The following is a 576,716-nucleotide window of genomic DNA, read 5'->3' on the forward strand; positions in this document are numbered from 1 at the left end:
TTATTCATATTCCAGCATACTTTGGAACTTAAAAACAGATACCCAAAAGAGCCACCCAGATCTGCTTAATGGCTCGGTTGCTTCTAAACCAAACGCAGCAGGGGAAGTGAGCTACCCTACAGCTGGGTGGAATGCTCATTAATTCTCCCCACTCCCCATCAGTGGCAAACACTGCTTGCTGCTCCATCCCTATAGCCTTGTGTCTGCCTTGGCAAGAACAATATACATTGGTTTTATGCAAAGTTATATTCATGGAAGTTCTGAGTTATGGCAGAAGTCATTAGGAAAGGAAGGAACTGTGGTAGTTTTATTTTAGATCTTCTTAAGTCCTTCTGTGGAACTGATTGATGTCCTGACCTCCCCCCCCCCCCCCCCCCCCCCGCCCCTGCAAGGAGTCTGCTGGCAGCTAGGACTGCTGTTACAAACAGTGGCAAGAAGAATTACTCTGGTCAAACATTTTTCCGTGGATATAGTGGGTACAGAATCTCATCCAAAAGCATCTTGTGACTAAACTACTCTCAAGTTTGCCCTGATTGGAATGTAAATTTCCTAAGGCCACAGAGATTTATGTCTGTTTTGTTCCCCTTTGTGATCCAACATCTAAGATAGTTTTTGCATATAGTAGATACTCTACTTGTTGAATAACAAAAATTTAAAAAGTGGGTAAAGTTATAGTACAAGTAGTGTGTTTAAGGGATATTGGAGAAAAAAGTTACCATATAGGGTCAGCGGTTTTAATTAAATTTTTAATTTTGGTAGTTGGAGAAATTAAACGATAGAGTAAATAAGAAACATATTCAAAATCACATACAAGAATCAAAAATCAAAATTCTGACCTCCTAGCTTTCAGTGAGTTTTTCATTAGGAACATTTCTATTCCTTTCTTCAACTGTGGGTGCTAGAACCTGATGGCAAGGAGAGACATTTGTGACTTTTTGAAGCCAGATAACAGCTTATGATGGTAGAGAACACAATCCACTTTTGTGAGCATGTTTCCAATATTGCGAATCTTCATAACACGTAGACAGCGTTTGGGGAAGATTTGAAAACACAGCCAAGTAAATTTACCTTGTCACATGGGCCATAGTTATGGTCCCAGTTTCATAAAGTAAACCTTGTTTTACTAACAGAGACATTCATGAATAGCATATGACATTTTATAGCAAAAATCTTATTTTCATATCAAATTCCTAAGATATTTTGGCTTTATTGCTGCTCTTCAACCAACAGTGGCTCTTAGAGAGTTAGCTGTAAGTCTTTGTGCCCCCTCCCCTGTCTCACTGTCAAGTAGCTAATGATCTATAAACAAATATGAAGATGCCCTAAGGGGGCTCTTCATTTAAAGGGGCCTTGGATCATTATATAATAGAAATGCTGAAGTCCACTCTGATTTATGATTTGTCAGTTTAGGTTTTTGAAGTGACTGGTATTTTCAGATGGGATAGGTTTTTAATTTGCTGTACAATAACATTAAGTTGTATCTGATTTTTCCCTTCAGGAGAAAACTTTCAAAAATGTTCATCTACATGTGCAGTTTCCATGGTATGAAATAACCTTTCTATTTGTGTGTGAATAGATAGCACATTTCAGTTTCTTACTAAAAGTGGCCACAGAGAGTAACAACATCAATGTAATAATATCTACCAGTTCCTATTATCTCATTTAAACAATGCTGCAAAGTAAGTTTCATTTTCCTCATTTTCAAGCTGAGGAAACTGAATGTCAGAGAGTTTAAAATAGATGTCCGCAATCACAGAGCGGGCAGGTGGTAGAGCTGGGATTTGAAGCTACATTGAAGGGACTCAAACCCCATGCTTTGACCACAGTTGAAAAGAATCATGTAATGTCAGACTTTGATGGAAATGTAGCTGACACAGATTAACATCCCTTATGTTGCCTCATTCAGTAAGGACACAGGAAATAGTGTTCAAGATCCGAAGTATGAAGTATCTAGCCCAGAAGTCTGTCTCAAAGGAAATTTTGGGATGACCTACATGATGACTCTCAAAAAAAGAAGAATGATTTTTTTCAAAACTGGATCACTAGCAAAATTGTAAAACAGTGATTTCTATGTGTCTTGAAAATATCTTTAAAACTGAGAGTCAGCCCTGCATTGAGGAATTTGGGTACCACCAACAAAGATCTCAAGTCTAAGCGAGTTGTTATCAAGCCCTAAAACTTGGAATTTATTGGAGAGACCTGGCTAACAAGTATATGGGAATTCTTTGGACTGCTTTTACAACTTTTCTGTAGGTTTCAAATTTTATTCAAATTTAAAAGTTTAGTTTTAAAAACTTGGGTTTTAATGGAGAGAGCATCTGGCTATAATTTGGATGGCGTGAATAATACTGCTGCTATGGATAATAGGCACATTTAGTCCAAGCCAGCATTTCAGTGAACCACAACTTGTAGTTCAGCTCTCTCTTTTTATTCCTTATTGCTGTTTCTAATAAAGCAAGATGTTAAAGCTAACTACATGCTCTATTAATTACATGAAGGTGAACTTGAGTCATATTTGTTACTGAAGATGATTAATAAATACCAGTTCTGCGCACGTTTCTGGTGCATTTCAGTAAATAAACAGGGTACATTGTTGGGTAATAATTGATTAATTAGCACATTCATCCTACACAGCTCAATGGTCTAAGGATGCTGAGTTTGAGATATTGCTCATAATTATTACAAGAAACAAATCTGTTCCATTTTTCAGTTTATTCTTCTGTATGCTAAGGTTTTTTTTTTTTCTAAATCGAATGTTTAATGGTTCAAAACCTTATAGGTTTTATTCAGATAAATCAACTCATGAAAAATTGCTAGTCATAATCTCAGAATCTTGTTTCTGTGTGAACTAGGATGAAAACTTGCACAGGGCTAATTTTAACATTAGATCGTGCTGTTAAACTGGATCAAATCCTGTAAATATAGGGCACTTCCCCACCATGCAGGAAATGCTCATTGAGCACCTATGCGCAACAGGGGCACTGGAATCTCATTTGCTTCCCAACCACATCAAATAAGCTCAGGATTGCAAGTGTCATCAGGCTGGCACTTCGCAGCACCAAGCAAATATACTGTGTAATCTTCAGAGAAGTATAACAGCATGTATTGGTCGCTGTTTTAACTACGCAGTAGTTTAGGTTTTTTTTTTCTAATTTATTGAGCCAGCATGTAGTTGAGAGTGTAGTTGAGAGAGCCTTGGACAGGGAGTCAGGAGTCCCAGGTTCTTCTCTATCTGTATTTCTTTTTTTTTCTTTTAAATATTTATTGATTTTAGAGTGGCAGGGAGAGAAAAAGAGAGAGAGAAACATTGATTTGTTGTTCCACTTTTTTTTTTGTATTTTTCTATAGCTGGAAATGGGGAGAGACAGTCAGACAGACTCCCGCATGCGCCCGACCAGGATCCACCTGGCACCCCCACCAGGGGGCGACGCTCTGCCCACCAGGGGGCGATGCTCTGCCCCTCCGGGGCATCGCTCTGTCGCGACCAGAGCCACTCTAGCGCCTGGGGCAGAGGCCAAGGAGCCATCCCCAGCGCCCGGGCCATCTTTGCTCCAATGGAGCCTTGCTGCGGGAGGGGAAGAGAGAAACAGAGAGGAAGGAGAGGGGGAGGGGTGGAGAAGCAGATGGGCACTTCTCCTGTGTGCCCTGGCCGGGAATCGAACCTGGGACTTCTGCACGCCAGGCCGACGCTCTACCACTGAGCCAACCGGCCAGGGCCTGTTCCACTTCTTTATACACTCGTTGGTTGCTTCTTGTATGTGCCCTGACCGAGGATTGAACCTACAACTTTGGTATATCCAGATGATGCTCTAATCAACTGAGCTACCTGGCCAGGGCTGTGTTTTTTCTTTCCTTTTTTTTTTTTTTTTTTACAGAGACAGAGTGAGAGTCAGAGAGAGGGATAGATAGGGACATACAGACAGGAACGGAGAGAGATGAGAAGCATAAATCATTAGTTTTTTGTTGCTACAACCTTAGTTGTTCATTGATAGCTTTCTCATATGTGCCTTGACTGGGGGGCTACAGCAGACCGAGTGACCCCTTGCTCAAGCCAGCAACCTGTGTCCAAGCTGGTGAGCTTTGCTCAAACCAGATGAGCCCACGCTCAAGCTGGCAACCTCGGGGTCTCAAACCTGGGTCCTCTGCATCTCAGTCCGACACTCTATCCACTGAGCCACCTCCTGGTCAGGCAGCTGTGTTCTTTCTTAAGAAGTTATGTGACTCTGGGCACATCACTACCCCCTTCTCTTAGCATGGATCACTCATCTGTAAAATGAAGGCTTAAACCAGGAATGATGAGGTACAGTGAGGAGGCCAAGCTGCAGAGAGAAATATAGACTTGGGTTTGAGTCTGGACTTCCTATGTCTGATTTTATTGTTTTAGGGAAATTATTGTTTTTGCCCTGCTTGCTTGTATTTATCATAAAAATCATATAGGATATGAAAACAATAAATGATAAAGTATCATATCAATATAGGCATTGTTGATATTATTATTATCTTAACTGGTGGCATTATTGATATGTATTTCAAGGATGCATCAAAATGCCCAGGTACTGGTTTAATAATAGAGGAACATCAACACCTTTTATGCCATTATTAAAATCACATTTGGTAAGAATTTCCCATGTGTCTTCATAATTTATTGCCCAGTGAAAGACAGTCTGCAAAACAGTATTCTGATATGATCCTGTTTAAAATTATATATACAAAGATAAAAGACTATATAATAGGAATTCAGTATATATTTGATAAAAGACTAAATGCAATCAATATATATTAATTGAGCAACTCTTGCTACTGATAGGTATCATTCTAAGAGCTGGGACTGTATCTTTACACTTTTAATCCATTGGGTGAGACAAATAATAAAAAATAAATTGCTAGGTAATACTACATATTGTTAAGTACTTTGATGGAAAATAAAGCAGGATAAGGAGATAGAGAGTAAGGTAGGAGCTACAGTGTGGAGGGTGGTCAGGGAGGGACCCTCTGATCTCGTTCATGGTGGTTGAGAAGAGAGTGAATGCAGGGAACTCCTGGGAGAAGACTGTGCCAGGCAGCAGGACTGGCAAAGCAGAGGCCCTGGGCAGGTACACCCCAGAACCTTAACAGTCATTATTCCCAGGTAGAAGACTGTGCCAGGCAGCAGGACTGGCAAAGCAGAGGCCCTGGGCAGGTACACCCCAGAACCTTAACAGTCATTATTCCCAGGTCATGAAAATTGTTGTTTTAATTTTCTTCCTGGTATTTTCCTGTTTTTCAAATGTTTTTCTTTTTTTGTTTGTTTGTTTATTAGTTTTCTAAAGAAGCTATGTGATTCTATTTGTTTTTATTATGAATAAATGTCTCTGTACTTGGAAAAACTATAGAACTCTACAGATATACTGAAAGAAAAAGCAACCTTAAAAATGTTCATAAGTAGTTTTGAAAGCTTTCATCATCTATAAATTTTGGTTTTAATGCTTTTAGTGTCAAGAATCTGAGTTGATAGAATGAAGGAAGCAGGGTGATTTCTGCCATGGCAGTGAAGTTTCAAGAAGTGTTTTAACTGTAACTGTCAGTGTGGGTTAAAGAGGGCTGTAGAATCATCCCCCTTCCAGCTCTCTGAGAATTCTCCATTCTTCTACAGGAATGTCAGAACACTTCCTAGAATGGCTGTGCCTACCCACGTGTAGGTGTAGCCCAGGAAACAGAACATTTTAGGAGCTCTTTAATAATAAGAAATTAAAGCCTGACTAGGCAGTGACACAGTGGATAGAGCATTAGACTGGGACGCAGAGGACCCAGGTTCGCAGCCCAGAGGTCACTGGCTTGAGCGCGGGGTTGCCAGCTTGAGTGTGGTATCATAGAGATGATCCCGTGGTCGCTGACTTGAAGCCCAAGGTTGCTGGCTTGAGCCCAAGGTCGCTGGCTTGAGGAAAGGGTCACTTGTTCTGCTGCAGCCCCGCTGTCAAGGTGCATATGAAAAAGCAATTGATGAACAACTAAGGTGCTGCAGTGAAGAATTGATGCTTCTCATCTCTCTCCCTTCCTGTCTGTCTGTCCCTATCTGTCCCTCTCTCTGTCTCTGTAAAAAAAAATAAAATAAAATAAAGACGTCAGGTAAAACTAATTTCACTATTCTATGTCTCTTTAATGTAGCTCTAAGAACACATCTGCTACACAGCAAAACGGAATGTTAAAAATCACATCTTCCATCTCTGTTTGAGTCCAGGTAGGAATGAAAGAAAAGCTTGGAGGTGGAACTCCAGCTATATCCATCCTGTCGCTGCAAAGCAGATATAAGAAGGGGACATCCTTGGCTTATGCAGGGAAGAAAATGCACATTTAAAACTTTTATTCTCATTTCTATCCCATCTATTTGCACCAAGATGTTCTCGTACAAAAGGTACACATATATCAGGAAAAAAATGCTTTCAAAATAAAATATTTCCTTTACTTTAGGTAATTAGTAATACCTAAGGCCTCAGTGCAATAAAATGAAAACCCCCCAAAGTTCAAGGCATGATCCCAGTCTAAAGGATACATTTGGCTTGCTACTAACATTAGTCAAAATGATTCTTACCAAGAGAAAATTGTTTGCATTGCAATAAACTATTTAAAATTATTAGTTAGAATCACAGCCTTTTTGAATTGTAGATAGGGGAGCTTAAGAAGCTGGGCAGTGGCCCTGGCCAGTTGGCTCAGTGGTAGAGCATCGGCCTGGCATGCAGGAGTCCCGGGTTTGATTCCCGGCCAGGGCACACAGGAGAAGTGCCCATCTGCTTCTCCACCCCTCCCCTCTCCTTCCTCTCTGTCTCTCTCTTCCTCACCCGCAGCCAAGGCTCCCTTGGAGTAAAGTTGGGCCGGGCGCTGAGGATGGCTCTGTGGCCTCTGCCTCAGGCACTAGAATGGCCCTGGTTGCAACAGAGCATTGCCCCCTGGTGGGCATGCTGGGTGGATCCCGGTCGGGCGCATTCGGGAGTCTGTCTGACTGCCTCCCTGTTTCCAACTTCAGAAAAATACAAAAAAAAAAGAAGCTGGGCAGAGTTGTAAAAATATTTTCATCCATTATTTCCAGTAAATGGAAGAGAAAGCTAGAAAAAGAAATCACCTCCTTTTGTGATATATCAAATTTTGCCCTTTTGAGACTTTGATGATGGTGGCATAGAATCATAGAATATTAGAACTGGGAGGAAGTTTACTATCAGTTTCACATACCAGAAAACTGAGGACCAGAGAGGAGAAATTACTTGTACATTAAGGAAACAGAACTAAAACCCATTAAGACATTTACATCTAAAGCAGATGTTATATGTATTCTATACCCATTTATTGTAGAATAACTATAAATGCTACCTACTCACTATTTAGCCCTCCAAATATTTGCAGGTGACTAGAAGCATTTATCCTTTTATGCATCTCTGCTTGTATGAGTAGGTATTGCACTGAGGCCATAGTCTGGTGTGAATTCTAGAATATTCAGACTAAGGTTATTAAACTTAGAATAAAACATTCAATCCATGGTGCTAGGAAACATGTCGTTACTATCTGGTGGCAGCTTTGGGAACTTGGAGCAAGGAGGAGATTATGATATTCCCAGGCCAGGTCCCTAAGTTCATTATCACTTTAGAAAGCAGAACTTATAGGCCCTGGCCGATTGCCTCAGTGGTAGAGCGTCGGCCTGGCGTGCAGAAGTCCCAGGTTCGATTCCCGGCCAGGGCACACAGGAGAAGCGCCCATCTGCTTCTCCACCCCTCCCCCTCTCCTTCCTCTCTGTCTCTCTCTTCCCCTCCCGCAGCCAAGGCTCCATTGGAGCAAAGATGGCCCGGGCGCTGGGGATGGCTCTGTGGCCTCTGCCTCAGGCGCTAGAGTGGCTCTGGTCGCAGCATAGCAACGCCCAGGATGGGCAGAGCATCGCCCCTGGTGGGCGTGCCAGGTGGATCCTGGTCGGGCGCATGCGGGAGTCTGTCTGACTGTCTCTCCCCGTTTCCAGTTTCAGAAAAATACAAATAAATAAATAAATAAATAAGAATAAAAAAATAAAAAATAGAAAGCAGAACTTATAATGAAGACATTTATATACTTTTCTTTCCCAACCTTCTCCAAATTAGAGTTTTGTTTCACTTGTTCCTTTTATTAAAAACAGGTTCATTATAAAACAGAAAATACAGAAAGAAAAACCCCTACCATTAAGAAGTAAGCACTGTTAACATTTTGGGAGTCCATTTTTACAGTCTTGTGTATATGTGTGTACATATATATGCACACATTTTTTTAAAAGTCATGCTGTTTAAAATATGCTTCTTCACTTAATAAATACCATTTTCTTTTAAAGTAACATATTCTACTAATACATGATTTTAAAAAAAACAACAGCTTCCTGAGGTATTACAGACATTCAAACACTGCATATAATTAAAGTGTTTAATTTGGTAAATTCTGACATGTGTATACATCCAAGAGGCCATTTTCACAATCAACATAGTGGAGCTATCCATCACCCCCAGAATTTTCCTTCTGCCTTTGGAAATCCTCCTGCTCCTCCTTACTCCGTCACCCACGTCCTACCCTCAGGCAACCACTGATCTGCTTATTGTCACTGTAGTTTGCATTTTCTAGAATGTTTTGTAAATAGATATGAGTTCTTTTTTTATCTGGGTTATTTCATTCAGCATATCATATTGAGATTCATCCATATCTCTGAGTTTATCAATAGTTCATTCCTTTCATTGCTGAATAGTATTCCATTGTAAGCAGTGGTGGGATCCGGTTCTCTGTCCTAATGATGGTTTTAAGTATAAAAAAATGATATACTGAAAGGTGATTTATTATTTCATGCATTTAATACTTAAATAAGAACAATAAAAGATTATAAGATTATACACAAAACTAGATTATAAGAGTTTTAAATATATATATATATATATATTTGTATTTTTCCGAAGCTGGAAATGGGGAGAGACAGTCAGACAGACTCCTGCATGCGCCTGACCGGGATCCACCCGGCACGCCCACCAGGGGCGACGCTCTGCCCACCAGGGGGCGATGCTCTGCCCCTCCGGGGCATCGCTCTGTCGCGACCAGAGCCACTCTAGCGCCTGGGGCAGAGGCCAAGGAGCCATCCCCAGCGCCCGAACCATCTTTGCTCCAATGGAGCCTCGCTGTGGGAGGAGAAGAGAGAGACAGAGAGGAAGGAGAGGGGGAGGGGTGGAGAAGCAGATGGGCGCTTCTCCTGTGTGCCCTGGCTGGGAATAGAACCCGGGACCCCCGCATGCCAGGCCGACGCTCTACCACTGAGCCAACCGGCCAGGGCCAGTTTTAAAATATTAATGAAAAAATATTAAATAATACCTTACAAAAAACAATAAAACTATTATTTAAGATATTTCCATATTGCTTTTTGATTGGTGTCCTCAATTGCAATTTTTTTCACCTACAGATGGAATGAACATTACTACAGGCACTTAGAATATGCTATTGCTAAGATGAACGTTAAAAAAGAGTAAGGAATATATATTTGTGATTTCCACATTGGGCGGCTGTCCAGGTGCCTACCTTAGAGAGAACCCTGATTACAAGTGCCATTTTAACCAGTTTGCTGAACTCAACAAAAAATTAGGTATTGGTTCTGCTGAACCGGTGTGAACTGGCTGAATCCCACCACTGATTGTAAGGATATCCCACAATTTCATTATCTATCTACTTGTTGAAAATAGACATCTGGGTTGTTCCAGTTTGGGGCTCTCGCAAATCCATGTACAAGTCTTTTGTATGTACTTTGTTTTTTCTTGAGTAAACGACAAGGACCAAAATGGCTGGATCATATAGTAGATGTAATGACATGATCTAAAAAAAAATTTCCGGCCCTGGCCGATTGGCTCAGTGGTAGAGCATTAGCCTGGCATGCAGGAGTCCCAGGTTCGATTACCAGCCAGGGCACACAGGAGAAGCGCCCATCTGCTTCTCCACCCCTCCCCCTCTCCTTCCTCTCTATCTCTCTCTTTCCCTCCCGCAGCCAAGCCTCCATTGGAGCAAAGTTGGCCCAGGCCCTGAGGATGGCTCTGTGGCCTCTGCCTCAGGCGCTAGAATGGCTCTGGTTGCAACAGAGTAGCGCCCCAGATGGGCAGAGCATCACCCCCTGGTGGGCATGCCGGGTGGATCCCGGTTGGGCGCATGTGGGAGTCTGTCTGACTGCCTCCCCGTTTCCAACTTCAGAAAAATACAAAAACAAAACAAAACAAAAAACCACTAAAAAAAAACAACAACCACTGGGGGGTTGGAATTTCCATTGATTTTGAGAGAAAGCATGAGAGAGAGAAAGAAAGAAGAATCAACTCGTTGTTTTTACTTAGTTGTTCCATTTAGTTGTGTACTCATTGATTGCTTCTTGTTCATGTCCTGACCAGGGGTCACAGCCATGACCTCTGGTGTACTAGGTCTACACTTTATCCACTGACCTACTCAGCCAGGGACATGACATGATTTTTAAATGGCTGTATAGAGTGCCCTTGGATAGCTACTCCATAATTTTTAAACAATACCTTATTGTTGAACATTTAGATCTTTCTGGCTTTTCATTATTGTGGCAAATGATTGATAATGTTTTGGCTTAAGAATGTGGCTATAGATATTGAACTTGAAAAAAAAAACATAAAGAAACAAGTAGAAAGGTATTGTAAAGGGGACCTGGTAAAGGTATCTATTAGATAATTTTGAGTTTTTCAATGATTACAAAGTATGTATTTTGTGTTATATACTTGGAAGCAAAGCAACATGAATCTTTTTGTTTTTTAAAGACTTTTATTTATTGATTTTAGAGAGAAGAGAGAGAGATGGAGGGGGTGTAGAAGTGGGAAGCATCAACTTATAGCAGTTGCTTCTTGTATGTGTCTTGACCTGGCGAGTCAGGGGTTTCGAACTGGTGACCTCAGCATTCCAGGTTGATGCTTTATCCACTGTGCCACCACAGGTCAAGCAGCTTAAATCTTTAAGTGAATCAAAATTTGAATTTGAATATGAAGTTTATTTTGAAACTAATAGGAAAGTCAGCTGTTTTGTTGTCAAGTTTATGGGACCGTCATTTCAGCATTACATTCCTATGAAGCAACTGCAATAAACTGGGGTATGGCATTTTGTTTCTTGGAGCTATAATTAGCCATTTAGTATACTTGATAACCTGTTAAATAAAAACAAAGTAACATTTTACCCTTTTCTCTCTCTCCATATATATGCATACACACTTATGTATGATGAAGATATATGTTAGCAACTGTGGAAGTGAAACAAAATGTTTACCAAATGGGGTTAAGAAATGCTTGAGGGAAACTACCATTAAAAAAATCCCCAAACCCAAAATACTATTTTGTACATAGATGCTAAAGCTATATTCTGCTGTGCTATGTTTAGGGTCTCCTTATAACAAAACACTTTTTTTTTTTAACCAACAGATTTTTAAACAGCAGGGAAATGCTTATTATTTACTGTTTTGGTATCTTTCCCTCATTTACATAAATACCCCAGAAACCAGCAGTTTAAAACTAATAAAAGCCAAGGCCCTCCATCAAGTGCAATAAAGTTTCACAACCATGTGTTAGACTGTTAGGGTGAAAAAATAAACCTATATATGTGGTTACCAAGGGGTTTTGAGGGAAAGTGTATAATCACATTTCAAAGTTAGAACTTTCATTTGAAGAAGCAATGCAATCATAATACCTAAACATTTATGTAGAACACTTCATCTTTGAAACATTCTCTTAATATTGGCCAATTAATCTCTGCTGCTTCCCTAAGGAGCAGGTATTACTATCTGCCATTTTTCTTGTTAGAGAATCGAGGAAGGTCTGACCAGCGCACAGAGAGGGAGGGCTGGGGGACAGGTTTCTGGCCCTTATTATGCTGTGACTCCTTGGGATGGAGCTCCTAACAGAACACATTGGATTTTTGTTCCACATTGATGAAATCATTAACAAAACAAAGTTAGAAATAGGTCAATGTGCCTCAGGCTTTCAGATACAGTTTTACCCTCTTGAGGTCACCTTTTGGAAAGAATAGGATACAGAAGAGATACAGGAGAGCCACAGTTGATGTCATCTGTACTTGGCAATCGGTAGAACCAAACTTCTCCCAGTGAGAAAAACCAAGTCAAACACTTCCTCCCTCCCCGAAACCCTCACAATATCTTGGCAGCTTAGTTTATAGTTTTTCAAATTAGATGGACTATGATTAGCACATTTAAAGAGTTGAACAAATCTGTTATGCACATTAAAGCCAGAGGAACAGTAAAATAATGAACACTTATATTTTTTTGGAACTAGAATTAATGTATGCTTGAGAAATTCCAAAAGGTAAACATTTAAATGTTAAAATACTTATTACCTTCCCCACAGGGACAGTGTTGGAAATTAATGAGATAATAAATGTGAAGTGCTTTGAGCTCTTTAGAAGAAAGGTGCCAGATGAATACAAATGGATATTAATTGTTAAAGCTTTTAGATGGTTACTAATATACTATTTATGATAAAAGACAGCCTTTTAAACTTGCAAAATAGGATACTTGAAAATCTTAGGATAAGATAGCTGAAAACAATGCTCCCCAAACTCCTCCCGGTCACTCTGCATCTTGTTGGAAGGTGTTTTAACCCTTCCCGGTTTTCATGACCTCGTCCCCATCTTTCACACCAAACTACCGGGCATGATTTCCCAGCTTCCAAACTTTGCTGCCTCCACGTGCTAACAGATAATGGACTGTGTGCTTCCTCTCAAATGTTCTGTAATTAAAACATTTCACTAATTTAATCTGGTCCTCTGGCTTCTTCCACTTAATTACTTGAAATGATTGTCTTGTACCCGTTTTTCTTCTTTCATTTAGAAGCTGTAGGTTTTTAGGTAGAGAACTGTACTCCCAATCACTTTCTTGTGAGACCTGGATCTGAATATAAGGCCTGGATGGGAGAAAAGGCATTCTGTAGTGTATGCAGAGAAGGAAGGCACGTTGTTTGAGAAACCTAATCATGTGGGTTAAAAATATAATAATAATAAAGAAACTGGAGAGTGAACTCATTTGACTGTTGCCAGCCAGCAGCTTGAGGCACAGGAGTGCTAATCAAAATTCACACACAAAACTTCCCCGATAGATTTCACAGATTTGTACTGTTAAGAGGGGATCTCGCCGTGTGAAAGATCCACTGCTGTGCCGAACAAAACAGAGACAGTTTTTTTTTTAAGTCCAGAGCAGATGAGAGCCATAAGGAGACAGAGGGTTTCATTTACTCTCAGGACACGATTGTGCCAGTGAACTAATGAGTCTCTTGGACCTTATGTTGCTCTGGCTTCAATCGAGGGGAGACTCTAATGGGCATGTAGTACTTCCTATCCGTCAAGTGTCTGGACAATGGGCCCCTCATATGGATTAGAGCGATCTGGCAAGAAAAAGAGGTCATTGCTGTACCTAGCACAGGCAGGAAACCTGGCTAATTAATGTATTTCCAGCTATAGCGAGACAAAAGCTGACACACACACACACACACACACACACACACACACACACACACACACACGTTAATTTTATTGCAGAAACTCAGCCTGTGGCTGAGGCATAGTTTTTAAATGATGGAAATCCCATAGGTAAAAACACAACCAAACAAAAAAAATCCCCAGTCCTTCCCCTAACACACTCCAATGTTTATAGAAATATTCTTTAAAACTGTGATTTTGCTGTTGTGGCTTGCTTCTTTCACCTTTTGTTAAAGCTGGATATTGTATAAATATTTTGAACAACTACAACTCAAATGCTGAGAGTTAGTGTTAACACCACATAATTTTAACAATTTGCCCTTTAAAAGCCGCTGTGGAATTAAGCTGGTAAAAATCCTACTGCTGTATTCAGCGGAGAACTGGAGAATACAAATGTTCTGTTCAAGCTAAAGGGCTCAAGTTACACTGTATCTTAAACTAAGAGCAGATACTGCCACCTAGGTAAAGTCTGATGCTTTCCTTAACTAGATGTTGGCTTACCTTACTTTTTGAAAAATAGTAACAATAAACAATAGTGGCTTGGTACAATAAAAACACAGTGAATGATAAAGGGTCACTTTCAAAATCATTACAAATGTAATTTTCTTTAAGAAAAAGACATTTTTGTTTTGTCAAATATCAATGATTAAGCCTTTATTTAATTTTTAAATGCAAAAGACAAGTCACTATTAGAAATAGGAAGATAAAACTTTATGAAATGTTATATACAAAATTTCCATTATTCTGAAGTTTCGAAAGAGGCAGATGCAGAAGCGATATCATTAATACCTGTGAATTTCTTGTTAGATGTTTTTTCCCTGAGTTTGAAAAGAGGAAGAGATTGTTCAACACTCTCAAGTGAAAACACAGATAGGTTTTGGTTTAACAAGCAAAATAAGATTGCTTAAAAGAACAATTTTTTAAAAAGAGCATTATATTATGATTTGTTCTGATACACTTCCTAGCAAACAAAGCAAACTTACTGCCTCCCCCAACCCCCTCTCTTATTTCTAACAGTAAAAGAAATGTTGCCTTTTCTTGAATCCAAAATCAGTAAGGTATTCCAGGATTATTCACTTATCAGGCTTAGAGACGTTTTCATTATCATCTTTAGACTGTAACTCTTCTATAAATCTCATTTTGTTTTTCTCTGTAACTCCTAGAATGACTTCAATATCATTAATGATGGTCTGTAAATGAACAGTAAAAATAATATTCATTACTTAAACACCTCTTACAACTCTTACACCCAGCTGCCTCCAAGCATATGTTCCTTTTAGGAGTTAAGGAGGATTTAGATTTTAGATCACTTCTACCCAAAGTGTGCTCCACAACCAGCATCCATCTACAAATTGTTGCTTATCAGTCTGGATGAAATGAGTACAAAGACTAACAGTAAGAACTTGGAAACATTTATAGAAATGTTGATGTCTATTAAATGTAATAATAGTAAAAAATGGACTTCTATTTTGTACATCTTTAATGTTTTCATTACATTTTTCTAATAATTAATTTTTGTTGTATTTTACAAAAGTATTGATCCATGATAGGTTGGGAAAGAAAACCAAATTGGTCCTTTACTACACATAATTTGAAAGTCATTGGTTTCGTCACCCTAAAATGATGGCTAGGAGGATAAAGGTAGTCTTTATTTCTATTGGTTTCTGAGAGAAAGATGGCACCTTTTCATTTTATTTTATTTAGTTATTTTTTTATTGAGGTAGAATTCACATACCATAAATTTCACCCTTATAAAGTGTTCAATTCAGTGGTTTCTAGTTTATTCAAGAGCAACCATCACTACTATGCAACCATCACTACTAGCAACCATTCCACTCCCCCCCCTTCCCCAGCCCTTGGCAACCACTATTTTACTTTTTGTCTCTATGGATTTGCCTACTCTGGAAATTTCATATAAATGGAATCATACAATACGTGGCCTTTTGTGTCTGGCTTCTTTCATTTAGCATATTATTTTCAAGATTCATCAATGTTGTAGTGTGTATCAGAACTTTATTTTTTTTAAATGGCTGAATAATATTTCATTGTCTTTATTATCTGTTTTTGTTTTGGTTGCTTGCACTTTAGGTATCGTATCTAAGAAACAATTGCTAACCACAAGGTCACGGAGATTTATACTTATGTGTTCTTTTAAGAGGTATATAGTTTTTGGTGCTTACATTTAGGTGTTTGATGCATTTTTACTTAATTTTTGTATGTGTTGTGTAATAGAGGTGCAAAGCCATTTGTCCCAGCACCATTTATTTAAAAGACTATTCTTTTTCCATTGAATTGTTTGGGCACCCTGGTTGAAAATTAGTTGACTATAAATGTATGGGGTTTTTTTTTGTATTCTCAATTATATTCCCTTGATCTATAGGTCTATTTTTATGCTACTACTGCACTCTGTTGATTGACCACTCTAGCTTTGTAGTAGGTTTTAAATTGAGAAGTGTGATTCCACTAACTTTGTGGATTTCTTTTTTTAAGATCATTTTGACTATTTTGTGTCCCTTCATTTCCCCATGAATATTAGGATCATCTTGTATATTTTTTGCAATAAAACCAGCTGGGATTTTGATAGGAATTATATTGAATCTGTGGAATATTGCCATCTTAACAATAGTAAGTCCTCCAGCCCATGAATAGAGATATCTTTCTATTTATGTATGTATTCTTTCTTTTATGATATTTCATAGTTTTTAGTGGACAGATCTTATACTTTATTAAATTTATTCCTAAGCATTTTATTCCTTTTGATGTTATCGTAAATAGCCTCAATTTTTTTTTTTTGGATTGTTCATTGCTAATGTATAGAAATACAATTAATTTTTGTATATTGATCCTGGGTCCTGCAACCTTGGTGATTTTGTTTGTTAATTCTAATAAATTGTTTCTGGGTTTTTTAGAATTTTCTATATATAAGATGATGTCACCTGTGAAAAAAGATAGTTTTATTTATTTTTTTCCAATATGAATTGGATGCATTTTATTTCTTTTTCTTGACTAATTGCTCTGGCTCAAACCTTCAGTGATGAATAGAATAGTGAAATTCGACATCCTTGTCTTGCTCCTGATCTTAGAGAGAAAGCTTTCTGTCTTTCTCCTTTAAATATGATGTCAGCTATGAGTTATTTTTTAGATACCCTTATTGGGTTGAGGAAGTTATGTTTTATTACTAGTTTATTTGTTTTATTATTATTTTTATTAATAAAGGATGTTGGACTTTATTAAATGCTTTTTATGAATCACCTCCTATTTTGAGCCAGCTTTTACTTTGCTGGTAAATCCTTGTTAATAAACTGAAAATATTTATTAAAATGTCATGAGGATAAAACAAAACAAAACAACAAAAAAAATACATAAAATGTCATGAGGATAGTAAAAGTTGATGCAACACTGGGCCTATTTCTTATTGAATCTTCTCAGTAATGTGGGAAAAGCAATGGTCAATCTTGCAAATCATAAAATCACATTGAAGAATAAAGCATTATTATATCATTACTGTTACTAGAGGAACCAGGCCTTAGCTTAAAGAAAGAAAGTATTAAAAATTATATTCTTGTCAAGCTTTTGTTGGGCTTTCCACTTAAGAGAAAAATGACATGTGGGTTATGATTGATTCTTTTGAGTTACATGACCTGTTCAAACATAATGAAGGCTGAGACTTAAAATTGGATAAAAACCTTGATGATCAATAACAACTGTTCATTTCTGTTCATCTGGTATTTTAAAAACTCTTGTACAAATCCTGTTCCTGTTTTCTAGAGTTTGGAGACATCTAGTCAACTACACATGACTGAATTATCTGAACCCACATCTTTAAAGGCCATTTGGACGCTTCAAAGGTGAGTGATGGAAGCTCTAACCCACTCTGGAGAATCACGGTGGAGTAGACAGCTCACATATACACTGAAGTTTCCTTCCATTTCTCCCTAAACACATTGTCGTTCCAGGCCTCAGAACTTCTGTGGCTCTAGAAACTTGGGTTCTCTAGGAATCTCTAGCCAGACATTGAAATGTAGATAAATTATATTTAGGATTTTTTGGCTGTGACAGTCTCTGTTTTGGCTTCATCGTGACATTTTAATCTCATCTCCAACATCAGAAAGCCTGGTTGTGCTGTAAGCCTGGGTTTGGAAATGGTAGCAAGTTAAAATAAGTCTACTATATTTCAAAGAAAAAGTTTCAAACTATTAAATTTAACTAACAGGTTCAGGGAGAACCTTACAATATTGACCCAGCACATTGTAAAAATGTACTGCTTACAATAAAAAAATGGTTTAGCACTTGTTTACAATACAGCATGAGGTATTTTCAGCCCTTGTGTAGAAATTAACCAGGATCGTTAGTTAATTAACACCTCACCTTAAAATTGGTCTCGCCTTGCATATTAGGTGCTGATATTTCTTGATGGATGATGAAGAGATTGCAAGCAAAGGTCATGAGGACTCCCTGGAGATCCTCACCGATTGTTCTGTTAATGATATCCAAACAAATGAGTTTACCAACGATTCCCTTCACATGCTTAAAAACAATCACCCTCTCATTTGTGCCTGTCTGGTGATGGAATTTAATGAGTATTTTCAATCTCACAAGGTGGCAATCTTCAGGGAGATATGAAAGATGAGGCTCCATTTTAACTTGTCAACAAAAAGGATTTGTGTAATAAATATTTTTTATTAATCAACTTAGCAGAATATAGGCATAGATTTAGTCATTCCCAGAAAAAGGCTACCACTGTGCGAGGACAGTAGTATTAGCCCATTTTAAAAATTGTTTAAGTTAGCTTAATACAGGGGTCCCCAAACTTTTTACACAGGGGGCCAGTTCACTGTTCCTCAGACCGCTGGAGGGCCAGACTATAAAAAACTATGAACAAATCCCTATGCACACTGCACGTATCTTATTTTAAAGTAAAAAAACAAAACAAAACGGGAACAAATACAATATTTAAAATAAAGAACAAGTAAATTTAAATTCACAAACTGACCAGTATTTCAATGGGAACTATGCTCCATTCACTGACCACCAATGAAAGAGGAGCCCCTTCCGGAAGTGCGGGGGGGGGGGGGGCGGATAAACGGCCCCAGGGGGCCGCATGCAGCCTGCGGGGCGTAGTTTGGGGACCCCTGGTTTAATAGAATTGTTGCTAAGTGTAATTCATGCCTAACAATTTCCTTGTCTACAGAGACATTTGCACTTCAGTATTATTTTCTATTTCATGTATACAAGTAACTCCTGTTGCTTATAAGTGCTCCCCATCCATGTTCAGAGGAGAATGTGTCTCATTCATGGACAGCCATCTTTATAAAGCTGAACATACACTTTAAGAAGATTTTAGAGATGACTTGCAAATCATGCTGTAGAATTATAATGTGGTTGGTAAATATTCCTAAACAATTAGATCAGTGATTTTCAACTGGTGTGTGACGGCACACTGGTGTACCACAGAATTTTTTTTTTTTTTTTGGTATTTTTCCGAAGCTGGAAATGGGGAGAGACAGTCAGACAGACTCCCGCATGCGCCCGACCAGGATCCACCCGGCACGCCCACCAGGGGGCGATGCTCTGCCCACCAGGGGGCGATGCTCTGCCCCTCCGGGGCATCGCTCTGCCACGACCAGAGCCACTCCAGCGCCCGGGGCAGAGGCCAAGGAGCCATCCCCAGCGCCCAGGCCATCCTTGCTCCAATGGAGCCTCGCTGCGGGAGGGGAAGAGAGAGACAGAGAGGAATGAGAGGGGGAGGGGTGGAGAAGCAGATGGGCGCCTCTCCTGTGTGCCCCGGCCGGGAATCGAACCCGGGACTTCTGCACGCCAGGCCGACGCTCTACCACTGAGCCAACCGGCCAGGGCCTGTATCACAGAATTTTAAAAACATGTAATACTTAACTATTTAGTCAGGGGCACTAACTTCTCTTCTCTTAGACTGTCAAATAAAAAAGTGACAATAGCCAACACAACATAGCCATTCAGTATAAATGAATCAAAATTATACCTAATTATTTATCAGATTAGATTGGAGTGCCACAGAATTTTAGTAATTAGTTTATGTGTGCCATGAGATGAAAAAGGTTGAAAATTGCTGAACTAGATCACTGTACGTTTTAAATTGGAAGCAAAACTCCTGAGTATTTTTTTCAAGCTATTTTTCAAACTTTGTTTTTCAAAGGAAAAGAATAGATTACATGAGTGGATTAATTATTTTTAATTGCTCTGTCCTGAGAGGTGAACCTAAAAAACTAGCTGGCCCTTCAGGCAGCTGCAAAAAAACTTTGAAATTACTTCTTTCCTACCTGTTACCTGTAAAATAAGTAATTAAAAAAAATTAAGTAAGAGCAAGGGAGGCAGAGAGACAGACTACAGCATGCGTGCCAGACAGGGATGCACCCAGCAAGCCCCCTGTGGGGTGATGCTCTGCCCATCTGGGGTTGCTCCATTGCTGGGTGACCAAGCTATTTTTAGTGCCTGAGGCTGAGGCCATGGAGCCATCCTCAGCACTGGGACCAACTTGCTTGACCCATGGCTGACGGAGGGGAGAGAGAAAGAGAGAGAGAGAAAAGGGAGGAGGGGTAGAGAAGCAGATGGTCACTTCTCCTGTGTGCCCGGACTGGGATTTGAACCCAGGATATCCACATGCTGGACTGATGCTCTACCACTGACTGAGCCAACCAGCCAAGGCCTTAAGTCACTTTAGAGTTTAAGACATAGACCTTATAGAATGGCTGCTTTCCCTTGGCTCAGGGTGCAATTAGAAAGCATCTCAGGGCCCAAGACAGAAGACCAGGACTCTTTGTCCTGCTAGTGACTGAGGGACTTTGGGGGAAGTTACTTAACCTCTCTAGTCTTCATTTCTTTATCTCTGAAATGAAGGTATTGGACTAGATCAGTGCTTTGAGTTACAGTTCCCCAATCCAAGGACTGCCCAACCCCAACCCATATAGCTACTGAACATGAGTACTTCTCCTTTTAGGAGAATAAATATCAGCTAAGGCACTTCAGAATCAATAATTTAAAAGGGTGTTTGTGTTTTATTGCCACAGGGTTCACCATATCAGCTTCATGAGGGCAGGGACTTCTCTTTTGCTTCACTGCTGAATTTCCAATGCCTAGAACTGTGCCTGGCACAGTTGGTTAAATGCTTTTGAATTTTCTCATAGGTGAGGGGAGGGCAGGGAGGGAGCTGAAGGATAGAACATCATCGGGAACTGAAAGACAGCTCCTTTCCGGCACATGCACAGAGGTGTCTGTGACTCCATCATCCTGGACGTGAATGTGCGCTTGTTGGGCTGTAATGGATTGAGGTCTCATTTCTGTTGCTATCATGGCAGTGTAACGAAAGGGTGGGGAAGAGAGCCTAAAATGAATAGTGAAGGGACTCTTCTATTGGGACCCAGTAAGTTTCACATGTTATGGGACCTTGGGGGAAGGTTGGCACTGGTGAGAAGGACTCAAACAGCCAGCTTCTCCTCCTCCCCATGATCAGAAGCATTTAAGATTATAAGCTCTAGATTAAATTGTAGCCACATCCTAGCTCCAAGGGAGAAGAAATCAGAATATTTGCATAAACTCAAAGGAATCAGTGAGGGTGTGCTGATGATGCCTGTTGTAACTGATAATACTTTGGTAAAACAAAGGACTGTACTTTGGACAGGGAGTTAAGATCTGTTCTGTGTGCATCTTTGCCTGTTCTCTTGTGTACCCCTGGGGACCAGTGTCTAGGAGACTGAGCATCTGGGGAGAAACTGAGGCTGTTCAGGAACACTGATACTTAATAGAAGAATTGGCTCTTACTTGCTCATTCTTTTGTGAGACCAGATCTTAGTGTGTGTATGTGTGTGTTTCAATGTGAGGTCACACTAGTGTAGATGTTATAAGGAGAGGTGTATAGGGCAGAAACAGTTTTCTTATAAATTAGGATGACTTGTAGGCACCAAATAACCATAGTCTAAGATGTGGAATAAGACTCAATTCAAGATGGTGGCTCTAAAGTTCTGAGTCTTAGATGAGGAGACAACACTGTGAGCTGTCCAATATACTCAAGTAGGGAAGACTACTGAGCACTGCCAGCAGGACTCTTCCCAAGAGTGCATCTTGAGAAGACTGCATCAGGGCCAAAGCTGGATCTGAGTAGGGGTTACACACCCTGCATTTTGGGGGCACCTCTTGTCAAAGTCACCACAACATTTTTCTAAAAATGCCAGCAAACCCTTTCACAATCATAACATCTGAGCGGTTCACCATCAGTCAGATTTGTTGTATGTGTGTGTGTGTGTGTGTTTGTGTGTAATATTGTGTTGAAACTGGCCTCTTACTTATTAATCTAGATAATTAATCAATTACATTTTTGAACCCACTGACATATCTAAAGTCATTTTACATGATACTTGAAGATCTAAATAAAATAAGACAGACGCCTAATAAATCATGCTGATTAAAATGCATGAGAAGTATCATATGTGTTGGAGGTTATAGTCTATTTTCTTAGCTTATTACATCTCATAGACATACTTCATACTCACAACATTCCCAGCCTGTCTCTCTTCAGGTGTTCATATAATATAAAAACAGTTCCTTTTCTGTCCTATAAAATTTGAATGGGGAGAAAAGAAATAGCATATTATGTTGCAAACAAAGTAAAGAAAATGTACTATACTAAGACCACTAAGACTGTTTAAATTAAAGTCTAAAGTTACATGCAAATATTGTGAAAAGCACATCTAGAAATGCTGTCTCCAGAATATAGAGTAAATATAAATATATTCTAGGACAGTGGATTTGTGTTTTTTTTTTTTTAATTTAGATATAATTTACATATAATATTGTATCACATAATTATTTCTTCTTTTGTGATGAGAACATTTAAGATCTAGTCTTTTAGCAATTTTGAAGTATATAATACAGTAACATTGACTAGAATCATTATGCTGTATATTAGATCGCTAGAACTTACTCATTTAGTTGTAAGTTTGTACTCTTTAACAATAAATCTCCAGTTCACACCTCCTCACCACCCCTGGTGACCCCCATTCTATTCTCTGTTTCTATGGGTTTGTCTTTTTAGATTCCATTTATAAGTGATATATATCATACAATATTTGTCTTTGGCTTATCTCATTTAGCACAGTGCACTCAAGGTCTGTCTATGTTGTCGCAAATGGCAGGATTTCCTTCTTTCTCATGGCTGAAATTATCATTAAATATTCCATTGTGTATTTATCTTCTTTTCAGGAGGGGAGAGAGATGAGAAGCATCAACGCGTAGTTGCAGCATTTTAGGTGTTCACTGATTACTTCTCATACATTTCTTGATGGGGGGCTCCAGCCGAGCCAGTGACCTTGGGCTCAAGCCAGTGACCCCCACACTCAAACTGGCGAGCCTGCTCTCAAGTCAGATGAGCCCGCATTCAAAGCCAGTGACCTCAGTGTTTTGAACCTGGGACCTCAGTGTCCCAGGTTGATGCTCTATCCACTGCACCACCACTGGCCAGGTTGTATGTATCTTTTTTTTATCCATTCATCCATCAACAGACACCTAGGTTGTTTTTATATCTTGGCTATTTTGAATAATGAAGCAATGAACATGAGGTCCAGATATCTCTCCGAGATGGTGATTTTGTTTCCTTTGGACAAACACCCAGAAGTGGAATTGCTGAGTCATATCATAGTTGTATTTTTAATTTTTAAAGGAACTTCCGTTAGTGGCCGAACCAGCTTACTTTCTTACCAACAGTGCACAAGGTTCCCTTTAGTCCACATCTTCATCAACGCTTGTCTCTTGTCTAGGACAAAGTGTTTTTTGAAGTCAGATCTTCAGAATACTCACATCAGAATCATCTCTCGTGTGCTTGTTAAAATACATTTTCATGGGCGTCATCCAAACTCAGGATCGCTGGGAGGGAATGTGCCTTTTAGCTCACTTGCTAGATGTTTCTTGTGTACATCAAAATTTGAAGCCGGCCCTGGCCAGTTGGCTCAGCGGTAGAGCGTCGGCCCGGCATGCAGGAGTCCCGGGTTCGATTCCGGGCCAGGGCACACAGGAGAGGCGCCCATTTGCTTCTCCACCCCTCCCCCTCTCCTTCCTCTCTGTCTCTCTCTTCCCCTCCCGCAGCGAGGCTCCATTGGAGCAAAGATGGCCCGGGCACTGGGGATGGCTCTATGGCCTCTGCCTCAGGCGCTGGAATGGCTCTGGTTGCAACAGAGCAACGCCCCAGATGGGCAGAGCATCGCCCCCTGGTGGGCATGCCGGGTGGATCCCCGTCGGGCGCATGCGGGAGTCTGTCTGACTGCTTCCCTGTTTCCAGCTTTGGAAAAAAAAAAAAAAATTGAAGCCACTGTACTGAAAGCAATGGGTAAAATAATATAGAGAAGCAATTTGTTATGTGGAAAATAATCAGTATTACAGTGGAAGACCGTGTGTTCTCTATAGCACACCCTATTTCCTTGATTCTGTGGGAGATATTTTACAACTCTGTAGGTGGCAGGTGACTGAGACAGTCAAGCAGATTCTATCTAGAGTTTCATTGATTTTTCTTTCCTCTTTCCCTTGTGGAAAAACCAGTTTTGTGCCATTTTTTTTTTTTTGGATTCCTTTTTTTTTAATTGGTTATAACATCTGCCTAATTCTTCTCTGTTGAATAAAATCTTTATCATGTGTGTAATTTTGTATTTGTATGAGAGGCATTATTTTATTCTGTTTTGAAAATCATCTTTTACCAATTTTCTTTAAATTAAGAAAAATTAACACTGGAGTTCAATATTGGAGATGGCTGCCCCATGAAGTTGTGAACTTCTCATCTCTGGAAGTACAAAAAAGAAAACATTTGAGGGATTTGGTAAGAGAGATCACATGCCAGAATTATGAATGCTCATTGACTCCCCATTTTATCAGGAAATCTGGGCATTAGGACAGACATTGGACTAGAACAGTGGCTCCCAATACTTACTGGCTGCACATTAGAATAATCTGAGCGCTTCAACAAATATAACGCCTGGGCCCTACCTCTAGAAATTCTGATTTAGTTGGTCTGGAGTGGGCCCTGGGTACAGTGTCATGCTGAGCCATAATGGAGTCTGAGGTAAAGGAAGAATCACTATGTTTTTATTTAATTTTTGATATATTTTTTAACATACTGCATTGTAACATTATTTGTTTTTATAACTGGGGGTATGTGTGTGTGTGCTCCCTTAAATTTTATGCTCTAGTGCCTCATTTACCTCACCCTAATCCCAGCCCTGCCTGGACACAGGCACTTTGTAAAGCTCCTCACTCAGGTTATTCTAATGGGGAGCCAGGCTTGAGAACCACTGACACGTTGTCTGTAAGGCGTCTCACATCCTTGACTGTGCTGCCCAATGTGGTAGGTACTAGCCACATGGGACCATGTAGGTACTAGCCACATGGGACCACTGAGAACTTGAAATATTAGGAATTTGAAACTGAGCTGTGCTATAGCTTTCAAAGACTTGCCGTAGTACAAAAAAGTAAATAATCTCAATAATTTTATACTAATTCCATCTTGAAATATAATATTAGTTTTCTGCTTGAGGAGCATCTTTTTTTGACACTAATTTCTGAATTAATCAGGTAGGCTAGGTTATGCTGCAGTAATTAAAAATAAAAACAATAACTCTTAGTTGTTTATAACAACAGAAGTGTGGCTGTGCTCACGCCCCATTCCACGTGGGTTGGCATGGGTTTCTGGTCACTACTGAAAGGCTCGGGGACCCAGGCTGCAGGAAGCTCTGTCTCGGCATGCTTTCATGGTTTCTAAGGCGGGAAAAGGATGTGGCAACTCATGTAGTGACTCATAAAGGATTCTGCTTAGAAATGACGTTCATCACTTCTGCACGTATATATTATACTTGCCAAACCAAGTCGCAGTGCCATGCCTGGCTTTAGGAAGAGGGCCAAAGAAGTATAATTTTGTTGTGTGCCTGGAAGGAGGAGAATCAGAATATTTTGAACGATCGTTTTGAATGGTCGCAATATCATGGCCTCAGGAAATGATTGCTGGTGGAGGAGGAACTATTTAGGACCAGGATACACTGTGTAAGTGTGTGTGTGAGACCAGCCCTGCCCCACATACAGGCAGTAAACATGACACTTTCCTCCGTATGGCTTCCATTGAAACTTCATTCCATTAGGAAATCAGTGGGAGTGTTTTGTAACATTGCAGAAATACCAAGCATGAGTCCCACTGAGTTGGATACAAACTTATAATGCTTCCTCCCAATGTTCAGCTAGGAAAAATGAATGCATAGGGTAATTTCATTTTCCTTTCTGCTTCTCTCTGAGATTTTGGACAAGGAACATTGTTTGAAATTCTGTGATAATAATGGGAAGGAAAACATATAGTTGAGAATAAAGACTTGGAAGGGTTCTCCCGTTTGTAGCATTGACAATGATATATTGATAATGTTTGTTTTTTATGGAAAGAGCACTCACAGTAAATTTGACTAAGAGTAGGAGCAGGTAGAAGAGGTGACACTGATCTTTTTAGACTCAGCATAACTCAAGAAGGCAATATAAGTTCAGAGAAGTTAATTGTTAAACATAACTTTTTTTCCCCCTTTTGTAAGGTAGAAATAGGGTGGCTATGAAGAAGTTTGTGTATCTTTAGCTAAGGAACCCATAAGGGGTACAGTACCTAGATGGAATATTCTATTTGACATGGACCCCATGGATGGGTTGGTAACAATATTTTAGAACATAGCTAGTCCCTGGCAGGGGGAAGGCACATAGCGGACTTCTTGGTGTAAGAGAAAGAATCATGTTTGACTTGATGGACAATTATTGATTCAAATGTCAGTTCCACGGACTTACTGGCTAAGTGATCTTGGAAAAGCACTTAAACTCTTTGAGCCTAAATTCCTCAATGTGGTCTGTAGAAATAATAGCTTCTTAGGAGAGAGATACAAAGATTGAAGAGATAATGAAGTAATAGTGCTCAGCTTGGTGCCAGCACACAACCGGTGTCCTGTACAGGCTGGCTCACCACTTGCCTAAGATAGGAACTAAGAGGACATGGATGGTTCTGACCACGGATGGACCCCAGGGCCTGAAAAGATGAGAACCCTTCTCGGGAAAACCAGAGCAAGGATACTGTTGAAGTATTTCCAGATTTTCCAAGTAGTCTCATGACTCTTATTCTCACCTCAGATTTTTAGGACTCTGTTTTTTCTTCTCTCTTTCTTCCTTCTTGTATTTCTGTTTATTATTATCTTTTTTTCTTTCTGTTTATTCTATTCACCTTATTTTTTATTTTATTTTATATTTTGTATTTTTCTGCAGACAGACAGGAAGGAAGAGAGATGAGAAGGATCAATTCTTTGTTGCGGCACCTTAGTTGTTCATTGATTGCTTTCACATATGTGCCTTGACTGAGGGGTTACAGCAGACCGAGTGACCCCTTGCTCAAGCCGGCGACCTTGGGTTCAAGCTGGTGAGCCTTGCTCAAACCAGATGAGCCCACACTCAAGCTGGTGACCTCGGGGTTTTGAACCTGGGTCCTCCGTGTCCCAGTCCAATGCTCTATCCACTGTGCCTCCGCCTGGTCAGGCTCTCCTTATTTTTTTAAAATGGATGCTTCCAGTCTCTGAATTTTATCCCTTCTTTTCTTGTATTATCTTTTTCTTCCTTATAGGGTTCTATCACTCCATTGCCCTCAGTCCGTATTTCTCATTCTCTCCCATTTCATCTCTCATCTTTTATAAGTTGTGCGGCACCGCTGACTGGGAAGCAGGCTTGTGTCTTCAGCGCTGCTCTGCCCCTTTCTGTAGGTCTCCTTACCCCTAGCGGTTTCCCTTGGGCCAGAGCAGTCTGTTTCCTGTGCTAAAATTTCTTCTTGGAACTGATTTCTGGTCAATTCAGAGCCACAAAGTTATAAATAAGACAAAATTTCTTGCTTTACATTTCCCAGAACTACTAAGAACTTCAATCAAATACAAAGGCTTTAGCCAAAGAAATAAATCTCTAGTAATAATTTCAGTCAATAGACAATTATGGAGCACATTTCCTTTAGTCAGGACACTCCCTGCCACCTGTGCCTATTCATAGAGCTTGTCTTTCTTTGATGTTTTAGAAGAAAATAAAACACACTGATTCAGATAAAGCTAGAGTTAGATTTAGCCACTTCTTCTGTGGCTACATAGAAGTGTCTCAGTCTAAGCAGTTTGGGGCTAAAAACTATTTAATTCCAAAGGGATTGTGTTGAGCAGATGTAACAATTAATTTCAGGTAAACCAATTCAATCTGGCTTTTCTCATGCTTCCTATATTTTACCAATTTTAATGTAATTTGCAAGAGAATATGAGCTCTATTATAAATGTTTGCAAACAGCCTGAATCAATCTAACCAATGGGCCTTGTGCAGCCCGACAGTGCCCTGCAGGGTGGTGAAGATTGCCAAATGTCAGTAGGGCCACTCTATTCACTGTTGGCCTTGGGCCTAAGGTCTGTATGCTTTTCAAGAACCTATAAAAAGACTTCTGGTTCTAAAAAATTGTGTTTTTTCTCAAGTATAAAAAATAAAAATTAATGACTGTAAAACTAAATAACTGCAAATCAAAACGTTTGATCAATTGGTGATTGCCCAATTCTTATGTCATTATCTATAAAAATACATTTAATGTGAGAGGTGAATATATTTTAATATGTTTGATGTGTTGTAGGAAGGATCTTCCACAAGTAAGAGTGCAGTGGTCTCTCAGGTCTTTTTTTTTTTCTTAGTGAGAATTGGGAAGGTAGAGAGACAGACTCCTGCATGTGCCCCCATTGGGATCCATGCAGCAAGCCCTCTATGGGGTGATGCTCTGCCCATCTTGGCAACTGAGCTATTTTAGCATCTAAGGTGAGGCCTTGGAGCCATCCTTAGTACCTGGGGCCAACTTGCTCCAACCGAGCCATGGCTGCAGGATGAGGAGAGAAAGAGAGAGAGAGAGAGAGAGAGAGAGAGAGAGAGAGAAGGGAGACAGGAAAGGGTGGAGAAGCAGATGGTTGCTTCTCCTGTGTGCCCTGACCAGGAATTGAATCGAACATAGGACTTCCACACGCCAAGCTGATGCTCTACCACTGAGCAAACTGGCCAGGGCTCTCAGGTCTTTTTTTTTTTTTTTTTTTTTTGTATTTTTCCAAAGTGAAAGGGGGGGGCAGACAGACAGACTCCTGCATGTGCCTGACCAGGTTCCACCCATCATGCCCACCAGGGGATGATGCTCAGCCCTCTAGGGCGTTGCTCCACTGCAATCGGAGCCATTCTAGCACCTGAGGCGGAGGCCACAGAGCTATCCTCAGGGCCCCAGCATACTTTGCTCCAGTGGAGCCTCGGCTGCAGGAGGGGAAGGGAGAGACAGAGAGGAAGGAGAGGGGAAGGAGTGGAGAAGCAGATGGGCGCTTCTCCTGTGTGCCCTGGCCGGGAATCGAACCCGGGAATTTCACAAGCCGGGCCAACGCTCTTCCACTGAGCCAACCAGCCAGGGCTTCTCTGGTCTTAAATAGCCATCAGTGTCAGAGATTTGAAAATCTGAATAAAAGTACAAAAACATGAAATTATTTCTCAGAGTAACATGAGTCTCTAGGCACAAAATGAAGGTTCTGCTTTAGGTAGGAGATATATCTACCTATCATCTACCTTAAGGATTTAGCTGCTCAGAAGGAACCATTAATATCACTGAAAATAAACCAAAAATGGGAAAATTGTTTTTATTAGAACTCCATCTAGAAAGAAACTACTATATGTAGGTAAAAGGTACTATGAACTGAATTGCAATCCCCCCTCCATTCATGTATTGAAGACATAACCCCCATGTGACTATATTGGAAATAGGGCCTTCAGTAAGTGATTAAGGTAAAATGAGGTCATAAAGTAGAGCCCTGTCCCAGGAGACTGCTGTTATTATAAAAGAGGTTGCAGAGACACCAGCATGCGCACGCACGCTCTCTCTCTCTGTTATGTTAGGACATAGGAGAAGGTGGCCATCTGCAAGCCAGGAAGAATACCCTCACTCAGAACCAAATTAACTGGCATCTTCTCCTTGGATTTCCCTGCCTCCAGAATTGTGAGAAATAAGTTTCTGTCCTGCTCTTTGTTATGGCAGCCCGAGCAGACAGACAGGATAGATGTAGCTTAGCATTTTGGGGTGGGGTCAGGGAGACTAAGGGCATGCCTCAGGGTCAAGAGATGGTCCTCCAAATTCCTCTCAAGTTTGCTGAGCTACACAAGCTTTTGCTTTAGCAAGGTGGGTGTGCAAGTTTGAGGACAGAGTTGAACTCCCAGGCCAAGTGCCACCTCCCGTGGGCCTTCCCTAAGCAGCATTCAGCCTCTAAACACGTCAGATTATTGTTGAAGAATATCTGTGTGAAGGGGCCCCTGCTTATTAGCTGCCTAGACTGCCCACAGACCTGTATTTGTTAGTTCTATCCTTGGCAACTGTCACCCTTCATACCTCTATGTCATAGCCGATGCCATGAGCCTTACACATCTGGAGAAGAACATAGTGGAAAAACAGTGAGAGATTGTCATGCCTCAGCTGGGTGGTCATCACTGCATAGCGGCAGGTGCCCTGCGCCTGGAAAATACGGCACTATAAGGCTCTTTACAAAATATTTAAATAAACTCTGGATTTTAGAATAGTTGTAAATTAACAGAAAAGTTACAGAGATAATACAGAGGATCCCTATTTCCCCCATAGCCAGTTCCCCTGTTGTTAACATCTTACGTGGATGTGGTACGTTTGTCACAACTAAGAAACCTAATTGCTACGTTATATTAACTTAAGTCCACACTGTGTTTCGATTTTATTAGTTATCCCCTAACTCCACCCCCTTTTTATTGTCCCAGGATCTCATCCAGGGTACGCCATTATGTTTAGTTGTCATGTGTCTCAGTCTAGGCTCTTCTGGACTGTAACACTTTTTCAGATAGTCCTTGTTTTTGATGATCTTGACAGTTTTGAGGAGTACTGTTCAGCTGTTCTGTAAAATGTCTGGGTTTGCCTGATGTTTTCCTCATGATTAGAATGAGGTAATGTATGTCTGAGGGGAGGACTACATAGGGAAACCGCCCTTTTCATCACCTCATGTCAAGTGTACTTGTAGCAACACAACTGATGAGGCCAATCTGAAACAAGTCACTAAGCCTAGCCCACTGCCTTGAGAGGTCAAATGTTAGAATCGTTATTTCAACGGCTTTCTTTGTTTGGGAAACTGCTAGTCTTTATCTTGTTAGCCTATCAGTGGGAGCTACCCCAAAGAGACTGGTTACAGTAGGCCTAAAATATCTCAATTACATTATTTTCTAAAAACATCTAAAATTTAGTATGTACAAGAGAAAGTGTCAGATCCTGGAAGTTCTGTAGCATGTCCTTCGTGAGAGGAGATATTTGTCTTTGACAATCAGCTATGTTTGTCCTTAGATAACTGGAAATTTGGAGCATGGCATATAGGGACAAGGCCAACCTTTGGGCCCAGATTTTGAACTTTGGGGAGGTGCCTGCTCTAGTGCTTGGAATAGAAGAAAGAAGAGATGCTGTTGGTCCCCAACTGGCTGCAAGGATTATAAGACCTGATCCTGTTTGTTGTGACCTCTCTCTCTCTCTCTCTCTCCTCTCTGGAATCATTCAGGACAACTGGGGCTGACTGAATGCCCAGCGAAGAATGACCTTCACACACACACACACACACACACACACACACACACACACACACTTCATGTTCCCCTTTTGAGACATATTTCCCCTACGTATTATGTTCCTTTATCATTTGCATAAAGTATTATATATTTTATGTTCTTCCCACCGTAAGCAGAGTCCACATCCATAAAAGTGTTTGGCTCCCCAGGCTCATGCATCTTGAGTTGTGCACCCATTAGTACTGTCCCATCTGAAGCCACTGGGAATGTTCTTTCTACAAAAGAACATTTGAGCCTCATACCTCTTACACCTGTACTTTGTTATCACAGGACCTATCATGCATTATTCTTTGGTTGTCTCCCTTACATGGCCAGAAGCTTTCTGAGGGCAGGAACTGTTTGGTTTCTGAATCCCCAGGCTGAGCATGTTGGAAGCACAAAACAGGCAATCAGTGTATTTTGAAAGAAAGGAAGAGTGGCCCTGGCCAGGTAGCTCTGTTGGTTAGAGTGTTGTCCCTATCCACCAAGGTTGTGGGTTTAATCTCTGGTCAGGGCACATATAAGAATTGACCAATGAGTGCATAAATAACACTGGGGAACAAATTTATTTTTCATTTTCTGTTGCGTGAGGTTTTAGAACTGTTTCTATATATTTCTGCATCGCTGATTCCAAATTTGAAATCCTTTTTTTGGTGTTTGCTCTAGTTTCTATGCAATTTTAATTTCCTTTTGTTACAGTTAATGGCATGCATTGGTTTTTTAATTGGAGTTAAAGGGCAATGACTCTTGGATTGAACATAACCACAAGGCAATTAATGTTTTACAAACATCACTTTTACATAATTGTAGTTGTTTTTAAATGTAAAGAATTATTACCTGATAAAAACACCCTCTTATTTTGTTTTAAGATTGAATCATGGCTTCTTTGAGTATGCATAAATGTAAGAATAGTCCTGACACCTTCTGTTATATATGTGGCTGTTATACACTTCAATGTCAAAGGCGCAATATTTCATCATTTGTGACACGAGCATATATTGCCTATTTTCAAATTCCCCTTGGCGATCAAGACAAGAATTGGGCTCCTCATATTGTGTGTCATAATTGTGAGGATATGCTTTGTGACTGGACAAAAGGAAAATGCAAAGGAATGCCTTTTGGTATTCCCATAATTTGGCGTGAACCTAAGGACCACAGCAGTGACTGTTATTTCTGTCTGATCCATACAAAGGACATCAGCAAGAAAAAACGGCATATGATTGAATATCGTAATATTCCTTCAGCAATACGACCTATCCTACACTCTGAGACACTCCTGGTTCCAGTTTTCAATGGTTTTATTTCTTGTAAGGATGAAGAAAGTGAACATGGTGATCAGTGTATTTTGATAAGATGCATGAGGAAATGGTTGTAGAACCTGAAGGGTCTGCATCTGATGCCAAGCAGTCATTAACCCCTCAGCAGTTTAGCCAACCTGAATTGAATGACTTAGTAAGAGATTTGGGCCTATCAAAGAAAGCAGCTGAGTTATTAGCCTCCAGGCTTCAAGAAAAGAATGTACTTCACCGGTCAGTTGAAGTATCCCATTTCAGGAAGCGTGAACAAATTTTTGTGGACTTTTTTTCTGAAGACAAAGACTTTGTTTACTGTCATGATATCAGTAGTCTTCTCAGCCAGCTAGGTGTTACCACTTACAGTCTAACAGAATGGCAGCTACTTCTTGATAGCTCTAAACGGAGTCTGAAATGTGTTCTCCTACACAATGATAATGTTTATGCAGCGGTTCCAATTGGTTATTCAACTCATCTGCAAGAAGATTATAATGACATAAAAATTGTCCTTGACTTTCTGAAGTATGAGGAGCATAACTGGATCATTTCTGTGGATCTTAAAATGGTAAATTTCCTGCTAGGACAACAGAGAGGTTTCACGAAGTATTCTTGCTTTCTGTGTTTGTGGGACAGCCGAGCTCGGGAGAAATACTGGACACAGGAGGAGTGGCCGAAACGTGAAGCTCTGGAAGTAGGGATGCAAAATATTGTGAATGAACCTGTAGTTAATTGAGACAGGATCATTTTCCCCCCACTTCACATCAAACTTGGCTTAATGAAGCAGTTTGTTCAGGCTTTGAATAGAGAAAGTGAATGCTTTCAATATATTATTTCTGCTTTTCCTGCCTTATCTTCTGAGAAGATAAAAGCAGGTATATTCGATGGACCTCAAATTTGAACCCCCATATGTGATGAAGAATTTTCCAGGAAGATAAGGAGGAGAAAGCAGCATGGCAGTCTTTCGTGGCAGTTACAAAGAACTTCCTTGGCAACAAAAAAGCAGAAAACTATGAACTTCCGGTTCAAAGATTGCTGTTGGCTTTCTGCGACATTGGATGTAACATGAGCGTTAAGAGTCACTTCCTAAACAGTCACCTTGATAAGTTTCCCGAAAATCTTGGAGCTGTTAGTGATGAGCAGACTACTGCTGGAGCATCAAACGAGATTGTCCTCAACAAGTACACAAACGCAAGAGCTACAAACGCAATTTTTTGCCTGAATAGAATTTAAATAAGTTTTGTGCAAATTTTATGATTTAAATAAGTGTTTTAATATGTTCTATTTTGAAATTGTAGACAAATTCTGATGCAATCATATCTTTTAGTGTATTAGTGTATTTACTGCATTATATAAATTATTATATTTTCACAAAGATGATGCCCAAGAAGACATTCTACTTCATTATGTTAAACTAAATGTTGAAAATTTTACAATAAGATGAAAACCTAAAATCTTGAATTGCAAAAAAACTGTAGCTTACAGAGAAAAACTAATGTCAGATTTGAGATCAGCACACTCGAATTAGGTAAGAACAAGTGTTTTTGTGGATGCAACAAAAATTTTGTTCCCCGGTGTAAGTGGAACAAGGAATTGATGTTTCTCACTTTCTCTCTCTTCCTTTCTCTCTAGGATCGATAAAGAATAATAATAATAATAAAGAACGGATAAAGGAAATATAGTAAGCGGATAACATTTCCTTTGACTTGAGACTTCAAAGGATATAATTCCGGGGACTCACAGTTGATGAGTGCTTTGGGGCAGAAGCAGGTAATTTACAAAGCAGAGGTCAGGCACACCATCCCTAGAGGATGACAACTCAGGGCAATCACTCTAGGCCCGTGGTCGGCAAACTCATTAGTCAACAGAGCCAAATATCAACAGTACAACGATTGAAATGTCTTTTGAGAGCCAAATTTTTTAAACTTAAACTATATATGTAGGTACATTGTTATTAACTTAATTAGGGTGCTCCTAAGCTGGCCTTTGAGCCACACTCAAGGGGCCAAAGAGCCACATGTGGCTCGCGAGCTGCAGTTTGCCGACCACTGATCTAGGCCTTGACCTCAGAGAACATCCGTTAGAAGAAGGTGTGGCTCTGGTGGTCTTGTCAGGATTTATTGATGGGATATTAAGAACCAGCTACAAGAAGCTCTGGCTTAGCTGTTCAGTCAGCCAAGGGGAGCCGGTCCAGGCCTGCTTGCCCCGCCCTGCCCGGCCATGCCATGCTCCTGCCTGCACAGTGAAGGCCCAGAAGCCCGAGCTTTTGTGTATGGAAGTGAACTGTAAATACTCTGGAATTCTATTGTGGGTACTGAGCATGTAATTGCATGGTAATTACCATGAATTCACAAGATAATTCTAAGGTTATTTTTGTCTTCTAAACTTGTCTTATGCTGCCATAGTATATAAACTAGCAAACACAAGATCAGGTCCGAGTCAGCAATGGAGAGGTCTGCAGGCATTTGGTAGCAGAATCCAGCTCAGTGATCTTTATCTTGGCTCTTAACGGTGCAGAAGAGCTCGGCGTCCAGTATTTCTGGACAGCAAGGAAGGATAGGCTGTCCTGAGGTTTCTTCTTTTTTACAGAAACAGACAGCAATTCTCCTTCTTCCTAGACCTCGGCTTGTAAGTCATAAAGAATCTGAAAGAAAAGCCAGGATATTTGGTATATGTCTCCAAGCTGCCTCTTATTTTCCATGACCATCACCATCCTAATCCAGACTTTTTGGCCGGGGGAGCACGTTGCCCTTCTAAGTGGGAGGTGGGATGCCAGCAGAATTCTATAGTAGAGAAGTTACATGGAGTTAGACTGAGGTTCAAACCTGAATAGGCCACTTACTATATGTGTGATCTTGAATATGTCATTTAACTTCTCTGGTTTCTGATGATTAAATAAGCATCTAGCAGCTCTGGCTGTTGGCTCAGTGGTAGCGCCTCTGCCCAGTGTATGGACATTCTGGGTTTGATTCCTGGTCAGGGCACACAGAAGTGACCATCTGTTTCTCCACCCTTTCTCCTCTCCTTTCTCATTATATCTCTCTCTTCCCCTCCCACAGCCATGGCAAGTTGGCCTTGGGTGCTGAGGATGGCTCCAAGGCCTCGCCTCAGGCACTAAAATAGCTTGGTTACCGAGCAATGGAACAACAGCCCCAGATGGGTAGAGCATCGCCCTATAGGGGGCTTGCTGGGTGGATCTGGTCAGGGTGCATGTGGGAGTCTGTTTCTCTGTCTACCTGCTTTTTACTTAAGAAAAATAAAAAAAGCATCTAGCCCAGATCCTAGAACCTAATAATTGGTAGCTACTATCTTTTTTGCTGGTTTTAAAAAGCATCTACAGGGCCTGGAGCATTTTGGACCTGCACTAAATGTAATTGCCCAGGCTGGTCCTTTCCCAGCTGGTCCCTGTGATTCTGAGCATTATTACCACCAGACTGACTGTTTCCTGAACCCAGGTTGATCAATGCTCCGAGCTGTTCAGTGTCTCCTCCTTGCCTTCAAGATGCAGTCCACATACCTGGCTTGGCAGGCAGACTCTCCCAAGCTTGCTCAGTGGACTGCTCCAACCACTTCTCACTCCCACTTCCTAGATTCTCTGCCTCAGCCCTGCTGGTTCATTGCCATCTCCTAACAGACCACGGGCTCTCTTTAGCTCCTGTTCCTCTCTCTGGGTGAGGTCGCCCTCTCCTCACCACTTAGTGACTGTCCGAGTCTTTAAGGAAAGACCGAGTTCTGTGTTAATAACATGTTCACTGCCCCAACCAGTCCACAGTAGTTTTTCCCAAGAACTTTAGCAGCAGGTTGTGGGGTGGTTGTTCAAATGGCACTTACATGAGGGCTTGAGGTTTCTCCTGGGGTATGTGCTATTTTATATTTCTTCTCGACTCCTCAAGGACGGGGAGTTTGTCAAAGTCCTCGTATCCCTAATGCTTGGTGAAATTCCTAGTATATATTAAATGCTTAATAACTGTGCAATTATAATGCTAATAAAGATGAACTTCCATGCTGTGCCTACTTCTTAAAGACTTAACCAACTCTGTGGTTTCTACAGGAAAGCTGTTATTCATCTAGAGTTGTCCTTTGCCCAGCCCGATAGCACAGGTGACAGTGTTGTTGTGAGGGCTACATGAGACACAGAGACCTTGGAACACTGCCTGGCACAGAGTAAGCACTCAGAAAATGTTAGCTCCTATTATCATTTGTTAATTAAAATAATTTCACAAATAAAAGACATTACTTAAAACAAAAGCAGAGTAACTGACCAATAAATCTTTTCATTGAGTCAGAAGACTGGGCTCTGCCACTTAACTTTATAACCTTTGGCTGCAGCTCATTTAACTTTTTTTTTTGTGTGTGACAGAGACAGAGAGAGACAGAGAGAGGGACAGATAGGGACAGACCGGCAGAAAGGAAGAGAGATGAGAAGCATCAATTCTTTGTTGTGGCTCCTTAGTTGTTCATTGATTGCTTTCTCACATGTGCCTTGATGGGGGGGGGGCTACAGCAGACCGTGTGACCCCTGGCTCAAGCCAGTGACCTTGGGCTCAAGCTGGTGAGCCTTGTTCAAAGCAGATGAACCCACACTCAAGCTGGCGATGTTTGGGTTTCGAACCTGGGTCCTTCGCGTTCCAGTCTGACGCTCAATCCACTGCGCCACCACCTGGTCAGGCTCACTTAACTCTTCATAGCCTCAGTTTCCTAATCTGTAGAATGGATATGATAACCTGTCTTCTTTATTTCTTGAGGTTATCATGGGTGTCAAATATGTTCACGTCTATTTAAAGTATAAAGCATTGTACAAAGTATAAATCATCTTTAAAAGGTTGACTTATGTACTCTACTCTCTTTGGAAGCTGTAAAATCTGCCAAGGACTTCACGATCTAAATGAATTTTATAGTATCAGAGGACTCCTCCATGTCCATCTGGCCCATTCAGTGCTCACTGAGCCTTGGCCTAGCTCAGAGCAGATCAGAATCCAGTTGATGATGGAAACAATTTCATTTCACAGGTCGTTGAAGCCTCTTTTGGAAGAAGAGCTTTCTCTGTGGCCTCTTCAGAGACTTCTTCAGGGATGTGCTTATGCTCCACCCTGGGGTTGGATCGCTGACTCTCAGCCAGTGCAGGGCACTTTGGACACTATGGTCAGATACACAGGCTACAAGGTCTGACAGACCTGAGCTTAAATCTTGACTTCCACCCTTGCTTGCCAAGTGACTGTCCACAAGTTGCTTAACATCTTTTAACCTCTGTCTTCTTATCTAAAAACAAGCATAGTACTGGCACATGTCTAATGTATTGGGTTGTAGAAAGATTCATATAAAGCACTTGAAGCACCAGGTTTGGAGTGAAGGCTTGATACATTTTGGATGTTAATATCATATTATTATATAAGGTCTACTGGAAAGTTCTGTCTGTTTTTGGAATAAAACAAAATACAAATTTTTCTTACCATCAATAAACTTTATTAAATAATATCATTGCCATTATTATTAATGATTTCTTGCCAGCATGAGGGCAATTTGTATATCCCATTTTTGAAAAATGTTTTATCTTGATGCAAAAAATTGAACCAGTGCTTGTTTGATATCTTCTTCATTTTTGAATTTTTTGTCCTTCAAAAAATTTTGTAAGGACAAAAACAAGTGATAGTCGGAGGGTGCTAAGTCCGGGGAATATGGTGGATGCGACAGACATGCTTCTGTAGCATTTCTTCCTTGTTGAAATTCGTAAAAATTACAGTGGCGTAAATGAACTTTATCAGTAGCCATGGGTACACTATCGCTTCACACATAAGACCAATGTGAATCAACTTTGTTTTAGTTAATTTGCTACGTCAGTATGTATACATTAAGTGATAAAAATAGAGAGGCACACATGCGCCAAATAAACATGTGCTTACGTGTTGAAACTTGTTGTGGTAGAAACGGACAGAACTTTCCGGTAGACCTTATATATTGAATATATTATAGTTATCTGCTGACCCATCTGTGTCCTTTAATAAAGCTGGAGCTCTTTGCTCCTCATCTTTCTGGCCTCTGGGCTTAGTAGCACAACGTAGGTATTGAGTAAACACCTGCTGAATTTACTTCTGGTTGATTCTTGCTGGAAGTATTAACTGAAAGCTAAGGGAATGGCTGACGAGGAGTTAGGAGGTGACCTGTCACAACCTTACTACTCCTTTCGAAAAGGGTCTGCAAGAAAAAGACCTTTTAATGGAAGTCTGGGGTATGGAGGGACGGGCCCTTCCATATTCCCTTATAGGACAAGTTTCCCCCAGCACCCACTGTACACAGGCTGCCTGGGTCAGGCCTGGTAACAGAGCCCCATTGTACAGGCCGCATAAAATCAAATCCCTCAAGAGAACTTAGGGGGTCGTTTAGCCCTCTCATTTTACAAACGAGGAAACTGAGGGAGACTCAGGCTCAGAATTCGTGACCCCTGACTTCTGACCAGTGCTCTTCACTCCCAATTCCCACTGGCCACATTTGGAATGTGTGGGGAATTTCAGAGGTTAGTCTTTTCTGGTAAAACAAGGGGAAGAATAGACGATAAAATATTATCGGAAGAAATCTAGTTTTATTATACTACTTTTCTAAATCACAATCTAACAAGAATGCTTCGAGCCAAATAAAGGAAGCTGGAAATACTCCTTTTCACTGGAGAATATAATTTTGCTTCAGCCACAATTTAAATTGATTTAGTTCTGAGCACCGGCACTTGAAGTGTGGAGCTTATTCTATTTTCGCCATGATACTTGTTTTGACAGTGATGCATTTCAGTTGACATAGTCGAAATCCTTATGTAATAAATCTCTGCCTGAAAATTAATCATGTTTATAATATTCTGAGAATTAATAACACCCATTGCTCAAATCATTAACTTAAAAAAAAAGGAGCTTCCAAAATCTGTTCTCGGCAGTAAGGGACCGCAAATAAATGAATGTTTGATAAAATAATCCAAGTAGCAGTTTAACAAGCGTAAACTCGGATGTGGTTGCAATAACACAGAACTATTGTTTAAGGGTTGGCAGAGGCTGTGAGGTTCTCATTTCAGTTACGAAGGAGGCATCCACATGCATAATGAACTGCTCTCTGAATTATTAATGTGCTGCTTATTTAGCCTCATCTGTCGGGAAGATAATGTATCCTAACTCTAATGAGTGATTGGTTTTGCACATAATTACAGTAGCAGCAGTGGTAGGGGAGATGTGTTCCTTCAAAGAAGGAGTTCTAAAAATAAAGTCATCATATAAACTTCGTTGTTGTTGCATTCTATCAAAATCAAACCCAAAGCATCTGAGAATTCATAATAAATTACAGGAGACAGAATCATTATTAACGTCATAATTTAACACAAAAGGTTTTACTTAATCATTCATTACAGATCATGTGCTGTTAAAAATGCTTATAAATGACTTGGGTTGTTTTAAGATGTTTGCAAGGATGGTCCCTTTTGGCCACTCACCAACCGGGGTACAGAAGGGGTCACAGAGAGGAGGTGTAAAAACAGGTAGAAAAGGGTAATGATTTATGTCCATACTAAAGGAATGTTAATTAAAAGTTTAAAAGTTGTTAGGTGCCTCCTTTTCATTTCTAAAACGTGAGCCTCTGGGACTCATCCGATCTGGTTTCTGCGTTCAGTTGGTTATTTGTGGAGGACACTGGATCACAAACATGTGCACCTGGTCTAAATGGTTTCTTAATGACAGTTCTTTGCCTCCTGTTTCTGACATGGGCTAACTGCTCTTCAGAGTCCAGAGAAGTTTTTGCTTCCCTCCTGCACTGCATATTACCTAAAGGAACAGGCCCAGACGAAACACTCTATAGGCGTTAGTTAGTTCTGGATGCGCCCTCATAATGGTTTCATTGGTGTGGTTCCTTTTTCTTCAGTCTTCAAAGGGGGCTGTCAACTGACTGGTCGTAAACCTAACGGCATCACGGTCTGTTCACACTCGTTCAGGAAGCTTCACTTTGGTTGCAAATTATATTGTGTGTGTGCAAGTGTGCATGCTTCTTTTAAAAATTGCTTATCACATATGTATCCTATATATGTGCATGGGAGCACGTGTGTACACACACATGCTCAGTGGCACCAGGGAGAGAACATTCATTCATCTCCCTAAAACCAAAAGCACTTTCCATTTACCCCTACATCAGAAAACCTTCATAGCTTTTCTTCAGTGATTGTAGAGACATTTGATTTATTGAAGATCAAATGCTTCCCTCTTGAGTACAGGCAATTCCTAAAAGTGTTTAAGACTCTTGATCACAGGAGAATTCCCGTATGTTGCCTGTAGCTAGGATTGAAACCTATAGGCAAGATGGGGAAAATTAGAGAGTGCTTCTAATTCTAAGTACAACTTCTGCTTATAGCCTTCTGAAGCAACATACTTAAATGCAGCAAACTGTCTCTGTAAGCGTCCTGTTGAATACTAACTCAGCTTCCAGCTTCACTTTAGAAATGTCATGGAGGTAGGTTCGCTAAGTCAGAAGGACTCACATTTTACTGTTTTCCCTCCCTCTAGCATTGAACTTAGGGTCTCGTAGGTCCTTTTGGTGAGGATGAAGTCTGTAGGTAGGGCTGGACCTCAGAGATTCTCAGCTGGTCCTGGGACTTCATTAAAACGGGTCTGTTTCTCCTCCCCAGTTCGGTTCAACTTTACTTTTCTTCTTAATAAGCAAAAGACCAAGGGGATTCCGTGAGCTTGGGAACTTCACAGGACAAGTGGACTGAGGAGGAGAAAAAGCTACTGCCTAAGTCCCCTAGGACAGTGGTCCCCAACCCCCGGTCCGCAGGCCATTTGGTACCAGTCCGCAGAGAAAGAATAAATAACTTACATTATTTCCATTTTATTTATATTTAAGTCTGAACGATGTTTTACTTTAAAAAAATGACCAGATTCCCCCTGTTACATCTTGATGCTTGTCTCGGTCACGTGATACATTTATCCATCCCACCCTAAAGGCCGGTCCGTGAAAATATTTTCTGACATTAAACTGGTCCGTGGCCCCAAAAAAGGTTGGGGACCACTGCCCTAGGACATTTGGCACCCTCTCCAGACTACCCATCCAAATGTACCCTGAGTTCCTGCCAAGGAAGGCGACATCCCCACCACCCGGAGAGACTGTCAAATAAGGGCTCTTTGAAGCCAGAGGTATCTCCTGGACCCAAAAAGACTCAGCAGAGGGGCAGGAAAACTACTCTGAAATGGAATCTCTAGGGCATCAGTATGGGGTCCTAGTAACCACTGGAATTCCTCTTTTATCTGTTTGTTCTCTTCGGATCTCCAGTAGAGCTTTATTAAAAAAAAAAAAAAAAAAAAAAAGGGTATGAAACCCACTGCTGCAGAGACAGAAGAAACCCTCTGGCAGCTGTCAGAGTGTCTGTGGCCAGAGAGCCCCATCCAACCTACACCAAGGGCCACCTGGACCTCTTGACGTTTGTTCCCTTTCTCCATGGCTGACCTAGCCCAGTGTCCCCAGGGAGGTTTATCCTTTTCTACCCAGGGTTCTGAGGTTGGTAACACTTAGCCCATTCCAGGACTGTCGGCCTCAGCAATGGGTTAGCAACAAGAGGGGCCGGCGTGGCCGCGGGGAGAGGCTGATCATGAGAGGCCTCACTAACCCAGCTGGGAAGCTGGGGCTTTCCTGAAGACAACAGGAGTCATTTCAAAGTCACAGGTAGGGGAGCACAACCTGCTCAAGTGTGCTTTCACCTTGGCCACCTTGCCCGTGTTTGTTGAGGCTGAAGGAGAGACAGGAGGCGGGGAACCTTAGTGAGGAGGCATTACAGCCCTCGTGGGAGACAGTGCAAGTGGAAACGAAGGCGGTCTGTGCATGGAGGGAGAGGAGGGGGGTTGGAGCAGCGAGGTGAGCATTTCTGAAGCTAGCACCTACTCGGGCTCTGACCAGGTGTAGGGATGGGGGTGGGGGCGGGGTGCGATCTGCCTCTGACCTGACCCAGCAGGAGGAAGTATGGGGAAGGGAGATGACAGATGTGGGTTTAAATAGACCTTGAGGACTTTATAGAGAAATTCTGTAGATTGGGGCTAGGAAAATACGTTAAAAGGTGCTGGTAATTGATGCAGCAGGTATAGGTGGGCGTGCCCAGGGAAGTGAGCTGAGAATGGAGGGAAACACCAAACAGATGTAACCCTGGGAAACTCCACGTGCTCCCCCTTCCACCCAGATCTTCCTCTTCCTCTTCCTACAACGCCCTCTCTCCTGTCCTTTGACCGATGCACTCATATTCCAGAAACCCATTTCCCAGAGGTTAAGTGACTTGCCTGAGGTTCGTTCCTGTCTCTAGACTCAGAGCCTGGCACATTGCCGGCACTAAGTGGCAGCTGAGCATTGCTGAGCACCTGGGGGGAACTGGGAAGCTCCAGTTGCTTACCGGCACTGACAGAGCATTAATGCGGCTCGATTTCTTCTCTTTCTTGGCACAAAAGCAGGGCACTGTAAGGGTGCTTAAACTGCAATCCAGACGGCCGTCGGTCAGGTATAAGGTGAGCTGAGTCAGGGCCAGTTGGTCACTATATGCGAGGTCGAGACCTGTTGCCCATACCTGATGAAAACAGGAGTGTAGGTCAGATGAGACCCTGGGGGGTGGAGGTAGAAGGCACACCCACTCAGACCAGCCCAAACCACAGCAGCCCCAGCAGAACCTGTGAACATGTGACTTCACGGAGTGGGTGTTTTTGCTTGTTTCTACTTCCTTCAGCTGAGGGCTGGGGCCTCCAGTCTGATTGTAATCAGAAGAGTCAAGGTTCTAGTGGGAAGTGACACAAGTGAAAACACCTGGCCAAGATAATCTGATGGAGGCTCCCCGTTCCTAAATGCTCCCGTGCACTTAGATTTTTCTGCTTGTGCTTTGCCATTTCTAAGATGGTCAGTGCGGTGCTTACTACAATAAGAAATGAGATTGGACAGAAGCTTCAGAGGGTGGGGAAATACAGGAGAGCAAGCAGAGGAGGGAGGAGAGGGAGCAAATATGAGAAAAGGGCAGTTTGTCCTGATTTCAGAAAAAGCAGTGCTGGCCTCTCGGGGAATTTTAATATGATACTGAGGAAAACGTGAGGTTGGCATATAGGCCAGCCTCAAGTGGTCATAGCTCTACCACTATTTTACTGTGAGGATGCAGGAAAGTCAGTCATTTCGACAGCCCTACGATGTCACAGTATCCTAAACTGGGAAACAGTGAGAACACCCACACAAGCTGAATCACACGGTTATTAGAAGAATACTATGATGCAATAAAAATTTAAGTGCTTTGAAAATAGACATACGTCAACTATACATTACTGTAAGCTACTACTAGTGATGTCCATGAATTCCTTCAACAGATATTTACTGAGCATCTACTATGTGCTACACTAGAGATGGCAAAAGCAGGTCGTGTGCTACCTCTCCCCTCTCCTGTGGCGGACCGCTCTGCTTGCCATTGTTATCCTCCAGCTCACACTGGATGCAGAGGCACCCTAGAATCCTCCTCAGTTCAGTGCTTAAGGTGTATTATTGTACTAGTCACCGAGTGTCAAGGTTAAATTGGCACAAGTTCTGTGATCAAGAAGGGAACACAGAGACATATGTATTAATTAATCATGACACAACGAAATACACGGCATAATAAAGGGATGGAACGAAGTACTACCGAAGCAGAAAGCAAGGACAGACAGAGCTTGTCTAGCGAAGTCAGGACTGCATCACGGAGGAAGTGACATTAGAGCTTTGAAAAGCCACACCGATGTGGCTGGAATCAAGTACCTACAATGTGCCAGGTGCTTCAGAAACACCCCAAATCTTGATAATAACCTAAAAAAATAACATCCCCATGTCACTGATGAAGAAATAGAGGTTCAAGTCCGCTCAGCTAGGAAGCGGCGGTGCTAGGATTTGAACCCAGTTCTGCCTGGCTTCCAGTTTACCCTCCTACCATTCCCTCCTGGAGGAGACAGCGCTGATCTTGGCCCAAACCAACCTTTACCCAGTTTCCCAGTCAAATTAAAAGCTAAAGTTGCAGAGGATCAAAACATGCTCTTGTTTAATATAATCCATGCCATGGAAATGTCTTGTGGAGAAAACATGAAGTATTGTATTTCTGGAGTATGCTGTAATTAGGAGTAATGCATTTTCACTGTAGGAAGTTGGAAACTAACACATTTTCATGAAGACTTGATCAAACATTTCTTTCCTCTTAGAAGGCCTGCATGTGCCCCATACACCAACTCGGTATGTTAAAATACATAATACATCTGCCCTAGAGTGGACTCCTCCCAAACAAATGGAGCAGTGAGTGACTTGAGTAAGCATTGAATGTAAATGGCATCATTATAAGGATATTAAGAGGTCAAGCTGTCAAGGCCCCTTGCTAAACTGAAGCTAATTTCAGGAGTCATGTTTGCACAGTAATGCCCTTTCATAATAGCAAATAAATCACATTTGCAACAGTTGTTAAAAACTAACTGCCAAGTATCTGCTGCAGTTGTAAATATCCTATTTGTCAACGGTAGATATTTCCTGCTGGCTGGCATAAAATGCAAATTGGATGGGGACAGCTACTTTTCCTTAATCTGAGAGAGTGAACTTGCTATTCTCGCGGGTCGGGCCGTTTTTCAGAGCCTCGGTCTTGGTGTTTCAGTGTCTGTGATCAAAGGGAGATGACTATAACAGCACGATTCACATTTCTGTTAATTATATTGATGCTTTGGTGAGAAGGATTTTAATGAGAAGGCTCCGTGTGGGGGGAAAGGGAGAACCAAGGAGTTGGAGGACCCGCCTCTGGCCCTCACAGAGTGTAAACTGGAACGACTTATTGAAGCTCCCTCCCTCTCAGTATCCTTAAGTGTAAAAGGAACAAATGGTAACACCTATGGGATTTTAAAAACAAAAGAAAAGAAATGCACATAAAATTGCCTACTTCATGATAAAATTCGATACAAATGTTGTTTACAATTACTGAACATTTCCTTTAGGAGGAGTAGGATCTTAGGAGACACGGTTTCAGTTGCCTGTGTAGCAGTTAGTTTGCCCCATTTAATAACTGTTTCCCCATTCATAATCATAATCATTTCACAACAACTCAATCTAATAGGTAGGTTGTTAGGTTTGGGCAAGATTGGTATTACTCTGTTTCCATTTGATAACTGAACGTTACTGAGGGGGGAAAAAAAGAAAGTGGCTTCAGGGTTTGCCTAAGATTATAGAGCACTGGCCAGAACTCTGATCTTTCAGAGCCAAGTAGTCTTGCCTCCCCAGGCTGCCCCATCCCCTTAGTTCACAAAAGAAATAGAGCACATTTCTTTAAGCCCTTTCCTCAACAGCAGGCTTGCCTGAATTGCTCAGATAATTGTTCTGTTCTCCATCTGGTTTTTCCATTGCAGACACCGCCTGAGGCATGCTTGTTTTGTGTGCAGGGGTTCCCATCTCCCCCTCTAGACTGCCAGCTCCTTTGGGGAAGCTACCAAGTCTTTGTCTTCCCACGGCACCCTATGTCTGGGGCAGGGCTAGGCTCGCACCTCACTGTGAACTCCTGGGCAACCTCTCAGAAGCAGGATGGGTCTCCTGAAGCTGGTTTCAGATTCGAATGCAGCAGATACTCACTCATTAAACGTCTCCTCTGTGCCAGCACCAGGCTTTCGCATGTATCTCACTAATCTTATTCTTGATTTCAGATTTCAACGTTAGCTTTAGAACCTAACCTCCCGCTGCACTGGACACGCCCATCACAGTTCGGGTGAGTGATGAGGGCAGCCTGCACAAAGGCACTGCGAGTGGGGATGAGGAGAAGTGGATGGATTTTAGAAGGTTTAGGAGGTAGCTGTGATCAGGTTTGCAGGACTTGAAATGACTAGATCGACAGGTTAATTGATTAGATGTGAGGGTGAGGAGAAAACCTCACTTAAGGTTAAGGCTGGAAAGACCCTTAAAAATCATCTAACATAATCAGTTCCTTTTCTAAATGGAGCAACTGTGGTGTGAGAAGTGAAGTGACTGGCCTGAGGTTGCAGAGCCAGGCATCAAAGGTGTGGGATGAGAAACCAAGGTGTTTCAGCTCCCAGTCATAAGTCACATGCTGATAGCTCCTTGACTGATTGATGATATTCAAAAATCATTTTGTTAAAAAAAAAAAGCTAGACTACCAGAGAGATTGACATCAAGGCCTTAAGAAGCACAAGCAACATAAAAATACTCATCTCAGCATTACTTGTAATATTGATAAATTGCAGCTGTCCAATATTTGGACATTGGTTAAGAAGATTTTGACACAGTCAAGTGATAGGATAGTCTGTGATATTATCACTAAAGATAATGATTGTGAATAACCTTTGATGATATAGGAAGATATCACAAAACAGCAAGAGAAGGATATAAAGTTGTATGGACAATATGACTTCAACTTTGCAAAAATAATATGCATAAGGAAGAGTAGATGAGCATATAACAAAATGATAAAAGCCTATTGTTAATATTAGCAGAATTATGTTATAGTGAAATTATATACTTTTAAGCATATTCTAAATTGACACTATTTAATATGGTAGCCACTAGCCACTTGTGGCTCCTGAGCACTTGAAATGTGGCTGGTTCAAATTGAAGTGTGCTATAAATATAAAATACGCACCAGATTTTGAAGACTAGGGAGGTAAAAAGAATGTGAAATATTCATAAATACTATTTAATACTAGTTACATGTCCAATGATAATATTTTGGTTATATTTGATTAAATAATAAATATTAACATTATGTTCATCTATTTATAAATGAGGCTACAGAGGGCCTGACCTGTGGTGGCGCAGTGGATAAAGCGTTGACCTGGAAATGCTGAGGTCGCCGGTTCGAAACCCTGGGCTTGCCTGGTCAAGGCACATATGGGAGTTGATGCTTCCAGCTCCTCCCCCCTTCTCTCTGTCTCTCTCCTCTCTCTCTCTCTCTCTCTCTCCTCTCTAAAAATGAATAAATAAAATAAAAATTAAAAAAAATGAGGCTACAGAAAATAAAAATGACACATGTGGCTTACATCTGTGGCTTACATTCTATTTCTACTGAATTGGTTGCAAAAAGTCCATTGCAACTTCAGTAAGGGCAGAGCCAGTGGGGAGGGTGGGGGAGGGAGAAGTGCTGCGGATGCTCAGTGCTCCACGGCCCTCATTGGCTCTGCCCTGGACGCATTGTTCACTGCAGCTGCTTTGGGAGACCTGGGACAGCGGCAGAACACAAGGCAGAGGGCAAAACCAAGAAGCTACAGCAAACTTATCACTTTTATTCAATACATAAGCTTGTGAAACCAGAAGACAGGGTCTGGCAGAGGCAAACTTGCCCAGAATTGTTCTGTTCCCAAGCTCTGGGCCCTGTTTGGACCACAAGCTATAGGATGAAAAGCTAAGAGCATGCTTCTGTGTGGGGAGGTGTGACAGAGAGGCCCGGTATTGAGCCCTTTTTGCCTTAGGTGTTTTAGGCAGATGGAGGCCGCCTGCTCACCCCTGCTGCTCCTGCCACTTTCCTGTGACAGGCAGGATGGATGGGTGGCAAAACGTGCAGATGTGGGCAGATGTGCTCAGACCCCATATTCTGTGACTGTCTCCAAGTGCAAATAAAGTTCCGTAGCAAGAGTTTGATCTTCTACCTGACCTGTGGTGGCGCAGTGGATAAAGCGTCAACCTGGGAACATTGAGGTCGCCGATTCAAAACCCTGCACTTGCCTGGTCAAGGCACATATGGGAGTTGATGCTTCCTGCTCCGCCCCCCCCCCCCCTCTTCTCTCTAAAAAAAAAAAAAAAAAAAAAAAAAAGAGTTTGGTCTTCTCAACCTTCTCTTATGGGCACCAGGGCAGGTATGGGACCAAGAGACTCATTTATAGATCAAGTGACATTTGTTGAAGACTCAAAGAACTTCAGAGCTTTAAGAATCTGTAGATATTTTGCAAACCCATCCCCAGGTTTTCTCTTCTCCACCTCCTCTCCCCCACACCTCCTTCTCTGAATAAGAACAAGAACCTGGGCTTCCAGAAGGATGAGTGACCTGCTAAAGGCCCTAGCTCTTAGTCCCAGGTCTGAGACAAATGGTTGTGATCCTCAGCAAGTCACCTTTTTGGATCATACTTTCCTCGACTAATCACGGGGCTAAGAGTCCTGGTGGACCTCTCTGCCTGCAGTTGCACCTATGAGGCTAACTGGGCATTGTGAATCTTTCTCCCTCGTGGAGAATTTTTGAAGATACTGATCCTCAAACAAAGGCAGCTGAGAGAGGCGGCACTGAGACTGTGCCATCCATCCACAGAGATGGCACCGAGTACAGAGGGCATGGCAGTGCCCTCTCCTCAGCTGCCTGGCCTGGCCCAGGGCAGTGTGTGCCACTCTCCTGCCCACGCTCATGTCTTTATTCACAGTCCCCATCAGACAGGAAATCCTCCATTGGACCACTTGCTTCTTTCTAGAGCAAGACCAAGCCCTCAGTCAGTCCCGTGTTATGCCTAAGCTGCAGAGGCCAGGCCACCTGCCCAGCTCCTCTGCTTGCTGAGAAATGCAGCCCTGAGTAGGCCAAGGCTCCCTCTGTCCTTACTGTTTTGGCTGCAAACAAAGCCAAGGGATTATTTTCTACTTACAACTGTGAAGCCGGGAATCAATTGTGACGTATTGAGCTGAGAGCTGACATGATCTAACTTATGTTTTTAAAGGGTTGCTTTGTTGGCGGTGAGGAGAAGAAGAGACCATGAGGGGTCAAGGATGGAAAGAGGGAGGCCAGTCAGTTAGGAGGCTATTGCAGTGATCTGGGTGAGGGAAGATGGTGGCTGGGCCAACACGGTAACAGTAGAGAGCAAAGAGGTGGTAGAGGCAAGTGGCTTCGCTGGAATGGGAAGAGCACGGGACCAGAGTTACAGGCCTTCCGTGGGACCAGAGTGACAGGCCTTCCACGGGACCAGAGTGACAGGCCTTCCACGGGACCAGAGTGACAGGCCTTCCACGGGACCAGAGTGACAGGCCTTCCACGGGGCCAGAGTGACAGGCCTTCCACGGGGCCAGAGTTATAGGCCTTCCACGGGGCCAGAGTGACAGGCCTTCCACGGGGCCAGAGTGACAGGCCTTCCACGGGACCAGAGTGACAGGCCTTCCAGGGGACCAGAGTGACAGGCCTTCCACGGGACCAGAGTGACAGGCCTTCCACGGGACCAGAGTTACAGGCCTTCCACGGGACCAGAGTTACAGGCCTTACACGGGGCCAGAGTTACAGGCCTTCCACGGGACCAGAGTTACAGGCCTTCCGTGGGAGAGATGGCCTTGCCCTTCACGGTCTGCATGCTCTCATCTTCCTTCCCTCCGGCCTCAGCTTCCCTGTCTATTAACATAGACATATCTGTGAAGGCCTTTATTCCTGAGGGCTTGTGAGGATGCATGGCTATGTGAGACACTGTGTGAGACTAGTATTATGGGGTCTGTCAGGCACAAATCTCTTTGGACCCAGACTTCTTGCCTGTCAGGGTCAGAGTCTGGGGCAGGCGTAAGAACTCCCTTGCTTGGCTCTTGACTTTAGTGTTCTTGCTTGCTTTTCTAAGACTAGGAGCACATTTACCTCTTCTCAGATGCTGTTTAAAAACAGGCTCAGAATCCTGGCTTTCATACTGAGAACATATTTTCTTAGTGACATCCCTTCTCATTTTGGTCTCTGAATCACCGGGCAACATCAAGCTCTCTTTGTGGTAAATAACACACCTGATAACTTCATGTTAAAGAAGGAGGTACAGTGCACTGTAATAATTTTCAGTTAATAAAATGTTAATGTGATTATGATATTTGTTAAGAATTGTTTGAAATACATAAAAAAGTCTATAGGCAGAGAGGATTGCAGCCTCTTAGCATGTTGCCACCTAGTGGCAGTTGCTGGGATGGCCCAGACTCTTGGAGAGGCGAAGCACTGCTGCTATGTGGGACAGTCATCCTGGACATCCTGGGCCCTGATCAACAGTTGTGGCTCTCAGATTTCATCTTAGAGGCCTTCCTTGCTGTCTCTATTAATCCGCCTTATCTTTCTGGGCACGATTTAAATCACCACTGCACGAGGCTATCTCTGAGCAACTAGAGAGCAACCATTCCCTGCACCATCCACCCTGGACACTGCCTTATATTGGGCCTCTGCAGTCCTGGGGCCAGAGGCAGAAAAAAAAAAAAAATCTGGGCGCTGCTACCGAACACTCAAAGCCCAGTAGTCCACCATGCTTAACCCTTCCACGACTTTCAAAGGCCTTCAAAATGTTTGGATTCTGGAGAAAAAGAAAAAGTGACTGGCTCCCAAATAAGAAAACTACAGAGAACAATAAACATTAAAAAGAAAAATCAACCAAATTCGCATGTCAATTAAATGCAACATAATTCTTACTCAGTTATGTTTATTCCGTGAGAGTGCATTTAATACGTTTGACATGATATAGGGTAATGGGATCTCTAACACTAAAAACCCTCCAGGCTCCGTCCTGCAGACCGACAGTGACCTCCCTCTCTCCCACATCCTCATTGATGGCTGGCGACTCTGGGAGGTGAACTGATTTGCTCACGTCCCTCAGGGGAAGAGCTGGGATAAAAGCCTGAGTTTTCTGACTCCTGGTCCAGTGCTTTCCATGACACCAAGTTACCAGCATTACTAGCCTGATTTTTTGTTGTGGTGGTTCCAGAAACTTCTCTGTGACTTTGGAAATATTTTCAGGATTTGCAGGCACTACACTAAAAATTAATGGAAACTATTGAAATTAAACCTGCATCATCAACAGCTACATTTGTGTTTTTCACATTTGTAAAAAAAAAAAAAAAAAAAAAAAATCACAAATCTTATCATATACTCTTGCCTTCTCTGCTTCCTTTTCCAAGTTTCTTTTACTTCCTCTATAAATTTATCATGTTCCCTCTATTACTTTGAAGACAGGTGGCCTAACTGATATTATTTGGATTCATAACAAACAGAATTACTCATTTCTTTTTTTTTTTTTAAGTATTTTCTTATTTTTTATTGTGAATTTCTGGAAGAGCAGTTTTTTTTAGGTGAGAGGAGGGGAGATAGTGAGACAGACTCCCACATGCACCCTGACTGGGATCTACCCAGCAACCCCATCTGGGGATGATGCTCAAGTACCAAGCTATTTTTAGTGCCTAAGGCTGATGCGATCCAGTGGAGCTATCCTTAGTGCCTGGTGCCACGCTTGAACCATTCGAGCCACTGGTTGCTGGAGCAGAAGAGGAAGAGAAGAGGGAGGGGGGGGGAGAAGCAGATGGTCGCTTCTCCTATGTGCCCTGGATAGGAATTTAACCTGGGATGTCCATATGCTGTTCTATCCACTGATCCACCAGCCAGGGCTGGGAAGACCATTTTCTTAGAGTTTAAGCACTAAACTATACTAAATGTGAAAACCCAATTGTTATAACCAGGTTTCTAGGTTTATAGGTATATATAGGTTTCTAGGACTAGTAATTGTATATGCTTCCTCCATGCAATTCAATATAATAATCCCATGCTGAAGATAGAAATTCTCCTTCCTTAATTTTCATGCGGTAAATGTCAGGGCTGGTAAATGCTTTGCTAAGTTGAGAAGTATTCTTTAAAGTTACTTCAGATAATCTCTAAAATTCTTGCATGAAAGCAGAAAGCTCTTGTTCGATAGCTCTTAGTGGGGAGGATTCCTGTGCGCAGATCCTGTGGATGGGAGGACAGTGTGCGAAGTGAGATGAAGGTGAACGCACTGCACTGGTTCTGTCAGTGCAATGAGTTGGCACAGAGTTCACCTTCCCTTCCCAGTTTCCTTAATGGCTCCGGCAAATCAGTTTGTTTGCTTGTTTGTTTGTTTGTTTTTAAGCAAAGAACTACCTCAGATGCAGAGTATGTACAAAAGAAACACAGAATGTCAGAGCTATGGCCTTGGAGCTGGCCTATGCTAGCCCCCTCACACTCCAGGCACGAGGCTCAAGAGAGAAAGAGATCTGGTTGGGAGCTGAGTTCAGATCAGAGCTCAGAGCTCACGATTTCAAGTCCAAGGCAAGTTTGTTTACATTTGGAAATTCCTGGAGAGGAGAATGAGACGGAAACAGGGACTTCTCTAATTCACCTCTGTATGCTGCACAACGCCTAGCACAGCCCTCCAGCCTGACGGAAGTATCACTTCAAACCCACAAGGATGGCTTAAATAAAAAAGCAAGTGAGGACAAAGACATGAAGAAATTGGAACCCTCATACATTGCTAGTAAGATTGTAAAACAGCGCAACCACTTAAAAAAACAGTTCGGCAGTTCCTCAGAAAGTTAAACTCTCAACTACCCTATGACCCATCAATTTTACTCCTACGTATATAACCAGGAAAAATGAAAACTTGTACACACAAAAACTTGTACATGAATGTTCATAACATTATAATAGTAAAAAATGTCCACCAACTGATCAGCAGATAAATAAAATGTGATATATATCCACACAGTCGAATATTACTCAACCATTTAAAAGAATGAAGCCTTGATTCATGCTACAATATGATGAACCTTGAAAACATCATGTTAGGTGAAAGAAGCCGGTCACAAAGACCACATATTGGATGATGCCATTTATATGAAATGTCCAGAGTAGAGAAATCCATAGAGACAAAAAAATGGTTTCTACTGGCTGGGAGGAACAGGGCATGGGGAATGATTTCCAGTAGGTTCAGGGATTGTTTTGTACATAAGGGAAAGGGTCTAAAATTAGATACTGGTGATGGCTATATAATTTTGTGAATATACTAAAAACCACTGCAGTATCTGCTTTTATAGGGTGAATTCTTTGGCATGTAATAGCCCAATAAAAATGTTACACACCTACACACCCTCACACCCACACACCCACACACACCAGTTTCCAGAAGACCCATTTTTGGAAGGATACCTACACAATTTACATGGCCACTTGTTTGTCCTACTTGACTGTGTAAATCAGGGGTAGTCAACTTTTTTTTTTTATTATTAAATTTAATGCAGTGACATTGATAAATCAGGGTACATGTGTTGAGAGAAAATATCTCTAGATTATTTTGACATTTGATTGTGCTGTATACCCCTCCCCCAAAGTTAAATTGTCTTCTGTCACCTTCTATCTGGTTTTCTTTGTGCCCCTCCCCTCCCCTAACCCCTCTCTCCTTCTTCACCCCCTCCCCCCTCCCCCAACCTCCCGCCCCTGTTGCCATCACATTCTTGTTCATGTCTCTGAGTCTCATTTTTATGTCCCTTCTATGTATGGATTCATCTTAGTTTTTTTTTTCTGATTTACTTATTTCACTCCGTATAATGTTGTCAAGGTCCATCCATGTTATTGTAAATGATCCAATGTCATCATTTCTTATGGCTGAGTAGTATTCCATAGTATATATGTACCAAAGCTTTTTAATCCACTCGTCCTCTGACGGACACTTGGGCTGTTTCCAGATCTTCGCTATTGTGAACAAAGCTGCCACAAACATGCGGGTGCATTTCTCCTTTTCGAACCGTTCTATGGTGTCTTTGGGGTATATTCCTAAAAGTGGGATAGCTGGGTCAAAAGGCAGTTTGATTTTCAGATTTTTGAGGAATCTCCATACTGTTTTCCACAGTGGCTGCACCAGTCTGCATTCCCACCAGCAATGCAGGAGGGTTCCCTTTTCTCCAAATCCTCGCCAGCACTTATTCTGTGTTGTTTTGTTGATAAGCGCCATTCTGACTGGTGTGAGGTGATATCTCATTGTGGTTTTAATTTGCATTTCTCTAATGATTAGTGATGTTGAGCATTTTTTCATATGCCTATTGGCCATCTGTATGTCCTCTTTGGAGAAGTGTCTATTCATCTCTTTTGCCCATTTTTGGATTGGGTTGTTTGTCTTCCTGGTGTTGAGTTTTACAAGTTCTTTATAAATTTTGGTTATTAACCCCTTATCAGACGTATTGTCAAATATGTTCTCCCATTGTGTAGTTTGTCTTTTTATTCTGTTCTTGTTGTCTTTAGCTGTGCAAAAGCTTTTTAGTTTGATATAGTCCCATTTGTTTATCCTGTCTTTTATTTCACTTCCCCGTGGAGATAAATCAGCAAATATATTGCTCCGAGAGATGTCCGAGAGCTTACTGCCTATGTTTTCTTCTAAGATGCTTATGGTTTCACGGCCTACATTTAAGTCTTTTATCCATTTTGAGTTTATTTTTGTGAGTGGTGTAAGCTGGTGATCTAGTTTCATTTTTTTGCAGGTAGCTGTCCAATTTCCCAACACCATTTGTTAAAGAGGCTGTCTTTACTCCATTGTATTTCCTTACCTCCTTTGTCAAATATCAGTTGTCCATAGAACTGTGGGTTTATTTCTGGGTTCTCTGTTCTGTTCCATTGATCTATATGCCTGTTCTTATGCCAGTACCAGGCTGTTTTGAGTACAACAGCCTTGTAGTATAACTTGATATCAGGAAGTGTGATACCTCCCACTTTATTCTTCTTTTTTAAGATTGCTGAGGCTATTTGTGTCCTCTTTTGGTTCCATATAAATTTTTGGAATATGTGTTCTATATCTTTGAAGTATGTCATTGGTATTTTAATTGGTATTGCATTGAATTTATAGATTGCTTTGGATAATATAGACATTTTAATGATGTTTATTCTTCCTAACCATGAGCACGGTATATGCTTCCACTTGTTTGTATCTTCCTTGATTTCTTTTATCAATGCTTTGTAATTTTCCGAGTACAAGTCTTTAGTCTCCTTGGTTAAGTTTACTCCTAGGTACTTTATTTTTTTGGTTGTAATTGTGAAGGGGATTGTTTCCTTAATTTCTCTTTCTGACTGTTCATTGTTGGTGTATAAAAATGCTTCTGATTTCTGAGTATTGATTTTATATCCTGCCACTTTGCTGAATTTATTTATCAGGTCCAGTAGTTTTTTGACTGAGACTTTAGGGTTTTCTATATACAATATCATATCATCTGCAAATAATGATACCTTTACTTCTTATTTTCCAACTTGAATGCCTTTTATTTCTTCTTCTTGTCTGATTGCTGTGGCTAGGACTTCCAGGACTATGTTAAATAAGAGTGGTGAAAGGGGGCACCCCTGCCTTGTTCCTGATCTTAAGGGGATTGCTTTTAATTTTTTCCCATTGAGTATGATGTTGGCTGTGGGTTTGTCATAGATGGCTTTTATCATGTTGAGGTATGTTCCCTGTATTCCCACTTTGCTGAGAGTTTTGATCATGAATGGGTGCTGGATTTTATCAAATGCTTTTTCTGCATCTATTGAAATTATCATATGGTTTTTCTCCTTCTTTTTGTTTATGTGATGAATCACATTGATTGATTTACGAATATTGTACCAGCCTTGCCTCCCCAGAATAAATCCCACTTGATCATGGCGTATGATTTTTTCCATATATTGTTGGATCCGGTTTGCTAATATTTTGTTGAGGATTTTAGCATCTATATTCATCAGAGATATTGGCCTATAATTTTCTTTCTTTGTGTTGTCTTTGCCTGGTTTTGGAATCAGAATTATGCTCGCCTCATAAAAGGAGCTTGGAAGTCTTCCTTCCTCTTGAATTTTTTGAAATAGTTTGAGAAGGATAGGAGTTAGTTCTTCTTTGAATATTTGGTAGAATTCCGTTGTGAAGCCATCGGGCCCTGGACTTTTCTTTGTTGGGAGTTTTTTGATAACTGTTTCGATCTCATTTGGTGTAATCGGTCTGTTTAGGTTTTCTGATTCTTCCAGATTGATTTTTGGAAGATTGTATGTTTCAAGGAATTTGTCCATTTCATCTAGGTTGTCTAGTTTTTTGGCATACAGTTCTTCATAGTATTTTCTTACAATATTTTGTATTTCTGTTGTGTCAGTTGTTATTTCTCCTCTCTCATTTCTAATTTTATTTATTTGAGTCCTCTCTCTCTTTTTCTTGGTGAGTCTACTTAAAGGTTCATCAATCTTGTTTACCTTTTCAAAGAACCAGCTCCTAGTTTCATTGATCCTCTGTATTATTTCTTTAGCCTCTATGTCATTTATTTCTTCTCTGATCTTTATTATTTCCTTCCTTCTACTACATTTAGGCTTTACTTGCTGTTCTTTTTCTAATTCTTTTAGATGCAGGGTTAAGTTGTTTATTTGAGCTTTTTCTAGCTTCTGAAAGTGTGCCTGTAGTGCTATGAACTTCCCTCTCAGCACTGCTTTCGCTGTGTCCCATAAATTTTCAGTTGTTGTATGCTCATTGTCATTCGTTTCTAGGAATTTTTTTATTTCTTCTTTGATCTCATTCTTAATCCATTCATTATTTAACACCCTGCTATTTAGTTTCCATGTGTTTGAGAATTTTTGAGCTTTTCTGCTGTGATTCATTTCTAGTTTCATGCCGTTGTGATCGGAGAAAGTGCTTGATGTGATTTCAGTCTTCTTAAATTTGTTGAGAGCACTTTTGTGCCCTAACATGTGGTCTATCCTAGAGAATGTACCATGAGCACTTGAAAAGAATGTATATTCTGCTGCTTTAGGGTGAAAGGATCTGAAGATATCTATTAAATCAAGTTGATCTAGTGTTTCCAATAAGTCTGCTGTTTCTTTGTTAATTTTCTTTCTTGAGGATCTATCTAGTGATGTTAGTGGGGTATTAAAATCCCCTACTATTATAGTATTGCTGTTGATCTCGCCCTTTAAATCCATCAAAGTCTGTTTTATATATTTGGGTGCTCCTATATTAGGTGCATAGATATTTATAATAGTTATATCTTCCTGTTGGATTACTCCCTTTATCATTATGTAGTGGCCTTCTTTATCTCTTACTATATCCTTTGTTTTAAAGTCCAATTTGTCTGATATAAGTATTGCTACCCCAGCTTTTTTTTCATTTCCTTTTGCATGAAATGTTTTTTTTCCATCCTTTTACCTTCAATCTATGTGTGTCTTTTGTTCTAAGGTGTGTCTCTTGTAGACAACATATGTATGGGTCCTGTTTTCTTATCCACGCAGCTACCCTATGTCTTTTGATTGGATCATTTAATCCATTTACATTTAAGGTTATTATTGATATGTAGTTGTTTATTGCCATTTTCTTCTTTAAAGGTGTATTCCTTTTTTTTGTTATATTCTTTTCCAACTTTAATCTGTTTACAATAGGCCCCTTAACATTTCCTGCAGCGTTGGTTTGGTTGTAATGAATTCCTTGAGTTGTTTTTTGTCTGGGAAGCTTTTTATTTCTCCTTCGATTTTAAACGATAGCCTTGCTAGATAAAGTAGTCTTGGTTGTAGGTTCTTGTTCTGCATTACTTTGAATATTTCTTGCCATTCCCTTCTGGCCTCAAGTGTTTCTGTTGAGAAGTCGGATGTCATCCTTATGGGGGCTCCTTTGTAGGTGATAACTTTTTTTTCTCTTGCAGCTTTTAATATTTTCTCTTTATCGCTTAGCTTTGGTATTTTAATTATGATGTGTCTTGGTGTAGGTTTCTTTGGGTTTCTCTTTAATGGAGTTCTCTGTGGTTCTTGGACTTGTGAGAGTTTCTCTTGCATTAATTTAGGGAAGTTTTCAGTTATGATATGATTGAACAAAGTCTCTATCCCTTGTTCTTTTTCTTCTTCTTCAGGAACCCCTATGATGCGGATGTTATTTCTCTTCATGTTGTCACATAGCTCTCTAAGTGTTTCCTCTGACTTTTTGAGTCTCTTTTCTCTTTTCTTCTCTGCTTTCATGCCTTCATTCCAGTTGTCCTCCAACTCGCTGATTCGATCCTCAGCTGTATCCATCCTGTTTTTAATTCCTTCCATTGTGGTCTTCATTTCTGATATTGTATTTGTCATCTCTGACTGATTCTTTTTTAATATTTCAATATCCTTTTTTATACTTGCTATTTCTTTATTTAGGTTTTCAAACTGCCCCTCCATTGTTGTTCTAAGATCCCTAAGCATCCTTACAATCATTATTTTGAACTCCGCATCTGGAAGTTTGATTATTTCCATATCACTCAGCTCATCTCTCAAAGGTGTCTCTTGTGGTTTCATTTGGGTTGCACTCCTTTGTCTTCTCATAATGGTGTTTTATTTGTAGAGTTGGTTGAGACTAGGCTTGGTGTTGTCTGCCTCCAGTTTTCAGTTGTGTTATTTCTAGGTCTTCTTGGGTTGGTATCAGCTATTATTTGTAATCCACTTTCGGATTTGGGCAGCTTTGAAGTCTTGATTTGTTTGTTTTCTTAACAGGTGATAGTCTTGTTAACTGATCTCAGCAGGGGGCTTCCTTGAAACTGTAACCAGGAATGCTGTGGGTGTAACCTGAGACGCTGAAGGTCTCTTCCACCAACTAATCTCACTGGGGGCAGGGTTTTTTCTCAGCTTCAGTAGGGGGAGGTATATCTCAGATCTCCATGGAGACCTGAGTTACTGCCCCTCCTCCCCACTTCTTGTTTTCAGCTGTGTCTTGTTGCGCTGATTGGAGCTGGATAGATGTCCGGAGATCTCTGATCCGGAAGCACTTCAGCTCTGTTTTGTGAAAGGTTCAGTCCCTCCCCCAGCTATGGCCGCCTCCAGCACGAATGAGTCAGTTTTTTTATTTCGTTTCTTGCATACCTTAGCCCCTCACAGTCTGTCCCTCTCCTTGTCCTTTCCACTTGGGAGATAAGCTGGTCTTTTCAACCCACCTTGCTCCCTGGTCGCCAGGTAAGTGGCTGTGAGCAGTAGTTTCTGCTCTTTTTCCTCTGTGAAATCCTCTCTGGGCTCTCAGCCTCACCTCCCCCCCTCCGTTCCTGTAAGCACAGGAGATTCAGGCACTCCTTACCAGGATTATTGTGGCCTCCTCTTTGCTCCTTGGTTTTTGAGAGCTGTTCTTGCAGTTCAGTGTTGGATTTTCATGCTGATTTTTCCTAAATTGATTTGTATTCCAGTTTGGTGTTGAGAGTTGGGCATCTGTGCGTCCGCCTACTCTGCTGCCATCTTCAAAATCCCGGTAGTCAACTTTTTTATACCTACCACCCATTTTTGTATCTCTGTTAGTAGTAAAATTTTCTAACTGCCCACCAGTTCCACAGTAATGGTGATTTATAAAGTAGGGAAGTAACTTTACTTTATAAAATTTATAAAGCAGAGTTACAGCAAGTTAAAACACATAATAATAATTACTTACCAAGTACTTTATGTCAGATTTTTGCTAAGTTTGGCAGAATAAATCTTTATAAAACAACTTACTATAGTTAAATCTCTTTTTATTTATACTTTGGTTGCTCTGCTTCTGGCTACCATGAAAGCTGGAATGCCCACTAGTGGGCGGTAGGGACCAGGTTGACTACCACTGGTGTAAATAATGACTGAATGAGAGAGTCTGTGATAACCACCTTTCAAACTGCCCTCTGAATTTATTCTAGGTATTCTCCATATGTGGGTAAAAATATCTGCTACCTACATGAAAGCAAACCAGTGCCCAACAAGAGTTAGTACCTGGGGTCCAATAAGTTGTCATGGGCTGGAAGGGATAATATATTAGCATCTGTCATAAAGAGTCAGTTAGCTTTTTCCCATCTTGCAAGATGGCAGGCGAAAAAATGGAGAAGCCGGATACTCAGAAGAAACCTGAAGCCAAGAAGGCTGGTGCTGCTGGTAAAGTTAAGAAGGGCAACCTCAAGGCCAAGACGCCTAAGAAGGGGAAGCCCCACTGCCGCCGAAACCCTGTCCTAGTCAGAGGAATTGGCAGGTACTTCCGGTCGGCTATGTATTCCCGAAAGGCCATGTACAAGAGGAAGTATGCGGCCCCTAAATCTAGGATTGAAAAGAAAAAGAAGGAGAAAGTTCTTGCTACTGTCACAAAACCAGTTGGTGGCGACAAGAATGGTGGTACCCGAGTGGTTAAACTTCACAAAATGCCTGGATATTATCCTACTAAAGATGTGCCTGGAAAGCTTTTGAGCCACGGGAAGAAACCCTTCAGGCAGCATGTGAGAAAACTGCGGGCCACCATCACCCCCGGGACCATTCTGATCATCCTCACTGGGCGCCACAGAGGCAGGAGGGTGATTTTCCTGAAGCAGCTGAGCAGTGGCTTGCTACTTGTGACTGGACCTCTGTGCCTTAACCGAGTTCCTCTGCGTAGAACACACCAGAAATTTGTCATCGCCACCTCCACCAAAATTGACATCAGCCGTGTGAAAATCCCCAAACACCTCACGGATGCCTACTTCAAGAAGAAGAAGCTGCGCAGGCCCAGACACCAGGAGGGCGAGATCTTTGACATGGAGAAGGAGAGATACGAGATTACAGAGCAACGCAAGGTTGACCAGAAAACCGTGGATTTGCAAATTTTGCCCATAATCAAAGCTGTCCCTCAGCTCCAGGGCTACCTCCGCTCTGTGTTCGCTCTCACGAATGGGCTCTAGCCTCACAAAATGGTGTTCTGAATTTCTTACAAAAAACCTGATTAAAAAAGTAACCTATTAAAAAAAAGAAGAAAAGAGTCAATTAGCTTTGGGGACACAACGGCAGGGTAGCTCAGTGGTAGAGCATTTGACTGCAGCTTTGGGGACACAGTGTCAGTTTTTTAAATGACAGTATACTTCCTCCTACTTCCCACCACTGGCTTCCATTCTGTGTTAGCTCCTGGACTGAGTGGGCCCGGCCTGGTCAAATCCGGAAGTGCAGCAGGGCTGGTCCGTGGCCCGTGGCACAGAGAGCTTTGTCTTCGGCAAGTCTGCTTTTCTCCTTCCTTCCTGGTGCTCATTCCAGGGTCCTCCCAGCACTCTGGCCTGGCGTCTGTGGCCCAAGCCCTATGCTCCCCATAAAGACACTTCCTAATCCCCTTTACTTTAATCCAGTAATCCCATAAGGAATCCTTATTCATTGGCTGGGGGCTGAGGCCTATTTACCATAATGGGACCTTTTGGAGCTGGTTATCTGCGAGATGAATCTGGATCCCATCACTTTGCCTTTGTTGTCTTTGGACTTTGTGTTTGAAAGATTCAGCACACACCATCATGCCAACATATTTTCTTTATTGATGACAGCAATATTTAGAAAGCTGCCGATTTGACCACATGGAGGACACACTCTAGGAGGGAGGCTTGTGGAAGGAAAATGGGAGGGAGATTATTGCATATTAAGGGCCGATTATGGTTGTTTCCATGTCTTGGCCACTGTGAACAATGCTGCAATGAACATGGGGCTTCACGTGTCCTTATGTACCAATGTTTTTGAGTTATGGGGGTATATACCCTATAGAGGGATTGCTGGGTCATATGGTAGTTCTATTTTTAATTTTTTGAGGAACCACCATACTTTCCTCCATAATGGTTGTACTACTTTACATTCTCACCAACAGTGGATGAGGGTTCCTTTTTCTCCACAGCCTCTCCAACACTTGTTATTACCTGTCTTGTTGATAATAGCTAATCTAACAGGTGTGAGGTGGTATCTCATTGTACTTTTGATTTGCATTTCTCTAATAGCTAATGAAAATGAGCATCTTTTCATATATCTGTTGGCCATTTGTATTTCTTCCTGGGAGAAGTGTCTGTTCATGTCCTCTTCCCATTTTTTATTGGATTGTTTGCTTGTTTGTTGTTGAGTTTTATGAGTTCTTTGTATATTTTAGATATTAGGCTGTTGTTTGAAAATATCATCTCCCATTTAGTTGGCTGTCTGTTTGTTTTATTGTCAGTTTTTTTTGCTGTGCAAAAGCTTCTCAGTCTGATGTGGTCCCATTCATTTATCTTTGCCTTCACTTCCCTTGCCTTTGGAGTCAAATTCATAAAGTGCTCTTTGTAACCAAGGTCCGTGAGTTTAGTACCTATGTTTTCTTCTTATATTTAGGTCTTTGATCCATTTTGAATTAATTTTAGTACAAGGGGACAAACTGTAGTAGAGTTTCATTCTTTTGCATATGGTTTTCCAGTTTTACCAGCACCATTTGTTGAAGAGGCTTTCTTTTCTCCATTGTGTGTTGTTGGCCCCTTTATCAAAAATTATTTGACCATATACATGTGGTTTTATTTCTGGGCTTTCTATTCTGTTCCATTGGTCTGTCTATTTTTCTGTCAATACCATGCTGTTTTGATTATTGTGGCTCTATAATATAATTTGAAGTCAGGTATTTTCTTTTTTTTTTTTTTTTTTGTATTTTTTCTGAAGCTGGAAACGGGGAGAGACAGTCAGATAGACTCCCGCATGCGCCCGACCGGGATCCACCCGGCACGCCCACCAGGGGCGACGCTCTGCCCACCAGGGGGCGATGCTCTGCCCCTCCGGGGCGTCGCTCTGCCGCGACCAGAGCCACTCTAGCGCCTGGGGCAGAGGCCAAGGAGCCATCCCCAGCGCCCGGGCCATCTTTGCTCCAATGGAGCCTTGGCTGCGGGAGGGGAAGAGAGAGACAGAGAGGAAGGAGGGGGGGGGGTGGAGAAGCAAATGGGCGCTTCTCCTAGGTGCCCTGGCCGGGAATCGAACCCGGGCCCCCTGCATGCCAGGCTGATGCTCTACCGCTGAGCCCACCGGCCAGGGCTGAAGTCAGGTATTGTAATGATTTCATACATAGGTGGGACATAAAAATGAGACTCAGGGACGTGGACAAGAATGTGGTGGTTACCGAGGGTGGGGAGGGGAAGGGAGGGGTAGGGGGGAGAGGAGGGGCACAAAGAAAACCAGATAGAAGGTGACAGAAGACTATATGACTTTGGGTGATGGGTATGCAACATAATCAAATGTCAAACTAACCTGGAGATGTTTTCTCTGAACCTATGTACCCTGATTGATTAATGTCACCCCATTAAAATTAATTTTTAAAAAAGGGCCTATTATGTACAAGGCATTCTAGTAAGCATTTTCTCATGTCATCTCATAATCTTGTGGGGTAGGTATGTAGATATTGATATCCTCATTTTAGAGAAGTGGAAGTAGAGGCTCAGAACTCAGAAATGTGCCCAAGTCCGAAGCTAAGTGGCAGGGCTAGGATTCAGATCCAACTGTGCCTGACTCTGAGTCCAGCTTTTCCCTCCTGGGCTTGACCTTGGAGATTCTTCTTTTCCTGGGGACGGAAACACGCGAGCGAGCATTGTGAAGCTGGTGGTTGCATCCAGAACCACCACCAATTCCTACATAGTTCTGAAGCCAGAGGAAGGCCTGTGGTTTACTGTGGGACTTTGGACAAGTCACATAACAACTTTCTGCTTCACCTTCCCCATTACTAGTCTGTAAAGCACTTTGAGAGCCTATAATGAAAGGGCTGCTTAAGGACAAAGAAATATTGTCCTTCTGTGTAGGCAGAAAGCCAAGGTTCCTACCTGTGGTCAGTGACAGTCCTGTGGTATTTCTCAGAAATGTACAACTGGGGCTTTAGAGCCCTGGGAAAACCCAGCTGAGTAGGTGCTGACTGAAACTCATCCTGTAGTTCCACCCGAGTAAGTGTTCCTCAGTCCTGCCTGACCCTCCCCGCTCTGCCCCCAGGTTAGGCCTCTGTTCTCTGAGCTTCACTTAGAGCAGGGGTCGGGAAACTTTTTGGCTGAGAGAGCCATGAATGCCACATATTTTAAAATGTAATTCCAAGAGAGCCATACAAAGACCCGTGTACCTTACGCATTATCCAATAAAAATTTGGTGTTGTCCCGGAGGACAGCTGTGATTGGCTCCAGCCACCCGCAACCATGAACATGAGCGGTAGGAAATGAATGGATTGTAATACATGAGAATGTTTTATATTTTTAATGTTATTATTTTTTTTAATTAAAAATTTGTCTGTGAGCCAGATGCAGCCATCAGAAGAGCCACATCTGGCTCGCGAGCCATAGGTTCCCGACCCCTGGTTTAGAGGCTGCTTTCCACTGACAGCCTCTCACACCCTGTGTCCTTCCCTTCAGTTTCTTGCAAATGAAAGAAACAGCATTAAGGGAGGTATTTCTTTTCGTCCTTCCTCCTTTCCTCTCTCCTTCTCATCCTCAAAAGAATGTACTAGAAGGCCCATAAATCATGGCAGATAGGTGTAAATCCTTAGTTCTAGCTCTAACTGTATTTGATAAGCCCTTTATACAGAATCTTCAAGGCAATTTGTATAAAATAATTGTGAAATTCATTATTTTCTTTAGCAACAAGTGAATAAGAATTTTCAAAATATATACATTAATATTCCCCCCCCCCCCCCAAATCTGAGAGAACATAGTCTTCGGTATACCAGAAGTCTTTAAAATGAATAGAAAATTTGTATTTATTTCTTTTTTAAAAATTTATTTATTTATTTATTTATTTTAGGTGAGAGAAGGGGAGATAGCAAGGCAGACTCCTGCATGTACCTCAGTTAGGATCCATTGGGCAACCCCAATCTGGGGCCAGTGATCAAGTGCCAAGCTATTTTTTAGTGCTTGAGGCTGTTGCACTCAGACCAACTGAGCTATCTTTAGTGCCCGGGGCCAAGCCTGAACCAACTGAGCCACTGGCTGTGGGAGGAGAAGAAGGAGAGAAGGAGGAGAGAGAGAGGGAGAGAAACAGATGGTTGCTTCTCCTGTGTGCCCTGACTGGGAATTGAACCCCAGATGTCCACACGCCAGGCCAGGGCCTTATGTTATAACCACTGAGCCACCGGCCAGGGCCTTATTTCTTTGAAAAGTGTCTTCTTTACATTGTGCCTCTATAGAGATGTCTTCCTGTCCTGCACACGTCAAATTATGGAGGCGAGGGAACTTAGTTGCTGCTATAAGGGATTCAAAAATTCCAAAGCTATTTTTCCAGTTCAGATAAGAGGTTCAGGAGAACCCAGTTGTCCTCCTTGGTGGTAACTGCCAACATTAGGGGAACTTCTTGTTCTTCTTGGAGTCATATGTGACTCTTTTATTTATAATTCCTTTGTATCTCCTGCCTATGCTCTTCCTATGGGAGGTGAATTTTATTATTTTATTTGGATTTGGATTTTTGTTGGTTCCTGACTTTGCTTGATCAGGATTCAGTGGGTAGGTTTGCTATTATTTACATATTGAAACATTTGTGGGAATGTCTCAAAAGGAAAACTGAAAAAAGAATTAAAAGAGAAACTGACATAAATAAGTAGATAACTCTAGAGTGGGCTAGCAGTGTGGCACAGTGTAAAGACTGACTCTCTCAAGAAGAGAAGCCATTTCATTTACTTATTTATAAGGGCTTGGAACAATGGGCAAAAGAATGGGTCTTATAGTTTAAGAAAGCAAAATGTATGATTAAAGGAATATACATACTGTCAAAACAGTTCTATTTATGCAAAAGATTCATGTAACTTTATAAAGGTTTTCAGGGATTTTAAAGGATTTTAAGTGCTGTGTTAGACCGTACTAGTAACAGATGTTCAACGGCATGTTTAAGTTTTTGTTTTACGAAAAAGCAAAGGATTACTTGATATTTTCCTTCTAAAAACCATACCAAAGCCACTACATTTTAAGTATAGCTCAAATTAATTATTTCTGAAAAAACATAAAACATTTAAAATAACATAAGAGCTACTAAAAAAAAGTATCACTATAGTGGAGCTGGAAGATTTTGTTTGCTAAATATTCCCTTCTGAATTCCAGTTTTTTGTGTCACTTCTTGTGCTTTTTCTATGAAGACAGATGGTGTCAGTAATTGCCTATATATTTAATTAAGTTAAAAAGCTACATAGTAAGGTTTTGGCAAAAAGTAGAAAATTTCATGCTATGAGCAAAGAAAGCAAAAGGAAACAGAGATTGATAGTATAAGACATTATTCCTCACCAAATACACATTTGGATAGCCATGTGTGTTGGAATGTGAGACTGGACTTTATCAATCTAATGATAAGAACAAAGGCATTTATTCTGAAAGGTAAAGCCCATACTCAAAATCTAGATGGTGGTTCTCTTACATTTTTGACCAGCTAGATGGGAATGACTCTACTTATTGTCCATGTACATCACCAACCTTGGGCCCAATACTTGGTGGTTATTCTGAATTCCTCTTAAGTTTTCTTTTCCTTTTCTTTTCTTTTTTTTGCCTGGGATTTTTTACCTAGCAGGCTAATTATTGTGAAATTATTATGAAGGAAAAAAGCAGTAGCTACTTGTAGAAAGTGGTTCAGAAAACTGCCTTAACCATTCTTGTGGTGTCTGTTTTCAATGTTCCCATCCCGTGAATCCACCTTCTGGCTTAATGGCAATATGGCGCTCCCAGCTGTGGCGCTGTGTACGGGCTTGCTCATTTAAACTCTTAAGGTTTAAAAATGGCTACCACAACACTGATTCTATTCCATTTCGCTTAGTCATTAACATTTAATGATTACCTTATGTGCTGAACACAAGGATGGAATATATTAAAAAAAATGGGAGATGTGTTTTCTGGCTTTAAGCTGTTCAACTCAATTCAACAAGCATATTGAGGCTATACAAGAGAAACATAGATTTTCTTCGGTGATGGTAGTTGAGGAGGAGGGAGTGACTTACAAAGGATGTCACCATCAATTCAATGCAGTACCATGGGGAGTATCTGCTGTGAGAGAAGGAGCGGGCTCAGCAGCCAGCTGGGTTTGAATCCTGGATTTGGCACTTATGTGACCTTGAACATGTCACTCTGGCCTCAGTTCTCATTTGTAAATTAGGGATAATCATACCCACTTCTCAGGGTGTGAGAATTAGGAATATTATATGTATAATACATAACGGAGTACCTGGCACTTGACAAAAATTTAATAACTTGTTAATGTTATCATTAATAATTACTCTGGCCACCAATACTATGTATACCTCATCTCTGAGAAGCTAGAGATTGAAGTGGTCATTGAGGTGGGATTAATTAAGGCAGGCTCACATGAGGAATTGGATTGTGAAACATCCAATTTGAAAGGGAAGTTGTACACACGGACAGAAAAGAAAGGAGAGGCAAGTTGTAGGAGAATGAAGATGGCATGTGGAAGGTGGGAAGAGAATGCATTAATTGAACATGGGAACCACCACACATGCCAGCTTGCTTGTCCTGGAGAGTACTTTGGACACGATTAATGAGAAGAGCAATAGTACCACACGATGGGAGGGGAGTAGTTCAGGGCTGTTTGAAGAAACAGGGAAAAGGTCCTGGATGGGTAATGCTGTTGGTTAGACCATTGTCCCAACACGCCAAGGTTGCGGGTTCATTCCCCCAGCAGGGCACATATAGGAATCAACCAATGGATACATAAATAAGTGGAACAACAAATTGATGTTTCTCTCTCTCTCTCTCCTTCCTCTCTAAAATCAATCAATCAATGAATTATTAAAAATAGGTAAGGCCTAGAGCAAATTACCCTGTACTTTGTCACCCTAATATTATGGTACAGGTAAAATATAGTTAAAATGAATGTTAAGAACAACTTTGCATGGCAAAAAAAATTTTTTTAAGCTTTAAACTGTACCTTTAAAAAATATAATTAATCATTTTAAAATTTTATTTTGAATTATAGTTGATATTCAATATTATTTTATATTCATTTCAGGTGTACAACATAGTGTTTAGACATTTATATCATTTATGAAGTGACCCCCCATTAATTCTAGTACCCACCTGGCCCCACACATAGCTATTAAAATATTATTGACTATATTCCTATTATTGGCCCATTCTGTCACTGTGCCAATGTGTACTTCTCAGTCCCTTCACCTTTTTCACCCCGTCCCCAACCCCCTTCTCCACTGGCAGTCCTCAGTCTGTTCTCTGTGCCCATGAGTCTGTTTCTATTTTGTTTGTTTATTTTGTTCTTTAGATCCCACATATAAGTGAAATCATATGGTACTTGTCTTTCTCTGACTGACTTATTTGACTTAGTATAATTAGGTTCATCTATGTTGTCCCAAATGGTAAGATTTCATTCTTTTTCATGGCCAAGCAGTATTTTATTGTATATAGGTATATATATATATTTTAGTCACTCATCTATTGATGGGCACTTGGGTTGCTACAAGGCAAAATTTATCACACAAAAACAGGTGACAGCTGGAAGTAGGAAAGGGCCACTCAGCTTTGTCTTAATGATACCAGGGGACAAGCTGTAAACACATGTATGGAGAACCTTCTGGTCTTTCTTAGCGTTAGCAGGGAGTTTTTTCCTTTCCCCCAGCTGCTGCCCTCCTGAGTCCTGTAGAACTGTGGCACCTCCTGAAAGGCACAAGGTGCAGTGTGAGTGTCCAGATTTGCTCAGCGTGAGACCTCAAAGTCCAAAGAGACGTGTCAGGGATTCATTCAAAAGGAGGCAAAAATCTCCATGACGAGAGTGGGCATCTGAAGTCCTCTGTTTAGAGGAACTGGGTCTATTACATATGTAGACCAACCAAAGTTCTCTACCCAAGAGTTGATGTTTAGGCTTGGGTTCAATTTTCTGAGGGTCAAGGTTTATAATGTAAGGGGGTTAACCAAACATTTAAGGACAGTCACATATGGTAATATTGGATATAAGCAAAGTTGGCTACTACATTACTTATACTATCGGTATTAAGAAACAAAATTGTAATTGTCACTGTAAAATTTATTGTCATCATTGCCTTTGTGTTTATTGTAAAAGTCATCATCACCACCGTCATTATTATTTCTTGTATATTAAAGGTCTGTTTCATTGACACAAAGATGCAGACCTTTTAAAGTGACAGATCTTTTACTTACTGCTTAAAAAAACATTTGGGATCTATTTTTCCCTTCACTAGGTATTAACTTGTGATTAACAATGTGCCTATCATAGCAATAAAAAAACACTGAATAATAGACACTTCTGTTTATACCAAAGGCTTATTAAATTTTAATTTAGATATACACTGTTAACTTTCTTATATATAAATAAAATACTTCCCTAAAGATAAAAAGTAAATCTCATTGAGCTCCCTTGGTGAATACCTTTTATATATTGGAAACAGAGATAGAAAGATCTTGCAAATGAGAGTACCAGAGGGGGACTCAGAGAGAACTGTTCATTTATTCACTTAATACATATTTATTGTGAATCTATTCTAGACATGGTGGTAGGTGCTGAGTATAGAGCAATGAATAAGAAGGAATTATTATATTTCTGTAGACCTTGGTTTTCTACTCTCTGAAATAAATATATTCATTTTTGATGCTTATATATCACTTTATGATGATGAAAATGCTCACTGACTTTTAAAAGTAATGCTAATTCAATTCAGATTCCACTCACAGTTTGAGAACCTGCTGAGGGCTCGGGTGACAGCTTTCCATGTGATTATGCCATTTGATTTAATAAGAGCAGCACCTTCTATCTGCTCAGCCTCTCAGAACATCCTGTGGGAAGGAGGGCAGGGATTCACCATTTGTCAATGAAAAAAACAGGCTCAGAGAGGTCCAGTGGGTTGTCTGATCACAACTGGTGAGTGGAAAGACTGGGGCCAGAGCCCATTACCCATCCTGATGAAACTATAATATTTTCAACTATCTCCTTTTTTTCTATTCTAGGCTGATATATTTGTATTCAGGAACTCTTAAAAACAGTTTTCAGAATATATGAGATATTTTGCAATATACCTGGTGGGGGGTGGTCTCCATTTTTTGTCTTTCCTCACAATTCATACTTTGTAACAAGTCTCATTTCCTTTTGTATCAGGAAGGAGCATCATGGCTACTTACCTAATGCCATTTTTTACCTAAATTCTTTTCTTAAAGATTTCCTTTCCCTTTCCCCCTTCCTTCCTTCCTTCCTTCCTTCCTTCCTTCCTTCCTTCCTTCCTTCCTTCCTCCCTCCCTCCCTCCCTCCCTCCTTCCTCCCTCCTTCCCTCCCTTTCCTTTCCTTTCCTTTCCTTTCCTTTCCTTTCCTTTCCTTTCCTTTCCTTTCCTTTCCTTTCCTTTCCTTTCCTCTCTCTCTCTCTCTCTCTCTCTCTCTCTCTCTTTCTTTCTTTCTCTCTTTCTTTCTTTCTAAACAAGGTAATAGCCTCAATGCTTGTAACAGGGATAGTTACTTCAAAAGTTCACAACTATCTAAAAACAAAGATGTTTTTAATCTGAGAATTTCAACAGAAAGCCTCTTTGCCAATCCATTTGTTTAGTGACTTTTATGTAAAGAAAAGGAACTTGGGAATGATATATAAATGCATATTTACTTGAGATAAATCAGATACAATGTTGGTAAGACTTAGATCACCATTGTACCCTCAGATGATTTGTTCTTTTCCACCAATAGCCTTCACAGCATCGTTCCCTCTTACCCTCCTTTAAATCCTAGTTATCTTTCAGCTCAAATCCCACCAACTCTGTATAAACCTTTCTTGAGTGTTCCAAACAGAAGGTAATTAAACTAACATTACCTTTTTGATGTCTTTTTATTGTTCTATGTTATTGTCACTTAAGCTTTTTCTTGTAATTCACTTTTTAAGCCTGTCTCCCCAAATAGATTGTGAGCTCCCTAAGGGCAGGCACCTCCACATCTTTTGCATTGTTGCAGCCTCTTCAGCACCTACCCATAATGGCTTGTACATATAGATGTTCAATAAACACTTGTTCTTTCTGTTAGAATTTCTCAGAAGTGAACAAGTAAGCTCAACAGATCTGGATCTTCCAGAATTTTCTAAAGTCCATCAATCAACTGGCTTTCATGTGACTATTATTGTGTTAGACATCATGAAGAGGTGAAAAATAAATTTTCAGGTCCAGTGCTTTCTAAAGGATTTAGAAATCTCCTAGGGACAATAGTTATGCCTAAGAACCAGTATGAGGATAAAACAATTGGGTGCATGTGTTTCAAATGAAGTTGGATGACAGATGTGGAATGATCTTCCTCACGACAGGGAACATGTCTCATTTCATCTCTGTCCCCCCAGCATCTAGCATGGGGTGGAGTAGGCCCTTGGACAGTATTTGTTCAATGAACATGTCAGCACTCCGCAAGGCCTTTGGTAGGTGCACATGGCCCTCCTGGAACCCACTTGATACGGGCACATTGGGGTTTGAAATAGATGTTCAGCTCTTTGCTTAAGGATTGGATCCCTTCACAGTGACACGGGGCAAGGTCTCTCCCCTCATCTCATGTGGGAAGTCAGGTCTCCAATATGGCTACCTTGGAGTTCCATGTATCTGTATAGCATTTCCCCATCCCTACGGTCCTGGGATCTTTGACATAAGTACACAGCAGGAGTGGTTTTGTGCTGTGCTCCTACCAGCTCCATTTCCCAGGACTGGCTCTCCTCTTATTCCCAAGCAACCCTGGGTTCTGCCTGATGAGCCCCCAAATTTAAACCCTACATTTACAAAACAACTCCTTCATTCTGCCACCCTAGAACTTCACTATCATCTCCTCAAGGCTGGACAGGATTTTCCATACTCTTGTCTGGAGCTGATTCATACTTGTAGGCCTGTCCTTGGTGCACTGCCATTATTTTGTTTACCTTTCCTTGGATCCTGGTCCCCTCTGCTCTCACCATGCTGGCATGGTTGGTTATGGGGCCCCGCTGGGGGCAGAGAGCAAGAATTTGAGATGGATGCAGTCACCTCAGTTTTCTGCGTCCCATGTCTACTGCAAGACATGTTTATATGGGAGTAAGGTCATGCATGTGAAAGTGCTTTGTAAGCCAGAACAGTTGATACAAATTTATGATTTTCATTATTCAGGCTTTTTTCTAATTACAAATATAATGTGTGCTTACTTCTGAAAATGCAAACACAGAAAGCACAAAAATAAAAACTCTCTGTATGAGTTTCCTAGTGCTGCTGTGACAGATTGCCATAAACTTAGTGGTTTAAAGGGTCAGATGTCCGAGTGTCACTGGGCTAAAATCACAGAGCCATCAGGGCTGTATTCTTCCTAAAGGCTCTAGTGTAGAATCTGTGTTCTTCCATTTCTAGCTTCTAGTACTTGTCTGCTTTCATTGGCTTGTGGTCAGTGCCTCCATCTTCAAAGTCAGCATGACCCTGCGACGGCATTGGCCACCTGCATAATCCAGGATGATCTTCCTGGTTCTACAGCCTTAAGTTAATCACACATACATGCTACCATTACGGGAACATTCACAGGGTTCAGGGGTTAGGATAAGGGCATCTTCTGAGTGGGGGAGTGCTGCTCTGTCTCCCACAGCCCCAGTCCTCCAATCCAGAAATAATGATTTGTAACATTTCTTACTTCTTCAGTTTCTTTTTGCTCTGCATATGTTTTTTCTTTTTATGAAATTATCACATTTTATATATTGTTTTATAATATGCATTTTATCCTTCCACTATTTTATAAAGTTTCTGTCTAGTCTTTAAAAATTTGAGTTTTACTGTTTTCATAGCATTCAATTCTATTGAGCTATCATAATTCACTTAGCAAATTCTCTGTTATTGGAATTTAGGCTATTTGAAAAATTTTACTATCCTTAATAATGTTGTGATTAATATTTGTGCACATAAATCTTTGGGATTATTTCCTTGTGCTATTTCTAAAAGGTAGATTCTTACAATTATTAAATGTTTTTTAAAAGATTTTATTTATTGATTCTACAGAGAGGAGACAGAAAGGGGGGTGGAGTGAGAAGTATCAATTCACAGTTGATTCACTGTAGTTGTTCACTGATTGCTTATCATATGTGCCTTGACCAGGCAGGCCCTAGGTTTTGAACTGGCGACCTCAGCTTTCCAGGTCGATGCTCTATGCACAGTTGCCACCACGGGTCAGGGTTACTATTATTAAATTCTGAATGTAAAAAGTAAATACTATGAAAATATTGTTGGAATAAATAATTTTTGAACTGGAAGGTTCTTCAGAAATCAGATAAACTAACCTACTCATTTCACAGCAGAGAAAATAGAAGTTGAGAGAAAGAAAGCAACAAGTTCAGGGTAATATGGCACTGTAGAAAAAAAGCTAGAGCTGCCTGTTTGAAACTCTAAAATAACAAAGAGCACCACAAACAAACTTGAAACACAAATGACAGGGCTTGGTATCCAAGCACAGGAGACGCAGGGGCGGGCACTGCTGCAGCAGGTGAAGGAGACGGCAGGATTGGCTGGGAGACTGGTTCTATGGAACAAATAAATCAATTGATTGAGCAAATAAGGAAATATATTGAGGAAAAAGAGACTTAGGTTTATCATTATTTGGAGAAGGTATTTATTTTTAAGTATGGAAAAAGGGGAAGTCCAGAATCTTGAGGTGTTAGATTGGAATGAGAGATATTGGCAGGAATGCGTGGATTTAAAAATATGTACACTGCTAGAGGCTTGTCAAATTAAGATTGCACAATTTTTAAAGCGATACTATTAGGTAACTAGACTAATAAAAGTGAAAGATGAATAAAGTGAATGAAATAAATAGAAAAGATATATACGTACCAACAGATATAGAAATAGTCAAAGAAGCATAAATATATATATGTACGCTTGTTTGTATTGTACGTATATAATATATACGTTTCTTGTCATGTCCATGCAGAGAGAGCAGAAGCAATGACGCTCTAGTAACAACGAGAGTACTGAGAGCTCTGATCTTAATAGTATCTTCCCCTGCAAGGACCCAAGGCTCTTGGGTTGATCCTAGGCCTGGGTTGGGAAAAATGTGAGATGAACCTGAAACTTCTCATTGTGCTAGAAAGTGAGACTGTTCAAAGAATAATGGAAATACATCAAAAGAACACAAGAAGCGCCCTGAAGGGTCTCCACTAGCCAAATCTGGGACAATTCGAACATCAAAATAGTGAGTTTGTAATATAATTGATGAAAGAGGATAGAAACTTATGAGTTCAAACTGGTATAAATACATATACACGTACAAACATGCATCCATCCATCCATCCATGTATACTTACATACACACAGACATACACACATGCGTACCAACTCAAATGAAAACTGGAGAAGAAAAAACTCTTCCTTGCAGGACATGGCCGATGAATAAATGTAGACAGAATGATGGAAATAGAAAACTGCCATAAACAAATGGGACTACATCAAACTAAAACGTTTTTCCACAGCAAAGGAAACAATCAACAAAACGAAAAGACAACCCACTGAATAGGAAAACATTCAGTGATGCATCTGATGAGGGGTTAATATCCAAAATTTATAAAGAGCTTATACAACTCAACACGAAGAAAATAAACGTTCCAATTAAAAACAGGCAAAGGACCTGGATAGACATTTCTCCAAAGAAGACATCAGATGGCCAACAGACATATGAAAAGATGCTCAACATCACTAATTATCAGAGAAATGAAAATTAAAACTATGAGATATCACCTCACACCTGTTGATTTATCATTAATAAATCAACGAACAAGTGTTGGCGAGGATGTGGAGAAAAGGGAACCCTCCTGCACTGCGGGTGGGAATGCAGACCGGTGCTGCCACTGTGGAAAACAGTATGGAGATTCCTCAAAAAATTAAAAATGGGGCCTGACCTGTCGTGGCGCAGTGGGTAAAAGCGTTGACCTAGAATGCTAAGGTTGCCGGTTCAAAATCCCGGGCTTGCCTAGTCAAGGCACATATGGGAGTTGATGCTTTCTGCTCCTCGCTATTTCTCTCTCTCTGTATCCTCTCTCTAAAATGAATAATAAAAACCTAAAAAATAAAAGAAAAGAAAAAGGTTTTGAAAAGACATTTTAAAAAAAAGTTAAAAATGGAATTGCCTTATAACCCAGCAATTCTACTTTCAGGAATATAGCTGAAGAAACCTGAAACACTAATTTACAATAGCCAAAATTTTTGAAGAAGCTAAATCAGTAGATGAATAGATAAAAAACTGTGCTACATTTACACAACGGAATACTACTTAGCCATAAAAAGAAGGAAATCTTACCTTTTGTGACAGTGTGGATGGACCTGGAGATTATTATGCTAAATAAGTCAGTCAGAGAAAGACAAATACCACATGATTTCACTTACAAGTGGAATCTAATAAACAAAGTAAAGTAACAAAACAGAAACAGACTCACAGATACTGACAGGTGTCAGAGGGGAGGGGGTTGCAGGGTTGTGTGAAAAAGGTGAAGGGGTTAAGCTAAAAAAACCCGTCATAGACACCGACAACAGTATGTTGATTACCAGAGGGAAGGGGGTTGGGGGAGGTAGAGAGGGTATGGGGGGTAAACAGTGATGGAAGGAGACTTGAATTTGGGTGGATACATGATACAATTTACAGATGATACATTATAGAATTGTACACCTGAAACCTATATAATTTTATTAACCAGTGTCACCCCAATAGGTTCAATAAATATATATATATAGACATATAGAGAGCTGACAAACTTCCCTTCCAATGTAGAAACACCCTTTAATATGCTCCCTGAGAACTTCCTCCAGTGTTCCTTTGAAAATTGTAACATAAATGGCCATATACTTATGTATTAACAGGAAGGAATAAGAAGTGATAGCATGGTAAAATCAGAGCACCCTGGGTTAATATTTACTTATCACATCCATCAACTGATGTCTGAGCTCTTTCTCTAGAGGCCTCGGACCCACCCTCCAGCATCTGCTACAACACCCCCCATAACTGCTCATTCATTCATTCTTTTTTTTTTTTTTTTTTTGGTGGCAGAGACAGAGAGAGGGGCAGATAGGGACAGACAGACGGGAAGGGAGAGAGATGAGAAGCATCAATTCTTCGTTGTGGCTCCTTAGTTGTTCATTGATTGCTTTCTTATATGTGCCTTGACTGGGGAGGGGAGGGGTGGGGCTGGATGTGCCTGCGCTCAAGATGGTGGTGTCGAAACTGGGTTCTTTGCTTTCTTGTTCAACACTCTAGCCACTGCACCACCGCCTGGTCAAGCTCATTTATTCTCTCAACAAACATTTACTGAACACCTACTTTGTGCCAGGGCAGAGATAGTGCTGAGAACTGAGTGTGGAGCAAAAAGAGACACAGTACATTTCCTCAGAGAGCTTATACTCTACCGAGGGAGCCAGCTTTAATCAGATAATCACATAAATACGTTTAAAATTTAACTACAGTTTGTGGTGTGAAGAATAGGTACATGATGATATGAGAACCCAACACAGGTGATTTAGACTTTGTCAGGGAAGGCTTCCCTGAGAAAGTGTGGCTTGCACTAAAATATGATGAATAGGAATGTGGTTAACTAGGTAAAGAAGAAGAGACAAGAGCATTTTAGGCAGAGGGGCAGCATGTGCAAAGGCTCTGAGGCAGGAGGTGGTATGATAAATAAAAGGGGCAGAGAGGCGCCAGTGTGGTTGGAAAAGAGAGAAATAGAGGGGGAAAGTCTAAGAAAAGATTGGCACATGGGGCCAGTCAAGTGAAGGGTAAAATCCTTCCCAGAGCCACAGAAGGGTGGTACACCCAGGGACAGGAGCAGCTCTGTGTTTGGAGAAGATCCCTCTCACAGCCATGTGCAGTGTTCCCTGTACCAAACACGAATAAGTAAAAACCGTAAGTTAATTGTTCCCACAGTTCCATCCTCCTTACTGCCCCAAGCAGGGCAAGTTTAATCTTTTTTTTCTCTTGGCAAACATTTGGGGAGGGCGGCTTCCCCTGCTTTCCCTCCCCTACTTCCCTGCCACCGAGCTCTTCCACCAGAGGGCGCTGTTTCTGTCCTCCCTTTCCCCAGGGTAGATTATTTCTGAATGCCCTTCAGTTTGTCCTTTTCTCTCTCAACCTGTGAGCCTGAAAGAGGAATATAAAACTAATGGAGGGCCCAGGAAGGCAAATGGAAAATGATTATTGAACAAGCTGAAAACTGCCCCAAACATAAACTCTCACTTTGAAACCATCATCGGCCTGAAGCAGAGAGTCGTAAACCTGAGAATAATGAATATAAAACAACCAGAGTATATTGACAATGTTGGATGACCAGAGGATATCAGTAGAGGGAGGGCTGGAGGCCTTTTCATTCTTTAGACCAAGGTCTGGTCGCCCAACACTAAAGAGGAGGAACTGAACACTAAAAGAAAAATAAGTCCTGTGAAATAGTAGTGAATTTAAACATAATCTAGAGTCACACATGTGGACACAAAGGATCTTGCAGATGAATAAATAAAAGCATGGTGTAGAATAATATATAAGGCCCTGGCCGGTTGGCTCAGCGGTAGAGCGTCGGCCTAGCGTGCGGAGGAACCGGGTTCGATTCCCGGCCAGGGCACACAGGAGAAGCGCCCATTTGCTTCTCCACCCCTCCACCGCGCCTTCCTCTCTGTCTCTCTCTTCCCCTCCCGCAGCCGAGGCTCCATTGGAACAAAGATGGCCTGGGCGCTAGAGTGGCTCTGGTTGCAACATGGCGATGCCCAGGAGGGGCAGAGCATCGCCCCCTGGTGGGCAGAGCGTCGCCCTATGGTGGGCGTGCCGGGTGGATCCCGGTCGGGCGCATGCGGAAGTCTGTCTGACTGTCTCTCCCTGTTTCCAGCTTCACAAAAATGCAAAAAAAAAAAAAAAAAGAATAATATATAGGAGGTTCTGATCTATAAATATTTGATGAAACTATATATTATAGATGAGTAATCCATGTGCAGTAAAAACGTAAAGATATCTCAAGGAATCAATGTCCCAAATGTAAGACAGCGGCTACCTCTGGGAGGAGGGCGGGCCACACGGTGAGGATGGGCAAGGCTACAACCGACTGGAGTGGGACTGGCACCACTGTATCTCTTGTTTTTTGTTTTTTTTTTTTTCTTTTTCATTTTTCTGAAGCTGGAAACAGGGAGTGACAGTCAGACAGACTCCCGCATGCGCCCGACCGGGATCCACCCGGCACGCCCACCAGGGGCGGTGCTCTGCCCCCCAGGGGGCGATGCTCTGCCCATCCTGGGCGTCGCCATATTGCGACCAGAGCCACTCTAGCGCCTGAGGCAGAGGCCACAGAGCCATGCCCAGCGCCCGGGCCATCTTTGCTCCAATGGAGCCTTGGCTGCGGGAGGGGAAGAGAGAGACAGAGAGGAAAGCGCGGCGGAGGGGTGGAGAAGCAAATGGGCGCTTCTCCTATGTGCCCTGGCCGGGAATCGAACCCGGGTCCTCCGCACGCTAGGCCGACGCTCTACCGCTGAGCCAACCGGCCAGGGCTACCACTGTATCTCTTAAAATGGGTAGCAGCACATGCTAGTCATTCTGTTATTATTTAAACCTTTTAATATTTATGAATTACTTCCTGACACATGTTTTTTAGAATTAAAAATTGACAACTTAAGTTGCTGGTGAACCAACTACTAAGAAAAGGAACAGAAACAAGGACTCTTCTTTCTAGCGATCGGTATTCTATTTAAAAACAGGTTCTAGACAGTTTTGATCCTGGATGGCATAAAATAGCATCATGGGGCCCTGGGAGGACCCGGGTTCGATTCCCGGCCAGGGCACATAGGAGAAGCGCCCATTTGCTTCTCCACCCCTCCGCCGCGCTTTCCTCTCTGTCTCTCTCTTCCCCTCCCGCAGCCAAGGCTCCATTGGAGCAAAGATGGCCCGGGCGCTGGGGATGGCTCTGTGGCCTCTGCCTCAGGCGCTAGAGTGGCTCTGGTCGCAATATGGCGACGCCCAGGATGGGCAGAGCATCGCCCCCTGGTGGGCAGAGCATCGCCCCATGGTGGGCGTGCCGGGTGGATCCCGGTCGGGCGCATGCGGGAGTCTGTCTGACTGTCTCTCCCTGTTTCCAGCTTCAGAAAAATGAAAAAAAAAAAAAAAAATAGCATCATGATAAGACACGGGCAGAGAATTAAGGCCCAACCAACAGAGCTATGTAGAGTGCATGAAATGTGGTCATTGAAACTCCAACAGCACCCAAACAAGAAGACCATGGTCCTCTATTTACTAGTCTCACATGACTGGCATGGCCTGTGTATGTGCTAAATTTACAGTCAGTTCATCTGGTGAGTAATGAGTTTTAGAAGCTCCCTTATATGCCCCGTGCATGGCTATGGATAGTATGGAGTCTACATATTTTAGGATTTCATGTTGCATCAAGTTGACTTACCTGCTGTTCCAGGGTACTTGGATCAATGAAGGTCACCAGGTCTATTGAAAAGTAGCCAACTATATTTCTCATTTTACAAGCATTTCCAATCTGGAGGCACAAAGACATGAGAACTTGGGGATCCACTGAGGTCTGAGGCACAGTGGTACCGGAGGAGATGAAGGGGCCGTCTGCATGAAACTGATCCCCCGTCGACAGCACCCTGATTTCTCCGTTGGGCTCTATCAGCATGTCCACTGTCAGGTTGGTGACACTTTCTGCAGGTGGGTATGCTTCGACCACGCCTCCTGGTGGGAAAAGCATGGCGTACTTGAAAGGATCCACTCACACAGACTGTGCCCACTTAGAGATGGAGGAGAGAGGCCCAGCTTTGGCAGATGGATTGGGGGCTCAGAACCTGCATCTACCATGTCTTGAGAGACTTTGGGCAAGTAGCTTCAATTCTCTGAACTTCCTTTCCTTCATCTGTACAGTGGGCATAATAAAATCACTGGCCAGATTGTTGTGAGTCTTAGAGGAATGGTATTTATAGTAGTCAGCCCAGTGTTTGGCATAACAGGAGGAGCCAATTGATGGTAGTTTTGTTCTGATCATAGTGGGGGAGGCACCATAAAGATCATCAAGTCTATGCTCATCTGTTATATAAATAGTTGACCTAAGGCCTATTGGCAAATCCCTTAGGGCAATGGTCCCCAACCTTTTTTGGGCCACAGACCGGTTTAATGTCAGAAAATATTTTCATGGACCGGCCATTAGGGTGGGACGGATAAATGTATCACATGACCGAGACAAGCATCAAGAGTGAGTCTTAGATGGATGTAACAGAGGAAATCTGGTCATTTTTAAAAAATTAAAGATCATTCAGACTTAAATATAAATAAAATGGAAATAATGTAAGTTATTTATTCTTTCTCTGTGGACCGGTACCAAATGGCCCACGGACCGGTACCAGTCCGCGGCCCGGGGGTTGGGGACCACTGCCTTAGGGGGAATTAGCTGCCCACAGTTCACGGTTCATACCTTGATGACTAGTGCTCTTTCTGTTCAACTCCATTGCATTTTGAAGTTTTGATAGGCTAGGGCTTTTATCAGGTATAAGAAAGAGCACACTGACCATTATATGACAAAGGCCTCCTATAGAAAGCCAGTTGTAAATCACTTTTTAAAAATAGAGAGGCAGGAGATGCTGTCATTTTTGAGAAACAGGTGTGCTCCCTCCTTGCTGATGATGAGAGCTTTATAACTTACCATATTTTACCTTTTGCTCTGAACAACAAAAATCATAAAGGCAAATTTGTTCCTAATTACAGCAATAGTATTAGCCATGGCTAATTCTTCGGGCTAGCTCAGTGGTGTTTACAGAAATCACATGGCCCTGATTTTCTCTTTTTAGGCATAACATAAATGTTACTGTGTATATCCCTTTTATAGAAAAAAATTAAATATTACTTGTAAAAAATTAGATGACATAATTTAAAAGTAAAAACAGCTAATCCCTGACCAGATAGCTCAGTTGTTTAGAGTGTCATCCCAACAGGCCAAGATTGTTGGTCTGTTTCCCTACTCAGGGCACACAGAAGAATCAACCAATGAATGCATAAATAAGTGGAACAGCAAACTGATGTTTCTCTCTCCCCTTTCCCCCTATCCTAAATAAATACATACATGCATACATACATACAGCTAAGTGTCTCCTAGACATGGTGGGCTCAGGAGCCTGAAAGGATTAAGATAAACTTGGTCTGTTATTTCACAAAACTGCAGGGAGGTGACCTCTGCCCACAGGCTTTGAGCAGCATATGTGGTTAAATCCTGAGATTTTATCGGTTTTTAAATGCAGCCATCTGTTGTTTTATACAAAGGCACTTTACTTAAATGTCTATAAATGTAGTTGGAACTGGCCCTAAAATAAGCTGATTTTTAGAAGGAAAAGTTTTTTTTATCATTTTTGGTTGGCTTGAGATATGCTTTTCTTCAAATGCGGCCTACTAATGTGTGCTGTGTCCACATACTAGTTGTTGGGGAATCAGCAAGGTTAATGCAACAACAACAAAATCCACAAAAGAACCTAGCGAGTCTCTCTGAGTTAGATAACTTTGTGACTTTAGTTGTCACTTGTATTTTGAAAGACAGTGCTTCAGTGGAAACACATTGTCCTTTATATTTACAAGATTACTTTAGATTTTTACTTCAAAGTAGATTATTTGCATTGTCCTCTCAGCATCATGACCACATATTTTCCTTGTTAGTTTTTTCTTTTCAAAGCAATTAATTCCTTTTTTATAATCCTATGACAATACAGAAATCAAATTTGTAGCACATTTTGTGGCCATAAGCATACCTGAGAGAGCAGAAATGAAATAAAACAGGCAGCGGTGGAAAGATGGCAGGTGACGGTGGCCTTAGGCTCGGACACCCTGGAGGAGCGGCCCCAGCCAGTCAGTAAACGTTTATGTAAGTCTGACGTATACAACACATGACTTACTAGAACCGGTTTTTTTTTCGTTTGTTTGTTTTGTTTTTTTGTATTTTTCTGAAGCTGGAAACGGGGAGAGACAGTCAGACAGACTCCTGCATGCGCCCAACCAGGATCCACCCGGCACGCCCACCAGGGGTGATGCTCTGCCCCTCCGGGGCGTCGCTCTGTTGTGACCAGAGCCACTCTAGCGCCTGGGGCAGAGGCCAAGGAGCCATCCCCAGCGCCCGGGCCATTTTTGCTCCAATGGAGCCTCGGCTGCGGGAGGGGAAGAGAGAGACAGAGAGGAAGGAGAGGGGGAGGGGTGGAGAAGCAGATGGGCACTTCTCCTGTGTGCCCTGGCCGGGAATCGAACCTGGGACTCCTGCATGCCAGGCCGACGCTCTACCATTGAGCCAACCGGCCAGGGCCAGAACCGGATTTTTGAGAGGTGCTACAATTGTAGGACCTGTGTTCCCATTCACCATGTACTGGTGTGATTTTGCTTGAGTCACTTCTTAGTTTTGAGCCTGTTTCTTCCTCTACAAAATTGGTTCTTTAGTAAAGTTAGTTCTGTCTCCTATAAATGGGCATTGTGTTTACATCATGGCTGAAAGAAAAAAAGAGAAGAAGGAAGAGAGGAAGGAAGGAAGGGAGGGAGGAAAGAAAGGAGGAAGGAAGGAAAGAAAGAAAGGGAGGAAGGAGGAGGGAGTGAGGAAAGAAAGAAAGAAAGAAGAAAAGAAGGAAGGAAGGAAGGAAAGCCTTCAAGAGAGGATAGAGATGAACAGGATGTGGCAAAGCCCAAGCTTGTGGTTATATAGCTCAGGGGAGATGAGACAATGGCTGGGAAAACCCGTTCTAATCTACAAAACTGACATGAAAATGCACAGATTAAAAAAGGTCTGCAGCCTGACCTTGGAAGATCTGGAACGGTCCTAACATCTTGTCCTGTATGGGCCTGGAAATCTTCATGGTCTTCCCCTCCTAACTTAAAAAGAATCCTTTATTCCTGATGAGTTGTTGTAGCTACCTTACTTTTTTTTCCAGTTATGCTTGGGGTTGGCTCTTTTAGTTTTACTGTCTGTCAGAAGCCACATATGGAAATTTGTAGACTCAAAGAAATTTAGATTTGAGAACATTGAGACATCATACAGCATTATCTCCCCTGCCTGTGAAGATCTTTCAACATTCTTGATAGATGGCTGGCCATCCAACTCCTTGCTTAAATAACTCATTAACAGTGTTCACTAAGCCTTCCCACCCCACCTTGCCCAACCAGTGGATTCCAACAACCAACAGATCTGTCCATTTCGATGCCTTCATACACTGAGCTAAGATGTGTTCCTCGATAAATACACCCACTGGTTCTGGCCCAAACTCCTGGAGCAACACAAGCGTAGTCTTTTATTGGCTCTATTACACAGCAACAGAGTGATTTGGAGCAACTTAGTTAATCTACTGTACCACAGTTTTCCCCTTCTATAAGATGAGAGTGATTATGGTACCCACTTCATAGGATTATTAGAGGATCAAATGAATTAATATACACTGCTCACAAAAATTAGAGGATCAGGGAATGTGTAGATACTCCAGTACTTTCAGTCTTTTGTATAGTGTATTTTCACCAATGAAATAAAAGTTGGTTTTGCATCTCATTTGCATAATTGAACAACTTTCTTTGACTTGTCATTTACTTTTCTGCTGTTCAATCAAATGTTTTTTTTTAATCACTTTATATTCATTTTGAAATATCCCCTAATTTTTGTGAGCAGTACATACATTTAGAATAATGTCTGGCACACAGCAAGCACTGTTGGTGCTTACTATGTTATCCAAATTCCTATTAGCATTATTTTGCCATTGCTGCTGCTGTTGTTACCATATAACAGGGGTCAGGAACCTATGGTTCACAAGCCAGATGTGGCTCTTTTAATGGCTACATCTGGCTCACAGACAAATCTTTAATAAAAAAATAACAATGTTAAAAATATAAAACATTCTCATGTATTACAATCCACTCATTTCCTACCACTCATATTCATAGTTGCAGGTGGCTGGAGCCAATCACAGCTGTCCTCCGGGGCAACACCAAATTTTTATTGGATAATGCATAATGTACACGGGTCGTTGTATGGCTCTTACGGAATTACATTTTAAAATATGTGGTGTTCATGGCTCTCTCAGCCAAAAAAGGTTCCCGACCTCTGCCATATAATATTATTATGATATTTTGTATTGATGTTAATATAGTATTATTATCACCTGAGAGTGATGAATAGAGTGGACAATTTCTGCAGTCTGTTATGCTATCCTCATCATTCATGTGGGGTAAGCATATAAGAATATCTTCCTTGCACTGTAACGTTATAGAGTAAGGGGCACTGTATGGGTGTCCCAGGGTAAACACTCCCACGGGGACCTCTGCCACTGGGGAAAAACATCATTCACTCCATTTATTCCTTCATTCATACACCTCCCAAAGTCTTAGAAAATGAGGATGTGTCAGGAGGAGGAGGGTGAAAGGAATGGAGGCTGCTTTTGTTCCAGGACTGTGTAGATGATCCTTCTTTAAAAATTCTACCTTCAGAACTGGAGGTGAGACCATTTCTACCCTCCCAGAAAACGGAAGATGAAACTAATATTTATTAAATACCTATTTGGAGTCAGGGTCTATGGAAGAAACTTTCACATCTGTGTTTCATTGAATCCTCCCAGCAACCCTGGGAAATAGGTGAATGGCGAAATTGGGCCTCCGAGGGTCATGGATGAGCTCCAGATCCCAGCCCTTGATTTAAAGCCCACATCTCAGGAAGTCGTGGTGCAGGGACAGGGACCGAAGCCGGAGCTGGGCGCACCACGCTTGGTGCGCTCTATTTACTTAAGAAGCCCAGCGCAAGATAAATACTTAGGCAACGTTTCAAAGAGAAAAAGAGTCTGCTGCAGGAGCACTTTCCTAAACCAACACAAGAGATGCAAGGTGTGTCAATCGGCCCCAGTTGACCCAAAACTAGAATTCAAGGTTGTGGAAATGGCTGCTCCCTAGAAACTTTGCAGTCTTATTTACCTTGACTGAGGAATGTGCGGAGGAATTTCCTCCACGTGGGGAAGCGTTTCTCATTGACTGGCTGAGCGTGCTGTGCTAAAATGCCCGCCAGCTCCTCGGAGATCTTCAACAAAGCCGGCTCCTGCAGAAACAAATTAAATAGAACCACAAGCAATTTTACTACAGAAATGAAAACTGCTTGTGGAGTGATTAAAAACCAGGCCTCCAACAGGCAAAATAAAAAATATGTGGTTACTGTTTACCCAGAGTCAGAAAGCCATTTTGAAAAGTTTCTCTATTTTCCAGCCACCTCAGTTTTCATATTTCAAAGTGATTTGCTTCCCCACGTAGTGCCGCTCATGGCGCCTGCTGTCTCTGAAAGGCGGCCTGGACCAGAGCTCCGGGCAGGCCCGGTTCCAGACCCACAGCTGCCGGCCGGACCGGCTGAGTGTCCTTGGGCAATGTGCCTCCCCACTCGGGGCTTCCGTTTCCCTTTCTGTAAAGTCAGATCCTTTGCGTAATGTTTTTCATTCTATGACCCTACCAGGGCTAATCTGGGGGAAATTATGGAGTAGGGAGTGTGTTTTTCGGGCACCTCCATCTCTTTAAGCTGTGCCCTTACCCCTCTGCATATCCGTGCGGTCAAAGCCTTAAACCTTGGGCTGACTCTAATTGTGGGGGGTTAGGTGGGGGCAGGTTGGAAGTGTGAGATGAAGAGTGGGGCTGGCCTCAGTTCCCCAACATTCCCCACAGATCACAGCCTCATTTAACTAGACCTGAGACTGGCCTCATATCTTCATTAAACAACCTCAAACTGCAGAGCCTCCTGTCAAAATGAAAACAGTGGAAAACTCTCTGATGAATAATAGGAAGCAGAGGCATATTTATTGGGGGTGGGGGTGGGGTGCCCTGGGCCCCGACTTCTGAAGGGCCCTGCAAAACCCCAACTTAACACTTTTTTCTAATGTAAGGGGCCCAATATTTTCTTCTGCGCCCAAGGCCTCAACCGACCTTAACCCACCTCTGATAGGAAGCTTGGCTTTTTGATATAAAAAGCCTGGCTCTGCCAGGACACTTTTTTGTTGTTGTTAATCTTAGACTATCTAAAAATTTTCAGATGAAAGACACCTTTACAGATTTTATTTCTGCCAGAAGTAGGGCAGGGCCATAGACACAAAACCATTTAATGTGCAGTGTTCATATTTAAAATATAGGACACTGGCAAGAAGAACTCAAGTTTGCCTTGGGCTGCTGGGAACCTCTAAAACTATGAGGGAATGCTCTGTAATTTGGGGAACTGGAAAAGAATCAGCTTTGGCGAGTGGGGCTAGAAGGCATTTTAGAAATAATCTTTAAACCTGTTTATTTCCAAGTTCCCTGACATTAGAAAATGATTGTCCTTCCCCCTCCTCCCAGCTTCTTGGAACACCTGGTTCATTCTGGGTCCAGTGCCCTTTGAAAATCTACTTTAGAAGACAAGCATCTGAGAATATACACATTCATATACTCTAGGCCAGTGGTAGTCAACCTTTTTATACGTACCGCCCACTTTTGTATCTGTTAGTAGTAAAATTTTCTAACCGCCCACCGGTTCCACAGTAATGGTGATTTATAAAATAGGGAAGTAACTTTACTTTATAAAATTTATAAAGCAGAGTTACAGCAAGTTAAAGCATATAATAATAATTACTTACCAAGTACTTTATGTCGGATTTTTGCTAAGTTTGGCAGAATAAATCTTTATAAAACAACTTACTATAGTTAAATCTATCCTTTTATTTATACTTTGGTTGCTCCACTACCGCCCACCATGAAAGCTGGAACACCCACTAGTGGGTGGTAGGGACTAGGTTGACTACCACTGCTCTAGGCAGTATACAGAACATATGTATATTTATATATATACTTCCACCCTTCTCGGGAAAACTGAGTGACAAGGGAGGAAGCCATGCAGGCAAGGCCCTCTCCAAAGACAGTGGAGACTTCTTTTTTGCTCTGCTTTCTGCCCTGCTTCTGAAAGGTCTTGAACCATCTACCCACTGATGTTATGTGGTCATTCACAAAACATCAAAGAGGAGTAATTCATTTGGACCTAGGCAGGTCCAAATAATCTGAATAATTTCTGAAACATCCAGAAAATTCTGGTAGGAGAATCTTCTTAGTTTGCTTACGAAGTGTTTGACATACAAAACAAAAATATCAGACGGGGAAAGTGCCCCAACCCACACGTGGGCAGGATGACTCCCCGCACAGTGCAGGACGGGCTGGTAAGGGCGGGGGAAGCCGGCTCAGGCAGCCAGCCTCTGCTTTTGGAGGTGGAGACAGGGAAATTTTGTATCTTGCACAATCTATACACGTTTTTTCTGCTCTTACTATACATTCATCGCCCCAAAGCCCTGCAAATAAGTCATAAATAAGCACACAAGACATGCAGTTCCAACCACCTCCCTGTGTGTTGCTTCTTTGAGCCCTGTCCTCCAAACCCATCTTTCTTATTGTTCTATGCTTGTTTCCATTAAAATCATTCTTCTCTATTGAAGAGACCGACTGTCTGTGATTCATGAAGTGCTCCAGATTGGGGCCAAGAAGCGTAGCTGCGATTCCCACCCTTCTCGGGAAAACCGAGTGACACAGGGCAGCCGTGCAGGCCAGGTCCTCTCCCAGGACAGTAGAGGCTTCCTTTTTGCTTTGCTTTCTGCCCTGTTTCTGAAAGATGTTGAACCATCTACTTACTGGTTTTATGTAGTCATTCATATCAAGACATCAAAGAGAAATCATTCATTTATTCATTCATCCATCCACACACATATCAAAAATTATAGGGACTTGGAATATTAAAAGCATAAAGACCCGACAGTCAAATGGTGGTTGTCAGGGCTGGGGGCGTGGGGAAAGGGGAGTTTATGTTTACTGAGTAGAGCAGGCGTCCCCAAACATTTTACACAGGGGGCCAGTTCACTGTCCCTCAGACCGTTGGAGGGCCAGACTATAAAAAATACTATGAACAAATCCCTATGCACACTACACATATCTTATTTTAAAGTAAAAAAAAAAAAAGGAACAAATACAATATTTAAAATAAAGAACAAGTAAATTTAAATCAACAAACTGACCAGTATTTCTTTTTTTTTTTTTTTTTTCTGAAGCTGGAAATGGGGAGGCAGTCAGACAGACTCCCGCATGCGCCCTACCGGGATCCACCCGGCACGCCCACCAGGGGGCGATGCTCTGCCCATCCGGGGGGTCGCTCTGTTGTGACCAGAGCCAGTCTAGCGCCTGAGGCAGAGGCCACAGAGCCATCCTCAGCACCCGGGCCATCTCTGCTCCAATGGAGCCTTGGCTGCGTGGGGGGGGGGGGGGGACAGAGAGGAAGGAGAGGGGGAGGGGTGGAGAAGCAGATGGGTGCTTCTCCTGTGTGCCCTGGCTGGGAATCGAACCCAGGACCTCCGCACGCCAGGCCGACGCTCTACCACTGAGCCAACCGGCCAGGGCCAAACTGACCAGTATTTCAATGGGAACTATGAGCTTGCTTTTGGCTAATGAGATGGTCAATGTGCTCCTCTCACTGACCACCAATGAAAGAGGTGCCCCTTTCGGAAGTGCGGTGGGGGCTAGATAAATGGCCTCAGGGGGCTGCATGCGGCCCACAGGGTCATAGTTTGGGGACCCCTGGGGTAGAGTTTCAGTCTTACAAGATGAAAAGAGTTATGGAAATGGATGGAGGTGATAGTTGCACAGCCTTTGAACATGTTTAATACCACCCAATGGTACACTTAAAAGTGGTTAAGATGAGAAATCTTATGCTATGTGTGCTTTAGCACAATAAAAAGAATTGGGAAAAATGACAGAATGTCAGGCCTTTAAGTTACTGAACTAAGGGAAATAGTGTTGATGTATTTGGGAGGTGGAGATGGAGAGGACGCGGTTCAGGGTAGGTGGAAGCCCTGCAACCTAGATCCTGAGCCTGGATCTCCATCAACTTGAGGGTCAAGCCGCGACTCCTCAGCAGGACGCGTGGGGAAGGGCGGCTGTGGCCTTGCCTCTGATTCCGAATGGAGCCTCACTCGTCTCCTCTCCAGCTCCCAGCTTCGTCCCTCCTGCCCTGGCTCCACAGCAAGCTCTGCCCTCCTTCCTCCTCTTTCTCCCCTGGCTGACTCCTTCTGACCCTTTGTGAGTTAGTTCTGGTCATGCCTCCTCCAGGAAGCCTTCTCTGCCACCCCAGCCGGTGTCCTTTCTCTGTGCTCTTCAGCTCTTTAGTGGTGAGGCTGATAGCGTTGAGGTCAGTCTCCCCAGTGTGTGGCGCAGGGAGCACTAGACACTTGTGGGATGCCTTGTGGCAGCAGTAAACATAGGGACCCAGCCCCAAACAGCTGAACTACAGAACAAGAGACAATGCAAAGCAGGCAACCTCCATGCTGCTCAGGAACCACAACCTGGGTGATGACCACTTAAGAACCACTAATTCTTCCCCGGGTGGATATTATGGGATTCTCTGCCACTGGTGGGCATTGGGAAGGTAAATGAGGTGACATTTATGAAGTGTCACCTCAGATGCAATATGCTAGGTGAAGGCCAATCATTAACTCATAAGGCTGCAGCATGTGTGAGGCATCTGGACCCTGTGCCAGGCTGCCACCGCCACCTCTGCTTACAAAGCCAGCCATTCGGCTTGTGCCGTGCATAAAGCCACAGCGAGGGGTGCATTTCCTGGGATAAAGCGTGCTGCAGGAACGAGAGGATGACTGTGTCCTGTCGTGAGAAGTACACTGCCGAAGGTACAGGAGGGGTGATGTTCCAACAACAGAAGATGTTGGGACACACAGAGGCAGCTTGGGACCATGACCACTCCTCTAAGAAGAAAACATGGAGACAAATAATAGGAAGGATATTAACTGTTTTTACTTATTTCGTTAATTTAAAAGTACGTGATAGGAAATAGAAAGATTCTACTAAGAGTGGTCTTAATATCAATGAAGAGAGAATTATCCTTCTATCCCTACCAAAAACAATGTATACAGCAGGACCTGCAACTCGTATTCAAGAAAGGGCAGCAAAATGACATTCTGTGTAAGAGTTTTAATTTATCTCACCTCCCTTGCCCCCCCCCCCCCCCCCCCCCCCCCCCCCCCCGGTTCCTAAAACAATCCTCAACGCACAGTGTCTGCTGGGACTCAGCAGCCGCTTGTGAACTGCTGGGCGAGGCCAGAGCCCAGGTTCAGGTCCAGGGGCCTCCATCAGGGCAGCGGTGCCCGCACGGCAAACTGAGAGCACTTCTTTCCCAGGAGCAAGGGGGCTTAGTGGCCACAGAGGGCCCACTGATGTCAGCTGTGAGTTCTTGGTTTTGGCGGCAATTTCTGTTCTCCAGTGATTATCATTCTACATAGCACAAACCTAATTACTACCTCTTTAAGGATGGATGCTGGTAAGGGAAGATCTAAAGCTATTTCGGTTCATTCTGTTCGGAATGAACTTAAGCACACACAGAGATATATATGCACACACAAAGACACGACATGCCAGAGAGACCCCTAAATTTATGTGAACCACCGAACAGTATTTGTAAAATATTTTCTCTTGTCACAGCAGGCTCACATTCATGATCTCATTCATTCCTTCCAGTAATTCTCTGAGGTCAGCCAGCCCGGTGCTGTCCCCGGCTTTCCAAATGGGACGTGGAGGCACCTAAATGTGGATAGGGGCTGGTGTCAGATCATCTGGCTGATTTTTAACATGTGACTCAAAACAGAAAACAATAGAGATGGGGGAAAACATTGCTAGTTTGTTTGCTTGTTTGCTTTTTTCACCCTCCCAAAGTGTGTGTGTGTGTGTGTGTGTGTGTGTGTGTGTGTGTGTAGTTCTGTTATAGTCCAGCATCTGGGGAACATGTTCTCTATTGTACAGACTTGGAAGTCAGTGATTAGAAAGTTTCTTTTCACTGGGTCATATCAGAGAGACAGACCACCGAGTGGGTGTTTAGAGCCTGTCACCCGCAGGGAGCAGATCACTGAGACCTAATGACTCTGGAGCTGTGGAAAGTATACCTTGCAGATAAACAAATGTTAGAAAATAGACTTTACTTTTTGAAAAAATGTCAGACTTCCAGATTTTCAGTCAGTCATGGGAGCACTGGCTCTGGAGATCACATAGCTGCTGGCTTTCGTGGAGCTGGTAACCCGAGTGCCATTCCCATCCGGGAGAAACCGTCCCCACCCGCACTTCTGCCCAGCCTTGTCACCCTGTGTCTGGTACCCACATGTGTCCCTCAGAGTGCGACAGTAGTCCTCACCTTGCAGGGGTCTAGGAAGCATGGACCTTACCTCTCAGCTCTCTCTCTTTTTCTATCAAGAAAGTGTAAATTTGAAGGAAGAGATATTTGACTGAAGGAAATTCAGGACTTCTCAGGGGAACCTGCTAGCATATCTATATAATTTAATACTGACTCAAGCTACTTCAAACCCCAGAGAGTTAACTTTCTCAAGTAAATTCTCTCTGAGTATATGTGTGTGTGTGGGGGGGGAGATGGGAGAGGAGGAAGAAGGAATACAAATTAGAATGCTCTAAATATCAGTCCTACCGAAATTCATTTTATGTTAGAAGCTTTTCTGCGGGCTCTGCAGTGGTGAGTTAAGCAAAATAACTTCTTGGCTAATCACCTCCAGTCTCCCACAACAGACAATGTTTGGTGATGTTCAAATGAGAAACCAAGGGACCGACCTAGATGGTCCTGCCTCGTTGGCATTCCTGATATCCCTAAGTGGAGGAACGGAGGGTGGCAGAAGGCCAAAGGCCAAGATAGTGACTGGAAAACTAAGCAAGAGTTGTTGAGAGGCTGTATGAACTACCTATACAAGCAAATGTCATGGAACAGAAAGGGGGTTGGGGCTTCAACACTTGTCCACTGCCCTTCGAGATGGTAGGAGCTCCCTGGCTGCCTTCTGACCCTGGGGAGTGCTCTCTGCCACTTCTGTGGCCCTTTCAGAGAGCAGAGTGTGGAGCACCATGAGAAGAGCTCAGGATTTCCGTTGGTAAGTGGCACAAAGATGGCGAGAAGGGAGAGATTCCAAACTCGAGGGTGAGTTTGCTCTGCATGGGTTACTTTTACCACTGTAGTCATTAAAAAAATTTTTTTTTCTGAAGTGAAAAGCGGGGAGTCAGAGAGACAGAGTCCAACATGTGCCTGACCAGGATCCAGCCAGCATGCCCACCAGGGGGCGATGCTCTGCCCATCTAGGGCATTGTTCTGTTGCGACTGACCAGAGCCATTCTAGCGCCTGAGGCAGAGGCCGTGGAGCCATCCTCAGCGCCCGGGCCAACTTTGCTCCAATGGAGCCTTGGCTGCGGGAGGGGAAGAGAGAGACAGAGAGAAAAGAGAAGGGGAAGGGTGGAAAAGCAGATGGGTGCTTCTCCTGTGTACCCTGACTAGGAATTGAACCTAGGACTTCCACATTCTGGGCCAATGCTCTACCGCTGAGTCAACAGGCAGGGCCACTGTAATCATTTTTTAGGTATAAAACAACAGCTGTCGCTTTTTGAAAGCTTACCAAATGGCAGGCCTGTAATGGGGTTACAAGGCCTCTCTCTGAAGTAGTTACTGTTGTCCTCATTTCATGTCACACAGACATGAAGAAGCAAAACTGGGATTCAAATCCCGTAGCTACCAATGGGATCTGTAACTGCAAAGAGTGGGCAGAAATGGTCACTCTAGGTCAGATTCGGTCATCCACATGTGATGCTAAGTTTGTGAAAAAATGGTAGAATGGACATCTGTCGTAGGCTGCCCAGTGTCTTCTTTGTCCCTCTTTCAGGGTAATGATGTCCCAAACTTCCTTTCAGGAACTGCCATTATCTTATTCTTAGCTACACAAGTTGCTTGAGAGTGATTCCACCCTCAGCTCCAGGGTGGGCCCCTAGTTAGCAAAGCCTTCCCCTGGCCACAGTCACCGGGGCATGCGGCCCACGTAGGCCAGTCAGGTGTTAGGAGGCATTTGCTGGGCCTTCTGAGAACGCTGCCAGCTGAGATGTTCTCTCTTCCTGTTGCTTTGACCAAGGATGAGCGCCAGGATCTACTGTGGCCATATTTTAATCCTGAACACAACCAGCGAGGGTGGAGCAGACACTGTGCAGAGTACAGAGGTCAGGTGGCAGCTAACCGGATTCTGGGTGACACCAAGCCGCTAAAGTAAGCTTTGGCCCAATCTTTGGATTTTCAGTTAGCTGGGGTATAAATTCTCTTTCTTTTCTTCCTTTGTTTTTAAAAGATTTTATTTATTCATTTTTTTTTTTAGAGAGGAGATAGAGAGTGAGAGAGCAAGAGAGAGAGAGAGGGAAAGAGAGAGAGAGAGAGAGAGAGAGAGAGAGAAGGGGAGAGAAGCAGGAAGCATCAACTCCCCTGTGCCTTGACCAGGCAAGCCCAGGGTTTTGAACTGGCGACCTCAGTGTTCCAGGTTGATGCTTTAGCCAATGCGCTACCACAGGTCAGGCCTCTTTATTTTCAAAGCTATTTTGAGTTGGGTTTGCTATTACTTGAAGCTTAAACATTTTGAACTGATACTAGTGGGTGGGCTAAATCATAGACTGTAGAATCCGTGACGTACATTAGAAGCCAGCAAATGCTCTGATCATGCCTAAGCCTTGGATGCTCTCCTTCTGCAAACAGCGGTGGACCTTCCACTCATTCTTCTCCATTAAGGTGATTAGAAACAGTTCCTCTTTAGAGTGCAAAATATGCTGAGAGGATGAAGAAAAAATGAAAATGTCTTCAGCAAGTCATAAACTACTTCCCACACCTACTTAAAGTTTAAGACTGCTTTAATACTCCCTGTTTAATTGTTAATTGAGAATTTAAAAATCAAAAATGCCAACTTTGCCTTCGATGAGATGGAAAATTATGCTGCTGTTAGAAGGTAACATAATGTGAAACAGCCAACATTACCAAGGCACACAAATGTTTTTGGTATGTAAAATTGCTTTGTAAAATATTTGCTCCATCTGCTGAAAGCGGCAAAGACAATTTTCCCTTGATAGCTAATGGCCCATTTCGGCTGGGTGGCAAGTGATTCGCTGCGGCGGCGGCTCTCATTAAACAGAATGGTGAAAATGCGGTATATAATTCCATACTTACGTAGCATTATCCACTCGCTGCTCCTCCAGGAGTCTGTCCCTCATTACCGAGGCCTCCACCTTGCGCGATGTGCAGGCCTAGCAGTTGATTTGACTTGAGAAGCGTTTTGTCCAACCGAGGCACATATGTCGCGCCTCCATTCCAAAGCTCAGCGCAACTGCTCCGCTCCAACAAGAAACTCTAGAAAGGTTCATTCCCATTCAACTTTCCAGCACTTAACCTGCTGTTCCTTTTCCCCTCCCCACAGGGGGCCATGGTTTTCTTTCTAGGCTCACCCAGTCACGCTGCTTGCTGGGGTTTCGATAGATCAAGATTAAGCATTTCTTAAATTCATAATTGAACTTCTGCACAAACACAAAAGCAGAAAAAATTTTTTTTCCCTTGGCCGAGACTACCATCATAAAAGGCTGACAAACATTGTTCTTGGTTCATGGTGTCTGTGGAGGTCTGTGATCGCTCTCTTTAAAAGAGTTGTTTACACTACACCCTAAATGACTTCAACATCTGCTACAGGAACAATTAAAAATAAATAATCTGGGGTGGTTTAAAAAAAGAAGAATACGTTCCTGTTTGGGGAATGATAGTAAAAAGTAGTTACAGCAGCAAGTGGCAGATTTAAAAAAAAATATTTTTAATGTTGGAAAATGAGTTTGAAGGGAATTATAGCATCAAGTAAATACATATGGCTGATTTTAAGATTACACAATATTTTAAAGCAGAAATCATGCGGTTTAAAAGTCAACTGTAAGTAGAACTAGCTAGAATTATTATTATTGGTAATCGGTTTTCTTTCCACTCAGAGAAATATTCTCGGTTGAAAAAAAATGGTGTAAACTGAATAAGCTCTGTAATTGGAAATTAAAAACAGAAGAAAACACATCCGCTTTCGGACTCCATTTTTCTCTTAAATGTTGGGGGAGAAGGGTGCATTTGTGGAATGAAATGAGAGACTGGCAGGAGCAATTACATTTTAATTTTACACACAATGAACGGGCATCTACTTTTTAAAATCAGAGCGAAGAGCTGTACCTTTTCTGATATCCCCACACGTGCAGATGTATAGACTTAAAGGGAATGTAATAGCATTATGTATTTCTTACTGTTTTCTTTCTACAGACCATGCTTATTAAAATACCAGGGTAATAAATCAGTAAATTCCAAAAGGAAGGATTTTTTGTTTGATCTGGCACCATTACATGGAAGTCCCAGTCTTCTCAAGGGCATCCCTCTCTCCCCGCGGGGCACGGGGGACAGACGACCAGAGAAGCAAATGGCGCAGTCGCCGGCGAGGAGAGAGTAAAACTCAATCTGAATCTGGTCCAAGTACCCATGCCTGCCTGCTCTGTGGTTTTCAGCAAAGCAGATTATTTCCAAAGAACTGTAACGGGGACTTCCTGGATGTGAAAACACTAACCAATTCTCGTTTCTCTCATCTTTTGCTTTATTCCTTCCTTTCACGCTGTTATTGCAAAAAACTGGCAGTTAAATTCAATTGATTCAGAATATTCTGGATCCATATGGCCGCCAACCCTGGAGCTGAGGCGGCGATAGCGCCTCACTGCTGTTCGCAAGCATTTGCCTCTCCCCTAGTCCCCAGATGGTGGGAGTAACATTTAAACCTCCTTTTCTCTGCCTTGTACAATAGACCTTGGCACCATTTCAACTGTTTACTCCGGTAATTAACAGCTCTGATACCACAACAATTACAACTCCTCCACTCTCACCACAATAATGCTATGAATTAGTGAGAGCTAATGGCTGGAAGGTAGAGTGTTTCCAGACTGTGAGATCTGTGCATTTTTAGAATAAAATAAAAGGTACAAACAGCACGCTTGCAGTAGACAATGATTACCTAGTAATTAGTTTACACAAAGCTTCCTATTTAATGGCAAAACGCTGTAATTAACGTGTGACAGAAAATCAAAGGGTACTTTGTAAGCATATGAAAAATTAACACTGCAGGCCCATAGCTTTATGTACTGATTAGAAGCATATTAAATCAATAGGACATACAAACCAACAGCTTGTATAGCTGATTATTATAGGTCCTCGGAAGGGGGACCCGGCTTCCATTTAACTTGGGGAGGCAATTTTCTCTCTCCTGTCATCTTCCTCAGGCACAGGGAAGCACCTCAAACCCAACCCTGGCAGCTTCATGAAAATAACCATTGAACTGGAAGAAAACATTCTAAGTCATTTTCAGAGGTAAGGAAAAATATGTAAATGATGAAGACTTTCCAGTGATGGTGGTGACGTGCTGCTACACTAATTAGAAAAGACTCCAACTGGAACCAGAAAATGAAGCGACCAGATCTCAATCTTTCGGTCAGAAGAATCTCTATCAGAATAATCTCTATCAGGTCAAAGCCTCTTTACCCGACATATAGAAAGTTCAAGTAATTGGAATTATTATCTCTTTTCAAATGATAAGAGAAGCCTGAGCACTATCAAAGTGTATTCTTCTAAAGGCATTATCTGAGTAAATACTTGGGTAGGCACATTTGGGTCACCATTCTGTATCTTCAACAGCCACAATTTTATATAATGATAGCTGGTGCATAGAAAAATATTCTGGAAGCCCACAAGATGTTACAAGACCTTCTACATTATCAAAGAAAGATTGTTGTGCATACTTGTTTAATGTTACCTACAATTTAATTGTAATGCAATTTTATGGTAATAGTAATAATAATAGCAAACATTTCTTGAAGGTGAACTATGTGCTAAGTACATTGCTAGCCCATTCCCAAGGGTTATCTCATTTAATTCTTACCATATCTCCTCCCCTCAAGGCACGGACCAACACTATCCCTCTTTACAGATAAAAAGAAAGAGACTTGGAGAGCTCAGGGCCTCGCATTAGTTCCAGGGACCTTGTGTTTTTCATAAGTCTCTGCAGAAAGCAGAAAACTTGCAACAGGAGTAGTGGTCACAATGGCAGGGACCTGGAGAAGCCACTTCTCTGGGATTTTTAAACAAGGGGTCTTTTCCAAATGTGCAGGAACACTGGGCCAGGAGGAATAAATATAGGTTTCAAACTAGGCACAACCATTTACTAGCTATATGAACTTGGGCAAGTCACTTAACTTCCCAAATATCAGTTTCTCCATTTGTAAATAGAGTAATAATATCTTCCTTATCACAGTGGTGTAAATGAATAAAAGCCTTTGAGTTTTTCTGAGATTAAGTGAGACAATTCATGTAAAACGCTGAAATGCTGGTTTTCTACAATGCTATTATAATTATTATTAAATAAAAAGAAATGCCAAGCAAGACCTTAACAGTGTATTCATGGATCCATAATAGAAGTCAAAATTTTAAGATGTAAAAATAAATATAAAAGACAAATGAATAATCATTGATATGTAGCTTAATGATTAAGGGAAAATGATATCCCCAATTTTTTCTTAACCTAGAAATCCTAGATTTTCTTTTAATACCAAAATGTTGTGTTTTTGATATATAATACAAATAATAAATAAGGACATGAAAAAAGGACCTGTTGCTAGTAATCCAATAGCAATTATAAGATGCATTTTGACATTTCAAATAAAAGTACAAACTGTTTTCAACATTCAGTGCTGGTAAGGTGGGGGTGCAACAAGTAGGCTTATTCTCTGCTAGGAGCTTTAACAATTGGTACCACCTTCTTAGAAAGTCACGTGGCAGTATGTAGCAAGAGCCACAAGCATTGTATTCGTGGGGCTTTCTCCTAGGAAAACAATTCAACAAAAGTGTTCAATTATACAAAAACCCAAAATAAAAACAAACAAATATTTTCTCTCTCTGCCCCCCCCTTCTCTTTCCTTCCTTACCACAACCGCCATCACCACCACCAAAAAAAAAAAAAAAAAAAAAAAAAAAAATCTAAATTTCCAACTTAGTTGAATGGCTTGACATGTTAGAGTAAATCAATATGAGGGAATATTACACAGCCATCACTTATGATGACCACATGTAAACAGGGAGAATGTTGAAGATCTGATGTTTAAATAGCAAATATACTACTACTGTAACTATAAAAAATAAACACAGCACAGTTGGAAATTGATACATAAAAATGAAAACTATGCTTGGGAAAAGTGATTATGTACTTATTTGGTTCAATATGTCTTTAATCTTCTTATATTACCTTTTAATTTTTCCAAAAAATTATGTGGTTACAGGATCATGGTCCTGCAGGATCACCTAATAAATGCCTACTAAATTCCATACAAAGCATCAAGCTCAGCTATGCAACAATATCTCCTATGACTCAGGTCCATGGCCATCTGAATGGATGGAGGTCTTCACAGTGGAGCCACAAAGAGTTCTAAGACACTTATTGATTGATGGTTGGTTTTTTTTTTGTTGGTTTTTTTTTTTTTTTGGAATAGTATATTTGGATTGCTGACATAGTTCTATAAGGAAGGAAAACTACTTTGGTTTATTCTACTTTTTCTAGGCTTGGGTGCCTTGAATTTTATATATATATATGTATGTATAATGTCCCCCTTGGTGATCCCCAAATTAATTTAAAATATCTAACAAAATATACAAAAGTACAAATAAAGATGAAACGGCTCTTGCCAATGACTAAAATAGCAATGACATAGTAGCTTAGAGTCAGTTCAATTTCCTTTTTCTCTTTGTGACGCCAAGACTCCTACATCTTGTACCATCCACCCGGGGAAACAGAGGCTTAAAGAAGATCTGCGCAGAGAAACCCACCAGTAACCTGGCTCAGCTCTTTATCCAGAGAAACTGTTCTATAAAGATCTCTTGCAAAGGCAGTATCACCAGCAGCATCACTGCCACCAAGTCCATCTCCCAGGAATGAGGGAGGGAACATCTACCCTTTAAAAACAAGAAATAAATAGAAAACACCACAAGAAGGACTGCTCCCCGAGCTAATGTCTACCCGAGTCTCCCTATCCAGTGGTCGGCAAACTCATTAGTCAACAGAGCTAAATATCAACAGTACAACGACTGAAATTTCTTTTGAGAGCCAAATTTTTTAAACTTAAACTATATAGGTAGGTACATTGTTATTTACTTAATTAGGGTTATCAGTTACTATGCTGGCCAAAGAGCCGCACTCAAGGGGCCAAAGAGCCGCATGTGGCTCGTAGACCACGGTTTGCCGACCACTGCCTTATACTGTTTTAGGTGAGTGTCCAGGAAGGCCTTTCCTCTAAAAGTGTGCCTTCCTTGACTTAAGCCTTTATTTCTACTAAATGAAAAGAAATACCTCCAACTGGAGAGTAGGGAGTTCGGAGTGTAAGAAGCTGTGTGGACTCATTAAACCTCAACAAGCATTGAGTAAGTACTTAAGTGAGTGAGTTTGCTAGGATCTTCTGGAGAATTAGGTTTTTTTATGTGGCAGGATGAAGAGAATAAGGCCTGTACCAAGCCACTGTGAAAACAGTGACATTGGTGCTCTGCTTTCATGTGGCCATCATGTAACATTTTGCTTTTCCTAAAATCACCTACATGTCTCCACTGATTTTTTAAAATGTGACTACAGCCTTTCAGAGTTTGTTTACTCCATGACTTTGTTTTAAGTCTCAACTGCAACCAGTTCTAAATTAGAACTCTGGTTCTAAATTAGACAGGTAGAGAAAAAGATGATCTTTATAGTGGATCCTTGAGTCTACACTGAATCATGCCTCCATCTAAATCCAATATCCACATAAGACGCAAGAGAATCTCAAAAACAGTTTCAACTCCCATAAACAGCCCTGTTTTTAATCTGTTGCCTACAACATACCAATGAGAAAAATCATGGCATCGTGTCATAAACTGCTATGCAAATGAGGCTATTTGTAAGTATTAACATAATTTAGTGCTTACAGTCATAATCTCATTTCTAATAATTCTCCCAGAATGGAGTCTTTCTCTGGACTCTTCGCCTGCAGGATAGTCTTTCATCAAGAAGCTGAAATTTTTAATAACCTGCCAGCATATGTTTTGTATGTGCCGGGCTAGGCTTGATGACACAACGTCTTCATTATCAAAAAGAAACAGGTCTACAAACTGTGATAGGACATTAAAACATGCCTGTGCTCATAAAGAAACGCTTTGATGTCTAAATGTGCACCATCATGACTGACGGTCTTCTGGAACAAAGGATAATTCCCTTCCTAAATTCTCAATAGCTGCACTCAATGGAGACTGCAGTTCACTTCCCCTGTGAATACAATTTTACTTTGAAGGCAAAAGAATGCCAATAGTTTTCTATGCCCCCCAAAAAGGGGGGGAAAAGCTCTTTAGAGCTGCTTTATTTATTTTTTTATTTTTTTATTTATTTTTTTGGCTTCTAATCACACCATGGTTAAGCACAGGTTTTAGAGAGTAAAAAGATTTCCAAATAGTTATATTTTTCTTATTAAGTTAAAAATGATTTAGATAGATTATTAATTCAAGAATTTCACATTTCATAACATTAACAATAATGTCAAGTGTATTTGGTGACAATTTAAAATAATATGATTTAAAATAATTGAAATTAAATAATGTATAGTTAGTCAAGCTTCTAAGTACAATTCAGTCAATGTCAATATGTTAAATAGTTTTTAAACATAGAGCCAAACTTTTAAAGTGTATCACAGTCTAGTTTCAGGAGAACTTAAAAAATTATTGGTTTGAAATATTGAGACCAGCAAGTACTTTGCACACGTGCACTTCAATTTTTTAAATGGAAAAAATCGCATTTTCACCATTGACTCTCAACAAATTTGCTTTAAGAAGAAAATTCTATACAATCTGAAATAAAATCCAGTTCAAAGAGAACACAAGCGAAATTCCCATGGGCCTCAAAATTAAATACATTTTCCTTGTTTTATTTTTTTTTCCAGAAGAGTAATTCACTTTGGTATCCTTTAAATAATATGTAAAAAGCTGGCCGTGACAGGTACTGCATTTAGTCCATTCACTATGGAGGGGGAGAAAAGCCCAGAATAGATCATGGGGAGAACAGTAACATTTGTCAGAGGAAATTCTCTCTTCTGACTGTTCCCTAGATTTATTCATTGCTTCACTTTCACAAGAATAATGCGGTCCTCTTGCGTGTGCCCCTCCCTTCCTATCACTTGTGTCTTGATTCATGTACTTCTCCAGTGGGATGCTCAAAGGAGATGCAAATCGCTGCACAGCCCACTGTTATGCACATCAGCAGGGAAGGAACCAGTGTAAGGAATTCGTGTCTGGATTTTCCTTATCAGTTATGCTGTCAACAGCAGGACAGACCAGTCCGAGATTTGGGATTAAGAGAAGCCAGGCTATTCTAGACCTCTGGGTGCAAAGTGAGGCAGCTTTTAGAATGGTGTGCTTGATTTATGTATCAAGCCATATAAAATTACTTTAATTATTAAGCAAGTTTGGAACAGACTAAGAAGTTGTACAATTCATCCTTCCACCAACATACATGGAAAATGCTATATAACTTTCACTCCTATGCTAAGACTTCTTACCTATTGTTCAACTTTGACCTGGAGATTTTCTGGCTAGGATGTAGTATTTTGTCAATATCTCACAGGGACCAGCAGTTACATAAATTTCCTTGAATTCTCTTCAGAAACGTTGACTGCTGACAGAATACTATTACACATTAGCTTCCAGGCGACACACATTCACTAATAGAATTTCTCTTTCATAATAAAATATGGCTAGCTTATTAATGTCAGTTGTTAGAAGCATCTAGACCCACTTAGAGCAAATGATGAGACTTGTAATGTTAAATGAATAAGATAAAAAATTACTGTCTAATTAAAATCGATTTGAAGACATGTAGGGCCCAATGAAGGAACATTTAAAATGACCTAATTAACTCCATTGCCCAAGAAAGGCCAAATGATTTTCCTAAGGTCTCACTGATGGCAGGTGATATTGCTGAGCCTTGAAGAAAGAGCTTTCATTTCCTAGCTGAGCCTTTTGTTCCATCTTCTACCAACTCACCGACGCTGGGTATATGCCACTATTGAATACTCACCTGTGCCCATTTCTTCTTCCAGTCTTCACGGCCATATTTGCTACTCTCCTGTTGGACCCACTCGTGGCACTTGAGGTGGGAAAGGATGTCACAAAAAGCAGTCCCGTTTCCTCTAAACTCATAGTCCATTTTAAAAAGCCAGCGTTGGATTTCCAGGTGATCGGTGATCAGCTGACTCAGCTGTTCTATCATCTGTAGGGATGAAGACACGGTAACATTTAATATAGCTAGTTTCCTGAACTCCTTTTTTAGTGTATTAACTCAGTTATCATACTTGTCACGTCTTTATTTTGAATGGTCTGTTCATTCAGTTCTCCTCTATTTATTAAGACAGATTGGAAGAAGTTTTAAGAGATGTATGTATGGCCTGACCAGGCAGTGGCAGTGGATAGAGCATCGGACTAGGATGCGGAGGACCCAGGTTCGAGACCCTGAGGTCGCCAGCTTGAGTGTGGGCTCATCTGGTTTGAGCAAAGCTCATCAGCTTGGACCCAAGGTCGCTGGCTTGAGCAAGGGGTTACTCAGTCTGCTGTAGTCCCATGGTCAAGCCACATATGAGAAAGCAATCAATGAACAACTAAGGTGCCGCAAAGAAAAACCGATGATTGATGCTTCTCATCTCTCTCCATTCCTGTCTGTCCCTATCTATTTCTCTCTCTGACTCTCTCTTTGTCTCTGTAAAAAAAAAAAAAAAAGAAAAAAGAAAAAAAAAAAGAGATGTATGTATGGTGTGAAGAAACCACTAACCAATGGGAGACCAAAGGCATGTTTAAAAGAATAATCTTATTTATGAGAAACTCTGAAATTAGCATCTGCCTGCTTTTCAAGAAGAAATAAAGAATCCTTGAATATCTTTAATTGAATCTTGTATTGCGTTCTTTCTTTTTCAGAGATTTATGTGTTTACCTATTGATTTTTCAAATAATTTTTTTATAATTGCAAGACTATAAAGAATTATAGTTTGAAAACTATTTGGTGCTTTGTTGAGCTTTTAAATGTTATAGCCTATAAAACACGTAACTTTTTCCTCAGTCGTGTACATGAAATGCATTTTTGTGGCTGGTCAATTGGTCAAGTGTATTTTACGTATTATATGAACATGACGGATAAAGGAGATAATACTTCACAAAGGCAACTTTCCTGGAATACACACCTAATCTTACATTTTACTTAAAACAGTAATGCCTCAAGAATTGGGCTCAATCACATGGAAGTTTAAGGGATAAAAGTTCCAGCTCTAATATTATGATGCTAATAATGATATTACAGTATCTAACATTACTGAACTCTCAGTAAAGCCAGGCCTTTGACAAAGCTGTTTACATGAATTTTCTCACTCAATACTCACAAAGCCTATAAAGTAGACATCATTTTTAGTTCTATTTCATATACAAATAGCTGAGATTTAGCTAATTTGAATAACTTGCCCACAATCACATAACACTGGGTGGCAGAGCATAGACTCCACCCAGGTTTCTCTGATTCCAATATCTAAGCTCATTCTCTCTCTCCTGGGCTTCGCAGCTCAACCTGCAGAGACGTAGAGGAGAAAGGTGGGGTGGAGAAAGAAGTTAGAAGAGAAGCAACTTTCTTTGCCATAAATAAGTCATTTGGGATAAGTTTGAATCAGATGAAAGTCTGTAGCAAGATTAGTTAATTATAAGTCCTACTGTTCTGGTAGAGCCTTAGAGAAAAATAACTCATTAGATCACAAAATGATTTTTTTTCTGGTCTTCTCTTCAGACTTTCCAGTCTATATACTTCCCAGAAAGAAACAAAGCAATACTAAGTATTTGCTCTGCTGAGCCTACCCACTGCTGTTCCTGGCTATGGTCTTCTGTACTTAAGGAGTCTCTGCAACACTCATATTCTTTTCTCTTTTGATAACCCTTTGTTCACCAAATGGATTTTTAATTTTTTTTTTCAACTAAAGAGTGTGAAAGGACCCAAGATTATGGTTCTGCAGAAGTCTGGAGCTGGAAGATTACCATTATTTTGACTAAAGGCACAATCTGCTCTCTTGAGTTGGTCTTCTCAGCAGATCTTCCTGGGGATGTTACACTGCACAGCAGTGTGGAAGTGATATCAAAACGGGCATTCTGGGCATCCCTGGAAGTCCTGTGCAACCATGGGGTATTCAATTAGGGTGAAATGGAATTGTCTGAGCTCCCTAATTATCAAGTAGTGTCTGTGGATAATTTGGATTTTTAAATGACAAGTACTCTGGTCTACACACCATATGGCTATGAACACAGCCTACAAAGCTTTTTAATGGGCCTTCCAAAGTTGTATCCCTTCTTTCTCTAGTGTTGTATTGAGAAGCTAGAGTCTATATTTCATCATATTTTGCTGTGTTATGATCTTACTTTGCAGAAGTAGAAATGATCTTTGGCATCTTAATATCCTATGAAATTCTTTTGTTAGTGTAAAGAAAGGTGTTCTGGGATAGCCATTTTCACTGTATATTTGTATATTCAGAGATTCGATGACTAACAAGATTATCATCTGTTTCTTCCAAATCCTATTATTTGTTGTTTCTGAGAATCCTATAAATGGGCGTCTTTTGATGGATCCCCTACAGTAATGAAAAGGATCAATAGTATTGTAAAGACTGCACCACAGGAAAGAATTATGTGCTATCTGTAAGTGAAAATTGAACAGTGCTTTAAAATAGCATCGCCATGTTTGATTATTTAACCCAAGCCGTCAATATTTCATACAAAGCACACGCCAGAAAAAGAACTTGCATCGTTACTTTATGGATCAAAACAGGAAATGCTCGTGGTGCTCATGCTAGACTTAAAAAATAAACAAATAAATTACTTAATCATAAACCAAATGACTGTGTGCTATTTCCAAACATTTATCATTTTCTGTTTGAGTCTATCAGTTCAAAAGATGTAATATAGTTTTAAATTGCCGTTCATTTTACATAGGTATAAAACAGAAGTAGAAAAATGACTACTGCTAAAATCCAGCTGATAGTCAGGAATATTTATTGACCTAAATTAAAATAATCACAGCTTTCCTTCACCAGCTTTAAGTTTATGAAGCACATCGGTAAAAAGTGAGTGCTATTGACTCATGGCCATCTCTGCAAATTCAAAACACTGACACATTCAGATAGATTAGGTAGGATAGTCACTATTTGGAAAAATCTCAGTGGAGTACTTTAATTCTTGATGACCTCAGATGTATGTTTTCCAAACAGGAGAGTAGAACTCAATTATAACTGTTTATTGTGATGCAATTGCACATACCATCGGTGAAATGCCATCCCTCAAACCGGATGTGTCTACAAGGAGGTTTTTAAATCCTACTTTTGAACACCAGCATTAGAGGAAGGTTTTACTGCATTAATTGTGCTTGCATCTTGAACCACAATCAACATATAAAGTTCTACAATATTTCACAATATTTCATAGCAAAGACTGCCTGAATTCTCATCAATGAAGATGAAAACAATATAAATATTGCACATATGTTTTAAAGTTTTTAAAATTATTTCATGGAATGAATGTTGGGGTCGTCAAACTTTTTATAAAAACCGCCCACTTTTGCAGTGCTGGTCAACCTGGTCCCTACCGCCCACTAGTGGGCGTTCCAGCTCTCATGGTGGGCCAATCGTGGCACAGTTTGGTTGCTCTGCTACACCCACCAAGAAAGCTGAAACACCCACTAGTGGGTGGTAGGGACTAGGTTGACCAGCACTGTAAAAGTGGGCGGTTTTTATAAAAAGTTTGACGACCCCTGCAAGACATTCACGTGTATTAAGTCTATTAGCCAAGCATTCCACTGTGAGGCAGAGTTAAGCACTTTGTCATCTTCAAGTTCTAGTGGAGGCTAATGGCAAGGGACATACCAATTCAGGGGAGCCTCTTTTCTACTCCTATTAAAATTGCCCATGCCTTTTGTAGACTCTGCTACCTTTAGGAGCAACTTTCTTTATATAGCCTTATATTGCCCAAGAACATTCTAGCAAGACAGAAACATTTTAGGACAATGTAATAAACTAATAGGATCTTCAAACTAGTCTCTGAACAGTATGATTTGTTGAAAGGCTTGATTTTGGAGCCCAGGAGTTAAAAGGTACACAGCATCACGATCAGGAGACCGAGAGACAGAGAAGGAACCCTAAATATTGTCCATTACAAGTGCCTCATTGTACAGGGTTCTTTAGTTTCCCAAGAAGTGGGTGCCTGGGACCATTATGACCAGCTCAGAGTAATGGTCAAGAGCTGTACTGAAATAAAGGTTAAGAAATGGAAACAGCCATTTGTCTTTTTATTTCTCTTATTGTGACAAAGGGTAGCAGTTAAATGGAGAACACTTGTCAGAGTTAACTCAGAGTTATTTCTAGTGGCTAATATTTCTGTTTTCCAGCCCTGACTATCTGCTGGAAGGGCACAGAGCAATGGACTGAGCCCAGGTCAAAATCTAGAAACAGGCCCTGGCCGGTTGGCTCAGCGGTAGAGCGTCGGCCTGGCGTGAGGGGGACCTGGGTTCGATTCCCGGCCAGGGCACATAGGAGAAGCGCCCATTTGCTTCTCCACCCCCACCTCCTTTCTCTCTGTCTCTCTCTTCCCCTCCCGCAGCCAAGGCTCCATTGGAGCAAAGATGGCCCGGGCGCTGGGGATGGCTCCTTGGCTTCTGCCCCAGGCGCTAGAATGGCTCTGGTCGTGGCAGAGCGACGCCCCGGAGGGGCAGAGCATCGCCCCCTGGTGGGCAGAGCGTCGCCCCTGGTGGGCGTGCCGGGTGGATCCCGGTCGGGCGCATGCGGGAGTCTGTCTGACTGTCTCTCCCAGTTTCCAGCTTCAGAAAAATACAAAAAAAAAAAAAAAAAAAAAAAAAATCTAGAAACAGTTTTATTCTTGGAGCCATCTCACCTCCCTTTTCTGGGATTTCCCCCCTCTTCTATCTATGGCTCCTTCCTGAGGAACCAAAGGATTTTTGTTCGAACTAAGGATGTCTGCAGCTCTGCAATAGGCCCTCTGCAGCCTGACTTGGCAGAAAGGCTCACCCCTGGAGCTTTCCAGACCTGCTCCTTTTAGCCAAAATTGTCTTTCACATTTCCCAGGATCCTGCTCAATGACTCGCTAGCTAATATGACGATGAACTAACTAATCCTCATTGAGACAATAAATATTGATCACAGATTGGTACATTAACAGGGTCTTCAATGTCTTAATCCAAGTGACTAAATATTTTGGGAATTCCAGCAATTTCTGCAAGGGCAATACTTTGAAACATAAAGGCCTAAAGTAGATCCCAACAAATCAACTCAAGTACTCCCTTTAGTCTTCATCGGGTAGGGCTGGCTCTAGAAATCCTGATGTCTCTGCAAGGTCAAGAGGATATGACAATTTGAGCAGAGCCTCTCCTGTCCACCCTACATACCTGCTGGTAACTATAGATGTCACATATTCCAGGAGGGACTGGCGTCTTGGCACTGGCAAAAACCTGTTTACTTCCAGACTTGGAGCTATAAAGATGAGCTATTTCAGGCTCTGAGCCCAGGATGGGTATGTCTAACATATCCGCCACGGCCAAATCATCTCTGTGGAGGAGCCCGCTGACGATGTAGGCATCTTTTCCTAGGATGAGATTTTTTATTCTTTTGATTGTCTTGGGACTGTACATCAGGTGAGTGGCCAGGCACATATGATGCTTCTGGGGGGAAGAGCATATTACTCCTGTTAAAAGGTGTTTTTTTCTAGTCCCTACACCTAATTTATAATGTTGCACACAATAAATGCATTATTAATAGCAGGATGGGTTATGACCTATCCTGTTGTTTAGCAGTTTAAATTGATAAAAGCTGTTGGGGTGAGGCTCTATAATCGCTCACATCTTTAGTGTGTTGGAAATAGGCTCACTGGGAATAGAACTAATTACTACACATCTGTATTTATTTGATCCACGTGGAATTATCCTTCTGTCAGAAGGAAAAAAGGCTGGCGGCCTTTGGATAATAGTGATTCATCTCTGCAACACTTCTGGCATGGTTTAACACTAAAGCGTCTGGAAAATCAATACAAAAAACGAAGAAAAACGTCCCATAGTATTCTTCACTGTACAGGACCCCTAACCTGACAACTCTTTGTTGACTCGGTAGGAAAAAGGCACTTGGCAGGAGACTCCCTTTCCAAAGCTCTGCCACAGTCTGTTTCAGAGAATATGTACTTTTATAAAGATTATCATGGTTCTTAGCCAACAACTCTGGAAAGGATTCATGAATGAAAAATATGTGAACATTTCAGCAAGACTCAAGCTCACTTTGCCATGGAAAACTCTTTTGTTTTACTTTTGACTATTTCGAACCAGCTTAGCAATACATGTGACTGTCTTACTCATTTAAATAAATAATTCTGGCATGTCTAATAGAGACTGAAGACAGAGCCAGATGGTCATCACACACCAAAACGAATGCAACCGTGTTTCTGTATTCAGGGAGTGGGGATACACATGAGAGCTGTTAATGCAGAACTAATACAAAGCAAAGAAAGGCCAGAAAGAGCTAGGCCTCAGAGGCACGGAGAAGAGAGGCAGAGGCCACATGCTGATGGTGAGAGCTAAAAAGGCAAATTACTTGTTCTCCTTGTGCCGCAGTTTCTTCACCTGTAAAATGAGCATTATGCTAGTACTGTATTCACCTCAGAGGGGTGCTGTAAGGATCAAATGAGTTAATGCATGCAAAGCACTTAGCACAGGGCCTTAGACATAATAAGCACTTAATGAATGTTAGCCACTATTATTATTATAAGAGGTTGGTGTTGAGGTGAATTTTGAAGGATGGGTAGGATTTTATCAGGTGAGGATGGATGTGGGTATGACATTAGCCAAGGATGAATTACGAGAAACCAAGATGGTGCTCACTTCCTTTAGAGAAGGGCTGGAGTTAGGAGCCAAATAGTTTTGACTTTGAATTTAGCTCTATCATTTATAAGCTACCTGAGCTTGGGCAAGTAACTTAGATTCCCTGAGCCTTAGTTTCTCCATCTGTTGAATGGGAATAACAATACCCATTTTCAGAGTGGTTCTAAGGATAAAACATGATCACAAATATGCATTGAGTGGCTAGTCAATAAATGATAGCACTTATTATTATAGAGAAAACTCTCTTTTTAAAGTCATTAAAATGCCATTTAAATAATATAATGCAAGATGCCAGAGTCTTAGAGAGTTCAAGGGATTTTGTAGACAAGCATGTATTCCCCCAATTCTAGTTGAAATTATCTACTCATCATGGCATGAAAATGCTGAGAAGTGTTTCTGGGAATATCAGTGGCACCAGTGCGCCCCCTGTTGGTGGGGACAGTAACTGCTGAGTATGGAGAAAGAGACTAAGGAGAGCCCTGGGCTCTCAGTCCTTCCTGGATTTGTAACTTGCAAGGTGATTTAGAAAACTCAACCTTTCTGGGCCTCAGTCTCCCCCATTTCAAGTGAAGGATTGGGCTAGACATCTCTAGGATCCTTCCAGCTCTGAAATAACTTTTCCTTTAAAACCAGAGCTCTTCTGGACTTACTGCTTAATGAGTACAGAGTTTCTGCTTGGGACGTTGAAAAAAAATTTTAAATGGATAATGTGATGGTTGTCAAACAACGTGAATGTGTTTGATGCCACTGAACTGTATACCTAAAATGGTGAAAGTGGTAAATTTAATGTTATATGTACTTTACTCCCCCTCCCTCCCCCCCCCAAAAACCCCAGCATCTCTAAGAGAATTTATTGATATACCCTGTTGAGCCCTTCCTCCAGAGTAGGCGTTCAATTCTAAGATCCTTAGATCTATGCAATACGCCTTTTCTACCATAACTGAAATATATTTTCACAACCTACTTCTGAGAATGCAGTTCTAGGAAACCCAATGTTCCTAGACAATAGCTGGTAACAGCACCTCATGAATTTGCATTTCCCGTCTGCTTGATCACCGTCTTCCCAATTTGCTTATTTCATTTCTTTTCTTTCCTCTCCACACCGATAATTCCAATTGAGAAGTACAAAAACACTGAGCGTCTGGGAGATCTGGTGACTCTGAGTCACGGTGTACGTGGTGGGCTGTTGAGGGCAACAAGAAGATGGCTTCTAGGAGGCAATCCTCTCGTGGTCAGTTCACAGGGTCGAAGCATGCTGACATGTCTTCTCTCATCTGATCCATACCACACAGTATCAGGTAACATCCCCTCTTTTGGAGAAGAGGAAACTGAAGCTCAATCTATTTTCCCAATCACACAGCTAGTCACTGGCAGAGGTAGGATTTAAACCCCGGTGTTAGCGCAGTTATCATGCCACAGCTGCCACGATCTCTCCCATTTTACAGATTGAGTAGTTAAGGTCCAGAGAGTTTATGAGATATAATGAGGGGAAGGCAGATGTAGCAATAGAACATAATGCTAAAGCTCTGAGCACGTCTCCAGCCCGGATGGATTTCTGTCTTCTCTTGGTTTGCTTATCTCTGTTGGCAAGTACTCTACACTCCTCTATATTACAGTCACTTGTGGGCATGCCTTATTCTTTAAGCACCATGGTACCCTAAAATTGTGTTCAAATGTGTTTAATAAAGATTTGAACAGGAATGAGTGGGAGAGGACACATTACTGAGTGCAGGTCTTGTATGACTATTTAGAGAAATTCAGCATCATTAGATCCAGGCAGTGGACTACAACAACTGACAAAAACTTAAAATGTTTTTAATTCCATAGAATCATAACTGCATTTAATGTATCACCACTGATTTTTTTTTTTTACCTGAGACTAAAGATAGTTGTTTAGGATGTCTTCATAAACACTAAAATGTTCAAAAATTAGCATGATGACTATAATAGCACTTTGTATCCATTACAAATCCAAATATCATATAGTAACTTGGAGAGATGTACAAACAGATTTTTGGCACACTTTAAGAAAATCTCCTCAGAGCTATCCACTTGAATGAAAATCAGCACCGATACCGTCTCACCAAACCATCAAAAAGAAATAAAGCAATAACATGAGTAGGAACTGATTTGAAAGTGAGAATTTAATTTTTGTATTCTAAAAAGTTGATTGACCTTGAGTGATCTCTCAAATAATTTAAACTTAAGCTGTGAGAAGTATTAAAATGTACTTAAAATATTCCCTCCTTGATTCTACTCACACAATGCAAACCTAAATTATGAATGAAGCTCAGTGCACTTGTGAATGCTAACTGCCTCTCTCCTGCTTGAAAGTCAGAGTGAGGCCCCGGCCAGTCAGCCCAGCATGTGGATGTCCTGGGTTTAATTCCTGGTCAGGGCACACAGAAAAAGTACCCTTCTGCTTCTCCATCCCTTCCCCTCTTGTTTCTCTCTCTCTCTTTCTCTCTCTTCCACTCCTGCAGCCATGGCTCGATTGGAGCAAGTTGGCCCCAGGTGCTGAGGATGACTCCATGGCCTCTGCCTCAGGTGCTAAGAAGAACTCAGTTGCTGAGCAATGGAGCAACACCCCAGATAGGCCAAACAGCTGTCTCTGCCTCCCCTCTTCTCACTGAGAAAAAAAAAAGAAAGTTGGAGTGGGCTGGCAAGGGTACATGTCTCAGGCAATAGGATTATAGAGTTGGGAAAGACACTGAAATGATCTAACCCACCACCTCATGTTATAGATGAAGGACAAAGAACAGAGAGGTAAAGGGCTTGCCCAAGGCCACAAGGTTGTCTAGGAACAAAGCAGTCATTCTGATTCATGATAGTGTTCAGGCTGATTTTGGTTCATACTCTGGCCCCACTAGTAACTTTGGACTAGAAATGAGTCTTGGTTTCCTCATCCCAAAAAAAGGAGATTGATTATTTCTGTCTTGCTGCATTATTCAGAGGGTCAAATGAGAAAGTGTATGCTAAGCATTGGGAAAATGTTAGTTCACTCACTTTCCTTCTCCCAAACTAGCACCTCCTCCCCACCCTGTGCCTCTTCACTGTACACGGGCTTTTAAGATGTGAAGTAACTATTAGCAGCTATCAAAAGATCAGAAAATTAACTACATACTAATGACAGTTTTTTCTTCTTTGCTTCCTGAAGCCCACAGTAACTCTGCCACTGCGACCAGGGGGTGGCTGGGAAGAATCAAGGCAGTGCTTGCATTGGTTGTGGATACTGGGAGGGTTCTCAGAAAATAAGTGGCACTGATTTGTCCCCCTATCTTTTCTTTTGTTTGTCCCACCCTGGTTTTCTCTCCTCCACAGCCCACTGATGCCAGTAAAACAGAGAGTTGGGGGGAACATTAAGGTATCCAGTTATTAAAAAAAGAAAATCTTCATCTTGGTAGAAGAAAGTAAAATCTGATAACAGTTCACTGAGTATGCCAGCAAAGTAAAAATGCTGTCGCAACCTTTCTGGCCCTGGCAGGCTTTTTTTTTGGGGGGGGAGGAGGGTGTCAAAGTCATGGTACATCTAAAGAGTTAATGGGTAGTAACTCAACACATAGATACTTCCTAAGTAAAGAACGCAATTCTCTGGCAATAGACAGAGGGTTGACTTTGGTGCACTCCGCACGTGAAGAGAGAGCTATCTCTATTAGCCAATTCAGATTCTCGTTATACAATAAATAAATAGAAAGTCTCTCAAAATTGCATAGTTCATCAGGTGTTAATGTATTGACTGTTTAACACGGAAAGTTTAAATCCTTGTTAAAATACATAGAAGTTTATTGCAAGCCATCTCTTGCACTGCCCTCATGGTTCCACGAATTTCCCAAAAGCTCTTGTCTAGGGATGGAATTTCATACAGAATTCTTTCCATTTATTAAAACTCAGTACAAGTTAAAGAAAAAATGAATTCTGAACCTTGTACATTATGAACCATATGAGATGGCAAATAAGACCAAATTCCCCTGACGGGAGTGTGGAAATATCATATAACCGTGGAGTCAGAAGGAGTACCAGTGTGGAAATCAGAAAACAGGGACCCTGGTCTAGATTCTGTCCCTCACTAGCCTTGTGGCCAAGGGGAGGCCCAGCCTTCCTCCGCCTGGGTTTCCTGCACACCAAAGGGAAAAGGAGCCGCAGGCACTATAACTTCACCTGCTGGGTGGTATCACCCAATAACCTCAGTGAGACTTCAGCTACAGTGGAACTGGGAACGGGGAGCTCAACTCAGTCTGAAAGTTAAACTGGGATATTTATTTCCTACAGTCCAACTAGTAGTTTAATCAGTAAAGCTGTTAAACTTGCAATAATATTTCACTGATGTGTACCAAAGCGTTGCAAGTTATAAAATTTCCAATTTAATTTTACTGCATCCCTGAAGCCGTAGTAATTAGAAGATAAACTCACAGTGAAGATATTTATAGCTTCAGGGGTGATAATTTTGAACCTGTCCTGCAGGTCACTTCTGTCCTCAAGGTTCCCCGACTTGACAGCTGCCTGTAGACTCAGGATTTTATGGTAATACAGCAGTAACTCGTCATTCATTTGATGGGAGCAGATGTAGATGACACTCACATTGGCATCTAAAACCAACAGGCACAATGTTAATTACTGGTGTAAAGGTAAATGACATTATGAACTCTGGCACTGGATTGATGTGGCGCAGTTTAAAATAAAGAGCATATCCAAAAGCCACAGTGGAGTTCATTTAGATTGGTTTTGTACAGATCTCAGCAGTGGAACTGGATTTTGGGCACTTGAGCATTTCTCTAAAGAAAAGATAACACCATCACTGAAAAAAGAAAAAAGAAAAAAAGGACACACTGACTCCTTCAGAAGGAGGGCTGTGAGGCATCACAGAAGTCTACTTTCAAATAACACACAGGGTGTCAGTCCCAGGACTCCCACTAACATCAATGGGCACTGCATACTGCTTTAAAAGTTTATCCCATTAGCTTCATTAAATCATGAATTTGAGCGATTAACTTTAGAAAGCTGATGAAATGGCAATTTCTTATTCTGCCTGGACTTGGCAAGGCCAATTCAAGGAATGTCTTCTCCAAATAAATGGCATGCTTATAACCACAGCAATGATTATTTCAGGAAACCAACCTTTTTCCCTTTTCCATTCCCAAAGAGGAGTAGGTTAGATTAATTATATAGGACATCTAGTGATTCTTGGTTTAAAGGAAACACTGTTTTAATTTAACTATTCTTCTTAAGATGTGCTTCTTATTATGTACCTAGAAAGAAATCCTAATTACAGTAACTATCCCATCCAAACGGAATAATGAGATGAGACTACCCACTGCAGGCTACAAAATATTTTAAGGAGTATGGACAGGAAATCAGCAGCCAATGAAGTCATTCATTCATTCATTCATTCATAGAATAACTGACCAGTAAGGGCAAAGCACTTGACAAGACATGGAAGAAAATACAGGAATCAAAGCAACTGAGATGATGCCCATGAGGAGCAACCATTTCACATGAACGAACAGCCGTAAAACATGGTGGAGAGTCGTGGGCACAAGGAAGCATGCTGACCAGGTGCTCAGGGAAGGGCAGAGGAGCGAACACTGTAAATGTCTCCCTGGTTAGGTAGGGCTGAGAGAGGATTTTAAGACTCCACTTAAAATTGGTTTGGCAGAGTTTACAGAGCATAGATTGATTAAATTCTAGCTCAGCTACCTAGGGACCCTGGGTACGTTATTTAACCTTTGCAAGCATTGGTTTCTTCATCTGTACAATGGGGAATAAAATTACCCGGGGCATAGTTTTAGAGAGTATTAAATAATACATTATATACATAGGTTTACAGTTGTTCTATAGAAAAAGACATGCAGGTTATAATTATTACAGTAGCTTTATTAACTCTGTGTTTTGCATACTCAAAACTGTAAGCCTCCTTTGGCAACCCCTGTAACACCGAGTGACATTTCATATAAGAGGTGCTCAATAAATAATACAAATGCATGAATCTCCTCCATGGCTTACACTGCCTCGGCCAGCCAACAATGATTCCCCACTCTACCCTGCACACCTGTGCTCTCTTTATTCAGTGCCTCAAGATCTAACATGATGAAGTCATGTCCTGTGTTGCTCCATTTCATTGATTTTGTTTTCCCAAACTTCTAAAAAGTAATGTGTATACACTTTCTTACAGTCCCCTAAGTCCTGGTACAGTGTGGAGTAGGTAGGAGGCACTCACTAAATACTTGATGGTTGACTGAAGGGATCTGGGAGAATGGAGAGATTTAGAAAGTGGAAAGTCTTACACAATTAGTGAACTCCACAGCACACAGAGAAATCCCCTCCTATGGAGACAGCATCTTGTGCGTAGAAGTACTGTCTTCTGAACTGACCTGGTGGTGGGACCATGGTAGGTATTCCATAAATGTAAATATGTAAGTGGCTCCTATTTAATTTTGGAACCAAAATGCCATATAAACCTCAAAACAAATTAATTTAGGAAGCAGTGGTTAAATAACTTGTATCCAATTGCTGAATAATCAAATGAGTTATCCCAAACCTTGTATTTTTGAAAGTAGTGCCATACCAAACTAGTGGTTTTAAAAACCAAGCTAGTATTTTTTTAAATATTGAAAAAGGACACACACACACACACACACACACATAAATGAAAATAACTTAGAGACTTCATAACAAAAAACTAAATTTTGGGGGGGGAAGAAATTTCTAGGTTACAAACGACAACAAATCATATTGCTAATTTCACCTTTCCTGCTTATTTCTGGCAAAAGAATACATATCACTAACACTAATATCCAGTATTAGTGTGGATTGGTTGTGAATCTATAAACATTCAAAATTGACAGGTAATTTTGGAAAGAAATTAATATGAAAATTAAGATTGCTTTGATTGCTAACCAATAGTCAATATCAATCATTCTCTTGCTTTAACTCATCTAGGAATTAAAAATACTAGCCATTGGGTCTCCACTTGACAGTTTGACTTCACGGTCAATATGTGAATGACAAGTCTTAACCAACATGATCAATCAAATAATTTTTAGTTCCCCTGAATAAACAGAGAAAAAATCAACACCCTTTACCAGGAATTAATGAAATTTAAAAAAAAAGATAATCATGTAATATACAGCACAAGGAATACAGTGAATAATACTGTAATAAATATGTATGGTGTTGGATGGGTACTAGAATTATTGGGGTGATCAGTTTATAAGGTATATAAATGTCTAATCAGTCGGTTGTACACCTGAAACTAATATAATTTAAAAAGATAATCATTTATTCTTTCACAAAATTATTACTAATTTCCCTAGTTTCTTATTTTTATCTCACACACAAGTACTTTTTCTATCTTCTAACTTTTATTTCTAAACATTCATTACTCCTCTTGAGAGGTTTTAGGATTACCTTGCAATGTCATAAAGGTAGTGTATCAAGAAAAGGCCTTTGATTCATAATTTCTCAGAAATGTTCATATTAGCAATATTTTCCATTGCAAGTAGACCTAGATTAAATTATTGAATTATTTAAAATAGACACCTATTACTTTCAAGTCTTTCCTAAATTCGTAAAGAAATTCTTTGGCAATGGTTTATACTATATAAAGAGGGTATGTAAAAAGCGACGAAAAACAATTAATTCAAATAAATTAGAACAAAGTGTGCCCTTTGCTGCACTTCAGTGGTTCCCAGCCAGTCTGGTTTTTAGTTGAAAGAGCTTAGCACTAACAAATCAATCTCAAGTCATTAAATTTGTTTTTTGGTTTTTTTTTTGTAATACTGAAAAACAATATTAATGCCTAGATAGCAGATGAAAGTAATTACACTATTATTATTTTAGGACACTATAAATTTCTAGTACTGATGTATTTTTGTTACTAAATGGCATCTATGAAATAAATAAGGATGCTGAAATATATGTAAATCATGTAAAGTACGTCATTCCAGGGAGCCAGCTAAGTTGGTCATTGATAATTTAAAATTCTTCTTTGCTTTGCTTAAATAAGGGCCAAAGCAATTACATTTTTACAAAACAAAAAAGTTCCTATTTGGTTAACTAATAAAAACCTAGTTTTTGTTTAACCTGAAATTTTAGCTAGCACATCCCACACTGATTCACTTTATTGCTTACTTAGCCTTTGCAGCCTTTATACTTTAAGCTTAACCAGAACCCCACTTCCAGCGGTAGCAGCCATAGTCATCGGATTCTTGTAGCCTTCGCTCCTGGCTCCAGATGGTATCTGATTTAGAATTGACCAAACCAGTATTGGAAGTTGACTTTTACAAAGATGTATCTATCACTCAGGGTTTGTATTTCTAAGAATTTCCTTTATGGGGCACCTCCTGTTTTCTAGTAACTAGATGCTATATATTTAAATAAAGGCTTTAAGAAAAATCTATCTTCATTTCCCTCTTATTTTTAGAATAAAGATACAATACTTTTAATTTCTGGTACCAACTTTCATTCAACTCCCAGATAATATAATAGGACAATATTGACACAAAAATGTTAACTTCACTCACTGCAAGATCTGGTAAATAAAGAAGATTTGGGGCTACAGGAGAGAAATCCTTATCCAAATCTTCAGCAAAGAGAATTTAGAAAACTACCTAAGTAGATTGGTTAAAGATGTCATTTTTAAATTAAAGTTGACTTCACTATAAATCTTTTCTTTAAAACAGAACATTCAATTCCCTGCAAGTATGTTAGAAATTCAAGCCTTTTCCTTGTAGAGAAGGAAAAAAAAAAAGCAGAAAAACAAGCATTTCATCAACACTCACCGATAAACATTCCAAAGAGTCATTTGTGTAAAAGTATTTACTGTACCTAAGATGTCACACAACCGCCCCAACTGCATGTTCTGTTGCGTGTCGAAGTTGGCAATATTTTGTCGCGCTGGCTGGGAATATCCTAAAAGGCAAACAAGGTGTCAAAACCCAGAATCAGCAAGTCAGTACGGCAAAACGGCACACGAGGATTTTAAAGTGTCACAGTTCACAGTTCCAGGAAAGAATTTTCTCGGAAGCGTCCAGCAGAAACAATCTCACTCCTAAGAATGAGGTCCTCGCTGCTCAGGGGATTAAGCATTATACCGGAAAAAGCATTTTCTGCGACATAGAGAGGTTATTTTTCAATACCAGCAAAGCTGCTGGGAATCAGGGTTATAAAAATACGGGGAAATTTTCTGACATGTAACATGTATGTTCAAAACAGCATTTGAGAAAATTACGTTCAGGTTTAAAAAAATCTGATTTTGGCTTTTTAACTTATGCTTTCTATGGAGCATTTTGAAGATGTGTCCCAGGATCATTCTAAACTGACATACAAGATTTCAGAGAAACTCCTTGATGACAGGAATATGTATTTAAAAGTGATTCTAAATACTAAAGAAATTTGCTTCTGCTCACGCAATCAAAAGGACTTTTAACCTTTAAAGGTCAATAATGGTTATTGTAGTTAGTGTAGTATTTTATCAGTTCTAATGAAAAGTCCTGGCAGTTGCTTTTATGTCCGGTGGAAACAGAGCAGAAGGAAAATAAACACACGTGGATTACTATTGTCCAAACACCTTCCACAGACAGAAACAACGGCAACAGCACTTCCTGCTGATATTTCAGGTTAAAAAAATGCAAGTGAACAAAAACAGGAGCTTAAAGGGCATGCATACTCACAAGCAGGTATAATTGCTTATATGAAATTCAGCAACTGTAGGTGCAACTTTTTTTTTTCTTTAAATAAAATTGCTTTTCACATTTTGAAGAGATGCTTCAATGCCTCCTTGTGGTTAGTGAGCCCAAACACATGTTTCAACTTAATCTGCTGTAGATAAAGTGATTTTAAAAACTGGATCTTCGAGATGTGACACAGATTTCCTTTTCAGCACGAGGAAAACTATAGCAATTCAGGCAACAGGGCTTCAGATCAAATGAACTCTGATAATTGGCTTTTTGCTTTGATGTCAGTGTTTAAACACTAGACCACGTCTGGAAATTAAATGAGTTTACAATTCATCTGAAAGTCTCTCTTTGGCTTTATGCAGATGAACTTAACGAAAGAGGAAAGAGGACAAATGGGTTGTGTGAATTATTTTTGAAAAATTATTAAATTTAAAATAATTTGGGGAGCCATTTCATGGAATATGAAAATTAATATAGACAGCTACAAACAATGTTATCTTGGTGTGTGGCTGCAATATAGTAATTCACTATTTTGCATATGTATAATTCTATCTATATTCAGATAAATGTTTAGAAAGAGGTATTGTGAATAATATATGTCAAGACTATAAGAAGGCAGAAAATAATGCCTGGAGAAATAAGGTATGATTAAGAAAAGTGCCTGAGAGCATTTCATGAACATATTTTCTTTCAAAAGTAAAGATAAAAGGCAGTGTGAAATGTCTCATTAAGATGATGTGCAATTTAAAATAGAAAGGATGTCTGATCACTTTCTTGCCTTATATGCAGCACGAGAATGAATCCGTCTGTGTTTCAATCAAGTGCTTGAGGTTAGTTTTCCAACAAATTATTTGGTACCTCTATTACCACTGATCAAGGATGCACATAAAGTGTCTACATAGAATTATGCTAGAACTGGTTCCTCAGTTAACCCTACAAATACACCTATTTTAAAGAACTGTTGTATTAACAATATCAGAGTATTGTTACAGAGGATCACGTGAAGTTACAGATATGAAAACATTTTGTAAACTGTAAAGTGCTATGTACACATAAGATATTTTTTTTGTGTGTGACAAAGGCAGAGACAGAGAGAGAGAGACAGAGAGAGGGACACATAGGGATAGACAGGTAGGAAGGGAGAGAAATGAGAAGCATTAATTCTTTGTTGCAACTCCTTAGTCTTCTTAGTTGTTCATTGATTGCCTTCTCATATGTGCCTTGATGGGGGTGGAGGGCTACAGCAGAGTGAGTGACTCTTTACCCCTTTCTCAAGCCAGCAACCTTGAGCTTCAAGCCAGAGACCTTAAACTCATGTCTATGATCCCACCTCAAGCCAGTGACCCTGCACTCAAGCTGGTGAGCCCGTGCTCAAGCCAGCAACCTCGGGGTTTTGAACCTGGGTTCTCCGCATCCCAGTCCGACGCTCTACCCACTGCACCACCACCTACTCAGGCCACATAAGGCATTTTAATGTTATGAGGTATGTGCCCTTCCAAAGCTCAGAAGACAACAAATTCTTACTATATATGTTGTAACAAATGCAACAGACCATTCTACACAGGCAAGATATGATGCAACACATGTTGCCATCATTAAAGCAGATGTTGGGAGTCAATTTTTTTAAAAGTCAGATTTATTCTTATGTTTTGTATATTCACAAAGTACATGTGTTGACTCTGAGGAGAAGAGATCTCATTAATGCTGACAGCATATAATAAATACAATAGAAACTAAACCATAAATGATCAGCAATGATGTTGTGACTTCGGGAACTTCAGCAAACATGCCCAGTAGCTATGAACATCACACTTTGAAAATAATCTACAAAGCGGGATACTTCAAAGGCAGACCAGAAACACTGGGGGAGCTTTGAGAGCCCATCTACTTCTAGCCTGTCATGTTATAGATAGGGAGACTCAGGGGAAGGGCCTTGTCTCTTGTCCAAGGTTGCCTACATATTATTGTATAGTTCAGAGACTACAGCTTTAGCTCTCATGACAGATGTGGTTTCATAAAATAAGAGAGAAGACTCTCCCAGTGTGAGCAGAGAACTCCAGAAAAGACAAAGAACCTTTGCCTCTTTTCTGACTTTTATTTTCAATCACTGTGATAGGCAGAAGAACGACCCTCCAAGGGTGTCCATGGCCCCATCCCCGGCACCTGTGAATATGTCAGGTTACATGGCACAGGGGGACATAAAGTTGCAAATGGAAGTTTTGTTTTAGAGAGAGAGAGAGAGAGAAAGGAGGGAGAATTGGGAAGCATCAACTTATAGTAGTTGCTTCCCATATGTGCCTTGATCTGGCAAGCCCAAAGTTTTGAATGGGTGACCTTAGTGTTCTAGGTCAACATTTTATCCACTGTGCCACCACAGGCCAGGCACAAATAGAATTAAGGTTGCTAATCAGCTGACCTTAAAATAAAGAGATAGCTCGGCCCCGGCCGGTTGGCTCAGCGGTAGAGCGTCGGCCTGGCGTACGGGGGACCCGGGTTCGATTCCCGGCCAGGGCACACAGGAGAAGCGCCCATTTGCTTCTCCACTCCTCCACCGCGCTTTCCTCTCTGTCTCTCTCTTCCCCTCCCGCAGCCAAGGCTCCATTGGAGCAAAGATGGCCCGGGCGCTGGGGATGGCTCCTTGGCCTCTGCCCCAGGCGCTAGAGTGGCTCTGGTCGCGGCAGAGTGATGCCCCGGAGGGGCAGAGCATCGCCCCCTGGTGGGCAGAGCGTCGCCCCTGGTGGGCGTGCCGGGTGGATCCCGGTAGGTGGATCCCGGTAGGGCGCATGCGGGAGTCTGTCTGACTGTCTCTCCCCGTTTCCAGCTTCAGAAAAATACAAAAAAAAAAAAAAAAGGAGATTGCTCTGGATTATTTGGCCGGGCCAATGTAATTAAGGGTCCTTAAAAGTGGAGGGGGGAGGAAGAAGAGCAGAGTTAGCAAGGTGACTGCAGAAGAAAGGTGCAGAGAGAAGCAACGTTGCCAGCTTTAAAGATGGAGGAAGAGGAGCAAAGGCTTTCCTTGTTCATTCCTTTGTGGGTGGCTTCTAAAAATGGGAAAGGATAAGAAAACCGATTATCTCATAGAGCCCCCAGAAAGGAATACAGCCTGCCAACGCCTTGATTCTCGCTCCTGTCCGACTTCTGAACCACAAAACTGTAAGGTAATAAACTTAGTAACTTGTTACAGGTGATAGGAAACTAATGATCATCTATCTTCCCTGCCCCTGGTAGGTCCCACCTGTCACAGATATTCTGCTTCTCTCTCAGTCTAACTGAAAGACAAGGGAGGGCCAAGATCCGTATAAGTTCACAATAAGCGTTAGGTAAGTGTTGTTATTATTACTATTCCTTCACTTTGGCTGGGCCAGACTGAAATTCTCAAAAGGAGCCTCATTTGAATGTAAAGAAATTACTATGATTACAAACACAAAATTATATTTGAGCTATCAAAGTACAGTTCTAGCTTATGCAGTGGATGGGCCCTAATCACCATCAAGTGTGTCTGAACGCCCTCTTTGGAGAAGATTCTGTCTCCCCTCCCTGGCATTCTCTTACACCCTTCTCCACTGTACTGTTCTCACTTTGTCACGGCATGTTTCTTTGCCTACTGTTTTACTGTTTGTACATCTTTCCTCTCCTGTGCACTATTCCAGCTCCCATAAACAGACTCCAAGTTCAGTTAAAGCAGAGACACTGTGATATCCCCAGTCAGATGAGTGAATGAAATACATCTTAGCATCCTACTCAAAGACTCTGTCTCCTAAATGCCTCGCCTTTTCTGCATGTGTTCTCATCATTTCCTCCCCTCTTTTCAAATCTTTTAAAGTTGGGTTCTCTGATCTGGAGAACTTCTGGGGAATTCAAAGAACGGCCAGTGGGATTTGTGGCTTATCTAGGTCTTTATCTGCATAGAATAAAACAGCACTGGCACTTTAGAGAGGAACACAGCCTCTTTCGTTATGGCCATCTGCATTAACTGCAAAATAGGCCTATTTCATTAGAGTATTCCATCTCTTTTTTTCAAAATTTTATTGCTTCTGCTTTACATCAAAGAAGTTATCCTCCCTGAAGTTATCCAAGTTCTTTTGATTATCAGGATAACCAAAGATTTTTATCAAGGATAACTGTTGAATCAAGGCTGCTCATCAACAGTTCAATCAGGCTCATCAGTTATACTCATACTGGCTGTCATTTCTCCATCTTCATTTTTACCTTCATCTCCCTTCCCATCCCCATCCCCATCCACACTCCCACACAAAGTCCTGTCAGATGATGCTAATTGACTCTTTGCGCCCAGTAAACTAGCTGTGCTAGGATTGGCTTTTCCTCCACAGAAAGCCAAGAACATGAGCAAGGCAATGCTCAGTGACAGCCTTCTGCGGACTGGTGCATGCCTCTGTGCCATGCCCTTGTGGTAGAATCGCATATTCTTGAACACCTGCTCATTATCCTGTGGTTGACTGCTAGTTTCTTTTGTCTCCAAATCCTATTCCTTGCAATGGTACTAAAGGCAGAGAAGGGGTTTAAAATTGACTTCCAGTTACTAAGTAGTTCTCATTTATCTGATCACCTTGGCCTGAGATGGCAGTCAACCACACCTCAGCCTAATGGACCGAAGCAGTAGTTCTCAACTTTTTTTCCATTTTGAAACATATGATGGGAGATGTTCAAATGGATCACACACTGCTAGGGGCATACACAGTATAGAAGTAACGGTAACTCCATCCATTTCCCTTCTACTCAAGAATGCGTACTGGTTGCAAGTTGAGCAGGAGAGTCATTATTATAGAGATGATCTTGAATTGCTCCAGTTCATTAAAAAAGTTAATCATTAGCCAACTCTGGTATTCTAATAGTAAAAATTTAGGAGAACATGTACCATACTTCATAATTGATTGCATGTCAACACATTACAGTCATTTAGAGAAATGTGATCTCTAGACATTATGGTTACACCCAGGTTTTAATTACTTGCACAAGTGTGAAAGTGTGAGATACTGAGATAGGAGATAAGATATAGCAAGAGAGAGGCCTATTTGGGTTATTTATACTGTATGTCCAGTGCCAGTTTGATGAACACCGAAGGCTGTGTTTTGGGGGCTGCTGAGGAAGATTAAGGAATTTTGTGATGAGGATGCAGAAGGCACAGGAGGTACTCAAATATTTGTTGAGTTTTAAAAACATTCTCAAACCAATCCTGCCAAATGCATTCCGTGCAGTTCTGAAGGCCTTGCTTGCAAAAGGGTGAGCACTGTCTCTTGCTTACACTTTTTGTTAAGTGGCTGGCACAGCATTGCATGCACCCAAAGCCAGTGATTGTCAGAGTGGTCTGGGGACCCCGAGGGCTCCTGCAACCCTTGCAGGAGGTCTGCAGTGTCAACATATTTTCAAAATAATACTTAAATTAGTACTTATCTTTTTCAACCTTATTGTCTCATAAAATATACGAAGTTTATTGATATGATTTTAAATTTCACATTGTAACTAATCCTTAAGAATTTCCATTGTTGAGTTTTGGTATAAAATCAAAGAAGAACATATACAATTATTTGAAAAGGCTGTAAAAAACATAAACTATTATTCCCTTTTGCAAATACTTATTTGTGTAGGGACAGATTTTCTTCATATGCTTCAACCAAAACAACATATTGCTACAGACTGAATACAGAAATATATATATATAAGAATCCAACTATGTCTTATTAAGAGATTTGCTGGCCCTGGCCGGTTGGCTCAGTGGTAGAGCGTCGGCCTGGCGTGCGGAAGTCCCAGGTTCAATTCCCGGCCATGGCACTCAGGAGAGGCGCCCATCTGCCTCTCCACCCCTCCCCCTCTCTTTCTTCTCTGTCTCTCTCTTCCCCTCCGCAGCCAAGGCTCCATTGGAGCAAAGATGGTCTGGGCGCTGGGGATGGCTCCTTGGCCTCTGCCCCAGGCGCTAGAGTGGCTCTGGTCGCGACAGAGCGACGCCCCGGATGGGCAGAGCATCGCCCCTGGTGGGTGTGCCGAGTGGATCCCGGTCGGGCGCATGCGGGAGTCTGTCTGACTGCCTCCCCGTTTCCAGCTTCAGAAAAATACAAAAAATACAAAAAATAAAATAAAAGAGAGAGATTTGCTAACTTGCCAACCTATGCCATTCTTCTCACTAAAATTTTTTTTATTTTGGAATGGAAAAATAAAGGTTTTTTTCTTTTTTTTAATAGAAATGTTATTTAGGTTAAAATTGGTAATGTATTTATTATTTTAAAATAAGTTAAATATTTTTTTAAGTTTCTCATTTTTAGTTCCTCATGTATTGAATATCCATAAATATAATCCACTTAAACCAATACTCTTTAGGGTCCTGAGTAATCATCACAAGTGTAAGGTTCTATATAAGTGTAAGTCTGAGAACCACAGAGCAAATATTTTAATATTTTTTATGAGAATGAAGATGAGAAAAATTATAGTTTTATCTTAGTATGTGCAGGACTCTCTTTAAAGCCAATGCTAGTGTTAAGTCATTTGACAAAGAGCCCAGGAGTGGTGTTGCTTGACAACCAGTTCAACACTGTTTCTGTATTTGATGCTACAACATTAGAGAGCTCAAGACCAACTGGGTAATTTAATATTACAGGGTCACGGGGCCAACTCTGATCTCATCGGTGAGTGACTATTGATGTGGATTATTTGGATAAATATAACATGGATGAATACAAATATGTTTTAATGTTCATTTGGGTTAGAAATGAATGTGAAAGTTTAGGAGTACTTTGTTCCCAATTTTTCTGGGAACACTGTCCCAGAGAGCTTGGCAGTACATCTGTCTTGAGGATTTAGTGCAGCAATGCCATAACTAAACTATGGATTCCGTGCCACTTGCCAAAATACATGTTGAAGACTGCAGAAATTTGATTGAAATTCTCGATTTCCAAGCCCCGAGCCTGAAGGAACAGTGTCTATCTTGTCTGTGAGTTGTCAACTCAAAAATGAGAAAGTAGCAAGGTGCCAATGTGCTTGGAGGCACAGTAGAAAAGTGATTTCAGATAGAACTCTCTTGGCTGTAGTCCTCTACCCTGCCCCATTCACAGACGGAGGTGAGCACAAATTCTTATCTTCTGGAGGGGGTGGGGGAGAATTCGGAAGCAACTGTCTCATGAGCATTTGGGTCTTTCTCAGCTCAGTGTCTGGGCAGTTATGCACAAAAGTAAGTCTTCTTTTAGGCATTTATGACAGTACAGAACCACAGAAAATGTATCCCATGAACCTTACTATAGCAGGATCCATAATTTTATGGAATGAAGTACCTTGGGGCTAATTGTGTCAGCCCCAAGAATAATTTGCTGAAATAAAGCAGAGGGGGAAAATGAGCTGAATGATATACATTGCTTTTAACCGTTAAATCATTTAGCAATGAAACGAGATTACATACAGAAAATACCCCCCCCCCCTCAAGTATATCCCTTATTTTTATTTTGAAAGATGAAAAAAAGTCAGAGAGGAAACTCAACACTGGGAGTTTAACTGGCTGGCAGCGGCCTCCTATACCTGCCCATGGCATCTAAGCCCTAAACTCGGCACATCTCATTTAATGTCAGTATATTTTAAAATGCCGCTGAGTTTAAGTGTAGCACCAAATGATGCAGTGTAATAAAGATGCACAGGGGTTAAATGAAAAGTGGAAGAAATAACTTGGCTAAAGAAAATGTAAACAGAATTAGTTGCATGTTTTGTTTGCACCTCTGCTTTTTCCAGAGGAATTAGGATTCTTTGTTGCAATCCTTTCTTATTTGACTGATCGACTTTGCTCTAAAAATAGACCCCAGTATTCTATTCCTGCTATGAACTGAAGTAAATTACTTTGTTTTAATTATCTTTAATTAATAAAAATGATTAAAATATGCAATATTTAATCAAGAGATCAGCTTATATAATCTGGAAAGGATGACTTTTTTATCATCATATAAGATTACAAGGCGGATTCATTTTTGTTTTTGTTTTTTTGACAATTAATCAATAGCATCCTGCCTCTCCTGTTGGTTAAAAATAGCTAAAACTCTTTGTTGCATCTCAAAATATTATCCAAAATATATATAATAACAGTCAGTTGTGTTTCATCCCTCCTTCTTTCAAAAAGGTCACTCTGCAATGTGTAATTGCCTTTATGATCATATTATCAAGCAATATATTTAAGAATGGATGATAAACATTTGGTGGTTAAAAATGTTACTGAAAGACCATCTATTCTGTGTTTGCAAGTTTGGAGAATAAAATAATCCTTGTGTGTGAAAAATTGCCTAGAACAGTAACCAAATGCCTACAACTGCAATATATTACACAGTTATTAGCTATTGAACTTTTATCTTTCATTTTTAGAGGGTAGACAAATCAATGCATCCCCAGTTGGCTAGCGGCATGGTGTAATAATTTCTAGGGCTAATTCTACACCAGAAGTCGTTGCAAATTTTCCATGGAAAGAGAGAAGGAGGGCCAGGCTGCAACTTGTATTAAATGCCTACCTGAAGCATACATTCCTACCAATAGCTCTTGATTATTTAATCCCACTGAACTCTGAAGGCAGAATTACTATATTGAATAGTATTGGGGGGGGGTATGTATTTAGAGAAAAAAAATTGCTTCATCCAATTCTATTTTGTGAATCATGTAGGTTAAGTCCCTCGTACAGGATGAAGTAGCCCTGTTGTGACTAGCTGAAATCTTTAAGTGTTCCCAGGGGAGAGTCTACAGAAAAAGGCACATCATAATCATTTTTTTAAAGGTATGGTTTGAAAATTATGTATGTGGGATAGGTACAAGATGACAAATTAATGTTACTCAAAATTAATTTAACGTCTACAAGCCATTTTATAAAATGTAAAGTATAGATTGTAAAAACAAATACTATTTTATCAAAGCCCAAGTATTACTATCTCGTGAAAATATGTAATTGGGCTTTTTAAATGCTTAGTGGAGAAAATATGTGCTTGTTCTTATCTCTAGGAAAAGACATATCTAGCAACTTTTCTTTAAACTGGATTATTATGTTGTTAACAAACAAAAATTACTGTAATAGGGAAGATTTTTAGATTTATTATGTGGTTATTTAAACTGAGTATGTGCAATCTAGAAGAAAACTGATTTCCATACCAGCTTTCAAATAATGCTTTTGATAGTTTCTGACTGTGTTATTTTTCTACTTAATTTGTATTCAGCAAGCTCTTTCGGAATTTTAAGATATTTTCATTTAAATTATTTTAATTACCCAGTTTAGATTACTGACCATTCTTTTTATAATTTTACCTCTATGGAGGCCCCTTTCTATGAGGCCTCTTTGCAGGGCTGATTGTTTTGGGGTTTGAAGAGTCAAAGGTTGGGGTATAAGATAGGAAGTTTGTGGAAATTATGTCTATAAAACCTTTGTGCTTGTCAACATTGCAATGTGGAGCTCTTGCTTCCATTTCTAGTTTTGAGGGGAAAAAAACCAGAAGAATGCAAAACAAAATTTCCCACACATCAGGTCAGGTTCACAGTTTGCTGCAGAAGCAAAAGGCTCTTGCACCTTATTCTGACTTGAGTCAGTTAACTAGGTCCACAATTAGCCTCTCTGGTTGCAATCAATTACAAATGCAATTTCTGTATGTGAACTAATTTTGAGTGCAAAAGTAGTCCCACCAAAACAATAGCCTAAGATAGAATGAAATTCAGATCTGTCTTGCTTCACTTACATCCTAAGAAAGTGGCTCACTGTCTTCCGTGAGCCATAAAGACCGAATGTAAAGGGCCCTGTATAACTCAAACATTCTAAAAATTTTGCTACAAACACTTAGATGTAAGTACTTGAAAATACAGAAAGGTTTGCATTTATTTTATTTCTATGAATAGTTTATTTAAAACAAAAACTTCATTATATTTATATAATCATTTTAGTTTTTTGCTTTTAATATTATATATTTTATGTTACAGTTCTATACTACACATAAGTACACAAACATGTCTACTCACATAGAAGCATCAATGAATTACAATAGATCACTTAATGCATTGCTCTACCTAAAAGACCTTAACAAAGAGCTAATATGTAATGTGAAGATTCAATGAATTTTACTGCTTGTCAAAACTCTATCAGATCAGCTTGGGAAATTTGGTCTCACCAAAAAAATTTAACACACTAGGTACAGTAAAAGCAAAGCAAAACAAACGAGCCAGCCAACAAATCCCAAACATGACAGCAGTTCATGTTTTTAAAAGAACTTCCAATGCAAATTTCTGAACTTCCTCATGTCATTTTGGCATACCTATTTGTTGTAGACAACAGCTTTTAAGTTCCCCAATTCATAAATGTAATTAAATAATTACATTAGTGCTAATTAACATGAAACTGCAGATTATTTAAGCGCAAAAAACACTATTCAACTTCTTAATTATTCTTGTTCACACAGCATTTCCTTTTGCTCAGGCGCCCTAGGTGCAAATAAAGCATCCCATCTGCTCGTAATTAGAACTAAATAATTTCAGAGAATGTAGCTTATCATTTTGACTGCACATTTGATTAAAAACAGTGTACAAGCAATATCCTGGCTTCCTGGCATAACAGCAACAGCACACACAAGCCCGTGTTCTCCTATCATTAAAGAAGATAGAAAACATTATCTGTTATTTCAGGGGGAAAAAAAATACAACTTTTTAGTTCATTTCATACAGATGAAAGCGAATTACAGCAAATCACCTCTCCACTGAATAGCAGCCCCCACATAATGACTTTATTTGCTTAATCCCCAAATTAAACGCCGTTTCGAGCGAGGGCCCTGTGTTATTACTCTCATCATGTCGAGAACATTTTCCTGCCGAGACCAATTTGAATAAAACAAGGGGCCTTCCTTGAACTCAATCAAGGAGCCATAATGTGGTGGGTAATAGAGGTTGCTGATAGATTTGCAGGCAAAAGTGTTATACCTAATGATGGGATATGGATAATAGTCCTCCTGGAGGTCCTGATGCGATTCCAGTTGGCTGCCAGATGCTAAAAATCAAGAAGAGCATTGATCAGTGACAGGAAGCGGTAGCGGATTCATCTAGACAAACTTCAGCTGTTTTTCCACTGTACAGTTAAGCCAGGCATAAATTATATTAATTGATTTAATTACATACTTAAAACATCTTCCCCAATTAATTTAATTAGGTGGCTACATGATGCTACTGGCAGGGGAAGATTAGAGGCAGCTCACTTAATTAACAGAATATGAATGAAAAAAAGAGAAAGCAAACATAAATGAAATTGTGAGCACTAATTAAAAGGCTGTCTGCAAACTTAAATACTTTCTGACAAAGTGGTGACAGCAATGTAGACAAGACAGGATTTTTTTTTTCCCTAGCAAATTAAAGTGCCAGAAGGTATATATAGGGAGAAAAGGTAATGCAGTTATACCATTGATTTTCTGACAGAACCACCATAGTCAAAGTGAAGGGACGTTTTTTATTTTTATTTTTTCTATAGAAAAATTGCAACAGATTTTGCGGATTCCTGGTTAGGGCTAAAATACGATGTATGGTACAAACAAAAATAGGGTGTGTGCATCACCCGGGGAGGAGGAGGGAAGGCAAGGAAAGCCGAGGGGGAGGGTAGTTGGAGAGAGAAAGGGAAGATAAAGAGACAACTTATTGCAATCATTCAAGCAAGAAATGTTTAGAAAAAGAGGTCTGCCTTAACAGCTGGCAGCCTTGTGTACCTTGGCTCGAACGCGGAAATTCTGCAGGTGTCTTGCACGTGATTCCTTCAGAATGCTCTTTATTCGGGTCTTATGGCAATGTAAGAGCCACGCAATGGCGATCACCCCTGACGCCCACTTCTGCTCGCGATAAGTGAGGAAGAATTTCCTCGCTTTGTGGCATTTCCATGTGGCTTGGATCTTGCTGGCAGCACTTAACTGTCCACCTTGGCCCTTGTACCTTTGCCCAGGAACACTTAACATCCTTTGGATGGTAACTGGGTTCTCCAACACCGAGAGAAGGTCAGATCTGGTAAGTTTATTCGTCAGCTCAAACTCTGGGAGGAGGGCTACCAAGTTGTTCCCTTTTATCTTGACTTCTGGTATTGCATAGTCCCTGAGAAACTTCTTGATATGGTCCAAGAGAGAGACAATACTTCCCCAAGATAAACAAAAATGTTCCTTGAATGCTAAGAAGTCCGGGGCTGTGTCATCTATGATGCCATTATAGATTAAAAAGTCGTAATCAGATGGTGATTTTAGAGCTCTAGAAGGTGATATGACTTTCATGGACTGTGGAAGAAAATGTCACCAGAGGTGAAATAGAATTATGATCTATTTTAAAGGAGTGGTCAAAACAAACACTTATCACATTATTATTTATTAGCCAATGATAAAAGATATGGATTCTAGTTTTAATTTAATACGTATATGTCATAATATGAAAGTCTGGCTAGTATGTATCATAAAACTCATTATCAAAAGAATATCTTAGAGGTTGCTCAACGCTATTATTATTTTAATAAAAGTATTATTTAATTGCTCAAGGAACTAATCGTATAAAAGTTGTGCATTTAGTTTACTTTGACATGCTCAACTTACCCCATAATCTCTGGTTTACTTTTCACACATGCATGGATGGGAGCCAGCCACTAATTTATTGTTTATGAAAAATGGGGTGAAGCCTTTCTTTGCAGTCTTTATGATAACTTCAAATATGCTCATCAAAGCTTTCCATCTATTCTGACATTCTAACAGGTCATCACTTTCTAGAATTTGAAGTTCTGCCTGCCACCTTCTCTCAATAGCCAGGAGTGAGTTTACAAGGAGCGTTATGTTGTGTGTTATCACCATTGCCACTTTCTAGGTTTCTCTTGACTTATGTTCTTTTATTCTTAAATCTGTTGTCTTTTTTTTTTTTTTTTTTTACAGAGACAGAGAGAGTCAGAGAGAGGGATAGATAGGGACAGACAGACAGGAACATAAAGAGATGAGAAGCACCAGCCTGACCTGTGGTGGCGCAGTGGATAAAGCATCGACCTGGAAATGCTGAGGTCGCCAGTTCGAAACCCTGGGCTTGCCTGGTCAAGGAACATATGGGAGTTGATATTTCCAGCTCCTCCCCCCCTTCTCTCTCTCTGTCTCTCCTCTCTCTCTCTCTTCTCTCTAAAATGAATAAATAAAAATAAATTTAAAAAAAAGAGATGAGAAGCACCAATCATCAGTTTTTCATTGCAACACCACGTGGGTCTTCAGTAGACCAAGTAACCCCTTGCTCGAGCCAGCAATCTTGGGTCCAAGCTGGTGAGCTTTTGCTCACACCAGATGAGCCCGCGCTCAAGCTGGCAACCTCGGGGTCTGGAACTTGGGTTCTCAGCATCCCAGTCTGACGCTCTATCCACTGCACCACTGCCTGGTCAGGCAAATCTGTTGTCTTCTTAGGGACATATGAGGAGCTGTCCTTGGTTAGAATCTGAAATCGCATAACAAATAAAACCAAGGAAGCATATGCTTTTTATTTTGTTCATATCTGTACTGATTGAAGTTTTAAGTCATGAAAATATTACTTTTGTTTTTAAATGTCAAGATGGGTTCTCTAAGAATGGGATGATGGGCAGTTTTTTTCTTCTTTATGCTTTATACTTCTTTATACTTTTCTTCTTTATACTTTATACTTCTTTATACTTTTCTGTATAAAAAATGGAATAAATGCTATTTAAAAATAAATCTGAAGAGATATGAATTACAACAGCAATATTGGTTAAACACAGCCTCTAAAAAAAAAAAAATGAAGGGAATTTTGTTGGTTCACATCCACTGTGAAACCACCACATTTCATTACTGAAAACTGTTGCACTAGAAAAAGAGATACTCTGCTTCATGGTCCAAATGTTCCTAATGACCTGGGTGGTGAGGGGGTATGGATGTTTCAGACCCTGCCTTCTCCTCAGCAAGCCAGGCATCAACTCACTGGGCTGATTGTCCCTTGCTTATGGATTTAAAGACAAGATTGTCTTCAATATGTCAATATTTTCATATATATAAGCTCATCTTTACCAAATTATAAGATTACACTGCTCTCTGCATTCTGAAGAGTTTTCATGGAACTCTAAGAAACAAAGGACGCAGACAATGTATCAATAACTATTATGCCTGTTTTGCTTTGTGTTGATTATTACTGTTAGAGACTGTTCATGCTTTTTGCTAAAGGAATGTTAACGGATACACATTAACAAATTCAAGGCAGAAAGTTATCGAAGAGAATATAAAAGCACAATAAGCAAACACCGGAAATGTAAAAAAATAAAAAACAACCTTCACATTCCTTCTCTTCTTTTAGGTTCTAGGCAGTGGAATTAATCAGACTGTCATTTCAAGTAAAAATACTGGAAAGCAATTTTTAAGTCCAAAAGGGGCAGTTTCCTTGAACTTTAGAAGTGGATTTTAAATAGCAGCGAGCTTTTGTGTGCTTTTTGAGTTGTTCTAGGCAAAAGAGCGTGGAAACAAAGCCTTCTCGCTAGGATACCAGCCCTTTCTGATCTAATCAAGATGCCAGGAGAGAATGCAAACTGTTTGGTAAGTGGAACCAAATCTTCTTTTGGATGGGCAACAGAGAGTTAGAGCAGGAACGCCTCCTGTAGCAGACAGTGCCGGCGGGAGGAGCTGCAGCTTCTGGTAGGAGACAATGGCACATGTTTCCACAGAAATGGCTCGTGGCTCCATTCCTGCCTTTTTTCAGGAAGGGGTTCCAATGATGGAAAGGTGAGAATTCACAGAAGACTGGCAGTATTTCAGTGGTGAGATTCAAATAATTTAACAACAGGTTCTCTGCCCTAATGACCATTTTAAGTATAAAAAAAGATATACCAAAAGGTAGTTTAGGCCCCGGCCGGTTGGCTCAGCGGTAGAGCGTCGGCCTAGCGTGCGGAGGACCCGGGTTCGATTCCCGGCCAGGGCACACAGGAGAAGCGCCCATTTGCTTCTCCACCCCTCTGCCGCGCTTTCCTCTCTGTCTCTCTCTTCCCCTCCCGCAGCCAAGGCTCCATTGGAGCAAAGATGGCCCAGGTGCTGGGGATGGCTCTGTGGCTCCATTCCTGCCTTTTTTCAGGAAGGGGTTCCAATGATGGAAAGGTGAGAATTCACAGAAGACTGGCAGTATTTCAGTGGTGAGATTCAAATAATTTAACAACAGGTTCTCTGCCCTAATGACCATTTTAAGTATAAAAAAAGATATACCAAAAGGTAGTTTAGGCCCCGGCCGGTTGGCTCAGCGGTAGAGCGTCGGCCTAGCGTGCGGAGGACCCGGGTTCGATTCCCGGCCAGGGCACACAGGAGAAGCGCCCATTTGCTTCTCCACCCCTCTGCCGCGCTTTCCTCTCTGTCTCTCTCTTCCCCTCCCGCAGCCAAGGCTCCATTGGAGCAAAGATGGCCCAGGTGCTGGGGATGGCTCTGTGGCCTCTGCCTCAGGCGCTAGAGTGGCTCTGGTCGCAACATGGCGACGCCCAGGATGGGCAGAGCATCGCCCCCTGGTGGGCAGAGCGTCGCCCCTGGTGGGCGTGCCGGGTGGATCCCGGTTGGGCGCATGCGGGAGTCTGTCTGACTGTCTCTCCCTGTTTCCAGCTTCAGAAAAATGAAAGAAAAAAAAAAAAAAAAGGTAGTTTATTATTTTATTCATTTAACACTTAAATAAGAATAATAAAAGAGATACACAAAACTAGATTATGTTATAAAAAGAGTTTTAATATAGTAATACAAAATATTAAATAATATCTGACAAAAAACAATAAAACTGTTATTTAAGATATTTCTATATTGCTTCTTGATTGGCATCCTCACTTGAAATTTTCTTTGCTTTTATCTGAACATCATCAGCTATGTGATTGATCCTTAACTATCATTTTATGAAATGAATAATATTCCAAGCATAGTGCCATCAATTTTTTTTCACCCGCAAATGGAATGAACTTTACTGCGGGCACTTAGAATACGCTGTTGCACAGATGAACATTAAAAAAGAATAAGAAATGTAAATTTGTGATTTCCTCATTGGGTGGCTGCCCAGGCGTCCATCTTACAGAGAACCCTGATTACAAGTCCGTTTAAACAATCGGTTCGCTGAACTCAACAAAAAATTAGGTATTGGTTCTGCCGAACCGGTGCGAACTGACTGAATCCCACCACTGCAATGCTTTATTAGTGAGAAGTGGACATGGAAAATAATCACAGATGGACATGTGTGGAGCTGGTTGGTACTGCCAGTCCCATGGTGGACTATGTCAACAAGACCCCAAGACTCCTATAAGAAATGCAGCTATGGATGGGAGATTTGCCAGACTCTGGTCTCCTTGGAAATGTTAAAATATTTTGTAGCCTGGCCTATGGTGGTGCAATGGATAAAGCGTTGACCTGGAATGCCGAGGTCGCCAGTTTGAAAACCCTGCGCTTGCCTGGTCTAGGGACAGATGAGAGTTGATGCTTCTTGCTCCTCTCCCCTTCTCTCTCTCTCTCCTCTCTAAAATAAATAAATAAAATCTAAAAAAATTTTTTGAAATTTTTATTTTTACAGACAGCCATGCAGAATTGGGACCGTCCTTAAAAATGGAGTAACCTTGGAGAAGCTTATGAAAGAAGAGGACCCTTAAGTCTCTGGGACAGTGTCTTTCATGGGGCAGGTTTAAGGCATTTGCCTACATTAGCAAGTGCATTTCAGATCCGTATAAAGAAGGGCTGTGGGGTGAGAGTGGGGTTACAGAATTTAACAGTGACTCTTGGAGAACAAAGGGATTATACCTCCCTACCTTCTTGGATGATATTCTAGTGAAGACATGCTCTCAAAGGACACACACTCTTGGACATCAAATAGACCACTCAGGCACGGGGAAGCTATGGGGTTGCAGTCAGCTAAAGCATAACTGTAGTACATCTGTCACAGAGAATGTCACACTTGGGAGCACTTTAGACTTAGAGCAAGAAAAGACATGTCTCTCAAGAGAAAGCCTTCCCAAATTAAAGCAGTGCATCAGCATTGTGAGATCCATTGAGCAGGTAGAGACAAAGCTGTTTCACAGCCTGCTAGGAACAAGAGCCCTGATTAAAGGTCATGCCATGCTTCAAGTTTTGGTTCCTTCTGTTATTCTTTCTTTACCATTTATCTCCATGAACTTGTCTGTACTTAACTGTTACCTGTCTTCCTCCCCTCCTTCTCCCCCTCCTTCTCCCCTTCCTTCCTTCCTTCCTTCCTTCCTTCCTTCCTTCCTTCCTTCCTTCCTCCCTCCCTCCCTCCCTCCCTTCCTCCCTCCCTCCCTCCCTCCCTTCCTTCTTTCCTTCCTTCCTTCCCTATGTCCCTTTCTCCCTCCACTCCTTCCCTTCCTTTCCTTGTGTCTCTCTTTTCCTCTCCTTCCTTCCATCTTCCCTCTTGCTTTTCTTCTTGCTTTGAGATGTGTTGCACTCCCAATGTAAAGTCACTGATGCAGTAGCCACGCTGTTTCCTTCCAGTGGAGATGGCTCTCTGGCCCACACAGAGCCCAAACTTACAGCCATGGCCTAATTATTCGCCTCCTGCTCTAACTAACAGAGTCAACTATCTGGGAAATGCTCTTCTTTATTTGCAAGGTATAATCACTAATGAGGTAAATTTGAGAGTTTCTGGAACAGTTATTTAGGGGGAAATTCCAAATCTAAAACAAATAACAGGTAGCAGGATAATGACTGTGTATGTCAGTAAGTCACAGATGTGAAGCAAAATGGCAGGCCCAGTATGACCTTATAAAATTTAGAAGTAAGTGCTACAGAGGAAAATTCTAGAAAAAAAGGCATGTATTTCTAAGATAAATGTCTTTACAAAAAAAAAATTTTTTTCATGCATGTGGACAGTATATGGATGTAGGATTAAACTGGAGCCAAGGATCTTTAAATTGGATATAACCAAGATCTCCTGGTGGTAAATGGTTAAGTATTTGAGATAATCCAACATGGATAATATCTTTAGAGAATGATTTGCCTAGAAGGATAGACTACTGTATTTTTCACTCCATAAGATGCACCTGACCATAAGACACACCTACAGTTTTAAGGAAGAAAATAAGAAAAATATTCTGAACCAAATGGTGAGTTAAAATATTTAATAAAATACGGGCCCTGGCTGGTTAGCTCAGTGGTAGAGCATCGACCTGGATTGCAGGAGTCCCGGCTTTGATTCCCGGCCAGGGCACACAGGAGAAGTGCCCATCTGCTTCTCCACCCCTCTCCCTCTCCTTCCTCTCTGTCTCTCTCTTCCCCTCCCGCAGCCGAGGCTCCATTGGAGCAAAGTTGGCCCAGGGCGCTGAGGATGGCTCTATGGCCTCTGCCTGAGGCACTAGGATGGCTCTGGTTGCAACAGAGCAATGCCCCAGATGGGTGGAGCATTGCCCCCTGGTGGGCATGCTGGGTGGATCCCGGTCGGTCGCATGCGGGAGTCTGTCTGACTGCTTCCCTGTTTCCAACTTCAGAAAAATTAAAAAAAAAAAATTAATAAAATACGTATTTTTTGCTCTGTAAGACACACAGGCATTATCTCCTCCACTTTTGGGGGGAAAAAGTGCATCGTATGGAGTGAAACATACAGTAAATTACTTTTTCTTCTTGACAGAGAGAGTCAGAGAGGGACAGCTAGGGACAGACAGACAGGAAGGGAGAGAGATGAGAAACATCAATTCTTCATTGCGGCACCTTAGTTGTTCAATGATTGCTTTCTCATATGTACCTTGACAGGGGGACTACAGCAGAGCAAGTGACAACCTTGCTCAAGCTAGCGAACTTTGGGCTCAAGCCAGTGACTATGGGTCATGTTTATGATCCCACATTCAAGCCAGTGACCCCACGCTCAAGCTGGTGAGCCGGTGCTCAAGCCAGATAAGCCCGTGCTCAAGCCGGTGACCTCGGGGTTTTGAAACTGGGTCCTCCATGTCCCAGTCCGACACTCTAACCACTATGCCACTGCCTGGTCAGGGTAAACTAAATTACCTTTTTTTTTTTTTTTTTTTACAGGGACAGAGAGAGAGTCAGAGAGAGGGATAGACAGGGACAGACAGACAGGAACGGAGAGAGATGAGAAGTATCAATCATCAGTTTTTTGTTGCGAGACCTTAGTTGTTCATTGATTTTAAATCTGTAAGCTAATGTTCAGTTTCTCAAATACCAAAAGTATCCATTAATAATTAGCCTAGGCAGTGCCATTGTATGAAAAAGAAAAGTTCCTCTTGCCATTACGGCTCTAAGTGAGAGCCTTGTTCAGAGCATGAATGGAGTGACCCTCAGCGATGAGTCTTCATTATTCTCTGAAGATCAGGGATACCATCTGCTCTTTAATAGTGTTGAGGGTCTGCAATGTATTAAGCTTTGTATAGAACAGATGTCAAGAACCCAGCATGCTAAAATGTTAGAAAGATAAATACAATATTTAGAGAGATTAGCTGACTAAACAGGATTCAGGGACGCAGTATAATCACAGTCTTAATTTTAAAGCATGAGGGATCTTGAAGGTCACTTGCCTTTTACTCAATAGGCTTTTATGGATGCGAGGAAATGAGCGTCAGCCCTGAAGTCTGGTTAACCTGGAATCAAGTCCACACTTTCTCGCTGTTATGTACTCTTGGGCAAATTACATTTTGCCATGGACTGAATGTTTGTGTCCCCACAAAATTTAGATATTGAAGCACTAGTGTTCAGTGTGATGGTATTTGGAGCTGGGGGGCCTTTGAAAGGCAATTAGGTCATAAGGATGGAGGCTTCCTGATGAGATTAGTGTCTTTATAAGAAGGATAAAAGAGAGATGATCTCTCTCTCTACCGTGTAAAGATGTAGCAAGAAGAGGGCCATTTGCAAACCAGGAAGAGAACTCTCACCAGAACTGTGAGAAATGACGATTTTCTTTTATTTTAACATTTTATTTATTGATTTGAGACAGAGACATCAATTTGCTGTTCTACTTAGCTGCGCATTCATTGGTTGTTTCTTGTTTGTGGCCTGACTGGGGATCAAACCTGCAACCTTGATGTACTGGGATGATGCTCTAAGTAACTAAGCTACCTGGCTGGGGCCAGAGTTGTGAGAAATAAATGCCTGTTGTTTAGGCTACCCAATCTATGGTATTTAGTTATGGCAGCCTGAGCTGACTAATAACAAGATCTTCTCTGAACCTAAATGTTTCTCATCTGTGAAAATGAGATATCCCTATAGAGTTGCTGTGATGATCATAATATGTGTAAAGACTCTTTCACAGTGCCTCATCTAGTCTCTGTGGTTATTACCATAGATGAGGAAACTGACGCTCAGAGAGGTTAACTAACTTGCTCAAGATCACAGAGCTCGCTGTCATTCCCTGCCCTCATACCACCAATGCCCACAGCCCTAATTGTTCAGAACTTCCCATATGGCCCCTTACCAAGCTGTTCTCTCCTTGCTCAGCCTTCCTTTACCATCTCCTACACTACAGTCGACATGGCCTTGACCTGTTGTTTCTTTCTCATTTGGAAAGCAACCTGTTAAACTAGCCCCTGTGAACATGCTGATGAATCATGGTGTGGAGGGAAAGTGCTGGATTTGGAGTGAGGAGACCTGGGACCTAGTGTGTCACCAGCTCCGACTGTGGCCTTGGGAAGTCACTTCTTCCAGAGGAGTGTTAGAAAGGAAGCTCTTCCTATCAACTTACAAATCACAATAAAGGAATAGCTGTAAAGGTGATCATGGGGATATAATCCCCAAAGAATGATATTCCAGTATTTTAGGGTCTGCAAATCAAAAACAGTTCTCAGTTCATAGGGCCTAGAAACTGCATAAGCCTAAGCATCCATTAAAAGTGAGAGTCGTGGCCCTGGGCAGTTGACTCAGTGGTAGAGCATTAGCCCGGCATATGGATATCCCAGGTTCAATTCCTGGCCAGGGCACACAGGAGAAGTACCCATCTGCTTCTCCACCGCTCCCCCTCTTGCTTCTCTTTCTCTTCTCCTTCTGCAGCCCTGGCTCAATTGGAGCTGAGGATGGCTCCATGGCCTCTGCCTCAGGTGCTAAGAAGAGCTCTGTCCAGATGGGCAGAGCATCGCCCTCTAGTGGGCTGGCTGGGTGGATCCCAGTCAAGGTGCATGTGAGAGTGTCTCTGCCTCCCCTCCTCTCACTGAATTTAAAAAAAAAGTGAAAGTCGGAACCCTTAACCTTTATAAAGAGAATAAAAGGCAAAAATAGAGAACACTTTGAGTGGTGACATATAAAGGAAGAGAAATGAGTGCACAGGCCACTCAGATCAGCAGCAATTTTCTAGGGATAATTTCTGAAATTGCTTTGAAAGGTATCTTTATTCAAATGAGTCTTCCTGAAACAGTTTCTGAGGAGAAAATATCCCCACCCTTGGATGCATTCTTATGGAACAAAAACACTCAATGGATCCAATTCTGGTTGAAGATCAAACAGGACAAAATCAGAAAGATTCTTTAAATAGATGGAGTATATTTTCAGTCAAATGTGAAATTTCCTTTTCTAGAGAAACATTTCATTTTACTGTTGCATTTATTTCATCTTTTCTGCTACCCTTCTAATATTCCCTGAGAGAATGTGACATAGTTAAGGACCACTTGGGAAAATTTTGACTGATGGGTGGATCCTGCTAGGGATAAGTACAGGGAACTGGACAGGATGGGCATCAAAAGCAGCCTGGATTCCCAATTTCCCGAGAAAAGTCACATTAGTATTTTCTCTATAGGTAAAAGAAAAGGAGAAGCTTCCAAAAAACCTCTATTGAGTGTCGGCCTGGCATGCAGGAGTCCCGGGTTTGATTCTCGGCCAGGGCACACAGGAGAAGTGCCCATCTGCTTCTCCACCCCTCCCCCTCTCCTTCCTCTCTGTCTCTCTCCTCCCGCAGCCAAGGCTCCATTGGAGCAAAGTTGGCCCCGGGTGCTGAGGATGGCTCCATGGCCTCTGCCTCAGGTGCTAGAGTGGCTCTGGTTGTGACAGAGCAATATCCCAGATGGGCAGAGCATCGCCCCCTGGTGGGCGTGCCGGGTGGATCCCAGTTGGGCGCATGCAGGAGTCTGTCTGACTGCCTCCCCATTTCCAACTTCAGAAAAATACAAAAAACAAAAAACAAACAAAAAACCCCCTCTATTAACACCAAAGTAAAGTTTGACACAACAACTTTCCTGGGGAAAATTGTGTGTAGAGAAAGTCCATTGATGACAGCTCACTGAAGAACACGTGCAGCATTTTCATAATACCACACCTTTGCATGGCCTTTATTCCTACACTATGTATTCTGTTTTATTTTAATTCATAGTACTTGTCACAACCTGCCATTATACTAAAAATGTTTGTTTTCTACCTCCTTCACTAGACTATAAGTCCCACAAGGGCAAAGACTTGGTTTGTTTCTGTTTATTGCTGTATCCCCAGAACCTAGGACATTGCCTGGTACATGGTAAAAACTCAATAAATACTAGTTGAGTGAATGAAGGAATAAATGAATAGTAAATTTTAAGCTCAGAGCCACTTGGGTTGGGTTTAGAGCACAAAACTGTTCTATGATCCTACAAGTTATTGGCAAACTCACAACTTGAGTTTTGGAGCACTAATATAATAGAAAGTTTGGCTACTTGAACCTGAAAATGTCCATACCTTTTGATCAAGGAGTTCTACCACTAAGATTTAGTTTAAATACAAAGATTTATGTGCAAATGTGAAAAATGTTCATGGCAGTTTTATTTACAACAGAGGAAAACTGGAAATTATTTTTATCACTTATTAATAATATGACATTGATAATTTAATGTCAATAGGATTATGACTAAGAAAATTATGGTATATCTTTCAGACAGAATATTACATGGTCATTAAAATATTTTATGAAGAGTTTTAAACATATATGTAAAGACTTTGATAAATAAGTGAAAAGAGTAAAATCACAGTTGAATACATAGTTTGATAACAACCAAGGGACATGCCAAATGCTTAAATAACATGGTATTATGGAAAATTCTTTTCATGTATATTTTGGCATTTTTTCTCTTTTCTGAACTTTCCAAATTTTCTATGAGTAATAAGGTGATAATTTTATCAATGAAAAATATAAGTTAAAAAGTATAGATTTTATTTTGTGGCTTACTGATAATTTAACCTTTTTTTCTGATGTCAAAAAGTAAAATTGTTAATTACATATAATAAAAATGTACTGTTAGAGATGCTATAAAGAGATGTAAAAATAATTTTATAAATTTTTTTCTTGTCAATTCCTTCATGACATAAGAAATATTTTGCAAATAAAACTGTAATTTTAATTCAAATGTTTCATGTCAACAATACATAGGTGAGGAAGGCGATTTTTAATAAATTAGAGAAGATAGAGAATAGTTAGAATAGTTTAAAGAAAGTTCACAATTTTCCTCTTGTTTTCATATTTTTTTTTCCTCTTCTTACATTAAGATGAAAAATTAAATGAGGTTTCATGAGAGAAAGTGAATCTAAAAGAGAAAAAAATTCCCTTGGACTTTTAAAAAAATCTCATCTTCTATCTCTAGGTTGAAGAGCTCTAATTCTTGTCAAAGTCTGACCTCATTGTCTCTTTTTCCTTTTTTTACTGAATTTATTGGGGTGACACTGGTTAACAAAATTATACAGGTTTCAGGTGCCCAGTTCTACAGAACATTTCTGTACACTGTAGTGTGTGTTCATCACCCCCAGTGAAGTCTCCCCCAGCACCGTCTGCTCCCTCTGTACTTGCCTCCACCTCACCCCACTTTCCCCTGGCAATCTCCACACTGTTCTGTGTCCATGAGTTTTCTCTTTAAAAGTTTTTCTTTTTCATTCAATCCCTCCACCCCCCAACCCCCAACCCCCACAACAGCTGTCAGCCTGCTCTTTGTCTATGAGTCCATTTCTGTTTTGCTTGTTAGTTTATTTTGTTCATTAGATTCCACATATGAGTGAAATCATATGGTACTTGTCCTTTAGGACAAGAAAGGAGACTAGATTATTCTGGAATCACAAATCCGACTGGGGAGGTACTCTGCACTCTTAAAGGAGAAGGCTTACTTCTCTACTACATATATTAAAGCCTAAACTGCTGTTGGATGTTACCTAGTGGTTTCATATATATATATATATATGTATGTATGTATGTATGTGTGTGTGTGTGTGTGTGTGTGTGTGTGTGTGTGTGTGTATATATATATATATATATATATATGCCTGGAACTCTTTGTTCAAAAACAATATAATTTGACAGTAAGTAGGTGAAGCAGTTAACACAGAGGCTGTGGGTGTGAGGGGCAGAGGCCCACCTGCTGGGAACTTCTGTTTTCTCCTCACCCTGTGGGAACTGGGGTGAGCCTTGTAGGGGTGTGGAAGCTCCTTCAAACACTGCTCAGGTCTAATCTCCTTACGCAGACAGGGTGAAACGAGACTAGATGGGGGTGATAGGTTCAATGTCATACATGTTGCTTGATTAAAATATTCAACTAACTTACCTATAGAATAATTGTAGTTTTCTAACAAGAGGTTAAAGAGTACATGTTTGGAAAATACTAAAGAATCTGAGAATGTGACAAATGACTAAGATAAGCAGGACCCCAAATTTGATGTTAAAATGTCATCACCCAAACCTGTTCTTTTTTATACTAAAGGAAATTTTACAGCAGAGGTAGGGTTTAGGAACGAGAATTTTATTTATTTCTTTATTCCTTCTTTTATTTGGAAAAAGTTTTGAAAATGCAGAAAACTATAGAGATTAATATAAAAACACTACCATGGATGCATGTAAGTTAATCTTTTGTTGTCTTTGGTTAAGATGCATACATATCTCTGTGGGTCATCAATAAAAGAACGTAAGCTACAGAGTTAGCACCTTTAAACCAGAGAAAGCTCCATGAAGATGACTTATGCTGTACTACGAGGTCTTCATATTAGATAACGCAAATGTCATATATATACCGTATTTCCCCATGTAATAAGAAGCAACACTTTGGGGAAAATTTGGGGTCTAAAAACTAGGTGCGTCTTATACAGTGGTTATAGATTTTTTTAACTTGCATTTCCCACTTTTTCAAGCTTGTTTTTGTGCTCATTGTTGTAGATAAATAAAACTTGAGTTCAATAACTTTATGTAATACATTTTTTTCCCCAAATTTCAGGCCCCCAAATTAAGGTGCGTTTTATACATGGGAGCATCTTATACATGGGGAAATATGGTATATATGTATGGGTGTGTGTGTGTGTATATATAAATATATATATCTTAAGCAGACAAAAAATATATAAATTTTAATATCTAAAAAATATTACATTTAATATATTTATAAAAATTTATAAGATAAAATTTAAATGTATTTAAATTATCTATATACATTTAAATAAAATTATTTATATACATATATACTTAAATAAGAGAACCTCATCATATACAATTGACATCCTCTCTCTATTCCTTTTTAGCCTATTTCCAGAAGCAAACACACTCGTAAATTTAACCTAGACCCTTATGTCCAAGAAATATATGTTTGCTTATTTTACCCATAAAATAGACTTTATTATCAAAATATTAATTAAAATTAAGTGAATCTTAATATAGTTGAAAATATGACTGCCCTGAATAATAAAAAGATTTGCTGAGAGAGGCAAATTTTTCTTTCCTTTTCTTTTTTTTATTCAGTGAGAGGAGGGGAGCAGGGAGACAGACTCCCACATACATCCAGAACAGGATCCACCCGGCAAGCCCCCTAAGGGGCAATGCTCTGCCCATCTGGGGCATTGCTCTGTTGCTTAGCATCCGAGTAACGCCTGAGGCTGAGGCCATGGAGCCATCCTCAGCACCCAGGGCCAACTCGCTCCAATTGAGCCATGGCTGAAGGAGTAGAAGAGAAAGAAAGAGAGAGAGAGAAGTGTGGGTGGTGGAGAAGCAGATGGTTGCTTCTCCTGTGTGTCCTGACCAGAAAGTGAACCCAGGACTTCCATGTGCTGGGTGGACACTCTACCACTGAACCAACTGGCCAGGGCGAAGAGAGGCAAATTTTCGCAACTTCAAACCTTTAAACTAGATTTCTGAAAATAAAGGCCTCAGATGTCTTGAAATTACTACAAACTCTACTCCAGTTGATTATTTTATTCCTTGGATCCTTGTGCAGAGCCTGGCTGACTCAAATTTATCATTCAACTTCTTGAGTTTTGATTATTTGCCTAACTGATCTAGAAGACAGAAAAGGCTGTTAAAGTCAGAGCCAAAAAAGCAGATATGAGAGCACAGGTGACACCCACTTTCCTGACATTGAAGGGAAGAATTTAAAAAGACAGCAGAAATTGGTTATATGTATACATAATATTGGAGAGGCAATGTTAAATTACATTGGGAAGGCAGAGATAATATCTTTTAGAAAGATTTCCACTGACAATGATTGAGATTTTTAAAAAATTGCTAATGCTTTGGGGCTCTGGCAGCCACACAGTTCAGTTTTGTACTCTGGCTCGGTCACTTACTAGTTGAATGACCTTCAGCTCTCTGTATCCAGGTCCTCCCAGTAAAATGGGAATAATAATAGTACCTCCTGCATAGAGATGTGGAAACGAGGCATTCCATGTGAAGCCTTAGGAACAGTGCCCTAACTGCGTAGGAAGAGTTGATAACTTGGGATGAGGAGAGGTCACAAACTCTGGAACTTCACTGTGTCATCTGCATCTGCTATAACCCCTTATCAGCTGCATGGGCCTGGGGACAATGACAGCACAGAGGTTTGGTGGCTGCTGTGAGCATTCAGTGGCTATGAAAGGTGCTTAGTGTTCCGCTCTGAGAACATGTTCAATCAACAGTAAATGTTGTAAATATTCCAGGTAAATAATGCCTTAGTATTCCCAAAGCACATCCTGTTTGTGAATGCAGAAGCAAGCTCACAATTTCCTCACAGCAAGAAGTCAAGGGAAGCTGGAGGAAGGATCTAATTGCATTGATTAGTGCATCCAGGAGCAATTTGTCTAGGTTCAGGACTGCACACAATCATGGCCAGAAAGGTGGTGGTCTGGAGGAGTCACAGCTCTTCAGGATTATAAGGATACCCCAAAAGTGGGCTTTTTTTTTTCCTGTATTTTTCTGAAGCCGGAAACGGGGAGAGACAGTCAGACAGACTCCTGCATGCGCCCGACCGGGATCCACCCGGCACGCCCACCAGGGGGCGACGCTCTGCCCACCAGGGGGCGATGCTCTGCCTCTCTGTTGCGACCAGAGCCACTCTAGCGCCTGGGGCAGAGGCCGAGGAGCCATCCCCAGCGCCCGGGCCATCTTTGCTCCAGTGGAGCCTCGGCTGCGGGAGGGGAAGAGAGAGACAGAGAGGAAGGAGTGGGGGAGGGGTGGAGAAGTAGATGGGCGCTTCTCCTGTGTGCCCTGGCCAGGAATCGAACCCGGGACTTCTGCACGCCAGGCTGACGCTCTACCACTGAGCCAACCGGCCAGGGCCAAAAGTGGGCTTTTTTTTTTCCTTGAAAGGGGTGGCTAAACTCCCTCTGAAATTCACACTGATAGGATCACTGAGAAAGGGAGGCCCAGAAGACGCTCTTAAAAATAGATCAGTGAATTATGATATGAGTGCTTTAGTTCCAAAGCAGTTCCACACATAACATAAACTTCTCCAAGCCTCACAGGAGTCCTACAAGAATGGTGGTGTCACTCCCACTTGTCGGGTGAAAGAGAGGCACGAAGAATCTAAGTGCCTCTCATAGTAACGGGAGAACCCAGCTCTCTGGTGCTTCCAGTTTAGGACGTCTATTATCCATGCCTGGCCCTGGGGAATGTTCCTGAGAATGTTCCTGGCTGGCATGTACTAGCTGTATTGTGGAGGCTATTTCATTTTTTCAAATTGTTTCCTTATTTATTTTAATTTAGCTCTAAACCCATACTCTTACCTATTACATCATATATGCAGTGTGTGTGTGTATGAATGTACACATATATGCATACACAGGCTGGGACCACTGATTTTTCTCTACATTTTATTTCATTTTAAGTGTACTTTTAAAAGCTAAAAATCTTAGGTTGAGGTTAAAGACTGATGTGATTCAGCGCAATTTTGAGTATGCGAAATAGCATTTTTTGGACTGAAGCCTGAGAAGTAATTCAGTTCTAACAGAGGAAAAAAATGTTTTTTCCACTTTAAATGAATCTTTTTCCCCCCCTGAAAACATGGTGTAATTTCTTTTATAAAAGAAGAGTGGAAGAGCTCTTATTACCACTCCAGCTGTCAAACCTGCCTCCCATACTTTTGCCCTGCAGCAAAAAGAAGGGACATCAGGTGACAGACCCCAAATTTCAACTAGTCACACAAATTACAGACCTTCTTCTCCTGATGTCCTCTTGAACTTTTGCCTTTCCCCTACAATGAAGAATGAGACACAGCTTAAATCAAAATGACTCTCATGGGCAATTTTACAAAACAAATAAGAAGGCACAGTGAGCCGCCCCACCCCCACCTCCCCAGCTTTCCCCGCTGGGCCGGCCTGTTCCCTCTTTCCACGCAGGCAGGAGCCAATAATCAGAAAGACCTTTCCCACTCAGGACAATGGTGCTCTGCTTGCCAAAGGCCCTGTTTGCTTTGAAGAAAGAGTTTGACAAAGTAAATATTTACAAAAACAACTCTAACCAGATGCCAAGTCCCACTTATAGGGGACCCGTGGAGAAATATTTATAAGAAAGGGCTCCTCAGTGCGACACCACACAGCCCAGTACTGATCCGAAGTCTGTTCTGGCTCCTGTCGCGAGACCAGGCACATTACAGTCTTTCTCTTAGCCTTTTCACTCCCATGCTAGGGCACCTTTCACAGAGCGTATGAATAATTACATTTTATTGGAGAGTCAGTTCAGAAACGTACCAATTTGGGACCACAGGAAGGAATCTTTAACTATTACTGCTTCTAGCATTGGGAAAAAGCTTCGTGAAGTCAATAGGAAATTAAAGGCAGGCTTAATTAGCCCACAGAAAATGTTATAATAAAAAAAATTTTAAGCTTTTAATTAAGCTTACTGCTTAAAACCTCATCTTTGTATTTATTACCTGTAGATCTATTATCTGTAAAACTGGGGGACCTGAGAGCTGAACACGGTGAGAATTGAAACAGGTGCCCGTCTGTTCCCATTATGCACATTAGCCCATGGCCTTCGCACAGCCTGTTAAACAGCTGAATTTGAAACAATAATGGTGCAGGCCAAACGCTAGCCCGAAGGCCTGTCTGTCTTGGGATTTGGCCATTTACATTGATTTTTTTAACCCACATTTTTCATGAAACACAAATATTTGCCATGGCAACTGGGGTGTCACATGACATGCAGCTACATAAACAGCTTGGAAATCTCCTAAGAGGAAACGGCCCACCAGGGCTGCAAATACAGTGAAAACATCTTCAGGAGTGGGCGTTAAAAGATGAAGGTCTGGGAAGACCAGGTAACCATCTACTACGTAGACACGGGGATTAATTTCTTCTGTGCCACTCTCTAATTTCTCTCTTTTCTTTTCCTCCTCCTCCTCCTTCTTCTTCTTTTTTTAATGGGAGCAGCTGTAAACACAACCACATAGGGTAAGCCCAGAAAAAGACACTGCCAGCTGTCTCCTTTCTATGGTGAAAAGTTCCAATTATCACAAGTCTGTCTGTGGCTCATAAACATAAGAAAGCAGGCTACAAAAGCCCAGCACCTTTAAGCCAGGAGAATCTTTGTGATGATGCCTGTGTTATACCGGGAGGTCCCAATGTTAGAGAATATAAAACTTCTCCTCCTTCCTCATTAAGGTATTTGCAAAATTGGAGAGCTTGCTTTTTTATCCTTTGCTTAAAGACAAGTGAAATACAGCAAAACCTCCCCGTAACATATGCTATGCAGCACAAATTTGGATATAAAGCAATAGCTATTGTATGCCAGGCTCCTGGACTCTTAGCCAGCTAGCAGAATAGGTTGACCCAACCATTTAGTTCATCTCACAATAATTTGACAGGGCCGATAATGTCATGGTAGAGTTTACCTGTACAACAATCCCCACTTTGTAAAATCAAATGCATCTCAGAAACAGCTGAAGTAGTAGTATTCATTTCTATGTGAAAGGTCTAATGCTGTAACATATGTGTATTACCAAAAATCTCACTGAGACTATTACATATAAAAACAATTTTCTCCCATTAGCTGGGAATATGAATACCTTTGATCTTTGCTGCTTGGAAGAGACTTCCACGTCCTCTGGAATTGGCTGTGGTTTCCGAGTTCCTGCAGTGAATGGAGGTGGCACAAAGTTACCTCTTTCAGAAAGGTAGGCTGAGTCATTGGGTTGATGCTACTGGGTTTGCACTTTTAAAGTCAAATGGCTCTGTCACCCACTGACTGTTCACTCTCAGTATTTCTTGTATCAATTCAATGGAACATTTGTGATCATTGTCTTCAGAAGGAAAGCAGAGAGCGCAGGAAGACAACAGTTCCATCAGAATATGAGGTTGGCTCGCGTTCAGTGAACTGCCCAGGCGAAAAAGCACACTGTACAAGCAGGCAAAGTAGAGAGTACTATTTGCCTTATAAAATTTTTCCCTGTGGCTCTGGCTGGTTGGCTCAGTGGTAGAGCGTTGGCCCAGCATGTGGAGTCCCGGGTTCAATTCCCAGCCAGGGCACACAGGAAAAACGCCTATCTGCTTCTTCACCCTTCCCCCCTCTCCTTCTTCTCTGTCTCTCTCTTCCCCTCCCACAGTCAAGGCTCCATTGGAGCAAAGTTGGCTCAGGAGCTGAGGATGGTTCTGTGGCCTCCACCTCAGGCGCTAGAATGGCTCTGGGCAACGGAGCAACGCCCCAGATGGGCAGAGCATCGCCCCCTGGTGGGCATGCCAGGTGGATTCCTGTCCAGTGCATGCGGGAGTCTGTCTGACTGCCTCTCTACTAATAACTTTGAAAAAATACAAAAAAAAAAAAAGTTTCATTGTAAGATTTCTTTAAATAGCTAAGTACACTTAAAAGGTAAATTAATATAACTATGTATAATGGACTAGTCTATTGTGTAGTCATTAAAAATGATTCTAAAGAATTTAAGTGGCTTGGGGAAATAATACAAATACAGTAAATTTCAAAATTAATTAAATCTCTAAGCAACAAACTTTAGAGAACACATCTAGTCCATAGCATCTAATTCATGGGTAGCATGAAGGCCCACATGCTATACAATTCTTGGGAAAGAAATCACATCCCTTCTGTTGTCGGGTGGCAAATAGAACTGTCCAATCCAAAAGCCCAAGTCTGATGTTGCTAGGGGAGAAAAATCCTTACACTAATCGTTTTAAAAAAGAGAACAAATACTTTATTTAAATAGTTAATTGAGTCAAAAAGTGAGGCTTCCTTTAACTCGCTTCCTTATCCACCCCTCTTCTGTAAATTTTTAGCAACAATCTTAGAAAGAACTCATGGTCATCCATCAAATGCAGCACATCAGTAAACGATTTAGAACCCCTCACCTTGGGGACTCAGTTTTCTCATGCTGCCTCAAGTGGCCTGCAAGGAATATCTTCCGCCATCTCTTTAAAAATAGCAGGAATTCCAGTCTTATCACTGAATTTTACCAACGCCAGTTTTATCACTTTTCTGGTTTCCCTGGCTTCCAGTGAGCCTCCCTAACTATGAGACTCTCCACTACTTTCTCTGAATCTGGGCAGTTGGCAATAGTGTATGAAGACTCCATTTATTATTATTATTATTATTATTATTATTATTATTATTATTTTAAAAGACTTTATTAGAGAGAGAGAGAGAGAGAAGGAAGCATCAACTCCCATATGAGCCTTGACCAGGCAGGCCCAGGGTTTCGAACCAGCAGCGACCTCAGCCTTCCAGGTCTATGCTTTATGAACTGCGCCACCACAGGTCAGGCTTGAAGACTTCACTTTCAGCCTACAGGTGTTAGCCTTGACCTCTCTGCTTTTCTGCCCTGAGGTCCACTTGGACAAGGTCCTTCCACTTCTGAAGGCCAGTCCACACCCTGCACCCAGACCACTCTGAATCCACAAAGTTACCCATAAAGCTTATTGTTCCTATATCTGCAGTCTCAGTTCTCTTTAATTTTCAGGTTCTTGCAGCCAAGTGAAATTTATGGTTAAATTCCTCTACTGAGACAAAATAGCTGACAAAATTTCAAGCAGGCATACTTTTAAAAGTAAGATGTTAATAAAATGTAGTAGGATAAAGACCTAAAAGATTTGCCTGACCTGTGGTGGCACAGTGGATAGAGCATGGTCCTAGAAATGCTGAGGTTGCCGGTTTGAAACCCTGGGCTTGCAAGGTCTGGCACATATGAAAAGCAACCAATGAACAACTAAAGTGAAGCAACTATAAATTGATACTTCTTGCTCCCTGCTCCCTCTCTTTATAAAATTAATAAATAAAATCTTTTTTAAAAGATCTGAAAGATTTGTAATTTCACATAGATAATCTGTAATTAATGGTATCTCAAATTAAAAAAAAATTTTTTTCTTAGTCACCTGCAAAAATTCTGTCACTAAATTATAACTTCATTTAGCTTTAGATTTTAAGTCCCACATGTATTTGAAGAATGTGTCTGCATCTTCAACAAAATTGTATCCTAAAGTACTTCCAGTTTTGCTGTTCAATTTCCCTTCTGGAAAAGTCTGTAAGATAAATTTTGCCTGAGTTAATGTCAGAAGGAAAAACTCATCTTCCTGGTCACTTATATGCTTCTGTGGCAGTTATTGATATGTGCCTGTCAAGTAGCCATTCCTTTTTTCCTTGCTGATTTTATAACCCTAGTTTTTTCAGGGTAACAATATGCCCAGCACCTAGGGTTGCTAGTTTAGCAAAAGAATTTTAAAGGACATATACTTAAATTTTAATTTTAGATAAACAACGAATAACATTTTAGTATAAGTAGGCCCTAAATATTAAATACATTTAATATGCAACTGAGAAAGAATTTTCATCAATGTCTTAGACCAAGCATAAATGATCATACTAAGTATATAATATAAGTCTGTCCCAAATCCTAACCCTATCCCTGGACATTCACTTTTTCAGCCTTTCTTGTACCTAACACGTGACCAGTGAGTTGTACGGGGAAGCCCATCTAGGGGCTTCCACTATTTTCTCTTCTTCCTGCCTGGGATGTGTACATTAGGGTCTAGATCTGCAGGACACCCCTTAGAACAAGAGGGGCAAGCATGATACTTTAGCCTGTTACTTTTTTTTTTTTTTTTCATTTTTTCTGAAGCTGGAAACGGGGATAGACAGTCAGACAGACTCCCGCATGCGCCCGACCGGGATCCACCCGGCACGCCCACCAGGGGCGGTGCTCTGCCCCCCAGGGGGCGATGCTCTGCCCATCCTGGGCGTCGCCATATTGCGACCAGAGCCACTCTAGCGCCTGAGGCAGAGGCCACAGAGCCATGCCCAGCGCCCGGGCCATCTTTGCTCCAATGGAGCCTTGGCTGCGGGAGGGGAAGAGAGAGACAGAGAGGAAAGCGCGGCGGAGGGGTGGAGAAGCAAATGGGCGCTTCTCCTATGTGCCCTGGCCGGGAATCGAACCCGGGTCCTCCGCACGCTAGGCCGACGCTCTACCGCTGAGCCAACCGGCCAGGGCAGCCTGTTACTTTTAACAGGCTAAAGACTGAAGCAGAAAGAGAGTAGTTAACAACTCTGTTGATTGGGATCGCCAGCCCTACACTGCCTACTTCCTGACTTCGTATGTGTGAGGCCAGAGAACCTCACTGTTTTAAGCCACTGGTAGTTAGGGTCCGTGGTGGGATTCAGCCAGTTCACACCAGTTCGTTAGAACTGACACCTAATTTTTTGTTGAGTTCGGCAAACCGGTTGTTAAAATGTCACTTGTAATCAGGATTCTTTCTCAGGTGGACACCTGGGCAGCCACCCAATGTGGAAATCACAAATTTACATTTCTTACTTTTATTTTTAATGTTCATCTGTGCAGCAGTGTATTCTAAGCACCCATAGTGATGTTCATTCTGTCCATAGGTGAAAAAATTTGCAAGTGAGGACACCAATCAAGAAGTAAAATAGGCCCTGGCCGATTGGCTCAGTGGTAGAGCGTGGGCCTGGTGTGCAGAAGTCCCGGGTTCGATTCCCGGCCAGGGCACACAGGAGAAGCACCCATCTGCTTCTCCACCCCTCCCCCTCTCCTTCCTCTCTGTCTCTCTCTTCCCCTCCCGCAGCGAGGCTCCATTGGAACAAAGATGGCCCGGGCCCTGGGGATGGCTCCTTGGCCTCTGCCCCAGGCGCTAGAGTGGCTCTGGTCGCAACAGAGCGACGCCCCGGAGGGGCAGAGCATCACCCCCTGGTGGGCAGAGCATCACCCCCTGGTGGGCGTACCGGGTGGATCCCGGTCAGGCGCATGCGGGAGTCTGTCTGTCTCTCCCCGCTTTCAGCTTCAGAAAAATACAAAAAAAAAAAAAAAAAAGAGGTAAAATAGAAATATCTTAAATAACAGTTTTATTATTTTTTGTCAGGTATTATTTAGTACTTTTTCATTAATATTTTTAAACTCTTATAATCTAGTTTTCTGTACCTCTTTTTTAAGTATTAAATGCAGGAATGCACCTCTTATTTAAGTATTAAATGCATGAAATAAACGACTTTTTGGTGTATCTTTTTTTATACTTAAAACGGTCATTAGGGCAGAGAACCAGTTGTTACATTATTTGAATCCCACCACTGCTTAGTGTTGCTGGTATCTGCAGTCCCATGCATTCCTGGCTGGTCCCCTGCCTCCCGCCATTCTCTGCCTTCCTGCATGTGTTTGTTCAATAGTAGCCATCCTTGAACTGCCTCTGCTTTTAATAGAGAGACAGAATGCTTCTAAAAGTTTCTCTACTAAGAATGGTGTTTGCTCTGGGGTTTTGGGTGAAAACAATAATCAGGTTCAGAATATTCTCTTTTACTTCTACTCTGCCCAGAGGTTTTTACTTTTATTTTTTTTTCTTTTCATTTTTCTGAAGTTGGAAACAGGGAGAGACAGTCAGACAGACTCCCGCATGCGCCCCACGGGATCCACCCGGCACGCCCACCAGGGGGCGATGCTCTGCCCATCCTGGGCGTCGCCATGTTGCGACCAGAGCCTTTATCATTAATGTGAATTATATTGAATGATTTTTTTCATTTTGGCATGTATTAGGGTGGTTGTTGGGCTTTTCTCTTTTGATTTGTTATTATGGTGAATTATATTACTAGATATTTCTAATAGTCAATCTTCCTCAGTACTTTGATCATGATGAATTAAAATACTGTTAACTTTTATTTAGAATGTTCGCCTCTAGTTCCTGAAATTAATCTCTCTCTATTTTTTCTTGCATGGTCTTTGTCCAGTTTTGGTATCAAATTTCTATACTGCCTTCCTACAATCAGCTGGTAAGCTTTCCTTCTTTCCTCTTTCTGTAGAATAGTATAAGGTAAGAATGACCTGATCCTTTAAAGTTGGTAAATCTTGCCTAGAGAAGGTCTGGAGCCTCTTGTCCTCCAGTATATTTGTATGTGCTGCGTGTGTGCACCTGTCCATGTGTGTGTTTAAAACAGAGAGATGTTTTTGACTACCAATTCAAATTATCTGATGGAATTGTTTTCTTTCAGTTTCTTATTTTTCTTGAGTTAATTTTGACAATTTAGAGTTTTCTAGGAAAATTTTCATTTCATAAAAAAAAATATATTGGCATAAAGTTACCATACTATGATTTTAAAACGATTATGTGTATCTGTCTTTTTTCATTGAAATATTATTTATTGGTGTCTTTTTAATAAAATTTCAGCTTTATTGACAGCTTGACAAAATTTTAAGATATTTTAAATGTATATTGTGGTGATTTGACATATGTAGTCATTGTGAAAGGATACCTCCATCTAGTTATTATAGTTAACACATCCATCACCTCACATACTTAACTTTTTCTTAATATTAGTGAAAACATTTGAGTTCTACTCTTTTAGCAAATTTCAATTATACAATGCAGTGTTATCAATTATAAACGATAATCACCATATTTTACATGGGATCCTCAGACATTATTTATCTTATAGCTGAAAGTTTGCATCCTTTTACCAGCTTTTTACATTTCCTCCCACCCCTTTAAGTCCCTGGCAAACACCTTCCTACTCTGTTTCTATGAGTGTAAATTATTTTTAGATTCCACGTATTAGTAATGCCATGCAGTATCTGTCTTTCTCTGTGTTGCTTATTTCACTTAGCACAATGCCCTCCAGAGTCAGCCATGTTGTCACAAATGGCAGGATCTTTTCTTAAGTCTAAATAATATTATAAATTATATATATACGTATATCAGTATTTATATCTACATTTATATCTTTATAGCTATAGCTCTCTCATGATATATCTCTCACTTAAATTGTGTCCATACCTTGGCTATTGTGTATAATGCTGCAGTGAACACAGGGGTACAGCTATGTCTCAAGGTAATGACTTCGTTTTCTTTGGATAAATACCCAGAAGTGGGATTGCTGGATGATACAGTCATTCTATTTTTAATTTCTTGAGGAACATAAATATTGTTCTCCATAGTGGCTGTACCAGTTTACATTCCCACCAACAGTGTACAATGGTTCTCTTTCCCTATATCCTTGCTGGCATTTGTTAATTCTCATCAGTTTTTTTTTTAAATTTCCCTGGCCAGTTGTCTCAGCAGTAGAGCATTGGCCCAGTATGTGGAAATCTCGGGTTCAATTCCTGGTTAGGGCACACAGGAGAAGTAACCATCTGCTTCTTCACCCCTTCCCCTTCCTCTTCTCCTTCTACAACCATGGCTCAATGAGCAAGTTGGCCCTGGGTGCTGAGGATGGCTCCATGGCCTCACCTGAGGCACTAAAATAGCTTGGTTGCTGAGCAATGAAGCAGCGGCCCCAGATGGACTTAGCATCATCTGATAGGGGGCTTGCTGGGTGGATCCTGGTCGGGGCGCATGTGGGAGTCTGTCTGCCTCCCTGCATCTCATTTGATTTAAAAAATTACTGATTGGTTTTAGTGAGAGAGGAAGGAAGAGAGAAAAAGAGAGAGACAAGAACATCAATCTGTGCTCTGACTGGTGATCAAACCAGCAAACTCTTTCAGACAATGCTCTAACAAACCGTGCTATCTGGCCAGGGCAGTTCTCATTTTTTTTTTTTTTTTTTTTTTTTTTTTTACTTTTCCGAAACTGGAAACGGGGAGGCAGTCAGACAGACTCCCGCATGCGCCCGACCGGGATCCACCCGGCACGCCCACCAGGGGGCGATGCTCTGCCCATCCAGGGCGTCGCTCTGTCGCGACCAGAGCCACTCTAGCACCTGGGGCAGAGGCCAAGGAGCCATCCCCAGCGCCCGGGCCATCCTTTTTGCTCCAATGGAGCCTCGGCTGCGGGAGGGGAAGAGAGAGACAGAGAGGAAGGGGGGGGTGGAGAAGCAGATGGGCGCTTCTCCTGTGTGCCCTGGCCAGGAATCGAACCCGGGACTCCCGCACGCCAGGCCGACGCTCTACCACTGAGCCAACCAGCCAGGGCCAGTTCTCATCTTTTTGATGATAGCCATTCTAACAGGTAGGAGGTGCTATCCCATGTGATTTTGATTTGCATTTCCCTGATGATTAGTGATGTTGAGCACCTTGTTATGTCCCTGTTGGCCATATGCTTGTATTCTTTGGAAAATGTCTATTCAGGTCCTTTGCCCATTTTTTAATTGGGATATATAATTTTTTTTTTTTTTTTGCTGTTGAATTGTATGAGTTTCTTGTATATTTTGTACCTTAATCCTTTATCAGACATGTGCTTTTCACATATTTTATCACATTCCATAGGCTACCTTTCCATTTTGTTGGTGGTTTCCTTTACTGTGCCTGAAAAGTTTTAGGCTTACTTATTTATTTTTTCTTTTGTTGCCTTTGCTTTTAGTGTCAAATCCAAAATTCATTGTAAGAATTTGCACCCCTATGCTTTTTCCTAGGAGTTTTATAGCTTCAGGTCTTATGTTCTAGTCTTAAATTTTTTTTTAAATCCTTTTTTTAAATTTAATTATTTTTATTTTTTTTATTTATTCATTTTTAGAGAGGAGCGAGAGAGGGAGAGAGAGAGGGAGAGAGAGGAGAGAGAGACAGAGAGAGAGAAGGGGGAGGAGCTGGAAGCATCAACTCCCATATGTGCCTTGACCAGGCAAGCCCAGGGTTTCGAACTGGTGACCTCAGTATTTCCAGGTTGATGCTTTATCCACTGTGCCACCACAGGTCAGGCCAAGTCTTAAATTTTCAGTTGACTTTTGTGTATCATATAAGATAGGGGTCCATTTTCATTCTTTTTAATGTGGCTGTCCAGTTTTCCCAACACAATTTATTGAAGAGATTATTCTTTTTTCATTGTATATTTTTGGACCCTTTGTCAAAAATTAAATAACCATAAAAAATGAGTTTATTTCTGGGCTCTCTATTATGTTCCATGGCTCTATATGTGTTTTTGTGCCAATACCTTACTGTTTTGATCACTATAGCTTTGTAATATAGTTTGGAATCAGGAAATATAGTGCCTTCAGCTTTGTTCTTTTTTCTTAAGATTACCTTTTCTATTTGCAGTCTCTTGTGGTTCCATATAAATATTTAAATTTTTTTTCTGTTTCTGTGAAAAAGTGCCATTGGAATTTTAATAAGATTATGCTGAGTCTGTAGATTGCTTTGGGTAGTAGCCATTTTAACAATACTAAATCTTCCAACATGAAATATCCTTCCATTTATTTGTGTCTTTTTCAATTTCCTTCATCAATATTTTGTAGTTTTCAATGTACAGATCTTTTACCTCCTTGGTTAAACTTATTCCTAAGTATTCTACTATTTTTTATGTTATTGTAAATGGAATTGTTTTCTTTTTTAATTGATTTATTGTAGAGAGAGAGAAAGCATTTATTTGTTGTCCCAGATAGTTGGCTGTTAATGTACAGAAATGCAGCTAATTTTTGTTTATTAATTTTGTATCCTGCTACTTTATCAATTTAATTTATTAGTTCTAATTGCTTTTGGTGGCATCTTTAAGGTTTTTGTATATAGTATTATCTGCAGTGACAATTTTACTTCTTCCTTTCTGATTAAATGCCTTTTATTTATTTTTCTTGCCTAATTGCTATGGCTAGGACTTTATTTAGTTCTATGTTAAATAAAAGTGGTAAGAATGGGCATCCTTGTTATATACCTGATCTTAGAGAAAAAGTTTTTAGCTTTTCACCACTGAGTATAATGTTATCTAGGGGATGTCATATATGGCTTTATTGTGTTGAAATCTGTTCCCTATATATCCAATTTGTTGAGTTTTTATCATGAAAGGATGTTGAATTTGTTCAAGTACCTTTTCTGCATCTATTGAGATGATTGTATAATTTTATCATTAATTTTGTTACTGTGTATTATATTTATTCATTTGCATATGTTAAACCATTCTTGAATCCCAGAAATAAATTCTACTTTACCATGGTGTATGATTCTCTTAATGTGCTATTGAATTCAGTTTGCAAATATTTTATTGAGAATTTTTGTGTCTGCGTTCATCAGGTATATTGGCAAGCAATTTTCTTGCAGTGTTTTGTCTGGCTTTAATATGAAAGTAATGCTTATCTCATAAAGTGAGTTTTGAAGTGGTCCCTCCTCTTTTCTATTTATGAAGAATTGGAGAAGAGTTGATATTAACTCTTCTTTAAATGCTTGTCATAATTCACCAGGGAAGCCATCTGGTCCTGGACTTTTCTTTGTTGAGAGGATTTTGATTGCTCATTCAATCTCCTTACTAGTAATTGGTCTGTTCAGATTTCCTATTTCTTCATAATTCAGACTGGGTAGGTTTATGTTTCTAGAAATTTATACATTTTCTAGGTTATCTAATTTTTTTGTCTATAATTGTTTATAGTGGTTTCTTAGATCCTTAGTATTTCTGTATTATCAGTTGTAATCTCCCCTTTTTAATTTGTGATTTTATTTACTTGAGGCTTCTTCCATTTTTTCTTAGTCTTGCTAAAGGTTTGTCCATTTTGTTTATATTTTATTTTTTAAAAAACCAGTTTTTAGTTTCACTGATGTTTTTTCTTATCTTTCTAGTCTCTATTTTATTTATTTTTACTTTGATTGTTGCTAGTTTCTTCCTTCTAACTTTGGGCTTAGTTTGTTCTTCTTTTTCCAGTTCCTTGGGATATAAGTTAGGTTGTTTATTTGAGATCTTTCTTTTTTCTTAATATAGGTGTTTTTGCTATAAACTTTCCTCATAGAACAGCTTTGGCTGCATCTCATAATGTTGCATTTCTATTTTCATTTGTTTCAAGATATTTTAATTTTTTTCTCTTGATTTCTCCGTTAACCCATTGGTATTTTAGGGGCATGTGGTTTAGCCTTTGCATATTTGTTGAATTTCCAATTTTCCTCTTGTAACTGATTTCTCATTTCATACCATTGTGGTCAGAAAAGAAGCTTGCTCTAATTTCAATTGTTTTAAATTTAGTAAAACTTGTTTTAATTTGTATTTTCTAGGGACTAATGATGTTAAGTATTCATATATTTACATATTTACCTTCCACATACCTTTTTTGGTAAAATGTCTGTCCAGATCTTATATTCATTATGTTATTAGGTTGCTTGTTTTCTTATTATTGAGTTTCAAGAGTTCTGTATATTTTCTAAACAAAAATTATTAAGTACATGTTTTGAAATATTAGCTTCCAACCCATAACTTTTCTGTTCATTTTCTTAAGACTGTCTTTCAAAGGGTAGATATTTTCAATTTTGATGAAATTCAGTAATTTTTTCTCTCTTATGGATTATGCTTTTGATATGGTATCTAAGAAATCTTTGCCTAATCCAAGGGAAAAAAAAGACTTCTCCTTTGTTTTCATCTAAATATTTTACAGTTTTGGGCTTTACATTTAGTTCCCTTTTTTATTATTAATATTAAGTGAGAGGTGGGGAGGCAGAGAGACAGATTCCTGTATGTGTCCTGACCAGATTCACCCGGCAAGCCCTCCACTGGGCGATGCTCTGCCCATCTGGGGCTGCTGCTCCATTGCTCAGCAATGGATCTATTTTAGTGCCTGAGGTGAGGCTGTGGAGCCATCTTAAGCTCCCAGGGCCAACTTGTTTGAATCATTTGAGCCATGGCTGTGAGAGGAGAAGAGAGAAAAAGAGAAGGAGAAGGGGTAGGGGTGGAGAAGCAGATGGTTGCTTCTTCTGTGTGCCTTGATGGGGAATCGAACCTGGGACTTCCACATGCTGGGCTGATACTGAACCACTGAGTCAGCTGGTCAGGGCCTACATTTAGTTCTATAGTACATTTTGAGTAAATTTTTGTATATGGCACAAGGTATGGGTCAAAATATGACATATCTATCCTCAAATGTTCTACTATCATTGGTTGAAAAGATTATCCTTTCTCTGTTGAATTGCCTTTGCACCTTTGTCAAAAATAAATTGGCTGTGTTTGACAAAATCCAGTATCTATTATATGTTAAAAATTCTCAGCAAAATCAGAATAGGGGGACCATAACTTAATAAAGGCCATATATGACAAACTCACAGCTGACATCATACTCAATAGTAAAAAGTTTTCCTTAAGATCAAGAACAAGACAAGGATGTTCACTTATACCATTCTTTTTTTTTATTTTATTTTTATTTTTCTGAAGCTGGAAATGAGGAGAGACAGTCAGACAGACTCCCGCATGCGCCTGACTGGGATCCACCTGGCACGCCCACCAGGGGGTGATGCTCTGCCCACCAGGGGGCAATGCTCTGCCCCTCCGGGGCGTCGCTCTGTTGCGACCAGAGCCACTCTAGCGCCTGGAGCAGAGGCCAAGGAGCCATCCCCAGCGCCCGGGCCATCTTTGCTCCAATGGAGCCTCGCTGCGGGAGGGGAAGAGAGAGACAGAGAGGAAGGAGAGGGGGAGGGGTGGAGAAGCAGATGGGCGCTTCTCCTGTGTGCCCTGGCTGGGAATCAAACCTGGGACTTCTGCACGCCAGGCCGATGCTCTACCACTGAGCCAACTGGCCAGGGCTTATACCATTCTTATTCAACATAGTATTAGAAGTCCTAGCCACAGCAATTGGCAGAAAAGTTGAGGCAAGACTAAACTGGATACTAAAACCTAAGGAAAACATCACAGCAAAGGAAAATTTAGGCCTGCTTCACATATGAACAAAAATGGTAAACAAAATATTAGCAAATGAAATTCAGCAAATATAATCAGGATAATATGGTCACAGCTAATTGAGTTATTCCTTGAATTCATAAGGCATACATAGGGGTAACAAAGGAACTAGCTAAAACAGATTTAAATGAGAACCAGAGTCTCATAACATAATACCTAAAATGTCAGAGTTTCTACTGAGAATCACTCACCATATAAAGAACCGGGAAGATCTCAACCTAACTGAAAAGAAAAAAAAAAAAGACAATGAATAGATACCAACAATGAGATGATAGAGATCTTAGAATTATCTGACAAAAATTTAAAACAGCCATCAAAATGCTTTCACAAACAAGTACAAGCACACTTAAAACAAATGAAAAATATAAAATATTAGCAAAGAAATAGAAAGTCTCCACAAAGAAATAAAACACATAAAGAGGAACTAAGTTGAAGTTCTGGAACTCAAAAATATAATCATCTAAATACAAAGTTGAGCATGTGAGCTCAACAACAGAATGAAAGAGACAGAGGAGTCAGTGAACTGGAAGATAGAAATAACAAATTACCCAATCTGAACAACAGAGAGAAAACAGACTGGGAAAAATGTGAACAGACCTTAAAGACCTATGAGACTATAACAAAAGAGCTAACCTTGTATGATTGTAGTCCCAGAAGTAGAGAGGGTAGAGGGCAAAGCTAGAAAAAGTGCTCAAAGAAATAATGGCTGAAAGCATCTTAAATTTGGCAAAGGCCAAACCTGTAGATTCAAGAAGCTGAGCCAAACCCAAACAAGATAAAAGAGAGTAATTCTACGCCAAGACATAAACTTCTGAAAACTAAAGACAGAGAAAAAATATTAAAAGCAAGCAAGAGAAAAACAACACCCTATTACAGGGATAAATAAGTTGAGTTGACAGTAGGTTTTTGTTTTTGTTTTGATCAGAAAACATGAAGGTAGTGCCACAATTTTTCAAATGCTGAAAGCAAAGAACTGTCAACCCAGAATCCTACATCTAGTGAAAATATCCTTCAGGAATAAAAGGGAAAATCAAGACATTCTGACATCAAGAAAACGAAGATAGGCCCTGGCCGGCTGGCTCAGCGGTAGAGCGTCGGCCTGGCGTGCGGGGGACCCGGGTTCGATTCCCGGCCAGGGCACATAGGAGAAGCGCCCATTTGCTTCTCCACCCCCCCCTCCTTCCTCTCTGTTTCTCTCTTCCCCTCCCGCAGCCAAGGCTCCATTGGAGCAAAGATGGCCTGGGCGCTGGGGATGGCTCCTTGGCCTCTGCCCCAGGCGCTAGAGTGGCTCTGGTCTCGGCAGAGCGACGCCCCGGAGGGGCAGAGCATCGCCCCCTGGTGGGCAGAGTGTCGCCCCTGGTGGGCTTGCCGGGTGGATCCCGGTCGGGCGCATGCGGGAGTCTGTCTGACTGTCTCTCCCCGTTTCCAGCTTCAGAAAAATACAAAAAAAAAAAAAAAAAAGAAAACGAAGATAGCCTGACCTGTGGTGGCGCAGTGGATAAAACATCAACCTGGAAACGCTGAGGTTGCCGGTTCAAAACCCTGGGCTTGCCTGGTCAAGGCACATATGGGAGTTGATACTTTCTGCTTCTCCCCCCTTCTCTCTCTCTCTCTCTCTCTCGATCTCTCTCTCTCTCTCTCCTCTCTATAATGAATAAATAAAATCTTAAAAAAAAAAGAGAGAGAGAAAATGAAGATAATTGGCGACTAGTATGCCAACCCTAAAAGAATAGCTAAAGAAAATTCTCTAAATAGAAAGGAAATAATAAAAGAAGGAATCTTGTAACATTAGGAAGAAAGAACATGGTGAGCAAATATATGGGTGAAAACAGTAGACTTCCCCTTTTCTCTTGAGTTTTCTAAATTATACTAGATGGTTGAAATAAAAAGTACAACACTGTCAGATGTGGTTCTAAATGTATGTAGAGGAAATAAACATGCAATCCCATAAGATCCAGCAATTACAGTCCTGGTCATTTATCTAACAAAATGAAAGCATATGTTCATACAAAAATCTGGACACAAATGTTTATGGCTGCTCTATTCGTAGTAGCCCCAAACTGGAAACAACCTGTAGGTCTTTCAACAGGTGAATGGATTAACAACTCAGTGGTACCATTATACCATGGAATACTAGTCAACAATGAAAAGGTATAAACTATTGATACAAGCAACAAGCTAGATGAATCTTCTGAGAATTATGCTGAGCAAAAAAAGTCAATCCCAGAAGGTTGCACACTGTATGATTCCACTTACCTAATATACTTGATATTGTAAAATTATAGAAATGGAGAACAGATGATTGATTACCAGGGATTAAGGGTGTGGGGTGGGAGGAAAGTGGGTGTGGCTTTCAAAAGACAACATGAGGAATCCGTACAGTGAAGGAAATGTTTTGTATATTGAATGTTTCAGTGCTCTGGTTGAGATATTGTACTAGAGGTTGGCAATGTGTTATTTTTTGGGAAAACTGAGTAAAGAGTGCAAGAGGTCTCTATTTCTTACAACTGCAATTATCTCAAATTCAAAAGTTTAATAAAAATAAAAGATACCAGTAAGAATATGAAATGCTAAGCCACAGAGGAGGAAAAATATTTGCAATTCATATAACTGATAAAAGATTAGTATAGACAGTATATAGTTAATTCTTAATAATAACTAAGAGAGAAAACATAACCCATTAAAAAATAGGTTAAAGTCTTAACTTGCTTTTAAAAAGAAGATATTCAAATGACCAGTAAACAACAGAAAACTGCTCAACTTTATCATCATCAGGGAATTAAACCCACAAAGAGATATCACAACAAACCTGTCAGGATGACTAAAATTTAAAAACCAACAAACCCAAAATATCAAGCGATGACAAAGATCTATATTTTCTGGAATTCTCATGTACTGGTACTGGGAAAATGAATCAGTATTACCACCTTGGAAAACTGGCTGTATCTACTAAATCTGAGCACAGGTGTACCCCAGGACTCAGCAATTCTGCTTTTGCTATGTATTCAACAACAATGCATACATATATGCATTAAAAGGCAGGTACAAGAATGTTCGTGGTAGTATTATTCCTAATCATTCTGTAGTACAAACCACAGAAACTCCCATCGACAACAGAATGAGCACAGAATTGGGGCACATGATACATATTCATTCATATAGTCAGCATATTGATACTTGATGTCTCTCTTTCCCTTACTTCTATCCATCAATCAGTCCTTCAGGGCTCCACCTCCAAAATATAACCTATGTTTACTTCTCTTCCTATCCACTGATACCATCCTCCTCAAATCCACCATCATTTCTTGTCTGATTTACCATAATAGCCTTTTAACTAGTCTTGCTTCTACTCATTCTCCTCCATGATTATCTGCAAAACAGTGAGAATAATCTTATCTAACCATAATCACTTCATCCTGTTGAAAAACAGCTTCTAGTTTCATTGATATTTGCTCCGTCTTTCTAGTCTCTATTTCATTTATTTTTACTCTGATCCTTGTTAGTTTTTAATCATGTTTTACATAAGATCCTCGGATATTATTCATCTCCTAGCTAACATTAAAAAAAACAACAAGCAAACCTAAAATATTGCGTGACGACAAAGATATATCTTATCTAGAGCTTTCATGGGTTCTCATTGTAAATAGGATTAGATTCAACTCCTCATCATGGTTTGAAAGGCTACCATGCTGGTTCTGGTATAATCTAAGCTGTTTATAAAGAGGGATCCTAAAATAACTGAGTGGTTTAAACAAAAGTTTATTTTCCTCTCACATAAGAGTCGAAAGGAAGATACTGTAGTTTGAAGTTGTCAAGGCAGCTTTGTCAAACTCAGCATGGAGTTCACCTCTGGCTCCAAAGTGCTTGCCTGTCACATCTGCCTCCCAGCTAGCTAGAGAGGAAAGGAAAAGGGTAGACTGTGCTCCTTCCTTCTTAAAGGCACAGCCCAGAAGTTTCCTTTTCCACTTGTGCTTACATTCTCACTGCCCAGAACCTGGTTCCAGCCTGGCCAAGTGATGGTGCAGTGGATAGAGCATCGTACTGGGACCTGGAGGACCCAGGTTCAAAACTCTGAGGTTGCTGGCTTGAGAGTGGCTCATCTGGCTTGAGTGTGGGCTCACCAGCTTGAGTGCTGGAGTCACTGGTTTGAGCATGTGACCCCATAGTCACTGGCTTGAGCCCAAAGGTTGCTGGTTTGAAGCCCAAGGTCACTAGCTTGAGGAAGGGGTCACTTGCTCTGCTGCAGCGCCCCCCCTCTCCGCCCCATCAAGGCACATGTGAGAAAGCAATTAATGAACAGCTAAGGAGACTAAGGAGCCGCAATGAAGAATTGATGCTTCTCATCTCTTTCCCTTCCTGTCTGTCTGTCCCTCTCTCTGTCTGTCACACACACACACACAAAAACCAACCAAAAAATAAAACAAACCTGGTTCGATGGTACACCTAACTGAAAGGAAGCCTGGGAAATGTAGTCTTTAACCAAACTGATGTGTGCCTATTCCTCAGGAAATAGGGAAGAATGGATACTGAGGACCCCCTCATAATCTTTGCTCTAGCCTACATCATGTCATCCCTGTCTACCTCTCCAGCGACTATGGGGTCACATCTATGACCCCATTTCCTCCTTCTCTCTCCCTTGCTCTTGACTCTCTAGCCTTACTAGCCTTCTTGCTCCTTCCCTTCTTAGTCCACAGGGCTTTTGTACCTGTGCTATCCTGTATCTAGAATGCTCTTCTCTAGATCTTTACCTGATTGGCTCCTTCTTATCATTTGGATTTCAACTCCAGCCTCATAAATCTTCTGAGGGGCATTCACTAACCCAGGGGTCCCCAAACTTTTTACACAGGGGGCCAGTTCACTGTCCCTCAGACCGTTGGAGGGCCGGACTATAAAAAAAACTATGAACAAATCCCTATGCACACTGCACATATCTTATTTTAAAGTAAAAAAACAAAACGGGAACAAATACAATATTTAAAATAAAGAACAAGAAAATTTAAATCAACAAACTGACCAGTATTTCAATGGGAACTATGGGCCTGCTTTTGGCTAATGAGATGGTGGTGCCCCTTCCGGAAATGTGGCGGGGGAGGATAAATGGCCTCAGGGGCAGCATGTGGCCCGCGGGCAGGCCGTAGTTTGGGGACCCCTGCATTAACCCTTCCCTTACAAACAAAGTAACCATCTCCTTATCACTCTCAACCTAGTGCTTTTCAACCTTTTTATACTTGGGGACCAGTGGAAATAGGAGAATCATTTCGGGGACTGCTAAGGCAGCAATCACCCTGAGCATAAGTGAATCTGACTAAAATCTGTCTATTATCTTCATACATTAGGGTGGTTAGCTCTTTCACACAACAACACAACATTTCTGGCAGACCAGTCCATGGACCAACAGTTGAAAAACACTGCTGAGTCTAACCCATGTTGTTTTATTTCTAATGCTAAGCACTTATTATTACTTTATTGCTAGCACTTAACTAATCATTTACTAACCTGGTATTACCTGTATTTCCCACTAGAATATTAACTGCCACGAGGGCAGACCATTGTCTAACTTTTTCCTCTGCTGTATTCCCAGCACCTAAACACTACCTCAGATAAAGCCAGTATTCCACAACTATTTGTTGAACTGATTAATTGATTCAACTAAAACCCCTCATTTTATAACTGGGAAAGCTGAGGCCCAAAGAAAGCAAATGACACACAAAGCTATATGCAGATGATGTAGAACTTGAAATCTATATAATTTTGTTAATCAATGTTATCCCAGTAAATGCAATAAAAAAGAAAAGGAAAATAAATGGCTTGCCTGAGGTTCTGCAACTAGGTAGGAGATTCTCAGGCCAGAGTTTTCCTCGAACACTCTATTTTATTCAACCTCCTCATTAAAGTCTTCTGTTATCTCAACCCTCGGTAACCATTGCTCTGAACTCCTACAGCATTAGACTTTACCATCTGTTTGGTTTTTATTCTTCTATGCTATTTTGTATTAGTATTTATCTTTATTATACCTGTCTTGTTTTTCCACCCAACCTGCAAGCCCCTGGAAAATCCCAACCTTCTAATGCACAGAGAACATAGGCCTTCAGTTGGTATTCTACAGAGACTAAAGTTACTTTATTCAGTAAAGTGAAACTCAGAATCATTACAACTTTCCTTTTTTCCTCTTATTGAAGGTAAGAATGGAATACTGTAGATAAAATTTGGATGGGAGTTAATTTCTGTTTATTCCTAAGTAAGCACAGTGGCCAGACAATCTTACCAGCAGCTGGGATCTTATCATCAAAATTATGCAGAGGAGCTGCTCTGAGTATAATGGGTGGATTCTGCAAGTTGATCTTTGCTGTTGGTGGAATCAGCCCTCGTTCTATCATATTCAAAATCCCTAGAAAGGAAGATCAGAAGGCTGTGAGTTTAGCTTTTAGTATTTTCCCCAAATCTGAGCTCTATAAAATATAACTTTCTCAATTCATCATCTTCTTCATGAGCATGTAGCTAGCACCTTAATCCCCTGCATAAAAAAATAGCTTCAATACCTATTTATTTAAGCCTAAAGTCCTAATCCAAGAAAATATGTCATTTCTAATAGCAGTAATATGAAATGTACTAAGTCCATTTCACTTTTAAGGTAGAAATATATTTCAAGGCAAATTAAAATTTTTTATACTTATGACATTTTCAATTATTGATAATACTGTTATTCCTTTTAAAATTCAGAGAAATCAAGGGAGTGGACACACAATACAGTGTACAGATGACATGTTGTAGAATTGTGCACTTGTGCCTGTGCCTGTATAATTTTGCTAACCAGTATCATCCCAATAAGTCTGATTTAAAAAAAATAAAATTCAGAGAAATCAATATTCTTAATAACTAAAGAGATCTCTTGTTCTGAAAGAAAGTCTATGTGCTTGAAACCATGCCCCTGTTGTTACAATGAGTCATATTGTATAAAAGAGTTATTTTTAGACTTTTTCATATCACCAGAAAATGTGAATGCCTAAATAGGTTATTTTAGTGCAACTAACTGGGCAGCACCGTTAGTATTAATGCAACTAATTTACAATTCCTAGAACTCATACTGTGCCAGCATGGCTGGTGCCAAGGCTTTTTAAGGACAAGCGACATTGTTAAATAAATAAAACAGTGAATAAATCAATGAATAAATGAATAATTGAACAAAACCTGCTGTCAGAGGCAAAACTTTCATTAAGGTGGATCTATTGTATTGAAGCCAGAAACCCAGAAACTCAGGGAGTACTCGACAGACACTTGTGATAGGTCTTTAGCCTCTTGTTGCTCTCATATAAGAAGAAGAAAAGTAAAGAACTCTGGGTCTCAATGAAATCCCCGTATACAAACTGTGTACTAAGTTGAAGAAGTTGGCACACATTCTAAGAGGGACAAATATTGCTTCCATTTGCCTTATGACCTCTGATGACTATATTATGTTATCGTTAAGAGTGTGAACTTCTGGTGTTATAGGTTCAGAAAAATGACTACTGAGAGAGTGGAGGGCTAAAGAAGACGTTGCTTTTAAAACAATGATTCCAAAGAAATATTAAGTTTTCTTAACAATGGAATCATCTGGAAGCAGAATTTATTATTACAAATGAAAATTCCTGGACCCCCTCCCAGACCTGCCCCAAATTTCTGCAGTCAGGGACAGGGAATCTGCATCATTGAATATGTGCCCTGAAGTTTGAGAACCACTGGACCAGAAGCCCAGTAGCCAACATTTTATTTTAAATAAGCACTCCAGGCCCATCTTTTGTCCTCTGAAAACTTAAGAACTGCTGATGTAGGGTTCAACTCTTCTAGCCCTTTTTGAAATTAGTACTAATGCTTTAAAGTATTTAGACTAATTCTTTGTCCTCACAAATACTTTCCGCCTATAAATATCAAACCTCACTTTCAAGAACAACACCTGTTTTCAGGAGTGAAAAGCAGAGTACCTTCTCATTTAGTGTATTTTTTATTATGTGAGAGTGATTTTCATTTTCTGAAAATCCCAAAGAATGTAAGCATGATTTTAACCCTTGCTTTAGTACAGGTTGAAGCAATTCACTTAATTTTAGACAAACATGCATGTGCACATTTAGTATCGGAAAGAAAACATTAAGAATACAGAATAAGCAAGAGAGACTAGTAGATAGCTTTTCATTGAAATGCTGGGACCTCTAGAGATTATCTGACCTTATAATCACCTCTGGTTTCGGTTAATCTATTTTATAATTCTGTAGAGATTAAGCTTAATTTATGTAAAACTGAAAACAGTGCAAATAATTCTTGTTTATACACGTGTGAATAAACTCTATCAAATGGAGGGATAATTCTTCCCCTAACCCCAAAAAGCCAGTTTTCCATCTATTTGTAAATTTATTTCCATATTCTTGATTTATAAAAGTATCTGTTGTTTGGATTAGGCTTTGAATCATCTTTGTAAAATTTTACTAATCCCCTGATTTAATTAATGAGGTTAACATCTTTAACCTTATTGTATAGTTGTATGAGGTTCATGGTTTTACTTTAAAATATATAAATATTCTGAAACTATTTTGGAGATCTCACCAAGATAAACAAAAGATTCTCTCAGCTTGCCAGGAAGGCTGCAGCTCATACAGACCAAGTCCAGGCGCTGGTTTTTCTTGGCTCCCAGAGGTGAATTCAAAAGGAAAATAAAACTTTGTTGACTCTGTTTTTCTAATTTTAACACTACTCCCTATTAATCTTGTGTTTAATTTTCTTTTTGTTTCATCTATGGCTAATAAATTATTCCTGTTGTTAGCTAAAATGACTGGCAATTTGGTGCTCTCTGTAAATGGATTAATGGCTTCTAGAGACCTGCTCCCTGTTGAGTGAGAAGCAATGGAGAATACAGTTTGATAGTCTTTTGTTTGTCTATTTGTGTATTTTGAGCTCAAACCAATTAGGAATTTCATGCCCACAAGAAAGGAGAATAACTGATATCTGGACCATTAAGTTTTTGGGTTTCTGTGTTTATTTTTTATCTGTGGCTAAAATTGTAATAGAATGGAAGTGATAAGCTTTTTCTGTATCTATGCATCTATGTGTCTATAACTCAGAAAGGCCTTTATCTCTCACTGGGAATGTGGAGTGTTTTTCTGTCTCCAAATCACATTAATAAATTAGATTGTCAAGTCTCATTTTAAATTAAAGGAGCTCTGTTCTGATTGACTTATGAAGAGAAATAGTGCTTATATAAATTGAACATTCCTAAAATTCCCAGAAAATAAGGAAATCAAACATCTAATACCTTAGTGTGCCCTCCTCTCTTCCCAAATTAAGAAACTTTCACTGAATAGTCTTACTTTTAATGGCAATATACCTATTTGCATAGTGTCAATGATAGTCTGATCTCCTTTTACTAAGATGTAATTGGAAAAATTGCTTATGCAACTAGGACCTGAAATTCAATATTTAAGAATGATGCTTATTAATCAGGTAAATAGCTCACTTTTAAAGAACTAAGGTTAATTTTATCGTGTCAATGCTTGCAAAGCCATCCCAGAAAAACTGGCCAGGTACAAAGTCTATAGGTAAGGAAGGTTACTTTCTGGCAGTTCAAGAACCTTACGAGAGATATAGTACCTCCGGAAGAGGGGAATTTACCCAAATTTATAGGTCCTGCCGCTGAGATCTGGTGGACAGAATTTCTTGGTCTTGATTTCTAGCCTCTAGATAGTAAATTATAGAGGGTTTTAGAAAGTTCTATTTGAAATTTCTTAAGAAGATACTCAGCAGAGCACATTTAAAAAGGCCTGCATGGTGAATTGACATCCTTGCTACCCCTGTGTATATAATCAGGGCAAACCCAAGGAGACCAACCCAAGTGTGTGAATAATTGTTTTTGAGATCCTTTGATTGTAGTGGAAGGAGATAATAAAGCTATTTTTTAGTTTTGCAGTAAGCAGAAGAGATTACTGGATGCCTTTTTAGAGAGTACTGGAGCTGCCAGGGTTACCTGGACCTAGTCTCTGAATAGCCTGTTTTATAACTCTGCAGAGATTAAAGTTAACTTGTAAAAAAACTGAAAACAATGCAAAGAATTCTGCCTATGGACGAAAAAGTAAATTCTACCTGGTGTAGGGATACCCCTCCTTCCCATTGAAAAGCCAGTTTGTGTCCATTTGCAAATTTCTTCCAATATTCCAGATTGAAAAATGTGTGTTCTCTGGATTCTCCTTTAAACCAGCTGTAACATCTTACAGATTCCCCCTTTTAATTAATGACTTAAATAAAATCTTTGACATGTGTTCATCTTACATTTGTATGAGAGTCATGATTTTATATGTTTTTGAAAAGTATTCTTTAATGCCATTGTCTCATCAAATTTTCATAATACTCTTCTTATTGGACAGATCAGAAATTGGAAGTTCATTCTTTCTGTCATTCACTCAACTAATATTTGTTAAGAGCCTAAGATGTGTGAGGAAATACCCTGGGGATTAAGGATGCAGTAGTGACCCAGAGAGATCTCATGGAGCCTCTAATAGTGAAGAAGACCTTAAGTAAATCCACAGATAAATGTATGATTACAAACTGTGATCAGCTCTGAAGGAAAAGTACAGAAGCTTGAGGAAGTGACTTCTGGGCAGAGTTAAAGGCACTGGAGAGGGCCTGCTATGGGAATGTGTAAGACCTGATAAGAGACAGAGAGAAGGCCCACATGGCTGGAGTGTAGAGAAAGCAGAGTGAGAGGGAAATGGAGGTGAGGGCCAGATCAGGTATGCCTTGTTGATAGAGTTTAGAGCTTATTCTAGGTCAGAGAGCAACTTGCCTGAGCTCACAAAGAGCCTGAATCGAAAATCTGATTTGTGTAGTGTGAAACTTACATGTTCTTAACCATTAAAAACCCCCACAACTTTCTTTTTTGGATTTAACAAGATAATTCGAGAAAAAGTAGGAATGTTTGCCCAGCGTTTTCCAAAATGATTCTTTCTTCTGGATGTTGTTCACATTTCACCTTATGCTGGACTCGTATAGAGCTGGGGTGAGGCTTACGTGACATTAAAGAGCGTTAGGAACATGTGAAAAATCCAGACACTGGATCTCCATGTCTGTGGCTTGTGCTTTCCTGATGCTCAGATCACCTTGCACAATACCAGACATATGGCAAATATTCAATGACTATATGTCAATTAATTGGTCGATCAATTATAAATATTATGGTATGCCATGTGTTCTTTGACAGATAATTGAGAGATAAAAGTGTGATCTTTTTCCTGAACCAAGCTACCATGTTTCTAGATTTACCTTTGTTTGTAGCAATTTTTTATTGAATATTGCTAAAGCAAGCATTAATTGATTGATTCCTTATTTCATTTATCCTAACTGGTCTAGAAAGAATATAAAATGGTACGAAAGCAAGAAATAGAAACTCTACTGATGTTATCTAGTATTCCCAGGGAGTAAATATTATGTAAAATAACTAAAAGCATATGTCACAAAGATTTCTGAACAATGAATAACTAGAAAAGTAATAGTTATAGTTGTGGGAAGCTTAACAAGTTGAGAAGCTTACAATGATTATGGGTTGGTTCTCTTAAGCTTTGCTGTCTATTTATCACCAGGTCAGTAGACAGAGGATATGACAGTTATAGGACTTTAAATTTCTAGGTTCCAGAAGAACTATTTGGAACCAACGTTAGGTCCAAAATACCTCCAGACAACAGATAGAACGTGAGACAGAAATAATTAAAGACCATCTCACTTGGTTATATTTGAGATATGAAAGGGGATTTACTTAGGCATTCTTTAACACTTCAGCCAGTTAAATTAAGTAGCAGGGAGAAGAAGTTACTTTTGACACTCAGTCCTTATTCATTCATTTACTCTTCCACTTGCTTATTCATTCAACCAACATTTAGTATCTGCAAAATGCTAGATATGGTTCTAGGCACTGGGGACACTGAGATAAAGATGATATAGCCTTTTGTGTAAAAACTAGAAATCTACTTGTTTCACATTCACTGGAATTTGGATTAAGACATACATAGTTTAAATGCTAATTATATTAATTCTGGCTTTATATTTCTGCATAATAAATATTGAAATAAGATTTTTAAATGCTAGCATCAGAAACTATCTTTTCAGGAGCTTGAACATTTCTAGTAGTATTGCTTAAACACAATACTTTTAATATAAAATAACACCAACACTTAAATCAATATTAAATCTATAGAATAATGGATTTTAGAAGTGGAAGGGACTCTAGTGATCATTAATCCAATCTTCTCTGGCCAAAGTAAGGACTTGACTTATTTGAGGTCACCTAGGAGAATTAGTCACTGAGCCAGAGCTCAAACTCAGGCCCCAAACCCCATGTTATACTCTTTCCTTTAGATTCCTAGACATAAAATGATTATTGAATCACTAACCTTTACTGGCATCCTCTTGTAGGACTGATATGGGGGTGAAATATGGATTCATGCGATGAGAAGCCGGCAGAACCGTGACGTTGGTTATGGTGGACCCTTTTATTAACTTCTGAACCTTCACCTAGATAATCAAAAACTTGTTTTCAGCAGACATTTTTGCTTTCAAAATGAATAGTTTTCTTCTTGTAAACAATACATAAGATTATGAATAGTTTCATTAAGTTTTAATAAAGTAGCAATATCAGCTCCAATTTTATTGCTCATGAGTACCCTGTGCTATTGTCTACTGTCAGGAGTTTGTTTAATTTAAAATACTTAATTAAATCCAATTAACATGTTGTGATTTCCACTATGCAAAGTCATAGTAATAGTAGTAGTAGTTAATAAAGGAACATTAAGATTTTGTTCAATTTTAATGACTATAATATAAAAGTGCTAAATCTTGGCAGACGAGGTTTTGAATACAGCCAAATTTTGTACAAGCAAATTTCCCAGGAAATACCTATTAGAGTTTTGAGAATTAAAAAAAAAATCCTGGGAGAATTTAAAGATAAATAAGTCAACATTCAGAGGTTAAAGGTGAACTCTGAGTAGACTCTTGCAGATCTTAGAAAAGAAATGCTTAAAGACAAGATGTCTAGATCACTTATAATAGATGATTACTTTTCCTAAAGTCATAAAATGCTTTTATTATAGTAATGAAATATGAGTTGTTTCTATTAAATGGCATCTAGATTTTAAAGATTATATGTATTGCATATAAATCACATTTAATTGTTAGCCCACGTACAATAATTTTACCTTTATTATAGGAGGCTATGGATGACCTGGGCCCTCTCAGTAAGGAAACTGCAACTGTTTGATATTTCTAGACTGATTTAAATTTTCAAGTCAATTTCCAAACATTAATTAATTTGCTTAGCTTCTAAGGGAACTAGGTAATGGTTGTTTTAACCAGTAAAGAACCAAGACAGATAGGTTAGTAGATTTGTTTCAGGTCACACACTATATTAGATATACACACAGAAAAATATACTATATACACATTAGATCTACACACTTAAAATTATACAATTTTAAGATTAATTTGATTTTACATTAGTGAAATTTGCCATTGGACTCAGATGTACTGTACCTTATTTCTCATCAAGGTCATGGTGACCTTAAGGAGAAAGAAAGGGAAAGTTTCATCAAGACTAGGGGAAGGAAATCACTTTACAAAGTAAATATATGTTGGCTGAGAAATGTTGGCATGAGTAAAAGTTGTTAGGGCCCTACTGCCAGTCCATGGTGCTTAAGGGAAACTATGAGAAACTACCATCCCATGAACACCAAATCCTTGGACGATGTTTGGTGAGCACAGTTTAACTGACTATAAGTAAGATTTTTTTTTACAGGAAGGAGAAGCCTGTTAGTGCACTGTCTCCTTCCAGGAGAGTGGGAAGAGGAGAGGGCAGTGGTATGGGCCTCGCCTTGATGAGAGTGAGGAGCTCATATGTCCATGGTGATATCGTGGACCTTGGGCCTTGCTGACCCATCTTCATCTCTTCCTCATCTTCAGCTCTCCTCTCCACACCTCACCTCCAGACAGAAGGAGCTCCTCGGATGTCCTTCTAATCAGCGAGGCTGAGACAATCACCCAATGCACTGTGTGCTCCAGCCTCGGCACAAGTAGAGCTGAGGATGTTCAGTATCAGAAGTGGCAATCTCTCCGCTTCTCTGATTGATATCAGAGTCAGGGAGGCAAAGGTAAATCAGAGGAAGGAAGAAAGATTCAACTTAAATAAAATTGTCAAGTGCTGTGAAGATGTGAAATATAGGTTTGACAGTTTCAGGGCACATGGCACAATTTATCTGGATTTTCAGAAAGCCTTTGACAAAGTACCCCTGACAACCAGCTCTTGAAAGCTAAAGTAGAAGGATCCAACATAAAATACCCTGTAAAGTATGACACAAAGGATGGGGCAGAAGGCAGGTGATATTTGGATTCTGTCAAGCAGTCAGCACATTCATAACACTGGTTCCTTTAATTCTTCAAATTGTATCACTCTCAACAACCAAGGGCTATGCAGAAAAGGCAGTGAGGGGTGTGTGTGTGTGTGTGTGTGTGTGTGTGTGTGTGTGTGTGTGTTGGTAGTAGTAGTAGTAGTAGTAGTGTGGAGGGGAGGGGACATTCTGCCAAGTTTATAGAAATAAATCCCGCAGACAGTGTGATTGAATGTGAAGCCTGAGCCCACTCTCCTGTCCCGTTCCCATGGTAAGGATAACCACTTCTGCGTACTTTCGGTTGGATGGAGAAGGAATGTAACAACCTTCAGCATTTACTGAGCACTTACTATATCACACTAACTTTACTACAATAAACATTAAATTTCATGAGCAATGGAGACGCTTAGGGCTGTGGGAGTGCAGAAGAGGGAGTAATTAACTCCGCCTGCTGGTATGGCAGAAGGCTTTGCAATGACTCTCAACCCTGGCTGTATGTTAGAATCACTCAGGGAGCTTTTTAAAAATACTGCTGCCTGGGCCCCAAAACTGGGCCATTAAATCTGAATAGCTGGACTGAAACCTGGACCTTGGTGTTTTTATAAAGCTCCCAGGTGATTCTGACGTGTAGCCAAAGTTGAGATGTACTACAGCAGTTGATACTGAAATTGTGCCTTAAAAGAAGCATTGAATTGTGTCACGTGGAGAAAGGGATACAATTATGGGTAGAAAGAATGGTGAAGACAAAGAGAAATAGCACTATTGCATGAAGATTTCATCAAAGACGAGGCACTCTATGTGACTGGAATATGATGTGTGTATCAGGAACGTATAGGTTGGGGAATGAGACTGGAGAGATAAGTTGAGATGAATGAAAATGAAAGACACCAGTTCTATGAATGTGCTGATTGCCTAACTGAACTCACATGTCATCTTCTGGCTGCTCCTTTATGTCATACTTTATATTTTATGTTAGAACCAAACTTTGGAGTTTGTATAATTATTATAAGAGAATAATATTATAAGAGAATAATATTTTATTATTATAAGAGAATAATATTTCAAATAGAATAATGTCTCTTATATCTGATATTTTATTACTATTTCCAAAACTATAATTCAGAACTCTATCACTTTATGCTAAACCTTCTACAATAGCTTAACATTTTTTCAATATTTAAAAAATACAGAAAAGCTTAAGAAGTTAACAGCAATTACGTCCCTGTCAGCCAGAATTAATCATTGTTAATATCTTGCTGTATTCGCTTCCAGTGTTTTCCAATAGAAAAAGCATTTTATTTTATTATTCTGGTAAAAAAAGATATATGTTCATTATAAAGATTTCAAATAATGCAGAAAAACACAAAGATAAAAGTTTAAGAACCCATACCAAATAGCACTAGGTGACCCATTATCCCTGACTTCGCTGGAATGATTGATATATTGTTTTATAAAAAATAGGATTCATATTACATTATTAAGATTAATTGGACATGAATTTAATAGGAGGGGAAATGGCCAAATTAAACCCAACAAATGATTAAGCCTCACATAAATATTTCTTTACCACAAGATTCTTGTGAGTTATAAAAGATTCCTTGGAAAGGTTGGCCAATTTTTTCTTTAAGGGCCACATAGTAAATACTGAAGGCTGTTTAGCTCCATTGTGATAGGTGGAAAGTAGCGTGAACAATATGTAAGTAAAGGGTGAAGCTATGCTCCAATAAAACTTAACTTACTAAAACAGGTGGTCAGCCTTCAGGCAGGAATTTGTGGACCCCTGCTCCTTAGTTACACACAGATGATTATGGAAAACACTTAGGTTTTTTATCACATGGTTTTACTTGGATAGCATATCTCAGCTTCAAAAGATGAGAGCACTAAACCTCTCTTGCTATCCCATGTTCTCTCCCCTACAGCCCCATTTTTGAGATATTAACTTTACACTGTACAGATTTTCAATATTCACCTTCTGGTGTTTAAATTTTTTCAATGGAATTTTTGGGATGACATTGGTTAATAAAATGACAGAGGTTTCAGGTGACTAATTCGATAATACCTCATCTGTATATTGTACTGCATGTGGTCACCACCCCGGTCAAGTCCCCCTCCATCACCTTTTATTCCTCCTCTACCCTCCTCCACCTTCCTCATCCCCTTTCCCTTCTGCAATCCCCACATTGTTGTCTGTGTCTAGAAAAATTTTTTCTTTGCTTAATCCCTTCACCTTCCATTTTGAAACCATAACTGCTATGATTATTTAATATTGGTTCTATCTAAAATGGATCCAATGCTCATCAATATTCCTTTTGTCTGGGCCTCTCAATGCTTGACTTATTTCTTTTGATTCATTTCTTTTTTTTTTTTTTTTCCTGAAGCTGGAAATGGGGAGAGACAGTCAGACAGACTCCCGCATGCGCCCGACCGGGATCCACCCGGTACGCCCACCAGGGGCGATGCTCTGCCCACCAGGGGGCGATGCTCTGCCCCTCTGGGGCGTCGCTCTGCCGAGACCAGAGCCACTCTAGCGCCTGGGGCAGAGGCCAAGGAGCCATCCCCAGCGCCCGGGCCATCTTTGCTCCAATGGAGCCTTGGCTGAGGGAGGGGAAGAGAGAGACAGAGAGGAAGGAGGGGGTGGGGGTGGAGAAGCAAATGGGCGCTTCTCCTATGTGCCCTGGCCGGGAATCAAACCCGGGTCCCCCGCATGCCAGGCCGACGCTCTACCGCTGAGCCAACCAGCCAGGGCCTGATTCATTTCTTAATTGCCTGGTTTTGGTTATTAAGCAGTTGTTCCAAATGTTCATGGGTATTTTACTTCCTCTGAGCCCTTATACTTGACTTACATCTGGGGTCATCCTTTCTTTTCTCAAAACTTTGTAGATTACCATTTTTTTGTACGAGTATTATGAAATCTGATGCCAGCCTTATTTTTCACCCCTTGTAGGTGATTCTTTTTTCTGCCTGAATGTATGAAGCATTCTTTGTCTTTGAAGTTCAGGTATTTAAGTTAAGAAACATCTTAATGTTAAATAGTCTAAATCAAATTTTCCTGGGATTCAGTGTTGACATTTTTTCACCTACAGATTTAGTTCTTTCTTCACTTTGGGAAAAATTTTCTTACATCATATTATTTGATACATTTCTTTTATTTGCTGGAATCTTTGTTTTAGGGTCACCAAGTGCCTTTAAATGTTGGCTCATCTTCATCTTTCACATTACAATACCTAACCATTCATCCTCTCTTGGTTCCTTTTAGATAGGACACCCTAAGTTTTATTTGAGTGCATGGCTATCCAGTTCCAGACTACATTTCCCACTATCCCTTGTGACTAAATGTGGGCATGTGACCAGGACAGACAATAACACTGGGGAACAAAATTTTTGTTGCATCCACAAAAACACTTGTTCTTACCTAATTTGAGTATGCTAATCTCAAATCTGACATTAGTTTTTCTCTGTAAGCTATAGTTTCTTTGCAATTCAAGATTTTAGGTTTTCATCTTATTGTAAAATTTTCAACATTTAGTTTAACATAATGAAGTAGAATGTCTTCTTGGGCATCATTTTTGTGAAAATAAAATAATTTATATAATGCAGTAAATACACTAATACACTAAAAGATATGATTGCATCAAAATTTGTCTACAATTTTGAAATAGAACATATTAAAACACTATTTTAATCATAAAATTTGCGCAAAACTTATTTAAATTCTATTCAGGCAAAAATTTGCATTTGTAGCTCTTGCATTTGTGTCCTTGTTGAGAACAGTCTTGTTTGATGCTCCAGCAGTAGTCTGCTCATCACTAACAGCTCCAGGATTTTTGGGAAACTTATCAAGGTGACTGTTCAGGAAGTGAATCTTAACGCTTATGTTACATCCAATGTCACAGAAAGCCAACAGCAATCTTTGAACCAGAAGTTCATAGTTTTCTGCTTTTTTGTTGCCAAGGAAGTTCTTTGTAACTGCCACAAAAGACTGCCATGCTGCTTTTTCCTCCTTATTCATCTTCCTGGAAAATTCTTTGTCATGTGTGAGGGTTCAAATTTGAGGTTCATCAAATACACCTGCTTTTATCTTCTCGGAAGATAAGGCAGGAAAAGCAGAAATAATATGTTGAAAGCATTCACTTTCTCTATTCAAAGCCTGAACAAACTGCTTCATTATGCCAATTTTGATGTGAAGTGGGGGAAAAATGATCCTGTCTTGATTAACTACAGGTTTATTCACAATATTTTGCATCCCTACTTCCAGAGCTTCACGTTTCAGCCACTCCTCCTGTGTTCAGTGTTTCTCCCGAGCTCGGCTGTCCCACAAACACAGAAAGCAAGTATACTTTGTGAAACCTCTCTGTTGTCCTAGCAGAAAATTTGCCATTTTAAGATCCACACAAATGATCCAGTTATGCTCCTTATACTTCAGAAAGTCGAGGACAATTTTTATATCATTGTAACCTTCTCGAAAATGAGTTAAATAACAAATTGGAACCACTGAAAATAGGCAATATATGCTTGTGTCACAAATGATGAAATATTGCACCTTTGACGTTGAAGTGTGTAACAGCCACATATATAACAGAAGGTGTCAGGACTATTCTTACATTTACGCCTACTCGAAGAAGCCATGATTCAATCTTAAAACAAAATAAGAGGGTGTTTTTATCAGATTACATTTAAAACAACTATAATTATGTAAAAGTTATGTTTGTAAAACATTAATTGCCTTGTGGTTATGTTCAATCCAAGAGTCATTGCCCTTTAACTCCAATTTAAAAACCAATGCATGCCATTAACTGTAATAAAAAGAAATGAAAATTGCATAAAATCTAGAGCATACACCAAAAAATGGACTTCAGATTTGGAATCAGTGATGCAGAAATATATAGAAACAGTTCTAAAACCTCATGCAACAGAAAATGGAAAAAAATTGTTCCCCGGTGTAATATGGGAGCAGAAGAGAGATGTGTAACTTCTAGGCCATTTTCTAAGAGTGCTTGCCCTAGCTTTACTCTTCCTATGGGCTGGAACATAGGTGTGGAGAGGAGCCAGCTTCAACCATTGATATGGGAGCAAGCATCTGTAACCACAGGGATGAGGAGATGATGGAGCATCAAGATAGCAGGAGCCGTATCTTGGATAACTTCATGGAGCCGAGCTGTCCCGCCAGCCTTGGACTTCTCACCTATGGACACTTTTGTGAGTGAGCACTAAACAAACTTATTTTAAGACATTATATTTTCCCACTTCTTTGTTACAGCAGCTTAGCCTATAACAAATGAATATTCATGTATATTAGCTTCTAACAAAGGGTAAAGGTAATTTCATTTCCCCTTCCCTCTGCATTTACCTTTCTTACAGTCTTTTCTCCATGTCAGTATTTCAATGGTCAGCAGTGTTGGCTCTTTCTATTTATAGTTTATTAGTTCTATAAGGTATTTTGGTATCTAATTTGTTTCCTTATGTCTGCAAACTCCCTTTTTATCTCACCCTGCTATTTTAACATCTCATGGTTGAGCCCTAGTTTTACTTAATTATGGTCCTATCAAGCTGTGCTATAATGTGAAGAAATCATGAGAAAATTTCTTCTGTTCCTTGAATTATATCTTTTCCTAAATTAGGCTTTGTGTTTTGTAGCCTGTGATACTCCCACCCTCCTCCCTTCCCTCTTTTTTGTTAGCTGTGGGTAATATACTGACAGTTATATTGTAAATTAGTGTAGTGACCATATCGTTTCTTTCCCCTTATACACACTTAGGCAGCTCTGCCCAGACATCCTACCTGCTCTGATGCAGTATCTCCTTCCCCATTGTCTGGAACCAGTGTGCTGTCTCTCCCTTCAACACATGAGAACTGAGTATTCTGGGTTTGCCGCACCCTTTAGTTACCTGAGGACTTGGGTGGGAGAAGCCTCTGTTTTAGGATATATGCAGTCTTTGTTAAAATATCAGGCTCTGCAGCCCTGGCCGGTTGGCTCAGCGGTAGAGCGTCGGCCTGGCGTGCGGGGGACCCGGGTTCGATTCCCAGCCAGGGCACATAGGAGAAGCGCCCATTTGCTTCTCCACCCCCCCTCCTTCCTCTCTGTCTCTCTCTTCACCTCCCACAGCCAAGGCTCCATTGGAGCAAAGATGGCCCGGGCGCTGGGGATGGCTCCTTGGCCTCTGCCCCAGGCGCTAGAGTGGCTCTGGTCGGGACAGAGCGACGCCCCGGAGGGGCAGAGCATCGCCCCCTGCTGGGCAGAGCGTCGCCCCTGGTGGGCGTGCCGGGTGGATCCCGGTCGGGCGCATGCGGGAGTCTGTCTGACTGTCTCTCCCCGTTTCCAGCTTCAGAAAAATACAAAAAAAAAAAAAAAAAAAAAAAAAAAAAAAAAAAAAAAAAAGCAGCAGGTTTGCTCTACCTAGTTGAGGATGAGGCCATCCCTCCTGACCCCCATCCCCAGGGGCTTTGGGACATTTTGGTGGAATCCTGAAGACTTCACTTCTCTCAGGAAACAGCAGACACTTTAATTACTCTCCGGTTTCCTCTGTTTTTTTTTTTTTCTCCAAGTTCCCTTGTCAGAAGAGAAAAAAAGACAAGGAAGTCTGCTTGATTGTCTTCCTTCCAGATTTTGTAGTGTTTCTGAAAATCCCAATATTTTGATAATTTACCAATAGTATTTCTGAGAGATAGGAAGTGGTTAAGATTGAAACCATGCTGTACTCCTCTACTCTGTTCCAGAATCTTCTGCTTGGTGAATTTTAAAAATTGTGTACAACCTGCACAACCCTCCTCCCCTTATTATAAATGGGGACACTAAAGATCGGGGGGGGGGTGAAGCTGGGTGCACATTAATCTGCCTTCTAGTTCAGAGGGAGAACTGAGCATGCGTGCTACTGCTTCACAACACAGGGCTTTGTGCTCTATTTCCTTGCTTCCTGGGTTCTTAAACCTTTAGAGCCAAACACAGCTCAGGTTTACCAGCTCTGGGCCTCTGTCTTCATAATAAAACCCTACCACTCTGTCCCCCTCCTCACTCCTTTCCCAATGTCACTTAAACCTAGATGCAGTTGAAGTCTCACTTTCTCTTAGACTACGGTTTACTAGCATTCTTGGGATAGAAGAAAAACTCCCTGGAAAGGCCCCTGTTGCATCAAAAGAAGAATCTTGGGCTCAGAGTACTGGATCTGAGTCCGAGCTCTGTTGTTTAATTAGCAATGTATATGTGTGTGTGTGTGTGTGTGTGTGTGTGTGTGTGTGTGTGTGTGTGTGTGTGTGGTGGGGGGAGTCATTTAACTTCTCTGAGTTTCAGTTTTATCATCTGTAAAACAGGGATATTCTTATCTGCAGGGCAGCTGAACTTTCCCTAACGGATCTGCTCCTGGAGGCATTTCATCATTCTCAGCTCACATAATTCAAGACGGGCATTGAGTGGCAGGGACGGCAAAGAGTGCTGGCTGACCTTTAATGTGCTACCCAGCCAGCACCTCCATTTCCCAGCCTCCCTGTAGCTTTGTAAGTCTTTGTGCTGAGATTCTGGACAGCAGTATAAGAAATGTAGTGATTCTCCCGGTTGGAATACAGACAGGATGGTGGGAGCACAGCAGCCATCTTGGAATGTAAGATGGAAAACTTCCTGTTCGGGAGGACAGGGCAATAAAACGGGAAGTGCACAAGTACCTGACACTGCAGAGCTGCCGCATCAACCCCAGCGATTTATGCTCAAACTGTGACGGGAGAGAGCATTAATGTTGTGTTTAGTCCACTGTTACTTGTTACAGTTGCTGAACACATATCCTAAATAATACAGGGTAGTTTTATTAACAAGTGGTGGCTCTCAGTGGAAACTTCAGCATAAATACAGGGTGTGGCAAAAGTAGGCTTACAGTTGTTTGTATGGAAAATACTACAATAATTAATAAACACGAATACAAGAATAAACTTTGTTTCACATGCTCACCACTACCGTATAAACCTACATTTCCCCCATCTTATATAGCTTAAGTTCACTCAAACTATACCAGCTGTGAATAAAAATGAAATTTTGTTTCTCTCTTTTCTAAGATTTTATTTATTGATTTTATGGGGGGGAAGGGAGTGAGAAGTATCAATTCATAGTTGCTTCACTTTAGCTGTTCATTGCTTGTTTGTCATATGTGCCTTGACTGGGCAAGCCCAGGGTTTCAAATCTGCGACCTCAGTATTCTAGGTTGATGTTTTATTCACTGCAGGTCAGGCAAAATTTTTTCATTTTTTTAAATTTGGGGGATTTAAATTATGTCAAATTTTGTGTATGAAGCAATAATTTATTATCTAACATCATGGTATTTCAAAAACATTTTTTAATTTAGACAATTAAATTTAACAGGGTGACATTGGTCAACCAGAGTACATAGATTTAGGGAAAACATTTTCACATCATTTGGAGTCATTTATGCTGTATACCCATCACCCAAAGTCAAATCATCCTCCATCACCCTATAGTATTTTGTTTCTCTTTATGCCCCTCCCCTTCCCCTAACCCCCTCCCTCTCTTTCCTTCCCCTCCTCTGGTAACCACTGCACTCTTATCTATGCCCATGAGTCTCAGTTTTATATCCCACCTATGTATGGAATCATACAGTTCTTAGCTTTTTCTGATTTACTTATTTCATTCAGTATAATGTCATCAAGGCCCATCCATGTTGTCATAAATAACACTATGTCATCATTTCTTATGGCTGAGTAATATTACATTGTATATATGTACCACATTTTCTTTATCCAATCCTCTATTGAAGGGCATTTCAGTTGTTTCTACATCTTGTCCACCGTGAACAATGCTGTGATGAACATAGGGGTTCATGTATCTTTATGTACCAATGTTTTTGAGTTTGGGGGTATATATCCAGTAGAGGGATTGCTGGGTCATGTGGTAGTTTTCTTCTTAATTTTTTGAGGAACCACTATACTTTCTTCCATAATAGTTGTACTAATTTACATTCCCACCAACAGTGAATGAGTGTTTTTTTTCTCTGCAGCCTCTCCAGCATTTATTACCTGTCTTGTTGATAATAGTTAATCTAACAAGTGTGAGGTGGTATCTCATTGTAGTTTTGATTTACATTTCTCTAATAGCAAATGAAGATGAGCATATTTTCATATATCTATTGGCCATTTGTATTTCTTCTTGGGAGAAGCGTCTGTTCATGTCCTCTTCCTCTTCCCATTTTTTTTACTGGATTGTTTGCTTGTTTATTACAGAGTTTTGTAGTTCTTTATATATTTTGGATACTAGCCCTTTATCTGAGCTGTTGTTTGAAAATATCATTTCCCATTTAGTTGGCTGTCTGTTTTGTTGTCTGTTTCTTTTGCTGTGCAGAAGCTTCTTAGTTCGATGTAGTCCCATTCATTTATGTTTGCCTTTACTTCCCTTTCCTTTGGGGTCAAATTCATAAAATGTTCTCTACTACCAAGGTCCATGAGTTTAGTACCTATGTTTTCTTCTATGTATTTTATTGTTTCATATTTTATATTTAGGTCTTTGATCCATTTTGAATTAATTTTTTTGCAAGGAGACAAACTGTAGTAAGGAGACAAACTGTAGTCATTTCATTCTTTTGCATGTGGCTTTCCAATTTTCCCAGCACCATTTATTGAAGAGGCTTTCTTTTCTCTATTGTGTGTTTTGGCTCCTTTATCAAAAATGATTTGACCATATATATGTGGTTTTATTTCTGGGCTCTCTATTCTGTTCCATTTGTCTGTGTGTCTGTTTTTCTGCCAATACCATGTTGTTTTGATTATCGATTTATATAATCCAATTTTACATACAGTTCAGAATCACTGATCTTCCATGGGGCTCTTGTGAAAAATTAATGAATTCATATATGGAGATGCACAACAGAAACTTTTTTTTCACATTTGAAATTAGGTTTTATTTCTTCACATAAGTATTTTATTGACGTATAACTTTCATTATACTTCACACAAACCATAAAGTTATCAGTTGATACCTTGTCACACAGTGGACAGACACTAAGTACAGCGTCGTGAACACCCCAGAGGCCCCTCTCACACTCCTTCCCTGTCACTGCTATAACCCAAAGGTAACCACTGTTCTCAATTTTATTTCTAATTGGTATATGTCTCGTTTTGAACTTTACATAAATGAATTATTACTGTATTTATTTTGTATTTGACTTCTTTCCTTTAAAATTGGTGCAAGAGTTACCCATATTTATAACATGAACTTTTAAGTATTAATTTTGAATTATAACTTATACTTACAGCTGTAACCAGTAAGGCCTAAGCTTCCAACCTTACAACTTTTTGCATTGTTTATACTGTTCTTTCTAGAATGTTCTCTCTCTCTTAGCTCTAGCTACTGAATTCCTGTCCCCTATTTACAACTAGCTTAAGGGTGACCTTCTCTAGAAAATTCCCTCTGATATCTTCCTCCTCAGGCCTCATAGCTTTCTTTTGTACTTCTCTTATTATATTTACAACATATGTTGTATTTTTGTACTATTCTGAAGGCATTACTTAATCCAGAACCCATCTAATTCTATTTTATCTTATTTGAACAAGGAATAGAGCAAAAGAGTGTTATAAAAAATATATAACCACTTAAGATTTATTGGGAAGGAGAAATTAACTTTGTTTATTTGCTAGTAGATATATTATTGGCAAATATTTTCTTTTGTGATAAAGGTAATATAGTGGCAGGACTAAATAATGGCCCAGTTACACTTGTGGTGATAGTGGTGGAGTAGCTTATAACAGACTAATTCTCCTGAAGATGATTATAAATGCTGGATAAAATATTTCTTAAAAAACAACTATTTGGAGGCACTGAGATAAATTAAAAACAGGCAGAAGCTAGAGGGAAGTTGATCTTGAAAACAGGGAACTGCGACAGTTGAGATTTTTATGTGTGTGACTATTGGCCTGGAAGTACTTCTCAGTCCTTGAGGAGCCAAGTGGCTATGTCTCAAGAAGAAAGGCAGAGTCTTACTCTCTAGAGAAGTAAGAGGATGGAGTTTAGGGCTGTCATAGAGGCTAAAAATGAGGGGGTGATCCCAGAAAGGAGGAGGAAGCTGCAGGGCAGGGATTCAAATTGTGCAACTAAAGGCCATACAAATCCTTGGCTGACCTTTGAGCTACACAGATATGGGACAGAGTCCAAAGAGCCCAGTGAAGATGAAACAGTTCATGATTTGAAAAAACTGGGCAGAGATTTTAGCTGCTACCCACTAAGGATAGAGTTTGGAATTCAAGTCTAGCCAAATTATTTGCTTGCTTGAACAAGAACCAACACATTAGGAAGCAAGGAAGGAAACAGAATTCAAAGTACTACAACAATCATTTGTAATGTTCATAACAGTAGAAAGTTACTATGTGTATGAAGAAAAATAAGAATGTCCACACAAGAGAAATAGTCCTCAATAGAAACAGACCCAAGACAGGTTTCTGGCATAGATTCTGGTGATGGTTTCATATATGTATATGTATCTCCAGACTCATCAAGTTGTACATGTTAAATATGTATAGCTTTTTATATGTCAATCATACCTTCAAAAAGCAGATTAAAAAAAAAAAAACAGACATCTAGATGACACAGAGGGTAGAATTAGCAGATAAAGACTTTAAAGCGGTTATACATATTTTTAAAAGGCCTTAAAGGAAAATATTATCATGATGAATTAATTGCTAGGTGGAAATTTTTGGTAGAGAAATGAAAACTATAAAACATAGAACCAAATGGAATTTCTAGAACTGAAAAGTGAAATATCTGAAATGAAAAGTTCATCGGGTAAGATTGACATTAGATTGGAGTGGGTAGAAGAAAGGGTAGTGAATATGAAAAGAGATCAATAGATATCTAATCTGAAGAACAGAAAAAAAAATACTTTTAAAGGAATAGATCCTTAGTGACCTATGGGACAATATCATGTTGTCAAATCTGTATGTAATTGAAATCTCAGAAAGAAAGAGAAATGTGGAGGAAAACATTAAAAGAAATAATGGCCAAAAGGTCCCTAAATTTCCTGGAAAACATAAACTTATAGACCCTAAAAGCTCAGTGAATGCCAAGCAGGATAAGCACAAAGAAAACCACACAGGGATAGAGCATAATTAACCCCCTGCAGACCAAACGTGGGAAGAATAACTTGAAAGCAGGCAGAAAAAAATAAAAGACCCATTTTATACAAGGAATCAGTGATCCGAAGGATGGCTGACTTCTCATCAGAAACAATGAGACTTTAAAGCATTGAATAGGAAAAAACTCTGGCAACCTCAAATTCTTTATAAAGGCAATATAAAGACTTTTTCTTTTTTCTTTTTTAACCAAAATAGACCTTGTATTATCAGCAACATGTGTTATAAAAAATGCTTATGAAGGGATTAGCTTAAAAAACATATATACATACATAACACATAGACACAGATAACAGTGTGGTGACAGAGGGAAAAGGGGCTGGAGGGCAGGTGGGCAGAGGGATGGAAATGGGGATGCAAAGAGACTTTGCTTGGGATGCTGGACACACGATGCAGTGCGCAGATGACGTTTTGTTGAATTGTACACTTGAACCCTGTAATGGTTTGCAAACCAATGTCATCCCAATAAATACAATATAAAAAAATAATAAAATAATAAAAAAAATGCTGAAAGAAAGTTCTTTAGCCTGACAGAAAACAACATTTACCAGTATATTTTCTGGTAAATATAAAAGACTGTATTTTTGCCCTGGCCGGTTGGCTCAGCGGTAGAGCGTCGGCCTGGCGTGTGGGGGACCCAGGTTCGATTCCCGGCCAGGGCACATAGGAGAAGCGCCCATCTGCTTCTCCACCCCCACCCCCTCCTTCCTCTCTGTCTCTCTCTTCCCCTCCCGCAGCCAAGGCTCCATTGGAGCAAAGATGGCCCGGGCGCTGGGGATGGCTCCTTGGCCTCTGCCCCAGGCACCAGAGTGGCTCTGGTTGCTGCAGAGCGAGGCCCCGGAGGGGCAGAGCATCGTCCCCTGGTGGGCAGAGCGTCGCCCCTGGTGGGCGTACCGGGTGGATCCCGGTCGGGCGCATGTGGGAGTCTGTCTGACTATCTCTCCCCGTTTCCAGCTTCAGAAAAAAAAAAAAAAAAAAAGACTGTATTTTTGTTATCTTAATTTCTCTTAAAGGCAATTGATTGTTTAAGACAAAAAAAATTATAACATATTGTTTAGTTTATAATATATGTAAATTACATGACAACAATAGCCAAAAGGTTGGGAGTGAAATGGAACTCAATGAAAGTTCCTTACATTGTATGTAAACTGGTGCAATATTAACAAGGAAACTCTAATAAGCTAAGGGTGCATATTGTAATTCCTAGAGCAACCACTAAAAATAATACAAAGAGGTTTCTTTAAAAGCCAATAAAACAGAATGTTAAAGTTCTTTTAAATCAGATAACCCTAAGTCAGGCAAGAAATAAAAGAATAAAAAAGAGATGGGGGAAAATAGAAAACAAGTGGGAAATGTATGTTCTAAATCAAACTGTTCAATAATTACATTAAACAGAAATGGACTAAACACTAATTAAAAAGAAGGGTTTGTCAGCCTGTATTTTAAAAAGATAAAACTATATGTTTTCTAGGCCCTGGCCAGTTTGCTCAGTCGGCCTGGCATGCAGGAGTCCCAGGTTCAATTCCCAGCCAGGGCACACAGTAGAAGCGCCCATCTGCTTCTCCACCCCTCCCCCTCTCCTTTCTCTCTGTCTCTCTCTTCCCCTCCTGCAGCCAAGGCTCCATTAGAGCAAAGATGGCCCGGGCGCTGGGGATGGCTCTGTGGCCTCTGCCTCAGGCGCTAGAATGGCTCTGGTTGCAACAGAGTGAAGCCCCAGATGGGCAGAGCATCGCCCCCTGGTGAGAGCGCCTGGTGGATCCCTGTCGGGCACATGCGGGAGTCTGTCTGACTACCTCCCTGTTTCCAACTTCAGAAAAATACAAAAAAAAAAAAACAAACCCCAAAACTATATGTTTTCTATAAGAGATAAATTTTAATTTTAAAGGCACAGGGGGAAGCAACAACAAAAAAGATTGATATACCATGTAAACAGTAAGCAAAAAAAAGGAGTGGCTATATTAATATCAGAAAAAGTAGACTTTAAGACAAGGAGCGTTATTAAAGAAAAATAAATCTAAAAGAGTCAATAGCCAAGAAAACATAAAAAATCATAAATAGCTCTGGCCGGGTGGCTTGGTTGGAGCACTGTCTTGATGTGCCGATGTTGTGGGTTCGATCCCCCCATGCAAGAGTCAACCAATGAGTGAATGGATGAGTGGAGCAACAGACATGTTTCTCTTTCTCTCGTCCCCTCCATCTTTTCTCTCTAAAAACAAAACTAAATCAATTTAAAACAATTATAAACATGCATGCCTCTAATATTAATGCAAAATACATGAAACAAAAATTATCAAAACTAAAGGAAGAGATAGACAAATTTTCCATCAGAGTTGAAGATTTAAAAGTTTCCCATCAGTAACTTGCAGAACAAATACATTTAAAAAATCAGTAGGGAAATAGAAGACCTGAACATCACCATCAGCCACCTTGACCTACTGATATTTATAGAACACTACAACCAACAACTATAAGATATACATTCTTTTCAAATGTACATGGAACATTCATATTCTGGACCATAAAGTAAGTATCAATCAGCTTCAAAAGATTTTAATCTTATAGAATATGTTCTTTGACTCTACTGAAATTAAATTAGAACTCATTAAGAATGAGGAAAGTAAAACTATTCCCAATTGTTTGGAAATTAAACACACACTTCTAAATTCACTAGTCAAGAAAATAAATCATTAGGGGGAGTTTGAATTGAATGATAACAAAAACACAACATATCAAAAGTTGTCTGATGTCGCTATAGCACTGCTTTGAGGGACAGTTACCAGTCTAAATGTTTATACCTGTATTAGAAAAGAAGAAAGGTCTAAAGTCAATGTTCAAAGATTCTAAAAGATTTTTTTTTAAAAGAGTAAAATAAACTCAAAATAAATGGAGGAGAATAAAAAGGAAAAGAGGATAAATCAATGGAATAGAAAACAAATAATAAAAAAAATTAACAAAGCCCAAAGTGATTCTTAGAAAGAATTAATAAAATTGATAAACCTCAGCAAAGACTAATCAAGAAAAAGAGAAAGCTTATATAACCAGTACCAGAAATAAAGGAGACAGGGAGAGAAGGAGAACGAGGAGGGGGGGAGGAAGAAGAGGAGGGGGACAAAGGGAGGTGGAGAGGAAGAAGAGGGCGAAGGGAAGGGGAAGGAGGAGAAGAAAGAAGAAAACGGAGAAGGAAGAGGAAGGAAGAGAGAGAAAAGGCACGCACAGGGTCACCGTTCTCAGAACTGGAAGGGGTCTTAGGGTGATAAAAAGGATAGTTAGTAGCAGAAGTGAACATGGGATTGTAAACAGACTCAAGGAATGTGGTGAATAGAGATGACCATGGAGGAGACTCCAAAAGAAATACTATTTTGAACACAGAAATCTGAGGTGTGAACATCTGCACGCCTCACAGGCATTGTGCAACACATCACATTTAAAAAAAATGGAGTTTGTTATGATGTCCCAAAGCTCCCAAGAAAATATTAAATTCCAGTAAAATGTAACTAACAAAGGAAATATGTAATATCTTCTAAAATTTTTCCATTAAAAATGGTTAAATAAAATCCAGCACTTAAGCAACATCCTAAAGAGTCATAACTTACCTACCTCAGCGTGTTAGTGACTCAGGTGGCTAATATTTATATCAGACTAATGATATAAATATTAGTCTCTCTTTAACTGCATGTTTCCCAGTTTTATGGGAGTACCTAGTCATGGAATACCTATTAACATTCCAAGGAACCAGTATTCTTTGGGTTATATTTCTTGGGGAAAAATATGATCAAAGGATTAATACATAGCCTGACAAGGCAGTGGCGCAGTGGATAGAGTATTGGACTAGGACATGGAGGACCCAGGTTTGAAACCTCGAGGTTTCCAGCTTGAGTGCGGGCTCACTGGCTTGAGCATGGGATCATAGACAAAACCCCATGGTTGCTGGCTTGAGCCCAAAGGTCGCTGGCTTGAAGCCCAAAGTCGCTGACTTGAGTCCAAGGTCACTGGCTTGAGGAAGGGGTCACTTGCTCTGCTGTAGCCCCCTGAGTCAAGGCACATATGTGAAAGCAATCAATGAACAACTAAGGAGCCGCAATAAAGAGTTGACACTTCTCATCTCTCCCTTCCTGTTTGTCTCTATCTGTCCCTCTCTCTGTCTCTGTCAAAAAAAGAGACAATTCTAATCACTATAATGTGTTAATATTAGATCATTCTGCAATGTTAAAAGATAGGTAATAACCTAATTTTAGATAAAAGTCTTCTTCAAAGGAGCTTGAAACACACTGGACTCAGGATTTTTTGATGGATCCAGAAACCTAATTATTTCTTGTTGCAATTTTTCTCTATATGTTTGGTAGCATTTATTTGTATATTCCAATATAAATTTTTAAATTCTGAAAAAGTAATCACCAGAGAATAATAAAGTACTGGCATTTCATATATATATATATATGTGTGTGTGTGTGTGTGTGTGTATGTATACATATATGTATATGTATATATATAAAACATCTCATAAAAGGAAAAAAAAAAGACAGTTGTCTACACTTGTGATTTTTGCATATTGGTGAATATTGTACCACAACACCACTCAAACATTGTCACAAGAAATAGAAAAAGAAGTTAACTGGATTACCTCTACCTTTTGTATAATTTTTCTTATGGAAACTTAGGGCTATAAATTAAATATTGATGCTCAGACAGAATATACTGTCTCAACCTTCACTAGGGACTGCATGATAGGAGATGAGTTTAAATGGTAATCTTTTCGGTTAAGGTCTATGAAAGACTTTGAGAATGGGTTTATCATTTATTATAATTATTTTTGCTATTGCTATTTATTCCCCTATTAAAGAACAGTGTGCTGGTCTCTAGGCATTTTTGTTTAAATACCGGCTAGGGTCACGAGTGAAATGAAGTTTGGTCCTCATTTACCTCATACCAGCAGTTGGGTTGGCACGCAGCTGCAGAACTGCTGGGGCTCTTTTTATTTAATTTGGCATCCCTTCCTGAGCAGTACTGAGACTTTTACTTCAACGACTCCACTGGGCTTTGCCATAATTTCTATGGTGTATCAGTAAAGTCTGCAGAAGAGATGCCTAAGCAAACCTGAAAGGAGCCCACGAGCGCTTCCAGTCCGGGTATTTTTGCTTAAATCATTGAAAGAATTCACTAACTCTCAAGTACAGATAAAGTCCATTTAAAAAATATAACATCATTAATTTAGTAAAGAAACTGATCTGTGAGGAATATTAGATCATCTTAATACTGTGTGTGTGCATGTCTCCGTGTGTAAGAGTTTGTCCTTTTTGCACAATTTCTCTTGGAATAATTTTTCTAACTGCTGAATCAGACTGTCTTAAGAAAATATAAGTCCAAATTCTTAGTGAGCCACAAATTAATAACTTAATCACACATCTTAACCTTTACAGTATTATTTATTATCTGTAAAATGGGTTTAATATTCTGAGTTTTAAAACTGATAACGCACGAAAGTCACTAGGACAGGTCAGGTTCATTGTCGGTAGTCAACAAATGCTCTGCTAAATGCATAAGTGGAAAATGAAAAACATTAACACCTTCCGTGAATTTTATTTCCACAATCAGAAGAGAAACCAGATTCGCCTGGTCTGCTTTTCTGTTTTACACGTCAGATGTTGGTGATCATAGATGGGAAAGGAAGGGGACCAAAGGAATAGATTTTGGTCAGAGTCAGAGTTATGGTTGACAGAACTAGGAAAGACCTTAGAGGTGATTTAATTCAACGCCCTAAATTTACCAATGAACAGAGGCCCACGGAGTGTAAGTGATCTGCACAAAACTCACATAGAAGTTACCAACAGATCCAGGCTTGGAGCCCAAAATAAACGTGGACTTTTCTTTTTTTTTTTTTTTTTTTCTTTCATTTTTCTGAAGCTGGAAACAGGGAGAGACAGTCAGACAGACTCCCGCATGCGCCCGACCGGGATCCACCCGGCACGCCCACCAGGGGCGACGCTCTGCCCACCAGGGGGCGATGCTCTGCCCATCCTGGGCGTCGCCATGTTGCGACCAGAGCCACTCTAGCGCCTGAGGCAGAGGCCACAGAGCCATCCCCAGCGCCCGGGCCATCTTTGCTCCAATGGAGCCTTGGCTGCGGGAGGGGAAGAGAGAGACAGAGAGGAAAGCGCGGCGGAGGGGTGGAGAAGCAAATGGGCGCTTCTCCTGTGTGCCCTGGCCGGGAATCGAACCCGGGTCCTCCGCACGCTAGGCCGACGCTCTACCGCTGAGCCAACCGGCCAGGGCTTGGACTTTTCTTATAATGAGGATTGTTACTATTGTATGAGGTTATAGCATTTTGAAAAATCTTTCTTTGACTAATTTGAAAAATAGTTCTGTTTTTATGATTTGCTTATTTATTTTCTTTTTTTAACATTTAACTTTACTTTGGTAATTTTCTTTGGTATAGGATGTAAGGTTAGGTTTTAACTTAGTGTAATACTTTTTTCCCAAATCATTCGCCCAATGACTCAGCACCATTTATCTAACAAGTCCTCCCTTTCCCACTGACTTACAGTGTCACCTTTATGGCATTCCTAAAAGTTATGTTTTATTCTAAGGTCAATATCTGTGCTCACTTTTTTTTATTCCATTGATCTGTTTCTTTTTCTCCCCATAGGATGCTGTTATAATTACTGTAATTATATCATATGTTTTAATAAGTATTATAAAAAATTCACCTTTATTAATCTTCGGGGAAAAAATAAAGCCTCTGCTTATTTATTTTTCAAGATGATAAACACTGTCAAGTTGAAAAGAATTAATTACCCACACAAACCAAATAAAGGTATAGGTAGTTTGATCGAAATTACATTAGAGGCCCTGGCAGGTTGGTTCAGCGGTGGGGCTTCAGCCCTGCATGTGGAAGTCCCAGGTTTGATTCCCGGTCAGGACACACAGCAGAAGCAACCATCTGCTTCTCCACCCCTTCCCTTCCCCCTTTTCTCTCTCTCTCTCTCTCTCTCTCTCTCTCTCTCTCTCTCATTCCTTCCCACAGCCATGGCTTGAAAGGTTTCAAGCAAGTTGGCCCTGGGTACTGAGGATGGTTCCATGGCCTTGCCTCAGATGCTGAAATAGTTTGGTTGCCAAGCAACAGAGCAGTGGCCCCAGATGGACAGAGCATTACCCCTTAGGGGGCTTGCCAGGTGGATCCCCATCAGGGCTCATGAAGGAGTCTTTTTGCCTCCTTGCCTCCCCGCTTTTCACTTAATAAAAAAGAAAAAGGAAAAGAAAAATAAGTTACATTAGATATAAAGATTGATTTGGAAAAGACTGGCATTCTTATTCTAATAATTTTCAGGAATATGATACATATTTTTATTTATCCAACTGTTCTTTGACATCACTCAGTAAATTCAAGGCATGGCATATATATATACACACATGGGAACCTATTGAATTGAAGTCTTATCAGAAGCCCTAGCTGGGGGCTCAGTGATTAGAGAATCAGCCAGGAGTGCAAACGTCCCAGGTACAATCCCCTCTCGGGACACACATTAGAGGCGGCCATCTGTTTCTCTTCCCCTTTTCTCTCTTCTGTCTCTCTACCCCACTCAAACAAGAGTGGCTCGATTAGATCCAGCGTTGGACTTGGGTACTGAGAATAGCTTGGTTGGTCCAAGTGTCATCCCCAAGGTCTGAGGATAACTCGTTTGGGCTGAGTGTCAGCCCCAGGCACTAAAGATAGTTTGGTGGATTTGAGCATCAGCCCCAGACAGGTTACTGTGTGGATCCTAGGAAGGATAAATATAGAAGTCTGTCTGTCTTCTCTCAGGTTAAAAAAAAAAACCCACAAAAAAACCCCACAACAAATCTGAAATGTAGTCAAAAGTTTTCACATATTACTTTAAATTAAAATATAGATAGTAAGCCATAATTACAACCTCAGTTAACTTTCCTATGATTGTGCTTTCGTAAATCATAAGTTGGGTGTTTGAGTATGTATAATTATTTAGAATCAATATTTTGTTGGCAGTATTTGAGATATGACAAAATATATCAAAATGATTCTGCTATCAAAAAAAAAAAAAAGGAGAAGAGCTGGTACTTCCCCCAACCCCAGCTTTATTGAGATATAATTGACATATAATATTGTGTGAGTTTAGGTGTACAATGTTATAATTAGATACACATATATTGTGAAATGATTAGCACAATAAGGTTAGTTAACACATCCTTCGCCTCACACAATTACCTTTTCTGTAAGTATGCGTGTGTGGTAAGAACATTTAAGATGTACTCTCTAGAGCTGGTACTTTTAAGATGGAAACTTCCCCAACTAGATTGTAAACCCCATTGAGGGCAGAGACCATATCTCCAACATCAGGCATAGTGTCCGATCTGGTCAGAATACAGTATAAATTTACTGTTGATTTGTGTGTATGCAGTTAATGACTTTGAACAACTTAAGGGCCTGTGTAATTGAGTTAGGCTGTGTCAAGTTAATTTAAGTAATGAAATTTCAAGTACCTAACTTGACTACATTTGTAGAGAACTCCTCTTTTGGGCCATAAAAATGTCTTCCTAGATCTCTTTAGGTAGAATTAATTTTTCCTCCCCTAGATCATCATTGCATATGTTTAGAGTTTTTACATGTTTAAAATATACATATATATATTTACATCTTTATGCTCTCTTGGGCAGCAGGAATTCTGTGTTGGCTTCTGAAGTGTATATTTTGAAATAAGCTCTTCCACCATATATTACAAACATGAACATTTTAGCCAGTTACATTCTCTGATATAGAGGTTGTAGTTCAAGCTAATACTTTTCCTATATTCTTCATTTAACGTTTCTCTTTGGTATGAATTCTCATGTATCGATTAAGTTATGAATGCAGAATAAAAGTTTTGCAAGATGCTATACATTTCTAAGGCTTATCTCTGGTATAAATTCTCTTATGTTCAGTACCACAGGAATTCTGATTAAATGCATTGCCACAGACTTCACATTTGCAAGGCTTCTCTCCGGTATGAATTCTCATGTCGAGTAAGCACTAACTGCCTACTAAAGACTTTGCCACACATCTCACATTTGTAAGGCTTCTCTCCGTTATGAATTCCCAAATGTTGAGTAAGGGCTGAAGGATAACTAAAAGCTTTGCCACGTAATTCACATGCATGTATGGATTCTATAAGGTATGCTTTTTCTGATGTTTAGTACATTTTACCTGCTGGTTCAATGCTTTGTCATAGATTTCACATTTTAGGGTTTTTCTCTGATATGAATTACATTGTGTTTAGTAATTTCTGATCACTGATTGAAGGCTTTTCCACATTATTTTACATTTGTAAGGCTTGTCTTCGGTATGAATTCTCTTATATCAACTAAATGTTGACCACTTAGTAAAGGCCTTGCCACATATTTTACATTTGTGTGGCTTCTCTCTGGTATGAATTCTTTCATGTTCAGTAGGGCCTGAAGGATAATGAAAAGCTTTGCCACATATTTCACATCTGTGAGGCTTTTCTCTAGTGTCAATTATCATATGTCGCGTAAGGTGTGACAGTTTACCAAAGGCTTTGTCACATATTTCACATTTGTGAGGCTTCTCTCTGGTATGAATTCTCAAATGATGAGTAAGTTGTGAATGGAAATTAAAACTGTTGCCACATTCTTGACATTTGTAATACTTGTCTGCAGTATAGATTTTCTTGTGTTTCTTTAAACTGGATAAGTGACTAAAGAATTTCCCGCACTGATAGCATTTGTAAGCTTCTTTCCCAGTATCAATATTCTCAAATTGATTAATATTGAAATATTGGCTCAAAGATTTGTTACATTCACTATATTGGTTTGTCTTCTCTATAATAGAACTATTCTGATGTGTATTGAGATTTGAGGTTTGATCAAAAAGTTTTGTACTTTTGTGATGGTTCTCTGAAAAGTTAGTTCTTGAATAGCTTTTCAGATTTGACCACTGGTAAAAGTTGTTCCAAGATTCATTAAATCGATAACTTCTCTTGCCATTACATGTACTCAGTAGCTTCATGTGCAATGAATCCTCTATGTCTGGCTTTAGCAACAAATCCTGGGTCCCTTCAGAAGACATAACTGGGTGGAAGGATAGTGTCTTTCTTCCTGTCACTTCCCAGCGCATCTTCACTTGCTCCAAGTACATGACCAGAACTGGCTTAGGGACAGAAAGCCCCAGGGAGAACAGGTGTCTGTAATTCTCCAACATCACATCCACGTACAGTTTCCTCTGAGCTGGGAGCAGGCACTCCCACTCCTCCTGAGAGAAATCTACAGCCTATCCCTGAAGGTCAATGGTCCCACTGGGGGCTGGGGAGCTGGGCTCTTGGCGTCCGCAGCGACCTTCAGCCTCTCCGCGGGAAAAAAAAAAGCCCAGCTCCTCTTCTTGTTGTAATCCTTGAGTTAATGTTGCCTCTTACAAGTAGTTTGATTTTTTACTTCTATTCCCAGACCAGGACAGAGACATTCCTCCACAAATTCCTTGGTCATTGAGGAAGCAGTTTTTGTCTGGGTCCCAGATCTATCCCTGGGATGCAGATCAAATCACCATCCTTGAAGCTCCTAAAGATAGTATAGAATAAGGATTTTGAATGCCAACTTGGAAGTCAGACTGGCTGAATTTGAATTATGGCCCTGCAACCTTTAGCCGTGAGACTTTGGGCAAGTTATTTAACCACTTTGCCTCGGATTGCCCAGGTAGAAAATGAAAGTAGTAATAGTACTTAACTTGTAGGGTTACTGTGAGGATTCCATGGGACAGTCTGTATATATTATACTTACCACCACGCCCAGCACAGAGAAGTACTCAGAAGTGCTGGCTATTACTTCACATGCAGTTTCAAGAGCAGGAGATACGTTACAGTTTTGGGAGCAGCCTGGAGCAGAGGCACAGTCAGGTGTCCCGCAGGTGTTCAAGATTAGAAAATGGAGCTGGTGGGGGAATTATCTTCCCTTCTACTCAAGTCTAGGTCCTACACTTGAAACCACAGGTAAATAGAAAAAGTGGGAAGGTGGTGACAGGTACTTCCCCAGGATGTCAATGCTTCAGATGAAACAATAATTCCACAATAAGAGGGTTACAGTTTTGAAAATCTTTTGTTGAGTCAATCTTCTTCCCCACTATATCATCATTACATAAAATAATCCAATATTAGATATCAACTACATCTTTAAATGGGTGGAAAAGAGGAGGTTGGGAAAATATTTTCTTGGTGGTCGGCTACCTTTCTTCAGTGAGTACCTGATTTTACTTTACAACTTCTCCTGATAACCTTCCACAAGGATTGCCCTTTTAAAGTTAGAAATACAAAAGGGTATTTTGAAACTCATAAGAGTTTTCTGAAGAACCTCTTAATCCAAGTCATTAGGTCCTCAGGCAGGTGAGATATTAGTTTATCAATTTTTTTTTTCTTCTGAAGCTGGAAACGGGGATAGACAGTCAGACAGACTCCCGCATGCGCCCAACCAGGATCCACCCGGCACGCCCACCAGGGGGCGACGCTCTGCCCACCAGGGGGCGATGCTCTGCCCCTCCGGGGCATCGCTCTGTCGCGACCAGAGCCACTCTAGCGCCTGGGGCAGAGGCCAAGGAGCCATCCCCAGCGCCCGGGCCATCTTTGCTCCAATGGAGCCTCGCTGCGGGAGGGGAAGAGAGAGACAGAGAGGAAGGAGAGGGAGAGGGGTGGAGAAGCAGATGGGCGCTTCTCCTGTGTGCCCTGGCCGGGAATCGAACCTGGGACCTCTGCATGCCAGGCCGACGCTCTACCACTGAGCCAACCGGCCAGGGCCTTTTTTTTTTTTAAGTGAGACCAGGGAAGATAGACAGACTTCTGCATGTGCCTTGACTGGGATGTACTTTGCAACATCTGTCTGGGGCTGATGCTCAAATCAACGGAGCTATCCTCAGTGCCTAAGGTTGATGCTTGGACCAATTGAGCCACTGCCTGCAGGAGGGGAAGAGAAAAAGAAGTGGGAGAGAGAAGGGGAGAGAAGAAGATGGTCACTTATTTTATGTGACCCTACTGGTAATCAAACCTGGGATGTCCATATGCCAGGCCAACACTCTATCCACTGAGCCAACTGGTCAGGACTTATCAGGTTCTTGATTAGCATTTCATTCAACATTGTTTTGTTAAAATGTTGTTAAGATGCCATGGGAACTTAATTCTATGGTAAAATTGGTTTTGTTTTACGTTGCTTCCCTTAAAGTCGCAGAAGCTATCAATGATGTTAAGTGAGGACTTATTGTAAAGTTGAATGTAACCATCAAATATATCTGCATCTCTCACAAGCCAGACATGGGGAAAGAAGAATTCTTTTGCTCTAGGTGGCTTTAGTGGCTTGGGAAACATGGGAAGACAAGGGACACAGGGTATCTCGCCAAGAAATCCCTCAAGAATACTTTTCATTATGGACTGGTTTCTCCTCATATCCTTTCTTCTCTTTCTCTTTCTCCTCCTGATGTGTCCTGTTTCTTCCAGTGTCAGGGTCTCTCTCTTCCTCTGGGTAGCTCAATTATTAAGGCAGGAAATAAAAAGTAATGACAGGGAGATGTGTTCCCCTACCCTGGTCCCCAACTCTGAGTATTAAACAAGAAAAATAAGCACATGATCCACGTGGTCAGAAACATATTGAAGTTGACTTAAAAGACCAAGGGCCCAAATAGGAATGTAGTCTAATTAGTGTTATTATCAGAGAAACAAGATGTCATCTGAAGGTGAGTGGTCTTTGGTAGCAGGCCTAATGGGAGGGAGCTCCAACAAATAGGTATCCTCTGGGCTTACGTTACACATCTGATTCTAAAGAAAGTGTGGGGTGGATCACTCTAGTCTATGGGTACTTACTTCTGTAATACCAAAGAGGTTTTAAAAGGTCAGGCATGTATACTTGAATTCAAGTACAGTTTACAAGGTACAATGAGATAGAATATTGGAGAACACAGCAATAGTATTTATTCATCTCAAGTACCTCTCAGCAGATAATTAACCTGGGCCATGATAAAAACAGTTCTATTAGGCCCATTTCTCTTGTGGCTAATGCTATTGTGCTACATGCTACAGTATTTCTCCTTTGCCTCATTTGAAACAAAACACTAACTATAATATTGCAGGTATTATCACTTTTGTAGCTGTTCTACTTTCCTGCTTGTGATAGCAAAGCAACAGTAGTTAGATGAAAGCATGGAGTTTTATATTTTCACTCACAAGATGCAATTCTTAGGAAAATCTGGAGTGGCAGCCTAGATATAGCTACTTTTTGGTAGGTTTCTCGCACCATCAATTAAGAGGAATGGATCCTTCATCCATAGGAATAGACATTTTAAGTTCTGTTTTCTGACACATACTTTGCCCCACACTAGATATTTGTGGGAATGGGAATGAAAAGGAGACCTATCACAGAGAGTTCTTATTGGGGGGGGGGGTGTCATGGACTTTTTTGTAAATCTGGTGAAACCTAGGAACCCCTTCTCAGAATATTTTTTTTCCCTTCTTTCCAAGTGAGAGGAGAGGAGAGGAGATAGACTCCCATATGTGCCCCAACTGGGGATCCACCTGACAACTCCCTTCTGGGGCCAATGTTCTGCCCATCTGGGGCCATGCTTACAACCAAGCTATTTTTAGCACCTGAGGCAGAGGGTCCATGAAGCCATCCTCAGCACCCGGGGCTGATGCACTCAAACCAATTGAGTCATGGATGTTGCAGGGGAAGAGAGAGAGAGAGAGAGAGAGAGAGAGAGAGAGAGAGAGAAGGGGAGGGGGAGGGGTGGAGAAGCAGATGGTCACTTCTCCTGTGTGCCCTGACTGGGCATTGAACCCAAGACATCCACACTCCAGGCTGATGTTCTACCATGAGCCACCAGCCAGAGCCTCTGAATAAGTTTTTTAAAAAATATATATAAGATAATAAACATTGAAAAGCAATTATAGGGGTCCTTGAGTTATGACAAAATTCCATTCCTACGACAGTGACATAACACGAATTTTGCTGTAAGTCAAAATATACCCTAGCCTGAGTCACTTACCTATCCTAACACAGTTTTAAAATCATAATCTATAGCAGGGGTAGTCAACCTTTTTATACCTACTGCCCACTTATGTATCTCTGTTAGTAGTAAAATTTTCTAACCGCCCACCAGTTCCACAGTAATGGTGATTTATAAAGTAGGGAAGTAACTTTACTTTATAAAATTTATAAAGCAGAGTTACAGCAAGTTAAAGCATATAGTAATAATTACTTACCTAGTACTTTATGTCAGATTTCCGCTAAATTTGGCAGAATAAATCTTTATAAAACAACTTACTATAGTTAAATCTCTTTTTATTTATACTTTGGTTGCTCCGCTACCGCCCACCATGAAAGCTGGAACAACCACTAGCGGGCGGTAAGGACCAGGTTGACTACCACTGCTCTAGAACATAAAAACACAACTAAGCCGCAGAAAAAGGAAAGGGACATAAATACACTGCACTGTACACTGTATTATTTTAACAGAAAAAAATGACAACAAATAAGTGTAAGAAAAATTTCTTATCTTTATTCCTGTGATTGGCTTGCACACTGGAAGAGGCATTGCAAGATGGGAGAGAGAAACCTATTGGGAGGAGGAAGCTAGAGATGCAGGAGAACCTGCAGAAGGATCCATGATGAGGGCCAAAAAGTTGCCAAACAAAGCAACATAAATGGAACACTTGTGCTTTTAACAGTCCAAAATGGCATAAGTAAGCATACTGGGGGATGCCAACTCCCCCACTCATATGCCACAATACTGCGTATTCTTCTGCTGTGCTCAATCAAAACTAGTTCACCCATGTAGTCCATAAGTACAATGCTAACAGCGTAAGCTGAAACACTCACATCTCAATTATTTTATGTTCTTATAGAAGTGAGCATCGTAAAATTAAAATGTCATATGTCGAGACTGTCATAACCTGAAGACTCCCATATACAGTGTGTCCGTAAAATCATGGTGCACTTTTGACTGGTCACAGGAAAGCAATAAAAGATGATAGAAATGTGAAATCTGCACCAAATAAATGGAAAACCCTCCCAGTTTTTGAAGGATGATGTGGCAGCATGTGCACATGCACAGATGATGACATAACACCGTGTATACAGAGGAGCAGCCCACAGCCATGCCAGTCGAGATGTGGACAGTACAGAGGAAAGTTCAGTGTGTTCTGTGGCTTGCTAAATTTGAATCTGTGACCAAAGTGCAACGTGAATATCAGCGCGTTTATAATGAAGCACCACCACATAGGAATAACATTACTCGGTGGGATAAGCAGTTGAAGGAAACTGGCAGTTTGGTGGAGAAACCCGTTCTGGTAGGCCATCAGTCAGTGACTTGTCTGTAGAGGCTATACGGGATAGCTACCTAAGGAGCCCTAAAAAGTCTGTGCATGAGCCCACATCGAACTGCACTGAATAGGTATGAAACTGGGAGAGTTTTCCTTTTATTTGGTGCAGATTTCACATTTCTATCATCTTTTGTTGCTTTCCTGTGACCGGTCAAAAGTGCACCATGACTTTACGGACACACTGTATTAAAATACAGTTCTTTTTTTTTTTTTTTACTTTTACTTAGAAAATTAACTTTAACAGGGTGACATTGATGAACAAGGGTACATAGGTTATAGGTAAACATTTCTATAGCATTTGAACTGTTGATTATGTTGTATACCCATCACTCAAAGTCAAATCATTTTCCATCACCTTATATTTGTCCCTCTTTATACCCTTCCTCCCACCACCTCCCCACTCCCCCTCCCCCATGTTCCTCTCCCCTTGGTAACCACTTCACTTTTATCTATGTCCATGAGTCTTAGTTTTATATCCCACTTATGTGTGAAATCATACAATTCTTAGCTTTTTCTGATTTACTTATTTCACTCAGTATAATGTCATCAAGGTCCATCCATGTTGTCATAAATGATACTATGTCATCATTTCTTATGGCTGAATAGTACTCCATTGTGTGTGTGTGTGTGTGTGTGTGTGTGTGTGTGTGTGTGTGTATACATATATATATATATATGCACCACATCTTCTTTATCCAGTCCTCTATCGAGAGACACTTTGGTTGTTTCCATGTCTTGGCCACTGTGAACAATGCTGCGATGAACATGGGGCTTCATGTGTCTTTATGTACTAGTGATTTTGAGTTTTGGGGGTATATACCCAGTAGAGGGATTGCTGGGTCATATGATGATTCTATTCTTAATTTTTTGAGGAACTACCATACTTTCTTCCAAATGGTTGTACTAATTTACATTCCCATTAGCAGTGAATGAGGGTTCCTTTTTCTCCTACAGCCTCTCCAGCACTTGTTATTACCTGTCTTGTTGATAATAACCAATCTAACAGGTGTAAGGTGGTATCTCATTGTAGTTTTGATTTGCATTTCTCAAGTAACTAGTGAAGATGAATATCTTTTCATATATCTATTAGCCATTTGTATGTCCTCTTAGGAGAAGTATCTGTTTAGTTCCTATCCCTATTTTTTAATTGGATTGTTTGCTTATTTGTTACTGAGTTTTGTGAGTTCTTTATTTATTTTGGATATTAACTCCTTATCAGAGCTGTTGTTTGCAGATATCTTCCATTTAGTTGGCTGCCTATTTGTTTTATTGTCAGTTTCCTTTGCTGTGCAGAAGCTTTTTAGTTTTCTTTAGTCCCATTCATTTATTTTTGCCTTTACTTCCCTTGCCCTTAAGGTCAAATTCATAAATTGTTCTCTATGGCCAAAGTCCATGAGCTTAGAAATTATGTTTTCTTCTATGTAATTTATAGTTTCAGATCATATATTTAGGCCTTTGATTCATTTTGAATTAATGTTTGTGCACGGGGACAAACTGTAGTCAAGTTTCATTCTTTTGCATGTGGTTTTCCAATTTTCCCAGCACCATATATTGAAGAGGCTTTCTTTTCTCCATTGTGTGATTTGAACATATGTATGTGGTTTTATTTCTGGGATCTCGATTCTGTTCTATTGATCTGTATGTCTGTTTTTCTGCCAAAACCATGCTGTTTTGATTACCATGGCTCTATAGTATAATTTGAAGTCAGGTAGTATGATATCTCCAGCTTCATTCTTTTTCCTCACAATTGCTTTGGCTATTTGGGGTTTCTTATGGTTTCATACAAACCTGGTAATTTTTTGTTCTATTTCCTTAAAAAATGACATTGGGATTTTGATGGGGATTGCATTAAATTTGTATATTGCATTGGATAATATGGCCATTTTAACTATGTTGATTCTTCTAATCCATGAACATGGAATATTTTTCTATTTCATTGTGTCTTTTTCAATTTCTTTCAATAATGTTTTGTAGTTTTCAGTATATAGTTTCTTCACATTCTTTGTTAAGTTTATTCCTAGGTATTTTATATTTTTGTTGCAATTGTAAAAGAAATTATATTTTTAGTTCATTTTCAAAAGTTTCATTATTGGTGTATAATAAAGCAATAGACTTTTGAATATTGATTTTATATCCTGCATACTTTATTGTATTAGTTTATTGTTTCTAATAGTTTTTTGGTGGAGTCTTTGGGGTTTTCTATATAGATCATGTCATCTGAATAAAGTGATAACTTTATTTCTTCTTTCCCAATATGGATGCTTTTTATTTATTTCTTTTGCCTGATCACCCCAGCTAAAACTTCCAGAACACTTTGAGTAAGAGTGGAGAGAGTGAACAGCCTTGTCTTTTTCTGATTTTAGAGAAAAAGCCTTCATTTTTTTCAGCAGTTAGTATAATATTAGCTGATGGTTTGTCATATATGGCCTTTATTATGTTGAGGTACTTTCATTCTATTCTGATTTTATTGAGTGTTTTAAATATAAAGGGATGTTGTATCTTATCAAATGCCTTTTCTGCATCTATTCATAGGATCATATAGTTTTTGGTTTTTGTTTTGTTGATATGGTGTTTAATGTTGGTCAATTTCCATATGTAGAACCATCCTGTGCTCTTAGAATGAATCCCACTTGATCATGATGTATTATTTTTAATGTGTTGTTGTATTTGATTTGCTAGTATTTTCTTTAGGATTTTTGCATCTTTATTCATTAGCAATATTGGTCTGTAGTTTTCATTTTTTGTGTTGTCCTTGCCAGGTTTTGGTATCAGGGTTATGTTGGCCTCAATAAATGTGTTAGGGAGTATTGCTTTTTCTTCTATTTTTTGGAAGACTTTAAAAAGGATAGATACCAAATCTTTGAATGTTTAGTAGAATTCACTAGTGTAGCCATCTGATCCTGGACTTTTGTTCTTGGGAGTTTTTGATAATTGTTTCTATTTCCTCCCTCTTTATAGTCTATTTAGGTTTTTGACTTCTTTGTGACTCAGTCTAGGAAAATTGTATAGTTCTAGGAATTTTTCCATTTCCTCTAGGTTGTTGAATTTGGTGACATATAATCTTTTATAATATTCTACTAAGATCCTTTGTATATCTATGATGTCTGTGGTAATTTCTCCTCTTTCATTTCAGATTTTGTTTATATGAGTCCTTCCTCTTTTTTCCTTAGAGACTCTAGCCAGTGGTTTGTTGATTTTATTGATCTTTTCAAAGAACCAGCTCTTTGTTGTATTAATTTTTCTATAGTTATTTTTGTTCTCTATTTCATTTAGTTCTGCTGATTTTTACTATTTCTTTTTTTTTTTTTTTTTTTTTTTTTTTTTGCTGACTTTGGGTTACCTTTGTTTTGTTTTGTTTTTCTAGTTCCTTAAGATGTGATATAAGGTTGTTTACTTGGTATTTCTCTTGTTTTTTTTTATATAAGCCTGTAATGATATAATCTTCCCTCTTATTACTGCTTTTGCTGCATCCCAAAAATTTTGATATGTCGTACTGTCATTTTTATTTGTCTGTATATATCTTATATATCTTTTGATCTCTGCTTTTATTTCTTCTTTCACCCAGTCATTTTTTGAAATATGTCTTTTAATTTCCACATTTTTATGGGTTTCTTACTTCCTTTTTATAGTTGAATCCTAATTTCAAAGCCTTATGGTCAGAAAATATGCTTGGTATAATTTTGATCTTCCTGAATCCGTTGATGTTAGTTATGTGGCCCAACATAGAGTTTATCCATAAGAATGTTCCATGCACACTGAAGAAGAATGTATAATCTGACGTTTTGGGATGAAATGTCCTATAAATGTCTATTATGTCCATTTAGTCCAGTGTGTTATTTAAAGCCGGTATTTCTTTACTGATTTTCTATTTGGATGATCTATCTCAAGCTGTCAGTGGTGTCTTGACATCTCCAAGTATGATTTTGTTTTTCTCTGCTTCTATTTTTATATCAGTTAGTAGATGTCTTATATATTTTGGTGCTCCTGATTTGGTGCACACATATTAAGAAGTGTTATGTCTTCTTGATACAATGTCCCCTTTATCATTATGAAATGTTCATCTTTGTCTCTGGTTACCTTTGTTGTCTTGAAGTCAGCATTATCAAATATAGGTATGGCTACACCTGCTTTTCTTCGTATATTATTTGCTTGAAGAATCATTTTTCAACCTTTCATTTTGCATCTACTTTTGTCCTTGCAGCTTAGATGTTTCTCTTGGAGGCAGCATATGATTGGGTTTTTCTTTTTGATCCAATCTGTTGCTCTGTGCCTCTTTATTGGTGAGTTCAGTCCATTTACCTTTAGGGCAATTATTGACACTTGAGGATTTCCTATAGCCATTTTAGGTTTTGCTTTCTGGTAGCTCTGTGTCTTTTTTGGCTCTTCTCTTTTCTGTTTCTGTCAGTTGTTTTTGTTTGGTGGTATTCCATACTTCTTTCCCCTGTTTCTTCTTTTTTTAAGCTGTGTATTTCAGTAGTGGCTTTTTTTCTGAGTGGTTACCATTAGGTTATTAAGAAAAAAATGTTCATATGTACAACAGTCCTTTGTCTTATGAGTGCTTCTGCACTCCATCCTCCTTTGCTACTGCAGACCTTTAGCCTCTCGCCTTTTATGTTATTGTTGTCACAGATGATCCTTGTTTTTACTGTGATCTTGTTAAAGTTTTTATCTGTAGTTTTGATTTGTATTTTTCTTTGTGTCTGGTTGTGTATTTCCTGCAGTGGGGGGTTTCTGGTGATAAATTCCCTCAGCTTCTGTGTGTCTGTAAAAGTTTTTATTTCTCCTTCATATTTGAAGGATAATTTTGATGGATATAGTTTTTTTTTGCTTGTAATTCTCCTTCAGTACTTTGAATGTTTGGGTCCACTCTTTTCTGGCTTGTAGAGTTTCTGCTGAGAAGTTTAATAATAACCTAATGGGCTTTCCTTTATACGTTATGTTCTTTTCCTTAGCTGCCTTGAGGATTCTTTATGTTATTGATTTTTGACAATTTTATTACACTGTGCTTTGGAGTAGGTCTGTTTGGGTTGTGGTAACTTGGTGTTTGCTTCTTGGATTTAGGGCTCTAACTCTTTCCATAAGCTTGGGAAATTCTCATCAATTATTTGTTTGAATAGGCTCTCCATTCCCTTCTCCCTCTTCTCTTCTTCTGAGGTACTCATTATTCTTTTATTGCTCTTTCTGATGAAGCCAGACAATTTTTGTAAAGCTCTCTAATTTTTTAATTTGTGAGTCTCTCTCCTCTTCTCTCTGTAGCATCTTAGTTGCCTATCTTTGATGTCATTGATTCTTTCTTTTATCTGGCTTGTTCTATTAGCTAAACTTGCTACCTCAGTCTTCAATTCATGTATTGAGTTCTTCATCTCTGTTTTTAAAGTTTCAATCTCCTTGGTGAGGTATTTGTTTTGTTCATTAATTTGTTTTCCAAGCTCATTAAGTTGCCTATTGACGTCTTCTCACATTTTGTTGAGTATTTTGAAAACTTCAGTTTTGAATTCTTTATCATTTAACTCCAAGGTTTTCATATGATTGAGATTTTTTTCTGGAGATTTTTTATTTTCTCTTTGGAGTATGTCTTTGTCTTATGTAGCCATGGTATTCAATTTGTTCTTCCTTGATGGCATTTGAGAGTGGTTTTGTCAAGAACTCTAACAAAAAACTACTAAAAAATTAAAATAAAATAAAAAATATAAAAATGATGACAAGCAAACCACAAGACAAAAGATTGAAAACAAACAAATCAAAAACAAAACATCCGGCCCTAGCTGGTTGGCTCAGTGGTAGAGCATCGGCCTGGCATGCAGAAGTCCCGGGTTCGATTCCCGGCCAGGGCACACGGGAGAAGCGCCCATCTGCTTCTCCACCCCTCCCCCTCTCCTTCCTCTTTGTCTCTCTCTTCCCCTCCTGCAGCCGAGGCTCCATTGGAGCAAAAGATGGCCCGGGCGCTGGGGATGGCTCCTTGGCCTCTGCCCCAGGTGCTAGAGTGGCTCTGGTTGCAACAGAGCAATGCCCCGGAGGGGCAGAGCATCGCCCCCTGGTGGGCAGAGTGTCACCCCCTGGTGGGCGTGCCGGGTGGATCCCAGTCAGGCGCATGCGGGAGTCTGTCTGACTGTCTCTCCCCGTTTCCGGCTTCAGAAAAATACAAAAAAATAAAAAATAAAAAATAAAAATAAAAATAAATCCACAGAATTTTTTATAAAAAACATAAAAATTAAACAAAATAAAATTCAAAACAGAAGATAAAAAATAATAAGAGGAAAAAAGAAAAAAGGAAAAATAAATTTTGGGTTTGAGAGGTTTCTTCAAGTAGGTGTCACTGTATTACAACTTTTAGTTCTATGAAGTTTCTGAGCTGTCCTCCACTGAGATGTTTCTGTCTTAATGATGTGGCGGGGCCATAGATGCGTTGGTGGGTGGGACATGTTGTGAGGGCTTTATGGCTTCAGCTTTATGACTTTAGCTTTTTGGCTTTCTGGCTCTAGCAGTGATGATCTCAGGCCTCTGGGCAATCCTCCCCACATCTCAACAGACCCATGGACCAGACATAAAGCACCTCTGTTCTTCAGGGAAGAGAGTGGCTCTAGAGAGCTAGCTGTGGAGTTTGTGTCTGTCACTCTCTGTACGCAAGGTGAAAGAGGCAGGTTCTGGGAGGCTGGGAACTGCCCTTTTGCTTTCTCTGTTTCTGCTGAGTGTGGGCTGCAGGCAGACCATGGGACACTGACTGTGACCCCATGCTCTTGCCTCCTTGGTTTATCTCCCACTCTGCCCCTCTATCTCACAGCTCCTCCTGGCAGAAGGAGACCCTGTCACTCAGAGTTTCCTTCTCCATGCCCTCAGACAAAATCCAGAGAGTCCAAGTGTCCCTATTCCCTACAGTCCAGCAGAGAAAATATCCCATTCACATTGGGTTTGTCTCTTCTCCTCTCCAAAGCCCACCGAGAGTGTATTTTATCTTCTGCTCCCCCTTTTCACCCCATCCCACCTTTAATCCATCCGGTGCATGGATCTTTCAGACATGCCTGAGAGCCCAGCTGAGGTTAATTCACTGCATTATAGTTGTTCAATTTATTTAAATTTCAAGGGGAATGATCATAGTATCTCTCATACTTCCACTACTCTGACATCATCCTGAAAATACAGTTCTGTCCATTGGCTCCTTGTGCCTTAAATCTATCATAGAGCTGACTCAGTCTCCTCCATCTACCTAATTTTGGCTTGTCAAAGTGGAATTATGAGTTTAGAACCATAACCTCTTAGTATAAAGTCAAATAAATACCAAGCTCCAGTCCAAAGCTCCAGTCACAAGTGCAAAGGCACTAGATTCCATCAGGGATACTAGTTAGCAGGTGGCTGCTAACCTGGGATGATTCCCTGGCAGTGCAAAGGCTCTTCCTGCATCTCCCAAATCCCTCTTTTCCCTGTCCACTCATGCTTGAAATCCCTTAATAGAGCTAACTCCTTTGGTTTAATTAAATTGGGATTTACTCTTGTTAAAAAGCAAAAACCCATGGGAAAGTTAATACTTTAATGCCAAAAATTTTTAAATTTATTTTCAGCAAAAGAATCTATTTTTCAAATGCAACCTCAAGTAGAATGCTGATATGTAAATGAGTGCAAGTTTTATAAGAATTTAGTATAATTTTATATTTGAATTTTATATGTGTATAAATAAGTATATACAGGGTGGGGCAAAAGTAAGTTTATAGTTGTTTGTATGGAAAATAATACAATAATTAATAAATAAGAATACAAGAATGAAACTCTGTTTTGTGAACTTACAACTGTATATAACAATGAGGTGGTTTTGATTAAAGCAAGTTAGGAAATCAAGAGTTATAGGTACTAACTGCAATCATACATCCATCACAGCAGACAATTTATTTCTGTATTTTATTTTGCCTGCATAAGATGGAAAAAATCCTTATATAAATAGATAAGTAATTTTAAACAGCTAACTATTTGTCATGGTACTTATAATCTCATGATTTTCATCAAATAAAATAATTCAGAAGCTTTCAGAAAGAATAGGATTTAAAAATATAGATTCACTAGTAACATACAATAACTACTCATGTTCCTTAATAATGAAGGATTAGTTGTTAAGTATTCAATTTGAGGAGATTTGACAAATAGGTTTTATAAATAATTTGAATTCTGACTTTCTTCCTTACTTCATAACCTTAAGCAAGTAGCTAAATCTTAGTCTCAGTTTCCTTAAGTGTCAGTTATAAAAACTGCATCTATTTTATAGGCAGAGGGATTAAATAAAATAGTGTACATAAAGCACCTAGCATAGTATCTGGCTCACTTAATAAAGGCTATTATTGAAGGATTGAATGCCCAAAAGTACTTTTCAAATGTATCTGGTAACATTTTAAGATATTCCATCATGTCCCATTTAAATTCTTTTTGGACATCTCAGCACCTTTCTCTTTCAGATATTCAGTTTCAAAACAACTTATTTTGTTTTGTGTGTTGAGTCCAAATTTTGAGATAATGCTTTATTACTGGTCTTTTATCTGCAGTTCAAAAATAACATTCCAACCCTGTGATGCCAAATGAAGATTATATAGCACATTTCAAATAAGTTAAGAGCCAACCCAAACCTAAAATGTACAATGAAATAATCTAAAACCCTATATTATCACAGTGAACACGAAACAACCTATAATGCTTTGTTATCACAATGTGCATGTACTATTGTAATGGTACAAGTTGACTATTATGCTATGTCAGACGTGTACACCAGAGAACTTGCCTGGCTTTTCATAAGTAGCAACAGACATGTGTTGTAATACCAGCTAACATTTCTTGAATGTTTACTCAGGGTGAGGCACTGCTTTTAAGACCTTGACATGTATTAGGTCGTTTAATCTTCATTTATTTATTTGTATGATTATACTTTATATGACAAGATAATTGAATTTCAAAATGCAACTAGTACAAAGATGCACCCTATCTCATAAATATACCTGGATAAAATGTTTAAATGTCCATGTGTACGAACATAAATGCAGCCACACACATGTACATGTCCATGTGCTCACGGAGTGAACCAGACAGCACAAAGTAACCCATTGATGATATCTAACTTAAGTATGTACATACTGTTCTTCATTACAATTTAAAATATTTTAACATAAAGATGAAATGTGAGTTAAATGCTTACAGCCATCCTGAAACTCATTAGAGTTCCCAATAGCAATTTGAAAACCAGAGCAATAAACCTATCACTCATTATACTGAAGTGTGAGAGGAGCCCAATCAGATTCTTTTCTGGATGCACAGGTTTTAGAATGGACAAGGAAGTCTGACATTTTTCATATTAATTCATTTTTCAGAAAGGCAGGAACCTTATTAGACAGCTATTTTGTGCCTGCAGTGTTAATATATTATCTACAATCTCCATAACACCCTTGCCTAATAGCCATCATTATCTTGACTGTACAGAAGAAGAAACTGAGAACCCAAGATGTTAATTTGCTTACCTAGTTTTACACACCTGCAAAGTGGCAGATAGCACCCAAACTCTGATCCACTAGACTCTCAATCTTTCCCACCACACCAGACTGCTCCCCATCTAGCCTCCCCATTTTATAAATGAGGAACATGAGAATAAACAAGGTTGGTAACTTGCTTCTGGAAACAGCTGGTTAGTGGCAAGGCTTTTAGGGGAATCCAGAAGCACCAGGATTCCACTAGGTAAGTTCTATCAGATGGCCCCGTCAGAGGATGCTCTGTGCAGCCAGGGCTGCCAGGGGCCAGAAGAATCATGACTTCACTTCCAGACTGGAAGGCAGGTCAGTATATATTACTTCTCTCCCACAACCCCTACAATAATGTAAGTTTTAGATGACAGTGTAAAACATGGCACAATACAATGTGAAAATTGCCAATAGTCAGAACTAATATTTTCAGAGCCCTTATTTGTAAGTGCTTATTTGTAAGGACCTTTGAAGTGCTTTGAATCATCTCTTTTAAATCTCAATACAATCCTATGAGATAGTCTAATTATGGACATTTTCCACAGGAGGAAATTGAGATTGTTTCTTGGGAGACCTCCCTACCCCCATCTAGTAAGAATTCACACCAGGCAGTCTGACCCAGAATCTCTGTCCCCAGAGATGAAAAAATGCTTGGAGTTCAGCAGAGGGTTGGTTTGGGCATGCATGCCAGACCTTAGCACAGCAACTCAGGAGACACAGCATTCTCAAGAGGGCAGAGAACTCACTACAGCTAGATTTTCTATGAACATCATCTGATGGGGGTATAGCCTCTAATTGCTTCTCTCCACTCCCACAGTAATGGGCTTTGGTGAGAGAGTCTAACACCAGCCAATGACAATGGTCACATCACTGTCTTCAGCTTTCCCAGCCCTCCAAACCAATGCAGAACTAAAATTCTAAAAAGTAACAATATACAAAGGCAATGCAGCACCACTTCTACCAGCACCACCCCTACCATAATGGTGGAATACGTTTTATAGGCTCTGAGTCAAGAACACAAGAAGTCGTGGTTTTCCTGAAGACTCTTTCTAAGCAACCTAAAGAGAAAGCTCTCTTTTGGTGATAGCACTTGTGACGCTGTGCAGGCCATCACAGTCCTAGGGTAATGAATGACTGTGTGTCATAAATGGGATTTGGCATTTCTGAACGTCTTTAAAGCTATTTCCTTTTGTTCAACTAATTTAATTTACCAAGTGCTCCTGGGAAAAGGGAGGGGGACCAAGATGCTGACTCCACATTTCCTGAAAAATCAACATTTTCTTTTTAAACTGCTCTCAAAGAAATTACATCTGATCATTGTCTGCTGGCTTCCTTAAAGTCTACCTCTGTCAAAATCCTGCCCCAGCAGGTGTGAGAAAGAATGGATGCCGAACTTGAGTGAATACCCACATCTGTTTTTGGAAAAAAGGAACAGAAGCAGCACAGAAGGAAGTAAGAGAGATAATTGCTGGCTTGAACTACAATACATTTTACTTGTGGGCAGAGGGCCAGCTTACAGCAGGCGGAATATGCAGGCCCATCTTATTGGAATTCAGGGGTGGGCCTCCGTTCTTGTCCGGAGACAGCTGTAAACCAGCAGCCCATAGCATCCCAATCAGGCACCGAGTTTTGTCAAGGAGTGCTGATATGTACAGAAGCAGCTTTGTCTGCTTCAACTGCACCCCTGCCTAGTGAAATGACAGTCAATCTCTGATTCCAGATGACAAGAACTGGATAAAAACTTAAAACAAATGGCGACCTTTCAAAAGATTAATTTGTTTACCAACAAAATGTTCCCTCTTTGTCATCTGAGATGGGGGTGACCTTCACTTTCCCATATCTAGGCTGAATTGGATGCTGACTATAGTCATCTGTTAAGTTAACTCCATCTCAGCAATTATTCCCTTTTTTATTTTTAGTGACAAGAAGGGTTTATTAATTCACTCTGCTTCTTGTTATGGTTTATAAATGCAACAAGCTCATTCTGAATTACTGCAGTGTAACATCAATTTGTTTAAATCTAATTCTGCTACCGTTGCCAAATTATGTTGTGACTGTAATTGTGGCCATATGCATGGGCTTAAAACACAATCATGTTTTGAAATAGCCCTTCTATCCCACCCCCCTCCCTCTTACCCCCACCCCTTACTTCGGGTGCTTCTTCTAATCATTTGACATTAACACAATTGCCTCACTTTCCATTACTTTATCATTTCAGAAATGAATGTGCTTTCAGTCAGATTACTATGTACACTCCAAGTGAAACAGTAAAGAATGAAACTATGATTTGTGAAGTGTGGTTGCTACCCAACTAAGTTAGTAAAAAAAACAACAACTGCATAACATATGACTCATAAAATCTAGAAATCATAATAGTATTAAATTCAACCTCATGAATAAATAAAAGATTCTAAGTTTACATTGCATTATATATTTATTTATTTGGAAAGCGGGACCAAAGAACTAGTATAATTCTACAGCCACTCATAACTTGCCAAGAAGAAAAATGTTTTTACGATTCTTTTCTAGGTCATAACAGTTATAATCAGAGTTATTTGTGCAGCAATTCAAAGCAATGTTTTGTTTGGCTATTTTGTTATGCATTCATAATCATTCTTTTAAAATTCATGTTAACAGATACATGTTTCAAGCTTTTTAAGAAACCCTTTTTATTTTAAAAATAAATCAAAGTCAAATTTTCTGTAGCTTCTTTAATGTGTTGCATTAGAACGTCTAACTGGAACTGAATGTCAGTAAGTACAAACAGCACTGACGATTTCTTCTTGTCTCCCCATATTTACAAGGCCCTTCTCAAAAACCTGCTAGAGGGATTATTATTGTTATTATTATTAGGTGCATTTAAGATATTGGGAAAGTCATCAGTGAGTTTTATTTTTAATGTTTTGTTGTACATTGACTTTACTAACAGAGTTAATACGATATAACACGCTGAAGGCAGTTTCATGGGGGCGGTGAGTGTGTGTGCGCGTACGTCTGTCTGGGGTGTATGTGTTTTCAAAGCACTAAAATCTTTGCACCAGCCCTTGATTGTCAAGAAGGGTATGCCTCTTCACAAAATAAAGAAAATACCACTTTCTAGGAACTAATAATGTAAATTAGCTACATATTCAAGTTTGCTCTGTCAAAAAAACTGTCTAAGATTATTTACAGGCTTTTGACAAGCTGTTCAAGTTTCAAAAGTAAGAAAACACATGGCCTTCGGCAGCCGTATAATAATCTCTTCTGAGTGTTTCGAGTGGCTCTAAGACGTGATTAGCCTTGATGCTCCTTTTCTAATTAACTATACATTCCAATGCTAGACACATTGCTTCAGTTTGGGTAAGTGCTTCCAAAAAAACAATTTTATAAGTGGTAAATCACAACTGTATTTATTCCCAAGTGCTCTAAATGGTTGTTTAAACTAACACCTGAATATTTCTTTCATAGGGCTTTCTGCACAGTGCTTCTGTTTTACAAATCCAAAATGAAAATACTATACATATTTTCCAATTAATACCATCAGATATACACATATCCACATAAATGAGAGGGTCAACTATTTTAATTGAAATGCCAATAGTCAATTTAAGCAAAATATAGCTAATGTATATACATTTGAAAGTGCTCTGGTGTGGAGTTATATGAAGTCAAGTTTTCTGAAAAATAAGAACATCTTTAATACAATTAACAAGTGAAAATTATCTGTATGTCAGACAAGGCAAAGAGCTGCCCACGGCCTCTGTGTTCAACATAAATGGGCACAATATCCAAGGCATTTAAGCCTATTTTGGAATTAGAAAAAATATAAGTGACAGATTTAACCCCAAATTTTTGATATAATTTTGAATTCCTATTTGTATCTGAATCTCCATTCAGACGCATTAAAGCAAAGCATAATCTAAATCTGGAGTTACGCCTTTTTAAACTTCAACACTCATCAGAAAAAGTTTGCATGAGATGCAGCCGTTGCCTTGGGCTACAAAGCCTCAGCACTCCACTAGCTAAGCCAATATTAATTCTAGATTGAAGGGGGAAAACCAACAACAACAGAAGAGAAATCTGCTTCTGTCTCTACAGCCAGAGAAATAATATTTTTATTTCAAGGGCTTTGGGCTCATGGGAGCAGATAAAAATCCTTTCACATTATTCACAGTGACATTTTAAATAAAGTTTCAGCAGGAATAAAAATATCTAATTTTCTGGTTATTTCTTAGGCTATAAAAGTATTTCTAAGATAAAGTGCCCTTAAACCAAACCTGTTAGAATAATATAAAGCACACATAAAAAAACTAAGACTATGTTACGGGGTTACATGAATGAAGTAGGCGGTTGAAAATGGTTATGCAGGACATTTGGAAGATTAATCTTAGAGGCTGTTACGCTGGTTAGAATGGTTTTTCAGCTTAATTTTAAAATCAATCAGGTTTTTAGTTTTGATTTCACCAAAGTATACATTTAAGAGCTTTTGAGAGAAGCCAAAGGTTAAAAATGTATGTAAAAATGTATAGATGTCACCTCAGTTATTGTTTTCAGTATTGGAAATAATCTCAAATAAAAATATTTCCCCCAATTAAATGAAGAATTGCTCTTAATTCTCCTCAGAAAAACCCACAATGTAGAAAGAATTTAACCCTTGCTTTAGGACACTTACCAGAAAGGCAATGGCAAAAATAGGCACGGGCTCTGAGATCTCCTAATGCAATCACCATGTGATTATTTTCTCCTTTCATTATTTTGCTGACCTAAAGAATTAATCCTGCTTGCTTCATATTTAGAAAAATTTTCTTAAATTTTGTGTATTGTATGAGTATACATCATTGAAGTTGATACTAAAATGTTGTTTTCTTTTGATTTTCCTGGTGGTAAGCCTATTATCAAATAAATAAAACATTAAAAATGTCTCTATTCTCTTTGTTGTTCAATTCTGTTATCCTCATTAAAATTATGGTACTGGATTATTTAGGAACATCAAGTCAAATAAAAACATCTGAATGAGTTACCAAGGGATCTTTTAAAAATAGGTTTTCATGTTTTAATCGTTTCTAATTATAAAGAAAATGAAAGCCATGCCATTAAATTCTAAGAACAAAAGGATCAAAATCTTTACTTAAAATCTACATTATCTTTTACACTACTAATGTATGACTTTTAATTCTTTTAAAAAATTAAGAGCTCATTAAGACAACATATTACTTACACATGGCTTTCTCTGATTAATACATGGCAAACTGATCCCATAGTTCGCATTTACAGCAGCTCTGTGGTGGATGTTTTCAGGATCCTGCATGATTCTCACATTCAATCCTATCTTTCGCTGAAACAAAGAAACAATGAAACTTTCATCCTGGATGAACAAAAATGCTTACTAACATTTTATGTCCTCAAAGAAGTATAAAGTTCTTTGAAAATGATTATTTTAATGTAATTCTCACTGGAAAAAAAATACACATATGCTTTTATGTCTTTTATTTATGCCGTTAATTGTTCTTGTTATTCACAGAAAAAGAACTTTCTGCAGACTTTCCTCTATGGCCTATTGTCTGCTCAGACAAATCCACTCTTGGACAGCATTCATTTTCTCAAAAATAATGGTAGAAGCCAAACAAGGTGGACAAAGGACTAGAATACCTGGTTTTGATTTATTTTTAGCTTTCCAGGTCAAGGATTTTGCCAATGAAATCTATACTACACACACACAGATAGAGGGCTCCCTTGGTCTGTTAATGTGGCACTTTCCTCAAGGGACATTTACAGGTAAATCTTAGTTTGGACTTGGTAAATTTACCACAACGTATTTATTTACTCCTTTGCAGAGATTTTGCCATTTATAGGAAAAATGTATGCGTTTGTTAGTAAAAAAATAAAAGCAGCTCATTTGAACCACGTGTTCCTCATTTTAAATAATTCAAGTTAGTTACATCTGAGATGCTTAACTATAACCCAGCAGCGTAGGCAGCACAGTGGTGGTGGTGGGGGGGGGGGAAGGAGCGCAAGAGAGGTGTCCAGAGACTGGGCTTCCAATCTTGCTGTCCCCTGGACTGCCTGCTTATGACTTTGGGTAAGTCACTTCTCCTCTTTGGAAGCCAGTTTGTTTATTTTCAAAATGTGGCAGTGAGACTTGATCTCTTGAGAACTACTCACCTCACCCCGTCCCCCCACGCACACCCCTCTCCCGCTTTGGCATCCTATGATTTGATGCTAAAAGGTTAAGTTGACACATAAGAAATGTGGTATTACCAACAGTTTCTGAAGTCTTGTGACTTTCTTATTGTGATATAATTCAAATACTATAAAATTCACCCTTTTAAAAGTGTGTGATTCAGTGGTTTTTAGCATATTCACAAAGTTGTACAACCATTACGCCTCTTTTAATTCCAGAACATTTTTATCACTGCAAAAAGAAACCGCAAACCTATTATCAATCACTCCCCCAGCCCCTGGAAACTTCTAATCTGCTTTCTGTCTCTTGGATGTGCCCACTCTGGACATCTTATATGAATTGTATATATGTGGTCTTTGTAAGTTTTAAAAGGAGGCATTGTAAGCAATCAAACACCTGATCTCCTTTCAATTGAGTGTCTCCGTTCTGAGGGTCATCTGATGCAATTGTTAAAATGTTTCTAGGAACTGAACATATCAGTTTATGATCCAGCTATTCCTTTGATCCTAGGCATTCATACACAGGCTGTGCCTAAGGTCAAACTGAAGGGGAAGACCACAAAAATAGCTACAGAATGTAGAACGTATTTAGTTTAGTTATTTCTTAAACTGGGCTCCAAATCTTTCTTCTATTTATTTTTAATATCAGTTTTAAAACCAAATCTCCAAATAATTGTGCTCAACTGTCCACTTTATTCCACCCAGGCAGGGACACAGGTTGCAAATACGGCCTATCCTCTTCTCCTTTAAGTATGCATGGTGACAAAAATGTGTGCCTAGTTCTAGGTGGGCTTCAATCTGTGGCTAATTCACACTCACAACACTACTCCAGCATGTTTGCATGGAAGCTGAGTGCTTCTTTGATTGAAATTAATACCTGAGCATAATTATTATTTTTTCTTAATTTTAATTCTACATAGGATAGAGAAATTACTTATATGTATTACTGATTGGATGTAGTTTCTGTATTCGGGTGTTTTTTAAATGTGTATTCTGGATATAATTGATAGTAATAGCTTCATCTATCATGTGTAAGCTTTGTTAGAACTTTTTAATTCTGGGATCATTGGCTAGTGGACAATAGCAGTTTTCTTAGTTTTATTATGCTCCATCAACTTTCTGTGGCTATAGAACTAGTATAGGAAAGAAATGATCAAATACAGAATTATTGTTAAAACTAGCATTAAAATCTAGTTGTTTTCTTCCCATTTTTACACTTCTGTGGCCCTGACACAGATAGTAAAAAATCAAAATACAAACAGAAATCCAACAGAAATGACAGGCTATAATATCAAATTTTTATTAGTCGGCTTCTAAAGCCATGGGAAATGTCCTTAGAATTATTAATCTAATGTTTACTATTTTGGCACCAAAGCGTGTGTTAACCAAAATAATAGGTAGCATGTATGATTTAATTTCCTTTTTGAAAACATATAAAGGAGTCTACATATAAATAATATTAACATATCAAATGGTTTACTGAAAATCACTACCAAATACATTCACAATCCAAATTTGTCTTATAATTTTACAAATTTCATCTATTGAGATGTATAAGAAAATACTTATAAGCATAAGCTTTATTATCAGACCCAGTAATAAGATTTTCCAAGAAAAATAATTATAGATTTGAAAAACAAAAACAAAATTGATTCACTAAGCAAGAAAGCATGTTCTGGAAGATGATAATTTTTTACTAAGTAAAATAAATATGAGAAATAATTTTAGAAAAAAATTTTAAATTGGTCAAGAAAAGACAGCAATTTATTTAATTTATCTTGAGTCACTAAATAATCCAAACTTTATATTCTCTCCTTTTGATAGTAATTACAAGCCGATATATCAAATGTGACTCTCATTTAGACTTTGGTTTGTAAGAACAAAAGTTATTATCAGAGCCAATTACTGTTTTACCTACATGGCTGCACAGAAGCAGGGAGCTCAATTTTCATCTCATCAGTGATTTTGTGGTATTTATTTTATTACTATGCCCACAAAGCTGTATAAGAAAGAAATAGCTTATGCTATTAAAACTAGGGTCTGAACATAAGAAGCTATGGTTTCTTTTAGAAGAAGTTCTGAATTAAAAACACTAGGCAGCATGTAATGCCAGGTCCCCAGACATGGCCAAACCATAAAATGACATACATCTGAGCAGTAGATCCCACACAGAGTAATCAAAATTGAAATGCTTCACAAACAAAGTTGAAACAAGCTATTTACTAAGTTATAGTGTTATCAGCATAACATTATTCTCAACAGTGTTTACTACAAGTAATGCCTTCTAAAGTGTATATTGCTTAATATCATTCCTGCTGGTTAAAGACATCTGCTGTTTAACCTCAAAATCAGAAAGAAAAAAAAAAAAGAAAAAAGAAAAGGAATTCAGTTTCCTTTAACACTGATTTGTTCAACCATTATTATATTTAATGGAAGTACAAAAGACGCCAAGTTCTGGTTCAAGCCATATGTTCTAGATTTGTTTGTAAAACTGAGTAATAATACCTACGTTCACAGAGTTGTTTGTGAGGTTTAAATGACTAATATATATTAAGCTATCTTGCAAATTATAAAGTACTATTCAGAAGCCAACCTGCAAGGGGCTTCTATTCATCAAATAATAATAACTGCAATAGATTGAAACACTTCAAATATATAAAAATCCACAGGTTCTTAATAAAAGTTCCCATCTTCTCCCCAAACTTAATAAAATAAATTCATCTTTAACTTGATAAATAAGAGAATTAAGCATTTATTCTGCTTTTCCTGACAATCTATTTTTAAGGTTCATCAAAGAGTTGATAAGGGGAACTTCTTCATAGAAACCAATAAGGCAGAAGGAAAGATAGAATTATAAAGTCACCACTCTGCAATACCTAATGAAATAATATATTTAGGTAAAACATCAATGATTGCTAATACCAGTAGATGAAATGTGGTAGAGAACTACACTGCTCACAAAAATTAGGGAATATTTTATTGCTTCATATTCATTTTGAAATATTCCCTAATTTTTGTGAGCAGTATAAAGCAGTGGTCCCAACCTTTTTTGGGCCACGGACCGGTTTAATGTCAGAAAATATTTTCACGGACCGGCCTGAGGGTGGGACGGATAAATGCACAAAATAAAATTATGCGACTGGCATAAAAACTGTGGTATTTTTAAATATAATTGTCAAACTTATGAGACAAGCGTCAAGAGTGAGTCTTAGACAGATGTAACGGGAATCTGGTCATTTTTAAAAAATAAAACATCGTTCAGACTTAAATATAAATAAAATGGAAATAATGTAAGTTATTTATTCTATCTCTGTGGACCGGTACCAAATGGCCCACGGACCAGTACTGGTCCGTGGCCCGGGGGTTGGGGACCACTGGTATAAAGGATAGATCGAGCTGTACTGATCTATCTTAACACCATTAAAAGAAAAAAAAAAGAGAATATACTATGAAAGGAAGGACATATCACCGCTATGCAGTATTCCTGCCAAAATGGTGTTACTTGAATCTGATGAAGCTTCTAGATAAAGCAGGTTTATAAGAAATACTAAGTGAGGGACAGTGTTATAGACAAATGAGATACAACAGCATCATGTGGATCCTGTTTATGTCCTGATTCAAACAACAGTACAGAGATAAACAGGAAAAACTTGGAGTTATGTTAATATCACTTGAATTTATTAGGTGTGATAATATTTTTAAAGTTGTTATCTGAAGTATTTAAGGGTAAAAATAATATAATGTCTGGGTTTTGCTTTAAAAGACTTTATCAAAAAGGGCAGAGGGAATAGATGAAATGAGAATGGTTAAATTGTGGTAACTGGCCCTGGCCGGTTGGCTCAGCGGTAGAGCGTCGGCCTGGCATGTGGGGGACCCGGGTTCGATTCCCGGCCAGGGCACATAGGAGAAGCGCCCATTTGCTTCTCCACCCCAACCCCTCCTTCCTCTCTGTCTCTCTCTTCCCCTTCCGCAGCCAAGGCTCCATTGGAGCAAAGATGGCCCGGGCGCTGGGGATGGCTCCTTGGCCTCTGCCCCAGGCGCTAGAGTGGCTCTGGTCGCAGCAGAGCTACCCCCCCCCCCCCGGAGGGGCAGAGCATCGCCCCCTGGTGGGCAGAGCGTCGCCCCTGGTGAGCGTGCGGGGTGGATCCTGGTCGGGCGCATGCGGGAGTCTGTCTGACTGTCTCTCCCCGTTTCCAGCTTCAGAAAAAGAAAGAAAAAAAATTTGTGGTAACTGCTAAAGCTGGTGATGGTTACATGGATTTTATTCTAATTTTGTGTCTATTGAAAAATAAATTTTCTTAATAAAAAATCATATTTAAAATTAAAGTATAATTCAAATGTCATTATGCATTACTTTATTATCATTTCTACTCTAACATTTTGTGCTCTGTGATATCCCCTTGTACCTCCCTGCTAGGGCCGGAAGGACCACAATCACAGCATCACTTAACTCCAAGCTGCTTTTAAATAGTGCAACTGCCTCGGCTGACAAAACCTTAAGCCTTAACTACTTCTATCAGATGTGCCCATCTTATTTTTTGTGTCCTATAAGACTTTAATGGAGAATAAGAGAAAGGCTGGGGACAGAGCTCAAGTTATTCAGCTCCCATGTCATGCTAAGCACCATAATAGGTGGACGTTGTCATAATTCACCTCGTTTATTTTAGTCCTTAAAATGACAAGAAGGCCTGACCTGTGGTGGTGCAGTGGATAAAGTGTCAACCTGGAACGCCGCCGAGGTCACTAGTTCAAAGCCCTAGTCAAGGCACATATGGAAGTTGATGCTTCCTGTTCCTCCTCCCCTTCTCTCTCTCTCTCTCTCTCTCTCCCTCCCTCTCTTTCTCCTCTCTCTCTGAAAAATGAATAAATAAAATCTAAAAAAACATTTTTTTAAAAGACAGGAAGGAATGTGTGATGTTATCACTACTTTACCAAGAAGAGTAACTGGTTAAGTGACTTCTCAAGGTTGCATGACCAGAGAGTAGGGAGTCAGACTTTGATTTCTGTGACTCCAAAACCTCTTTCTATCAGCACACACTGCCACATTATAAAGAACTGTTAGTTGATTCACTCTTGATTCAAACTGCTGTCTATTGGATCTCTTACTCTCTCTCTAGTTCCCACAGGAACTGCTTCAGGCCATGCCCTCACTGATTATTGTGTAGACCACTGCAGTGGCCCCTAAGATGGGTCTCCTTGCCTCCAATCGATCCTCTGCATGAACTCCAGAATGATCACTAATTGAATACATCTCTCACCTCTTTATAATCCCCCACTAGTTTCCCTTATGGTGGCATGATCTGACCTGTTCCTAATTCCATGTTGCCATAGTGCTCTCAATAAAATGTACTAGGATAATGGCATAGAGAATACCTTAGATATGGTGGTTAAGGACAGCAGTTTTTAAGGAGATGACAAATAGACTTATGTGAAAAACTGACCTAGTTATGCAGAGATCTGGGAATGACTGAAGAGTGAGCAATTAATGATTAATGAAAGAGGATAATTACAGAAACGAAGGTCTTAATAAGAGGCTGACTTTGACATGGAAAGAGACTTCTTCCATTATGATAAGAGAGAAGGCATAATATCTAAATGTAGATATAGAAAATTGATAAATTTGATAATGAGTTTAGGACTAAGTTTTTCTGTATGTTATTGAAAACTGGAAGAATACTGCTTAAATAAGATGAAATTTATTCCTCTCATGTAAACAGCCAGACATAGGCCGTTCAGCATTAGTTTGAAAGTCTATGAAATTGTTAGAAATCGGGTTCCTTCCAGCTTAGTATTCTACTATCCTTAATGTATGGACCTCTTCCTCATGGCCTAAGATGGCTGTTAGAGTTCTAGCCACCAGAGCCTTATTTCAGGGAACTAAAAATTTCTGCCACAATCATGTAATCTAATCTAGCTAAGAAGAAAAGGAGAATAAGGCAAAAGTGATAAATAATAAAATAATGACAGGCCAATGGATTGGAGATTCTTATAGTATTGAAGAATTGTTGGGAGAACGTACTATGTGAACTGGCAGACTAGGGCATGGGGGTCAGAAACTGCAGTGCATGAAACAGATTTTAGATAGGATGCACTTACTGGTTACAACAAAGCTCAGGCATTAAGCATATCACTCCCCCAGCCTTTCCAGAACACTTGTTTTTCAAACTGCTAAGATAGCATTCACCATACTGGCTATAGAATGCCTATCTATAGTCTGTGAGAGCTGCTACAGCACTAATATTTGCATCTCCAGCACATAGTAACATTAAAATTAAAATATTTGGGGAAATGAAACAGCATACCAGTGATGAAAGACATTTTTAGGTTTACTATATTTGTGTTGTTCTTACCATATGCCACAATGACACAACAATCAGCTTTATAGAAGTACTGGGCTAAAGGTGGCAGTCTGTCCAATTTTTATAGCACATGGGCTAATTACTAACCACATGACCTGCCTTTGCTGCAACTAATCTCATGAGTTGGTGGGCAGGGAATGATAGCTGTCCTGCATGCCCACAAGTTAGCATCTCCTGGTAAGTCAGCAAGAAAGGTAGGAGAAATTTGGAATGCCACCTTTGAAATGTTCCTGAAGCATGGAATACCATATTAACAAAATTCAGATAATCTTTGCAATTGTAGCAAGTAGCTTATGTTTCTGGAAAAGGGGCTATGAGTGAAAAATATGTAGCTAACTAAATCTTTTCAGAGAACAATGTTATTAGAAGATATTGTCCTAAGGGCCTATTTTTTAAAAAATAATTTTATTTAGACAATTAATTTTAATGGGGTGACTCTGGTCAACTAGAGCACATAGATTTAGAGAAAACATCTCCAGATCATTTTGACATTCGATTATGTTGTATACCCATCACCCAAAGTCAAATTGTTTTCCTTCATCCTTCATTTGATTTTCTTTATGTCCCTCCCCTTCCCCCACCCCTCACTCTCTTTCCTTCCCCTCCCCTGTAACCACTGCACTCTTATCTATGTCTATGTGTCTCAATTTTGTGTCCCACCTATGTATGGAATCATATAGTTCTTAGTTTTTTCTGATTTACTTATTTCACTCATTATAATGTTATCAAGGTCCATCTATGTTGTCATAAATGATCCTATGTCATCATTTCTTATGGCTGAGTAGTATTCCATAGTGTATATGTACCACATCTTCTTTATCCAGTTTTCTATTGAAGGGCTTTTTGGTTGTTTCCATGTCTTGGCCACTGTGAACAATGCTGCAATAAACATGGGGCTGCATGTGTCTTTACGTACCAGTGTTTTTGAGTTATGGGGGGGGGGTATATACCCGGTAGAGGGATTGCTGGGTCATATGATAATTCTATTCTTAATTTTTTGAGGAACCACCATACTTTCTTCCATAGTGGTTGTACTACTTTATATTCCCACCAACAGTGGATGAGGGTTCCTTTTTCTCCACAGCCTCTCCAACACTTGTTATTACCTGTCTTGTTGATAATAGCTATTCTAACAGGTGTGAGGTGGTATCTCATTGTAGTTTTGATTTGCATTTCTCTAATAGCTAGTGAAGATGAGCATCTTTTCATATATCTATTGGCCATTTGTATTTCTTCTTGGGAGAAGTGTCTGTTCATGTTCTCTTCCTATTTTTTTATTGGATTGTTTGCTTGTTTGTTGTTGAGTTTTGTGAGTTCTTTATATATTTTAGATATTATCCCCTTATCTGAACTGTTGTTCAAAAATATCATCCCCCATTTAGTTGGCTGTCTGTTTGTTTTGTTGTCAGTTTCTTTTGCTGTGAAACAGCTTCTTAGTCTTATGAAGTCCCATTCATTTATCTTTGCCTTTACTTCCCTTGCCTTTGGAGTCAAATTCATAAAATGTTCTCTATGGCCAAGGTCCATGAGTTTAGTACCTATGTTTTCTTCTATGTATTTTATTGTTTCAGATTTTATATTTAGGTCTTTGATCCATTTAGAATTAATTTTTGTACAAGGAGACAAACCATAGTCAAGTTTCATTCTTTTGCACATAACTTTCCAATTTTCCCAGCACCATTTATTGAAGAAGCTTTCTTTTCTCCATTGTGCGTTTTTGGCTCCTTTATCAAAGATGATTTAACCATACATATGTGGTTTTATTTCTGGGCTCTCTGTTCCATTCCATTGGTCTGAGTGTCTATTTTTCTGCCAATACCATGCTGTTTTGATTATCATGGCTCTATAATATAATTTGAAGTCAGGTATTGTAATGCCCCCAGCTTCATTCTTTTTTTCCTTAGAATTACTTTGGCTATTCGGGGGTTTTTATGGTTACAAATAAACCTGATGGGTTCTTTTCCATTTCTTTAAAAAATGACATTGAAATATTGATTGGAATTACATTAAATTTGTATATTGCTTTGGGTAATATGGTCATTTTAACTATATTTATTCTTCCTATCCAAGAATAAGGAATATTTTTCCATTTCATTGTGTCTTTTTTGATTCCCTTTAACAATGCTTTGTACTTTTCATTATATAGGTCTTTTACATTATTTGTTATGTTTATTCCTAGGTATTTTATTTTTTTGTTACAACTGTAAAAGGGATTTTTTTTTTTTAGTTCATTTTCTGAAGTTTAATTGTTGGCATATAAGAAAGCAATTGACTTCTGTGTGTCAATTTTGTATCCTGCAACCTTACTGTATTGGTTTATTGTTTCTAATAGTCTTTCTGTGGAGTCTTTGGGGTTTTCTATACACAGGATCATATCATCTGCAAAAAGTGAAATCTTTACTTCTTCTTTCCCAGTAGAAATGCCTTTTATTTCTTTCTCTTGTCTGACTGCTCTGGCTAGAACTTCTAGCACTATATTGAATAGGAGTGGAGAGAGTGGGCAACCTTGTCTTGTTCCTGATTTTAGAGAAAAAGTTTTCAGTTTTTTGCCATTTAATATGATGTTAGCTGATGGTTTGTCAAAAATAGCCTTTATTATATTGAGATATTTTCCTTCTATACCCATTTTGTTAAGTGTTTTAAACATAAAATGATATTGTATTTTATCGAATGCCTTTTCTGCATCTATTGATAGGATCATATGGTTTTTGTTCTTTGTTTTGTTGATATGGTGTATTACGTTAATTGTTTTATGTATGTTGAACCATCCTTGTGATCCTAGGATGAATCCCACTTGATCATGGTGAATTATTTTTTTAATGTGTTGTTGTATTCGGTTTGCTAGTATTTTGTTTAGGATTTTTGCATCTGTATTCATTAGAGATATTGATTGGTCTGCAGTTTTCTTTTTCTGTGTTGTCCTTACCAGGTTTTAGTATGAGGGTTACATTGGCCTCATAAAATGTGTTTGGAAGTATTGCTTCTTCTTCAGTTTTTTGGAAGACTTTGAGTAGGATTGGAACCAAATCTTCTTTGAATGTTTGATAGAATTCACTAGTACAGCCATCTGGCCCTGGACTTTTATATTTTGGAAGGTTTTTGATAGTTGTTTCTATTTCCTCCCTGCTTATGGGTCTGTTTAGGCTTTCTACTTCTTCATGATTCAGTGTAGAAAGATTATATTGTTCTAGGAATTTACCCATTTCTTCTAGATTGTTAAATTTGGTGGCATATAGTTTTTCATAGTATTCTGCAATAATCCTTTGTATATCTATGACATCTGTGGTGATTTCTCCTCTTTCATTTTGGATTTTGTTTATATGAGTCCTTTCTCTTTTTTCCTTAGTGAGTCTTGCCATGAGTTTGTCAATCTAAGGGCATATTTTTGATGCCTGTTTTCTTAATAGAAATAACCCCAAATAATCATCTGTTTCATTAGCTATAACTTAGTACACTTTAAAGAATAATCTGCTTTAAAGTGTATGTATAAACCAATTGAATGGGAACCAATTATAGTAAAACAGTATTACATATGATAGAGTATCATAATGCATTATCCATAATTCTAATGAGGCTTCATAATTGCCACAATAATGTCACTCAACAAATCAGAGAGAAAAAGGTCACCTTTAGCAGGAGCATTGCATTAAGGAAATTTGTTGGGAAAGTTTAGAGGGAGAGATCTGAAGATAAACTGGGTGCGTCTTATACAGTGGCTGTCGATTTTTTACTTGCATTCCCACTTTTTTGCACTCATTTTTGCACTTGTAGATTTCTTTACTTGCATTTCCTGCTTTTTCACACCTGTTGTCTTTGAGCTCATTGTTTCGCACTTGTTATCAGTATATTACAGTAGGTTAGGTTTTGCCACATTCTGCCCAGAAATGGCTCAGAAAAGATTTTCGTACAGTGCTGAATTCAAGTTAAAAGTGATTCAGTTTGCAAAAATAAATGTAAATTGTGCTGAACAATGTAAGTTTGGTCCTCGTCCAACTGAGAAATCAATCTGAGACTGGCTACAGGAAGAAGAAACCTTACTGAAAACACCATAGCAGAAGAAGGCCATAAGAGGCAAGTCAGCAAAAGGCCTGATTTAGAGAGGGAATTGAATATATGGATTGGAGAGCAAAGGGCAAGTGGAATCCCTGTGTCCACAAAGATGGTTCAGCATGAAGCAAGAAGAATTGCTGATGAAAAAGAAGTTACTGATTTCAAAGGAGGACACAATTGGTGCTTCAGATTTATGAAACAGAATGGACTGAGCATGCGTACATGCACCAGACTTGCCCAAAGATACCTGAAAGCTATGAGCAGAAGGTTCTTGGATTTCATTGTTTTGTCATTCAATATCAGAAGACACATCAGTTTGAGTTGGGACAGATTGCAAATATGGACGAAGTCCCCCTTCAATTTGATGTCCCAAGTAATAGAACTGTTGATAAGAAGGGGGTGAAAACTGTAACTATGAAGACAAGTGGACATGAAAAGAGCCATTATACAGTTGTTCTAGCTTGTTGTTCTGACGGAACCAAGCTGCCTGCTATGCTGATTTTCAAATGCAAAACAATGCCAAAAGAAGGCAGTCCTCAAGGAGTGATTGTACACACTCATGACAAGGGTTGGATGGATCAGGATGGGATGAAGATCTAGTTTGAGAAAGTTTGAAGGAAACCAGGTGGACTCTTACGCAAACCTGCCTGTTGGTGCTTGATCAGTCAGGGCACACATAACAAAAAACACAAAGAAGGTTGCTGCAGAGCAAAAAACAAAACTTTCCATCATACCTGGAGGCTTGACATCCTAGCTCCAACTACTTGATATCAGCATTAACAAACCCTTCAAAGCTGCCATGAGAGATGAATGGAACCAATGGATGAAGTCTTCTGGGGACAATTTGACACCAGCAGGAAGAGTGAAGAAACCAACTATAGGAGAAGTTTGTACCTAGATGGAAAGATTCTAAGATAGTATCAAGATTGAGATCATTGTCAAGTTATTTTAAGAAATGTGGCATTTCAAATGCCATAGATGGAACTGAAGATGAGGCAATATATGAAGACAGTGATTTGTCATTGGACACAGATGAGGACAAGCTAATGAATGGGAGCTTTGACAGTGATGAAGAGTCATATGAATTTTATGGTGAATAAAACTTGAGTTCAATAACTTTATGTAATACATTTTTTTCAAATTTCAGGTCTCAAAATTAAGGTGCATCTTATACATGGGAGTGTTTTATACATGGGGAAATAAGGTAACCTACTGTAATATACCAGTAACAAATGTGAAACAATGAGCGCAAAGACAACAAGCGCGAAAAAGTGGGAAATGCAAGTAAAAAATCTACAACCAGCGTTTAAGACACACCCAGTTTTAAGACCCCAAATTTTTCATAAAAGGGTGCATCTTATACATGAGGACATATGGTATATGAAAGAGAAATGGTTATTCATATACTATTCTTGGTTTGTTTGAATATTTTCATAATAAAAGCTTTTTAAAAATCCATAAAAAAGAAAAAAAACTATGAAGCTTACATTCTAATGAGAAGACAGAACTCGTTGCAGGCCTTCCCTGCTCCCCACTCTATTCTGTAAAATCCAACTGCAGGCTCATCAGTAAAATTTTCCACCCTGAGGCTAAGTGACACATATTATGATTTTCACAGTGGAAATCTATGGAGCAGCCTTTACTTGCCCTTTTGCCTTCTTCGATCTCTTGCCATATGGTGCCTCATGTCAAAAATCCTCAAAATTTTGTTTTGATCAAATTTTGAGAATCACTTTCTCAATTACATTCTAATTCACAAAATTCAAGGTGTTGTACATACTACATCATATTAAATCACATATTTTATGTTTGCTTGACTGATAAAACACCATTTTATGAAATTAATATAAAGAATAACTCTCAAGCAGTGAGATGGCTTTATTTTCCCTGCTCCATAAGCATACTAACTATATCATGCTTCTAAGTTGGTCATTTGATCTAAACAGTTTAGAAATTTTTATTTTCAAATTGCCTTCAGACTTAACTTGCCAGACACAACAAGGACCCAAATACTCTCTTAGCCTATAAGCTTTTTCTCCTTCTCTTTCTTCTTCCTCTTTATCTTTGGTTGTTTTTATTTTAACCACTTTCCTTGACTAATTATGAATATATAAGGCCAGTAGTCACAGCCATTGCTGCCATGCATATGCAGGTTCAGGTTCTCATTGAATTTGGACAGATGGTAAAGAAACAGCAGAGCCAAAAACTGGTGGGCCATACCTTTATTCTAGCCTCGCAACCAGCTGGCGAGTAAACACAAACACACACAGGGCTCCAAAACCTACTCACACATTCTGCAGTTCCACAACCAGGAGAATCTTTTCCAGTTTTTCCTAGAATCAAAGCCCCCCCCCCCCCAGTCTCAGTCACCTCTGGTTCCCCATCTGCCAACATGGCTTCTTACTCTCTGCACAAACTGGCTTCTCCTTCAGCTCCCTGCCATCTTGGCTGCTTCTTCTCCTCAGCACACTTTTGCCTTTCTTCTTAAAACTTTTTGGCACAAAACCTTGCCTCCAGTAAACATTAGCATAACAAAGCCTCTTCCCAAGCAGGAAGGTAATTAGCAGTTTCACAGATCACATATCTAAGCAGCGGCCATTTTTAACAATAAAAGCAAAATCAAATAACACAAATTTTATAAACTTATTTTCCCAACAGAGTACATGTGCCCAAGGTATTCTGAAGAGGATGTGGGCTACTGTTGAGAGGGAACTAAAATATACTATATTAAAAAAAACCCTAAATATTGTGGCTTTTTGAAATATAAAAATAATTAATAAATAATTCTTAATTTTGATGCTTAATTACAATTGAGAAACTCCTAATTGTTTATTATTTAAGTTTTTTTGGTGTAAAATAGAATTCTAAAAACAGTTATCACTTTGGAGAAAGAGAGCTTAAAGAAGCAACTGTGGGACCTGAAGATGGCAGCAGAGAAGGCAGATGCACAGACTCCCAACTCACACCACCGAACTGGATTAAAAACTAATTTATGAACAATCAACATGAAAAACCAAATCTGGACTACAAGAACAGCTCTCAAAAACCAAGGAGCAAAGAAGAAGCCACAACAAACCTGGTAGGGAGCACCTGAATCTCCCCTGCTTATAGGAACAGGGTGGGGGGTGAGACTGGGCTCTCACTCCAAGGAAAAGAGCAGCAAATACTGCTCACAGCCACTTGCCTGGTGACCAGGGAACAAGGTGTGTTGAAAGGGCCCACTTGTCTTCCAAAAAGAAAGGAGAGAGAGAGAGACAGATGGTGAAGGGGAGAGGAATGCAGGTGATGACCTGAAGCTGACTCATTCAGTGCTGGAGGTGGCCATAACTGGGGGAGGGGCTGATCCTTCCACAAAGCAAAATACAAAAGTACTTCCAGGTCACAGGGATACAGACATCTCTCCAGCTCCAATCAGCACAACAAGACACAGCTGAAAACAAGTGGGAAGGAGGGGAAGTAACTCAGATCTCCATGGAGATCTGAGATACACCTCCCCCTACTGAAGCTGAGAAAGCAACCCACCCCCAGAGAGATCAACTGGCAGAAGAGGACTTCAGAGCCTCAGGTCACACCCACCGCATTCCTGGATACAGTTTCAAATAAGCCCCCTGATGAGATCAGCAAACAAGATAATCACCTGTTAAGAAAACAAACAAACCAAGACTTCAAAGCGGCCCAAATCCGAAAGTGGATTACAAATAATAGCTGATGCCAACCCAAGAAATAACACAATTGAAAACTGGAGGCAGACAACACCAAGCCTAGATTCAACCAGCTCTACAAACAAAACATCCAAATACACAGATACAATGAGAAGACAGAGAAGTGCAATCCAAATGAAACCACAAGAGAAACATCCAGGAAATGAACTGAGTGATATGGAAATAACCAAACTTCCAGATGCGGAGTTCAAAATAATGGTTGTAAGGATGTTTAGGGATCTTAGAACAACAATGGATGGTCATTACGAACACCTAAATAAAGAAATAGCAAGTATAAAAAAGGATATTGAAATATTAAAAAAGAATCAGTCAGAGATGACAAATACAATATCAGAAATGAAGACCACAATGGAAGGAATTAAAAACAGGATTGGATAGAGCTGAGGATCGAATCAGCAAGTTGGAGAACAACTGGAATGAAGGCATGAAAGCAGAGAAGAAAAAAGAAAAGAGACTCAAAAAGTCTGAGGAAACTCTTAGAGAGCTCTGTGACAACATGAAGAGACATAAGATCCGCATTTCCTGAAGAAGAAAAGAAAGAACAAGGGATAGAGACTTTGTTTAATCATATCATAGCTGAAAACTTCCCTAAATTAATGCAGGAGAAACTCTCACAAGTTCAAGAAACACAGAGAACTCCATTAAAAAGAAGCCCAAAGAAACCTACACCAAGACACATCATAATTAAAATACCAAAGCTAAGTGATAAAGAGAAAATATTAAAAGCTGCTAGAGAAAAAAAGACTATCACCTACAAAGGAGCCCCCATAAGGATGACATCAGACTTCTCAACAGAAACACTTGAGGCCAGAAGGGAATGGCAAGAAATATTCAAAGTAATGCAGAACAAGAACCTACAACCAAGACAACTTTATCCAGCAAGGCTATCATTTAAAGTTGAAGGAGAAATAAGAAGTTTCCCAGACAAAAAAAAAAACCTCAAGGAATTCATTACAACCAAACCAATGCTGCAGGAAATGTTAAGGGGCATGGTGTAAACAGATCAAAGTGGGAAAAGAATATAGCAAAAGAGGAATACAACTTTAAAGAATAAAATGGCAATAAACAACTACATATCAATAATAACCTTAAATGTAAATGGATTAAATGATCCAATCAAAAGACATAGGGTAGCTGCATGGATAAGAAAACAGGACCTGTACATATGCTGTCTACAAGAGACACTCCTTAAAACAAAAAATGCACATAGGCTGAAGGTAAAAGGATGGAAAAAAATATTTCACACAAATGGAAATGAAAAAAAAGCTGGGGCAGCAATACTTATATCAGATAAAATGGACTTTAAAACAAAGGATATAGTAAGAGATAAAGAAGGCCACTACATAATGATAAAGGGAGCAATCCAACAGGAAGATGTAACTATTATAAATAGCTACACACCTAATATAGGAGCACCTAAATACATAAAGCAGACTTTGATGGATATAAAGAGTGAGATCAACAGCAATACTATAATAGTAGGGGATTTTAATACCCCACTAACATCACTAGATAGATCCTCAAGAAAGAAAATTAACAAAGAAACAGCAGACTTAAAGGACACACTAGATCAACTCGATTTAATAGATATCTTCAGAACCTTTCACACTAAAGCAGCAGAATATACATTCTTTTCAAGTGCTCATGGTACATTCTCTAGGATAGACCACATGTTAGGGCACAAAAGTGGTCTCAACAAATTTAAGGAGATTGAAATCGTATCAAGCACTTTCTCTGATCACAATGGCATAAAACTAGAAATCAACCACACAGAAAAGCTCAAAAATTCTCAAACACATGGAAACTAAGTAGCAAGTTGTTAAATAACAAATGGATTAAGAATGAGATCAAAGAAGAAATAAAAAAATTCCTAGAAACGAATGATAATGAGCATACAACAACTCAAAATTTTGGGGACACAGCGAAAGCAGTACTGAGAGGGAAGTTCATAGCACTACAGGCACACTTTAAGAAGCTAGAAAAAGCTCAAATAAACAACTTAACCCTGCATCTAAAAGAACTAGAAAAAGAACAGCAAATAAAGCCCAAATGTAGTGGAAGGAAGGAAATAATAAAGATCAGAGCAGAAATAAATGACATAGAGACTAAAGAAACAATACAGAGGATCAATGAAACTAGGAGCTGGCTCTTTGAAACGGTAAACAAGATTGATGAACCTTTAACTAGACTCATCAAGAAAAAGAGAGAGATGACTCAAATAAATAAAATTAGAAATGAGAGGGAAGAAATAACAACTGACACAACAGAAATACAAAATATTGTAAGAAAATATTATGAAGAACTGTATGCCAAAACACTAGACAACCTAGATGAAATGGACAAATTCGTTGAAACATACAATCTTCCAAAAATCAATCTGGAAGAATCAGAAAACCTAAACAGACCGATTACACCAAATGAGATCAAACAGTTATAAAAAACTCCCAACAAAGAAAAGTCCTGGGTCAGATGGCTTCACAAGTGAATTCTACCAAATATTCAAAGAAGAACTAACTCCTATCCTTCTCAAGCTATTTCAAAAAATTCAAGAGGGGCCCTGGCTGGTTGGCTCAGAGGTAGAGCGTCGGCCTGGCGTGTTGAGGACCCGGGTTCGACTCCCAGCCAGGGCACATAGGAGAAGCGCCCATTTGCTTCTCCACCCCCCCCCTCCTTCCTCTCTGTCTCTCTCTTCCCCTCCTGCAGCCAAGGCTCCATTGGAGCAAAGATGGCCCGGGCGCTGGGGATGACTTCTTGGCCTCTGCCCCAGGTGCTAGAGTGGCTCTGGTCGCGGCAGAGCGACGCCCCAGAGGGGCAGAACATCGCCCCCTGGTGGGCAGAGCGTCGCCCCTGGTGGGCGTGCCGGGTGGATCCTGGTCGGGCGCATGCGGGAGTCTGTCTGACTGTCTCTTCCCATTTCCAGCTTCAGAGAAATAAAAAAAAAAAATTCAAGAGGAAGGAAGACTTCCAAGCTCCTTTTATGAGGCAAGCATAATTCTGATTCCAAAACCAGGCAAAGACAACACAAAGAAAGAAAATTATAGGCCAATATCCCTGATGAATATAGATGCTAAAATCCTCAACAAAATATTAGCAAACTGAATCCAACAATATATGGAAAAAATCATACACCATGATCAAGTGAGATTTATTCTGGGGAGGCAAGGCTGGTACAATATTCGCAAATCAATCAATGTTATTCATCACATAAACAAAAGGTAGGAGAAAAACCACATGATAATTTCAATAGATGCAGAAAAAGCATTTGATAAAATCCAGCACCGTTCATGATCAAAACTCTCAACAAAGTGGGAATACAGGGAACATACCTCAACATGATAAAAGCCATCTATGACAAACCCACAGCCAACATCATACTCATTGGGCAAAAAATTAAAAAATCCCCTTAAGATCAGGAACAAGGCAGAGGTGCCCCCTTTCACCACTCTTATTCAACATAGTCCTGGAAGTCCTAGCCACAGCAATCAGACAAGAAGAAGAAATAAAAGGCATTCAAGTTGGAAAATAAGAAGTAAAGCTATCATTATTTGCAGATGATATGATATTGTATATAGAAAACCCTAAAGTCTCAGTCAAAAAACTACTGGACCTAATAAATGAATTCAGCAAAGTGGCAGGATATAAAATTAATACTCAGAAATCAAAGGCATTTTTATGTGCCAACAATGAATAGTCAGAAAGAGAAATTAAGGAAACAATCCCCTTCACTAATGCAACCAAAAAAATAAAGTACCTAGGAGTAAATTTAACCAAGGAGACTAAAGACTTGTACTCAGAAAATTATAAAACATTGATAAAAGAAATCAAGGAAAATACAAACAAGTGGAAGCATATACCGTGCTCATAGTTAGGAAGAATAAACATCATTAAAATGTCTATATTACCCGAAGCAATTTATAAATTCAATGCAATACCGATTAAAATACCAATGACATACTTTAAAGATATAGATCACATATTCCAAAAATTTATATGGAACCAAAAGAGAACACGAATAGCCTCAGCAATCTTAAAAAAGAAGAATAAAGCGGGAGGTATCACACTTCCTAATATCAAGCTATACTACAAGGCCCTTGTACTCAAAACAGCCTGGTACTGGCATAAGAACAGGCACATAGATCAATGGAACAGAACGGAGAACCCAGAAATAAACCCACAGCTCTATGGACAACTGATATTTGACAAAGGACATAAGGGCATACAATGTAGTAAAGACAGCCTCTTCAACAAATGGTGTTGGGAAAATTGGACAGCAATCTGCAAAAAAATGAAATTAGACCACCAACTTATACCATTCACAAAAATAAACTCAAAATGTATAAAAGACTTAAATGTAAGGCGTGAAACCATAAGCATCTTAGAAGAAAACATAGGCAGTAAGCTCTCCGACATCTCTCGCAGCGATATATTTGCTGATTTATCTCCACGGGCAAGGGAAATAAAAGACAGGATAAACAAATGAGACTATATCAAACTAAAAAGCTTTTGCACAGCCAAAGACAATAAGAACAGAATAAAAAGACAAACTACACAATGGGAGAACATATTTGACAGTATGTCTGATAAGGGGTTAATAACCAAAATTTATAAAGAACTTGTAAATGTCAACACCAGAAAGACAAACAGTCCAATCAAAAAATGGGCAAAAGAAATGAACAGACACTTCTCCAAAGAGGACATACAGATGGCCAATAGGCATATGAAAAAATGCTCAACATCACTAATCATTAGAGAAATGCAAATTAAAACCACAATGAGGCCCTGGCCGGTTGGCTTAGTGGTAGAACATCGGCCTGGCGTGTGGGAGTCCCAGGTTTGATTCCGGCCAAGGCACACAGGAGAAGCACCCATCTGCTTCTCCACCCCTCCCCCTCTCCTTCCTCTCTGTCTCTCTCTTCCCCTCCCGCAGCCAAGGTTCCACTGGAGCAAAAGTTGGCCTGGGCACTGGGGACAGCTCTGTGACCTCTGCCTCAGGCACTAGAATGGCTCTGTTCGCAACAGAGCAACGCCCCAGATGGGCAGAGCATCGCCCCCTAGTGGGCATACCAGGTGGATCCTGGTTGGGCGCATGCAGGAGTCTGTCTGACTGCCTCCCTGTTTCCAACTTCAGAAAAATACAAAAAAAAAACAACCAAAAAAAAACCCTAAAACAACAACAACAACAACAAAAAAAACCCACAATGAGATATCATCTCACACTGGTCAGAATGGCGCTCATCAACAAAACAACACAGAATAAGTGCTAGCAAGGATGTGGAGAAAAGGGAACCCTCCTACACTGCTGGTGGGAATGCAGACTGGGCAGCCTCTGTGGAAAACAGTATGGAGATTCCTCAAAAAATTGAAAATCGAACTGCCTTTTGACCCAGCCATCCCACTTTTAGGAATATACCCCAAGAACACCATGAACGGAGGAGAGAAGGAGAAATGCACCCCCATGTTTATAGCAGTATTGTTCACAATAGCGAAGATCTGGAAACAGCCCAAGTGTCCGCCAGAGGACGAGTGGATTAAAAAGCTTTGGTACATGCCTGACCATGTGGTGGCACAGTGGATGGAGCGTCGGACTGGGATGCAGAGGACCCGAGTTCAAGACCCCAAGGTCGCCAGCTTGAGTGCGGGCTCATCTGGTTTGAGGAAAAAGCCCACCAGCTTGAACCCAAGGTCGCTGGCTCCAGCAAGGGGTTACTCGGTCTGCTGAAGGCCCGTGGTCAAGGCACATATGAGAAAGCAATTAAAGAACAACTAAGGTTGCAATGCGCAATGAAAAACTAATGTTTGATGCTTCTCATCTCTCTCTGTTCCTGTCTGTCTGTCCCTGTCTATCCCTCTCTCTGACTCACTCTCTGTCTCTGTAAAAAAAAAAAAATTAAAAAATAAAAAAAATTAAAAAATAAAAAACTTAAAAAAAAAAAAGCTTTGGTACATATATACTATGGAATGCTACTCAGCCATAAGAAATGATGACATCGGATCATTTACAATAACATGGATGGACCTTGATAACATTATACGGAGTGAAATAAGTAAATCAGAAAAAACTAAGAACTATATGAACCCATACATAGATGGGACATAAAAATGAGACTCAGAGACATGGACAAGAATGGGGTAACAGGGGGTGGGGTGTAGGAGGGGATGGGGCATGGAAAGAGAGGGAGGGGGTAGGGTTAGGGGAGGGGCACAAAGAAAACCAGATAGAAGGTGACAGAAGACAATTTGACTTTGGGTGAGGGGTATGCAGCATAATCAAAGGTCAAAATAATCTGGAGATGTTTTCTCAGAACATATGTACCCTGATTTATCAATGTCACTGCATTAAAATGAATAAAAATAAGATTAAAAAAAAAAGAAGCAACTGCAGTTTACCTATAGTTTAAAAGGTTGGCTGTGGATAATTAAAGGGATAATATCCCTGTTGGATTTCACAACTACTTACTAATACAAGCTTTTGAGTTGGTGTGGTAGGCTTGCTGGAACCACTTGGAAAACAGCACTGTTTGTCATTGACTTTACAATGCAAAATTAGGGCTAGCTTTTGTGTTAGCCATTATGCATTTTTAAGTAGATGTCGCTGATATCAGAAATAAAACAACAATAGGGATTCAGGCCTTGGAGGTAAAATCAGGATGGGAAACAGTCCTTGCCACTTTACAAATGAAGCTTGCCCATAATAACAGCATTTCAAAGAACCAGGAGTTACACTCAACACATAAGATTCCTTATTTTTATAATCATTTGCCAGGATTCACAATGCTTTGGAGAAAGTAAATTTCTGGCCATAGTTCCCCCCACCCCAGAATAATAAAGCAATTATACATTTGAAAACAGCCCTAAATTCAGATATTTAATTTTATTGTCTTTATAAGCCAGAGATCTCAAATATTCCAAGTGTGGCCCTCCTGATATTCTTGGCAAAATAATAAAAATTTAACTGAAGCAGATACTTAATAGTAAGGAAGATGAGAAGTTTAAGCTTTCTTTATCACTTCTCTTTCCTTTTTGTCAAGGCCTTGATTATTATCTGATATTTTCTTACCGCTGGGCTGTCTCCCTCAACTAGCATATAAGCTCTGTGATGATGAAAGCAGGGAGCTGGTTCAAGTTGTTCCTCCCCGTGTGCCTCTAGCAGTCCTTGGCACACGGTAGGTACTCCACAGAGTGGCTGAACAAACCCATTGTAATAAATACAATGACAAAGGTGGGAGCGGGCTGCTTTGGGAGCACAGAGAAGCCTGGACTAGTATTTTACGGGGGGATAAATATACCCTTAGAAGTCACTGTGGTGGTTTTCATTTATTCATTCAACAAACATTTATTGAGAGTCCCCTGAAATTATAGAGCAATGATCAAGCTGACATGGATCCTGTCTTCCTTATAATCTAGTGGTAGTGGAAAGACAGACATTAAAAAAGAAAAAGGAACCATACAGCTCAATATCTAATTACAAATTGTGGCAAGTGTGATGAAGGAAAAATACAGGCTAATATAAACAGTTGTAAAAGGGTAGCATGTGTTGGCTGTACAACTCTGAATCTACTAAAAGCCACTGAATCAAACACTTTTTAAAAGGGTGAATTTTATGGTATATAAATTATATCTCAATAAAGCTATTTTTTTTTTTTTTTTGTATTTTTCTGAAGCTGGAAACGAGGAGAGACAGTCAGACAGACTCCCGCATGCGCCCGACCGGGATCCACCCGGCACGCCCACCAGGGGCGATGCTCTGCCCACCAGGGGGCGATGCTCTGCCCCTCCGGGGCATCGCTCTGTCGCGACCAGAGCCACTCTAGTGCCTGGGGCAGAGGCCAAGGAGCCATCCCCAGCGCCCGGGCCATCTTTGCTCCAATGGAGCCTTGGCTGAGGGAGGGGAAGAGAGAGACAGAGAGGAAGGAGGGGGGAGGGTGAAGAAGCAAATGAGCACTTCTCCTATGTGCCCTGGCCGGGAATCGAACCTGGGTCCCCCGCACGCCAGGCCGACGCTCTACCGCTGAGCCAACCGGCTAGGGCCTCAATAAAGCTATTTTAAAAAGGGCACTTCAGTGGGTAAGAGCACAGCTCTGGGTCCCTACGTTCTTGTGTACACAGGGCTGGCTCTGACAGGTATGAGCTGTGTTGTCTTGGCCAATGTCTTTAACATTCTGTACCTTGATTTCTTCAATAAAATAAAGATGATAATAATAACACCCCTTCTAGGGTTGTTCTGAAGGTTAAACAAGTTAGTATTCCCAAAGCACTGACAACAGGACCTGGTACTCAAAAGAGGTGAACTATTACTACTTTTGAGGAGCCATGGAAGGAACAGGAGTCAAACTGAAAGAGCACTCCAAGGAAAAAAAGTCAAAAACCTCTTGAACTCTATTCCTTGCCACCTGGAAATAGTCTTTCTAAGATTCTGTTTAAAAATTTGAAGACATTCTGTGTTGATTTATTTTGCTTTCTGAAGAAAGCTCTTGTCAGAGAATTTGACCATGCCACGAACATACCTGAACAAACAATGACATATTTTCTCATTTAGATACAAAGAGCAAATTTCCTACCTTTACTCTTAAATGTTTTTCTAACAGCTTTATTGAGATATAATTCATATACCTTCAATTCTCCCTTTTGAACAGTACGAGTCAGTGGTGTTTTACATACTCACCGAGTGGTGCAGCCATTGCCTCTCTCTAGTTCCAGAACATTTTTATCATCCTCAAACAAACTGATACTCATTGGAGTCATTCCCTATTGTCCCTTCCTCTCAGCCTCTAGCAACCGCTGATTTACACTTTGTTTCTGTGGGTTTCTTTATTCCTACCTTTATTCTTGGAAAGGCATGTGGAAATGTACTGAGCTGTCTTTGGGGTTGCCAAAGTTGACCCTCAGATTCCAAAGGGAAAATAAATGATTTCTGATCAATTACAGATGGAAGCAACCTAAGGGAAAAAATTTTAAAATCGAATTTGAAATCTTAAAAGTTTCATAAATTATAATTTAAAAACAATGCATCCTAGTTAAATTAGACTTTATAGGAAATAGTCTGTTGATAATTACAATAAATTAGACCAATCTTTAGCATTTTTACCATTATAAAACAGCAGTTGTTTATTGGGCATATGAACTTCTGATAAAGACCATTATAGCATGAATAGATAGTTCTATCTCTGGCTGAATTTGTATGACACAAAATTGACAGAATTGCTGCACTATAAAACAGTTCTTGGTGAAAAAAAATACAGTTCGTGCCCTGGTCAGGCAGCTCAGTTGGTTAAGAGTGTCATCCAGATACACCAAGGTTTGTGGGTTTGATCCCTGATCAGGGCACATACAAGAATCAACCAATGAATGCATGGATAAGTGGTACAACAAATCAATATTTTTCTCTCCCTTTTCTTCCCCCTCTTCCTTCCTCTTTCTATAAAATCTATCAATAAAATAAATTTAAAAATATAATATGTTGTACTTTGTTTAATAAAATCAAGTCACAGGGTAACACTGTTAAATATATTTAAAATGCTGGTCCCCCAAAGCAGTTTATACATTCTTTATACCTCTACTATTATATATAATTGCAAAGATGTAATGATCAAAGGTGGTTAAAGATTCTCCTTATTAAGCAGTAGGCAGTTCCATGGAAGAGCAATGTAAAACAATATAAAGTTGTAAGAATGAGTATTATTTATGCCTTAAAGAGTTTAATTTGAAAGCAGTTCTTTAAAATGGTCAACATAGTTAAGATCAATAGAACTCGACCACCAATGACTCAATCTTTTGATTCTACTGTGATATCTACTTTTGTAAAATTAGCATTAGAAGGCATTTTATAGACTTCTGGTTTCACCCCAATATATAAAGAGCTTGGATGTTGTCACTCCCAACCTTACAATAAGAAACAAAAGCGAACAAACCTAAAAACAACTCTTCTTGGATCCATCAGAGAATTTAGATCACAGGGAGAACTGCTGCCCTGAACACTGGAGAGAGAGGCGGGTTAAAACCAACAGTCAAAGCTTGCCACTGCAGCCTGTACTGGCAAGAGCACTTAAATTCCAATTGATGACTCAGGCTTTGTGAATTAGCTTGAGTTAAAAACTCCAGGGGGTCAAGTCTTGGGGTGGGGGGGGGACACACTTTCATGAGTTTTACCTCCAGGAGCCCCACCATGTTCTCATGGTGAAAATCAGAAAAATCTCCGCCTGCTACCAGCAGGAAGAAGGGAAAAGAAACCATTTCAGAATATTTCCAGAGAGTTCTGTTTTTTGTTCTGTTCTCTGTAATGAAGTCAAGAAAGGCAGTTAGCTAATCCAGCCCCCTCTGGTCTTCCTGTCTCACCTAATGCTGAGAAAACTTGTGAGGGTATAATCCAGGAACATAGATCCATGAAAAGACGGAGGCCTAATCATAGTATTATCAAGTGCTTCCTCCAACACACACCGTATCTATACAGCCTCTGTATTACAGAGGACTACAGATGAAAAACTGCAAGGCTCAGACTCTATTTAGAAAGGAATCTCTAGGGAAACCCAAAGGCAACAGGAAAGACAAAACAGACAGTGGAGGAGATGGAAGACTCGGACACCTACAGTTTACAGCAGACAGGAAACACAGCATAACTGACCAGACAAAGGCCTACTTACCTCAGTTCCTATTACCAATACACCAACAAAAAATGACCAGGCATGCTAAAAGGCAAGAAAAAAGAAAAGTCTGAAGAGAAAAGGCAAGCCTCAGATTCAGATTCAGATATAACAGATTTTGCAATTATCATAACAGGAAATTTAAAATAACAAGATTACCCTGACCAGGGAGGATGCCACTAGGGTCTCAGCCCATCTGTTTGCAGATGCATAAATAAACTTCATATAAAATTTAAAAAAAATTAGCCTGACCAGGAGGTGGCACAGCAGATAGAACATTGACCTGGGTTGCAGAGGACCCAGGTACAAAACCCCAAGGTCACCGGCTTGAGTGTGGGGTTGCTGGTTTGAGCGTGGGATCATAGACATGACCCCATAGTTGCTGGCTTGAGCCCAAAGGTTACTGGCTTGAGGAAGAGGTCACTGGCTTGGCCATAAACCCCTGGTGAAGGCACATATAAAAAAGTAATAAAAAAAAAAGTAATCAATGAACAACTAAGGTGCCACAACTATGAGTTGATGCTTCTTATCTCTCTCCCTTCCTGCCTGTCTGTCCCTATCTGTCTCTCTCTCTGTCTCTGACTCTTGCCAAAAAACTCAATAAATAAAATAAAATAAGGTTAATATGCTATGGGCTCCAAAGGAAAAAGGGAACAACATGTAAGAACAGGTGGGTAATATAAGCAGAGAGAATGAAAACTCTAAGAAAGAATCAAAAGGAAATGCTAGAAATCAAAAGCACTCTAAGAAATAGACTGCTTTTGACAGACTTATCAATAGAGTGGACACAATCAAAGAAAGAATCAATAGCTTGAAGAAATGTTCAGATAAACTCCAAAACTGACCTGCAATGAGAAAAGAAGACTGAGCAAACAGAATAGAATATCCGGGAACTGTGGGACAATTATAAATGATATCACATACAGATAGTGAGAAATACCAGAAAAAGAAGAAAGGATCAGAAGAAATATTTGAGTAATAATGGCTGAAAAATTTTCAAAATTAATGATAGACCCTAAACCACAGATCCAGGAAACTCAGAAAAGACCATGATAAATGCCAAAACAAACAAACACTAAACTTAGACATATTCAAACTATGCAATCAAAGACAAAGAGAAAATCTTGAAAGAGGACAGAAAAAAAACAACTTAACTATGGAAGAGCAAGGATAAGAATCATATTGAACTTCGTTTCATAAACCATACAAGCAAGAGGAGACTGGAGGGAAAATATTTGAAGTGTGGAAAGAAAAAACCCGCTAACCTATAATTCGGTATCCAGTGAAATTATCCATCAAAAGTGAGGGGGAAATAATGATGTCCTCAGACAAACCAAAACTGAGATCTGTCTTGCAAGAAATGTTAAAAGAAAATTCTTCAGAGAAAAGGAAGATGATGCAGGTGACTTATGGGATATAGGAGGCAAAAAGAAAATCCAGGAACCGCAATGTTCTTCCTTATGTCCCAAGGTCCCTAACTGGCCTACCTCCTCTCCATCTTTCTAGGCCTTCTTAAGTTTGTTTTCTATATAATGTCAGGGTTTTTAGTTATAATTAGAAGAAGGAATAGGGTATGTCTACACCATCTTCCTACAAGTGAGATTCTCTTATTGTATTTCTTATGAAGACTTTTACCTCTGTGGATTATGTATTTATAATGAATTTGCATGGAAATACAATATTGTTTACTGCCCCTTCAACATATACTGTGAGAGCTTTTCCATGTCATTAAAACTTCTTGGATGCTATTCATTTTTGTAGATATATCATACATATATGTTATGGATTTCATCATTATTTTACTTTTAACATTTAAGGCATTTTCAAATTTATTGGTACTAGATCTAACACTGAAATGAATAAATTTATACAGAGATTCCTGAATATTGCTCCTTATTTCGTAGGATAACTTCCTAAACATACAACTACTAAATTAAAAAAATAACTTAATTTAAAATTCTCTCACACATTTTGAAAAATTGCCTTTAAGAACTTTATACCCCTACCAGGAATATAAAAGTATGCCCATCCTGCTGCTTCCTCATGAGCAATGAGTATTAGGGTGGTTTAGGTTCTCTGTTTTGCTAAGTTGTAAAGAAAAAGTAGTAATATAATATATAATTTGGATTTCCCTGGTTTACCAGTGAGACTAAATATTTTTAATATTCTTCACATATATACTTTTATGATACTTTTTAAAACTTTATTTATTTATTCTTCCTTTTCCAAGTGGGAGGAGGGGAGATAGAGAGACAGACTCCCACATGTGTCCCGACCGGGATCCACCTGGCAACCCCTGACTGGGGCCAATGCTCTGCCCCTCTGGGGCCATACTTGACACTGAGCTATTTTTAGCACCTTAGGCGAAGGCTCCACGGAGCCATTCTCAGTGACTGGGGTGATGTACTGCAACCAATCAAGTCATGGCTGTGGGAGAGAAAAAAAGAGAGAGAGAGAATTGGGGGTGGAGAAGTAGATGGTTGCTTCTCCTATGTGCCCTAACCGGGAATCAAACCCCAGACATCCACACGCCAGGCCGACGCTCTACCACTGAGCCAACTGGCCAGGGCTTATTTTTGGTTTAAAAAAAATTCAAACCCATAGAAAAACTGAAAAAACAGTGAGCACCCAAAAACTCTTCACCTAGATTACCAATGTTAACATGTTGTTGCCGTTCTACATCTCTCTCGCTGACAAGCATGTAATTATAGTCTCTCTAAGCAGAATTTTTTCGTTTTTTTACACAGAGAGAGGGATAGACAGGGACAGACAGACAGGAATGGAGAGATGAGAAGTATCAATCATTAGTTTTTCGTTCTGCATTGCGGCACCTTAGTTGTTCATTGATTGCGCTCTCACATGTGCTTTGACCGCAGGCCTTCAGCAGACGGAGTAACCCCTTGCTTGAGCCAGTGACCCTGGGTCCAAGCTGGTGAGTTTTGCTCAAACCAGATGAGCCCGCGCTCAAGCTGGTGACCTCAGGGTCTCGAACCTGGGTCTTTGGCATCCCAATCCAATGCTCTATCCACTGCGCCACCGCCTGGTCAGGCTCTCTAAGCAGGATTTGTGGACTGCTTTGTAATAACCCAGAAGAGACGGGCTACAAGGTAACTCAATAACTGAGCAAAAATGTATCTTGTAATCTACTCTCACCATTTTACAGAAACCTTTTTTATCCCTCATTGTTTTTCACTATTATTTATCTGCTTTGTTCTTGTCTTGTCTTCCTCAAACACTAGCACAACAGAATGTAAAACAAAGATGTCTGTGCAGTTCTGAGAGTATTGGTACAGATGGTAGTCACCCTCCTAGTGTCAATAAGCAAAGCATGGTCGTTAAGAACAGTGTGAGCAGATATCACAAGCAATAAAATCTGTGAAAGCCAGTAATGACAAGAGAAAGAACCATACTTTGACATAGAAGAAGGATCATTGGCAAAGTGGGGATAATAGTGGAACCTATTTTGGAAACAACATGAAAGCATTTTGAGCTTTTCTGAGAAAATATGCCACTTTTGATAATGTCCTTATCGTTGTTTTCTGAATGACTGCTAGGAAAATATTGCATTTGCTGGCATCCACTATTATCACCTTGTGAGCCTACTGGTTTTTGTTTCTACTAGACAAAACTACCAGATTTTCCCTTGAGCAATACTTTCTAAAAGGAAAAAATTGTTTTCTGTGAAAATTAGGCTTCCTGTCTTTCAGGCAGCTCTGATGTAGGAGAAGGTAGTAGATTGCAGACATTTGACTGAACTTGAATCTGAGTCTCACCATCGACCACCTGTAACCTGGGGCTGGTAGGAGTCTCAGTTTTCACATCCCTGAAAGGAGAGGGCAAATATCTATCTCATAGGTTTTTTAAAAGTCCTTTGCAAACTGTCAATGTTATAAAAATATTGAAAATGACTAAATTCGTGATGATGATAATGAGAATGGTAATTAATTTAGGCCTGTTATAAGTCATCGTTAAAGATATACACATGGGTAGTAGTCATTTGGAATGAACTCTCCCGATTTCCTGGATTTCCATAGACAGAATAAAGTGCACACATCTGAACAGTGTTGATTCTCATTTATTCATAGGAAATGTGTGCCCTGCTGTCAAAGGAGTAGCAGAGATCTACAGTCCTTATTCTATGCCACCCCTCTCAGAAGGAGTTGCTGCCCTGAACTTTTGGCCTCTACTACTCCATCAGACAGTTTGAGCAGACCCTAATAAAGGCCAAGGACACTCATAATCAAGAGGAAATCAATGTACAAGAAAAGGGTTTTGCCAGAACCTTTCTGACTGCGGCAGTTGCTAACTAGTTTGCTCTTTTCAGCTCTTATAACCTGCAAATCAAAAACCCAGCTCCTGGCCCTGGTAGGTTGGCTCAGTGGTAGAGCATCGGCCTGGCGTGCGGAAGTCCTGGGTTTGATTCCTGGCCAGGGCACACAGGAGAGGCACCCATCTGCTTCTCCACCCCTCCCCCTCTCCTTCCTCTCTGTCTCTCTCTTCCCCTCCCGCAGCAGCCGAGGCTCCATTGGAGCAAAAGATGGCCCAGGCGCTGGGGATGGCTCCTTGGCCTCTGCCCCAGGCGCTAGAGTGGCTCTGGTTGCAACAGAGTGACCCCCCGGATGAGCAGAGCATCGCCCCCTGGTAGGCAGAGCGTCGCCCCCTGGTGGGCGTGCCGGGTGGATCCCGGTCGGGCGCATGCGGGAGTCTGTCTGACTGTCTCTCCCCGTTTCCAGCTTCAGAAAAATACAAAACAAACAAAACAAACAAACAAACAAAAAAAAACCCCAGCTCCTTCATTCTTTGTCAGGATGAGAGGACAAAGAGAAAGCTGGGGATGGGAGAACTGGCATTCGAGTTTGTGAAGATTCTCTTCTGTTCACTGCCCCCAACCCCTCCATCCTGAGGCTTTCTTACTTGCTGTTGGCATGCTCCAACTTTTGGCCACACACTTTTTCCACCTCTCCGGACCTCCTGGCTGCTACCACTCTAGGCCTCCCACTTCGCCCTGATGGATCCTCTTGATTGAACACTAAAAGTCTATATAAATTGGTAAAGTAACCTCCAATATTTTCTTCTCCAAGAATCCCTTTTATTATTTTCCCTACAGTTTCCTTGTTTTAAAAGATTGTGCATATTAACTTACTTGCAGGTCATATTTTTATTTCCAAATTTAAAAATCAAAGACGTAAATGGCTAAAAACTAGACTGACGAGGGAAGCGTTATCTCTGCCCAGATGATGGATGTCTGTGGTCCTACCTTCATGTGGGGGAAAGGGAGGTAACCCAGGGTTCTGCCCCCCACTACGGAGTGCTGGGACTTGACGATGTCTGCAGATATCCACAATTCTTTGTACACTATCTCTGAAATTTGACCTCACTGATATTATTCACTTAAGCATGATGCAGCAGGTCCTCAAATAATGCCATTTTGTTCAACATTGTTTCATTATAATGTTGATGAGAACGGGAAAAAGCAATTTCCAGCCAGGGCCGCTGTCTGTGGAATTAGCATGTTTTCCCCATGTCGCCTGGGTGTTCTCCAGGTTCCCCGGTTTCCTCCCATGTTCCAAACATGCACATTCGGTGAACTGGCTTGTCTAAATTGTCCCCGTCTGCGTGTGGTGGGTGTGAGTGATGGAAGGGTGTCCTGTACAGGCTGGGTCCTGCCTAGAACCCTTGAGCTGCCAGGACAGGCTCTGGCCACCCGCACCCCTGAGCTGGAAGGAACAGATAGGACAATAATTATCTTACTTGTTACTAATCTTCTGTAAATGAATATATAGTTCACATTTATTTTAATGTTCAATATTAGGAGTGTTTGTATCTTTATTTAGAAGTTTGGTGATGCTTTTGTGACCAAAAATAGGTATAGAAATGTAACTCTTCTTTATATCAATGAGCCTATGGTAAAATTGGTTTCGTTGCATGTCTTTGTTTCACTTAAAGTGGAAGTTTCCAAGAACCACCTTAAGTGAGGACTTGCTGTGTATAGCAAATACAGACCACAGAGTTGTTGGTTTTTTTGTTTTGTTTTGTTTTGTTTTTTACAAAGACAGAGAGAGAGTCAGAGGGAGGGATAGACAGGAAGATGAGAAGCATCAATCATTAGTTTCTCATTGCACATTGCGACACCTTAGTTCATTGATTGCTTTCTCATATGTGCCTTGACCGCAGGCCTTCAGCAGACTGAGTAACCCCTTGCTCAAGCCAGCGACCTTGGGTCCAAGCTGGTGGGCTTTTGCTCAAACCAGATGAGCCCGTGCTCAAGCTGGCGACCTCGGGGTCCTCGGCATCCCAGTCCGAAGCTCTATCCCCTGCGCCACTGCCTGGTCAGGCAGGCCACAGAGTTTTTAAGCTGAATACAAAACCTTAATCTACAAACATTGAAATTCAGGAGGCCCAAGTATAAAAAGGGCCAAGGTGAGGCAAGGTCATTTCTCCTTAACACAATTCTAATTTTAATAAATCATCTCTTAGGATATATTACATAATGAATATTTCAAGCACGTTTTATTTTATTTATTTTTATCTCAGATACAAAAATCATCTTTACAGTAAAGCAAAAATGGTAAAAAAAACTGTAAAGAAAGAGCCATGCAATCTGATTAGCATAAAATTGATTTATATTAAAACTGGTTATATTAAAATTAATTTATATTATCCTTTAGGAGTTGAATTTTGAGTACATTTTATTAAAATAAATAAATAAATAAATAAATAAAAACACCAAAATAGGCTCGCTGAGATAACTGTTATGGTGTCAAGCATTAGAACTCAATAAAAGTAAAGCAGAATAAATTTAGTAAAGTCCAAATTGTGCCATTAACTTTCTTTTGTATATAATAAACATCTTTTATAAAATATCTGCAAAATATAATCTTTTCCGTTAACTTTTTATGCTACTGAAATTAGTAGAATGGATATAAACAAAGCCAATAAAATTTTGTCTTTAGTCATCTTACCTGAGTGAGAAGTTATTTTTTGTACTTATTTTGGATCCTAAAATGTCTCTTTTACTTACCATTTGGAAGTATGAGGAGTATATAACTTATCATCTTCAACAGGTGTTGTTAACACATGATGGTTTACAACATTTAAATACTTCTCTATGTGAATCTGTTACAGAAAAGTTAAAGTTTAGGTCATTATAGTGGACTTAAGATAATCAGCTAATTTAACTTCATTTCATTAGGTTAACACTCTGAATTGTGTAATTAAACCAAAAGACACAACATGCTATGTGTTTATTACATGCCTAAGGTATAATTAGGCATCTCAGGACCTAATTACTTTATCCCAAAAACCATAGTAAACAATTGAGACTCAGAGCTTGAGTGACCTGTAGCACTCTTTGCAAATGAATCTATATGCACAATAGTTGATAAACTGCTCAGTCAGGTAAATATACTTGACGATACAGACTGATATAGAGTCATGTCTTTCTCTTACAGGGACTTCAAGCAAGCATTGAGGAAAGAAGTTGGCCTTGAGGTAACAGATTATTTAAAATGGCCAACCCAAAGACTCCAGCTGGGTCCAGCTCTCTCACCATGAGGTAATATAGGACAATGGTGTGCTAGTTTGATGAGACTACAAAACCAATCACATCTGTCACAGCCTCAGGAGCTGAGTGATGAAGCTGATCTACGGTAGAGTGGAAGTGTGAGGCAAGAGCAAAGATACTGACAGAGGTCTAGAAGATGGAGTTGGTACTTATTTGGATCTATGTGCTAATACATCCTTGTTTTGTTTTATTTTAGCTTTAGTTTTTAAAAAAAATGAGATATTATTGTCAGAGGTACAACATAATGATTCAATATTTTATATATTGTGAAATGATCACCACAATAAGTCTAGTTACAAAAAACTTTTTCTTTTAAGATCTTTTTAAGCCTGACCAGGTGGTGGCACAGTGGATAGAGCATCAGCCTGGGACCCTGAGGACCCAGGTTCAAAACCTGGGGGTTGCCAGCTTGAGCATAGGTTCACCAGCTTGAGCCCAAGTTTGCTGGCTTGAGCAAGGGGTCACTGGCTTGGCTGGAGTCCCCCTGTTCAAGGCACATATGAGAAAGCAATCAAGGAACACTAAGACACTGCAACTACAAGTTGATGCTTCTCATCTCTCTCCTTTCCTGTCTATCTTTATCTGTCCCTGTCTGTCTGTCTGTATCTCTCTCTCCCTAAAACAAAATAAACAAGTAAAAAAACTTTTTGAGATCTAGTCTCTTAGCAACTTTTAAATATAGTGCAGCATTTTAAACTATAGTCATGTTGCTGTATACTATATCCCTAGGACTTATTTTTTTCTAACTGGAATTTGTGTTTGTTTGTTTTTTTTTAAGAATTTTTTTTTAATTTATTTCTTTTAGATTTTATTTATTTATTTTAGAGAGGGTACAGAGAGAGAGGGAGAGAGAGAGAGAGACAGAGAGAGAGAAGGGAGGGAAAGCATCAACTCCCGTATGTGCCTTGACCTGGGAAGCCCGGGGTTTTAAACCGGCAACCCCAGCATCCCTGGTTGATGCTTTACCCACTGCACCACCGCAGGTCAGGCTGGAATTTGTGTTTTGACCATCTTTACCCATTTCACCTACCCCCACCTCTGACAACCACCAATCTGTTTTCTGTATCTATGAGCTCAGATGTTTTTTGGAGGGTGAGGGAGGCAGTTAGAGTCAACATGTAAGTTAGATTATACAGTATTTGTGTATTTTTTGTCTGGCTTATTTTATTTAGCATAATGTCCATGAGGTCTATCCATGTTGTCTCAAATAGCAAAACTTCTTTTTTATGACTGAATAATATTCCATTGCATGTATGTAGTTATATACCTTTTCCTGCATCTATTCATCTATTGATGAATACTTAGGTTGCTACTATGTGTTTGGCTGTTGTAAATAATATTACAATAAATATGGGGGTGCAGATAGCTTTTTTTTTTGTATTTTTCTGAAGTTGGAAATGGGGAGGCAGTCAGACAGACTCCCGCATATGCCCGACTGGGATCCACCCCGCATGCCCACCAGGGGGCGAAGCTCTGCCCATCTGGGGCGTTGCTCTGTTGCAACCAGAGCCATTCTAGCACCTGAAGCAGAGGCCACAGAGCCATCCCCAGTGCCCGGGCCAACTTTTGCTCCAGTGGAACCTTGGCTGCGGGAGGAGAAGAGAGAGACAGAGAGGAAGGAGAGGGGGAGAGGTGGAGAAGCAGATGGGCGCTTCTCCTGTGTGCCCTGGCCGGGAATCGAACCTGGGACTCCTGCACGCCAGGCCGACGCTCTACCACTGAGCCAACTGGCCAGAGCCAGATAGCTTTTTGAGTTAGTGTTTTTGTTTCCTTTGGATACACATTCTTGTTTTATAAATGAATATTATTCTTTTCTGAAGACTGGATTCTTCCCTCCCCTTACTTAGAACTGTCTATAACAGTTATTTTCAACCGGTGTGCCACAAGAATTTTTAAAACATGCAATACTTGACTATTTAGTCAGGAGCACTCACCTCTTTTCCCTTAAAATATCAAATAAAAAAATGACAACAGCCAATACAACAATAGCTGTCCTTTGTGAATGAATCAAAACAATATTTTTTTTTTGTCAGATCAACAAAGAATGTATTCTTTGGTGTGCCTCAGGATTTTAGTCATTACTTTATGTGTGCCGTGGGATGGAAAGGTTGGAAATTGCTGGTGTATAATAACAAAGTCCTGATTTATTTTATTTCTCTGTTCCAAAACTGGTGTATTTCTTTGGTTTTACCCATTGGGTAACAATATTATAAAACAACTATTCTCAAAATATGAAAGCTATTTGGGAAAAATTGTCAAACTTATTTTTTTTTAGAATTCCAGTGATCTGATAGAAACTCTCTCTTTGCCTGACCAGGCAGTGGCGCAGTGGATAGAGCGTCGGACTGGGATGCGGAAGGACCCAGGTTCGAGACCTCGAGGTCGCCAGCTTGAGCGTGGGCTCATCTGGTTTGAGCAAAACTCACCAGCTTGGACTCAAGGTCGCTGGCTCCAGCAAGGGGTTACTCGGTCTGCTGAAGGCCCGTGGTCAAGGCACATATGAGAAAGCAATCAATGAACAACTAAGGTGTTGCGATGCGCAATGAGAAACTAATGATTGATGCTTCTCATCTCTCTGTTCCTGTCTGTCTGCCCCTGTCTAACTCTCTCTCTGTAGAAAAAAACAACAACAAAACAACAAAACAAAACAAAAAAAACTCTCTCTTTGATGTATTGGTATGTATCCTTTTTGGTCAGGCATATTATTGGACTAATAGTGGTTATTTGTTAAATTCTTTTTTATCGAACCACATTTTAGAAGTTATCTCTGCATAATCTTACATCATCAATATTTTAAATTCTTTGTGTGATGTGACAAGATGTGAAACAATCAGTTAGTCATCATTATAATTTTAAAAAAGGAACAAAAAAAGCTGATGGTGGCCCTGGCCGGTTGGCTCAGTGGTAGAGCGTCGGCCTGGCGTGCAGAAGTCCCGGGTTCTATTCCCGGCCAGGGCACACAGGAGAGGCGCCCATCTGCTTCTCCACCCCTCCCCCTCTCCTTCCTCTCTGTCTCTCTCTTCCCCTCCCTCCCGCAGCCGGGGCTCCATTGGAGCAAAGATGGCCCGGGCGCTGGGGATGGCTCCTTGGCCTCTGCCCCAGGCGCTAGAATGGCTCTGGTCGTGACAGAGCGAGGCCCCCGAGGGGCAGAGCATCGCCCCCTGGTGGGCAGAGCGTAGTCCCCTGGTGGGCGTGCCGGGTGGATCCCAGTCGGGCACATGCGGGAGTCTGTCTGACTGTCTATCCCCGTTCCCAGCTTCAGAAAAATACAAAAAAAAAAAAAAAAAAAAAAAGTTTATGGTCACCCTAAATTCACCGTTGTTACAGGATTACACAGTCTTATTAGAACCACAATTCTTTTCTTCTAGTGGAATCTTTGTCTCCTTCTGGTATTTTATTTAATATCTAAAGTTCTACTTACTCTTAACCCCATTTCAGTCCTTTTGATTGCTGTTTCAAGATTCTGAATGTCTAGAGTCTCTCCTCTTTCCTCAAGTGAGAATTTTGCTAATTTCTCCTTTAATTGATAAAGGTCATCATGAACCTGTACAATGTGTAAAAAATATTAAATATTAAAAGAATATATACACAGTCCACCTAAAACATTTATTTTAAAGATATGATATCTGCTTGAATTGCTAGAGACAGTAAGATTAATTTTATGGTGTTTATTGAAAAAGGATTGTCTTCATGGTTCTAGATAGTCTTTATTAGAATGTTCCATTATTGTCTTCTAGATTTTGAAAAACTAAGCTTTTATACAATTGCCTATTTCCCCTTTTCTCATTAGAAACAAATCCAAACTAAAACTGCAACACAAATAGCTTCTGCTTTCTCAGATGGTAAAGTAGTTGAGTCAGGGACAGTAGGAATTTTGTGCCAAATTCTAACTTCTACTAATCGTTAAAAGGTAAGAAAACAGAACACTTTCAGCAAAGAGAGGTTCTAGTGAGAGCTGTGTCCTTCAAAAGAGATTGTAAATGTTGACAGGGTCTGTTGGTTTTCCATTCTAGCTGGACCTTCCCCTCTAACGGCTCTGAAGAAGCGGTTCTGTATGTGTGTGGCCTTGATTTTGTTTTATGTAGTCAGAAATAAAAATGATCCATGAAGAAAAAGCAACATATGTTAATACTTTAATATTTTCCTTCAATTTGTACTTTCCTTTGAATTGACGAATATCTCTTCAATATCAAATACCCTCATAATAAAATGGGCATTATGAAATTAAACAGCACAAGATTCTCTGAATTCATATTAGAAATTAAACTTCAACAGATAAATACAGATGGCACCAATTATAGTATGGGCTGCTGCCACAAGAAACACATTTTGTCAATGCAAATTTATGAACCCAACACCTGTTTCACCAATAGTCACACCAATAACAATCTGCAGACTGGGTTGCTAAAGGCGTTTTGAAATGGTTACCTTTCTCTGTTACTCTAAATGGACTTACACATTGATCCAGCCTATGTTATCGATTGCTTTAGAGTATTCCCACTGAGCCAAGTATTCAAAAGATCAGAATTTGCATCTTTTCACTGATGGGCATCACAGTCTGGCAGACACATCTGGTCATTTGTACTCTGCTCAAATTGTCATGTAAAGCCTTCAGGGCTCACAGATTGAAATTTGAACACACCTACCGCTTTCTTGTAGGCACTAAGAATGAAGATGTACTCCTTTTACTTGTTTTGTCTAAATTACTGCTGCAAGCTGATTTACCATCTATTGTGGAAAGATATTTAGAAAGTACAAAGAAGCAGTTCAAGGGCTTATAAGCCCCATTTCCAGAGCCCTTTGAATGTACTGAAGTTCCTTCTTGTAGATCTAGTATTTGTAGCTTCATGTGCCATTCTGTAATTATGCCTGGCAAATGCTAAAGAGAGTGAAAACTGCCCTGAATTACTATCAGGGAACCAAAGGGCTGATTTCTTCATCTGCCTCGTGTGGACAATTAATTATACTCTTTCATCGAGGCATGAGATATGTACAGGTCTAGTACACAGTAAGAATCAGTAAAAGGCAGATGAACATGTGATTCCTTGTTCTATCACTCGTCACATAATGTCCATCTATATCATTTACATTTCCTCTAGTTTTTTCCAGGAAAAAAGTTATTCTGCTTCATAGAATTGTTGAATGAAAATGAGGCAAGGTATATGACAAAGAATAAATATAGGCTTTGGAACTAGACAGATATAAACTGGAATCCTGTGTCCTTCTTTACTAAGCTGAGCTAGATATTACCTAGCTTTTTAGAGCCTTAGTGTTCTCATCTATAAAATGGAGATAAATAGCTACCTCTCACAATAGTGGCAAGAATAAAATGAGTTGAAGTATGTAAAGGACTGTACTTCGTATAAGGGCCAGCCACATAGGAGGGCTCTGGGCGAATGTGAATTCTCCTCTCTTGAACTGTAAAGCCAGTGAAACTTCTCACATATCACTGGCACCTTGTAAATGTTCACTGATTTGAATTGCTCTCTTAATCTTTCTCAAGAGCTTTTCACTTTCCGTTTCTGGCCAGATAGTTTCTTTCTTCTCCCCTCTTACTAACTGCACATCTATTTGTATAATTGTATTAGAGACAAGTACGGTAGGAAATCTTTCACCACCCTTGGGTAGGAAAAGAGATTAAGTTCTATATTTCTGTTCTTTCTTCAAATAGATCCAATATACCATATTGAAATTTTATGTGTCACCCATCTTCTCTGTGATCATCAAACACATTGCTTTTCCGTATATTTTAAATCTACTTTGAGGAAATTATTATTTTCACAGTTTGAGGACAGGGCTGCTTAATTGAAAGCTCTTAAAATATGTAATACAGTAAAGATGTGCTCTAGAATTTAAGAGCCATGCAACCGGACTCTGTATTGTCAAAAACAGTCTCATAACTCCCATTTTATCCATCTCTGATAAAGAGGGGGTTCAGCTGAGTCCTTCTCATTGCCTTCACTTTGTATGCTTCCAGCAACCAGGCAGCAGGATTGGTAAGAAAGACAGTGATAATATCAAGGTATCAATTAGCTCCAATATTTCCAAGTTTAGTGTTAACAAACAACTGTTGGATTTTTGAAATATGATTTCCAAAACTAATTAAAAAGTTAATTTTGATAGTAAGACTAGGTAGTCCTTGTTGCATAAACATATGTTTAATATTTAAGTCAAGCAAGCATTTATAAAGATATTTAAAAGGTACCACATTATTTTTTAAAATTTTCATTTATTGATTTCAGCGAGAGAGGAAGGGAAAAGAGAGACAGACAGACAGATAGGAACATTGAGTTGTTTCTGTATGTGCCCTGACCGGGGATCAAACCAGCAACCTCTGTGATTCGGTACAATGCTCTAACCAACCAAGCTACCTGGCCAGGGTAAACAGGTACCACATTATTATACTGCTCACAAAAATTAAGGAATATTTCAAAATGAATATGAAGTGGTAAAAAAAAAAAAGAAGCATTTGATTTTTTTTTATTATTAAACAAGAACATCAGAAAAGCAAACGACAAGTCAAACAAAGTTGTTTTGTTATGCAAATGAGATGCAAACTCAATTATTATGATTGAGTAGCAAGTGACACATTGGTGGGGGTGAACAGAAGCATGTCAAACTGGACGAGAGTACCACACATCGACTGTTCAGTAGGGTATATGGTCACCCAAGACCTCCAAACCACACTGACAGCGATGGGGCATGGACAGGATCAGACTGTCCAGCAGTTCTTGTGGGACCTTCCGCCACTCTTGCTCCAGGGCAACTTCCCACTCAAGAAGTGTCATGGGAGGCATTGGATGGTTTGCCAGACGTCTTCCCAGTGCATCCCAAGCATGTTCAATGGGATTCAGGTCTGGAGAACGTGAAGGCCAGTCCATGTGTTTGATTCCTGCCTCTTGAAGCATGTTGTTGACAAGATGTGCACAGTGGGGCCTTGCATTATTGTTCATGAAAAGAAAGCTGTTTCCAACTGCTTTAGCATAGGGTACCACTATAGGATGCAGGACCTCATCTCGATATCTGACAGCAGTCAGCGATCTGTTTCTGATGACGTGGGGGTCGGTATGACCAGCAATGCTGATGCCAGCCCACACTATGATTCCACCACCCCTGAAGGAGTCCCTTTCTTGCATGAAACGTGGATTCTCCCATGTTCCTCATTTATGCCAAATCAGGACACGCTGATCATCAGGCTACAGACTGAACTGTGATTCATCAGAGAAGAGGACAGTTGACTACTCATCACGGGTCCAATGATGATGCTCATCAGCCCACCTTCTACGGGTTCTAAGGTGTTCAGCTGATAATGGAATGCATACCACTGGCCGCCAGGCATGCAGTCCAACACGATGGAGCCGATTTCATATGGTCTGAGTGCATATCCATCATCTAGTGGCAGCAAGAAACTGTCTCTGCAGCTCTGTTGCATTGTTGCACCTGTTCCTTCTTGCCAATAGGTCAAGTAGTGGTCTCGTGCTGTTGTGGCAGATGGACGACCCTGCCCTTGTCTTCTTTGTACTGTGCTCGTCTCTTGAAAGTGATTCCACAGTCTGCTAATCACGCTTTGGGATGTTCCAAGTACTGTTGCCACTGTCGTCTGTGTTTGACCAGCTTCAAGACGTCCTATGGCTCTCCAGGATTCACATTTGGGCAAATGGTGTTGCAGGGGTATTGCAAGGGCTGGGAAACTGCTGGGTATGCACTTTCAAAATCAAGGAATGTGCAGATACTCCAGTACTTTCAGCCTTTTGTATAGTGCATTGTCACCAATGAAATAAAAGTTGGTTTTGCATCTCATTTGTATAATCAAGCAACTTTCTTTGACTTGTTTGCTTTTCTGATGTTCTTGTTTAATTTTAAAAAATCAAATACTTCTTTTTTTATCGCTTCATATTCATTTTGAAATGTCCTAATTTTTGTGAGCAGTATATAAAAACAAAGCTTCTAAGAGTTACTAATAAAAGAAATCATCTAGGAAATATCCCAGAGTCACCACCATACTTCTTTAAGATGGTTTCACAAACATGCCATAACCTGTTTAAGATTGATCACCTTGGGTAAGTTACTTTATCTCTTTGTACTTTAGTTCCTTCTACTGTATTCTGAGGATAAAATAATACCTACCTAACAAAGTTGTTATTAGGACTTGAGGAAATCTAAAGCTCTCAGCACAGTGTCTGGCTGGCTCTCAATGAATGTTGGCTCCTATCTTAATCATAATGATAATTATTGTCCCTCCAGCAAAAATTTCACTATTCTGATTAGTCAAGGAAAGATTCAGGTAAAATTGTAAAAAGTGTGCATTTAGATTTATAAATTAAAGAAGTTGTTTAACAAAATGCTTCCTGGTAGAACTCTATGTAGAGAAAATAGTCATATTTTCCGAACCAAAAAGGAAAACACAGACTTTAATATATGACATGACAATGGGACGGAATATTCACCGTCAGGACTATGCTGGAAAATCTAAACATCTAAGGCACATGTTTTCATAAGTCACATGGAGTTTATAATTAGAGCACTAATTACTTATATTTAAAGATTTTTCTCTGAAGTATTTTAGATATTTTATCAAAATATTACTTTTACTATTAATTTGCATCAACTATTATGTTTTCTAAATAATAGTCAATGTTAGTCCAGCTCCAATTACTTTTGACAGAACATAAATTACTGGAAACTGAATTAATGAGTAGATTATTATCCAGTCAACCAGGATTGATGGACCTGATTCTGTACTAGGTAAAATGGGATATCAAAAAGTCAGTTTGTAACAGGGAGATAAGGCATACCTTGTTTGCCAAATAGCAATACCCTTAAAGTTCTAGTTAAGAGTGGAGTAGTCCTAGTTAAAAAGACAGGCTAAAATTAAATTTTCCTTTTCTTCAAGTAACTTTGAATAAAGGACAAGCTTATCTTAAAAAGACACAGAAATGTATATATATGTACTAAGTAATATTAAATGGTAATAGACCAGATCAAATAATAACTAGCATTTATATGATATTATGCTTTATGTTATCCTCTATTTTAATCCTTACAAGACTCCTAAGAGGAAGTTCATATTATTATCTTCATTGTACACTTGAGGGAATGTGAGGTTTAAAGTGGTTAAGTAGCCTGACCTGTGGTGGCACAGTGGATAAAATGTTGACCTGGAACACTGAAGTTGCTGGTTTAAAACCCCAGCCTTGCCAGCTCAAAGCACAAATGGGAGTTGATGCTTCTTGCTCCTTCCCCCCTTCTCGCTCTCTCTTCTCTAAAATGAATAAATAAAATCTAAAAAAATTAAAGTGGTTAAGTAACCTGTGCAAGGTAACACAGCTGCTTAATTGGTGAAACTGAAAATCCAGGCAGTCTGAATCTAGAGCCTTTAGGCCTAATCATTAACCAGTACATGCAAAGTATCTACCAATACACAAGTTTGTAAATAAATAAAGCTAGAGGTTGGTGGAAAAGACAGGGTTTAACTATCGAGAGGAACAAAAAGGTGTAAGGGAAAACTCTTTTTATAAGAGGACTGATGGAATGAAAAGGCTTGAGAAGATTACTTGCATTTTCTATGTATATATGTACATATCGTAAGTCTACCCAAAATACTAATCGTTGGTCAGTTTCCTTTTTATAACATGAAATAATCATAATGCCTGTCTGATAGCCTTGTTGTTAAGGGTTAAATGAATTAAAGTATACAGGGGTCCTCCGGTAATGACAGTCTCAACCTACGATGCTTCAAGTTTACAACGCTCATTCCCATAAAAACTTTAAAAAATTGAGACATCAGTGTTTTGGCTTACTCATTTTTGGTCATTTTTCCTGTTACTACAGTACAGTGTACAGTACAGTATATTTATGTCCTTTCCCTTTTTCTGTGGCTTAATTGGGGTTTTATGTTCTAGATTATGATTTTATAATTGTGTTAGGATAGGTAAGTGACTTAGGCTAGGGTGTATTTCAACTTACACCAAAATTCAGGTTATGTCACTGTCGTAGGAACGGAACTGTGTCATAACCCAAAGACTTCCTGTATATAGCACTTAGAACCATGCATGATACCTAGTAAATACTATGTTAGCTTTGATTATTGTGATTTTTCTTTAAAATTTTATTATAGTTTATGTTTTTATAATGTGATCTAAATAGTAGCTCTCAAATGTGTATCAAAGTTGTCTGAAATGCTTATAAAAAACAGATCACTGGGCCCCACACCCAGAGCTTCTGATTTAGTAGGTCTGGAGAGGGTTCTGAAAATTTGCATTTCTCATGAGTTCCCAGGTGGTGCTGATGATGCTGGTCCTGGGACCACACTTTGAGAATCACTGGTCCAAAGAACTGCTTAATGTATCTGATTGAGACACAGACCAAATATACATTAGAATGAAGCAAGTGGAAATTTGAAGAAACTCTGATTTTCTGACATATGTATTATATGCAAGGATGGGCAAAAAGTAGGTTAACAATAATAATAAATAATATAATTACTTATAAATAATAATACAAGAATAAATTGTTTCATGTACTCACAACTATAAGCCAATTTTCCCACCCCATATATACATATATATTATAAAACATCACACACACACACACACACACACACACACACACACACACACACTTTGATTGCCTAAGCTAATAGTAAAGGGAAATCCACTTTACTATAAAGAGAAATTATATAGCTTTGGGGAAATTAAGTCAATTTAGTTAGAGGTATATTTAATCTAAGCTATATAATGTACAGAAGAGAAAACTGAGGCCCAGAGAGGTGAAGTGGTTAGCCCAAAGTTACCCACTTGGAAGGATGTCATTGCCTAGATCAGACTTCAGTATTCTGACTTTCAACCAAGTGTTTTTTCTAGTCTATTTATTGTTTATTGGCAGCCTGTTTGAGATCACAAACCCAGGCAGGAATGGAATCCATGTTGTGTGTCTGTTTACTCATGAATACTCAGGACTCAGTGGGAAAGCAGGAAAGGTCTTCCACACTTTCCTCATTATACATATTCTATATATTACCAGAAAGAACTTTACATTGTATCTAAAGATCAGCCCCAATAATCAGGTTAACACGTAGGCTCTCTTTCTCTACACAGCCTCTACTCAGTGTGTCCAGAATAACCCCTTAAGCAAATGGAGGTGCTGGTTAGCATAGATATGCTCTTCTGTTACATTTTACAACTTGATGATAACAGTCTTCAAAATCGTAATGTTGTATCTTAGATTGACCAAACCGCTACCTCTGGATCCCACTCTGAAGTAAAAAGATTTCTGGCTTTTCAGTCAGTACACTATTCTACACTATTCCAAACCACAAGGGAAACAGCCCCTGGGAAGTAGAATTATCTCAAGGGAAAGTGTGAAATTAAGCATGAGAATTCTCCCTGGATTGTGAAATTAAGCATGAGAATTCTCCCTGGATTCTGGTCTCTTTTTTAGAGTTATCTCAGGTCTGGAGAAATAGAGGAAACTATAGAGAAACTTAATTGCTCCTGTACTCAAATGAAGTATACTGTTGGGAAGAACTGGCTTTTTCTGGGTAGAGATCTCCATTAGCGTGCCAATCATTTACAGAGTCTGTAAAAATGGGCCCTGTATTTGGAAGGGGATATGTGCAGTGAATAACTAATTTTACCTAAAGAGAGGTCTGGCCTTTTCCCTTACATACTGGGAAGTGATCTGTTGTTCCCTAAAGTGTCTTGCTTGATAAGAGTGTCTTTTCTTGGAGGCTTTGGCCACTGGACAGTCTAATGATATGATTAATGATGGGGCTTTGAGCCACACTGTATCATTTCCAACCTTCAGAGAAACTGAAGACTAAAAGCATTAATCTGACCCCTGGGAAGGGCTGGAGATGAAAGGTCAGTCATGTGGGCAGTGTGCTATTGAGCTCCAATAAAAACTCTAGACACCAAAGTGTCAGGTAAGCTCCCCTGGTTGACAATACTCTACTCTGTACACATCGTTGTACATTGTGGCTGGGATGAGGTAATGCTGTCCATGATTCCGTGGGGAGAGGATGACTTTTTTTATTTTGACCCCTCTTGCGTTCTGCTCTATGCATCTCTTCCCTTGGCTGATTTTTATTTGTATCTTTATAGTATAACATTGTAATTGTAAACATTGTGCTTTACTGAGTTCTGTGAGTTATTCTAGCACATTAGCCAATGTGAGAGTGGTCAGGCCTCCCAAATTATAAACAGCTGGTCTGAAGTAAGGGGGGTTCTGGGGACTCCCGAACTTGAGGCTGATGTAGAAGTGAGAGTAGTCTTGTGAGGACTGTTTCTTCAGACTTTGCAGTTTGGCTCAATTCATTCTAGGGTGATAGTGAGAAAAGGATAATAAAAGGCAAGAAGATTTGGGTATAATTCAGAGTGGTAAGTTTATGTAATTGGTCAGTTTAGAGTTTTGTATTTTAGAAAAAGTGAATTTATAGAAGTCTCTCCTAGATAGGAGGTAAGAGATAAAATCCTGGCAGGAAGATCCATGTAGATCTGAGTGTCTTTAGTAACCTTAGGAAAGTTACTTCAAGCCTTAGTCAAATGGAACTAAATATGAGTTAAAAGTGCTATATGTAGAAACATTTTAAAACAACCATATGTAAATACCTTTTTTTTTTAATCAGTTCACAAAAATCTGAGGGTAACTGTTACAAACTGAGTTATACTGGAGAAGTTAAGAAATTCTTGAGATTTACCCCTTCAGAAAAAAAAAATCTATTTCCCTCTTTTTTTAAAATTTGTTACATTTTATATTCAAAACTTGAACTTGATTTGCAATCCATTGTTTTTAATATATTTTCCTTTGTGAGTGTTCCCAAGCAAGGGACTTGTATTTTATTAAGATATAATTGACATATGACATTATATTAGTTTCAGGTGTAAAACATAATGATTTGATATTTGTATATTTTGTAAAATGATCACCACAGTAAGTCTAGTTCACATCCAGAAGTTATAATATTTTTTTTCTAGCAACTTTCAAATATACAATACAGTATTAACGATAGTTACCATGCTATACATTACATTCCCAGGACTTATTTACTTGCAAGAGTCTTCTAGATCCAAAAAATTGGGATGCTTAAGAAAAGCAGTTCACATATTTTAATTTCTTATCACTTTCTCAAATGTGTCTGATTGGTATCTTCCCCACTCCTCTACATCATGGATTAAAATTTCTCAGAACAATTTTAAAATGGTATCTCAGTATGAGGTGGATTTTTCCGGGGTCAGATGCCTGGTCCTAGAGTTTTACCAGAGTCAGAGTAGTAGTGCTTCTGGGGTTCATCCTGCAGGGTACCGCACCCCCGAGATGAATTAGGCACTTGAGCGCAGTCTGGACTGTCAAATCTGGGAGCGCTCTGGAGGAGGCAGTCTGGAGGCAGCGCTCCAAATGAGTGGGTGCGAGTGGATCGGTGCTGCTGGGCCGGGGCCGGGAGGGGCCTAGTCCCACCTGGATTAAGATGTTTCCGATGGGGTCATAGTCCTGAGTCCCCTGAGCCATGGCTAGGCCCGGGGAGTGCTGCCTCCTCGCAGGAGGCTGGGCCTCCCTGCGCGGTAACTTCTGTGGAGGGAGCTCGTTCCCTTGGCAACACCACGCTCGGCCCGGCCTGTCCTACGCCTGAAGCGGAAGAGGGGGTGAAGGAGGATTCAAGGCAGCCGGGCCGTTCCGAGAACGCGCCCTACCAGTCGTGTCCTCCCCCGCGCGCCGGTGCTGTGGTGCAGCCCAAGGCGGAAGCGGCTCCCAGACGGAACCGGCTCGTGAGTGCAGATATGGCTTCCTGCGTCCCCTGTGCGCTTATTACCAGCTGCTCCTCCACCTTCACCGGAGACCGGCTGGTCCAACGTGAGTAGTGAGGCTCCGGGGCTGACCGCGAAGTTCTCTTAAGTGCGGTGGGCGACAGCCTCGGCGCCGCAGCCTCCCTCCGGGCCTTTGTCCCCGCCGCGGTCTTCCTCTACTCTGCGCTGGCTGGAGGCCCCTCGGACTCCGTCGGTGTGCCCAGCCCCCAGGTGTCTGTCCCTTCCCTCGCTGCTCTTCTGCCTGCCCTGCCCTCTGTCCCTATGTTGCGTTTCTTCCAGCCTTTCCGGCAAAGTAAGACAAATCGCTGCTCAGCCTACGGGCTGTTGTAGGGATCCTTAGAGATGAACCCAAAGGCACGCTGGAAATTGTACCGAGTTACCCGAATGCAAGGGCAGGAATTGTGATTTTTGTCGCTATCCCTGCACCTGAGGTAGAGCTTGCGTCTCCTTGGCTGCTCCTTATTGTAGGTGAGCCTTATTAGCTTTGTCCCCGCCCGTCTGTAGTTATTCACTGCCTTGCCCTCCTCCCGAGACGGCGGCTCTCTGATAACGTTAGTTTTGGGGTATTACGAGGCCTTACACTTTGGCTTCGGGACTTTCGTGGTGACAGGCGAACTAAGTAAAACTCTTTAGAAGGAACCGTGGGCGAGAAGACCAATGTAGTCGATAGAGATGGCGGAGGACTGGGTCACAGGTTCAGCTCTCCCACTGCAGGACCCTGGGAAGTTGATGGATGATAACTCAAAACTCCTGTTTTCAGAGCGTGGCCTCGAGTCAGAGCAGTGTGCTCAGCTGTAAGGCAGTGAGCACAGTTAACTTTTGCCCTTCAGTTTCTTATCTGTAAAGTGGTGATAGTTTTCACAAGATTGTTGTGCGTAAACCAGAGGCTGGCACGTAGTAAACATTGGTAAATGACAGATATTATCAAGGAATGTTCTTGCTTCAACTCTGTTTCCTGATCCTTAAAACGGAGCAGATGAAACCTACGGTATCTCACAAGATTATTTGAAGAACAGGTGATGGGCCTGACCAGGCGGTTGCGCAGTGGATAGAGCGTTGGACTGGGATATGGAAGGACCGAGGTTCAAGACCCCGAGGTTGCTCAGCTTGAGCGCGGGCTCATCTGGTTTGAGCAAAAGCTCACCAGCTTGGACCCAAGGTCGCTGGCTCCAGCAAGGGGTTACTTGGTCTGCTGAAGGCTCGTGGTCAAGGCACATATGAGAAAGCAATCAATGAACAACTAAGAAGTCGCAACACGCAACGAAAAACTAATGATTGATGCTTCTCAACTGTCTCCATTCCTGTCTGTCTATCCCTGTCTATCCCTCTGACTCTCTCTCTGTCTCTGTAAAAAAAAAAAAAAAAAAAAAAAAAAAAGAACAGGTGATGAGATGTTTTGAACACTTTGTGAGTGTAAAGCATCATACAACTCTATTTTTCCCTTCTGAACCTGTTAAATGACAGAATTAGGCAGGATGTTCCTCTACTCCAAATATTCTATAACTTAGTTATCATTTATGATCACTTAAAAAGTTCCTTGAGAAGGTAGAAGTTTAATTGTAGTACTTACTAAATGGTAACTAACCTCTCTATTCCATTTCCTTACCTTTAAGCAGTGTTCCTTCCCATTTACGTATTACCTTTCTTTTTTGAAAGTAGGTTTCATAGTATTGCGTACTCCTTAAGTAAGATCAAGCATATGGAGAAAAATGTCACCCATGGTCTCATCACCTAAACACAAATACTGTTAACATTTCTGTGCATTTCTTTGCAGGCTTTTTCCCAGTGCATACATTGATTTAAAAAAAGTTGTAATTACATTTCATATATAATTTTAACCTAATATTTTATATATAACATTTAAATATATGTATTTTGATATTCTATATATAAAAATTTAAAATATTTTTGTTTAAATATATAAAAGTACATTTATATAACTATATAAAGTTATATGCTACATTTATAACCTATTTGATATATAATAGATATATTTATATAAAATATATTTTGTATATATAACATTTTATATATAAGTTTTACTCTGATATTTTTAATTTAAAATTACATAATAAATTAGTTTCCATCATATATTACATCTAGTGAACACATCAAAATTTGCTTAAGACTCTTAGTGTATTCCAAAAGAATTACAGTTGACCCTTGATCAACATGATTCTGAACTGTGTGATCCACTTATATGTAGATTTTTTTCAATAAGTAATGTAAATGCATATTCTCCTCCTTATGATTTTCTTAACCTTTTCTTTATTACAAGAATACAGTATATAATATGTATAATGTGCAAAATGTGTTAATTGACTGTTAGGGCTTCCTAACAACAATAGGCTATTAGTAAAGTTTTGGGGAGTCAAAAGTTATATGTGTATTTTTGTCAACAGAAGTTGTGTGTGGGGCATCAGTGCCCCTAACCCTCCTGAATTGTTTAAAGGTTAACTGGATATGCATTTGGAGTTCCATTACTGATATATAAAGTCCTTTGAAAACCAATCTTAAAAATAATTTGTTAAGTATTCTCATGGCTACAGTATTCTGTCATGCACTTTAAGGCTCAGAATTGGGAAATGCGGTCACTTCCTTGAAGGACTAATACCTATAATTGGTGAATAGTAACACTATTTTAACATATAATGACATCATTAGGGAGAAATTAATTATGTAAAATAATGCCTCTTTGATAACTCAAAAGCCAACTTAAAAAAATTATTGATTTTAGCGATAGAGGAAGGGGGGTGCGAGAGAGAGAAACATTGACCTGTTCCTGTAAGTGCCCTGACTGGGAATTCAATCCCGCAACCCCTGTTCTTGGGGATGATCCTTGAACCAACCAAGCTCTCTGGCCAGGGCAAAAAGCCAACTTTTGTGTTGGTTAAAATTAGTTGAGCTTTCCTCTGTGATTCCAGTAATGTCATTAGTGAAAAATAAGAGCAGTTAGTGATGGCTTGAATAAGGAAAAGTGAACTGTAAAAGAGGGCTTTATCATTTCTTCCCAGGTTCAGGAGTAGGCTAACAGTGGATAGCATTAGACTACATACAGTATTTGCTGAGCATTTATTGTTTGACCATAATTAAAGATTGAATTAAATTAATCACAAGTTGAGTCTAATTTTGGCATAAGAGATAGAGAGTACCCTAATGAAAGAATTTGGTCAAGTGTTCAGTGATATTAGGCCATAGTATGATTTTGTCTTGAGTCTGATCTACCTTTATGGGAAAGTTTGGTTTTATTCCATGCATCAGGAAAAGGAACTTTTAGGGTTTCTCTCATTTCTCTTTGCTTTAACATCTGATCTATTTTACTGTTTCTAACCAACAGTGGGAATACTTCATAATTAAATAAGCACATTTGTTATAAATATACATGAAATAAAAATCTGTAGCCTTCTACTATGGATAAAGTGCATATGTGCACTTTGTGAGAAACTTCTCTTCATTTTGTCACTCAAAAGCCTTATTTACAGTATTCTAGGTGGAATGCCTGACATCAGATAAAAGGAGCATTACAGACTTAACAGCGTAGACGTTTAAAGGGAAATGAGGGCTCAGTTTGCTTGAGGTATTTGTGCAAAGCTATATATGCGGTGTGAGGGCAGGTATCTACTTCAGAACCAGGCGTCTTTCCGTCTCACATATATAAACATTTACTTTTATTCTGGAAAACTGTATTCTGATATTAATCACAGAGCTAGTCTCTGTGCCAATTACTTAGTTAGAATGATGACTAAGGTCCTATTCCTACCCTCAAGAGGAATGTAGTGGAAGTGTGTGCTCTACCTGTGAAAATATTAAAATATATACCCAAGTTTTAACATCTTACTCTACTTTCCTAGAAGAAATTTCAGATAGAAAAATTCCTGGAGACTTGTTTGATTTTAAAGTAATGCCAGCTCAGCAACCATAAGGCTAGATTCTGCATTTGAACATTTGTAGCAAAATTTCTTTTTTAGTGAAATGTGGGAATTTGGAGATTTTATAATCATATTGATCATTTATATGTATGTCAGTACTCTTCCCACACATGTTTTCACATTGTTTAATTTGTCATTAGTATCCCTGTGGAGTCATGAAGTCAGGCTCTTTCCATTATATAAATGAAGAAACCAAGGCTTTGAAAAACTCGGTGACTTGCTAAAAGTGCTCAAGTAGTAAGTGCTGGAGCATAAGTTCATATTCAGGGTTTGTATGCATGGAATGTGTGAGTGAAATGTGCTGGAATTCCTTGCCATCGGAACTATTTAAATTTTAGGTGGTGGCACTGGTGTAAGAAATGATAGAGGAAGGTTTTAAAATAATTACACAGGCAAAGCCAGCCATCATTTGTGACATTGCTTCTTTGGGAAACCTTTCTCCTGCAAGACTGAGAGTTTGTTTCTAGGTCTATCAACTTTTATAATTACAAAAAGATCTTAAAGTAATTTAGTAAGGAGAATGTTCTTATTTCAGAGATAAGGGGCTATTGTACATTTTAGCCAGTATTATCTAGCAAGCAAGTAGGGTAAGAGCTTGGGTCTTCTAATTTGTATTTTTCTGTATCTGCTTAAGGTAGTTTACGTGGAACCTTTTGGTTAATTCCTGGAATAAATATATTTTCTGCTTATGCAACATTGCTTATTTTGTTGTTATAGGAAGATTCTGCCTTTGATTGGATTGTGTATTTCCAACTCTTTATTTTCTTCCAAGAAAGAACGATTGGGCCAGCAACCTCTACCAGAGGACCTAGAGTTGCATCGCAGCATGTGATCAGATTAAAGCAGTGATTTCAATACGTGATCAGATTAAAGCAGTGATTTCAATACGTGATCAGATTAAAGCAGTGATTTCAGCTGGTAATGGGGGTGGGTGAACTTTGTTTTTAGCCATGACACTATATATTTTAGAATTTTCAATGAATATTAAAAGAAGGCTTAAGATTTTTATCTTCATTAAAGGAAAAATGTTAAGACATCAACCTAAGGAGGAGGAAAAGATTAAATACAAGTTCACCTTCTCTCCAGACCCAGTGGGACTTAGAAAACACATCTATGTTATCTCCCAGTATATGTGTGAAATTAAGCTCAAAGAAGTGATTTTCTAATGTTTTCAGCTCATAAAAGTTGGGAAGCCAAGACTCAGTTCTAGTTTTTTTTTTTTTTTCTTCAGTATTTAAGCAGAGTGAGCAGTTTAAGCAAAGCTATACTCTTGGCAGAAGGCACAAGCAGGCAAACTCAGCTAGCCTGAGTCCCAGTTCTTTCACATATGTGAAATATAATGACCTTCTTGGCAACCAGAACTGCATGTATTAAAGGTGGAGATAGGGATAGGAGAAATTACTGTAGAATATTTTACTAGTAGAATGAGAACTTCTGTTACTCATAAACTTACGCTTTTTCTTTTGTGGTAGTTGAAAGCCTTAGTAGATGAATTATGATAAATTTAATAATAAAATTGTTGCCAAATTTGTTTTCTTATTTATGGATTAGGGAATTTGACTTTTTGGTTGAAATTTTAGACTAATACCTTAGATACTGTTGATGAATGGAATGATTATAAGATGTTTGTCTTCCTAATAAATGGCATTCCAGTAAATGGGGTGGAGAGTAGGAAGAGAAGCACTAGTGGGGAAATATTATGCATCAGTCCATGTTGCCCCAAAACCATTTATGAGTGGAAGATTCTGGGTCTTATCTAGACTCAGACCTTTATTTCAGGGCCATCTAATTGCTTGTTTTTGTATAGAAAAGGTAAAAATAACTAGAAAGTATGCAGTGGTCATTTGGTTTAAACAGCTTCCTGCCTTTTGACCTGTATAATTCCTTAACAAGTAATAACACTCAATAAATAATGAAATCTGATATAAAAACAAATTTTTAAAAGGTTAAAGTATGAAAATTGTTTTAGATATAACTGGCAAGCATAGTAATCTGGACATGACATAGTATTTATGTTGGAACCACAAACACATCTCTAATAATCACTTATCCACGAAACAAGATTGACGTAGGTGAAGACAGAGAAGATAGTTGTGAAACTCTTAAAGAGCTTTCACGATGTTTTAGGTTCAGTAACAAATAACCTATTTAGGGCTTAATTTTCCAGACTGTCTTGAAGACTGGTTCTATACAGAGATAGGGAAAATATTATCATGCTTAGATCAAAGTCAGTATGGTTAGAGCAGGAAAATGTGTGATCATTTTTATGCTGACATAAAAGAATTGCCATTCTGTCTGAATTCTGCTGGAGTTGTTCAGGATTGTTTTTTTGTGGGGAAGAAACAATTGAATTGAACACTGAATGCTACCCTCTTCCTAGCTATCGACTTTAAGTTAACTTTTTATTCTACAAATACAAAAGTGGGCAAAAGTAAGTTTACAGTTGTTTGTATTGAAAATAATACAATAACTAATAATACAAGAATAAATTCTGTGTTTCATGTACTCATAATTGTAAACCTACTTTTGCCCATCCCTGTTATTTACTGTCTTTACATGGGCCATTTTTCTTTTTTTTTTCTTTTTTTTTATTATTATTTTTTTTCATTTTCCGAAGCTGGAAACGGGGAGGCAGTCAGACAGACTCCTGCATGCGCCCGACGGGGATCCACCTGGCATGCCCACCAGGGGGCGATGTTCTGCCCCTCTGGGGCGTCGCTCCGTTGCATCCAGAGCCATTCCAGCACCTGAGGCAGAGGCCACAGAGCCATCCCCAGTGCCCGGGCCATCTTTGCTCCAATGGAGCCTCGGCTGCGGGAGGGGAAGAGAGAGACAGAGAGGAAGGAGAGGGGGAGGGGTGGAGAAGCAGATGGGCACCTCTCCTGTGTGCCCTGGCTGGGAATCGAACCCGGGACTCCTGCACACCAGGCCGACGCTCCACCGCTGAGCCAACCGGCCAGGGCCCATTTTTCTTTTTTTAAAAAAATTTATTTTATCTTACTATTTTTTGTAGTTGAGAGGAGGAGAGATAGTGAGACAGACTCTCGCATGCGCCCTGACGGGGATCCACTCTGCAACCCCATCTTGAGCCAATGCTTGAGTACTGTGCTATTTTTAGTGCCTAAGGCCTGATGCTCTCTAGTGGAGCTATCCTCAGTGCCCCAGGCCATGCTGAAACCAATCAAGCTACTGGCTGTGGGAGGGGAAGAGGGCGAGAACAAGTAGTGGGATAGGGGAGAAGTAGATGGTTGCTTCTCCTGTATGCTCGGACAGAGAATTGAACCTGGGACATTCTTATACCAGGCCAACGCTCTATCCACTGAGCCACCAGCCAGGGCCCATCATTTTTCTAAATATCTTAAATGTGTGCCTCAGTCACCTGCTTCATTAGTAAAACGAGAGCATTATCTTCCAGCTTCCAGGATTTTTTTAGCAGCTTTATTGGGATGTAATTTAAATACCATAAAATGCACCCATTTTATGTATAGAACATTTCTTTCATCCTAGAAGGAAATCTTGTGCCTACTGTCATTATCCATTCCCACCCCCAGTAGCCTCTAACGTGTTTCCCTTCTTTACAGATTTGCCTTTATGACTATTTTCTATAAAAGAAATCATATATTATGTGGACTCCTATGTCTGGCTTCTTAGCTTAATGTTTTGGAGATTCATCCATGTTGTAGCATGTGCTTTATATTTCATTGTGTGGATATACCACATTTTCCTTTGAATTCATCAGCTGATAGACATTTGGGTGGCTTTTAACTTTTTGGCTATTATGAATAATGTTGTTACGGGCATTCTGAGAACCTGTTGTACTCTTTTAAGAAACTGCCAAACTGTCTTCTAGGCAGACTGCACCATTTTACATTCCCATCAGCAATGTATACTGTTCCAAGCTCCCCATATTTTTAACAGCGCTTGTTATCGTCTCTATATTAGCCATTCTAGTGGGTGTGAGGTGGTATCTCATTGTGATTTTGATTTGCATTTTTATTAATGAGTTGTAAGAGTACTTTATATATAGAATTCTAGATATAAGTCTCTTATATAAAATTTTCTACCATTATGTGGCTTGTCTTTTGGTTTTCTTGAAGGTGTCTTTTGAAATGCAAAAGCTTTTAATTTTGATGCAGTCCAATTTATAAATGTTTTCTTTTCCCAAGTTCCTTTGACTGTGTATTACCCAATCTTGATTTTTACCCTTCTTAAAGGGTTGGAAACTGGGATAAGCTTTGTGATGTTTTCCAATGGACCAGGCTTATTTTCAATATTTGAATACAAAGGCTACAGAGTAAATATTCTTCATTAAACTTACTGTGTTTGGGAAATTTATCTCTGACAGGCTTACTTTCCTCCAAAGTCAGTTAGCATCTGCTGCAGATACTATTGTCATTCTGAGCACACATTGACATTTTTTGGTGAGGTTTTATTACTTGATGCTAATTTGTTTATGAAAACTTGCCATTTGACTATAAAAATTATTTTATCTCATAATTGTCCTGTTTAGGCTTATGTATTCTATCTTCCAGAAAACCACTGCCATAAATTATTTTCAAACCATCTAAGATTAATTGCCAGACAATTTTTGTGGTTAAGATAATTAAAGGAGACATTTGAGATATATTTTATCAGAGATTATATTATTAGCTACAAATGAAAGGCATTTTTATCTGTGGTGGGAGGTTACGATGCATGGCTGTAAAGGTTAGTTTCACTTCTGTGAGAAGAATAAAATGAATTTTACATTCTGGAACTTTTATTTTGTTTCGTAAATACAGCTAAGTCAGTTTCACAAGTTCCTTTGTTTTAGATGAGGTTTTCTCAACCTTAGCACTGTTGACATTTTGGACATTTGCGAGTGGGCTGTCCTGTGCTTGTAGGATGTTCAGTGGTATTCTTGGCTGCTGTCTACTGGATGCCAGTAGCATCTCCCCACTTGTGACAACCAAAAATGTCTCTAGGTGTTGAGATATGTTTCCTGGGAAGCAAAATTAACTCCCCATAAAGAACCACTGCTTTAGAGGTATATCTAGAACTAGATTTTGAATAAATAAGTAATTGTAATGGAATTCAAAGAAGCCCCTCCCCTTCAAATATGGGTAGGAATTGTCTTATCAGCAGTGCCACTGGGATTGATAAAGTGGTCTTTGCATGCAGCCCATAAAACTTAGAGGTTGATAGTTCCTCCTTAACCTTCTTAAAACACTCCTCCATATTCTTCCTCTCCATGCCAGCTCTATGTTTTTGAGTGCATGTTTGTCTCTGATTGCATTGTGAGGTCTTCTAAGGGCAAGCAGAGACTGCGTATCTCCCCCACCCCCTCTTCTTGGAAGCTACAGTGTCCAATTCCAGATAGCTACTGGAAGAAAGTAAAGTTGGGGAAAAGGAGGAGGACTGAGTTGGATTTCCTCTGCTTCCACATTTAAAACTTTTCCACTGTGATATAAAAAGCCCCAAAGCACACAGATATGTGAATCAGCTGTGACCAGAGAGAAGGAATGTGTGAGGATAGGTAATTAAGTGTTGTAAGCAAACCAGAATTGCTGTACTCTGATAAACTAGTGGTCTGGTGCTTTTACTCAGTCCAGTTATTCCTGCCTCAGTAATTTAGTACTGCTCCAGAGATTGGTCTGTCACACGGACTGAAACAAATATTGCAGATACAGTTGACTTCTTGAATGATGCAGATGTTAGGGTTCCTGACCCCCCCCCCCCAATAGTCTAAAATCCATGTGTAACTTTTGACTCCCCCTGGAAACTTAACTACGGGTACTTGCACCAGCAGGCTGCAGAATGATTACTCAGAGAAACAGATAAGGATTTCCCGACCCTTGTCTGTGTAAAGTCCCAACGTTAACGTTCCACATTTAGCCTTTAAATGCCACACAGGCTCCATTGCAGCAGTATCATCTACTTCTAGTACCTGGGGAATAATCTGTTAGTTAATAACTGCTACCAAGTGTTTGCCAGAGCAGCATCACCTTGCACGACATCCTCATGAAATTGTGACTGTGAAATTGTAACTGGTTGCAACATATGGAGCCATTATGATTTTTAAGTCTTTTTGCCTATCCTTGCCAGTTATTGAAATTCTGGCTTTCATATTTTCCCCCCAAATTACATTTTGATCAATTTCTTGCTTTCATAATGGCTACTTTCCCCTACAACTGACGTCAGATACTGCTGCCTCCTATAATTTTCCTAATTGCTTTCTCTTCTGTCTCAGTTTATGCCTTAACAATGAAAAAGAAAAATATGAGAAGTCATATTTTGGGAAGGGAGGGGGCCAGAGCAACTTAAAGGAGGTGTTTATTTTCTAATTGTAATGTTTTTACTGACTCTTCTCAGTGCATCTGTAACCTCCCTCTAATCATTAATGCTGTCACATTTGCAAAAACCTGAGCTATGAAGAAGGAAATGAAGATTTACTAAGGGCCTACTATGTGCCTGTGCTTCCTTCTGTGGTTTTGCTTACTCTTAAGCCATTTTGTTTTTAAGTGAGAGGAGGGAAGATAGACTCCTGAGTGCGCCCCCGACCAATATCCACCCAGCACCCCCCCCCCCCGTCTGGGCTGATGCTTGAATCAACTGAGCTATTTTTAGCACCTGAGGCTGATGTGCTGGGACCAACCAAGCCATTCTCAGTACCCTGGGCCATCATTTGCACCAGTTGAGCTACTGGCTGCGGGAGGAGAAGAGGGAGAGAAGCAGATGGCACTTCTCTTGTGTGCCCTTACTGGAATTGAACCCGGGACATCCATATGCCGGGCCCATGCTCTATCCACTGAGCCAACTGGCCAAGGCCAAGACGCCATTTGAGAAGTGTTTTTGACCCCATTTGCAGGTGAGGAAATGAGATACCAATGAGGTTTAATTTGCCTTTCTCACAGAGGGCCAGGATTCAAATGCTGGTCTGTCTGACCCCAGGTCTGTGCGGTCTGTTTTACAGCCTGGCCTTTTCTGGTCTGGTTAGTACTGTCATGACAAAGGGAAGGAAGAGGAATGCTGGGTCCCAGAAGAGTGCAGATCATGAAAGACACTCACATCTGGGATTGACATGATACCCGGCTGTAAAAGCAGTTTCAGTTCTGTGGGAAAGAATAAAATCAACTGCATTCTCAAAAGAGCACTGATTTCTGGAAGGATTATCTTGATCGGAGGTGGCAGCTATCACTTCCCTCAAGGTATAGAAAATAAGGTTTAACTACTGGACAACTTCTCTTCACAAAGAATGCAATGGTTAGTTAAGTGTACATTAATGCTCCTGGTATTAAAGGTGTCCTTAATTCCACTACTAAAGGAGGTAAGAGTAATCCAAAACAGTATCAATGCACTTAGTTTGGAATGTACTTATTTTGTGTTTTTGGTTGGGGTGGATAGGTGAGGGAGGGTAGATAGGGATGTATATATACAGGGTGGGACAACTATCAGTTTACAGATATGAGTACATGAAACAGTTTATTCTTGGATTAGTATTAATTATTGTATTTTTCATTCAAACAACGGTAAACCTGCTTTTGCCTCACCTTGTGTGTTTGTGTGTGAGAGAGGGAAAATAGAGATTTGTGATGATAGGGGAATTCACGTTGGACCTTCAGTTGGCATCCTAATTTATACTAAAGAGAGTATCACTTCTTATTGATTCTGAACCATAGAAAACGAGTTGCTTCCTTTCTTACCAAATTTCTCTGAGGGAAGGAACATTAGACCAGGAGTAGCACAGAGCAGGCTGGGAGGAAAAGGGCGTTGTTGGATTACTGAACTGATATGCTTCCTTGGTACACAGCTCTTTCTTCAATTCCCTTGAATCTTTTAATGTGGAACTAGGAGAAATAAGTTCACCAAGGAGGTGAGAAAGCAAAGAGGAGATGCTAGAGAATTGGTGGCTATGTAAAACAGTTTCTCAGACAGGGAAAGAAATTTATACTTGCACTTAAAACTGGGGAAAATGGCCTGACCAAGCGGTGGCGCAGTGGATAGAGCATCGGACTGGGATGCGGAGGACCCAGGTTCGAGACCCCGAGGTCACCAGCTTGAGCACAGGCTCATCTGGCTTAAGCAAAAAGCTCACCAGCTTGGACCCAAGGTCGCTGGCTTGAGCAAGGGGTTACTCATTCTACTGAAGGCCTGCGGTCAAGGCACATACGAGAAAGCAGTCAATGAACAACAACTAAGGTGTCGCAACAAAAAACTGATGATTGATGCTTCTCATCTCTCTCTGTTCCTGTCTGTCCGTTCCCATCTATCCCTCTCTCTGACTCTCTCTCTGTCTCTGGGAAAAAAAACAAAATAAAAACAAAAAAAGAAAAAAAAAAACTGGGGAAATGTTTATCCTTACTACTGGATCTGGGTTGACATTTAACTTCTTATGTGAAAACACTACAAATTATTTTAAGCTGTGAAACTGAGTTTGCAGTAGTAGACCCAGCTATTAATCACCTAGTGTTTGTTGCTTAAAAAATGGTGTATTATAGCTCCACCAGGTGGCTGCCAACATTGTGAATGAACAAGACAGACTGGCGTACACCAGGGAGGTGAAGCTGCTTCTGATTTTATTTGTGCATCATTTGACTACATCAAACTCAGTTTAGTGTAGGGCAAAGATGGGAGACCATTGCAGATTTTTCTAGAAAGTCTATCTGGTACTGCCCCCCCACCCCACCCCACTCTCTGCACACAAGATCCGTATGACTCACATTGGACATAGAAATACCTGAAACACGTAGACAGTTTTCTGATGGGTAATTGTACTGCAGCCTCGTGTATTCTGGTGCCCTTGTTCTAATATTTTTGATTTTTATAAAAGGGTGATAGGTTAGTTTTGGCTTGTGACCATTAGCTTCCTCAGTGTGATGTGGCTCAAATACTAACTATCAAGTTGAGTAATGCATCACAGTGTGGTAGGAAAGGATGCTAAGGATGTGAATTCCATTTTAGGCTTTGCTGCTATTAGGAAGGTGACTTTTTTTTGGCTTTCAGTTTTCTCATCTGTGAAATAAGTGAATTGTACGGACTGATCACCAGAAACTTAGCCATGTGCACAAAGGTTTCAGTGATTTTTGTTTTAATTTGGAAAAGAATAAACTTGTTAAACATTTGAAATCAAATACAAAAGATGAGGGAGAAAAGCTGTATTTAGTGTAGACATTTACATTTTTTAAATTAAACTCTACATTATATTGATGATAAAAATTAGAATGAAACAGTCGTCACTCTCTTTAGTTATAATGTGGCACAGATGTGATAATAAAGTCCATATGCAGCCTTGCTGAAAGTATCTGATTAGACATAAAATATTAAAAATAAGTAAATTGAGCTATCAAGTTGTCTTAGGCAGCACAGACAATTTTTTTTTAATCTAGCTACTAAAACATTGCAAGACAAAATCATTTTTTTAATTTACTGGTTCTATTCTCATCTAGGTTTAGAGAACAGAAAGAGTTTCTATATGTTAAATAAAAATATTAATCATTTGAAAATCAAAGACAGTAAGTATAAAGTTAAAATTTTAAGAGCTCTAAGTAACAATCATTGTTTTGTTCTCTTATATTCATTAATAAAATGAACCATCCTTAATGGATCTAAATATTCATTCTAAATTGTAATTAGTAAGTTTGACATTTTAATTGATTTTATTTTTTCATGTTAATCTTAAAAAAGGTATAACCCAAATTTTAGTACAGTTTTAACAATACAAATGATTGTGGTGATACTAGAAATACCAGTCCCATGCTCCTTGTCCGTCCCCATTAACAAGTGAATTCATTATTTTACTTTTTTTGCCTCCCCCCTTAAAAACATAGTCAATTTGTTATTTTAAAATATTACCCATTAATGAGATGGATCCATATGGTGGCTCCTCCTACCCTTTCAAAACAATTAGTTTAAACATTTTTTTTTTTTTTTTTTTTTGCTACTCTTCTTGGTTTAGTTTGCCTTCTTCCATATGTGCTTTTACTGGCATATTGCTGTGCCACCTGCTTGGAGTTTGGAGCATTAGCTTTGAATGCAACATAGACTTTGATCTTGGGGTTTTTCTTCAGCCTGTGGACATTTAGATGAAAAATGAATCATTGATAATAACTTATGTGTTATTTCTGCTTATTTTCTACCTGAACTTGTCATAAGGCTCCGTGAGGGACATTGTAGCTGGTTGCTATGGAATTGGTGGATAATTAATAAAGATTATGACTTTAGAAAGAAATTAAACAGAAAGAACTGTTGATTTCTTAAAGAGACAGGATAAAATCAAATTTTCAAATATTGGCCCAGACTGCCTGACCAGGCGGTGACGCAGTGGATAGAGCGTCCAACTGGGATGTGGAGGACCCAGGGTCGAGACCCCGAGGTCGCCAGCTTGAGTGTAGGCTCATCTGGTTTGAGCAAAGCTCACCAGGTTGGACCCAAGGTTGCTGGCTTGAGCAAGGGGTTACTCAGTCTGCTGAAGACCCACGATCAAGGCACATATGAGAAAGCAATCAATGAACAACTAAGGTGTCGCAACGAAAAACTGATGATTGATGCTTCTCATCTCTTTCCGTTCCTGTCTGTCTGTCCCTGTCTATCCCTCTCTCTGACTCTCTCTCTGTCTCTTTAAAAAAAAAAAAAAAAAAAAAAAAAAAAAGGGCCAGACCTGTTAATTTAAGAATAACAATTCTGGACTCTGGCCAGGTGGCTAAGTTAATAGAGCGCTGTCACAGTGAGCTGAGGTTGTGAATTCGATTCCCTGCTCAGGGTATGGAACTAGTTGTGCTCCTCTCTCTCTCTCTCTCTCTCTCTCTCTCTCTCTCTCTCTCTCTCTCTCTTTCTTTCTTTCTTTCTTTCTTTCTTTCTTTCTTTCTCTTTCTCTCTCTCCCCCTCCCCCCCCTCTCTCTCTTCCTAATCCCCCCATCCCCTTCATCTCTCTCAAACCAATTAAAAAATATTTTTACTATTTGAGAGTAACAGTTCTGGTTTTGGTGAAAATTTTTAGAAAGTGTGTTTCAAAGTGTGCCTTATGTTAAAGATAAAGTCTTATTTTCGGTTCCTGCTAATAATCACATGATGAAATGGATCAAAGATCTAAACATAAGACCTGAAACAATTAAGTACATAGAAGAAAACATAGGTACTAAACTCATGGACCTGGGTTTTAAAGAGCATTTTATGAATTTGACTCCAAAGGCAAGAGAAGTGAAGGCAAAAATTAATGAATGGGATTACATCAGTCTAAGAAGTTTTTGCTCAGCAAGAGAAACTGACAACAAAATAAACAGACAGCCAACTAAATGGGAAATGATATTTTCAAACAACAGCTCAGATAAGGGCCTAATATCCAAAATATACAAAGAACTCATAAAACTCAACAACAAACAAACAAACAATCCAATAAAAAAATGGGAAGAGGACATGAACAGACACTTATCCCAGGAGGAAATACAAATGGCCAACAGATATATGAAAAGGTGCTCATCTTCTTTAGTTATTAGAGAAATGCAAATCAAAACTGCAATGAGATACCACCTAACACCTGTTAGATTAGCTATTATTAACAAGACAGGTAATAGCAAATTTTGGAGAGGCTGTGGAGAAAAAGGAACCCTCATCCACTGTTGATGGGAATGTAAAGTAGTACAACCATTATGGAAGAAAGTATGGTGGTACCTCAAAAAACTGAAAATAGAACTACCTTATGACCCAGCAATCCCTCTACTGGGTATATACTCCAAAAACTCAGAAACATTGATACGTAAAGACACATGCAGCCCCATGTTCATTGCAGCATTGTTCATAGTGGCCAGGACATGGAAACAACCAAAAAGCCCGTCAATAGATGACTGGATAAAGAGGATGTGGCACATATACACTATGGAATACTACTCAGCCATAAGAAATGATGACATTGGATCATTTACAGCAAAATGGTGGGATCTTGATAACATTATACGAAGTGAAATAAGTAAATCAGAAAAAACCAGGAACTGCATTATTCCATACGTAGGTGGGACATAAAAGTGAGACTAAGAGACATTGATAAGAGTGTGATGGTTACGGGGGGAGGGGGGAGAGGGAGAGGGAAAGGGGGAGGGGGAGGGGCACAAAGAAAACTAGATAGAAGGTGACAGAGGACAATCTGACTGGGTGATGGGTATGCAACATAATTGAACGACAAGATAACCTGGACATGTTATCTTTGAATATATGTATCCTAATTTATTGATGTCGCCCCATTAAAAAAATAAAATTAAAAAAAAATAATCACATGATGAAAGGTTACAATGGAGGAAAAACATACATACACATATACACACTTTATATTATATATTATTATACATTATTCCTAGCAGACTTTGGACTAAATAATTTTCCCATATCTTTTTGTTGAACAGAAATTGTGGCAGTGTTCCATATAACATAACATTATCTTTGGAATATAAAATTTAATATTAATTTTCAGTGTCTTTCTAATTGTGAATTTTAGAAATATTTTACATGTTTATCAGTATTATGCATTGAAAGGGAATTTGAGGCCATTTTGTTGTACATACTTATATTAATAATTACCCAATTAGTGTCATGCCATTTTACTTCTCTAAGTTATTTTTCCACATCTGTATAAAATGGAGTTTGTAAGTATAAGTATGGGCATGAGAGATGGGAGTGTAGATTAGAACAATTTCTAATGCCTCTTCCAGCTCTAAATATTTTGTGACATTATGGAAGCAAAATATTTCAGTGGTTCCATGACCACATCTATTTTTCGCTTTTGTAAGAATTTCAGTAGTTACACCCATGCTGCACATGGGATTCTGAAAGATCTAGTTATATTCTAAAAGATTTAATTTGCTTGGCTATTAAACATTTAAAATTTGCTAGAAGTGTTTTTGTCAAATAAAAATTTGAGTTGGCTTTCAAAGAAGCTGAACAAGGCTGAATATAAATGAAATTGGGATCCTTTCTAAGTACCCATTTTTGTGTGTGTGTGTATGTGACAGAGACAGGGGGTGGGGGACAGATAGGGATAGACAGACAGGAAGGGAGAGGGATGTGAAGCATCGGTTCATTGCGGCACCTTAGTTGTTTGTTGATTGCTTTCTCATATGTGCCTTGACTGGGGGTCTACAGCAGACCGAGTAACCCCTTACTCAAGCTTGCGACCTTGAGTCCAAGCTGGTGAGCTGTGCTCAAACCAGATGAGCCCATGCTCAAGCTGGCGACCTCAGGGTTTCGAACCTGGGTCCTCTTCATCCCAGTCCGATGCTCTTTCCACTGCGCCACCTTGATCTGGTTAGGCCCTGTTCTTTTTTTAGTTAAATTAATGTGGAAACATTTAATCTAAGGAATATGTGTAACTCTTCATTTTATTATGGTTTAGCCTTACTGCTCTCTTCCTTCTCACTTGCAATAAATACAAAGTAGTTACACAATTTTTAGGATTCTTATCATTTGTCATCTTTCGTGAAGTTCATCAGCAATAAAATAAATATAGCTTTCATTCTTTTCTACTTGTTCTTTTCTGGGTGTTTGATGAGATGACTATTTTGTATTCTACCTAGTCTAGTTACAATAGTGTTTATATTCTTTAAAAAAGCCAGTGAGGCCTGACTGGTTATGGCACAGTGCGTAGAGTATGAACATGGGGCACTGAGGTCCCAGTTCAAAACCCTGAGTTTTCAGGCTTGAGCTCAGGCTCACCTGGCTTGGGAGTGGGGTAGCCAGCTTAAATTAGCCAGCTTAAATCCCATGGTCGCTGGCTTGAGCAAGGGGTCACTGGCTCGGCTGGACACCCCCCCCCCCCCCATCCAGGCATGTATGAGTCGCAATCAGTCACAACTAAACTGCTACTCATTTCTCTCCCTTCCTGTCTATCTCTCTCTTTCTCTCTCCTTTTTTTTTTTTTTTTTTTTTTTACAGAGACAGAGAGTCAGAGAGAGGGATAGATAGGGACAGACGGAAGGAACGGAGCGAGATGAGAAGCATCAATCAGTTTTTTTTTTCGTTGTGGCACTTCAGTTGTTCATTGATTGCTTTCTCATATGTGCCTTGACTGGGAGGCTACAGCAGACCGAGTAATCCCTTGCTCGAGCCAGCGACCTTGGGTCCAAGCTGGTGAGCTTTGCTCAAACCAGATGAGCCCGCGTTCAAGCTGGTGACCTCGGGGTCTCAAATCTGGGTCCTCCACATTCCAGTCCAACGCTCTATATCCACTGTGCTACTGCCTGGTCAGGCTCTCTCTCTCTCTCTCTTTTGCTAAAAGGAAATAAAAAGGCAATGAGTAAAATTATGTCACCATTACTTTTATAATCAAATGATCAGAGAATAAAATACCCTAATAAATGTGAGGCTGTTTGAAATCCTTGTCTGAAGGGAAGCAGCTGAAGTACTCTGCTATCTTATTGAGAAAATTGACCAACATATATTGGTTTTTCACTTTCCACAGTAATGTTGTATCATTTATTTAGACATCCTTGGAGCAGAAGATCTTGTTGTAGAAGCGACTGCCAGTGATGCTGTGAGATTTTATCCTTGGACCATTGATAATAAGTACTATTCAGCGGAAATCAATCTGTGTGTAGTGCCAAACAAGTTTCTCGTCACTGCAGAGATTGCAGAGTCTGTCCAAGCATTTGTGGTTTACTTTGACAGCACACAAGTAAGATTTTGTTTTACATGGAACCTTGAATAAGAAATTATTTTGTACTTTCTTTTTATTTTTCCCTCTGCTCTTTTCGTGAGTTCTCTTAATGTCTATTTTTGTTTGTTTCCCCCCCCCAACACACACACACACACACAGAAATCTGGTCTTGATAGTGTCTCGTCGTGGCTTCCACTGGCAGAAGCATGGTTACCTGAAGTGATGATCTTGGTCTGCGATAGAGTGTCGGAGAATGGTAAGACACTTCGATGGGAAGGTAGTTTGTACATATGTTTGCCATTCTTTGGTAAACAAAGTACATTTGTTTCCTTAACTTGGAATAGTGTGTCTCATGTCACTTTAATTACCAGCTATTTCTCTTTTGAATCTTGCAATATTTACTTTTTTCCTTTCTTTAAATAACGGACACTTTGGGTTGGAGAAATAATTTTCTTTATATTTATTTTGGATTTCTATAGAATAATATTGACATTAATGGAAACACATTGAGATTTGTGGATAGCATTGCAGCACTATTTGCTTTATTTATACTTATAGATTTTTTTGGCATATTATTTCAGGTGTGAACAGACAAAAAGCTCAAGAATGGTGTATAAAACATGGCTTTGAACTGGTAGAACTTAGTCCGGAAGAATTGCCTGAGGAGGATGGTAAGTGTTTCATTTTGAGAGAAAACATGGCATTTAGATTGAGATATGAGATTATTTAATTCCTGGAAGAAGAATCATGGCCCTGACTGGTTTGCTCAGTGGTAGAGCATTAGCTGGGTGTATGGAAATCCTGCATTCGAATCCCGGTCAGCGCACACAAGAGAAGCGACTCTGCTGCTCCACTCCTTTCCTTTTCCCTTCTCTTTCATTGTCTCTCACTTCCCCTCCTGCAGCCATGACTCAGTTGGAGCATTTTGGCCCCAGGTGCTGAGTATGGCTCCATGGCCTTGCCTCAGGTGCTAAAAATAGCCCAGTTGCCGAGTAACAGGGCAACGGCCCTAGATGTGCAGAGCATTGCCTGGTAGGGGGCTTGCCAGGTGGATCCCGGTCACGGTGCATGTGGGAGTCTGTCATTCTGCCTCCCCTCCTCTTTCTTAAGGGGGAGAAAAAAATCACAGTGAAATTTAAAAAACATTCTTCTTTCCCTGGCTGCTTGAAAAGATTTGTGCAAAATCCATTGATGTGATCTTACCATTAATCAAATAAATCATTTTACCCATTTTAGGACATTTTCTTTTTAAGATTTTATTCATTGATTTTAGAGAGAGGAGAGAGAGAGAGAGAAAGGAGCAGGGGTAGAAGCAGTTAGCATCAACTTAAAGTAGAAGCTTCTCATATGTGCCTTGACCCAGCAAACCCAGGGTTTTGAACCAGTGACCTCAGCATTTCAGGTCAAGGCTTTATCTACTGTGCCACCACAGGACATGCATTTTATTTTAGTATTATACTTTTGAAGTGTTGTTTGCTTTTCTTATGCATAAAAGTAGAGAATTTCTACCTTAGTCATTTCCCTGATCTCTTATCCTCTCTCCATACCCAAAAAAGGAGAGTTTGACCTATATTCATAAATAAGTAATGTTCCTTATTTTGAACTCCTAGTAACCCAAGGCTGAATTCCTGGGAACCATAGGGTATATGTCAGTCCTATTTGTATGTCTTTTGGACATTTGAAAGAAAAAATAGACTCAGAATTCACTCTTGGGGTAGCTCTATATTTAACTGCCTTCTGCTACTTTGTGGACCTTCTTCTATTTCTTCCCCCTCTTCATTTCCCCTCTCCCATTTCTCTTCCCATCTTTACTCCTTCCAAGTACACCTAGGCTGCTACTATGGGATCTACCAAGATAAGGAGTTTGGCCTATCAAAAGCTTATAATCTGGTATAAGAGATAAAACATGAATATAAATAATTGAGTTACCAAGTAGGACATCATAAGTATTATAAAAAAAAATATTGCTACGGTGGTATTTCAGAGAAGAGAATATTTTAAAGAATGAATTGGCACCATGAACTCTCACATGTGAACTGGTCCATGGGAAAGAAATGAAAAACGTACTAGATTTACATTTAGAGGACTGGTGGGGAGGTGATGTTGAGAAGATGCCAGTTCCAAAAGACATTCTAGGCAGGGCCAACCAATATGAATTAAATACATAGATAGGATATAAGTAATCCTTACGTGAAACTTGTGTGTGTGTGTGTGTGTGTGTGTGTGTGACAGAAACAGAGAGAGGGACAGATAGGGACAGACAGACAGGAAGGGAGAGAGATGAGAAGCATCAATTCTTGGTTGCAGCACCTTAGTTGTTCATTGATTGCTTTCTCATAAGTGCCTTGACCAGGGGGCTACAGGAAACCGAGTAACCCCTTGCTCAAGCCAGCGACCTTGGGTTTAAACTGGTGAGCTGTGCTCAAACCAGATGAGCCCGCACTCAAGCTGGCGACCTCGGGGATTCAAACCTGGATGCTTTGTGTCCCAGTCCGTTGCTCTATCCACTGTGCCACCACCTGGTCAGGCTGAAACGTATTTTTAAAGGAATTAAGAAATTTCTTTTTATAGTACGGCTTGTTTAGAATTTTTTTCAAAATGTTACCTTTGAAAATAAAACCTTGCCAGAGAAGAAGAGGACTAAAATGAAATAAAAAGGTTGCTTTTTCTCCCTGTACATTTTTAACAATATTGATAAGTGTAATTTTTCCTTCTATGTTTTTCTAGTTTCCCTAAAACTTGTGCCCTATTTTGTATATGTGATCATGTGTGGAGTCACTTATTTTTGGCACTACAATTTTCTCTTACTTCTATTGTCCTTGAGAGTCAAATTGGGTCATTTATTTAATCTGTTTTCATTTTGGAATCTGCTCCTTTATACCACTATACTTTTTCTTGTTCCTTGGCTAAAAAATGTTTTTATATTCAGCTTAATCTTTAAAAAAAAATTATTTTAAATGTATTCATTTTGAGAAAGAAAGATGGGGGGGGAGAGAGAGAGAGAGAGAGAGAGAGAGAGAGAAGTGGGGGAGGAGCAGAAAGCATCAACTCCCATATGTGCCTTGACCAGGCAAGCCCAGGGTTTTGAACTGGCGACCTCAGCTTTCCAGATCAACACTTGATCCACTGCACCATCACAGGTCAGGCCAGCTTAATCTTAAAATAGATTTTGACATATCATCTTTAGGTAATGTAACTAAAACCTTTCTAGAATTTTTAAGTGCCAACAGATCTCAAGCCATATAACCTCAGCCTTTACGTGCATGAATTATTTGAAGATGAGTATAAGACTTTATGCTTGTTTGTATTAAATTTCATATTGGCTCTTCAGACCATTATTTTTGGTTCCTGGTTATATCATCTGAAGTATTAGTTATTCTTTCAAGAATTGAATCATTTATAGTTGAGGTAAACGTGGCTTTTATTTCTTCATTTAAACAGTGATGGTGATAAATTTATTTTTGGAGAATACTTTTGGTTTAATTCTCACTATATTTCTGTTAAGTTGGTAAGTTGACTTCTTTTTTTAAGTGGGAAGTGGGAAGGCAGAGAGACAGACTCCCGAATGTGCCCTGACCGAGATCCACCCAGCAAGCTCCTTATGGGGCAATGCTCTGCCCATCTGGAGCTGTTGTTCCATTGCTTGGCGACTGAGCTACTTAATTTAGCACCTGAGGCAAGGCCATGGAGCCATCCTCAGTGCCTGGGGCCTGCTTGCTCCAACCAAGCCATGGCTGCAGGAGGGGAAGAGAGAGGTAGAGAGGGAGAAGGGGAGAGGTGGAGAAACAGATGGTCGCTTCTCCTGTGTGTACTGACCTGGAAACAAACCCAGGACATGCACATACTGGGCCGATGCTCTACCACTGAGCCAACCAGCCAGGGCTAGGTTGGCTTTCTTTAAATGGTTCATCAGTCTCAGTTACTGTGTGCCTGCTATCATTCAGGCACTGTGTTAGGCAGTGGGAATAATGAACTCATTAAGACACGGTTCCTATTTTCAAGGAGTGTACAGTCTAGAAGAGGTTACACCAGCGGATCTCAACCTGTGGGTCGCGACCCCGGCAGGGGTCGAACAACCAAAACACTTTAGGCGACCCCTGTGTTTTGGTCGTTCGACCCCCGCCAGGGTCGCGACCCACAGGTTGAGAACCACTGAGTTACACTAGTAAATCTTATCAGCATGATATTTGTCCTTGATGAAATAACTGATAAGTTGCAGAGCCTGGGTTCAAATTCAGGTCTTCTGACTTCTACAGTGTGTCCGTAAAGTCATGGTATACTTTTGACCGGTCACAGGAAAGGAACAAAAGACGATAGAAATGTGAAATCTGCACCAAATAAAAGGAAAACTCGCCCAGTTTCATACCTATTCAGTGCAGTTCGATGTGGGCTCACGCACAGATTTTTCAGGGCTCCTTAGGTAGCTATCCCATATAGCCTCTACAGACTCATCACTGACTGATGGCCTACCAGAACGAGGTTTCCTTCAACTGCTTATCCCACCGAGTAATGTTATTCCTATGTGGTGGCGCTTCGTTATAAATGCGCCGATATTCACTTTGCACTTTGGTCACGGATTCGAATTTAGCGAGCCACAGAACACACTGAACTCTCCTCTGTACCGTCCACATCTCGACTGGCATGGCCGTGGGCTGCTCTGCTATATACATGGTGTTACGTCATCATCTGTGCATGCACACATGCTGCCACATCATCCTACAGAAACTGGGAGGGTTTTCCTTTTATTTGGTGCAGATTTCACATTTCTGTTGTCTTTTGTTGCTTTCCTGTTACTGGTCAAAAGTGCACCATGACTTTACGGACACACTGTATTTCTGTGTACTTCCACTAGAGACAGGCTCTGTGTGGCTTGTGCTCTGTGAACTGGTAGGAGACTTTCTTCTTTCAGCCATTTGCAGTGTTGTAATAGTTAATAATACTACCTTATTCTTATGCTAATTGGGATTACTGCCTTGTTTAGAGTAGTGCCAATTAAATTCTAAAAGTGGGATAATACCAATACTAAACTAAACTAAGTTGTGGGTATTTTTAATGACATTTTACCTCTCTTATACTCTGGTTATGGTAATTTCACTTCTCTCTTTTTTTTTTTTAGTGACAGAGACGGAGAGAGGGACAGATAGGGACAGACAGACAGGAACGGAGAGAGATGAGAAGTATCAATTCTTTGTTGCAGCACTTTAGTTGTTCGTTAATTGCTTTCTCATATGTGCCTTGACCAGGGGGACTACAGCCAAGCCAGTGACCCCTTGCTCAAGCCAGTGACCTTGGGTTCAAGCTGGTGAGCTGTGCTCAAACCAGATGAGTCTGCACTCAAGCCGGTGACTTCCAGGTTTCGAACCTGGGTCCTCTGAGTCCCAGTCTGACGCTCTATTCACTGCACCACCGCTTGGTCAGGCTCACTTCTCATTCTTAAACTGTCTTTCTCTGATCAGAAAGTTCTTCTCTAGATAGCTATTATAAGCAATAATTATTTTTTGGTGCCCAGGAGAAGAAAGGGTGTTTGCAGGATTTTTTTAGCATACTAAGAGGACCATTCCTGCCGTTAGCAATATCATTCTCTATAAATAACCAAGACTGGTAGTATTCTAGTGCTCTTTCAGGATTATGTAATTAATGGAAACTAACATTTCCAGGAGAATATGAGTAGGTAACAATGGTGAGGTAACAATGGTGAGGCAATGTTATTATATAAGCCTCTTACTAGTGTGTGTTTTTCTCTTTGTCTTAGTTTCTGGAATATACTTATCGGGAGCTTTGAGTTCTGTATTTGCTTTATTTTTTTTTATTATGTAAGTTACAAATGTGAAGTAACAACTAAATAAGCAAGTTAATTAAGCATACCCTAAGCCACATATGTATGTTTGTATAAGTACATGTATAAATATATATATTTTTTACCTCATTGATTAGATGACTTCCCAGAGTCTACAGGAGTAAAGCGAATTGTTCAAGCCTTGAATGCCAATGTCTGGTCCAATGTAGTGATGAAGAATGGTAAGTAACTTGGGACTAAATGTCCTAAGAAATTTTCCTCCTGTTTCTTGTAAGTTTTAAATTATTTGGATATATAAGGGAATGCAATAAATGTAGCATCGTGAATAAATATAACTTTTATAATCCTTTAAAAAAAATTATTTGGATATATGTGTTTATTCAGTCTTATCCCCATTTGAAGGAAGACCAAAAAGTAATACTTCTAAGAATTTAAAATATATGTTTATAGTTAATTCAATAAGAATTAGAGCTTGCCTATGATATGCCTAGCATTGTGTTTGGGCTTGAGAAATAACACCAATATTTTAAACATGAGCTCTCTCCTTGAGGAGCTCAGAGCTCACCTGTGCAACGTGTACACTTTTTAAATACTAGGTAGTCATACAAGGCAACCCGAGATGAGTGCAGAATGGCTGATACAAGCAGTAAGTACCTGGAGGCCAGAGAAGTGGCCTTGGCTGTGGGCTTGAGTGCATAGAGAGAGCTTTAAGGAGAAAACAGATCTTGGCAGTAGTCTTAATGGGATGGTCAAGATTTGGGTTGGTGAAGAGGGAACATGACAAGCAGGGGAGAGAGCATCACATCAGTAATAGTGGTTGTATATCCTAGGGTCACTAGCAGAATCTCACCTAGCAGTTGGAGCTAGCTTAGGAAAGAGGCCTGAATACTAAGCAGGAAAATCTGGGATTTTTCCTATAAGAATTGGTGAGAAACTAGAGATTTTTTTAGCAAGAGAGTTATGCAAAGAAATTGGTGTCTTTAAAAGATTAATATCACGGTGGTGTGCAGGTGGTTTGGCAGTTGACGCTAGTGGAAGTAGAGTGTGGAGTCACGGTGACTAGATAGCTGTTACCACAGCTCATGAGGAAGGTGTGGGACCTGGGCTAATGCCAGATCTAGAGTGCAGTCTGAAGTGGGTAGGCTAGTTCATCCCCATGAGCCTTGTATTGTCTGGGTTCATTTTCTGTGGCTGCAGTAATGAAATACCACAAGCAAGGTGGCATAGAACAACAGGTACTTAATGTCTCAGAGTTCCAGATGCCAGAGTTCTAAAATCAAGATGTCAGCATGGCCCTGCTCCTTCTAAAAGGTGATGGAGAGGAATCTTTCAGGTCTCTTTTCTAGCTTCTGGTAATTCTTTGGCTTAGGGCAGCATAACTCTGATCTTCACATGACATTCTTTCTGTGTCCCTGTCTGTGTCCAAATTTCTTCTTTTTATGAGGACAGTGGTCATATTGACTTACAGGCCCACCCAACTCCAGTAGGAGTTACTTAATTACCTCTCCAGTTACCCTTTTTCCAAGTAAAGTCGCATTCTAAAGTACTGGGGATTAGAACTTTAACACATAAATTTTGGGGAGATACAATTCACCCTGTAACATAGTCCTTTAGGAACAGCTGCCTGAGTAGTGTTTTCCTTTATTGTAGCACTTAGCTCCTCAACAAGTAAGCTGTGCTGGGTGAAACACTACAGATGGGAATGAGAAAAGCATTTATAGTGAGCTTACCCCATCTTCCTGAGGGTCAAGTGGCAGATCAGTTTTATAGAAGTAAAAATATTTCATCTCAATTTTTGGTCAACACTCAAGTGTTAAATGACACTGGGGCCCTTTAGCATGCCTGAGATCTATCTAACCTGTGTCATCATTGAAGATGCTCCTTCTGGCTTAGTAAGGTACTTGCTCCTCTCCTTTTCTTCCCCTCTCTTTTCTACTTTATTTTTTCTAGGGGGGATCTATTGTGTTGCATTGAATTGCAAAGATATGAGATTATATTATTGAGGTAGCATTCAAAATAAGGCCCTAATAAATCTATACAAAATAAGGAGACTTCATCCTCTGTTGTCATCTTCCTATTACCAAAACAAACTCAAACTGAGGGTTGGTCCAACCATTCATTCATTCAGCAAATCTTTATCGAGCATTTATCATAGACATTGCTGTAGACTTCACTATAAAAAATACATGTAAGGTAGGTACATAAACTGGATCAAGTTGGAATAAAATTATGTTTAGTGGTGCTTATTATATTAATGAGAAATATTTTCAGAAAAGATTATTTGGCTTCAGTCATGTTTTGAAATGTCTGTCCCCTCCCTAAGTTCATACACTAAGGAAGTGTGCCTTGTAATTTACTTTTGTAGCTATAAATTTAGAAGCTGGACTGAACATACTAGCTTTGGAATTATGGTCAAAGGTGTTTTCTGAAAAAAGGGCGTTCTACTTACACTCGAGACAATATTCTTAAGAATCCTACAGAGCAACAAGGCTCACTGGATTTTTCATGATTCTTTCCCCTGAAGTATCTTTGCTTGTTTCTTTTCTTGACAGTATTGGTACACTGGTTTGCCATTACCCAAAATGCAAAATATTGCCATTAGTTTGATTTCGTATTTAAGAGGACCCTAGCTTATGTGGTATGAAGGAAACTTAACTATCTTCTCTCTAGGAGGAGTGCTGGATATGGAAGTACAGTGACATTTGGGTACAGCCCAGGTGCTAGGAAGAGTGAAGGACATCCTTGAATACCCCCGCATCTTAGAGCAGAGACAAAACTCTGTATGAATATATGGTGGGTGTTTTACTCTTCCAGGACCGCTTGCCTCCTGTGCTCTTGGCAGACCCCTGCTTTGCTGGTGGCCTCTGACTCCTTGGCAGGCTTTTCTGGAAGGTGTCTGCCAGCAGGTGCTCAGATTGGTTGGTTTGTTTTGAGGGCCTCCATCTTCTTTACTTCCTTTTTTCCTTTCTTTATTTCCTTTTATTTTTCTCTTTTTAAAAGAGTATGGTTAAATATACATAGCATAAAATTTACCATTTTAATCATTTTGAAGTGCACAGTTCGGAGGCATTAAGTACATTAACATTCCTGTGCAGCTATCATCATTTAAAGCTTTTTAAGCCAAAAAAAATTTTTAATCAAAAAGTTGATAAAGAAAGATATTAGAAGTGTTCTTTTCTGTTGTTTCTTTTAATGGAAATTCAACCAATTATTTAATGAAGGAACACATTTTTACACAATCTTGAGAATAATAAAAGAGGTAGCATACCTGATTCATTCTAAGGCTAGTTTAACATGGTTCATACCCCTAAAGATAGTACCAATAAAACTTAAGAGGCCATCTCATTCATGGACAATTTTAATCAAAACATTAGTAGCCCTAACCCAGAAACACAGAAAAAGAATATATCATGACTTCGTTGGTTTATTCTAAGAACACAACATTCTTTTTTTTTTTTTTTTTTTTTTTTCTGAAGCTGGAAACGGGGAGGCAGTCAGACAGACTCCTGCATGCGCCCGACCGGGATCCACCCTGCATGCCCGCCAGGGGGCGATGCTCTGCCCATCCGGGGCGTCGCTCTGTCGCAACCTTAGCCACTCTAGCGCCTGGGGCAGAGGCCAAGGAGCCATCCCCAGCGCCCGGGCCATCTTTGCTCCAATGGAGCCTCGGCTGCGGGAGGGGAAGAGAGAGACAGAGAGGAAGGAGAGGGGGAGGGGTGAAGAAGCAGGTGGGCGCCTCTCCTGTGTGCCCTGGCCGGGAATTGAACCCGGGACTTCCACACACCAGGCCGACGCTCTACCACCGAGCCAACCGGCCAGGGCCCACAACATTCTTAATATAAGAAAAATCTACTTAAATCACGACATGTACAGGTTACATGGGGGGGGGGGGGGGGTCATGATTATGGCAATCAAAGAAAAAGAGCATTTAAAAACTTCAAACTCTTTTTTTTGGAGGGAGGTTAGAGATAGGAAATTGAACAAATCATAAATGGACTTCTGTGGCAGAAATTGATCATATATCATAAAGTAGATACTATACTGAATGTGAAATGGAAATGTAGACGGTGATACCACCTCTCACACTCAGGACACTCATGACCAATTTTTTTTGTTGTTTTTGTTAGAAAAATTACTATAATCACAATTGATTCTTGGGATTATTACATTGCAAGTTATATAATCCAAGTAATTATTTAGGATTATGTATTATCTATTTAGTATTTATCAAGCAGTAATGGAACACTGAGGTTATACTATTTACTGGTCTTTAATTTTATACTGATTCAGAAAAATATTAAAAATTTTTTAAATATTTAAGAGTTTGAAACTCTTTTAAAAATTCATTTTAAATGTACTCAGTTTGAAAAAAACTCCAGTTCTAGTAAAAACTATGAAAATTTAGCTGTTATGGCAAGTAGCCTTGAAACTGTACAACTCTGACTTGGGTTTTATTTCTTTGCAATTTATCGTCCACTTGATATTCAAAGGCCAAATACTTAATCTGAAAATTGAGTTAATTAAAAATTTAGAAATGAGGAGCTTCCTTTCTACCTTTCTTCAAGATAAAGTGGATGTGTTTCCTGAATAGAAATTTATGATTTAAATGAGTAGCCAGCTCAATTCTTTACTTCTTACAAGTCCTAACAACTTACCTGGTTATAGGATATTATAATAATTTTTTGCCTCTAGTCTCTTCCTTAAATCTTAATAATACAAAAACAACCATAGAAAAGATGGGTAAATTGGACTTCACCAAAATTAAAAACTTACATTCTTCAAAGGACACTGAGGAAACTGAAGCAGTAACCCTCAGAATTTGTAAACCATGTGTCTGATAAGGTTCTAGTATCCAGAATGTGTAAAGAACTCTTATAACTCAATAATAAGACAAACAGCCCAGTTTAAAAATGTCGAAGGAGTTGAATAGACATTTTTCCAAAGAAGATACCCAAATGGCCAGTAAACACGTGAAAAGATTTTTTTTTTTTTTTTTGTATTTTTCCGAAGCTGGAAACGGGGAGAGACAGTCAGGCAGACTCCCGCATGCTCCCGACCGGGATCCACCTGGCACGCCCACCAGGGGCAACGCTCTGCCCACCAGGGGGTGATGCTCTGCCCCTCCGGGGCGTCGCTCTGCCACGACCAGAGCCACTCTAGCGCCTGGGGCAGAGGCCAAGGAGCCATCCCCAGCGCCTGGGCCATCTTTGCTCCAATGGAGCCTTGGCTACGGGAGGGGAAGAGAGAGACAGAGAGGAAAGAGGGGGGTGGGGGTGGAGAAACAAATGGGTGCTTCTCCTATGTGCCCTGGCCGGGAATTGAACCCGGGTCCCCCGCACGCCAGGCCGACACTCTACCGCTGAGCCAACTGGCCAGGGCCTGAAAAGATTTTTAACATCATTAGTCACTAGACAAATCACAACCACGAGGTAGTACTGCACACTTACCAGGTTAGGTATAATCAAAGAGAGACAAGAATAGGTGTTGGTGAGGATGTGGAGAAATTAAAACTCATATACTGCTAGTGGGAGTGTAAAATGGCAGCCACTTTGGAACAGTAGTTGCTCAAAAAATTAAACCCAATGACCCAACTTTTCCACTCATAGGTATGGATACTGAAGAGAACTGATGTCTACACAAAAACTTGTACAAAAATGTTTTCTAGAAGCATTATTCATAATGGCCCAAAGTAGAAACAATGAAATTTGAAACAACTGCTGAAAATAAAATGTGATATATTCTTGCAATAGAATATTACTCAATTATTAGAAGAAATGAAGCATGGATGAACCTCAAAACATTATGCTAAGTGAAAAAAGCCTGACACAAAGGCTGCATAGTTTATGGTTTCAATTACATGAAATGTCCAGAATAGTTAAATTCCAAGAGATGGAAAGTAGGTTAGCGTTTCCAAGGGGCTAGGAGGAGGGATTACTATTAGGTACAGGGTTTCTATTGGGGTGATGAGAATGTTCTGGTATTAGATAGTGATGAATGGTTACACAACTTTGTGACTGTACTGAAAATTATTGAATTTTATACTTTTAGAAAGGCAAATGTTGTGAGATGTGAATATCAGTAAGAAGGAAAGAAAAGGAAAGAGAAAAATGGAGAGAGTGAGAGAGGAAGGAAGTACTACTAATGGTAGTTGTAATGATGGAAGGGGTGGTGGTGGTAGAAGGAAGTGAAATGGTAATCCTGCATACTAGTAGCAGCTGCTTACATACATACATTGTCTTACTTAATCACAATATCCATGAGTTAGGCTTAGAGACATTAAGTAATTTTCCTAAGGTCATAGAGCTCATCAGTTTTCAAATTTGTTTGCACACTCAAATCACCTGGGAAACTTTAAAAAAATACTAATGCCTGAAACTCATGCTCAGATGTTCCGGATTAATTGGTATGGGGTGAGACTTGAGCATACAGCAGTTACAGCAGTTTGAGAACCATTAATATTAGCTGTTAACTGTCAAAGTCCTGATTTGAATATATACCTTTACAATTTTGAAGGCTTACACATTTAACTACTATACCACATAGCCTTATAAATTATTATGTAGTAATGAAATTCCCCCTTTACTGCTGTTTCTCTCAAGAATCGAGTGATCCCAGTCCCAGCACTACCACTCAGGTAGATCTCATTCTTCAGGCTTGCTCTATTTATTTATTTATTTTAAAATTAAATGTATTGAGGTAACATTGTTAGTATCATTATATAACATTCAAGTAAGTGTACAACATTATAATCTCAAATCTGTATACTCTGTCGGGTGTTCACTACCCAAAGTCTGGTTTCTTTCTTTTACCATATATTTGACCCCCTTTACCCAATTCACCTGCCTCCCTCCCCCCTTCCTCTCTGGTAACAACCATTCTGTTGTCTGTAAACTTTGTTTTGTTAGTTTGTTATTTTTTGTTTTATATTTCACATATAATTGAAATCATTCAATTTTTGTTCTTTTCTGTCTGACTTATTAGACTTAGCATTTCAAGATCAATCTATGTTGCAAATTGCAATATTTCATCTTCTTTTTGTGGCTGAGGAGTATTTCATTGTGTGTACACACACACACACATACATATGACATCTCTATCTAATCATCCATGAGGCTGATCTCCCTCCTTGGCTCCCCGGCTCTGGCCTATCTGGGCCTCATCCAGACCATTCATCTCGGAAGGGATGGGCGGCTATAGTATTTTTTAAGTGCCTCAGGAATTCAGATATGCAGCCCTGGTTGAGAACCAGACATAAATGATAGTCATCTAGTTCTAACTTGTAAGAGTTTGCTTAATCCATGGGAATAAACTAGACATTTTAAAGGCTGCATTAGCCCTCTGACTAACTTGCTCTTTTCTGGTCCTAAATCATATTGTATTCGCAAGTCAGTCCTCTGACCGTAACAAAGCCAGAGAAAGGAGACAGGATGGTACCCAGTTTAGGGTCATCTAGAGTAGTGGTCCCCAACCCCTGGGCCGCGGACTGGTATTGGTCCGTGGGCCATTTGGTACCGGTCCGCAGAGAAAGAATAAATAACTTACATTATTTCCGTTTTATTTATATTTAAGTCTGAACGATGTTTAATTTTTAAAAAATGACCAGATTCCCTCTGTTACATTCATCTAAGACTCACTCTTGATGCCTGTCTTGTAAGTTCGACAATTATATTTAAAAATACCACAGTTTTTAAGCTGGTCGCATAATTTTATTTTGTGCATTTATCCGTCCCACCCTAAAGGCCGGTCCGTGAAAATATTTTCTGACATTAAACCGGTCCGTGGCCCAAAAAAGGTTGGGGACCACTGGTCTAGAGGCAAAAGGGAAAGTAATGGGCACTGCCTTCTATACTTCCTTGGTCTTGTTTCTAGTTTGGGTTAGTATCATGACAAGATCACTAGTGCTTGAATTAAACAGTCCTCCTTGAGATCTGTAAGAAATAATACATCCTTTATAAGTAGCTGATTGCCTAGTGACCAAGTTGAGACCCTGGCCAATTGAGTTTTTCTTATGTCAACCTCAAATCTCTCTCTGGTACACAGTTAAAAGTCTGGTTTCAAGTGTGCATCATTCATTCAAAAGTTATTTTATTGAGTACTTATATTGTGTGCCAGGCATTGGTCTGTGTGCTCAGGATACACCAGTAAACAAAACATTTTGTCATTCAGGTAGGAGGCAGTAGTCAGTAGACAAGTAATTAGTAGCTTGCACAGTCTGCTAGAAGATGATAGTGATATGGGAAAAAATAAATTAGGGTTAGGGGGATTGAGATTGCCTGGTAGATTGCACTATTAAATGGTTGGTCAGGATAGGTCATCTTGAGGCCTTGAGATTTGAGGAAGGAGAGGAGGTATTTCATCATGTGGGTGTCTAGGAGAAGAGCACATCAGACAGGAAATAGCTACAGCAAAGGCCCTGAGGGGAAAGCACGCCTGCCATGTTTGAAGAACCTCAGGGAGCACACTGTGCATGAGGAGAGGGGATCAGAGGTAACAGCAGACCAGCTGATTTAGGGCTTTGTAGGCCATCACAGTAACTTCCACAGTTATTCAGCGTCAACTAGGGAGCATTGCAGGGCTTCATGTGGAAGAGTGACATGACCTGACTTCATCATTAAAATGATGACTCTGATTGCTCTGTGGAGAATAGATGGTGGAGGTGAGGAGAAGCCCAGATCTCTCAGGAGGCTCTTGCAGTATTCCATGAGAGAGATGGAGGTCGCTCAGGTCAGAATTGTAGCAATGGAAGGGTTGAGAAAAGGCCAACTTATGGCTATATTTTGAGGTAGAACCACCATGATTTCCTGACACTTTGGATGTGAGGTATGAAAGAGTGGTCAAGGCAGACGCCAGGATATGGGCCTGAAAATTTTGGAGAGTAAGTTGCCATTAGCTGCACTGAGGAAACCGCAGATGAAGCAAGCTTTGAGGAGCAGTATGGAGAATCAGTAATTCAGTTTTGGGCATGTTAACTTTGAGATGGCTACTAGACTTCCAGGTGGAGATGTCAGGGAGCTAGTTGGATAGATGTGAGGTTAGGCATATGCACAGTATTTAAATTCTTGAGCCTGGATGAGGTCACCAGGGCAGTAAATGTAGTTAATGAAAAGGACCAAGGGACTCGGTCAGCCCTGGGACATTTCAGTGTCAAGAGTTCATGGAGGAGAGAAGGAGCCAGTGACAGAGACTGAGAAAGAATGATCAGCAAGATAGGAAAATTGAGACTATAGAGTTCTAGAAGCAAAAGTGGAATGTTGTCAAGGTGAGAACAGCAAAGCCAGATGCTCCGTGTAGGTTAAGTAAGATGAGAGCTGAGAATTGCCCTTTGGATTTAGCAATGTGGAGGCTGTTAGTGACCTCGAAGAGAGCAGTTTCAGTAAAGTAGGTTTAAGAGACTGAGAGGAGAAATATAGCAGAAGATGGTGACTACAAACTACTCATCTGACAAATTTTGTATGAAAAGGAGCAGAGATTAGGGAGTTAGTGGGACAAGTGTGGTTGAGTGTTGGGCAGATAAAATATATTATGCTCACTTTGTTAAAGATGGCACTGCCCACATGGAAGCCCGTTGCCCAGGTGATATTAGTTGCCCTTCTTGCTTGGAATGGGTGTGATTATATTGTGTGTTGGGGTGGGCTGTGAGCAGGCAGGATCCTTGTAGCCTGGGGCTTGGTTTTAGGACTAAGCCTTTCCCACCCTTTTTGATGTAGGGTGGTACACTCTCATGAGGAATCCCATTATGCCTCAGATAAGTGACTTTGTATTAGAGTCTTCCCTATTTTATATATTGGATTAAATGTTTTGATTTCTGCACTATAAAGTGGGGCAGACCGGGAGCTTGCTCTCTCAGTTCCTGACATTAGCATTAGAGGAGACAGCAGAGAGCAGAGAAAGGCCACGTGGAGGAGGCCAAGAGAGGCAGCCAAGATGGCGGAGTGCTGAAAGAGAAGCTAGTTAGTGCAGAGTTTGTATAGAAGGAAGGAGATGGGGAACAAGGGAGAATGAGGCTAGTGAGCTAGAAACCTTTGATTCTAGGAAACTCAGACAAGTCAGTAGCTTTGTGAGTGCTGAATGAGTGGGTTTTGGAACCCAGAGTGTGTTTTACTTGCCCGCCGGGTGCAAGCTAGGATTAAAGATAATGGCTCACCAGTTCTTGGCTCCGTTGTTTCATTACCATCTGTCCGAATCCAATGCGAATTTGTATGGGCTAGGCAGCTGTGATGGTGGCCGTGGCTACTGGCTTTACATTGAGCTTTATTTATTTATTAGATGAAAACAAGAACAGCATGTTTGTAGACTGAGGGGAAAGATCCAGTAGGGAGCAAAAAAGTGATGAAGAAGGAGAAAGAAGGGAGAATTGATGGAGTGATGTCCTCGAGTAGGTGAGGCAGGGTGGGCACCACTTGTGGGAGGATTGGCTTTGGAGAGGAGCAGGAAAGCAAATCTGTGGAAAGAAAGCAGACAGGGAAGGAGCACGTGGATGCGAGTGTTGCTGGGGGTGATGTGGCATGGAAATCTGTGGAAGTTTCTTCTGTTTCAGTTTGCTCAAGGAAGTGGGGAGCCAGATTATCAACTGAGAGGGCAGAGGAGGTAGTGCTAGGATTTGAGGAGAGAGAAAGAAATGTGAGACATTTAGGAGAGAGAGAGAGAGAGAGTAGATGAACCTAGGGATGTAAATAAAATTATTGACAGACAACATCATGTGGCCCACTTGGAATTTGGTAAGATAAATTTAAAGTGAAGCCAGGCAATAACCTGGGTGTGTGTGTGTTCCCCAGCTAATTAAGCTATATGGTTGTGCTTTTACCAACAAGGGTATCACAGCAAGAGAGAAGCAAGGGATTAGATCAGGGGTAGTCAACCTTTTTATACCTACTGTTGGACAGATATATATATTATGCTCACTTTGTTAAAGATGGCGCTGCCCACGTGGAAACCGTCACCCAGGTGATATTAATGTGCGTTGGGGGCAGGCTGTGGGCAGGCAGAATCCTTGTAGCCTGGGGCCTGGTTTTGGGATTAAGCCTTTCCCACCCTTTTTGATGTGGGGTGGTACAATCCCATCATGTCTCTGATAAGTGACTTTGTATTAGAGACTTCCCTATTTTGTATATTGGATTAAAGGTTTTGATTTCTACACTATAAAATGGGGGCAGAACGGGAGCTTGCTCTCAGTTCCTGGGATTGGGAGGAGAGCAGAGAAAGGCCACGTGGAGGAGGCCAGGAGAAGCAGCCAAGATGGCAGAGTGCTGAGTGAGAGGCCAGTTTGTGCAGAGTTTGTGCAGGGAGAAGGAAGGAGATGGGGAACAGAGGGGAATAAGTCTGGTGAGCTAGAAACCTTTGATTCTAGGAAACTCGGATAAGTCAGTAGGTTTGTGAGCACTGAATGTGAGTGGGTTTTGGAGCCCAGTGTGTGTGTTTACTTGCCCACCGGGTGCAAGCTAGGATTAAAGATGATGGCCCACCAGTTTTTGGCTCCATTGTTTCTTTACCGACTGTCCGAATCCAAAGCGAACCTGCATGGGCCAGGCGGCTGTGATGGTGGCCCTGGATACTGGCTTTACACCTACTGCCCACTTTTGTATCTCTGTTACTAGTAAAATTTTCCAATCGCCCACCGGTTCCACAGTAATGGTGATTTATAAAGTAGGGAAGTAACTTTACTTTATAAAATTTATAAAGCAGAGTTACAGCAAGTTAAAGCATATAATAATAATTACTTACCAAATACTTTATGTCAGATTTTCGCTAAGTTTGGCAGAATAAATCTTTATAAAACAACTTACTATAGTTAAATCTATCTTTTTATTTATACTTTGGTTGCTCTGCTACTGCCCACCATGAAAGCTGGAACGCCCACTAGTGGGCAGTAGGGACCAGGTTGACTACCACTGGATTAGATAGTGAACATAAGAGAATAATTATAATGACTGACCATGGAACTTTAAGCTGAGTAAGAAAAAATCTGTGGGGAGAGGCTCAGTGAAAAGGTATTAGTTTTGAGGTCCCAGTGGAAGTGAAGGAAAGCTGGGTTGAGATTCTATAGGGAGGGATGGAGGGAGGGAGAGAGCTGGAAAGATAGGTGGTGGTCAGAGTGTAGAAGGCATGAAATTGAGATTATGGAGGGCTTGTAGTTATTGGTGATAATAAGGTCTCATGGTATGACCATTAGAATATGTGGCTGAAGTGATCAAGAGGATGGGAAGAATGGAGATTGTCTAATGTAGTAAGTTTGGAAAAACCAAAAAATCAGAAGGGATTTAATTGGAATCTGTAGTTAGGTTATGAATAGGGTAAATATGGACTTGATTTCCCAAATCCTAGACTGCTATGATTTAGGGACATTCCTAAAGCAAAATGTTTTTCACCAATTACAAATAAAATGAAGGCATTATTGAACATAGCAGAATTTATGGAATACATTACACTAAACAATGATCCAGACAGAAAGTAGATACGGTTTACAAAGGGGCTATTGTAGTTCTTATGAATGCCATGTACCTATAATTCAAGTTTAGGAAGGTATGTGGCCTAAACTTTTAAGACTTATCTTGGAGAGCAATCATGTTTTTCTTCCCAATATTTTTCTATGCAATGGTTTTTCTATTAAGTTTTGTACTGGCCGGGCTGACTCAGATTACATGTTCTTGAATTTTATAGGATTTAATAAGGGGCATTGTTTTGTTTGGTATGCTAGTGTAGGTGAACTAGCCAGGTGCAGGACTTTAGAAATCAGAATCTCCATGCATGCATCTGGTTTGACACCTTCCTTTTACAGATGGGGAAGTGAAGCCTCAGGAAGGAGAGGTGACCTGCCTATATTCACACAATGAGTCAGTTGCTAAGGTGGGACCAGAGGGCAGGAGTGTTGTGCATTTTTCCATTACAGTGGGTTGATTTACATTATTGGCTGGTTAGGGAATGAGCACAGAGCAGTTAAATAATTTACCCAGGCTGCATGAGAAGTTGTTGTCAGAGTCAGATGAGTTCATTCCCTATAGAACCCCATCAGTTTAGGTGTTCTGGCATGAATAAGATTTTAATGACACAGACTATAGATAATGATCATATCTGAGATTTTGGACTTTTTTGCTTATTGCATTTTAAATCCTTTTTCAAAGGCTATCTGAAATGGGATGATACTAACTCTATCCATTGTTCTGCATTTAATCCAAAATACAGATGAGGCTTCTGGATAGTTAGTGTACTAAATACTTATATATTACTTGTGAATGAAAGATAGTGTATTTTAAATTGTTTTATTTAAAGTCATAATGTTATAAAGTACTGCACCCCAGATTCTGAAAGGCACTGTACCTCATTTCATCGAGTTCACGTAGAGCCACCCAGTCCAGATAAATTTTGAAGAGTTTTATTAGAGGAGGAGGTTTATTAAATATTAAATATGCCAGCCGCATATGGCTGACACAGGGCATCTGCAGGTCCAAATCATGCAGTCCCCAAAATAGTTCAGGGGCTGCTTATATATCCTTGATCACACAAGGTGGGGAGGGGGTATGACATCATGGCACAGGCTGGCAACATTTGTTTAGGGATACACAGAAACATTAGGCTTTTAAGGTAACACAATCAAAGACATTTACAAATCTTTCAGGGTTCCTCTTCCTTCACTAACCTAGAGGTATTTTACTCTCAAGATTCCAGGAAGGGGGGGGGGGAGAAACTACAGTCAATGCAAAGTGGTATGTAAATTCTGCCTCCTATTGAAAAAGAAGTTTCTAAGTTAACCTTTATTTTAGATTTAAAACTGAATAACCCATTGTTCTTGCAAGCCTGAAACTTCTACATTCTTCTCCCTACCCTCCCTAAAGGAGGGAAGGAACAGGAAAGCCTAACCTTTCCTCCCAGAAATATCAATTTTCAGCTTTTTGGTACTTTACAACAACAGATCATTGTTCTCTTCAGTTTAAGTGAAGACTCATTTGTATATAGTAGGTGCTCAGTTAATGTCTTTTTGTTACTTAATTTCACATTGTAAAAGCCAGCAGTTATACTATTACAGTTGCAGGCAAATTATTATTCTAGGAAGAGATTTATAAATCTTCCTGGTATGGAGACATAACTTCTGGGTTAACTTATACATGTAATAGCCTAGTTTTATATTCTTGGCTTTACCAATGTCTTGTTTCATAAGCCAAAGCATGCATTCTTAATGGGGCATTATTTTTCCCAAAAGGGTGAAAATTGATTGGGGGGGGGCAAAAATATTACTTTTTTATGTATAAGGCACAGATATAATATGTAAATACATATACAGTATATCTGTGGTATTAATATTTTAATAGAAAAAATATCTAAAAAGGTACAGAGGGGAGTGTCTCCAGTCTCTTAAAAGGAGCTCCAACTAGAATACACTGAATTAGTACAGTGTGTCCATAAAGTCATGGTGCACTTTTGACCGGTCACAAGAAAGCAACAAAAGATGATAGAAATGTGAAATCTGCACCAAATAAAAGGAAAACTCTCCCAGTTTCATACCTATTCAATGCAGTTTGATGTGGGCTCACGCACAGATTTTTTAGGGCTCCTTAGGTGGCTATCCCGTATAGCCTCTACACACTTGTCACTGACTGATGGCCTACTGTAGAGCCAGTAGCCAGGGCCACCATCACAGCAGCCTGGTCCATGCAGGTTCGCTTTGGATTCGGACAGTCGGTAAAGAAACAACAGAGCCAAAAACTGATAGGCCATTTTCTTTAATTCTAGCTTGCACCAGGCGGGCAAGTAAAAACACACACTGGGCTCCAAAACCCACTCACATTCAGTGCTCACAAACCTACTGACTTATCCGAGTTTCCTAGAATCAAAGGTTTCTAGCTCACCAGACTTATTCCCCTCTGTTCCCCATCTCCTTCCTTATCCCTGCACAAACTCTGCACAAACTGGCTTCTCACTCAACACTCCGCCATCTTGGCTGCTTCTCCTGGCCTCTTCCACGTGGCCTTTCTCTGTTCTCTACTCGCTAATGCTAATCTCAGGAACCAAGAGAGCAAGCTCCTGTTCTGCCCCCATTTTATAGTGTATATTCATAACTTTTAATCCAATATACAAAATAGGGAAGTTTCTAATACAGCCACTTATCTGGGGCATGATGGGATTATACCACCCCACATCAAAACGGGTGGGAAAAGGCTTAATCCTAAAAACAAGCCCCAGGCTACAAGGATCCTGCCTGCCCACAGCCCGCCCCCAACACACATTAATATCACCTGGGTGACGGCTTTCATGTGGGCAGCGCCATCTTTAACAAAGTGAGCATAATATATTTTATCTGCCCAACACCTACCAGAATGGGGTTTCTCCACCAAACTGCCGGTTTCCTTCAACTGCTTATCCCACCGAGTAATGTTATTCCTATGTGGTGGCGCTTCGTTATAAACGTGCCAATATTTACGTTGCACTTTGGTCACGGATTCGAATTTAGCGAGCCTGGACAGACACACTGAACTTTTCTCTGTACTGTCTACATCTCTACTGGCATGGCCATGGGATGCTCCACTATATACATGGTGTTACGTCATCATCTGTGCATGCGCACATGCTGCCATATCATCCTACAGAAACTGGGAGGGTTTTCCTTTTATTTGGTACAGATTCCACATTTCTATTGTCTTTTGTTGCTTTCCTGTGACCGGTCAAAAGTGCACCATGACTTTACAGACACACTGTATTTGGTTTTTGTCCTGGCTCCTAAAACATCTCTAAGAGCCATAAGGGTGAAAGGTGTGTCTTTTGTTATTCAATAACAAGCCACTTTCAACCATGCCTGAATTTATGTTGATGAAATGACTTGGAAAACCTCTGAGGATGGTGGCTGGTTGCTAGAGAGTTGAAACTCTCAGCCCCATGTCCCTGACCTCCTGGGTGCGGAGAAAGGCTGAAGGTGGAGTTAATCACCAAGGTGATTAATTCTGCCTGTGCAATAGAACCTGCATAAAACCCTAAGCGATGGGGTTTAGAGAGATTCCAGGCTGGTGAACACATTGAGGTGCTGGGAGGGTGGCACCCAGGTACCTTGCTCTGTGCATCTCTTACATCTGGCTGTTGCTGATTATATTCTTTTATATGCTGCTCACAAAAATTAGAGGATATTTAAAAAATGAATATGAAACTATAAAAATATCTCCTAATTCTTGTAAGCAGTGTAATAAATTACTAATCAAATAAATAAACTATTTTTCTGAGTTCTGTGAGCTGTTGTAACAAATTACCAAACTTGAGAGGGGAATTTGTGGGGACCCTAAATGTAAAGCCAGCAGCCATGATCAGGGCCACCATCACAGCAGCCTGGTCCATGCAGGTTCGCATTGGATTCGGACAGTCGGTAAAGAAACAATGGAGCCAAAAACTGATAGGCCATTTTCTTTAATTCTAGCTTGCACCCGGCGGGCAAGTAAAAACACACACTGGGCTCCAAAACCCACTCACATTCAGTGCTCACAAAGCTACTGATTTATCCGAGTTTCCTAGAATCAAAGGTTTCTAGCTCACCAGCCTTATTCTCCTCAGTTCCCCATCTCCTTCCTTATCCCAGATACAAACTCTGCACAAACTGGCATCTCACTCAGCACTCTGCCATCTTGGCTGCTTCTCCTGGCCTCCTCCACGTGACCTTTCTCTGCTCTCTGCTGTGATCTCTCTGCTCTTTCATGCTAATCATCCAGGAACCAAGAGAGCAAACTCTCGTTCTGCCCCCATTTTATATTGTAGCTTCACAACCTCTAATCCAATATACAAAATAGGGAAGTCTCTAGTAAAGTCACTTCTCTGAGGCATGATTGGATTGTACCACCCCACATCAAAAAGGGTTGGAAAGGCTTAATCCCCAAACCAAGCCCCAGGCTACAAGGATTCTGCCTGCCTTTAGCCCACCCCCAACACACATTAATATCACCTGGGCGACGGCCTCCTTGTGGGCAGTGCCACTTTAACAAAGTGAGCATAATACATATTTTATCTGCCCAACACTAAATTTATAGCTGGGTGGTCAGAAGTATAGGTGAGAACCAGAGACTTGCACTTGGTGTCTGAAGTGAGGTAGGGGAAGGGGAGAAGGCACCTTTGTCGGACTGAGCTCTTAACCCGGACCCTGCGCTAACTCGGAGCAGTTAGAGACTAAATTGAGTTACATTGTAGGACACCCGATTGGTGTTTTCTGAGAACTGGAAAATTACTTGGTATGGAGAAACTCACACACCTGGAGTTAGAACTGTTGGTTATGATTAGAGAAGGAAACAAAAGTTTTTCCTTTAGGAACCTTGATGAAAATGTTTGAGAAACACTGAATCTTGTATATATTAAGCTCCGCCTTAGAGGAAATTCCCATATCTCATTGTATTCACTATAAAGGTCAATCTTCTACGTAAGTCAGAGTTTCCACTATATGCATTATAGACATGACATCAAAGTGGTCCAGGAAATGAAGTGGTTAGGCACCTTTATAATTGGGCTGTGTATTTTAGATGTCTCCATCCACATCCATTTGCTCCCTGTCTAACCTTTCCTATGCTGTCTTGCCTTACAGTTCCTAGACCTGAAAGTCTGGTGATAGCTCAAGAAAAGGGATGTGGATAAAATCTCAGCTGCCTACTTGAGTTACCCATGGCTTCTGTCAGAGCCGGGCTTATAGCTATGGAAACCTACTTGTAAGAATGAGACGGCTCGCGAACTCCAGGTGTGCAGGCTTTATTAGAGGAGAAAGACCTGCCAGAACCCTTGTCTGAAAGAAGGGCCCCAAAACAGACTGAGGCAAAACTTTATAGGGTTGGGGATAGCCTCGAGCAAGGGTGTGCTGGTCTGTTCAGCTTTCTGAATACTCCTCCTTGGGGCAATTGACCAGCTTCCTGGAACCCCTCTGTCTTAGGGGTGATTGTCCGGTAATTAAGGGTGGGGTCAGGCAGCCAAGCGGAACAGCAAAAGGGCAGTTGTAATTCCCAGTAAATTCATGTATCTATCACTACTATTTGGGTCTATATAATATAATTTGATAATGTCCTCTTATTATCACCATGAAGGAGAAACTGGGACAGTGCTTTATGTCAAATGTGACAGATTTTAGAAGTTGATTCTCCACATCCTTTTACTCTCCAGTGAGATTGCCTCTGTTTGTACTTGTCTGGTACATCAGAAAGCCTTGTTGAGAAGGCTTGTTGATAAAGTACGTACTTTATCATTAGATGATCTAGGCATCAAGCTCAGTACTGTTCCTTGAACTTGGGAGGCACTAGGTGAAAAGACTTGGTTTTAAGGTCGAAGAAAAGAGGATGGTGTAAAACCAGTAGCCACAGCCACTATCACAGCTGCTCGGCCCATACAAGTTCACATTGGATTCGGACAGAGGGTAATGAAACAACAGAGCCAAAAACTGGTGGGCCATCATCTTTAATCCTAGCTTGTACTCGGTGGGCAAGTAAAAACACTCACTGGGCTCCAAACCCACTCATTCAGTGCTCACAAAGCCACTGACTTATCCGAGTTTCCTAGAATCAAAGGTTTCTAGCTCACCAGCCTTATTCACCTCTGTTCCCCATCTCCTTCCTTCTCCCTGCACAAACTCTGCACAAACTGGCTTCTCACTCAGCACTCCACCATCTTGGCTGCTTCTCCTGGCCTCCTCCATGTGGCCTTTCTCTGCTCTCCTCTCTAATGCTAATCTCAGGAACTGAGAGCGAGCAATCTCCCAGTCTGCCCCATTTTATAGTGTAGAAATCAAAACATTTAATCCAATATACAAACAAGAAAGTCTCTAATACAAAGTCACTTATCTGAGGCATAATGGGATTCCTCATGAGAGTGCACCACCCCACATCAAAAAGGTGGTACTAGATTTATTGGGCTGATTACTTAGTAAGTTATATATGTCTAATCATTGGGTTATACACCTGAAACTAATATAAAATTGTATGTCAACTGTAATTTAAAAATAAAAACATTATATAAAGTAAAAAAAAAAAAAAAAAAAAAAAGGGTGGAAAAGGCTTAGTCCTAAAACCAAGCCCCAGGCTACCAAGGATCCTGCCTGCCCACAGCCTGCCCCCAACACACAGTAATACAATCACGCCTATCCCAAGCAATCACCTGGGCGACAGTTTCCATGTGGGCAGCACCATCTTTAACAAAGTGAGCATAATATATTTTATCTACCCAACAGATGGTTAGTAGAAGCCTGATGCATTGTTTTATTTTTCAAACGAAGCTCTCACTGTTTCACATAAGAGGGTAGCATTGTATACAGTGTCCTTGTTTATAAAATGTCAGTTTAATTTACCCCAAGAACCCCATGCAGGGCATTGTCACCTTAGCACTGATGAGAGCCAGGGGGGTTTAGTCTGTACTCATGACTGGTGGGTATTCAGTGGGTCTTTTTACAAATACCACCACTGAGTGAAAGGCAAGGAAGGGAAATTCTGTGATCTTTTATTGTTTCTAATCAGTGAAGAAGGTATTAGACTAAACAAATGTTACAGAGTTGTGACTTTAGTCCCCTAGTGGTAAACAATAATTGTAGAGATTGTATTTCAAAAGCCCTGAGAGTGTTTATCTATTATAGTTTAATCTCTAGTGATGCAGATGGTGAAGGATTAAGTGGAATTTTAATAGTAGAAACAATTCTTTCATATGTTAATTTTCTATGTTTTCCCTATAATGGAAAGAATTGTTCATCAATTAATGTATGTTCCCTAAATTTACTTGATAACAAAATACCACAACAGAAATCCCAGATTCCTTTCTAAGGAATCATTTGCACCTGATGTACAGAAGAGTGGCAAGAAATGACTCCCAAAAACACAAGGTCTATCTGGCTACGTGATACCTGGGCTGCTCTCCTGAGAGAATGGATGGCTAATGCCTGTAATATAACTTGTTGTTGTTTTTTTAAAAGAGAGTAAGAAAATGATGAAATAAAAATTTGCATTTAATGTTACAGAAAATAAAACATCAAATTAGCAAGAGGAAGAATGGTTAATGAAGAGAGTTGTAGTGGGTGTCTCTCTGCCTAGGTCATCTTGGGAAGATGGACCATGTCTCTGGACCCCAGTTTTGTCATCTGTACGAGAGGGTAGAGTTATACCAACACTAAGATGCTATGGGACCAAGTTCCTTGAGACAGAGTGAGTTCTCTATTTATCTCAGCCACTGCCATTGTGGAACTGAAAAAACTAGTTGAGTAATCTCTGACAGTCATCTAACTATGAATGTTGTGGTCAAAGTGAAAATAAAAAAGGTGTGTGTGTGTGTGTGTGTGTAGAAGGCATAAATTTGGTGGGGGAGATTGTGATGTAAGAGGAAAAAAGAGAAGAGGGAATTATGAAAAATTAAGAGAAGCTAGAAGGGAATACATGTGTGAGTAAAATGGTGAGACTTTGTTTTAAGAAATAATGCCCCAACTTGTCCATAAGCAAATGAGTGGTGGGAAATCTCTTCGGATTAGTCACTATAGAGGCACTTGCAGGCTTCCTTGTGTGGCCACCTTGCAAAAACAGTTTTGGCAGTCTTGCTATAGAATTATTTTTAGAGCTGGTTATGAATCACATATAAGAAAATTTATTTTTTTCTTTATGGTAAAGTCTTGTTTCATTGTTCTCATTATTCCCCATACTTGGTTCTGAATGGTACTTTGACTTGATTCTAAACATCCCTTTGACGATTTTCAAGAGCATTCTTCAGGCTCTTAAGATTGGACTTAACAATGGAAGCATTATTGGAATTTATGGAAAGCTTTCCTATACAAGATCTTTGGAAAAGACAGTGCTCAGTTTAATGTTCAGTTCACTTTATTAAGAATTTGTGTGCACACGTGCATAGAAAGAAAGATGAGGATATACACTGAAGTATTAATTGGCATCTTTGGTCATTTAATCTTATTTATACTTGTTCCTATTTTCCAATTTTCTACTACAATGAACATATCTTTTAGAGCAGTGGTCCCAAACCCCTGGGCCACGGACCAATACTGGTCCGTGGGCCATTTGGTACCGGTCTGCAGAGAGAGAATAAGTAACTTACATTATTTCCGTTTTATTTATATTTAAGTCTGAACGATGTTTTATTTTTAAAAAATGACCAGATTCCCTCTGTTACATCCATGTAAGACTCACTCTTGACGTTTGTCTCGTAAGTTTGACAATTATATTTAAAAATACCACAGTTTTTATGCCGGTTGCATAATTTTATTTTGTGCATTTATCTGACCCACCCTACAGGCCGGTCTGTGAAAATATTTTCTGACATTAAACTGGTCCGTGGCCAAAAAAAGGTTGGGGACCACTGCTTTAGAGTCAGGAAAAAGAGGAAAAATATTGCCTGATTCCTTTCTGGTCAGGTTCAATATATGCTCAGGGATTGGAGAAAACAGTTGTTGACTTGATGAGCAGGTGTCCAGATGTCACAGGAAGAGCACAGGCTCACTTTTCCTGAATCCACAGCCAGAATCAGTGCTCAGTAGACTTAGTTCTCTAAATAAGTGCTGTTTTTAATGTACTTCAGAGTTTTACCCTTTTCAAGCAGTAGTTTAGTAAAAGGGAATAAATCTGTCCTAATTCCTTTTGATTTCAAAAACATTTCAATTTATCAAGTAGAAGTAGAATGTGATAGAAAAGTGTAGGCTTATTTCCCTAATACTAGCAAAATTAATTTCTGATGAAGCACTGCTTAAAATAAGTTTTTATGTAAATAGTTGGTGTGATTTTAAAATAGCATTCAAAAATGGGTATGGTTTGTCTAAGTTGAAATAGCTGTGATTATGGTAAGTTTGGTCATGTTTATCACATGGGTGAAAATATTTTTGTGGGGACAGAAAGGGGATGTAAAGAAATCTTAAAATGTGGGGGAAACTTGAACTTCTTAAGATGATGCCAAATAATTGTGGCTAAGCTGAAATATGAACACCGAAAATATATAACAAGTCATCTAAGGCATTTTGGGGCTGTATTCATAGAAATTCTTAAAATTGTGAGCAGTATATATATGTTTAAAGTAAAAACTTCTCTGTTTAGCTAATCCTTGCAGCCTCTGTCACAGGAGGCTGTCAGTGATATTTCAGCATCTGAACTATAGTATACTTGGCACTGTGCTGGGGGCCGTGGAAGGCAGAAGAGCTGTGTGTGTAATATAGTTACGGATGCCAGATAGACTCAGTCAAGTATTTATACTAGCATTTCTCTCAAGGCCTAATTGAATAGTAAGGACAAAAAAGGCAAATGGCACTGATGGAGAAGGTTTTCTTCTAGAGGAGTTTTCCAGGGTAGGGGGAGGAAGGATATTTATATTGTTGACAGGAGGTAAAATGGAATCTCTTAAACATTTTTTCTCTCCTTTTTAAATCGAAAATCTTTTTAAGAAATGAATTAAAACCTGATTAATTTTAGCCAAAAATTTCCTGCATTAGTAGAACTGTGTCAGTGTTTCTCAGTTGGAGGTAATTTTGTGTTTTCTGCACCCCCAACTCTGGGGGCATTTGGTAGTGCTATACATATTTGGTGGGTATAGGCAGAGATCCATAGGACTCTCTCTGCCACCTCCGTACACACATAACAAAGCTCCAGTGTCATAGTGCTGAGACTGAGAAACTCTTGTCTGCATATACTTGAGGGACAGTGAAAGGACAGTGAGTCCTAACCACCTGGCTGCACTAGTTCTGTGTGACTGGTGCCTTCAGGAATTATGGTGCTGGGCTGGATTAGACAATGAGAAGCATTAAAGTAGCATATGATTAATTATTCAGTCCTGAGCTTAATTCAGTTGAAATCAGTCTAAACCAGGGATATAATAAAGAATTACTGACAAAAAAAGAACTATATATGAATAAAAAGACATATTTCTGCATTTAACCCAAGCTTGTGTCATATTCAATATTTGTATATTAAGCATTGACTGTCTCAACTTTTGTTCTTTATATGTTACCTCTGGGCTTAATGGAAAGAGTTAGGAATTTAGAATCAGAGTTCTGGATTTCATGTTTAGTTTCTAGCTATGTGACTTTGGATACTTACCTAATCTCTCTGAGTTATTGTTTACTCTATAAAAGATAATAAAATAAATACTCTGTAAAACAAGATAGCAATTAAAGGAGATAAATGTTGATTTTTGTTTGTGTGTGGAAGGCATATTTTGGTTGTTGTAAGGGTTAAAGAAGTGTGTGTTTAGCGCTGAGAAGGTTAGCTTGCACATACAGGGTGGAATAAAAGTAGGCTTACAGTTTTATACTAAACAGTTTATTCTTGTATTATTTATTTATTAATTATTGTAGTATTCATATGAACAACTATAAACCTACTTTTGTCCCACACTGTAGTTAATACTCAATGAATATTAGCTATTATGATCGTTAACCCTTGGTTCTGCAAGGTTAGTATTGTTATACCCTCCACATAAAAGTAGAAACGAAAGCACAGAGTAGTACCTACACGGTAGGTAGCACTTACCTGGTAAGTACCGGAACTAGGATTCAAATCCATGCCTTAATTCATCTCCAAATTTATATGCCTGTCATAGTGTCTTGATAAAATAGTAGAGAAGAGCAGAGAAATTAGAAGGAAAAAAACCTTTTTAGAATGATTTTGCCCTTTCCCTATATTAAAATTTCCCTTTTTGCCTAGGTTTTTAAATTCTCTAAATGTCTAATGGAATGCATGTCAAAATTGCTATGTGAAATGAATTTTGTTTCTAAAATAACAGTGTGCTTTTAGATTTGTAAAGAGATGTGCACACAATTTCATAATTTCAATATTTTGGAAACTATTATTAAAAAGTAAATAATAAAATTCCTCCCAAGGTTTGAGAATTTCCCATTTCAAATCTTTATTCTGGAGGCTCTGGTTTTGTTTCTGACACTTCCTGGAAGAATTCTGTGTGAATGACCGGCACCACTGGGTTTTCTTTTTCATGATAATGTCATTTTTACCTATTATTCCACTGGTGCGAATTTACTGGTCTACTGAAACTGCACTAGATGTTTTTAGAACCAGAGTTTAATGTACTTACTGTGCCTTTCAGAATAATTTACTTAACAGCTTCCCCTTTCTGCAGCTCTGAAGTTCCAGAAGAATCAATTGAGTAGGTGCATTAGTTTATTCCTTCCTAGTCTAGTATTTTGTGGCATCAATAAAACCAGAGACAATAAAGCCAATTTCAACAACTACCTGCTTAAAGAATAAATCCTTCTTAATAGAGATGATATTTTCTTGCCCTGAATCCTGTGGACAAAATTCTGGTAAACAAGGAAAGATTTACATACCGGTAATCCTTTTCTGTAAGAAGAATGGTTTTACAGAGGGTGCACATGGGCAGAATTTTGCTAAACATTCAACTAAGCAAAACTGAGTTATTTAACATTGTAAATGTATAAAATCCAAGATTTTTAAGCAACATTAATGTGCAAGCAGCTAGCTTTGGATAAACAAAAATGAATTGTTTTACTAATTGTAAAAATTTATGTTTCTAACCTGCTTAACATATAAAGCAGTGGGAACATAGTGAACTCTCTTGTTAGTTGACTAAATCTTCCACTGTTTATAAGAAAATGAGCAAAAGTCTTCCAGTGTATTTTAATTAGCCCAACACCTGATTATAAACTCATAGTCATCTGTGAACCTTAAAAGGATTACTTGAAGTAATGTTTTTTTTTTTTCTTTATTGAATAATTTGTTAAAATACCTAAGCCCGGCTAACTCAAAGTTACTGTCACGAGAAGGTAAAGAATGCCTCTATACTTCATAAAATCACTAACTTCTATAACAGAATGGACCTTAACATCCACGTAGCAGCCCTCTTATTTTATAGGACAGAAAATTAAGCCACAGAAAAATAGATTATTTGTCTTAAGATCACATTGGTAGGCAGAGCCAGGCATGAAGACCATTCTTTCTGGCCTGGTCCAGTTCTCTTCCCACTATTCTGACTTTTTCATGATTTTGAAAAATTAGGGCATTCATTTTTTTTAATTGTGGCAAAATACATTTAGCACATAATCATTAAATGATAGGTAGACACATGAACATGAAATGAAAGTCAGCATGTACACAAAGAGTTACGATACACAGTGATGAGTCTCGCTCCTATCTGCTTTTCATCCCAGAAGCCCTTCTTGGAGGCAGACACTGGAGGGAGTGAGGCATTTTAAATAGACCGCTTTGGTCTAATAACATGTCCAAGCTGACATTATTGCATTATTCTTCATGGATTACAGTCTGGCCTGCCAATTTTAGGTAATGCCCAACAGAGGAAAAACCTAAGCTGTGGAGCTGGAATATGGAGAGATTTGTGAATTGGATTTGAAAATTACCCAGAGTGCAAGTTATTTCTGGTAATATAAAAGCTCTCTTGCAGCATTACTCTATTACTCAGGTAAAGCCTTTTTGTTCGAAGAGCCTAAAGTATTTTATAAGAGCCCCCGTGCATCCTCATGACATGTGAAATCCCTGTTTGAGTACTGCGTAGTCGCATACAATTGCTGTAAAGTCTGTCGGCTGAATGCTGATGTTTGAATAAACCTCCCAGGTGTCTGTGAAAGTGTCAGTGTGGCACACCACATGAATCTGCTGCTCAGCCTCAGCCTTCTCGGCCTGCCTCGATGAAGCCTCAGTGCCTGGCTCTTGGATAGGTCATACGCAGGCATTGGAGGGTTCCTTGCAGAGTGAGCAAGTTGGAGGAGGAGGTGAAAGGGGGCTCCAGGAGGAGTGCACATGCACTTGTGGCCCTACTGCCACAGTGCGGGTAGTGGAGCAGGAAAAGCAGCAGGGCAGCAGCAGGCTTTCGGAACTGAAGCCTTCAAGGCTTAGGTTCTGGGTTGATAGCCACATGCAGTAGGGAGGCTAGGCTACTGCCCACATGGTGAAAGGTCGGGCTGGAATAAGCTGCAGCCTAGACCCAGCATGCCACAAACTGGCTTCATCTCGGTTTGAAAGGCAAATCTGCCCCAAGCGGGAGGAGGGAGGACTGAGACTGCAACTGGTTCTCTTTGATACCTCTGTGTGACAGCAACTGATAGCAGGTTTCACCTGGCAGGGGAGAGACTAGAACGGGTTCCAGGAGAGGGAGAAGGGAAAGGCAAAGTGGGAGAAAATTGTCTTTTTGAGAGAGTTCTTTGGCTTCTATACTGTTAGACTCTTGAAATGTAGGTTGCATCTTCTACTCTGTTAGCAGTGTTTTTGTTTTGTTCTCAGTTTCCCTGATCCTGTGACTCTCCTAGAGTACTTGGTAAGAGTTCAGATTCCTTGGCCTCTGCTCCAGAGATTCAGCCTGTCTGAAGCAGGGAGAAGACTGCCTGCTGAATGCTGGGTAGTTTTAATAGGTGCCCAGGCAATTTGGGGGGAACTCTTACCAGATCAGGGCTGGACCTTCACGTTCATCAGTTCTAAATGTTCTGCTCTAGATTTTCCTCCATTGTAAATACAAATATCAAGAGTATTGGGAGCCTTATCTGCAAGTGGCTCATTTAGATCAAAATTAGAGCTTTATTTTTTAAAAACATGCATGTTCCTCTTCAGTTTAAAACACTGGAATATTATTAGTTCATTGTGGCTATTAAAACATCAATGCTGGTAATTTTTATAGATGGAACTGCTAGTGGCCTTTTATTTGTTATAATGGACTAAAACTCTGATTTTTGAAAATTATTCAGAATTTAGAGAGTATGTTCATTATTAGTAACTATGTTTTATTAGAACTTTTATAATGAGGAAATAGCCATTATTTCATCATCACAGTCATTTTAACAGCTTAAAAGGTGAATTAAAATTTTCAGCTATTACATTTTCTCTTTCCAGATAGGAACCAAGGCTTTAGCCTTCTTAGCTCATTGGCTGGAGCAAACCGTAGCATTGGGCCACCGGACACCTGTCACTCAGAGGTAAAACTTTTTCCTGATCTTTTCTCCTCTATGGCTTTAATTTCTCCTTGTCATTGTGAATCTTTACACCATTTGCCAGTTTTTTTTCCATTTAAGAAATGACAGAGAATATAAAAAATAGCTAAAAGGAGACTTTAAAATGGTCCTCTTGTGTCTGGTACCTGTTGAGAGAAGGCTGGTTTAGCATCAGTGCAGTGAGCCCTTCCAAGATGTTTACAATTTGGGCTATTTCATGTTTTCTTGCCAGAGTGCTTATAAAATGTGCCAGGCTTTCCTTAAGGCATAAAGTTGCTCCAGACCTTTAAATATAAAACAAAATAAAATTGATGTTTCTGTTTCAGAACTTCCCATGTACAAATCGGAGGCAAGGTCCTTGCGTTCAGAGAGCTTATTAGTTTGATTTCAACCCTCTGTCCTCAAGGACTTTGGTCCAGTGGTCCAAGTTTACCTTGGTCAACATGCTCTAACCAGAGGCACATTAGGCAGTGCCACATTGTTTTCCCAGGTGTCCTTTTCATTGGCCTCCTAGCTGTTTTTGATATGATCATGCTCAATTTCACATTTTGAATAAAACATGGATCTTTTTTTTTTTTTTTGTATTTTTCTGAAGTGAGAAGCTGGGAGGCAGGGAGACAGACTCCCGCATATGCCTGACCGGGATCCACCCGGCATGCCCACCAGGGGGCGATGCTCTGCCCATCTGGGGCATTGCTCAGCTACAATCGGAGCCATTCTAGCACGTGAGGTGCCCGAGGCCAATGTTGCTCTAATGGAACCTTGGCTGCCAGAGAAGAGACAGAGAGAAAGAAAGGAGAGGGAGAAGGGTGGGGAAGCAGATGGGCACTTCTCCTGTGTGACCTGGCCGGGAATTGAACCCAGGACTTCCACACACCGGGCTGATGCTCTACCACTGAGCCAACCGGCCAGAGCTAAAACATGAATCTTAAACAAAATAAACATTATGTTTTAATAGTCAGTAGCAAAATCTTGACAGTTTCTAGTTTTTATTTGAGGGAAAATACTCCTGAGTTAGTGAATTTTTAACTATTCATATTTTTATGTGACATTGACCCTTCTCCCATCTCTCATTACCAGCTCCTACTGCTGCTTCTCAAAAGCCAGCCAGTGGGTGGAAGTGTGAGCCTTTTAGATTTAGTTCTGAAGTAGCCTACTAGTGAATGATCGCTTGTGTGTACTTTCTTCAACAGCAGCCCTGTTTGTCAGCAGCTGATAGGACTGTATCCCTCTTGGATCAGCGAGGTGGTGCAGCTAACACAGCAGACGCTCAGGTGGATAGCATTGTGGGTAAGTTCCTCCTTTGGCTGTCAAGAGCCAGCCCTTTGGAACTTAGCATAGCCAGCATATCAGGGAGTAAATCATCCAGCAGGAAAATGACTTTATATTTGGACAAGGGAAGAATAGTGTACCCCGAATGAATGTGAGCCTTGTGATGGCTGTTGGGAAAAGGAGGGAGAATAAATTATATTACAAATCTATGTGTATCATTTTTCTCACTGATTCTCTTATCAGGAGCTTGATTCAGATCATCTTAGCTAAAACAGGGCGAGGTGGTGAAACAGCTTTCTCTGTCCATATTCCACGGTTTTTTCATAGAATTTAATGGTAGTCAGGATTGATGATAACAAGAATAATACAGCTATATAAGCCCTTACACATCCTTTTAAAGTTCTTTTGTATTCACTTTCTCAGTTGGTAGTGAAGTTTGGCAGAGAAGTTATTTTATGGAGATGATGGTAAGGCCCAGAGAAGTTCAATAAATTGTCCAAAGGTATCTAACGAGAAAGTCCTGGAACTGAAACTAGTACCCAGTCTGCTGTCCAAAAGCCAGAAAGCCAAGGAGCTTGGTTGAAATAACTAGAAACGTTCTTTTGTTAGGGAACTACCGATACCTCTACTTTTTCTTTGTGCCACAGAGGGCCCGTTTGCAGTAATGATTTTTTTCTAATGATAAAATAATCCTTGTAGAAAATTCAAGTGATTGGTTATAGAATCATAGTAAGAAGAAAAATACTTATAATCTCTTCTCTCTAGTTTAAATTCAATCTTGTCCTTTTAATTGAATCCTTCCTATAGGCTGCTTTTTAAAATTGAGGTATAATTGACATACAGCATTGTATTAGTTTCAGCTGGCTTTTAAAACTGCTAAAGTGCCTTCTGTGAAAATAGATGGGCAACCACACTGAAAAGGTGGGGAAGATAAGAACTAAGTAACTTGGGGAAACAGTATTCTGACTGGACACCATAAGGCTAAAAACAAAAAGAACTGAACAGAAATATGGCACTTTGCTTAATAAATTTGATTCTCATGAGGATATGAGTTAGAAATTCTGAAATTATATATATTTACATGTATTGTGGTTGAAAATTAAGAAAATATAGTGTAAAGAGAGCTAGGTTTCTCACTGTCTGAGAAAGAAGTTACAAATAAGCAGAGGAGAAGGCTGGGATGAACCCTCTGATACTGGACTGAAAATGAACATATCAGCTTGAACACATGGGTTTGTTTTTTTGTTTTTTACAGGGACAGAGAGAGAGTCAGAGAGAGGGATAGACGGGGACAGACAGGAATGGAGAGAGATGAGAAGCATCAATTATCAGTTTTTCGTTGCGACACCTTAGTTGTTCATTGATTGCTTTCTCATATGTGCCTTAACCGGGGGCCTCAGTAGACCGAGTAACTCCTTGCTCGAGCCAGCGACCTTGGGTCCAAGCTGGTGAGCTTTTTGCTCAAGCCAGATGAGCCCGTGCTCAAGCTGGCGACCTCAGGGTCTCGAACCTGGGTCCTTCTGCATCCCAGTCTGACGCTCTATCCACTGCACCACCGCCTGGTCAGGCAACACATGGGTTTTTAAAAATATATGTATAGTTAGAGCAACAGAGAAATAAAGATGCATGTGTTACTACATTATATTTCTGAGCCCTGTCCACTGAGAGGGCCTAGAAGCAATAATACTCCAATAATAATGGACACCCTTAGCACTTAGATCTTTGTTTTGTTTTGTTTTGTTTTTTGGTGAGAGGAGGGGAGATAGGCAGACTCCTGCATGCACCCCCACCAGGATCCACCTAGCAACCCTGTTTAGGGCTGATGCTGGAATAAACTGAGCTATTTTTAGTGCCTGAGGCTAATGAGCTGGAACCAACTGAGCCATCCTGAGTGCCCAGGGCCAATGCTCAAACCAGTCGAGCCATGGGCTACAGGAGGTGAAGAGGGAGAAAAGGGAGAGAGGAAGGGGGGAGAAGTAGATGGACGCTTCTCCTGTGTGCCCTGACTGGGAGTCAAACCCAGGACATCCATACTCGTCCAGTGTGCTATCCACTACCAGCCAGAGCCAATCTTGATTTCTAAATACCATTCTTCAAAAATGTACCAGAGCTACTTAGAGAAGTGGATGATTTCAGGGCTGGAGCAGGAAAACTACAGGATAAACCTGGAGAAACTCATGGTACCAGAAAGTAAGGAAGTACTCAAAAAAGAATGGGCACATGCTGAAAAGGCAGAGCAACCAACCTGAGAGAGCTAAAGCTGAAACAGTTTGGCCAGCAAAATAAATTAATATAGTGTTGGGTTATAACCCATGGAATAAGATAAATATTCATGAATCCATACTAATATAAATAAATAATTGAATAAAGAAAACAGTAACTGGGAAAGAAAGGGCTGCTCCTCCTTATGGAATATTTCCAATTAGTATAAATGTAGAAGGAGTGAGGAAAGTAGAAAATCACCATTAGTCGCACACCATGGTGATAGTTGTTTCAGACCAGATCCACTGATGGAAGTTAAAGTTAGTAGATGAAAATTTGAAAAGAAACATGACATTTGCATACCTAAAAGTATTTCTCCTAAGATGTTTGTTTGTTAAAGGGGAAAATAGTAAGTTTATACTTGATAAACCTGGCGGATACTACTTCAAGTGAAGATTACCTCACCTATAAGACACTGATGTCATGTCCCCCGATATGTGATGAATGGGCACTCACTTTTGTGCCGTTTTGCCAAAATTGCATAACCTCAGTCTAATAATAAAACATTAGACAAATCCAGATTGAGGGACATTATACAAAATAACTGACCAGGACTCTTCAAAAGTGTCTAAGTTATAAAAGACGAGGAAAGACTGGGAAACTCATAAATTGGACAAGACTGAGGAGATTTGACAGCTCAATTCAGTGTAGGATCCTGGAACAGAAAAGGATTTTAGTGGAAAGGCTGATGAAGACTGAATGGGGTCTGTAGTTCAGTTAATAGCACTACACCATTATTAACTTCTTAGCATTTATAATTATCTACAATATTAACACTAAGGGAAGGTGGGTGAAGGGTATACACTGTTTTTGCAACTTTTTTGTAACACTAAAATTATTTCGAAAAATTTTTAAAGGGCAAAATCAAAGAGCAGAAGTAGAACAAACACTTGAGCTCCATGCCCCCCCTTTCTTTACTAAACTGTTTCCATTCCTTACTTCTCACTCACTCCTCAGTGGCTTCCATCTACTGTTGCCCCCTTGACCTCCGTACCTCTGAGTCTAATGGATGTCTTTATTTCCCATTCTGGATTCCTGGCAACATTCAATATCATGAATCAATTTCTTTTGAAACACTATCTTCTCTTGACTTACCCACCACATCCTAGTTGGGTGATTTTTCTGTTTCTCTAGTTATTCCTTCTCTTTCTCTGGAAGATTACCCTTTTTACCCAGCCTTTAAATATTACCATGCCTCAGTGCTCCACTTAAGCGCCTCTTCCAAATTTATATTTAAGCATGAAGTGATTTCATGGCCACACACAGTTCAGTTATCATGTGTACACAGATAAATCAAAAGTTTTTCTCTCCAGCTGTGTATGCCAGCTGCCAACATGACATGCCCATTGCACTAAAGCAAATTTATTAACCAAAATGCATTTTTAACACCAAATTATCTAAATGACATTGTAGTAGATGCAAAGAATTATAGTTCTCCTTGTCTTCAAGGAGTTTACAGTCTAAAAATTCAGAGATAGGCCTTACAATGTAATGGTTAAGGCTGTGGGCTTGAGTCCTGGACAAATGGGTTCGAATCATCGCTCTACCTGCTAGTAATGAGAAGAACTTGAGTAAGTTATTTAGCCTCCATGGGCCTCAGTTTCCCCTTCTGTAAAATAGGGGTTAACAAATCTTTCCTTAAAATACTGTGGCAAGAATGAAATGGAGTGGTATAAGTTAAAGCACTCAGTGGTGCCTACACAGGTAAACTCACTTACTATAATAGTATTTGTTACAGAAAAGGCGGAGAGGTGTCAGAACAGAGTCAGTATGCCAGTGCAAGACAGTTCTGAAAACACACGTGGGGGACGGATTCAGAGGAAGAAGGCCTGTGAACTGGCAACTCAGGACATCCTAGGGGTGGTCGGCCTGGAGTGGACGATGAGTTAAAATTTTGATTAATAACAAACTTGGATAACAAGACAACATGCCGAGATGGAAATAGTAAAGGATTTGTAGTAGGAGAACAAGAATTTAAATCTGCTTTACCTCTCAACAGTTGTAATTTTAAATAAGTTCATTTTTAAACTCAAGTTTCTTCATGTGTAAACTGTGGACAGTGATATCTGTCCTAACCACTCTATATAGTTGTCAGTAATAAATGTGAAAATATATGTTGTACAGTAAAATGTGGTATAAATTTCAGGCATTTATTGCTGAATCAGTGTACCTTAGTGGAGAGCGTGGGCTGTAGAGTTGGAAAGACCTAAGTTTGAATCCAAGGTTACACCGACGATCTATTACCTTGAGCAAGTCACTTCAACACAGAGCTTCACTTTTCTCATCCCTAAAATGGAAACCATGTGCTGTGCCTCATTATAATGTTGTAAGAATGAAGAAAGTTGCTGTTCTTTTGTGGGCCTATGGGCAGCCAAGCAGGTGACACATCTTGCGCTGCAAAGCTGGTACACAGCGCCTTCATTCAGTGGTGACTCCCATCAAAGCCGGGATTCATTGCCTTAGGGTTCTGTGTATTTAGCACATATATAAATAATGTGTGACAAGGTGATGAATCTTTATTTCAGATCCCATGTTAGATCTGGATATTCAAGAATTAGCCAGCCTTACTACGGGCGGAGGAGATTTGGAGAATTTTGAAAGACTGTTTTCAAAATTAAAGGAAATGAAAGGTAATCGGATCCATTGTGTCTGGCATGTTTCCATATTGGTACAGCTTGGTTTTATGTAGGGTTTTATTTTGTAACTGCCGATTAGATTCCATGCTCTGGTCTCAGCTATCTGGAGAAGCTTAGCTACCAAGGAAACTGTATCATCCTCTGGTGATAAAAATTTCCTAGGGAAAATTTTCCTCTTATTTTCTTTCCTCTTATTTTCCCTTCTTCTCTTGCCTCTGTTTCTTTCAGTGTGTCTCATTAACATGGAATCAGTGAGGTCCCGACCAGTTGACTCTCCCCATTCCCATCTGGAGAGTTTGGAAGACAAACTTTCTAACAGCTATGATGACTACATGATAAACATGTCTTTAAACCCATCTCCCATCTTCTAGTGTTAGAACATCCATCCATACACTCCAGATTCTCATGTGCTATTAGACAAATTTCTTAAGATATATTTTCCCCCTAGACAAGGCTGCGACGCTTCCTCACGAGCAAAGAAAGTTGCATGCAGAAAAGGTGAGACAATCAGTCAGGTATTTATTGAGTATCTACAAAAGGTCCAGTGCCTTTGGATTTATAGCACTTATTTATTAATTATACATTTTACTCCTAAAGTGTCTTAGTGTGAACTTTCCATTGAATTTTAACTTATATATAACTAATTGAATATTTACACAGTGGTAACTTGGTTGCTGCAATCAAACCAAGATTTTATTAAATATATGTGAATGACATGGAATTTTCACTGAGACTCAGGATATTTGCCTTCCTAACTGTTAGGCTGGAAAACGCTTAGTTGTTTTGTTTTATTTTGTTATTACCAACGCAACACATGTTCTTGGCAGGAAACATATATGGCTTATGGTATTCTATTGTATGAATGTGTCATAATTTATCCATTTCCTTTTGGACAATTAGGTCATGTGTATTTTTTGCTTCTATAAATAGTGAAGCTGTGCATATTCTTCCTTACACCTCACCATTGTATACAAACTATGTTATATTCTGAGTATAAATTTCTAGAATCAGAAATCCTGGTCAGGATATTCAGGGGTTTTGATATATGTTGCCAGAGGGTTGGAGGAAAAGGTGTAGAATTTTAGGCTGTAGTTCAAAGTATGACATATGAAATGAGTTGAAATTTAGTGTTGGCTAAAATTTGTTGCATGTTTCTCTCCACAGGTTGCCAAAGCCTTCTGGATGGCAATTGGGGGTGACAGAGATGAAATTGAAGGCCTTTCTTCTGATGAAGAACACTAAATTATTTATACTAGGGTCTAACAAAGATGCTAACTCTATCTACCGGAGATACTTCCCTACTCAACCCAGTTACATTTTGCTGAACTTTCCATCATCATATTGGCCACCTGGTTTGTTTATAGGATTCCCTTAATTTTAGTTTTTAGTAGAGGATAAAGGGGGAAGTTATTCTCCCTCAGTATATTGTAAGGGAGTGAGGAGTATAATGACAGTAAGGACTGAAACTTTTCCAATATGCTTATTTGTTCTCGGAATGGGAATGGACTGAGAGACTCAGAGGTCTGTTTTATTTGCCCAAGTTAAAGAAGAAACTACTAAGCCATTCCTAGTCATCCTTTTAACTAGCATTTCCTGCGCCCACACGGATTACTGCAAGTCGGGTCCTTGTGCACCTTTCCTGGGCCTTCTGAACTTTCTGCTTCCGAGAGCTTGCTGCTCTGAGCTTCGGTGCTTTTGGTGGGAAGAGAGGAAGCAGATGCAGATTTGATTTGTACTGTGGTATAGATGGGCCAGTGACAGTGGCCCTCAGGTTAGTCTCCAGCTTAAAACAATTGCTTCTGGGCATCTGAATTGAAATGTAGTGTCTGAGCTCATGCTAGAGAATACTGAGAAGCCTGTGTGAATTTTTAGGCTATAAAAAATGAGGCAAAGTTTTCCTACTCTGGAAGGGATAAAACTGACCCCTTTGCAGAGTTGTTGGGAATGGAGATTTGTATGTGTAAGAGACAGATACTTAAAGAATTCCCTTCCCTATATGGGCCTTTGAAGCAGTTATGTGATCACATACTGACATTTTGGCATTACTGTTTATTATGAAGAAATTCTTCTTCCTTAGAGTTCTCTTGAAATGTCAAAGCAGTGTCCTCACACTTTATATCCTCAAAACAAGGCAGGTTTCCTCCTCCTCTCTGAAAGACAGCCAGAAATCACTGCCAAAGTAATGACACTAAGGAGTGAGTAAGGTGGGAGAGGATGTGGAGTACTGACCATGAATCCCTGAGTACCTTGTGTTGCTTCCCGGCTGAGTGGGTCAGCCTCAGGAGAACCGATCACCAAAGGGAAGGTTTCCACAGGAAGAGTGGGAAACACAGCAGAGAACCCATCATTGTGGTGCTCTCTGCCATGACTCTAAATGGCACAAGGCACCGAGCTGGGTGGTGCTGGAACTGCTTGGTCTAGTGGTTCACCAGCAGAAATGAGTTTCAGATGCCTCTGTGCACCATCTCCAAGTGCAGCCGAACGTGAACCAGGTGGCAGGAGGAAGGGAAGGCTCAGGTGCCGAGCCTTCCAGGGCGACCACAGGAACAAGTGTGGCAGTGATCGGAACATTCAGGAAGAGCTGTTTCAGGGACCTTTGGAGGCTATCTTGCTTGGTAACATTTTTCAGCTATTCTGAGGCTTCTTGAGATAGTTGACCACCATCCCATCAGTGTTTCTCAGAGAGGACTGCCTCAGCCAGTCACCAGGAAGGTAAGGGAGGCGGGCTCCCTGTTGCAAAATGAAAGGTGGAACATATTTTCTTAAAACATGAGCAGTTTCTGGCCCTGGCCGGTTGGCTCAGCGGTAGAGCGTCGGCCTGGTGTGCGGGGGACCCGGGTTTGATTCCCGGCCAGGGCACATAGGAGAAGCGCCCATTTGCTTCTCCACCCCCCCTCCTTCCTCTCTGTCTCTCTCTTCCCCTCCCGCAGCTGGGGCTCCATTGGAGCAAAGATGGCCCGGCACTGGGGATGGCTCCTTGGCCTCTGCCCCAGGCGCTAGAGTGGCTCTGGTCGCGGCAGAGCGACGCCCCGGAGGGGCAGAGCATCGCCCCTGGTGGGCGTGCCGGGTGGATCCCAGTCGGGCGCATGCGGGAGTCTGTCTGACTATCTCTCCCCATTTCCAGCTTCAGAAGAATGAAATAAAAAAACAAAAAACAACAAAAAAAAAAACATGAGCAGTTTCAGATAATACATTAGGATCACACGGTTAGAGAAAACAGACTAGAAAAAGCTATGAACTTGATTTTGTGTATTAAAGCCAGATGATTAAAATGTGATTTATGAAGTCTGCTAATGTGTGTTATATTGTTGTTTAGCAGAGGATGTATGTGGGGGAAGCTTTCCTTCCTTCATTGGATTAGGCATAAATAGTGAATAAGGGTTTGTCAAACTCACTATTTTGGAATCCATCATGCATATATGTATACTAACAGCTCACATTTTGAAGACCTTGGCTATATGGGCGTATTGGCCCCTTCTAGGGGGATATGTAGTATAAAAGGGTCCAGTGGTATCAGCTAAAGGCCTAGGTTAAGAAGAGTGATCATGAGCTAATGGTGCAATAAAAGTTGTAATCTATCTAAAGTGACCTCTGTACATGCCATCACAAGTTATTATGGACTGTCCATCTGCGATTTAAAATGAGAGACTTGTCTTTTATTCCTCTCTTAAACATTTCTCTATTTGTATAATATTGTCACATAGTAGGGTCTTTTTTTGTTTGTATTTGTATTTGATAGCTTGATGACCATGATCACAGAGTTGTGTTTTTTGTTTTTCTTTCTTTCTTTTTTTTTTTTATTAAGTGAGAGGTGGGGAGGCAGAGAGACACTCATGCATATTTGTGCCCCAACTGGTTTCCATCCAGCAAACCCCCTAGAGCAGGCATCCCCAAACTACGGCCCGCGGGCCGCATGCAGCCCCCTGAGGCCATGTATCCGGCCCCCTGCCACACTTCCGGAAGGGGCACCTCTTTCATTGGTGGTCAGTGAAAGGAGCACTGTATGTGGCAGCCCTCCAACAGTCTGAGGGACAGTGAATTGGCCCCCTGTGTAAAAAGTTTGGGGACCCCTGCCTAGAGGGTGATGCTCTGCCCACCTAGGGCCATTGCTCCTTGCCTGGCAACCAAGCTATTTTAGTGCATTCATGAGGTGAGACCATGGAGCTATCCTCAGTGCCTGGGGCCAACTTTGCTTGAACCAATTGAGCCATGGCTGCAGGAGGAGGTGGGGTTGGGAGTGGAGAGCAGATGGTCGCTTCTCGAACTGTGTGGTCTGACTGGGAATCGAACTGGGACTTCCACATGCCGGGCTGATGCTCTACCACTGAGCCAGCCGGCCAGGGTCCATGATCACAAAGTTTGAAGGTCCATGAGTGTTGGAAGGTAGGGAGAGACAAAAATAAACTTTTTCCCCCTGAGAAAATCATGTGTTAATGTAATAATTTTAGAGTGATGAAGACATAGATATTTTTATAACTTTAAAATATGTTATTCTGCCAGAGCATGAGAAGATTGACAGAACCAGTTTGCTTGCTCTCTATTTATAGAGCTTGACTACATCTAATTCAGAGAAGCTGGAGATTCAGGGAAGCTAGACTTAGATGGTTGAGTAATATGGGATGCGGTTCAAGGACCATAGAGCACATCAGGCCATTACTGCAAATTACTTAGAACCCGTGAAATGTGATAGATGGCTATGACTTCAAGTTCCCATTGTGGAGAGGTGGAGATAAACATATTTGCCACGGGTGATGTCGATCCCCTTAACCTTGGGCCCGTCTCTTAACAGGGGCCATAGAAAGAGCCCGTGGAGTCCCCTTGCTCAGCCTTGGCCTGCTGTGGAAAAAGTCTTAGAAGAATCACTGTCTAAGGGTAAGATGAGAGCTCCAGGAACTATTCCGAGCTTGAGTGTTTGCTGATGTGAAGCTAAGTTTAGCGAGCATGCGGCTCGTGTGGTCAGAGGTCCTGACTCACGGAGCACTCTGACTGATGGAGACAGTTCCAGAGAACGCTGGCATGAGTTCGAGTGGCTCTTCACTCCCCTTCCCCCCAGTTTAAAAATAGATAAGACAATTTAGCTACAGCATCCTGTCATTTAATGTTAAATCTTGTTAAAAGATTGTAGGTAGAGAAAATGTAAAAAATCTGGTCAAGTGGACCCACCTTAGTACAGGATTGGCTTGAAAACAACACCCTACTAACTTGCCCATAATTCGTGTGACTCATAAAAGTAGCATGCTGACTGTGCAGGGCGAAGTTCTAGTTCTGATTTAGATTCCACTTGGGGTTGGGTTTAGTGATCCCAGCTTGCACCTTTGGCATATAAGCTCTGTTGAAAGGCTCTTAAGTTTTATGTTTTAGGCATTAGCTACATGTCTGTTATTAATATCACAGGTGTTTCTCTTAATGTAGATATCTTCAGATTTAAGTGTGTATGTATGTTACAGTTCTAGCAGAGGAGTGTCTTGCTCTACTCTGAGGTGTTTCTTATTGGCAGAATGAAGAATTAGTAGTTAATAGCTTAGTTCTACTTTGTTTCTGGTTGGAAAAGTATTGATTCAAAGCCTGGACTTAATGGTTATTACTGCATCTTTGGAACACAGGTTTGGGAAGAAAAAACTTCTTTCTATAGACCCCTTTAATATTTTTGTGTATATTTTGATAGACTCAAATACTCTTCCCCCATAACAACAAATTTGGGAGGCACAAAAAGGTCACATACAGCAGTTCATGATCAGCTCCCTGGTTCTCTCCTATGAAGGATGTGAACAATCATTGCCTCTCCCCTTTATCTTGTCAACCAGGTGGCTTTAGTGCTACAAAAATGTGGACTTTGCAAGGCCTGGGGTAGGAACTGTGTGAAAACGGCATAATTTGGCAGAGAAAAGATTCTCTTCCTCTGAGCCCAGGGACTTGGTCAGCATCTGTCCTGCTGCTCCAGGACATCCTCACAGGTCATAAATGGTCACATTAGAAGGCCTCAGAGGTGAGAAGGAGCAACAAACCTGTCCCTTTAACCTGCTGAAACAAGGATCCAGGGTCCAGCCAACACTGGGAACTTCTTTGGTGCTAGCCCGTACCAGGTGCGGCAGAGGCTGCAGACCTGGTAAGGGTGTAGATTCTCTGCTCTAGGAGCTCGTCATCCAACTCGGTGGAAGGAGGGGACAAGCAAGATGAGGGCACAAAAGGTAGACTGCTGTGCAGAATGTCAGAGCGCCCTGGAAGTAGAGCAGAGGGGCTTGGCGGGAGCACAAGCTGCATCTCGAACAGTGGTTAAACTTGAGCCCACTAGAATCACCCGGAGGGCCCACCTCTCTGATTCAGTAGGCTGAGAAACTGTTTCTAACTTCCCAGGTGATACTGATGTTGCTGGCCACTGACCACACTTTGAGATCCACTGACTTTGAGGAAGTGATGCTTGAATTGAGCTGGAAGAATAATAAGAGGCAGCAGAGCTCTTAGTGGAAGTGACAGGATGAACAAAGGCGTGGAGATCCTGCCAGGGGCTAGGCTGGGAAAGCCCCAGCAGACCAGTTAGGGAAGTGGTGGTAGACAAGGACTGAGTGATGTTGGAGAGAACCTTGAAGTCCTACTTTGGTGGAGTCCGTGCCTACTCTGGAGTGGAAAGGATGTCTAACCATAGTTACATCCCAGGGGAATCTGGCTAGAGTATTAGCCAGTGCTAATTGATTAGCACTGTTTGCCTGGGCAGCAGTGCTGCAGATTCTAGGGCTGAGAATGCACCCAGCACTGTGACTAGTGGTTTTTACCATGCATAGAGAAATAGAATGGTGGTAATTTTGCCCTGAATCTGCCATCTGATAAAAGGACATCAGGAACTGTGTTTTAGTGGTATTCCTTCAGCTATATATAAGGACTTACTATAGAGTAGCGTAGTGGAAATGGATGCAAAAGATATTGCTAAGGTAGAATCTACTAGATACGGGCTCTAATTGACTCATTTAACAAAACTATGTGGTGGTTAAATGTGTGGGGGCATTAGAATAAGATATAAACTGCCCTCACGGAACTCACAGCCTGGAGGACGAGACAGTCATAGTTAACACACACTTGAGAATGTGGAGAGATTCACAGAGGGCTTCCTGGGATGTCTGAAGCCCAAGCAATAGTGAAAGTTAGCCAGGTGAACTGGTGGCACATGTCAGATAGGCTGGGGCAGGGGCTGGAGACTGGGGAAGGGTTCAGTGCCCAGACAGGGTCTCAGGCAGCCAGCTGTGAGAGCTGCATAGGGGCCAAATGATGAAGTCACATGGTCTATATTAAAGACCTTAGCATTTGTGCTGTGGGGGAGGGGTTATCTCAGGTCAGGTAGGTCACTGGAGGTGGTGTGTATGATGCACTCACAGAAAAGCAGGCTGGAGGCCAGGAGAGCGCTTATGAAGCTGGAGCAGTTGTCTGAGTGCCAGGGGACCTGCTGTGTTGGGTAATGAAAGCGGGAAACTGGACTGATTGAATAGAGGGGGTGAGGGAGAGTGGACGCCTACAACTTCTGTGGCTATAGGGTGGGTAAACGGTCCAGCCAAAAGTGGGGCTGAAGGCCAAAGGAGAGGGAGATGGTTTAAGAGCAATGATGAATTCGCTTTTAAAATTAGGAGTTTGAGGTACTTGGGGCACCTCCACCTACCAGTAGCCAACAGGCTGTTGGCTACAAGTCTGAAGCCTGGGATTGATGTCTGGGCTGTAAATACTGATTTGGGAGTCATTAGCATTTATGTGGCTTGAAATCATGAGAGCAGATGAGATCACGCGGGGAGGAATGTCAAGAACACATACAGTGGTCTGGAAACACCACCCGGCAGGAGATGCAGGCCCAAGGAAAGGCGGAGGTTGTGTGCCGGCCAGGGGGAACCAGGCCGTTTAGGAAGTCCGGCCTTTCTGAAAGGGGGGTTTCATCAGCGGGCGGCTGCAGCACAGTCGATGGGGCGCAAGGAAGAGATGTGCAGGGCGGCTAGGGACTTGGAGCTGGGGGAGGGGGCTGTGGAGGGCTACTGATGAAATGGGCAGCTGAAAAGGGAGCTGGCTCAAGTGCGGTGGACGATGATTGAGTTTGGGGGTGTGCCGTTTCATATGTTTAACAGGTAGCTGGAATATAAAGTTGTGGAGCTCAAGGAACAGGTTCAAGGTGTGGGGGTGAGCTTCATTTGCTGAGAAATACAGATTAGATAAAACCATGGGGGGGAACTGTCTAAGGGGCAGGAGAGAACTGGCCAAATAATCACCGAAGTAGGACTGGAATGCAGTTCATGGAAGCCGAGTTTGCTGCCCTGGGTGCCTCGCTGTGAGCCCGCCTCCCGCCCGGTGTGGGGGCGTTTGCACTCTGAGGCCCTTGGAGGGAAGCTGCTGTAGAAGAGGCCCAGCTAAAGGCCTGTTCCAGCCCCATGCCGTCCTCCTCCTCCAAAATGTTTTAATTATCCTGGTTTTTAATCCACATCATCTGGGGCCAGTGTAAGATTCAGCCAGGGAAACAATTTTGAAGTCTTTCTTCTTGGGAGGTTTTGAATTTAAAATGACTTTTCACAGGAGCTAACAAAGTCATCTGAGTTGGAAAGTGTGGAAACCTACTTATTTATGAATCTAAAACTACGTCCATGCCTGTGGGAAGATAGTCTGGTGGCAGCTAATCATTTGTCGAGGCCTTTAAACGCAGGGCATGAACGCGAAGTGGCCGAGCAGAGACGGCAGCCCTGGGCCTCACGCAGAGGCAGCACTTCCCTGCGGGGAGCCTGGCGAGCAGGACGGTGCACGTGGGGGCGCTGCCGACTTCGACTCAGCTGACCCAGGGCTCCTGCCGTCCCTGGTGGGTGGGCCACCACTGCTGTCGCCCTCGGTGAGGGAGTGAGGTGGTGGCTGATGACCTGAGCCTGTGGCACAAGGTGGCTCGGCACATCCTTGGCCAAAGGACATCTGGGCTTAGAGACCTTTGACCCTGGTGCCCCACTGGGTTCCCTTGTGGTCTTTCTTCTCCTAACCCAGACATGGCAGCAGGAATGAGACTGAGCTCCTGGTGCAGGAGCTTTTCAATGACAAGTTTATTAGAAGGGCACTTACAGGAGGAAGAGAAGGACAGAGGGGACACAAATCTTTAACAATAGTACAATGCTTAAACGGGTGCTCTGCTCTTAAGATACAAAAGTTAGAAAAATCTAAAACACTATAAATACATACATGCTTTTTACAAAAGTATTAGAAGGTCAGGCTGGCTGAGAAGTGAAGGGAACATCGTCCGTGTTCTCCTCCCCCACCAAACGCGCCCGAGTCCCGAAGGAGCAGCCTGGCTGCAGGAGTGAGGGGTGAGGGCGCCATGGAGAATGGGGCTCCAGCCCTCTGCGTGCGAAGTTCTCGCCCCCGTGAAGGGAGAGGACATGGAGCTGCCTGTTGTCACACGCCGCGACATGATTAGCGAGCCCGGGCTGGTGTGTCTGGATGCTGAGCCAGAAAAAGCCTCTGTGCCCTCAACCCACATTCAGAACTGGCTGTGCCCCAGCTCTCCCAGCCAGTGTCCTCCAGGGGAGAGACCTTGCCAACTTTCTTCCAAAAAATTAAATAGTTGTCTTGATGGTTTTAAGAAATTATTACATAAATATAAAACACCAGGATGCAAGAGTGTACATTACTTGAGCATAAAAAAGAAAAATCAGTTACAGAATCACTGAGAATTTCTCAATCCAGTTTACATGATAGGCCATTTCCCCACAGACTGGCACCCTGCCATCAGAGATGCCTCATCTTCCTTTTTGATCCATGTCCTCTGTCAATGTTTCTGCTTTCCCATCCACTTAAGAAGAGTCTGAGACTCTTTAAAAGGGTGACATAGATTTTGAAGACTTATTTGAAGGGGTTCTAGAAGGAAACATGATGCCACACAAAGAAAAGTGGTACAATTTAGCTATGTTGAGGTTTTCTGGGAGAGTGGGGACATGTAGATGTTGGGAACAGTCTCAACTCTGCCACTTTAAAGTCACACAGTAAGACAAAGGGTCCAAAACTAAACTCATGCCCGCTCGCTACTGGTAAATAGTCTTGGGAGCAGTCTGCAGATTCCTTTTTCTTGCTCACCTTTTAAGGACTACCGGGAGCGGCCTAACAGAGTGCTTGCCCAGCAGAGACCACCAGGAGCCTCAGAAATGGCAGCTTGGGGCTCAGGATGAAACCAGATACCTGCCTTTCCCAGACTACTCCCATCCATGCATGACATGTGCACACTACTAAAAGAAAACCTTTTTCTGTGGTTTGAGTAAAAGCATGCGGCCCTGGAATATGTCCAAACTCTAGAAAGCCAGGGGGAGATGGAGAAAAAACAAAAACTAAGAACAAGAGACGTGCTACGGCTCATTCCAATACATTAACAATGATTTTAAAAAAATAATCACGGTCAATAAAAAAATACAACGCAGACAACATAAGGACAATGGAAAAGTCTGCCAGCAGCCTTGCCCTCATGTGTGTGCTCCCTAAGAGTCAAAGTCCCTGCTCTTGACTCTAGGCTTGTCTCAAAATGTGAGATCTACAGCCTGCCAGGAAGGTGGCCAACTGAGATGATGTTCCAGCACAGGCCTGTAACCAGAGCCCTCTGGGGCGGCTACCTACGTTTGTGCTGGAAGGATCTAAGTTACTAAATAAAGTTTGAAAGGGGGAGGAGAGGAAAGGGAATAGAAGTCGGCTCCCGAGGGGAGGTGCTGCAGCTGAGAACCCGTGCCCCGCCCCGAGGCTAGCTGCTCCCAGCGGCAAGGTGAAGGGGCCTGGCGCAGAGCCTAGGCTGGGAAACGGCGCACACGCCTTGCCATGTAGCCTGGACGGCTACTGTCACCTCTCTAGAACTGCCCTTGTTTCCTCTTGCCCCTTTCAGCTGTCCTTTAAAAAATTTTTAAATGTATAAATGCCTTTCATGCAACGGGATTTTAAAAACTAGTTTGTGACAAAGAAAGGACACTAATATTAAACACGTCCTCAAGCATCTCTGCAGCCGCCAGGTCCTAACTTCTGGGTAAGACCAAACTTATTTTCAGTGGTGCCAAAGGTGGGCTTACCTACATTTTCTTACGCTGCCTCCTCCCGTGGTCTAGTCTATAAAGAAAAAGGACCAAGTAAGTAGCTTTTGGAAAAACAAATCATTGAGGGTTCTGAGACATCTTCCAAATGTAACCAAATGTGACCACGGAATCACCAAAATTGGGCTGTACCTGAAGCTAGTTGCCAAGTACCTGGAGAACAGCTGTGTGCCATAGGCAGCCCTCACAGGATCATGGAGCAGGTGGATAGTGCAGGCCCTTGGGAACCGCTGCCAATGGCTTTTAGGAGAGGCCCAAATGGAATAATGCATACCACCAGTCTCAGACATGACCGGGAGCGTGAGTGCACATCCCAGAGGTTCAGGTGGCTTCCTGTCTCTGTAACAAGCAGTCCACAGATCATATCACACCAGGCACAAATTTCAGACACAGAATAGTTGGCCCTCAGGTGGAACAAGCGGTTTGCATTGTCTCGGTTCTGTGTCCATAGCCCTGCCAGAAGTCTAGCACAGGTCTGGCAGGGGCTCCTCCCATCTCTTCCTGTGTTCTCAGGAGGCTGCAGACCTCAAGGCTGGAGCTTCACAGACAAAGGATCCTACAGGTGCCGCACCAGGAAGTGCCCAACATCTTCATAGAGCATCAGAAATGCCATCACATTTGAGGTTGATAGCCTGCCAAAAGTAGACACTTTCTTCCCTTCACCTGGCCCTAAGACAGGACTTCCATAGGAAATCCCTTTATTTTTTCTGGTAGAAATCCATGCAAAAATATGGGATAAGTCATTTCATACAAAAACAGCAGCAAAGAATAAAGTACCAATTGCAAGTGGCAATTCTGTCTGCTGTATTCTGCAAAAGGGCTCACTTTTTCCAGTTGAAGTAATTTATAATAGTTTTCTCACTAATTGCCACTGGGAGCAGTACTTATTACACAATATAACTGCTAGAGTTGTCACTGATAATCCTCTAGCATCAACTAGATAATCTTATACCCCAGGGGAAAGATGACAGACCTCTCTGCACCAAGACTGCAATTTTCAGAGGTGTAAAAAAATTTTAATAGCCCTTTCATATGCCTGTGCTGGCCTGAGACTCTGCCCTTCTGGTGAATTTGCTTCTGTTAATTTCAGCTTCCAAAATTGCCAGCAGGTGTTTTCTCAACAAAACCCACAGAAGCTTCACCTTGGGGGAGAAGGTGCTGGGTCCCACTCTGGTTTCCCAGTCAGTGCGCCAACCCAGGATTTTTTAAATGTATAAAACAAACATTAAAAGAGCACAGGATAAAGTTCATTTAATTAATGCAACTGACTACATAAACCGATAGCCGAATGCATGAGAATACAAAGTGAGCTCTTTCTGGGACCCACCCGACGTAGAGCTTACCTTTAGCCCAAACCATCACTCCGCAATGCTTCTTTATGTGAATACTTCACATAATTCAAATCTCTCTGAGATTAATGTGATAAACTATACACTGCATATGCACTGAACCTCAGCAGATTCTTCCAACTGCTCAAAGTGAGAAAGGACAAATTTAAGAGAGTTTTGAAAGAAGAGGTCTCTCACCAACTCTTCCCACTGTCCCTGCGTGGTTTGAACACACTGGCTCACACCAGTCGGTATGCTCAGAGGGCAAGGAGACAAGCCCCTCCCCACCCCAGTCAGTCCAGCTCCCAGTGCGGGGTCTGTGGAGGGAGAGCTAGGGCTCACTATGCTCAGTTCAAGAGGCATTTGTCAAACATGCCAGAGGGCAGGGCATGAAGTTTGTTCACACCCCTGCGGGCTTTTCCCTACCAAGAACACTCGAGGTGAACTCCATACTCCAGTCCTGAACAGAGGGCCGTTTCCTGTTGGACAGTGACATCCCAGATTGCTTGTCATTAAAAAAGAAGGGGTTGGGGGGAGGTGGTAGGTGGTGACATACTACCTGTTTGCTCAAGCCACCAAAGCAGAAGCCATTTCTTGCCCTTCAAACGGGCCAGAAGGCCGATGTGTTCAGCAGACACTGCTGTTCAGAAAACCATCTCTGGGTTTGCTTTTGTGTTTTGGAGAACAGGTTGGTGCCACTTCGGTTGAGGGAGAAAATTTTCTTCTTCTTGACAACAGTGAGTTGAGTTCCAATTCTCTCCACCTCCTACGTGGCCATTTTACCCAAGCCCGCCCTCCCAACCCTCCCCCTTCACACACAATGTCTCTAAGACACACTGGAACAACGGATGCTTGGGGAGCCCATCTGGGTGAGGACCTTGTCAAGCCATTGCAAAGGCCCATTCAGGTGCAGCTCGATCCAGCAGGGGGTGCTGGTCACTGTCTGTCTCCTACAGGGGAAAGGGAAAGGGGTGGGAGATTTTAAAAATATCCAAAAGGACACACACATCAGCCAGTACATCTTTTCCTGCTTTGATGACAATCTTCTTGCCAGACACAGAAATAGGTCCTGCCTTGCTAAACCCCAAGTGCCCTAAAGGAGGTACCAATAATTTGCCAAGCCAACCTCTCCCAGCCCTGAAGAGCTTTGAGTGAATCGGTTTCTCGTGACAGGGAAGGAGATGGCCCTCAAAGTGTTAAACACAGAAGGCAAATTCTAGGGTACCCCAGAGGCCCTCCAGTTGCTGTGACAGGACCCTGCCAGAGAACCTGCAGCGTGAACAAATGTTTCCCTGGATCCTATCTGGTGTCCTGAATGGGCACCCCAGTTCCCCCATCTCCAGCCCCGGCCCAGCCCCAGTAGGCCACGGTGATGTGTGTCTGTCTGACTGAAGGGTGTTTTTTACAAGGCGCCGACAGAGTCCACATGCCGTCGGTTCCCAATGTGCTGATATAATTCCCATCTATGGCCTTATTTTGGAAAATCTTACGAGCAGAGCAAGCCATGAAACAATTACTGGAAAAAACCAAGGCACACCACACGTTTCTTTTCCCCAAAGCACTTTGTCTAAATTCAGGCTGGTTGATGACGCAGCTCGCAGGCGATCTCCCAAAGGCCTCCACTGAGCAAAGGCTATCTGCTGAGGCCGGAGGCACTGGTGCCAGCTGGAGGTGAGAGGCCTGGGCTCTGGGCCTGCTTTCGGCCACCTCACAGAAAGAAGGGATGAAACCTTACTCTCCTTGGCCCAAGAGGCAGAGGGAGGGCAAGACTGTTCTGGGAAGGGGCCGCGCCTGCCAGTCCGGCTGCTCGGTGGTGCTGCCAGGTGGCAGGGACGTGGTGGGCCGCACAGGACGGGGTGTGCCGGTACTATGTCCTGCCCAGAGATACAGCCCCCAGAGAAAGGCTTCCGCCACCAAGGGGCCTCTTCCCAGCACTGGAGGCTGGAGGGCCGAGGTGCCATGCCAGGCCGCCGGCCTGGGGGCACCGCCCTCCTCTCTTCACCCGGGGTGGGGAGGGCTAGGACTGCAGTCTGAATGCAAGAACAAATGGATCTCCCTCTGGTTCTTTTCCATGGGGCCCATCTTTAAGTATTTCCCCTCCCCACTAAATATACATATATATATATATATGTGCGTGTGTGTGTGTATGTGTATATATATATACATACACACACACACACACGCACATACACACACACACAAATTTTCTAACCTCCCAACTCTGTTCCCCAAGTGATTGCAGCCAGGGCTAAAAGGTGGACTAAATCATCCCTTGGGCTCAGCCTTTGGGCCTGGGTTAATCTTTTCAGACCAGCATAACTGTGCTGTTAGTTCCCCTGAGTTCTGACCCCTTTAATTGCTCAATTGGCCACTCAGCCTGCATCTCAGAGAGACCCCCACAGACCAAGGTACTTTGTTCCCTGGCACTGTGAGGCAGACACAGGGAACAGCAGCTAAAATACGGTAAATGGAAGAGGATTTTACGGACCGAAATCCTCTAATGAGAATCTGACTTTCCATAAGTCATGCTCATCTGGATTTCATTATAAACGGTGGCCCAGAGCCAATATTGAAATGGGTTTGGCTTGGGTGCAGAATGACTGCAAAACAAAATGGATTCCAAACATCTGGAAAAATGAAGAGAAGGGAGAGTAACTTGCAAGGCGCTGGCTCCTGCTGATGTGTGGGTACCTCTGAGTCTGCCTCGGCTCAGAGCTGGGCAGGGGGTGGGGGCAAAGGGGCACACAGCCCTGCCTCTCAGGAAACCTTTATCCAGGTGTGAAAGAGAAGGGACTGGATCCTCTAAGCCCAGCCAGAGTGTCTGAGAGACCCAACAGACAGACCAGGTCAGTCCTGACCAGTGTGAGGGTTAAATCAGTATCTGAAATTCTGAAAGATGCTGTTTCTTTCTGAGCAAGTCAACTTTGTTCCTTTATGACTACCCACCTCTCCTCCTTTACCTAGCTCTCAGTTATTTCATATTAGATGCTCAGGGTCACCCAAGTCAGAGATGGAACCACGGAGGAGAGAAGGAACGAAGAGATGAAAACTTGACTCCCTGGAGAGGGTTGTTCTAGACCAGGGGCAGTCAAACCTTTTTATACCGACCACCCACTTTTGTATCTCTGTTAGTAGTAAAATTTTCTAACCGCCTACCGGTTCCACTGTAATGGTGATTTATAAAGTAGGGAAGTAACTTTACCCTATACAATTTATAAAGCAGAGTTACAGCAAGTTAAAGCATATAGTAATAATTACTTACCAAGTACTTTATGTTGGATTTTCGCTACGTTTGGCAGAATAAATCTTTATAAAACAACTTACTATAGTTAAATCTATCTTTTTATTTATACTTTGGTTGCTCCGCTACCGCCCACCATGAAAGCTGGAACGCCCACTAGTGGGCGGTAGGGACCAGGTTGACTACCACTGCTCTAGACCCATCTGCCCAAAACGAACAATGAGGAAGAAAACAAGAAGGCACGTTCTAGGCTCAGCTTTCTCACTTTCCCCCTGTGGGCCTTAGTTCCCAAATGGGGATGATGCCATGTTCCTGCCCAGGGTTGTGGTGAGGATGACACGGAGCCCGTGTGTCTGTGAGGCGCTGCACCAACACTGCTCAGCTCTTCCTTATCTAGTGTGACTTGGCCCCCCAGCCTGCCCGGCTGTGGCCTCTCTCTGATCCTGGGTCTCTGTCCTTCAGGTGAGGGCAGGCCTAGCTCGTCTCTGAGGAGCCCCTGCTGTGGTGTTCTGAGTCCCCTGTGGCCCCGGGGCATGTGGCCATCACAGCTGACCTGTACTCTGCTCCCCAGCCTTTGACAAAGCTCATGCGGATGGTGCACATGCGTGTCAGCTGGTAGACAGCCTCGAAGCCTTGGTTGACAGACTGAGCCAGGAGGGCAGCAAACTCCTGGTTGTTGAAGATCTTCAGGTTGCATCCTGCCAACAGAATAAGAATGGAGCTCATGAGGACAAAGGGTGGAGGCATCCAGGGCTTTTCTCCGGGCTAAAGCCATCCCTGGGTCACCCTGACCATCATAACTCACACGGCCAAAGTGGTACAGATACTCCACCCTCAGCACTGTGCTTGGGGCGAGCCCCTCAGTCCCTGCCCTTGAAGCTACTGCCATCTCAATGGGGGTACAGCTGACACGGGGGGGGGGGGCAGAATTAAATACTGGCCTGCAAACTCCAGCTCCTAGAGCTGTGGGAACACTGGGGACAGTGAGGTGGGCCACCAAGAACAAGAGAGATGGTTTGGAAAGGTGGGTCCTGCCCTGGGCTAAGGGGCCAAGGTAGGACTCCAGGGCACAGAAAGACAAGGGGCCCAAGCCACAATGCCCAAGGCTGTCTGGAGTATGGCTGACCACCTGGGGAAGAATGACCACCTTGCCACTGGACAGAAGGACTGCCAGCCGAGACAGGCCTGTGGACAGGGTACTTAGCCTTCTACTCATCACAGGGTCCCAGGGCACCTCCCACCCAGCCCCTCTGAGGAATCCCCCTCCTGTGAGAACCAGGAGGGAGTGAGCGATCTGGACCACATTTTGGCCTCTGGGCACAAGGCTGGGTCAGGGTGACATTCACAGCCAAGTGAAGGTGCGTGTCTAACTCTCCAGGCAGTAAAACTAGAGACGGGCACAAAGAAAGTTTATAACAAATCTCTTGTTTGAAGTCCTGCTGCCTGAGTGCCAGGAATATGTCCACCACAAAAATAAAAGACAAAAGCACACGTTGGAAACGCCCAAAAGGTGAGCTGAGGTGACAGTTTATTCATGGTCAAATACTGGGCTCCTAATCTTGCTGTGCGGCTCTGGGCTGGTCACTTTCACTTTGTAAGCCTGAGTCCCTTTACACGGCGGCCGGCGAGGGGCTGGCCTCAGAGGACCCCGGCGCTGACATTCTATGAGCTAACAAACATTGCCACAGCCAAGTCAGCCCTCACCGAAAAGATGGGGGAGGGCCGGAGAAGGGGGTGGACGGAATGCCAAGAATGCAGCCCAGCTTCCTCTTCTAGCTTTCTCCTCCACCGGGAAGCGTGGTGAGGCAGGGCCGAAAGAAGGCCCCGCTCTGGAGCCGAGCCCAGAACAGAAGAGCCCTCGACTCGGGAGTCGCAGTTGATCCTCAGGTCATCCTGGCTCAGCCACTTACAAGCTGGGTGACCTTGGGCAGGTGGCTTAACTTGTCTGCACCTGTCTCTCCTCAATAAGCCTCCTCACCTGGACAGCCAGAGGAACCGGAGGGGACCGAGTGAGAGCAGAGATACGGATGCACCCTTCCATCGCAGCCACACTGGGCTCTGGGGACAGAGCACTGTTAGCGGTTCAGCGTGTCTGCATTCTTCATGTGACCCCGCCCATGGCCCACCGCTCCACTAGAATCTGCTAGTTGGTGGGCAGGAAAAGATGTCCCACACGCCCGATCATGGTCAGTGGCCTGGCCTGGGCCACACACTCCCCCAGCCAGTCACGGTCCACGTTCTGTGGGCTGTGTTTCCCGTGGCTGCACGCCATGGGAGAAGCAGGCTTTGGCCGGGGCTCTCTGCCTCGGGGCTGGAAGTCAAGAGGCCTCAGATGCAATCAGTCTCCTGCCAAGACTTGGCCCATTCCAAGACACCCTGTGGGGGACATCCTGACACCCCTTCATGGAGCCCAGGTGGGATTCATCAGTCCTGCCCAGAAAACGCTCAACTGGTGCCCAGAATAAAAGCAAACCTTTTATGTCCTTCCACGAGGTCTGGTCCCATCATGCTTTCTAAACATTTCTCCTGACTGTCTTCCGTATAGCCTCTCCTCCGGCCAGAGTGTTGCCCAACAGTGCCCTGCCCTCCGTCACAGTGCTTTGCCTATACTGCCCCCTCAGCCTGGAATGCCCCTACAGTCCTCACCCCTGCATCACCCCGTGTCTGTGCCTCTCGACCAAGGCTTCCCTGATCCATCCCGAGGTATATGTGTATTTCCTCCTGGATCTAAGAGTACTTTATCCATGCTGCTCACCTGATGCTTAGCATCATGTATCAAACCTATTTGTGTCTGTCTTGTATACTCAGCTGGTGCGTACGGTCTGTGGAGACAGTAGCAGGGCTTCCTGCACCCCCCCCCCCTTCCCCAGGTTGCATGTGTAAGTGGAAGGAAGGAGGAAACTGCCGGAGCATCTGTGCACACGGGGCAACAAGCAGGTACCACGGATCACAGGCAGATCCGCCAGATGCTGTGTCTGCTCCCTGGAGGGCCAGGCAGAGCCCAGTAAGGTGGGAAGGCACAGAGAAAACCCACTGAAGCCCCCCGCCCCAGTTGGCAGTGCAAACCCCGATGAGGAAAAAGTGGCAGAATAAAAAGCAACCTCTCCAGCAACCCAGGCACGCAACGCAGGGGAGTGGCCCTCAGGGAGTGGGGTGTGGAGGCGTTCTTACCTGGTGGGATCTTACAGACAGTGGCCGGGTGCCAGCCGTAGCGCTGGTTACAGTTGGGGGACTGCACAAAGATCGCGCTGTCGCTGAGGCACTCTGCGAAGACCTCGCCTCCAATGTAGTACAGCCGCACGCCTCGCCCTAGAAAGACTGGGGATCAGACCAGACCAGGTGCCTGGCCCCACACGGTGGTCCCGGGGCCAGCTGCAGCCAGCAAAGGGGCAGAGCTATTGATGCCCCAAGTGACTAGTTCTTCTCAGCTTCCACCAGGCACACAGGACCCACACCCCAAACCTAAGCTCACACGGGGGGTTGCTGGGGGATGCTCTGTCCCTGAAGCCAGAGGAGGCAGATGACGAGAGAGAAGAACATGGGGTAAGTCTCCACGATAGTTTCTGTCACTGACCAGCCACAGGCCTCAGCCAACTCTCTCCAACCTCTGAGCCTAAGTTAAGATGGGGACAATAATAACACCTACCTCATGGGGTTGCTGCGAGACACACAGCAAGTGTTTGCTAGGTGTTATCTGCTTCCTGCCACTACCGGGTCCCCTCCCCGACCAGATTCAGAATTCCTGCCGTGAGCCTGAAGAGCTCCTTTCCCGCTGAGGCAGCAGACCCCGCAGGAGGCCTTCGCGGCAGGGGTGACTTAGTGCCACCCCTGGACTGTTCTCCCCTCGACGCATTTTTCTAAAACATTCCATAGGCTTATATCATTTACTTCTCCTTCATCTCTTAAATCCACTCCAGATGGACAGAAATTATTTTTAAATTGGCTCTGCAATTCAAGCAGTTACGTAAACACTCTGACAATGAGCCCTCCGTGTAGCCAGGGGTGTTCCCTTCTCCTGCGGGGGGAGGGCTCGTTCCTGCTCCCAGGGAAGAGGCCCAGAGGCCTGGGAAGTGAGCCAGACGCTCCAGGCTCCACGGCAGGTGGGGTGGAGACCAGGCGACAGCCTGACAGCCACTGGAGGTTCTCCTGCGCCTCCTCCTCCCACTACCGCCCCATCCCCCACCTGCTCCCCACTGCTCCTCGGTTCAGTGTTACAGGACAGACTCGGGGTTCACAAGGAGGAACCTCTGCGTTATGTCTATCAAGAGCGAGGTGGGGGCGGGGGAGGGGGAGGGGGGGAAGCCCCAGACTGAAAGAACAAAAACATTTATTATATATTTTAAGGTAATTTTTGAAATGTTTTTTAAAATAAAGAGAATCAGTAACCCCCAGGATCAGTATCTTTTTCAAAGTAAAATATGTGGAGGGTAACCTGGGCAGGATGTGGGCTCGGGGACAGGGGGCTGCCCGTCACTGACTGTGTCACACTTGCTACACGGCCCCCGCAGGGCTCCGTCCCTTCCTGGCCATCAGATCACTCCCTGGAAAATGAGCACACTGGTCTAGACCCGTGGCTTCCAAACTTTTCTTCTCTCAACTACAAGATCCTCTCTTCAAATGAAACCTTCTGTTAATGCCCAAGGTTGAAGACAGCAGAGCAGTGCAGTCTGGGTCACGTGGAGGCGGCCCCGCTGCCCTGCCCAGGTCCTGACTCCGCCCTCAAGCCCCTCCACTAACCCCGGGGGCTGGATGGTGCTGGGGAACATGCCGCTGCACCCGCCACACCACCTGTACGGCCCTTCTGAGTGACCCTGGAATACTACACCACCTGTACGGCCTTCTGAGTGACCCTGGAATACTATACCACCTGTACGGCCTTCTGAGTGACCCTGGAATACTACACCACCTGTGCGGCCTTCTGAGTGACCCTGGATCGCAAAATTATGAATATCCTTAGCATGACACTTTTATGAGCAAACCAGAGAATGAGTACAAGGCCTATTCCCTACACCAGGGGTCTCAAACTTGCGGCCCACAGGCCGCATGTGGCCAGCCAAACAATTTTGTGCGGCCCGCAGACTAATCCACGAAGTTCAAAATATTTTGGATAAAATTAAGTAAGCCTAGGGGCCTACTTGTATTTTTCATTTCTCTAGCATCCTAGCTAGATATTAGCTTAGTTAACAGCAGTTGTGATGCGAACTACAGTTTCTGGTCGTTTTGTGACACTGAAAAGTGTTGCGTAACAGTGTAACAGTTGCCTTTTGTAGACCTAGTGCGGCCCGCCGAACAAATGGCTGTGATCTTGCTCTGCGGCCCACATGCTGAGTTGAGTTTGAGACCCCTGCCCTACACTAAGCGATCTTTCACTGTGTCCTGGATGTGGGAAGACAGAATGTCACTAACAGTGGCGTCCCAGCAGTGGGTCATTCTTATCTTTCTCCTTTTTATAAGTTTTCTAGAATAATCATAATCATGTACGAGATTAACAAATAAAAAAAATCAAACCTGCAGGACTGACAACTTACGTATCCACCTATCAGTAATTTAAGTGTATATTTATTAAGAGACTTGCATATGTTGCCTTTCTTAATATATTTCCCTTTCTTATCCCTGTTAAGTGTTTTCCTCTAAGGCTTTCAAGTTTTCTGTCTGTGTCTCTGAGTGAGAATGACCAAGCCGCCTGAACTCTACCTATCTGGCCCCTAAACAAGACAGTATAAAGTTTGGGGGAGGGGACGAGGGACTGAGTCCTCTCCCCGATTCCCAGCAGGAGGGACAGCACAGTGGGGGTGGTTTGAGTTCCGTGCAGAGGCCGCACCTAGGCCCCTGGGGTGAGAGGCGGCTGTCTCCTGCCCCCTGCTTCTTACCGATGTGCCTCCGCGTGAGCTCCACAGCCGCGTTCCTGTTGACGTTGGAGAGCAGCCCCAGGCAGAAGCGTTCCGAGTTGGAGGGGTCGGTGAAGCCATCCACTGTCATGGACGGCTGCGAGGCGTGGAAGGTCTCCCCCACGCGCTGGTTCAGCTCGTAGTAGGAGATGGAGCACCAGAAGGCTGGCTCGCAGTAGGTGACGGGCTGCAGGTCTAAGAGACAGGCCAGGCTGCGGGGTCAGTGGGGGCCCCAGGCTCCTGGCTCCTCCCTGGGATCCCCTAGATCAGGAGTCCCCAAACTTTTTACACAGGGGGCCAGTTCACTGTCCCTCAGACCATTGGAGGGCCGGACTATAAAAAAACTATGAACAAATCCCTATGCATACTGCACATATCTTATTTTAAAGTAAAAAAAACAAAACAAAACAAAAAAAAAACCAGGAACAAATACAATATTTAAAATAAAGAACAAGTAAATTTAAATCAACAAACTGACCAGTATTTCAATGGGAACTATGGACCTGCTTTTGGCTAATGAGATGGTCAATGTGCTCCTCTCACTGACCACCAATGAAAGAGGTGCCCCTTCCAGAAGTGCGGCGGGGCCGGATAAATGGCCTCAGGGGGCCGCATGTGGCCCGTGGGCTGTAGTTTGGGGACCCCTACCCTAGATGCTCTGGAAGACTATTTCTCTCTCTCTCAGAGGGTACTTTGATCCCCACCCTCACACCTTTTATTGTTTAAAACTTGCAGGATCCAATGGGACACAACACTCTCAGGTGTTTGGAGGAGCATTCCGCCAGCCCTGCCATGTTTCCTTTACTTTTGGCTCAGCAAGGCCCCGCCTGGCCTGGCATTGGGGTGAAGCAGTCTTCAAGAAAAGTGCTGGACCAAACCCGAAGAAGGCCAGGCACCAACCAGCACCTGGGCAAATCCACCGGCCAGGCCCAGTGTGCTCATGCGCTCAGGCCACACCACCTACACGGTCACCTCCTAGCCTGTCTTCCACTGTACCCTGAGTAACCCATGCTGACCGCTGCCCCGGAAAGCGCTTTCTGCTTTCGACTCTGCTGGTCTTGGACAAACTCCTACTTAGCCTATCAAGCAGCAGTGTTTAAGAGATAAAATGACGCCGCCCCGGGGGGGGGGGGGGGCTCTGCACCGCGCTCGGGGGCGGCAACCACAGGGGCACCCCGTGCGCTGCTGCAGTGAACCCGGTCCGTGTCTCTCATTACAGAACTATCTTCTGTGTGTAGCCAGACACCATCTGTTGCAGTGGCAGGGACACAAACTCACCTACAAGAAATCCTGAACTTGTCCCAGTTACCAGTCTATAGTCTCAATTCAAGGCTCCTTGGAGCAAAACTGGCTGGCTCTCTCTCTCAGAAGAGTTGGGAACCCCTGAATTAGGGGTTCCCTCTCACAAGATCCTACATGACTCCCTAGCCATCCTGTCACCTCCAGCCATTCCGAGCTCCCCAGCTTCCCAGGGACCCCCGTCCTCCTCCTGGCCATTCCGGCATCATCTGTCACCTCAGTGGGTCTGTCTTCTTTCCTGGGGCCGGCACCCGTCACTCCTCACTGGCACCAGTGCCATGTCCTGCAGACTCTCCAGGACCAGCTGACGCTTCCAGTGGCTTCTCTATAGTGTGCTGTCACCTGGCTGGGAGTTCCGCCACACATTGCTCTCTACCTACTTGAATCCCACCCACTGGTCTGAGAATCAGGGAGTCAGTGACTGGCTCGTGCTCCCTCCTCCATCTCGGACCTGCAGCCTGGATCACTCGCTCTGGCTCTGATATCTATTTGGGGTTGCCTGGTGACTTAGCTGCAACTTTGTGGGAGTCCGTGAGAGGGACAGGAAAGGCTTGCTGGGCCAAGTCTCAGCACTGGCCTGAGAACCCTGTTTACTGCCTGTCAGACAACTTCCTGGGGTGAGAGCCCACCAGGACCCTTTGCTCACCAGACCTTTGAAAGTGCAGAAAGCCCAGGAGAGAAAAATCTGAAGCTGCTCTGAGAGGGGCCTGTGTGCCTCCTGCGAGGCACAGTGGCCCTAATCTCCTTCTGGGGTTTATGCCCATGATCCTTGCCCAGGGCAGAGACTGCGACCATGTGTGGGACCCATAACTTATTATCTAACCTTGTATTCGTCACATACTCAAAAGTGTCAGCGGGAGGGTTAGGACACCTGGGTTAGGTTTTCTCAACCTTGGCATTATTGCCAGTTTGGGCTAGATACTTCTTTGTTTGGGCTGAGGAAGATTCTGCACGTCACTGCACGGTCAGCAGCACCCCGGCCTCCATCTCCAGATGCCGGTAGCATCCGTCCATCTCCCCCCTCCCAAGCTGTGGCAAGAAAGAAATGGCTCTAGACATTGCAAGATGTCTTCTAGGGGACAAATAGCCCCTGGTTAAAAACTACTGCCCTGGATGTTAACCAGGCCATGGAGCACAGCACTAAAGCCAGGTGGACCCGAGTTCAGTCTCTGCTCCGGCACAGACTAGCGGTGCTGCTACTATGAGAGCAAACCAGTTAAACTTGGGTTTCCGCTTCCACACCCCCTGCCCCCAGCCACCTGAGGGGGGGGGATCTTTTTCACCACCAGGTGCTGTTTGTAGATGGACTGAGGTAACTCATATGAAGTGCAGAGCGTGCATCAAACTCTCAAGAAATGGTGTTAAAATAGCAATTATGATAAAGTTATCTGAACTTGAGAACATCCCATGTCTGTCCTGACCTCCATCGCAAGAGAGGCAAAGAGCCCTTGCCCCTGTCCTCTCTTCCCAGGGTGAAGTGAGGGAAGAGGAAGGAAGGCAGGAGGTCTAAGCTGCTCCGTGGGGAGCGGGGAGTGACGGGGCAGGAGTGACCGTGGCCTGTGGCTTGTGCCGCTGAGGTTGAACAGAGCCACGTCAGCCACATCCGGCTCAGGCTTTGCTGGGTGCTGCAACATTCCAATGAGACAGGCTATATTCTAAACAATGTGGTCACTAAAATGTGAGCTATGTTGCTTTGGAAACCTTAAAAAATAAATAAATCGAAGTGCAATTCAAGCATTCAAAGTGGTCAGGCAACGTGTCAGGGCCAGCGGTACTGAGGAAGGGCTGCAGGCCACTCCTGTCCACAGTCAGGCTCCCCTGGCCTTGCAGTGTGACCCTGTGGATGGGACCTCCCTCTCTGGCTTCAGTTTCCCGGTCTGAACAGTCTCTGCAGTGTATGAGAAGACATCTAAAGCAGACCACCAAGGTCACTGTGCTTCTGGCATAAGTCAGCCTGAAGGTGCAGCTATGGCTGATCTTTGCTGGCCCTGGCTTCCCCAACAAAATGCAGAACAGAACAGAGTCCTCTCCCCAAATTATAAATTCTTACCAGCACCCCTTGGATTTAGTGCAGGCAGAAGAAAGACAGCGAGGTTCCCAAGAACGCTGACATAGCCCACCTACCAACAGCCATCAGGCCACCCATCGGGTGACATGGTGCTGGGACCTTGCTCTGGAGAAATGTGGGTTCAAGATGTCTCCAAATCAGAGAGAGGCTGGGCAGAGCCCTCCCATGCAGATCTGAGCCTTAACCAAATCACTGTTGTGGAAAACACTGGCCGCAGGAGCCTGACACGTAATTAAGAAGACGCTAGTCTGAAGGAGCAGTGCGGCTGGCCAAGACGGCCCAAGAGCTGCCAGTTCAGAGAGGGCTGTTGGGATGAGCTGACCTGCATTCAGAACTGGAGCAGCACCCCCAGCCACATAGTCATCATTCTCTGCAAAGAATTAACGGCCAGCCCTGCCTTCCACTTCCCTCCCTCCCGTCACCCCTCAGCTTCCTCAATGCACTTCTGCAAGAGGAGCTGCTGACCAGAACACAAGATCACCTCTGGGTTCTGTCTTGAACAGCACTTTATTTATGAACTTCATATACGCCCTTATTTCTTTCCCGCAAAAGGATTTATCTTCATTATAGTTATGTCCATGAGAAACAAAAAGGATCTTGGAAAAGAGAAGGATAACCATGAGATTATAGCTACCGAGAAAACCCTCAACTTGGCTCTGAGACTCCTAGCAGACAAAGCAAAACAGGGAGCATAATATGCTACAATGCTCTGGTTGGTGGACGGATAATTCTTCCTAGTTCGGCAGGAAACAAAGCTTATCTTAGCACTAAATCTTAGAAGAAGTCTGTCAGGTGATAAGCCCTCCCCTATGTCCATCAAGCCAGCCAGCCAGCCATGGTTTTGAGAGTTTCCTGACACATGCAGAAATGATTTTACATCAGTTTGCTTCTTCAAAAGAGCCTGAAGACACGCCACCTGAAGGCTACTCAGGGAGGACAACTCTCCAGGGGAAGGGTGGCTTTCCCCAAGGAAGAATGGTTTTGCTTCTCTGGGCCAAGAACTTGGCCCACCTGGAATGGTAGATGATGGCACGTGCCCAAGGCCTTCCTTTCGAACAGCCCTGCTCCCTGCCAGACTGCTGAGTCCGTGCTAATCTCTGTTCCTGGGGCGGAGGTGTTAGAGACGCAGGAACCTCCAGCTCTGGCCCTTCTCAGCCCCCTGCCCCCACCAGGGTGGTGTCGGCCAGACTTCTCGAGTGGCATGGGGCACTTAATTCATGACTGGCCCCCCGCCAGCCTTACACATTGGCTGGCTTCAGTTTGGAGCCCTATTCCAAACTGGCATAGACTTTCTGTTTTGTTTAAGGAAAAGAAAACAGAATAAAACCCAGAAGGCAACGCTTGGATTAAGGGATGCCTATTAAAAACATGTGCAAGAAATCCAAATCCGGTAAAGGAAGGGGGGAGGGGGGCTAGAGGGGAAATTAACTTCTACTACAAATCAAAAGCAGGCACCGGGCAGAGACTCGGAGCACAACACTGCGAGGCTAAAGGGCAGACCTGAACGGTCCGGTATTCTCTGCGCCCTCTCACGATGGAGGCAGCCCTACCTCAGCCCAGGAGGCTCCGCGTTCCAAGGCCTTCCCACTGCTGTCTCTCGGTTCTTGCTGTCCCCTCCGCCTGGGCTGCCCATCCCCAACCGTTGAGGCCCAGCTCACGCACTGTGAAGCCCTGCCTGAGCCCTCCGTGCAGGTGGGCCCCTTGTGTCTGAGCTACCTGTGCGCCTGAAGGTTTGTTCCTGCGAACCCAGGCAAGCTGTGTCCCAGCGTCCCGGACGCCACTTCCAACCTATCTCACTAAGGATGAGGGCAATGCACCAAAGTGGATCCAGAAAGAACCCCACACACGTTCAGCCCAGGGCCAGTATACTGAGAGCAAGATCAGTGGCAAAGTCTCAGAACCGGGCCCTCGGGAGTGTGAGGGTGCAGCCGGCAGCTGACCTCCTGTCACTGGGACGGCCCTGCTTTCCCACGTGGTGGAAGATCAGAGCCTGAGGGGAGGTCTTAGAAAAGGCCTCGTGCAGCTGCAAGAAGACACATGGCACCAGACCACTATCTTGTAACCTGGACCCTCGTCCTCTGTCCGGGCCAGGGGTCTTCCTGCTGCCCTGCCACCTGGTCAGTCTCCCCCGGCAGGAGACAGAGGCACCCTCTGCCCAAGGCACTCTGAGAAAACATCACCCCTTTACCCTCCAGCTCAGCTGCTGCTCCGGGGACTCCCTGCTACCTGTTTCCCTAGGTCAGGCCCATCCCGAAAGGTCCTGCTTAAAAGCAGAGAACAGCTTACTCATCAGCAGGATCCAGCTCGTTACCTTTTTCCTTTCTATCCACCTCCCTCCTTCCCCCCGTCGGCCCCAATCCTTCCACCTGAAGGGCTTAGGAAATTCCAGGTGACTCACCCAGCACAGTGTGTAATAACAGGGACAGCACCTGCTCACACCCCTTCCCTGAACAAAGCCCTCGAGTCTCCCAGAGCCTCCGGCAGGAGGCTGAGCTGGCGCTCAGTCACACACCAGGGCTCTCAAGAGTCACCCGAAGTGACTCTATTGTGACAGGGGGCCCACCCTTTTGCCTGGAGCGGGGAGGAAACGAAGAGGGAGCCAGATGTCCTATGCTTTATTTCTTTTTGTATAATGATTTCTTTACAAGAAATAATCCATCTTTCTCCAGGAAGAACTCGCTGTGTGCCTGTCATCACCCCACCATTCGGGGCACACTGGCCGGAAGAGGAACCCAGAGGCCATTGCCGCGTGCTCCCTCCCTGCCCTCACCTTTATTTGCCCTTCAGCCCCCTCTCCACACCTGCTCTCCAGAGGATGCCCTGGGACTCCGGACATCAAACCTCAGGCCTCTTGTTAAATCTCACTTTGCCTTTCTGCAGGACCTCCCCTAGCACTTCTCTCCCCTCTAGCTGCTGCGGCCCCTCCTCCGCCTGAACCCTCAGCCTCTTCTTCAACCCTGCCCCCCCTTCAAGTGCCCCCACCGGCCTGTTTCTCTCTTTCCTTCTTGAGCTGGGTCACCCTCTCCGCTGAATTCAATCAGTCCCAAGACTTCAGCCATACCTTTGTCAGTATGTCCAGAGTGAGATCTCTGGATGGTCAATGGGATAGTTTGGACAAAAGTGACTGAACAGTGGTCAGATCCATTGGAGAAATGCTGATCAAACAGGCCCCTTTCTGCCGGACTTCCCAGAGGCTTTACTGCTCCAGTGCCTTGAAGGCCCCATCAAGGGGTACAGTACAGACCCAAACTCACTTGATGACAAAATCCTGTCTCTCTGACCCCACTTGGGAAAAGGCAGTCACACAGGCTAATGGTTTCCACCTGTACCTCCAGCGTCGACCTCTCTCCTAACCGCCCAGCTGCTTCCTGGACGTAGGAAGCAAAAGCAGCTCACGTCGCCTTCCAGCCCAAAGCCATCCCATCTCCTGGCTGTCCTGACTCAATAAGAGGCCTCGCCAGCCTAAGCTGGCCAATAAGTCCTTCTCGTTCATGACTCCCTCTCCGATGTCCTCTCCTAGCCTCACTGCCATTTTCCCAAAGCAGTCACCTCAGCCTCCTTCAGTGTAACAGTTTTCTAAGTGGTTTTTTTTTTTTTCCTGGCCTCCTATAATTTCCCCTAGAATTTAAATTGCATGCAGTGGCCAGATTAATCTTTATGAAGCTGTCATTAGGAAACCACACCTCCACCACCAAACTCACCGACGACTTCACTCTGCAGGCAAGACGGGGCAGGGCTAGCTAAGGTGGCATCCAGGGGCCTGCTCTCCGTGCCACACCAGCCCGCTCAGCCTTAGCCCTCCGTTGTGCCTTGCGACATGCCAGCCAACCACAACACCAGCTGTCCTCAGCCTGCCCCTTCATGCCCTTCCTACCTACCATCTGCAATGTCCTTCCCCCCTTCTCTCCTCACGATATCCTACTTGCCTGTCCCTCAGGGTCCGGCTCACACATGTTGGCACAGGTCTGAGATCTTCCCACCCCAGCCAGCACCCTCCTCCTTGGCATACACAGTTCCTCCCTCCTCTGTGCTTGCTCCCTTGGCATCGGGCACAATGAATCACAGGTGAACATGAACACCTCCAGCCGCTCCACCAGACCATGAATTCTACCTGTCACCCCCAGCTCTGGACCCCAGCGCCGGTACATGCTAGGAGCTCAGCCAATGTTGACTCGATGAACTGATACATTGGAGATACTGGTAAGCCTGTCCCTACTGGAATACCACTGTCACCTCTTCTGACCCCTCAGGGTACTTCATCTGCACCTACTTCTTGTTATATACTTAGGTACAATTCTGCCTTACTCATCCCAACAAGGCCATAGGACCCGATGGCATGGTCTGTGAGTCCTCTTCGAACACCCCCAACCTAACTGGCCCACGACCACTTGGCAGGAAGTGCCTAGGGAATGAATGAGTGAGGAAAAGGTTCCCACCCAGGGGCCACATAGGACACAGTCCTCAAGCTGACATTTGTCCCCAACCAGAGGTTAATAAAAGCCCTTCTGAGCTTTATTCCTCTGAGTAAGGTGGTGGGGTGAGGAGAGCTGGTCTAGCTGACCCAGCAAGGCAGTGCCTTGTTGCAGACGGGAGCACATGCTCTGGGTCTAGAAGGCCTGAATTCAAAGCCAGCTTCTCTCTTCACTAGCTGTATGACCCAGGGCAAGTTAGTTAAGCAGTCTGAGCCTTGGTTTCCTAATCTGTAAAATGAAAAATTACACCACCACTACCTGATACAGTTGTCATGAAGACTGGGTGAAACATGGGAGGACATTCAGTAAATAATAAGTTCTCAAGAAATATTTGCCATTGTCATCACCGCCATTTCCTCCCCTTCCAGGAGTCTATGAGATTGCAACGGGTGGAATGAAGCCAACAGTTTTGAATGGGTAAAGGTGGGATGGCAAGGACTTGTCAGAGAGGAAGCTAGGCCTGTCAGCATCTGTGTGTCACCCTGACTCGTCCCCTGACTCGTTCCCCCATTCATCTTCCCATCCTTGGCCAACCCAGCTCAGGGGCAGTTCTGACCTTTGGAAGAAAAGGCCTAAGAATTCTCAACCCTCAGCCAAGGGGCTTGAGGAATGGGGCACAAAGGGAGGGGAAAAAAATGCATCAATAGCCCACTCTGCCTTGGGTCCAAGTTCAAGAACCACCCTGCCATCCTGGTCCACGCAATCCAGAGGGGAATTCACAGCAAACTACCACCTAGGGCCACCGTCAGTCTGAATCACTGAGGAAGCAGGGTTTCAAACAGTCTGTGGAGCTGGGTGTGCTGCGTGGCCCCGTGGGGCAATATTAAGTCCAAATCAGCCAGCCAACCTCAAAAGCCAAAGCCCCAAGTCAACTTCACAATCATGGCCTTTGATTTCTCCACCACATCCCAGTCCGACGCTCCATCCACTGCGCCACCGCCTGGTCAGGCGGCCTTTGATTTCTCAAGAGTTAACACAGGCTGAGCTGTGGTGGTTCAGTGGCTAGAGCACTGACCTGAAATGCTGAGGTCGCCAATTTGAAACCCGACTTGCCTGGTCAAGGCACATATGGGAGTTGATGCTTCCTGTTCCTGCTCCTCCCTCTTCTCTCTCTTTCTCTCTCTCCCTCTCCTCTTTAAAATGAATAAAAAATAAACTTGAAAAAAATTAACATAGCTTCTAGCCTTCAGAGTTTGTTTTTAATAATTCAATCTGTCCTCATACATCGAATCTGACCTTCCCTCTGCGAAGTCCAACACTCATGGTGATATTATTTTACAAAGATGTTAAAACAGACCTCCCAAAGTCACATTTCACACTGCCCACTTGTCAGCCTGTATTACAGGATTTTCAGGCAACTCCCTACGTTCAAAAGGATGGCTTTCTTCATCTGATGCTACCAGGATCAGTCAAGGACTGGAAACAAGACGAGCCTCCCCTGTGTTTCACCAAGCTCGGATAATAACGATTCCTCTCCTGAGCCACACATTAAGCTCCAGCAAAAAAAGGCGAAAACTCACATTTTTGTAAGACTACCAGACCAGAACATAAAAGAATTCCCCTTAATAAAAGTGGAATGGATGTTTCATTTTTGTGAGCCCCCCAGCACGCCCCACACCGGAGCTGAGGTTTGCTCGGGAGTAGAAAAGCGAATCACAGAAAAATAGACCCAGAAGCCCAGTGACTGAGGAAAAGTTGTGGAAGGGATGGGCCAGATGCTCCAAAATATCAGGACCTAATACAAGATGATACACGAGGCACTGGAATAGGAAAATGTGTTTGCAAAAAAAAAGAAAGAAAGAAAAAGTGGATCTTCACTACCATCTCAATGGCAAGGCACAAATAGATATGCTTGATCCACAAACATCAGGACTGTGATAAAACAAAAAGAGTGAGTTTGGGTGAAGAGATTGTGGGCAATTTTGCTTTTTTTTTTTTTTTTTTTTTTGCAAGTTCCTTATGTGTGACTGGTTTAAATGAAAACTACATCATTGTAAGATGAAATGCTCTGATAAAATCTAAATCAGTGAATCTAAAATAAGTCTATGAAAGTCAGGAGCTAGAGTCTGCTGCTCATGGCTTTGCACCCAACCACACGCACACACACTTGGCTGACCACAGACCCTCAGCTCCTGAGCACAAGGTTTGGGGAATTTTCAGTCACTCGTGTCTAACCACCACCCGGGGAAACACAAACCTGGCAGGCACGTGGGTGCCTTTACTGACGCCTCTGCTCTCAGGTTTCCGGTCTGTGGGTGACCCCAGAAACCTGATGGGCTGAGCTGGCCCATGGCGGGGAGCTAGGGGTGGAGCCTCACCTTCCGGACCCCCTCCCCACATGGGCCATCTGGCAAAGCTGCAGCTAGAGGGGACACAGTCACACAGGTGAGCAGACACTTACCCAAGTTACTGTGTGCTGGGGACATCGGATTCGGGGATAGGTTTGGAGAACCTGTGAGGTGAGAAACAGGTGTAAGGTTTCATAAGACTCTTGGCTGGAGATCCCAATTACTGACAAGGTAGGATAGCTCAATACAGTAGAACGAAACCCTGAGCCGAGCCTCCACAGCCCAGGAGGAGGCCTAACCCCACGTCCTTTCCTGTACCCCCCACCCCCACCGCCACGGGCCCCGGCTACGTCATCGGTAGAGCGTACGGATGAGCAGATCACCTTGAGGTCTCTGCCACGACTTGACAGTTCGATGCTCTTCACCAGGACCCACAGCACAGGTGCCAAGTTCCAAGTTCCCAGCTCGGGAACTGACCCTACACTATAACTACCTGCCCTGTGAACTATGCCCCAAAGAAAATGAGAGGGGCAGGGAAGGTGCCCTCCCCAGCTGCTCAAACATGGGCAGCGAAGGCTGGCCCTCCTTTGTGTTGTATGTGTGTGTGTGTGGGGGGGGGGGGTGAAGCTGCCAAGCACCACCAGGCTCTGGCACCTGGAAATACCATTCCAGCCCTTTCCCCAGGTTTTAGGAAACTCATCAAGCTGCCTCAGAAATTCTGCAACTCAGCTACCAGGCTGACATTTTATGTAAGACATAATGCTATGGGTGGCAAAAAGTCTAAGCCTACCCTCTTCTTCTTACTCTATTACCCTCTCTCTGCCCCTCACCTACAAGGGGAAAAACCCCACATGGCATCAACCTTCCAAAAAACCAAGTGACTTCCTTTCCACTGAGCACGCTGGGCCATGCCCCTCCTTTGTCCTGGCACCCACAGGGCTGTGGAGAGCTCTTCATTTATTAATGTCCTTGCGGGGCTGGCTCTGCCCTGCAATCTACCAGTCCCCTGGGTTCACGCATACTCCTCCTTGAGATGTTAATGAGCGTGTGTTCTTGCTCTCGCCATGGCTTCTTTCTCTCCCTCAGCACCTGATCCACTGAAGATGTGGAAAAGCCCTGGAAGCAGAGCTTCGGAATTGGGGGTCTGGATGTGTTACCCTGCATTAGCTGTGAGACACTGCTAAAGTAGTTTAACCTCTTTGTCCCTTGACTTTTCCCCTCAGGCAGAAATGGGAAACAATACTATCTATTGTGTGACTTGCAGAAATGGAGTGAGATTGTGTGTATAAAAGTGCCTACACCATGACTGGTACATAGTCGGCACTCCACAGTGTTGGTTTCCTATTCTGTGGTGGCTCGTGAAGAGCCAGGAAGGCGATGGGACCTTCTCACTGATCTGAGCAGACGTGTGTGTATGTGTGTTATGGAGAACACGGCTGGACAAGGTGATCCTCAGGCTCCAACTGGGATGCCACCACCTCTCAGCTGTCCACGGGCAACTGCACTGGTTTCCAAATGGGCAACTCTGAGTGAAGAACAGAGACTACGAGGCTACACCCACTCACCCACAGGCTGGCTGGGGTCCACAAAGCCCGCGGTCACTAATGTTCACAGCAGGGCCCTCCAACTACACTTACGGGAGGAGAAGAAGGGAGAGGGGACAAAGAAAATGGGGCAGAAAGGAGGGTCACAAGGGGGCAAAAAGGCAGCTGCTCAGCCCACATACAGACCCTCCCCTCTGGTCTGTTTTCTTCGGTAGCAGTAATAAATCCACAAACATGAAGAGCAGCAAGGAGAAAAGAGAGAGGGGCGAGTGAGAAGAAATACAGCATCTGGAGAGATGCCGCTTAGCTGGCCTGCTTTCCAGGCCAGCATTTAATGGCCAAAAGCTTGCCATGGCCACTTGGCCTCGAATACAGAAAGACCTCCAACACATTCCACCTGGGTTCACACCGTCATCCACTCATCCAGGGGGTGTGTGTGGGGGGAGGGTTGCTAAACCCCAAAATGCCATGATGTCCTGGCTAGGTATCAAGCAACTCTGTTTACAATGAACATGTGAGTCACTTTCCTCCATCTTTCAGGAACATCATACTCTCTTTTGGGCTGGGTGCAGGATAGGTGGCTGCACTGTGTCTAGTGGCTCTGCGGGCAGAAGGCATGCCCACCACCATCGGCACAGAACATCTGCTCGGCTCCCTCCTCCTCACCCAACCAACCGCATACAACGCAGAGCACATTCCAGGAGGAAGCTGGGGTTCAATTCAAGGAACCACTGGTTTGGAGCCAATTTGGTCCCATAATAAATGACATGGGAACATCTGGAGATGTGGTTGGAGACAACTGGGCTGGGTCCCTCGCAGGAGAAACACACAGATCTCATCGGGTTACCACACCAAAACAGACGCTTCAGGGGCTTCCACTGGCCATTGGCAAAGACCTCCTCTCCACTCAGGCACTCTGGAACTATTTCTGAGGATGGAGCCCACCCTCCACCCTACTCCCAGCAACGTCTCACTGAGACACAGACTCTGCTTAAAGCCTCAGTGGCTCCCGACCCACCCACTTGAAGCCTGGAGTGACATGCCCTCCTGTCTCTTCCCACTCTGAGGAGTGGGCTGTGGTGCTCTCTGTCCCCAGAATGCAGCAGGCTCTCCTGCCCTTGCCCCCAAAATACTGCCTGGCACCGCTTTGCCTGGCCTGATGTTTTGGCCGACACCTACACAGCTCCAAGACTCAACTCAAGAGAAACCTACACTGCAAAGTACTGCTCAGCCCCCAACATCTCCTCTCCAGGCTGGGTTGGGGGCCCGCTCTGTGCCCCTGATGCCAGGTGGCATCTTCCCTCAGGGTACATGTGAAATGCACAGTAACTGCTGCTTGTCTTGTCCATCTCCCCCACAAGCTGTGAGCAGGTCGGGCTCCTCTATCCCCAGTACCTGGCACAGAGTGGTTGCTCTATAAATACTGGATAGGGAGGGAAGGAGGGAGGGAGGGAGAGAGGGAGGGAGGGAGAGAGGGAGGGAGGGAGAGAGGGAGGGAGGGAGAGAAGGAGGGAGGGAGGGAAGGAGGGAGGGAGGGAGGGAGGGAGGGAGGGAGGGAAGGAGGGAGGGAGGGAGAGAGGGAGGGAGAGAGGGAGGGAGGGCAGGCATTCAGGATTGAGAGCACATCCCTGTAAGACTCTGACCTGCGTCCATGCTGTGATTCATCTGGTGGTCACTGGTCTCTCCATCTTCACTCAGGTAGCCAGGGGGTGGGGTTTCTGGGAATCAGAAGGAAAGTGGTTCATTAAATGGCCTCCAGACTCATCACACAGTCATGGCCCTGTGCCGGTAGCAGGTGCTGGAGGAACTATGGGCCTCAAAGCAAGGACATAGCTCCTGGATCCTGCTGCCCTCATACCTTCAACCTCCACCCCCCCCCCCCACCTCATTACCACCTTTGTTCACGCTGTCCAACTTTCAAGTCTGAAATGCTTGTTTCTAGAGCCTCTTCCAGGTTAACTTAGCCCCATCCTTCAAGGTCAGGTTTAAGATCACCCCTCCGGGAAGACTGTTGACTTGCTTCAGCCTTGTCCATTTCTGTCCTCTAAAGGACAACAGTCTCAAACCACACGTGGCTCTCCCATCTACTCCTGTGCCAGTGCCTTGTGATCTGTCCTCTCTCCCAAGTGGGTTCCAGGTTCAGCGACAGCAGAGGCTGTGATCTAGTTCTCTGAACGAACCCCAGACCCTGACTCAGCTCTCTAAGGTTTGCTGAATGAACCAGGTGGGTGACCTGCCTCTAGAGCACAGCATCAACTGGTACAGTATCTGAAAAGACCAGCTCTATAAAGTGGGTCTTTCCTGAATGCTGTAACCCACGTGCACAGGCCTGGGGTCAGTCTCAGCACAGTAAACGCACTCAGGGCGAAGGCTCATCCAAATCAGGCAGCTCAGAAGGAATGCAGCCCAGTTACTGCCCGGCAGCTGCAGGTCCCGGCAGGCCCTGGGAGGTGACTAGCCCAAGGGCTGCCAAGCAGTTTCCCTGGACTCTGAGAGTGCTGCTGATTCGCACATTATTTGCATGTAAATGAGGGGCTTCTAAAAACATCTGCACTCTGACAGTGGAGCCCACTTCTCCCTATGCAGAAAAAACTGGAATTGGGCCTCAACCCCCACCCAGGTGGTAACTGCCGGGTAGGCTGACTTGCAGGCCCTGGCTTAGTGCACCCACTGCCTCTGCAGCCCCCAGATGGGCAGGGGTCCTGCCTGGACTTCAGCCCAGCCCCAAGGGCGGTGAGAGGAACACGGTGCTGCTATTTCCGCTTCCAAAATAAATGACTGTACTGAGGCCGGGCGGAAGGGTCACGCCGCCACTCCTCTGTGCCAAGAAAAGCATTATTAGTAAGCGGGGAGCCAGGGCCACGGGTCCTCTCCTGACAGGGATGCGGCTCTGAGTCAGGGGCCAGCGCTGTGTGTGCAGAGGGGGTGGCAGGGAGGGCCAAGGGTGGAACAGAGGGACCGATGTCCCCAGGCCGGCCTGCACTGCCAGGTGCCTACCTGGAATATTGCTCTGAGGCTCGATGCCCGCGGGGAAGTTAGTGTTTTCGGGGATGGAATGGCTGTAGTCGTCCAGCGGGGGGAACTCGGCCGGGATCTCCGTGTGACGTGGCACCAACACAGGAGGTAGAACTGTCCAGGGGAGATAGCAGAGGTGGATCAGTGTCAAGGACAGACTGGCAACACAGCCCCTGCACCCCCAAACATGCTGCAGAGCCTCCCTCAGGAAGAGGAAGGAGGAGGGAGAGGGGCGGGGGGGGGGGAGGGCACAGTGACTGTGGCATCTGCAGAGCCCACAGAGCGGCGGGAGCATACCTGGGGTCTCCACCCTCTGATAGTGGTAGGGATTCACGCAGACCTCGTCCTTCTTCATGTTGAAGGCAAACTCACACAGCTCCATGGCCCGCAGCTCATGGTGGCTGTGGAGGTCGGGCCATCGCCACAGGCGGCAGTAGATGACATGGGGGAGCCCTTTACGATGGGACACCTGCAGTCGGCCATCCAGGGACCTGCCGGGACAGGAAGAGCAAAAATAGACAGTGAAGCGGGCTTGGCTTCCCTTCTCCAAACTCCTGCCTGCTGCTGCTCCCAGCGAGCTCGCTGGCAGAGGCTCAGAAAGCCCTCCCCTCCCCTCCCTTCTCTCAGACGCAGCGGCCTGGCGATCAGAGAGCCGCTGTTAGTGCTGGACCGGGTCCCAGGAGAAGAACACAGAGGCCCACCAAGGGAGGCGAGGCCTCCCTGGGGTTGACAGAATGGGCCTTGAACCCGCCAGGCCCTGGGGAGAGTTCTGCACTCCCAGCCCACCCCCATGTGAAAGAAATGGTGCTTGAATCATGTTCTGAACAAATCCAAGAGCCAGGTGGGGGGTGAGGGGGCGGGGGGGCAGGCCTGAGCAAGGAAATGAGCTCTTTCGGTATGAATGTGAGGACCACAGTGATACTGAGGAGACCAAGCACACAGGTCATCTAGTCACTTAACACTCGCCCCGTTCCTCCCTCGCACATTAGAACGCAAAGGAGGAGAACCCAAGCATCTCTCTTGTAGGTGATATTGGTGATGAGGCAGGGAGAGAATGAGGGACACTAAGGGGACTTTTAACTGGTGAGAGGTTACACTGCAGACCTGTCAAGTGTCCCTTTCCGCTTGAGGGTTGGCTGCACGTGGACCCAGGTGTCACCCACACTGCTGTGCACAGGCTGAGCAGGAGCAGAGCCTGCGACTCCACACCACACTTAATTCTGCAACTGTCCCCAGCCTGGGCAGCCCAAACACACTGCAAATGGCAGCGTCCCGTCTCTGGGCAAACTGTGTCTTCTGTGGCGACTTGGCCTCCAAGCAGCTGTGACCCCTCCCTCTCAGATCAGGCCAGATGTGGTCCCCGGACCAGCAGTATCTGCTCACAGAAGCTTGTTTAAAAGGTAGAACCTGCCCCAACTTACTAAATTAAGAGTCCTTTTTTTGGCCCTGGCCGGTTGGCTCAGCGGAAGAGCGTCGGTCTAGCGTGCGGAGGACCCGGTTTCGATTCCCGGCCAGGGCACACAGGAGAAGCGCCCATTTGCTTCTCCACCCCTCTGCCGCGCCTTCCTCTCTGTCTCTCTCTTCCCCTCCTGCAGCCAAGGCTCCACTGGAGCAAAAGATGGCCCAGGCGCTGGGGATGGCTCTGTGGCCTCTGCCTCAGGCGCTAGAGTGGCTCTGGTCGCAACATGGCAATGCCCAGGATGGGCAGAGCATCGCCCCCTGGTGGGCAGAGCATTGCCCCTGGTGGGTGAGCCGGGTGGATCCCGGTCGGGCACATGCGGGAGTCTGTCTGACTGTCTCTCCCTGTTTCCAGCTTCAGAAAAAAAAAAATAAAAAAAAAAAATGCAAAGAGTCCTTTTTAAAAAAAAAAAAAAAAAATCCCAGGTGACTACATGACAAGAAAACTGGAACCCAGACAGGACGTGACCCTGGGAGCTCGGGAGTGGCAGAAGCACTGTCAGCCATGAGTAAGGTGGGCGCGTGGGGGGCCTCCGAAGGGACGTGAGGCTTCAAAGGATGTCCCGTGCCAGGCAGGCAAGGAGGTTCTAGGCACACACACAACATTAACAGATATTTTATGAACTCCTAGGTATGGCACTAAGGATAGCAGTGGGTATGCCTTTTCTAACAGCGGGGCGGGGCTGGCCAAGAAGCCTCTGCAAGGTCTCTGTCTCTCTGCCCCCATGGGGCTGAGGGCACACATTTGCCTGAATAAACAGGAGTCAGGAGCACTCTGTGAGGGAGCGGCCCCTCAGATGCAACCACGCACCAACCGAACTGAAACAACCAGAGGATTCCAATCAAACTCTCTAGGCCACTGGCCTGGGGAAGGGAATGGACAGAAAGGTCAGAGCTGGGCTGGGTCACAGGGACTGACCCAGAGGTGCCGACTAACGGCATCTCCAAGGATAAAATTACCTCCTTCTCCTGGGGCCACTGATCAAGGAACCCCTATAGCCAAAAAAACAGGAATTCCCGGGCAGAAGGAAGAGGACAGCATCACACTCCTGAGGTACAGAAGGAAGGCTTCCAGATAAGGAGTTGTGAGACCTGGGGTCAAGATGGGAGTCCTACACTCCTAGCTGTGAGACACTGGGCAAGTCGGAAGGTCTCTAGGACCCTCGGTTACTTCACCTGTAAAATGGAAACATGCTCCCACCCGTACCCACACCCGCAAGACCTACAGCAGCTCAGTATCCACTTGAAAGCACTCTGTGAAACACCAACCGGTGAGTGTTCTTCCACGACAGCCACTCCCCAAGCTCAGCCCGAGATAGTGGGTGAGTGTGGGCTGAGGGGGACAGGATGGGAGAGCAGAACACGGTGAGGGGGACGAACATTCCTCAGCTGTTTCCATTCTCCTGCAAAGCCACTGAGTGCTGGTAGATTAGAGAAGTGGTCACATTTGCTCCTCTGTGTTTGATAAAAAGCCCCAACGAAGGGCCAGCTGGACATCTAGAGCTACCTCTGCAGGAAGAGGTCCTGGAGAGAGGCTCAGGTCAGCAGCAAGGGAGGGAAGGGGCTGTGGACTGAGCCCCCACCCCCGCCTGGTTGATGGAAGAGGGTGTGTTCCTACTTTAAAAGTAATAGTAATATACAGCAGGAGGAGAAGTGGTGACAAACAACACAGGACAAGGCTCTCAGCTTCCACAAGACACAGAGCCTAAGAGACTGAGCAGAAGGCCAAGTTCCTAATAGCCCTACACCTGGGCCTGAGCCTTTAGGAAGGGACAGTGGAGGAGACAGGAGGCTGTGTGTATGCAGGGCACTCTGGGGACTCCTGATGAGGAGGGATGCTCACATACAGCCCTCATGTCCTGAACCCCCAGCACCAGGACACCTGACCCAGTCACCTCACTCAGCAGAGATCCACAGTGGACCACAGCCTCACACCTGCTCAGGGACCTACAGGAAAAAAGGCATGGACCAGCAGAAATGGGGCAGCCAGCGGGACACGAAGCTCTGACGTGATGCAGGTGACTGAAGCCAAGGTCTGGGAGAGAGATGAGCTTGCGATGTGATTGTCCTTGGTTTTGATAGTTGAGAGATGGGAAGGAGAGATTAGAAGGGGGTGGAAGAGGACAGAAGGTTTATCAGATCTGTAAGTAGAGCACTCAATTTCCTGATTCCTCATCCAATTCTTTCTATTGAATATATTATGTGGGCTATTTTCTCGCAGCCTGAAGAGCTTGGCTGTCTCCTGGAACAATTAGGGCACAGAAAGCTCCAGGCAAAGAGGAAGGAAGGGGAGAAGGGGGGAAGGGGAGAGAAAGGAGAGAGGCTCAAGGGGAGAGTAGAAGAAGGTGGTGGAGGGGAGGAAGAAAGGAAGGAGGGATGGGAAAGGAAGGGGGAGGAGGGATGAATGGGGGAAGGAGGAAGGAAGGAGGAGGAGGAAGGAAGGAAGGAGGAAGGAAGGAGGAGAAGGAAGGAGGGGGAAGAAAAGGGGAAGGAATGGGAAGGAAAGGGGAAGGAGGTAAAAAATATCTTTCAATCAAATAAAACAAATTGAATGGATGAATTTATCTCTGTCCTTCCCAAAACAATGAGTGGGAAAACAGAGCAGACAGAAGTAGAAAGCAGACGGTTGAATGGGAACAGACTTAGCACAGCGGAGTGAGCTGAAACCCAACGCCTATCAGAGGAAGCCAACAAAAGCGGGTCCACTTGTGCCTCAGAATCTGGGAAAGATTCAGGAACCAAAGGCGCCACACGCTTCTCAAGATGAGGCTGGAAACAGGGGGATGGGTTGAAAGTCTAGAGAAGAGGCAGTCAGGCCCCAGTCTCCCTTTCCAAGCCCCCTACATACAGAGCTTCCCCAATCTGGTGAGAAACAGGTTTGCTCTCTGCAGAAAATAAACTGGAGTGGGGGCTCAGGAAGGGGCCCCCAGGGTACAACTGGGGTGAAGGTCAGATCAGGGCTGGAATGAGGATTCCTGGAGGCTCCCTTACTCACATGGTACCCAGGACAGCGAGGGATGGTCCATGTCCCCACCCCATCCTGTGGAGAAATTAAATAGCTTAGCCCACAAGAGACCTACAATCTGACATTTGGGCGTCCCCCCCCCAAAAAAATGGTCCTATTCCTGCCAGCTGCCCCTACGCAGGGTAGCCCACCAGCCAACAATCTGGAGCATTTAATGTTTTTCATTGCCTTGCTCTTAAATATGAATGCACAGCCAGAATCCCCAGCCTTTTAAACAAAGCCACTAACAGGAGGCACAGAAGGAAGAAATAAGAAAGGGGGGCGGGCAAGTCTAAGACAAGAAAGAAGAAACTTCCAAAGTAAATAAAACAAGCACTACTCTCAGGGAGATAAGATACTGCGACCTTAAAATAGAAACATTTATAGACTGTTAAATAAAACCTCTTGGCAACAAAAAATATAAATTAAAAATTCAAGAGAGAATCAAGTCAAGGACTTCTTGAGTTCTTAAACTATTATACACATGAATTATTTGGATAATTAAATTTTTAAAAACCAAAGGAACTACAGTAATCAACTCAGTGTGGTAGTGACAAAAAAAGAAACAAAACCAAAGAACCCTGAGAAACAAATGAAACAGATGATGGAGTCCAAAAATAGTCACATATATGTAGACAACTGATTTTCAACAAAGGTCCAAAGAGAAAGGATCATCTTTTCAACAAATGGTGCTAGAAGAGTTGGATATACAAATGCAAGAAAAATGAACTTCGATCTACACCTGGCACCTAATGCAAAAATTAGCTGCAGTGGGTCATAATATACAACCTAAAAAAAAAATACAACTTCAAGAAGAAAATGTAAGAGAAATTCTTTGTGACCTTGTGATAGGCAAACATTGCTTAGATCTTAGACCTGAAACCCATTCTATTTCTTTAAAAGTTGATAAATTTGACTTTATCAATATTTAAGCTTCTGGTCTTTGCAAGTCACTGTTAAGAGAATAAAAAGACAAGACACAAATTGGGAGAAAATATTTGCAAAGTATGTATCTGATGAAGGACCTATGTCTGAAACATATAAAGAACTCTATAAACTATTTTAAAAAAACAACAATAAAACAAGAACAAAGTAATTTGAACAGATAACACAAAAAAATATACAGATGGCAAACAGCACATTAAAAGATGTTCAACATCATTAATCATTAGAGAAGTGAAAATTAAATCTACAATGAAATAACCACCACGTAATTATTAGAACGGCTAAAATAAGAAAGACTGTGCCACGCATTGGCAAGGATGTGGAGCAACTAAAACTTCAAACGTTGATGGCAGGAATGTAAAATGATACAACTACTTCGGTTAACAGTTTAGAAGTTTCTTAAAAAGGTGAAAACAAACCTATCATATGATCCACAACATTTCACTCCTCAGTGTTTACCCCAGGGGGATCAAAGCATCTGTCCATGCATGAATATTCACAGCAGTTTCAACTGAATAGCCCCAAACTGGAAATTACCCAATGAACAACAACAGGTGAATGAACAAACCAACCCTGATATATCCATATAAAGGAATATTATTCCACAGTATAAAAGAATTAACTATGGATACATGCAACAACATGAATGAATCTAAAAATAATTATGCTGAAAGAAGCTAGACATGAGTATGTGTAGGTGAAATTATAGAGTAATTTAAAGTAAAGCAAACATACAAACTAAGCTAGAGGGACAGAAAATAGTCAGTGGTTGCCTGGGCATGGGAGCGTGCAGGAACGGGAGCGTGAAGGAAAGGGAGCGTGCAGGAACGGGAGAGTGCAGGAACGGGAGTGTCAGGAACGGGAGCGTGCAGGAACGGGAGTGTGCAGGAATGGGAGCGTGCAGGAACGGGAGCGTGCAGGATCGGGAGTGTGCAGGAACAGGAGTGTGCAGGAACGGGAGCGTGCAGGAACGGGAGTGTCAGGAACGGGAGTGGGGGCTACCAAGGGGTGAAGGCTATGTTTACTATCTTGTTTGTAGTCGTGTTTTCATAGGTGGAAATGTATGTTAAAATTTATCAAACTGTTTCCTTTAAATGTAATGCTATGTGTTGTATGTCCATCATACCACTTTTTTTTAAAGAGACAAGGACTTTGGGGCTTTAGACTTAGATAAACTCTGATTCAGATACTGACTCTGTGCTGTATATCTGTATAAACTTGATCAAATTGCTTAATGCCTGGGTCTTCATTTTTTTCATTGAAATATCAGTCCCTTGATTGGATCACTGGGAGGACTAAATGCTATTCTGTACAGAAAGCCACTGACATAGAGTAAAAACACAATAAATGGAAGCAACCTATTATCATTACTGTTTAATTATTACAACCTTCATTACTATGACAATGCCTGACAAGGAAAACAGCAGGTGCTCAAAAATACTAGTCCGCTCCCCTGCTTTGGGCATCTGGGTGCACAGCCAGGAGGTCCACAGTGAGGCCTCAGCTGACCTGGTGCTCTGAATTTCCACACGGCTTTCTGTGCTCCTTATCTCAGGTCAGCCCGGTGTGATGCTATGTGGGTAACAAGGTGCACCTTGAAACGGTACTGCCTCACCCTGCACCCCATATGCCCGAGAAGCAAGGCTTGGTTCTAGTATCGCATAGCAGTCTGCACCAGGGCTTCAGGGAGAGGCCAGCTCTCCCGGTTGCCAGGCTGGACCCTGATGGCAGGGAGACAGGCATACTCTTCAGCTCATGAGCACATGACCACTGGTCTGGCTTGGCAGTACTTTGCAGAAGTCATCTGGTCCGTGCCCCTGCTTCTGGGTCATACAATTCCCTAACTCATGACAGGGATGGCATCTCATTCACTTCTAATGCATCAGCAACGAGTCCTCCTGGTTCAGTCTGGGTTGTCCAGCGCCAACCCTGGCCATCCTTCCTCCCCCCTCTGTTCCACTCCAAACACACACCAATGTTTACCAAAATAATAGTAGCCAACTGGGAGCTTCAGCTGCTGGATTTAATTTAGCTGATGCGTCCGTCACACACCCTCCCACGCCTCATAGGGTACCAGGCCTATTTTCAGTAAATCCAATAAATAGGTCTTAATTCTGAGCTGATGTTACCATAACACACTTGGTTGCAGAAAAAGGATCTATTTATGACCCAATCTTCTGACCCAGCCCTTCTTGAAGCCCAGACCAGCTGCTGGGGCTAAGAGCAGTCCTAGGGCCTTCCTTCAGCCTCCTCCCTGTTTGTGACTGAGAGCTCTCCCACACCCAGTAGCTTCCTGATGGGAGACCCCCCCAAAAGTCTTTCTCCAGTAACTCCTTCCAGCTCCACTGACAGAGGTTATAATCCTTAAATATATTCTTCACTAACTGAACCATTTCCTGTGGCAGGAAACTAGGTTTCCTCTCATTGGCTCCAAGTGGGACCCATAAAGTGTCCCAAAAATGGTGGTGGGAGCCACAGCCAAGGATGTGGACACGCCAGAGTCCAAAGCCAACAGTAAGGGGAAGCCTGCCAGAGCGCTCCTGGGGGGGAGAGGGTGGGGCTGGGCCCACCTCCGGCCACATGCCACTCGTGTCCTCTGTTACCGTTAACCAGCTACCCACAGCCATCTGGAGGCCGGCGTGAATACCAGTGCATTTGGACACGGGGGCTGGGGGGAAGATTGGAAGCAGAGAACATAAGCTCCAGAAACGCACAAAGATCTGTTCAGCATGAACCATGCGCCAAGCACGTAGCTATTGTGTGAGAATGCAAAATACGGCAAAAGCCAGTATATCCTGCCTTCCTCACGTGCTGCCGAGAATTTAAGGGGTGTGCCCAAGGTCAGATAAGTCGTAAAGGGCAGGACCAGAATTCAAACCTAGACCAGTGTGGAGAAATGGAGGGCGAGAGTGGGCCAAGCAGTGCTTTTTCTGTTAACCCATGCCGCATCCCTGTCAGGGAATGGACCTCTTAGCAATCTTCAGCTAGTTCCCGAACACCTACCCTCTTCCCAGGCACTGTGCTGCCTACCGCAGTCAGAGAAGTGAACAAAAAGTGAATTTTTTAACACTATGATATTTCCACCAAAACTGATTTTATTTAACAAACATCCAATACAAAACTTTCTAGCTTTTTTCAGGGACAAGCTTTCACTTTGACTTGCCTATACTGAATAGTGATAACAGCAGCAACAGTGGCAGAAGTTAGTACCACGATGTGCCGAACACTGTGCTGGTCACTTGATGGCTGCAGTAGGTGGAATCAGTCACCCTCTCTGTATCCATGCCCTTTGCTGGATGGCTCTGCTGCTCCTCCTGCCATGGGTGGAGTACCTGTCCTTGTCTCTTGACTTTGGGCTAGGGGCTATGGCTTTGGGCAATGGAACATCAGCAGAAGGGGTAAAGTACCACTGTGGTTTCTTCTTGCCCTCCTGCACCTCTGCCTTCTGCACGGGAAGAGCCTTCCCTGGGCAGCTGCGGCCCCTCAGCCTGGGCCCAGGAACCAACACAGGATTGACTGAGCCAATCCTGCAGAAAGGTGCCAAGCCCAGCTGAGCCACAGAAGCATGAGTCAGCATAAACAAGAATCGCTTTTTAGCTGTTGAGCTTTTGGAGTGGTTTGTTACCCAACACTAGCTGATGGTACCCTGACTCTACCACCACTCTTTCCAACAAACTTGCAAGTATCATTATCTTCATATACTGATGGGAAAGCGAAGTGTCTGAGGGGTCACCCAACTTTGCCAAGGCCCAGAGTTAAATTCAGCTCAAGTGAGGTCGGGCTGTGAGACTCACTCTTTTCTCTAACTGTAAATGGCCATGATGCTATTTCCCGACCTTGACTATAATGTCACCATAAGATTTACGGTAACCATTTCAGAAGAACTTAGTTTTTATTTATAGAGAACAAACTAACTATAGGCTTTCAGAGTCAATTTGCATAAAATATGAAATTACTGCAAATGCTCATCTAATGTTAATTGTTTGAAGTGGCCCAAGTAGCATACTGATAACACAATATGTTATCAGTATCAAACTAAACCTCTGGCATCCATTTCAACTGAATTTATTCTTTATCTGCATCCCCCCCCCTAATATCTGCTATGTTTTAGTGAAAGAAAAAAGGGTTATTTCCCATCTTGGGGGGGGGGGTAACAATTAATACTAAAAATCCAACCTCATACTTCCTGGAACATGCATGCTACAGCGGACGGGTTCACCTGCTCTGAATGTAATACATTCCCCTCCCACACTAGTGGGATGAGTGCTCACCTCTCCCCCTTTGGCAACAACCAAGCTAGCCCACTATCCCGTGTTCACTCACCTACAATAAAATCTTTATACCACACTCTTCTTGAGCTTTGTATCATATGTGAGTTTTATTTTTGTTCTTTTTTCAGTTCAAAATAAAAGCAAGGCTTGAATGACTTCAAGTTGGGCTAGGTACACACAGCCTATTAAGGGAGGCAGAAAACAGTCTGCTGGAGACTTGACAAGGCCCCTTGCAGTGGTTCAAACCCCTTGGCCCGTGAACAGTACCAATCTGCCCTGAGCTCTCCCTCTGCTGTACCTTAATACGCAAGTATCAGAACATGCCTTCATCTCTTCCACGCCATGGACAACCCAGGACAATTTCATAGAGTAGCAAATATAAAAGCCCTGAAAACTCTCCTGCCAAGAGAGTCATTTGATTTGGGGGGTTCCCTCAGGATCCTTTCTCTTAGGTAAACATAGCCAAAACCAAAGCATCCTTTGTTCTGGGCAGCTCTGCTGGGAGCTGCGTCCCAAGTCCCCTGGCTGCAGGTAACAAACCACAGGGAACAAAGTGTCCCGATCAGCTAAAGCGTTGGCTAATTGTCCACCTGAACACCCAGTGTGGAGAACCACAGACAGCTGGTACTTGTGGACCCTTGAGAGCATCTTGTCTAGTCCCTTCCTCCATGGTAGAAGAAACCGAGATTGATGCACTGAGAACCGCAAGGTCACCCAGCAATAAACTCGGCGCGAGAAGGCAGCCTCCTCGCTGCTGTCTCACTGTGGCCAAGCTTCACCGCCGAGCAGTCAAGTGTGAGTCCATTGTCCTGCCTCGGGAAGTCAACTGCAACGAAACCTGTTATTTTCTTTCTTGTATTGAATCTTCAATTGCCTGAAGGTCTCACGCTTCAGGATGACAAAAGATTTTTTTTTTTCAAGAATGGGACTGAGCAATTGGTGACTCTGGGTGGACAATGTCTACTGTAATTCCTATCATGGCAACTTCCCGAGTTTCGAAATTATATTAAAATAAAAAGTTACAAACACGAAGAAAATGAGCTGTACACTGAATATACTATTATTCCCTGATACTTTCAAAGTTGTCTTTGGTTGTTGCTGTTTAAAGAAAAAGCAACCTTTCCAACATCAGCCTGTCCTTGTCATTGGGCACCACCAAGCGGGAATCTGGGTAGGTGAGGTTTGTGGTCAGGTCGGTTCTGGATAATTGAGGTTTCATTGTAAGCTCTGCCACAGTGACCACATGCTCTAGTCCTGTTTCGTAAGTGTTCTCAGCAAGTTCTGCAAGTATGTTAAGCACAATTTTTAAAGTTCAGTTTTAGACTGACCCGTGAGAAGCTGAAACCAGCCTTTCACCACTCTTGATACCAGTCATAGGACCATTTCCACCGAGAACAACTCAGTTCCCATCTGAACTCACAGATGGATACTATCCGGTGTTCCCAGCTGACAAATTGAGGGAACACCCAGTAAAATGCCAGGCTGAAGCCCCCTGTGCTGTGCTTCAAAGCAGTAACTAGTCTCTTCTTCACACACCCCCACCACCAAATTCAGGTCTCCCCTCCCCCTGTTTGTTTTCCATTCAGCCAGCTCAGCTCCACAAGTGGGAGCTGAGGGGCCTGAATGTGAGCCCCGGAGGTCACAAGAGCCTCCTGAGCAGACCTGCAAGGGAAGAAGCCAAGGACCCCCTGGCCCTGCCCTCTGTCGAGGGCTGAACTCCACAGGAGACACAAGAAGATCATGTGGACATCCAGGCTTCCTTCCTCCCAAGGGGCCAGTGGTGGGCACAGAGAGTGTACTTTCTGGGTGAAGAGACTGATTTATAAAGTTCAGCTTATTACAATCATCTGTAAAGCACACATACCCTGAGAGGTTTTCAGTATCGGGCTTTGAGTAAGGCGGACCCCACTGTTTCTCAGCCTCAGCTCTCCCAACATTTGGGGCCTGGTAACTCTTTGGGGCAGAGGGTGGGGGGAGACGCCCTGGGCATTGTAGGATGGTTAGCAGCATCCTGGCCTCTGTTCACTAGATGCCAGCAGCATCCCCACCCTCGGCTGTCATAACCAAAAACGTCTCCAGATACTGCCGAAAGGTCCCCTCAGCGGCAAGTTCACTCCCCTAGGCCCCTTGAGGAACATGGGTTAAGAAAAGGTTCTGGAGGTAGGCGCAGCTCAGGGTAAACAGATGCCATTTATACCCCAGAGCATGTGTTTACTAGCACTTCTCGCTCATTATCTCACTGGATACAGGGATGCTATGGGCTGGGCACCCTTACTCCCATTTTATAGGCGAAAGATTCATTGGACATCGGGTGACTTGCCCCAGGTTGCCCAGAACAGCAAGACGAAGTGCCTGGCCTTGAACCTGGGTGTTACATCCCAAACCTAGTTTCCTATGAATGAAAACACAGGATTTACGGTGTTAGAATCATCAAATTCTCCTTGGGCTCTGGGGAGACAACTGTCCCTGTCCCTCCTTTGCCTTTTGCAAAGACAGCAGTGAAATCTTGAAGGAGGCAAAGAGGGGGAGAAGGTAGCAGAAGGAGGGGGGAGGAGGGAGGAGGAAGGGGAAGGAGGGAAGGAAGAAGGGGGAAGGGGAAGAGGGAGGGAAGAAGCAGGGAGCGGGGTTTCATTTGCAATTTTTCTATTTAATAGCTTCAGTTTCACAAACTTTTTTTTTTTCTCTGAACTCCAATGTGAAAGGGATTACTTTATCTTGAGTGCCAGGATCATTGAGGTTTCAAGTCAGAAATGGAAGATGCTATAGAGATACGGGTTTGTCTCTGGTTACTGGAAGAAGGGCAAAGAACAGTTACAGGCTTTGCAGAACTTTCTGGATGACCACGTCACTCTGCCAATTGACATTCACCTGAAGTGGAATTAAGCCTGAAGATGTCCTACTCACTTGTTTTTTGTTTTGTTTTGTTTTGTTTACAGAGGCAGAGATAGACAGGGACAGACAGACAGGAACGGAGAGAGATGAGAAGCATCAATCAGTTTCTCGTTCCGCGTTGAGACTTCTTAGTTGTTTATTGATTGCTTTCTCACATGTGCCTTGACCGCGGGCCTTCAGAAGACCAAGTAACCCCCTGCTGGAGCCAGCGACCTTGGGTTCAAGCTGGTGAGCTCTTTGCTCAAGCCAGATGAGCTCGCGCTCAAGCTGGTGACCTCGGGGTCTCGAACCTGGGTCCTTCCGCATCCTAGTCCGACGCTCTATCCACTGCGCCACAGCCTGGTCAGGCTCACTTGTTTTTAAAGAGATCACGCCTGGCCGATTCAGGACACTCACAGCCCCTTGGTAACATTCTGATGGGCTTAAGACAAGAAACTCTTCCTCCAGATTTTACAACCACCAACCCCAAAACTCACCTCATAAACTACAGGGCGTCTGAAATGGAATCATGGATCTAGGTGTGTTTAGACACCTCTTCTCATTGTACTGGGTGCTACCGGCCTCTACAATCACGCTGGGCAGCGAGGCTGACCACCTTAGAGAGGCTGTCTGTTTCCAAACTGCTTTTGGGAAACAGCCTCATTTGTATTTTCAATTTGAGGGAAAACAAAATAAAATACTAGACCCGAAGTCCATAGGACAGAAAGGATTCCTCCTCTCTGAGACAGCTGCAGCTCCATGAGCAGAAACACAAGTGAGGGAAAGATACTTGCTAGCCTCAAAAGGCTAACTTTGGACGGGAAGGTAAAAAGAACAAAGAGCTTTCAGGGACTGTTCGCCAGGCCTCTTGGCTTTTAGACCCTTTCCTCCGCAGAAGAGAAATCAGGCTCCGAGGGTGAGGTGGCCGGGAAACACAGATCTCAACCTGTTAATAAATGCCTTAAGTTTTAGAAATCTGTTTACTCTCTTTAAAAAAAATAAAGAGGGCAGAGCACCAAAAAGTCACCTCCCTTGACAAGTGCTGTTCCTCATCTTATCTGCCAGCAAGCTTTAATATTACCTCACGTCACTACACAAACAATTCTTATTACAAGACTCTTAGTCATTCTGTTTTTCACTTTCTTCCACGAAGCAGAAACCATTAAGGTCTGAGTGTCCTCTCTGGGCTGTCTCTTCCCAGCCCCGGTTCCCAGCCTCCCACCTCCCGCCCCATCGGGTTTGCACGAATCCAGCCCGTGAATCACTTCCTGTGGGCAGACTGCACGTTTGGGAGGTGGGATTTTCTTTCTTCTTTTTTTGGAAAAGATTCTCACAGACATTTTGGGGTTTAAACGAGTGGAACCAAGAGATGATGACTGGCTGCCTTGCCCTATCAAAACACATCAAAGTTTCCCAAGACATACGGCCAACGCCAGGCGGGCCTTCGTGACACGGGGTGCCGGGGGAGGTGGAGGGGGGAAGAGGGCACATTAAGGCGGTTTTGTGTTAATTGCATAGTTTTGACTTTCTTCTCTATGAGTCACTGGCCAGAAAGATAAAACAGTGCCACAAGTATTACAGAGCACGCAAAGGGTGCACGGACAGCTTCCGCAACACCCAGGCTGAGAAGCGGTGCTCTGGACAAGTGCCCGCTCGGGCTCTGGCCTCAGAACAGTTCCTAGCGACGTACCACACAGAACCGCTTGGGAAAGGAACATTCTCACCTTTCAGTCTTGTTTGTTTTGTTTTGTTTTTTTTACAGAGACAGAGAGAGAGTCAGAGAGAGGGATAGACAGGGACAGACAGACAGGAACAGAGAGAGATGAGAAGCATCAATCATTAGTTTTTTGTTGCGACACCTTAGTTGTTCATTGATTGCTTTCTCATATGTGCCTTGACCGTGGGCCTTCAGCAGACTGAGTAACCCCTTGCTCGAGCTAGCGACCTTGGGTCCAACCTGGTGAGCTTTTGCTCAAACCAGATGAGCCAGCGCTCAAGCTGGCGACCTTGGGGTCTCGAACCTGGGTCCTCTGCATCCCAGTCCAACGCTCTATTCACTGAGCCACCACCTGGTCAGGCTCGCCTTTCAGTCTTAACCACATTTACAACTCTTCCCCTATTTTAAGAAGAGGCCCCAAAGTCTTTAGAATCCTCCCACCAACCAACCTTTCTGTTCAGCCACAGTGGGGGAGCTGGAAGGGAAGGAGGAGTGCAAAATGTCCACATTTTTAGAAAACATTAGTTTAAGGACTATAAAATTAAATAGCTACCTTTGTACACAGAAAACACAGCATCTGCTGGACACCAATCTCTAACATTCCACAAACACTCCGCTTCTTTTTGGACCAAAGCTTTACTAGTTTACAGAAGCAGTTTCCATCAAACCATTAACAAAGCATGGGTGTCCTGTATATTCTGGGCACCAGCACTCTGAGGACAGTTAAGCAGCCAATTAGCATTCTTTTCATTCTAAGGGGACAGACTTCCTATTGTATCTAAACAAAAGGTTCTGGTTCATTGGGGGCAATTTCACCTAAGACAGCAAAGAATCCTGATGGGCAGGAAGATAGGAATTCCAAATAAACAAGCAGGGAGACTTCAGACAGTCCAGGAGAGCACTTATAATGTCAGGGTGGCAATGGCCAGCTGTGTGAGCCAGCAGACATGTTTCAAGGCCTGATTTACAGGTATAGGGATTCAAAATGCTGGATTCAGCTACATAGCAGAGGCAACATGCTACAGCCATAACATGGAACATGGGCTTCCGCCTCCTTGAGCCAGATTTCTTCAGCTAGAGGCAGCTTGCTGAGACGGTATGTGGGTCCAGAGGCTCTCTTCAGCCCTGTGACAAACCCAGTTATGCCTCTAGCTCAAAAATTATCCTATTTGTGTCTCTTTCTGCAGAATGACCTATCTCTATCCTCCCCTCCCCAAAGGCTTATGTCCCTATTGTCCTATAACTCGCCAAACTCATCATCACTTAGCACCAAAGGCCTGCTATGATCACGTAACTTGGCGTATTTCTTCTGGCTTCCCTTCCCAACTGACAGGAGCTCCTGAGGGCAAGGAGACCCAACTTATCTTCCCTGTACCCTGGACAGAGCACAGGGCTTGCATATCACATTTCCTCAGAAGTAGGTCATGACCACGGAATTATTTCTGTGCACCAACAGTCAGAAGATGTGAGAAACAAACAAATAAAAACCTCAGGCTGCCCTCCAGCCTTCTAACCCCATCAAGGCATCAAGCCTCATAGCAGAGGGACCCACAGACACACATCACTGCCAGAGACCCAATATTAGAAATGTCCTTTGAGCAGTCATTGGTCTGGAGAGGTGGAATTAAAAACAGCAGGAGAATGGCAGCCTCGGGTGCCAGTAAGATATGCTACAGCAGCCAGTGGAGAAATGCAGAAGGCTAAAATGCCTTTGAATGAGGAAGTCCCACCCACTTCACTACACCAGAGAGAGAAAGAGAAAGTCATCTGTGACTTAGGCAAACATCAGATAGAAGGCGTTGCAATAAATTTACTCATAACAAATATTTGTTGGATGGAGATTTTACCAGTGTTGGATTTACCAGAAGAGAAAGCAGGCAGACATCTGGGGCGACACTGGGGAGTGGGATGGAGCGTTAGTGTTACTCACGCTGGCTGTGATGCTGAATAAGAGGGGGTAGTGTCTCTAGGTGCAGGTCAGCCCACCCATAAAATGATCGGTTCAACCATCTCTAGTGTCTCTTTGCCTGCTAGCACCGACATTCACATATCTCTGAAATACTCTGTGGAAAGCAGCTTAAAGGTGTCTGTGTATACACTTCCCATTCCTTTTCTTCCTTTAGGCACGCAGGGCCCTGGAGAAAACAAACCTGAACCAATGGAGCAGAGCGGATATATATGATCAAGAATGAGGACTATCAGCAACAACTGCTTTCTCCTCTATGTAAATGGGGTGAGAGAGAAACTTCAGAACTTTGATACTTTCTGCAGGTTAAAACCAAAACAAATTAAACCCTCAAACCTAGCAGCAACATCAGCAAAACAGAGGCAGTCACAGCTGCGACGTGAAAGGAAGAAACTTAACCGGTATCAAACTTCCTGAGAGAGAAGGTTGCTTCAAACCAGAAAGATGAGGGAGGCTGCAGGTCTGCTGATCTCAAAAGTCAGAGGCCATGCGGTGAAGGCAATGGCACACGCATGGAATTTGTGTGGAATTTGACTCGGACACAAGTGAACACAGATGACCTCTTGTGGTATGTTCCAGGCTCAGGAACCACAGGACTTCAGAGCTGGGGGTGGGGCTCCAAAGATTAGCCTTTTTCACTATGCTCCCTCTTTCCCCCACACACGAGGAAACTGAGACCCAGGAGGGGTTAGCATCTACCCAAGGATCCCTCTGAGTGAACCATGGTATTCTTTTTTTCACCCCAGGAATTCATGATCCTAATATGCTCTGGGACCCAAAATGGAAAATTCAGCTGTCAGCTAACAAAGCAGCAAACACCACAACACAAGGCAGGTCTCCCGTCCCCAGCAGGAGGGCCAGAGTGCTCTCTGTGAAGGGGGACTGTGTTCTTCCCAGCCTCCACACGCCCAGCTGTTGGGCCTCAGCGCCATCTCGCCTGTCTTTCAAGTAAGCCGGGCCCAGTGGCCGCTCTCCCCTCCCTCCTGGGCCGAGCAGCAGAACACCCCATGCCACTGGGGCCTGGATTGTTTGGTAACAATGGAGGGAACATTAAACAAGGGTCGGAGACGGGAAGTGAATCACTTAACTCTCAAACAGGATCCTTGTTAAGGAGCAGAAAACAGCAGGAGAGGCCTTGGGAGGCTGGGGCCACCAGGCGGGGTTGGGGGCTGGCAGAACGGGGGAAAGACTTATTCCCTTCTACCCCCAATTTGGGGCCCACAAACTGCCTGGCTATGACCAGGGAGCCTCTTTATGCATCAGGCAAGATCAAGCTCCTGAGACACCTGGCCACTTCTAGAGGTCTCCCAGGTGTAGTCTGGACGCTGTATGAGGCAGAAGGAGGGGGTGAGGTGGAAGAGTAAGTATCTCAGGTCTGAACCTGGGACTGGGCGTGGCTGCTGGTTCTCCCCTCAGAGAGAGTGGGCTTCTTCTCAGAAACATCCATTACTTAAGAAGAGATAATGGAGATATTCTAAAGCAGTGTTTTTCAACCACCAGCCCACAGACCAGTCTACCAGAAATGTGCCGATCCGCAAAAGAGTTTTAACCACCCTGATATTGTATGAAGATTACAGACCCAATGATCTCTGTTGAATTCACTTATGCTCGGGGTGATTTCTGCCTTAGCGGTCCCCGAAATAATTCTCTTATTCTCACCAGTCTCAAGTGTAAAAAGGTTGAAAGCCACTGTTCTAGAGGACAACACAGGGACTGAGGCTGGGCAGGACTAGGGGCTGGGGCTGAAGTGTCTGAGAGCAACGCCCTCCCCTGCCGCGCTCCCTCTCTGCACTGATTCCCACTCAGCCTGGCCACCCCCGTGTCACGGCAAAGCCACCTTCAGCATCACTCTCCTCTCTGCCTCAGCTGCCCTGGTCCTGAATGGCACCTTCAATGTCTGGTCTCTGCCAGGACTTTGTCCTGTTTTATTCAAATAGTGTGTGCCCCGGCGCACAGCCTCTGCTGCTCCATCTGTAAGGAGAGTGCTTGAGCAGCCAGTTTGTATTTATTGAGGACCTACTATGTGCCAGGCACTTAGTGAGTACCTCAGTTTTCATAACTTTGCAAAGGATCAAGAACTAAAGGACCAATCAAGGAAGCAGTTAAGAGTCTGCGTGTAAGAAGAGCAGAGCCAAGGGCACTTCACAGCTTGTGCAAGTCGGTCCTAATTTCTGCTTTACAGGTCCCTTTCATAACGCTCCAGTTTTTCCCACACTTGCCTCATCTTCATTAAAGAGGTGGCACTGACCAGTTGCTTCCTACAAGCGATATTTTGCTAAGCACTTTATATTGATACACTTTAATCCTATACAACAGGGTCCCATTTTCCAAAAGAAGATAATGAAACCCAGAGACATTACGATTCTTGCATGAAGTCACACAGCAAGCAGGAGAGCAGAGTTAATCTCTGAACTCCCAACACAAAAAGCCCAGGGTTTTCCCACGGTGTCATGCTGTGCCCTGCACACCCGCTTGCCTTGAAAGGAGACACAGTGGGAACAAGATCAGACTGGGAACCGAGAGCTGGATTCCAACTCTGCCCGCTCTCCTTGCTACTTGGTGACATGAGGCGAGGTATCCCAGCTCTAAGGGACAGCTTCCTCACTAGGAACGACTGGGAAGACTGTCAAGAGGCTCATGGGAGAGACTGCTCGTGGAAGTCCTTCCCACACAGGGAAGTGCTACATAAACACTAGGTAGCACCTGTCACCACCTTTCATTCACGTGCCAGAAAAGAGTACCCGACAGGCGCTGATCATCCATCCTGGGATTTTTAATTTATTCCTGGAACACGTTGCTGACAAAATCAGGGGACTGTGAGATGTGAGAACATTCTAGAAACCTCATCTAGGGACAATTTATTATTTTTTTTTAAGGTACAAGCATCTTTGAGCATAGGCTGAGTAACAATTTCCTTCCCAAGCCTACCAAATTTTGCCAAGTCCTCTTGAAACTCCCACCCTCGCAGATCATGCAAGTGAAGGACTAAAGCAGTTACCTGGGTTTCCCAAATGGGCATGTTGGACTAGGGATCTCTGAGGCCCCTTCTTTGATAATGTGACTTTTAACCAGAGGCTCACTGCTTTTTCTCACACAGAGGGACTTCTTTCAGGAGAGTTTCAATGAACAATGGGAAAGGGAGCGCATTTCCAACTTCCCAGCAACACCAACACCATTCCGCTCTAGTTCCTGTTGGAGACTGCCCAAATGCTGGGAACATAACTCCCGCGATGAACTTGCGCCCCCAGGAGCGCTCTGTGAGGACGAGGGAATCCGCAAGTTCACTTCCGGCCTGCACTCCACCCCCTCGCAGGCTCACGCAATGCCCTGAGCAGGAATCACAGAGCTGCAGCTCTGAGACCCCCGGCACAGCCACAGAAGAGTCGAGGGCAGGGAAAGCACATCTGCTGTATGTTCTGCAGAGTCAGCAACCAGCATCAGTCCCTGAGAGGGCTCTGGAAGGCGAGACTTCAACCTGTTTGCAAAGATGGCAGAGTTTCGTGTCAAAAAGCCCCTGCAGCTCTAGCACATGTGGGAGGTGGTGCCACTGACTGCTGATAGCACCACATGAGCCGATCGGCAACTGGCTGAGACACGAAGTCCTTCTGGGCTCTGTAAGCACCACACTGTAAACACTATAAACACTGATGGCTTTAATCAAATGAAAATCCAGGGCCAAGTGAGCTCTAAATGAATATTTGCTCTCTTCAAAGCACATTTAGCCTGACCAGGTGGTGGCGCAGTGGATAGAGCGTTGGACTGGGATGTGGAAGGACCCAGGTTCAAAACCCCAAGGTTGCCAGTTTGAGCGCGGGCTCATCTGTCTTGAGCAAAAAGAAAGCTCACCAGCTTGGACCCAGGGCCCCTGGCTCCAGCAAGGGGTTACTCAGTCTGCTGAAGGCCCACGGTCAAGGCACATATGAGAAAGCAATCAATGAACAACTAAGAAGTCTCAACGAAAAACTGATAATTGATGCTTCTCATCTCTCTTCGTTCCTGTCTGTCTGTCCCTATCGATCCCTCTCTCTGACTCTCTATGTCTCTGTAAAAAAAAAAAAAAAAAAGCACATTTAAAAAAATACTCTTCCGCCAGAAACTTGGGGGAAAAAAATAATCACAGGTGTACAAGTTCCCCAATTTACATGGATAACCCACTTCTGATATTCTTCACTAAAATTCTTTGCTTAGTGCAACATTGAGATCAAAACTCCTCTGTTCGTGTCCATACAATGAAATATTAGCCATAAAAAAAGATTCATGACTGCAACATGCAAAAACATGGAAGAATCTGAAAACAATTACACATGTGAAAGAAACCAGTAATGCCCCCCAAGAGTACATCTCGTACAATGTAATTAATATAAAATTTTAGGAAATTCAAACTAATGAATAGTGACAGAAAGCAGATCGGGGGTTGCCTGGGGACTGGGGGGTGGGTGGTTGCAGCCGGCAAACAGAAGGGTAAAAGTATAAAGGGTCAGGAGGAAACATTTGAGGGCATATTCATTATCTTGGTTGTGGTGATAGTTTCATAGTGTACACAGATAACATAATCCTCAAATTGTAACATTCAGTATGTGCCGTTTATTGTATGTCAGTTATACCTCAATATAAACGTTTAAAAAATACCTCCCTGGCCCTGGCCGATTGGCTCAGTGGTAGAACGTCGGCCTGGCGTGCAGGAGTCCTGGGTTCGATTCCCAGCCAGGGCATACAGGAGAAGTGCCCATCTGCTTCTCCACCCCTCCCCCTCTCCTTCCTCTCTGTCTCTCTCTTCCTCTCCCGCAGCCAAGGCTCCATTGGAGCAAAGGTTGGCCGGGGCGCTGAGGATGGCTCTGTGGCCTTAGCCTCAGGCGCTAGAATGGCTCTGGTTGCAACGGAGCAACGCCCCCAGATGGGCGGAGCATCGCCCCCTGGTGGGCGTGCCGGGTGGATCCCGGTCAGGCGCATGCAGGAGTCTATCTGACTGCCTCCCCGTTTCCAACTTCAGAAAAAGAAAAAAGAAAAAAAAAAACCTCCCTAAACTCTGATGGGAAAGTGATCAGAAGCCTGATTTCAAAATGCAGCAAAGAAAGCAAAAGGCTCAGACATATATTCATTACTCCAACAGACTAGTCAAAGGTGCCCTCCTCTGCTCACTGCATGGCCAAATCTAAAAAAAGCTAACACTGAAACATGAATTGGTGCATTATTATGTTCCAGAACAAAAGTGTTACAAATATAGGCCTGGCTGGATAGCTCCGTTGGTTAGAGCATCATCCAGAAGCACAGAGTGTGCCGGTTTGATCCTCGGTCAGGGCATGTACAGGAACAGACTGATGTTCCTGTCTCTCTCTTTCCCTCTTCTCATGCTAAAATCAATAAATAAAAACTTTTTTTTTAAATGTTACAAACAAACATACACTAAACATTTCATTGAAAAAGTAGTTCTAGTCTGTCTTCTATTTAGTTATTCATGTGAAAATGTGTACAGATCTATTACTTGATGACGTATAAAGTACCACTCTGGGCTGACGCTGCTCATAACAACTCCTCATCGATGAAAAGCCCTGAAGGGCAAGGAAAGCGAGTCACCAAATTTCATGTTGGCATTAGAGAACTGCACCCAGAGACCCCCACACCTTCCAGTGACAACAGGCTTGGGGTACAGAGACCAAGCTGTCCTGCCTAGGGGTCTGGAGAGGCCAGGAACGATCCACTGAGCAAAGGGACATGCCAGCTAAACTGAGGTGGGTGTTCAAACCCAGGAGGGAACTACTGGCCGTGCCAGCTGCTGGGCTCTCTCTGGCACGTCGGCTCATGTCCCTGTGTTCCAGAGCAACGTGGTGGGCCCGCCTGATGCACCACACGGACCCTCTCCCAAGCATCACAAGATTATTTAGTAAGTTCTTTTTTTATCCCCTTTAAGTTCTGAGGCCATTACAGCGTCACTGTCATTAGCACAGTGGTTTCCAAATGTCTTAAGATGCCGGCAGCCTCTGCAGTCACTTAGAGGTCTCCAGACCTCCGATTCCAGCCTCCTATTCCAAAACACATCAGATGTCAATTTCCTGTCCACCATGAAGCCTGAGATTTGGGGAGAGAGGGTATATATTGGGGGACATCATGTGGAAACCTCTAATCTAGGACACTGAGCAGAAAAAGCACTTAACACACTTAAGATAGACACCCAGAGGAAGCAGAGCTGGGGGCCAGCATTAACAAGGTGAAAAACAGAGTGTCGCCATTCCTGATGGAAATTCTTTCTAGCCCTTTGGTGATTTGTCCTCCAAAGTTCTGCAGAAAGACCTAGTTTATTGCCAAATTAGCCCCGGGGTCGAGTGTTTAGTACAATCCTACAGAAACCATGGAGGTTCAGTAAACGTTCACAGATGGTGATGAATTCCTACTTGTGGCCAAGTGCATAGGAAAAAAACAACAACGTAGCTATTCAACAGCTGAACACTGGCAGCCCTGAACCAATCAATGGTGGGGGAGGGAGATACAGGAAGAATGAAGATACAAAAGGAAATTAAAAATTGAACAGTTTAACATAGTGGAAAAGAGAGCAACGGAAGCCAATTAGTTTGGTCCAGGATTCAGCTCCTCACTGCCCAGCTGTGTGGCCTTGAGCAAGTCACTTCGGCTCTCTGTGCCTAAGTTGCCTCAAATCATCCTGTTGGTAGGTATTAGTATTCCCAATTCAAAATACATGGTGCAGGAGCCTGGAAAATATGACATTTCACAGCAGCAAGAGCAGACTCTTCAAGAGCTATGACCCCCCACCCCACCACCACAGGCCTCCCCCAAGCACACTGAGTCTGTTTAATCAGGGTTGTGCTGGATTCTCAGGGCCAAATGACCCCAGCTTCAGCTTCCAGATGGTATAAATAAGCCAGTACTTGCTGGGAGCTCATCAGCATTAAGAGCCATGAACCAGAAAGGGGTTAAGGCCTAGAAGCCTAGTGGATATGCAGGAGATGGCCTGAAGGATCTGACTCTGAGGATAATGAGAGACCAGCTTAGAGTGCATTTACCCCAACCACCACAGGATGCAGAGTACTAGTAGGAAGTTCTGCTATGGACAGAGCTGAAAGCAGTCTGTTCCTTAGTGACTTCTGCCTCCTAGTCCTACTACAACCCATCAGGGACGTGGCAGAACAAGTGTCCCTGGCTGGATCCCTGTGCTCCAGCTTCCAGGTCCCCAGGTTTCCTCTGATGAGGACCAAAGCCTGGGGCCTTCTGCTGTGGTAAGCTGACATCCAATGAACTTTTCAGGGCCTGAGAACTGAACCCCATGTCTTGCCTCCCACATCCCCTCTCGAGATTCCTCCCATTGCATCCCTCCTGGTTATAATCCAGGGGAGAGGACACGGATCCACAATGTCACACAACATAAGAGTCCCTCAGCGTAAGACACAGCTCATCCCCAAAATTTAAACAGAAAACAACATAACAGAGAAAGTGCTTTGAACATAACAGGTGTTCAGTAAATGATTACTGTGCTAGTGAATGCTCTAACAAAGCCAAGTCGAGCTCCTCTCTCCTCTTCCCCACCTCACTAGTGGTCCATCTGGGCAACTTCCGCAAGGAACTTCCCGTTGCCGGAATTCGGAGACACAGAAGACAGCCACCAATTAATGTGGTCTGGGCCGGAGATCGAAAACAGGCAGCGGCCCACAGATGTTGTGCTTGGCCAGCACAGTGTTTTTAAATTTTTTAAATTAGTTGCCAACTTTTAAAAGCTGGGAGATTTCATATGTAAATCTAGATTTTTGGCTTCTCTTGAAAAAAAAATCAGAAGATTTGTCAATACTTGGCCACCAGCTAATGCTGAGTTGCCCCTCTAGACTGGGAATGAATCCTCGGCCCGGCAGTCTTCTGACCCCCGGCCCTACCTCTGTAAGCATTTGCACTCCACCTGTCCCTGGAAGCATTTGCACTTGCAACGTGAGCTACACTTCCAATGGGGGAAGCCTTGTTCCTTATGAAAGGAAATGGAACCTGAAGGACAGGGGAGGACTAGCCTTTGTAGGGCAACAATGTACCAAATTGTTTAGAAAGATTCAATCCACATCTACCATCCTGGTGTCATTATTAATGGCATCTCCTAACAAACTGTATGGCCACCCTGAGCCTCCGCCAGCACTAGACCCTCCTGGCTCACCCCAAGGAATGTACACCCAAAGCCCTCAGAAGGAAGGCCATTTGCTCTCTACACAGCTTCCCAACCTGATTATTTCAGAATTCCAGTGGAGTTCATTCCACAAAGAAAGCCTTCAAACACCCTGCAGAGCCCTCAAAGCTGTGGCAACGGCTTGCCCCCGAGGACCTGCAACAGTGAGTGCCTGGGAGGCGCGGGAGGGTTGGCAAGGACTACCCAGTGCATCGGGGGTGGGCGGAAGTCAAGAGAAAGGAAAAGAAAAGTAGAGAGAAGAAAGGAAAACAGAGAGAATGAGAGAGAGAGAGAGAGGGAGGAGTCTAACTACTAATTCTACCTCTGGGAACCATTTCTCATCTGAAGTCAAAGGAATAACTAAGGCTACCCCATCCTTGAACCCTGCTTTCAGTGGGGACTAGGGAAGTGAGGGTAGCAGTCTTTTTATGATGAGACAATTCATCAATTTGTACTTGTTATCTCTTCCAGAACTTTTTATCCTCTTGGACCAAGCACACGCCCTTGCCAGGGGTACAGTTTTTCCATTTATGCCTGCAGACAGACTCACCAAACTTTTAACTGAGTAAAAGTTGGGTCTGGGTTCAAACAAACAAACAAAACAAAACATACTTACCCAACATGCTGGGGCCCTTTGACAGAGCGGGGCGGTACCTCACTTGAAAGAGAGGGTGCTGGACAAAGGCGCAGCCATGGGAATGGGAGAATGGGAGCAGGTAATGTGAGCCGCTTTTCATACCAAAGGGAACAATTCTTGAGGGTTCCCTAATGAATTCCAGCCTTGGCCAATAGGGAAGCTTTACACTCAACCCTAAAATCAGAGCATTCCCTTCCCAATCTTTAAAGGGTTAAAGGCTGGGAGGGGGTGATTTCACAGAAGGAAGAGTGGAGGAGAACGGCCCCCTCCCCCTAGTAAAAATCTGGCAAGAAAAGGCAGTGTGCAAGAGGGCAGACAAGGCAGGAAATCAAATACTGCTGTCTTGACATTTTATAAGAAAACCTGACGTAACTGGATATCATGGGGCATCTGAGGCTTATTTTTCCCCCCTAATATGAGCAAACTGAAGAAAACTTGCTTTTTAAAATCCTTAAGGTCTATGTGAACTTAAATCCCTAACCCTCTTCTTTTCCAAGTAAGTGCATCACAGAGAGTACTGTAGCCTAACCTGTTTTTAAGTTTTTCCTTTGGTAGCCAGCTGCCTCAACTCCGCCCAGTCCCATTTTACTGGGCAACAGAGAGCTAATATAAGGCACGATCTATGTTTAAATGGGTTCCCTACACTTCAATCTCTCAAAGGTAATTTTGTCAACAGGCACAGGGGAGGGCTTTTGCTTTGAAGTGGGCAGGGAATCAGCTACAGTTGCTTAAACACTGATCACATTCCACAAAAAGGATAAAGAGAAAACACATCAAAAGGAATTACATTTTACATCTTCCCTGATCAAGTCAACCAACAGCTTTGGTTAGAAGGGTAATGGGTGGAGTTTTAACATCTTGAGGAGAGGGGAAGAGCTGAAAGGTATTTATAAATTCTCAGCTGGCCTTTGGCCAGGGCAGCTTTTATTGATCTAGACAAACACAAATTATGATGGCCTGACACAACTTGTATATACAAATAGCCATCTGAAAACAGTCACAGCCCTAAACTGAAGGAGACAGCAAGAAATCAAAGGAAGGACAGACAGTAACAAAAATGCCCAGACCCACAGAGTAGCATTCCAGCTCCTGGGAGGCCCAGCAGAGGCTTTGCCTTTGAGGGGAGGTGGATGTTTACTTACACAGATGAGTTTGGGTTTCCCTGGGTGCAATGGTCCCAGGGAGTCACTCGGTTCAGCCCTGATTGGAAAGAAGGAACAACAACCCTTGCCAGCAGGCTCTCCCTCTCTTCCCCGCCCCCAAACAAACGGCTGCAATGGCAGGTTCAGGCCTGTTGTCATAACTGGGGGGATCAGGGTCCCAGGGACCTAAACCGAGCAGAGGGTCATGAGCAACGCCTCTGTTTCACCCATGCTGGGACTTTCCTATAAGAACAGTGACTTCCTGACACCCCAAACATCCACACATTACCACCCAGAGAATAATAATGCCAGGAGGCCTTTCATAGCTCTCTGGCCAGCAACTCTGTGGACAGACGGAGACATCAGCCAATAGAGGAGAGGGAACTTGTCCCCAGTGCGGGGCTTCTGACCCCCATCCACTCTGCTTCCTAGAGTACCAGCCTGGAGCTGCCCCTTCTCATGCTGACCCAGGGTGCAAGCACTAAGTACGTGTAAATTCGGGAGGTCACGGAGCAGATGGCAGGGAATCTGGCAACAGAGACAATACGGCCCTTCCCAGGAGAAGTCTGACCCCTAACAGCTCCCATTTCCTCTGTGGCTGAGAGGAAAGCCCTGGCAACACCCAGAAAAGAGAGTAATAGTTACAAGTTTGTTCCAAACTCTTCAAGAAAGAGAAGCAAGACATTTTGATCTGTCATTTGATCACCAAAGCATTCGGGCCAGATCACCAGGAAAAATTAGACCTGAGAGAAATAAGCAAGCCCAAACAAAGCTGGTCATGGATAAAGTCACACACCTTAAACATGCGTTGAAGATAAAAAGCAGATTGAAGAATCCTATCTTCTTGGCAACACTGAAAAACCGCCAAACTGATCCGGGAAAGGGAAAAAGAAAAAACTCAGAAAAAGTTCAACACAAAAACTGAAAGCAGCTAAAACTGCAGGCAGTAAAAGTCACTGACTAAAAATTGATGGAAAAAAACCCAGTAACTCAGATACGCATAATTTTACTCAGGAAAATTGGACTTGGTAAAAATAATGGCTAAAAAGAAAATGCCAAAACGAAAGAAGTTACAGTCAGTACCAACAGCAATCAAGCAAGCAAAGCCAGAAGCAAGTTTTGTTGCACAATGCATATGGAAAAGAACTGATGCTAATGAAAATGATTTCAGTTTAAAAAACAAACAAACAAATAAAAAAGAAACCTCAGGAAGAGTGTAACCCTGATACCTAGAAAATGGCTGAGGTATTACATTACCTTGCAGTCAGTTTAAAATGGTAAAACAGAAAATGTCCTGGGCTTTTTCAGAAAGGTGGTCAAAGGTCCAGCCCAGGAAGCCCCCCACAGGAGCAGCCAAGTCTGTCGCTACACCTCCCCGTTTCCCTGAAGAGAGATCTGGACCCTGAGCCTCTGTGGGGCACTTGTCATTGTGCCTAGATCAGGCCCAGGCACCACAGAGACCCCAGCACGAAGAGCAGACATGATGGGAATAATGCCTTCTGGTTCCAGCTTGGCCACTGACCTGACCTTAGGCAGGTGGCTGGGTCTCTCACTTTGGGGACACACACTCTATTGTAAAACGGAAAGTGGACCAAACAGTCTAGGGAACCCTAGGAGACCACAGAGCTGGTCCCACTTGGAGGACCCAGTGACCCTCCAGCTGTCTACCCTGACTGGGTGAGGAGGGTGGGAAATACCTTCACGGGGGTGGAGGGTGGGGTAGGAGTGCAGCGAACCATTTTAAACTTTACTTTTCTGTATGTTCCAAATACTCTACAATAAGTATACATTATTACCATTGTGATCAAGGGTGGGGAGGGAAGCATTCAAGAAATAAAACAAAACACCGGCTCTGAGAGTAACTGACTCACATGAAAGGTCCAGATGACCTGGAAGCTCAAGATGGCACAAGTTCAAATCTATCTGCAACCAAGCAGGGAGGGGTCGCCGTCAGGTTTTTTTTTGTTTGTTTGTTTTTTTCTGAAGCTGGAAACGGGGAGAGACAGTCAGACAGACTCCCACATGCGCCGGACCGGGATCCACCCGGCACGCCCACCAGGGGCGACGCTCTGCCCACCAGGGGGCGATGCTCTGCCCCTCCTGGCGTCGCTCTGCCGCGACCAGAGCCACTCTAGCACCTGGGGCAGAGGCCAAGGAGCCATCCTCAGCGCCCGGGTCATCTTTGCTCCAATGGAGCCTTGGCTGCGGGAGGGGAAGAGAGAGACAGAGAGGAAGGAGGGGGGGGTGGAGAAGCAAATGGGCGCTTCTCCTATGTGCCCTGGCCGGGAATCGAACCCGAGTCCCCCACACGCCAGGCCGACGCTCTACCGCTGAGCCAACCGGCCAGGGCCCACCGTCCGGTTTTAAGTCAAAGGCAATAGATTTATAATTTGGGGATTTCAATTTGTACACAGGTGAGGGTTGCTCTTTCTGAAGTTGCTCCCCTGGCCTTGGGTATTCAGGCTGCTTCTCCCAAATGCTAATCATGTGCTTTGGTGGTTCAAATACATTCCAGTGGAGTTATTCGGCTTTACAAATAATATGTTCCAAAATCCCGGCTGAGAAGGACACACACCAATTGCCAGAGAGTAAACACCTGTGAGAAGAGAGACGACTGGGTAGGGGCAGGGCTAACAGGAGGTCTTCAATGGAGTCTTTTTTTTTTTTTTTAAAGAAAATAGATAAAGATATCTGAAGTGAATTTGGAAAAATATTATCATTTGTTAAACTTGTGGAAGGTCTGTAGGCAAGTTATAATTTATTACCTGTTACGTGTATGTTTCAAATTTTTATAATGCAATAAAAACACACACACACACACAAAACCCCAACAACAACTGACCAAGGCAGGGAGGGACCCCCCTCCGGCGTCTCTGAGGGTGTCTGAACCAGCACGGAGCCAGCTGAGAAAACCCAAGTTCAAAGTCCTTCAGTATATAAACACTCAGGAATTCTTGGCCTGAGAGCATATACAGCAATGTATTAATTTGTCTCTTTCTTCTATAATTTTTGTTATCATAGGGGGGTAAGGGTTTAAAAAAATGAGGGGAAAGGGAAATGAAAACTATTATTTAGAGTGGGGCCTACTTCTTTCCAGACACTTTACAAAGAGTTTCGGGTAACAGCTCATCTAATCTTAAAAATAAAGGGTGTTGTGACCCTGTCCTTGCCCAGAGGAGGAAACTGAATTTCTAAGAGGCAAAGCGACAGGCCCAAGGTCATGCAGCCAGCAAGGAGACCGTGAGAGAGGCAGAAGGACCCCAGAGTGAGAGGGACTCCCGGAGGCCGATCTTTCTCAGCCTGGGTGGTGTCTCTCTCCCCGGGCCAGAGCCCAGAATCCCACCCAGGAAACAGACAAGAAGCATTTCCCAAACATAGCCCTTCCCTGCCGTCCTGTCTCCTGGTGCTCCGAAACCAGGCTGGCTCTGTTCCCAGCACCTCCCTAGCTTCCATGCTCTTCTCCTAGGACAGTGCCACCTGGAACACATGTCCCCCATCTGGATCCTGGGAGGTTCTGAGGAAGGGTGGCTTGGGTTCCAATCCCATCCCTAAGCCTCAACAGCTCATTAAACTTAACTTCTTTAAATCTCAGTTTCCTTATCTACAAAATAAAGGTGTTACTGCTCCATCTCGTGTGGTCACTGTGAGAGTCTGATGTGACAGCACACCTGCCTACAGCTCTTAGAGCGGAGCCTGGTACAGTCACTCACAAATATTTACCATCGGGATAATGGTCCTTCACAACTCCACGCACACACAGCTTTTCTCAATACCTGGGCTTCAGATTCTTTGAGAGCAGGAGTCTTGCCTTCAATAATTTTACACCCCCCACAGCTCCTGGTGTCAGAGGGGGAGGGAAGAAAGCCATGAGGCTGGGGTGGGGTTAAGTGTCCACCCAGGAGAGAAAGCTGCTTGACTTGGAGGAAGGGTCTCTGAGTCCTTTAAGACATCCTGTTAGTAAGGAAAATGTGGAGGCAAGGACTGGAACTCCTAGCAGTGGCTTTCTTAAGTACTGCTCTTGGGGTCTCTGTGTCACATACTCTCTCTCTCTCTCTCTCTCTCTCTCTCTCTCACACACACACACACACACACACACACACACACATACACACACACACACATACACTCACTCATGAGGAGGGAGCTGACATCACAGGGCTTCACCATGAATGGGTCAGAGAGAACACCATTTCAAAAGCCTCTGACGGCACAGTGACATCTCAAAACCCCAATTCATTCGAGCTTAGGGAGTCACAGGAAGAGTTCCTGCTGCCAACATCTAAACACTGACACACATTCACTGCTAATTAACCACAAGCTGATCTCCCTCACAGAACAGCAGATTCCAGCGGTGCAGTGCTGGGGCGTGGCTCGGGGTGAGCTCTGGGAATAACCGGGCTCCTTACAGCGAGGGAAAAACCACTGCTTTCCTCCTCCGACCAGGACGAGCGCGGTCCGCACCAGCACACGTGAACCCTGAGGACGTAGGAGAGGCTCGCTCAGACCAGACTGTTCCTTTTTCTCCTCTCACAGCAGCAGCTCTTCAGACAGGAGCATGGCTCCTCTGCTCAGCATGAAAGGCTCACGCAGACGACGCCCAGGAGGCACAGGCATGGCGGCCAGAGGGCTGGCGTGTGGGCTAAGGCCCTCCTGACTGTGAGACTTGGGGCAAGTTGCTTACCTCCCTTAATCTCTCTCAGTTGCCTCATTCAGAAAAATGAGAAGGTTAGGCTAAATCATTCTGAAGGTCCATAGCAGTTTGTAAATTGCTGGAAAAGTGCTCTCTTGTGAGGGACCTCAGAGTGTCTTACTCCCTCAAAGTCACAGTCACCAAACCCACCCTTGGGTGCCTTGCCTCTCCCCCATCTGCTTCTGCTGGAGTTCTGTGTGCCGGTTCCTGTCCTCTCAACCCTTTCCTAATCTGTAGTTAATTACAAGGAACTGCACTTACATTCATTTTGGGGTTTGCAAATGGAAAATACTAATGACTTTGTAAATTAATTTCAGATTTGGCTCCATAATTTCTGGCAATAAGATCATACTTTGTTTTCCTTCTCCTTGTTTTTAGAGGCAAATGAAAGCACAGCCCACCCCCAAAATATGCATTAGAAATTCCAGTTAAGCTATTCTGAAAACAAACAAACAAACAAACAAAAACCCCACAATACAGTGTGTCCATAAAGTCATGGTGCACTTTTTACCGGTCACAGGAAAGCAACAAAAGACGATAGAAATGTGAAATCTGCACCAAATAAAAAGAAAACCCTCCCAGTTTCTGTAGGATGATGTGGCAGCATGTGCGCATGCGCAGATGATGACGTAACACCGTGTATACAGCGGAGCAGCCCACGGCCATGCCAGTCGAGATGTAGACGGTACAGAGGACAGTTCAGTGTGATCTGTGGCTCGCTAAATTCAAATCCGTGACCAAAGTGCAACGTGAATATCAGCGTGTTTATAATGAAGCGCCACCACATAGGAATAACATTAGTCGGTGGGATAAGCAGTTGAAGGAAACTGGCAGTTTGGTGGAGAAACCCCGTTCTGGTAGGCCATCAGTCAGTGACGAGTCTGTAGAGGCTATTCGGGATAGCTACCTAAGGAGCCCTAAAAAATCTGTGCGTGAGCCCACATCGAACTGCACTGAATAGGTATGAAACTGGGAGAGTTTTCCTTTTATTTGGTGCAGATTTCACATTTCTATCATCTTTTGTTGCTTTCTTGTGACCAGTCAAAAGTGCACCGTGACTTTACGGACACACTGTATAATACTGGCATCTGGGGCAAGCTTACGTTTCAGTGTAGAAGGTTACAGCTATAAGCCTGCAAGTGCTCACATGGGCCGAGTGGGACACAGTTTCCCTCTGGCAAGAAGACAGAGAAGGGCGGGGAGGGCTTTTTCCATCTCCACAAGTAGCTCAGCAATGCTATCGAGTTCCCCCTTCCATAAAGTCTGTCACCTCAACCTGCCGGGTCTCCACTACTTTGACTGGGCTACTGCATTCTGTCCCCTTGAGGTGACAAGTGAAAAGTTATCAGCAGACCACTGATGATATATATATATATAAAAAAGCCTGTCTTACATCAAAATCCTGCTCCCCAGTTATTCAGTACCATTAAATAGGATACCTCATTTAATTCATGCAACAGTTCTGCAAGGACAGCAACCCAAACCTATTTGTGAGTTCCTCTTCCTCGATATGGTCACAGGGGCTCAGAGAGTTGATGTTATGTCCTAATGCCCCAAGTTATGCAGCTAATAAGTGCAGATGCAGGGACTTGAACCTGGGCCTTCTACCCAGGGTTCATTCCCCCACAATTCTTCCTACTACCTTCCAAGAGCCTTGGAACCCATCTCTTGGATCAGAAAGCTGGATTTGGGAGTCTGCCACCTCCATCCCTCATGAGAAGCACAGGGTGTCCATCCTGACCTGACTCCATCTTGCCTGTGGAGGGCATGCAGATTCCCAGGGACACCAAACGCCACGCAGTACAAAGGTTCCTTGATTTTCATCACTGGAAAGGGCAAACGGTGAGGTTGTGCTTTTCAAAGCCCCCCGGCAGGGGTGGTGGGGACACAGTCATTCATTCAACAAGCGTTTAATTCTTAGCGTCACTTCCTGTGAGGACTGTGAGGTCAGGCTAAGGTTCCCAGCATGGGAGCTTGCTCTTCAGATAGAGAGATGAGACAGCTCACAAGGACACACAGTCTATACAGCTGATCTCTCTAGGACTTAGGTTTCATCCCTCTATAACGTGAATGGTTCGCTAGTTATTCTCCAAGATATCTTCCTGTTATGAAGTCCTAAGTCTTTAAAGTATAGCTCCTCTCAGATAGCCATCCGTTTGGAATGGGTTCTCTCTGTAGGTCGACTTAGGCTGTCAGTCCATGGAGGATGACAGCTTTAGGATGCTCCCAGCCCAGGAAGAGCCACATCCTGAGCTTGTCCTGCATAATGAGGGAGCAGGGCAGATGAGGCAAGAGAGATGCCCTGACGGTGCTTGCACACCCCCCCAGCTCACTCTCTCATACTCTCCGGCACTCTTAGCCAGGCAGGCCAGATGCCTACAGAAGCACTGGCTCCTGGGCAGGCTGATGTCTAAGGGGGCAGACTGGCAGCCCCAGTCCCCGCTTCCCAGGTGCCCAAACTGAAGACCAAACAAGGCCTCACAAGCAGGTACAGGGGCAAGCTGGGCTCATTTCAGGACCAGTACCGGATCTCGGTCATGGAGAGCACTGAAGTGTGGTGGCTAAATCAGGGCCCTGAAGAGACAGGCTAGGGCTGAAATCCAAGCTCTACCCAAGTCGTGTGACCTCAGAAAGTAACATGCCTCTGTACCTCCGTTTCCTGCCTTCACAGCAGGACTGGGAGGAATGAAGTCGTCAGTGACGAGCACCCCATGCAGCGCCTGGGATGCAACAAACAGCCACTATTCAACATCCGGTAGCGTTGTGATTGCACTTAAATATAAACGAAGGCAAACACACTGCAAACAAAACCAACAGAATCTAAGAATGTATCTCAGTGCCTGGTGAATCTAAGGAGTTCAATGACTGGCTGGCTGTTGGCTAGACAGGCAGACAAATGAGTCAAAACCCTTTAGGCGTGATGTCCTGTATCTTCCATTTAGTGGCCATCTAATCTCTTGCAAGAGACCCCCACTCTCTGAGCCTCAGCTTCCTGCCCTGTGAAATGGGGATGATGTGTATATTTCAGAGGGGTAGCTGTGAGGTCTAACTAGGCTGATGAGCAGGATCCTCAGAGGTAAAAGGCGCAGGACAAGGTAAAACCCATCATTTTTGCCCGAAGCACGTATTCAATAAGTATTTAGTGAGTGAGTGACTGCATGAACGCAGGCATGCATTCAAGCACTTGCTCAATCCCAGCCTTCCACATTCTTGGTTTTTCCCCAGGCGGAAAGTCTCAGCGGCCTGGAGCTTCAGAACGTGGGCAGCGATCCTAGGTGGCAGGGGAAGCAGGGCCCAGCTCATTGGCCTCTGCAATTGCTGCCCATCCCTGGCACCCCACCCCCATCACATACTGTCACTAGCTACCATCAGCCCCACCCCACCCCCAAAGGCTAAGAGTCTGACTTTCAGAAAAACAAACAAACAAACAAAAACCCCACGATTAGAAGAAATGCTGCTTTTACACACACACATCACCTCAAGCAAAGCAGGCCCATGTCTTCTAAACTGATGTTCCAAGTCCTTGTTTAACAGGCCTGCCACGGTGTCCCTCCGGTGCGCCTCCTCTGCCCTGAGGCTTTCCTTGAGTGCCATGCTGTGTTCACATTCTCTTTCCCTCTATCGGCAAATGAGGACAAGTGACTGGAAGACTCTGGAGTCAGCAGGCCCTGATCCGAATTCCAACTCCACCTCCAACTGTGTGGCCTTGGGTAAGTTGCTTGATTTCTCTGAGCCTTTGCTACCTCGTTGATAAAATGCACACGATACTCGCAAGGCTGTTGTGCGAGTTCAAAGGAATCACAAAGGTAGAGTGTCTAGCACAGTGCCTGGGACACAGCAGACCGTCAGCAAGTGCAAGACTGCCCTGCTCCTAGTGGAGAAAGGACCCCAACTTGAGCTCCACTCTGCTCCTCGGTGGCTATATAACCCAAATAAGTCAGAGCTACTGTGAGCACAATTATTTCCCTCCAAAATGTAGACATCAGCTGACCTAACCAACCTTAGAGCTGTGATGTCCAATATGGCAACCACATGTAGCTACTGGGCACTTGAAACGTGACCAGTCCAAATATGAGTGTAGAGAACACACTGATGTCAAAGATTTACAATAAAAACAGAATGTAAACTATCTCATTAAAAACGTTTATGTTGAGTACACACTGAAATTATGTTTTTGGGTATATTGTGTTAAATAAAATATATTATTAAGAATTATTTTCACTGTTTTTTCATTTTACATTTTAACGTGACTATATTTCAAATTCTAGATCAGGGGTCCCCAAACTTTTTACACAGGGGGCCAGTTCACTGTCCCTCAGACCGTTGGAGGGCCAGACTATAAAAAAAAACTATGAACAAATCCCTATGCACACTGTACATATCTTATTTTAAAGTAAAAAACAAAACGGGAATACAATATTTAAAATAAAGAACAAGTAAATTTAAATCAACAAACTGACCAGTATTTCAATGGGAACTATGCTCCTCTCACTGACCACCAATAAAAGAGGTGCCCCTTGGCCCTAGCCGGTTGGCTCAGTGGTAGAGCATCGGCCTGGTTTGTGGAAGTCCCCGGTTCGATTCCCGGCCAGGGCACACAGGGGAAGCGCCCATCTGCTTCTCCACCCCTCCCCCTCTCCTTCCTCTCTGTCTCTCTCTTCCCCTCCCGCAGCCAAGGCTCCATTGGAGCAAAAGATGGCCCGGGCGCTGAGGATGGCTCCGTGGCCTCCGCCTCAGGCGCTAGAATGGCTCTGGTCGTGACAGAGCGACGCCCCAGATGGGCAGAGCATCGCCCCCTAGTGGGCATGCCGGGTGGATCCGGGTCGGGCACATGTGGGAGTCTGTCTGACTGCCTCCCCGTTTCCAGCTTCAGAAAAATGCAGAAAAGGAAAAAAATAAAAAAGAGGTGCCCCTTCCGGAAGTGCAGCGAGGGCTGGATAAATGGCCTCAGAGGGCCGCATGCGGCCCGCGGGCCATAGTTTGGGGACCCCTGTTCTAGATGAAGCTTGTAATATTATCTGTCAGGCAGCACTGCTCTAGGACACTAAATAATCAAGCGTTATCATTACTGTGGCTGTTATTCCCTCCTTGTGTAGGTTGAAACTCCTTCTGGAGAGAAGATGCCTGTTAGCTCTTACTTTTTTTCCCCCTAGAGCACTTAACACACGGGGCTCATGGTGCGTACCCGAGTACTCTTAGGGGCCGTATGAATATAACTCGGAAGGTTTTAGATGTGGTCAGGCAGTCACTATGTACCAGGCTCCCTGTCAGTGAGTAAAAACATACACCAGCTCATTTCATCCTTAACCCAGGAGGTCAATTTCACTCCCTGTATTTTAACAGATAAGAAAACCGGGGCTCAGAAAGCCGAGTGACTAACCTAAGGCTACTAGATGGTCATGAGCAATGGCTGGGATCCAAACCTGGGCTGTTCCGACTTCACTTCCAGGCTCCTCTCCGTTGTCCATGAGACGGAGTATGCAGCCCACACTCCTTGTTTATACGAGGCCTCTAAATCATACATTCCAGAAAAACTTAGCCCCCGTGAGGCTCTCCTGCCCCCCCACCCCACCACCACCACCAAAGGGTTTCCCAGCAAGTCAGAAATGACACACCACAAAAGGGAGTCCACACACAGCCCCATCCACGTCTGGCCCAGGATCAGTCAGCTCAGAATTAGTCACATTTAAAAAGGGGTGAGTGATAGGGAAGGTGAGTTTATTTTCCTGTCCGTGAACTTCCTGCCCAGGGTGCAGGCAGGAACCTGGAAATAAAAAAACCGGTGACTAGCAAAGGGTCTGATTTTTTTTTTTCAGAGAGACTCATTAGCACGGCTGAGTATTCCCAAACTGCAGGAGGTCAGCTTCAGATTCCATTAAAAAGTGCCTCCCTGTCACTCCCAGCCACGCTGTCCTCTGTGCTTGGTCAGGCACCAACTGCTGTGGCAGCCCTAAGCTGGACACGCAGTAGGCTGAACACAGTGTGTGCTGTTGGATAGGTGGGTGAGTGGACGATGTACAAACAAATGCACACTCGAAGGAACAAAAGACAGAGCCTGCACCTTAAGGAACGTACCAGAGAGGGTACAAAGAGCGTGAGAACTGAAAGGACAGAGCGAGCTGCACACCACTATGTGCCGGACGAGTACTGCCTGCGAAGGGGAGGAGGGAGCCAGAGGAGGAGTGAAGGCTCCTCCCTATTGTCCAACCCATCCGTGATCTCCAGTCGATAAAGGCTGCCTGCAGGTTGAACTCGGCCAAGGGGAAGGTCAGAATGGGCCAGTAAATCTGGGAAGCCTTCAAGGAGGAGGATGCGCCCGCAGGAGGCACAGGATTCAAGCAGGCCCAGAGGACATTTTGATGGTTGGTTGCGTCAAGCCGGTCACTTAACCTCTCAACCTCTCGGTTTCCTTTTTTAAAAGGAGGAGGGACAGCAGGCAGAGAAAGAGGAGACAGAAAAATAAAACGCCTGGTAGACAGTTCATTTCGACCTCAGACAGGGTAAATATTTACTCATCCATTCATGGCCTGGCTCTGGTGAGTGCCCTCAGTTTGGGCCACCTGGGTTTATGCTGGTGTCTGGATTTGATTTGAGGCCCAAGGCGGCCAGTGTTTGGCCCATGGCACAGAGTCCAGCCCTACACCTTGTCTGTCTGGGAACTAAATGGATCCCATTAGATGGCAGTGGAAAAACTGACCACCAAGATGACCCTGATGCTCACACCAAGACTCTAGGGAGTCGCAGTACGAGCTGCCCTCTCCTGCGTGCCCACCCTGCAGGGGCGTCCCAAACACGTGTACCCGCGTGGGGAGTGGCTACCTTACCCCCAGCGGGGAGCTACGGAAAGGCATACTGGTGCCCCCCATTACACTAATGAGGAAACTGAGGCTCAGCAAGGCCAGGTAATTTATACACTGTTACTGGGGGAAACTTGAACCAGACCTGCCATATTCTGTTCTCTACTCTCCTATGCTAACTACAGAGCTGAGGAAAATACTCTTCCATTCAACAAATATTACTGAGAGCCTAGTGGGTATCAGAAACTGTCCAAAGCACTGGGGATCCAGCCGTGGACAGAACAGGGGTGGTCCCTATCCTCAGGGAGCGGATATTTCAACCGAGGAGACCAGCCTTAAACATACAACACAAAATGAAGAAAACTTCAGTGTTGATACAGGTGTAATGCCTGAGGTGGGAGGCTGAAGCAGGGTTAGACCCTGGGCCACATTAGTGAAAGCTCCATAGGAGCCACCCAAAAAGCATGTTTAAAATGCATATTCCCAGACTGCACTCGGGGGTTCCATCAGAAGTCTAGGGAGAAGGCAGGAATCCACATCTAGTGCTGGACTAGGAGACTGGGGGCCAAAGGCCCTGCACCCTGACAGCCTGAGGTCCAGGCCCAGGCCTCTGGCTTTATCCCACCACCGATGAAGGGACAGTGGACAAGAATCTCAGCTCGCACCTCAAATCTCCTCATCCACGAAATGGACATGGTAGTACCTGGCCTGACCTACCTCCTAGGGAGGCGCCGAGGCAGGAAGAAAGCTAACGAAGGTAAACTGTAAAGCAGGGGTCCCTAAACGTTTTACACAGGGGGCCAGTTCACTGTCCCTCAGACCGTTGGAGGGCCGGACTATAAAAAAAACTATGAACAAATCCCTATGCACACTGCACAAATCTTATTTTAAAGTAAAAAAACAAAATGGGAGCAAATACAATATTTAAAATAAAGAACAAGTAAATTTAAATCAACAAACTGACCAGTATTTCAATGGGAACTATGCTCCTCTCACTGACCAACAATGAAAGAGGTGCCCCTTCCGGAAGTGCGGCGGGGGCCGGATAAATGGACTCAGGGGGCCACATGTGGCCCGCGGGCCGTAGTTTGGGGACCCCTGCTGTAAAGGGCTGGACAGTTGGGAGTTATGGATATTCTGGAACCATACTGCTGCCAAAGCGGACCGAGCAAAAGAAGAAAACCAAGGAAACACCCTCAGGCTGCCCGTCCAATGAACAGCTGCTCAGTGACAAATACCCCCACACGGAGCCCACCCTGCCAAGTAAGATAACTCTTGCTCAAGCGTGGTTGCTCAACAGGGGCCCGTGTGTGGGTTTCCTTGCAGCCGTCCATCCTGTGGGAACCCAGCGTGTGGGGTTCCTGGTGAGGCGAGCGGCTGCAATAAATCACCCCCCGCCAGCCGCTCCAGCCCACATGTTGCTCTTCTGGTCAGCACACTTCATCCCAGCAGTGACCTAACCCTGGCGTTCCTCAGGTCAGCAGCAGCCTCTCCTGTTATCCTCCTTACAGGCACCAGCTCACATTTCAGGCCGTTTGCTCCCCTGGGCATGACTCAGAGAGTCAGTTGTCTTTTTTTAAAAAAAAAAAATGCTTTTCATTTTTCAAATCAAAAATAAATACCACGCACTCTGGGCGTAAGCCATCACAGATGTCTCTGTTGAGCTATTAAAGTGAAAAGGCCCAAGGAAATTGAAAGAGTGGTTAAATCCTATCGTCTTGTCCCTGCTGCCTTAATCTATGGTGAGCTGGAAGAGGGGACCCGAGGCCAGGTCACAGGGCTGATATCTGGCGTAAGCAGTGTCAGTGAGCTCGGGATTCATGCCTTCACGGGGACAGGAAGTGAGTAGCAAATGCCGGCAGGGTGATCCCACAACTAGACATCGTGGATCTAGGCAAGAGATTGGCAACAGGACCTCAAAGAGCTTCTCTGTACACAGAGTGGAGCAGGCCTTAATCCCTATAGAAGGAAGGTAGGTGGTCAGCAACAGAAGCTACGAGGCTGAGAGGGGCAGTGACGACCAGAGCAGCACCCCTGAGGCACTGTCCAGCAGGGAGGGGCCCGCCCAGCCCTGGGTTGCCCTGGGCCATGCGCTCAGGCAACTCCACACATTTGCTTCCCATAGCTCCCTCCACCCCTTATCCTGACCCACCCATGCCTCGGACCATTTGGCTTCCTGGGTGGAGTGCCCACAAGGAGAGAACGCCCTGGTTATAACCCCACAGTGGTTGTACTTTTCTTTTTTCCTTTTCTTTCTTTTTTTTTTTTTAACTCAAGGACAGAGGCAGACTCCCGCATGCGACCCCACTGGGATCCACCCAGCAAACCCACTACGGGGTGATGCTCTGCCCATCTGGGGCATTGCTCCTTCGCTCAGCAACAGAGTTCTTCTTAGTGCCTGAGGCTGAGGGCTGAGGCTGTTGGGCAGATAAAATGTATTATGCTCACTTTGTTAAAGAGGCCGTTGCCCAGGTGATATTAATGTGTGTTGAGGGTTGTAGCCTGGGGCTTAGTTTTGGGATTAAGCCTTTCCCACCCATTTTTGATGTGGGTGGTACAATCCAATCATGCCTCAAAAGTGACTTTGTATTAGAGACTTCCCTATTTTGTATATTGGATTAAGGGTTTGGATTTCTACACTATAAAATGGGGACTGAGCGGAAGCTTGTGCTCTTGGTTCCTGAGGTTAGCATGAGAGAGCAGAGGGAGCAGAGCAGAGAGCAGCGGAAGGAGGCCACGTGGAGGAGGCCAGGAAAAGCAGCCAAGATGGCGGAGTGCTGAGTGTGTTGCCAGTTTGTCCAGTTTGTATCTGGGATAAGGAAGGAGATGGGGAACTGAGGAGAATAAGGCTGGTGAGCTAGAAACCTTTGATTCTAGGAAACTCGGATAAGTCAGTGGCTTTGTGAGCACTGAATGTGATTGGGTTTTGGAGCCCAGTGTGTGTTTTACTTGCCCGCCGGGTAAAAGCTAGGATTAAAGACTATGGCCCACCAGTTTGTGGCTCCGTTGTTTCTTTACCGACTGTCCGAATCCAATGCGAACCTGCATAGGCCAGAAGGCTGCTGTGATAGTGGCCCTGGCCTTAGATACTGGCTTTACAGAGGCCATAGAGCCATCCTCAGTGCCTGAGGCCAACTCCCTCCAATCGAGCCATGGCTGCGGGGGGGGGGGGGGGGGGAGAAGAGAATGGTGGAGGGGAGGAGAAGCAGATGATCGCTTCTCCAGTGTGCCCTGACTTGGAATCGAACCCAGGACATCCACATGCTGAGCCAATGCTCTACCACTGAGCCAACCAGGCAGGGCGTGTACTTTTCAACAAATAAACCATTGGCTTGATTTGGGCTTTAGCTTCTTGCTAATTAGTAGAAGCCAGCAGTTCTGTCTCCAGACCTGACAAAATGAGGTTTCTGAATGGGGAAGGCCTGGCCCAGCTCCCAGGTAAGTCACCAAAATCAGGGCCATCTTCTGGCCAGCATTCTTCCCTTGGCTGCCTGGGTATCACATCTTTCCTTCCAATCCCTCCAGATGCACCCTTATAAGGGCACAGCACTGCAAGGACTGTCAAGGTGCTCCAAGGTCATACCTAGAGGTATAATGCGAAAAGCTGCAATTAAAAGCTGCAATTTCACCTTCAGTCGTGTTTAACATCTATTCAAATGCAGTCATGGGGGAGGCCTTGATCAACTGTGATATTTTAGAAGAAGCATTCTGATTTACAAAACCTTTTAGCCAATTCCCTGTGAAACTATTCTAGAAAGTATTTGTCCACTCATCTTCAACACGTTCATCTTCTCTAAAGACAAAAAAGTCTGTTCCCAAAGGCAGATGATCCCTCTAGCCCCTATGGCCTCATTATGAAGTGAATTCTCATCACAGAAATCAGGAAGCTGTGAAAGGCTGCAAAGATGGATGGTTGGCCTGTCACTTAGATACCCCAGGGCAGCCACCAGCAACGTCTCTTTCAAGGGAACTTTCGCCTTAAAATAAAATGACAACAGTCTATTTTCCAGTGATTTTTTTCAGTCTTACTGTACAGGGCATCCAAAAAGAACACGTGGTATAACATTTTCCCTCTGTTTCGAGACTTCTGGGACACTCTGGGATGTATACCTTTTCAGATTAGCAGCTGGATCCATCAGTTTAAATTTAGAGTAGAAGTACAAGGATTGCAGCAACACACTGAGCATATTATTTGGAAATGTAACTAAACAACTGTTTCAAATTAAGTTTATCCTCTTTCCCAACTTTGGGGCATCCTGAATATCTGAGTGCCTTATGTGCTGGACACTAAATTAGAATACTGGAAGGAGGTGATGATACCATCATAATATTAATGGCTACCATTTAATGAGCATTTTCAGTAGATGCCAGGGCAAATCTCTTACACATGTTACAGTGAAATCTTTAAAACAAGTCCAGTGTGAAATCATTCCTATTTTACAAATGAATACACTGAGGCTCAGAAAGTTTAAATCCTTGCTAAGGTCCCATAACTTCCACGTGGTGGGGTCAGGATTTGAACCCTGGTTTATATGACCCTAAAGCCCCGTTCTTCTCCAGCCCTCTGTGCTGCGTCTCAGACCACAGGGAATAATATCGCTGCAGCGTTTTTTCCCTCTATGAAAAAACTATCCTTGTCTAGGGAGTGCTTGCTTTCTTACAATTATCAGATAAATCCTGGCTTGAAAACAAAAGCTGAAGCACCAGCTCAGCTCCGAGCTGGCTGCATGACCTCTAGTGCCCACCTCTCCGGACTTCAGTATGTTTGGCTATGAAACCAGTATATATATTTTTTCCCTGAGACCTTATTTGGCTCTAACAAAAGGCAACTCCCCCTAGCCCCCCAAAAAAACAAAAGCCTAGGGATCACCATCCATAAATCCTCAAAGAGCAAGCAGGCCAAGGATTATTGTGAGGATAGTAGACCTAGCTTGCTCACTTCCAAACCCTGGTGGGGAAGCCAACAGAAACCAGGCACTCACAGCAGGATGGGGTAGGGCAGGGGTCGGGAACCTTTTTGGCTGAGAGAGCCATGAATGCCACATATTTTAAAATGTAATTCCGTGAGAGCCATACATCGGCCCATGTACGTTATGCATTATCCAATAAAAATTTGGTGTTGTCTCAGAGGACAGCTGTGATTGGCTCCAGCCACCCACAACCATGAACATGAGCGGTAGGAAATGAATGGATTGTAATACATGAAAATGTTTTATATATTTTTTTTTTTTTTCATTTTTCTGAAGCTGGAAACAGGGAGAGACAGTCAGACAGACTCCCACATGCGCCCGACCGGGATCCACCCGGCACGCCCACCATGGGGCGGCGCTCTGCCCACCAGGGGGCGATGCTCTGCCCATCCTGGGCGTCGCCATATTGCGACCAGAGCCACTCTAGCGCCTGGGGCAGAGGCCAAGGAGCCATCCCCAGCGCCCGGGCCATCTTTGCTCCAATGGAGCCTTGGCTGCGGGACGGGAAGAGAGAGACAGAGAGGAAAGCGCGGCGGAGGGGTGGAGAAGCAAATGGGCGCTTCTCCTGTGTGCCCTGGCCGGGAATCGAACCCGGGTCCTCCGCACGCTAGGCCGACGCTCTACCGCTGAGCCAACCGGCCAGGGCGAAAATGTTTTATATTTTTAACGTTGTTATTTTTTTTATTACAGATTTGTCTGCGAGCCAGATGCAGCCATCAAAAGAGCCACATCTGGCTCGCAAGCCATAGGTTCCCGACCCCTGGGGTAGGGGGAAGGACAGAAAGCGACCCTCACAGCACCGGTCCCTCACCCCCACCCATCAGGATATCTAAAGAATCTTCAAAGCCTGTAGATTAATTTCTCTTCTCTGAGAAGGAAAAAAAAACCCAGTATAACCTTCAGTTTCCTTATTTGTAAGTGAAAATGCCTCATTTGCTCATACAGCAAAGGAATGTGAATTGGTATGTGAATCCGCTGGGATAGTAAACATGAACGTGCTTTCTATAAACAAACAAAATAAAGGTATGCTCCGGAATAAGGGAGGTTTGGGTTAAAACTCCAGTTCTGCCATTTACTGGCTATAAGTAGTCAAGTCAACCTTAGCCTCTGTGGGACTCCGTTTCCTCATTTATAAAGTTCAGACCCTAGACCAGCGCTAGAATGTTCTGTAATAAGGAAAACATCCTCACTGCTGTTTAGCCACTAGCCGCATGCGGCTATGGAGCACAGGAAATGTGGCTAATGTGACTGAGGAACTGGGTTCCAAATTGTGTTTAATTTTAACTACCTGAAATTTAAATAGCCACATGTGGGTAGTGACTACAATATTATATAACACAGCTTTCTACCGTAGTAATAAGAACTAAATAAAATAACATTTGTGAATGGGTTAGCATAAGTTCTGGAGGAAAAACTACATGAAGATGAGGAAGTCCTATTAGTGAAGATATGTATGTATTTCAGAATGTTCTCACATGAACAAATAGAGGCACTAGAAGACGACAGACAGGCAAAGAGATAGACAGATTTTAGAAAGACCTAAAGAAATCACATATACTGGAATTATCCCCTCAAGTGTATAAACTGAATGGCTGAAAGTCTGCTGTTTTGTTTTCTTCACAAATATTCTTGACAGCAGATAAAGAGAGGCCTTTTAGGCCAAGCTGGGTTTTTATAACCCAAAGTGCCCAGTACAAACTGCCCCCTGAGCAAGCTCTCGCCCCTTAACAACAAAACCTTCCGTGGGAGGGATGTCCCCCTGGGGCCTCTGGGGAGCTGCCCACCAGCACCGAGCACAACAGAGACAGCAGGCACACCCTACTGGGGACAGGCTCCCTGTGGGGTGAGGGCCGCCCACGCTACCTGGGGCTCACGGGGTGGGTGGCTGGCAGTGGCCGGGTCGGGAGTACCCACCGGCGCCCGCTGGCTGCCCGCCTGCGTCAGAGCCCAACAGGAAACAAGGAGAAGACAGCACGGGCCATGTGGAAATCCCCACCAGGCCCCATGCCAGCGTGTGACTCAGGGGGCTGGCCAGGGAGCTGCCCTCCCACCCTTAGCCAGGACTCAGGGGGCTGGCCGCAGGAAACAGGGCAGCCTCTCCACACAGACTGAGACACAGAAGCCCTTGGATGTTACTGTTACAGATACAATCTGATAACAGGTGAAAACATTTGGGGGGGGGAAGGCTCAGGGTCCTTTTAGAACAAAACACGCTTTCTCTAAAGAGAGTTCCGAAGTTCAAGTCCTGAAGCTACAACTAAATCTAAGAAATCCCCTTAACTTTCTGCAGGATAAAGGGGCATGCCCAGGAGGAGGTTCCCATCTCCTCCAGGCAGCCTTCCCGTGGTCCCAATCCACAGTACCTCCAGCCTCCTCTCAGCCCACCTATCTGCCCTTCCAATACCACTCTGTGGCAGGGACTAGTTAGCCCAGTGATGTGAATCATCCTAAACATAGACATTTTGCTACTTTCCCCCTCATCCCTGATACTGAGGTCACCGGGACAGAGGCCAAGCCTTACACCTTTAATATGAATTCGACACAGACAGAGGTCTCCAAAATCATTCATGTATTGATCCAGAGAGATAGCGTAAAACACTTATAAGACTTGTTATCCCTGATAGCTGCCCAACTCCAAGTCATAGCTAGGTTGCCAGAGGCTCCTGCCACCTCCACTCCTCATGGTCACATCTAGGAGCTCAGGTATGCCCCTGCCAGCTTTTTCCTTCCCCCCAATAGCACCCAGTGTACTCCAGGGGCTCCTGGCTAATACTAAGCAAAAAGAAGCAACGAAGTTAAAACAAAAACAAAAACAAAAACATGGCTAGTTAGATACAAGAGACTTAGTAAGTCCAAAGTCTTTACCCTTTGAAATTACTAGAAAAATATGACCTGTGTTATTCCACTTTAACAATACAAACCTGCCTTGACTTTTCACCTTCAAAAGCTCTTAGGCAATTTTATCTTTGGACTAGAAACTTGTTACAAAATAATCCATTTGCCCTGTTCCCCTGAGTATGTACTGGTCTGAATTTCATGGATGTCTTTGGCAAGTCTGAGATACAACTTGGCCAGCGTTCCAAGTATCTACTTAATAAACGATTCCATTCAGTTGGCCCATGAGACACTCAAGGCCTCACCCCTACCCTTCACCCCTGCCAAGGGCCAAGGTTCAGCTCTTACCCGGGTCCCTCTCTAGTCCCCACTCCGAGGCTGTCACCCTCCCCCCACACACACACACATAGATGAGCCTCTAGCAGGAATAGCCATGCCCTCTGTTTGCACTTCCTCTCTTCCCCCTACACAATTTACTACATGGGCTTCAGCCCCCAGCACTTTCCCGTGCCCGCCCTTACTCAGGTCACCAATTACAAAATCGGAAACATGGGCTTTTCAACCCTTCTCATGCTGGATTCTCTGTGACATCTAGACCTGCTTGGGCGCTTCCTCTCATTGCAGGGTCTCATCCCTCTCTGTTTCAGTGTCACTGTGCACTGTTTTGCTTGTCCTCTCTCTCCATTCCCTAAATATAGCTGTGCCTCAGGTGCTGGCCTACACCTGCGCGTCCCACCCTCTCCAGCTCCCCAGCCTGGCCTTATCCACATGACAACGATTGACAAATGCTCTACGTATCTCAGCTCAGACCTCTCCCCCAAACTCCACGCTCAGCTACCCAACCACCTGGTTTATGCCAGGCATCACAGGAGCTCCCTAAATGTGTGCTGGTGTGCACCAGCATTTAACAAAGACCTGCGCTGCGCAGGGCCCTGTGCTAGGCATAACACGAGATGTGGTTCCCTGGGCTCAGGGGGGACACGTGAGGAAACGCTATGGAATCTCAGATAGGACACACTTCATCTGGCTGGGGATCCCAAGGAAGGGACCACGGAGAAGTTAGCATTTGGGTTGTACCTTGAAAAACAGCTCAAGAAACCAGCATTTTTACCCCATAATGTACTCAGGACTCAGCACTGCACATCATGTTGAGAGAGCACATGGCCGGCTGTTCTAAACTGGTGTTTTGCATCCCACACGGGATGAAATCCTGCTAGAGAAAGGCATTTTCTAAGCAGAGCTCTGTTGGGGGCTTTTTGTGAAAAATTGCTATTTCCCCCCCAAATTCTAGTCTGTTATAAAAGTGACAGGCCTTTGGACCAGCATCTCCTGGCCTCTGTCCCACCTTCACTCCACGACAGGGTATTATTACCTTTTTGGCAAATATCAAAGACCGCTAGAAATCAAGCAAAGCAAGAACTGCCATTTATTTGCAGAAAATACATTAGATTTGCTTTACTCTGGTGAGGAATGCTTTACAGTGGAAAGCTCGGCCCATGTTTTCATTATGCTGCCTTCTTCTGGTCCCCTCTCAGCTAGACAGCCAGCCCCTTACGGGGTCCCCCACTGCAGTTCCCATACGGGACGACACATGATATGTTCCTCTCCCACCGTGAGTTAGAAGGTACCCAACACCATGCCGGGCACGTGGTCAGAACCCCACACGCGTGCCGAAAGAGTGACTGTTAGAGTCTCTATAAGGAGTTCTGACTATAAGCTGTTTATGTGCTGTGCTTGATATTTGCTTTCCATACTGCCACTAAAAACATCACCACCTGATCCCATTTCCAGGCATCTTTTAGCCAACAGAAGCTCTTTGAAGAAAGTTTGAAAATCTGTGCTCAGCAAACCACATCTCTCACATGAGCTTGGAGAGGCTACCAGCAGGCAGGCAGGCAGGGAACCTTTGCACCTACCAGCCTCATGCCCTTGCCACCAGCTCAAACTCTGCTTGGGGACCTGGTGACTCCCTAATGATCAAGAAAGGACAGGCACTCTGTGCAGAGAAGGCAGCACGGGGCTGGGGCCCTGGGGACCTGAACCTGAGGACTGGCCCCACCACCACTACTACTTTGGGACATATGGCTTCCTCCCCTGTAAGGTGAAGGACAGGGGCTGAGGAGGTCTGAGGTCCCTGCTGGTTCTCTCAGCAACTCTTATACCCTCCTGGTCTGTCTGAACAAAACTGTGCCACCCCGCTCCTCATGCACAGAACCTGGGGTCATCATCTGAGTGAGGCCGGTGTAGTGGGAAAGCAAAGGACCCGAGTTCTGTCCTAATCGGCATTTTCAGCCTATAAGCAAGGCCCCCATGAATATGCATTCAGAATGGATGACGCTGCCCAGATAGTGTGCTAAGCAGGCAGCCAAGGTCCCACCCTCAAGGAGAAACCCTCCAGAAGGGGAGGCAAAGACATGTCACGGTGTTTGGTGGCTGGGGGGCCTGGGAGAACTGGGTGGGGCCGCCCAGAACAGACGGCTTCCTGGAGCAAGCGAGCACGGGGATTTCCATGCAATTTACAACTTTTTTTCAAGATAAACATTACATTTATCTGCTTTCTCACCTCCTGATGTTTGCTGTCCAAATCGGACATGCCATCGTCTCCAGTCACCAGGCTTTTCTATGGCCCTGAAGCAGAGAGCTGGCGGGGCTGTTTCCCCATGACTGAGAAGCCATCAGCCTGGGGCACTGAACACGTGTTCACTGCCTCTGTGCCTGAGGGATACCCCCCTCACCCAGGGTCTTCCTCATTTCTCCTGCTGCTCAGGCCTCGCGCCTCTGCTCACAGCCTCCACTAGAGCCTCCTCCTCTCTGGCCATCCACCTGCCATGTGCTCTGAGGTCACCTCCTCTTCTCTGATGTCCCACAGCACCTACTTTCACAGCTAATTGTAGGACCACTAGGAATAATCCCCTTAATAACGTGGCAGCTTCCCTTTACCTTTACCGTGTGCTCCTCCAGCCAGGCACCTGCCGGGCACATCACAGCCATGACGGCAGTGATGCCCACACAGCCCCAGAAGATGGGAACTATTGTTACCCCCCACTGTACCAGGATGGATCTGAGATTCAAAGGTCTGGTCCCTTGCCTGAGGCCACATGGTCATCTGCAGGGAAGATTTCTAAGTGGCCTTGAATGGCTAGGGATGAATCTGCACTCCATAGGTCTAGTGGTGGTCTTTTCCAACCACTCCAGGCCAGGCCCTGTGGATAGGGAGATGCACACAGCAGGGCGTGTCTTCCAGGCCCTCACATCAACTGTCCTGCCCTGACGTATTGGGAGCTTCCCCCTGCACCTAGTGGCACTTGCTCTAAGAAGGCCTGCTGGATTAACCTGAATAGGACAAGCGGGACAGTAATGTCCACAGCCGTCCAGGTGGACTTCTCTCTGCTGTTAAATGTTCCTCCCACCTCAGGGCTTCTGCACTTGTTTTTCCCTCTGCACAGACTCCTCATCACCCACCTCTTCTCCTAGTGACTCTACTCACCCTCTGAACTTTATCTCCAATGTCACTTCCTTCAGGAAGCCTTCACTGACCACCACTCTTTCCCCAAATGGAATCAGATCTCTCTGCCTACAGCCCCCAGGCTCTCTCCCACCCCAGCCTTTTCATTCATGGTCTCCACGGACTGCAAGGTGATATTTGTGACTGTTAGATTCCCCAAAGTGTAGTATCTTATTTCAAGGTAGGCGCTGTCATTGTTCATCATTGAATTCAGAGCCTGGCATAGTAGGAGCTGCTGGATGAATGGAGAACTATTTTCATGCTATTAACTCTCATTTCAGCCACCACCATCACTCCAGGATGGAGGCCAAACAGAAATTGTCACCTCCTTTCCTGATAAGAAAATCAGAGGACTTACATCTCTCACCAGAAGTCAGAGATATAGGTACGACTATGCCAAAAGAGCCTGACCAGGTGGTAACACAGTGGATAGAGCATCAACCTGGGATGCTGAGGACCCAGGTTCAAAACCCCAAAGTTGTCAGCTTGAACATGGGATCATAGACATGACCTCATGGTCAGTGGCTTGAACCCAAAGGTCGCTGGCTTGAGCCCAAGGTTGCTGGCTTGAGCTAGAGGTCACGGGCTCGGCTGGAGCCTTCCCTATAGCCTCCACCCCTGGTCAAGGCACATGTGAGAAAGCAATCAATGAACAACTAAGGTGCCTCAACTATGAGTTGTGCTTCTCATCTCTCTCCCTTCCTGTCTGTCTGTCCCTCTCATGAATGCACTAAAAAAGACTATGGCAAAAATGCCATAGGCCCAGTTGGCTCAGTGGATACTGCGTCAGCCTGGTGTGCAGATGTCCCAGGTTGGATCCCTGGTCAGGGCACATATGAGAAGTGACCATCTGCTTCTCTTCCCCTCCCTCTTCCCCTCTCGCAGCCAGTGGCTCTGATTGGTTCAAGCATTGGCCCCAGGTGCTGAGGATAGCTCAGATGGTCCGAGCGTCAACACCAGAGGTTGCCAGGTGGATCCTAGTCAGGGTGCATGTGGGAATCTGTCTCACTATACCCCCTCCTCTCACTTAAAAAAAAAGAAAAAGTGCCCCAAAGAGGTTTATGGCTTTTTCTTGTTGAGTTCTTTGGCAACTAGCACAGCTCTGAGCACAGCTGATTTAGACACCCAAGTAGATGGAAACATCAAGAATGCCCTCTGAGGTAGAGCCAAAACAACTTGTTTTGTGGTGGTTGTTGAGCATCACACTTCCATTAGATTCTGGAGGGAGGCCACGTTCTGTCTGTTCTGCTCTGTTCTGAGAAAACAGCTAGATGCTGGAGAGATACAAAGAAATCCGTAGGTGTGGGTGAGACTTCACTTCCGTGGGAGACGACTTTCCTATTGTCTCATCACACAGGTGATGAAGTGCCAAGGTGCTCCCAGGGGCCCTCCTGGCAGCCAGACTGCCGGCAGTTCCAAGTTTGTTGGTGCAACCTGACACACATTTGCTCAAGGGCTGGGGCAGAGCACTGGACCAGGAGTCAGAGACCTGGCTTCTAAGCCAACCTCTGAGCCTGGCCACTGGGTGACCCTGGGCAAGCCAGGGTCCCTATGGGCAGAAGGGGGTTAATAGCACCCATATTACCTTCTTCACAGGGTGAGGCCAGGCACAAATGAGCTGGCCGGTATGAAATGTTCTTTGTAAGCTACAGGCAATAATCAGACGTCTGTATTATTACAGTCTACGGACTGCTCCTGGCACAGGGCTGATGGTGCAGAAGGTGATATCTGAGGGGTTGCTTATTGATAGTCTTCCCCACGGAGGCAAATGTAACTTTAAAGGAAACCACACTTAACTTGTCCAAAGGTACCCAAGGTAGAAAGAACGATGGCCTCTCACACCCCTTAAGTTAGATAAAGAATGGGGGCCAAAATAGGTAGAAAAGAAGATGAGGATGAAGTCAAAGTCAAGACTCCCTGGGCTGGAGTCACATCTGCGCACATCACTAGACATCTGACTTAGAGCTTATATATCCTGAGACTCCATTTCCCCACTTATAAACTGAAATAATGATAACCTCCCTAGAAGTTGGTGTTCAAATCTTTTTTTCTTTTTTAAAGGATGCTACCGAAAAATAGAAAAGCCCTTCACTGAGGAGGGGACAGAGAAGGCCACCCAACGTGTCAGATGCAGTCAGTTCAAGACAGCTTGTTCCTTCTGCTGGTGAGGGAGCCTGGCTGGGTGGGCCTCTTTGCAAGTGGCCATCCCTGTGCCAAGCACAACCGTAGGTGGCAGTGGCCCCAGTTCCCTGAGAGCTGTCCACTGTGCGCCAGGACCGCCCTCGCCATGCTATATTCTTCCATGAGGCAGGGAAGCCGGGAATCATGTCTGAGAGAGTGGACGGGAAGGACCCTCAGCACCCAGGAGGTGGGGAGGCAGGTGGGCTTCCAGGCCAACAGTGAAGCAACGTCTCTCCCCGCCTCTCTAAGTCACTGCCACCGCAGAGCGAAGGCACGCACACTCTCAACCCGACGTTGACCACTGCTCGGTCGGCTCAAGGAACTAAATGCAAGAAATAAAATACAGCCAGAAGGGCCACCAGTGCCAAGTCTCTACCTCTAAATTAGTCACAACTAATCCTCCCCTGACCATAGAAACGTCACCAAAGGATGTGATAAACATTCTGAATTTTAGAAAGAATTTAATTGAGGTTTTTAAAGCACCTCCATGTCCTGTCCTAGGCACTATGGTGGGAGGAGGGGTGGTGAGGGAAATAAGACACAGTTCCTGCCTTCAAAGAGCTATCGCAGTGCAGAGAAGTGATTTCTAACCAGTGTGCCGCAAGAGTTTTTTTAAAACATGCAGTACCTGACAATTTTGTCGGGGTCACTTAGATTGTCAAATAAAAAAATGACAACAGCCAACACAATAATAGCCATCTGGTGTGAATGAATCAAAATTATACCCACTTTTTTGGTCAGACCTGCAAAAAAAAAATTTTTTTTTTTTTTGGTGTGCCGCAGACCTTTAGGAACTAGTTAACGTGTGCCACGAGATGAAAAAGGTTGAAAACCACTGGCTTAAAGGGACAGAACCAACACAAGTATGACAATTATGTGCTTAAGAAACTTTGGTTCCCAGGACCCACCGGAGACATCTCAGGCTGCCAACCCCGAGAACACTGGGCTTCTCCTTAGGACACGTTTTTTGGTTTTGTTTTGTTTTCTAATTTAATGGACACATGTTAACTCTTGTCAAAGGTCACATTTTCATTCTAGTTTTAGCCGCTCAGCGACAAATTTGCAGACCACATCTAATAATTTCATAAAACTTTATAACATGCAACGCTGTGTACTAACATAGCCTTTGATTTCATCTTTTTCCCATCTCTTCTTCTCTCCTCCTAGTTTCCTTGTCTGTTTCTACTCTTCTTCATTCATTGCATTTGAAAGTTACCTCAAATTCTTTTTTGAAACAAGGTAAATTATTTAAAAAGTACACTCAAAACATTGATTAATACTACACAACTACAATAATCAAGGCTGACATGAGGATGGATGTTTATTTAGCTCACCGGAATAAAATAGAAAGTCCAGAAATAAAATCTTTTGTTGGTGGTCATTGATTTTTCAACAAAGGTACCAAAACCATTCAGTGGGGCTTTTCAAATCGTGCTTGGGCAGCTGGATATGCACATGCAAAAGTATGATGTGAGACCTCAACCTCATATTGTTAGACAATGGTTTCTTAGACATGACAGCAAAAGCAAGAGCAGCACAAGTAAAAAGCAAATTTAAGGCCCTGGCCGGTTGGCTCAGTGATAGAGCATCGGCCTGGCATGCAGGAGTCCCAGGTTCGTTCCCGGCCAGGGCACACAGAAGAAGCGCCCATCTGCTTCTCCACCCCTTTCCCTCTCCTCCCTCTCTGTCTCTCTCTCTTCCCCTCCCACAGCCAACGCTCCATTGGAGCAAAGTTGGCCCAGGCGCTGAGAATGGCTCCATGGCCTCTGCCTCAGGCGCTAGAATGGCTCTGGTTGTAACAGAGCGATGCCCCAGATGGGCAGAGCATTGCCCCCTGGTGGCCATGCGGGTAGATCCCAGTCGGGTGCATGCGGGAGTCTGTCTGACTGCCTCTCCGTTTCCAACTTCAGAAAAATACAAAAACAAAAACAAAAAAAGCAAATTTACCTTCATCAAAATGAAAAACTCCTGTGCTTCAAAGGATCATGAAGGCAAGAAGACAAACACAGAATGGGAGAAAATATTTGCTAACCATTGAGCCGATAAGGGAACTTAAATCCAGAACATATAAGGGACTCTTATAACTTAACAGTAGAAAGACAACCCAATTAAAAATGGGCAAAGGATCTGAACAGACAGTTCTTTAAAGGAGATATAAGCACATGAAAAGATGTTCATTATCATTAGCCATCATTAGGGAAATACAAATCAGAAGCATGATATACTAGTTCACACCCAGGAGGATAGCTAAAAGAAAAGGGACAGACAATAACAAGGGTCGGAGGAACTAGAACCCTCATCCATTGCTGGCGGGATTGCAATATGGTGTAGCCACTTTGGAAGAGGATTTGGCAGTTTTCTCCAAAGGTTAAACATTAGCTACTGAATGACCCACTAATTCTACACCTAAATATCTACCCAAGAGGAAGGAAAACATGTGATCGTATGAAAACTAGCACACAAATTGTTCATAGAGACATTATTCATAACAGTCAAAAGTGGAAACAACCCAACTGTCCATAAATTGATGAATGGATAAACAAAAAGTGATATATCCACAAGATGGATTATTATCCGGCCATGAAAATGAAGTACTGATATGTGCTACACCGTGAACCTTAAAAGTATTATGTTAAGTGAAAGAAGCCAGTCACAAAGACCACATATTATATAACTCCATTTATAGGAAATGTCCAAACGAGGCCAAATCCATAGAGGTAGTAAATAGATTAAGTTTCCAGGGCTGGAGGAAGAGAGTGACTGCCAATGGATATGAGGTTTCTTTTTGGGGTGATGAATATGTTCTAAAATTAGTAGTGAGGGTTGTAAAAGTCTCTAAAAACCAACCAATAGTGCACCTTAAAAGAGTGAATTTTACGGTACATGAACTATATATCAAAAGAACTTTTTTTTTTAAGAGTTGATTAATTCAAGTCTGGAGTTGTATTAACAGTAATGTACTGGTGTTGCTTTCTTTATTCTGATAAATGGTCCATGGCAATGTGAGATTAACACCAGGGAAATCTGGGTAAAAGGGGCACAGGAACTCTGTGTTATCTTTGTTAATTTTTCTGTAAATCTACAATTATTCAAATATGAAAGGTTTTATTTCAAGAAAAGGTGGATCAGAGAGCTAACTATTATGCCTCCCCTCTGGACCACAGCTGCTTATAGGCAGGGACTAGCCCACTCGGTCTATGCTCAATGGACATAGGCAGATGGGCTGAATTAATAACAAAAATGGTCCTGTCACCCCTAGTTATCTCCTTCCAGCCTCACAACAGTGTGAGGCGAACACTGTCCCCAGAGAGAACAGCCCAGCCCAATGTGCAGTTAGGATTCTTTCCCCCACCCCCATTTCTGTTTATATAGACACACTTCCCTTTTGCCAAACCCCTCATCCTCTTAATTCAAATCTTCTGATGTGTCCTGCTGTGGGCTGGGGTCATGGGAAACCTACCTGGGTATTTCCTGCCCTTCCCTCCCCCCCCCCAGACCCCCCAGCAGAGGTAGTGACTCTGGTGATGCCCGTGAATCCTTGTATATACATTGATTTCAGCCCTGTAGATCTCTGCATGTTTATGTGTCTTATCACCCCAAACTAGCATAAAAGTGCAAGGGCAGAGACAGTATGTTATTCATTCCTACACTCCCAAGGTCTTAAGAGATCTATACTCAAGCAATGAAGGAGTCCATTCATTTATTCGCTAACTGATGACTCGGAAGAGTTCAGAAAGCTCAAGGTAACACCACCACTTAAAGAAATCTGATTTCAGGCAGGGAACCTCTAAAAAACAAAATTTTTCTTGGTCCTCCCTTTCCTGTATGGACATCACTAATGGGTTGCGGTTTTGTCTTTTTGAGAAGCCCCGGGTTGCTTTTCCATTCCGATTAGCCTAGGAGCGATGGCTTCTTGTTAACCAGAGACGTGGGTGATGGGAACTGGGCCGTGAGGGGGGCAGGCTTTGCATGCTCCACCAGGCTGATGGCAGCCTGCTTCCTGTGAGGCCATGGCCCGCTGACATCACTGAGAGGCAGGCAGTGTTTGCAGGCAGCAGGCGGGGTCATGTGAAGTTCAGTGCTGGGGCTTTCTCAGTCCATTGGGTTTTACTCATCCCCTGTCCATTAACAGTGTTTCTCCCCCTCTCCTTCTCTTCCTTTGTGTGCGTGTGTTTTTTAATTATCCGATGGATCTTGGCTTGCTTTCCTAACCCCACATTAACATTTCTCTCCGCTACTGAGAGACGAAGCATTCCATCCACTGGAAAGCAGTCAGAGAGGCCAGGGAGAATTCCAGCTCCGTGCATGAACCCTTCGGGACACAGTTCATATCCAATCACCCAAAAGGAGGATGTGAAAATTACATGCAGTATGCCAGCAGAAGGCTCTCAGAAGCCACGTGGTCCACTCCCACCTCCGGCCCACTTTACAGATGAGGGTCACATGTACCAGAGAGTTACAGTGACTTGCACAAAGTTGCCCAGGTTCAATCGGAGCAAAATGACTCACTTGTTCAAAACTGCTACCACAAAGCTTTTCTCAGTCCTGATAACCATTCCACACAAAAAGCATGCCCACACACAAAGAATTTACAATGGAAAGGGTGTCTTACAAATTAAAAAGCCATGGGAATTTTCTAATTACCAAGCAACCAAAGCACCAAAATGCATATCCATCCCATGCATTCACTCAACAAGTGTTTATTAAGTGACCACTCCCTATCAGGCACTGTGCTAGGCTCAGAGAACAAGAAGATGAGTAAAAACAGGTTCCTCTGCCTATAACTGTGAGAGAAAGAACAACCCATGGAAAACAAACCTACTTCAAATAAGCCTTCATTTATGTAACATTCATAATAAGTAATACCTCCTTTGTTCTTCATAATATTTATTTTTTTGACAGAGACAGAGAATCAGAGAGAGGGACAGATAGGGACAGACAGGAAGGGAGAGAAATGAGAAGCATCAATTCTTCATTGTGGCACCTTGGTTGTTCAATGATTGCTTTCTCATATGTGCCTTGACTGGGAGGGGGTTGGGGGATACAGCAGAGCCAGTGACCCCTTGCTTAAGCCAGCAACCTTGAGCTTCAAGCCAGTGACCTCTGGGCTTAAGCCAGCGATCCCATGCTCAAGCTGATGAGCCCACACTCAAGCCAGAGACCTCAGGGTTTTTCTTTTCTTTTTTTTTATTTTATTTTTATTTTTTGTATTTTTCTGAAGCTGGAAACAGGGAGAGACAGTCAGACAGACTCCTGCATGCGCCCGACCGGGATCCACCCGGCACGCCCACCAGGGGCGAAGCTCTGCCCACCAGGGGGCAATGCTCTGCCCCTCCGGGGCGCCGCACCAGAGCCACTCTAGCGCCTGGGGCAGAGGCCAAGGAGCCATCCCCAGCGCCCGGGGCCATCTTTGCTCCAATGGAGCCTTGGCTGCGGGAGGGGAAGAGAGAGACAGAGAGGAAGGAGGGGGAGTGGGGGGGTGGAGAAGCAAATGGGCGCTTCTCCTATGTGCCCTGGCCAGGAATCGAACCCAGGTCCCCCGCACGCCAGGCCGACACTCTACCGCTGAGCCAACCGGCCAGGGCCTTTTTTTTTTTTTTTTTTTTTTTTTTTAATTTATTTTATTTTTATTTTTTATTTATTCATTTTAGAGAGGAGAGGGAGAGACAGAGAGAGAGAGAGAGGGAGAGAGAGGAGAGAAGCTGGAAGCATCAACTCCCATATGTGCCTTGACCAGGCAAGCCCAGGGTTTCAAACCGGCGACCTCAGCATTTCCAGGTCGACGCTTTATCCACTGCGCCACCACAGGTCAGGCAACCTCAGGGTTTTTCAAACCTGGTTCTTCTGCATCCCAGTTTAATGCTCTATCCACTGTGCCACGGTCTGGTCAGGTTGATCTTCATAATTTTATCTTAATCTCCAAATCAGTAAAATTTCCACATTTCCACTTTTTCCCAAATGAAAATGAGGCACAACTGCCTATTTCAATATATTAAGTCATAAACCCCCAAATCAAAAGTTCACATGAGAACCAGTGCAGTCCAGAGAACAAAGCTCGCACAAAGCAAGACCACCCTGTGGGCCAGGTAAGTGACACGCACCGAGTGACGTGGGTGCCAGCACTCTGCCAGCCTCTGAGCCCTTCCTTCAACGGGCTCACTGTCTGGAACTGAAAAGACAGAAACAGGTGATTTCAGATCATCATAGTGTGTGCTCAGCAGCTGTGGGGCACAGGAAAGGACACCTAGCAGTGGCTGGGAGGAGGGGCGTCCAAAGGCTGCTTCCTGGAGACCCAGATGAAATTACATTTTAGAGGAAGATGGTTGAATAGGCTTGGGACATTCTGGGCTGGATAGGAGGCCAAAGCAAAGAGTCAAGAAATGGCCTGAAGCAGCATGAGGAAAGCACCAGAAATCAAGTGTCCTTAGAACAAAGATGTTGACCTCGTTGGGCAAAGAGTGATCATTGTGAATTCCCCTTCCACAGACCCCTCTCTAGGATGGTAGCTGTACTAGAAATTATTCACTTCACAGGTGACGGTAGTGTCTGTGCAAATCCCTGCCTATTGGCAGCAAATATGCAACCTCAGGATGATGGCGAGCTCCTTACCAGAGCTAATGAGGGGGAGGGAGAGAGGGAGGGGGGCGGGGTGGGGGAGAAGGGAAGGAGGGGGAAGAGATGGGAGACATTCAACAGGTACAAGCCAGGTTATCCTCGAGGTGCGGATAAGATTCTAAACAGGAGCTGACAGAGCAAGATTTGTCCTTTAGTAAAATTACCCTGGGCACCTGAGCTGGGAGGGGAGGCCCAGGGCAAGAGCCCAGAAGGCTCGTCATCCAGGTGCGGAGAGTGACTTTCCACACCAAAGGTCACAGTGACAAAGTCTCACACTCCAGAGCACCCTCCCTTCCAAAACCTAAACTAAGCTCAGATCACCCACTCATTTTAAACAGCAGTGGCCACGCTCTAGGCACCCAACACTAAAACAAGTCAGAAAAGAGGGTTTTCTTAGAACCAGTGGCTCCTCCTCTCTTCCTGCTTTCCCAGGCCACCTTTACCCGGTGGGGAGAAAAGCTGACTGTCAGTGGGAGTGGAGGGAAGGCGGCCTTCTCATGCAACAACCCCAGCCAGACAGGCAGTGATTGGGCTGCACAAGCCAACATGAACTTGGCAGGGCTCAGAGGGGCAGGACAAGCTGGGAAGCCTCTCTCCTCTCAGGGCATATTTCTAGCCCTTCGCTGTTCACGGGCCTCAACCTGCAGATGACCACAGAATGCATCAGAGGAGAGGGAGAATGTGGTGATAAGATGCTCCCCTCCTCTGGCTCCTTGGAAAGCGAAGTGTTGATAAATTTCATCCTCGGCCAAAGGACACGTGCTTACGTGATTTGACTGGTGTGGTAGGTGGGGAAAGACTCAGATTTAGGGGCTCCAAAACACTACACACATCTCCCCAAATAAAGCAACCTCCCTCCCAGTCTTCTGGCACCATCACTGTCACGGTGCCTGAAATTCCCAGCCTTGGTCATCCCTCTGGTATCCAAGGTCCAAAGACTGACTAACTTTACCAAAAGCTTTAGTTAAAGCGTGAGTCATTAAAATCTACTTCTAAATTCACGTAGTAAACATTTATTGAGGGCCTGCTGGTGCCAGGTACTGTGCTAAGTTTCAGGACGGGGGAGGGGGAGGGGGGAAAGGACGGAGATGACTAAGGCTTGGGGGCCTGAAGCTACAGAAGCAGGGACAGCTGAACTGCGCAGACAGGGCCTTGTATAGCTGGCTAAGGAGACCAGACTCCACTTGGACTCCCTGGGAAGTTACTGAGGAGTTTTAAACCCCAGGGGGAATGATATGTTTTAATACCATCATTTTGCATCCCCTGGGGTAATAAACACTCTGTCATTAGCACTATTAACACCTAAGTGTGAATTAGGTAATCAGATGACATGTCACCTTGCAAAAGACTGAGATGTGGGATTGATAAATTTTGATGCCAGAGGAGTGAAGCCAGGTACTCAGCCTCAGTGGCCACTCTGGGGACTGGAGAGTAACGGGTAGAGCCCGAGGGGACTAGGGAGCCAGGGCAATGGCAGCAAGCAAACCTTCCCCCACACGATTCATGCCTGCACTCACTCACTGAGCTTCTCAGTCCTGAGCCCGGGCATAATGGAGGCAAGAGATGGGGAGGGGAAGACAGACAGTAAACAAATAAGCACACAGCTTTATAACTACAAGCAGGGGTCAGGTCTCTGAAGGAAAAGAATGGGGTGCCACGCGAGAGTGTATCAGGGGATATAATTAAAATGGAGGGGGAACAGGGAGGGCTCTCTTAGCAGATGACAGTGAAGCTGAGCTCTAACTCAAACCAGTCAGCTAAAAAATGGTGGCAAGGGCATTCTGGGCAGAAGGCACAGCATGTGCAAAGGCCCTGAGGAATAAATACAGGAAAGCCAAGGTGGGGATGGGAGCCCAGTTGGGAGTAGAGGCTGGACAGGCAGGCTAGGGCCAGACCCCACAGCCTCTGAGGGATTTGGACCCTTACCCTCAAGGCAACAGGAAGCCCGTGAATGACTTTCAACAGATGTGCCACATGACAGAATGCACCTTTTTAGAGACCAGCCTGGGCTGCCGGTGAGAATGAGCCTAGTGGAGAGGCAGACGCTGGCAGGGAGACACTGGGAGGAAGGCCAGGCCAGAGACCCTGGTTTGGGTGAGGCAGCACAGCGAGGCTGGGGGAACAGAGGGACACGGATATTCTGGAGGCAGAACTGATAGGCTTGGCCGTGGACTGGACAATGAAAAGGGGGAAGAAGGTGACAAGGATGACTTCCTGAAGTCTGGTTCAGGCAACAGAGGAGGGTGGTCCTTTCACGGACAAAGGGAAGATTGCTGGAGGCTGAGCAGATGGAGAAATGGGGGGTGCTGGGGGGGATAGAGCAAGGCTTAAGATCTGGGACAGGCTCGAGGCCCAGGGAGGTGGTCTACCAGAGACGTCAACGGGGACATCCACCATCCCTGTGCAGCTTGCAGCAGAGATGGGCCCCTGGTGGTTGAAAACCCTGTGGGCTCTCCACTCAGGGCATCGGGGTGAGAGCATTTCTTGGCACCTGAACCCAGGGAGGCACATTCCTGCCTTTCCCTCCTGTGCCCTATCAGGGAGGAAGGCTTTCCCTTTTCTGGAAGTGTCAAAAATGCAGCACAGGAAACTCCTTCATCTGCCAGGGTGACTAATATTTATCACTGGTATATACAGTAGCATTCTTCAAAGCCTGAAATTCTGCCCACAGTTACAGCCACAAGCCTCTCAGCGGCCCTGCCCAGGCTCAGCCAGGCCCCGGCATTCCACAGGGCTGAATAATACCACTCGTTTCCATAGGGGCCCTGCTTACCCTGCCCCCAGCAGCTTCCCAGTGTCCTGGACTCACTGCCTGCAGGTCAGGGGCCAGAGTTTCCACTGGAGCGTTGCAGGTGTACCACGACCTCACCCGACCCGCCCCTCTAGCCTGGGTTCCCAGTGCAGGACAGGAGCTGGGCCTCCCAACCTAGAGACAGTGGAGGATGGACACAGCAGGAATGTCACTGAGCACCAAGCCAACCTCTTTATTTTCTGAGGATCAGAGAAATCAAGCAGCTTGCCCGAGGTCAAACAGCAGAGCTGAGATAAAACTCTAGACCAGGGCTTGCTCCTTGCGGTCCTGGCCATAGGATCAAAGGCAGCCAGGCTCGGGTCAGGGAGACCGGGCTGCAGGCAGCTGCACACGCAGACCCCTGAGAGAAAACAGGAAGCAGATCAGAAACGTGGCCCCTGGGACACCTGCAGGATCAAGCTCTCAAAGAGGTTGCCATGTGGGAGGCCACACCGTCTGCCCTTCCCGGACAACTCTCAAATGGGACGCAGGTAGCAATACTAACAGCAGAGGCAGAACTGGACCTCAGGAGGCTAACAAATGGTTCCTGGGGATGGGGGTTCTTCTCAGAGGAGGCTTTTTAGCAAGATCCTAGCCCTTAACAGAAATGGTTTCATAGAGTCAACGAAGTTTATGAATTTATCTATGCCCGAAGGTTTCCATGAAGGGATGCCCACAGAGGAAGTACTTTCTTGTGTGACAATGACCATCAAGGAAATGAGATAACAAGGCAGCATAGAAGACAGAAATTGGTGTTATAAACTTTGCCATTTGTGCCAAGCCCTTTGCCAAGGTTATCTGCTGACAGCACCAGCCAGGATAGAGGAAAAGAGCAGGCAATCCACTGGACAGAAGGCACTGCCCACAATTAGTATGAATTTTTACCACTTAGTGTGTGACTAACATAATAAAGTCACTGCTGGAAACCGAGAGAAATAGGGTCTTCACTCTGCTTCAGTCATTCAGGTTCCTGAATTCAGGAATATTAAAGGTCGACCTCAAAATTCGGAAGGCAGGGGGACAGAGGACAGCTGCAAGGGCAATCCCCATCCTCTTCTCCAGACAGACACATGGGTTAGGGTTTCTTACCCCATCAAATCCGTCACTGCCCGTGACTATGTGTACAGTCGTATTCTGTGATGAGAACTGGGAAGGCTTTCATTCATTCTCTGAGCATGCTGAAATACCAAGCATTGTACTACACACAGGGGTTTCAAAAGTAGAAAAAATACCCAGGCCCTGCCCTGCCTGCCTGCCTGCCCTGGAAAAGCTTTCAGCCATCAAATGTTGGGGGAGGAGGGTAGAAATCCTGAAATCTGATCTTATCTATCTTCCTGCCTTTGAGCACTGCCAACCCACACCGGCAGCAGCAGGCACCTTTGAAAGCAGGAGCCTGTTATATACGCTTTCTCAGCTACTGGCCCCCTTCTTCCCTCCAGGTTTCCTGCCTCCTTCTGTACTGTCGCCCCTACCACCCTTAAATGTCAACACCTCTGGAAAGGGCCAAATAATTCTGCCTCTTTAAATAGTGCAAACAGTCACAGTGGGTGTTTATGAAGATCCAGCAATAAGCAAGGCACGGAAAGAGAACCAGGGTGACCACTCAAGGCGACATCAAACCTGGAGTGGCCAAGCCAGAAATACTAACCGTTGGAGGAAACCCTCCTAATTGTTTCAGTTGAGTTTCAGTCACACAGGAGTGGAGGGACCATGCCTGCCACCCCCTCCACACACACTTCGTGACCAGTGTCGGAGCTGGAAAGAAAAACTGAACTGAAGACACAGGCCCAGGGAGGATGAGTAGCACTCAGTGGTCCAGGATGCTGAGTCAGTGACACAGACCAGTTCTCCACTATCCCCTGAGGCCCCTGACTGGACCCAATGTGAATGGCAGGTCACAGTTATTGGTAGCCTGGCCACAAGGCCATTACTGACTCATGCTTGTCAGGCTTTGCAGCTTTCTAAAACTCTCTCCCATCCCTCACTCTCCCCTGGTTTTCGTGGTAGCCCTCGATATGGGCAGGGTGATCTTACTACCCACTTTGTATGCTATAAAGTGAGTCCCAAGGGAGCTGTGTGACTTGTCTGAAGCCACATGGTCCAGGGAGAAGTATCTAGGCCTTAGATGCTCCTATCTACTACTCTTTCTTTAGGGTGGTGAGAGAAGGGGAGAGGGGTTTAAAAAAAACAAGCCTAAGACACAATTCTCATGCAGGGGAAGCGGGCGATCACATTTGGGTGGATGAGTGATACACACACACTTTGCCTACCACGGAGAAGGGCCAGATTAATGTTTCATTCTGTACCCTGTGCCAGACCCAAAAAGTGATTCAGTAGGCCATTTAGAGAAAGGAGAGGTGGTCGCAGGTGGGCTGGGACAATCCAGAAAACCACGACAGAGGAGGTAGGACTCACCCTGGGTTTTCAAAACAGAACAGTGTAGAGGAACCCAGAAAAGTGTCCCAGGAAACATAAGGGTGAACCAAGGTGAGGCAGTGTGTGTGGATATACAGGTTGGGGGAGGAGCTATGATAAGCCTCATGTGGCAGGAGCAGGGAGCCCATACAGAAGGCAAAGTGGCTGGCTCTGGGGGACTTTAAATACCATGCTAAGGGGACAGCATGCACTGCCTAGAGGACTGTGGAGTGTCAGGCTCTTCCCACCCCATCTTACAGGCCACCAGGACCACCAAGAAGTTCAGAATTCCACCTGTTTCCCAGCATGCCCTGGGGCCTGGCTCCCATCACACCCAGCCCTCTCTCCACCACACACAGTCAGCCTGGGTTGGCCCTGAGCTAGCACCTGGGGCAGACACAAAATTCCTGCAGATGAGGAAAATTCTGAATGTTTGCAAATCCGTTCCTGTTCAACAGAATGTAGGTGTAAGGCATACTTTCAAAAGGGCCACATTTCACACGTTTTAAGTGGTTTTCACACATTTCTGAACAAGTGTATGTGACTGCTCTGTGTATGTGAGCATAACGTTTCAAAAGGGAAAAAAACAGTGGGTAACTCTGACTCATCCAACTCTCCTGGCTTCTTTTCCCTTTCTCAGCACACACACAGCCACAGCATTTCCCTCAGGACTTTGATCTGAAGAGCACAGTGGGCCTGGGAATCTGGAGGATTCATGGGGTCAATTGTCTCCCTCTCAATGTCTTCTCCTTCTAGGTGACCCGTAAAAATCACAATTAAACTGTGAACTCCTGGAGGGCAGGAATTGGGTCTCCCTCTCACCGCTGTAGAGAAGCAGGTGCCTCGCCGCCTGCTGCCTCCACGGCAGAGATAAACACCCATAAACACCCGTGCATTCTGAGTCCTGGCCCCGGGACGCCCAGCACCCTGGAAGAGACGGCGCAGGCGCATTCAGCCCCACAACTCTCAACACAAACCAGTTAATATTAGTTCTCCATGATTCTTTTCACTCCCCCTTCCCCTTACTTCTGTTTCATAAATCACCTCAGCTCGAGCCCAGACAGCTAACCAAGTGCTTTAACACCCAGCCTCTTACTCGGGTGCTCGCATCAACTCCAGGACAGAGGAGAAGCTGGGGTATCATTCACATTCCGAGATGAGGAAGCCACAGCTTAGAAACTTAAGGTCATGTCACTGATAAGGTCATGTGACTAAGAATACTCAGGTCTTGCCATTCCTTGTCCAGGGAGCTTACCAAGAGTGTAATGACTTACTTCCAAGATTCTGAAACCCGATGTCTTCTCCTAAGGAGTAAATATACATTTAATGCGATGACAGCTCAACCTCTTTAAATGTCATCATCGTTATCACTAAGTTGTCATCAACTAGGACAGTATGCTAGAGTTTGACTTGAGAGAGAAGGTGGGCCTATCTATGACAGGGGGGCGAGGGGGAGCCAGGGGACTTGCTAAAATTGAAACCGTTTCTGACACCCAAGCATTGAAACAGCTCATTGCCTCCCATACATAAATATTACTATAAGCTACAGTTTCATTTACCCTGTGCTGGGGCCAAGAGGGTTTGAAAGCATAGTGAGTGCAAACGAGGTACTGTCAAGTCTCTTATTTCCTGTAGTGTCCGACGTTCATAGAAAGAAAAGAAGAAGCAGTGTCATATGGGGAAGTTTCCCATCGAGCACCAAATGTGTCTGTTTACACAGAATTGGTTCTTTTTGCTAAATGCCGCAATTCCAGCACAACTAGAATCATGGTAGACATGTGCAGGGGACACAGCCCAGGTCTTCAGCTATTTCTACTGAGCTGCCCTAGGGCCTCCTGACAGTTGAACTAACCCAGAGCTGTCCTACCAGCTTGGTACAATTCCCCAGATACCCAAGGAAAGTATAAAACCCCAGGTGCAACAGAGCTGAGCCTCTGCAGCCCAGAATTTATCCAGTGATATAAAAGAGCTAAAAAAAAAACAAACAACAAAAAAAAAAACACTCCACTTTTCCACTGTGATTTTCCTAATGGAAAGCGAGAAGGCTAGAATCCAAATCCCAAGTCTGGTACTTTGCTCTGTGCCCTTGGGAAAGTCACTAGCCCTTTCTGGGCCTCTGGTTCCTCCTAAAGGTGCACCTTGGATAGGAAAACTCCAAGCTTACTTCAGCCTCGGTGCACACAAACTGTCCCCTTCCCTTTCTTTCCCGCTCCGCACAAGCACATCAGAAGCCAAGTCAGGGACAGGGACACCAGGAGAGGAACACACTTTAAAAATATTTATATTATGATAAAGTACATATAACATAAAAATTTACCATTTTAGCCACTTTAGTGTGTACAACTCAATGGCATTTAGTTCAAGCACAGTGTCATGCCGCCACCACATTTGTCTGGTCCCAGGACCTTTTTATCACTCCTCGAGGAAACTTGGTGCCCATTCATGAAGCAGTCACTCCCCATTTCTCCCATCTCAACCCCCGGCGACACTAACCTGCTTTCTGTCTCTCTGACTCCACCTATCCCAGCGGGTCCATGGGATCATACAGTATGTGGCCCTGTGAGTCTGGCTTCCTGTGCTCAGTATATTTTCAAGGTTCACTCATGTCGCAGCACGTACTTCATTTCTTGGCTGAAAAGGACTGCATTATATAGAGGACTATGCCTTAGAATTGGTAAGTCAATCATTCACAAACTTTAGCACTATTGATTGATAGTAATAATTAAATGTTTTAGGTAAGGTCCTGGGCACATGATGAGTGCTCACTTAGCAATAGCTTCATCATCACTAACAAAAATTCCTCATAGCACACCTCACTGGCGAATCACCCCTGGCTGGGGTGCCCCAGAGGCCCCACCGAGGTCCCAGCTTCTCTGACCACGTGACTCTGCACATGGACTCCAGCTCCCCAGTTAGTTCTCCAGCATGTTAGTTCTCCCTCTGGGCCCCTGAGCAGCAAACCATCCCCAAGCAGTAGCCGTCACAAGCAAGCAAAACAGTGGGCCCCCCACTTTAAGCAATCTTGCCACCTGAAATTTACCAAAGTAGGAAATTGTTGGGGAGATAGTATAATTCTTCATTTTTCAAAATGACTCACAACAGGATTCTTTGAAATAGTTTTCCTGGCACACTTAAAACATAATTCAATTTACACAATCACTGTTTCAGCAATATACCTCTCCGCATAAAACAGTATGTGGCTATTAGAGACGGCTCCAATCCTGAAGGACAGTAATGGTTACAGGCCAGTGGGAGCTGCTGCTTGCTCTCCTCTCTCTGTAATTAGCATACTCCACCTGGACACGGCAGTCCTTTGTCCACTCTCCAGCCCTGCACAGCCACCCTCCTGAGTGACTTACTCTTAGGGAATACCGAGGTCAAACCCACTTTCCCTCAGGTTGGTATAAGAGTCAAAACTGCCACAGGGATCTGAACTATCAGGACACACAGAGCTAACTCCCGGGACATAGACTCTGTCCACAATTTGGGGCTAAAGCTCAAATTTTTGAAGCATTTTACAAAACACTATCCCACCTTCATGGGTAGTGACGTGGTCCCTCACGAACCCAGATCACCCTTCCACTCCGCTTAAGCCCCCTACTGTCCCTTCGGGGTCTCCCAGCTGAGCAGCAGTGGGTCCCAGAGCTCCGCTGGGGAGGCATGGCCCCTGCCGCCCACTTCCACCTGCCTCCAGGGGTGGTGCAGGCCTCCACAACCAAAGCAATCCTCCCCAAGTGCTCTGTGGCCAGCTCTCTCCCAACTCCCAGAGCTTGTTTTCTTTAATTAGCTCACTGAGGCAGAGAAAAACGCAGCCCCACCCTCGAAATGAGCAGATCGGGGCCTCAAATGTACTCTGTGGTTTGCCTCTGTGCTGCCAAGCTGTTAGCCAGGGAGTAACAAGCTACCGAGGCTCAGGAGGCAGGGCTAGTAGGAAAGCCCTGCTGCTTTAAACTAGGCCTTTCTCTTCCCAACATCTGACATTTCTCAACCACAAGGCTGGGCTGCACTCCTTCCCGAGTCCCTGAGACCTGTGACTGTGGTTCCCGTTGGGGGACAACTCCAAATTCTGCTGGTTTTCTTTCTCGCTTTCCCTCTCCCTACCTATTCCCTTCTTTTCCAGCCTGCTCATGGGGGAGACTACACTCCATCCCAGTCCAATCCTAGCCTCACAGACGAAGCACTGAGGCCACGTGAAGTAACCGCGTCCTAGTCTCTCACGACAATAGCGAGCAAGATTTTTTTTTAATTTTATTTATTTATTTTTTACAGAGACAGAGAGTGAGTCAGAGAGAGGGATAGACAGGGACAGACAGACAGGAACAGAGAGAGATGAGAAGCATCAATCATTAGTTTTTCATTGCGCATTGCAACACCTTAGTTGTTCATTGATTGCTTTCTCATATGTGCCTTGACCGCGGGCCTTCAGCAGACCGAGTAACCCCTTGCTGGAGCCAGCGACCTTGGGTCCAAGCTGGTGAGCTTTTGCTCAAACCAGATGAGCCCGCGCTCAAGCTGGTGACCTTGGGGTCTCGAACCTGGGTCCTCTGCATCCCAGTCCGACGCTCTATCCACTGTGCCACCACCTGGTCAGGCGCGAGCAAGATTTAAATATTGAAGATTGACTGTAGATCTCTTCCTTGAATTTAAGTTCATGGAAGATTTCTACAATGTCATCTCAACAGGGCTGCATCCTGTAAGGCAGACAGACCCACTGTCACTCTATTTTATAGCTAATGAAAGTGAGGCTGGTGGGGAAGAGACTGTCAAAGGTTATATGACTGAGGGGGACAGCAGGTGAGAGCACAAGGACAAAGCTCTTCACACTCCAAGAACTACAATTTTTTCTCTCATTCCAGTAACTTCTAAAACATAATGTGAAGAGCTGCTTAGAAGTCTGAGGCAAAGGTTCCCTGGCATTCATATTCATAGAATCTCTAACAGGTAGTTTCTTCTCCTTCACCATCATGGCCATTCCTACCATTTATTCAATACTTGTACCAGGCACAATGTTAAACCTTCTCCATTCTCATTCAACACCTTGTGGGGTAGTAACCATTACCCCACTTTATAGATGGGGAAACCAAGGGTCCAACAACCTGCCCACAGCCCAATAACTAATTAAGAGGTAGAGAAGAAACTGGGCCCATTATTTCAGCCTCTAAGTAGCTCACACTCTTAATGACTATATTACAACCAAGAGACGGAGAATCATCATTTGAGGAAACTGATCCAGAAAGAAATGGCTTGTCCAAGGAGACCAAGTCAGAGCTGGGATTCAAACTGGGGCCTCTCTCAGTCCAGCGCTGGCTCAAACCTCTACCCTGGACTGCTCAAAAATTTTACCACTGGAAAACTGAGGCTCAGAGAACTGATATGACTCACTGCAATCTCTGGGTTTATTACCACCCCACTGAGGTCCTTTGCAATATTGTGATTTATAATAAAAAATACATATTTTGTTTTTGTTCACAGCTCCTGGTGCATAGTGCCTGAAATCCTTGCAATTTCCTATGTAAGAGCCATAGGAGCATTTTTGCACAAAGGGCCCCAAAATATCTCTGATAAGGGTATGTTTGTAGCTTCTGAAATTCCCTAACTGTGACCTACCAACAGACTCACCATCATCAGAACATCCTGGAATCTCCAGAACAAATATCGATGCTCGCTTGCACATGTGTTGTAACTTGGCTCTGCAACCCAGAAGCGTGAAAAAACCAGGCACTGAGCATGTGCAAGACCAGCATAAGCCCTCCAGCCCCAGGGGGCCTGCCCGAGTTGTCTACACAATGTGTGGGGCCCAGGGCAAGATGGAAACATGGAGCCCTTTCAGCAAAAAGCAAGAAAATGGTATGAAGATGCAAAACTTTTCCCCTTTCTTCCACAGTCACTTGACTTATTATGGTGTTTTTTATTTACTACATATGTATTTAATACCATTCTAAGAAAAATTAAAAAATTTAAATTAGCACGAATTTTACCATTCATATTTATATTGTACAATGCCAGTTTTAAATGAAAACATAACAGCATTTAACTAGGCTTGACCAGTGGTGGCACAGTGAATCGAGTGTTGACCCAAAACACTGAAGTTGCCTGCTTGAGTGCAGGGTCATCTACACCAGTGCTTTTCAACAATTAGTCCATGGGCCAGTGCTGGTCTGCTAATAAATTTCATGCCTGTCAGTGAAAGAGTTAACTATCCTGATGTTGTATGCAGATAAGAGAATCTATAATCATTGGAAATACTGTTCTACCTGATCTCAAGGTTGCTGGTTTGAGCAAGGGGTCACTGACTCAAATTTAGCCCAAGGTCGGCCTGACCTGTGGTGGCGCAGTGGATAAAGCATCGACCTGGAAATGCTGAGGTCGCTGGTTCGAAACCCTGGGCTTGCCTGGCCAAGGCACATATGGGAGTTGATGCTTCCAGCTCCTCCCCTCTTCTCTCTCTCCTCTCTCTCTCTCTCCCCCTCTCTCTCTCCTTTCTAAAATGAATAAATAAAAAAAATTTATTAAAAAAATTTAGCCCAAGGTCACTGGTCTAATGCCCAGTGAAGACACACATGAAAAGTGATCAATGCACAACTAAAATGAAGCAATGAGTTGATGCTTCTCACTCTCTCCATGCCTATATCTCTTTCAAAAAAAAAAAAAAAAAAAAGGCATTAACTAGTATGTGAAACCATCAAAATCACACTTTTTTTTTTCTTTTTCAAAATCAGACATTAGTCTTCTGTAGCCTGACACACATATACATTATGTGTGAGTGGACAGCACAAAGCAACGCTGTACAAATCTAACTCAACTGTTTTTACTTCATTTCTTGACACGTGCACAATTTACCAACACACTCTACCTCCTGCTCACGGATGAGTAGCAAAGAGCTGGAAGGAAAAGGCACCATGGGCTGTGTGATCTTTCCTTTTCCACGCATGTCATCGTTTTCCGTGTGACTGGTTGGCCAATACGGGGAAGTAACACTAGTGAGAAAGCAGATGATAGGGTGCCTTGGTCACTGATGTTTCTTAGAATGACGTCGCCTTCTTTGTGCAGCCAAAACAAGTTCTGGTTCAAATGGAAAGTGTCGGGGCTGAAAGGAACAATGTACGTAGCTCTTTGACTCCTGCACATGCTCCATTGTCTCTTCAGCTTCACTTATAAAACACCAGCCCAGAGAAAACTAAGAATTTCAAAAGGCTGACCACAGATGTTAAAACAAGCACAGGACTCCCCTGAGCGTGGGGCTGTGTGACTGCACGCATTGAACATCCCTGAAACTGGCCTTGATGCCGGCCACACCCATGTCAAGGACAGGCTCGGGACACTCCCACTGCCATCCTCTCCTTTGCTGGCTGGCTGGTCTAAAGCCAAATTAGCTCAAGTCCTCACACTCAAAGGCCGTGGGTCTGTCTGAGATAAGTTGGCTAAAGGCTCCAAAACTGAAACATGAAAAAGATCTACATTGAAATGCTTATCCATCTCAGCACTAGAGGGGCTGGAAAACAGCACTGGCATGTTTTTTTTTTTTTTCTTTTTTTTTTTCATTTTTCTGAAGCTGGAAACAGGGAGAGACAGTCAGACAGACTCCCGCATGCGCCCGACCGGGATCCACCCGGCACGCCCACCATGGGGCGGCGCTCTGCCCACCAGGGGGCGATGCTCTGCCCATCCTGGGCGTCGCCATATTGCGACCAGAGCCACTCTAGCGCCTGGGGCAGAGGCCAAGGAGCCATCCCCAGCGCCCGGGCCATCTTTGCTCCAATGGAGCCTTGGCTGCGGGAGGGGAAGAGAGAGACAGAGAGGAAAGCGCGGCGGAGGGGTGGAGAATCAAATGGGTGCTTCTCCTATGTGCCCTGGCCGGGAATCGAACACGGGTCCTCCGCACGCTAGACCGACGCTCTACCACTGAGCCAACCGGCCAGGGCCAGCACTGGCATGTTTTAACCTTTCTGAGGCTGCCATACCGTGTGACAGTTCCTTTGTCAACACAGTAAAGCAGGCTGGGTGAGCAACCAGCCATCTTTTGATCCGCTTAACACTAAGGGAATGGAAGAAGGGACCAACCATCGCAGGCTCTTAGCAAAGTGACAAATATTTGAGCTGAGCTTTGTACACGCACTAACCCAATCTTACAACAATCCCGAGACAGCTACTGTTATTCCCATTTTACCGCTGGAAAACTGAGGCTCAGAGAAGTGATATGACTTACTGACACGTCTGGGTTTATTACCACCCCACTGAGGTCCTTTGTAATATTGTGATTTATAATAAAAAAATACATATTTTGTTTCTGTCCACAGTTCCTGGTACATAGCACCTGAAATCCTTGCAATTTCCCATATAAGATCCATAGGAGCATTTTTGTTATAATATTTTGTTTTGTTCCCACTTCCTGACTTCTCTCCAGGGCAATAAAGGTGAATGGGCATCTTTGTTACTCTTAACAAGCCCCCTTCAACCAAATCTGAGTTTATGTTAATGAGACTTTTGCTAAATCCCTAGAGATAGGGGGACTGGTTGCCAGGGAAACCAACTATTGATTAGGAGGTTGGAAATTTCATCCTCAGGGCCCACCACCACTTCCACCACATCAGGAAGGGGAGACGGGCTGGACATTTACTCAATCACCAATGGCCAATGATTTAATCAACTGTGCCTAAGTAATGAATCCTCCGTAAAAAAACCCAAAAGGACAGGGTTCAAAGAGCTTCTGGGTCAACGAACATGTGGAGATGTGGGAGAGCTATGTGTCCAGGGAAGCTCTAAGCACCTTCCCACACACCTTACCCTATGCATCTCTTCCATCCGGCTGTTCCCGAGGTATAGCTTGTTATAGTAAACCAGTCTAGTATTTCCCCAAGTTTTGTGAGCCGCTAGGGCAAATGAATTGAACCCTAAGAGCAGGTGGTGGGAACCTCCAATCAATAGCTGGTGTAGGTCAAAAGCACAGGTGACATTTTGGACTTGCAACGGCCATCTGAAGTGGAGTAGGGGAAGTCTTTGCGACTGAGCCCTTACCCGTGGGATCTGATACTATCTTCAGGCACACAGATACAGGTGAGTTGAATTATAGGACAACCAGGGCGTGTCCAGATCATCTGAGAATTGTTCCATGTGGGGAAATCCCAAACATACACAATTGGTGACCAGAAGAATCAGAAGTATTCTGGGAGTACTGAGAGTAGATGAGACCCATGAAGTCTTTTTAAACACCCCTCAGGCAGCCCTGCCCTGTGCCCAGAGGCTGAAGAGTGGGGATCTGGGTTAAAATTTCAGTGAATGAAGTCCAGGACAGGAAAGAAAAGAAGAGAATGACTCTGACTGCAAAAGTTTAGGTAGATCAAGGCAGTTGCAACCTGCTAGCATCTAAACAAAGAGCTCATACAAAGGCTTCTTTAGCACTCACTACATGGACATAGCCATATCCTCACCTAGGTTAGTGCAATTCCTTGTATTTGTCTAAATGCCTGCCAAGCAGATCTCAGGTAATTAAGAGCCTCCGATCGTCCCTGGCTACATTAGAAATAATGTGTATTTGTTGAGTGAAAAGCCCAGGTCCTGCCTCCAGCACAGTTATTAACAGTCATGCGGACCTGCCCCAGCAGGCCCCGAGTTCCATGTCATCATACCGTGCCCTGCCCTGCCCTGCCATAGCCTTCTCCTCAGGGTAGCAATTTTGAGCAGAGCTTGAACAGTAAGAGTGTTTTGTGCTGAGTCTACCCTAGAAGGTGGCCAGGTAAACACCTTCAGCCCTACCTGAGAAGTGCTGAGGTAGGATGATGACCCCCACAGACCCCTACATGCAGGGTGAATGCGGGCAGCTGGTGTTCTTGTCGCAGAGGCATCACCTCTCATCCTGGTGTCCCTTCTAGTTGCAACCCAAACAGCAGAATAACATTAACTGTCTGGAAGACGACATGTCTTCTGACCTGCCCAAGGCTCAGGCTACCTTTGCCGGACTCAGCACCCCGCAGACCATCTCATGCAGTCCTATGTCCCATGCCCGAGCCCTTCCCACAGGGTGGGTGAGAAAGTATTTGGAAAACTGCAAAGTGCTGGCTGGCCATGCCTAGGTCTGGGAGGCACCTTGGTGTCATGAAGAGCCCTAGACCAGAAAACAATGCAATCTGGGCTCAAATTCCTTGCCTGTGTAAACTCAGGTAAACCATTTGAGTTCTATCAGCCACTAAATGGGGAAGGCACCAAAGTCTGCAGTGGCCTGGTGGCTGGTCCTCCCATTGGTCCAAGAGGTTTCTCTCAGGTGCTGCCAGAGGCAGGAAGATGGGAATGACTGGACTCTTTGTTTCTTTCAGGTGAGCAGCTGCCCAACCAGTTCCAACGGGGTCCTCTATCCCACCCACAGACTTGTGACCCTAACAGGTCGCCAACGTCTGCGGAAGCCTTTACCCAGTTCCTCTTTCCCTGCTTAGCAGCAGCCAATCTGTGAATGGCTCCGAGGCACACTGGGCCTCTGTCCGTCCCCGCAGGATTGAGTTTGCTCACATCCTTCCTCTTAAGCTAGCTGAGCCTTGGTTACTTCTTGCAAGATTCTTTGCTTGATAGGGTAGCTGGGAGGATAAAAAGAGAATGATGTGTTGAAGCCCCCGGGCCTGGTACCCTCTCCAGGTCACTGTCAGGATGATGAGCACCAGATGCCTACGCTCGCTGACAAGCACGAATTAAGCACCTCCCGGATTGGGAGCAGAATGAGGGGGTTACAGAGGTGGCTAGTCAGGCAACGGTCCCTGGCACAGGTGTGGATCCTAAAGACTTTATATTCACGGGGCTCATTCACTAAGGCATTCAAGACAGACATCATATCTGTCAATCCACCTGATCTGCACCATGGTCAGCAAGGGGGGCAAAAAGGTAGAGGTTTTACAGATAAGGAAAGACAGAAAAGCTGAATGATAAGCCCATGAATACACAGCCAGCGTGGGAAGCCAGGGGTCCTGAGACCAGGGTTCTTCCCACTCCTCCAAGTGGCCAGACAAGAAAGAGTAATAAGATAGGTCAGGTGAGAACACTAACAGAAACAGAGTGGGGAGGGGAAGCTTGACTGCTGATATCAAACTCTCAGTCCAAGACTCCTATTGACTCATAGCCCACTTGTCAGCCTCCTAAGCACTCCTCACTGACTTTCAGACCCTTATCTCAGGTGCTGGCACCAGGGCCAGTTCTGCCTGACCCGGAAGCAGGCTGTTATTGCCACATTTCCTTCCCCAGAGCTCCAGGAGAAGGCTCACATATAGGAAACCTCATGCCCTTTGTTTCATTTAGTCCTCGTACCACTACCACGCTTTGATATTTTTAGCTGTTTAATAAAAGAAAGAACCACCCCAGGGAGGTTACAGGCAGGGTGAGGCCTGGCCCTACAGGTGGACAGCCCCGAAGTCTGTGTCTTTTGCACCACACCACGTGGCTTCAAATAAAGGCCCTGCTCAGCAGCGCCCCAGCATCCCAGCCCCACCTTCCAGAGGGCGCAGCACCACCTGTGACGGCGGTCCTCAGACTTGAATGCACATCATCATTCCCAGAGGGCTTTGAAAACTGACTGCCAGGCTGCACCCCAGAGTTTCTGATTCAGGATGTCCGAGTGGGGCCTGAGACTCTGCATTCCTAACAAGTTCCTGGGGCTGCCATCACTGCTGGTTCACCATCCTGTTAAGCACTCGTTCCACAGCTGGGGAATGGTTAGGTTAACTACGGCACATAACATATAGTTAGGTTAACTTGAGAGAACACGGATAATTCTGAAGACCAAGTAGAAACATGGGGAAATGCTCACGAAAATATCAAATCAGAAGGGTAGGCTGGGCCCTGGCCAGTTGGCTCAGCGGTAGAGCGTCGGCCTGGCGTGCGGGGGACTCGGGTTCGATTCCCGGCCAGGGCACATAGGAGAAGCGCCCATTTGCTTCTCCACCCCCCCCCTCCTTCCTCTCTGTCTCTCTCTTCCCCTCCCGCAGCCAAGGCTCCATTGGAGCAAAGATGGCCCGGGCGCTGGGGATGGCTCTGTGGCCTCTGCCCCAGGCGCTAGAGTGGCTCTGGTCACGGCAGAGCGACGCCCCAGAGGGGCAGAGCATCGCCCCCTGGTGGGCAGAGCTTCGCCCCTGGTGGGCGTGCCGGGTGGATCCCGGTCGGGCGCATGCGGGAGTCTGTCTGACTGTCTCTCCCCGTTTCCAGCTTCAGAAAAATACAAAAAAAAAAAAAAAAAAAAGAAGGGTAGGCTGGTGCCCCATGTGGGCGCAGGTTTGTCTTGCCTTCCAGCCCGTTCCACGTCCTCCTGCATCCTACCCTGTATTCCCCAGGGCTGACCCCTGACTTTCCAGGCCCCGTGTCAGGGACGTCTGGCAGGGTATGGACAGCAGCAGGAACCTGTGGGAGAAGGGAGGGTGGCAGGAAGGGAGAAGCCAGGGCGTTTCTCCCCTCGCCACCTTTCTGTCTTGCGTGGGCATTTTAGAAGCAGCTGCATCCACCAGGGACCTGACCCTGGGCTTTGGGAATACCACCTCTTCCCTCTGCCCCTCCTGCCTAAAGGGGGCAGTGGCTTCCTGCCACTGAGTATAGGTCATCTCACCTTCCCATGTTTGGTTTCTCAGCTCCTCTATCACCTGGGTAGCCAAGGCCCCTATTAAATTCCCTCTGGATGGGTACAAAATATAATATAATCAACAGTTCAAATGCTGTAGAAATAAATGCTCACCTGAAACCTATGCACTCTTATTGATCAATAAATTGATCACCCCATTAAATTTAATTTTCTAAATAAAATATATATTAAAAAAATTCCCTCTGAAGTAAATACCTGATGAAGTTCCTGATTTCCTGGTTAGACTGACTAATACACTCTGATCACAGCCACATAAAAACACATATGCAGGCCCTGGCCGGTTGGCTCAGCGGTAGAGCGTCGGCCTGGCGTGTGGGGGACCCGGGTTCGATTCCCGGCCAGGGCACATAGGAGAAGCGCCCATTTGCTTCTCCACCCCCCCCCTTCCTCTCTGTCTCTCTCTTCCCCTCCTGCAGCCGGGGCTCCTGGAGCAAAGATGGCCCGGGCGCTGGGGATGGCTCCTTGGCCTCTGCCCCAGGCGCTAGAGTGGCTCTGGTCACGGCAGAGCGACGCCCCGGAGGGGCAGAGCATCGCCCCCTGGTGGACAGAGCGTCGCCCCTGGTGGGCGTGCCGGGTGGATCCCGGTCGGGAGCATGCGGGAGTCTGTCTGTCTCTCCCCGTTTCCAGCTTCAGAAAAAAATACAAAAAAAAAAAAACACAAAAAACCACATATGCAAATGGACAATTCTAGAAAATAATAATGGAAAATTTAAAAGAGGTAAAAATATGAGGGTTTTTTTGCCTGACCAGGTGATGGTGCAGTGGACAGAGCATCAACATGGGATGCAGAGGACTCAAGTTCGAAACCCAAGGTTGCTGGATTGAGCGCAGGCTCACCAGTTTGAGTGCAAGGGTGCTGGCTTGAGCATGGGATCACAGACATGACCCCATGGTCACTGGCTTGAAGCCCAAGGTCACTGGCTTGAGCAAGGGGTCACTCGCTCCGCTGTAGCTCCCCGGTCAAGGCTGAGATGTTCCACTGAAGGGTTTGGAGAGCAGACATTTCTCTTAAAAATGCCCTCAATGCTTCTCTTCACTGCGTTCCCCAGATTGCTTGAGAAAGCAGTCAATGAACAACTAAGGTGCCACAATGAAGAACTGATGCTTCTCATCTCTCTCCCTTTCTGTCTGTCTGTCCCTATCCGTCCCTCTCTCTGTCTCTCTCAAAATATAAAAATAAAAAAATGAAGGGTTTTCAAAAAAAAATAGAAGAGTGTCAGTCATTTATTATTAATTAGTACCAGGTATGTGACTTAAAAGAAAACAAGGTGAGCCTTTATGAGGAAAAGCTTGGGGAGCCATGAGTCCATAACACATCTAAGGAAACTGTACTTTCATTTCTGAAAACCCCTTACTTTGGAGAAGCCATGGCCATAGCCCCAGCGATCCCAGCAGTTCCTCTCAAAGTACTGGTGGTTATCTGAGGGGTGAGTGACTCACTTGTTGAAGAGGTCACATCGTGTATCACTGCAACACGGGGCAGGTCCCTGGAATAACCCAACCTGCAGCCTCTGTCACCGTGGAGCCAGCTCCCATCTCAACTTAGTCTCAGGCCTGGAACCCATCCGGGAAATACCCTCGGAGAAGACGGGGTCCCCCCACACTGCTAGAGGGGCAGGAATAATAATTGAGAATATTTTTTAAAAGCAACAAAAAACAAAAAAACTAAGAGGATTCTATTCAGGCACCTCCGCCAAGCATCATGGCAGCAATGTGTGTATGTCTGGGTGCTGGGGGGGAAGGAGCTCTCTTATTTTGGGGGGTTTTCTGTCCCAAGAGGCACAATTAAAATAAAAAGAAACAGACTCCATGAAGCCAGATGGTAACAATACAAGAAATTAAGCTGGATTCCTGCACTGGAACTCGAACAAGTCTCCTGCACTGAACTCAACACTGAACACTGTGGCAGATAATCAAACGCTCAAGTGGGGAAGGAGGGGCTTGGCCTCAGACCAAACACAGTTTGGTGGTCTGTTTATAATATTCTAGCCTGACAACACTGCATGAAATAGACCAAGAGGCTTACCGCTGTAACGGGTACTTTCAACCCCAAGCCAGAGATGATATAAAGCCCCAGGGAAATGGGGGTGGGGAACGCAGTGAAGAGAAGCATTGAGGGCTTTTTTAAGAGAAATATCTACTCTCCAAACCCTTGAGCAGAACATCTCAGTGTGTGAACCATGTATACCATCAAGCATGTCTGGAAAATCAGGATTCAACTTACCATGCTTCGTATCACACAAGCACAAAAATTTACCACCCCGCCCCATCCTGCCGACCATCCTTTCCTCCCCAAACAGTTCATATCACAGGCATCACACTTTCATCCCTGTGCGCTAGCTGACTTTACCTCATAAGACAACTGACTACATGGGGAAATGGCTGTGGGCCAGAGTGTGAACTAACAAGAGAAACTACCCCAGATTCATGCAAAACACAAACCAACCAACCAGCCCAGCATGAGATCAAGAGATTTGGCCTTGATACTAATTCACTATGATCTCAGACAAGTCACTATACTCCTCAGGGCCTCAGTTTCCCCACCTGTTAAGGGGGTTGGACTAGATGACCTATCGAGTCACTTCTGATTAGAAGAGTAACAATGTATGACCCATATTGTGGCAGAGACCCCAAGCTTCTGAAGGACATATTTACCATTCCCAAGGTGAGGTTCAAGTATGGAAGTGATTGTCCTACAGCTACTACGTAGCAGAGCTGGAATTTCCAACAACTCTGTCAGAGACTAGACTCCTTGATCTTCTCCCTGCACCAGGAGGGGCTCTGTGACTCGAAGCACTGCATTCCTGGGCACGCCTTTCAATGTCCACTGCTCAGTGCTGTGAAAGAGGAGGGCCCCAGCCTGAGCAGGGTCAACTCTGCCTCCCGCCACTTCCATGCAGCCTGCCAGTGTTTCCTCAGAGTGCCTCTCCACTTGACCTGGGTGTGCCCCCTCCTCACACACGGGTCCAGGCTTCGACGTAGGTAGGGCATGCCCAAGCAGGCCCTCTAGGAGGGGGTCATATTCAGGAACCAGGACCCTGCATCGCATCAGGGGCAGGAAGAACAAAACGCCACGCCCCCTGATGGCCAGTTACACCACCGATGGGCTCCACTGGACTGGGGCTTCCAGAGGCACACATCCAGCCAGTGCCGCCCCTCACGGCCGGGCTGCTCACTAGCTGGGAGCCCTGGGCATCTCCAGGGCTCCATTTGCTCACCTACTTCCAGGAATTGCCACAGACATGAAATTAAATCACAAACAAGAAAGTGCTCTGCACACTGTAAAATACTGTACGTGGGCAAGGCCACGGTGATGGTGTTTCCACTTTCAGGTTAACAGCCATTGAAAAAGAGCCCATTACCGTCAGAGGGACATATTGACAATACCTGTGAGCACACACACACACCACGTGCCTTTAGTTCTGAGGCAACAGTAGGGTAAAAGAATTACTCTTGAAGAACTGGAGGAATGGCCTCAGTCTCTGTTCCCCTGCTGATGTATAGATTGTCCCAGGTCACCTACAAAAAAGGAGTGAGACCACTTGCCCTGCCTCCACCTAGGGCTGCTGTGAAAAGAGAACAACGGGAAACTGCTCTTCCAACCACAGAGTGGGCTGCACAGCATCCCCCCACCCCGGCCCCCGCGAGGCTGGAGGAGAACATCGGACAGAAGGAAACCTGGCTCATTCTCCTGCTGCTCTAAATCACCAAGAGGCTCGGGGGAGGAGAAAGGAGGAGAAACAGCAAGGTAGCAGTGGTTGTCTGGCAGGGAGAGCTGAGGGGGTGGGGTGAAATCAGGTTTTGGGGTGTCTTTCATTCCTCTGGAGTCTCCTAGCCTGGCTTCTTCAGAACTAAAAGGAGCAGCTATCTCCTCCCCTCCCCCACAAAGCTGGTAGAGAAAGCTGTTGGGCATGCTCACACTCAGGCCTGTTTGCTCTATGTCAAATGCCTTATCTGCGGTCTCCTAGGAGCTCGGTGGGCTGGGGTGCGGGGGTTCTTGGGGGAAGGGCCCTCCCTTCTCAGGGTTCACTGGGCTTTCTTTGTCTGGGGAAAGGTGGCCCTGCCAAGGAGCACACACGTGTGAAGTGCTACAGGCAGCCCCATCCCTCCTCAGCCCAGGACAGCTGCCCTCCGTTCAGTGGGGGTTATGGAATAGCCTTTCTAGCAGTGCTGAACTAAAAGTGGTGCGAAAAGGAGCGAAATGCTGCAGTTTCCGTTGCTGCTGCTCCCGCCACATAGACGGACAGTAGTGCTGCTTTTGTGGGACTCTCTCCCCAAGCTTTTCCTGCTCTCCTCCCTCTCTTCCAGGTGTTCTCACACTCCCCTGGCCTGGGCCCTCCCCTGCACCCCAACGTTGCTCCAGCAGCTTCCCTAGCCCCTCCCCACGCTGCCTAACAAGTAGAGCTAACAACGAAAAACAGTGTGAGCCACCAAGTCTGTCCAGAGAGGCCACTTCCACTTAGTAACGGCTAAATGCAATGTGCGCCCAGCCTCCCAGCCAACGTTTCTGAGAATGAGTTCCAGGCTGGGGCTCCAGGCATTTCTGATTTCCAAAGCAGAGCCTTCAACATTTGGCAAATAAGGAACAGAAAACAAACCCCAGACCAGAATTACATACAGATGATTCCTCCTGCGATAAAGGTGATAATGGGGATAAATAAACACACACATATCCCCTCCCCCTCCATCTTCAGGTTTCTATTTTTACTCTTTTTTAGATGAGCCTGAGTAATCATGTCTGAGCTGTCAATCAGCCAGACCAGAGTAACTCTAAGAACTCTTGATCTAAACCATGGCTTCCTAAGGGCCTGGCTTGCTCCGCCTGTTTCGGTCAGGGCTGGCATCACAGCAAAACAATTTCAAAGCACAGAGGCCATAAACACAAAATTAAAAGGTATAGTTAAAAGGGAGGAGATGTTTACTGGAAACTTAAGTTCTGTTGCCCAGAAAATATAGGTCTTTTTTTAAACACTCACACAAACACACACAATGCCTCTGCCACCCACCTTAAGAAATATGTACTTTGCTCTATATATGGCTCCTTATCTGCCCCTGATTATGTTCAGCTCGTGACCATGAAACCTGGAATAATTACCCCAAACAAATAACAGCCTTGGCCATAGCCAGGGCCAAAGAAAGCCAGTCCTGCATTTACTGATGACCACCCAACTTGCTCAGAGGACAAACTTGAGTTTTCCGATGGACCGATAATCATTTCCATCCATACCTGAAATGCAGCTACCACTGAGGGTGCTAGGTGGTTAGTGGAACCAAGAACAATCATATTACATAGTATTTCTCAGTCCAGAAAGAAAGGCTTTTCAACTGAAACTATGAAGGAAATTAAGGTGGGCAGATGGTAATCATCAAAGCAGGGGTCTGGCAAAGACCACTCCTTCCTTGAAGGAAAAGCAAAGAGTTAGAGGAAAATTTACTCCTGAAAGCAGAGAATTTTGATGAGGGCAAGAACATAAAGTCATTCCTGCTAGCAATAGAGTGCCCACTGGGGCTGGTCCCTGGAGACACTCTACATCACGTTGGGGGGGTGGGTAGGGAGAGGGGAGCCTGACCAGGCAGTGGCACAGTGGATAGAGCATAGGACTGGGACGCAGAGCACCCAGGTTCAAAACCCTAATGTCACCTGCTTGAGTGTGGGCTCCTTGGCTTAAGCATGGGATCATAGACATGATCCCATGGTCGCTGGCTTAAGCCCAAAGGTCACTGGCTTGAAACCCAAGGTCACTGCCTTGAAGCCCCAAGGTTGCTGGCTTAAGCAAGGGGTCACTGGCTCTGCTGTAGCCCCCACCCCCTCCCAGTCAAAGCACATATGAGAAAGCAATCAATGAACAACTAAGGTGCCGCAATGAAGAACTGATGCTTCTCATCTCCCTCCCTTCCTGTCTGTCTGTCCTTGTCCTCTCTCTGACCCTGTCACAAAAAAAAAAAAGAAGGGGGAAGATACACATCACTCAATAGCAGGCAGGTGTGTCTCTTTCACTAGCTCAGGCCCACATTCCTTAATGCATTTATCCCATCCCACACCCCCCATCCTCCCTCCCGCTGAACCCCTAGGTACTCACCATGTGACAGCAGCCACAGAGGTCTTCATTACTTTTATGTATGTATTCATTATTTATCTGTGTATACAACCCACCTCCCCTCCCCTGTAAGACCATAAACTCCTTGAGGGCAAGGACCATTATTTACATTTCTCTGAGTGCCTTGCTCAGCTTCATAAAGATTTGTTGACTGCAGAATTCCTTATTTGTCTGAAAAATAGCAACCTACCCTGGTGTGTGTCTACACCTACATCTCAAGGCTACATCTTATTTTAAAAGCTCCTTAGGCCCCACCCCTTGACCTGGGAAACACTTCTGGGTTTACTGGAATTGACACATTTTCTTCCCTCTGTAGTTCATGCCCCACTAATTAAGTATCCACCTTTGCATTCTTACCACAACCACAAGGTACCTTACCCTCCTCCTGAAAGAGATTGAATGTTGCTGCCCTTCCCCTTAATGTTCCATCTGAACAGCTGTTTCCCATCAGATCTCTTTCTTTTTTTTCTTAAGTGAGAAGAAGGGAGGCAGAAAGACAGATTTCTGCTTGTGCCCCCACTGGGATCCACTCCCAAGCCCACTAGGGGGCGATGCTCTGCCCATCTGGGGCATTGCTCCATTGCTCAGCAACTGAGCTCTTCTTTAGTGCCTGAGTCAGAGGCCATGGAGCCATTCTCAGCGCCTGGGGCCAACTTGCTCCATCCCAGCGATGGCTGCAGGAAAGGAAGAGAGAAATAGAGGGAAAGAAAGATGCGAGAGGGGGAGGGGTGGAGAAGCAGATGGTCACGTCTCCTGTGTGCCCTGACCGGGAATCGAACCTGGGACACCCAGATTCTGGGCTGACGCTCCACTGCTGAGCCAACAGGCCAGAGTTCCCAATCAGATTTCTTAGCCTGTAGGGATAGATTCCTTGCGGGGAACTATCAACAACAGAGGACACAGGAGTGTTTAGATGCTACAGCAGATGAAGTGATGGGATACTCTCAACCCACGGCAGGGACACTTTCACCACGGCACGGGGAACAGTATATGTACTCTTGCCGCCCCTAAATTTCACCGGCCATTGCCAAGGGTTGGAAACCAAGGCGTGCCAGCACTGGCAGAGGCCTCTTAAAGTTTCATGAAAAAAACCTGTGGGTCTGATGTGAGTAATGGCCTGTTTAATCCATTCTAGCTCCACCTCCTACCCTTAGTACTGAGTTTCCTGAGCAGAAATAACCAACTACAGATGGTTCCACTACTTCAAAGATGTTGCGAAACCGCTGACCCAGAGACAGAAGAGAAGTGGCGCTCCAGACTCGGGGCACCTCTTCACCAGTGGCCGCTGTGACTACCAGATCAGCACGCTTCCAGAATCCAGAACGGCTTTTCTGTGTGCGTGCACTTTCTGTCTTTTATTTTTAAACCAACCACTATCACTCCCCCCCCCCCCAAGAACAGATTTTGGGAGCACTGAACCACAGTTTTACATAGATTTGAAGCTGGGAGTCTCAATCACCAGAGTCACTTGGAGAACTTTAAAAATATGGATTCCCCAAGCCCACCCATAGAAATTCTGAATTAACTGGCCTGAAGCATGCTCTGGGCACCAGAATTTTTATAAGCAGCCAGGGCTGAGAACCTTGTGTGGTGAGCCCAGCAAGCCACTGTGTACCATTAGGAAACAGGAGTCCCAGCTGCCACAGCTTACCGTGAACCTCAAACCTCTTTCCATCCTGTCTTCAACTGGGGGGCCCCAACCTCCAGCCCCCTGAGTGATAATACAGTGATCCTGAAACTAGCTGAATGAGTAACAGAGTCGGTCATTTCTTTCAATGCAAGCTCAAGAATCAGAATGTTTCAGGTGGAAGAAACTTTAAAAATCCTGCTAAGCCAAGGCCTCTCTGGTTGGTTGAGAGGGAAGGAAACCAGGGGCCTCAGGTAGCAAAGTGACTCACCCGAGGTTACGAAGCTGGTTCACAAGGAGGCAGGCCTAGGACCCAGGACTTCCACCTCCAGTTCTCTCTCCTGCACACCAGAGGGAGCCCCTGTGGTGACAAGACCCCTGACAAAAGCAGGGGTGGTTGTTTGTTTAGGTTTGTTTTCAGTAGCCTCTCATTGCTTCCTTTCTGGAAGGCACCGTCTCCTTACTGGCCTTCAACTAGCTGAGGGCAAAAATGATTCTCCTCTGGTTCTTCAAGATCCCCGAGTGTGCTGGTCAAATCTTAATTCTCAAAGAACATACTTGCTGGCTGGCTGAGGTTCATGGAAAAAGCCATTAGCAGAGAGAGTCTACCCCAGTTTTGAAAGAGCACTCTGTTGAGCGGCGGGTCTGAGAGACCAAAAACCAGCAGTGGATGTTGGTTTCTTGTGGATAAGAGAGAGTTGATTGTTGGTTTCAAAATCTCTAACCAACCTGCGAACACGTTTCCCTTCCTTCCAGCATTTTTACAGCATCAAGGCTAGAACGCAGCTGGTGCCTACCGGCAGGCTTCCTGTTCCTTTAGGCTACCTGAGAATTCCTCTGCCTGCAGACTGATTTCCCATGCCTGGGAATAGGGAACAGGTTTTCATCAGGTCAGCCTCAGCGACACAAGCCCGTAGGCTCCCGACAGGCAGGAGAATGTATGACTGTCCCAATCAGGAGTGCATTTTCAGCTCCTGGACCACAGTGTCTGGTACCCGGGCCCCACCACCACCACCACCACCAACAGCAACTAGAGGTGCTAAGTAAGGATCTGATGAGCTAAACCATGACAGAACTGAATAAGGCCATTCAGAAATGGGCCACCTCTAAAAGTAGAGCATCGGGTGAAAAATTAAATTTGTCCCCCAGGAAAATTCGTGCACCAAGAAAAGAACAAAGTGTCAGAAGCTGAGGAAGAGAGGGCAGAGTGGTATCGTGAACTGTGAGAGCCGACAGAGAGCTTGGAGATTCTCTTCGAGCTGGATCTTCCGTAGATGCGAAGACTGATACCCAGAGACATCAAGCCGACTTTCCCGAAGTCGTAAGGCCAACCATCTGCAGAGAGTGGCCAAGGGGCCTCAGCCTCCCCCAGAAACGGGTCTCCAAGGTCTCAGTTCCTTTGTGTGCGCATCTGTTTGCTCATTCACTGATTCTTACACGTTACTGCACCTGGGGAGCTCTGATCATGATGAAGAGAAGACCAGCAGAGGCTACAGGTGGAGGACAGGCCGAAATGGTACCAGTTTTGTTCCAGGTGCTGCTGGGATGTTCTGGTGTAGATGCCCAGAGAGCAGCCCAGCCCAGAGGGAACAAAGGGTCTCCACCTGTGAACTAGAGACCTGGAAGTCATCACCACAGTGACACCCAGGGAGGAAGGACATAGTTTGAACTGAGATTCTGATTCAGCCCAACTGGGTAGAGTGAGGTTCAGCACGTGGTTTGATTTTCTCATCCCTGAAGTTAAGGCTGACAAGCAAAAAGAAAAAAAAAAAAAAAAAAAAAAAAAAAAAAAAAAAAAAAAACCCAAACAAACAAACAACAAAAAAAACACAGTGGCCAAAAGATGACATTCAGAAAGATTCTTGGATCAAAGTCCCTTTTTAAGTACTGTTATTTCACCCTCTTCCTGACAGTAACCACTTCCCACATGAGCCCCAGTAAGGCAACCGTGTAGCCCACAAAAGAGATAGAAATATGACCACACTTCCCTCTTATAAACAGGCGACAGTAAACATCTGAGACCACTGGTCCACAGCCGTGGTTAAACAAAAGGGTTGGGGGCACCCTGGAATGGCTGTCAGGGGCCCCCATGTCCCCACATGCTGACTTTCCCTCTGTGAGTGGTGAACTTGGGCCATTAACTTCAGAACTGAAACTGACCAAACAGTACCAGCCTCACACTGGGACAACTTCGTTCGGTTTCACACCCAGGCTCACCTGGCCGCTACTCCCGGAAACTCAAGAGTTTTCAGGGAAAGTGGCTGCTTTTCAGGGAAAGTGGCTCCAGGCCCATGCTCGGGGGTGCCTCTCTGTGGGACCACACTAAGAGGACAGGAGGATACGAAGTGTGCAAACCGCTCCCCAACCCCCAACCCCCAACCCCAACCTCACCTCCTAGATCAACAGTGATTGTTATCTTTTATCAGCCATGAAAGCAAAAAGTGCAACTCTTTCAATCAAGCAAGGAAAACAGGCAGACCTCAAACAAAGGTCTTTCATTAGCTCTGAGATGTTCCCGGGGTCCAGAGTTATCCTAGCCCCTAGATCAACAGGAAAAGAAAACACGAGGCCTTGGGACAGGCTCTGTCTCTGAACTGGAATGAAAAAGCATTTACAGACCTGAAGTCAGTTATTAGCTGACTGTGACAGGAAGACTCCAAGGTATTCCATGTCTGCAGAAAGTTCCACCAGAAAATGACAACAAATGACATAAATCAGCCAGCACTTTGTTTTTAACCACCATACATTTATAGAATTCTTATTTCTTCATCTATATGCTTTCAGAGAAAGTTTCCAGTAGATTCAAAGCCAGTGAGATATAGAAAGACACTAAACATGCAATTAAATTGCACATGGTTTTGAAGCTAGAATACCGCAAGCACCTTTAGAAAGTTTCCCCTGGGGGCAGGAGGCTCTCGGCTCTGTACTCTGCCCCCATTCCCTACTCAAAGGCAAGTTTTTAATCTTCATTTTGTCAACAGGAAAACAAGACTGGTGGAGGGGTAGACAGAAAGCTTGACTGCCTGAAAGGACCTGGCTTGGGTCACAAATACATCATCTTCAGGCATATCCATTTCTGTCCCTGATCCCCAGTCTGACCCCTCCCCCAAAGCTGCCCTATGGCAGACGGCTACCATCCACTCCATCAGATGCTCCAAACACAACTGTTTCTCCATCTCAACTCTAAGCTCCATGAGGGCAGGAACTGCTCTTTGACTGGGTTCACCACCATCTCCTCAGAAATTAGCAAGACATCAGATAAGTGTTCAGAAGTCTACTCATAGAAGAAGGAAATCAACAAGCAATCAGTAAGTATTAATTAAAATTTCCTAAGTATCTGGCACTGTATTAAGTACTAAGTACATAATGAGTCAAAGAAATAGCCTGAATCCTTGGCTTCAAGAGGTTTATTCCAATCCGTTATTTCAGCCACTGACTATGTGACACAATACTGGCCAATGGGATACAAGAAGGTTTCTGGGAAAGGTTTTCTTCCTGGATGAAAAGAACCCACTCTACCCCACACCCTTCTCTTACACACACACACACACACACACACACACACACACGGAAAAGCAGCCTTTTCTGCTCCTGGATCCAACTCTGTAAAAAGGGTAATGCCTGGAGCAGCTCTGGCCATCCTTGGACCAGGAGGGGTCAAGTCTGAAAATAAAAAGAGATCTGGCTGAAGACAGCAGAGCAGAAAGATGGGAGGGCTCCCCAGGCCTTGCTGATACCTAAAACCTTCCTGTCCCAGACTTCTTAGGGGAGACAATAAGCCTCTACATTGTTAAAGCTGTTAGATGGATTTCAAGTTACTTGCAGCCAAAAGCATCCTAAGACAGTGAGTCTGGCTTCTGATACAGAGTATCAGCTGGATCAGAGAGGGAAGGGGCCAACTGGCTTCCTGCAGTGCCCAGGCATGAGGGACCGAGGGCCTCCTCAGTGTGGAGGGGGGGTGGCAATGGTGAACAGAACTGGAACTCTAGATACAAAAGCAGATTCCAACCTTACCTACAAGATGGCTTGGTCATCTTCATGAAGCCCTGGGCCTAGTTCCTATGGTGACTATCCAATGAACTGAAACATAAATACTACTCCCTGTCCATATTTACCCATACACATGCCTTCTTGTGTGTGTGTGGAGGGGGAGGAATAGGGGGAGGGTAAGAAAAAATAATGGGGGTGGGGAGAATGCATTTTGTTCTATTTATAGAACACAGCACAGCCACAAAGGATGACAACCAGAGCATTACAGGATCAGGTGAAGTTCTCCAAGCAACTGTCATGTTCGGTTTGAATTTACATTTTGCTTTTCTCAGCCTGTAACTGGTCCACTTTGTCACTCCAACTGCTCTCCTTGGAGCTCATCAGACAGGGCCTAACCGATGGTAACAGTCTGGTTGGAGAACATAGAGGACTAAAGCCCCTCTCCAGACTCCCAACAAATCATTTGGGGCAAGAGAAGGGGGGGGGGTGAGACTTGGACAATCGCAGAACAAATCCTGAGAACATTAAGCAGGAGCAAAACAGTGCAGTCTTTCCACGTTCTCTACAGAATCCCACTGGCAGGGGGGTTATTTGGGGCCACGTGCTCCACGGAGGCCCTGGCACATTCCACGCATGTACCACAAAGAGAAAGAAAAGGCATGCTTGCTGATGTTTTCAATTCCTTCCTCAATGCCTTCCAAAATTCTTCAGCAGAGGATTATCCACTAACTTCCACCAGCTTCCAGCCAGCAGTATCTCTGAGGCCTCAGCTAAATGGGAGCAGGGCGGCAGGAGAGGTCAGCTCACAGACGCTGTCTCTGCTCCTGGCCATTAAACACCAGCTAAGTTGCACTGGGCCTAGTGGCATCTCCTGAGTTTGGAAGGGACATGGCCTGATGAGGATGCAGACATTCTAGAGCCAAGTGAAGGTCCTACCATGCCCTCGCTGACACCCCCACTTCCCCAGAAACAACCCACCGCCCCTCCCACCTCTGTCTACTTCCCTCCAGAGGAGCCACCAGCATAGCCCAGTGTTCCCCATTTCCTACTCCAGTTAAATAAGCTCTACTGCCAACTTGACTACATTAGATTATCTCTAAGGTCTCATCCAGGTTTAAAATACTATGCTGCCAACTTTCTGAATGACCTTAGGCCATTCATTTCATTTACAATATCAATAAATAACACGAACAGTCCCTCATACCAGTGATTTTCAACTGGTGTACTGCAAGAATTTTTAAAACATGCAATACCTGACTATTTAATCAGGGCACTGATCTCTTTTCCCTTAGACTGTCAAATTTAAAAAATGACAACAAACAGCCAATACCAAGGATAGCCATCCAGTGTGAATGAACCAAAATTATACCTATATTTTTGTCAGATCAACAAAAAAAATCTATTTTTTGGCACGCCACATAATTTTAGTCATTAGTTTATGCGTGCAATGAGATTTAAAAGGACTGAAAATTGCCGCCTTCCGCTTTATCAGTGGCATATAAACTGGCTAATCTAATCCCGCCAGTTACCTTGGTCAGCTATCACAACCCCTGGCACAGAGGCAGGGTGACTATTTACCTATGTTTGTCTGGACAGACCAGGTTTATGCCCAATTTTTGGCCATGCTTAATAACAGCAGTGCCCCTTTCTACTCTTACAACAGTCCCGGTTTGTGCAATAAATCACGTAGTCGCCCGAGATTCTAGAAGGGGTAGAGCTTTGGAGGCAAATTCAGATCCATCTCTTGTCACGAGACCTCAAGAGGATGACGGTAGCCTTTTCTGGGAAACCTGGGGACAGACAACCAGGGTCAGGAACCAGAGACCTCAGTTCAGGTTCCTATTCTGCCACTGACACCTCAGAGCCTCACTCTCCTCTAACAACAGGGCCGACTGCTCCGTCCCAGGGCACTGCAGATGACTACAGATCAACGAGCTGATCGGTGGCTCATCGTCGTGTCTGGCATCTAGTCGGCACTCAGTCCGTGTCCCACATCCCAGGATCACCAGGTAAGAGGGCTCAAGCGATCTGCTACAGGCCACCACAACTGACCCAAATCCTTACTTGGACAAAGCAGAGGGCACCACCTTGCCTAAGCTTCTTGTACCAGGCCCTGGAGCAGGGGTCCCCAAACTACGGCCCGCGGGCCACATGCGGCCCCCTGAGGCCATTTATCCAGCCCTCCGCACTTCCGGAAGGGGCACCACCATCTCATTAGCCAAAAGCAGGCCCATAGTTCCCATTGAAATACTGGTCAGTTTGTTGATTTAAATTTACTTGTTCTTTATTTTAAATATTGTATTTGTTCCCGTTTTGTTTTTTTACTTTAAAATAAGATATGTGCAGTGTGCATAGGGATTTGTTCATAGGTTTTTTTTTTATAGTCCGGCCCTCCAATGGTCTGAGGGACAGTGCACTGGCCCCCTGTGTAAAAAGTTTGGGGATCCCTGCCCTGGAGGATGCATGCCCTGAGTTCCGACTCCGATTGAATTTTGTGCATCGCTGATGATTTTTCTCTATAAAAATCTGCAAGTGCCTGTGGAAGCCTCAACCCCACCTCTGTCAGAAAGGGTTTTAGCAATACTCTAGGCTCGCGCTGCATAAAGAAATAGGAGGCGGCACTGCAGAATGTTGTCCAGTCTGCAAAGTGCTTTCAATGCATAGCTTATTGAAGTAAGTAACTTCAAGGGTCCTACCAGGGAGAGATTCTTTTCCCATTTTACTAGTGAGGAAAAGAAGGTTCAAAGGAGTTAGGTGACTTGTTCACAGTCACCAGAGCAGTAAGTGTGGGAGCAGGGAGTTGAACATGGGTCTCCTGGAGGGTGGCCAGATCTGTCCACTGCAGTATGCTGCCCCTTTCGCGTCAGGTCGCTCTCCACATTTTTCAAAATGATCTGTGAACTAGAATCAGCCTATGGACACAAAACTTCATCTTCTAAAAACCTATGAACTTAAATTAACAACAACAACAAGAAAGATGACTCAAACCAGACAAGGTAAATTGTACCCAATCTCTAAATAGCCAAAATAATTTCACTTTCCTCTCAGTGATAAAATTAATGAACACCACGAATATGAACTATTATGGCTCTCTTATTAAGGAATATAATCTGTTTTTAATAGGCTTATAGCCTTTGATGAGCCTGCAGTAGAAAATCTAGCTATTTTTGCTGATTGCCGTATGGTTTGGAATTGGGAAGCCTGGCCTAGATGTTCATCAATGAAGAAATTAAAAACATTGACCAGAGACATTCCACATGGAGGCGCGGATCCAGGCACAGGGGAAACTCAGAAAGAGGCTGAGGTCTGATTGCGAGGTCTTTGCCTGGGGAGGGCAGGCATCTGCATGGAGCCCAGGAACACTCCACTTCCTTTCCCAAGGAATCCGTGTCAAGAGGCTGGCGTGACTCACTAGCTAATTACCTGAGCACTGGGGCTCCCAGAGTCCTCCTGGCTGTACAACTCGTCTTCTCTCCTGACAGCAAACCAAACAGTATTTTCACCCTGGTCCAGACATAGCCTAAAGCTGTCCACATGGTGGTATAAGGGATTATGACTCTGACCTGGATAACTCGGGCAGAAAACCTGCTGTTACCAGCCATGGGTTGGGGAGAAAATGAAACAAGAACAGAATAGTGGCTTCATCTGTGCCACTCCCTGCTTTAAAATCTCCTGGGCGCTTACAAAGCAGGCAAGATCCAAACGCCAAGCTTGGTGGACCAAAGCCCTTGGCAACATCCTTTTCCAACTCCTCTCTGGACACTCCTCCTTCCACGTTCTGGCCACCCTGAACTATCCTGCCTGCCCCAGACACCAGGCCCGGCATGCTCTCTGTCTGGCCAGGGCTCACGCAGCCTTCACCCCACTCCCAGGCTCCTATCCAGCCTTTGGGGTCCTGCTCCAGCATCACCTGCTGGGTAAAGCCTTCTGACTCCCCTAGAAAGAGCTGCTCTTCCCCTAGGCTCCCAAACAACATTACATTAAATCATTACTAGAGTTTCTCCCATCAGCCCACTGTAACTGTGGTCATTCCATCCCTTTTTGCCTCTGCACAGTTTAGAGACAGGACTTCATCTCTGCATCTCCTGAGGCCCAGCACAAGTCAGTGCCCAATACGTGTATCCAACAAACAAATCTATGGTCAGAGGTCCAGTTCTCTGCTCCACGTCAGATGGGCAGCTGCAATATGCATCACCTTCTTCCTCATCCACAGTCACTCTGATCTGGGTTCAAGGAGAGGGGAGGTGATCTCTGAGGACGTTCCTACAGTCCTGTCCGTATAATGATGCCTCAACTGAGAGAATGGTGCTAAAAATAGGCCTGCCTCCCTCTACCGTGGCCGTGTTCTCAGGAGAGAGTACATAGGAAGGCCCCTACTATATCACATTCAAAAAGCAGAAATCAAGGTAACAAACTGTTAAATAGCATGTGTTTTATTCTGCTATCTTGAAAGACACCTTCATACAACCTGGAAGGCCAGGTTTGGAATTTAGAATTCTCTGACTCCTTGGTTGCACAATGGAATGTGAATGCTCAGGGACAACTGGCCCCAAATCCCAGCCCACCCCCAGTGCCAGTCCACACTTAGAAGGGCTTCCTGCACACCCATTCAGACACCATAAACCCAGGGTCCTTCTGATTCCTCCAGGCCTCTGCACCCCTTGTCAGCCCACAGTGCACACACTGTCCATGGTCAGTGCCATCTGCTCTCAGGCAGAGGGACCTGGGGAAGAGGGTCCACACAGGACGTGGAAGCAGGCTCGAGACCCATGGGTCAGGACCCGAAGTGTGGCCTGGAAGAAGGAGGTGGAAGCTCCAGAAGGGCCACCCCCGGCCCCACAGCTCTGCCCCATGAAAAGCTCATCTGGAAGAAGGCACAGTGTGGCCCTCTCAGCCCGGGTCCCTTCTTACACATTGCTATGGGTCGTCAGGGGCCCACCACCCATGTCTAGGTTATATCAGAGCCATGAATTTCTGACATTGACCATTCTCACTTAACAGCCAAATCAACTGGCAAGGTGGTACTTGAGGGAAAGCCAGAACTACCTTCCAACCGGGTCTTAAGAAACACCAACAACAATAAACACCACACACTTCCGGGCAGGCTATCAGTGACATGTGCGTGAGTCACAGCATTTCTTCTTCAGGACCTTACCCATCCCCCGCCCCAGGAGCACTGATTCATCAAAGTTTGTTTTCAATACTATTATTTTTAGTCAGCCAAACAATGTTTTTAAATGATGGTAGTGAAGGGCATGGGGAAGGGCAGAACCACCTAAGTAGACGAATTGTTTCTCTTTCAATGGCTTGGCAGGCCCTAGATCAACAAGTGGTGTGATATGTGCTCCTGGTGCTCATGTGCTGATGGTAGATTCTGTTACTACCCAAACCAAGGTTCTCCAAATAGTGAGCCCTGAGAGCAAGGAGTGTGGTGGGGTCCCCTACTGGAACTGATTGATACCATCAGTCAAATTCCCCCCTTGAAAGGGAAAATGAGGGTTTACTGAGCACCTACTAAGTGCTGTGAACAACAAATACCAGCCAAGTGCTTGATCTATCTGATCTCACTTGGGTGGATTTATTTGAAGTAGGTGTTGCCATCTCCATTTTACAGATGAGGAAACCGGGGCTCAATAAATAGAGGCAAGTGCACCCAAGGCTACCAGATAGCTAGTAATGGGCAGACTCAAACCCAGGTCTGTCAGATTCCAGAGCCCTCTCTGCTCTTTCTTCAATACTGCGCTCTTCCTGTCCATCCAGCCCCCCACCTGTGCTCTCCAGGTGATATTTTAAGAATCCTTTGGATACGGATAAATGGCGACACACAAAATTTAAAGAGTAGCCAAACAAACTAGCTCATTCTGCCCTCCCACACATAGAGAAATAAGGCTCACCTTGAGTCTGAAATTCAATGAGGGCAAGAGAAAGTTGACAGTGGGGGAGATTTGCAGCAAAGGGGAAAACCCAATTTCCATCCGCGGTGCCTGCTTTCAGCCACTTGTAACTGTTCAAAAAGTCCTTTCTGGAGCCATTACTCCACATTTGGGCTTAGCCCAGAAGTGATTTTTTAAGGAAAAAATGCCTTTTGGCATTTTTGAGCCATGACAGCATAAAAACAGACCTTTAAAAACACACACCCAAAAAGCATTACTATTTTCAAGAGTCCAGTTAAAGAGAAAAAAATGGTGACACCTCAGAGCTACGACTTGGCTCGGCAGTTTGTGATGCAACGCTTAGCAGCAAAAGTGACCAGATCTGTGACTGTGGGTTTCAGAGGTGAACCCTTACACTGTGGTTCTTGAACAACACTCTCATTCTTAACCCCCAGCAAAGCCTTCAGGAGGCAAACCTGCCAGATGTAAGCGGGGAAAGCCATGTGATACAGAAAAGGTACTATTTCAGGAAAAACTCACTTTTCATTTCCTAGCTAGGGTTTAACCTGTAACCTCCCTGCTGCCTGACAAAAGGTGCGTGCTCACACCATCAAGTACAGTCTTTCTTTATACAGATGCCTGAAAAGAAATGAAGGAAGCTTTCTGGGTAAACTCTGACATATGAGCCAACATTCTCCCCAGGTATCCTCTATAATGCCCATCCCTTACATTTGACCATTTTTAGCCATTTGTGGTCATTAGTTTAAGTAAACTTCCTGCTCTGAGAATAGTCAAAAATAGCAACAAAGAAGAAAAATTGCTCACTGAAATCCTCATCTTCATCCTGGTGGTCCACTATTTTTATATTTCTTTATAGTTAAATATCTCTGATTTGAGTCACAAGTAAGGGAGAGGTGTGGAGCAGCATGGGGGGAAATAACCAAAATTAAAGACTGATTTATAGTTCATGACTTTTATTTATATAAATGGATTGGCACCAGACTGATAGGGTCTTAGGACATTAGCCATTAAGAAAGATTGGGGATTCATTGATCAACTGGATTTGTGCAAGTGGAATCTTCTAAAATGCTTGCTTGAAACCCACTTTAAAGTTAAACAGGCCCTCCAATAGAACTTATCCTGCCTATTCTTCAGTTAAGAACATCTGAGACCCAGAGATATGAAGTGACTTGCCCCAGGTCACGGAGCTAAGTCTAGAACAGTGTTTTTCAACCACTGGTCCAGACTGGTGCCGGTCCACCGGAAATTTTGTGCTGGTCCGCAAATGAGTTATCACGCTGATGCTGTATAAAGATTAATAGAACCAACAATCTTAGTCAAATTTGCTTGTGCTCAGGGTGACTTTTTAATGGTCCCCAAAATAATTCACCTATTTTTGCTGGCCCCCAAGTATAAAAAGGTTGAAAATCACCGGTTAGAACCTAGCCAGGTCTGCTGACTCCTGCCTTCAAAATGACCCCAAAAACCCTGCTTATAACTAATATTTCTTTGACAGCATTTACGAAGAGAAAAGGCCTACTAAACAAAATTTAGCCTAGTCCAGAATTAGCTAATCCTCTTAATTAATAGGCTTCTACTGTGTTTTCACTTTAAACTGTGTCTCTCTGTCAAAACATTGTGCAGCAGTGTGCCACTGTGGCAGGCTGCTGTTTACAGAGAGGCCTCAGCTAATCAGCAGCAGAGAGCGCAACTTGTGCTATAGATTTGTTATTTCTAAAACTGTTAATTAAGTCAAAACAAAGAGTAATGTTTCTCTCTCTCTCTCTCTCTCTTACCCTCATCAGGAGTCAATAAACTGCAGAGCTTGGGGGATTTGGCTCTCTGACATCAAGAAAACAGTATTTACAAATTAACTAGAGTGAACACATACACCATTATTTCCACTACCCAAACCCACGTTGGCAATCAGTGGATCAGAAGCAACAGGAGGGCAGGGACAGTGGCTGCCTTCCTCACTATTTTGTCCCTATTGCCTAGCACAGGGTTTGGGTGCACTGCAGGAAAGCATAAAAAGGAAGTATACAAGTTCTCCTGGAATCTTTGTTCTAAAACTTGGAGTCGAGTAAAATTAGAAACCAAACTTCTGCAGGGTGTGGTTAAAAATGGCAGCCTCCAGCTGTTTACAGGAACCATTGTGCTTGGAGATTGAAGGCTTGTGGCCTGGGAACCTGTCAGCTGTCAACAGATGATTCCGGGCCCTCGGCCCTCGCTGGGGAGGAGTGAGTCCCATCCAAGGGCGCACCAGCCACTGGTGTCTGCAGAAGGCCGGCCACTCTCCCAGCCCCGGGCATGCACAGCAGGTGCCTTCATGAGCAGTCTTTCTGGGCACTTCTCTCCCCAGCCAACCAACAGCATCAGATGTGGATGTGGAGAAGGGGCAGGCTGATTTTTTTTTAATAGTTCACTACTTCAAAAGAGACAAGGACAAATGTTAACTAGGACTATTCATGAGCCTGGCTGTTTGAGAAAGCTGCATTCCACCTTAGAGAACATAACTGCACTTAGAGGAAGCTGGGGGAGAGGTAGATAAAGAAAGAGGGAGAATAAGGCAATGGGAATCAAGTCTGACTTCAACTTGTAAAGCAAGCACTGCTTGGGGCCTTTTTTTTTTTCTCATAAAGAAGCGCATGCACAATATGGCTGTATTGTGCATCAAATGGCATTAAAGTCTTCTAATAAATTAACAAGTGAAAAAAAATTAATGGTCGCTCAGTCCATTAAATCGTGTTAATTTTATTTCCATTATAATACAGCAATTACAAGTTTACATTATTAAAACCAATATATACTTTTCAAAAAAAAACCTCATTTTAATTGGATTCCTGATGTCAGCTGAGCCAAAGTCTCTCATTTTCATCAGCTTCTTGCATTTCTCATCAGAGAACTAAATGATTATTGTATTCATTGACTTTTTTCTATTATTAGAACTGTCATGTAAAACTTTACATCCTTGCAAAGACTTTTCAAAATGTCTTATTAAAAGTGCTTACTTCTATACAGAAACTCGGGCTGAAAGAATCTGTTTTCAGCAAGTGTTAAGCAGTGAAATGAAAGACCAGGTCACGCAGAAACTCTGAAATGCTGAGCACCCATAATCATCTCCAAGTTGTCCACTTTTTATTGACGCTCTCTGTTATATTCTGAGCTAATAGATCTAAAGGCGCTGTTCCCACAGAGGAAACCTGAATTTCAGGTTTGGAATACCGACTTTTCACTTCAAAGAGAGAATGCGTGACTCTGGAGCAAAATACTGCTCAGAGGTCACTCGCCCTTTGGTGCAAGTTATACGGTAACTTATTCACAGCAGTGCTCAGTTTAACAGAAGGCAGAAGAAAAGATGTCACTGCCTCATTCCCGTAGGTAACTAGCCCCACACACCAAAAGTGCTGACAATCAGGCTGCAGTCAGAAACACCCCTTGGATAACAACTCCTGTATTCCTGCTGGCATTCCACTGCACACAGCCCCCTTCCTCCTCTCCGACCTCCTCCCACAGAGTCAGTGGTCCCGTCCCCCCCCCCCCCCCCCCCCCCCGGCCCCCGTACTTTTACATCCCTCGGCTGCAGCACGTGCCTTATGTCTTTGGGAAAATCTCTCTCTCTGGTTTATAAAACATTTCTACAAGCCTTATCTCATCCTGATTTTACAGATGCAGACACGAAGGTTCTGAGACATTCAGTAAACTCTTATATCCACCCAGGTATTAAAATGGCAAGATCCAGGACCTGAATTCTATGCTTTTTTTTTCCAGAGAAAAGAGATGGATGTCATTATTTTGTTTTGTAACAGAGTGACTCCTACAATATTTGAGACTCATCACAGGTGTTTCCTTTCCACCAAAAAACTCCACTCTGTCCTAAAGTTCCTATTTCTTTGGATGGCTGGTACATATTAGACACTCAAATAATGCCCTATTAATGTTTCCCTTACTGAAGTGTAAACTCCTCACAGGCAGGGGCCATCTCAAATTTACCTCTACATCCTCCCCCACTGCCTGGAATACTGACTCAGACATGAGAGGGCCAATAAATAACAATGAATCAACAAACTCCAACTCTAACATTTAATTAGGACCTGTGAGCAAGGGACTGTCTGCAACATGCAACAGCCCAAACACTCAACTTCTGAGCGCAACAGCAAGTTCCAAGGTTCCAAACGTCAAAGAAATGTCAGGTTGATTCTGGGTTCAGCCACGGCTCCAAGCCAGCGCCATAGTCAGCTCCTCTCCTGCGAGCCCCTCCTCTACCCAGCCCCTCTCCTCATTAAGGTTAACAAGTGGCCTTGGCAATAGGTCCTCAGAAGTCTGAGAAAGAAGTGCTAAAGATGTGGGGTCTTTTCTCCTTTTCCTAGGGTGAGGGTGGCCTGGCAAAGCCCCGGGAGCTACCAGGAGGAGGCTGTGCTAAAAGAGAAGCACAAAGAGGCAGGAGTTGGTGTGCTCCAGAAAATCTTCCCATCTTCTTTCTTCTGGACTTGGTGCTTTGACACAAGAAAGCCCAAGTTCCCTGCCAAATAAACCCGGCCGTAAGCTTGGTCCAGCTCCCAACAGCTGTGCCAAGCCATGGATCCTATCAGTGGAGGCACCAATTATCCAAGTCCATCAGAACAATCATTTAAAGTGTGCCTGGCTCCTGATTGCTGACAAAACAGGTACCCATCTTCTCTATCCCTCAGTAGCAAATGTTAGGACTCCATTCTTAGAAACTGGTCAGGAAGATACCTACCTCGTCAGCTTTACTCAGGTACTCAAGCAGGTGAGGGGTGAGATGATGTTATACTACCTACGTGCTGCCTGGCCTGCGTGACCTCCGCGTATGCTGAGAGCCCGCATCAAGTGTGCCGCAGTCAGGCTCTCACCACTTCCTTGGCACTAGTCTCTTTTACATTCTTGGTATCAATAAGCCTGTATCACTCCAGCTCTTCTGACCTCAGAGACAGGTTCGAGCTGGTGTAACAGAGAAGCAGGCACGCAGTCTGGAAGGCCCTAATATACAGCCATAACTGCCAAATGTTACTGTTGTCGATCATAGTTACATATTAGCCAAAACACACTTGTCAAAATCTCCTTGGACTGAGGGCTTCTTAAATCCCAAGGTCCCAGATCTCACAGAGCACTTTTAAGTACCCAGTGCCCCAACCCTCAAACACAGTAGGATAACTTATAAAAGGAAGTATGGAGAGAGACAATTTGACAAGCAGTACCACAATCTACAGAGCTTAATAGACACATCGGATGTCACTAGCATGAGGCCAGCTAACCACGTCCCCAAGACATGGCCTTTCGTTTTCTGCCCACGACCAAAACAGCAGCGACTGTTGCCAAGGGAGACAAGGTGACCCAGCGGCGTGGGCACAAAACCCAGGGATGGAAATCCATTTTGTCTGGATCCACCCAAGTAACTGAGTTTCCCTGAGAAAAGATGAAACTAAATCTGCCTCCTTAGGTCCTTGCCAGGCAGGTAGAAGATGTCTTGGTCCTAACACAGTGGTGAGAGACCAAGGAGCAAGTTAGCTTGAACTCTCAGAAACATCGAAAGCTTCATATGCCTCAGGCTGCAGAGAGCTTTGGAAGAGGAAAAAGCAGACCCAAGTTATGTGCCCCCAGAGGTCAAACTTTTACCAAGGCAGGGGAGAAAGCAAGGCATCCCCTCCAGGCTGTCCCCAGCCCACAGACTGAACATTAGCAACCTTACCAACAAAGATCCACACTGCCCTCTCCCCCCACTCCCGGTTAACAGTACTTTAACATTCAACAAAGAATGTATTCAGAACCTTCAAAGTAAACAGCAGCAGGGGGCCGGAAAAGGAGCACATTGGGTCGGAATCCCAGGTCTACCACGGCCAGCCTCTTCACCTCTCCCCTCCAAAGTTTTCTCAACTTAAAAAAAATGAGATAAATCCTAAGCCTAACTGCTTTATCTGTTTTCCAGGAGTTTCTTTCTCAGTTTCATGAAAGTCTTCTGTAAACTGTAAAACACTTTACACAGCTGCTTATTTTATAAGTGATTTTTTTTTTTCTGTTCCAAGGCATAAAGCACTGTCCTCAATGCACCTGGGCAGCTAAGAAGGCAGACTTTGGAAACACCTCCCCAGGCAGGAGAAGCAGGACACTCACTCACCCTACCCACCAAAAGGATAAAGAAGAATTAAGAAGCAGAGTTGGGACCAGAACCCAGGGCTCACTGACCATCACATCACACCACCTCCTCTGAAGTCAGTTCTGGCTCCAGATCACACGCCCAGAGTGCACTTCCCAGACAGCACACCGCCTTCCCTCCCCCTTTATTGACTGGATCCACCCAGTTAAAAAAAAAAATTATTATTTTTTAAGTCAGCGCTCCCACCATATGTGGCATTTATTTCCAGAGGAGGCCAGCCTTGGGTTCCCAGGGACAGATGTTGCTTTGTGCCTGCCTGACACGGCTGGCAGCCCTTGTACAGCTGCTCCAAGCAGGTGGCCAAGGATGGAGTCCTCTCCTGGCCCACAAGCAAGGATGAGTCTCTGTGGGGCTCAAGTCGTGGGGATCCTCTACTCATTCCTCTGCAGCCTGGGACCCCAAGGGCACCCCCCCACACACACACACACACACACCTTCCTTGGTACAGAGTCAGACTTCAGAGGCTGAGAGAGACAGGAGGCCAAGGTGCCCACCACACCCCAATCTCCAGCGAGGCACAGCTAAACTAACAGAAAGTCCTGGGATTGAAGAGGAGTCACTGACCCCTTCTATCAGCCATCTGTGAGCTCCTCCACCCCAACCTAGCTAGCGCAACGTGGATTATAAAGGAGGTCCAGACAGATGGCAAAGCGCTTTGGGAAGGAGGGCTCTGCAGGAATGCAAAGGCCACGGCGAGGCCCACTTTCCGTGCGTTTTGTTATCTGGCCGGCTCTAAGACCCCCTCGCTTCTGCATCAACCCGAAATCTCCGACTGAAAGGAGGGCATAAAGCGGTCGGGGGAGACAGCCGAGGGGGGAGGGAATCCTACTCTCTGCCACTTGTCTCATATTTGAAAGTCAGAGCATTGCGCTGCAACCAAAGTGAGTGTGTGCGGAGTGGGGCGGGAGACTGGCACAACCAAGTCTAAAAATACTCGATAAAAATGCTAATCCCGAAGGCAAAGAGAGAACGAAGAAGGAATCTGTCAATCACAAGGCTCCCGCTCCTCACCCACAACCCCAGCTGTACCGACTGCATTCCTGTTGAGGAGGAAAGACGTGGGGGTACAGGGCTGAAGAAAAGAAAGGGAGAGACACCACCACCTCCACGAGCGCGGGCCGCGGGGGCGGGAGGCGGCAGCGGAGGAGGGGCTCCGGCCGGCGGAGCCGAACAAAGCGGCCTCAACTTTGAGCCCGAAGCTCCCCGGAGTGGGGGCGGTCAATTCCAGCAGCACCCCCACCCCCTTCTCGGGAGGTGAAAAGCGAATGTGAGGTCTGGAAGTGAGCGTGCCGCGTGGAAGCCTCAGGCTCTGAATCTGCAAATCCAGAGGAGGTTTTGTTTGGGGTCCCCTTTCTGCCCGTGCTCCCACCCCTCACCCCTTGCACATACACACATACACTCTCTCTCTCCCCCCTCACCCCTTACACACACACATACTCTCTCTCTTTCTCTCTCTCGCTCTCTCTCTCTCTCCCTGTCCAACCCCACCCGGCCGGCCCTGTTGCGCCAGGGGGCTGGGCCGGCGCGCCCCCAGGGTCGCCCGGGCCCCCACCTGGGGATGGTGATGCACTTGGTGTTGACGTTCTGCGTGGTGATGGCCTTCTCCAGCTCGTCCAGCTGCCCTGTCTTCTTGAGCTTCTTGACCAAACTCTTGACCGCCTTCTCGCACCACTTCTCCTCCTGCCCGTTCTGCTCGCCCTTCTTCCAGCCCAGCAGGCGCTTCACGATCGGCGGGGTGAAGGGCAGGATGGACGACATGGTTGGAGAGGGCGCTCGGGCGCCGAGGGGCGCCCCCGGCGGGGCTGGGCGCGGCGGGACGCCGGGGGCGCAGAGGGGCGCTGGGCCGGGACGCCCAAAATTCTTCGCCTCAACTCTCGGCGAACTTGCCCGTTCTCCGGGCCGGGCCGGGCCCAGGCGCTGGAGCCTGCGGGACTACCACGGCAGAGAGAAGAGCAGTGGGGAAGGCGGCTGGCGGACGACAGCGGCGCCGGGTCTGGCAGGCCCCGAACGCGGGGCGGAGGCGGCGGCCGCGAGCCTCGGAGTGGCAGAAGAAAGTTTGGGTTTCCGCACGGGGTGGCTGTTTGGGTGCCGCCTCCAGGAAGAAAGTCCAACCCCCAGCCAAACTTTGCTCGCCTCGATCGCTTTGATGCGCAGATCCCTCCGCCTCGGAAGCCTGGCCTCTCCGCTGCCCGCCTCCTTCACCGCTCGCTTGCTCGCTCCCTGCGCCGGCCTGGGCCGTGCGCCGCGCTCCAGCTCCCGCTCCCGCCCGCTCCCAGTCTGTGTTTCATGCAAATCCGCGTGCAGCCTCCTTTCCAAGTGCTGTCACCGCCCCCTTGCCGCCGGGGCTCCCCGCCTCCTCCCCCGCTCCCCGCCACCTCCTCCCCCGGGCGCCCTGCCCGCCCCCTGCCTCCGGGAGGGTACCCAGCCTCCCCAGCCCCGCGTGGAGCACGCCCACGTGAGCGATTGGGAACAGCGGCCTCCCGGGCTGGAGAGCGCAGGACCCCGCGCGGCCCCGACCTGAGTCCGGCGGGCCCCGGGAGGAAGTCGTGGGAAAGAAGAGGCTAGCGGGGGCCTCCGGCGCGGAACCCACACTCAGGAAGCTCAGTTGGAGTTGCAGGCTGGAGAATTTAGATTCTGACCGAATGAGCTCCGTCTGGCCAAAGGCTGGCTGTGCACCCCTGGGAGGACCCTGGTCCGAGAGGGAGCCTACAGAAGGCTGAGGCCCAGGAAGTCGGGGCGCGCACTTGGACTCAGGCGCGCTGATCCCGGTCAGGGACAGTGGCGGGCGCCCGCCCCCGGGACTGTTTTTGTTCTCTCGTCGCTGAGATCACACCGGCTGAAAGCCCCGACACTGCGAGGAGTAGTAGGGAGCAGGGAGGAGTGAGATCTCAAAGGTGGATATTTGGGAACCTCAGTGACTCCCTGGGACGGGTAATAGCTGAAGCCAGGCGTCCCTTGAGCCTTGTGAATGAATGCCCGGTAGAAAATGAGCTGCAAAGACATCTGTTGAGTTCATAAAAGAATGAATGGGGGCGCTTTAGAATTTATCTTTGGGAGGAAATTACATTACAGGGTGTTTGGAATCTTATGATACAGAAACATTCGAAATTCGACACTCAATAAACAGAAGGAGAGAGCTTTTCCCCCCAAAGCTGTGAACTTGCAAACAGTGGGGCAAAAGGGGAGAGCTCGGGTAATTTATGTATTCAAAAGCTAGCCTTGGGAAGCGAGGAAACACCGGGGTTTGGGGAGCGCTGGGAACTTTGTTTCCACCAGCAGAATTCAGGTTCATCTGCCCACAAGCCTTCAACTGCTTTCAGGAGTTAGTTACCCCAGGGCCCCCGGGCCTTTCTCATGCTGCCCCTCCCCTACCAGGCGTGTAGCCTGGTATCTGAGGCCTTTGTTTGTTTTTAACAGCGGGAAACCCCCGGTGTAAGAAAGAAGTTATCTGCAAGCCTTCAAGCTTGGTGAGTTACAAAGCCCTGTGAGGTTGGGCTGAATCCACAAAGTCAGCGCAGAAGCTGCGGGGGTCCCTGGCTTGTTGGAGAGAAGGGCCTCCCACAAGCCAGTCAGCTGTTGCTGCTGAGCGCTGGCTCTTTGCCCTTCCCTTCTAAGTCCCAGCCTGCCTGGACCTTAAAGCAGAATCCCTGAACCCCAACTGGGGCTTATGGACCTGGTTCTCGTTTCTGGCTGGTCATTTGGCTAACTTGGAGCCACTGTGGCCCTAGGTTTCACTCCCTTCGTCCAAGCCCTCAACACAAAAGCAAAGGAAGGAAGACAACAGACTGATGGTTTTTTTCATGCCAGGCAGCCCAAGTGCTGCCCTCTGATTTAATCTTCACAATGGCCCTGGAGATAGACGTCCCTAGGCCTCCCATTTACAGAAAGTACAATACTCAGTCAGGGTTCTAAGCAGCAGAGCTGGGAGCAGAACCCCGTGCTCTGTGAGGCCTCAGTCCACATTCTTCCCACAGCACCCAGTCTTACAGTTATGGAAGGTAATGTTGACCTCGGTGATAGAGTTCTTTGCAAAACAAAAGTTCATTACACAGGCCTACTGTTGTGACACTACAAGAAATGTTTGCTCACCTGTGAGATGGTGTGGGAACTTAATGTGAAAAGGTTTGCAAACAGTCAAATGTTGTAAAGCAGGAAAAGCACGCCTTGGGGTCACTGAGAAGGCCACGAAAAGCAGTGTGGATGAGGGAGCTCAGTTCAGTTAGACATGCACTCATTCCTGGGACCGTTGAAATGAAAAATGGGAAGCTGAAGGGTGGGAGGTGTGTGCCTAGGAGAAAGGGGCCCTGAGTCATCATCTAGTAAAATGTTAATTTTAACCTGAATCAAATCAAGCAGATCCTACTGTTGTAAGGTGGTCAAAGTGAAAGGACCTCAAGCTTCATCAACGACTGACTGCCTCTCAACCCTGGCTCTCTCCCTCCCTTCACCCCATTGGGCCTCTGTTCTCTCATCAGTAAGAATTGGGGACGGGGATCTTACTATGTAGAGTGGTGAATCCAGAAAGAGCATTAAAATTGTTCTTCTCCAATGCAAGCCCCTTATTTTACACCAGGGGTCCCCAAACTACAGCCCGCGGGCCAGGCCGCATGCAGCCCCCTGAGGCCATTTATCCAGCCCCCCCCCCATCATACTTCCGGTGGTCAGTGAGAGAAGCATAGTTCCCATTGAAATACTGGTCAGTTTGTTGATTTAAATTAACTTGTTCTTTATTTTAAGTATTGTATTTGTTCCCGTTTTGTTTTTTTTACTTTAAAATAAGATATGTGCAGTGTGCATAGGGATTTGTTCATAGTTTTTTTATAGTCCAGCCCTCCAATGGTCTGAAGGACAGTGAACTGGCCCCCTGTGTAAAAAGTTTGGGGGACCCCTGTTTTACACAGGCAGAAGTGAGGTCTGGTCAAGGGAGGCAGTTTGCACTGTGGAGGTAAGGAGACTGACAGACCTGCAGATTAAATGGAGTGGAAGGGCCTGGCATATCCCTAACCCTGAAACATCATGGCATGGGAAGGGCCCCTCAGGTAGCCCTCTCATTTTCCTGTGGGGAGGATCTAACTAGTCAGTAGCTAGTTAGTGTGACTAACGGTGCTTTCCTGAAATTCCTTTGCATGCTGGCATCTGTGGGAAACGGACCGCTGTGCATGCAGAAAAACTGCTGGACCTAACTGTGAGCCCAACAAGTGCCATTTCTGGGCTAGTTCTTTCTCCTCTAGCCTCGATTTCTCCACTGGAAGAGCTGAGGGAACAAGCCCAGTTTCACAGAGCAGCAAGGCGGGCTGCAGAGTGGATTCCTCTGGGTGCCAAGAGGACCCTGCCTGCTCCCTGACTCTGGCAGGGAATGGGTGGGCGGCTCCAGATGGATAGGAACTGTTCTGGCGCTTGGTCTCCTGGGGCCCAGCCAGGCCAGCTTTTGCAGAGGTTGTCCTTGGAAGGGAAACGATAGCCCAGTTAATTTTTCATCATGGTAAGTGCAAAGTTCAAGAGAGGTGGGCTGGGACTAGAGGCAGCAACTGTATTTCCCTGAGAATAGTCAGTCCTATCAGGAAGGAACCATGTAAGCAGACTTGCCAAGGGGTTTTCATATGTTTGGAGTGGCTCCCAGGTGGAACACTGGAAGGAAAGAAACACCTGATTTCAATCCTGATTATTTTTTCTCTGGCTAAAGTGTGTTTTATCAACAGATGGTGAGTCTAGAAAGAGCATTAAAATTGTTCTGTCTTTATTTGACACGGACATAAAGTGACATCTGGTGAAGGGAGGTGATTTGCAGTATGGAAATAAGTCAGGATCTAATCAGACCCTGAACTCTCATCACAGTGCCCTCACCAGAGAGGGAGCCTCAGTCCTCAGTTGGAACTCTTTCTATAGCTCTTTGTGGCACCTTACACACAGCGAGCTCTTCCCAGGCACCTGGCAGACTGGAGTTAAATTCTAGTTCTACCACTTCCAGCTGAGTGACTTGGGGCAAGCCCCTTAAATCTCTGTGTTTGTTTTTGCACCCATGTCATAGGGATAATAATAATAATAATAATGCCTACTTCTTACGGTTGTTGTAAGGACTCTAATAACCCCTGCAGAGAGCTTGCCACGAGCACATAGTATGTTTTCAGTAGGTGTGGATATAGTTGATGTTCACCATAGAGTAAGATGCAGAGGTTAGAAGCAATGAGGTCTGTGTATACAAAACAAATGGCTGGATCTTAAAAACAGTTTCTAGTGAAAATAGTAACATAGATAATGAAGTAAAATAACATGCTACTTATGTAAAAATTACATATATATGAAACAATTATATACATTTTGAAACAAGTCATACAAACAAAAAAATACACATTGAACTACTTCACACCCAATAGGATGGCTATTATCAAAATAACAGAAAATGGCCCTGGCCGGTTGGCTCAGTGGTAGAGCGTCGGCCTGGCGTTCAGAAGTCCCGGGTTTGATTCCCGGCCAGGGCACACAGGAGAAGCACCCATCTGCTTCTCCACCCCTCCCCCTCTCCTTCCTCTCTGTCTCTCTCTTCCCCTCCCGCAGCCAAGGCTCCATTGGAGCAAAGTTTGCCCGGGCGCTGAGGATGGCTCTGTGGCCTCTGCCTCAGGCGCTAGAGTGGCTCTGGTTGCAAGAGAGACACCCGGGATGGGCAGAGCATCGCCCCCTGGTGGGCATGCCGGGTGGATCTCGGTCGGGCGCATGCGGGAGTCTGTCTGATGGCCTCCCCGTTTGTGGCTTCGGAAAAATACAAATAAAATAAAATAAAAATAACAGAAAATAACAAGTGTTGGTGAGGATGTGGAGAAATAGGAACCCTTGTACATTGCAGATGGAAATGTAAAATGATGCAGCCACTGTGGAAAACAGTATGGTGGTTCCTCAAAAATTAAACATCATATTACCACTTGATCCAGCAATTCTACTTCTGGGTATATACCCAAAAGAAACAAAAGCAAGGACTCAAACAGATGTTTGTACGCCCATATTCCTAGCAACATTATTCACGATAGCCAAAAGATAGAAACAACCCCAAGTGTCTATTGATAGATGAATGGATAAAAAGAATTTGTATATACATACAATGGGACATTATGCAGCCTGAAAAGGAAGTAAGTCCTGTCACATGCTGCACCATGGATGAATCTTTTTTTATTATTATTGATTTTAATTTATTGTGTTTACATAGATTCTAGTGTTGCCCAAAATGCATCCCCCCTCCCCCGTATTCCCCTCAACATCTCCCTTGTCCCTCTCCCTATAGCGCCCTTTCCCCCTTCCCTTAAGGTTTATCCCATCCTATCATCCCCTTCCCTCTGTCCTTTTTTTCCTCTGGTCCCTTTGATCTCTCCTCTGTCTCAATTTCATTCTTCAGTTCACATTGTTCATTGGATTACTGAAATGAGTGAGGTCATATGATATTTTTCTTTTTCCACCTGGCTTATTTCACTTAACATAATAGTTTCCAGGTCCATCCATGTTGTCACAAAAGGTAAGATTTCCTTCATTTTCATGGCCCCATAGTATTCCCTTGTATATATGTACCACAGCTTTTTAATTTACTCGTCTACTGACAGACACTTGGGCTGTTTCCAGATCTTCACTATTGTGAACAATGCTGCCACAAACATGCGGGTGCATTTCTCCTTTTGAAACAGTGCTGGTGTTCTTGGGGTATATTCCTAAAAGTGGGATAGCTAGGTCAAAAGGCAGTTCGATTTCTAATTTCTTGAGGAATCTCCATACTGTTTTCCACAGTGGCTGCACCAGTCTGCATTCCCACCAGCAGTGCAGGAGGGTTCCCTTTTCTGCACATCCTCGCCAGCACTTATTCTGTGTTGTTTTGTTGATGAGCGGCCATGGATGAATCTTGAAGATATTGTGCCAGTTACAAAAATCAAACCCCAAGTACTATATATTCCATTTATATGAGGTATCTAGGATAGTGAAATTCATAGAGACAGAGAGTAGAATGGTGGTTGCCAGGGGCTGGGGGGAGGGTGGAATGGGGAGTTAGTGTTGAATGGGTAACACTTCCCATCATCAGTTAGGAAGATGAATAAGTTCTGGTGGTGATAATTGTATAACAACACGAATCTACTTGATGCCATAAAACTGTACGCTTAAGAATGGTTAAGATGGTAAATCTTATGTATATAAATATACAAATATATATATATATTTGCCACAATAAATAAAATAGGAAAAAAAAGTTGAACACAGTGGCATAGATGTTTGAGGGTGGGAGTATAGGAATGGGGGATCAGGGTAAGGGAGGAAATAAATAAATGAATTACTGGATCTGTGAATTTATTTATTTATTTCCACCCTTACCCTGATCCCCCATTCCTATACTCTCACCCTCAAAATACTCAACACATGGTAGTCAGTATACTAATTGTTCTCTGGTTCTCTCAAAAGACAGAGCCTTTAGTCTCCAAAACCTTCCAGCCCAGTAATCATGATATCCCTCATTTGAAGAACCTAGACAAAACTATTTTAAATGCCTGCTTCATGGCAACCCCTAGGAAAGTGTAGGCTCAGACCTGACGGCTTCGGGCACTGAGGGCCTGGGGACTCATGCCATTGCTGGGTCTGCTCTGCACGCGCTCTGGGCTGCAGGCTCTGGGCAGGGGCCTTCAAGGGTAGGATCTTGTTTGAAGTTCTCAGTCACCACAAGGTGGTTTTGCTGTTGCTGCTTCACAGAGGTGGGACCAGCGATGCAGGGAGTTCAGCTGCTGTTGTCCGTCCTGTACTGCTGACTCCTGAGTGCCAGCCCAGCAGGGGCTTCTCTGTCCCCAGAGTCCCCCAGCAGGGTCGCCAGTGTAGATTACAGAGTGCCCCTGGGAGAACGGGACTGTGATAGAAGGCTGTAGGCATTGCCCAAGGAAGGTATTGAGAGGAAGGACCAGGTCTGACTTAGGGAGTTTGGGGGGCAGGGGACTGAACCTGGGGTGAGGAACAGGGCAGCTATGTGCAGACTGAGGCCCGGGGCCTGGGCTGAGGGTGAGGACAGGATGGCATGTGGGCAGGCAGTGGAGCCTAGGGCAAGGTTCACAGAGCTCTTTCCGGTTTCTCTGTAGGAGCTCCATCCCAGAGTTCAGACGTGGCAGGTCTGGGAGTTGGGGGTCAGTAAAGGATCCTAGTAGGCGCGCGCGCGCGCGCGCGCGCATGCGTGCGTGCGTGTGTGTGTGTGTGTGTGTGTGTGTGTGTGTGTGATTTTTACCATTGTGTCACCCTCTCTGTATACACAGGTGTTGAAATTGAGGTGTGTGTTGTATTAGCTGTCTCTGTCTGCCTAGGCCTCTGAGATCTGTCTTGTTCAGGTCATATTACTTCACAAAGTCCAGCCCTATATGTTTAAGTGAAACGGGTACACAACATGTGATTTTTCTCCCTGGGTTCACATGCTTTTGTCTTTGTATCTTATATGTATATACCTTCACAGGGATCACTGTGTTTTCCCTTTCCTATTTTCTGAGATCGTAAGAGTCACACACGTAGGCTTGGCTCAGGCCCAGGATCTCCCTCAGTCCAGCTTCCATCTGCAATCTGTACACAACTAATCACAGTCGGAAACCTGTTGGTTCCTTATAATTGCACTTATATTTAAAAGCACACAGGCATGTGGACAGCCACCAAAGTGTGGTGTGCCAAAATGAAGATCTAGCTCTCTCAAGTCAGCGAGACTAGATAACTTTATTTTTAATATATCGGCAAGCTATTTTTACATTTAAAATGAATAGAGTATACTATATCAAAGTTATATCTCAATCAAAATAATATTTTAAAGAGAGAAAAAGAAGACCAGTGTGGGGTCAGGGCAGAGTGGGGTCCGTGCAGGTGAGGAGTGTGGGTTCCGCAGGGGGAGGGCCGAGGCCTTGGTGCATAGACTGGCCGCCGGCTTTGCGGACTGCAGGGCCCGGGGCGGGCCGCCCACGCTGCAGTGTTGTCAGGCACCGGTGTATAAAAGGAGAGGCGTGACTCCTCCTCTCTCAGATTAACACACACGTCTAGAATATTCTGCCCTTTACATACAACCCGGGATCTGGAAACATTCTGTGGTTGACTCAGTCTCTGAAGGGATGAAATAAACGTTAGAGAAACAGGAAAATCTGTCCCTCGTCCTGGCGTTTCAACCTAACCCACTTTAAGATAGATGAGTTTCGTGGTGGCTGTTTTTGTTACAAAAGTAACATGTTTTCATTGTAGAGGCGTTTAAAAAAAAATGTTTTTTAATAATAACATCAGTTAAAAAAAGCTATCTGCAATGAAAATGGTACGGATGACCTTTGAAAACAATGCTAAGCAAAAGAACAGCTCATGAAAGGCCACATGTTGTATGACCCCGTTTCTAGGAAATGCCCAGAAGAAGCCAACCATAGAGACAGAAAGTACATTTCTGGTTTCCAGGGGATGGGGGAGGGTGGGTGTGGACAGCAACTTCTGTTGGAAACAAGGTTTGTCTCTGGGGAATGAAAATGCTCTAAAACTGATGGTGGTGACCCTTGTACAACTCTGAATGTACTAAACTCAATTGAAATTTACATTTTTAAATGGGTGGACTGTATGATATGTGGATTTTGTCTCAATAAAGATGTTTTTTAAAAATAATAATGAGGTCTTAGGAGTGCTAGGCCCTATTCTAAGCACTATACATGGATTAGGTTAACTTGATTTTTACAAACTGCCTGTGGTGGATGTTATTATCATCCCTTTTCCAGAAGAGGACACTGAGACATGGGGAGGTGACATTAATGAGTGACCTTGCTCAGATGATCCTGCTAGACAGTTCTTGCTTTCAATCACAATGAAGACAAGCAGTAAACAGTACCTAGAAATAATCATTCTGCAGCCAACTGCTTCATTATACTGTGAACGACTTCCTATGTCAATAAATGCACATTTACTACCTTATTTTGCATAACTATGGAGCATTCTGTCGCATGGATCTATTATAATTTACTAAACTGGTTTCCCACTATTGGACATGTAGTTGCTTTCAATCTTATGTAGCAATCATAAAAGTGCTTTCTAAAAACACTTTTGTACATAAGCATTTGTATACCTCTCTGATTTTTTTCTTAGAATAAATCCCTAAAAGAATTAATACTTTTTTCTTATAGATTTTTTTGAATGTTTATTTTATTGATTTTAGAGGGAGAGGCAGGGAGAGAGAGAGAAAGAGACAGGAACTTTGATCTTTTCCTGTGCCCTGACCAGGGATCAAACCGACAACCTCTGTGCTTCAGGATAATGCTCTAGCCAACTGAGTTATCTGGCCAGGGCACGAATTGCTACTTTTGATGCCATGACAAAATGGTTCCCTGAAAGATCACCATACCGGCTGCATAAAGTGAGATTACACCTGGGACAGAATCTTTCCTTGTTGTCTCACTCAGTCATCAGTAGCTCCATTCAAGGGGACTGGAGAGCTTCAAGCTTTAGCTGTGGAATTTTTGTGTTTTTTTCTTAAATCACCAAATGAAAAAGGGTCTCTGCTAAAAGACCTATCAGCTTAGAGCAGAGAGCTAACTGCCTGCCCTAAGGTGAAGAATTATAGGGCGTTATTATCAGCAGGCAATATAGGTGACGATGCATTTCAGAACTCTCCCCCTGCCCCCCCCATAGGTGCTAGGGTTCCCCCCAGCCTGGGACTTACTTGCCTCCATTCTCTTACATCCTCTCCCTGGGTGATCTTATTCACCCTTGAGTCTCACCTAACTTTTATAAAATGACTTCCAAATCTAAGTGTCTAGCCACACTCGTCTCCAGAGCTCTATTCTATCCCCAAGACATGCCCAAACACCTCGAAGGTGCTTAATAAGTGTTTGCAAGGTTAATGCATTAATAATTAGGAAATTGAGACCCAGAAAGATTAAGTGATACACCCACAATCTCATAACTGACGCGTGGCATCCTGACTTACATGGCAGGCTCTCAACCCAGTGCTCATTCAGCCGTTGGGTTAGGAGTTGCCAGGAAGCCTGACTTGCAGTGTTAGCACAGAAGGATTTATATGGAGATTGGTTTGAGGGCCAATTGCTAAAAATCATGCAACCTGGACCACAATCCTGCTGTTTCTCATGTGGATTCCATTGTTGGTTGCACTATATTTTTACTGCCCTCAAATAATTACTATGGCAAGACAGGGGCCGAAAGAATCAATGGAGCATGGTGCAGGATAACACACAGGTCTCCACCAGGAATGACCTCACGATGAAGAGGATGACTATGACTTGCCTACAAGTATCTGAGGCTTGATGCCTGGTTAAGTGGTGGGAGAACTGCCTTGACTGGGTACCAGGGGTCTGGAGCGTCTGACTCTATCAATGGACCTGCTCCCAACATGCATGATACATACAATTACATTCTCGGTTTCTTCATCTGTAAAATTAAGGGCTTAGACTGGCTGTGGGGATTGTAAATTTGTGACTCAGACACTACAAGTAGATTACTGAGTTCCATCCTGCCTTGGAATCCTCCTTTAATCTCTGCCATGGAGCTGTCATTCCTCTGGTGAAGCCTGTTTGCCTTTGTGCCTCTGCCTCTGGCTCTGATCTTCTAATTCTGTCCTAGAGACACATTCCTCTGGTCTTTGGGAATCCCCTAACTAGATACAAATGACTGCGGGAGAGTAACACCTCAAGTTCCTGTCAGCTTTAATCAACAGCTAAACTCCCAGAACCCGATCCTGCCAGGGCCACCCAGGAGGCCCAGGAAAGCAGCTAGGAGAGGAGGTGGTAGAGGGTAGGGAAGTCCAGCACCTACTGGGACATCAGGACTCATGATACCACTTTCATTTGTGAACCCATTGGGCCTGTTCCTGGAGTATCTATTGTGGGCACATTTGTGCAGGGTTCTTTGTAGAATAAATTCCACAAAAACCTGATGGGGGGGGGGGGGTCGCACAGTGGATAAAGCATGTGTAGCCCCGAGGTCACTGGCTTTGGCTTATCAGCGTGGAGTCACTGGCTTGAGCAGGGGAATTGTTCTCACAATCCCAACAGTTGATGGCTGGAACAAGGGGATGCTGGCTTAGCCCTGGTCAAGGTAAGTATGAGAAGCAATCAATGCACAACTAAAGTGAAAGCAACTACAAGTTGATGCTTCTTACTCTCTCTCTCTCCCTTCCTGTCCTTCACTCTTTCTCTCTCTAAAAAAAAATAAAAAAAAAAAAAAAAACCAGAAAGAGAGAAGGAGGAGGAGAAGAGGAGGAGGAGGGAGCAGAAAAAAAGATGAAGAGGAAGGAAAAGAAGGAAGAAGGAGGGGAGAGGAAGGGGAAGAGGAGGAAGGAGAAAGAAGAAAGAAGAAAGAGGAAGAGAAAGAAGAAGGAGAAGAAGGAGAAGGAGGAGAAGAAGAAGAAGGAGGAGAGGGAGGAGAGGAGGAAGAGGAGGAAGAAGGAGAAGGAGGAGAAGTAGAAGAAGAAGAAGGAGGAGGAGGAGGAAAAGGAGGAGGAGAAGGAAGGAAGAAAGGAAGGAAGGAAGGAAAGAAGGGATGAAGGGAGGAAGGAGGGAGGGAGGGAAGGAAGAAAGGAGAAGAGGAGGAGGAGGAAGAGGAGGAGGAGAGAAAGGAAGGAAGGGAGGGAGGGAGGAAGGAAGGGGGGAGGGAGGGAGGAAGGGAGGGAGGGAAGGAGAGGAGGAGGAGGAGGAGGAGGAGGAGGAGGAGGAGGAGGAGGAAGAGGAGGAGGAGACACAAGAGAAGAGCCTGGCTGCCTGCCCTTGAGCAGCACACAGTTTAATTTGGGAGCCAGAAAGTGAGTCCTGTCCCCACTGACTTGAATAAACAGAGCAGGAGCTCAACTATCTAATTAATGGATGCGTCACCAGGGTCCAGGACAGCACCTAGCACAAAGCAGTCTGTCAATACATATTTGAACGAATGAACGAGAAATGGACATATAGGCACTAACAAAGGAACACTCTATCCTTGAAGTGTAGCTGGGTAGCATGGACTCATATTTTCATGGTTCTCTCCCTCCTCCCCTCAGATTTTTCCAAGTGAGCCCACGTTGCCTTAACTTAATGTCTAAAACACACACAATTATACACTCCCCTCAAATTCAAGCCCCATTTTCCGTGGTTTTGTGGTGTGTAATGCCTTCATTAAGCACATTTTTACCATTGTTACTTGTTAAGCGGAGCCAGGCTGGTTTTAGGAGGAATGTGTTACCCATACAATGCATCTGCTTGGGCCGCCCTAGGAAGTCTAAAATCCACTTGTGGAGTTGCACCACTGTGAAGTTGGGGGTCCCAGGCCCAGCATTCTATTTGGTTCAGGGCTAGGAACCAACCCTTCTGGGAAGCTTGCCCAGAGAGGTGAGTCAGCATCAGTAGTCAGTCCACAACTGGCCAGGTGTGGCAACTCCAAACATGAATATTAATAATGAGAGAGAACAACATGTTTTTTGTTGTTGTTGTTGTTGTTTTAAAGACTTTATTCATTTTAGAGAGGAGAGAGAGAAAGAGAAGGGGGGAGAAGCAGGAAGCATCAACTCCCATATGTGCCTTGACCGGGCAAGCCCAGGGACTTGAACCGGTGACCTCAGCATTCTAGGTCAGTGCTCCATCCACTGTGCCACCACAGGTCAGGCCGAGAACAACATGTTTCTATTTGGCTGTCCCTTCAAACTGGAACTGCAAAAGAAAGGTTGCTGAGTCCCCACACATCCTTGTGTGCACGTGTGTGCACACGGTGCATGTGTGCATGCTGAGCTGGCCACACCCCAGCACAGTGCTGCTTGAACTCAGCCCTCTCCTGGGAAGTGGGCACACCTCATTCAATTGAGAAGACGTGGGCTGAGCACTCATTATGTGCAAGGGCCCCTCACAGACTGGGTGACTCAGGAGGCAGAGCAAGTAGGCACTTGGGCCAACAGCACATCCACCCTCCCTCCCCTGCCCCATTCCCAGCCCAAGGAGAAAAGTTCAGTTTCCTTGCATTCATCCAGGGTTTGGCAATCAGAATCTCTAGAAGGAAGCTATTTTGAGTTTAGCGCACATGAATGGGTGATACTTTTTCAGGTTTAGAATTGTTTTTGTTTGAATTTCCTATGAGGGGCCTGATCTCTCAAGGCATCTCAGGGCCTTCCCCCAGCTTGGTCCCAGTGGCAGTCCCTGTGGGAGCACGGAGATGAATCAGACAGTCCCAAGGCGTGGTCCACACAGTGAAATAACCACAGCTTTCCAAGCTTGAGCCCGTCGGTCTAATGCTGGTCAAGAGGAGCAAGGGATCCCTGTGACCACACCGCCCAACACCACAGTTTCAGAGCCCTGGACAGCAGCCACAGGTAGTGCCTGTGGTCCTTAGAACCAACACAGTCACGTCCAGGGACTCGAGGTGGCATCCTAGAAACATTCTGTTGTAACCAGAATCTGCTGACCTGGGACCCAGGGACAAAGGGTTTTTTCTCGGCTCTGCCAGGAATTCTGCTGAGATCTTACGTCTGAGAGTCCTTTGCAAAGGCAGACCCCATGTTCCAGGGTTTGTGTTCAACTCCTGTGGCCACCTCAAGGGCATCAGAGAGACAGGCCCTCACCTGTAAAATGATGTAATAAACACAGCCAAGAGAGATGGGAAAGCCTGTGAAAAGCTACATGGCAGTAGGCAAGATACACTGCTTTTTTTTTTTCTTTTGTATTTTTCTGAAGTTAAAAGCAGGGGGCAGAGAAACAGACTCCCGCATGTGCCCAACCAGGATCCACCCGGCACGCCCACCAGGGGGGGATGCTCAGCCCCTCTGGGGCGTTGCTCCACTGTGGCTGGAGCCTTTCTAGTGCCTGAGGTGGAGGCCATGGAGCCATCCTCAGCACCCAGGCCAACTTTGCTCCAATGGAACCTTGGCTGCGGGAGGGGAAGAGAGAGACAGAGAGAGAGGAAGAAGAGGGGGAAAGGTGGAGAAGCAGATGGGCGCTTCTCCTGTGTGGCCTGCCCGGGAATTGAACCCAGGACTTCCACATGCCGGGCTGATGCTCTACCACTGAGCCAACCGGCCAGGGCTTGATACACTGCTTTTAGCATCATCTGTCTTTCCCACCCCCCACCCAGCTCCCTGCCTCCTGGGTAGTAATAAACAGCAGTGCTGGGCCAGGCACTGAACTAAGTGATGCCCATCCTCATTTACATCACAGCTCCTTAAAGCCTTCCCCTGGCCCCAGAGCCTTCCTACTTTAGATCCAACTCAAGAAGCTGAAGGAATTTAGTTAAATGTGGGGGATGTGAACCAGGTGTTGATTCTAGCACCCATTTTACAAAAGGTCTGAGGACACAGCAGAGCTCCCTCCTCTGCTCTTCCTCTTTCCTTAAGAGAGCCAGTGGGAAGCGCCCTCCCGAAGCGCAGAGGTTGCCTGTTCGATCCCTGGTCAGGACACGTACAGGAAAAGATCAATGTTCCTCTCTCTCTCTCTCTCTCTCTCTCTTTCCTCCCCTTCCTCTCTCTCTAAAATCAATAAGTTAAAAATAAAAATTTTAAAAGAGGGAGCGAGCCGTTGGAGAGAGACAGAGGCCATGAAAGACAGAGTCTGCCCTTGGAGCTCACTCACCCTCTTCCTCAGACGGGCACAGGAGGGTCCTGCTTGTCCTCCAGTGGGACTCACTGACCGGGGACAGAAGTGTCCCAGGCTTGAGATGAAGCATGGGGTGCCTGAGACACTAGATTTTGGATCTTGCTGATGTGAGTCTAAAACTCCACTTTCTCATTCATTTTACCAGGTTAAACACAGTTCCAGTGTGAACTAATTTCCCCATCTCTGGGCTATGCTATGGCAAATAACTTACTCATGAGTAATGTGGCCATGTTTGTGCAGAGTTTATTTAGATAAGAAAAACAACCCCGGGCCTCATGGGAGGGGCTGCTCAGCAGGGCAGAGCCAACCCCATTTCCTGGGCCTGCCTGGGAGGGCCAGGCACTCCAGCTGCTTATAGGCCTGCTGCCCCCGGACATCTCTGGGCCCTGTTGCAGGGAGTCAAGGTGACGGAAGGGGTAGAGCTGGGGGGACAGGAAGCTGAGAGTTGGATACCAAGTATAGCTCTGTTCCCCCATAATAGTGTGGCCTTGAGTGAGACATCTCCATCCTCTGAGTACTAGTTTCCTCTCTTTGAAAAGTGGTGGGTTTAGGGACAAAAATAATAGTATCCACTCCACAGAGGGTTGTAGAGAATAAAAGAGACCATTTGAGGAAGAACATCTTATAAACTACAGAGAGCAGGCACAGGTTAGTTATTGGGTTTTTATTATTGTTTTTTTGGGGGGGGTTAAGTGAGAGAAGGGGAGATAGTGAGGCAAACTCCTGAATGTGCCCCAACTGAGCAACCCCATCTGGGGTTGATGCTAGCATACCAAGCTATTTTTAGTGCTGAGGCTGACAGGCTGGACTAACCGAGCCATCCTCAGTGCCTGGGGCCACACAAGAACCAATCAAGCCACTGGCTGAAGAAGGGGGAGAGGGAGGAAAGGGGGAGAGGGGAGAAACCAATAGTCACTTTTCCTGTGTGTGCTGACCAGGAATCAAACCTGAGACGTTCAACACTCTCTACGGAGCCACAGGCCAGGGCCACAGGTTAGTTATTAATTACTGTTTGGATTAAGGCCATGTTTTCAGGCCACACACACCAGTGGAATGTGGCACAATGCCAGAATTCAAAGCCCTGGATCCAAGTCCTTCCAGTCATGTGACCTTGAGCCTCTCCACCTCCCTGAGCCTCAGTATTCTCCCCTGTGGAGCGAGAACAGTCAGTCTTCCACCATGTAATTCTCAAAGACTGGCCTGGCTTGAAGAACAGCTAGATATGAGAGCGGTTTGCAAATCGTAATACATACAAATGTGAGAGGACTACAGTGCCAAGTTATCTGAAAGGTTATTCATCTACCAACCCATCAACACATGTTTTGTGAGCCAGACACTGAGGATACAGAAATCAAGAGCCCAACTGGAAAAAAAAAAAGTCCAGCTGGAGAAGAGAGAAAGGAGGCTGCACGGGAATAGTCATGGAAACAGCTAGCGAGCAGCACGCAGTAGCTGCTTGGGCTACAGGGGAGTCCCTCAGCTCCTCCCATTTGACACAGTCCTAGTTTACCTGGAACGCTTTGTCAACAATGCCTTAACTCGGTCCCTTGTTTCCAAACATTTTATTTTTAAAGCAAAATCTATTTTTTTTAAACAATGAGTTAAACAGAATGCCAGGTCATAAAACATGAAAGCAAATCTGCTCTGGCTAAAATGAGTGAGGGCCCAGAGCCAGGCTACCCAGCTCTCTCCCCAGCTCGGCTCCTTGGCAGCCCCGAGGCACTTCCTCCAAGTGCCCAGTCTCTCCAGCTCTGAGACTATATGGTGGGAGAGGCACGCACACACACTCTCACACCAGGAGGCACCTGTGCGTGTGTGCAGAAAAGCATTATTTGTGCTGCTGAACCCTGGAAACAACCTAATTGTCCATCAGCAGAAGAAAGGTAAACAGATGGTGACCTATGTGTGCGGTGCTTTGAGCTCTGGTCCCTGAAAGTGAATGGATGAGAGCTGCACCCATCAGCAGGCTTAATCTCATAAATATACTATCGAGCACAGAAAAAAACCAGGTTGGAGAATATGTTAGTATATTGCTATCTTATTCATGTTATTGTATATTATTTGTATAAAGTCTAGAGATATACAAAACAATAGTATGCATGTTTAGTGACACATGTGCATGTAGTTAGAGCACAAAGATGTGCATGAGAAGTAATGATACTTCTGGGGGAAACATGGCAGAACTGTTTCATGACTTGGGGGCGGGAAAAGATTTCTTAAACAGGGCATGAAAACAACTAATCACAAAAATTTGTAACATTTAAAAATGGATAAATCGAACTTCATTAAAATTAAGAACTATTCAGGAAAAAGACAGTGAAGAGATATTTAAAAGTAACACCGAAAGTCCAGAAAAGTTATTTGCATACAAATATCTAAGGAACTTATCCAAAATATAAAGCAAACTCCTACAAATTGATAAGAAAAAGATGATTTGTTGGTTTTATTTATTGAGCTGAGAGAGGAAGAGAGATGGAGAAACACTGACCTTTATGCACTCATTGGTTGACCCCTGCACATGCCCTGGGGATAGAACCCACAGCCTTGGCATATCAGGACAATGCTATAACCAACTGAGCCACTTGGCCAGGGCCAACTTAATTTTTTGAACTTGACTGGACACTTTATTAAAAAGTCTACTAAGCATATAAAAAGGTACTTAACATCACGAATTATTGAGAAAATGCAAATAAAAATATAATGCCACCCATTAGGGTGGCTAAAATTTTAAGGACCGACAACACCAAGTAGTACTGAGGATATGGATCAGCCGGAGTTCCCACACGTTGCTGGTGGGGATGTAAATCAGTGCAACCAATTTATAAGACTGGTTTGCAGCGTATGCAAACATTCCCTAGAAACTCTATTCCTGGTTATACACCCAACAGAGACAAGTGAGTTAAGTACATGTACAAGAATGTTTATGTATTCACAATACTCTCAAACTAGAAATAACCCAAATGTCCATCATCAGTAGAATGGATAAATTATAGTATAGACACAATGGAATACTACGTATTCTTAAAAATGAACTGCTACACACAGCAGTCTTCTAGGTGAATTGTATAGTAGAAATAAACCAAATACAAAAGAGGATATTCTGTATATCATTCATATGAAGGCCCAAAGCTGCATTGTAGAGGTCAGACTAATGGTACTTTGGTGAGGGGGGGGGGGGGTGTTGACTGTGAGGGACATGAAGGATCCTTCTGGAGTTCTAGAAATTTCCATATTGTGATCCAAATGCTAGTTATACCAGCATATTCATTTGTAAAATTCATCCAGCTATAGGGTTAAGATTTGTGCACTTAATACAAGTGACACATTGGTTAAAAACTTACAGAACAAAAAAAGTACTGTATATGTGTATGGGAATGAAAATTACTAAGTTTAGGATAAGTATTATATTCAGAAGTGTTTCTTGTGCAGAGAAGGAGAGATCCCCTTGAACAGCTTCATGGAAGAAGTAGACTTTTCATCGGACCTTAAACAATAAAGATGAGGCAGGGGTCCTTCCCAGAGCACGGCCTGGACAGTGAGAAAGCACAAGAGGCAGCAGTGGGCTTCAGACGGCAGAATCAATACCTAATTTTTTGTTGAGTTCAGCAAACCGGTTGTTACAATGGCATTTGTAATCAGGGTTCTCTCTAAGGTGGGCGCCTGGGCAGCTGCCCAATGTGGAAATCACAAATGTACATTCCTCACTCTTTTTTAATGTTCATCTGTGCAACGGCATATTCTAAGTGCCTGTAGCAATGTTCATTCTGTCCATAGGTGAAAAACATTTGATGGATTTATGCTTGTAATATTCATTTATTCATTTCAGAAAACTCATTATACCTTTGACGAAGTACTACATTTTAATTCCCTCGCATTTGTTATTTCAGTAAACAAATATATATATAATGTAAAGAGAAAAAATGTCAAACAACCAGGGATGACCCGATGTCATTGGAAATATCTTAAATAACAGTTTTATTGGTTTTGGGTCAGGTATTATATAATATTTTTCATTAATATTTTAAAACTCCTTATAACATAATCTAGATTTGTGCACCACTTTTATTGTTTTTATTTAAGTATTATATGCATGAGATAACCTTTCGGTATATTATTTTTTTATACTTAAAACTGTCATTAGGGTAGAGAACTGGTTGTTAAATTATTTGAATCCCACCACTGACAAGAGGTGCAGCGGGGACAGAGAGGAAGAGGCTGGGGCTGGAGCAGAGGGCCCAGGTCAGGTGGGACAGAGGGCAGGAAGGTGCCCGGTGTGGTGGACACACGTAGGGCTTTGGGTCTGGAAGCCTAAATTCAAATCCTAACTTCATTACCGTCAAGCTTTGCGACCTTGAGGATAGTCACTTCACCAGTCTGAGTCTTAGCTCCTTCTTTTGTGAGATGGGAATCGCTATGAAATAATGTATCTAAGCTGCCCAGTAGAGTGGCTAACACAGTCCTCAAATAACAGGAGTGCCCCACCATGATCATTACATTAGGGAATTCTCCTGGTAAGTGGGGTGCTTGCTATCTCTATCTCAGCAGACACCCCAAGTGCCTGAAATAATACAGTGGGTACCCAGAATTTCCACATCATAAGGGGCCTGGGCCATCTGTGTGGGACAAGCTGGGAGAGAGGGTGGGACGCGCTGCCAGCATCTGCAGGATGACAAGGCGGACGTGGAAGAGGACAGCTGTCAGTTCTCTGAAGAGAGCGGCAAGTACAGAGGCAGATTAAGTTCGATTGAGGCCCCGGGCGCAGAAGAAAATATTGGGCCCCTTAAAAAAAAAAGAAACGGGGAAAATAAAAATACATGTTAACCATATTTTTAAAGAAATAAAAAACTATTATGTACTATTAATGTTAAAATTGCACATATGAAACCAAACTTAGTGTCATTAGAAAAAAGTGTGAAGTTGGGCTTTTGCGGGGGGGGGGGGGGCCTTCAGAAGTGGGGGCCCAGGGCGAGCGCCTGGTGCGCCCCCTGTTAAATCCGCCTCTGGGCAAGTGTGTCCTGCACATCCTAACACACAGGGGGAGGGAGGAGGTGCTTGGAGAGGAGAGCCCAACCTGTGTCCCAGAGCTCGGAGGACACAGGGACCAGGGGCTGACTGCACCTGAGTGACCTACAGATGAGGAATGGGTTGGACAGGCTGGAGCAGGGAGAAGGGGCTTCTCTGGGGGTCGGGGGGCACCCCGCTGCTGTCCGGGCAAGGGCAGCCTGACTGGGGTTCCCTCAAGTGGATTCCACTACAGATGACGCCTGGAAGGGGGAAGGGGACTCTAACAGAGCAGTGGTCAGCTGACAGCGGGGCTGAGGGGACAGTGAGTAGCAGAGGGGCCAGAGGCATGGTCCACAGCAGGGAGCCACCACCCCAGTCACAGGAGACTTTTCCTGCGCCTCACCTCTCCTCCACCCCTGTGCCTGCTCTGCAGGGGCTGGGGGCGGGGGCGGGGGCAGGGGCAGCGGTGGAGTGAAGAGAGGCGGGTAGTCACCATGGCTTCCAGTGCCGCATCTGAATCTGAGAGGAGGCCTACGTGACAGAGGTTTAATTAGATAAAAACCTGGAGATTTGATACTAAAGCAGATTAGATTTTCTATTTAGTGAAGTGAGACTGTCATGAAGACTGAACAGACCCAGGAAAGCTACAGGGCCCGCCTGAGATTTTATTTAGGGATGGGAAGAAAGAGAGCAGTCTGAAAAAGACAGGGGAAGAAAATAAAGTTAACTTCTGTTTGCTTGTTGGATCCAGCTGGAACCATAAAACAGCTACATCTGTGTCAAGTGCCTGGCACGTACTAGATCACCCACCATTCCCCTGGACCATGGGAGTAGCTGTTCCTCAGGTCACCTTGGCCCTGCTCCAAGCCAGAGAGGTGCCTCCCACTCCCAGGAAGGTCTTGATTGAGGCAGGAGGCTAACAGGGAAAAAATGCCTTTGCAAAACGTTGCCTCAGCCCCTGGAATTTACACTCACCTCATTCCCTCTGCGGAACATTCCTGCCCGAGATTCCAGCCGAACCATCAAGCAACTGCTCTGTGAAGGCTCAGGACTGGCAGGGGCTGGCAGGCCTCTCCCAACTTCCGAATTACTGTCAGAGGCTGTGACTTCACTTCCTCGGCCGGCTCCAAGGTGGGCCTCCTCGTCCTGGATGCTGTGTGAACAGGAGGGCAGTGGTGTGGGCTCAGGGGCCTAGCTCAGGCCTCTGTGGGATGCCGGGTGGGACTTGGTTAGGCCACTGGAGAGTCACGCATCTGCGCTCTCATTCAAAGTGAAATGCAGGCCTGACCTGTGGTGGCGCAGTGGATAAAGCGTCGACCTGGAAATGCTGAGGTCGCCGGTTCGAAACCCTAGGCTTGCCCGGTCAAGGCACATATGGGAGTTGATGCTTCCAGCTCCTCCCCCCTTCTCTCTCTGTCTCTCTCTCCTCTCTCTCTCTCCCTCTCTGTCTCTCTCCTCTCTAAAAATGAATAAAAAAAAATTGCAAAGTGAAATGCAGAGGGAATACCCCATTCTGGGAGAGCTGGGGGAAGTGGAGGTCCTATTAGCCCATCTTTCTGTATAAAAAGGAGGAGAGGAGCTGCGGTTGAGGAGTTAAGGGCCCGCACTAGGGGCTTTGCTGCATGCTGGGCCCTGCACGCTGGGCCCTGCACTGGGGCTTACCGTGTACCAGGCCCTGCGCTAGGGGCTTTACACGTGTTGCCTTAGACTCTCGAGAGATGAATGAGTGAGATGGACATTATTATTCCCATTTTCCAGATGAGATGGAGGGATGCCCCAGAAGTTAGAAAACTAGCAAATGGTGGGGCTGCATTTTGCATGCATTCTTTCCTCAGCGTTCTACTGCTCGAATATGGTAACCTCATATTGATATAATCCACAGTGCTTGTAAATTCAGGGGCTTCAAATATTCTTATTCTGGCATATGACATTGAATGGAGTATTGCAGTGTTAAGAGACAAGGGCAAGAGTCAGCCTGCCTGAGTTCCACCACTTATGAGCTGCATGTCCATAAAAGACTTATTTAACTTTTCTGACTCTCAGGTACTCCTCTGTAAAGAATACTACTAATAATAGCTTCTTCTCCATTGCATTGTGAAGGTGTCTTTAATCCCAGGTCAGCATGTTGTAGGTGCTCAGCAATTATTACTTGGGATTACTCTTATCACAACATAGTGAGGCATGGGACAGACTATGGTGACCTCATGTTGACAGATGATTAGGACTCTGAGGTCCAAAGATCAGATGATACCAAGGTCACACACAATCAATGAAATGGCCCTAACCCATAACCTGTGTCTCTGCAGGATGGTCCCCTCACCTCTGGAGACCTCCCACGGGTTTCCAGGCAGTGGAGGGGAGGACACTGCCATTGGCCGGTACTGCAGGCTACCAGGGAAGGTGGTTCTTTGTAGTCTGTACTCCGGGAAGCAGTTTGCAGGGGTAACTGCTTGGAATAGACAAAAAAGTACAGAAATCCCTATAGGCAAAAAGTTCTCCCCGACTCCTCTGCTCCAAGCCCAGGGAGACTCTCTCTGCCCTCAGGGTAAAGTCCTTAATATAGTTTCACATCCTGTTAAATTTTTTCTACCTCCTTCCCAAATTTGATCTCTTGAAGCATCATATGGAGTGTCTCTATCATTTTCTCCCCAGTCACCCCATAAATACACACTTGCCCAGTGCAAGCTCAGTTCTCTCCAGTTGAAGGTGAGGGTGGGGACCTCCCTCTCATCCTCGAGTCCACACATCTGGGCATCTGGACCATTGCTGGCCTGGACTCTGGGAACAATAGAAAATCTACAAGCCAGCAGAGGAACCCAGCTCATTCTGAGCAAAAATAACCTGTCAAATCAATTACAGTGGCAGAACCAATTAGGGTGACCACAGGGGAATAAATATGCAGTGTTTAACTTAATCATCTCTCTGTTCCAACGGCACTCCGGCAGAGCTGTATGACTAACGCAAATGACTATTATATAACTGATATTTTTATTCTTTGCCCTGCGTGTTGGAGAGAGAAGCTGTTAAATTTTGTTTTTCTTCAAAGTGAAAAAAAAAAAGACAAAGGAAAAAAAGAAGATTGTCTCTGAACTTGTACAAATGACAAAGGAAAGTCTGGAACCCTCTATTATGAATAAATACATGTAAAACTTGTTAGTTCTGTAACCTTAGGCAAGGCAGTCTTTCCTGCAATTCCTGTCTGTGGAGGAAGTGATTTGGACTTGGTGGTCTCCAAGAGTCATCCTTACAAGTTCTAATTTCTTACTACCTAAGACAGTTTTGATCCTTAAATCCCACACAGCCATAGTAGGGGTCTTATTTATCTTTGAGCTACCTCATATCTCCTTGTACAGTGTCTGTATAACTGAGATGCTCCATAAACACTTGCTGAACCAAATTAATTGGTTTACTCTTGCTTTTAACATTTCATTTCTCTAGGACACTTGCTGAGCACTGGACAATAAATAGCAAAGTGGTAGAAAGAATAATGTCCTCCACTTGAGAGAGGCTAGGCTGTGTCTCTGAGAAGTGCCACTGTCCTGTATGATGGGATTAGATGAGTGCCACAGGCTGTAGGTGCTCAGAGAAGAGGGCTGTTTCTAATCCTGCAATGGTCATGAAGCACTTCATGGAGGAGGCGAAGTCCCGTTTGGGCTTGGAATCCTGATGGTTCAATTAGATGGAAAATACTCCAGAGGCACCTGTGGGCGTGGCCTGTGAAGAACTGGAGAACGAGAAAGGCTGGCACAATGAGGGGTTGTGTTAGCACAAAACCAGCATCCAGGAACCAGACTCTGACGATCTTTGGAAAGTGGGTGAGGAGGGTGGTGTCACTGTCCCGAAACCATGGAGAAGAAGGTGGGATGGAGTCTGTGAGGACATCACCTTGTCCTCTGCCCATTGGATACACTTGTTGTGAATAGAGATGAACTCTGCTATTGGCCTCTGGGAATAGTCTAGAGCAGTGGTCCCCAATCCCCGGGCCGCGGACCAGTACCGGTCTGTGGGCCATTTGGTACCAGTCCGCAGAGAAAGAATAAATAACTTACATTATTTCCGTTTTATTTATATTTAAGTCTGAACGATGTTTTATTTTTTTTAAATGACCAGATTCCCTCTGTTACATCCATCTAAGACTCACTCTTGATGCTTGTCTCGGTCACGTGATACATTTATCCATCCCACCCTAAAGGCCAGTCCTTGAAAATATTTTCTGACATTAAACTGGTCCATGGCCCAAAAAAGGTTGGGGACCACTGATCTAGAGCTCTAGCATCGTGGAGAAAAGGCTGGGGGGGGGGTGGTTGTTGATTGCAGAAGTGTAGTCCTTTTGCTCTGTAAAGTAGGCCCTAAATTCACCTACTTTGCCCAAGTGTAAACTCACAGCTTTGCAACTTACAGGTCAATTATTACAGCAGATGCTGTCAGAGCCCCTCCCCCATCTCCTCAGCACTCACCCTCCTACGGAGCAGCTGGCTGCCAATGCTGCCAGCGCAGTGGACCAGTGTGAGGCAAACCCCATGTGCCCAAGAGCGAATGCTCCTGGAAACAGCCCTCTATTAATGAGGACTGAGGATGTGGTGGATAAACCCCAGCCTCCTCACCCCTTGGGCCGGTATCTCTATGGTGTGCTGAAGCTCCGTCTCCCAGAGTTCCCAGCAGGGTTGAGCCCCAGTAGCCCGTGATGATGACCTGCTCAACAACACCCCTTGTATTGGCTTCCTTCCCCCTCGGTCTCACTTCTATACCCCTTGACCTGGGTTTCTAGGAATCACCTTCCAAATTAACTACATGCTCTCTGTCTCAGGGGTTCCACATCCTCAAATTCAACCAACCGTAGATCAGAAATATTTGGGGAAAAGAAGTTAATGTTGTTGCTGATGCATACTAGGTGGTTAGGCCTAGGATGGTTGCATCTGTGCTGAACACATATAGAGGTTTTCTCTCGTCATTATTCTGTAAACAATATAGTATAACTATTTACATAGCGTTTACGTTGTATTAAGTATCATAAGTAATCTAGAGATGATTTTAAGTATGCAGAAGGATGTGCATAGGTTATATGGAAATACTAGGCCATTTTATATAAGAGACTTGAGCAACTGCAGATTTTGGTATCTGTGAGTCCTGAAACCAAGCCCCCATGGATACCAAGGGATAACTGTACTAATATTTGAATTCTTGACTCAAGGTCAGCTCCTGGGGATACCCAAACCAAGACAATTAATGGAACTCCGTCATTTTGTAGCTGGGGAAACTGAGAGAAGGTGGCTCGCTCATGGTCACTGAACAGCTAGTTGAGCCCCTGCAGGCCCACAGCTCCGTGCCCTCCCCGCTAGCCTGGACAGGTCTTAGCTCAGCGCGCCCACCCCTCTGCTTTCCCACTGAGGCTCCCAGAGTCAGGAGTCAGCACTAGAAGCTATTCTTCTTCCATTCCTGTTTGAACAGAAAGCAAGAGGCCTTGGTCAGGGGGACAAGCCAAGAGCCTGAGGCTCCCAGATGTGGTCCTCATTATTCTGGAAAGTGTGCTTTTGTCTCTGCGGTAACCAGGGCAGCCGCCCCATTTATCTGATTTCAGCGAAGCAGCCACATCCTATGGTTCCAACTGCTGGGGGGCCTAAATGGCATATTTGTGAAATGGAACCCTTAAAAAAATTTTAAAAAGGAGGAAGGTAGGGGTTTTTTGTTTTTGTTTTCTCCAGGAAAAAGACAGAGTTTGGGGTCTTTCCGTATCCACATTAAAGAAGTGTGGCATCTTGTAAACATCGCAACCAGAAGACGTAGTGTGGGTAGATAGAGGGGTGTCCTCTTAGAAGCAAGCAAATACATCTTAGAATGGTGAAGCTGTTTATTGTCAGTGAAAGGAATCCAAGGGGAATATTACTGAGAAACAAAGACATGTTCTGTCTCTTTAAATAACTCAAGGCAGTTTGACAACTTAGTCAACAGAAGGAACAAAGATATTGTGTGTTCAGGGAAAGGAAACTATTTTTTTCTCTTGAAAAGAAAGCAGATGTTATCACCTAGCTCTGGAGAAGTTTGAGGAACCTAAGCACAACTTGACACTTTTCCAGGTTCAATAAACACTGCTTTGAGGTGCTAACAACCCCTAATGAAGCTGGTCAGTTAGATGAGCTAACCTTTCTGGCTACTAATAGACTGTTATGACACCTTGCCTTTCTGCATATGGAATGTTAACCGCAGACCCTGTGAGCAAATCACCCTGCTTTGTGGAGGGCCGGTGGCAAATTCGTTCACTCAGGAAATTCATCATTTCTACGGTATGGTGGCAGAACTAAGATAGGTGCAGAGGATGGATTAAATTGGTCACACTTGTAATATGTAAGGTCAATAAAGTGCCCAGAGTGTTGCAGGGAGGACAAGGAAGTACCACCGTGGCCAGCGGAAGAAAAGGGAAGGTTGCACTGAGGCTTTGGGGAGAGTTGGAATAGACAGGTGGGGAGAGAGGGAGCCTGGTTGGCAGATGGTATATGACGTGGAAGCTGTTGGAGAGGAAGCTACTAGCAAGATAACTTGGGTCCTAATGTGGAGGATCTGAGATGTTATACCAAGAAGTCCAAGCTTTTCTCTAAAGGCAATAGGGAGTCACTGAAGGCTCATGATATTCAGGGGAGGAAACTGAGCTCAAGATGGTTACTACAGAAGGCAGTCATTAATGTCCCTGATAAGAAGAGTCTGTTATGAAGTATACATTCACACATATGGCTAACTTTTAGGGCAGAGGTGGGGAGAGAGGAAGGAAGGGGGTGAGTTGTCAAAGATGTCAGTTTACAAAGTGGAAGAGGAATTTCTCAGTTGGATCAGATAAGGACTGTACTGTTTCCTTGCTGGGGACCAAGACCTGGCTGCTACCGAGGTCTGGTGTACACCATGGGACCGTAGCAGCACCCGTCTGAACGGCTAGTGAAAATTCTGCCGGCGTTTCCATGATAAACCCTTAGACACCTAACATATAGCTTATCCACCAAACTGTTGTGTTAGGCTGGACCTCAGCCTACTACTTACTTACTTAATTTTTTTTCCCCCAGCTGTTCTCCAAAATCTATCCAAGGGAGTAAAACTTCAGCAAGCTCTCTTGCATGTCTGAATTATTTGGGTTTCCCCCCTTCCACTCCTCTGAGACCAGACATGGAAAATGTATGTTTCAGTCAATCCTTTATTAAGCAGAAAGCTCGAGGAGTAGGGGATGCAGGGTAATAAAATTTTCTGGGTAATGGAGAGATCTGTTGGTAAAACTCAATTTGTTTCGGTCTTCTTTGTGGCTGCTAGTTATTAAAAAAAAAAAAAAAAATCAGTCTGCTTTTTCTGCCCTCCAATTGTGATTAAATAGATCCTCGCTGAGGAGGATTCTTGTGGGTCACAGAGGAGTAGTGTGGTCATTCAATAAACCACAGGCCGGCTGGGAAGGACATAGAAAAGGAGAAGGACACAGGTCACCACCTCTGACCATATGGTGGAAAGACACCAGCGGAACTGAAGGCCAGCTGCTGCCTCCTCCCCTCACAGCACCCAGTGGAGGGAGCAGAGACAGAATTCTGGCTCCATCTTTTTTTTTTTTTTTTGACTAATCTTTCCCCAACTTTCAGGGGGGAAGATTTAGGTTGGGGGGAAATCCTATTCAGGGCCTTTGTTTTAAATGGCAACTTCCAAGGGGAGGTCCTCAGGGTTTGGACACCCTGGTCAAATAGGGTATTAGCAAGTTCATTTCTCTGTCCTGGCTCCGCTGTTCATTACCTGTGTGGCCTCATTATCTGTTTCCACTGAGGGAGGGGACCGGCTGGGCCGTGGCCTGCAGGGTCTCTTCCATGTGGCTGTAAAACTGGGATAATGATGCCTTTCCTGCTCGCCTTGAGGTGCGAGGAGATTGAAATAAAAAATGATGGAAGTACTCGGTAAGCTGTAAAGCCTTCTGTAACTGGGAGAGGTAAGTCATTATGAGAGGCTCCCTTCAGCCATCAGGGACTTTTTGATGCAAACCAGGTGTTGGTGTGATGAGATTTGAGGGAAGGGGGCCCAGGGAGACCCATGGCCTGGGGACAGGGACAGGAAGTAAACTGGGCAGCCTGGCCTCCTGGCCTTTCCCTGCAGGGGGGCTCCTCTCCCACCCCTGGGGTCTCTACCCTGCAGGACAACACCCCCCCCCCACCCCTTGTGCTGCTATGTTCTGTCATGCTGTGAGCATCTCCTGGCTCCTGTAACTCCAATAGAATTACAACAGGATTCCATGGGACATCCCTGGCAGGAAGCAGGCAGATATCTTTCTCATGCCCCCGCGCAAATGAGAAACTGAGCCACCTCCAGAGAGAGGCTAGGTGATGGGCCCCAAGTCTGCTGGCAAGTCCGAGCCCTAACGAGACCCAGGTCCACAGTATTTGGGAAAAGCCTGGGCCCTGAAAGCAGAGGGTGCTAATTCCTGCCGGCTGCCTCTCTCTCACCAGCTGAGTCTCCTTGGGCAAACTAGTCAACGTCTCTGAACCTTACTTTCAGAAAAATCTGGAAGGCCTTCTGCATGCCTCTCAAGAGGTCTCAGGTGAGTTGAGCCCCCCTTTGCAGTGAGCTCAACAGTACCCCTTGTACTGGGCAATGCCTGGCACTAGAGAGATTCTTATAAATGTCAGATGCAGCTGAATCCATAAAGGGCACGGCTTTTTATTTTTATTATTTAAAAATAAATATATTTATTGACCCTAGAGAAAGAAGAAGGAGAGGAGAGAGAAAGAAACACTGATCCGTTTCTGTATGTGCCCTGATTAGGGATCACACTGTCAACCTCCGCGCAGATGGGTGACGCTCTAACCACTGAACCACCCGGCCAGGGCAAGGGCACTATTTTTTAGGTGGCTTCCATCCAAAGCTGTGAAAAACCTGTTCCATCCCTCCCCACCTGCTACCAGCGGGCCCTGTCTGCAGAACCAGGGCCTCACTGAAGTCCAACCAGACTCCCACACAGCTTCTCTTCACTCCTCCCGCCCTGGCTTTGACCTTGACGCCCATCTGTTCTCATGAGGGGGTTGGGACAGACTCACAACTCCGGGCTGTTGTCCCTCCTCAAAGGTACAGGGAAGTTTTCAGGGAGCAAAACTTGGGATGAGGCTCCCTTTGACCGAGAGGGCCGTGGTTTGGTTTCTTGAGCTCAGGGTTTCATTGAACCTTAAGACACATTAGGGATCTGTGTGTAATCTCTGCTGTGTCCCCAGCTGCGGACAATGGGGGCCATTTATAACTTTGCACATGGAATGAGAACATCTGGTTCGAATAACACACACTCACACACACACACAAGCACACACACTCACACACACACACCAACAAGAATACATTAAAATGGAAACAATCACTCTTAACTGAATGCACTCTCCTGCCTCTCAATTCAGGGACCAGAGGAAACAATAAATAAAACCCAGTCCTGTCCTGGAGGCACACAGAGCTCATCTTATCTACACTGCGTGCTTTAAAGTTAGGAAACCTGAGATGATGACCAACTCTCTGAGGTCACACAGCAAGTGAGAGCTGTGGGGTGGGAGCCGGGAGGCCCAGCTTCCGGGCTGAAGCCTCCCCCGCCCTGCCTGCCTGCATGGAGTACTCTGCCCGCCCCCGAAGAGAGGGGTGTAGGCCTCTGTCCTTTGGCGCTCAAGGATGGAGAGAGGCACCTTCTCCTGCCAAGAGGTCAGTGGGCTCAGAGTTCCCATTCAGTAGATGGCCTTTTATCACAAGCAGCAAGGCCCGCTGATGCTGATGCTGCAGAGGGTGACCCCGGGGTCATGGAACCTACCCAGGGCGCTCCTTGACCAGCCAGGCCTGGGTCACAAACCCCAGGGCACACAGTTATTTGTCCAGAGGGGCAGCGCAGGTGAGTGCAGGTGTGGCTGTGGGTGTGCGGCACAGTGCCACCTGCCCACCCCACAGGGACTCTCCCCTGAAAACACACTTCCTCCACGGAAAACAGCTGCGAGCCCCGCTGTATTTTCTCGGTCTCTTGTTCTCTCTTCTTGTTTTCTCTGGTTTTTCCCTTTTTCCTGGGTTTCCGCCTTAGGGTTCTGCTGCCTCAGGTCCTTGCAGCAGTTTCCCTATGGGGAGGGAGCCGGGTGAAGGTGTGGGGACCCCTGTCCCGCCTTGTCTTTCGTGAGTTCTGAGGCCCTGAGAGATGAGAACTCTCCTCTCCTGTTCTCCCGAAAGGCTGGCCTCCCACCCCGCCGTGACCTCAAGGATGCTCTGTTCAAACCAAGTGGGAATTCTCAGAAGGCCGTTGGATCTATGAGCTTGGAGTTTAGAAGAGTGGTTGGATTGGAGGGGGACATTTGGGAGCCCTCAGTAGAGATGATATATAAAGTCATGGGACTGATGAGATGACCAAGGAAGGGAGGGTGTCACCATATCCCTCTTCCCTGAAGTAGGGCAACAGAGAACCTTCTTTAAGAGGCCATTTTAAGGGTGAAACGGGATGATGAATGTTAGGTGCTCAGCATGGCCGGTTTAGGTGCCTGGCACCTGCTATGCAGCTGTTACAGGCGGGCACAGGGAGGCTCAGGGAGGGAGGGGGCAGTAGCAAAGGCCATGGGAAAGGGCAGTTGAAAATAGATTATTAATGGTAGAACATCTCTGTAGAGGTCAGATTCCCGGGTGCTCTGTGGACCCTGATCCTTTGATCCAGCTCTTACCCGAGGGCACTCCATGTGCTGGCAGCCAGCCCCCAGCTAGAGGGACGACTGGACATCCCAGCCCATCACGACAAAACTCAGGCCTCATCTTTACCTGACTCCAGCCACAAGTCTGGTGGTTTCTTGCGTCTGACTGCTAGGGCTTTCTATTTCCCTGATGACGTATTTCCGTTGGACCTGGCCACCCATCTGATGTCTTCCATCCCATTTTATTCCCACAACAATCCTATGCAGTAGGTTCTCTTGTCACCCCACATCAGAAAGACAGATAAAGCGACACTCCTCACTCTCTGGGTCATCTCACCCAGTCCCATGACCTCAAACATCATCTATACCATGAGCTCCCAAACGTTTCTCCACAACCAGATCTCTCTCCTGAACTTCAGACTCTTCTACCTAACTGCCTCCTCAGTTCTGCAGAACTCTATAGAGGAATCAGAGAGCCAGAAAGAAGTCTGGTAACCTCATTGTCTCCCCTTCAAGGGGTCATTTTTTTTTTCTTTCTTAGAATGTGAGAGTTGGAAAGGATCCCAGTGGCCATCTGGTCAATCTCTTCGGTTTTTACAGATGAGACAACTTAGTCCCAAGAGAGGAAGTGACTTGCCTAAGGTCACACTCGGGATCAAGCGTCGGGGCTCCATGTGCTGTCCACGATGTCACAGCTGCCTTCTTGAAAGCAGGGCGAGCACTACTCAGTTCAAACAGAGTCCAACCTCACCACCCTCCTGTTGGCAGCTCGTCAGCAGTTCCCTGGTTCTCCATCACGATAAAGTCAGAAGTCCTTAGAATGACAGGTAAGTCCCTGCTACCTCTACCAGCTGCATCTCCAACCACACCCAGGGACTCACCACACCAAATCACTGGCATGTCCCTGAAAAAGCTCTCCCATCCACACCTTTAGACCTTTACATGGACTCTTAGCTCTGCCTAAATGCCTGTCCACTTTCTTCACTCAGTCAGGTCTTACTCATCCTTCGTTTCAGCTACATGCTCCACCCTTCAAGATACCTTCTCTACAAAGCTTCCCTCAAGCCTAGACCAGGTGCCTTCCCAGAGTCCCCACAGCATAGCACCCTGTCACCACATGGCATTGTGTGCATCTGGTTTTCAGCTTCTCTACCCCCCAAGGCTTGGTCAAGTTCATGGCTTAAAATACAACGGGAATGATGGGGCATATCATAAGAGGTGGTGTGTGAGGATAAACCAAGGAAGATACCGTATACCCCTCCCCCACCGCCCAGGCCCCAGAGAGGACTAGGGAGCAACAGATTCCAAATCAGCCAGGTTTGGGATCAGGTCCCAGCTCAGGCAGTTCCTAGCTGTGTGACCTATGATTCCTTACTTGTAAAATAAATTAATAACCAGACCCACCTCATGGGGTTGTTGTCAGGACTGGTTGAGGCCAGTCCAGGAACAGAGCAAGGCTCCAAAAATGGTAAAAAGTAGTTTCCATTATTCATGATCAACCTTCTTCTCTTTGGGGAAAAAAAAAAATCAGTGCCAAGCACAACGTGGAGCCCAAGGGAGTGTCCACCCAAAAAGAGAGAGGATAGCCGTGGGTAGCCGAGCTTTGTTTGAAAAGGGTCCGAGTCACTTCCTCAGAAGGGCAGTGGCATCACTTTCCAGCACAGATCCCAACAAAACCAGCCAACCTTTGACAAACATGACCTGCAGAACTGGCTTCAGGAAGAGTGACGCGGACTTCCCAGGACAACCCCGACTGTAAATAAAGAGTTGCTTGCCAAGTGCCTTTCCATCATTTCTAGACTCAGCCTCTTTTGTCTCCTCTCTTTCCATCTTCCAGTCTTTCCATGTGACATCTTTGCTCACCTCTCACCCTTTGGCTCCCGGGAAAAACTATGTCCCCCTGTTGGAGACCTGAGTCATACAGGCTGGCAGAGGGTCACCCGCTGGGGTGGGGACTGTGGCTGTCAGGAGAGCTACCTTGTGACTATGAGAGGGAGGCCCCATGAGAGTCCCCTACGGGATCTTCCTGGACTTTCCTGTTCTCACACCTGACTGCCTGGTCAAATGCTGCGGAGTGTGTTTCTGGCTCTAGACCCAAGGGTCTTCTTTGCTCTAATTTGGCATCTTCTGGATGGAGCTCATCTTTACCACTGGCCGTTTCTGTCTGGGCCTTAGCCTTCAGCCTTCTCTCTTGGGCAGCAGACACCAGCCTAGACCCTATGTAGGCCTCACTAGTTTTAACGGGGAACTGACTATTTACAGGAACCCCTAGCCTCACCGCTGACCCAAGGTAGGACAGCCCCTCCACCACCAGTCTTCAGGGCTCAGTACCACCTTGCCTCTTCTGAGAAGTCTTCTGCACTCTTGAGTCCTCACTAAAGTTTCTTCTTTGAACTCTTAAAGCCTGGCCCTTGTCTGTCCTAAATACAATTCGCTCTCACTCATCATTTTAGTCCTTAGTTATCTACTTGAAAAGTCAATCATTTTTGCATAGTATTGTAAAAAAGAAAGCATCCTTTATAGTCACCAAATCTTGGCTCTGCTGAGGGAGGAAATGAGTCCACCTTTCCAGGCCTCAGTTTCTGCATCTATAATATGGGATAATAAGAACCTTTCTTATGGGGCTAGTTGTTAGAATTAAATGGGTTAGCACATCAAGTTATAACCTGCCACATAATAAGTGATCAATAAATGGTAGTGTTATTATTTAGGGAGACAGAGCCTCAGAAGATGTGCTCTTGGCCCAGACTACTTGCTTTAAATGTGCTCCACCACTTACCAGTTTTGGGATCTTAAGCAAACTTCGTAACCTGCGTAAATTTTGGTTTTTTGATCTGTGAAATTGAATAAATAATGTCTATTTTTTTAAGACGAGGAAACTGAGGCACTGATAGGTTAAGTGACTTGCCCCACACTGTACAGCTAGCAGGCTTCACATACAGAATGTGAAGACTCTAGAGCCTGCTCACTTGACCACTACTCCAGAATGATATAAGTGACACAGAGAGGCCCCTTAACAAGGCAGTAGAGGAAAAGGAGCCATCATTTCTGCTGGGGTTGGGGGTGGGGAGTAGGGAGTAAAGGAGAAGTTCCTCTAGTCCTGGAAAGACGGTATGTGTGTGGCTAAGCTGAGAGTGATGTTAGGAAGTCATCCCGGTTGGTTGCACAAAAATGTTAATGTGATTAATGCTACAGACCTGTACACTTAAAAATAATTGGGCCCTGGCCGGTTGGCTCAGTGGTAGAGCGTCGGCCTGGCGTGCAGAAGTCCCGGGTTCGATTCCCGGCCAGGGCACACAGGAGAAGCGCCCATCTGCTTCTCCACCCCTCCCCCCCTCCTTCCTCTCTGTCTCTCTCTTCCCCTCCCGCAGCCAAGTCTCCACTGGAGCAAAAGATGACCCGGGCGCTGGGGATGGCTCCTTGGCCTCTGCCCCAGGCGCTAGAGTGGCTCTGGTCCTGACAGAGCGACACCCCGAATGGGCAGAGCATCACTCCCTGGTGGGCAGAGCGTCGCCCCCTGGTGGGCGTGCTGGGTGGATCCTGGTCAGGCGCATGCAGGAGTCTGACTGCCTCCCCGTTTCCAGCTTCAGAAAAATACAAAAAAAAAAAATAATAATAATAATAATTGGAATGGTAATTAATTAAAAAATTTTAAATTAAATATTAAAATGTAACAATTATCTTAAAAATAACAAGTTACTATAGTGATATATATTTTCTATGAACATTCTGGAAATACAGATCATTGAGTAAAACAATGAAAAAAAATAATGTTATTCAGGTAGAAATAATGTTATTTTAATGCATACCTCTCTAGGATAGGGTGTGTGCGTGTGTGTGTGTGTGTGTGTGTGCATGTATGTAAATATATATGTTTTCACTATTATTTACTAAAGATGGGAGCTTAATGTATTTCCACACATGTAGTTTTGTACCTTACTTTGTCCACTCACTAAATTATAGAATTTTCATATTATTAAGTTAAAAAGAAAGAAAGAGAGAAAGCAAGAAGAAGGAAAGAAAGAACAAAAGAACAGGAAGTCATCTCAGGAGGACTGGTGTGAGCAAAGGTATGGAAAGATGACAGTCCAGAGCGAGAAGGGAGAAGTGAGGCATCTACAGTGACCAGAACACAGAGTACAACGAGGAGCCCAGTGGGAAGGCGGCCTGGATTGCTTGTCTGGATCTGGAGACTAGAGGGCCGAAAGGGGAAAAAGTAATCATGCCCCCCAAAATATGAGCTAGTGGAAGATACGACCCTTTAGTACAAAACTTAGCTGAGGCACCTGGTAGCCAAGCAAAAAGAGAAACATTAAATGAAAAAGAGCTTTCTTTTTTACAAAAACATGGAGAACACATGTTCTGGAGCCCGACGCGCAGGATTCGCGTCCTGGCTCCACTGCTCACGAGTGAGGCTGCTTTGACATATTAGCTCACCTCTGTGGTTCATTCCTCTACTTCTAAAACAGGAAGGATATCAATGTCTACAGCACATGGACGTTGTGAGAATCAAATCAGCTCATACCGGGAAAGCACTTAGAACAGAGCCTGACACACTGGACTCCCAATAAAAGTTAGAAATCATTTTTATCAAGACTTTGTTCTGGCTGAATTCTAAGATAAAATTTATCTTGAGGTTTCCTTAGGCAAAGTGCTGTGAGCAACATAAGGGATAGTATTCTCAATAAAAATGAGACGGGAACCATGGCTGCATTCTCAGTAAGCCCGTGTCTGACATGGCCTGGAAACAAGCCAAGAGCAAGCAAAGGGCTCTAAGAGAGAGCCGGCGGCTCACATCCAGGCCCTGAGCTTCCTGCCTGCCTGACATGCGCCAGGAGAGCTCTTGGAAAACGCTGAGGAAGAAAAGATTCTTGCTCCCTTCCTGCTTGCCCCCTCTCTCCCAGTTCAGGTCATCCTCTCAGCCTGGCTTTCTGCCCAAGCCATTTCCTGTTTCCTGGATATTTATCTTGTGCACATTCATGCTTTTTTCTCATATCACCCCCCTGCCTGGAATACTTCTTCCTTCCAGAATCCTCCTGGCAAACTCATACGTATCCTCCAAAACTCACTTCCTTTCCTTGGCATTCCTAACTCATCAAGTTCCCCTGGGCTCCTGGGTGACTCTGTGCCTCTCTCTGTTCCGTGGTGTGTGATGGTGATGATGGTGATGATGATGATAAAGGCGGTGACGGTGATGGTGATGATGGTGATGATGGTGATGCTAGAGGCAATGAAGATGGTGGTAGATTACCTTTATTGGCCTCGAGGCACTACGCTAAGTGCTTTGCAATCATTATTTCAATTATTTTTTTTTACAATTGTACCCCTGTTTTAAAGAAAGGGAAACTAAGGCATAGAGTGGTTAAATAAGTTGTTCGAGCCACATAAGTAGAAGATAAAGAGCTGGGCACCTAGTAGGCCTGCAGTAAGTATTTGCTGAATTGAAGTTAACTGAATCAGAGTGTGGGTGGTCCAAGAAAAATGTGCCACAACTCAGGCATCTCCAGTGAAATGCATAGTTTCCACCCCAAGCCTGGAGAAGCCCGCTATTTTTGGATGGCCTTGCACAAATGTTGTGTGGGCTTCCTTTTTGCTACTAAATGTCACTGCATTAGTTTCCTAGTTTCAATCTCCTGCCTGGGCTGGGGAGGATTATGCAACCAGAGCCTGGAATGAGTCATCGGTGGCTCAGCTGCCAAACTGTCCACAATTGCCATGATATGGTACAGTCTCTCTTCCAGGCTATTTGTGGGTGGTTTTGTTTAACTTTTACAGTCTTTCTTTCTTTCTTTCTTTCTTTCTTTCTTTCTTTCTTTCTTTCTTTCTTTCTTTCTTTCTTTCCTTCTAATTTTGCTTCTCCCTGTCTTTTTCTTTGAGGGAAGGGGCTCTGGTTCCTGAAGGCCTTCAAACTCGGCCACTCTGAGTCTGCAAGTGCACGTTCATTTGGCCTCTATGAAATCCACACGGGGAGGAAGACCCTTCTAGTGATGATATTATGAGCAGCTGACCCACAAAGAAATGTGGCCAATATCTTCAAGGCAGATGGAGGTTTTCCTCCACTGGGCCAGCTCCCTCCCCTGCAAGCCTGTTGGGAAACAAGCAGAATTGGGAGTGAGCACTCCAGCTATGGCTGCGCCCTTCTCACTTCTTACATGGGCCTGTTTCGGGGATTTGCTGAGGCCGTTGTTTACTTACACTGGCCTTGAGCCAGGGCCCTCTGGGGCCAGCCCCCAGACTCCCAGGACAAGCAAGGCTGACCCAGCTGCAGGGACCCACAGCTGTGAGGTGCACAGGAGGGCAAAGTCCAGTGCTCAAGGTGACTATTAGGCATATGCCACTTCTTTGTGCCTGGTACAGTGCTGGGCAGCCCAGTAGAAAGTGTGGCCTGATGTCCAGCTGTAGAAGTGCTTCCTTACACAGGCTAATGGCTCTGTGAACCGGGGCAAGGCAGGATGTGTAGGTGAAGCCAGCAACTTCACATGTGACAGCCGGGAGAGGTAGAAACAGGAGCTGGCCCTGGAACTCAACTCAGCTCTCAAATGGAGGCTTGTCAGGCACCGAGAGCCTGGGTGCAAGAGAACTCCTTGGGAACTTCTTAAGCTCCCATAACACTCGCCACATGTGAAATACTTAACCATTTCTGGATCATGATCTCAAATGATGCTACAGAATCAGTGCCCAGCAAGCTGGATTCAAGAAAAGCCAACCCTGTATCCTTGCAGGGAGGTGCAGAGGTCAGCGTGTTTGGAAACCACACATGATAATGGAAAGAGTTCTGATTAAAAGGAAGAGAAGTCAGGTTTAGAGTCCTGACATCTCAAGTTGTATGCATGTGGGTAAATCTCTTAACCTGTCTGAACCTCAGTTTCCCACCTTTAAGGTGGGGACAACAGTACAGGTGAGAAATGGGCTAACAGTGTGGTGCCATTCTTCTGCGTCACACTCTCCAGGGGCTTTCCACTTCCTGGGCAGAAAAACCCAAAGCCCCGGAGTCCCTGCGTGACCTGCCCTGCCTCTCATCACTCCTCTGACCTGATCTCCCACCCTCTCCTATTCCACACCTGGTTTTTCAAACACATTAGGCTCGCCCCCACCTCAGGGCCTTTGCACTGGCTGTTTGCTTTTCCTGGAGCCCTCTTTTCCCCAGGTGCCTGTGCAGTACCTCCTCATCTTTCAGGTCTTTGCTCAAGCATTAGCACCTCAGTGAGGTCTTCCAAGAACTCCCTAAAATGGCATCACCTCTTCCCCACATACTCAGTCTCTTCCCTCCACTATTAGCTCCATGAACACAAGATTTTTTGTTGTTAATCTCTGCTGTAATCCATGCTCAGAATAATGTCTGGTGGTACATAATAGAGGCTCAAAAAATATTTTCTGAATGAATGAAGTATTAAATGAACAAAGAGGTCTTTAGTATTGTTATCCGAAAGTCAAAAGAGCCTGCCAAGGCCTTAGGGTCTTTGAAGCCATGATCTCCTGGGGAAAGCTGCAGCCTCTTCTCTCTCACAGCTACTCTGAGCCTCAGTTTGATAAAAACAGAGCATCAATGTATCATGTAATGGATGGCTGCATCTTGAACATCATGCTAATGGCTTGCCAGTGGGAACATGGGCACTTTGTCTGTCATCAGAATCAAATGGGGTGAGAGAAGCTTCTTCAAATGCCCAATTTCTTAAAGAAAGGAACAATTGGTTTGCAAGAAATAGGCCAGTTTATTATGACAGGCAGAGGTGGCAAGCCTGGTCACCCTCCTGTCTGACATATGGAGGAGCAGGTTTGGAGCAGGACCGCGTCTTGCTCCATAAACTTGACTGCCAAGCAGCTCAGAGCTGCAGCAGGCCGCGGCTGCAGGGCTGCGAGGCTGCGAGGCTGCGAAGGTGCGGGGCTGCGAGGCTGCGGGGCTGCGGGGCTGCGGGGCTGCGGGGCTGCGAAGCTGCGGGGCTGCAAGGCTGCGGGGCTGCGGGGCTGCGGGGCTGCGGGGCTGCGAAGCTGCGGGGCTGCGGGGCTGCGGGGCTGCGGGGCTGCGAGGCTGCGAGGCTGCGAGGACGCCAGGCCTGGCTGACTCCTCCAACCTCAAGTCCCAGGAGTGAGTTCTTCCCAGTTCCTTTTGAAAGCTGATTGTTCCCTAAGTGATAGCGCATTTTAATCTCTCCCCTTTGAAGGCAGATCTTCTTCCTTAAAAGGAAAGGCTAGCTAATTCTCTCATGAAAGTGTAGGTTTTCCTTTTATACAAATTCTAGATTTTTAAAATATTTTTTTTCTCCCTGACTCCCCTACCAACCCTTCTTCCTAAATAATTAAAGCGCATTGGGGTGGTGGGTAGATGATTACATTTTGGTAATCAATACACTTCACCACAATGCTTTCACACACACACACACACACACACACACACACACACACACACACACATGTATATTTACATACACATACATAAAGTAAGCCAGATATATTTATAATTAATAAATCTAAAAATGTTTCTCTCGTCTCTCTTTTCATTCTCACAACTTCCCACCACTGCTACCTTTGTTCATTGGGAGTTTTGAAGATCCCAGGTCCAGGTCAGGTTCACCTGAAAACTCAAACAATAGCTGTGTGCCACTCCTCACTGTGTGCCAGCGCCTTTGCTGCACAGAAAGCCAGCTAGGCCCGCCAGGCGGCCAGCGTCAATACTGGGGTGAGCTGAGGTCAGCCAGAGACTGGGCAGGGAGCCCAGGCCTGGTTGTCCAGCAGAAGTCTGAGCAGCCTGGGCCCGGGCCAGAATGGGGGAAGCCCTGGCAGCTTCGAGGCGGAGCGGCTGATAAGGTAGCAAGCCCAGGCAGGTGAGCCACCGAGTCCTGCAGGGGGGAGGCCCGAGCACCTTGCCCCTCTAGGTCTCAAAGGTACCTTCAGCAACCTGAGAATAGGCAAGCAGGACACAGGGAGGCACCATGTGTCTGTCAGGGGCCAGGCCCCAATGGTGACACAGGGTGTCCTGATTCTGCCACATGTGATGACACGATGCAAATGCTACTTACTGTCTGTCTGAGTGGATTGGCACCTTCGCCGCTGGGAAAAGGGCGCAGTTAGGGCTTATATCATCCCACAAGTAATAACAGTAATCATAACACTTTCTCGAGTGCTTTTTTGTGGAACAAGTAGGGTACCAAGTACTTTATTTTATGTTAGGTCGTTTACTCTTCACAACCCTGTGGATAGATACAAATACGAAGCTCGTTTTAAAGCTGGAGAAACTAAGGCAGGTGGAATAGATGGCTGCCCCAGGCGGAGCTGAGCTAGGAAGTCTAACTTCATAGTCAGGTTTCTCCACCACGGCACTGTGGACATGTTGGGACAGATTACTCTCTGTTGTGAGCTTCCCTGTGCATTGTAGGATGGCTAGCCGTGTCCCTGACCTCTCCCTGCTACAGAGCAGTGGCCCCCTCAGACCCACCCAAGAAGTTATAACCAAAAGTGTCTTCAGACATTTCCAAAGCCTCCTCCCTTGCGGAAAACCACTGTGCTACAGCCAGGGCCGTTCACTGCTAAACGCTGCCTAATGGCTACACCAGACAGCACCGGACGCGGCATCTGAGACGCGCCGATGGGGGAGACTTGGGTGGCTGTTCAAACCAAGTCTCCCAAAGGGATCCTCGCCAGAGTCCTCGGCTTTCAGATCTCAAACCCCATCTATCAGATCATCTAGAATCAACTGCACCCAGGAAAACAAACTCCTTCCAGTGCAGCTTGCAAGCCAGTTCTGGCTCATGTATTAAAGGGCAGGGCTGGAGATGGGTTATCTGGCTGGCTGACCACACCAGACTTTCCCCTGGGCAGGTGGCCGGAGTCCAGAACAGCAACAGAATGTGCATGAGGGGCTAGATTTCTTTGCTGTGTTCTGGTCCTGAGCCCTGGGCTCTTTACTCATTTTTCTCTGTGAAATCTATCCTGGGAGGCTTGCCTTTTTCCTGCCTTCTAAGGCAGGTAGGTGAGGTAGTGAGGCAGGTGAGTCAGGCAGCTGGTTTGGCCCAAGACAGAGCAGGATTGCTTGTGCCTACTTCCAGCATGTTCTGCCCACCACAGGCTATCCTGCGAGAGAGAACCCGTGCTCCCTGCAAAGGAATCCACTTCCCAACCTCCATTTTACCATTTGCAAACTGAGGCTGAGTGACAGATAATTAGCACTAGAACAAGGACCATATCCCAGGTCTCTGAATCACACCTCTGCCAACCCCCACTGGTGGTTCTTCCTGGAACATTGAAGAACAGGGTCTATAGAACCTGACCCTAACCTCCCTTAAGGACCAAGTCACATGTACTTACTGAGGTCCTACTGTGTATCCAACTATGCCAGGCCCTGTGACGGATGCCAAGGAGTGCAATTGGCAAACCCTGACCTTAGGGAGGTTACAGAATAGCTACAGAGAGGAGAGAGAAGCTAAGTAATTGCTCTATAGGTAACATGAGAGGAGGTAGGGATGGGAGGCACCCTGGGGAGCCCCCAGTTGGTTTCGGTACTTTGGGACATAGATGGAAATACGGGGTCTAGGGGAAGGCAATGACTCTCTTTGAGTCCTGATGATTCAAAAGGCCTGTGGACTGTCCAGGGGAAGGCCAGGCAGCCACGCCAGAAGCTCTTGCAGAACTCAGGGCCTGAGGTGGAGACTGGAGGCCACCATTATAAAGATAGGAACTGAGCTGCGGGAGAGGTGACCCAGGAGGGTGTGCCCGCAAGGAGCTACTAGAGAAAGGGGGAGCTGCAGGGGTGACTAAACAGAAACTGGAGCCAGGGGAAGCCACAGGTGGACAGTGACCCCAAAGCCAGGAGGGCTGGGGGGACAAGGACAGAAGAGTACTGACCATCATCAGCCACAAGGAGGTGCCCAGGACCTAACGGAGGACAAGCTGAGGTGGGTGCTGGGGCAGAAGCTAGAACACAGTGAGTGGCAGAAGTGGGAGGTGAGTACAGATACCGCCTGAAAGAAGCTTGGCTGTGGAAGAGAGGAGAGGGGCTGCGGCTTGAAGGAAATGCAGACTCTCACTTTTGAATTCCTTCCATTTGACCATCAGAGGAACTGGAATATGGGGAAAGCCCCGAGACATTTCCCCACAAAGCTGCCAGAGACTGCTTCCTCCGGCGGTTAATTCCACTTCCCCCGCCACCCTGCCCACCACGTGAGCACCTCTTCTCCCGGCCTCAGTGGTCCTGATTTGGCGCGCACACCTGTCACTCTGGGTTGGCCATTGCATGCAGAGCGAAGAGGTGGCCCAAACCAGGTGGTGAATGCAAGATGCTCCGGGGTGCTCATTTTCCTGGAGGGCTCAGACTCACAGCACTATGCACTCTGAACTGGAATGTTTTTGCCAACACCAAGTTCAAAGTATATCAAATTTTTCCAGTGAAGAACCCCTATTGAGGCCCTGGCCAGTTGACTCAGCGGCAGAGTGTCGGCCCACATGTGGAAGTCCCGGATTCGATTCCCGGCCAGGGCACACAGGAGAAGCGCCTATCTGCTTCCCCACACTTCCCCCCTCTCCTTCCTCTCTGTTTCTCTCTTCCGCTCCTGCAGCCAAGGCTCCATTAAAGCAAAGTTGGCCCGGGCGCTGAGGATGGCTCCATGGCCTCCATCTCAGGTGCTAGAATGGCTAAGGTTACAGTGGAGCAACGTCCCAGATGAGCTGAGCATCACCCTGTAGTGGGCGTGCTGGGTGGATCCCGGTCGGGTGCATGCGGGAGTCTGTCTGACTGCCTCCTCCCACTTCTCACTTCAGAAAAATACAAAGAAAAAAAAAAGAATCTCCATTGACACACAGGAATAAGCTCACACCCCAGAATCAGGGGTCAGAGTGGAGTGTGGAGCAGCCACCACAAGCCCAGTGTTTCTCTAAAGCCTCATATTTTAGCTTAAAAATTCATGTAGTTTTGCATTCTACTCTGTGATGTACTTGTATGTTTTGAAGTTTTGAAATTATGTTTATGTGAAACTGACACTCAAGGTAGTTGTGCCAGTTTTGCCCCTTGGCACTCCAGGTAGAACAATGGAATCTGACCTGTCTGCCTCTACCTCCCCACATCTGCATGCACACGTGTGCACATGCACACACACACACATACACACACACTTTACAATTGAGGAAACTGAAGCTCGAAACTGGAATATCTTTTCCAACACTAAGTCCAAAGTATCAGAGACGGGAGGTCACATGCCCAAGGTCACACAGCAAGTACATAAACTAAAATCTAGGTCCACAGACTCCCTATACAGTGCTCCTTCTACCCACCTCTATTGCTACAGAGAATCAAGGATGGCGTAGCCTTATTGGGGGATGTCAGATTTCACCTTTGATTTTGGCAGGTGAACTTAGAAATGTGGAGCAGATTTACAGTGAAAAATAAGTAATTTAATTACTTGGGCTCCACAACTAGATTTGGATGTTTTCAAGACTTGACACCATTGTTAGAATTAATAACCATACTCCAGGGAAGCTTTGAGAAGCTCCCAGGACTTTCTGCTCCAAATTATCTTCTTGAGTCTGGTGTTAAAAGATTTGAAATACACCTCCCAGTTAGCACTGCCCTCTTCCATGGGTCATTGTTATGAACCAAATTGTGAGTTGTGTTTCCCCCAATTTATATGTTGAGGTCCTAACCCCTAGTATCTCAGTTAAAGTGAGGTCTCTGAGGTGAACCCTAATCCAGTCTGACTGCTGTCCTGGTGAGACAAGGAGATTCGGACACAGAGACACCCATAGAGGGGAGGTGATGTGAGGAGACAGGAGAAAGACGGCTATCTATGAGCCAGCAAAGGATACTGGCCTGGAGCAGACCCTTTCCTCACAGCCCTGGGAAGGAAGGCTCTCTGCAGGCGATCTGAGCTCAAACTTCCAGCCTCCAGAGCTGTGAAGCAATACTTTCTGTCATTTACACCACTAGGAAATGAAGACAGTCATTTTTGCAGAGGCTTATGATTCTGGAAGAAAAGCAGTTGAATGCCTGCAGCAGAGAAGCTCGGTCCCTGTGTGGGTCCCTCACACAGGGTGGCTCTTTCCTCTTTACTGGAGAAATAACTCCCACAAAAATAGGCCCTCACCTTCATCCAGCACTGACTGTATGTTGGGCAGTGTTTAATGTTTTACCTTTAATATCCTCTAGCTGGAGGTATGAGGCACTATTATTCCATTTCGTAGATGAGGAAATTGAGTCCTAGCAAGGGCAGGTACATAGTCCCGAGGCACTCAGCTAACAGTAAGTAGTGGACCAAAATTAGAATCCCCTTTCCACCTACCTTTCAATCTACTTCCAGGGTGAATAAGCTTCCTCGGCCTTTCTGCCTGAGTGGATGGACAGGGAGCTGACCCCTGGGCACTTCCGGCCAGTGTGGGGAGAGGTGGAAGCAGGGGACCGCCCCCTGGTGCCCGGAACCCCGCACCTTCTGACCTGCGGGCAGTCCTCCACCAGCCCCCCTGCAAGTCCAACGGGCTTGGCCCCAGTCAGGGCTGACGTAAGCCTGCTGGAAATTCCTCTGCCTTGCGATCAAGCTTGCAGAACAAAAGCTACCACTGCAGGGAAAAACTTCCTGCTGGGCCCTAGCAAGAGGGCTCAGGTTTCAACCACACAGCTGGTGAAGTCATCAGCCCTGGGCCTGCGGCGGAGGGGCTCCCGAGGGCACGGAGCAGCGGGGTAGAAGGCCTCCCGAGCTCTTCCCCTCCCAGCAGAGGCCTGCTCAGCAGCACAGCTTCCCCTGCGGAGGTGGAAAAGGGCTGCGGCTGGCCCTTGTCAGAGCCCTTTCCCCTCTGACCTCAGCCTGTCCTCTCCCGGGCGTGTGTGTCCACATCCACTTGCCGGCATGCAACTGGAGGTCGAGAGAGGGGAAGTCAGGGGCTCAATGATATTCAGCAAATTAGATTCAGAGCCGGACGATTTGAACCCTGTCCTTGATCCCTCCCAAAGATTCTTGAGAAGTTGAGCTCCTGGTCCTTCGGATAGTAAGCAAAGGGGGAAAGAGAGGTCCTCCAACAAAGACCTGGGCGAAAAGGAGCCAATTGCAAAGACCATCTCCCTTCGATAGCCAGCCGTCCTGCCCTTAGCGGGGCTCTGAGGGCTGAGTGGGAGGACATCCACTGTCCATTCACTCACTCATTCAGCACAGCAGGTGCCCACCAAGACTGTGGGGCAGGTGTTGAGCTGTGGGTGCTGGCCAGCCTGGGCGCCACATGTGCCTACCTAACTCACTTAAGTTAACTCAGCAAGGTGGGTCCCATGATCAAGGCAAAGGGAGGAAGTAACAAAGGAAATGGACAGAAAGCAGCCGGAGACATGAAAGACATCCACAGTAGTGTTCCCTCACAGTAAACACGGCAGGGTGCACAGCGGGCCCTCAGCATCCACCAGGCTCCGCACCAGCTGCTGCTGTGCCGTCCACCCTAAGGGGCTGGGGGGTGGACCCCAGGATCCACAAGTTCTCCCTTTCTTTGGGACCTGGACTCCTCACCTATTCACATGGCCAAGTTCCTGGGGCCTTATTTGTCCCGAGTGGCCCTGCCCCATGTCATAGGTGATTGAATTAGGAGTGGACAGGTGGCTCAAGAAGGGTCAATCAGATTGTCCTTGAGGGTTTGGAATTGGGATGTCAGGAATCCTACAGGAATCAGTTCTGGAAGGAGAAAGAGAGAGGGAGAAGGAGAGAAGGAAGAGGGGGAAGGGGGAAGAGAATGAATAATACAGGTATGCTGAGGGGTTCCTGATGTCTGGCTGCATTCCACCCTGGGTTTCCCAGACTTTCCTACATTTTTTTTATTTATTTAAAAAAAAATTTATTTCTTTTAGAGAGGGGAGAGAATGAGAGAAAGAGGGAAAGAGAGAGAGACAGAGACAGAGAGAAAGGGGGGAGGAGCAAGAAGCATCAACTCCCATATGTGCCTTGACCAGGCAAGCCCAGGGTTTTGAACCAGCAACCTCAGTGTTCCAAGTCAATGCTTTATCCACTGCACCACCACAGGTCAGGCATCGCCTGTATCTTTATAACACATTCTCCTTTTGCCTACTCTGGCTTGAGTCAATTTCTGTCACTTCCATCCACGGAATCTTAAGTAGACAGTTTCATGATGACAAGGACCAGATCTTGTTCACCAGTGTGTCCCTGGGACTTGGCACATAAAAAATCCTTCGTAAATATTTGTTGACTTTTTTAATGGAAAGGAGAGGTTCAGAGAAGTTAACAGATATGGATTCAAGTCACACTCTAACAGCTGAGATTTGCACTGGGTCTTCCAGGGTCAGAGAATGTGTTTTTTCCACTATACCTCTTGTCTTTCACACATTCTTCTTATTTTTATATTAAAATCACAGGCAGTCAGAGCTGGAGTGGATCTGACAGATCAGTAAGTCGGACTTGTTTTATAGATGGGACGTTAGGGCCTAGGGAGGGGAAAGGCAGAAGTCTCTTGATTCTTCTGCAACCTCCTAACCCAAGCTGGCGGTTAGTCATTGATGGTGTGTGTGGTGTGGTGTGTGTGTGTGTGTGTGTGTGGCGCGTGTGTGTGTGGTGTGTGTGTGTGTGTGTGTGTGTGTGTGTGTGTGTGGCGCGTGTGTGTGTGGTGTGTGTGTGTGTGTGTGTGTGGTGTGTGTGTGTGGGGGGGTGTGGTGTGTGTGTGTGTGGTGTGTGTGTGTGTGTGTGTGTGTGTGGTGTGTGTGTGTGTGGGGGTGTGGTGTGTGTGTGTGTGGTGTGTGTGTGGTGTGTGTGTGTGGTGTGTGTGTGTGGTGTGTGTGGTATGTGTCTGTGCACGCGCATGCGTGCTGGTTGTTGGAATGCTGCAGTGCTTTTATACCTGTTGGAGAATAGCAGCCTCTGGTAGCCCCCAGAGCCCCCTCTCTCCCTAGCCCCTCTCTTGAAGACTGTGGGCCTCCCATTACCCACAAACAGAGATGATGCTTAGCCAGCAGGAGTCTCCAGGCCCATGGTCAGTATCTGTGCTGTTTTGCCTGTGAAATATTTTGAATATCAGCCCTGTACCTACCTCATGGGATCTGAGGAGTTCTGGTCACTTTGTCTCCCCATTAAAGAAAGCTTCCCAATGCAGCTGAAATTCCACTGGTCAGTGACAGTTCACATATCTATTCATTCTTTCATTCCACCAGGATTTACTAAGTGCGCCTTCTGTGCCAGGCTTTCAGGAGCTCTGGCTCCTCAATACCTGAAATGTAGGTGGGATTATCAGCTTCAGGACCTCAGGCCCCTAAAGATCTTTATCCGGTGTAGCTGGCAGACTGCTGAGGGCTGCCACGACCATGGATACGGGCGTGAAGTTCTAGGAGGAGAAATGAAGAACCGAAGTTGTATTAGGCCTTCGAATACCAGGGCCCCTCTAGGAACTTCATGGCGCAGTTGCTCATTATACCTCAAACCAGACGAAGCAGTAGACTTTCTTTTTCCATTTTACAGATGAAGAAAACTGAAATTCAGTATGGCTAAGCAGTTTTCATGAGGTGACATCACTAATAATTAATGGAACTGGGATTTGCACCTAGGTGTGGCATTTGGTCAAAAGCTGTTGAATGAATGATGGAAGTCCGTGTTCTTCCTACTACAATTGAGAGAAAATGGTGTGGACATCACCCCCCCAGCCAAATAATAATGTCTAACACCTCTATAGGACTTACTGTGTGCTAGGCACTTTTCCACACACTTTATATGATATATATTGACTCACTTAAATTTCATTTGACAGATGAGGAAACCAAGGCACAGAGAGGTGGTCTCCTCCGGAAGGTCTCAGCGGTGGCCCATGGTGGAGCAGTCTTTAGTCCAGCTGGCTGGCTCCCGAGTCCTGCTTTGAACTTCACACTACTTCCTGCCTGTTTCCCGCAGCTCAGCCCAGCACAGGGCTTTGCCATTTTATTTTGACCACTTGGATAAGCATGTGCTGATACCTCAGAGCTGGTTTGTTTGCATTTCTCCCATTTCTGATGGAATCATGCACCTTCTCATGTTTTCATTTACCATCTGTACTTCCTGTGTAAACTGTCTGTTCATCTCTTTTGCTGCTTGCTGGATAAAAGCTGGGCACTGATTTTAGCTTTTTGTGAAAAAGCAAAAAATTAATATATTTTAGATGTATTGGTGGCTTATGTTTTCCATCCTGTTATTTTCCTCTTATGATTGTTCTATATTTGATTGAACAAAAGGTTACTATCCTTTGATTTGAAAATCTAGTCTTTGTTGTTTCTGGTGATGGATTCTTACCCAAAAGGATAAGTGAGGAATTATATTTATACTTTTTTGCCTTTTTTATGGTTTGTTTGTCAGATGTGCATAAAATCTCATCTACAATTTTTGCAGAAAATGATATAGGGTGTAACTCTTTGTATGAGTTCTAGTTTACTCCGAAACATTTAGGATACAATAACTGCTTTCCTCGTTGTTGGATTACTTCTAGTTTTACTCTATATTGAATTAATTGGGGATCATTTAGTTTCTTCTACAGATCATTTTTTGTTCCACTGCTACCATATGGTTTGGATAATTGTCACTTTGTAATATGTTATGAAATCTGGTTGGTTAAATTTACTATCACACTCTGTAAAAAGGCACTTAGTCTTTTTAACCATTTAATTCATTTGTCAAGCTCTTATACAGTATTCCTTGAGAGCCCTAATAGGTAGTACATTAAATCTGTATTGAAACTTAAGGGAAACTGTTGCCTTTGCTACTTCTAATCTTCTAGCCTGGAGGAAGTGGGCTCCCCATTTATAATTCACCTTCTTTATTCCTCCTAGGATGGTTCTATAACCTTCTTTGAAGAAATCTTATGTCTTGAAGCAAACTAATGTCCAAGTGTTGAATGTTTGATGTTTAAATGAAGAAAATAAACTTTCCTGTGTGTTTTCTATCTATATGTCATGGGTTTGTGCGTCAGAACAGGTGCTCTTGACTCCTGGGAAGGTCTCAATAACTTGAGAACTGGGCATTCACCTTAGAGGGTGGCAGGTACCTATATAGTTGCAGGCAGTGGGAGAAAGGGTCCCTGGGGGATGAGGCTTGGGATGGGCATATCCTGAGAGAGGGAGGAGGCACCCAGCAGGGAGTGAGACCACCTGAATGGGCATGGCCTATCACAGAGGGTCCACGTGGAGAGTGGGAGTGAGGGAGCAGGAGGGTTGTTTTGTCCAAGCCTCACATTTAGACCCTTGACATTAGTTCCAAATGAGACTATTTACACAGTCAGTGAGTCCTTTTGAGAATCCATTGGCTGAGGGGATGACATCCTCAGAATCTCTATGATGCTCCTACCCAAAAGGCTCTCCAGTATCTGAAAATTGCTTTAGGAGGAGGCAGGAATCTGTAACTTCTGTTGAATGCCTACTATGCGTACCAAACCCGGTGCCTGGAGCTCTTGTCCTGCTCTCTCATTTCCTCTTCACGACAGGTCAATATCATTACAACCATTCTGAGATGAGGAAACTACTGCAAGAGATTAAACATGAAACTCAAAGGACAGTAAGTTCCAGATCCTGCAATTGAACCCTGTGTTGCCTTCAAAGCCCCTATTCTTTCCATGTGTCACTGTGCTTTTTCCTAGTTCAGGATCTCAATGAGTGGCTTCGTCATTTGGGGAGGAGTAGGAAATGAGCAAACGCCAAGACTTGGCCAGATCACTCACTCACTTTTTTTTCTTCATTATTATTTTTTTTAATTTATGTATTGATTTTAGAGGGGAGAAGAAGGGAGAGAGGGAGGGAGAGAGAGAAACATAGATCTGTTCCTATATATGCCCTGACCAGGGATTGAACCCACAACCTCTGCTTACCAGAATAACACTCTAATCAATCGAGCTATCTGGCCGGGGCCCTTCACTCATTTTCTCATTCCTTCACTTATTCTTCCAACCAGCAGTTGTAAAGTTATCAGTTACGCATTCTATTTCCCCCAAGGTAAAATCCTGTACTCCACGGTTTCAACCACCAGCATGCTGAAGGCTCTCACCTCTATCCTTCCAGCCAAGAAGGCAGGATTCTTTCCTAAGATAAGTTTAGTTTCTTTCCTCAGCTTTGCACTTGAACAACCAGCTTCCTGTTGGTAACTTGAGCAGGATGTCTCATGCCTCAACAGGTCAGATGGAACAGGGCCTTTCTCCCTTCATCTTCCCAACCTGTTCTGTGTTTTTTCTCATCAATGCTAACATCTATCCTCACTCTTATTCATTCCTCATTTTTCAGCAAGGCTTACTGATTTTCTTCCAAAATGTGAGTGAATCTGTGTCTTCCTCCCTGCCTCAACAAGCCACCACCTTGGGCTGAATGCTGCCCATTGGGCGAGTCTGCCACTTGGCTACCTCCCTCGAGCCTGACTTCGCTCTGATATCCCGTGTGTATCTCAGGTGGGCCTTCCTGAGCCATGACTCTTGGCACCTTCCTAGGCTGAAACATGCAAATCCAATTTTGGTGCAACACCTCCAAACTGGGCTTTTGTGCCAAGCAATATCAGTCATAGCAGCTGCCTTTTAAGTCCCTGCCAAGGGGAACTGGCCCCACTATTGCTAACTGCTCAAAGGGCAACTGTATTATGGGCTGGATGAGCTGACTGAACCGGTGGTGACCACCTGGCCCGAAGGCAACTGGCTGATTGACTGGCCAGCAGGACATGACAGGGTTTGGTGTAAAAGAGGCAGGTAATGTCAGTCAGATTCTCTGAGAGAATGTGGGCTACAGAAATATGGAGAGAAGGAGGCAGTTAGCAGTGGCAGCGGAGACTGAAACGTCATGGAGCAGGGCTGGGGCTGGAGAAGCACCATGAGGGCCCGGTGTGGTGCGGAGTGTGCAGTAGGAGAGCACACCGGTAAATGCGGAGACGAGGACAAGGCCACCAGAGAGCACAGGCGCCATGAAAAGGAAGCTGCACTTCCCAAACAGGATTCTTTAAGGGGCATATGCTTATCTTTAAGAGAAAACTCTCCACATCATCCTTATTTTCTTGTTTTGCTATAGACTAATAAGGATCACAGTGGGATCTGGGGTTCCCCCAGCTTGGCTCACATCAAACAAGCCCTCTTTTAGACTGGGGGCTTGAGAGAGGCGGCAGAAGTCTTGCAGGACTAGAGCAACAGCTTCAGATCTCCCCTCGGGGACACTGAGACAATGGCAACCGCGGACTTTTTTCCACTGAGGCATCGCCACACGTGGTGAGGCACGGATGCTCCACTTCCATATTTAGACTTCGGTGCTGTGGAAGTCAGCAATGTTTGTTATTCTGACGGCTGGTGTTTGGAGAAAGAAGCACATTGTCTCTGCCATGATGCCTGGTGTTCACCAGTTGTTCCATTGTCTGGAGGCCCTGCCAGCATGAGATCACAGGGCTGGGCCAGCACACCCTCTTTCTGAGATAGCCCCGGGAGGTTGGGGCCGACCTGATCCCCTGAATGAAGGCTGCTCCCTGCATAGGGCACAGGTCACGTCAGTGTACTGCAAGACCAGTACGCAACACCTGTGGGCGCAGCCCTGTCAGTGTCTAGAGGAGAGGTTCACATGCACGGACTCTGGAGTCAGACCTCTCCTGGATTTGTAAACTGGCTCCATCACTTACCAGCTGTGTGTCCTTGGGCAAGTCACTTAATCTCTCTGTGCCTCAGCCTCCTCATTTGTAAACTAAGAGTAATAATTGTATATACTTCATAGAATTTTTATCGTGATTTTTTTTTTGTATTTTTCTGAAGCTGGAAATGGGGAGAGACAGTCAGACAGACTCCCGCATGCGCCCGACCGGGATCCACCCGGCACGCCCACCAGGGGCGATGCTCTGCCCACCAGGGGGCGATGCTCTGCCCCTCCGGGGCGTCGCTCTGTTGCGACCAGAGCCACTCTAGTGCCTGGGGCAGAGGCCAAGGAGCCATCCCCAGCGCCCGGGCCATCCTTGCTCCAATGGAGCCTTGGCTGCGGAAGGGGAAGAGAGAGACAGAGAGGAAGGAGAGGGGGAGGGGTGGAGAAGCAGATGGGCGCTTCTCCTGTGTGCCCTGGCTGGGAATCGAACCCGGGTTCCCCGCACGCCAGGCTGACGCTCTACCACTGAGCCAACCGGCCAGGGCTTTTATCGTGATTAAAGCAATATATTAGGTTGACCTCTATAAAATTGTCATTGTTATTGGCCAAAAATAGTTTATCTTAATACAATCGTGACTGGCACCTAAGAAAGTGCTTAATAAATGCTAGCTAAAAGTATGAAAAATTATATTAACATTTATTGTTATTTCAGCCCTTTTTGGACAGCCTTGCCCAGACTGGCCCAGAGAGGGCACAGGGGACTGATGTCCACACTTGTGCTCCAGGTACCGGGCAACTTCGGGTTCCTTGGTGCTGGGCCTGGATCTGCCATGATCAGCTGTGCTGTTTCCCTGCAAGCTTCTTTTGCTGGCAAAATTCATGATCTTAGTCAAGCTTGTAAAAACCGCTTTCAGCTCTGATTATCTGATCCTAAGGGCTCTCAGACCATAGCAGTCTCTCCCTTTTACTTCTCAGGTCCTCATCTGTGCCACTTGCTTGCCATTTGCAAATTAACAGTCCAAGGACTTAGTGGGTTACCTCAATAGCTTGTGACAACAAATTGCAGCTATCTTTCCTTTCATTGCCCAAATTATAGCTTAGACCACATCATGCTTTCCTATAAGAAATAGAGAATTTCATACTTTACCTTCCCACATAATAATGACAAAAACTGCCATTTATTTATCACAGTCTATGTATCAGGCATCGTTCTAAGTGCTTAGGTGTATTAAACCATTTACCCCTCGTGACAATTTTATAAAGTATGTCCTATGCTCCTCAAATCACTGCTGAGGAACAAAGCATCTTGTCCAAGACCACATAGCCAATAAGAGGCAGAACTGGGATTTAAACCAAAGTCCATGTTCTTGCTACAAACTCTAGTCTCTTGGTAGTCCCTGGAAATTCTTATCTCTTCCACACAACAAAGAAAAGTCTAGGGCCAGATGGTTTCACTGGTGAATTGCACCAAACATTCAAAAAAGAATTCATGCCAACCTTTATACTCTTCCCAAAAGCATCAAATGGGAGGGAACACTTCAAAACTCATTTTATGAGGTTAGCATTACTCTCATACCAAAATAAAATAAGGGACTGCAAAGAAAAAAGTTCAAGACAATATCCTTGATGAACATAGATGTAAAAATCTTCAACAAAATATTAGAAAACTGAATTAACAACACAATAAAGAGGTCATACACCATTATCGAGTGGGATTGCCCCTGGGATGCAAGGATGGTTCAACGCATGCAAATCACTAACTGTGAAAACATAGTAATGGAATGAAAGATAAAAGATTAGATGATTATCTCAATAGGTGCAGAAAAAGCATTTGACAAAATTCCACATCATGATAAAACTGCCAGCAAATTAGATATAGAAGGAATGTAACTCAACATTAAAAAGGTCATATATGACAAACCCACAGCTAACACTATATTCAATGGTGAAATGCTGAAAGTTTTTCCTTTAAGATCAGGAACAGGACAAGAATAACTACTCATTTTTTCTTTTCTTTTTTGAGCGAGAGAGAGAGAGAGACAGGAACAGACAGACAGGAAGGGAGAGAGATGAGAAGCATCAACTTATTGAATCACTTTAGTTGTTCATTGATTGCTTTCTCATACATGCCTTGACCGGGGGAGCTGAGCCAATGTGACCCCTTGTTCAAACCAGAGACCTTGGACTTGAAGCCAGCCACCATAGGGTCATGTCTATGATCCCATGTTCAAGCCAGCAACCTTGTGCTCAAGCTGGTGATCCTGTGCTCAAGCTAGATGAGCTCATGCTCAAGCTGGTGACCTTGGGGTTTTGAACCTGGGTCCTCAGTGTCTCAGGCCAATGCTCTATCCATGATGCCACTGCCTGGTCAGGCAGGCTGACCTCTCTTAACATGTCTATTCAACATAATATTAGATGTCCTAACCCAGACAGTTTGGCAAGGAAAAAGGAATGAAATACATCCAAATTGTAAAGAAAAAAGTAAAATTATCTTTGCAGATAACATGATCTTATATATATAAAGTCTACCGGAAAGTTCTGTCCATTTCTATCACAACAAGTTTCGACATGTAAGCACATGTTTATTTGGCGCATGTGTGCCTCTCTATTTTTATCACTTAATGTATACATACTGACATAGCAAATTAACTAAAACAAAATTGATTCACGTTAGTCTTATGTGTGAAGCGATAGTGTACCCATGGCTACTGATAAAGTTCATTTACGCCACTGTAATTTTTACGAATTTCAACAAGGAAGAAATGCTACAGAAGCATGTCTGTTGCATCCACCATATTCCCCGGACTTGGCACCCTCTGACTATCACTTGTTTTTATCCTTACAAAATTTTTTGAAGGGCAAAAAATTTAAAAATGAAGAACATATCAAACAAGCACTGGTTCAATTTTTCGCATCAAAAGATAAAACATTTTTCAAATATGGGATATACAAATTGCCCTCACACTGGCAAGAAATCATTAATAATAATGGCAATTATATTATTTAATAAAGTTTATTGATGGTAAGAAAAATTTGTATTTTGTTTTATTCCAAAAACGAACAGAACTTTTCAGTAGACCTTATAGAAAACTCTACAAACTCAACCAAAAAACTGTTAGAACTAATAAACAAATTTGGTAAAGTAGCAGGCACAAGATCAATATACAAAAATCAGTTGTGTTTCTATATAATAACAACAAACAATCCAAAAAAGAAATTAAAAAAATAATCTCATTTATAATAGCATAAAAAATAAAATATCTAGAAATAAATTTAATCAAGGAGGTGAAACATATGTACACTAAAAATGAAAAAAAAATTGATGAAAGAAATTGAAGAAGACAAAAATAAATGGAAAATATGCCACGTTTATGGATTGAAAGATTTAACATTGTTATAATATCCACTCTACCTAAAGCAATCTACAGATTCAATGTAATCCCTATCACAAGCCCAATGGCATTTTTCACAGAAATAGAAAAAAAATCTAAAATTTGTTTGGAACCACAAAAGACCATGAATTAACCAAAGCAACATTAAGCAAAAAACCAAAGCTGATTTCAAAATAGACCATTACCTGATTTTAAAACACCATACAAAGCTATAGTAATCAAAACAGCATAGTACTGGCATGAAAACGGACATCTAGACCAATGGAACAGAATAGAAAATCCAGAAGTAAATCTGAGCTTTATGTCCAATTGATCTTTGACAAAATTGTCAAGACACACAATGGGGAAAACAGAGTCTCTTCAATAAATTGTATTGGAAAACTAGTTATCCATGTGCACAAGAATAAAATTGGGGCCTTATCTTACTCCATATGTAAAAATCAACTCAAAATGAATCAAAGACTTAAATGTAAGGCCCCAAACTAAAACTGCTAGAATAAAATATAGGAAAAAGTTTCTTGACATAGGTCTGGGCAATTTTTTTAATATGACCCCAAAAGCACAGGCAACAAAAGCAAAAATAAACAAATGGGATTGCATCAAATGAAAGAATTTTGGTTCAGCAAAGGAAACAATCAAAAAAGAGACAACTAGTGGAATGGGAGAAAATATTTGCCATACATCTGATAAAAGGTTAATATCCAAAATACATAAGTAACTGAAACAACTCAATAGCAAGAAAATAAATAACCATATTAAGACATGGGCAAAAGATCCAAATAGACATTTCTCAAAAGAAGACATACAGATGGCCAACAGGTATAAGACAACACGCTCAACATCACTAATCACAAGAGAAATGCAAAGCAAAACCACAATGAGATATCATCACCTCACACCTATTAGGGTGGCTATTATCAAAAAAATAATAAAAGATAACAAATGTTGGCAAGGATCTGGAGAAAGGGAATTCTAGAACAGTGTTAGTAGAATTGTAAGTTGGTACAGCCATTAGGGAAAATGGCATGGCTATTCCTCAAAAAATTAAAAGTAGAACTATAATATGATCTAGCAGTCTCAGTTCCTAGTATGTACACAAAAGAAATGAAATCAGTATGCAGAAGAAATATCTGCACTCCCATGTTCTTTGTAGCATTATTCACAATTAGCCAAGATATGGAATCAACCTAAGTGTCTGTTGACGGATGAATGGATACAGGAGTTATCATATAACACAATGGACTATCATTGAAGAAGAGAAGGAAACCTTGTCATGTTCAAAAACATGGGTGAACCTGGAGGACATTATGCTAAGTGAAATGAGCCGGGCACAGAAAGACAAACACTGCATGATCTCACTTACATGTGGGATCTAAAAAAGCCTAACTCATTCATTAAAGCAGAGAGCAGACGGTGGTTACCAGGGGCAGGGATGCGGGGGAAGTGGGGAGAAGTTGGTCAAAGGGCACAAAGTTGCAGTTATGTAAAATGAATATGCCTAGAAGTCTAATGAAGTGCCTGATGGCTCTGGTTCATATACTGTGTTGAAAACTGGAAATGTACTGAGACAGCAGATTTCAGGTCTCCCACCAAACACACAAAAAATAGGAACTATGTGAGATGATATGTTAACTAGCTTGATTATAGTAATAATTTCACTATGTATATCAAGTTATTATGTTGTATACCTTAAATACACACAACTGTTAATAAAATAATTTTAAATAAATAAAACAGGTTCACAGTAAAGTAGAAAAACTTAAACACACACACCCACCATATAGTCTAGCATTCCACTCCTAGGTATTTGCTCTAGGGGAAAAAAGGCATATGTCCACACAAAGACATAAATGTTCATAAAATATTATAAACATAAGGTCATCCTAAAATAACATTATTTATTAGGTATCTGTGAACTCACTCTGCAGTAAATCAAATGTAACTAGCTGTGCTTTAATGGCCCCTCCGCTTAGCATGGCTGTGCTATTCAATCTAAGATGAAACTCACAGAGTATATTCAAGTATTCCTTGAGTAAAAACAATAAAACTACTCTAAGAGAAATCAAAATGAAATGGAAAATTCAATCATGATCCACTTTTTCTTGACAAATCAACTCATTTATTTTTTCCTTGTTTCCATCTGGTACTTGTCTGCATGCATAAAACATTTTTACATAGTTGTAAAATTCCAATTTTGCATTCAGCTTTGAAAAACAGTTGTCATGTGGTGAATAGTTTTCCATATTGCTACTTAGTCTTCACAATTGTTGTTAATGATCATGTTCTGCACTTTGCAGATCTACCACTCTTTAACATTTCCCCTATTGCTGGACATCTATAGATTAAAACAAAAAATTTTTTTTAATTAGAAAAACTGTTTTAGTTAATATCTTCATGTATAAACCTTTTTCTTTCTTTTGGATTACTTCCTTGGGACAAATTCCTTGGAGTGGAATTATTGGATTAAAATATATGAACATTTCTATGGCTCTCAAATGTATTGTTAAGTGGATTTCCATCCATTCACTCACCACGTATTTATTGAGCCCTTTCTTCTTGCCAGAAACTGATTATGTGTTGGGCTTACAATGGTGAGGAGGAACATACAGTCTACTTCCGTAGGCCCTATAGCCTGGTCTGGGAGACAGGCTCAATCAGGTCATCACACAAATGGCTAAAATTGTGACCATGCTAAGCATTACTAAGGAATGAGAGACATGAAACTATAAAAGTATGTTGTGGTGGGGAACTTTGCCTGGTGGTTAATGGAAGGATTTCCTAAGGAAAAAGTGATTGAGCTGGGGACCAAAGGATAACTGAGGGCTAATTAGACCAAAGAGGAAGAAAGAACAGCATTCTAGACAGAGGGAGCAGCAGCATGTACAAATGCATTTGGGCAGAGTTAAGAAGACTACACTAGGCCCTGGCCGGTTGGCTCAGTGGTAGAGCGTCGGCCTGGTGTGCGGAAGTCCCGGGTTCGATCCCGGTCAGGGCACACAGGAGAGGTGCCCATCTGCTTCTCCACCCCTCCCCCTCTCCTTCCTCTCTGTCTCTCTCTTCCCCTCCCGCAGCCGAGGCTCCATTGGAGCAAAAGATGGACTGGGCGCTGGGGATGGCTCCATGGCCTCTGCCCCAGGCGCTAGAGTGGCTCTGGTCGCAACAGAGCGACACCCCAGATGGGCAGAGCATCTCCCCCTGGTGGGCGTGCCAGGTGGATCCCGGTCTGGTGCATCCCGGTCGGATGCATGCAGGAGTCTGTCTGACTGCCTCCCCGTTTCCAGCTTCAGAAAAATACAAAAATAAATAAATAAATAAATAAGTAAAAATAAAGAAGACTACACTAGCTGGAGTTCAAAGAGCTGAGGATCCTGGGGCAAAACCAGGCAGAGCCTGTGGGCTGTAGAAACGGTGTGTCTTTCACTTGAGAGCAGTGGGAACCCTTCTGAACTGGAGCTGTGCTATGAAACCCTCACTCTGGCTGCAGGATATAGCGGGAGGGGTGTGGAGGGGTAAGGACCACCAGTGGGCAGCTCTTGCAGTGGTCAGGATGAAAGATGACAGCTGCTGAGATAACAGGAGTAGGGATGGAAATAGAGATAAGTGGAAACATTTAGGAAATATTGAGGAGGTACAATTGACAAGACTTGGTAGTAGATTTAATTTAAGATGTGTGGGGAAAGAGGAAGGAGAGGGGACTATGAAGGACAGCTGCTAGATTTCTGGTGTAAGGAACAGAGTAAATGGTGGTGCCCTTCATAGATATAAGGACAGTGGAAGAAGACCAAGATTGGTTTTTCTTTTCTCAAAAGGAGTTCAAGGTGTCTTTGAGATAGGCAAGAGGAGCTGTCAGGTGGGTAGTTGAACTATGGGTCTGAAACTCAGAGTTTGGGTGAGAGCCATGAACTTAAGCATCATGTGGGGATGAGGAGCCAAAGCCACAGGCACAGATGGGCTTGCCTAAAGAGGAAGGTTGAGAATGGACAGAGCCTACACCAGATGAGTGAGGAACTCACACTTGCAGGTGGAGAAGACAGCTGGCCAAGGACCTGAAAGAGATACGGAGAAAACCGGGAGGACCTGATGTCACAGAAGCCAGTGGAAGTGTTCCAGGAAGCAGACAGCGGTCACCAGGGTAGAATGCTGCGAAGAAGTCCCAGCAAATGGATTTGGATCAATGGTGACTGTGATGATAGGGAAACGGGGTGAAGAAACGAATGAGGAATGAGGACAGGAGAATGGTACGCCTATTCAGCTCTCCTCAGAAGCGTGGCTGAGATGGGGAGGGGGCGCTGGAGAAAAGGAGGTGAGGGCTTGAGGGAGGAGTTCTGGTTTCCTTTCTTTTTTTTTCAGAAAGGAGGACTTGTGGATATTTTGAATATTTATGGGAAATTTTAGGTTGACAGCAAGTGGGTGAATGTTGAGGGAGAAGTGCCAATAGATAAGAAGGCATCTGAGCAGGTGGGAGAGAATGAGGTCCGAAACACAGGTGAAAGGGCCGGCTGTGGGCAGGAGAAGGAATACTTCCTCTCCTGTAACAGAGCTCTACGAATTTACACGAGGATTTAAAAGAGCCCAAAATTGGATTTAATGCTCTGCTGTTGCTGTCTTGAAATTCTAATAATTTTTTAACAAGATACCCCGCCCTGAGCCCTGCAGATCCTGTAGCTGGTCCTGCCTTCAACATCATCAGACCAATTCCTTCCCCCAGACCTCACCAAAATTGGCTATAATTATCTAACCCTTTGTGTTGCGGCTGATAATTTAATAGGTGGAAATGTGCACCTCAGTTGTTTTAATTTGCATTTCTTTGATGCCTGGCCAGGTTGACTGCGTTTCCTCACATCTGTTTACTAACCACATTTCCTTTTGTGTGGACTGCTGTGTCCTTTGCCCATTTATGATGTTTTCAAAATGCCGAAACCAGTTTCCTCTGTGGGAATGAATCACCAATTTGTTGAAATACATAGCGGGAGAGAGTTTTCTGCAGACACAGTATGGGGTTTGAGGAAGGCAGGCCCAGGCCAGGGGTGCCTTGGGAAGCAAAGGTCTTTTGTGTTAGAGAATCCCACTAACACCCGTGCACGGCAGCCTTCCCACCCACACCTTTGCTTTCAGGTGCCTCTTTAATCCTCGCTCTGAACGCAGGGACTCCCCACTCTGTGCTTTGCCTAGACCAAGGGTCCCCAAACTTTTTTACACAGGGGGCCAGTTCACTGTCCCTCAGACTGTTGGAGGGCCGGACTATAAAAAAAACTATGAACAAATCCCTATGCACACTGCACATATCTTATTTTAAAGTAAAAAAACAAAATGGGAACAAATACAATATTTAAAATAAAGAACAAGTAAATTTATTTTATTTTATTATTATTTTTTTTTGTATTTTTCTGAAGCTGGAAACGGGGAGAGACAGTCAGACAGACTCCCACATGCGCCCGACTGGGATCCACCTGGCACGCCCACCAGGGGCTACGCTCTGCCCACCAGGGGGCGATGCTCTGCCCCTCCGGGGGGTCGCTCTGCCACGACCAGAGCCACTCTAGCGCCTGGGGCAGAGGCCAAGGAGCCATCCCCAGCGCCTGGGCCATCTTTGCTCCAATGGAGCCTTGGCTGCGGGAGGGGAAGAGAGAGACAGAGAGGAAGGAGGGGGGGGGGTGGAGAAGCAAATGGGCGCTTCTCCTGTGTGCCCTGGCCGGGAATCGAACCCGGGTCCCCCACATGCCAGGCCGACGCTCTACCGCTGAGCCAACCGGCCAGGGCCCAGAACAAGTAAATTTAAATCAACAAACTGACCAGTATTTCAATGGGAACTATGCTCCTCTCACTGACCACCAATGAAAGAAGTGCTCCTTCTGGAAGTGCGGTGGGGGCCAGATAAATGGCCTCAGGGGGCCGCATGCGGCCTGCGGGCCCGTAGTTTGGGGACCCCTGGTCTAGACTGTCCCTCCTGCCTGGAGAGTCCTTTTCCCTTGACTTCCCTGTGACCAGACCCACAGCATTCTATTCATGTTGATATATTCAAAGATAAATATGTATCACATATTATTGTAATTATTGATTTCCCATCTGTTTCCCCTTCTGGGCCATGGGCTCCATCATGCTCTATCTTCTCTTTTGCTCTCACCTTTCCCTCTTCATCCTCAGCGCCTCCCATGGTGTCTGCGCACACCAGGTGCTCAACTTCAGTTGACAAATGAATGAAATCAACCGACAAGTGATTTGTATATGAAGCTCTCTGGGCAGGCTTGCTTCTCCTCTGTTCACAATTCTTTGACCCTTGTCCCCATCTGGGCAGCATGTTCCATCTGGGACACCAACTTTAAGGAGTGAAGGTCTCTGAGAGCCAGGTCCCCAGAGAACAAGGGAACTGGGACATTGTCATCAGCTATTTGAAAGGCTGCGGCTCCTCATCATGGCGGAGGGGCCAATGGGCGGGGCACAGGCTGATAGCGTGCTAGAATCCCACTCTGCCACCAACTAGTTATGTGATCAGGAGAAGTGGCTTCACTCCCAAGTTTCTGTATCTGTCAAAAGGGACTAACGTATTTCACAGGGTGTTGCGGGATGAAATGAAATGTACAATGAAAAAGTACATAACTCAGTGCCTGGTGTACACTAGGTGCATATTCATCTGGAGTTGGTTTGGAAAACTGCCCTAGAGATATCTCGAGTTAGCAGTGGAATCAATGAGTGAAACATATAAGGAAAAAAGACTTCAACTACAACTTTGCAACAGTCAGGGCTGACCAGAGAAGGTATGGGCTCTGTCAAGGGAGCTCCGCGGAGGGTACAAACATCGGGACTAGGACATTATAGGAAGGATTCAAGAATCATATTGCAGGTTGGACTAAGTAATGTTTAGCGTCTCATCCAACCATGACAAGCTTGGATTCTGTGACCGACACTGGAAAGTCCGCTGTAGTGGACATCTACTGGGTGCGCCCCAAACTCTCAGTCTCCCTCTGCTTTTCCAAAAGGTCTCTGGCCTCTTTACCAAGCCAATCAGTTCATCTTAACCCCGGCCAGAGAAATCGATTTGGAAATAGGCGTTTTAGGCCAAGAAGATACAAGGAAACGTTTGCTTGTGGTTCTGGAAAAAGAAGTGTTATCCTCTCTCATCTATAGGAACCATCAAAGAAAGAGAGAGACAGAGACAGAGAGCACTAGTCCTAGGATAGGACTGTGTGATAAAATACAAGACACCCTGTAAAATTTGAATTTCAGATAAACAACAAATAATTTTTAGCATAAACATGCCCTACATATAGCATGAGATGTATTTATACTAAAGAATTGGATTTACTGTTAATCTGAAAAAATTTAACTAGATATCCTGTATTATTTTTCTTGCTAACTCTGACAACTAAAGTGATTCCATGGAGGGCAGAGAAGAAGGACCAAAAGAAACTAGATTCTTTGTGACATATTTGAGCCACTGGATTAAGCCTTGCCTGAAGCTCAGACTTTTAAAATTATCAGCTACAAGAAGCAACAAATTATTTTTATTGTTTAACTAGATTTGAGGCTAGTTTTCTGTTCCTTGGGACATTCTTTACCCTAACGGATTTATCAGAAACTGAAAGCTTTGATCTTACTGGGATGCAGAGCTTGTTAGGAGAAGGCTCACTCTGGACTCTTTTCCAAGTCTGGCTGCCTTACTCAAGAACCATCCTTTCTTGTGATGGTTAATCATGGGTGTCAACTTCCTGGAACATGCGATGCCCAGGTATTTGTTTAAACATTATTCTGGGTGCGAGGGTGTTTCCAGATGAGATTAACATTTGAATCACTAGAATAAGTAAGGTAGATGGTCCTCCCCAATGTGGGTGACCCTCGTCCAATCCATAGGAGGCCTAAATAGTATGAAAAGGCAAGGGAAGGGAGAATCTGCTCTGTCTCCCTTTAGGCTGGGTATCAATCATCTCATGCCCTTGGTCTCAGACTCTGAATGGAACTTACACCATTGACTCTCCTGGTTCTCAGGCTTTTGGACTTTACTGGAACTATTACCAGAGGCTACCCTGGGTCTCTAGCTTGCCGACTGCGGAATGTGGGATTTCTCAGCTTCCGAAACTTCATGAGCCAATATATATACCTATATATATTAGCGTGCACAGATATCGTATATATACATGTGTGTGTATATATATATGTATGTGTGTGTGTGTGTGTATGTATCCTATTAGTTCAGTTTATCTGGAGAATCCAGACTAATAAACTTCTCTACTCAGACAAGCATCCCTGTAGACACTCACTAGCTAACTCTGTCTTTATTTTTAGAAGGAGACCTTTACGAGAAGCACAGTTTTGTCTTCAGCTTCCTCTCCTCCACCCGGGGAGGAGCGGTCTGAGCTGAGGCCAGCTCCCTCCGAGAAGTCATTACCGCGGTGGGAGCTGCACCCCGGCCCTGCACACAGACTGTCCAGTGTCTGCTTGGCTCTGGGGCAGTGAGAAGCTGCCTTGGGACCGACAGAAAATTGACCAGCTTGTTTTTCTTTGGGACCAGAAAAAACCAGCTCCTTTTCCTTCTCAATGGCCAGGCTTGGAAATCTAGTTTGCCAGTAGAGAGGGGGGAGGAAAGAGGCAGTCCTCTGGGGGAGGCTCTGGCCGGGGCACTAGAGAAGCAGGACTTTGCTGGAAATTGTGCTCCCTGGCCAAGACCAGGTGGAAAGATCAATTGGGGCTTTATGAATTAGGCCCTTCATTTTTCTGGGTCTGCTTTTCCTCATCCGTAAAGCAGGTTGGGCCATTAGGCTGCAGAGTAGCCATCAGTTAGGGCCCAGGAACGTGACACGGGGTCCCAATCACTGGGCCTTGGCTTCAGGCAGGGGCTGGAGGACAGGAGGTGAAAGCCAGGAGTGAGCAGGCCCAACCATGAGACCAGTGGCTCCGACCTTCAAATCAGCTCCGCTCATGAGATCAAGCCGGGCACAGTGCACATCTCTCAATAGCCCCCTGAGACCCATCTCCCTCCGTGTCGGACCTTACTTTGCCTAGCTCCCAACCTGTAACTCCATTTGCACCCAAAAGCTTGCACCTGGTAGGTACGGAGGCACCTTGGTCCCGTCTGGCCTCCCGCATGGATGCTGATTTGGACCTGCTCTCTTGGCCCCTCCCACTCTGGTCCTCTGCAGGTAGGACACCCTACTCCGGTGTATTATTTAGGTTCTACTACACACACACACACACACACACACACAAAAAAAAAAAAAACAAAAAAAAAAAAAAACAAAAAAAAAAAAAAAAAAAATAGACCCAGGCACATGATAAACATGATGGAAGTTTATTTTATGCCTCATCCAGTAGTCCAGGGAGGTTCTAGATTGGGTTTCAGATATACTAAATGTGGGGCTTCTTTCTCCCTTCTCCATGCAGACAGAGACTTTGGCTGATGACAGCCAGGCCATCTTTAAACCAGCTTCCAAAATCATGCTAGGAGGTGTCACCATCAGTTGACCAAGAGAGAGTATGGGAGACTTTCATTGGTCAGGCCAGGGGAGAGTGCATGTTGATCACTTTTTATTGATTAAAACTCCATTGGGCAGTCTTGCCCACCCACCAGAATGGAGTCTAGCTGTGGACCCAGGAGGCAGAGGAAGTGGGCCAGGTGAATAGCTAGAAAGTCTCTGCCATGCCCCACTTCAGCCCAGGGGCATCTCTGGCTCACAGCCCATGTTGGCTCCAAACACTAAACTCAGTCCAGGGTTCCTGAGAACCCTCTGACTGGGAGGAGGTGTGGTTTGGGGTGTGGGGAAATGCCATTTCTATATCGGATGGACTCAGGAGAATGTGGAGCACTGAGCCAGACAGGTTGGGGTACCTCTGTCAACACCACTGTCACCAGTCACCAGCATTGACCACATGCCTTCCAGCCTAAGGAATCTACCTTCCCACCGCAGAAGGAGGACAGTGGTGAGGATGGGTGCACTGGTGAGCTCACCAGAACCTCAGGAGATGTCTCTAGGTCTAGGTGCAAACAGTAAGCCAGCTTTCGGAAACTGGTTCTCTGACTTCATAGTTCATACTTCCCTCCCTATAGCACGCTCTTTCCCTCCTTTCTTATTCCCTTTGGTCTTTCCTAATGACATCTCCCCACAATGCCGAGTGCTCCTGTCTCAGAAGTCCATTTGTCCTTCACCTGGGTATCCTTTAAATCTGCCTCGTGGGAGGATTTTTTGGTAGATACCGTTCTGGGTAAGCCTCTCGAGGGCAGAGACGGTGTCAAAGTCGCCTCTGAACCTCTCCCTCCTGAAAGCAACCTACACATAAATACCCATTTGGTGAATGAATAGTCAGAGAATTTTTGAATTGGGTTAAATGGAAAATCTAAGCCAACCATGAAAGATCAAAGGACAATTTATAGTAAACGACACACGGGGCTCCTGTATTTTCTCTTCACACCCTGTTCCCTTCTCTCATCTCCTGGTTTTCCCAGGCGGGCTTCCACGGGGCTTGGCTCATTCACTCTGGCTAGAGAATTTCCTAACACTTTGTTTATTATTAGCAGTAGTAGCGGTAATACTATTTCTATGAATAGCTGCAATTTATGGACCCTTTGAATGGTACCCTCCTGAAGGGCAGGGCCTGTGTACCCTAGGCCCAGCATGGTCTGGCCCACTGTATACTTTTAATACATATTACTTGGGTAAATGAATAGACCTGTTTAGTGCCAGGCATTGGGTCAGACTCTCTAAACACATTACCTTTCATTTTCAAAACAACCTAGTAAGGAAATTATCATCATCGTTACTTTACGGGTGAGGAAACTGAGGCTCAGTGAGATTAAATAATTTGCCCAAGGTCACACAGGTAGAATGCCATGGAGCCCAGGTGTCAGTGCAGGGCCCCCAGCCCCCAGGGTGCACCCCCTTGCTATCCCATCACACTGCCTCCCAGTGCCCCTTGCTTTTTGCACCCCAGTCTCTTTCTCCTTTACCCACTCACTGCCTCGGGAAATATTTCTGAGCACCCATCATACGGGTGATGGCATATAATCGACTGAGCATTGAATATATGAGATGAGCAGTGCAGACACATTTTCTGCCCCAACAGAGCTCATGGTCCAGTGGTCAAGCCAGATATTAAACAAGCAAATGCCCAATTAGATACCCACTCTAAAGTATGGTGAGACCCATGAGAGGGAGAAGGAGTGTGTGCCATGCAGGACTTCCTTGGCTCAAGTGGTCACAAAGCCTCTCTGAAGCTTGGACTGGTAGATAAAACAAACAGCCAGCTTAGTGAGGAGAGGATGTTCCAGGCAGTGGGAACAGCATTGGAGCAGGCCCTGAGGCAGGAAAGTGGTGGGAGACACAGAGAGAAACTGAGGAGGCCAGTGTGACAAACACTGTGCAGAGGACTGTGGATGAAGACGAGCCGTGAACAGGGCCACTGGGTGAGCAGGCTGGTTTGTATTCTGAGTGCAATGGCAGGCCAGAGGAGAGTTTGATCAGGGGGCTACTGTGCAGCGAGCAAACTGGATAAAGACCAGAGTGGGGAGAAGAAGGAGGCTATTGCAGTAAGCCAGGCTAAGACAGAAAGGTGAACCAGGGAGAGGCAGTGATGGAGGAGAGAGGAGGGGAGGGGAGGGGAGGGGAGGGGAGGGGAGATAAGTTGGCAATGGACTCAACAGGGCTCAGTGACGGAGCCTTTGCGGAGGAGTCAGGATCTCCCTGCACTGCAGGGGGTTGGGCTGAATCTACTCCATGTGAACAGGAAGGCCTTGAACTAGGTTTTCCAAGAACTCTGGAAAAGAGGCTCAAGTTTATTCCATCAAGTCAAGCACTTGAGTCTTCATTTCGAGCCTCTGTGATAGATGCCATGCAAGCGCACGAGCGAGTGCGGGCTCTGCCTGTGAAGGTGTGATTATTAGAGTCAGGGCATGACCCTGAGACGGGTAAGGCCACCATGTCCCATCGCAGGGGAAGTCAGGGAGTCTGCCCCTTGGTGCTGCCAGTTGGCTCAGGATGAGCCAGCCCAGAATGAGGTGTTGGAAAAAGGTATTTTTTTCCTGGTCTAGGGGCAGGGTCCAGAGATGCAGGCAAAGTGACCACATGGCAGAAAGAGGCTGTGCCTCCAATGTAGCCGCGAGGTCAGGGCTGGACAGCTCAGCCTCGGGGCCACTGGTTAAACAGGGTTAAGACAGTGCTCAGTAGAATCCAAGGAATTGTTTTATGACTCATTTTGCAACTTGAGAAAGGGTTAGTGTTATTCTCCCTTCTAACTTCCTTCCCAGAAACTCTCCAGTGTGTCCCCCAAATGCCAATTCCATTTGGGGGAAGACTTGTTAGGAATGTCTTTGTTTTATTTTGGGGGTTAGCCAAGCACACTGGATTTGCCCAGCTGCGGGGGAAGGTTGGCTTCCTCTGGCTTGGTAGTCCTTGGGTTCCAGTTCAAAGAAAATAACAGGAATTTCTCAATTAATGTCTGCCTCCAACCTCCATCTCCACTCCTGGCGTCCAGGCTGCTCCCTGACTCTAGCTGCACCCACAACCCCAGGTCTGGGTGGGGTACGCTCTCCCTGCGGGGCTCTTCCCTGCCTCGGCCTCCCCCTGGGGGAGGGGCTTGCACACCCACCACACCTCTGAGTCCTCCGCGCTCTCACAGGGAGAAGCAGGTCCCGCCGGCCCACACTCTCTCTCCTGAGGAAGCCAGGCCCTTTGAGCAAACCTGCGAGGGCCACACATTTCCCTCTCCTTTAAAAAACAAGCGTTCCCTGTGGCTCAAATTGGCCCTCATCCTGGTGAGGTGAGCCCTTTCCAAAAACCTGTGTCAGAGCATCCTTTGTAACACTCAGGGAAGAGAGAAGGCGGAAATAAAGGCTTCTATTTATCCGGATGTTTGACATCCAGAGAAGGAATATTATTGTTTCTCCAGTCAAATACTGGGGCTACACTGAAAAATATTTTCAATCCGCCAGACTGAAGTCCGGCATCTTTGTGAACCTCTGCCAACATCCGCAGGCCCGGGCTGTTGGGCCGGGGCCCGTTTCTCCCAGGCAGCCGCGTTCCTGTCGATGCTCTGAAAATGGCATATCTGGTCTTGGTCATGGCAGCAGCCGCTGTGACATACTCCCATCCTACAGGTGTGCAGGGTTAGAGTACTGTCCCTGCCCTTGCAGGCCTAGCGACCCGAGGGCTGCCAGGGTGGGGCTGGAGTCCTGCCAGGGAAGAGCGAGCCGTGACCTGGAGGCCACAGAAACAGATTGGCTAACTCCTCCAGCCCGCAGTCCCCTCCCACACGCAGGAGAAGCCTGCCTGGCTGCCCAGAGGCGTACAGGGCCCACCTTGTCTCTCTGCTTCCTTTACATGATAAACATCGGCTGGGGGGTGGCTTACTTTACTAATCTAATATAAATATATAGTCGTCAAAACAAATTTGGCAAACACTGACCAGCAGAAGGACAAAATGAAAAGCAACAAATTTTTATGTTCCAGAGAGAATAATAACCATGTCCATGACATTGTACAGCATTCGAGCATTAGTTTCATGTATAATATATAGCTTTGAAAAATGATATCAGACAGGGTATATACTATAACTTGTTTTTTTCACATAATAGTATATCATGACTCTCCCTCTTATTAATACTTCTCTACAACTTTAATAGCTATACCTAGTATTTTATTCAACAGGTGCATGATAATTTTTAGACAATTCTCAATTAATGGACCTTTAGGTGGTGTTCAATATTTTGCTACTTTAAACAACGCTGGGAACATCCACAAGGCTGTCTGGGAGCAGCTATAATCACTGAGGGCGATGATAACTACCATACTTTAGTGTGCATTCCACTGTATCTGCCAAAAGAGTGCTAGCTTACCCAGTGTACACAACTGTACATGTCAAAGGCAGAATTCACACCCGGGTTTGTCCGGCTCCAAATCCAGGTCTCCAAATGGCCATTCCCCTATTACACTGACGCTTTAAAATGATGGGGAAGATGATAAGACCAGTGGCTTCCTTGAGCAGAAGCACACTGATGCACTTCAGTGGCTGTGAAATGAGTTCCCTGGTCAGAAGCAATGCTGTGTGAACTAGCATGACAGTAAATAAGATATTCTGTAAGTCCATGGGTGGTGATGTGGGTGGAAGCACCGTGGACAGTGAAGACAAACCCATATCCACAATACCCATGCACTGCAATGGAGAGAAAAGTAAGTGCTTCCGAAATGAAAGTGGACCAGGGGAATGAACCTGCCCCCAGCTGTCTGACTGGTCTCCCTGGAGAGTGGTGTCATATTGGGAGCTCTGTGTTGGTAGATAATTTGGGCATTCAGTGTGACTATAGACAAATTGGCATTGGTGAATAGAAGTCCATGTTGCTGGGCACATGCAAAATCTCATCCTGCTGTGCTGAGATTGCTCTTCAGTGAGCATGTACTTGGGACACAAATATCTTTACCACTGAGCCCACCGTGAGAGGTCCATCCAAATACCTCTTTGCAGACCTCCTTGTCATCAAATTTTCAACTGTGTTTCTTCCAAGTCCCTGACCAAACCTTTAGCCATGTCCATGAATGAACATGGATCCAAACCTCTAGCCATATTTCCTTCCAGGCAAAATAAACATCCAGGTGCTCAGAGTTCTCCCTGCTGGGAGGACCTGCCTTCTCCGCCGTCCTTCAGGGCATCGCGGAGCGGAGCAGCAGTGCCGAGTCCATGGTCCCCGGGGGCCTCCCTCCACACGCCCTCACAGCGGGATTCCTAACAAACTCCCCCATGGCAACTGTAATGCTGCAGAACTCTTCCGTAAAACGTGCCCAAATCTTTCAGATTTGTACTGAGAACAGCTACTCAATGACCCATTCACTGGCTTGCTTTATCTACTTTATCTTAGTGGTTCCTAGACAGAGACCATGCCTACTGACCCCCTTTACCTAAGAGTGAACTCTTCTTCCACCATGAATACTCCGCAGGGGTGGCAGGGACAAATGTACCTCCCTGTCCTGGTAGTGTCCAGTACCCAACACCCAAAGTACTCGGCACAAAGCCCGTGTTCCTCCTCACAGGTCCTCCCTAGGGCACAGAGCCTGGATGCAAATCAAGCCACATCAGGACTCCGCTAACTTCACCTCCGGGTGGAGGGTTGTTTTGGTCAGTATGGCTTAGGAAGTTGTCAAAATATTTCCAATTGTCTCAGTTCTAAGTGCAAATCCCACCCACCCCTACCTTAATAATTCAAAATTGAGTTATGTCTAAAAGTCAATATTTGCATTTACTCTAGGTCCTCCTACCCCCAATCAAAACCAAACAGAAATAAATCTATTATATCATTCTTCTTCGCACTGCGGTATTGGGGAAAATGATAGACAAAGCCTCAGGAATGGTGGAATTTCCTAAGAAGAAGATGTGGGGTAGGAAGAAAACTAGGAGATAAAATTTTTAAAATATTATAATATTAATTAACAATTATTGAGTGCTTACTACATGTTAGGCACTATTCTTAGGGTTTTTGCATTTATTAACTACTTGAATTCTCATTATAACCTTATGAGCAAGTCAGCACTATCAGCAGCAGGACCCCCACTTTATAGATGAGGATGCCGAGAGTGTTGCCCAGAGCATACAGCTAGTCAGTGCTAGAGTCAGAACCTCAACTCAGTCCTGGCTCCAGAGTCTCTCCTCTTAACTCCTATAGCATGCCCATCGCAGACATAGGCACTTAATCAGAAATTTGCCAGGTTGAGTTGAAAAAGCGCCAGACTGGGCACCCAGGATTTACCTCTCCAAGTCCTTAGTTGCAAGTAACAGAAACAGATTTCTTTAAGAAGGAAAAGGACTTATTAAGAAGCTATCAGTCTAGGCCAGGGGTCCCCAAACTACGGCCCGCGGGCCACATGCGGCCCCCTGAGGCCGTTTATCCGGCCCCTGCCGCACTTCCAGAAGGGGCACCTCTTTCATTGGTGGTCAGTGAGAGGGAGCATAGTTCCCATTGAAATACTGGTCAGTTGGCTGATTTAAATTTACTTGTTCTTTATTTTAAATATTGTATTTGTTCCCATTTTGTTTTTTTTTACTTTAAAATAAGATCTGTGCAGTGTGCATAGATTTGTTCATAGTTTTTTTTTTATAGTCTGGCCCTCCAATGGTCTGAGGGACAGTGAACTGGCCCCCTGTGTAAAAAGTTTGGGGACCCCTGGTCTAGGCAGCAATCAGCAGTACTAGCTAAGCCCGTGGGAAGTAATGTTAACAGCGTGTCAATAGCTGATCAATCCCAGCTCCATAAAGAGAGACATCTGGACACATATATGTCCAGATGTGACATACCACCTCTGGTGTATTCTTGCCAAAATAATGAACCCAAATCTGATCAAGCCTGTAATGTAGCTACCAGTTTCCAGTAACAGTAGAGGCCAGAGGACATGGTAAACAAAACTATGAGACACAATCAGCCAAGACCAGAAGATAGAAAATAGTCTATGAGAAATAACTCTAATTCTTCAGGAAATAAGAGGCACAAAACAAAAAACAAAAACAAAAAAAAAGAGGAAAGATTTTTATAGATGCAAAGACATTTAAGAGCATGTTAGCCAAATACAAAGAGTGGATGTTGCTTGGATCCTGATTTGGATAAACCAACCACAGAAATACTTTTTTTCAGACAATTAAGGGAAACTGAACATGGTATGGACATTAAATGATGATATGAAAGAATCATTGTTGGTGATGCTGGTGCATAGCAATAATGCAGCTCTATGTGTGGTTTTGAAGTCTGTATCTGTTAGTGGTCTATCCTGGAGTGTTTATGAGTAAAATAACAGGATGTCTGGAACTTCATTTAAAATATATGTAGACCCTCAATCCTAAAGGAGGGAGAGCAAAATCCCCCACTCTGTGCATGTGACCTCCTTCCAAAGAGTATAGTACAGAAGCGGGGGGGGGGGGGGGGGGGGGAGGTGAGTGACTCTACAGTGGAGACACCTGACAAACACTAGATAGATATCAAGGCCAACAGCAACAAATCATGTTGATGGTATATACCAGTGGTGGTCAACCTGGTCCCTACCGCCCACTAGTGGGCGTTCCAGCTTTCATGGTGGGTGGTAGCGGAGCAACCAAAGTATAAATAAAAAGATAGATTTAACTATAGTAAGTTGTTTTATAAAGATTTATTTTGCCAAACATAGCAAAAATCCAACATAAAGTACTTAGTAAATAATTATTATTATATGCTTTAACTTGCTGTAACTCTGCTTTATAAATTTTATAAAGTGAAGTTACTTCCCTACTTTATAAATCACCATTACTGTGGAATCGGTGGGTGGTTAGAAAATTTTACTACTAACAGAGATACAAAAGTGGACGGTAGGTATAAAAAGGTTGACTACTCCTGGTATATACCCTTAATACAGTGTGATGAAAACAGCACTTCACCTCTGTGATCTTCCTCCCTAAAACTCATAACCCTGGTCTAATCATGAGAAAAACAGTAGCTGAATTCCAACAGAGCAGCATCCTACAGTATACCCAACCAACACTCCTCAAAATTGTCAAGGTCATCAAATACAAGGCAGGTCTGTGAACCTACCTCAGGCTAAGAAAACATGACAGCTAAATGTAATGTAGACTTCTGGACGGAGCTCTGGAACAGGAAAAGAGCCTTAGGAAGTCTGAATAAAGTATGGACTTTAGCTGATAATAAAGTATTGATACTGGTTTGTTACTGTAATAAATGTGCCATGCTAATGTAAGATGTTGGTAATAGGGGAATCTTGGTGTGGGGTGGGATATATGAGAATTCTTGATATTATTGGCTCAAATTTTCTGTAAATCTAAAACTGTTTTGATACAAAGTCTTAAAGTTTTGGGGTTTTTTTTTGATAAAAAATGTTTGTGTAGTTCTATATGAAGAAAGAACGTTGATGAGCTCTGATGGACACATGGGAGTTCTTTGTACTATTTTCTCTGCTAGTATGTTTGAAGGTTTCTAAAATAGAAAGTTTCTTTGTTAAGAATACTGCGGGCCTCCCAGGTCCTCCGGGTGGACTGGAGCACGGTCCCAGAGGTATGCAGCAGGAAGCACCATCCAGATGAGGCTCCAGAACTGGTCAGGACATCTCTCGACTAGCACTGACCACTGGGGCCCCACCACCAATACCACCAGCATTGCATCTGCGGGTTCGCTCTTACTGCAACTGCCCCGGCCCTGTGGCCACACAGAACACCCTCATCCTTCTTTCCTCACATCACCAGCTTAAGTCTGAACTGAGACAGGAACATCTAACTGGCCAAATCTTAGTCACATGTTTCCGGGGAGGCTAGGATGGGGGTTACTGGTCTTTCCAGCATCTAAATGGGAGGTGGGCTTGGCCCTCAACCAAGGTTCACTATGGGGAGAATTCTGCAAACACAGGGAGCCTTACCTCACTGGGCTGCGATAGGCTCGGGGCTTCTCTGTTTGGTCCATTGTCATATCCTCCAAGCCTAACACCAACTCTGGTACCTGGGAGGCACCCAAAAATGAACGACTGAGGAGATCTGGTCACAGAAATGATCTTTCCTCTTAGGGAGTTGATAAAATCCTAGAGTTGTGAAGTGAGGATTCTGGCCCTGACTCTGCATCCTACTAGCTGTGTGGCTCGTGGGGAACCGCTCCTCCTCTGAGCCTCCCTTCTTCCACTCTGCAATGATGTAGGTAGACCAAATCACCTTGTAGCTTGTCCATTTCTCAGCCCAAGTCAAGGTCACTGCCTGGTCAAAGAGCCCAGTCCATCAGGTCCTCCTGAGGCTCACAGCTGACCTGGAGAGTCAGGAGGTCCCAGGTCTCGCTGAGCAGGTCCCAGGTCCCGACCCCTTGGCCGCAGACAGGCGGGCAGGCGTGGGCCGCAGACTGGGGATGCACCTTTAGAAGTGTCTAGAGCAGAGGTCCCCAAACTTTTTACACAGGGGGCCAGTTCACTGTCCCTCAGACCATTGGAGGGCCGGACTATAAAATAATCTATGAACAAATCCCTATACACACTGCACATATCTTATTTTAAAGTAAAAAAACAAAATGGGAACAAATACAATATTCAAAATAAAGAACAAGTAAATTTAAATGAACAAACTGACCAGTATTTCAATGGGAACTATGCTCCTTTCACTGACCACCAATGAAAGAGGTGCCCCTTCTGGAAGTGCAGCGGGGGCCGGATAAATGGCCTCAGGGGGCCGCATGCAGCCCACAGACCGTAGTTTGGGGACCCTTGGTCTAGAGGGCCACAAGGACTCTCTCCAACTCAGTTCCCCATCTGTAAGATGGAGGTGGGGGCAGTGGGGATCAATCTCCAAGGACTTTCCCTGCTCTGGGTTCTCTCAGTCATTACCAAGTCCCTCTGTGGAGGCCTCACTCACAGCTGTCCTGGCTCAAGGCCATTTAGAGAGGAAGCCAGGGAGAACGGGCCAGGTCGTGGGCACTGTTTTCTCAGCACCTTGGGTGTGTCCAAGGCTGGCCCAGGGACTGACTCTGTGGGTACACAGAGAAGCCAGGGTGGATGACACAGGCTGTCTCACAGAGGGAGACAGCCACTGTGAGACGAGGGAATCCTAGGACATAAATCAAATGAGGTATAAAATTGTCCTGAGCCACGCTTCATAAAGCTGCTGCAACTTGTCGTTAATAGCAGCCCCAGAGCTAGGGACACACGGACGGGCACCTGGAGGGTGGGTAGGGTGGCAGGAGTGATGATGGGGGGCCCAAGGCAGGTCTACGGAGCACTGTTGACTCCCCTGGCCCTCATTCTTCCTCCAGCAGAGCCCGAGGCTGAGGGGCAGGTACCTAAGGCCTGCTTGTCCTTACTGCCACCTCCTCCTTGGGTTCTCCTGAGAATCTCACCATGGGCACCTCAGTGTCAGAGGGGCGCCTGAGGTTACCCCTCACCTAAGAGCCCAATCTGCAGAGGGGTCTGACTCAAAGAAGGGCAGGCAGCAAGCCATGTGCTATCCAAGAAATGCCCAGGGCCTACGGTGCCCAGGGAGGCCAAGGGCAGCAGTCGGCTAGTCGTCCCCTATGGCCAGGCCTCTCAGCCGGCAGCACAGAAGGCAACCTGCTTGGGCCCCATAGTGGTCCTCAGACCTAGGTGTGCAGGGTGCGGGGCGGCTTGGGGAGGAGTCAGGCTGGTGCTCCAGGAGTGGGCGGGGAGGTGGAAGGGCCCTAAAGACAGACATCACTCAGAAGGCAGCCTGCTTGGGCCCCATAGTGGTCCTCAGACCTAGGTGTGCAGGGTGCGGGGCGGCTTGGGGAGGAGTCAGGCTGGTGCTCCAGGAGTGGGCGGGGAGGTGGAAGGGCCCTAAAGACAGACATCACTCGCTAAGGCAGGGAGTGCTCTGGATGGGGAGAGCAGCTTCTTGTCCCTGTTGTGTGGCCTGGAGCAAGTCCCTCCTACTCAGGAAAAATGAGGGTCTAGCCTCTGCATATACTCAAGGCTCTTTGAACTTCCAACCGTGTGGGTTTCTACTTTGGACTTCTATCTGAGCCCCATGGCTTGTAGATCTGCTTCTACAAGAACCCCCTGGTTGGCCTGGCCCCTCAGTACGCCCAGCTCCCTGCCTGGACTCTGGATTACTCTGGTCCAGGACAATGACACTCTGCTTTCTGCACTGTGCCATCTCTCCCTTCTCCATCATACCTGTCATCTACAAAGCACAACTGGCTCTTGGCTCTTTTAAAAGTAGAGGGTGGCAGTGAACACCACCTCCACCCACCCGCATCCAGCCCTTCCTCCTGAGCCTGGGAGGAACAGTGGGGACACTCCTGCAGAGACAGAGCTGGGGAGGACCGGAGGCAAGGAAGGAGCAGAGAATAGGATGTGGGGCAGGGGAATGGGGTGGGAGCCTGCAGGGGCTCCTCATTCCTCAGGGAAGCTCCTCCAAGACATTTCATGCTCCAGCAAGAGCTCATCAAGTCAAAGATGTGCTTCCATATGCAATAATTTACCCAGAACAAGCGATGAAAGCTTCCCTCCCATTAATCATTGGGTGAGAGGCTAATTGATTTGCAGGCATGTGGTCTGTGCAGCGCTCTGGAGGGCTGTGTGTGGTGTGGCTGTGGATGTGACATCACATGCCAGCATGGCACTCAAGGCCTCCCCCCGGCAGGGCCAGGCTGGGCTCTCACTACCCCGCCTGCCCGCTCCGCACCCCCAGATCTCATCCTCAATGTTCTCGAAGCTGCTCCCGCCAAGCCAGAGCCAGGGGTTATGACCGTGCCAGACAGGTTTTGACTGCTTCCAATGAGTCAAAACAGGCTCGAACCACTTTCCAACCACCCCTTGCCAGTTCCAGATCATTTCGGTTCTGACCAGATCAGGAAGAAAACTGGTTCTGACACGAGGTGAGGCGCTATCATCCATTTAGACCTTTTAAAATAGATTCTGGCTAAATCTAAATGGATTAAACCAGTACTGTCCAGATCGAAGCAATGCTGACCGGTTTCAGTGAGTCCGGGCTGGTTCCAACCCTGTCCGTGGCTTCTGCTCTGAACCTGCTCACATTGAAACGAACCCCTTCCGGGGCCTCCCCTGGAAAGCTGTGATCCAGCTGACTGTCCTTGAAGGAAGAGAGGGCTGGCTGCATGTTTGGTTCTAAGAGAATCTGGAGAGGGATTGTTTTTGTCAGTAACTCGCATTTACAGTGTTCTGAGGGCCTTCGTACAGGCTGGCTCATTTGACACCCACTAGAAGCATCTGAGCCAGGGGTCCGCCTCCTGCGCCACCTGGGTCTTGAACAGGGCTGAGTGGTTCACTCTGGCTTCGAGCCTCCCACTTACCGTCTTTGTGGCTTTGGTTTCCCTTCGCTGAGCCACAGTTTCCTCCTCTGTAAAATGGGGATAACAGTGTCTATTGTACTTCACTGTCATGGTAAAAAGTGAGAAAGGTAACCCACAACAAGCGCACAGTAGATATTAGCTCTTCCTTCGTATTATTATGATCACTGTTGTAATGACCATTACTGCCGTCATGCAAATAGGAGACCACCAGGACTGGTCCTGGCCCTGGCTCTCGGGCCTTTCAGTGCCGCTTGGACCCTAACCTCCCCTGGAGGGTTCACAGGGAGTTGGAGGACTGACCACCTCGGTGGGTGCTCCGTGCTCTTACCAGCCGGGTGAAAGCCAGGGCTGTCCCCGGATGGGTTTTCCAATACCGCTCCTGCGAATTCGTTACTTCTAAACTGCTTTCTGACAACTGTCAGGGGTTTGCTCTCTACTGAGAGCTCCCGTGGCTCAGTGACCTCCCCTGGGACAGAGGAAATTGTGCGAGCTTGCGAGCTACAGCTGGTGTGATGGGAAGAGCCAGAGGCCCTGTGCAGGCTCTGCCTGGGCTGAGGAGAGAGCCCTGGGCTGAGGACTGGGCTCCTGGGGTGTCCCTGCCCTCCCTCAGGTCCCCACGCGGGGGGAGGGGGACTAGCTGAGGAGGGTGGGGCCCTCTGGGGCTCCCCAGGGGGTCTAGGGAACTGGGTCTTTGGACTTCTTGACCCTGTTCTGACTGGGCTGGTAGCTGGGGATGAGAGGGGGGGGACAGAGTATGGAAGGGACCTCCCACCAGGAAGAACCCAGCTCCTGAGGTTGGGCCTGCACCCCCCTCTCTCTGTCCCTCTCTCAGAAACAAACTGTACACACACCACTAAACACTCCAGAACGAACGCTGTATATCTGTTTGTTGAGGGCCCGCCGGGTTCCACGCGCTTTCCTGCATTGTTTACTATCACAACCACCCTGGGAAAGAGCAGCTGTCGTTGCTATCCCCGCCCCTAGCCCCAGCCCCATCTAACCCCACTCCGGGCCTTGCCCTTACCCCTCCACTGCCCTTTCTTCACCCCACTCTCTGACCTCGACCCCATCCGGGGGTGCAGGGCCTGGGATGCAATGTGGTAGCTCGTCATCTGTCTTGACAGTTTCGCTTAAGATGGTGGCGGGACAGTTCTCAGAAACCACCCAAACCCTCGGCGGAGAAGGGGGCTCCGTGGCCCCTCAGCCGTAGCATCCGGCTGCCAGACCCCCACTTGCACACCGCCTCAGCTGAGAGGCTCACCACCTCCACGGCGGTCCTGCCCCCCTCGAGCAGTTCCCACAGCAGCAGCTGTCATCCAATGTCACTGCAGCTTCAGCCAGAGAGCTCCCCGCTTAGGAAAGGGGACAGGGAGGATTCAGTGGGCGTCCTTTCCACTTCATACATACAGAGCGATTGAGGAGAGCCACTCTTTAATCCTCACAACAACCCCATGAGCTAAATGTTCTCATGAGCTCCCTTTCTTTTTAGATTAAAAATTTCTTTTTTTCATTGCGGTAAAATACACATGAAGTAACTTTTACTGTTTAAACCATTTTTAAGCACACAGCTCAGAAGTGTCAAGTGCGTTCACACTGTTACGCACCCCACCTCCGGCACGCACTTCATCTTTCCAGACAAACTCTGCGCCCATTCAGCCACAAGCCCCATTCTCCTCTCCCCCACTCCGGAATCTGACCACTCTAGGTTCCTCATAGAAATGGAGTCATTCAGCATGTGTCCTTCTGTAGTTACTAGCTCCATCTTAAAGCAAAGCAATAGAGGCTCAGAGAGACTAAGCCACTTACCTGCCATCGCCCACTGTAAGTGGCACCGCCGGGCTCTGAGCCCACAGCTCTCCTGCTCAGGCCCCCGCACACAGCCCTTCCACCTTCACTGGCATCTTCATGAGCCCTCGTCACTCCACGTGGAAGAGCCCGAGGCCCTGAGGGTTCACAGGTGTGAGTGGGTTGTGGGGAAGCCCGCAGACCCGGCTCCAGGCCTAGAGATAACTCAAGAATCAACTGAGGACCCCTCCCTTGAATTCAGCATGGAGGTCCTCAGCGAGCCGGGCAGGCTGGCGCATACATCTTCCTCAGCTGCTCCCGGGGGCCCAGCTTGCTGTTCCAGACCCTTTTCCTCAGGAGGGCGGTAGGGCTTAGGCAGCCTCTCAGGAAAGAACAGCGTGTGACCTGTTCTTTAAGTCTCCACTTAATGACTGACATTTATCTTTCCTTCTGAGCAACATATACCCACTGTCAGTATGTCCAGGCTCAGGGAGGATAGGGGGCTCAGGAACAGGTCATCACCTCAGAGACCTCCCTGAAAGAGGAACCTTAGTATCATCTGAACAGAAGTGACTGCAGAGGAGGTGGGGCTAGATCAGGGGGTCTCAAACTCAACTCAGCATGTGGGCCGCAGAGCAAGATCACAGCCGTTTGGCGGGCCGCACTAGGTCTACAAAAGGCAACTGTTACGCAACACTTTTCTTACTGCAGTTGAAAACAAAAAAAAATCAGTACAACAAGCACAATCGTACATGCAGTTTACTCAGTGTCACAAAACGACCAGAAACTGTAATTCGCATCACAACTGCTGTTAACTAAGCTAATATCTAGCTAGGATGCTAGAGAAATGAAAAATACAAGTAGGCCCCTAGGCTTACTTAATTTTATCCAAAATATTTTGAACTTCGTGGATTAGTCTGCGGGCCGCACAAAATTGTTCGGTGGGCCGCATGCGGCCTGCGGGCCGCGAGTTTGAGACCCCTGAGCTAGATGAACACTCCTTGAGAGGTATAACTAAATGGCTAGTCTGTAGGCAGAGGTTATTTCCAGGTGGGGCAGTCAAGGAGGCCTTCTAGGAGGAGGGAGCACCAAGCTGGGAGAGTCTAGAAGAGGTTGGGTGTAGAGAGTGGAAGTCCAGCCCAAATGGAAACAGTTTGAGTATAGGCACAGAGGGCTGCAAATGTCCATCAGTCTTGTCCCCACAATCAGGGCGGGCACCAGGTCCTGGCTGTGTCTCAGAAAGTGCACATGTATAATGAGAGCCCCTGGAGAGGAGGAAGAAGAGGAGAAGGGGGCCTTGTCCCCGCACTGGCCTCAGTCCTTCCTTCCCCCTCCCGGCCCCACCAGGTGCAGACTTTACAAAGGCAGTCCCCTATACAACAGAAGCCACCCCCCATACCTGTACCCCTCCAAAGGGAGAAAGAACAACTGAGGATGCCAAGTGCCAGGTGGCCCCCTCAGCACCTTGCACATAGTAGGTCTCAGAAAATGCCTTCATCGTAACTCCTGTTTGGAAAGAAGGGGGCAGCCCAGGTGATGCTCCTGTTTGTTGTACAGAGTGCTGGCCGTGAGTCACCAGGAATTTCCTACCTGAGTAAGTCAGGTAAAGGGAGCAGCAGGGATAGGCATGCGGAAAGACAAAAAGAAAAGTTTATAGGCGGCAGAGAGTACCCCCTATTGTGGAGAATCAGTGACATCTCCCAGGAGGTGGTGGCCTTTGCTAAGATGGTCTTTGAAGATAGAAAAGATTTTGAGAAGTTGGAAAGGTGAGTGGTGGGGAGGCAGGCACCCCGGGTGGAGGAACTGCACTAGGAAAGGCCCCGGGGTGTGATGTGTGGGCCACACCCAGGGCCAAACAGAGGTCCACTCGGCTGAAACCTACCGGGAGTGAGGAGGGTCTGGGGACTGAGTGTGGAGACGAGCAGCAGTGCCAGGTCGTGGCCCCTCTGCTGCTGGACGCTCTCGGGAAGGTCATGGGTAGCCCTCAGAAGTTCTTGAGCAGAGGACCTCAGGGCAAGCAGGTGGCAGGGTCCCACCACGCCCGGAAGCCCAGAATGGAGACCATCACGAGGTCCCTGCAGGGGTGACGACGATGGTGTTGAAGGGAGCAGAGGATGACACAGGACTTGTCCACTGACCACGCCACACAGACACTAGTCCACCCTCCTGTTTTCAGAGGGGAAAACTGACAAGAATTCCCTTGGTCACCCAGCTGGGTAGGTAACTGACCTCGGTCCACTACACAGGGACGGCTCTCCTCGGGAGAGGGAGAGGTAGCGGCTGCCAGAGCCGTGTGGAGAAAGGTCCAGACTGGAAAGCGAGAGTGAGCTGAGAGGTGGGCGGCGTCTGCTGGAGGCGGGGACGGGGAAGAGTGGTCTAAGTCAGCCAGCTCACTACCTGCCTCTGACGCCCGGGAGTGGGGTGGGGGGGTGGGGGAGTCCTGCCGCCCCCCCACCCCAGCTTACCACAGAGCCGCAGGAGCCACACGCTCACATGTGTGAAAGTGGTCTGAAGACTATCAAGACTGTATAAATTGGGGGGGTTCGTCCTATGGTTCTGTAGGCCTCTCTTAGTCACCCTGATTCTGGTATCAGAAAAACACCCAGCACCCCCATCCTCGACAGCTTTCACCCACCAAATGTCCCTGGCACGTTGACTTGCTTGTTGACTAAAACAGGCTTAGTCACAGGTGGCTGCACGGGGGCCGAGGTAGGGAACATATGAAGGGGTGACATATTTAATAACCTCAGACCAGGGGCCCCATGAGTCACCGCTCCTTGGCACATGGAATTGAGGGCAAGGGCCCTCCCATGATCAGCGAAGGGCCTGACCTTGGTGGGAACTGCAGTCGTGTTAACTGGTTCTGCCACGTCTTGTCAGATTCCTGCTTCCTCTCACTGTGGGCTTTTCTCCGCCCCCCTGGAATCCTCCTGTTCACACTTCCGAGTGCTGTTACTTTCTTGGCTCATTGCCCCCAGAAGAGTGGGCTCTGAGAGCTGGAGAAGTCCCTTCCCACACGGTGGACTCCAAAAGGGTTTCTTTTCCAGGACGTTTTGTAGAGAACTGACTTGGTAAAGCAGAGACTAGATTCAGACTCACAGGACTTGACCTCTCTGTGCCTCAGTTTCTTCATCTATAAAACGGGGATGAAACTATCTTCTCCGCCTAGCTCCCTGGGAAGGGTAAGGTTTGACTCTGATATAAACTTTACTCTTAAAGGCCTGCCAGGTTTGGAAAGGCCTTTCATACCCATTCTCGTATCTGAGTCTCACAGGGTTCCTGCAGGGTAGGCAGGGCAAGTGTCCATCTCATCCCCATCTCACAGATTCGCACACTGAGGCCCAGATCGTGTCCTCGGTTAGTAGTGGGGCTTCCAGGTTCTCCTGCTTTCCTCACAGTGATGCCTGGGGGATGTCAGGGTGGGGGCTGGGTGAGGGGAGGACAGAGGGATTGAGCAATAAAGGACAGAAAAAAAAAGAGAGAGGAAAGAACTCATGGTGACAGACAACAGTGTGATGATTGCTGGGAGGGTGTGGGGAGAGAGGTGGAAGAGGGTGCAGAGGGCATGAATGATGATGGAAAAGACTTGACTGGTGAACACACAATGCGCTGCACAGAGATGCGCTGTAGAACTGGGCACCTGAGACCTGTATAATTATGTCAACCAGTGTCACCCAATACATTCATTAAAAAAAAAAAAAAAAAAAGATGCAGTTGAAAAGGCTTTGCAGAGACAACCCAACAACACAGATGGGAAATACAATCAGATGAGAGTGCCTGGACCATGCCCCGTGGGTGAAGGGTGAGGGGGACTCCTTGCCTGAGAGCTTCAGGTCAGGTGCTGAGAGGCCGGCCATCCCAGAAAGGGGGCCGCCACACACCTCGGCCTCTGCAGCCACTGCCCTTTGCTGGGGGGTGGGGGGCCTTTCCCAGCCTCCACTGCGCAGCGGACCCACCGCCTTCCCGGGCCCTCATCTGCCTTCTGCCCACACTCGACCCTTATCTGTGATCCGGCTTTGCTGGTCCTCCAGTCAGAAACGCCCTCGCTCCGCCCACTTGTTGACTCAGCGAGAATCTTCCTTCTTCCCAGAGGAACTAACCTGGTGGATTTAGGGTTGGAAGCATCTCAGGGTGTCCTCCTCACTGTACCCGCAAGAACACCCCCCACAATCCCCACTCGTCCCTGTTGGTCATTTACATGTCTGGCCCCCTGTAACGTTCAGATGCCGGTCGCCCGCCCGCCGGGGCGCGGGATGCAGGAGCCAGTGAGGAGGTTCCTCCCACTGAGCTGAGTAACCCAGTGGGGTGGGGGTGGTGGCAGCTCTAGGCTCCTCCCTCACACCCAGCATGCACGTGATCTCGTGGAGAGACTCAGGGGCTATTCACACTGATAAGTAGCGAGTCTGAATTCAAGGTGCTTATCCCCCCTGCACCCTGCTTAGCTATTACTTCTGGATTCCCCGCGAAACCCAAGCCAGCACCAACATCCCCAGAGGGCGCCACGCTTTCCCTGGGGGCCAGGTTTGCTCCCCCACGCCGAGAGTATAAGCTGCCGGGGCAGCACCCCTGGCTCCGTGGCCACGCAGGTCCGGTAGCTCCTGCTGGGGCCTTCCCCGAGGCCACTTGAGGCCCAGTGCCATCAGCTGCACTGCCCTCTGGGCGTCCCCGGCTTGGGCATTTTAACCTTGGCCTGAAATCCCCAAAAGTGTATGCAGAAATGTGTGGGGACAGGCCCAGATGCCCACGCGTGTGGCTTCCCAGAAAGGAGGCCCTCAGCTCTCACTGGAGTCTCCAAGGGCCCCGGCCCCCAGTGGATCAGACTACTGCTCAGTCCTCCTGTTATTTGCCTCATTATGCAAGCTGGTCCCGTGGGTCTGAGACCCAGTCAGACTGTAGCTCCCTGACTCGGTACCATGAGCACTAGTCCAGGCCTGCCACTCAGTAGAGCCCGGCTCTGAGTTAGAAGCTGAATAAATATGCATTTATTTGCTCTGAAAGGTGGCCATGTTGACCCCTTAGTGACCTCGACTGACGTGTCTGAATGTGGACCACACTGTCTGAGTCATACCCACTTCCTCAGGCCCACTTTAGCCACCAGAGAATGCACGGAGTCCCTGCCGAGTGCCCTGTGGAGCCCTGTGCACATCACATATCTGATCACTGACTCCCACCGGCCACGAGTATCAGTCAGGACGCTGGGGTCCTGCGGGAACAGAGAGCCCCCCACCCTCCATCCTGCGGGAACACAGAGCCCCCCACCCTCCATCCTGCGGGAACACAGAGCCCCCCACCCTCCATCCTGCGGGAACACAGAGCCCCCCACCCTCCATCCTGCGGGAACACAGAGCCCCCCACCCTCCATCCTGCGGGAACACAGAGCCCCCCACCCTCCATCCTGTGGGAACACAGAGCCCCCCACCCTCCATCCTGCGGGAACACAGAGCCCCCCACCCTCCATCCTGCGGGAACACAGAGCCCCCCACCCTCCATCCTGCGGGAACACAGAGCCCCCCACCCTCCATCCTGCGGGAACACAGAGCCCCCCACCCTCCATCCTGCGGGAACACAGAGCCCCCCACCCTCCATCCTGCGGGAACACAGAGCCCCCCACCCTCCATCCTGCGGGAACACAGAGCCCCCCACCCTCCATCCTGCGGGAACACAGAGCCCCCCACCCTCCATCCTGCGGGAACACAGAGCCCCCCACCCTCCATCCTGCGGGAACACAGAGCCCCCCACCCTCCATCCTGCGGGAACACAGAGCCCCCCACCCTCCATCCTGCGGGAACACAGAGCCCCCCACCCTCCATCCTGTGGGAACACAGAGCCCCCCACCCTCCATCCTGCGGGAACACAGAGCCCCCCACCCTCCATCCTGCGGGAACACAGAGCCCCCACCCTCCATCCTGCGGGAACACAGAGCCCCCCCCCCTCCATCCTGCGGGAACACAGAGCCCCCCACCCTCCATCCTGCGGGAACACAGAGCCCCCCACCCTCCATCCTGCGGGAACACAGAGCCCCCCACCCTCCATCCTGCGGGAACACAGAGCCCCCCACCCTCCATGGTCTGGACCGAGTTAGTCTCTGATGACCTTGCAGGTTGGTGGGTCTTCTGTTCTACGACCTTCTTGTTCTCATTCTGAGACCCAGACAGACAGAGCACCCCCAGCGGAAGCACTGCTGACCCTTGGAGCTGAGGGAAGAAGGCTCTGGAGGGTCTTGTGTCAGAGATCACATGATCAAGCTCAGAAATGACACATTTTATCTCTGCTCATAAGTCATCAGCTAGCACTACTCACAAGGGCCCACTAATCACCCCATCTTACATTTGTGGGCCTGAGAGTTGGAAGCTTCCCAAGAGCGTGCAAGGGGGTGGTCTGGCTGGGTGCTGATGCGGTCATGACCTCTCCAAAGATGAGCCTCTTTGGCACCAACCTGCCCTTGAGAGGGGCTGCCTGGGGTCCAGGAGCAGCTGGTTAAAGAAGTCTGGGGACAGGATGAGGTCAACAGGCCCTTGGGGTTGAAGTCCTGGTGGGCCACTCTGATCTGCGGAGTGTTCAATAATGATGAATGACAAGGTACGCAGACCCCTCTTGGCCAGACCCTTTGCAGAAAGGACATATCTGTCCATCAGAAGTGTACTGACTTTCTCCCAGGTGTCCAGCTAGAGTCTCAGAATCTAGCTGGGGAGCTGGAAAGGACACAGGTGACAACCAAAAAGTCCCTCTGTTGTAGGGGCTAGCCAAGTGGAATGAGTTAAGGTGGCAGATTAAACACCTACATCTATTGCTGCCTCCTTGGTCCTCACCAAAAACCAGAAAGGGTGACTTTTTATTTTTTTTTTTATGTATAAAAATTGAGAAGACAGAAGAAACAATGGCAACAGACTATTGGAAGACAGAAGCCCATGACAATGGAATACTAACACAGCAGGGGGTAAGACGAGAGCCAGCCTGGCTTATGTGGCAGGATCTCCAGAAGGCGCAGGAATGGGAGGCTCCGGACCTTAGAGGGGCAGTGAAGAGAGGGGCTAAGATAAGGAGAACTGGTGGTCCCAGCTTCTCTCTCGTCATCACAGCCCCCCAAAATATTGAGGGTTCTTTTTCTTTAATATTTATTTATTTATTTATTTATTTATTTATTTATTTTAAGTGAGGGGAGGGGAGATAGTGAGACAGACTCCCGCATATGCCCCAACCAGTATCCACCTGCCAACCCTCATCGGTGGCCTATGCTCAAATCAACTGAGCTATTTTTAGTGCCTGAGGCTGATGCTTTAAACCAATTGAGCTACTACTGGCTATGAGAGGGGAAAAGAGAGAGAAGGGAGAGGGGGAGGGGCAGAGAAGCAGATAGTCACTTCTCATATGTGCCCTGACCAGGAATCGAACCCAGGACATCTGTATGCTGGGCTGATGCTCTATCCACTGACCCAACTGGCCAGGTTAGGGGTTATTTTCTTGAGGGAGTAACATAAGAGGGTCTCTTGATGGGTGGTGGGCACCAGCAAAAGTGAAGGATGGGGTACATATCACCCACTGGAGAACTGAGTGAGTATCTCATAGTGATGCCAACGCTACGCCCACCCTAGCCCACTGCTCCAATTAAGCTTCCTGGGTCCCGGCAGCCAGACTCCCCCTTCCAGGCAGAGCCCAGAAAAGTCTTTTCTATAGATTCTGAGCTGTTCAAAAAGAGAGGCCTAAAGATCCTGCTATCACGATTCTCTAACTCAGTGACCCGGGCGCTCACCCCACAGGGACTCTCACAGTTGACAAACCCACCTCGTTCTCAGAGCTTCCAGCTGGCTGGTTAGTCCCTCACCATGAGACGTGAGCCTGTGGCCAGGGACTCCGCACAGCCAGAGAGAGCCACTCACCTGAAAGAGCTCTCTCTCCCAAACAAGCGCAAGAGCAATTTAGAGGAGCTAGACTCTGCAGGGAGAAGAAATGGCAAAACTAACAAGCAAAAGCGGTCATTCATAGTCTCAGAAATATACAAAAAGAGATTATAATCATGAAAAAAGAACAGAATACTACGAAAAGCAGTCACCTAGATATAAAAATAGCTTTTCTTCATCACCCTCTCCTCCTCCAGAGCTGTATAACAGGTGTTCCCTTGGGGTTGGGGGTCTGCATAAGCCCGGGAGGGCTGCAATGTGTGTGGAGTGAGGAGGCACCCCTACTAAGGGGCAGCCTGGTGGGCAGGGGAGGGCAGCGTCGCCATGGAGTAAGGGGACCCAGAGAGAGGTGTCGAAGTCCGAGTGAGATGAGGGGCACACCCTTGGTGGGGGGTGGGTGACGGCAGAGGCTGGGGATGGGTACATACAGGAAGCTTAATCAAATCAATAAATATCATATATATTAAAGAACATGGGAGGCCAGTCCTCACTGTCAGAAAAGTGAATTACAAATTCAGAAAGGGAGAGAACTAAATGGAACTGTGGTGGTAACTGGAACTGGAGGTTTCTCATTAAACTCATGGTCAGGTAGGTAGGTGGATGATAGATAGATAGATAGATAGAACATGTATATATTGATTATTGACCATATTCGAATGTATACATGTATACATGTGTATAAATACATGCCTATTCCCTAGCTCTAACCAGAGAGGGCCTGGGAACAGCAAAACCCCAGTAGCAACATGTGCACCCAGCAGCCAGATGTAGTCTTCTACCATTCTCCCCGTTGGGACCCAGGGGAACAGCAGACTCCAGCACTGGGGTAGAGAAAGTAGAAGATCCTGACACATCTTCTGGGTCAGAAAACAAGGAAGTGCTCAGGGAATGATGAAGATGTGTCAAAAAAACACAGGTGTACCTTGCAGGGGCTCCTGCTAGGCAAGTTTGAGACAATTTGACCAAGCAAAGATATGATGCTGGTAAAAGATTGTAACCCACTGAGTAGAATAAGAAACCCTGAGATAGATAGATGAATAAATGGTAAATAAGTGGGGAGGAGAAAGAAACCTCAAGTTCATGCTCATATGAATAATGAATAAATTGAACAGAATAGTTGCACCAATGTTGGCCCTGGCTGGTTGGCTCAGTGGTAGAGCATCGGCCCACCGTGTGGAAGTCCCAGGTTCGATTCCTGGTCAGGGTACATAGGAGAAGCAACCATCTGCTTCTCCTCCCCTCCCACTCCCACTCCCACTTCTCTCTCTCTCTCTCTCTCTCTCTCTCTTCCCCTCCTGCAGCCATGGATTCATTGATTCCAGTGCATTGGCCTGGAGTGCTGAAGATAGCTTTATGGAGTCTCTGCCTCAGGCACTAAAAATAGCTCGGTTGCAAGCATGACTTCAGATGAGCAGAGCATTGGCCCCAGACAGGGGTCACTGAGTGGATCATGGCTGGGTGCATGTGGGAGTCTGTCTCTCTGTCTCCCCTCCTCTCACTTACATTAAAAAAAAAAAAAAAGAATAGTTACATAATATCAAAGTACCTCCCACAAAATACAGAGGGCAAAAGAACACTTTGAGGTGAAGAAGTCTGGCAGACATCACTCTACCCGGTGATCAAAATGAGCATCATTAGGAAGGGGGCATGGAAATCATGCCCCACCTGGCAGGATGCAATGAGAAGAAAGCATCGTAGAATTGCACTGAAATTCTTGCAATAGATGCAGGGCCTGCATGTAGTCATGAGAAACATCAGACAAGCCCAGAGATGGCATCCTTCAACAGTGTGTGTGTGTGTGTGTGGGGGGGGGGTGGGGTGGCCATAAAAGTCAAGAAATATGAAGTAGCCTGACCAGGCAGTGGCGCATTGGATAGAGCGTCAGACTGGGATGCGAAAGACCCAGGTTCGAGACCCCGAGGTCTCCAACTTGAGCACAGGCTCATCTGGTTGGAGCAAAAGCTCACTGGCTTGAGCCCAAGGTCGCTGGCTCGAGCAAGGGGTTACTCGGTCTGCTGAAGGCCCGCGGTCAAGGCACATATGAGAAAGCAATCAATGAACAGCTAGAACAGCTAAGGTGTTGCAACATGCAACGAAAAACTAATGATTGATGCTTCTCATCTCTCTGTTCCTGTCTGTCTGTCCCTGTCTATCCCTCTCTCTGACAATCTGTCTCTGTAAAAAAAAAAAAGAAATATGAAGTATACCATTCATAAAAATTAGGAGATATTTTGTAGCTTCATATTCATTTTAAAATATCCCCTTGCCTGACCAGGCAGTGGCGCAGTGGATAGAGTGTCGGACTGGGATGCGGAAGGACCCAGGTTCGAGACCCCGAGGTCGCCAGCTTGAGCGCTGGCTCATCTGGTTTGAGCAAAGCTCACCAGCTTGGACCCAAGGTTGCGAGCAAGGGGTTACTCAGTCTGCTGAAGGCCCACGGTCAAGGCACATATGAGAAAGCAATCAATGAACAACTAAGGTGTTGCAACGAAAAACTGATGATTGATGCTTCTCATCTCTTTCCGTTTCTGTCTGTCTGTCCCTATCTATCCCTCTCTCTGACTCTCCCTCTGTCTCTGAAATAAATAAATAAATATTAAAAAACAAAACAAAATATCCCCTAATTTTTGTAAGCAGTATAACTGGTCTAGACAGAAGGAGACTAAAGACTTGATAATTAAGCTAAGGTGACCAATCGTCCTCCTTTAGGAAGGACAATCCTTCTTTTGTAAGTTCCGTCCTCCCTCAAAAAGTGTCATCCTACATGTCCTCCTTTTTGATATTGGAAGACTAATCTGTAAATGTCCGTATTCAATCAATGCAGAGTCGATCCATTGCGTGTGATGTGACGTATTTGTATTTGACATGACGATTCATCAAGGATCAGTACAGTGCAGTGAGACGTGACTATGAGACGCATGCGCTTTGCACGGGAGACCTTGAGAGAGCGTGCATGATATACTGAGTGTGCAAATGGCTTTGTGTACTTCTTACTGAAACACGACACGGCACATAAGACATTGTAGACTCACGATTATTTCTTTCTCAGTGAATATTCAATCATAGTCAGGTAAGCACAATTCACGTTTTATTAATTCATTATCTATTTAATAATTTCCAAATACGTATAATTTTATTTATAAGTATTTTCCCAAAATTCAAGTTTTAAAGTGGTAATCTAACCTCAGACCATATCTATTAATAACACATTTTGATTAAATAGTTGCATAAAACAGATGTTTTTTAATTAGAAAATGATAAATACACCCAAATATCACTCCAAATTAGTGGTTTTGTTGGATATTTAGTTTTACTAAATGAGTACTTTTTTCTTACAAGTATTATTAAAAATTAATAGGCATGTAAGCATAATTACAATATAAAATATTACAAATGTTTTTATTATGCATTTATCATATTATAGTGTATTATTGTTGCAATGAATAAAATGTTTCTTTTACTTACAATATTGTTTTCTTCAATTTATATTTGTACTCTTTTTCATTGTAAAAAAGTTGGTCACCTTAACTAAGCGCAAGCATGTTTCTGATCTGAATGCTTTGCAAAAACAACAACAAAAAAAGAGGATAATTGGCAAACTATGAATGGGGTCTGAAGACTAGATGGCAATAATGTTTCAACATTAATTTTTTGATGTTGATGGATATAGTGTGGTTATTGTTTCCTTGTTTGTAGAAAGTACACACTAAAGAATTCGGTGGACTTGGGGAATCATTTCAGCAATTTACTCTTAATGGTTCAGTGGAAAAACTACTTGTCCTACACTTGCAACTTTTCTTTACCTTTGACATGGTTTCAAAATGAAAACAAGTAACAAAAACTGAAAGGCTTTTCGGGCCCCTGTAGAGAACTTTTCAAGGCATGTATTTGTTGGTGTGAGGGCGCCCTCTTGTGGTTTTTACAGCATAATGCAGCACGCGGTACCAGGTAGGGTTCGGGACTTCATTCCTCTTCCCCAGCTGTAGATATCCTCAGAAGTCACCTCATCCAGCCTCCTACCTCAGGATAGGGTTTCTCCTCACCTAGACCATAAAGATACTTGTGCCCTCTGCCTTCAGAGTTTCAGAAGAGTCTCTATCTCGCCTTAATGCTGGGAACTGCCCCAAGGACGGGACCCCTTGGCGGTTTCCCGGACAGAGTAAGACAGCTGGGAACCAGCGTAATGAGGGGCAGGGCTAGTGACAAGGGCTGTAGAAGACGGAGCCTACCTGCAAGGCCAGAGGCTTCCCCTAACCTTCCGCCTGGCTGTGGGCCCATCACCTCCCTGCCTTCAACCTCAGTTTTATCATTTCTGCGTTGGAGACCAGGAAACTTGCCCAGACTTTTTTGGGAGCTAATAAAATCAAAATAATAGATCCAAGTCCCCAATGAATGGGCAACCATATGTCCCAGGCTGCCTAGGAAAAGCTGACTTACACCTGCTGCCCCGCTTAATAACCCATCTTTCACTCCCAAGCATCCCACTTTGAATGATAGATCATTTGGTCATTTTACCAATTATAGATAATCTACCAAGTGGATGATCAATTATATGGCAACTTGCCACCTGTGAGCTCACATCTTAATAGATTTTGAAAGTCCTTAGGGTTCTGAGTCTTTGTGGTTTCTTCCCATCCCTCCCACTTTGGGCGTGACCCTTGTAGGAACAATGGGTACCAATTGATTTTAGTGTCACCCTTAGCAAATCACAGAAAGCAAATCTCAGTCCAAGTTATGAGCTATGCTCACCTTCAGTGGCTAGGCACGTGGTGGTTTGCCAGCAGGAAATGGGCTCCTCAGAAACCCAGGGGCTTGAGCAGGTAGGTGGGCCCCCGGGCCTGAGCAGTCAGATTACGGTGATTTGTTGAAAATAAGGTTTAATATTATATATTTCCCTCTCCCTAAGAAAAGGATCCTCAAGCTTTGAGTTCCAGGGTCAGAAAGAAGTGAGTAGAGTGACAGTCTTTGTATATCTCAAGGGTTGTGACCAGGTTTGATCCATCCTGTGGGTAAATCTGCTTTTTCCCAGAAGGTGAGGGGAGAGTGGGGTCTAGGATGACTTGAGGGTCAGAGAGATGGTAATCCAGTACTTGGAAGAGGTTGGAAGAGGAGATGAGGGGGTTGGAAGTTCTGAAGTGGGGACCTGTGCCTGCTTCTCTATGCCTGCCTTGATGGGCAGGTGGGGGGAGGCCAGGGGCTGGACAGGGGTCTTCAGCGGCTCTGGGTGCAGCCAGCCCCATGCAGCAAGGGACAGGGAAGACAAACAGGCCCCGCTCAGTCATCTGCAGAGGGAGGGGCAGCAGCAATGTCAACAGCCACCGCCCAGACTGTGGGCATCTTTCTGTGTGTTTAACACCGGCCTGACCCCAAGCCCCGTACTTCACTCAGATCTTGCTATCTGGATCCCTGCATGGAAGGGGATTCTGGGAAAGGCAGTTCAGTGTCTCAGGGGGGAGCAGAGATACCACGCTGACACCCCAACCCAGCGCAGTGACTCTAGGGCCTCACCTTTCTGGGCACTGACATTGGGAAGGCAGTCTGGCAGCTGCATGTCACTGGTAGCCTCCCTCCCTGCTGTCTGTCGCCCCGCACACACCGGACACAGAGCCCACAGAGCCGGGCAGCGTGCTGGCCCTCCTGCTCCTCCTAGACCCAAGGCAGAGAGCCCGGGGCGGTGGTGGTGGGAAATGTGGTTGGCCACAGTGGCTTCCTCAAGGAGCACTTCTCTCTGACTTTCAGCAGGAAAAGGAGAGGCAGGGAGGTGGGGAGCCAGCAGACTTGCTGTGGGACCCTGGACAATTGTCCTTCCCCCTTTGGCTTCCTGTCTGCTCCTGCCTATTCCTGGAGGGCCCCTCATGCAGCACAGAGGTTATACAGCCCTGCCTTCCCCAGCCCCTGCCCTGGCACGAGGGTGGGCACTGAAGGACAGAGCAGGGGGAGCCCCACCAGCTCTGGCCCTGCCCTGGGGTAGGCTCCGTGGCCTGGGCTCTGCTTCCTCAGACCTGGCTCTGCTCACAGGGCTTTGTGCTTCCCCTTCCTGGGAGAAGACCGATGTCATCCTTCTCTCATGCCACCCCTCCCTGCCCAAACCCCCTCCCAACATTCCCCATGGAGTTAGCCAGTTGGAAAAAAGTAACTTTTCCACAGTGGCCTGAGAGAGGCACCTCTGAATGGAGTGGAAATTGCTAGAAACAAGAGATCAAAATCCAGGACGGAGCCCAACCCCTCCCCTTGGTAGCTGGGACCTCTCAGGTAATTTCTTCCTAAGCTTTGAGCCTGAGTTTCTGCCTGGTATGAACAAGTGGGACCTGCCCATGGCCTGTAGGCAGGGGTGGTGCAAGGAAGAGCGTGCCTCCCCCACCCCGCAGAGTGTGGGTGCGGGGCAGACACACAACAAAGTGACAAAGTGCTTTGTGTTAGGGAAGGAAAGAGCACCAAGGGGAGAGTAAAATACTTCCCAGGGGAAAGGGTGGCAGCAGCTCCTATGAGGGCCATGGCAGGGGGAAAGATGCAGAGAGAGCCGCTAAGATGCTCTGGGCGAAGGGGCAAGTCAGGGAGCATGCAGGGGAGGTGCAGGAGGAGTGTGCAGGAGGAGTGTGCAGGGGGAGCATGCAGGGGAGGTGCAGGAGGAGTGTGCAGGAGGAGTGTGCAGGGGAGGTGCAGGAGGAGTGTGCAGGGGGAGCGTGCAGGGGAGGTGCGGGAGTGTGCAGGGGGAGCATGCAGGGGAGGTGCGGGAGTGTGCAGGGGGAGCGTGCAGGGGAGGTGCAGGAGGAGTGTGCAGGGGGAGCGTGCAGGGGAGGTGCAGGAGGAGTGTGCAGGGGGAGCGTGCAGGGGAGGTGCAGGAGGAGTGTGCAGGGGGAGCGTGCAGGGGAGGTGCAGGAGGAGTGTGCAGGGGGAGTGTGCAGGGGAGGTGCAGGAGGAGTGTGCAGGGGGAGTGTGCAGGGGAGGTGCAGGAGGAGTGTGCAGGGGGAGCGTGCAGGGGAGGTGCAGGAGGAGTGTGCAGGGGAGGTGCAGGAGGAGTGTGCAGGGGAGGTGCGGGAGTGTGCAGGGGGAGCATGCAGGGGAGGTGCGGGAGTGTGCAGGGGGAGCGTGCAGGGGAGGTGCAGGAGGAGTGTGCAGGGGGAGTGTGCAGGGGAGGTGCAGGAGTGTGCAGGGGAGGTGCAGGAGGAGTGTGCAGGGGGAGCGTGCAGGGGAGGTGCAGGAGGAGTGTGCAGGGGGAGTGTGCAGGGGAGGTGCAGGAGGAGTGTGCAGGGGGAGCGTGCAGGGGAGGTGCAGGAGGAGTGTGCAGGGGGAGCGTGCAGGGGAGGTGCAGGAGGAGTGTGCAGGGGAGGTGCAGGAGGAGTGTGCAGGGGAGGTGCAGGAGGAGTGTGCAGGAGGAGTGTGCAGGGGGAGCGTGCAGGGGAGGTGCAGGAGGAGTGTGCAGGGGGAGTGTGCAGGGGAGGTGCAGGGGAGCGTGCAGGGGAGCGTGCAGGTGGTGTGTGCAGGGGAGCGTGCAGGGGAGTGTGCAGGGGGAGCGTGCAGGTGGTGTGTGCAGGGGAGCGTGTAGGGGGAGCATGCAGGGGGAGTGTGCAGGGTTAGCATGCAGGGGAGTATGCAAGAGTGTGCAGGGGGAGTGTGCAGGGGAGCATGCAGGGGGAGCGTGCAGGGGGAGTGTGCAGGGTTAGCGTGCAGGGGAGCGTGCAGGGGGAGCGTGCAGGGGAGTATGCAAGAGAGTATGCAGGGGGAGGTGCAGGGGAGCATGCAGGGGGAGCATGCAGGGGGAGCGTGCAGGGGAGTATGCAGGTGAGCGTGCAGGGGGAGCGTGCAGGGGAGTATGCAAGAGAGTATGCAGGGGGAGGTGCAGGGGAGCATGCAGGGGGAGCGTGCAGGGGGAGCGTGCAGGGGAGCGTGCAGGGGGAGCGTGCAGGGGGAGTGTGCAGGGAGAGTGTGCAGGGGAGGCTGGCTGCCAGCAGTTAGCACACAACACATGTTAAATGAAAAGTGAAGTTCCGAGCTGTGGAGGGGAGAGGCAGTGACAGGCCTCAGAAGAGAAACTGGGAAGGCACAAGAAAAATAACAGGGACCAATGAGCATTGCATGCTGTCACTTGCAGACGTTCACAGATAGGTTTCTTTCTCACTTAACCTTCCTCACAGCCCTGTGAAGTAAGTCTTATCATCTCCTAATTTCCAGTCTCCAGACCATACATTATACACCCTTGCCTTTTACAGAGGAGGAAAGGGAGGCTCAGAGGGGTGTGATGTCCCCAGGGCCCTACATGACAGCAGCAGGGCTTTGTGATTTGGAGAACCAGTACAGCTGGGAGCTGCACTGAGCTCTGCATGCTTGGTGACAAGGTGACAGAGCAGAGGATCTTACCTGGGGACCTTGCCAATCCCTGAGGAAGATGGAGAGGAGGGCTGGGAGGCAAGGAAGAGACCTGACAAATAAAAATGCAAAAGCAATGCTGCCTGACTTCCTCTGCTCTACTGCTCAGAGGTGTTGCCCTCCGGGCGGAGGGCGGACAGCTGGCCTGCGGGGTCAGCAGTCTCCCTGTGCCAGCCTTTTCCCATACCTCCTCTTGCCCAAGTGAACACTATAGTCTCCAAACTGCAGTTCAGAAAGGGAGGCTCTGAGACATGAAGTCACAGAAGGAAGTGCTAGACCATTTTTTATTTACTCAAGCCATAGTCTTCTGTGACTATTGCTGTATTCTCTCCGAACATGAAAACTGCTGATTGCTGACCAGGAACCAGCTGCTCTTCCTGGATTACCTTTAATCCATATGACCCTTCCTCATTTTATGGAGTAGGAACCTCAGGCTCTGAGAGGTTAACTGTCATGCCTGAAGCCACAAGGCATTCAACCCAGATCTTCCTTGACTCCAAAGCCTGTCCATACTCTTTGCTCTAGCCTGTTTCCCAAAATGTGTTCCATGGGGTATCCCCTGGTGTCCTGGAAAGGGGGGACATGAGGGTGGAGGCTGTTGGTGATCAGACATTTGGGAAACCTTGAGTTAAACAGTTACCTTGACATTAATATTTCTCAGAGTTACTCTAATCTATTTTATGACTCTAATAGTGTAAACTGGTATGCCCAAACATATTGGGTCCACCTTCCCCTTTTATTGCAGAACACTGAATTAGTTAGGAATGTGTTGGCCCAACAGTGGCCAAGAACAGAAACAGGCAGTCTAGGGCCGATATGGTGGCTCAGACACGACACTGGGAACCCAGGCTCCTAGCTTCCTGCTCTCCCCTCCTTAGCACGTAGTTTCCATTCCAACAGGTGCAAAATGACTACAGTCCTTCCGGGCACCACATCTACATTCCAGGCAGGAAGAAGGAGAAAGGCTAAGAGCAAAGGTTAGTCTGAATCTTTATATCCTGGAAGCTCCCGCCAGCAGACTTGTGCTTACATCTGATTGGCCAGAAATATTGTCACATGACTCCCTTAGCTGCAAGGAAGCTGGGAGATTCAGTAATGTTAAGGGGCATATGATGACCTAGGTGGAATTAGAGTTCTATAGGTAAGGCAGGGTAGAAACCGTAAAACCCCTCCTATGATTGGTGTTCTATGAAGCTGATTTGGAGAATGCTCTACACTCCTGCCACCTCCCCTTATTCTTCCACTCAGTGAGAGTCAACTCATTCTCCAGGGCCGACATTCGGCCTCTCCCCTGCCAAGGCCTTGAGGCCCACCACCTCCTACTCCCCACCCCTTGCTCCTTATCAGTGCACTGCAGGTGACAGAGTGAGGAGCAGGGATGTCCATCTCACCTGGGGCTATGTTGCCTATGGGCTGCTGGAGGGCAAACATGGCCCACTCGTGTCTGTATCTACTGCAGGGCACGCCCTGGCACAGAGGTCAGATAGCTGCGTGAATGGCATGCAGGGGCAGAAAGTAGATCAGGATGCCTGCTTGGTTACTTGCCCCAGCATAAACAGAAAAGCAGACTTTTCCATAAGGATCTGAGGGGCTTTGGGAACACAGGGCGGGATATAGCCAGGGCTCAGGAAGAGATGGGGTGGTCCGGAAGGACACTGGGATCCCAGGCAGCCTCTCCACGTGGGATACTTCCCCTGCATCCCCTGCACCTTTCTGCTTCTGTGTCCAGGGGCAGGAGGAAGATGCCACACTTCAGCTCCCGGTAAGATCAGCCCCAGATTTATGCTGACCTTCTCAGCCCAATTCCCAAACTGAGGGAAAGACTGTGAGTAACCCAGCATGGGTCAGATGTCACCCTGGTCCAATCAGTTGTACCCCTCGGGGACTGGGGGGAAGAAGGTGGGGCTCACTAACACAGTGAGCGGGAGAAACAGTTCAGGCGCATAACCCCAGACATGACACCTCAAATTAGGGCGTTGTTGTATATATAGCAAAGGGTCAGCAAAGTATGACCCATGGGCATTTAGCCATTTTTATAAATAAAATTTTACTGAATACAGCTATGCTCATTCATTTATGTATATGGTCCGTGTCTGCTTTTGTCCTACGATTGCAGAGCTGAGGAGTTGGGATGGAGACCACGTGGCCTGCGAAACTATCTGGCCCCTTACAAAACAAGTTTGTCAACCCTTGTATCAGAGGGAGGAAACGTGTCTGTCTAGAAAATCGTGGTCAACTGAAGGGCAAGGGTATGTCATTCAGAGGGAGGGAAGGAGGAGAGAAGGAAGGAAAGGCAAAGTCAGAAGCTGGTACCATTTCTAGGTACCAGAAGAGCAGAGGGACCGGGGGGAGGGGTTTCTCCCGCCTTGTTCGCTCAGCCCCAGTCTGCTCCTAACTGAGGCACGCTGGTACAAGCCTGATTGGGAATAGCAGGTGCTGGGAGGCGGTGAACATTAGGGAATAGTCACTTGGCGGGCTCCGGAGCTGCCAAAAACGCAAGTGTGCCGATGGGCCAGATGTTCGCTCATTACCATCCGCTCTTCCTCAGAAACGTTTTAAAGGAACATTTGTTTGTTGAGGAAACACAGCTGTTCCCAGGGAAATGGGTTTCCCTCCTTTGGGCAGAGGAGAAGGGAGGGGGCTGTCGGGGGAAGGACACTGGGGGCGCCTTGGGTGGGTGGCAGCTAAGACTCTCCATCCAGTCAAGGGCAGGGGTTCCTGAGGACAGTTCTTAAGAGACTGAAAAGTCCTAGCACACCCATTGTGACTTTCTGCACATGCATGTGAAAAAGACCAGCAGCTCCATTCCTCAGAGAAGGCAGCAGAGGCCAAGGAAGGTCCCCTGACTCAGCCAAGACCACCTCGGTCATCAGTGGCCAATCCCAGCCCAGAGCGTGGCCTCTGTTCTCCAAGACCACTGCTCTCACAGAGGCCCCCTCCGGTCCACTGCTCTCACAGAGGCCCCCTCCGGACCACTGCTCTCACAGAGGCCCCCTCCGGACCACTGCTCTCACAGAGGCCCCCTCCGGTCCACTGCTCTCACAGAGGCCCCCTCCGGTCCACTGCTCTCACAGAGGCCCCCTCCGGACCACTGCTCTCACAGAGGCCCCCTCCGGTCCACTGCTCTCACAGAGGCCCCCTCCGGACCACTGCTCTCACAGAGGCCCCCTCCGGTCCACTGCTCTCACAGAGGCCCCCTCCGGTCCACTGCTCTCACAGAGGCCCCCTCCAGACCACTGCTCTCACAGAGGCCCCCTCCGGTCCACTGCTCTCACAGAGGCCCCCTCCGGTCCACTGCTCTCACAGAGGCCCCCTCCGGTCCTCTTCCACTGTCTGGGACTGGTCTCTACAGCTTAGTCTTAGAATCGCCATTCCCCAGCCTGTTTTTCTTTTTTCTGCATCTCATTAATTGCTCATCTCTTTGTCTCTTCCTTGTCCTTGGCCCTCTCTGTCTCCCACCGCATTTCACTTGTCCCTTTCTTGGCCCTTCACTGGGGCTGGGGCGTCAGCAGGTAAGAGGCTCTGTGTTTAGTCCCTCCTGCTCATCCTTCCCCCCGCCTCCCCTTCTGTATCCCTGCCCTTCCTAATGCCTGGGCCACCCCAGGGTCGGGCTGGAACACTTCAGGACTGAAGCCGGGTCTCTGCAACTGCCTTCTTTGGGGTTGCTTAACACCTTCCCTCAAATTCTCTCTCTCTCTCTAGCATCTATTACTATATATATATATTTTTGGAGTGTTTATCAAGTTGTGTATCATGAAATCAACTTTCTAGATTGTGACAAGCAGTTACACAAACAAAAAAATAAAATAGAAAATTTCAGCACTGGCTGGATAGCTCGGTTGGTCAGAGCATCGGCCCGAAGCAGAGGTTACTGGTTGATCCCCGGTCGGGCCACATACAGGAACAGATCGATGTTCCTGTCTCTCTTTCTCTCTCCTTTTCTCTCTCACTAAAATCAATAAATTTAAAAAAAAGTTTTTAAAAAGAAAAGGAAATTTCAGAATGTGTCACAGGTACCATTTTATGAATTGTTTCAGTTCTCTCCGACTGTGTGTACTAGTTACGAATGTGAATGTTTTCATCATAAGATTTGGTGGAAAAAAAATTTTGAAAACCACTGAGTGGAGATGCTTTGGCTGCAAGTTGCAGAAATCTCTGACCCAACAAGGCCAACGCGAAGTTTGTTATCACCTCTACAAGAAGTCCAGGGACAGGGCAGCTCCAGGGTTAGCTAATCAGCTGCCAGACAACACCACCAGGAGTCAGGTACTTACTTTCCTTTTTCCTTTTGCCCTCAGCCATCATCAGTGAGCCAGCTTACTGTCCTCATAGTCACAAGGTGGCTACTGGGGCCCCATCCACCCTTGACCGGTCCAGTAGAGTGGTCTCCTATACAGTATCCCCTTTCAGAAACCATGAAATCTTTCCTTTCACATCTCATTGGCTAGGAGAGGGTCACATGCCCACCCCTTAACCAATCACTAGCAAAGGAAACAAGGCTTCCTGTGATTGGCTTAGACTGCTCAGGAGGTGGTCTCCTTATTGAGCCCCTGGCTGCATTGATGAAGTAGACACCAGAGGCTTTGGGTCTCCTGCCAGAAAGAGGGACAATAGGAAGAAGAGATGTGGGACTATCACCCACATCTGCCACAGCCTCTTACTGTCCCTTCTGTCTGGAACCTGCCTCAGTTTCCCTTCTGGTCCCTCTTTGGGTCATCCTGAAGGGAGGTCACAGTGAGTGGTGGGTACAGTTTGGGTTCTCAGTATTGATCTCCTGTGGCTGCTGTGACCGATGACCACATGCTTGGAGGCTTCAAACAACAGAAATTCTCTGACAGTTCTGGAGGCCAGGTGCCCTAAGTCAAGGTGTCCGCCGGGCCACACTCCCTCTGTGGACTCTAGGGAAGATCCATTCTGGCTGTTCCAGCTGCCACCGGGTCCAGCTGCTCCCTGCCTTGTGGTTCCATCACTCCTGCTGCTGTCTCCCTCTTCACGCGGCTTCCTCCTCTTCTTCCCATCTCTCCTCTGTGTGTCTCTTATGACGGTGCTTGTCACTGCATTTGGGGCCCACCTGAATAACCTCAAGACCCTCAATTACATCTGCAAAGATCCTGTTCTCAAGTAAGGTCACATTCGCATGTTCCCGGACACGGACACAGACGTAGCTTTTGCCGCCATGTTCCGCCCACCACAGCACCTCTGCTTGCCCAGCCCAGCCCAGGCTCTTGGCAGGGCGGGGCCCAGCGTCACAGCCTCTCTCCCACATGCCATGTTGAGGCCTTGACCTCTGAGCTGCAGTGCCCTCATCTGCTCAACAGAAAACTGCATGCAGAAGACCTGGCCAATATCAGGAGGCAACAGATTTTCCCAGGTTTCTTGTCTAAAGAAAAAGCAGGTTGACCTTTTCCACCCATTCTCCAGGGAATTGGGGCCTTTTTAAAAACTGGGCTGAGACAATGGGGTCTGGTGAGCTGTTAGAAAAACACCCCCAGTTCCCTGTGAGAGAAATAGGGCCCAGTCTGCCCCTCACAGCCACGCCCCCGAGTCAAAGCACAACTTCTCTGGCAGCTCCTCTGACAAGGCTGTAGCTGTTACAGACAAGGGAGGAGGGGTTACCTGGCCACAACCACAGCCTCCGAAAGGGTAAAGAGTTACTGCCCCTCAGCTCTACTTCACACCTCACAGCTCCCCAAGGACCCCACACTTTAGACCAGGGGTCGGGAAACTTTTTGGCTGAGAGAGCCATGAACGCCACATATTTTAAAATGTACTTCCGTGAGAGCCATACAACGACCCATGTACATTACTCATTATCCAATAAAAATTTGGTGTTGTCCTTGAGGACATCTGTGATGGGCTCCAGCCACTCGCAACCATGAACATGAGTGGTAGGAAATGAATGGATTGTAATACATGAGAATGTTTTATATTTTTAACATTACTTTTTTTATTAAAGATTTGTCTGCGAGCCAGATGCAGCCATCAAAAGAACCACATCTGGCTCGCGAGCCATAGGTTCCCGACCTGTGCTTTAGACTCTAGCAATAATCCTTATGGTGCAGGTAAAGTGATTGGAGTATATTCATTCATTTATTTAATCATTCAACAAATATTGATTGAGTACCTATTATGTGCCTGTCAGGCACTGTCCCAGGGCCTGTGGATTCATCAGTGACAAGACAAATAGCCCTGCCCTAATGGAGCTGACATGCACTAAAAAGAGGTTAAGTGACTTGCCCAAGACCACATGGAGCTAAATGACCAGTCCAGGCCCAGCACTGGATCCCCCTGGCATTTACTAGTAGATGGATTGGTAGTCTTCTGGAAAGGTCCATGGAAGTGATGAGATAAGGTTGACAATATTGGGAGAGTGTGTAATAAAAAAAATTAGTCTGGCCTTTGTCCCTTGTCCCTGGGAATTAACTTCTAATACCGTGGAATTTTCTAAGTGACAGGGGTATCTTCCTTATTCACAGTGCGTCCCCCAGAGTTTATGCTAATGAAATGACCTAGGATAAGGGCTGGCAATATCAGAAAAGCCAATCGCGTGATTGGGGCTTTGAGTCATGTGAGATCATTCTGACCTTGGGTAGGGGGCAGGTAGGAACTGGAGGAGAGCCTGTGATTCAGTCAATCACACCTGCATATGACAAGGCTTCGATAAAAGCTCTGGACGCAAAGCTCAGGTGAGCTGCACAGACTGGCAATGCAGTTTGCGTGTGTCACCTGTGGGTGCCGAGAGGGTAAGAGATACCTGCGGATGACAGAAGCTCTGCATGTGGAAGCCTTCCAGACCTCACCCTACCTGTTTCTCCCGTTCACTGGTTCCTATTTGTAAGTTTTTCTATAATAAAATTGTGATTTCACTTATATAAGGTGCTTTAAAAAGTCAGATTTTTAGGCAGAAAATGGAGAATGGTTGCGAGGGGCTGGGGGAAGTGGAGAAGGGGGAGTATCACTTAATGGGTACAGCTTCAGTCCCGCAAGATGAGAAGAGTTCTGGAGATGGTGGCACAGCCCCGTGGAGGTACTCAGCACCGCTGAACTGGGCACGCAAAAGCGCTTAAGATGGTAAGTTTTATGTTATGTGTTATTAAACCACAGTTTTTAAAAATTATGATCATAAATATAGCACTTTCCTGAGTCCTGCAAGTCTTTCTAGCAAATAATCAACCTGAGGGCAGCGATAGGAACCCTTGTATTTGTAAACAAGCTGTAAAAGAGCCAGCTGATCAGACCAACGTGGTCCTGGGAACCCTCAGGCTTGCAGCTGGTGTCTGGAGTGAAAGTCTCGCCAAGGACTGTGTCCTAACCTGTGAAGTTTGGCCCAGCTCCAGGGAGACGGCCGGGGAAGCAGGAAGGGGGAGCTGGCTGGCGCAGCAGATTGATTTTGGAATCCTGAGTTTCTGTGGTTCCTCCACGAAGACCCAGCCCTGAGCATCCGCCCCACTGTCTGTCTCACCATCACACGGCTCTTTCTCTCTGGAGTCCTTTTCTTTTTTTTCCTCACTCCTTTCCTCCTGGTAACCACTTCACTTTTATCTGTGTCCACGAGTCTCATTTTTATATCCCACCTGTGTGTGAAATCATATAGTTCTTAACTTTTTCTGATTTACTTATTTCGCTCAGTATAATGTTCTCAAGGTCCATCCATGTTTTTGTAAATGATCCGATGTAATCATTTCTTTTGGCTGAGTAGTATTCCATAGTATATATGTACCAAAGCTTCTTTTCAGGCTGTGTGTGTGTGTGTGTATGTGTGTGTGTGTGTGTTTTCTCTCCCCACCATCACTGTTCTCCTCTAGGCCTGAAACTACACTTTCTATTTTTTTTTGCTTCTACCACCAAAGGGTTTCTTTGCGGATGAACTGAATAGCCGTTCCTTCTTCCCCCTCTGTGAGGCCCTATGGAGGGCACTCACTGCTGGGGTTCCATCTTAAGAGTTTGCTTCTTTGGGTTTGTGCTGGGTTGTTACTTTAGGGGTGCCTCTAGTTATAAACCACAGGAGGAAAGAAAAGAGTTGCTCAGCTGTGATACGTTCCAAGCTTACCACCCCTACCCTGGTCCTAAAGCCACGGGAAGGGGTCCAACCCTCCTCTCACCGCCCTGGGGATGTGGACTGTTTAATTAGAACACCTTCAATTGGAAACACTCAGGGACAGGCTTTTAAGGACATGCCATAAGTTTAACAGTTATTGGATTTTTCAACTTGTTTACAAAAGCAATATTGTTAAATGGCCAACAGCCAGGCCCAGTTGTTTTTCCTCCTGTGCCTTCTGACAACAAGAAAGCATATTATCTCCCCCAGCCAGCTCCCGGGAGGTGTGTGGAACTGCATTCCATTTTGCTATCTGTTTAATTATCCATTCAGCCGGGCTTTCTCGTTTGCTCACAGCCAGATCTGGTTCTGGAATGCAGCTAAGAGCTCCTTCCCCATTCCCCTGCCTCCTGCAGCAGCTCCTGCAAGAAGCTTCACTGGGAGAAGATGCCACGCCCCTAAGAACCAGTCCCTTTGGAACAGGATCCAAAGGGGATGTGGTAACCTGGGTGACCTTGACACTTGATTGACATTTGACTTAACACCCCTGGGTCCTGGGCTCCTCATTGTTCAAAGAAAGAAGACTGCTTTAGAAGAGCGGTTTCCAAACGAGGCTCCAGGCACAAGAAGCCCCTGGGAGAGATTTTATTTTATTTCTTCTTTTTTTTTCTTTATGCCACTTTTTTAAATTTAATTTTATTTATTCATTTTTTAGAGAGGAGAGAGAGAGGGAGAGAGAGGAGAGAGAGAGAGACAGAGAGAGAGAAGGGGGAGGAGCTGGAAGCATCAACTCCCATATGTGCCTTGACCAGGCAAGCCCAGGGTTTCGAACTGGCGACCTCAGCATTCCAGGTCGACGTTTTATCCACTGCGCCACCACAGGTCAGGCTGGGAGAGATTTTAAAGTAAAGCTTGTCTTGCCTTGCTCCTTCAGATTCTGATTTAGAGAGGGTCTGGGTCCTCAAATTTGGATTTTTATTTTATTTATTTTTTAATTTTTAAAATTAATGTTAGAGAGCCCTGGCCGGTTGGCTCAGCGGTAGAGCGTCGGCCTAGCGTGCGGAGGACCCGGGTTCGATTCCCGGCCAGGGCACACAGGAGAAGCGCATATTTGCTTCTCCACCCCTCCGCCGCGCCTTCCTCTCTGTCTCTCTCTTCCCCTCCCGCAGCCAAGGCTCCATTGGAGCAAAGATGGCCCGGGCGCTGGGGATGGCTCTGTGGCCTCTGCCCCAGGCGCTAGAGTGGCTCTGGTCGCAACATGGCGACGCCCAGGATGGGCAGAGCATCGCCCCTGGTGGGCGTGCCGGGTGGATCCCGGTCGGGCGCATGCGGGAGTCTGTCTGACTGTCTCTCCCTGTTTCCAGCTTCAGAAAAATGCAAAAAAAAAAAAAAAAAAAAAAAAAAAAAAAAAAAAAAAAAAAAAAATTAATGTTAGAGAGATATAGGAAGGGAGCGAGAGAGAAACATCGATTTGTTGTTCCACTTACTTATGCATTCATTGGTTGATTCTTTTATGTGCCCCGACCAGAGATCAAACCTACAACCTCAGTGTACCGGCACAATGCTCTTACCCATTGAGCTATCCTGCCAGGGCTCAAATCTGGATTTTTTTTTTAAAGCTCCCCAGGTGATTCTCATAACCTAGCAGCCAGATTTAGAGCCCTTTGGATTTGATGCTCTCTGCCCGCCTTTGCTGCTGAGAGTCTGTGATACTCTATCCTAGTGGAGCGGAGGGGGAAGACCAGGTCTTCCTTCTGCTTTTTGTTATGATTGCAGGAACTCAAGAGTGAAAATTTTAGCTTGAGTAAAATTTTAGCTTTAGTTATAATCAATAGGCTTAATGGTCAATGCAAGTAAGATCTTTGCTCCAGGAACTGGGATACCTGAACAGGCCTACATGACTTAACAATATCTGCAAGCAGTCCACCTTTGTACCCCAGGGATCTGCAAGCAAAGCCTGTGTCCTGGAAGGACAAAACTCACCCTGATTATGATCCAGTTAACTTTGACAATGATCTAATTAACTTTCCATTGAAATCCTCTTACCTACATCTTTTCTTCCCCCTTACAAAAAGGATGACTCAGAACAGGAAGTTAAAACTGCTTTGGGTACATGACTCCTGTCTTCTCAGATCACCAGCCATCTAAGTAAAGCGCCCGTAAAGATTCAATCCCTGTCTCTACTTATCTCACTGAGTGGTGACAGGCAGCAGGAACACTGATATTTCCAATTTAATACTAGCACCAAGTAGAAATACACCTGCTCAGCTGGCCTGCTGCACCCGGCCTCCACCTTCCTCAAAGTGCTTTTGTGTACATGACTGTATTTGACTAATTAAGGAAGGAGAAGTCAGGCCCCCTATCCCTCCTCCCTGAGGAGGAAGAGGCAGGAGGGATGCAGGAGAAGGGAGCCTGCAGATTAACTGCTTCCTATAGTTCTCTGAAAGGGTGCTTGGGGCCACTTGCTACACAGAGAAAGGAAGATAGAACTTAGCTGAAAACCCCTTCCTCTTTTCTTAAAAGTTTTTAAGACTTGGCTCTGGGGCAGAACATCCGCCCAGAGTGTGGAAGTCCTGGGTTCGACTCCTGGCCAACACACACAGGAGAAGTGCCCATCTGCTTCTCCACCCTTCCCCCTCTCTTCCCCTCCCACAGCCGATGCTCCATTGAAGCAAAGTTGGCCCGGGTGCTGAGGATGGCTCCATGGCCTTCACCTTAGGTGCTAGAATGGCTCTGGTTGCAATAGACCAATGCCCCAGATGGGCAAGCATCGCCCTCTGGTGGGCATGCCGGGTGGTTCCCGGTCAGGCACATGTGGGAGTCTGTCTGCATTCCTGCTTCTTACTTCAGAAAAATACAAAAAAAAAAAAAAGTTTTTAAGACCTTAATATACAAATTCCAACTCGTATTCTCTGACCTCACCTAAACTCACCCTCCCATCCTGGAGTCAAGAGAGTGACACACACCTCATGACAAAGGGGTCACGAGCCCCCTTGCATGAAAACCTGTATTCTGTAAAAGGTATATAACCTGTAAGAAAATCAACTTCGGGGAGTACATGTCTTTGAGGTTACTAACCCCACATGCTCCACTGGCTTTTTAATAAATTCTCTTTTCCTCTAATAAAGTTATCTGAGTGTCTATCCTCCTTTGGGTCGCCTTCCTGTGACATAATAGGGGTATGAAAAAGCTCACACCTGGTGAAAATTCATCTGGGGAAAAATCCATCCGGGAAGACGGAGCTCTGAAATCATCAAGTAGCTATAAATCAACTGGGAAGTGAATAGGAGCTGATGCAAGGGCTGTGCCATCCAGATGAAAGAGGACTTGATAACTGCTGCCGGCTCGGCAAAGAGAGGTGGAAAGGAGAGTGAGGGGCTGACAGCTTGAGGAGGGAGCAGGTTTGTCCCCAGAGAAAGAGGCCAGGAGCTACTGCATTCAAACTCCCCCACCCCACCCCCTCTGAGGTAGTTGGAATAAGAGCAATAACAACAGAAGTTATAATTACACTGTGGATGAAAATGGGGTGCTGCAATAAATCTGTTGGTCAAATAAGTTTGTAAATGTGATATATATGTTTGCTCGCTTGTGACTTATATTGGGTGTGGGGGACAGGCTATAAGCAGGCCAGGTCGTTGTAGCCTGGGGTTTGGTTTTGGGACTAAGCTTTTCCCCACACCCTTGAATGATTGTATTATCTGGGTGGTGCACTCTCATGAGGAATCCAATTATGCCTTGGATGGGTGACTTTGTACCGGAGACTTCCTTGTTTGTATATTGGATTAAGGGATTTTGGTTTTCTACACTATAAAGTGGGACAGACCAGGAGCTTGGACACACAGTTCCTGCTATCACAATTGCAGGGGCTTCCCTGATCCCTTGCCCTTCATGGGAAGAGCTGGTTTTCTGCTTTTCCCTTGTCTTCTTTTGTGGTTTGCCTGTCTTGGTGAGACACCAATAAATAGGATGGCCCCCCGTCCTCTGACTCCGCCATTTCTTTATCGTCTGCCCGAATCCAATGGGAACCTGCATGTGAATGGCCACGATGGCGGCTCCTGGCCTTACAAAATCTAACCGAAAGTAACCCACAGGGTGATCCGATCTGATCATAAATTCCTAACTGGGCATGTCATGATGGGTAGTCATGCCCCAGTCAAAGTTTCTTTAGTGAAAGGTTTCTTGCCAGCTCTAGCCATTGTTCTTGTGCATCTATATTAATGCACCTTTGAAATGCCAGAAGTAATCCTCTTTACCAGACCCCTCAACCACCCTCAAGAGAGCACATAATCTTGTTAACTGTCCTGTAATCCAATCCCTGCCTGGCTTTCTCCCACCTTCATGCAATCTTTCTTAAATTCCCTCCTTCCAAATGCAATAATGAAAATGCAAACTGCATTTAAGATCTTGCTTCCAGGCATTGTTATCAGTTTGGGCTCAAATAAATTGTTATAAGAGTTCTCTGCACCTTTAGACATTTCTTATGTTGATAACACTAAGACTTAACCTCTCTATCGTAGTGATATTCAACTCTCGGTCCTCAGACTGGTGCCAGTACACCAGAAAGTTCATGCCAGTCCGTGAAAGAGTTAACTAGGGCTCTATAGCACTTAACAGTCTATAACACACTTGCATATCCATGATCTCACTCCATCCTTACAGCATCTCAGTGATGCAGCCAGGGCAGGCCTATTTGACAATTGAGGATACAAGACAAGACTGAGTGTCTTGAAAAAGGTCATAGGGCTGCTAAGTGATGGAGGCAGACTTTGCCTTCAGATCTAATTCAAGTCCATAGCCCCATGGGCCTTCTTTATTAAGAAACACGTACTTGGCCCTGGCCGGTTGGCTCAGCGGTAGAGCGTCGGCCTGGCGTGCGGGGGACCCGGGTTCGATTCCCGGCCAGGGCACATAGGAGAAGCGCCCATTTGCTTCTCCACCCCCCCCCCTCCTTCCTCTCTGTCTCTCTCTTCCCCTCCCGCAGCCAAGGCTCCATTGGAGCAAAGATGGCCCAGGTGCTGGGGATGGCTCCTTGGCCTCTGCCCCAGGCGCTAGAGCGGCAGAGCGATGCCCTGGAGGGGCAGAGCATCGCCCCCTGGTGGGCAGAGCGTCGCCCCTGGTGGGCGTGCCAAGTGGATCCCGGTAGGGCGCATGCGGGAGTCTGTCTGACTGTCTCTCCCCGTTTCCAGCATCAGAAAAATACAAAAAAAAAAGAAACACGTACTTGTGCACAGGGCCTTCACCTTTCTCAAAGTGCTTCTGTATATATGGCTCCATGTCACTAACTGGGGTAAGCAGGGAAGGTTTCAGATTCTTCATTGATAACTGAAGAATCTGAAGCTCTAAGAAGGAAAACTGACCACAGAGCTGTACCCCTTGGAACCAGGAGCTATAAGAAAAAGGATGTAAATGAAAGGCAGAAACAGTGGGCCAAAGTGAAAACACGAGGCTAGTGTGTTCCAAAAGGAAAATTTATTTTAAAAGCACCTGGGTGCAGGCGGGCTGAGACCAGCAAAGGGCGTCAGCCCCAAGGGAGGGATAGGGCAGGGTTTATACGGATTAGTCAAAGGGCAAAGGCAGCTGACTCAGCTGTCCCTTATCAGCATCCAGCTGCAAAGGAGGACTGAGCCAGATTACTGAGTAAGCAAGTCCTTCTTCCTCAGGCCTGCATTGTTCTTAAGATGGTGGCTGAGTAGCCATTTTTATCTATCATTCCTGTCTTGATCTAGTATTAAAAGATAAGGGGTGTTGTTCTCTTCAGACTCTTTCAGGCTGAGAAGAGGCATCGTGGACACCTGAGAGAGAAAGCCTACACTTGCTGCGGTATTAACTGGTATCGGTGTGAGGCCTGGAGGAAGAATAACTGGCTGACAGTTTTATTGCTGAGAGTCTGGACTTGATTCTGTATGAAGCACATGAAAATCCTGAGAAGACAGGAGCCAAAGAGAAGTATTAATAGGAGGGTTTCTAGTGGGTCTACAAAAGGTAATAATCAGGGTAATTTTGGCAGAGCCTCCTGTAGAGCTGGCCAGATAGAGTCCTTTAGCCCTTCTTGGCTGAAAGCTTTCAGCCAGGCTACACTTTCTAAGATCCTTTGGGTTCTTTCTTCTGTTTGTCCTGTGGAGTTGACATAAAAACAGCATGAGGTGTTAGCGATCATACAGACTTCCCCTTCTTTGGCCAAGAGAAAAATCTAAGGCTATTCAATTGTCCATCACTATGCAGGTGAAAGAGTCAAGGGAACAGGTAAGAAGCTGGAAGATCTCTCCTGTATCCTGTCCTCTGGCAGCCATAGTGGCTATTGTGTTTTTTGTTTGTATTTTGTTTTTGCAGTTAGAGCATTGTAGGTGATTCGCCCTGCCAAGCCAGAGGCAGTCCAGTGGTCCCTTGTTTGTCACGGGGGCCAGGTACCAGAACCCCAACGACAGGCAAAAATCTGCGAAGTAGCGACCTTATATTTATTTTATTATTTATACATATTTTAAGGCTTTATAAACCCTCCCCACACTCTTATAAACCTTTCCCACACTGTTATTAACCTTTCCCACACTCTTATAAACACTTCCTATGCTCTTAAACACTTTTTTAAATAATTAAGATAATAAATGTATAAAAATACCTACATACCGCAAAATCCCAAGATATAGCAAAAAATCCCGCAATACAAAATTAGATATATACAATTTAAAAACCCGTGATACAGTGAGACCGCGAAAAGTGAACCGCGACGTGGCGAGGGACGACTGCAGTGGCCACAGTGATTCCTGCAGTTATTACTCCAACAGCAGGTTTTGACCTATGCTGGGTTAAAGCTGGGGGTTTATGTAAGAACACGTAGATGGGGGTGTTTGTGGGAGTGACATACCCAATGCCCCACAGACTATCGATGGTGGGGTGGAGGCACTGTAAGGCAGTGCTGTGCGGATGCGCATCAAGATTCTGAAAAGACAGGGGCCAAAATTAGGATGAAAAGTAAGGTTATTAATGGCCCCATTAAGGGTAGTAGCCAGGTTAGCACGGGCAAGACATCCTGTATGGCTGACCAAATGGAGTCTTCAAGTCCTCTTTTCACCTTTGTTTACTTTCTCGGTTTCTTTCTTTCGTTCGTTCGTTCATTCATTCATTCATTCATTCATTCCTGTATTTTTCTGAAGCCAAAACGGGGAGAGACAGTCAGACAGACTCCCGCTTGCGCCCTACGGGATCCACCCGGCACGCCCACCAGGGGGCGATGCTCTGCCCCTCCGGGGCGTCGCTCTGTTGCGTCCAGAGCCACTCTAGCGCCTGGGTCAGAGGCCAAGGAGCCATCCCCAGCACCCGGGCCATCTTTGCTCCAATGGAGCCTTGGCTGCGGGAGGGGAAGAGAGAGACAGAGAGGAAGGAGAGGGGGAGGGGTGGAGAAGCAGATGGGCGCTTCTCCTGTGTGCCCTGGCCAGGAATCGAACCCGGAACTTCTGCACACCAGGCCGATGCTCTACCACTGAGCCAACCGGCCAGGGCCGGTTTCTTTCTTTTTGTTTCTTTCCCTGGCACGAACCTTCTGCAACTTACACAAACACACTACAACTTTCATAAACCTTCTTTACCTATTCAGAAATAACCAGTTTTCAGAACAGCTTACTTTCTTCCTTTTCCTTCAAAAGTACTTTCATACATTATGCCTTTTATTATTAACACCATACAGTCTCTTTCCAATTAATCAGAGCTCTCAACTTCCCCAAACCCCCACTTTCAGTGAGGACTGAGTGACTTTAGATTGGTACTCCTGTGAACATACCTTATGGCCGTTAGAAACAGGTTCTCTCGTTGACAAATACACTTACATTTTTAAAAGACATACCAGAGATAACAAGAACCTTTTATAAACCCAGGTAAAACAAACATCTATTTTCTGTTAAGAACTTCAAAAGACATTAATCAAATTTAAACTAGTAGTAATAGTAAATGCTTTTCTATCTAGACCACCAGGTTAAAAAAACCACTGGAATAACTTTATATTTTACAATATTATTAATAGTTGCAGAGAAGGCAAGACTCGTTGTCTGTCCTGGGCAGCCTTCCGGGATGACTGAAGAGAGGGGAGGGGATGGGCTGCTGAGCTGCCACTTGGATTTTAAAAGCGTTTTTTTTTCTCTCTCTCTCTCTTACAGCGAGGTCCTGGCATGACCCCTCCCACTTTCACAGTCTGCACGGAGTCCAGAGAAGTGTTCATTCTCCTGTTGTTCTCAGAACGACAGCAGCTTTCAGACCTCCAGGAAGAGGTTTTAAGATATTTAAATGGCTTGGTTTCTTTTTCCTTTTTTCTAAGTTTTACTGTCTGGAAAAGGGGGGTGGGGTGAGATCGTTTTCCTTTGAGCTTTGTAGAAGAAGTAAGAGGTAAGCCTGAGCTGAATTGGGGGGGGGGGGGGTTAAGAGGATTATGGAGGTTATGGAAAGTAAAGGTAGTATGTATCAATAATTTTAAGAGAATGTCTCGGCCCAGTAATGGGGTGAGACAGGAGGAGAGAAGTAAAAAAGGCATGTGTGAAAGTGAGGGACCCTAGAGTGCACTGTCGGGGTGTGGTCGACATGGGCTGGGAAATTTGGCCGTCAGTCCCCACAACAGAGACTGCAGACTATCAGAGGGGACCTTTGTACCCCAGTAAGGCAGAGTAGGTTGCCCCGGTAGCTATAAGAAAAGAAACTGGCCTACCTGCCACCATCAAGTTTACTCGAGGCGCAGAAAACATGATGATATCAGGGCGTCGGTCCTCGGGCACCTTTGGTCTTCAGCAGCCAGGCCAGGCCTATCAGCTCCGGGAAGGAGGGTCCAGGCAGCCTAAGAAGGGATGGCGTCTGCCTGGAGAGGTCCAATCACAGCCCGACTTCCAATGGGGCCCAAAACAGGGAGGGGGAAAGGCTTTGGGGGTTGGCCTGGATTGGGTCACTTGCTGGCCCAGCGACCTCCACTGCTGCACTTAGAGCAAGCGTCTGGTGGGGTGTTAATAGGATGATTTTTGCTTTTTGGACCCTTCGTGCTCCAGGATTGGGGCTGTGGGCCCTTGATGGCAGAGGCCTAGCATTTGAAAGTGAGCTAATTTTTGTTTGAGGGCTTCTTCGTCCCTATTATTAAAAATCTTGAAGGCCAGGTTTAAAAGGCCTCATTGGGGAGTTGGAAGGCTGTTTGCCAGCTTTGCAGCTTGCGCCTGATGTCGGGTGCTGATTGAGAGATGGAATTTATTATATGTTAAGTACTAGGAAAATTTGGGAAGGAGAACAGGAGTCACAGAGAGAGGTCATGATCTAAGTGCGAAAATGGCCGGGACATAGGAGACTTTAGATCACATTTCAGTTTCGCCGACAGAAATTGTAAAGTGCCGTTTTCAGGCCATTGGGAATAATTGTCCAGTTCATATTGAGGCCAAGCTGTGTTACAGTCAAAACTAAGGTGCTCTGGCCTGAGGTCTTGTGCAAGATCGAGCGTTTGGAGGTTTTTTAGGAGGCAACCCACAGGGGTCGTCTTGGGGATGGTAGACTGAGAGTTCCCATGATGTGGTGGGTGAGTGTCTAGCAGTCCACAAGGAGGGAACGGACCGTCCGAGATGGTGGGATGAGCTTTAGGACAAGGCAGGCATCCCTGATGTCTTAAGCGCACCGGACTGGGATTGGAGGCTGGCTGTTTTCCGGGCGTCCCTGTAGAGCAGTCCAACCAGAGGCAAATGCCTAGCAAATGCTGGAGCACCCTCCAGACCAATGTTGAATTTCTGAAAACCTGCCCTGGACAGATTTCAGGAGGGGTCGGGGAAGTTCCAATTATAGAGCTGCTAGATTCACTCACCTGAAAATGATTGTTGCCTGGTGTAGGTGTGGCGAGGCGAAATGAGAGGGTGGTAATCGCTCCCAGTGTTTGGTTTTCGGTTTGTCTCCGGGTAGGGAAAGGGAGTTTCCCTTCTCGGTGGATTTAGAAGGCATGGCCAGAGGGTCGGGGAGCCAGTCCCACAACTCCACAGGCAAGGGAGGCAGGATCCAAGGGTAAGCCTGAGACAGCTGCCGCTGCTCACCGCTCCCTAGGTGGCAAGCCTCACCCCTCTGGGGTTGGGATTAGACCCTCAACTTGTCTCCAGCACATATCGTATTTCCCCATGTATAAGATGCACCCTTTTAAAAAAAATTTGGGGTCTAAAAACTGGGCATCTTATATAGTGGTTGTAGATTATTTTAGTTGCATTTCCCGTTTTTTTGCGCTTGTTGTCTTTGCACTCATTGTTTTGTACTTGTTACAGGTATATTACGGTAGGTTATGTTTTTGCCATGTCCTGCTCAGAAAAGATTTTCGCACAGTGCTGAATTCAAGTTAAAAGTGATCCAGTTTGCAAAAGTGAATGGAAATCATGTAGCTGAACGTAAGTTTGGTCCTACTCCAACTGAGAAATCAATCTGAAACTGGCTACGGGAGAAGAAACCCTACTGAAAACTCCAGGGTAGAAGAAGGTCATGAGAGGCAAGTCAGCAAAATGGCCTGATTTAGAGAGGGAATTGAAGATATGGATTGAAGAGCAAAGGGCCATTGGAATTCCTATGTCCACAAAGATGGTTCAGCATGAGGCAAGAAGAATTGCTGATGAAAAAGAAGTTACTGATTTCAAAGGAGGACACAATTGGTGCTTCAGGTTCATGAAACGAAATGGACTAAGCATGAGTACACGCACCAGCCTTGCCCAAAAGATGCCTGAAATCTATGAGCAGAAGGTCCTTGAATTGCTTTATTTTGTCATTCAATGTCCAAAGACACTTCAGTTTGAGTTGGGACAGATTGCAAATATGGACAAAGTCCCCCTTCAATTTGATGTCCCAAGTAACAGAACTGTTGATAAGAAGGGGGTGAAAACTGTAGCTGTGAAGAGAAGTGGACGTGAAAAGAGCCATTATACAGTTGTTCTAGTTTGTTGTGCTGACGGAACCAAGCTGCCTCCTATGCTGATTTTCAAATGCAAAATAATGCCAATAAAAGACATTCCTTGAGGAATGATTGTCCACGTTCATGACAAGAATTGGATGGATCAAGATGGGATGAAGATTTGGTTTGAGAAATTTTGGCAAAGGAGACCAGGTGGGCTCTTACATAAACCTGCCCTACTGGTGCTTGATCAGTCAGGGCACACACAACAAAAAACACAAAGAAGATTGCTGCAGAACAAAAAACAAAACTTGCCGTCATACCTGGAGGCTTGACATCCCAGCTCCAACCAGTTTATGCCAGCATTAATAAACCCTTCAAAGCTGCCATGAGAGATGAATGGAACCAATGGATGAAGTCTTCTGGGGACAATTTGACACCAGCGGGAAGAGTGAAGAAACCAACTATAGGAGAAGTTTGTACCTGGGTGAAAAGACCCTGGGATAACATCAAGATTGAGATCATTGTGAAGTCATTTAAGAAATGTGGCATTTCAAATGCCATAGATGGAACTGAGGACAAGGCAATATATGAAGACAGTGATTCATCATCAGACACAGATGGGAGTTTTGACAGTGATGTTGAGTTGTATGAATTTTATGATGAATAAAACTAGAGTTCATTAACTTTATGTAATACATTTTATTTTCAAATTTCAGACCCCAATATTAAGGTGCGTCTTATACATGGGAGCATCTTATACATGGGGAAAATACGGTACCTCCCAGGTTTCAGCACTAGAATGAAAGGCAGAAACCACATGCCGAACCAAAAACACGAGGCTAGTGTGTTCCAAAATGAAAAATTTATTTTAAAAGCGCCTGGGTGCAGGCAGGCTAAGACTAGCAAAGGGTGTCAGCTCTGAAGGAGGCATAGAGCAGGGTTAATATGGATTAGTCAAAGGGCTTTAGGCAAAGGCAGCTGAAGTTGCTGCAGCTGACTCAACTGTCCCTTATGAGCATCCAGCTGCAAAGGAGGTCTGAGCTGGATTACTGAGTAGCCATTTTATCTATCAGTAAAGATGGGAGTAGGGGTATGTGGCAGAAAGAATATAAGGTTTGAAATTAGACTGTTACTCTTACAAATTGTGGCCCTGGATAAAGTATTTAAATGTTAAGTTTCATCATGTTATGTTAAAAGATAATTTTTTAAATGTTAAGTAACCACTTTTATTCAAATATCATATAAAGATGAACAAGTGTCAGAAAGACTATTTAACTCACTGATTAATGAGGATACCAGTAAGGTGTTAAAAAACCATTCTAAGGAAAATTCAAAGAGCTTACACACACATAGGCAATCCGAAATAAATTTACAAATAGTTGCAAAACTGGTCGATATCCTCAACAGACAAATTTATTTGCATGTCTATAGACAAGGATCATTGCCTGACCAGGCGGTGGCGCAGTGGATAGAGTGTCAGACTGGGATGTGGAGGACCCAAGTTCGAGACCCCAAGGTTGCCAGCTTGAGCAAGGGCTCATCTGGTTTGAGCAAAACTCACCAGCTTGGACCCAAGGTCGCTGGCTTGAGCAAGGGGTTACTTGGTCTGCTGAAGGCCCAATGTCAAGGTACATGAGAAAGCAATCAATGAACAACTAAGGTGTTGCAACAAAAAACTGATATTGATGCTTCTCATCTTTCTCCGTTACTGTCTGTCTGTCCCTATCTATTCCTCTCTCTGACTCTCGCTCTGTCTCTGTAAAAAAAAAAAACAACACAAAAAACCCCAAACAAACAAAAAAAGGATCATTGCATTATTAGTTTCCCACAACTTAAAGAGTTGTAAAATAGCTCAAAGACAATAAAATGTACAGATCACTAAGAGGTGCTCTATTTAAGACCTCGGTCATCTTTCTTTGCTTCTTTCAAAGGCTTACATAATTTCTCCTAACACTGTAAAACAGGGATGATCCAAAGACTATAAGAGGGATTAAGTCAGAAGAATGGAACCTGTTTCCTGCCTGGTACGAAATAGATGCCTGGTGTTAGAAAAGAAACAGTGGGCTCAAAGTGGAATCACTGTGCTAAATCCCACATCACCAAACCAAGACTTAAATCCTAATTTACAGTTTCAGCCTTCCCCAGGAATAGAATCTCAAACCAGTTAATTTGGAATTACCTGGTAGGCACCTGTGAGGCAATCTTCCTGATAGACTCCTGCCATTCCCTAAAGCAGCAGTTCTCAACCTGTGGGTCGCGACCCCGGCGGGGGTAGAACAACCAAAACACAGGGGTCGCCTAAAGCCATCGGAACCCTGTGTTTTGGTCGTTCGACCCCCACCGGGGTCGCGACTCACAGGTTGAGAACCACTGCCCTAAAGAAAGGTGACCTTGGCCCTGGCCAAATAGCTCAGTTGGTTAGAGCTTCCTCCTGATATGCCAAGGTTGCAGGTTCAATCCCCAGTCAGAGCATAGACAAGAATCAACTAATGAATGCATAAATAAGCAGAACAATGAATTGATGTGTCTCTCTCTTTCTCCACCCCCTCCTCTCTTTAATCAAAAAATAATTTTTTTTTTTTTTATGCATTCCTCTGAAGCTGGAAACGGGGAGAGACAGTCAGACAGACTCCCGCATGCGCCTGACCGGGATCCACCCGGCACACCCACCAGGGGCGACACTCTGCCCACCAGGGGGCGATGCTCTGCTCCTCCGGGGCGTTGCTCTGCCATGACCAGAGCCACTCCAGCGCCTGGGGCAGAGGCCAAGGAGCCATCCCCAGCGCCCGGGCCATCCCTGCTCCAATGGAGCCTCGCTGCCAGAGGGGAAGAGAGAGACAGAGAGGAAGGAGGGGGGGTGGAAAAGCAAATGGGCGCCTCTCCTATGTGCCCTGGCCGGGAATCGAACCCGGGTCCCCCGCACGCCAGGCCGACACTCCACCACTGAGCCAACCGGCCAGGGCCTCAAAAAATAAAAATTTTAAAAAGTGACCTTGCTACCATCAGCTCTTTGCCAGTGTGACTTCCTTGTGCCGCCCCCTTCTGCCTATAAAACTCTTGCATTTTGTACAGCTCCTCAGAGTTCCTTTCTATCTGCTAGATGAGATGGTGCCTGACTCATGAGTCATTAAACTAAACCAGTAAGTTCTTTAAAATTTACTCAGTTAAACTTTGTCATTTAACAGATTTGGTGGCAACAACAGGATCCAAAGGAAGCTTCTGACTGCTTTGCGGACAAAAATCACAGGCATGGTACCTGTGAACCTCTGAGCTCTCTGTGTTTCTTACCATTTCCAAGGACTGTGGGTAAGTTCCTCTCGATTCTGGGTTTTGCAGTCTCTGCATTGGGGTCTAGATCTGATCGGCTTTCCAGCCCAGGCTTAACTGGTCAGCCTAAACCAGTAATTTTCAACCAGTGTGATACAAGAATTTTTAAAACATGCAATACTTGACAAGTTAGTCAGGGGCACTGACCTCTTTTCCCTTAGATTGTCAGATTTAAAAATGACAACAGCCAACACAATAGCTGTCCAGTGTGAATGAATCAAAATTATACCTATTTTTTTGTCAGATTGGAAAAAAACACACATATTTTTTGGTGTGATACAGATTTTTAGTAATTAGTTTATGTGTACCATGAGATTAAAAAATAAAAATAAAAAAAGATTGAAAATTGCTAGTTCAGACTGCCAGGAGGCTCTAACAGTGTCAGTCCTCGGCTAGCTGAACAAGTAACCTTAATTTATTCCATATGCCAGAAACACAATTTGGATCTAACTTCTTTTATAACTAGTGAGTTCTGTATTATTGTACCTGATTCAAGGCTAAAGCTTTAGAACAGAAACTATAAGGTTTGCATCTGCCTATATGTACGTTTATGTGTCTATATGTATGTGTTGTAGATATATATTTTTCTACCTCCGGGTGGTATTGCTAAATTAATTTGTAAAAGAGCCCTATGTATTGGTTTAAAGAAAATTAAGCACTTACATAAATTAAGTATTTCTAAAACTCTCAGAAGTATAATAGAAACATAACCCAAATGTTTTTCAAGTTCACATGATCTGGATTAATCTTTAGTAAATAAAGCTAGTTTAAGTTTGTTGGTTTAATTAAAATAGGCATGTCTTTAGAGTGATGAGTACCAAATAGAATACTATCTACCTAAGTTTACTAAAGGTCGGGTGAGTTCATGTGATAAAGCTTACAGAATTTGTCAGCAAGAAAAATAGCCTGAGATGATGGCTGACTTGTCTAATGTTTCATGAAGTTTTCATGGGCAATCTAAACATAATTGTTAAGAACGAGCAGATCAAATAAATGTAAGTAGGATAAGAGTCCGTGGGTGAACTTTTCAGCAATAATTATGTTTTAGGGTATGTCTACTTTAATAAGTTACCCAAATCTTTTTTGGAAACTTCCACCATAGACTAAGAATCTGATCAGAAGGGGAGAATTGTTTGAAAAAAGACAGGTCCCAAAAGGAGTCACTTGTGCTAAGCCCCATGTCACCAAACTGAGACTTATTATCTAACTTAATCACAGCTTCAGCCTTCCCTAAGAGTGGAATCTGAACGGCCAACCTGGAATTACCTGGTAAGTGCTCGAGAGGCAATTCACCTGATAGACCCCGGCTGTCCCCTAACAAAAGGTACCTTGACACAAACAATCAGGTCTTTGCTAGTATAACACCCTTCTGCCTATAAGAGTCTTTCATTTTGTAGAGCTCTTCAGAGTTCCTTTCTTTTTACTCTATGGAACTCTGCCCAATGTATGAATGGTTAA

At 43.9% G+C, this 576,716-nt stretch overlaps 3 protein-coding genes, 1 long non-coding RNA gene, 1 other non-coding gene and 1 pseudogene across 8 annotated transcripts in view; 4 read left to right on the plus strand and 2 right to left on the minus strand.

Annotated features, from left to right (window-relative positions):
- Positions 1-14,570: 14,570 nt before the first annotated feature.
- IQCH (IQ motif containing H) lies at positions 14,571-263,854 on the minus strand. The gene is made up of 21 exons (XM_066343622.1): positions 263,804-263,854; positions 253,770-253,892; positions 249,806-249,900; positions 240,966-241,083; positions 172,917-173,037; positions 166,778-166,900; positions 148,515-148,579; positions 146,664-146,702; positions 130,072-130,623; positions 129,299-129,365; positions 117,522-117,605; positions 113,109-113,284; positions 107,220-107,492; positions 101,823-102,014; positions 84,754-84,874; positions 79,235-79,521; positions 42,850-43,020; positions 29,942-30,064; positions 22,020-22,081; positions 17,866-17,974; positions 14,571-14,687 (listed from the first exon to the last, which is right to left on the minus strand). The coding sequence occupies exons 1-21, from the start codon at positions 263,852-263,854 to the stop codon at positions 14,571-14,573; spliced, it is 3,069 nt and encodes a 1,022-aa protein (XP_066199719.1).
- Positions 59,946-60,849, plus strand: LOC136375703 (large ribosomal subunit protein eL6 pseudogene; annotated as a pseudogene).
- Positions 263,855-264,072: 218 nt separating the features above from the next.
- Positions 264,073-324,499, plus strand: AAGAB (alpha and gamma adaptin binding protein). Of its 3 annotated transcripts, XM_066342641.1 has the most exons (11): positions 264,118-264,196; positions 274,581-274,926; positions 282,524-282,714; positions 282,856-282,952; positions 283,278-283,367; positions 288,631-288,714; positions 315,277-315,359; positions 316,568-316,664; positions 321,434-321,538; positions 321,993-322,042; positions 322,709-324,499. In XM_066342641.1, exons 4-11 carry the CDS (start codon positions 282,919-282,921, stop codon positions 322,784-322,786), a joined length of 621 nt encoding a protein of 206 aa, XP_066198738.1. In that variant the 5' UTR covers positions 264,118-264,196; positions 274,581-274,926; positions 282,524-282,714; positions 282,856-282,918; the 3' UTR covers positions 322,787-324,499. The 3 variants fall into 3 exon arrangements, with proteins under 3 accessions (XP_066198736.1, XP_066198737.1, XP_066198738.1); XM_066342639.1 differs by lacking the exon at positions 274,581-274,926 and having other exon boundaries at positions 264,073-264,196; XM_066342640.1 differs by lacking the exons at positions 274,581-274,926; positions 321,993-322,042 and having other exon boundaries at positions 264,073-264,196.
- Positions 324,500-330,553: 6,054 nt separating this feature from the next.
- On the minus strand, positions 330,554-459,381 carry SMAD3 (SMAD family member 3). 2 transcript variants are annotated; one of them, XM_066388124.1, is made up of 9 exons: positions 458,644-459,381; positions 358,054-358,247; positions 357,739-357,870; positions 356,385-356,459; positions 353,311-353,361; positions 343,053-343,265; positions 340,354-340,491; positions 337,736-337,880; positions 330,554-334,891 (listed from the first exon to the last, which is right to left on the minus strand). In XM_066388124.1, exons 1-9 carry the CDS (start codon positions 458,847-458,849, stop codon positions 334,768-334,770), a joined length of 1,278 nt encoding a protein of 425 aa, XP_066244221.1. In that variant the 5' UTR covers positions 458,850-459,381; the 3' UTR covers positions 330,554-334,767. The 2 variants fall into 2 exon arrangements, with proteins under 2 accessions (XP_066244221.1, XP_066244222.1); XM_066388125.1 differs by lacking the exon at positions 458,644-459,381 and adding an exon at positions 427,575-427,594.
- An 86,400-nt stretch (positions 459,382-545,781) lies between these two features.
- Positions 545,782-545,857, plus strand: TRNAG-ACC (transfer RNA glycine (anticodon ACC)). The gene has a single exon. It is a non-coding gene; the product is annotated as a tRNA-Gly (tRNA).
- A 29,228-nt stretch (positions 545,858-575,085) lies between these two features.
- Positions 575,086-576,716, plus strand: part of LOC136375924 (uncharacterized) — a 12,013-nt gene continuing 10,382 nt past the window's right edge. The window contains exon 1 of the long non-coding RNA XR_010746118.1: positions 575,086-575,237. This is a non-coding gene — a long non-coding RNA (uncharacterized lncRNA). The remainder of the gene's footprint in view (positions 575,238-576,716) is intronic.

This window comes from Saccopteryx leptura, chromosome 6 (genome assembly GCF_036850995.1).
Source record: "Saccopteryx leptura isolate mSacLep1 chromosome 6, mSacLep1_pri_phased_curated, whole genome shotgun sequence".
NCBI lineage: Eukaryota > Metazoa > Chordata > Mammalia > Chiroptera > Emballonuridae > Saccopteryx > Saccopteryx leptura.

Bases quoted from the DNA above. Each gene is read 5' to 3' on its own strand.
- IQCH (XM_066343622.1), bottom strand. From the start codon at position 263,854: ATGGCTCAGGGGACTCAGGACTATGACCCCATCGGAAACATCTTAATC. The intron at 129,366-130,071 runs GTACACAAGGCT...CTTGATTTTTAG, and splicing joins ATTTCCGCGTTCGAGCCAAG to CATCTGGCAGCCAACTGGAA. The intron at 30,065-42,849 runs GTAAGCAACTGG...CGTATTTTCCAG, and splicing joins TTAATGCTCTGTCAGTGCCG to GCGCAGGGCACCTGCCGCTA.
- AAGAB (XM_066342639.1), top strand. From the start codon at position 264,124: ATGGCTTCCTGCGTCCCCTGTGCGCTTATTACCAGCTGCTCCTCCACC. The intron at 264,197-282,523 runs GTGAGTAGTGAG...TCATTTATTTAG, and splicing joins CGGAGACCGGCTGGTCCAAC to ACATCCTTGGAGCAGAAGAT. The intron at 315,360-316,567 runs GTAAAACTTTTT...TTTCTTCAACAG, and splicing joins CGGACACCTGTCACTCAGAG to CAGCCCTGTTTGTCAGCAGC.
- SMAD3 (XM_066388124.1), bottom strand. From the start codon at position 458,849: ATGTCGTCCATCCTGCCCTTCACCCCGCCGATCGTGAAGCGCCTGCTG. The intron at 358,248-458,643 runs GTGGGGGCCCGG...CTGTCCCGGCAG, and splicing joins AAGTGCATCACCATCCCCAG to GTCCCTGGATGGCCGACTGC. The intron at 343,266-353,310 runs GTAAGTGTCTGC...CCTGTCTCTTAG, and splicing joins CCCAGCACACAGTAACTTGG to ACCTGCAGCCCGTCACCTAC.